We start from the raw sequence: 576,716 nt of genomic DNA on the forward strand, positions 1-576,716 counted from the left end.
ACATTAATTGGGCAGATGTTGATGATGTCTTTGAAAAAAAGGGGGGGAGCATCATTGATATTTAAAACTTTGAGAAAGGAAAGGAAGAGGGATTATGATGTCCCAACTGTCGGGAGCACAAGAAGATGGAGCGTTCCGGATGCAACAAACAGCTGGAAGTCAGGAGACCAGAGTTGCATTAAGGTAAGCAATACAAATGCCACGTGCATGATTGAACAGGTTAGTTTGACCAAGATTTCCCAGATGTAGCATCTGAATTCAAGTGAGTCGATACGTGTCCTTGAGACATCTTGGATGGATTTCTGGACAATCTTGAAGATGCTCCATTCATTATAATTTTCTTACAGAGAGAATCTCTAAGAAGGAAAACCTGTGTACATGGAGTGTAGCAAAAGTGGTTCTTGCTTTTTCACTTATGCCCAGCTGCTGCATTCATGACATATAAGAAATACTCATGCGATGCTTTGCGCATTTTGGTAAACACAGGTTTTCCTAACTGGAGATGAATCTCAGCTAGAAAACTGTAATCTGTGAAGTAGTATTTAGTATCTATCATCTATCTATCATCTGTCTATCTATCTATCATCTATCTATCTATCTATCTATCATCTATCTATCTATCTATCTATCTATCTATCTATCTATCATCTATCTATCTATCTATCTATCATCTATCATCTATCTATCATCTATCGATCTATCATCTATCTATCTATCATCTATCTATCTATCTATCTATCTATCTATCTATCTATCATCTATCTATCATCTATCTATCATCATCTATCTATCTATCTATCTATCTATCTATCTATCTATCTATCTATATCTATCTATCCATCATCATCTATCTATCTATCTATCATCTATCTGCAGTGGTACCTCGGGTTCCATACGCTTCATGTTACATTTGCTTCAGGTTACAGACTCCGCTAACCCAGAAATATTACCTTGGGTTAAGAACTTTGCTTCAGGATGAGAACAGAAATCATGCTCCAGCGGCGTGGCAGCAGCAGGAGGCCCCATTAGCTAAAGTGGTGCTTCGGGTTAAGAACAGTTTCAGGTTAAGAACAGAGCTGCGGAACGAATTAAGTACTTAACCCGAGGTACCACTCTCTCTCTCTCTCTCTCTCTCTATCTATCTATCTATCTATCTATCATTTATCATCTATCTATCATCTATCTATCATCTATCTATCTATCTATCTATCTATCTATCTATCTATCTATCTATCATCTATCTATCTATCTATATCTATCATCTATCATCTATCTATCTATCTATCTATCTATCTATCATCTATCATCTATCTATCTAATCTATCTAACTCTATCTATCTCTGTCTATCTATCTATCTATCTATCTATCTTCTATCTATCTATCTATCTATCTATCTATCATCTATCTATCTATCTATCTATCTATCTATCATCTATCATCTATCTATCTAATCTATCTAACTCTATCTATCTCTATCTATCTATCTATCTATCTATCTATCTATCAATCAATCATTTATCTATCTATCTATCTATCTATCTATCTATCTATCATCTATCTATCTATCTATCTATCTGTCTATCTATCATCTATCTATCTCTATCATCTATCTATCATCTATCTATCATCTATCTATCTATCTATCTATCTATCTATCTATCTATCTATCTATCATCTATCTATCTATCTATCATCTATCTATCATCTATCTATCTATCTATCATCTATCTATCTATCTATCTATCTATCTATATCTCTATCATCTATCTATCATCTATCTATCTATCTATCTATCTATCTATCTATCTATCATCTATCTATCTATCTTTCTATCTTTCTATCTATCTATCTATCTATCTATCTATCTATCTATCTATCATCTATCTATCTAATCTATCTAACTCTCTCTCTCTCTCTCTCTATCTATCTATCTATCTATCTATCATCTATCTATCTATCATCTATCTATCTATCTATCTATCTATCTATCTATCTATCTATCATCTATCATCTATCTATCTATCTATCTTTCTTTCTATATCTATCTATCTATCTATCTATCTATCTATCTATCTATCTATCTATATCTATCTATCTATCTATCATCTATCTGTCTATCATTTATCTATCATCTATCGTCTGTCTATCATCTATCTATCATCTATCATCTTCTATTTATGTATTTTGCATAGCCAAATTTGGGCACATAAAATAAATCAACACCGCACACCTTTCTGTGCTCTGCTGCTCACTGCCTGCCTTACCCAGTGCTTGATCGCACTACTAAAATGGAATGTCCACCTGTAAAATGGAACCATTTAAAATGCAATCCTGTAAGAGGACATAAACCCTATGGCAGTGTAATTTTCTACCATATATGTGAGCAACTAAATGCATATTTATATTGCCCCCACGTCCCTGAGGAAGACTCTAGAGCCAGCGTATTGGTGGAATGGTTATATTTATTGAAATATAATAAGATTTGCAAATAAAGAGCCAATAATGAAGTGTGGGCTTGTGGGCTTACTTGTCATGCTGAGGGCAGCATCTCCTGGGCATGTCAGCCACTGCCACTCAGTGGCTTCCCAGCCAAGGACTGGGTGAACTTCTCATGCCCTTGCTAGGTGAGCCTTGGAGTATGATGGTTGATGGTATCAAAGCTCTGCAGCAAAACGAGTGAAGTGGACACTGAAGAATATCTCAAGCCTGGCGAACCATATCATACCTGCAAAGAGCAGCCACTGGTCGAAGGGGAAGACCTCAGCCGTGATCCAGGCACCCTCAGGGACCCTTGTCCTTCTTCTGATTGGTTTTGGATCAATACAGCTTAATCTGAAGCTCTATTTGAAACTCCATGTCTCAGGCAACGATGTTGACAAAAGGGTATGCCACAATACATCTGCTTCATCATGAATTTGACACAAGACTTTTTATCGTTTTCTTGAACCATACTGAAACCCACTGGATCAATGGCGAAACATAAACAAGAAGGAGGCAGAGAATATTCTGCTTGTTCTGCCGCTGCACTTGGCTTCGTTAATGCCGGTGGAAACAGGGCAGTGAGCGGAAGGCTGCAACCAATATCATTTGTGATAGGGAATCTGTCTCTTGGCAAGAAAACTTTGCTGCAGGAGATCAGAGTCTACTTCGAATCAGATTGCCCCTCTGAAAAAGCAAATGCAAAAAGATCTTTGGTCCCAATCCCAGTCCCTCCTCATTTGTTTGTTTCAAAATGAAAAAGACATTGGAAATGCCAAACATGGAATTCCGCATATGTCTAGAGAAACTTCCAAATATTTTTGGGAAAGGGAATAGCTTTGGAAGAGCAAGTAATCACAGAATCTGCAACTTTCCAAGGAGACATTTTTCCTTTGGACATTACAGTTCTATATTGCCAGTTGGACCCAGAAATAATTGCATGGGCTTGTGATATCAATAGTCATTCATCTGGTGTTAGCATTCTCCATCATATTTTTCAGCTGTGAAGTTCAATGCTTATTCCACAGTCTCGCTAATCTTTTTGGAACACTCAGAAGAGGAAATTTGCTGGACGCATACTGTGAACATTCAACAATTTGGCAGAATGAGATCTGGGTTCTACCTCTTGCCTTTGACGTCCAGCAAAATCAGGGTCTATATACTCAAATAATTAAGTCCCAATTAATTCAGATCTCATTCCTAAAATCATAATCTGTTTGCAAATCCTGAGTTTGTTCCTTACTGAAATGTCCTCTCACATCTAAACTATCCAACAGTTTACATGTAGCCAACTTTAGAAAGCCACAACTGCTTTTGGAACCAGCTGACTTCTTGTAAAAAGTTTTGATCTTAATTGGCAGCTGAGGCCCTGCAAGCCTTATAGATACCAGTTTGCAACACATACTATGGAACATTACAGTGTGCAGTTCAGGACTTCTGTAAACTAGAAGGCAAAATGCTTTGTAAGTACTAATAACTGAGCTGTGTTGCAAGAGTTTTCTTTTGATCTAACCAACACAGATCACTCGGACAGCTTGAATTGTCAATAACACTGTTTAAGGAATGAAGGTGAAACTGAGAGCCCCTCCAGATGGCCTGTTTATGGAACATTCCTGATTTGCTTGCACAAAGCTAATGCAGAGGTTAGATCATATCTGGTCTTTATCGAGCCTTCATCTGGATTTGCTCATGGGGATGTTACACTGCAATGAGCATTTGTCCGGCATTCATCCTGATTTCTTTCTTTTTTCTTTTTGCTGGATGTTTATATACCTTCCTATTAGTCATCCATCCACCCCCTTTTCAGTGCAGTCCCCCATCACTTACCACAAAGGGCAAGATTCTCTTTTAAAGTAGATTTGTTGTACTACGGCAACAAAGCCCTTTAATACATTTTAACTGCAGAGGCCTAAAGTTCTAGCATATATTTCCTCCCCTATCCTATGATAAAAATATACTAATTTATTATTTATACCCCGCCCATCTGGCTGAGTTTCCCCAGCCACTCTGGGCGGCTCCCAATCGAGTGTTAAAAACAATACAGCATTAAATATTAAAAACTTCCCTAAACAGGGCTGCCTTCAGATGTCTTTTAAAAATCCTTGACATCTTATGGGAGGGCGTTCCACAGGGCGGGTACCACTACTGAGAAGGCCCTCTGTCTGGTTCCCTGTCTTGCAATGAGGGAACCGCCAGAAGGCCCTCGGCACTGGATCTCAGTGTCCGAGCTGAATGATGGGGGTGGAGACGCTTCTTCCGGTATACAGGACCGAGGCCGTTTAGGGCTTTAAAGGTCAGCACCAACACTTTGAATTGTGCTTGGAAACGTACTGGGAGCCAATGCAGATCTCTCAGGACCGGTGTTATGTGATCCTAGTGGCCACTCCCAGTCACCAGTCTAGCTGCCATATTCTGGATTAATTGCAGTTTCCGGGTCACCTTCAAAGGTAGCCCCACGTAGAGCGCATTGCAGTAGTCCAAGTGGAAGATAACTAGAGCATGCACCACTCTGGCGAGACAGTCCGCAGGCAGGTAGGGGCTCAGCCTGTGTACCAGATGGAGCTGGTAGACAGCCGCCCTGGACACAGAATTAACCTGCGCCTCCATGGACAGCTGTGAGTCCAAAATGACTCCCAGGCTGCGCATCTGGTCCTTCAGGGGCACAGTTACCCCATTCAGGGGCACAGTTCAGGACCCCACCCGCCTCCCCCCTGTCCCCACAAAACAGTACTTCTGTCTTGTCAGGATTCAACCTCAATCTGATAGCCACCATCCATCCTCCAATAATCCTTCCAAGCAGCTGAGGGTGGTATACATGGTTCTCTTAACTCTCCCATTTCACCACCACAACAACGTTGCGAGGTGGTTAGTGAGCTCTTATGGTTGAATAGGGATTTGGATGTGGGCCTCCTCGACCCTAGTCTGACACTCTATCCCCTAGGCCAAACTGACTGGAGTGCTGATGTGTGTCGAGATCTTTCCCCCGGATGGCCAACTTACCTAGTGGTTATAGGCATGTTGTAATGAATATGGCACCATCTGTGCTATGCATTCAAAGCATTATCATGCCACTTGGAACAGTCATGACTTCCTCCAGAGCATGCTGGGAATTGCAGCTTGTTTGCTTGCTGCTAAGAGTAGTTGGGAGACTCCTACTCCCTACAGGCAACTACAATCCCCAGGGTGGAATCACAGACAAACTCTCTTCCCAAGTAACTCTGGGAAACTGGAGCTCTTTGAGAGAAATAGGGGTCTTCCAGCAACCCTTAGTAGGTGTAACAAACAACGGCTCGCATAATTTATTTTGGCGGGAGCAAACCACGGTTGTTTGAAGTGGTTTGATACTGCTTTGCATGCCTAGTGCAGATGGCATCTGCACCTTGGTAAATAAACTGTTGCACTTGTTTCATAAGGCATCACTGTGCTACACAGACTATCAAACATGAAGGTGCAACACCTCAGACCCACTGCTTACTAATCTGGCTTGTTTCCTTTCAGTAAGAGGAAGAGTGAGCATGCAAATGGATTCGTTGGAGAAGAGCCTCATATTTTTCTATTCCAAGATGATTTCTGAGATGTTGTGTATGTATGTGTGTGTGTGTTGTTTTTTCCCTGGGAGGGTGTTGTTGTTAAAGATAGCAAACTTAGCATGTTGAGTGAAGGGTGTAAACAATATATTGGGGACTGTTAACGGGATGCAGTCATAACAAGCCATCCAAATTTCCATAAATAACACATCACCCATTTAACTACTAATTTATTATTCCAATTCTGATCTCCAAATTACTCAAAACGAGCTGCTTAAAACACACCCGTAAGATCTACTAATCTCAAGCAGCCTTCAAAGCCCTGCATCCAAATCAAATATATCAGCCTATTGTGGAGCAATCAGTTTGCTATTATAACAAAAAATTAGGGCAGGAAAAATAAACCTTTTGCAGTGAAATCAGCCGTATGAAGCGAAATTCCTTTTGAAAGTCCCCTGGAAAAATCACAGCCTGTACACCGAATTAGGCGAGTAAAACAGCAGGCAGTCATTAATGACTAGGGCCACTGTTTTGATTATGCCCTCGTAACATGTTAGAATTTGCAAGATGTATGGGTTGAAAGAAATTATAGATCCTGGAGAGAAAAGATACCTAAGCTTTCCTACCTAAAGGCTTAATGTAGGGGGGCTGCCAGATTTTGAATACAAGTGATTACGTGACAGACTCACTTAAAACCTTCCTGCATGCTTTAGCATCAGGTTCTTTTCTGGAAACAAAAAAACCCTTTGCAGGCTAATTATTTTGTATTCTTGGGTTAATTTCTCTCTCTCTCTCTCTCTTTTGAAAAAAAGAACACCGCCCTCTCAAACACTATATTTTTGGACTCTGAGTTGTCAAGTGGCTGGACAAAGCAGTGTTAAAAATTCAACGACTCTAATTACTAGCTGAGCAGTATAAAAACCTCTGAATAAATGTCAGTCGAGGAGATAAGCTCTTATCTTAATCTAATGGCTCCACAGACTTAATTTGTCAGGCCGGCCTGGTTGATGAAAAACAGGTTTCTATTCTCCAGTGTTCACAGCAACATCTTTCCAAATCTTTGAAGTTGGATAGCAATACCGGCAGCAGCGGAGCCGTCTGGCAAAAATCTGGTGACCAAGCCAATTTAATTCCTATTGTCCTATTACACTAATTAATGTTGCTCTGCCTACACTGGTGCAAGGGAGACAAAAATGAAGCCAATTTATTTTTAGATTTGTTACATTCTGGGCTAATTGCTCTCACCCCATATTTCCTCCCCTCTGCAACGTGTTAATCATTTTGGGTCCCTTCTGGCATCCGAGAGGGGCAGGGTTTTAAAATTAAGGCCTCTTTAAGGAAGCACTCGGAGGGTTCAGGGCAATAAATTCCAGTTTCTTGAGAAAGTAAGGAAGTCTGACTTGGGTGGGTGGGTTCCTTCTGAACACAAGGGATGTATGGGATACCCAGCGATGACTGTATCCTTTGAAACCTCTTTCTTAAAGGAGGTTTTAACATATTTAGAGCTGAGGACAAACCAGTGTCAACAACAATTCATGCCAGGCAATTAACAAATGAAAAGAGCTGGCTTTTCAGTTAATGTTTTGTGTTGTGCCTTTGCTGTGCTGTTTTCACCAAATCAGCTGTGGTCCAGGGTAACTTCAAAGGATTGGTGTGAACATTACAGCACTCTGTATAAAACTGGAAAAAGACGACTTGCTTTTAAAAAAACCAAAAAACCACCAGGGCCTTTTTCTTATGCTTTTGGGATTTCAAAAAGTGTGGTGTAGGATGGGGAGAGGAGATTATGCTAGTTCCATGGAAGAGGGAAACAGGGCTGCATTTTTTTTTGGGGGGGGGGAATAATTTATTATCTCCTCTTTTATGTCGGTGTAGCTGCGGAACTTTTAGTGGAATGATAACTGGCATAAAACCAGAGTAATGGAGTGGAGAATCAGACACATATTTTTTGTAATTAATGATGTGACCTCAAAACTGCAAAGCTACACTGGTCACATGTGTGAGAGCCTAGGCAGCTGCCTATTCTTGAGAAAGAATAAGGCAGTTTGAAAGAACCAGCGAGACCACTGCGCTTCCTATTATTATGAATAATTGTCCTTGTTATGCTTTTAAAAAATGTTTTTTTATGATTGTCTTATTTGTTCCATTTTCTCACACCCTTCCTCTACAGAGCTCGACTTATCGTTCGGGGGAAATGAGGAAAGTGAGGTTATCCTGTGGGTTTCATGCTGAGCGGAGATTTTATGACACTTATCTGCAGAAGGCTTCACAATATTTTGCATTTTCCTTTGTCCTCATAACAATCACCTATATAAATAAAAAAGGCAGTTCCCAGGTCCTGCCTCTGTGCTGCCTTCTAGCGCAGAAGTGAGAACATACTTCTCTCACCACCCCCTGGGCCAAATCTGTATCTGCCCAACCCCTCCTGGGCCAGATTTGACAGGTGTCGGGTACCACCCACCTGTCAATCACCTGCTGCTACAATGACATCAGGTGACAAGCCTCTTTGAAGGCTGGCTCTGGGATCACAAAGGGGTTTGCATTGAAATCACTGCTAAAGATGGTTCCCTCCCCTCCATTTTAGCAGGGATTGCAATGCAAATTCCTTCCTGATCCTGGAGCAAGGCATTCTCCCACTGCCCATCAGCTGATCAGAACCAGTTGTTTCTCTCTGTTTCATCAGGGTTTTTTTGTTATGTACTCAGTTGAATAGGATCCAAAAGGCAGCAGTCTGATTGGTCCTAGAACAATAGGGTCCAGAATGCAGCAGTCTGACTGGTCCACAGGAGCCACCCAATTCAGCTCCAGGTGGAAGTGAATCCGCAACCTGATTGGCCTACAGGTGAATCCCAGAATTAGCCAATCATGTGGGGCCCATTGTGTAAATAGTGTATATAAAGCAGACATTCTGGGGGAACTTCCATTCCTCCTCACCACTATGAGCTGAATAAAGAGCATGAAATCCACTCTCGACTCCGAGTATATTTCAGGTTTAATGCAAATCCTTCCTTGAACTTGGGGCAAGGCACACTCCCACAGCCCATCAGTTGATCAGGGCCAAGTTGATGGATGATGGAAGCTCCTATCTTGTCATGTGAACGAGCTGTAATCAGATCCTGGTATTCTTGAGCCAACCTTGGGTCCTTCTGCAATTGAGTAGCTTTGCCCAAGGGCTTCGTCAAATCTGGAACAGCCTGGGGTTGCAATTGGAGGGGGGGGGGAAGAGAGAGAGAGAGAGAGAGAGGCAGCTTTGAGCCACCATTTTCAATTCCCCAGTGTCCTGGCAGCTTGTAGCCAGCCATTTCTGCTACTAAGGAAAGGCAGAGGAGCATGCACTAATGTAGAAGAGTTCTCCTTTCCCTTCCTCCCCCACAACAAACACTGTGTGAGGTGAGTGAGACTGAGAGACTTCAGAGAAGTGTGACTAGCCCAAGGTCACCCAGCAACTGCATGTGGAGGAGCGGAGACGCGAACCCGGTTCACCAGATTACGAGTCCACCCCTCTTAACAACTACATCACGCTGGCTCATAGAAGTAGGTTCATGGAAGGGACTTTGCCAGGGCTTCCAATGGGGAAACAGCTGAGGAGGCAATGCCTGTCAGTTAGCCAACAAACCACGGTATGTACAACAGTGTTTGGGGCAGGGGTCCCATCACTATGTCCCTGTTCCCAATCTGCCTGCTTTCTCCCAGACAAGTCAAAAGAGCTTCCAACAATATTTGCAGGGCAAATATTGAAATATACGACACTAGTGATTAGTGAAACAAATGGCTGGATCCAAGAGGATGGGATTTATTGGCAGATATAGGTAACACAGGTGTAGGGAAGCCTTTCTTAGACTGCAAGCTGCATTCCCTCAGGCAACTCTTCGGGGGCTGCAGCTCCATGCTGTGTAGAACCAGAGCCAAACTAGGCCAAGTCAGATGTCAAAGTAGGCAGAGCAACAGATGTGACTCTGACCTTTCTGCAGTGAGCCAAATTCCAGGAAGCACATTCCAGTTCACTACATTCCAGCCACACCCAAGTCCGAGGTTTCTACACTAATTCCCGCTCTGCATCTATCCATCCTCCAGCCAGGTGACCAAGGGAACAGCCGAAGCAGCTGGGAAGAGAGAAGAGGTGTTCAGGGATTTTATAAGTTGTGTATCCTTGTTTCTCACTTTGATCCTTTTATGTGAGTTGTATGTTTTGTAGTATTTTAGGCATTGGGACTCGCCCTTATTTTGACTGATTATAGTTTAGTAATTCTTTATTGTAACAGATAAGTGTAAACTGTTTAATTATTGTTTGTTGTCATTTAATTCCACTGTTTACTACAGTGGTACCTCAGGTTAAGAACTTAATTCGTTCTGGAGGTCCGTTCTTAACCTGAACTGTTCTTAACCTGGTAACTTTAGCTAATGGGGCCTCCTGCTGCTGCCGGCCTGCCACCCCGTGATTTCTGTTCTCATCCTGAAGAAGTAGAAGAAGGGGGGAGGAGGAGGAGGAGTTTGGATTTGATATCCCGCCTTTTATTCCCTTTATGGAGTCTCAAAGCGGCTAACAATCTCCTTTCCCTTCCTCCCCCACAAGAAACACTCTGTGAGGTGAGTGGGGCTGAGAGACTTCAAGAAGTGTGACTAGCCCAAGGTCACCCAGCAGCTGCATGTGGAGGAGTGGAGACGCGAACCCGGTTCACCAGATTACGAGTCTATCGCTCCTAACCACTACACCACACTGGCAAAGTTCTTAACCCGAGGTACTATTTCTGGGTTAGTGGAGTCTGTAACCTAAAGCGTCTGTAACCTGAGGTACCACTGTATTAGATTCTAATGGAGAGACAATGGAGGGCAGCCAAAAATGGTGCGACCTTTGGAGAGTCCTGAGGGCTAGGCAGAAAAGCTTGAGGGCCATATTTAGCCCCTGGACCAGAGGTTCCCCACCCTTGTTATAGGGTACCGGTTGTGTCTCAACAAAGTGAAGGCTATTGTCAGTGCTTTGAACATTCCCTTCTGATCACCCAGTCCTGTTTGCTTGGAACTCAGGATTCTGTTGAAACTAATATCTATCTATCTATCTATCTATCTATCTATCTAAATACACACCTGAGTTTTATAAACCTGTTTTTCATTATGATGCTATCTTCGGAGTCTCAGTAACTGAGGCTGCAATCCTAAGCAAATTTACCAGGGAGTAACATCCACTGACCACAGAAAGATTTACTTCCAGGTAAATACACGTAGGCTTGTGCAATGAATTGCACCATGAAAAGCTCATAATGGCACACCTTGGCCTTTTGTAACTGCTGTTTTTAACCTTGGGACAGAAAAAAGTACTGATTACTGCTCGCCAGTAATTTCATCAGCAGCTTAAAAGGACTAAGGTGGAAAGTAATTCAGAATCCACGCCCTGGGCATTTTTCGACCAAATATTTCACTAAATGATTTATGTTGATTTAAATTAGGGCCATCAATTGGGATGGGATTTTCCAAGAAGACTCCTAGCTACACATTCTCCCTATTACCTGTCAGGTTTCTAAATCCTAGGACGTTTGGCATGCCATTGAAAAGAAAATGAACACATTAAAGTAAAAATTTCAAAGGCGCATTTGAATCCCTTCTCCTCCATGAAATCCCAAATATTGATCCAATCAAATAAATCTCATTTCCATGATCCCGTTCTGAGAGGGAATCTTCAAGCTGCTTATTATTTCTGTGGTTTGTCATATGATTCTGCCTGAACAAAAAGAGCAATGCAATCCAGGGAGTTTAAAAAATAAGGCTGTCAAAAGTAGAAATTCACAGATAATTTTCACTGACCAGACAACACTGATAGACATTGGTTTGGTTTAGATGTAGCACTAAATCAAGGCAGGGAAACCTGTGGCCATCTAGCTGTTGCTACAACTCCCATCATCTCTGACCATTGACTTAGAACATCTAAGGCTCCCCATCCTTTTGCTAATCCATGATTTGATGTTATAAAAACGAAGCTGGTCTAGGAAGCTCTCCCCTCTGCTCCTCTGAAGTGGCTGTGATGAGGTCAGAAACCTTCACTTCCATCTTGTTAATTTTCCAATACAAAATAAAACAGCAGAACGATAGGCTGATGCAGTCAAGAAGAAGAGTTTGGATTTGATATCCTGCTTTATCACTATCTGAAGGAGTCTCAAAGCGGCTAACATTCTCCTTTCCCTTCCACCCCCACAACAAACACCCTGTGAGGTGAGTGGGGCTGAGAGACTTCAGAGAAGTGTGACTGGCCCAAGGTCACCCAGCAGCTGCATGTGGAGGAGCCGGGAAGCAAACCCGGTTCACCAGATTACGAGTCCACCACTCTTAACCACTACACCACACTGGCTCTCCAGCCACTATAAGGGGCTGGTTTGCACTAACCATAGATTACGGTAGATTGACATCAGGATTGGATGACGCAACAAAGGACAATTAAACAGAAACAGTGAAAGGGTTGTGGCTGTGCTGGGAGAGAAGCAAGGGAGAGGACCGCGTGAGCCTGGGGGTCGGGGTGAACAGAGATGAGCCTGATTCTCATAATGCTGAACTGCATTGGAGCCAGACCTTCTGGCAAATCATTTTCAAACAGTGTCAAGCTTTCTCTTAATTCGTATGGTCAGCGTCTTCCTGTGTGCACACGGTGTATTTGTGCACACATGCAACTACATCTTAGTGCACTAATGCACTGATGTATATTGCTTGCGTTAGCTTTAAATGTTCTTTACCATAAAACTTAATGGTTTTGATGCTGCATACCTAAAAGGAAGCGTTTGTCATTCCCGCTATAAATGTTTGTGCTCAACCGTCTTAATTCACTGTGTCAGATAAGAGGAAATCATGTTAGCATATATTTATGATTTATCGCTGCTATCTAAGCACCAGAGAGGTTGAGAGTGTAGTTCTTCTTTTTAATCTAACAGGAATAGTCAGGTAAAAGCTACACTGATCAGGCTCTTTGCTTGGGAGGAATAAGAAGCATTGTGCAGGTGATTCCCTGACCTCTAACGTTAGTGTAGGCGTATTCCAGCTGATCCACCTCTGCAGAGGGCATTTTCAGGCTTTGCTTTCTTTCTGTCCTTGCATGCCAGTAGAAGCCTTGATTACACAAGGCAGAAAAAGGCCAAGAATTAAAGATATGTCCAAGATAATCAAGGATGGACTAAATATTCCAAGCGATGCAAGCATTCCATGGATTTTTAAAAATAAAAGTTGGCTACATGACTTGGATGTTTTCTAATTCTTTTATAACCATGCACCAGAATATATATATGTATATATTGGACCAGCCCGGTGTTATTCATTTTACAATGCCAGTATACAACGCTTGTTGTTCTGTATATAAAACTGAGCCCTGCTGATGTTAGATACCAGACCCTCCAAGTGTCCCTATTTTCCACGGACAGTCCTGGATTTACAGAAACCATCCTGGTATCTGATTTGATCCCAGAATGTCCCACTTTTTCTTAGGATGCCCCTATTTTCATTGGAGAAATGTTGGAAGGGACATCTCTGTTTTCATCGGAGAAATGTTGGAGGGTATGAGATACCATTGCATAATAAAAATTTTCTTTAAGGTTAACGCTTGTGGTTTATTGAAGTATATTTAACCAATTCCTGAGCATCTAATGATATCTCGTGACCCAGATCTCTATTTCAATGAAGCTGATATTTCTCTCTCTCTCTCTCACACACACACACGATTCTATATTACTAATCAGTAATATAGAGTTAACTCAGTACTGTTTTGTGATCTTTCGGCTGACACTGAAGATTCAGATTATGATATTATTATTATTATTATTATTATTATTATTATTATTATTATTATTTCTCGAACAGGTTGAAGTCCAGCAATTAATAGCAGTATGATACTGAATCCTTTGCACTTGTTATACGTAACTTAAGCTTGTTTGCTATGTGGGGAGTCGTGATCCATCTGAAGTCAAGTGCTTCAGGCTGCAATCCTATATATACTTATCTGCACTCCATGGGGTTTACTTCTGGGCTGACAAGCCTAGGATTGCACTGTCAAAGTTTCATTGATTTCATCTGGTGAGTTAAGCTTATGCTCAGATCTCCCCCACTGAAATCATTATAATAACGATTACTGCAGAAGTAATATAATTAATAACAGGAGTTAATAATAGCAATATGTAATTACTGTTGGAGTGATATACCCAAATATTCAATATTTGTTCTCTATAACTTAGCTTTATAGTCTAAACAAGGAAGTGGTACAGGGGAGGGCAGAATAAAAGTAAGAAAAATAGGTTAAGCTTCACAGAGTATAGAAGAAATAAGGTGTGGTACTCAGCTAAGTGTTGCCCGAGTAAGCCCAATGAAATTAATTGACCTATCTTAGCCATGTCCATTAATTTCAATGGATCTACTCTGAGTAAAAGTTAGATAACCCATTGTCATCAAAATTCCCTTGTGGGCATATTACCTAAAATGATGTAAATAAAGTGATACCTTGGTTTATGAACAGCTTAGTTTATGAACAAATTGGATTAAGAACGCTGCAAACCCAGAGGTAGGTGTTTTGGTTTGTGAACCTTGCCTTGGAAGCAGAACATGTTCCGCTTCCTGTTGAGTGTGTTCCTTTTGTAAACTGAGTCCCCCACTGCTATGGGAAAGCACACCTTGGTTTAGGAACGTTTTGGTTTAAGAACGAACTTCCGGAATGGATTAAGTTCATAAACCAAGGTACCACTGTATGTAAATTGCTAACACACTACAATAGAACCTCTACTTACGACCGCCTCTACTTGGGCCCGATCCAAGTTGCAGCCGTGGATAGCCCGGAAGTAAATACCAGGTTTGCCACGATTCGTGCACATGCAGAAGTGGCTTCTGCCATCTGCACATGTGCAGAAGTGCGCTGCTGCCCAATGCACCTGTGCACAACGGTGCTTCTACCAGCAACCTGGATCAACTTACGGACAGCCCTCTGGAACTGATTATGTCCGTAAGTAGAGGTTCCACTGTAGCATCATTTAATCAAGGGTATCCAACATGGTGTAGTCAGGTAAGCCCTGATATGCGATTGTTCTGCAAGTTGTTGACATATTTACATTATTATCAGATAATATGTCTACAAGTGAAATTTTGGTGGCAGTTTGGCAAAATAAGGTTTCAACCGGGGTTTACCAAACTTTTGCGGGGCCCATGGGCCCATTTGCAAACCAGAGACACCAGAGGCAGTGTCATGGGCACTGCCCAGAGACAACCAAGCACATACCACAATCTCTAGGTAGGTTGAGAGCAGCTGTGTGCGGTGAAATTCTCTGTAGGGGAACAGTTAGGGCCCTTGAGAGGGTGAATTGAGGAAGAGAGGACATTGCGCTTGTGAGCATCATGCACTGAGGGCCTTCTCGGTAGTGGTGCCCACCCTGTGAAACACCCTCCCATCGGATGTCAAGGAAATAAACAACTATCTGACTTTCAGAAGACATCTAAAGGCAGCCCTGTTTTGGGACGTTTTTAATGTTTGATGTTTTATTGTGCTTTTAATTCTGTTGTGAGCTGCCCAGAGTGGCTGGGGAAACCCAGCCAGATGGGAGGGGTATAAATAATAATTTATGATTATGATTATGATCCCGGGCTTTGGAAAGGAGGCATCAGGGGAGCATTTAGGGGACTATCCTAGTCCCCCTAGTTCACTGACAGCATGCCAGTGGTTGGGAGAGAATTCTGTCTGAAATCTGGAAAAGCCAATCAATGTAGACAATACTTAGAGAGATGCTCTGACTCAGTATAGGTCAGCCACCCATGTTCATATCTATTCTGGACTCCTTTGGTAGTCAGCATCTATTGGCTACTACAGAAGCCTTGTGCGAGGTTAGGGGTCACTGAAGACACTGAAGGAAGGCATCTACGGTCGCCATGTTGTCTTCAAGAATAAATGATACAATAAAAGCTGAGGCAGCAGAAGCTTTAAGTGGCCCTTAGACTCAACAACCAGGGCAGGCAGAAGGCATATACCGTACTGTATTGGCGAACTGACCCACCAAATGCCTGTTGGTTGACAAGATAGGATGCTGGAACTAGGCCCGATCCTTGAGCAATACTCCTTGGGTGATAAAGAGTGTGTGTTCAGGATCCTTTGACACAGCTCAGTCACACCTAACACACTCCTGAACACACACTCGTGCTTTGTACATCCAGCACACGTTAGTAGAGACTGTGGGGATTTTGGGTACAACAAAGAGCGCCACAGAAGCTTGAAGTGTTGGCGTGCCTTGAAACAACATCGCAAGAGAATGCTTGGATAAGGGGAAGGAGACAACCGCTCTTTGCTGACTCTTGGGATTCCAGTAGAATGACTTGGTAGGGGGTTCCTAGATTTGCTTGAACTGGCTCTGTGTGCCTTCTTGCCGGGATCAAAGAAACTGCGAAAACTTGCGGTCTTTTCAATGTTTTAAACTCTCTTTCTCTCCCCCTCTCTTTCTTTCTTGCATTGGGGAGAGCGAGCGAGTGGCTTTGTGTGCCGGCTGTTTAAAAACATACTTCAAAAGAAACTTGAATCAGTACATGCCTGTGCTATATACAAATTAAAATAATTGATTTTTGGCAGCCCTTTTGAGAGAGATATATAAATTAAGAGGGATCACATTTCCAATCCATTGCTCCGGATTGCATGTTGATTTCGAACCGCCGCTCCCTCACAAAGCTGGAAGTTTGCCACCAAACCAAAGGGAGCTGCTAGCTTTCATTTAATTCGACCTCCTCCTGTCATGGCAGCTCCTCCCTGAACTATCACAGTTCCAACCTGTTGGGCCTTGGCTTGGGTCCAACGCTGCACCCTTCCCTCCCTCCCCCCCCTTCCCGTCTGCTTTGAGAAACTTGCACAGAGCCACCAAATGAATCTGACCATATCCCAGAGAGGAGCATCGCTTTGTGGGACTCCCGTTCCCTCTTATTTTCTCTCCCCTCACAGGTGGAGCATGTCACCCAACAAAGCAGAGAAGCTCTCTGGCCTGCACAGTGCCCATTCCGTCACGGATGGCACCGGGTCCCACACTATCTGTGCTGACCTAAAAATAGCTCTCAATTAACATTGCATTTCAAGAATTGGAAAATTTCCCAGAAGTCCATTCTCTCTCTCTCTCTCCCTCTCCCTTTCTCTCCCCCCCCCTTCTGTTTCATTACATTTTGCAGTAATAATACACAAGCCTGTAGAAAACATGACGGGTAATGAAAAATGTAATTAATATAAGCAGTGTAAAGCATGTTTTTTTTTCCCCCTCCCTCTGTTGTCCTTGCAGAAAATTGCTGCTTTAAACCGAGCAGGATGTGGAAATGCATAAAGCAAACACTGATATGCTCTGGTTTGTAAATATCTTATGCAAAACCGTGAAGGCAACTGCTGTTTATTTTTTGACTCTCTGTCACAAATTCTTTTCGGAAAGTTGTTTCTGGGTTGTTGCCTTTTTGTTCCGCATCTCCCTCCTCCCTCCCGGTCCAAACATTGTCACCTTGGTAATTATTATGCCCTTTTCGTACTATGGTTTTCACAATCGGGGGTGCAGTATTCAAGTCTTCTACCTTGTCCTCTTCCCACAACCGCCTTAACTTCTTAGCCAGAAAAGATATTTAGGCTGCAATCCTACACCTCTTTGCCTGGGATTAAGCCATGTTGAATGCAGTCAGGCTTACTTCTGAGTAGACATGCCTGGAAGCACTCTGTTAGTCACACCCTTTAGAAGATTTGCTGGTACTATTTTTTTTAATTGTATTTTTATTGCTTATAATCCTTGGCCATGATTAAAATAACCATGGAACTAGGGACTTCTTTCTTTCTTTCTTTCTTTCTTTCTTTCTTTCTTTCTTTCTTTCTTTCCTTCCTTCCTTCCTTCCTTCCTTCCTTCCTTCTAGGAATGACGTCTCCCAGACTCCTAAATAACATACAGCAAAAGGGGAAAAGTTCCAAGAGCGGTTTACTGTATGGGCAGCAGCTGTGTTTCTGTGTGCTGCTGCTGTTGTTCAAAGTAAAACCAAAAAGGTTTAACACTAGTTAAACATTTGGGCTAGCACAAATCTCTTGTACGAGCTTAAGCAGCTCTTTGAATCCTGCCTCTTATACTGAAATTGTCAAAAACAACCCTGTGGGTTAGGCCATTGCTATGAGGGGGTGAAAAAACTCCACTCAGTATTTCAGAGTTGGATCATAGTGAACGTCAGCCTTTTACTGACAGCCAGTGTGGTGTAATGGTTAAGAGCGGTAGTCTCATAATCTGGGGAACCGGGTTCGTGTCTCCGCTCCTCCACATGCAGCTGCTGGGTGACCTTGGGCTAGTCACACTTCTCTGAAGTCTCTCAGCCCCACTCACCTCACAGAGTGTTTGTTGTGGGGGAGGAAGCGAAAGGAGAATGTTAGTTGCTTTGAGACTCCTTAAAGGGAGTGAAAGGCGGGATATCAAATCCAAACTCCTCCTCCTCCTCCTCCTCTTCTTTTTCTTCTTCTTCTTCTTCTTCTTCTTCTTCATCATCATCATCATCTTTTGGGAACATTTATGGAATAAATAGCTACGAGGAGGATCATTCTGGTTGCACATCATAGCGGGCTCAAGTAGAACCACCCCAAAATGGGCAAACATCTGATGCTGCCATAAGGTGAATCAAATTGCTGACCCATCTGGTTTGGCATTGCCCACACTGAATGTTGCTGGCTCTTCAGGGTTTCAGATAGGGTCTTTCACAGCCCTACCTGGAGATGTCAGGGATTGCACCAAGATAAAAGGTAAAGTTAAAGGACTCCTGGACATTTAAGTCCAGTCAAGGGGTTGCAACACTCATTTCACTTTCAGGCCGAGGGAGGTGGCGTTTGTCCACAGACAGCTTTCTGGGTCATGTGGCCAGCATGACTGAACTGCCTCTGGTGCAGCGGGACACCATGATGGAAACCAGAGCGAACAGAAATGCTGTTTACCTTCCCACCACAGTGGTACCTATTTATCTACTTGCACTGGTTTGCTTTCGAACTGCTAGGTTGGCAGGAGCAGGGACAGAGCAAAGGGAGCTCACCCCATTGCACGGATTCAAACTGCCAACCTTCTGATCGGCAAGACCAAGAGGCTCAGCGCTTTAGACCACTCCAGGGACCATTTGTAAGCAAAGCATATGCTTTGCCCTTGAGTTGTGGCTCTTCCCTAGACCAGGTGGGACGAAATCATCTCTGGAAGGCCTGACCGTTTACCCAAGACACCTTCCAAACGTTGTGGAGCATTCTTGGCACAGTCTTCCTTTGAGAAGGGTGGCATGCTGAGCATGCCCAACGTGAAACAGAACAGGAGCTTTGCATGGGGACATTGCTTTGTGCCATGCTTTGCTTTCTTCTCAAACCACAGGAGAGTTATCAGAGTTGAAATGATGCTGCGGGAGCCTTGTTAAGGCCCTATGGCAAGCTTTGCACATGGAGTCAAAATGGAGCCAAAGTTGACGTGGTAAATGCCAGCATCCCTTAGACCGTTCCTCTTGGGTCTAGTCCTTGCGGCATGAAGAGATCAGTCTGAAGGTCACCGCATCTCCCCACCGTAACGATGAAGCATTTCAAGCCCATCTTCTACGGCCAGCCGAGAAATTGCTCGTGGTTTATTATTTTCCCCTTCTCCACCCTTTCTCTCCCTCCCCCTTCCTTTCCCTGCAGCTGAGATACTACATTCGTTATTGTTTATTTTCTGCCTTGTTCCTGCTTCTAAAGGTTTCCCTTCTGCCCTCAGTTTTCCGTGAACTTTTCCCATACCACATGGGGCAGCTTGATGCCCTCTGATCCAGTGGGTTCCCTTGCGGAGGCCGGTTTCCCCAGCTGAAGCAGCCGAGCCTCTCTCCTGTGGCATTCTGCACAGCCATTTGGAGTCCCAGATGTAGGAAATGAAATAATCCACGCTCATACAGTCATGAAAGTGCCCATCTGGCACACAGGAACATCACGCAGTGGAGTCACACAAGCGTGAGCTCACTTTTGTTATGGCATTTCATAAACAGAGATGCAGTGAGCAGGCAAGGAAGGTCTTTGGGATAATAACAATCATATTCATCACCACAGTGAGTTTAGAAATGTGGGGTGGGGTGGGGGCAGGAGCATGTGGGAGAGGAGGGAGAGGGACCAAGAATGATAAAATACTAATGATTGCTCCAAGGATCCTCAGGAGAATGTTCCATCTCGCTTTTGGCATTGCTTCTTATTTATATAGTTCAGACTTCAGCTAGCAAGACAGAATATACTAGGTCTCTCAATAAATGAAGCTTCACCATTTCCCTCCTAAAAGGAATTAAGCCTTAAAAGGCCACCTCATAACATTTTGTTCCTAAAATGAAACCAAACTAAAACTGGAGTGTGCTGCGGTTGTTGGGAAGTCCAGCAATGCCCCTCTTCTCTAATCCTACAGGTTCTGATGACTCCAGTGGTGGTCTTGTTTATCTGCCATGAAGGCCACTGTTGTTGGTCTCTATGTGCCTCAAGAGTGCACCCCCAAGGGTGAATTCAAACCGCTGCGTTAGCAGCACCAAAGTGACGTCTCTGGGGTACAAGCTTGGCCGTGCGTATGGAGGTCCTGGAATGCCCAGATGACAAGACCCTCCTCTCGGCCTCGCATATGTAGTTCAAAGGAAAGCAGAGCAATACGTCTAGCACCAGCTTGGCTGAAAGAGTTGCCAGAAGGAGATGTATTCACTGGTGGAGGAAGAGGAGCGTGGAGGAAGCGCACCACCCCTGGCAGCATGATCCCGGCAGGGTGCCATTGTGGCTGCCCCCCGCCCCACCTGCTCTCCACCCCCTGTTGGGCATGAAGCTCTGCCACTGGGTGTGTTACACCACCCAGCAGTCTTGTATGTCTCCTTCTGGCGACTGCTCACTAATTGGTGGTGGTAAAGGCCATAGGCCATAGGCCATAGGTGCTAGAGCACAATCTTTTGCCTGTCAAAAGTTCCAGGTTCAATTCCTGGCATCTCTAGGTAGGGCTGAGAAAGACTTCTGCCTCAATTTCTGCACAACTGCTTCTCGGTCGGAGCAGAAAATAGTGAGCTGCAATGGTTCCATGCCCTCCAGCATTTGTCCGATGAAAACAGGGACGTCCCATTCCATAATCAGCATTTCACTATTTATACCCCACACATCTGACTGGGTTGCCCCAGCTACTCTGGGCAGCTTCCAACATGTTTATATAAAACATAGTAAAATATTAAACAAAAAACCCCTTCAGACAGCTCGGGGATCGAATAACTCCATGCCCTCCAACATTTCTCCAATGAAAATAGGGACATCCTAAGGAAAAGTAGCACATTCCAGGATCAAACCAGAAACCGGGATGGCTTCTTTAAATCAGGAAAATAGGGACACTTGGAAGGTTGGCGGTTCAATAGTCTGCTTGTTATATTCCTTATATATATATAAGGTTGTTTCCCGTGTTCCTATAATTACCGTATTTGACATGCTCCAGGATAGAGATTTGGCTTTAAGGTGGCTGCTTATGCATTGCCAAAAGTGAGGATGAAAAGGGACACCGTTTCCCTAAAAATTGCATATACTAATTTATATTTATAGATGCAAATATAGAAATATTTGCCTTGATTTAAATAGAAATGCAGGTGACTTGAATGCCTGCTCAGTTTGCTGTCTGGTTGAGCAACATGAAGGCCGCAACTCTCCCTCCTTACAGGTTCTTTATTCTTAAAACTGGAATTGGGCAGAATAGCCTTTCAAACAGACGATACCGTCAGATAGAGGACTGTCCTTTATAAAGTAGGACACTTGGCCAAGGTCATGGGACTGAAACGGTATTATTGGCGCTGAGTCTTGGCAAGCGCTTCTTCAAATGGAACGCTTCTCTCCCGGAAATCAAATCTGGTTTATGAATGCACTTACTTTCAAAAGTCCAGGCCAAAGTAAATATACTGACAGATAAAGGAGGAGATAATAGAAAGGAATCTGTCTCCATCCGCCTGACTCTCTGCCTTACACACACACACACACACACACACAGCTGACATTCCACCAGTGGAGTCATAATTACAGAACAAGGTTGATGTGTAAATTAATCCTGTTGGGGCTGGGTATGCATGTTGTATTAGTCCTCTTGTTAATCCAGGACTTTAATATGATTTCCTCAAAGACACAAAGACTTCATTGGGGTATTCTGCCCTGTCAGAATGAGATTCTTGTTGAGTGGGAAGTCAGGGAACACCCTGAGACAGTACAAGTAAATAAAGCGAGCCTAGATGTATTATTTTAGCTTTGTGAAGCAATTATAAGAATTTTCCTTAGCATTTTACTGGAGATTGTTGCGTATAGCAGCAATATGCTTTAGAGGTCAAAAAGATTTGATGTCGTTTTTCAGCCACAAGCACCAAAGGAACTCTTTATTATTATTATTATTGGGTTTTATAAACAAGAATGATACAATTCTCACTACAGCCAACCAAAGACAACCAGCCACACCCTAAGCCACACTCTTCGGAATGGACCTTGTTCCTCATCCTGAAAATCTTGCTCGTTTTGCCTCAGTCTCCATTTCAAGAGATACGACTGTAGATATACCAGAGGAATTGGCACCCGATGGCTCAGCACTGAGCTACACGTTTGTTTGTTTGCTTATAAATCATTTAGATCTGTTAATCGCCCCATCAGCTACAACAAGACGTTTAAAATAATTCTTTTGAAAAGACATAACATGCAATTCGGCACTCACTGGTTTGGCAGCTGAGGAGGTGTCAGGATGATGCAGAGGGATGGCTGCCTCTGCCGAAACACACACTGGTGAAAATGCACCTGTCCGCTGTATGGAGGCTGTGCCAAATGAGCTACAGTGGTACCTCGGGTTACATACACTTCAGGTTACAGATTCCACTAACCGAGAAATAGTACCTCGGGTTAAGAACTTTACTTCAGGATGAGAACAGAAATCGTGCTCCGGCAGTGCGGCAGCAGCAGGAGGCCCCATTAGCTAAAGTGGTGCTTCAGGTTAAGAACAGTTTCAGGTTAAGAACGGACCTCCAGAACGAATTAAGTATGTAACCAGAAGTACCACTGTACTCCCATACCCTCCAAGTGTCCCTATTTTCCAGGGACAGTCCCAGATTTACAGAAGCCATCCTGGTTTCTGACTTGATTCCTGAATGTCCTTCTTTTCCTTAGGATGTCCCTAATTTCATCGGACAAATGTTGGCGGGTATAGAGTTATCTGACCCCTGAGCCGTCAGAAGACAGCCCTGTATAGGGAAGTTTTTAAATGTTTAATTAGAGTTGCCATATTTCAAAAAGTGAGCACAAAGTTGTTGTGCTTTATTTGGCAAAATCTCAATAAGAGAGAGAAGTTTTTACCTATTTTTTTAAAATAGGGGAAACATCAAAAAAGCAACACTTTTGATATGGGCTGCCATATGCCTGGGTTCCCCCAGATATTTTAGCCACTTTCAGAAAATTCCACCCTGACGCCGTTTTCGGTGGACAAAGCCCGGCTATGTCCAGGAAAGTCCGGATGTATGGCAGCCCTAGTTTAATGTTTTATTATGTTTTTTTAATATATGTTGGAAGCCACCCAGAGTGGCTGGGGCAACACTGTTAGATGGTGGGGTATAAATAGTAAAATAATTGTTGTTGTTGTTTAGTCGTTTATTCGTGTCCGACTCTTCGTGACCCCATGGACCAGAGCACACCAGGCACTTCTGTCTTCCACTGCCTCCCGCAGTTTGGTCAAACTCATGCTGGTAGCTTCGAGAACACTATCCAACCATCTCGTCCTCTGTCGTCTCCTTCTCCTTGTGCCTCCATCTTTCCCAACATCAGGGTCTTTTCCAGGGAGTCTTCTCTTCTCATGAGGTAGCCAAAGTATTGGAGCCTCAGCTTCAGGATCTGTCCTTCCAGTGAGCACTCAGGGCTGATTTCCTTAAGAATGGAGAGGGTTGATCTTCTTGCAGTCCATGGGACTCTCAAGAGTCTCCTCCAGCACCATAATTCAAAAGCATCAATTCTTCAAAGATCAGCCTTCTTTATGGTCCAGCTCTCACTTCCATGCATCACTACTGGGAAAAGCATAATAATAAGTAAAATAATAAGTAAAATTATTTTACCATAAGTAAAATAATAATAATAATAATAATAATAATAATAATAATAGAATAGGACTTCCCTATTTTCACTGGAGAAATGTTGGAGGGTATGTGGTCCACTGAGGAAGTTCTGCCCACCGATCTCCAAAATGGGGTGGAGTTGTTGTGGGTAGGTGGAGGAGCACCTCTATGCTAACTCCACCCTACCCTTTTTCAACAGAGCTGACCAACAGCATGCAAGAAATCTATTCCAGGAAGGGTCCTGGCACAAGTAATTCTCCTCCCCTGCCCAAATATTTGCCATTAGGGTTCCCGATCAACCCTTTCTACTGAATGCATTTAGGAGGCCCTTCAAGCTCGCCTCATGTGAGGTTCGGCCAGTGCATGTGGCTGCTCCCCCTATGCACATGTTTTTCGAACGCACGAATAAGACTTTAGACTCTTGCTGAAGTTGCCTTTGAAGGACTTTACGACGCCACTTGTTTCTTACCTTGACAACGTGCAATAACTACACAAGGTGTCGTAGAATTCTGAAACTCTGCTGGGTTTCCACAGGATGCATATTAAATGTTGGCAAATGGATCAGAACAGATAGGCAAGGTAGACTAAGGTATGTTTTGGGATGCTCCGATCCATAAGTCATGCCTCCACTTTGAGCCGACATTCGGGAAAGAATTGCAGATTACTTAAAAAAGAAAAATGGTAAAGGCATGACAAGATTATTTCACCCCATAAATGGCGAGTGTTTACAAATGCGCTAGGTGACAGCTGGTATTATTTACCATGTCAGGTGAAAGGCTCATAAATGAGAGGTCGGCTTGACATGGTGAGTGCTACCTGTCACCAGGTGAGGGCGCATATATAAGTCGTATTAACTGCACAACGCTGACAACATCAAGCCCGTTTAGAAAGTAACGTGGGAAGCGACTGTCACGCAAGTGAGTAAAAAGCGCTTTTGTTCTTGCCATGCACTGAGCGATTCTCCTACATGTACTGGGGAAGTTGACAATTTCTCCACTTTCCCTGTTATTGGGCAGCTGATCCTTTTGTCACGGGGCAAAAGGACAGAATACTGTTTTCTGAGGCGGGTGGAAAGGAGGGGGAACTTGGCGCAAGGAGCTAGATAAGTTCACTCTACTTTGTGAATACTCTTGAGACAATGACACTCCAGCAGGGAATCTTAATATGGATTGTATTCGTGACACAATATTCGTAGTAACCCTGATATCCTCTCTTAGGATGTAGGAGGATGTGGTAGTAATGGCCTAGAGGACGGGGCCTTGCCACAAAATGGTGTACCTCTAGTTTCGGTGACTCTTTCTCAAAGCTGGGATGTAGTGCTGGAGAGTAAGGCCTGGGCTCTCCAGAGCTTGTTGAATCCTGACTCCCATCAGCCCCAGCCAGCATGGCCCATGGTCAGGAATGATGGGAACTGGTGTTACCGTGGTGCTATAATATGAAAACACACAAGATAGGATTGGCACTGTGGAATTGTGGCACTTATCAACAGTGGCCACAAATCTCACAAATTCAAACTAGCCTAGGGTAATCTCTCATCTGTATCATCCTCTCTGAGCACAATTCAAAGTGTTGGTGCTGACCTTTAAAGCCCTAAATGACCTTGGTCCAGTATACCTGAAGGAGCATCTCCACCCCCATCATTCTGCCCGGACACTGAGGTCCAGCGCCAAGGGCCTTCTGGCGGTTCTCTCACTGCAAGAAGCCAAGTTATAGGGAACCAGGCAGAGGGCCTTCTCAGTAGTGGCAGCCTCCCTTCAGATATCGAGGAAATAAACAACTACAGTGGTACCTCGGGTCACCAGTTCAAATCTTGCCTCTGCCAAGAACTACAGACGCTTCAGGTGTCCCTATTTTCCAGGGACAGTCCTGGATTTACAGAAACTGTCCCGGTTTCTTTTTCAATTCTGGAATGTCCCACTTTTCCTTAGGACGTCCGTATTTTCATTGGAGAAATGTTGGAGGGTATGAATAGGATGTCCCTTTTCTCACTGGATAAATTTTGGAGGGGATGTCCCTATTTTCACATTGGCAGGTATGGAACTATTTGGGCAGCCTTAGGCTAGTTCTCTGCCTCAGCTGTTCATCTATAAGATGGGTATAATACCAACCTACCTTGTTGGAAGGATTTTTGAGATAATGCGACGTGCTTTGAGCACCTAAAGTAATAGGCGGCTTTGATACATGTACAGTTTTTGTGTGTCATGTGGGTGAGATTAGATTTTTCCCATTGGCGAACAAATTTGCAGTTTGGGGTGTATGCGTCAGGAAATGAGATTTACCTGCAACAGAAGTAGCAAACTGTAGGGGAATGGTTGCAACAACCACCTCACAGTTTATGTGAAAACAACCCTCTCATTCAGAAAGGCCCTTTACCCCACTGGTTGATCCAGCCGTGTGGCTAATATGCTTGATTCATCATCTGGCTCCACGACAGGAAGGTTTCTATCTGGGAAGAACTTATTATAATAAGTAACTTTATAAGCAGGAGTAAGCCATCCCAGCAGACTGTAAGGGAACTTGCAGAGTTCCCAAATTAATCTTCTCTCTAACCCTGAAAAGCCACAAAGCTAATTGGAGAATTGAAAGCTTTCAAAACATGTTAGGGAGCTTGATGGGTACACGTGGAAATAAACACAAACATTTAGATAAAGCCACCATTTTAATTGTATTAATTCTGCCAATTAATGATAATGGAAGAGCCGTCCAATTAGCTAAATAGCTAATAGTTTTATCAAGCAGAGGCTGGCAATTTAAAGCAAACAAATTCTTTCTAATTTTATCCCCTTGCTCACCAAGATATTTAAAGGATAATGGGGGAATCCAATAAAGGATATTGCTCAAAGAGAGCTACATTTAAATTGCCTAATGGCTTTAAGAGTTTTACCTCAATTAACGAATACTAAACCTGAGCACTTAGTAGATTCCTGTAAAAGAGACATCATTTGGCCAATTGAAGAGAGTTTAAGGAAAATTATAAATTAACGTACTCTCTGCATAAACAGTGGCTACATTATGGCTAATGCTTCTTGCCTTCCCAGCCCCACAGTGACTACCCAAACAACAAGAGGGAAAACACAAACCAGAAGCAAGGAAACTCTTTTCTGCAAAAATAAATGTACAAAAAAACAAGCAAACTTGTGATTATTCGTGAACAAATGTGGTTGACCTATCCGGCATACTTTGGGCCACAACTTATGAGCTCTGAAATGTCTTGTTGAAGGGCAAAAAATCAAAACAAAAAACAACAACAAAACACGTTGGGCATTCAATGGACAGAAGAAAGCCCACATAATAATGCGGAGTATAAAATAAATATCATTAAAGATATGTATGTGAAGAAGCATTCTGGAACATGTCCAGATTGATCCAGATGGATAATTGAAGCTATTGCCTTCCTATGTCTTAAGGGCTAACTATACGCTCCACGCAAATGTAAACTTTAGAGCTCCACCACTGTTTTAATTTTATTTTTCGTAAAGAGAAGTAGCTTCAGGAATAGATGGCTGAGGGTCGATGGAACACATGGCGCTTCCATGCGGAAGTTTATTGTGGACTTGGTCTTGCTCACGCATGCAAGTTTTTCACACTGTCCACACAAGATCTTCTTTCTCTCTCTCTCTCTCATTAAATTTTCTGTTTTACAATTTAAAGTACTCATTTTTCCATCCTTAAGATATCAATGATTTCCTTTCTACCCTTTCCATGGTTCATTTTGCATATCATAAATCCCTGCATATTTTACGAAAAATATACCATTCAGTATGCCATTATTACATCCATCAAAACTTATTTACACTGTTGAATTTATCTTAATGTTGCCAGCGTTTTTCAGCTGTACAGTTATTTCCCATATATTCAATAAACGTTTTCCAATCTTCTCTAAACGTACGTTCTTCTTGTGCTCTTGTTCTATATGTTGAGTCTGCAAGCTGCGCATATTATGTCAACTTAAGTTGCCATTCTTCTCTGGTTGGGACCAACCACACAAGATCTTCCTCATCAAAGTGCCACCCGATATTCCCCCCACCACATTTAATCCAGATCTACCACTTCTGCTTAAAAATAAATAAATACCAGATGGAACATGATGATGTTGTTGTTGTTTAGTCGTTTAGTCGTGTCCGACTCTTTGTGACCCCATGGACCAGAGCACGCCAGGCACTCCTGTCTTCCACTGCCTCCAGCAGTTTGGTCAAACTCATGCTGGTAGCTTCGAGAACACTATCCAACCATCTCGTCCTCTGTCATCCCCTTCTCCTTTTGCCCTCAATCTTTCCCAACATCAGGGTCTTTCCCAGGGAGTCTTCTCTTCTCATGAGGTGGCCAAAGTATTGGAGCCTCAGCTTCAGGATCTGTCCTTCCAGTGAGCACTCAGGGCTGATTTCCTTAAGAATGGAGAGGTTTGATCTTCTTGCAGTCCATGGGACTCTCAAGAGTCTCCTCCAGTGCCATAATTCAAAAGCATCAATTCTTTGGCGATCAGCCTTCTTTATGTTCCAGCTCTCACTTCCATACATCACTACTGGGAAAACCATAGCTTTAACTGTAGCAGTAGATTAAATGGGAAAATATCATAGGGTAGTCATTTGATGAGGACGATGCTGTGTTGACCCTGCAGAAAAAGTCCATGCATGACAGCACAATAAATTGCTTTGTGTGGAGGAACTTCTGCTCACCTCCCACACAGTTTTAGCAAGGTGTTGATGCATGCTTAGGAACATACATGGTGGGAGCAACCCAGGTCTGCGTAACTGGTGACCCAGCCACATCCTATGGCTTACCAGCTGCTTTTCTCCCCTGCCTCATCCTCGTTTCTGCGGTTAGCAAACCCAGCGGATTCATGGCCACACCTGGGTTGACACGTGAGCCTCAGGCTGTTGACGGTGGGGAAAACACAGCCCTCTGCCCTAGACAGCATCTTGGGATTGGTCACCAGCACTTAGCAAAGCTGGAGTGAACCAATGTGTATTTGGATAGCCAACAGGGAATTGCAGGTGGGCAGAATGCTGCTGCAACAGGCATTGTACAGACATCTCATTGGCCGCTGTGAGAAGACAATCCTGGACTAGAGATGCAATTGTTTGGACTAGATGATGATGATGATGATGATGATGATAATAATAATAATAATAATAATAATAATAATAATAAAATTTATTTATATCCCGCCCTCCCCAGCCAAGACCGGGCTCAGGGCGGCTAACAACCAATAATAAAAGCAAGTTGATTAAAATACAATTTAAAAAACAAGATTAAAATACAACATTAAAACATTAGGATGCAGCCTCTTCACAGAAGGAGAAAGGAAAAAGAAAGAGGGGGAGGGAATCAAACTGGTGCTAAGCCAAAGGCCAGGTGGAACAACTCTGTCTTACAGGCCCTGTGGAAAGAAATCAGATCCTGCAGGGCCCTGGTCTCATGAGACAGAGCGTTCCACCAGGCCGGAGCCAGTGTTGAGAAGGCCCTGGCTCTGGTTGAGGCTAATCTAATTTCCTTAGGGCCTGGGACCTCTAGGGTGTTGCTATTTATGGACCTTAAGGTCCTCCATGGGGCATACCAGGAGATGAGTCATGTTCTCATGTTCAAATGTTGCCGCTTTAAAATATAAGTAGCTGGCCTTGGCTCAATGAATGTAAAGGTTTATTGTACCTTGCCACCCTTCATTATTCTAGCCTGCCCCGACAGAGAACCATCCCGTCCTCTAAACCCAGCATGCCAAAGTGGCTGACCCAGGTGATATTTTAAAATAATATTCGTTTCCATCACCGACATCTTTCACAATAGGAGATTTCTAGGGATCTAAGCTTTGCTAAGTAAGGGATTGTTAGTATGAGAACCATCTGCCCACCTAATAGCTGATATATTTAAAATTTCATCCCATTTACTGACGGAGCTAACATCCTCCTCTGTTCATTCTCTATTCGTGGCCTTTGTTTAGCAGCCATTAACAGTGATGTATCTAAGATTAACTTCTAATGTCGTCGTTTTTAACTGAGCCCCTGTTCTAAGCTTCACTTTAGTTGCTTTCAGTTGCTCTGCTGGCACAAAGCACCACTATATCTGGCAAATCTGGTCCCCGGAGGATATTTTTGGCATATGGGCATTCATAGATGCTGCAGAATCATTATTTTCATTTCCACTGGGAATCCCAGTGGAATCCCTAACACTCTATTGGCATAGAGCACTCCTTGCAATCAAGACACGCCTGATTAAAATAGGCATTAAATATAATTAAAATATACCTTGAAATCAGCTTACGTGCCAGATAGTTTTATAGGACAGTGTTGCTTTTCAGATACATTGACATTTGTTCGAATTTAAAATGTCGATCTCTATACTGACGAGAGCAAAATGTGGGTTGGATCTCTGAAAAAAATCTGTATTTGATTCACAGAATTCTTTTTTTTTTTTTTTTTGTTTTGTTTTTACAATGTTGGTTTTTTCCATTTGATTTTTAGAGGTATAGATTTGGGTTGAGGTCCAAAGCCCTTATGCAGCATCTGTTGCTAGCTGGGGCAGAATCGAGTTGAAATGGAGCCAGCAATGGGAGGAAGCATTTCAAGCTCACAGCCAAGGCAAATTTGACCATATCAATCATACATCAGCACCTGGAGTACAGATTACAGGTAAGTCAATCCACTGTAAAATGTAAATAATCAAAAGGTAGTGAAAAGTGCAAGGGCTGCGGGAGGGGGGAAAACAGTATAGAAAGATTCCCATATAAATATAGGCTAGAAAGAATAGAAATCAGCTTCTAAAAGAGATGTAAGCCTGCAGCTCTGTATGCACTTACTGAGAAGAAAGTCTCATCAAACTCACTTCTGAGAAGACATATATAGGATTGTGCTGTATGTGGCAAATTAGATGTGATGGCAGCAGACCCACTTTGCATGTCCCAGTTGTGTATAACATGGTGACCCTAATATTTTAGAGCAAATTGTGCACAATGGTGGGAAGAGCAAAATCCTCATGCTTCTTATAGCTTCCCTCCCCATAGGATCAGTGCTCCCCCCCCCTAAAAATGTTTGGGGTACTGTCATTTTGACTCAAGAAAATCACCATTCTATAGTTCAAATTGGGGAAAAGAAATACAGTAAATGGACAAAAGTACAAAGAACATGCATTACCTCATATTACACAACTGACAGTGCACAGTAACTTCCATGTTGGCATGAGGTTGTGTGCACTAACATCTTCCCAATTCCTCTGCTTGCTGTTGGTGTCTACTGGAGGTGGTAACAAGGAGACTGACCAATCACCAAGCTAGATTCCAATTCCTACTTCACACATTAAACACTCGCTTCTGTCTGAGACTCAGGAAACACCAAACATAGGAAATGAGGCTGCCATCGGGGATGGTAACAGAACTGACAATTCATTGTGCTATTCACTGTGCTAGAGAAGAAACTAATTTTTATTTTTATTAAGTTTCTTCTCCTGTTAGATTCACAAATTGTTTAGGGGTATGCATACCCAGTCCCAGATTTATGCATAAGCTAAACAAGCTATAGCTTAGGGCCCCACTCTCTTGGGCCCCCCCAAAAAAATTAAAGGGAAAAAAACCTGGATGTACATTTCCAAAATATAAGATAAATAAATACAAATAAAATAAAAATAAAATATAAGATAAATAAATACAAATAAAATACAGTTAGAGCTTAATATAGTTAGAGCTTAATAATTATTTCACTATTAATATACTTCTTAATTGTATTTCAGTTCAACAATTACTTTGATTAAATACATATTTTGTTATGTGCAAATGGCTTTAGATACCTATTAGGTCCATAAATTACCATATAGCATATATTCAACACAAAGAACAGCGACAATTTGTTGTTGACAAAGGACAGCTGGACATATAAAGGGCCCCATTACCGTCCGTAGCTTAGGGCCTCATCAGACCTAAATCTGACCCTGTGCGTACCCCTGCATACCACCAGGAAAAAAAGCACTGCATAGGACTATGGCACACGGACGGTAGAGTTTAGTAGGCAGACATGCACTTGAGAGAGTGGTAAGGTAACTGGTAGCCCAGGAGAGGGCCAGCTCCCTGGCCTTTCTCCTGCAACTCTTTCTTTGCTTATGCCATTGGTGATTAATTGGTCCATTGCATTGTCTCACTGAGTGTCACTCGCTGAACAATAGGCTAGCCCAGGATTCTTTTGCTCTGTCACCCATAGAAGCACCACACTGCAAATGACTCACTTCACATGTTTCCTCACCCCATTCCATCTCGCTAGCTGTCTGCCCACTATTCCATGTTGAGTTCATGACCAAATTGGCTGGAGCCAGGTCAAGAATGTTGGGGATATTGCTTCCCGATACAGCTGTGCCAACTTGAATAATATATTGTGGGGGCCCAGGTAAGCCCAGCTCTGCATAATTGATCACAGGACACTGTGCCCACATACCATTTGAATGGCAATGCCCGTTAACTTTGGGGACCCCCAGCCCCCTCAAATATTTTATTGTGGGGGCCGAAGCCACCACGCCCCCTAGAAGTTGGATCCTATGTGTCAATGTCACTAAGTATAGCCTTCTGTGGTTCCATGGCTAGCAGTAATTTTCCTCTGCTGGGAATAAATTATGTAGCTTTTTACTCCCATTTTAATCAGTGGCAAGTCTGTTTAAATCAGTGAAATTAAATTGGTATAAATTGCTGGATCTGACCCAAAGCTCAGACAATCTGAGTGGATGTTTTTCATCAACTTCAATGGGCTTCCATGAGGCATTGACTGAGGTCAAGAGAAGGGCTTTGACGGCATTTGTAGGTGTGTAGAATGATTTCTGGAGAAATAGGGGGAAGAGCTTCTCGCGGGTGTGAGAAAAGAAGACTCCACATCTCTGGAAGGTTTGAGGTCATTGTGTTTGGCACACTCTCAGACAGCAAGAACCTCCCTGTATTGAGAAACCATAAGAAAGGCATCTGATATTTGTTAATGGGGGTAATAATAATAATAATAATAATAATAATAATTTATTTATGAGTTTCCCCAGCCACTCTGGGCGGCTCCCAATCGAGTGTTAAAAACAATACAGCATTGTTGGTTGTTGGTTTGTTGCTGCAGATTAGCACACGGAATTGGATGATATGACAGCAGGTTCTCTGCTCATTTGAGCAAATGGACCACTCCTTTCTAGCCAAGGCCTGCCCAAGGTTGCTAACACAGTGGGAGCAGCTAGCTGGGTAGGGTGCTGTCGTGGAGCTCCTGGCAGTGGCACCACTACTGCTTACTGGTATGGTGTTGGGAACAGAGTAGCGGTGAGGTTGGGGCAGTATGGGCGCACTGACAGGAGTTGACCTTGCCACCGGGAGTCCAGCTTCATAGCACCGGGCCATTTCTCCTGTTACCACTGAGGTTCTAGACAGGGCTGCTCACAGTTGTAACCACTCATAAATTAAAGAAATAAAAGAGGAAGGAGTCAAGGAGAATTCTGAAAGCGAGTGAAGGCAGCCGTAAAATCTTGCACTGCCATCAGTTTGGTGTTGACCTGACCCACCGAGTGGCTGTGCACCCAAGTGGTGGCTGTGGGGATCTTGCGAGGGGAACTGCTCACACGGCAGAGAAACATGGGAAGCTGCCTTATTCTTGAGGGTTTCAGACAGAGATCTCTCCCAGGACAGAGAGAGTCAGGGATTGAACCTGTGACCTTCTGTGGACAAGACCGCTGAGCAACGGCCCTTGATATCCCACTGTGTATGCAGGACCCGATCCCTATATTGTTTGCCTAACTTTGATGTGCCTGATGAACACAGGCATGCTTGAACGAGAAAAGGGAATTTCCTGCGCAGAACAAATGGCTTCCTTCCAATCTGGCAGCTACCATTTACTACTGAAAGATATACCTTTTCTTCGGTGCCTTTTTGATGACACAAATCTGTGCTGGCCTCCTTAATCTTCTAATATTCGGGATTTTGGACTCATAATGAGTAGAGCCAGGAAACCAAACCAGGGGAAGACCACCTTCCAGCGAAATAGATTCAGTGTTTGAACTCTGGCAGGTGTAGTGAGAAAACAGGCAGCGTACCTGTTTTCTCGAGTGCTGTAAAGGAGTCCACCTGGCTGGGAAGATGCTTCTGCCAGATTCCAAGGGTAGAGGGACTGCCTATAATGGGCTTACTATTAATCACTTCTGATGTTTTACCTCATTAACCCATGGCCCTAATTCCTCTCCTACTGTCTTCATTGCTTCCATGAATGTTTCCTGACACCCTCAAAGCACATGCACAATTGCTTCATTTTCCCCAGCCTTTTATCGCCATCATCTTTATTAGCTTGCCAAGCCACATCTGAGATGCGAGGTATAAAAGGTAGCCTGTTCTTAGCTCCAGAGTGTTGACTCAGCCTGCTTCCCTGATGCAAATGAAAAGACAGCCAGCCAGGTATGCCCTTTAGGTCTTGATGCTCACAGCAATTCGGAACCTGCCCATTAATCCAAACCTTAGCCATAACAGTCTGGGATTCTGGTATTTAAAAAGAAAAGGCAACAAATTCCGTAATGGAAAGCAAGCATGTAGCTCCTTGTCTAAGGATCTTATGGAGCACTGCTGTGGATTTCACCCAAGTCTCTACCCTGGTTTTAGCATTGCTCCTAATTATATCTATGTCAAAGCTTCCTACAGAAAGCTCAGGTCAGCATATTAACTTGAGGGTTATGATAAGTCCGAGATGGGGAACCTGCAGCTTTCCAGATATTTTCAATCTCCAGTTCCCATGAACCCTAGGCATCGTGGGTGAGGGATGATGAAAGTTGTAGTCCAACAATATCTGGATTCCTCAGCCCTGAATTAAGTTGAGAGGTAAGGTGGTCAAGCTCAGCCAGCAAGCTTTGTTGCTCAGCAGGGATTTTGACCCCGCTCTCTCTGCCCAGTATAAATCCAGCGCTTTTATGGCACTGTGTTGACTCTCCACTTGAGACTTTGATTGGAGTAGACCTCTGTGCAATAGTGATTAGTTCATTACTATGATGCTTCTTGGTTGGGTTATGAGCACCTCTAAGATGGAGGACTTCTGGTGATTCCCCATGTTCCTGAGGCTTGGTTGGCCCTCACCAGGGACCAAGCCTTTAGCGTGGCAGGCCCTGCCCTCTGGACCGCCCTACTACTAGAACAGAAACCATCCCTCCTGTTGGATGCTTTCTGATTTATTTTTTTGGTAGGCCTTTACAGCATGATTTTAACCAATCAGTATTTATTGACATTGTAAATGAAGTTTTTATAGATACATTGGTTGATATTTTTTTCTTACATGTTGTATTTTGCCTTGCTGTATTTTTTAAATGAAAGTGTGGCTTATAAACCTGTAAATAAAATAAATCCATAATTAAATCAATAAGAGGTCTGATAAGAGGTCTCTTTCTAAAGAGAAGATAGAGCCTCCTTTTCCCCTGCTAGACTCCTCCCCCCTCCAAAAAACCTTTTTACTGTAGTTAGTGAGGTTAGTCAGGTTACTGTAGTTACTACTGTAGTTACTGTAGTTACTACTGTAGTTACTCAGCTAATGGCATTCCCTCAGTTTTTCTCCCTCGTCTCTTCTGGTTTCTTGGCCTAATACTAAACATGCTTACCAGTATGCTAACATCAACTCAACTGGTCTATGTCTTCACCAAAACGTGAAGATATCATGTCATGGCTGACATGGAATGGACAATGTGGAAATAGTTATGTACTTAGAATGATTTAAGCTGTATGTAAAAGAGTATAAAAGGCTGTGTGAAATCTGCTATCTGTACAATACCCATCACTTACGGGACTGTGCTTTACTGCAGTGAGGTTGATAAAGAGAATTGTCTTGCTGGAATCCTTTGTTGCATTTCTTATTAAATTCCCTCCCTGGAATGAACCTGAGGGGTGGTTTTAGCCACTCCCTTGACACCAGGAAATATATCCCAATAAACTCAGTAGGCTTAATTTCAAATGAACTTGTTAAAAATTGAGATGTCAAGGCAGTTTGATGTGAGAGAGTTCCATACCTGGGCTGCGCCCTTGGAAATTAAACCACAAACCTGTGAGCACAGTTCCATCTTGTTTGTAGAATTTCTGCCTTTAATTGTGAAATCCTACAAAATTTAATTGTGAAATACGACAAGGTAAGAAACGGAATTATTACATGGATAGCAACACTCCTACTACACTCTGTTTTGGTGGGGAGGCTTCTTTGTTTCTTCTTTAAATGAAAAGCCGCGCTGATGATAATTATGACAATTGCTCAGGGTGTAAATCATTGCATAATTTTAATTCATACCAAAATGAGAACTGGCAGTGACACTACCTGCATGACACACCCAGAACATTATTACTCAATTGCACATATCCTATTGTGACTAATTGCATAATAATTAGTCTTTCTTAATATTCAGGCACACATTAACATTCTGTCTGGAATGCTTGCTCCCCCCCCCCGCAAAATAAAAAACAATGTACAGCTCATCAAGTATGTAGTGAACTGCTGCCAAGCTGGCCTTCAGGTTTAATATATTTTAAGTAAAACATTATTGCATACCCTACATATATCTGAGTAGATTTCTGGCATACCCCTCCTTCCTGCTTGATGTGTGCAAAGCTCGTTTATTTGATTCCTGCCCATTAATTAAACCTGATCCGGAAAGAAAATTGAATATATGTGCACTCTCCAGATCAGAACTGGTAAACTGTAGGCTTTGGATTCTTCCAACAGTGGAATGGAGAGGAGGCCATTTTGCCAATTCCCCTTGCAGCTGCTGTGTTTCCCATTATCTTCTCCAGAGGATTGGGTAACCCTTTGGAACAGTGTAGAAAGTGGAATGGGCAAAAATGGCCACCCTCCCCATCAGTTGAGGTTGGTCCATTAGGGCAAAGGGGGTACTGTCCAACCAACCTTAGTCTGCCCTCAAACAGCCCCCCCACGCTTTCCTAATTAACTAGTCCAGCAGGAACCACTAGCCATGACAGCTTCTGCCTCCTTAATCACAGTGTTGTGCTTGCAGAGCTAACCATGGAAGAGGATGGAAAGGGCAGACTTTGGTATTTCAAAGTTCAGTGAACCCCAGATTTGGCACCCCTCCCGGCCTCTTGCCTTCCATTCTGCTCAGTTCAGTAGTAAATCATAGTTGTGGCGCCCTGTGGTACCCCCAGGCTTGGCACCCAGGGTGGTGGAACCAGTCACGCTGCCCTAAATCCACTTCTGAGGACAGGGATAAAGCTAGAATGAGTTGCCCATGCCTGTCATTGGCTCTGGATCTGCCAACAGTTGGCCTCCCTAACTTCTGCCTTACCAATGCCAGTGTGCTCCAGTCACCACAGCCATGGGCGGAAGGCTCCCCTGCATCAAATAGCCTTCTGCTGGGTTATTGCTGGATAAAACCCTTTGGCTTCCACATCCAATTTAGAGAAGGTGTGATGCAAAACTTTGCATTCTGAATCTGTACCAGTATCTGGTTTATTATTTATACCTCACCCATCTGGCTGGGTTTCCCCAGCCACTCTGGCCGGCTCCCAACAGAATATTAAAAACACGATCAATCATCAAACATTAAAAAACTTCCCTAAACAGGGCTGCCTTCAGATGTCTTCTGAAAGTCAGATACTTGTTTATTTCTTTGACACCTGATGGGAGGGCGTTCCACAGGGCGGATGCCACTACTGAGAAGGCCCTCTGCCTGGTTTCCTGTAACCTCATTTCTCGCAGAAGGTCCTTGGCGCTGGACCTCAGTGTCCGGGCTGAACGATGGGGATGGAGACGCTCCTTCAGGTATACTGGGCCAAGGCCGTTTAGGCTTTAAAGGTCAGCACCAACAGTATAGTGGCAATGTTATTGTGAGAGGCTATCATACATGAATGCTGGAGGTGGGGAGGACTATGGCAGAGACTACAGGGAACAGAGGTTGAATAGCCAAGAACGGATTTTGGAAAATAGAGGATAGTCTCATTGTATGGACATCTCATGTGAAAATAGTTCCGACTGCCTCTCCAATGCTATTTTTGGCTGCTGAGAGACCAGAATGGGCATAGATTTATCTTATCATCATCTTATTAATTTGATTATTTATGCCCCCACCCATCTGGCTGGGTTTCTCCAGCCACTCTAGGTGGCTTCCAGCTGATCACTGCACTAGGCCCAATGCACAACTCTGCCCCCAGGATACCCAGTTTTGGGGCCTTCCATTGGCTGGTCCTGGCAGCATCCAGTTGACAGCAGTCTTGCCAGTGTTTATGATTGGCAGGTAGAAGGAGGGGTGCTGTCAGTGGAAGCCAGTGAGAGACTGGGCAGAGGGACACCTCTCCTCAAGTAACCCACCCTCCCCACTTGGTGAAAGGTAGATTTGAATTGCTTTGCTCATCTCATTGACGTCCATGTCTTTAATGCTCCAGTTTAATCCATCTGTTGTTAAAGCTATACGTGATGTAGGCTACAAATTTCAAAAGATTCCCAGCATTGTAGTGGAACTACTCTAAAGTAAGTGATACAAGGATTTCGGTTATATAGGCAGATTTGTGGGGGATGATAGTTCCAAATTTGTGACATTTTGGGAAAGATTGGCGTGGCACTTTTAAATAGCACTGGTTGTTTTATCCAGTTGCCCCAGAAAGGAGAAGGTGGGAAAGTAAGAGTAGCAGAGTAAACTTGGAGTCATTTATGTGTTTGGTTTTATCTTTCAAGTCCAAACGGACCAAAATCCTTGAAATCTATTTTGATCTTAAATTAAAGAAAAACAAACAGGGAGAAAAAAGAAAGAATTGCACCTGGCCCGACAAAAGTGACTTGTTTGCTTGACATGATTTCAAGTGGCTGGGATATTAAAACTCAGAAAAAAATGGGGTTTGTAATGGAAATGCTGACAGACTATTAACTATAGCATCGCTGCTCTAATAAATGGAATGGGCTGTCGTAATCTCTAGTTCATAAATATGCAAATACAAGACAGAGGATTTGCTCCAAAGGATGTCTCTATAATTTTAACTGACCTTTTCTGCTACTAAACGAGCCTGTTGCTTCTGGTTTCACACATTAAATACAAAGCACTGACTATTTTGCTTCCGGGATCTCAGCCTGTTTCTCCTGGAAAGAGCGTCAGAATTTCCACCTTGTTCAGTGGATGCAAAGGCTGGGCCCCAAATGTCAACACAAGGTTGAAAGTCCTGATCACTGAGCAAAAAACAACACACCCCTCCTTGGCTGTGAGCATTTTTGGTTTTGTACACATTCATATTCATGCCTAAATTGTTTGCTGAATTAATTATCCCCCCCCCTTTTTGAGGGGGGAATTGAAGTGCCTCTTTTCCATTCATGTGTCAAAGACCCTTCCGAACTGCCAAAATCCAGTCAGTCACTCGATGATAAACAGCCCATCAACACAATGATATCGAATTTGAACGTTTTCCAGTTTCCTGCTTTGGGCCAAATGGAGGTAAAACCAATGACTTAATATTTAATAACCTAAATGTAATTTGTTTTGTGTCTTCTACTACATGGGAAAGAATTGGACGGCGAGCAGTTTTGCAGATTTCAACCCCTCCCCCCTCCCCTTAATTATTTTAAGCTATTCATCCTGGTATCTGGCCCACTGATGCTCAGCCAAATTGCCAGCAGGGGAGAGATCTGTCCAATCCTGAAGCTAAATGAGTCACTGAGAGTCAATCTGTTTAGTTTCTCTTGCTGCTGGGGGCTCCTCTGTCCTGGCCTCCATGCTGCTCCAGTCAGTCAGGGTTGGGCCTCTTTCTCCATATCTCTGCTCTGCTCATCACAGCTGTTCATGGGTTCTGACTAGCTGGACACACGATCCCAGACGCTTTGATCTCCATGCTACACAGTTCTCGCTCGGATGGAAAATGAAGACATCCTGGCCCTCCGTAGGTTGCTGTTGAAGTAGTTTATCAGGCATCTAGATGGGAAACGCAACAGACAAAACGTTCAGTTTGGCGTACAAAAACCTTCCCCCCATTGTGTTCCCAGATCCCAAGGACAGAAGCAGAACCTTTTTCCACACAGGACAGCAGCCCAAGATAACTGCAGCAGCAGAGAGCTTTCCTCTTTCCCTTATAAGCCCAGACTTGTCAGAAGTATAATGCACACATAATGAAAACACGGTGTATATAATCTCTAAAGTGGAATGCGAAGGTCCTTGCTTGCCTTGCTAAGAAGCTAAAACTCCACGATTTCCTCCCTTCTTCAGAGTCGCAATTCAATTACGCAAAACTATGCACCAGTCTTTAAGAACTCCGTGTATGATTAAGATAACTGGTATTTTCATGGTAAATGATTAAATTAGCTGACACTGTTTTATGCTGAACTTTGCCATCGAGGCTGACATTTTTATGCACAGTACGCTGTAGACGGCTGGTAATCTAAACTGCTCTGCGCCTCTCATCTTTCAAAGCATTTCAACAGCTATAGAGCCATTCGGTTTCGGTTTATTTGCAAGAAGTTTGTGTCCCTACATTCTGGCATGAGAAAAAAAACCTCTTCAGGAATTAATCGTGCCAAAGGAGGCCAAGTGTGATGAAAGGAACTGTGGGGTCGTGCATTCAGCCTCACCCCCTAAGTTGCATGGCTCCTCTGGCAGCTGTTGTCACTATCAATGTGTTGAGGTAAAACTTCTGAAGTGGGAGCCCACTCTACCTGCAGGGGCTCCCCGCAAAATTTAGAACTGTGATAGCTTGGATTCTAAATTGTGTAGGAAACTTCCATTCCCAGACCTAGGCCCCCATTTCAGAAGTTATGAGCCAACACTGTGGGATGGGAGTAGCTACATGACTTTGGGTCGGTGGCTGGCTGGGGTTACATGCATGCGGGTGGCGCTGTGGTCTGAACCACTGAGCCTCTTGGGCTTGCCAATCAGAAGGTTGGTGGTTCGAATCTACACGATGGAGTGAGCTCCCGTTGCTTTGTCCCAGCTCCTGCCAACCTAGCAGTTCAAAAGCTTGCCAGTGCAAGTAGAAAAAATAGGTAGCGCTGTGGCGGAAAGGTAAATGGTGATTCCATGAGTTCTGGAACTCGTCATGGTGTCACGCTGCAGCAGAAGCGGTTTAGTCATGCTGACCACATGACCTGGAAAAGCTGTCTGTGGACAAACACCGGCTCCCTTGGCCTGAAAGCGAGATGATGCATCCCATAGTCGCCTTTGACTGGACTTAACTGCCCAGGGGTCCTTTACCTTTACCTTTTACCTTACATGCATAACTCTACAGCTCTTTCCACAAAGCGTGTTCTCCATAGCAGAGAGCACGTGTTGTGGTTGGGGGATACAAGCCACCCTGTTTGTTGCTGGGCAGATTTGGATAAAACCCAGACAGCAAGTGGTTAAAATTGGGTCGCTGGGGAGTTTTGATTGTTGCCAATTTGGAGGTGGTGTCAGAGCTTTTAAATACAGGACGCCCAATGTTGGGCATCCTCTTGGCTGTTTTGCACCGGATCACCTGCCCACCCTCCTTTTAATAGGTTTTTTTGTTGTTCACTTGACCTTGCTATGCCTGTCATGGGGTCGTCTGCCTTGGTGCAGGGGCCTGGTAGGAATTTTGCCATCTGGCTGATTGGCTGGTGCCATTTGGTTTTTGCCTACTGCGTAGCAAATCGTCACAACTTGTAAGGTTGGCGATTAGGCATTGGTTAAAATTGGTTGGTGGAGGGGTAAGTGCCTACCCCTCCAATGGTGGTGTGGAAGGGGAATTCCGTTAAAGGAATCCAGGGGCTTGCCATTCTTTTTGTCCTTGTCCCTGGCATCGGACTCGGGCCGTGCAAGCCCCACAGGAACATGAGGGTGAGAAGTGAGGGACTGATGCCCAGCTTCATTTCTCACCCAATACTTGTTTCTCACGTTGGAATACGGAAGTCAGTTCTGTCCCTGGGGCAAGGACAGATAGTCATAACCAATGCCTAAGCAACCACTCACATTTTTTGTATTTGAATAAAGTTGTGGCCAAAATTATGCCAAAAACCTAAACAAAAATTGTTGTGTGATGTGTGAATTTTTGGGGGGTGGAATTGGGAGCCTCAACACACAATGCTTGCCTTCCTAACACAAATAATGCTTGAATTGTTTTCAGCATATTCCTGCAACTGGCATGCACTTGTGTTTTTTTTTAATATTTTCACTCGTCCTTGAATGCCACTAGGCGATACAACTCAATTTGGCTCCTGTTGACCTAGTGTACCGCCTAAAATTAATCTTGCACTTTGCTAATATAAAGACGACGTCATCTTTCTTGACACCTGAGATGTGTGTTTTCAGGGCCCACCCTGTCCCTGTGACTGTAATCTGTTTTAACTGTTTTTAATTATGATTTTTAAATTGTTGTAACCCATGCTGGGACCTGCTGGTGAGGGCGAGTAATAAATTTATTATTAATAGTAATGTTTTCATGTTCAAATGAAACACCTGAAGAAGGTTTCAGAGTCTTATTGATCACCCATCTGTGGTTTCAGGAAGGAATATGTATTTATCTCTGCTGTTTATTGTATTTTTAAGTTGAAATTTTTATATTAACCCCTTGGACTGCCTGTAGGCTATGAATGCATTAAATTGAATTTTTTTTTTTTTTTTAATTGACTGATAGATTTTCCTGTGGGACAAATTAGCTGGGAGCTGCTGCTGGTGGGGAGACCCTGTATTTGTTTTATGTTCAATCAGATTGCTTTGCATTTTTTTTTTTTAAAAAAAACATTCTTCTGCTGAATATAACTAGATCAACAACATATGGCTTGGCTGTCTTGCTTGAGCGATTTGGAACTATGTTGTCTATAGAGATCAATCTCTAGAACACCCATTGTCTGCCAGAAGCAAGCAGTGATTTGGGTTTCATGGAATCATCCACTGACAGATCTTGTCTTTGGCTAAGGGATTTTAGTTCATTCTCCAGCCTGTGCCATTATAATGCAATTGCAATGTATCATACAAAGTAAAGATTTTGCTTATGAGCTGATGCGGTGAGCACAGGCCATCACAGCACCCTTAAGCAAGAAAATGCTGGGATCATGTGACCTGGATCTTGCATAACAGGTCAAAATGCTACAGAGGCCAAGAGACCTCTGCCCTGTCATTTGGTGCGAGAATCAGGCCATTCATAAATGTTTAGCAAAGTTTATTGGAGGCTTTGCTGCATGTCAGGATTTCCTAACCAGACTCTTTGCTAATCATAAACAACTGACTAGGACTAAGAACTCATTTTCTGTTTCCACACCTTGGATATTATCTTGGTCCCAACAGAATTAAATCTCCATTCTTGCAAAATACCTTGCATAGGTGAGGGAGAGGAGACCACACAGACCAAACAATGTCTGGAACAGTTCACAGCATCTAGGCAATACAGTGGTACCTTGGGTTACATACGCTTCAGGTTACATACGCTTCAGGTTACATACGCTTCAGGTTACAGACTCCTCTAACCCAGAAATAGTAGCTCGGGTTAAGAACTTTGCTTCAGGATGAGAACAGAAATTGTGCTCCAGCAGCACGAGACCCCATTAGCTAAAGTGGTGCTTCAGGTTAAGAACAGTTTCAGGTTAAGAACGGACCTCCGGAACGAATTAAGTACTTAACCCGAGGTACCACTATAAAAGCGCTTCTTTGAATGGACAACGTGTGTGTGTGTGTAAATCTCTCTCTCTCTCCTCTCCCCCCAAGAAACTAATGACTTTTAGATTAAAAGCATTAGGCAAATGTTTGATAACAGCAAAACTATCTGACTATCAGTGAAATGGTAGCTTTCTGACAGAATATTTGAGGCATTTGCTAATTCCGATACAAGTGCATGAGATCTACCTGTCCCAAACAAAAGTGCAGATGGGAACAGAGCTATCTGCTAGATCTTGTACTTCTTGGAATCTTGTGAACACAGTTCTAGGTTCAGTGGTTGGCCACTGTGAGAACCAGATGCTGGACTAGATAGGGCTTTGGCCTCATCCAGCAGCTTCGTGTGTTCTTATGTTCTTAATCACATAGAAGAATCGGGGAGAAACAAATGCCTAGAACCAGCTACCCCCAGTGTATGACCATTGTCAGTCAATTGCCATGGCCCACATTGTAGTGAGGGCTAATCCCTGGGTCCTATTTGCCCTCTTTTTCCTTCCTCCTTCCTGATGCTGCTTGCTCACTTGGCTTCTCTAAGGGCTCACCCACACCTACCTTTGATCTGCATACCTGGGCGCAAGTCCAGTCTTTCCAGGTTCATGTCTGAGAGTTTAATTTTTCGTCCCACTGCTTTCCCCGCAAAAACCCACTCTTTACTGTTGCAGCAGAGCAAATGGCAATTTGCGGAATTGCTGTTTCCTCCGACTCAGCGATAGAGAGCAAGTTTTCCTGGGGAAAGCGGCAGGGAGGAAAAAGAGGCTCAGATGTGGATTGGGAAACTGCAAACCAGTGCCCAGAAAGTCCAGGCCACAAGGTAAGTGATGAGGCCTGAGGGAGTGTTAGGCTTCAGAGAATCAGCTTCCTTTGCCCCTTGGCAGTAGATAAACAGAACAAAGGAAAATGAGTCTTCTTACCAGTTAGAAACTTTAATGATCACATTGAAGAGAATAAAGAACCCATATCCTAGGAATAGCAGTGCTGCCAATGAAGAATTCCACCCCCTTATGTACCTACCCACGTCACTCCTACGTCTTGTAATCTGAGCCTGTCCCCTCTCTCCTTTGTGTGCTTTCTTTTCTGTCATTTTCTGAGCTCTTCTCGACCTTGGGGAGGGCGCTGGAGGAAAGTTGTCCAAAGACTGTGAATCTCTCTTCCAGTGTTTCTCCTCCTAGCTGTACTCCCCATCCAGTACTTCCCAGCTTCTGCCTTCTGAACTATGCCCTCTGCAAACCACTGTTCCAAATCTATACTGTCCTCCTGCTCCTGGAAAGATTAAGGATCAGGAGAAAGGGGAGGCTCCCACCATTCTTCCTCAGCACGGTCCCTGACAGGGAGCGAGGGAGCAGGCAAACCAGCAAGAGAAGCAAGTAGAAAATGCAGTAAAGCTTTGTGTCTTATTTTATTTTATTTTATTTTATTTTATTTTATTTTATTTTTTATTTTATTTTATTTTATTTTATTTTATTTTATTTTATTTTATTTTATTTTATTTTATTTTATTTATAAGAGTGCTCACATACTGCCCCCTCACAAAATCTCAGAGTGATGCACAGGATTATGAAAAAAATTGCAAATCTAAATGCAGCATGGAACCATAATTGACATGACTGGCCATACAGTAAAAATTTAAACAACTGTTTAGGCACATCAGCATTGAAAAGGTCTTCCAGAGACACCTGATAGTCAGAAGTGAGTATCCCTGCCAAATCTCTGCTGGAAGGCTGTTCTGCGGCATGGCATTGGCAACACCCTTCCCACCAAGTGTTCCAGAAAAGAAAGGACATCCCTCTTTTTTTTGATGTGAGATCATGGCAGACATTTGGAGTGCTGCACTCTTACACCGCGATCTCATCCCTGAAAGAGCCACGTCCTGGTTTTTTATCTGAAAAAGTTGGATGGTATGCAGCACCAAATGCCTAAGTTCTGGTTGAGGCCATTTGGGTCTCTGTATATTCTGTGTCTCGCTCTCTGGAAGATAGTTCCAACGGGGCTCAGAGAAAGAAGCAATTGAGAAGGTTGTGGTGACAACAAGGGGAAGGAGGTAGACCACTCAAGGAAGGGATCCTAGTTGAGGGCATCTAGTCAAAATCCAGCTTCCCCACCCAAAAAACCCAAGAGGAAACCCTGACCCCAGCACTGCATAACACAATGATTTGTGGAGCTGTACTGGTGCCACAGCCAAAACGCCTCGTTCAAAGCATTTATTTTGGAGGTATGGAAAGTTTTAAGATAAGGGTGCCCTGCGCTCCAAAGCATTCTTCAGTGAATTAAATCCAAGCAGATCAGCAACATAGCAAATTAATAAGCTAATGTTTATCTATTGACCTACATAAAATATAGATAAATCATTAACATTGTCTTCCAGCGCAAACATATATGCATTTAATTTGGGGCCTAATGGGGTATGAGAAGGAGACATACGCTGCTGCTTTAATCATGCTTTTAGCTTTATTGTAGAGCACAAAAGCTGTTTTTCCATATTAGAAAAAGAAAATCATAGGAATAATCTGCTTCCTAATCCAATATGTGACAGCAATCATTCATTATAGAAGGAGGAGAGCAAAAACGGCAGTAACAAATGCTGACATATTTTTGAGGTAAAAAGAAAAGTGGGAAAACATCCAGCCCACAGGAAACACTTCCCAGCATAACGTGACAGTTTTATGGTATTATTAATTTGTAGGACTTGGACTTGCTTCACAATCTTTTATCGGCCCCCGTCCAATAGAGAGTCAATACATTTAAGCCCAACGAAATCAGTGAGAATAAGTGACTTGAGCCTGTGAGGCGTTTGGTTGGGAAGGAGCCAGTGAGGCAGAGACACACCCTAATATCTCATTGTCAGATTCTCCTCTAAGAGAAATTATTAGGATCAGGTCGCCATGCATTAAAAATTCTTCCATTGAATTGAATACCAGAAGAAATTAACATTTATCTGTTGACCTACAGAAATGGAAATTCACTCATTATTGTTGTCTTTCAGTGCAAACATGTAATGCATTTCATTTTAGACCTAATGGTCTAAGGAAAAGTGCCACCACTACCACAAAACCCCAGGGTGGAACAGCTTCCACCATATTGAGATGAATGAAAATTCTGTGGCTACATCCAAACCATCTCTTTAAAGCACAATTATATAATAATAATAATAATAATAATAATAATAATAATAATAATAATAATAGATTGATTTATACCCTGCCCATCTGGCTGGGTTTGCCCAGCCACTCTGGGCAGTTCCCAACAGAATGAAAGGTACAATAAAACATCAAACATTAAAAACTTCTCTAAACAGTTTTGCCTTTCAGATGTCTTCAAAAGTCAGATAGTTGTTTATTTCCTTGACATCTGATGGGAGGGTGTTCCACAGAGTGGGCACCTTAACCTACGGCAGCCGGTAGTCCCAGGTGTTCTCCCATCCAAGTACTAACTAGGTCTGACCCTGCTTAGCTTCCAAAATCAGATGAGATTGGGCGCGTTCAGGGTAGTATGGCCGTAACCCCTGCTCCCCTCACTGAACTACAATTCCCAGAGTCCCCTGGGAAGAGGGCTTGATTGATAAACCATTCTGGAAGCTGTAGTTCTCTGAGGGGGAATTGGAGTCTCTTAACAACGTTCACCCCCTGCGTTGACCCCATCCTGCCCTCAGCCAGCACCTGCCTGCCTGTCTTGCTATTTACAATCAGTCCAGAGGGTGGAAATGCTATTTACAATCAATCCAGAGGGTCAACTTCCTGCTCCTTAATCTCAGGGCTTCTCAGAGGCGGATTTAGGATAGCGTGACCAGTTCTGCTGCACAGAGTTTTAAAACACAGACATGGAAATTGTGGATAAGCCATCAGCATTGCCCTTGCAGATCTCAGCAGGGAAGAGGATGGGGACAAAACTAGTTGCTTCTGCCCAGACCCTCCACGTGTCCCTATTTTCCAAGGATAGTCCTGGATTTACAGAAGCCGTCCCAGTTTCTGATTTGAACGTCCTGTTTTTCCTTAGGACACCCCTATTTTCATTGGAGAAATGTTGGAGGGTATGGAATAGCCCCAGGGCTTTTTTCCAGCCAGAACTAACTGGAACTCAGTTCTGGCAGCTCTCAGGTGGGCACTATTGCCACTCTAAGAGAATGAGGGAGGGGTTCGTCATGAGTTCTAGAGTCCATGAGTTCTAGGGCCCTGCTCCCCCATTTGCCAATCCTGGGTGCAGGCTAGGATCTGGCTCCTGGTAGGCAGCACAGGCTTAGGTCCATGCCATCTATCTGGAGAGGAGGTTGAACCTGAGATCCCAACATCGGGGCCTTAGAAGGGCCTCTGCCGTTCTGCAATGCCGCCACACCGAAAGGGTGAGCAGACTTCTAGAAAAATAGCACTGGACATCCCTATTTTCATTGGAGAACTGTTGGATGGCATGGAAAGGTGTCCCTATTTTCACCTGAGAAGTATTGGAGGGTTAGTCTGCCTGTCATTGGCTCTGGCTTCGCCTGCTGTTGGGCCTTGCCTCCTTCCCTAGTACAGTGGTACCTCAGGTTACATACGCTTCAGGTTACATACGCTTTAGGTTGCATATAGTGCTTCAGGTTGCATATAGTGCTTCAGGTTAAGAACTTTGCTTCAGGATAAGGACAGAAATCGGGCTCCGGCAGCGCGGCGGCAGCAGGAGGCCCCATTAGCTAAAGTGGTGCTTCAGGTTAAGAACAGTTTCAGGTTAAGAACGGACCTCCGGAACAAATTAAGTACTTAACCCGAGGTACCACTGTAAGTCCCAATGGCTGCCAGCCACCACTGGAGTTAACCAACGATCCAGGCCATATTCAGTTACCAGGCTCTTGTTTCCAGTGGAATTGCTAATCATTTACTCTGAGCATGAGTGCGGAATGTGAAATATCTCCGGCTTTAATATATTTTACAAGACAGTCTTAAGATATTTAATTCACTACCGGATAGTGATTGGCAGTCCAATACGCCTCTGCATGCTTTCACTTTCCTGACTTGACTCCTGTAAGCGGCTCTCCCAAAACGAATAGGCTGCAATTATGGAGATTCGGAAATCTGCAAAGCTAGTATATTTGCATCTTCTTTGTTAATCATGGCCTAGTGTGATGGATGTGGTGTGTGTGCAAATAAAATAACATTATTCTTCTTTCAGCTGGAAGTTAAATTTATTAGCAATTAGAACTGGGGTGGAAAAAAGAATGAGACCCACTTCCAATTCCACCCTCAAAAATTACACTTAAGAGTTTTATAGCACAACACACTTTTAGAAAAAAATAAAATAAAGTTTCTAGTGCTGAGATTATTTCTCCCCTAATTAAATCAGGGCTCTTCAGCCAACTATGAGAACCAAATTAAAATGTTGGAGCCCATTCTGTGTCAACTGTTTACAATGCCTGTGCTTCTCTCTGCCTCCCCAGTTTGGGAGTCCTGGTTTGAGGCAAGCCTTGGCCATGTTTCCGCATATGAGAGGGTTAGATCAAAGCATCTCCTGTTATGGTCATGCTTCTAATGCGTGGCAAAGCCTTTCAGGTGTGTTGTTCGCAGGACTCCCCTGGCACACCTAGACTGGCATTCCAGCAAAACTGGCATTCCAGCAAAACAATGAGTCGATTCCATTTAGGAACGTGCCTTGGACTGCGGGTATTCCTGATTATACCATGCAAAGAGAAAAAACTGATACTTGGCATACAAATCAGCATCATGTGAATGGAAGCTTTCATAATAAGAAAAGGACAGAAAATAAAAGAAGTAAGTTTGTATCCATTAAAGCAAGGCTTGAAGTCAATAATATTATTAAAACACCACTGATCATAATGGGTGATATCCAACTAAGTCATATTCAGAGTAAACCCAGAAGTCAATAATATTATTAAAACACCACCGATGATAATGGGTGATATCCAACTAAGTCATATTCAGAGTAAACCCAATGAAATCAATAGACCTAAGTTACTTAAGCTTGATGATTTTGATGAGTCTACTTTCAGTGTGACTAACATTGGAATACGTGGAGTGGGGGCTGCTTTGGGAGCAAATGTCTGTCCAATGTGGCTTACGATCAGAACATCAAAGGATAAAACGAACAGTGAGGCAACATCCTAAAAACACTAAAGATTAAAATAACAATGATACAAAATCTTAAGACTGGAAAGCAACAACTCAGCAACACTTTATTTACAGAGCCAGGAAGAACATAAGTCAACCAGACCTCCAGCAACAGTAGCTAATAAAGACCTGGAAGGCCAATTGAAATAGGCAGGCCTGTATCATAGCCATTCTGGGGCTGGGGCAACCCAGTCAGATGGGCGGGGTATAAGTAATAAATCATCACCATCATCATCAAGGCTTTTTTTCAGCTGGAACTTGCTGGAACTCAGTTCCAGCAATTCTCAGGTGGCCGCCATTGCCTTTCCAAGAGAGAGGTGCTCATGGTGAGTTCTGTCACCCCTTTTTCTAGGAAAAAATAGCACTTATTATTATTATTATTATTATTTGATGCAGCCCCAATGGAATGGAATACCATAGCTGTGGAGCCACCACAGAGCAAGACTTCTCCTTCAGGGCAACCCACCTTACTGACCTGGGAAATGCACACACCATAAGAACTTCTTAAAGTACAGGCAGGATGGCATGGGTGAAGACAATCCAATCAATTGCTTGAGATGGAACTGTTTAGGGTTTTAAAGGTCATGACTAGCACTTTAAATTGGACCTGGAAACATGCTGATAGAGTAGAGATGTTAAAAATATTGACCATTTCACCCCCCAGTAAGACTCTGGTAGCTGCGTTCAGGAGAAGGAGCATCTATGAATTTAAAGACAGCCTTGGAATTGTCTCATCTAGATATGACCAGGACACACATCACTGTGGCAAGGCCCACCTTCTCTATATAGAGTGCAGCCAAAGCTTATAAAAAGCTGTGAATGCCTATCCTAGTAGCATCACATCAGAGGCAAACACTGAGCCTTTAGAATATTTACTTTCTAGGTTCCTTCAGCCTTAATGAGGGAAAATCCATTGTTTGCTTCACGCAGGACAAAGCAGCTTTATTTCAGATGACTGACCTTTCTCATTGCTGCTCACCATCTCCCTGTATTAATCATTTACACAGCATTTAGAGAGCATCGTTCAAGTGACCGAATGCCTTTGGATGCACCACCCTGGTTCAGAGGCAGATCTACAATGAAACTATCAAAGCTTAAGCCCCAGAAGAAACTTTAGTCCACATTGCTTTTAAAAAAGGGGTATAGTAGATGTGATGTGGGTTGCATGACTCAAATTGATTGATTTTTTATTGTATGCATTTCAATAGTCCCAAAGTTTGAGAGTCATTAGATGTTGTAAAGGTATGGTGATCTGTCGTGGAACAACCACATTGAAGAAGATAACAGGTTACCCTGATCCCATTGCTGGTTGTGAAGGGCCCCCCATGACTGTTTAAGCTTCAGGGGGGCCCTTGAAGCTACAGGGCGCCCCAAAATGTAGGTCCGCCACTGCCCTAGTTAGCCTTGCAATGGTAGTCCAATACCTAAATGTTGCACATGTGGGGAGAGCAGGTGAAAAAACTGTGGCTTGTCTATGTCTACCCACCAAGCTGGGTAGAAATGTGAATTGGGGGACCCCAGGCTCACCCTCATAACTGGCAGGGAGCGGGGTGGGGGTTGGTTTTGCCACCTGTGGTAAATTGTTTCACCTTGCCTCATAGAGTGCTGGCCTCAGAGTAAATTGAAACTGAAATACTTTATTGTCACTTTTACAATTTGTATACAGTGAGATTACACGAGCACCCCCCACTCAGCTCTCTTAGTCTTAATTCCCCTCGTTTACTGACGCACACCCACCAAACCTGAAAGTCAGTTGCCCTGTTGTTATCTTTTCATTCAGCAGCCTAACAGCCCACGGATAGAAGCTGTTCTTTACCCTGTTGGTGCGACTAATCATGCTTCTATATCTTCTGCCTGAGGGCAAGAGATCAAGAAAGTGCTGGCCAGGGTGTGAATCACCCCTGAGAATTTTCCTCACTCTCCTGAGGCAATGTTCTTCCGCTATTTCATCCAGCGGATTCCCGGGACAGCCCATAATATCTTGTGCTGTATTCAACACCCTCTGTAGACACTTCCTATCAGATGATGTCAAACCAGCATACCACACCGTGATGCAGTATGAAAGGACACTTTGTATTGTTGACTGGTAGAAGGAGATCATCAGATGTTGATTGACATCGTTCTTCTGCAATACTCTGAGGAGATGGAGTCTCTGTTGGGCTTTCTTAACCACCTGGGTTGTATTTATTTTCCAAGTAAGGCCTTCACTGAGATAAACTCCTAGGAATTTAAAGGAAGAGACTCTGTCTTCTCCACACAGCCCTCCCCGATGTACAGCGGGGCTGGTTCTCCTCTCTTCCTCCAAAAGTCCAACACCATCTCCTTTGTCTTGCTGATATTAAGGTGCAAGTTGTTCCCTAGGCACGATGTAGATATTTTTTGGACCTCCCCTCTATACGCTGATTCGTCTCCACCTGTTATTAAACCCATTATGGTGGTGTCATCTGCAAACTTAATAATTGCAGTAGACGGGTCAGATGATACACAATCGTATGTATACAATGAATACAGGTAGGGACTTAGCACACAACCCTGTGGTGTGCCAGTGCTGATTTTTAAGGAATAAGATGTTACATGTCCAATCCTCACTGTTTGTGTCCGATCTATCAGAAAGTCTTTAATCCAGTCAAAGATGGTAGGAGAAAGGTTCATGTCACTCAGTTTTTTAATGAGGATGTCCGGAAGGATGGTATTAAAAGCTGAGCTATAATCAATAAACAACATCTTGACATAGTTCTCCGGTTTCTCTAGATGACTTGCTGCAAGATGAAAGGCGGTAGCTATTGCATCATCTGTAGACCTATTTCTTCTATAGGCAAACTGATGATGATCAAAGTCCGGTGGAAAGCAGGTTCGAGGGTGTTGAAGGACCAGTCTTTCAAAGCATTTTATCACTACAGATGTTAATGCAATCCCTCATGCAGTGTGATATGTCCCTTCAGTGCCAATATCTCAGAACAAAAATGGGTATGTACATCCATGACACAATGATACATTTCACGTTCAAATCCCAAGCTCCCCTCATTTTCAGAGGGCTAGAGCGATTAAGGTTTCTCAAACATGGTATCCTTATGGCTTTAGGCATACCAACACATGCACACATCTAGTGGGCTGTTAATATTGTCTCTTATGGAGTCATGAAAGGTGTATCTTCACAAGAAGATTCCTCCCCAGCCCAGTCAAACAATCCAGCAGGTTTTGGATCAGGCATTAAAAATCCAATGCAAAACACAGCCCTTTCCCGGTTAACTGGTTTGCTACTGTATCTAGCACAGAGGATAAAGAGAACTGTGTCTTATGGGAATTGGCTTCCCTAAAGATAAGTCAACCATTCTGCCCCCTCCAAAACATCCTCCCCGCTCCACAGTGGCACAGCTTTCTCAGTTAGGCTCCTTCATCATATCCTAGGCACCAGAGGCCCATCTGTGCAAATGTCAGTGTGGTTGCTCAATTGCAGGCAGCCAGCTTATCTGGAGTAAACAGTCACGCTGAAGATTTTAATCTTGATCACCAGGTTCAAATGATTATTGCAAGACTTCTGCAATTCAGAGAGTGGCGTTGGCAGTGGACAGCAGAACAAAAGAATATGTTATCACAAACTGACCGAAGCATATCGTAAAGTGCAGGGATTGGTAACTAGAGTGGAGCCTCTATAATCTGACCTTGACGGCACGGTACACCATCCTATGCAGATATAAGCCAGTACGATTCAATTTAACTAGTGCTCTTTTTTACCCCAAAATTCATTGGCTGGCTCACACATGCATATTCTTTGTTGTGATGACAGCAACACAAAACAACAGCTTTTGTTTGCCAAATGGCCATGACAAACCAACTGCAAACAAACTGCTGCCAATAATAATAATAAACAAACAAACAAACAAACAAACAAACAAACAAACAAACAAATAAATAAAAATTTTATTATTTGTACCTCGCCTATCTGGCTGGGTTTTCCCAGCTTTTGCATTCCTGAAAGGTAATTTGATCCAGCGGACAATTTGTCAATTGTAATTTCATCCCACCCATTCACTATCCACACTGCACTGGAAGACCCCTCCACTCTGTGGAATAAATTCTTATGGGGTTCTAGGGTCTGTAGGGGGACAAAAAAACAACAACAAAAAACCAGTCCGTCTCCTTTTCCATGCTTCTGCTGGGTCAAAATCCTTTCTGGGGCCAGAAGTACCCCAACTAGATTCCAATCATAACACATAACCGTGGACTAAAATGCATGCTTTCCAGTGGAATCCCTTCACACGTTCACATCAAGCGGGCAAAACATTTATGGGTGAAACAGGCCTAGGTATCTAAACAATTGTGTCTTTCAATAGGGAGAAATGTAAGGTTCTACACATAGGCAGGAATAGCCAGCTGCACAAATATAAGACAGGAGATGCCTGGATTGAAAAGGGTGTGGGGTATTTAGTAAACCTCAAAATTAATATGAGTCAATGGTGTGATGCAACAATAAAAAAGTAAAGTGTCCAGATCAAGGGAAGTACAGTGGTACCTCAAGTTACAAACACCTTGAGTTACAAACACTTCGGGTTACAGACTCTGCTAACCTGGAAGTAGTACCTCGGGTTAAAACTGTACCTCAGGATGAGAACAGAAATCGCATGCCGGTGGCGCGGCGGCAGCGGGAGGCCCCATTAGCTAAAGTGGTACCTCAGGTTAAGAACAGTTTCAGGTTAAGAACGGACCTCTGGACCTCCGGAACAAATTAAGTTCATAATCAGAGGTACCACTCTAATAGTACCGCTCTATTCTGCCTTGGTCAGATCACACCTGGAGTACTGTGTCCAGTTCTGGGCACCACAATTTAAGAAGGATGTTGACAAGCTGGAATGTGTGCAGAGGAGGGCAACCAAGATGATCAAGGGTCTGGAAACCAAGCCTTATGAGGAACGGTTGAGGGAGTTGGGTATGTTTAACCTGGAAAAGAGGAGACTGCGAGGAGATACGATCGCCATCTTCAAATATCTAAAGGGCTGTCACTTGAAAAGGGGAGCAAGCTCCGGAGGGTAGGACCTAGATCAATGGCTTCATGTTACAAGAAGGGAGATTCCGACTAAAGATCAGGAAGGATGCTCAGACAGTAGAGCTGGAATGGACTCCATTGGAAGGTAGTGGGCTCTCTTTCAAAGGAAGCTTTAAAGCAGAGGTTGGATGGCCCTCTGTCATGGATGCTTTAATTGAGATTCCTGCATTGCAGGGGGTTAGACTAGATGACCCTCAGCATCTCTATGATTCAGGTGCGTGAGATTGTACTGAATGATCACTTTTAAAGCAAATAATCAGGCTATCAAAATCACCGAAGAAGAAGAAGAAAGAAGAAAAGATAGCCGACATTTCTGCTCATTAACCAGTTGATGAGTTGGACTCATTTGGCATTCATTCATTCATTGTCAGCACATTGTCCCCCACGTCTTGTCACCACAATCAACTTCACACCAATATCACCTTGAGCTCTGTTGATTCCTTGTGTCACTTGGGAGCAAGAGGGGCCTGCTACGTCAGTGGCCCATGTCACTTCATGTGTGTCACTTATAGGTGCTGCCAGAGTTCAAGCCACTTTGGTACTGCAAGGTTAGTATTTCATGTACCATAATAATCAGATGTCAAAACAAGTAAGATCCTCACATCCTCATCTGGAGATAAACACAGCTTCCATTTGTTAGGACAGCATCTAATTTTTAAAGAAACATTTAGAGGCAATTCCTCCTAATATGTTTATGAAGATAAAACAAAATGGCAGCGGCAATGGAGAGAAATAAGGCACTTTTGTGGTGGCCAAATGAAATCTTTCCCTATGGCGGCTGTCAGTCATGTTGAGAGCCATTGCAGGAGCTCACAATATGGGACTGGCTATTTTTTCTATTGCATTCTAGAGTTTTCTTCTTGCCATTGTAGTCACATGGAGAAGACTGGACTTTTCCCATTGACTTCTTCCATATTGCTTCAGTGTTGAAGGCTATTTTGAATGCTACACATAGTGCTATGGTCTTGTGTTCTCGAAAAGTTAGTTATGGACATGTTGGCCTACCTATGGGGGAAGTTGTCCATGGCTTTTGGATAAATGGCAACCACTCAGCAGTAGTTTTCCTCTGTACTAGAAGGACAAAAGTGTATTTCTTGATAATTAAAATCCTCACTGCTTAGGCCTTTATTTTGCAATGATCATTAAACTGTTGCTTTGAATCTCTTTTCAACTTCATTTGTTGTCCTGAACTTATCTGGAGAACAATCTGTCCAATTTCAGGCCTTGGCATTCTATTATTGTGGTACTAATGATTACTGATGATCTTTTTCAGTACATGGTAGGGGCATTACCAGCAATTACAATGTCCCTGCAGACCACAGAACATGCTGTGCTCCCAAGGTCTCTGAGATATGAAGACCTCCTGGAGCTGTTAACTGTTGAAGACTGTGACCCACGAAGCCAAACGGTTGGCTCTTCATTGACCTTTTCTATTGCTTTTTCTTTCCACCTGGCAGAAATGAGATAGGGGTGGAGGACATGGATGAAATTCTACCCAAATAACATAAAGGTAAGATGAGCAAGAAGATTTGTGAAGAACTCACAAGCCCTGTGATGGCTAAGACAGTAATCCTAGGCAGCAAGTGGTTCTGACAAGTATCTCATAACTTTGTACATCTTTCAGTTATTTATAGTGTGGAGAAAACTTTCCCTTTAGCATGGGCACCACCACAAAGGTAACAGCAACCTTGCAAGTACAAGTATGTGCAATAGAGACCCACACTGTGATAGGATTAAGAACAATCCGAGGCAACCCTGGAATCATATTGCCCCAGTTTAATGGCTTTCTGCCTGTTGCAGAGATAGGCCATCTTTATGCAGCTTTCATAGCCCCCATTCACCACAATTAAAGTGTTCTTTCTCATTCCGATGTAGGATTCTGCTATTTATTAAATCCATCTTCTAACGTGTGCAAATAAAAGAGTCTCTATTTCACCCCCAGAGGAGAATAAGAGGCAGCCAGCAGAGGCAAGAGGCACGGCCGGGTTTCATGCAGGAACTAAGAATATGAAAAAAGAGGAAACAAATACATTAGGAAAATTGCTGCCAGAGTTGGTTATTCAGGTTAGATTGTCCAGGGAGAAAGCTAATGTGTTCCCTAGCCATTACGGAGGGATTTTCGTGACAGTAGTGCCATTCATGAAACACTTTTGTGGTGCAAATAGCAAAGATCTTATGGTGTTCTCATTTAATTTAATGGGAATGCTGTGGGGCCCTCATATTTCATGCCTTGAGATCACAGAGCTGTGCTGTATACATCTTATTAGTTAGCATATACAAATGCTGTTTGTATAAACTAACACCCACACTTAATTACAGACTCTGTTAGTTGAACTTTTGTGTTATTCCATCCCCTGCACCCGCCTGTCCACAGTATTTTATTTTCCCCTGGGAAAAATAACAGCCCAAAGATCTGATGCTTCTGCATTAACTAAAGTTCAAACCTCATTTATTTATTCATTGTTTCCTTGCATTTCCTAAACGTTTGAGGTGGTTCCTATAATGATGCTCTGAACCACTGAACGTACATATCTCAAGAAGAAGGTCTCCTTGATTTGGCAAGCTCAAAAAGCAACATTTGACCAGATGTTTAAGGTGGAGAGTGCCATATGCTATTATTAAAGGTCTAAGGACCTGTTTTGACTGTGAAGCCCTCTCTTCAGTAGTGTGTGGGGGGGGCGCAAAATGATTATATGTGGTGAGGGCAGGGAAGCAGCCATCTCAGGCAAAAGATTTTATGTTCTACAAAAAGGCAGCCAATTGTTAATTCATTGTTGCTTTTTTGCTCCCAGGGAGGCGAAAGATGGTTTTTTTCTGCTTTAGATACTGAAGTAACTTGACTGGCTATGTGTGCAATACATCTTGACTTAGGGCAGGCATGGGGAACCTTTGGACCCCAGATATTGCTGAACTACAACTCCCATCACCCCTGAGAATTGGCAGTGCTTGCTGAATCTGATGGAAATTGTAGCTCACAACATGTGGAGGGCCAAAAGTTTCTCACACTGACTTTGGGGGAGAGCTGTAGCTCTATTTCGTATGACTTGACAGGAGGAGGAGGTATCATTTGCTGCTCTGCCTCAGGCAGCAAAATGTCTTGGGCCGAGCCTCGAAAGGGGCAAGATTAGCATCAAGGTTCAAAATATCTATACACTGATCCTGGGATACAGTGTTATTTTTCTAGGAAAAGAGATGCCGGAACTCACAATGAACACCTTCCTTGTTCTTTGACCATAATGGCAATGGCGCCCACCTGAGAGGTGCTGGATCTGAATTCTGGTGAGTTCCGGCTGAAAAAAGCCCTGCTTTTTAAAGACCTAGTTGCCCAAAATCAAACAATATTGAGAGCATTTGTTGTGGTTACTTTTTCATACATCATAATAACCAGAGAGACATATAGGGGGTCTTGAAGAATATGGACTGAAACATGGAACGGTTATTTCCCCCCCTTGCCCTTGATCTCTACTCACGGAATTTTCTGGATGTCTTTGAGCTATGAATTTCCTTAGTCTGCTTTCAGCAGTTCAGAAATTTAGTTACAGGACGCAACCCAAACGCTCTTCCAAATGTCGTTTCTAAATGGTCTCTGTGAATAACTGCAAGATTAAACTTTTATGTGACAATATGAGAGACTCCTACATGGAGTTGTATAAGCTGCAGGGAAATCATGGGAAGACTAAATCCGCTAATGACCCAGATATTATACTTTAATTTATTGATAACTAAATAATCAGAGGCTCTTTACAGGCTTCTCAAAACCTAACAATTGTGTATTGTGCATTTGACTTCTGCACGCATGCCGACACAAACAAATAAAAGCAATCATAACAGCTGAAATGTAGTTAGGAGCACAATTGAGAACATCTGTATTGTAAGCAGAAATAAATTAGAAATACTGGAGTGTTTTGTAGCTGTGAAACTGAAGAATAAAAAAATAACCCACAGCACCTGGATTAAGCAGTTATAAATAATGGATAAAGGGGAAAAAATCACATTACCCCCTGTAAATTCCCTCCCCCCGCCATGAAATATATTTTATGAATGTAGAATTACAGTAATAAATGCGGCATTTGTTTCCAACTGCCCCCCCTCACCATAGAAGTTCATGACTACAATATAGTTTGAAAGTAATGACCAATAGGTATAATATTTGCTGGAGAATGGTTCTACCATAAAAGAAATCTTTGTTTCAACCTTAACTTTTAAAAAAAGAAAGCACATGTTGAAACACCTCATTTTGCCTCAGTGCTTTTGTGAAGGCTACAATGCAAACACCACACACGTCCAGTTGCTAAGGGGGTGGTTTGGATGCCAAGCGTGGCAGAAAGGGACTACTGAACTATCCTACAAAACAGTAGACTGAGATTGGGACTGGGGCCCTACTGTTAGGGAAAGGGAGGCAGCTACCTCAGGCAGCTGATTTTGAGTGTCATGAAAGTTAGGTTCTTTGCATGTATGTGTGGAATAACACATGCAACCTAATCCTAAGCACTGTTATTCAGAATTTAGGCTCAGTTTGTCTTTATCATGCAGTGTGGTAGCTCTTCGCCCTTGCCTGTTCCATCACTAAAGTACATCAATGAAGCTCTGTTACTGTGGTTAAGATGGCGGATAGTGGGGGTTGAGGAGGTGAGTCTGTGAGGGCCTGTGAGGAAGAATGGGGCAGCGCAACCCTGTGGCAAGCTGGGCTTAGGTGGGCATGGCTCAAGAAGCAGCACAGGTGAGTAAGTATCAGGGACTGGTCAGCGGAGGAATGGTGGAGACTGCCTCCCCATCCTGACCCTTCCAGGGAGGAGGAAGAGGAAGACAATAGAGATTTACAACAGTGGTTTGAGGAGAGGAGGAGGCAGAACCAGAGCAGCTGTTGGCTGACATAGTGTCTTTAGAAAGCATTCCAGACCCACCATCTCCCAGAACCCGGCAAGCCTTAAAAGTAGGAGAGCAAAGAGCTCAAAGACAGAGGGCACATAGCAGCACACATAGAAGTGAGGAATGAGGAGGGGGGAGAGACGGGGTGTGTGTGTGGAGACTCACTCGGGACAACGCCATGATCCAAGAGGCTGGGTTCTATAGCCTCTCTCTGTTAATACTGAAATAAAAAAAGGATGGTAAGAAACTGTCCCTTGTCTTTATACTTCCTGGGCAACCAGCCGGGAGCCTCTGACAGCATCCTGATGGAGGCCGAGGGCTCTGGTGAGGCCCCAAGACGGGAGGAGAATGGGTCAGGTTGGAGAGCTGGATGCTGCTGTTCAGCGGCAGCCAGCACCACATCCCCAGGCACAGCAGCTCTTCCCTTCCTCCCCTTCTTCTTCCCTTCTCTCAGACTAACAGATGGAGAGGGGCAGCATGAAAGTCACCAAAGGCACAACAGCCTTTCTCTTCTCTCTCCCATTCTGTGTCTGCATCACCGTCAGGCTGGGATGCCATACCCTCCAACATTTCTACGGTGAAAATAGGGATGTATAATAATAATAATAATAATAATAATAATAATAATAATAATTTACTATTAATACCCCACCCATCTGACTTGGTTGCCCCAGCTACTCTGGGCCACTTCCAACATATGTAAAAACATAATAAAACATTACATATTAAATAAACTCTCCTATACAGATGGTTCAGGAGTGTGATAACTCCATACCCTCCTACATTTCTCCGATGAAAATAGGGACATCCTAAGGGAAAACGGGACATTCCTGGATCAAATCAGAAACTGGGATGGCTTCTGCAAATCCGGGACAGTCCCTGGAAAATAGGGGCACTTGGAGGGTCTGGGATGCTGTTTGTTGCCTTCCATACCTGCTGCCTGAGCATGTGCCCCTGTTTGCCCCCGCAATCTGGGCTTGAACGCAGCTCCTTCAACAAATGTGTTCCTGTGCTGTTGGTTTGTTGAGATTCACAGAAGCATCCTTTGATTTCACTTGACTCAGAATTCACCAACATATATGGAACCACTACTGTGTTGAGAAAGAACAAATAAAGCAGTGCTTGTGGGAAGTTAAGGAGGAAGCGAGGCCTTAGTATCCAGCAGCTGCCCAGCAGCTTCTAAATGAAAAAGGACAAGAACTTCCCTTCAGCTGGTAGATATAAAATGTCAGAAACACAAAAGAAATATTATGAAGTCAGGTATAAGTCTGGAGTGTTTTCCCCTCATGATTAATGATTGGTCTGGAACGGGATAGGAAAAGGTAAAACAAAGTTCCTCTTGAAGTAGTTTAAAAATGCCACAGCTGAAGTGGTGGCGGTGGGTGGAAATATTGTAACATCAATTTGAAAATAATAAAAAAATCCCCTTCCACTAAGATGTAAAGGTCAGGAAAGATTTGGGTGTTTTTAAATGCTGCCGTGGAGAAATTTTTATAAAGGTTAAGATGTCATGTAGTTTCAGAGTTATAGGCATTGGAGGGGGGCTCTTGAGTGCCAGCTGTGCCTCAGGCCACGGCGTGACTATGAGACACAATGACAGTGGACAGCAGGAGGCTGGCAGATCACGGGCGATCGCTGGGGAAAATTGTATCTTGCTTAGCGAATAATGCAAAGCTGTATGAATATTTCAGAAGCAAAAAACAATGAAATTGGGTGGGTGGGTGGGGGAACCCTCAGCTTAAAAATGTCCCTTCAATAACATTGCAAGGGTCTAATTTAATGCCCCCAAAGCAAAGGAAATTTCCAGAGTTCACGCTGCCTCTCTGTCCGTTACTCAATTTCCCTCTCATTTGCAGTACAAGTACATATGGTTTGCAGGGGCCTCGAGAGCTAAATTCAACCTGCTTGAGACATTGGAGTTCAACCAGGTAGGAAACTCGATCCTGCTGCTTACGTGTCCCTTTAAGCACAAAGTGCATAAAACTCCACGTACGTTGCTGGAAAGGTGCGAAAACAGACAGGTGGCACCATGGCGAGGATGCTTATTTCCTCCATAATTTCTTTGGATGGAGTTCTTTGTCGCAATCTGTCTACTGAACTAGATGGGTCGATCACTATTAGACTTGGTTAATAAGGCTGCTTCCCGGGTCAAAGTTCTTGTCCATCAAGCTCAGTACAGTGGTACCTCAGGTTACATACACTTCAGGTTACATACGCTTCAGGTTACAGACTTCGCTAACCCAGAAATAGTGCTTCAGGTTAAGAACTTTGCTTCAGAATAAGAACAGAAATCAGGCTCTGGTGGCACGGCAGCAGGAGGAGGCCCCATTAGCTAAAGTGGTGCTTCAGGTTAAGAACAGTTTCAGGTTAAGAACGGACCTCCGGAATGAATTAAGTACTTAACCCGAGGTACCACTGTAATGTTTTTCACATCACCGGCTGCCGCCACCCATTTTTATGTGCAGAGGCCAGGACATTATGAGTTAGTGAAGTGAAGAAGGAGCTGGGAAATTCACAGGATGGTGGAATCTACTTGTATTGGTTAGTCCTTAGAGGAAGATCAGATGGTGTTGAGCTGCTCATTTTGCCAGGAAGAAGAGTTTGGATTTGATGTCTCGCTTTATCACTACCTGAAGGAGTCTCAAAGCGGTTCACAATCTCCTTTCCCTTCCTCCCCCACAACAAACACTCTGTGAGGTGAGTGGGGCTGAGAGACTTCAGAGAAGTGTGACTAGCCCAAGGTCACCCAGCAACTGCATGTGGAGGAGCGGAGACGCGAACCCGGTTCACCAGATTACGAGTCCATTGCTCTTAACCACTACACCACACTGGCCATGCAATCTCCATAAGGTCTAGTTTTGGCCTTACCAATAGTAAGGAAAGTTGTATTGCTCTCCTGCAGGATAATTTAACCCCATATTTCTAACCAGGCTCCAGCACAAGCACACACATGTGTGTAGAACCTGACAGTTTGAGTGACACGGTTTAATGATATTGAATCACACTCAGTAGAGGGGCAGTTATTTTAAGCTGAAACTGGCTGGAATTCTCCATAACAGCTGCAGAATATATTTTAATTAAATAATGCCAGTTGCACTTTAACTAAGCCAGCACATCTTCCTTCTGTTCTGATATTGCTTTTAAAAAAAATGTAGATAAGCATCTTAGCCTGAAAACCTATGCATGATTATGCAGAACTAAGTTACACTATGTTTAATGGAATTACTTCCAGGTAGATATGCATAGGACCGCCACCTTAAACTATGAACTTAAAACCTGTATTAGAAGTAAAACAAAAGCCTTTTATTAGACATACTTTTATTTCAGTGTTGCTCTTCCATTCATGCCAATCTGTCCAAAGTAACCAAAAAGTAAGTAGCTTGCGAGAAGGTAGCTGTACCTTTTGAGAAAATGTGCCCTGAAGAAGCTGGAGAACAAATAGGAATGGTTGCAAATTTAGTTAAGTTCACGTTTTTAAACGAACTGCCCTGATTCACAGTTCCAGGAGTGATATGAGGACCAGATTGCAGTAATTAATATACTTCTACATCAGAAATATAGTACAATATGGGACTTGGCTCTTTTTAATATGTGCTTAATGTATAATACACTTAATTATTGCATTTAATTAGTTGGACTTCTTTTGCACAAGCAACTCAGACATAAGTGGGCACTCGATGCAAGAGGCCATCTGGTGCAAGCAAGGCTCAGTTGGGGCAGAACTGCCAAAATCAGTGCATAAATCCATTAAAAACTGATTCCTCTTTCATCACTAGTTAAGATTATCTGCAAAAAGATTGTTTTATTTCTCTGAAATAAATCAGTATCTCTGAATATGTAACACTATTATTATATGAGGCAGGATTATGAGAGCATTGAATATCTGAGAGGATAAGGGATATCTGGTTAGACTATTTTGTTTGTTTTTATCCACAATGACTTCATTCCAATGTTTAATTGACAGCCGGGAAAGAAGGATGCCTTTGTTGAAGATTCAATACCTCCCATCCTTTAATTAAGTTGCAAGAATTAACAATACAACTTTGCTGAGCAGTAGTTCAGCAACTTTTAACTAATGAGTTTCAACCAATGGATTTTTCTTTTGCCCATTTGGAACCCACCTGTTACTCCCAACCTGCTAAGCACATATTTGAACTCTCTTTAGTTCTTTCTGTTGCCCTCTTTTCAGCACTCACTGTGAGCCACTCCCCGAGGTTCCCCTGGTTCAATGGAGAGCCTTGGCTTAAGGATGCTTGAGGAATTTGATTTGTGTGAATTGCAACCTGAATGGATCTGATCTTGAACCTCCTGGACTAAGGTGCAGATCAGAACTTGGTTATCCTTTGGGTGCCACACCACTCCCAAACCTACACTAGTGTTCTTGGCTAAAAAAAGAAAGTAACAAAATGCATTACAGAAGGCATATTTTATCTTTAAAAATGCATATGTTGAGAATTTGATTTGTGATTAAAAATGTAATAAGATATACAGTCGTACCTTGGATCCCGAACGCCTTGCGAGTCAAAAGTTTTGGCTCCTGAATGCCGCAAACCTGGAAGTGAGTGTTCCGGTTTGCGAACTCTCTTTGGAACCTGAACATCTGACATGGCTTCCATGGCTTCCGATTGGCTGCAGGAGCTTTCTGCAGCCAATCGGAAGCCGTGCCTTGGTTTCTGAATGTTTTGGAAGTCAAACGGACTTCCGGAACAGAGTCCTTTCAACTTCCGGGGTACCACTGTAGATTTAAATACATTTTTGGGTGAGGAGTAAAAAAAATTAAAATACTCACAGATTAAAGGGGAATTGGAACAAAACAAAGACATGCACACATTGCCTCACTCCCGCAATTGAGTGGGGTTTGTGTGCATGGCCACTGCAGAATTTTGAGGAGGCCCAGACCTCTTAGTTGGCATGCCTGGACACACATAAAACTGATGTGACTGGAAATAGATGGATCCAACTGTCCTTAGCCTTGACCAACCATTTGAGAATTACTGAACTACAGAAATTCCTCAAGTGAAGATAGAATAGAAGATGTTTTCACTTCTTTGCCACTGAAGTCAAGGGAATCAGATTTTGGGACTGAAACAAAAGGCTGACCAAAAGACAGTGGAAAAAACCATTGTCACGACATTTGTGTGTTTTAGATATGCCTAGTTAATGGCATATGATTTCAGATGTATCAAAACACTATGAACATACAGTGAATCCTCCGGATATGAACTTAATTCATTCTGGGGGTCTGTTCGTACCCCGAAAATTACGTAAATACGTGCAGCACAATTGAGCGCTTCTGCGCATGAGCAAGGCACACAGAGCACTTCTGCGCATGTGAGCGCGGCGAAACCCGGAAGTATACACTTCTGGGTTTGCCGCAGCCAGAACCCGAAGATTACGTATCCTGTGGGATACGTAAACACGTACGACTGTAATATCATATACTTTTATTAGATCAAGTAAAAATATTCTTAGGTGGTAATTTTCTGTTTTGAAGTGATAAGATGCATGAGCTATTTTATATAACACATTACAACTGTGCTGGCCTCCCCAAACAAAACAATTTTGAAAGTCTTTCCATATGGTATAAAGAATTTTATATACACATAACATTTCCTGCATTTTCATCTCATCCTGCATATTTGACAAAAAGAAAAAGCTCTTAATAATTTTCCCAGCCAGCATGCAATTTTTACAATCAGTCTCCATGATATCATATTTGCAGTGTGAGGTATGGTACAGTCTGTCATCAGAGTTGCTCTCAGTACTTCCTTGATGCCAGACTAATCAAGATAAATACATCATGTAGCAATAGAGGTGTAATTGCTTCAAAAGCCACGTTTGTTTTAAATGCTTCATGCTTCTTGTTAACACCTGCTCAGCTAATGTCCAGAGCTTATATTTTACAGTTTACTTTTAAGTCTTCCCACGTGTTCCTTCGTTTTTGGTGACTGACAAGGATGTATTGAAGGCTTGATTTGTTGCCTATATACATAGAGAATGCTAAATAAAGCTTTTCTCTGTATCTCCGAGTTCTGATGCAAAAACAAAGCAAGATCAAATTTAGTGGAAGCCCAATGAAAACTAGATATTGACTCAGAAAGGATCTCCCAGCACCTTTTGATAAGTTACTGTAAAAAAAGTAAAAAAGGTAAATGACCCCTGGATGGTTAAGTCCAGTCAAAGGTGACTATGGGGTTGTGGCGCTCATCTCGCTTTCAAGCCGGGCGAGCCAGTGTTTATCCAAAGACAGCTTTCCGGGTCATGTGGCCAGCATGACTAAACCACTTCTGGTGCAATGGAACACCATGATGGAAACTAGAGCGCACGGAAACGCCGTTTACCTTCCCACCACAGCGGTACCTATTTATCTACTTGTACTGGCATGCTTTCGAACTGCATGGTTGGCGGGAGCTGGGACAGAGCAATGCAAATCACCCTGTTGTGTGGATTTGAACCACTGACCTTCTGATCAGCAAGCCCAAGAGGCTCAGTGATTTAAACCACAGCGTCACCCGCTCCATGTACGTTACTGTACACCTGTGCTAGATATGCCAAACTCTGCAGAGACACTTCAAATACAAGCCTTCACTCGTTCATTTTCTTGTGTGCCGATTTGTTGCCCTGCAAAATATTTCTGTTGAGATTACCAATAATGGTTGTAGTAAAGGTAAAGGTAAAGGGACCCCTGACCATTAGGTCCAGTCGTGACCGACTCTGGGGTTGCGGCACTCATCTCGCTTTATTGGCCGAGGGAGCCAGTGTACAGCTTCCAGGTCATGTGGCCAGCATGACTAAGCCGCTTTTGGCAAACCAGAGCAGCGCACGGAAACGCCGTTTACCTTCCCGCCGGAGCGGTACCTATTTATCTACTTGCACTTTGATGTGCTTCCAATCTGCTAGGTTGGCAGGAGCACAGATCGAGCAACGGGAGCTCACCCCGTGGCGGGGATTCGAACCGCCAATCTTCTGATCAGCAAGCCCTAGGCTCTGTGGTTTAACCCACAGCACCACCAGCATCCCCCAATAGTTGTAGTAGTTGTGGTTAATTAAAAGAAAATACCAGTTCACTATCACCAGCAGCTTGTTTAATATGGGGCAAAACGCGTGTGGCTATCTTTGGCCACAGTTTGGTAGACAGGAGTTTAAAAAACATAGCAATGTGTTAAATCATGGGTAGGAAAACTAAGGCCCAGGGGCCGGATCCAGCCCAATCGCCTTCTAAATCCGGCTCGCGGACAGTCCGGGAATCAGTGTGTTTTCACATGAGTAGAATGTGTCCTTTTATTTAAAATGCATCTTTATTTAAAATGCATAATCACTACAGTGGTACCTCGGCTTACAGAAGCTTCAGGTTACAAATGCTTCAGGTTACAGACTCTGCTAACCCAGAAATAGTACCTCGGGTTAAGAACTTCGCTTCAGGATGAGAACAGAAATCGTGTGGTGGTGGCGCAGTGGCAGCGGGAGGCCCCATTGACTAAAGTGGTACCTCAGGTTAAGAACAATTTCAAGTTAAGAACAGACCTCCGGAACAAATTAAGTACTTAACCCGACGTACCACTGTAGTTATGTACTTAGCATGATGTAAGCTGTATGTAAAAGGGTATAAAAGGCTGTGTGAAACCTGCTATCAGTACAATAGCCATCACTTACAGACCTCCGAAACGAACTTAATTCAGATGTGTATTTAGTCCCCAAGCACCTTTGGCTGGAAAAAACTCCAGTCCAGATCCAAATACAGAATGCTTCTCATTGGTCTATTGGTCTATACGTTCCTTAGATATTTGAGATATTGAGAAATTAGCCCCAAACCAATACAGGTAAGAAGCTCACAGATAAATGTTTTGAAGGATTCAAGGCTTCTCCTGTGCGTTGCCCGAGTCATTGTCTGCAGGAACTCCCAGCTCTTAGTAAATAAGATTCATGCTCTTATTTTTTACACAGCAAGATGTAACAGTGACAGAACCAATAAACTGCAGAATCAGGCGAAGAGGCACTTGTTGCTTGTTTAGACATATGACCTGACAAAAAGTAAGGCGCAAACAAACACAATTCGCAGCAGAAAACCCCAAGGAGGACAAAAAAGAATCGTGCCCAAATAAAAATGTGACACACTTCTATTGGATATATATTCAGCTTCTGTTGTTTTGGTTGGAAAACAGCTGCAGGTGTCCTCCAATTATCTCACCATTTTCGCAAATATCAACTGTCATATTTAATTTGTTCCGTTCATTGTGCAGCTTCCTCACGCTGCACAATTCTTTCACTATGCATTTACAGCCAGAGTTCCTACCACTCAACCTAACTTTCAGGCTAGTCAATTAATGCATTATTTACAAGTTCAACGCTATTAAAAACAGATTCTTAATTTACTAATGATTTAGGAGCCCCCAGGCAATTTTCCAATTGGTATTTTATAGAGAAGTGGGGGGAAGGACCCCCCCCCCAAACAACTAGAAAAGGGGAAAGAAATATGCCAGTGATACTTTGGCCTAATTGTTTCATGACGGTTTCTTCTGTGATTTTCTGCTGCCTTTAATTATCCCCCCCTTCCTTCCTTCCATTTTGTAGTTCATAGTTAATGCAGATGCTCATCCAGCACTGAAAAATGGAAAGTCCTAATTGAATATACATATTTTTAAAGCAAAGTCAGATGCTCTAGAATGACTCAGTGTAACACTAAACAATGGTATGGTGTTAGGAAGATGAGCCACTGTGAATCTCAGGTTCACACATTCCTCCCTCCTCTGTTGGAAGAATTTTGAAGTTGCCACAGATGTTAGATTAACCACAATTTATTGTTATGCCTAAATCCTAAACTGTGGTAAATCTTAACGATGGTTGCGTGTTTAGACCTTTTAACCACCTCCTTAAATAAATTCAGACAAGACTCAAATTTTGGTTTGGTTTTTGGCAGAATTTAAGCCACAGCTTAGGTCAGCATAGGGTGAACACCTGGAACAGCGGAAAGCCGGAGTCAAGCTAGTCCATCACCCAGATGCCCCCTGGACTCAGGCACAGGCACAACCCCTCTCAGGGTTGACCGAACAATTAAGTCCCTGGATTCCTTTAACGGAACACCCTTCACATAGGGATGGTGAGAGCGCTCTGCCATCCCTATTACCTGAACCAGAGCCTATCTGCAACCTTACAAGTTGTGACGACTTGCTATGCGGCAGGCAAAACCCAAATGGCAACAGCCAATCAGCCAAGTGGGGGAAATTTCTGCCGTGCCCCTGTCCCAATGACAGACGACACACGACGGCATAGCAAGGTCAAGTGCAAGCCCTAAATATAGGGAGAGGTGGGTGGGTGTTCTGATGCCCTGGCCCAAAGAGGAAGCTCAGGGTCACGTGCATGGGCATATATAGGTCCCTCGATCCATTTGGCTAGCATCCCATTGGCCTGATTAAACCCAGCAACAAGGGACCTTCCAACAGGGTGTTGTGGCTATCCAATCATACCCACCCACAACACAGGGTTTGGTTGCCAGGTTGCACCGCAACACATGCCCTCTTTGAGGGAGGACACAATTTAGTGTAAAGAAACCAGCTTCGTGAACAATTGTTTAAAACTGGTTTGTCTTTACTAATGATAGTAAAGTCTGGGTAACCAAAGTTTACCTAGATTTGGATGTCCATAGCAATTTAATCTAAGATGAAAGCAAAAGCTTCCAAATTTATGGCAGCACTGAAGGAGGAGTGGGGAGGGGCTCACTGGGGGTTCATCCTATTACACTGGTACCTTGGTTCTTCAACTTAATCCATTCCAGGAGTCTGCTTGACTCCCGAAACCATTCAAAAACCAAGGTGTAGCTTCTGATTGGCTGCAGAAGCTTCCTGCACTCAATCGGAAGCCATGTCGGATGTTTGGCTTCTGAAAAACGTTTGCAAACCGGAACACTTACTTCCGGGTTTGCGGCGTTCAGGAGCCGATTTGTTCGACAACTAAACTATTCAAGAAACAAGGTACCACTGTAATGCTAAACATGATTTAGCATTATATGTGTGAACACAGCCAATATGCAGTAATACAAAACAGTCCAATTTACATTGTTGTTATTCAGATGTATAATATTATTTAGGGCTTGACAACGCTTGGGGTGTCCTGGTTTTTACTTTTTGAAAGATGGCAACCCTGGAATTATTTAACCATTTTACAGTACAGAGCCAGCAGTGCAACAGATTAAAAAGGTTAGAAGTTAAGGAGAATTAAATATCATTAGCATTTTTGTGCTTTTGTGCAGAGCAAAAACAGCATTTCAAATACATATCTAAATTTCCAAAGGTTCGTTCCCAGAGTTCCCCGCTTCTTATTCTGTGCTTGACTTCCCCCTGTTCTTCATTTGCTCAGACACTTTATTAAAGCCTGACCCTAGTACTTCTCCAGATCCCGAGCTCCCAAATTACAGCCACCTACAACAGAGAGTGGCCGGCATTAAAATGCTGACATTAAGTGTCTGAAGATAATTCATGTTAGTGACACTTATTTACAGGGCATACCTGCAATTTCACAGTAACGCAAATTAGTTTCAAACAGTAAATGTCAACATTTTAATGGTGACCATCACAGCTTCGAGATAATCGTGTCAGTGTGGGGCATGTTGATTTGAGATAAAGTGAAACTAACATGGATACATTTCACTCCTGAGGCGTAAGGAAAAGTTGCAAGGAGAATACTTTAAAGAAACCGAGGGACGGTGCCCATGAGCTTTAACTCCTCATGCCTTGTAGTAGCTTTGACTATAAGTTATGCCTGCGTTATATAGATGGAAATCAGAAGGATACAAGAGGGAAACTTGCCATAGCTGTACCACAGATAAACAATACCTCTAGCTCTCGCTTAATGTAAGTTGTGTCCAGTTCCATGAACTGCCATGCACCAAGGTGGAAAACACTTCTCTACTCTGTAATAAATTATACTTGTTTCATGTATGATGGTTTTATTAAATGGCGTCTGTGTCTCTGTAATTTGAATGTGCTGCATCCAGTGTACAGGGCTGGCTCAAGACTTTTTGCTGCCTGAGGCAAAGGACAAGAAGATATCCTTCCCCAAGACACATACGAGAAGCCAACAGGACTGGTAGTTGAATCTTACTCCAGAACTGGTGAAAGGACAGTATCCTCTACTGTGCTTGAGGGCAGCAGGCTAGCATAGGGGGCACATGGCCACTCCCTGCACCTCAATATCTGCCGCCTGAAGCAGCTGCATCACTCTGCCTCATCGCAGGGCCGGCCCTGCCTCTGTGCATGTGTCTGTTTTCATTCATACATACAACAGAGCATTGGCTGGTACATGCACATTTGGCAAGGTATGTGCAATTGCTGGGAATTGGTTGCTGAATAAAGTCACACATCTGGTGGCTGACAGAATCAGGTATATTCCATTGCATGAAAATGCCATTTCAGAATGACCTGGCCTGTTTTCCCCATGATCTGTTTTGATAGCCAAAACTAATATATACTAATAATACACTAAATCATCTGTTAGACTTTCATAGTGACCTAAAGTAAAAACAAAACCAAAAAAACAAAACCAAGCAAGTTCTGGATTTCACAGAGCCAACGAAACTAGGACAAAACGCAACACACAGAAATACAAATGTGTTTGTAATTGGACTAGGCAGAACCATAAGGTTAGTTTTTTTATAAGGAAAAGCTGTAAGACAAAGGGAAATCTTGAACAAGGGAAATCTAGTTTAATAAGAATCATTTTCACTGCTGCTAATTAAACTGGGTTTTGCATTTCCTGTGTGTGAAAACTGAACAAAAAGGCTGTATTTGGTTTAACAAATTTCCTCCCATTCTCCACATCCTATTTAAACATCCATACACAAGATTTTACAGACTAAAAGGCATTCTTGGTGTCACTACTGAAATAGCCCCTAGAGAGAAGCAGCCTTATCACTGAAATGCTGAAGTCCTGTTTAATTTTGGTGCTTTGGCAATATCAGTTTTTCCGTCTCTGAGGATTTCAGTCCCATTGGAAGCATATTGCCCCTCTAATGGAAGATAAAGGGTTCAATTTTCATACTCAGCTGCTTTGACTTGGCGAAACCACCCGGTGATTACGTCTTCTGAATGCACTCCCCACGTGATGACAGCCGATATCTACCAAATCAGGGAGGCTATTAATTCTCTAGGCTTTCCACCTGGCACAGTAAATGTCAGCCATCTCCAAAAGGATATGCATTCATAAGGCATACTCACCACATGAAAATGACATGAGAAAATGGCTTGTTAATGATGTCGTCACATCTAAAGTGGGAATCAGGCCCAAATAGAGGGATAAAACTCTTCGGTTAATATTCAACTAAATCATACTCGGCGCAGGCCATTAAAATCCACGGATGCAATAAACTTAACAAGTCCATTAATTTCAACGGGTGTATTCCAGGTATGACTTAGCTGGATATCATCCACAAATAGGAAGGCTAACAATATTAATGATTAGGCAGGGGCAAGACATTTTGCTGCCTGAGAGAGGGCAGCAAATAGTATTCCTCCCATCTCGCTAAGTCAAGGTGCACATGAAAGTAATTTTGGCACCATAGGCAAGTAAATAAAATAAGAACCTCACAAGTGTTTCTTCCATGTCCCTGGTGGTAAACACTGTTGCTTAAATGGATAAATGAATGTAAATGGCATTTCCATGAGCTCTGGCACTCGTCACAGTGTCCCATTGCACCAGAAGCGGTTTAGTCATGCTGACCACATGACCCGGAAAGCTGTCTGTGAACAAACGCCACCTCCCTTGGCCTGAAAAGCGAGATGAGTGCCGTAACCCATAGCTGCCTTCGACCAGACTTAACCGTCCAGGGGTCCTTTACCTTCTACCTTTACCATAATAATAAATAAATAACAGTTTTTGCTATCCTTTCATGACATCCTGCATTTGCTGTCAGAGGCAGCTGCCACACTCTGCCTAATGGAAGAACCGGCCCTGTAATTAGGCTTACAAGCAGCAGTACTCACTGTGCTTTAGAAATATAGGCCCCTGTTCTGTTCAAGCTGGAGAGCATATAACGGAAAAGTTTAGACACTGCAAACTAATTTCGTGTCAATTCAACTTTGCAATTTCTGCTCTTGTCATATCTGTGTTTTGCATGCCATGGAATGGTGCTTCACTGTGCAACTGAATTAGTTTCACAGTGACTCAAAGGCATTAAAGGATGACTTTGAAATTCTAAGTCCTGACTGGGAGGGATTTTTAATTCCTTCCTTATAATGAAACCATTAACAACAATAACCAAAACTCCTTAACAGTTACACAACCCTGAAATATTATTCTCTCGACTTTCTGGGTGGACCCAATTTGAGATCTCGGGTGGGGAGTTGAGTGCTTGGTTTGCATAACAAGCAACAAACATTTGAGACAAGCACAGGCGTGCAACCTTAATGGTGCTTTGAAACATGAGGGTGAAGAGACCTGTGATTTAATCTAATGGCTGCATCTCTGCAGGGACGTTCTAAATGCCACCGAGTCTGAAAAAGCACAAGAGCCAGCTCTGCTAGTTTGCGTGAGGGAAGCGGCGGGAGGAAATTCAGACTCTTGTTTTCACTCACTTGGTCAGAAGTATCTCTGTGAGCGCTCCAAAGCAGACAGATGCGATGTGGAAAACAAGACTGGGAGGAGGATCCTTAAAGGCAATCATCATTTGATAGACCAGAAGTGGAATACTGATCATCACAGCCAGGACTGTGCAGAAGACAAGCCACTTGTGCCATCGCAACAGCATGGCTCTCCAAGGCGATTTTTTCTCGAGCTGGTACTGCAGAGTGGGAGGTGGGCAGGGGAAACACATGGAAAAAGACAAGAGGGGGGAAGAAAATGAGTAAAGGCAGTGAAATGATGAACATTAACTGCTAATAGTTTAGAAAAGGGGGGAAAAACCTAAGGAATGATTCACGTTGGACCATAAATATACGAAGAGCTGCTGAAAACTTGTTTGGTTTTCACAAAGGGGCTTAAACCAATATCCCCTTATTTGTTAGTCTCGAGCGAGGCGTTTATGGCAGGAGGACGCATTAAACCTTAACCTATGCCAGCGTGCAAGATATTTGGGAGTTTTTAAGGATTAAGACAAGAGGCAATGCATACCATTTATGCAGAATGGCCTTGAACTACCTGCAACAGATTGAGATACAGTTATTGCATATTAGCGCTCTGAATCTTCATTCTGTCAGGAGCTAACGGGGAAGGCGCGTCATCCGAGATAAAGACTTAGAGGGCCCAATTCAGAGGCTGCTCTCAGGCCTTCATAAACCTGTCTTTGCCTTGAATAATTTCCATTTTATATCTGTATAAAATGGCTCGAATCTACACCCAGATTTCTGCTGAAATAAATTGGCATTATTTCACCACTGTAAATTCACAGAATGTTGCAAGACATACTACTATGAGGAGGCAATCATCATTCTTCAGGGCTCAGGAAGTGCTAAACTGGCCCAACAGTCTGGAAGGGAACCAGGAAGCAGCTCATAGGCAGCTGCCCTAGAGTAGGAGCAAAACAGGAACTCACAATGGGCTCTACTCTTTTGCTGTCAGCAGTGCTGAACAATAGATAACCAAAAGGCAGTTCTATGTTATCCTGAGCCCCATATGGAAAACAATTGCCTCCTAAATGGCAAGCTGGCTGCTAAATAGCTGCTTATATTGGGGTGGGAACCTTCTTTTTTGAGCACTTCTTTCCTCTTGGAATAGGTGGAGCTGGGCTGGACCTAGTCACATCAAAGAAGCATTTCTGTTAAGCGCATTGTAAACTCATACAGGGAAATCCGGTTGGGAAAGGTGGGACTCCACAGCGCCATCTGGTGTCACAGTATTATACTGCATACACAGCACATGCAAAACGCTTTTTCTTTACCCATCTAGATGAGTCCCTGGAGTCAGTGGTGGATATTGCCAATGTATGGAGGGGCAGGGGCATCTCTCTGTCTTTGTCCCTGTTTCTCCTCCTCGCCAACCTGCATGGGATTACAGCATGTCCCACAAGTTGCCAACCCCTAGCAGGAAGTGGGTGGAGACTTACTTCCTCTTGGAAAGTGGCACCTGAGTGGAGGAACCTAAGCCGAGTCAGGGACATAACAGTGAAGTACTGCATAAGGTTAGAGGGAGCATCATGCTAGAGGTAATCAGGTGTGTTCAGTAGGATGGTACACAGCACTTCATAACACTACTTTTGAAGCTCCAGCTTCTGCCTGGAGACCTTAATAAGCACATTTGTGCTTCGGTGTTTACCTTGCCATTTGAAGATATCCTGGTACAGCAGGCAGTTCCTCCAAGGAACCTTCCACTGTGAAGTCCCAGGTAGCCCTGTATCCACTTACAGCTTCACAGGTCCCTTCTAATGTAGAATTAGAAAGCTCCAACAATAAATTAGGGCTCTTTGCAGATGATCTAAAGGTCACCAGACCCCAGACCTAATGGTCACCAGACCCCATAAGCACAGCAACCTCCCTAATCAGAGAACTCAACACATTTGCAATGGTGTTGGGCCTACAGGTAAATATTGCAAAGTCAGAAGCTATGTGCTTCAACACCCCTCCTCACACCCAAAAATAACTCACTAATGTCACCAAAATAAAACTTTGCCACACCAAGTTCAGATACCTAGGGGTACAAATAACCAGAAACCTCAATAAATTGTACCTCCACAACTACAAGCCCCTGTGGCAACAAATTAACAAAGATCTAAAGAGATGGAACAACATGAATTTCACTCTCTCAGACAAAACAGCCATGATCAAAATCACCCTCCCAAAATTAACCTACCTATTCCAAACCCTCCCAATCTGGATTCCCCCAACCCAACTCCGCATAATCTTCTCACATAAAAAACCAAGAATAAGCCCCAAATACTTGCACCTCCCCACCTCAGAAGGAGGATGGGGAATCCCCAACATAGAAGCATATTAATTGACAACCAAATACACCATATAATCCTATATACTAAAGATGAGACAACACAATGGATACACGTAGAGAGGGACACAATTGAAAATACCTGCACCACAGCATACCCACCTCCCCAAACAAACTAAGGAAAATTACAACAACACTTAACAGATACACACAGACCATGCTCAAAGCATGGAAAACAGAAATAGGCAAACTATCCCCAACCCCATCCCCACTAATTTCCCTGGAGCACCATTATTCCACCAGGTAGCACAAAACCTCCAGATAAAAACCTGGCAAACCAAAGGCTTATATCACCTAATAGACTTCTATAAAAATAACAAACCTTTGTCAACACAAGAAATACAGGACAAACTAGAAGATACCCAAATGCCCTGGTTAGCACAACACCAATTACATGCCCTCTTAAACAACCCAGCAGTAAAAACAGCAGCAACTAGGCCCCTGACAACCTTCAAAAACCTTCTCCTAACAACAAAGGGACATGGTAAAGGGATGGTATCAGCAATATACAAAATACTACTCCAAAATCCCACGAAACCCCTAGACGCAATAAAAAAAATAAATGGGAGGATGACATGGGCTATGAGATTAACTCCACTCAATGGACTAGAATGTGGTCTAACTCCCCCTTTAAATCCATATCAATGAAAAGAAAAGAACTCACTCTGAAACTCACCTACAGGTGGTACCTAACACCAAGAAAACTAGCGCTAATACGACCAGGAATCTCACCAAAATGCTGGAGAGGGTGCACCTCCACAGGCACATACCTCCACGTGTGGTGGGAGTGCCCCAGAATCCAACTATTCTGGACACCAGCCATACAAGAAATATGTAAAATACTAAGCAAGTATTAGAAATCACCCCAGAATTGGCCCTACTAAACATCTTCCAAGACAATAATGCCCATCTGCACCAAAGAACTCATAACCAACCTACTTTCAGCAGCCAGAAACATCATAACCAGACACTGGAGAGACCTGTCAGGAGTAAGCATGGACCAATGGTACCAAATACTATGGGAAACAGCCTTACTAGAAAAATTAACCAATAAACTGAAACTGACATGGGGACAAATAGAAGAAGACGCCTTCACCCCGGTATGGCTCCCCTTTATCATGTACACAGCCCAACAAGACAATGACAATAATCCACCAACAGCATACAAATCAATATGGCTAACCTGATCCAAAACACCCACCCACCCCACTCACACATGAAAACAAAGATCACCACAGCCAGCCACAAATGAACAGCCACACCCTAGGCCAACCCCAACCTCTCTCACCACCAAAGGAACACAAGTGAACAGCAGAGAACCCGCACAAGCGACGCTAACACAAAACCTCACATATATTAAGTAAAATAGAAACATCACCACCCAACCCCGAGTCCACTCACCTTACCCCCTCCACCTCTTTCCCCCTTTCTTCCTAATGCCTCAACAAATGAAACTGATCTGTAAAAAATGTTACTTGAAGAAAAAGAGAGACATTGCACATACTTTTGTAAACCAAGAAAATCTTTAATAAAAATACATTTATTTATTTTTTAAAAAAAGAAAGCTCCAACAATATGGAATTTTCTCCTAATGTTGCTTAAATTTCTACTCATCACCTTGCTAGTCATGAAACATAGTTCTGGACAATAAAAGCCAGCCAAGTGCCATTAAAATGTGTACAGTCACTCATTCTTTGGCAAATCTTCAGAGGAAGGGAGCATCAAAGTTATTGAGCCAGCTTTCACTGACATGTTTTCCAATGGGCTGATATGTTCAAGAAGTACCACCTTGGTGTGAAAGACTGATGTGATCAAATGGTACCTTATTGTGCATGGAGTCTGAGGGAGGAAAAGTACCAGAAGAAAGTCTGAAGTTCTTAGAAAAATTTATGACTGTGGATGCCCGTAGGAGGTACAGTTCAGGAAGGTCAAGTACATTGTCGTGCCCACTTGCCTTGTCATTTCCTTTGAAACTTTAAAAAGCAAAGGGCTAACCACAAATGAGAGGATCTTTGTGATCCAGGCATGCTATGTATCCTTTGTCTCTACTGATTGTTCCGAAGTTTCAAACGGATATTTCAAAAGCACATTTCAGTCTTGAGTCCATTTAACATTTAAACAGGTAGACCTTGCCTTGAATGAGTACCACCAAACTCTGTCCCTTGTTTTGTTTTTTTGTTGCTATGTGATTGTAAAAAATAGCAATGCATTGAGAAATGTCACCAAATAAGAGCCTTCTGGAAAACAGAGAACATTTAGCTCTTGCAAGCTTACTATTCTATGCTGTTGTTGCAAAGCATGCCCCAAATTACAGGAGTTCATATCTGCGCTCCTGATAGGTTATGTGACTCACACACTGCGATTACAGAAAAATACCTGTGGGGTGAAATATCCATAACCCATGGTTAAGATTAAACACGGGTTGCAGGTAATCAGTGTTTAAAGTACATTTAACTTGAGTGCAGTACGGTTGGTACAGACAGCCCATGAAAATAAATACTAATATCTATTGTACGAAGTGAAAAAACTAGCTTACAACTTCAATCAGGTGGAACAAAAGCGCCGTGCTATGCCCCACACACAGAGTTTGTTAAGCCCAACAAATCAAATGCTCACAAAACAAGGGAGTCTTTCACTGCAGAAGCACCATGACTTACGCTTCATTTTTAAAAAATAAAAAATAAAATATGCAGCCTGGTGACTTAAGGAGAAGTGTAACTGATGCCTTCAGCTGAAGAAGCGTCACAGCAATTGTTCCACAGCACCTCACATCTACAGAGAAATCCGTTGGCTACCTTTGCAACACTTCAGAAAGCTCCCCTGGTCTCCAGATTCAGCCTTTAAATGCTGCAAGTTGGTATGCACTTATTTTGGAGTAAATCTCAGCAAACGCAACGTGAGTTACTTCTGAAGAAAGGTATGTAATATGGGACTATTGGCCTTTCAACACAGTGGGTGATGCATTCGGTGAGATGCGATGAGCAGGTAGCACTTGACTGATGCTGAGTGGCAGCTAAAGGGGTGCACAGTCTCCCTTCTTTAAACACATAGAAAACATAAGGAGCTGCCTTATAGAGCCTTGCCTCAATGGTCCTTCAGTCTCAAAACTGTCTACATTGGCCGATAATAGTTTTCCATGATTTTTTCACTTAACCTGAAAGATGCCAGAGATGGAACCTGGGACCTTTGGCATGCAACCCTTCTCCAACACAGATTTGATCCTCTCTTATACATTTTGGAGAGTTTGCTGGGTGTCAGATACCACCAAGAAACCATCTTAAATATATTCTCCTTAGTCAAATAGCAAGCCAAAAAAATATTGTTCTCTTCCATGACTTTTCCCACGCCAAGAATTATGTATAAATCTGATGCTCAGTGTATCATCTAATTCAGCCTAATAGCAAAACCCTATGTGTTTTCGCTCAGAAGCAAGTCATGCTAAGTTCCAGTGGGGTTTATTCTATAGTCGGCGTGTTTAGGATTACAGCCTAAATCAAAATTAACCAAGAGGAGAAACATAAAGGTCAGGACTCTATAAACTTGTAGCCGGGCTCTGTAACCTGGCACCTAGACACACACATTTTTGCTTTGTAACATTTTGTATGTGTTTTTAAGAGCAGCGCCTGAAGCCCAGCTCTCCTGAGCAACCCTACAGTTATATGTCCGTCTCTAAGTGCTTTGTTTGATGGAGGAAAAACAACTTTGGCAGGTTTCAAAGGGTTTACGGAAAACAACATGGGACTGGAGAACCACCAGATGAAATATCACTAGTAGGATTTCCACTAGGTATAAAGTGACGTTGTGCCTGCGGAGAATGCAATCCCCATTAAAATGTCCTTTGAAGACATTGTCAGCAAATTTGTACTGTACCGCCACGGTCTTTCAGTACATCCTAATTTGGACACTTCTAAATGTGACTTCTCATTTCACTTCCGCCTGCACTTTTCTGCTTGGTGCTGTTCTGCGCATGGGTGCCATTAAGATCTGCGAACAGTCAGATATCGCTGTTCAAGTGAATTGGCTTGGATTATACGAAGCTTTCCATTCAGGTTTTTATTTTTATTTTTTATTTTATGCCTCATGGACTGTTTTGCTGCACTGGAAGAGTCGCGACCCTCTCTCTTTCGACATTTGGACACAATTTATGCTGTCTATTTTACCCTTGGCGAGACTCGCGGCTGGTCTGCAAGATACCCCCATATCGTTTTTATGATAAATGAATGCCTTCGTTAAAGTATCTTGGTCCCGCTACAGTAAACGATACACTGGCTCTGAGGACAGAAGAGCTTCTATTAGATGCTGCTTTTACCCAGCCTTTTCTGCTTTAACCAACCTCCCCACCCTCTCCATTACTTTCTTTGTTCTACTTTTGATATTCCTTTCCCCCTTTTTCTATCTCGGCTTATATTGTGATCTTATCAACTGTCAGTTGATGTGGGGCTCATGTTTCTAGGGATTCTCATTTCCCGTTTGGCTTGTTCTCCAGATAATTTGTCGTAATCTTTCGGTATACTTGGAAAGGTACTGAAGTGCTGTCCTCCTGTCCCAAAGGCAGTGTTCCACAAAACAATAAAATAAGAGTTAGGCCACTTTGATTTTTTATAGAAATTCTACCCGCTCCTTCATCTTCTGCCTGTGCATTCAGGAATCTCTGCAATCAGCGTCGCACAAAGCTGGTTGAAGTTTTCAGGGGTTCCCTGAGTCTGCAGAGAGGGGGAGAGTGCTGAATATCAACAGAAAACGAGTCTGACATGATGGGGCTCACAGACACCAAGAAATGTCAATTGACCAGGGATACACGAGTCAGTTTACCATGGGCCCAAATCCATTTCACATGGCGTTATTCATAAATCTGTCCAGTCCTGTCTCCATGCTGTTCTGTGATTTTTAAATTTAAAAACCTGCATGAAAATTTATTATTCAAGAATGTGTTTGAATATATATTTACTGTAGACATTTCTAATAATAATAATAATAATAATAATAATAATAATAATAATAATAAAGTATTGACTACTGGGAAGGGGATTTGTAGCGGAGGCCAAGAACATGTGTAATTTTAGACTTGTTCACACTTGGCACAGGTACAAGCTTTGTCTACACAGGTGTGAGTGCTTGTGTGAAAGAGCATACAATTTTGTTTGTTTGTACAGCTCGGCTGTTGTGCACCCTGGGACACAAACTGTATACTCATTGAATATAGTGTGTGAACACCTGCAATAAGGCAAGGCGCATATGTGATAAAATGGAGAGGAGTTGAAGCTCAACTTGCACAGGGAGGGATAGATTTCCTGTAATAGAGAGGAACACACACACACGCACACATATTTGTTGAATGTGATCCATATTTATGTTTATGTTATACATGTAATAAAATCCAATATAAAGGTGGCACAAACAAGCTCTGACAACAAAGAAAGCATTTTGTGTTGTCAGTTACTTCATTTTCCATAGTATATAGAGGTAGGGTTTCTAGGTAATACACTTTTATTTTATTTTATTAAAGGATTTAAATATCAAAGCGTGCCCATGTATGATCCCAGCTGCATGAAATGCTCTTTTGGGGCTGTTCATATAAGACATCTTCAGTCCTTAAACTGATATTCAACCAAGTGTTGAAAAGGCTAATATGGGAACCAACCCTAGAAGCAGGGCCAGCTCTTTATTTTGCCCATAAATGGAACAACATGCACACTTTGTTACAGACAGCGATCTTGGGATCATACGCAACAGTGTGCACCAGACCCTTGATGCTTGCAAGCTCTGACCCGAGTGGATGTTTCTCTTGTCTTTGTAACTCTGCAAGAATGTCTGAGCCTGATTAGCAATTATGCATGATAGCCTATCAAGTAATTAAATTATATACACATTTCTTCTGGTATGGAAGAATGCTCATGTTTCACAGGATGTCTGCAAGAAAAGAAGTCTGTTTATGTTGTGCAGTTTCTCCCCCTACACAATTCCTGCTGGTGAAGTGATCACGGAGAAAACCTCCTTTGACTCCTTATAATTCCAGCAGACTCCATTCCTAGAGAATTCGTGGTTCTCTTTGCCTTCAGACAGAAGATTGCTCTGATATTTTTTATTTTAAATTGTGATAAGGCCGGTATGACTCAACTGATCCGTGAGGACGTTCATTCATATTTCAGCTTGAGGAAAAGAAAAACAAACCAACCACCTCTCTCTTGGTCATGTTGGGAATGTTACTCTTTTTGCAATGAACTCACTAGCACCCACTTATTTCGTCTCGCACGATAGCTAGGTGTCGTTTTTGTGCAGTATACTTTTGGCCAAGATGGCTGATGAAATGCTCGCCTTGCGATTCAGTTTTGTTCCAAATCTTACAAGTTATGGAGCGGTCAAGGCAGAACCCTAAAATCCATAGGAAGGTATGGCAAGCAGATATTTCTGAATTACAAATCCCATCATCCTTTGCGATTGGTCATGCTGGCTGGAGCTGATGGGAGTAGAAGAGTCCAACAACATTGACAGGGTTGCAAGTTTCCCATTTCTGTCCTAAAGAAAGAATAGGCAGAAGGGACAAGGAAAGCAAAAGCGAAGGGCATGAGAAGGCCATAGACCAAAGGAAGGAGGCTGGGGGGGGGGGGATAACTGAGGATTAGGAATTCGGCGAGGGAGTGAAATGAGAAATGAAGCTTGGGGGAAGTCTGAGAGGAGAAAGAAAACAGAACAGAGAGAATATAGCTACATTTGCAGCTTCTGGGGACTGAGGAGAAAATTTGAATCAGTTTGCATTTAAAAGCAATATTACTCAACTCATACTTTCCAAGCAAGACAGGAACCGAAATATAGCAATCCCTTGAAATTCACACTTTTGTGAATTTTGCAACGCCACTCCGCAGCCAAGTAACGTGCGCAAAAAGGAATATACTAGGTTGAATATATAAATGCATATATTAGAGGGGGAAACCATCCAAAATACTAGGGTTGCCATATTTCAAGCAGTGAAAATCCAGAGCTTTTTTGAGGGGTGGGGGGCAAAGTTGTTGAGCTTTCTTTGGCAAGATCGCAAAAAAATAATAATAATGTCGTTTTTGAGCTATTTTAAGGGATTTTCGCCCAGACATATGGCAACAGTACAGAATGTATTCTATTAAGGAAAGTTGCCTTGCACAAATGTTTATAGCAGACAGCCTTTCAAATCAATGCTAAAATTCTGGTAAATTTCTGTGAGGAAAACTTACACCCCCCTCGCAACTGATGTGGAAACATGGAGAACTGAAGTTAATATTTGGAAAAATGAGAAACTGAGAGAACCTGGAATTGACATATTCTCCCTTCCTGCAGAGGTAAAGGATCATATATTGACTTGAGATAACTCCCCATATATTTGGCTGCCGGCCTATATATTTGGCTGCTGCACAGAATCAGAATCAGAAGAAGTTTTGTTTGCATCAACCACTAGCTATAGCAATAAAATAAAATACAATGTACTGAAGCTAGAGGTAAAAACTTAACCAGACAAAATACACTCTGGAGGTTTACATCAATAATCAAATAATAGATCTTATTCTAATTGCCCCTGCTAAAAATTGTGCAGTTCTTGCTGTCACCTGATTATCTTGATCTGCTAGAAGAAAGGCACAGTAGCAATGGTTGAGTGACCTGGTATGGACAGAAGTAGAGGGATAATAACCTCCTGCACAGCTGAGCTATGCTGCTCAGACTAGAATCTGGAATAGACTGGAGTGAATGGGGGGGGGGGGGGAGGAAGGATGGGGAAAAACATCTTTCTGTAGCTGAAATAATACAAAGGAAAATCATATATTACATGGGGAATTTCGAAAGCTGCACCTAAATAATTTATTTTTCTACACTGCTGCTAAAGTACAGGGGCAAGATGAAGGTGGGATTGCAGCAGTTGACCTCATTCCTGACTTCAAGGTCTAGATAGACCTTCCATAACTCCAACTCCCTATTTGCCCGGGACATTCATGGAATTACAGAAACCATTCCGGTTTCTGACAGGATCCCAGAATGTCTTGGGGATGAGTTGGAGTTCGCACCTTGCGGGAGCCAGCTGACTCAAGCCGCAGTGACACACCAAAAGACATGCACCGTAATTTTGGTCAGAGTAATCTTGGAGGGCGTGCCTGACATCGTGTATAAGTGTATGAGCAGGGCTCATTCTGAGAACTCGGGAAAAAGCAGGAACTCCCATTAGTGCCCAAGCTGTGACCTCGCCTGAATGGAGAGAGCCTGGCCACAATTTCCCATGCTCTGGTCACCTCCCATTTAGACCCTTGCAATGCATCTGCGGTTGCTTTGAAAAACATTCCAGAAAATGCAGTTGATCCAATAGCAGATGAAGATGATGGACTTTTTGGAGCTAGCTGACCTGACTGGAAGAATCCATGGCCAGAAAGGAGAGGAATATCAAGAAGATTGGAGGGAATTTAAGGACTATTTGAATAAATATTGTAATATTAAAAACTAGAAGTTACTTGAAAGTACCAAACAGGCCTAGGATTAAATTAGGATTTATTTAAATAAATGGGATTTAGAACACTAAGAAAAGTGAAGAAATTTGATTATAACTGGAATATTGTTGTTTAATAATGATATTGGAAAACTGTTACATTCAGATACAAGGAAATTCAGAAGGGAGGGATTAGAGGAGGTCAAGTAACATGTGTATAAGCTTGGATTTTTAAATAATTAAGTTTGTTTGTGTTGTTTATCTGTTTGCTGTTATTTCTTATAGATGCATTTCCCCCCCTCTTTTTTGTTTTTGTTGTGGTTTGTTTTTTGGTCGTGCAACGTTTGTTGCAGTATGTGTTATAATTGCATAAAGGTAAAGGTAAAGGTACCCCTGCCCATTCGGGCCAGTCTTGCCAGACTCTAGGGTTGTGCACTTATCTCACTCTATAGGCCGGGAGCCAGCGCTGTCCGCGGACACTTCCAGGTCACGTGGCCAGCGTGACAAGCTGCATCTGGCGAGCCAGCACAGCACACGGAACGCCGTATTACCGTCCTGCTGGTAAGCAGTCCCTATTTATCTACTTGCACCCGGAGGTGCTTTCGAACTGCTAGGTTGGCAGGCGCTGGGACCGAACGACGGGAGCGCACCCCGCCGCGGGGATTCGAACCGCCGACCATGCGATAGGCAAGTCCTAGGCATTGAGGTTTTACCCACAGCGCCACCCACGTCCCTTATAATTGCATAAAACCTAATAAAAATTATGGAAAAAAAGAAAAAATGCAGTTGATCCAGAACAGAGCTATAAGATTGTTAACTGGGGCTGGGTGATTTCAGCACCTTCCATCTAGGTTTCGTCAGCTGCTCTTTTTTTGTTTTCACTCAGGCCTTTTAAACAATTTAGGTAATCCAGGGCTGCGCCCTCACTGCGTTTCCAGTGCTAGGTTTCTAATCCATGTTCAAATGACGGTAGGCAAAACGCGTATATATCCTTTACTTTGTTAAAAAATACTATAGTTTGATGTGTTATTTCTCACACTGACTGGAATCCTTAAGCCATTACTAACTTGTCTCTAGCCAAGGTGTGGACACCTTTGCATGAGTTAAAGACACCTCTGCCCCTCAACATCCCTTGGTACGTACACAAACAGAAATGAACCTGACACTAATGAAGCTGTGCTGATGTGAGCAGCTGTGGAGGGAGAGCTCTGCAATGCACAAAACCCCCCACTTCATTATGCTCTAAGGTGGCAATGTAAATATGCCCCGGGCCTCTGTTTTTAATGTTGAGGGTGCGCTGAGTTCTGTTTTGTTATTTAGGTAGTCCCCCAGCCACCATTTTAAAATGGTTTTATGCTTTATGTTGCTTTACATTTTATATTTACACACACACCTATTTTCTGGGGGGTATGCGGGGGTACACATACCCCTAAACATTTTGTGAATCTAAGTTTGGCCTCATTGCTCAAGAGGTAAAAATCTGGACACGCAAAGTTGTTGAGCCCGAACCAGAGCCGCCCGCACAAAAAATAAATAAAATTTGAACACCAAATCCAGGGCATTTGCTTTAAAGGGACCCCCAAAAGAGGACATGTCCGGAAATTCCCTGCCGTATGGCAACCCTGTATAAGTTGCCCAGAAAACACTTATGTCTTGGTGGCAGCATAAAATCAACACAAATGGTGTGCAGAAAGACACTTACACACCTATATTCATGTGCATAGAGGCTCTGCGCAGTCACTCCAAATGAACACACACTTATTTCCCAAGTGCCTTCATTGAATGTCCAAAAGCAACTATTAAATTCCGATACCAATGATCAACCTACCCAGGAGTAGCAGTACTCACAATCTGCAGTAGTTATGGTCATCTGTACACAGCTCAGCCTATCTGCAATAAGGATGGATTGGCGGGGGGAGAGGGTGTGTGTTCTGCACACAGCTTCACAATGATTAAACCACTTCAAATATTATAGTGTTCTGTTCCTGAAGGATAGGGTCACCACATATTCTTTCTTGATAGCGTTCCTCCCCATCTTAGAAATGCACAAGGACAAATCAGATCCTTACTACTACTATTGTTGTTGTTCTTTCTGGGAAATACGTCTTAATTGACGCATAAATATCTCCGTTCGGCTTTCAGGAGGAGCTTCACTCCACCAGCTCACATCTCTGCTGTGACGGTATTTGAGGGTGCTCCATCATGTCGCAGGCACCTCCAGCGATATTTTAATTGCCTACGAACAAATCTGCACATTCCCCAAAGCCCAAGAGAGCGATCTGGGCCAGCCCTAAATATATATTAGTGTGGGTGTTGGAAGAGGAGTGTCATATCAAATTGAAGTCTGAGAATGTCTCCAGGAAATCAAAAATCTTTATATTCGCAGTTATAAAGGGATCAGGCTGATGCACCTTCGTCGCCTGCGCAGGTGTTGCAGGGCATGAATTAAATGACGCTGCCTTGCCCTTCGCTGAACTGCTCCCTTCTCGGCTGCACACCTGGACGCACAGCTGCTGAACTCCGTGGGCCTCCCGAGCAAACTCCCAGCCAAATGCCTTTTGGAAAGAACAGAGCCGACTGCCCCATCTCAGGGCCACGGCTTGAATGCATTCGCTCAGAATTCGTCTGTAAATGTACATTGTTAATTTAGAGCCTGCTCTTCATTAATTAGAGGCTTAGTGGCAAGTGCCATTGAGCTATCTGCTATGTTTAAGGTTACCTCAAGCCCTTGTAAATGACTCACTGATAACAAGATGAATCCATCTTCATTACTTGGCCACTCCTGTCTCGGTATGCTCTGCTTCCTGTAAAAGGGCGATGTCACTTGGAACCGTAGAATTAAACTTTTATCCAAACCAGATTCTGCACTTTCACCTCTCTCTCTTTTTCTTTTTCTTTTATTCAAGTCGTTCCAATTTATTTCGCCTAAACGACATCTGATTACCTAACATGGAGAAGAGCAGCAGACGCAACCTGAAACAGCCAGCACATCCCTCGTTCGGCTTTTCTGTGGGGGAGCGTTTCACCCCATGGTGTGTAAATAAAATAAAATATCTTCCCCCATTTTTCTTCTCATAAAGTTATGCCTTTGGATAGGATGAGGGGAGGTGTTTCCCTGAGGAATACAGGAAATTAATTTTAAATCTGAAGAATAAATATCTTTTTGTTCGGGTTTACTTTTGCTCGCTCTTTCAAATATATTATATGCACCGCAGCAGACTGTATGTGTCAAATCCACCTGAACTGTTTGTGCAAGCTTGTACTTTTGCCCAGATTTCCACTTCTTCACACCGGAAGCCACAAACCTTGCCTAAAGTTCACTATATACCTACTCTGTTTGTGGCTTTCAGCTAAGGCAAGGTAGCTTGGAAGCAATCATTGACTTCCTAAATGCATGGTTCCCCCCCCCCCCAAGCTGAAAGCACAATAACTTAAAGACACAAACTAACCTTTCTTGGCAGATGGTCTCTGTACGGAGCCACTGCTAGAGAGAGCTAATGTTACCCGGCATGGTCGTTTAACACATTAGGGTGCTTACCGGTATCACCTGCTGCTCTCATGAACCATGGTTCGATGTAAAGCACCACTGGCTGGGAAAGGTAATTGTAACCCTAATGAGAAAGAGCTCTCCTGAAGTTTTGATGCTCTGTGTTGATGTAGGAAGGAGGAAAGAGGGGGGGAAAGGTAGAGATGCTTACAGGAAGCTCTCCCAAAACTGAGGCATCAAGCCTTTAACTATGTGACACTGCTATGTTAGTCATCCTTGTCAGCCAGTTCAGTAAATATAAGCAAGTAAATCCCTTGTCAGTTGAGTGACATTGCGAAGAAGTGATCAACTTCCACATATTCATCAAATAATTGCACCTTACAATTAGCATGTTACCCTCTGTCAGGGCTGCCAACTTGAATTAAATATTGTAAGCCCCATCCCACATAATCAATCACATGACACAGTGCGAACACACCATTTGAATGGGAATACCCACCAATTTTTTTGGGGGGGGGCTGCCCTCTCAAATAATTTATTGTGCCCCTAAAAGTTGGCTCCTATGCCCTCTGTGATGGACTCTGGCTTTCTGCACTTGCATTCAAGGATTCTAGTCCTCAGGATAGTATAGAGCAGCGGTTCTCAACCTGTGGGTCCCCACATGTTATTGGACTACAACTCCCATCATCCCTGAGCTCTGGCCTTGCTAGCAAGGGGTGATGGGAGTTGTAGTTCAACAACATCTGGGGACCCACAGGTTGAGAATGGCTGGTATAGAGGATTTCTAAAATGTGAGGCCAATTGTTTGACGAAGAATCAGCAGCAATAAAACAACTCCAAAACCTATCTAGTTGGACTGGACGTTTTTGTTTCTCTCTTTGGCTAGTTGTAGACTTTGTATCCCAGATTGAAGTCGCCACCCTATTCAAAGGTTTCTACAAGTCCTTGCCCTTCTTTACTCTAAACCACTGGCAATGTCTTCCATGGAAAATCTGTGAGTAGGGTTGCCAGACCTTCAGGGTTGCCCTGGAACCTCCATGTTTGCCTTCTTACCTCCAGGAGGCAGGTGAAGGGCTGGCTCTTCCTTCCTTCCTTCCTTCCTTCCTTCCTTCCTTCCTTCCTTCCTTCCTTTCTTTCTTTCTTTCTTTCTTTCTTTCTTTCCACAGTGTCTACTATCAAGGAGTATGTTAGTAATACAATCCGGTGTTCTTTGATGCTTGAGCTCTGCTCAACTTGCAACTTGAGAAACCACTATGCTGTATTGAGCAACCACTTTTGTAATCAAATTCGAGTAATGAAAATTTGTAAAAGAGAGAGAGAGAGAGAGAGAGAGAGAGAAAGAAGTAATCATCTTCGTGTATCACCCCTTTATTAACCGGAGCCTTCATTAAAGGATAACGGAGAAGAGGATTGCTTAGGATGCTGTATTTGAACACATCACCTGTGGCATCCTTCCCCCCCCCCTCCATCATTTCCCCGATCCCTAGCTTTTGTAACAATTTAGACGTGGCATTATCTACATTATACATGATTGAAACAGACAATCTCAAGATGAACTTTTCTTAAATTTACCGGAAGGATGAGCTGAACTCTTTAGGTAAGTGCTCTTTAAAGTTAATGTGCTACTGTACAAAGAAAGCTCCCCCCCTTCAAAAGATAAAGCTTATATATTGTGGTGGCGGTGTCACCAAGTACAATGCTGCCACTGAAATGGAGGTCAAATCTGAAGGTTTTTATTATTTGCCAGCAAAAAGCAATGAAAAGTTGTTTAATTTTTTTTGTTACTATTATTCAAATGGAAACTGTTTTCCAGCTTCTGAGTCTTAGATCCCTGGTTAGGGTGGGGTGGGGGGCAAGAGTAGCACTCAACTGTTCAGGTTTTATTATCCAATGTTGCCAAGGAAGAAAGAAAGAAAGGAAAGAAACCCAAGAAAAAAACTTGGATCCAAGTCAGGTCAAGGCGACTTTTTTTCTTGCAAAGGTTAAAAGCTATTCCAAAGGGTTACAGCATCCATAAAGGCAAATGAAATTATATATAAAGACGGATGGAAGAAAAGCAATAATTGAGATAAACCGTGACTGGTTCGGAAAGCTTTAGACTGAGAAAACGCTGATATTAAAGCCGGGAAATGGAAAGTCTTTCAAATCAGCTGTCACATCAAAGAGTGCAGAATTTCATTACATTTGCAACAATTATGTTTACTTTTTAATGTTTACTGGGCCTTCTGATTCAGTCCTCTTATTGTTCAGTTAAGCATTTCTGTAATAACTTTGGGGAGGGGGAGTATTGTGATGCTGAATCTTCAACCCACAGCTATCAACCAGTGACCCAGCCCGCTCCCTGCATCCGTAATATCACAAGCCTTTGTCATGGAAAGAGTTATTGAGGTCTCAATCAATTGTATTGTAAAGTCACAAAAACCCATAGCACGATTTGGGTAATGACCGTGCAGGAACAACTGTGGGTCTAGATATATATTTCCCGGTTTAACCCCACCCTGCATCTCTTCTGCTTTGTTGTTTGCCATTAATGGAACGAACAGCCATTGTACCGGAGCAAGTATTGCAATGCGGAGCCTCTAGTCTATGGCCAATTAAGCCGGCCACGAGTACGAGATAACTGGGCCAGGAGCCTATTGTGGCCTGCAGAGTCAAGGGATGAAAGCAACACAAGTGAGGAGTTGATTGCAGGTTTCTGATTAGCCCACAGCTCCTTAAGCACCGCCAGATGTGCAGGATTGCACCCAGCACGCTGACACTCGGTTCCAAGATCTGCTTTTGTTCCTGCCAAGATGCAGCTGCCACCGAAGCCCATGCTCAAGGTACAAAGACTTCGGCTTGCTTTCAAGTCAGTGGCAAAAAGGGATCCGCATTCTACAGCTGCCTTCTCTGTTTCTCCTTTGCAAACTTAGCTTTGTTTAGGTCCAGGAGTCTGCAAGTAATTCACTTATCAAACCGTACGCAGCTGGCTAGTCTGTATGTCAGTACTTTGGAATGATCGGTCTATTTCCAGGCCACGTCTCTTATGAATGTGCTCATTCATAAGTCTGTCCCGTCCCGTTTTTGCTTTCCTCTGTGAACATTTGCATTCCAGTGTGGGTTTTCGAACACATTTCTCACAAGACAGTCGTTTCAAAATGAATTTTGTCTCAAAAGATTCGTTTCTAAAACAACTCATCTACGCCGTGCCTTTCCAAAACGCATTTCGATATGTTTTTGAGCTGAAAATTGCATTACCAAATTCGCAGAAATGGTTACTCCGAAGGACAATTGCATTCTAATTGGGGCATCAGAATTCACTTATATCAGAATTCACAAAGTGCAAGTTCCCCAGCCAGCCCTATCAGGACCAAATAGACCACACTTCCTTGTCTAAGAGTCAGAGAAAGGTCTGGTGAAGTTAATGTAGCAATGGGAGACAAAAAATCAAGCTCATATTTATGAGGCACTGTCCCTCAGCCCCTCTCACAGCTGTTGTAAGGATAAGAGAGGGGCGACCATGTATGCCACTTTGGCTTCTGGGAGGAAGAAGAAGAGTTTGGATTTGATATCTCATTTTATCACTACCTGAAGGAGTCTCAAAGTGGCCAACAATCTCCTTTCCCTTCCTCCCCCACAACAAACACTTTGTGAGGTGAGCGGGGCTGAGAGACTTCAGAGAAGTGTGACTAGCCCAAGGTCACCCAGCAGCTGCATGTGGAGGAGTGGGGACGAGAACCCAGTTCCCCAGATTACGAGTCTACCACTCTTAACCACTACACCACAGTGGCTCTCTTTTCTAGGGAAAAAAAGGAACCAAAAAAGGAAGGTAAAGGTATAGTTTTATCTTTGCCGGAGGCAGAACATAGCCATCATGGCTGGCAGTCACTGACAGCCTTATTGTCCATGAATTGACCTAACCCCCTTTAAAGCCATCCATGTTAGTGGTAATCTTGTGGCAATGAATTCCATAGGTTAACTATGTGTTACATGAAGAGTCACTGCCCAGACACTGAGGTCCTCCTCAGAGGGCCTTCTGGCAGTTCCCTCACTGCGAGAAGTGAGGTTACAGGAAACCAGGCAGAGGGCCTTCTTGGTAGTGGCGCCTGTCCTGTGGAACGCCCTCCCATCAGATGTCAAGGAAAGAAACAACTACCTGACTTTTAGAAGACATCTGAAGGCAGCCCTGTTCAAGTAAGTTTTCAATGTTTGATGATTTATCGTGTTTTTAATATTCTGTTGGGAGTTGCCCAGAGTGGTTGGGGAACCCAGTCAGATGGGCAGGGTAAATGATGATGATGATGATGTCCGGAATCTTCCAACATTTAGCTTCCATGAGAACCAGAAGTTCTACTAGTATGAGGGAGTGAGAAAAAAACCCTATAAAATTTCTCCACACTACCCTTAAATTATTATCATGTCTTCCCTTATCTCTCCCCCTAAACTTAAAAGCCCCAAATGTTGTAACTTTTAGTCAGGAAAGAGGGGTTCCCCCACCAGCCCCGGGTTCATTTTGGTTAACCTTTTCTGAACCTTTTTCAACTACTGACCACCGTCAGGGTTTCCCCAAGTTTGGGAAACCCTGACTGTCGTCAATAATTGGGTCTCTAGCTGTTTTTGGACTACAACTCCCATCATCCCTAGCTAGCAGGAGCAGTAGTCAGGGATGATGGGAATTGTAGTTCAAAAACAGCAGGAGACTCAAGTTTGGGAAACCGTGACCACAACTGGGTGGTCGCCAACTAAGTTCTACTCTGTTATGTTCTCAGTGCCTTCGCTAATGACCCCTAACATGGAATCCACCTTCCCCACAGTAGCCACATACTGGCTTGACATTTTCACTGAGCTATCCACTATGACCCCAAGATCTCATTCCTGGTCAGTGACTGCCAGTTCAGAACTCTTAAGCAGTAGGATCTTTTGCCCCAGTGTCCATCACTTTACACTTGCCTACACTGAATCACATTTGTCATTTGGGGGTCCGTGAGTACAGGGCAAGAGCATGCTCTTTTCAGTGCCGCCACCATCATGAGAGGCTGGGCAGGCACCCTGCACACCAACTAGTAAGAAGAATGGGGCAAGTTCTGATAGGGGTGGCGTAATATTGTTTGGAAGGCACAAAGGACAGATTGTACAGGGTTTTCTAAAATCTGGTGCTGGACCTGAACATTATAACCACCACAATATGGAAATATAAGTTTGCCTCAAACTAGGTTTTACTCAGAGTAGACCCAGTAAAATTAGGGGGCCCAAACTAGTCATGTCCATCAATTTCCGTGGGTCTACTCTAAGTTTTGCTAATAGTGTATTCAAACAGTAATGACTGTGATGCATAATTTGTTGTCCTTCAAGCTGTTCCAGGACTTTTTCATTTTATTGTAACTTTTTGTTGTAGTTTATGGATATTAACAGATAATTAGCATATAATCTTGATAATCCACATTTATGTGCTCTGTTCCCAAAATGTTTAAAGGGAATTGCCCTCAGGATGTAGATGATTTCATTCTGAAACTGCATCGGGAGTTGCTGATTCCATGCTGTGCCTTACTTAGTAAGAGTTGTAGGGTGAAAGTCAAAGATGATGTTTTATTGGATGGCTGTACAAAAACACAGCTCTAAGGTGGTTATTGACTTGGCTAACTGGGCATCTGTTCCATTGTTAGAAGAATATATATTTTTTTAATCTATGGATGATCAACAAGAAATCAAAAGGACTCAGTAGAGCCATGAAATAGGTGGTTATTTAGTACAGGTAAAGGGAAAGGACCCCTGGATGGCTAAGTCCAGTTGAATTTGACTATGAGGTATGGCGTTCCTCTCTGCTTTCAGGCCAAGGGAGCCAGCATTTGTCCACAGACAGCTTTCTGGGTCACGTGGCCAGCAGGACTAAACTGCTCCTGGTGCAACGGGACACCATGGTGAGAGCCAGAGCGCACGGAAACACCGTGGGAACTTCTAGGATGGCAGGAGCTGGGACAGAGCCATGGGACATCACCACCATCACATGGATTCGTACTGCCAATCTTACGATCGGCAAGCCCAAGAGGCTCAGTGGTTTAGACCACAGCGCCACCCGCATCCCACTTTATTTAGTATATTGCCCTCCTGCCCAGACTGGGTAACCTATGGCCCTCCAGATGTTTCTCTTTTTTTAAAAAAATAATATTTATTGCTTTTAAACCTTACAAACAAGAAGAAAAAGAAAAAGAGAAGAAAGATGAAAAAACAAAAGAAAGAAAAAACAATACAATACAATATATAAACAATACACCACACAACATTAACGCATTAAACTAAACTAAACAGAACAAAAACAATTTGAAAACATACATCATACCATTTCAATGCCTTATCTTTCATTCCCTTGTTTCATTGACTTCCTCTCACCTCCCTTTTTGTATTCCACTTCTATTAATTGTTTCAGCAATTTCTTTCCATCTTTCACTATTTTCTGTCATGTAAATATCTTAACTTATTTTAACCTTATTTTCCATTAATACTATAATACTTATTTATACTTAACTCCTTATAACACTTCTACTAAAGCCATATAATTTCATTCCAACATTTTTCTAAAACTCATTAATTTTACCATATTTCTATAAATAAACTTTAAACTTTTTCCAATCTTCTTCCACCGTCTCTTCTCCCTGGTCTCGGATTCCGCCAGTCACTTCCGTCAATTCCATATAGTCCATCAACCTGGTGATCTTCTGTCCGAGGCTCTTAACTCTTTTCCAGGTCCCTTCTGCAAGTCTTCTTCGTATACTTTGTCTTCTGCTGATCTTGTTCTTAATTTCCTTCCTTTGATGCTGAAGAGTAGGTCTCGGGGGAGCTCCAACCTAGCAATATTTTTATTCCTTCTCGACATGTCATCCACATCTCCGTGGTTAAAACTAAAATCCAAAAGATATTTCAGGACGTGTTTCAAAATCCCTCCAAATCTGAAGGTCCCCACAACTCCAATTTCCTCCTGACCCAAGTCCAGATCCCAAAGGTCGGTAAATCCCTGCATGAGATGATCTATCCAACTTTCCTTTTCCAGTCCAAGCAGGGTTCCAATCTGACTTTCTCTGAATTCAATCATAGAGGGCAACAACTTGTAGTCATCAAATTGCCTCTGTAAGGCTGGGGCTCTCTCCCTCTCCAATTGTATTACTTTAGGTTCAACAACCACAACTTTCTCCCTCGCTTTCTCCACCATTTGGCATGTCAAAGTAGATTCCTGTATCGGTTCCTGAATAGTTTCTGTATAGATGTTCACTTTTTGTCCCAAATTAGTCGCTTTTTGTCCCAAAATATCAATTTTAATATTCATCACATCCGTCTTCTTGTGGAGCTGTTCCAATGACTCACTTATCTTGCATAGTGCAATCACTAAGGCTTCTTCTGTCGACATTCTCAAGCAATCCAAGGTCAATCTCACGGTTTTCTCTTGCAGCTGGAGATTCCACCAGCCCAACTCTTGTAACAATTTCAAAGGCTCCCTCTAGAGGAAACAATTTCTGTTTGTATCAATCCTTTTAGGCACAGTTCAAGCAGTAAGATTAGTTTCAATTTTCAACTACTTTTACTCCTTTTTAATGCAGAAGGAGACAATGGAAACAATGTATTTCTCTTATTTAACTAACTGTCACAGTCAATGAACTTTCCCAAAAACATCAGTCTTACTAGCAGACCGTTTCCAGGTTCAGATCGGTGGTGATCCAACTTTCTTCACTCTCTCCTGCAGGCTTACACGATCCAAAATTCCCCCCCCCTCTTCTCCTGCCTCCAAGGGGGGTTTAATGATTTTAGCCGATGAAAGTTTATTCCTTTACATAGGACTTTCCAAGACTTTAGCTTGCAAATTCTTTGCTTCAATCTATTTACAAAAGGGGAAGGCGGACTTCCTGTTTGAAACCTCCCCGTTTCGGTGCCAAATTAAGATGTTTAAAAATCCAATTTTCCGTTCTACTCACGGGTAGTTGTTTAGAGTCAAATTGTCCACAGGAAAAAGTCAGCGCTCTCCGGCAACAGCAATACGGCTTCACTCCGTGAAAGAAGCAGTCAATTCGAAGCACCGTGCCACTCACCCCACATCGCTCTGGATCCCCGAAACCGGGTCTCCCCGGGAATAGGGGAGGCGCAAAAGGTGCCAGCCGAATCCCACGTTCACAGGCTTCTCCCGCCTGCGATTTTTAGTGGGTCTCCGCCTTCGCCGTGGCGGCCAGACCCTGAATTCCACGGAGCAAATTCCTCCCGATCAGAGGAATTCCGCCAGTGCCGGAGGCGCTAACCCGGAAGTCCCGGCCCTCTAGATGTTTCTCCCCTCATCTATTGATCCTTATGTGGGCAACAACTAGATTCTGGTCTTGCCTATGAAGTTTCCCAGGTTCTTTCCAAACCATGCTCTTTTCAGCTTCATCACTTTCACCCCCGTCTCTCTGTCTCTGCCTGCCTTCAGATTTTTGCCTGGAGCCCCTATTAGACCTGCAGAGCATCTCTCAAAATTGCAGTCCCAGGCCAGCCATTCTGCATTCCTGGATCCTTATGCAGCTGCCCAACCTTGCAATGGGAGTTGGCTGCCTCTCCCAGTTTGAGATCTCAGTTGCCTCCCCAAATTTGGGCAACTGGCAGGTGCTGGAATGGCACAGGTTCTTGGAGGTGTACTCTGATGTGGATAAACCCAGCTGCTTCTTTCTTTCTTTCTTTCTTTCTTTCTTTCTTTCTTTCTTTCTTTCTTTCTTTCTCTCTCTCTCTCTCTCTCTCTCTCTCTCTCTCTCTCTCACACACCCCTGAAAGATCTTGAAAGAGGAAACTCATTGCTTATGCTGCAATTTTGATAACCTAACTGGCAGAACAGTTATTCAAATTTTTAAGCTTTTAAATGCGGGAAGATCAACCTGGCCATCCACATAAATAATTTTGACATGATAAGTATGCGAATGCGATGATAACTGATAAGTGAAGCAATTACCTTGCTTTTTTGGATTATATTAAATGAAGATTCTGATAGATTAATGAAAAGAGACAAAGCAGACAAAAAAGGCGGCTGTAGAGCTTTTGGGCACCGTGTTATCTCTATTATACCATATTGAAATAGAGAAGCTATCACCAATCATGCTTCCTATGTAAGTTTTAGCTTCTAACAGTGAACAATGAATAAATTGTCACAAGACAGTAACTGATAAATTGGGATTGGCAGAGGTTTTTCTTTATTCTTTTTTTTTAAAAAAGAAGTGTAAATAAAATTATTGGCTGCCCTATGACAGTACCTTTTGTGTGTACAGTTTGGGGGGAGATTTTGTTGAGTGTTGCAATTTGCAAGGTCTGCATCCATTTATGCTCCTCAATTGTTCTTTGTTGGACTATCCATTTTAAGTAGTCAATTCCTTTTAAAGAGTTTACCCCAGCACTACCATTGTCTTCTCAGGCAACCTGAATTTCACTTGGATTTTTTGGGTGGTGTTATTAAACTTGATTTCTGGCCTGAGGAACCTCTAGCTCTCCAGTTCTTCTTCTTCTTCTTCTTCTTCTTCTTCTTCTTCTTCTTCTTCTTTTGGGGGGAAACAATTCCCTCCATACCTGAACAATCTGGTTGGGACATATGTGTTCTGAACACCTTGTTTTTATGGTTGTAAATCGTTTCAGATTATTTTTAAATGCTGTTTTTTAATTCTGTAACCCGTCCTGGGACCTGAAGCTGAAGGGCAGATAAAAATAATAAAACGAAAAATGAAAATTAAGATTGGAAGATCTGCCCCCTGCCCTAAGTCCAACACACCACCCACCAGCAACAGGTTAAGTCATCAAAGTCACCAGGAAGTCAAGTGGCAGAATACTCCACCTTGGAAATTATCTGGAATTATCTACCTGTACATCTTCAGATGTTGCTATTTGGAGATGGGGATGTCTTTGGGCAACATGGTCTCAGCAGGCCTCTGTCTCTGAATGGACACCCTTCTTCTCACTACTGTTGTCTCTCTTGGCTCGCTCACTCTGAGAGGGCAGCTGAACAGTTGGCAGTAGCACAGAGGATGGCCAGCCAGGCCAGAATGCTTCAGGGAATGGCAGTAGTCTCCTTCTTGGGATGTGGACCTCTGCAGTTGCCCAGTGATGCCAAACTCCGGCACCACCCTTTCCTTCAGAAAAAATGCATTAGCATGGTCTGTATTGTTGGCACTCACTTTAGATTATTAAGGCAAGGTTTAATGAGCTGGCCTCTACAACCTATTTGCACAGTGGAGGTTTTTTTTCCTTTCCCTGCACAGGAAAAGAAAACTTTGTTATGTCATCACAGGTCCTGAAGATGAATGAGCAGCAAGCATGATATTTGATTCCCACACAGACACTTCTTTCGATGCTGCTAATTCTCTGAATAAAAAGTGATCTTGTTCTCCCCTCATCTCATTTAGAAGCCTGCTCATCTAACTAGAAAGAGGGAGAGGGAGAGAAAGATTCCTTAGCACTCCAGAAGCCTGAGAACTTTTCTTCTTTGCTCAAGTCTGGCAACTTGTTGAGCGGGTCAGCAATTTTTCTGTGGGTGTCACAGTTTCCCAAAATGTCAGAAGTAACTGCTCAGCTTATGGGCTAATTTCAGCAGCTTCTCAATTCACTTTGAGTTGATGGATGATTTCAATAGCATGGTGTTAGCTAAGTACTTTGTGGAGTTCAGAACTAATTCTAAGAAAACATTTTAAGATAGATTTCCATATCATTGCCAGTTCCCTAGCTTCACTCCCAGACATGAGGTTGCCTATGAGCTTATAACTTGTGCATGTGGTTATCGTTTTTTGTTGAATCATAACCCAAACTGCAGTAAACAAGGGCAATTGAAAAAGGCAAGCAAAAATATGATTCCTGGTCTTCAAAATTATTAGAGAGAAGGGGGTAAAAATTAAAGGGGAGATAGGTGTAAACCTTTAAAAATAGAATTCATATAAATTACATTGCAGGGCTGGTGTCCTCCAGATGCAATGGACTACAACTCCCATCAGCCTCAGTAAGAATGTTCATTGGTCAGGGATGATAGGAGTTGTAGTCCACAGCATTTGGAAGGTACCACATTGGCTGCTCCTGTTATATTGGCAATATAACTGAATAGCAGTGTGCAAGGAAACGTGTTTTTATGACCTAGCAAAGGAAAAGGAAAGCCCCCATCGTAAAAAAAATCAAAGCTTGTTTCTATGCTACTTTGAGCATCTTCTCAATTCTCAGTGAATAGTGAATTTCTCCATTGACTCTATTTTTATGTAGCTGTTTGGTTCTTCTTTCATTACGGTGAAAACACAGTGGAAGGCAAGATTAAATCCTGGACACTTAGCCCCTATAAACTGGCTGACTTTGTCAAAGCTCTGCAAACCATACATAAAAAGGTAAAGGTAAAGGTACCCCTGCCCGTACGGGCCAGTCTTGACAGACTCTGGGGTTGTGCGCCCATCTCACTTAAGAGGCCAGGGGCCAGCGCTGTCCGGAGACACTTCCGGGTCACGTGGCCAGCGTGACATCGCTGCTCTGGTGAGCCAGAGCCGCACACGGAAACGCCGTTTACCTTCCCGCCGGTAAGCGGTCCCTATTTATCTACTTGCACCCGGAGGTGCTTTCGAACTGCTAGGTTGGCAGGCGCTGGGACCGAGCAGCGGGAGCGCACCCCGCCGCAGGGATTCGAACCGCCGACCTTTCGATCGGCAAGTCCTAGGCGCTGAGGCTTTAACCTTTAGCGCACATAGCCTCCTCCAAACTCTTCAGAGGAAGACACCAGTAAAGCCGATAATATTGGGTGATACCCAGTGCTGCTCATACTCAGAGTAGACTCGTTTGGATATCACCCACCAACTCAAAAAAGCGAATAAGGATTAGTTACAAAATGACAGTAATGCTATTCAGTCTTGATCCAGCAAAGGTGATTTGTTTGTGTGCATATCTTATGCAAAATTATGTTATGCAAGGTCATCAGTAATCAGAGTTGTGTGTAAACGGCCTCTTGGAATTCTCCACCTGATTTTTGGGCAGAGGAATTACAAGTGGCAGCAGCAGCAATTGTGTTGGCAGTCTGGCCACAGTTTTGTCCAGGTTGGCCACTGCTCAAGGGTCCCAGTGTCTGAAAAGACCCCCTCAGTGCTCCAACCCAATGGTACCACTTTACCACCCTTCTCGCTGGGCCCCTGGGGTCTCTTTTTAACATGGGGTGGGGTGTGTGGAACCACTTTTGAATGGGAGTTGGGAGTGGCCAACAACTATTTTAATTTACCCACAATGCAATGCCAGGGCCCATAGATCTAGTCAATCTTGTTCAAAAGTGGCACTGCTCCCCCATCCATTGCTAAAGTCCCAGCTAGGAGAGCAATAAGTGTTTGCTGCTGCTGCTGTCATCATGGTGGCAACAGAAAAAAGCATGACCATAGGGGGGAAAGGAGAGAGTGTTTGGTGTGCTTATTGTTGGAGGTGGGGGCAATCAGGAAAGAAGCTCTTTTCCCTAAGGCCATCTGCAGCACCACGTGTGTGTATGTTGGTTTTTATTGGAAACACAGCTGGGAAGGGATAAATCTCCTTGCACCCTGTGCTTCTGCTGAAAACCACCCCTCGCAAGACTGGAATTAAATAAATTCATCCCCTGACACAGTGGAAATCTAGGCAATCATAATAATACAGTGGTACCTCTGGTTACAGATGCTTCAGGTTACAGGCACTTCAGGTTACAGACTCTGCTAACCCAGAAATAGTACCTCGGGTTAAGAACTTTGCTTCAGGATGAGAACAGAAATCATGCAGTGGCGGCAGCGGGAGGCCCCATTAGCTAAAGTGGTACCTCAGGTTAAGAACAGTTTCAGGTTAAGGACGGACCTCCATAGAATCATAGAATCATAGAGTTGGAAGAGACCACAAGGGCCATCGAGTCCAACCCCCTGCCAAGCAGGAAACACCATCAGAGCACTCCTGACATATGGTTGTCAAGCCTCTGCTTAAAGACTCCTTGGCAGCAAATTCCACTGTCGAACAGCTCTTACTGTCAGGAAGTTCTTCCTAATGTTTAGGTGGAATCTTCTTTCTTGTAGCTTGGAACCATTGCTCCGTGTCCGCTTCTCTGGAGCAGCAGAAAACAACCTTTCTCCCTCCTCTATGTGACATCCTTTTATATATTTGAACATGGCTATCATATCACCCCTTAACCTCCTCTTCTCCAGGCTAAACATGCCCAGCTCCCTTAGCCGTTCCTCATAAGGCATCGTTTCCAGGCCTTTGACCATTTTGGTTGCCCTCCTCTGGACACGTTCCAGTTTGTCAGTGTCCTTCTTGAACTGTGGTGCCCAGAACTGGACACAGTACTCCAGGTGAGGTCTGACCAGAGCAGAATACAGTGGCACTATTACTTCCCTTGATCTAGATGCTATACTCCTATTGATGCAGCCCAGAATTGCATTGGCTTTTTTAGCTGCCGCGTCACACTGTTGGCTCATGTCAAGTTTGCGGTCAACCAAGACTCCTAGATCCTTTTCACATGTACTGCTCTCAAGCCAGGTGTCACCCATCTTGTATTTGTGCCTCTCATTTTTTTTCCCAGAACGAATTAAGTTCTTAACCCGAGGTACCACTGTATGTTGTTTCAGGGTTATGTTCCGGTATGGAAAATAGCAATGGACCCAGACAAAACCACATCTTAAGTAAAGGAAATGCCTGATAGTTTTTTCCTTTATGTGCAAAATCACTTTTTTTCTTCTTCCTTGTTTTAGTTTCTTCAGGTTATAATTGGCAGCATGGTAGGACAAATGTCACTCAAGGGCAATTAATCCAACAGCAAGGTGATTTACCTATTAGAAATACTCAACCATACGGCAAAATACAGAGAAGCCAAGTCCGTCTCTGCCCAGCCCAACACTGAGCTCACCCAGGACCAATTCTGTTCTGTAGTTATTCTGTAAACGTGTTAGGTGTGTGGCAGTAAGTATGAATTACTAGTTGATTAAAAACATGTGTGCTGAATCTCTCTCTCTCAAATGGGCCTAGTATATTAGTAGAGACTTGTGTATTTTCTGGATGTGATAATCACTGATTCTAAAGGCTACCGTCTATTTTGATTGAGTAAGTTTGCTTTGAAAATGCTGTGAAAATAAAATAAAAATCTATGCAAAAGTTGGTTACTCTTGCTTCCTCTCAGCAACCATTACTTGGGTTTTTGATCTGTTGCACCTCACCAGTTTGGACCCTATGAATTCTAGGCACTGATAGAAAACTCAGGCTGCATGAGTAGCGGTATTAGGGCACTTGGCTGGCAAAGTAGCAATACAATTAAAGCATCAAATTGCACGGAACATGTAAAGTCTACCACAGCAAGCAAGTCTCTAGAAACACAGTGACTCCAAGCCAACCAGAGGCAACCAAAGAAATGTGCAGGTAATACCATTAAACTGCTGGAGGTTGGTTAAATTGCTCTAGCAGTGCTTCCTTCTCTATCCACTGATAGAGAACATGGGCAACTAACAAGCATTGGATAGGATAAGAACATTAGTTGTCCTACATTAGGGTTTCCCAAACTTGGGTCTCCAGCTATTGTTGGTCTACAACTCCCATCATCCCTATGTACCAGGACCAATTGACAGGGGTGATGGGAGTTGTAGTCTAAAAACAGCTGGAGACCCAAGTTTGGGAAACCTTGTCCTAATCTATCTATCTCTATCCATCTATCATCTGTCTATCTGTCTATCGTCTATCTATATCTATCATCTATCTATCATCTATCTATCTATCTATCTATCTATCTATCTATCTATCTATCATCTATCTATCATCTATCTATCTATCATCTATCTATCATCTATCTATCTATCTATATCATCTATCTATCATCTATCTATCATCTATCATCTATCTATCTATCTATCTATCTATCTATCTATCTATCTATCATCTATCTATCTATCTATATCTATCATCTCTCTCTATCATCTCTCTCTCTCTCTCTCTCTCTCTCTCTCTCTCTCTCTCTCATCTATCTATCTATCTATCTAATCTCAGTTCACTCTATGATCTCTCTGAGCAGTTTATGCACAGCCCCCAGGCTCCTATACTTTCCCTATCTCTCCTCCATAACGGCTTTGACGATGATATCAGAACTGGCACTTTCATTTTTAATCAATCATAGTTTTAACATTACATCCAATTAATAAACTGTGAGTAATCTGCATCACGGTTTATTGACGCAAACAGTCTGAATGATTTGAAGTTGGTTTGCCCATAGTTAGGCTCATCACAGCTCGTTTAGGTTTGGACATCCTGCTAAACTATGTTTCGCTAAAAAGTGAAAGTTTCTGATCTCCTTGCAGCCATGGTAGAGAAGGAAAGCGAAGAGGAAAGAGAATGAGTCCAAGGTTTGTTCATGGAATGATAAGCCATAGCACACATTGAATGAGGCCTAGTACTCCATTGCATGTGCCAATTTTTAAAATTTTTACAAAACAAAACAAAACTAATGATTTTATTCCCTAGTAAGAAAAGTAATTCTGTTGCTTAGCAAGCATCAGATAGCCTGAGTTGTGTAAATGCCCTCCATACAGACAGGATTGTACTCTATGATTTGATCCTGGTCTGCAAAAAGAAAAGAAAAAAAAGGGGGGGTAAATAACTAGGTCCAGTCAATGGCAATTATGGGGTTGCAGCGCTCATCTCGCTTCAGGTCGACGGAGCCGGCGTTTGTCCACAGACAGTTTTCCAGCTCATGTTGCCAGCATGACTAAACCGCTTCTGCTGCAATGGGACACCATGACGGAAACCAGAGTGCCCAGAAATGTCGTTTACCTTCCCACCACAATGGTACCTATTTATTTACTTGCTCTGGTGTGCTTTCGAACTGCTAGGTTGGCAGAAGCTGGGAAAGAGCAATGGGAGCTCACTCCGTCGCAGGGATTCGAGCTTCCAATCGGCAAGCCCAAGAGGCTCAGTGGTTTAGACCACAGCACCACCCGCTCCCTCCATGCACTCTATGATTTGATCCTGGTCTGCAATAGTGGTCTAGAGAACAGGCTCAAACCATAGTTTGCCAGTTCAGATGTGATGGAAACAATGGTTTGAACTTAGGAGGAAGTGACTTATTAGAACTGAGCAGGCGATGAGAGAAGGGAGGCAAAGAAGGGGGTGGGAGATGTGAACCTAGAGCACATTTTCAGTTTGCCAGACCTTGGATGTGGTGTGGAGGTCAGGAATGGTACATCTTTTAGACTTTTAGAAGACATCTGAAGGCAGCCCTGTTTAGCTTTTAATGTTTGATGCATTACTGTATTTTAAAATTTTGTTGGAAGCTGCCCAGAGTGGGTGGGGTATAAATAATAAATTATTATTATTATTATTATTATTATTATTATTATTATTATTATTCAAACTGCCAATTAATGCTGCTCTTCAAATTAATTTCCTTTCAAAGGAATAAAGGACACAAGAAGTTCTTGGGATTTTTAATTTTTTAAAAAACCAAATGCCCAGACAGGCATTTAATGGAAACTTGCAGCAGAAGACTCCTTTGTGGAGCAGCTGAACATACATATTACAGGGATTCTTGCGGCAGAGCAACTGGCAGTCAATGCAATACTTCCTTGTTGTTTCTGCCCTGCTCGAAAAACTGATACCCTTGTCTGTGCAATGATATTAATCAGATATGAATAGCGAAGGCATTTCATTTGCTATTGATCTACTCCTAATCAGAAATCAAAGTGAACCTTATCCCGTGACAAAGTGTAATTATCTATTTTGTTAATTACTATAATTATCTTCCCCACATTTATTTTGACAGCAGTGTCAGCGGCAGAAAACTATTTCCTCAAATTGCTTCATGCCAATTATGAATTACAAATTCATACAATTTTGACAAATGATTTTCGTACTCCATCTTTGCACAGGCTTGGGGGGGGGACACCCTCTCTGAAACAGTCATCAAAATGTTTTTGTCCCTGGAAAATATGTGTTAGGAAAGGTCCTATTAAAATGGTTACATTTACTGTGTATTAACAGGCCGGGTCGGGACGGAACGGGGGAATCCACATAAACTAAATATAAATTATCTCATGCTGAATATAAGCAAGTGGGAAGGATAAGGGAGGGGAGGTGTTTAGGTAAGCTTTTAATATTTGATGATTTATTGTATTTTAATATTGACATCTTTCTGCAGGGCCTGCAAGACCTTTGGCCAAGGCACAGTCTGGCAGTTGGTAATCCTCATAGAACTCTAGCCCAATGGTTGCTATTAATTCGATTTTGAATTGATTTTAGAATGAATTGATTTTAGAATGCTGTGTTACTTTTATTGTTGTTAGCCGCTCTGAGCCCGGCTTCGGCTGGGGAGGGCGGGATATAAATAAATTATTATTATTATTATTATTATTATTATTATTATTATTATTATTATTATTTTGCTGGACGCTGCCTAGAGTGGCTGGGGAAACCCAGCCAGATGGGTGGGGTATAAATAATCATCATCATCATCATCATCATCATCATCATCATCATCATCCACTGGTTATTTCCATCCTGCATATCTTTTCATGCTGTACTTCTAAGCATCTTGTAAGATGGCAGCATTGTTTTGCAGGAGATAAAACAGAAGTACTTTGGGGATGTCCTGGTCTTTACCTTTTGAAATATGGCAACCCTAGCACAAAGTTTGACTAAATCTGAATTAGGGATGGGGAGAAACTTAGTTTAGTTCACATTTAAAGGCAAACGTATCTAATTTACACTTTCTGAAACAGGATGACAGTGAAACATAGCTATCCTTTGAAATTCACACTTTCTCAAATTTTGCAAGCAGCAGCAACAACAATGGTTTTATTATTTATACCCCACCCACTCTGGTTTTATTATTTATTATTTATACCCCGCCAACACATATAAAACACCAAATAAATTTATTTATTATTTATACCCCACCAACACATATAAAACACCAAAAACATTTGTGTACAATGTGTACAAAAATGAACAAACTAGAGTAAAATGTGCAATAAAATGCATGTAGCAAAAATGACACACCAAAATGCATTATATAAGGCAACATTGCTTTGCAAAAAGATATGCACCAGGCACATTAGTTATATTAGGCAAAACTGCATACGATTTTGGGAGAAGTTCACTCTAAAATCCTGATGAATTTTCATGAGGACTTAATAATAATAACTGCAGACAAATGTGGCGAGCTGAACTTAATATTGGAAAAATGAGAAACAAAGAGAAAGTAAAATGAACCAATTCACCGACCCCTAGACTGAATCCAGCTTGTTTACTTTGAAGTAAGTGCTATTGGATTTCTCCTCCGCCCAAGGAAGCATCTTGGGATTGCAGCCTTACAGCTCCAGCAAGTTTATAGTGTGTTGGTACATTGTGTATCTCCTGCCAACCTAGCAGTTCGAAAGCATGTCAAAGTGCAAGTAAATAAATAGGTACCACTCTGGCGGGAAGGTAAACGGTGTTTCCGTGCGTTGCTCTGGTTCGCCAGAAGCGGCTTAGTCATGCTGGCCACATGACCCGGAAGCTGTACCCCGGCTCCCTTGGACAGTAATGAGCAAGATGAGTGCCGCAACCCCAGAGTCACCCATGACTGGACCTAATGGTCAGGGGTCCCTTTACCTTTACATTGTGTATCTTTCTGTATATTTTGAAACAGTTAGACACTTCTTCCTCTAATCCAACAATGAAACAGCAGCTTCCTCTGCTTCAGAAGGTCTCAGAATCACGCTCCTACTCATGTCAGTCTCTTGCCTCAATATTCATATCACCAAGAAGAGACAACTTGTGTGAAACTGCTTCATGTAGACAAATAGGCCCATGGAGAAGATGTGCAGGGTTATGAGTTTCATCTGCTGTTTTATATCTGTGGGGTTTTTTTGTGGCCTCGTTTTGCATCCTGCTCCTTATTGCTTTTCATGAAGAGCATGAAAAGGCAGGGATGGGTGGTGGTGGGAGAAGCAACAAAGTGAAATGTTAATCCTCAACTAGCAACTGTGTACATGCCACCTAAGCACATCCGGTATCAATCTTTAGCTCTCCTATTTCACTGGAATCACTCAATAACTAATGCTCCAATTCAAATGGAAACTCAATCTTCAGAACATGGAAGGAAGCAAAGATCACAGCTGTCCATCTTCCGTGTCGGGTGAAACAGAGAAAGCATCATGTACTGTCGGCATGAACATGTGACACGGTGACTTCACATTTTCACTGGACAAACTGGGGAAAAACTGGTGCCAGGATTAGTAGATTACATGTTTGTTTTTATCATAAAGATAGCGTTCTTGTTTTGACGTTCATTTAAACTTTAATTGAATTGTCACAGTCGGCAAATTTTTTGCATTTCATTTCCCTCTGATCTTACTGCTTTTATATAACCTTTATCTACTAAACAGCCTTTTATATTATCTGAATCAGGGACTTTTGAGATATCAGATATCACCCCATTCTCCAGTTCTTTTATGTACTAAGCTTGGATCCTAGAACAATAGGCAAGTAGGATCCTAGAATGCAACAACTGAATGGCCTGCAGGAAAAGACCAATCAGAATCCAGGAGGGAAGCAGAATCAGCCAATCAGACGGGATTCATTGTGTAAATAATGTATATAAAAGCCTGAGGTTTTTTTTTTTTTGGGGGGGGCAATTCAATCACTGTTTTACAAGCTGCAATAAAGAGCATGAACTCACTACAGGACTCCGAGTATATTTCAAGTTCTCTTCTCTAAACAGCTCTAAAGTAAAGGTAAAGAGACCCCTGACCATTAGGTCCAGTCGTGGATGACTCTGGGGTTGCGCACTCATCTCGCTTTACTGGCCAAGGGAGCCGGCGTTCAGCTTCCGGGTCATGTGGCCAGCATGACCAAGCCACTTCTGGTGAACCAGAGCAGCACATGGAAATGCTGTTTACCTTCCCGCCGTTGCGGTACCTATTTATCTACTTGCACTTTGAGGTGCTTTCGAACTGCTAGGTTGACAGGAGCATGGACCGAGCAACAGGAGCTCACCCTGTCGTGGGGATTTGAACCGCCAACCTTCTGATTGGCAAGTCCTAGGCTCTGTGGTTTAACCCACAGTGCCACCCGTGTCCCAGCTAAACAGCTCTACATACACGTTTATGAATGTGCACACGCCTCCTGACAATTTAGGATAACACTATGCATCTGATGAAGAGGACACTAGTCCACAAAAATCTTATGGCATTATACTTTTTCCCAGTCTCACAGGTCTCACGAGGCTCTGTTACTTTCAATTCAGTCTCTCTGGACTTGTCTCTAGTATATTAGTGGAGATGTCCGGGAGAATGCACCAGCAATGACCAAAATCTCCAGGGTATATTATCAACATTTTAGAAATCTAGGTTCTGCAAATCCTTGGTGCACCTGCTGTATCTCCTCAGTGTCTCCTCCTTCACCACCAAAATGGAGCAAGAATGATGACGCTGGACCCAATCTTTGTATCAAATTTGCTGTCACAAGGTATGGTGATGACCTTATGCTTAGGCAGTGCTAAAGGGGGATAGGCAACTTTCTTGGAAGAAAAGTTGACCAATGGCTAGTAACTACGATGGCTAGATGCAACCTGCAGGTTAAAGAGAAGGATGGGAGTGAATTATAGTTGCTGGAGAGCAACAGTAGGAGAGTGCTGTTGCCTTGATATCCTGCTTATGCACTTCCCATAGGAATCTGGGAATGAGGGGCAGAAAATGATAATGGATGTGATAAGCCTCTGTTCTGATCCAGTGTAGTGCCTCATGTGTTGGAGATCAAGGTTGAAACCCCAACTCAGCAATGAACCCCGCTGGGTGACCTTGGGTCCGTCACTCACTCTCAGCCTGACCTACCTCACAGGACTGTTGTGAGAGTAAAATGGGGAGCAGGTGAACTACATACGCCATCTTGAGCTCCCTTTTAGGAAAGGTGGGATATAAACGTGAATTATTTTTTAAAAAACTATGTTATTAAGCATATGAATCCGTGCTGTTGTTTTAGCTCTTGTGGCACAAGAGAAGTCTCCATAGTTTAATTATCCACTGTGTGAAGAATGAATTTTTTGTAACTGTCCTGAATCATTCAGCTTCATTGGACAATCCCTGGCTGCCATATTATGAGCAAGGTAGAAAATCTTTTCCCTATCCACCACGCATAATTTTATAGACCTCCGTCATGTTTTTCTGCCAACCCCCATTTACTCAACTTTTTTTCTAAACTAAAAAGCCTCTGCTGCAACCTTTCCTCATAGGAGAGTTGTCTACATCCAAGTATGTCCAACTTAATGAAGCATTGGATTGATCTGTCAGCGACAAAGTGGCGAAGGCTGCTTCATTCCTGGTGAGTTTTTATACAATAGATGCATGTATTTCAAATGCTTTCTCCTGCCTCTTCTGAGGCTTTAGGCTAGTTTTAGAAAGAAAAAAAAAACACCAAGAGAGGACTCTGAATATATTACTAACATATAATGAAAGCAGTCATTTAAAAAACTCTATAAATTAATGGGACTGCAACACCATCAAAATTAACAGTAAGCAACAGCCACTTTCATATCAATGGCTTGCTTAAAAACTGGACTTTAAAGAACCATGATAATGATGATGATTGCCCTTTGCCTTCATATCTCAGGTGTCAGATGCCAGGGAAAAGAGGTGCATTTTCAGTTTTTGTTGAAAGATGTATAGTGAAGAAACTCCCCCTCCATTTTATCCTCACAGCAGCCCAATTTAGGTTTGATTTAGAGATCATGACTGGGCTCAATGTTACCCAGTGAGCTTTATGGCAGAGAAGAGATTTGAACCCGAGTCTCCCTGGTCCTAGTCCAACACTCTAACCACTAAACCACCCTAGCAATCCATAAGCAACTCTCCAGATCTGTTTTGTGGGAAAGACTTCAGGGCTGCCAAGTGCTCTTCACACTAAGTATGGTTTGCCACGATGAGATGTAATACTTGCCCATGGTTAACACAAACCAGGGCTCACAAATTCACTTCAGGTCCTTAACAATGGTTTAGCTAGTCAGATGTATTGGTTGCCTGAACCATGGTTAAGGGGAAATCACCTTTAAAGGCTGGTTTGCATGGCACACAAAACCAAGCTTCAGCTTAATGAATAAATACAAATGTGTTGACTCCTGGGGAGGAGCTTGCAGTTTCTTTACTCCTGCCTTACCCTTCTGATGGCTGTGCTATGCTAAGCTAAACCAAAATTTGGTTTAATATGCCATTTTACCAGGGACTTGTGGTTAAGCCCTCTCCTCACTATAGCTTGTGGATAGTGAGGAGGAGGCTTGGCTAAGAGTAGGAATGAGGGAGAAATTCAGTTCAGTTCGCAATCGCAGACAAACTTACCTAATCAACACTTTCCCAAAGCAATACGCAAACCGCAACACAACCATCCTTCAACAGCCGCACTTCTCTGAATCTTGCAATGTAAGCTTCCAGCCAAATAATGTGTATAATAATGTCTACACTCAGGTAAATTGTGCACAAAAACTTGCATATTAGTGAAAATAGCGTTATATTATGGGGAAATGCTTTGCAAAAATGTGTACGTGAGGGGAAATTCACGCAACAATGTTGATGAATTTTCATGGGGACTTTTAAAGAAAATCACAAACTGAGGAGAAAATGTGGAGAAGCAAACTTAATTTGGGAAAATGGGAAATGGTAAGAAACCAAAATGGACAGACTTCCCCATCCTGTTCAGATGGCACACTGAGCCAAAACCTTGGTTTAGCTTTGCTTGATGCAGCAGCAAAAGCGACTCTTGTGTGCTCTTGCTAAGCCGAGGTTTGGTGTGTTGTGGTTTGTGAACCAGCTTAATGAAACAATTCTGGGATTTTCTCTCTCTCTCTCTCTCTCTCTCTCTCTCTCTCTCTCTCTCTCTCTGTGTGTGTGTGTGTGTGTGTGTGTGTGTAACACCTTCCTTCACCTGACTTTCTTAATCACCCCACTTCCTTGTGGTTTCTTTATTGGTCTCAATAAATAAAACGACATTCTCCTGATATGCGTGAAAGAGCTTTTTATTCTCTTTACCTCTCTGCAATTTGTACTTTTGCAGTTTGCCATCACCACAGGGCCCATTTTCAAACTATCATTTTTAAAGGTCACTTGTTTTGTTCCAAATGCAGTTGAGCCTGACCATGATTTAACGACACCTGAACAAGCAGCATTAAAATTACCCTCTGTGTGTGATCATAAATAATTATCAAGCAGGGGAGGGAAACAAAAAAACATGCAGAGAGAGAGAGAGAGAGAGAGAGAGAGAGAGAAGAAAGCAAACAACATTTCTTTGCAAGAAACCAACACGAAGGATATTAGTTAAAATGTTAAAGTATATAAACCAATTATGCAAAATCCTTTCATATTGCCTTGCTTCATTTCAAACATGGCACAGGCTATTTTGTCTGTGAACTCGAGTGGAACAAAAAGCTACAGAATGCAATTTGTGTCAGGAGCTGGACTACAGAAGGACAACTAATTCTAATTAGTACAAATTCCCCACAGGCCAGAAGGAGGCCCTAGTGCAGGAACCAACTGCCTAATGCACTTTCTATCTTGCAACAGGTGGGTAGAGGTCTCCCAAAGGTTGCCATGGTGATAGCTAATGGTAGACCTTTCGCTGGACACCAGTAATTAATTGAGTGCATGGCCAGCCTTTGAATGTGATATCTTTTAATATACTTCTGAAGTAAAAAAAGATTGGCTATTCTAATTGGTTAAAATTAAAACAGCAGAAGGGTTTGCCAAGAACTACAGTAATGTAATGCAAGTCTCCCCTCAAACCCTCAAACTCAAATTCTTTGCATATCTACAATAAGAGTGGTATTCTTGACAGAGGGTAAGAGAATCACCCGGGATAAAAGTGTCCTCCATCGGATAACACCAATATTTTATAGAGCAGGTTTTGGATGCAAACACATTTATGCAACTTATTAATATTCATCATGGGATATATGCTAGAAATATGGCTTTTAAAAATAGTTATAAGTTGTGAGGAAAACATATATTTGGATTTGTAAATGAGAGCGGTGGGGAGAATGATGTACAGGAGGAGGGTTGGATGGATAAAGTCTACATTGGAGCAAAGCCCACATTTTTAACTATTTGTTTTAAGCAAAGGTAAATGGTCTCTAATTCCTCAACATTCATCTTGAAGTCTTGCGCCTTAAATTGCTGAGCCTCGATTCTCCAGTGTCTGTTCCCATTTATGGAAACAATTCTGGTTATTGATTTTTTAAAAAATATTATTGTGAAAGCCTATTTTTCAAAAACAGGGGTGAACAGAGCAGCTCTGCAATTAAAGTGCTGGACACTGCTGCTAAGACTCCAGAAAGGCCTCTGTATCCAATGTGTGTTCAGTGAGAGAGGAGGGAGAAAGCCCACAACTAGAAAAAACAACTAGACACGCCTCAGCATCCCTGAAAAATTCCACCAATGGCAACGAACCTGGGAATGTGCCAATAGGATGACCACCTGCCACACCCACAGAGGAAGCCGATTAAATTACAATGGGGACAGAGTCCAAGAATAATCAACACAGAAACACATACAAAAACCATGCAGGCCCACTCCATCATCCCGGGGGCACAACCAGCCCAGTCCTTGTTACTGCCAGACACCACTTAGGGTATTGTTTTATGAGCATGGCACACAGGAAGAAGACACACAGCACGGCACTAGAGATGAGGAGAAATTGGATTTTGGTTGCAACGACCAAATTCCCACCTCTCAAATCAACATGCCCACCAAAAAACCATACCTATCCTTTGAAATTTGCACATCTCTGAATTTTGCTATGTGGTTCTCCCACCAAACCATATGTATAACTGTGCATACACTGGAGAGAATATGCGCAGAGATGCATATATTTGTGAAAATAACATGTATAGAAATGCATTTTATCAGGGAAGCTTGCTTGACAAAAATGAGCATCCAAGTTACAACCACATACAAAGACGAGGAGAAATTCGAACTAGAATGCTGATGAAATTTCACGACAATGTTTTTTTTAAAAAAACGCCCGTTGCTGCAGAAATGTGGAGAATGGATTTAAGATTGGAAGGATAAGAAACTGAAAGAGAGAGAAATAACAGATTTGTCCATCCTCTCAAGAGTAGCCACACAGCTCTCTGGGCAAGACTCCTACAACAAACACAAGGGTCCACCCACAGAAAAAAAGATGGCTCTTGCCAAATATTCAAGAGGAGGTAAAGAAGAACAGGCACACGAAATCCTAAAGGCCAATGTGACTCCAGTACAGGATTGTGCCTTAAGGCGATGGTGATTTTCCTCCCCTCTGCTCAAGGAAAGTGCTCTTTTAAAAGGTTTTCAAATAACACAGGAGTAAAATTATACTCTTATAGGGATTAGGATTAATTTGATAGGAGTTGCTTTTCTGAAGGTTTATTGCCAGGGAACGGTTTTGCTGTTCACACGGCTGGAACACAAATTAGTTACCAAAGGTGACTTATTAGAGGCTTCAGATAGTGGGGGGATGAATACTTGAGCCTGAGTGTTTACTTCTCTGGCTTCATAACAGTGACATTTATGGAGAACAGAAAATAAAATTGAGATAACACACACTGCTACTTAAACTGGTCCTGAAAATTGTAATGTATTGCAAAATAAATAAATAAATAAATAAATAAATAAATAAATGTTAAAGTTCTTACAGTTTGGTTTACATATACATACCAGTTCACACACAAGGACCCTGCTGGCACTGGCCATATGGCAGCCATTTTGCTTCCTCTTGTTTGTCCTCTCTTTTGAGATGAGCAAAGAGCACAGAAAACATTGGGCCTAGAAAGTTTACACCCAATATCTTCAGTTTAAAGCCCACCTCCGACAACTTTATTTATTGTTGTACATTTCTTTCTAAAAACATAACCCAAATTCCCTAGTTAATTTATACCAAAAGCAGAAATGAGAATACTTTTTAAAATTAAAAGTATCATACCATGCCCATCTTAAACTAATCATATTATTTCTTTCACCCTTATTATATGTACAGAACATTTTAACTGAAATCACCCCAGAGGGGTGGGCCAGTTTACTCCCTTGTCACAAGGATGATTTTATTAATCAAATGCCTTCAATGCTACCTCATAGCATTTTCCACTACTATTGTTTGGTCTGTACCAGAGGCTTCTTTTAATAACACATTTGCATAAACTGATCTGAAAGATCTCCATGTGATGACATTACTCTAGGGCTGGCCTGTTATCTCAAAAAAGCCTGAGGTGCTGGTCCGAAAGAGATCAAACTCAAGAATTAACTAGTCTTTATAAAACAGAAATAGCTCTACAAGCAGTAAAACAAATGATTATCATTCCTTTTTGGCGGTAGACTATGCCAAGGCAGAGAAAAACAGAGCTTTCAAACACTGACAATCTGGTATATTGAAGTATGACCATTCTTTTTTATTTTCCACGTTTTTGGTCCAAAGACAGTTCTGAGTAATTGATTCCCATAATGAGCTATGGTTCGTTAGTCAATTTAATTTATAATTGAATTGGATGGATGTAACTCTGTGTAAAATTGTCTCTGAAGAATCTGTTTTGTTCGTCTGTTCAACTTCTGACAGGGATGGAAGAAAATCTAAATTATTCCCTTTTGCAAGGAGGGAAAACTCAGAAAAGTCTCAGTTTCCCTTGTGAAATTAAAGGGGGGATATTTTTAACTGTTGCCATGTGAAATGACTGTGGCTTCACTAAAAAAATGTGTGCCTTTCAGTTTATGTGTTCATGTCTGAAATAATAGGTTAGCAGATAGCAACGTACAATAAAATATTGAAGAATTTTCCCATTTCCCCCAACTGGACATTTTTTCTTCTTATAATGCATATAAGAAGCTTGTTCACATGTTACACTGAATACATGGACAAACTGTCTCTACACATGTATATATGTACAACTGTTTGTGTGTCTATAATTGTTGATTTGTACAGTTCAGCTACTGCACATGCAGGTAAACAGACTGCATGCTTTTTGAATTTTACATGGGAATAACTGTACGAGTGTTAATTGTGTACACAGGTACGCAAATTGCACACTCACTGAATGTAACTTGGGAACACCCATAAGCTCTGTTCAGGGTTTCCAACCCATTGTGTGATCAGGGAGAAAAGGTCAAGCATGCTAACTCCACCCCATATCACTGCCCATATCATCCTCCACAACTGGGAGGGCTAACTTCTGAAGTGGGGAGATATTTCTATCTGTGGGCTCCCTTCTACAGATGTTTGCCTCCAACTTGTGGAGGATGAAGAAGATGACTGGGCAGATGGAGCTGGTCTACTCCTCCTTACTCACATTCTTCAAACAGCCCTTTGCCATACAATGCCTAAGACAGGGGCCACTAACTACTCGTGCCTTCCATTGTATCACTATAATGAAATGGTAAGAGAAATGTCAGCATGGTGTGCCAAGTGAAGAGTTCGCTATCTTTAGTTTAAGGCAGCACTGATGGTCACCTGATGGGGCAAGGACCGTAGCTCGGGGTAGAGCACATGCTTTGCATACAGAATGCTCCAGGTTTGATCCCTTGGATCTCCAGTTAGAAAGATGAGGTAGCATGTGGTGTGGAACATCTCTGTCCAAGGTCCTGAAGAACTGCTTCCAGGAAGAGTTCATCTTCTTCTCCTCCTCCTCCTCCTCCTCCTCCTCCTCCTTCTTCTTCTTCTTCTTCTTCTTCTTCTTCTTCTTCTTCTTCTTCTTCTTCTGTGATCCCTCGTAGCCAAATAATATTGTCTTCTGTGAATATGGTCTTGACAGTGTGTCTGTAAGTGACTGTGGGGGCCAATTCTGGATCTGAAAATCCTTCCACAGTGGGGACATAGGTTGACTAAGAGATCTACATTGGCTCCCAGTACGTTTCCAAGCACAATTCAAAGTGTTGGTGCTGACCTTTAAAGCCCTAAACAGCCTCGGTCTTGTATACCTGAAGGAGTGTCTCCATCCCCATTGTTCAGCCCAGACACTAAGATCCAGCGCTGAGGGCCTTCTGGCAGTTCCCTCATTGCGAGAAGTGAGGTTACAGGGAACCAGACAGAGGGCCTTCTCGGTAGTGGCACCTGCCCTGTGGTATGCCCTCGCTTCAGATGTGAAGGAAATAAGCAGCTATCCTATTTTTAAAAGACATCTGAAGGCAGCCCTGTTTAAGGAAGTTTTTAATATTTAATGCTGTATTGTTTTTAATACTTGATTGGAAGCCACCCAGAGTGGCTGGGGAAACTCAGCCAGATGGGTGGGATATAAATTATTATTATTATTATTATTATTATTATTATTATTATTATTATTGATGGGTACTGTTAATAGTTTGACTTGGTGTAAAGGAACCTCCTATGCTGTTCCTCAAGCTAGGTTGCTCAATGGAATTTGAAAGGTTATCACAGGTATTTCTCAGTGAGCATCGACAGCTCCTCCTCCTGAGCTAGGATATGCTACACATGCTCAGATGGGGGCTAGAGAAGCAGTTCCACATTATAAATTAACCAGTAAAAGAAAAAGCAAGAGTTTTGCAAATATCTTAGGGTGGAATAGTGTTGTGGGACTCCAAGAGGATGCTTTTTGTTTTTGTGGGAAAGTGATGTTGCCTTACTGACCAACACAATCTGATTGCGAAGGTAGATATTTGTAGACAGACAGATGTCACCCAAAATGCCACTCAACTCCAGTGCTGTTGCAAAGGAAAATCCACATAAGGACTGACTCTCAAACTCTCTACTACATGGAGAGGTGGGGAACCGTGCTCACAGGAAACAGTCCTCTTCAATGAAACATTGTGGCCACTCCATCATGATGTTTCTATGTGCTGTGGGTTGATTTAGAATCATGACCACCCCGTCCTAAAAAGTAGATTTATAACCCTTACGCGGTGTCTGAGATAAGACTGAAAACAGAATAGCAGAAATATTGAAGCATTGGATCATAATTGGCAAATAAAAAGAACACAAAGTCCTTTACATTTCTTTGACTCTCTTGTTGTCCGAGGCCATATATCAAATTATTTCAAGGGCAGATTCAGGGTGGGATATCACCGAGAGACACCAAAAGAGGATGTACACTTTTCTTGAAGCAGCCTCTGTTTGTGCTTCCTGTGTAATTTCTGAAAAGGGAACTGGTGTGTAACTTCTCAATGGGAGAGAAGCTTAAGCTCTGGGTGCCTTGTGGGGAAGAGGCATGAATTACCCCCCTCAAACATTAATCAGGAATTGCAAATTGTGGATGTATGCCTCTTTCCCACACTTCTGTTGCAGCTATTTATGGTACTTGCAATATATAAAACTACTCTCAAGTCAGTGACTTTTCTTTTTGTCGAAGAATGGGGAAAGTTTCAGGATGGCAATATTGATGGCTATCTGCCAACCAATGTCAGTGTCATTGTTTCCTTAAAGAGAGATGAGAACTAGGTTAATAACATGCAAATAAACATGCAAATTACACTTGACCCTTTGCCTTACAACATGATCATACTATGTGTGTTAGTACTATAAGGCTGTTCTGGCCACAAATGTTCTGGCCATAATATGCCACAGAAAGAAGAAAAGAAGACCGTGTTTGTGTGTGTGTGTGTGTGTGTGTATATATATATATATATATATATATATATATATATATATATATATATGATTTATTGATTTTTCAAAAATAACAAAAATTAAAATACAATACAATACAAAAAAACCACACAAATCAAAACAAATTGACTTCCCTCTAGTTCCTTCCTTGGTTCCATTATTTATCAATATACTGCATGTCCATTGTTCAGTTTGAAACCTTATTTAAATTACTTATTATCCATTCATAAAATTACAAGTAGTTTTAAAACCCTGCTAATGTATTAACCTGTGTACAAGGCTTCTGTATATATGCAAAAGACTGGTCAAAATAGACTGGGGTCATTCAAAGGATCTAGAGTGTAATGATGAATTCAGTTTGCAAGTGTGATCTGATCACAGTTCTCAAAGAGAGCCCGCTCAGTCTAGGGAAGGGGAAGAAATTTGTTCAATTTGCATTTTATTTGAACCTGCCGAAGTCACACTTCCCGAGCCAACATGTAAACTAAAACAGAGCCGTCCTTTGAAATTCAACACTTCCCTGAATTTTGCAGAGCGCAGATTGCCAACAAAAAGGAAAGAACATAAGATACAAAAATGCAATAATTGCTGTGTGCAAAAATGCGTACGAGAAGAAATGCAGGCCAAAAGGCATCCTAATTTTTGTACAGATTTCTCTTTTCAAAAGAATGTTGCAAATTGGTCTGGAGATTGGAAATATGAGAAATGGAGAGAGAAACCAACGTTAACAGTCATTCATTCCTAGCTCAGCTCCGAACGTGGAAACAGGTTTGAGAGGTTTTCACAAGCCAGATGTGCACACCTTGCGGCCCTTGATTCATGCACATACCGTTCCCCTTTCTGCTACAAAGTATTCAAAAGTATTCTGCTGAAAGGCGGGACATGTATGGAATGCAGACGACCATTCTGGCAATGTGATCTGCTAGAAGAAGAAGAGTTTGGATTTGATATCCTGCTTTATCACTACCTGAAGGAGTCTCAAAGCAGCTAACATTCTCCTTTCCCTTCCTCCCCCACAACAAACACTCTGTGAGGTGAGTGGGGCTGAAAGACTTCAGAGAAGTGTGACTGGCCCAAGGTCACCCAGCAGCTACATGTGGAGGAGCGGGGAAGCGAACCCGGTTCACCAGATTATGAGTCTACCGCTCTTAACCACTACACCACACTGGCTTTTTAGGTCCTCGTCAGCTTATTTTTGTAGCTGGAGACAGGTAGAGAGGGCATGTTGGATCTTGGTAGGCTGCCATATGCAATGTCAGGGCTGGACCCATCTTGCTGACTCCCCCATAGGGCAAGCCTGCCCTAGCAGCTTATAACCTGCACTTGCCCAGCTTCATCCCACTACAGTCATATCTCGGGTTGAATGTGCTTCGAGATGAGCACGTTCGAGTTGCACTCCGTGGCAACCCGGAAGTAACGGAGCACGTTACTTCCAGCTTTTGCCACTTGTGCATATGCTCAAAATGACGTCACACGCATGCGCAGAAGCGCCAAAACGTGACCTGCGCATGCACAGACATGGGTTACATTTGCTTCTAGATGCGAACGGGGCTCCAGAACTGATCCCATTCGCATCTAGAGGTATCACTGTACTTGATACATTCTGAATCCTAATACTAAAAATGTAAGGTATGAGATAACATCCGACAAAAGCAAGACATTTGTATGACAGAAAGACAGCATGCCACAAGTTAGACATCAACCAAGTCTGGCTTGGAAATTGTCCATTTTGTCCCGTTAGAATGCTTCGATCTTGCATGGGCTTAAACAGCCCTGAGCAGTTGATGTGCGAGACCAAGACACGAGAGCATCTAGCGGAGAGCATAATGAGATGTTTGATAACATCTACCCAGATGGCAGAAGCATTTGGGCCGTATAACATGCTACAGGGGAAGGCAGAATTCTTTGCGCATTCGCCCATCAGCCAGTTTGATCTTTGTCAGCGGAAGCCGTTGCTGACCTTTAATAGGGTGCTGAGTCTGTGTTGCATTTCCCACATTTTTTAAATTAAAAAAACACACTTAAAAATAACTAGTTAATATGGGTAATGTTTGCATTTTATATAAAGAAAGGTATTCGTAAAGCCAGTGTGCGCCAGTTTCTATGTACTGAAAATTCTAGTGCTACAAAATATTCACAGTATTAATGTGGTGCTAATCTCTCTCTCTCTCTCTCTCTCTCTCTCACACACACACACACACACACACGTGCCAAAAAAAGAAACTCAAAGAAATTTGGCTAGGGAAAGAAAAACAGAGCTTCATTGCAATGGGATAGGGGGATGATAATCAGCTACTCTCAGTTCCAAAAGGCATGTATATTTATCTTACAGCCACAGGACTGCTTTTGCTGTAAGCCGGGTGTAGAGAATTTGTACTGGAGAGAATTTCACATGGATCTGTAGAGGCAATCATGACACACTGCTCTTCAAACTCAAATGGCCTCCAGTTAAGGGGTTGCTTAACAATCTCATTTGTCTACATTTGCATCAAGTCCTCAGTAAATTCAGATGGCAACAGGCTTCCAGGCTCCTTATGTTATTTGGATAATAGGGTTTTTCCTTTTCGTGTAACTGTAATAGCGGAACTGTAATGTCAAATCTTTGTCATATTTCGAGAAATGCATATAAGATTTCTTTTCGGAGGCAGCGATATCGTCTCCCTGCTGAATGCACTCATTGCTACAATGAAGAAAGCTACAGAGCTGACTTCTGTTTTTGGATACACCATTAAACCAGCAATGTTATACTAGCACAGGGGCTGTATCATTTGGCCTGTTGTTGTTGCTTCCAATATTTAGTTTAACGTGGGCTGTTTGTTTCTAAATGAAAGAAGTATAGCATTTAACAGCAGAGGGAGACTGGAGCTGTTGCAAATCTTTTGATCTGCAGTGATTACACTGTTGAAAAATTCTTTCATATACCTCATTTTCAAAATAGGGAAGGTGTATGAAACAGCAGAAGTTGTTTCCCTCTTTTTTTAAAAAAATACATGACATCAATCATTTCTACATAATGCACAAAACAAACTCTTCAGCTCAGATAAGATGTGTCACTTTAAACTTATGTTTGGAGGCACTTGTATCAGTGTGATCAATCACTTAATAGCCTGTGCAAGTTACATTTTTACTTTAGTCTTTAAACTCTCTTCACTCCACTTCTAAAACTATTGTTTTAATCTAAAGTAAGGACCATAGATCAATATTGTCATTTGCAGGGTATTACCAGACTTATATTGCCAAAAGTCAGAAGGCTTCTTCAAAATTATTATTATTAAAACAACTATTGTAATGTAACGTTCAAATGTAGATCAATATTTTAATTCATTCCCAAACAAATACAGCAAAAAGTCAGGATAATTCTTTAAAATTATTATTATTATTATTATTATTATTATTATTATTATTATTAAAACAATTTTGCTTTTAATCTAAGGTTGGGATGTAGATCAATTAATTCATATCCAAACAAATCTGGTAAAAGTCAAAAGAATTTGTTGTTGTTGTTAATTATTAAAATAGATATGCCAGCCTGCTGCTCTGATAGGGGAAGAGGTCAGCTGAGAAGTAAATGATCTTGCATTGCATGGCTGGGTACAAAAGATGCACTGAAAATGAAAGAGAAGGAATGGGGCAATGGTAGACAATGAGCAGCCCAGGACTTCTCAAGGAAGATTTGTCCCTCTTCAATGAAATGCAAACTTTTCATGCAAAACAACCCATCATTTGATTTATCATTAGCAGATGGTATGGGAGCAGGGGGTGGAGAGAAACCAACACAATCATAAACTGGAGATGGCATTTTATTACTGAACATCCAGAATAAATGACCAGATAAAGGGCCTATTCATCTACTGGCTAAGTCACTTTCTGAATGTCTATGCACTCACATCTCCTGTGGATGACTCCAGGATTTTGGAGTCAAGATCTACCTACCTCCTGCACAGAGCCCGAAAGACACCATCACACCTGGGACTGACCTCTTGCCTTCACCCAGCTCAGGCTGTTCTTCAGCAATAGCCATTAAAGTGGCAATTCCAACCATGTCAACTCTGAAGTAAGTCCTATTGAATTTAGTGGGACATTCTCCCAGGTATGTGGGCTTAGGACTGCAGCATTAGTTAGGTGGATGACTACAAAAAGGACTGCCCTTTGGAGGGCTTTTTGGACTGGTTGTTTATGGGATGTTTTGGCTTGTTTATTAAAAATATATTTTGATGTTTACAGTGCTATTTTTTATTATTTCGTTTGGCCTCTTTTATCTTTTATTTCCCTTAGATTGTGACTCCCTCGGGAACAGAACTATAAACATATTATTATTATTTTGGTGGGGGAACTGTTGAAAGCTACTCTATGCCCACTGGAGAGAGTAGGATATCAATCAATGTAATAAATGAATAAAGCACACAACAGCAGAAAAGGTAACTTTGGTGGTATCCCTATATCACAGGAAGATAATTGTGTGGACTGCTCAGGTGGGGCTTTTCCAGTGTCTCTTATTATTCTAGTGATGCCAGGTAGAGATGTGGTAGAAATTCAGCTCAGTTCACATTTGAAGGCAAATCTACCTAATCCACACTTTCCAAAACAATACATGAGCCAACACATAATTCACCCTTCAAAAATGGCACTTATCTGAATGTCACAATGCAGTTCTCTAGCCAAGTAATGGGCACAAAAATGCAAATACTTAGGGTGAAATGTGGACAATTGAACTTAGGTTTGGGAAAAATGAGAAACTCAGAGAAACCCAAAGTGACTGATTTGCATGATTTGCAGGTGGCAGAAGTCTTGGCCCTATATACCTGAAGGAGCATCTCCATCATTCAGCCCAGACACTGAGGTCCAGCTCTGAAGGTCTTCTGGCAGTTCCCTCACTGTGAGACGTGAAGCTACAGGGAACCAGACAGAACGATAATGGTGTTTGCATTATCTGCAGTTGAGGACCATCCCTGTCACAAGGGGATGAATGAAGATAGCAGCCAGTGCCTCAATGGTGCTACATTGGCTGTAGCAGTGGAAGGATTCGGCTATATATCTGGCAACAAGATGACTTAGGCGGCCCTCTCACTTATTAGGGATAAAATGCCACAATACCTGCAGGGCCACAAGCCACCTCATCTGTCTCTTTAGTTAAAAAGGTAAAGGTACCCCTGCCCGTACGGGCCAGTCTTGACAGACTCTGGGGTTGTGCGCCCATCTCACTTAAGAGACCAGGGGCCAGCGCTGTCCGGAGACACTTCCGGGTCACGTGGCCAGCGTGACAAAGCTGCATCTGGCGAGCCAGAGCCGCACACGGAAACGCCGTTTACCTTCCCGCTGGTAAGCGGTCCCTATTTATCTACTTGCACCTGGAGGTGCTTTCGAACTGCTAGGTTGGCAGGCGCTGGGACCGAGCAGCGGGAGCGCACCCCGCCGCAGGGATTCGAACCGCCGACCTTTCAATCGGCAAGTCCTAGGCGCTGAGGCTTTAACCCACAGCGCCACCTGCGTCCCTTTAGTTACCTTGGCTCAAAAGACAGGGCTGCCAGTTCCTCAAAGTTCAAAACCCCTTCCTTTGCTCTTCTGCCAACAAACTAGCACTTGTGTCTTGAAGTGTGCAGTAGCTTCAGTTCGGAGTTGACTTTATTGCTTTGGTTCACCTGGGATTTACACACCTCATAGATCTGGTTATAGTTTAATGTTTCAATAACCCACAGACGGAGGGAGAAGTTAGATAAATATCCAATTTATCCCATCACAGGCCATAACTACTGGATCTCATACGGTTTTCACCTTAGACCATAAATAAGGTTCACCTGAAATGCGCCCCCAGTTTATAAACCACAACCCAAATTTTCGGTTTGCATTATCTTTGCCGTTGAAAGTAAACATTTGAAACAGTAATGCCTAAAAAAAGAGAGAGGCTGCTTTAAGAGTATCCCTTTCTCTCCCTTGGGAATAAGGGAGAGAAGATTTTGGCTACATTAACTACAAAGTGCCACCCACGAACTGAGAGCTTAGTGCAAAATGAATGGAAGGTCAAACTTTAGTAGTGCCATTAATCTGTATTGCCACATACCCAGATTTGGGCGGGGAGGGATATGAGAAATGTAAACACAATTTCCAGGCTGCATTAGATAGCAGAAGATATGCATAGTCTAAGGAGATAACCTTTCATGAACATTGGGAAGTTTGACTTTATGTCACAAATGTGTTTTTGTTTGTTTGTGTGTGTACTCTTTATTATGGAGTGCTTTTTCTCTAGCATTTTCTCAATTTTTATTTTGGGTGATGTAGGAAATGTGACTTCTGATAAAAATAGGAGCAATGAGGGGGAGAAATATCCCAAAGGATAATGCTATTTTTCATCTTTAATGTGCTTCTGACCTTACTTCCTTCTCTACTTATCCTTTCTCCAGTTATTGGGGGATCATTATTCTTTTTGTAGGTGCCCCCTTGGCCTCCATTTTCTTGAGTTTTTGTTTGCTTGCATTTTCTCATGCAATAATTCATCTCTACTTCCTTTCCATCTTCCGAGTCCTGTTTTCACTTTCTTCCTTAGTCTTTCTCTTATCCCTCCACCCGCTTCGCCATTCATGTCTTGCTCCCTTTTGCTTTCATGTCCTTTTAAACCACTTTCTCTTCCACCAGTTAACATCTCCCTTCTTGCTTCCTTCTTTCTGCTCCTATCTCTTTTTTCCTTTTCTTACCTCTATAGGCCAATCATTTATGAGATGGGGGGAAAACTCACCACAATGCTGACAGCTTGTTATGAGGCACAGACAGATCATTTTCTTTCTGCTCTCTGTCAATTTTGCATGATTTCATTCATTAGTCCATTACATCTCATTTCTGAATTAACCATGAACATTTGTATTTATATATGTAAAGGTAAAGGTAAAGGTACCCCTGCCCGTACGGGCCAGTCTTGACAGACTCTGGGGTTGTGCGCCCATCTCACTTAAGAGGCCAGGGGCCAGCGCTGTCCGGAGACACTTCCGGGTCACGTGGCCAGCGTGACATCGCTGCTCTGGCGAGCCAGAGCCGCACACGGAAACGCCGTTTACCTTCCCGCTGGTAAGCGGTCCCTATTTATCTACTTGCACCCGGAGGTGCTTTCGAACTGCTAGGTTGGCAGGCGCTGGGACCGAGCAGCGGGAGCGCACCCCGCCGCAGGGATTCGAACCGCCGACCTTTCGATCGGCAAGCCCTAGGCACTGAGGCTTTAACCCACAGCGCCACCTGCGTCCCAATTTATATATGTATGTTACCACAAAACACATTTATAGATGTATTTTATCCCAAATACACATTTTAAAAAATGCATTATGGTATTTTCTCTGAGCCAAGAAGAGTACTACAAAATTCAGAGTAAGTTAACACCTGAAGGTTAATAACTTTCTGATCTATACAAGTCCAGGAGATGCAAATCAGGTTAGTTTTCTTTAGAATTTACAGCTATCGAAATCCTTAGATATCCATACCTGTTACTACTTCCCAACCAACATCTCACTGGCCACAGAAGGGTCATTGCATATCAAGTGATCCAACTTTTTTATTTCACGTCATCCAACTTTCTCAATATTTTGTACACTTGTTGAATGATCAAAACTAAGTTTAAATCTAAAATTTTAATTATTTATCTCATCCTGTTTGTGAGTTATGAGGGTTTGAAATTTTAAAAAATCGACAATTTTGGCCTTGCCAGACTGCACAGAAACGTCAAAAGCTCAGTCCAGAATTGAGATACGTCTAAACTAAAACACTAATCTAAAAAACTAAAAAACTAAACTAAAAACACTAAACTCTTCTGAACTTCATGGGCTTTAATATGATATACCACATGATGGACTTACTTTAAATTTTAAATTTAAGTTACAAAATTGATTTATTTTTTTAAAAAAGTGATTAAAACAATTAACATGATTACATTTTTCCAAAAAAATGTATTGAGATCCTGTGATGAAATTTTGCAGGTAGCTCTTAGAAATATTAAACAATCAACAATTTTTTGGAAAAATGTAATTAATGGTTTTAATCACTTTTTATATATTTCTAAGAGCTACCTGCAAAATTTATTCTTGGGATCTCAATGGGATCACATTTAAAAAATATATTTTGGGTTCTATTTTGGATAAATGGGTATTCTTAGAGTAAAATATAACAGAATAAACAAGACTTGCATCAGTTACTTTAGACAATATCAATTATTTCAGGCATTTCTTTAGAAAGTTATTCATTTGAAAGGTATCTGAAAAGCTAGTCAGGCTTTCCTTTTAAAAAAGTGTTCCGAAGCCAAGATAGCCTGATATTGCATGATAGCATTAACGCTTTGAAAGAATTATTGTTAGTTCTTCATTTTTAAAAGTTGGGTCACTTGATATAGAAAGGCCCAGAAACAGATTTAAAAACAAAAGCACTCCCCAGATTGTCAATAAGGAAACCTTAGGGCACCATATAGCTTCTGAGAGCACAGAATAGTTAAAGGATCTGTTGAGCATTAAGAGTCAGCTACACTGTTTGTATATATTGACTCACTTCTCTGGATCTCTTAGCCATGTTCAAATATATAAAAGGATGTCACATAGAGGAGGGAGAAAGGTTGTTTTCTGCTGCTCCAGAGAAGCGGACACGGAGCAATGGCTCCAAACTACAAGAAAGAAGATTCCACCTAAACATTAGGAAGAACTTCCTGACAGTAAGAGCTGTTCGACAGTGGAATTTGCTGCCAAGGAGTGTGGTGGGGTCTCCTTCTTTGGAGGTCTTTAAGCAGAGGCTTGACAACCATATGTCAGGAGTGCTCTGATGGTGTTTCCTGCTTGGCAGGGGGTTGGACTCGATGGCCCTTGTGGTCTCTTCCAACTCTATGATTCTATGATTCTTAATGTTAGTACCTGGCATCGAACAGGCTCTTACTTCTAGCTTCATTATTGCAAAATAGGTTATTATTTATTATTATTATTTATTGAATTTACATACCGCCCTGTACCCGGAGCTCTCAGGGCGGTTCACAGAACAAAATCAAAATATAAAACAAAAAATATATCATCAAAATACAAAGTGTGGTTGGAAAGTTTGGTGAATGGTCACAGAAATAGGACAGTGAGAAATATTCGAACATACAATCGGCATCAGAAACCCACAAAATGCTCACAATTGTGTGCAGAGATAAAGCTGTAACTCGAAAGACAGTGTATGAGTGGTTCAAACGTTTCTGTTAATAATAATAATAATAATAATAATAATAATAATAATAATAATAATTTTATAATCTGCCCATCTGGCTGGACTTCCCCAGCCACTCTGGGTAGCTTCCAACAAAATATTAAAATACAGTAATGCATCAAACATTAAAAGCTTCCCTAAACAGCAAACCATCGAAGATTACTCTAGGTCTAGCCGACTGTCAAAGAGCAGAATGGCGGCAAACGTTGACAGAGTTCGTGAGTTTATTGACGCTAGATCGGCGTTTGTCCATCTCAATGATGGCGGAAGAATTGCATATTCTGTGTGAAATCATTACTGAGGTTACTGAGTTGTCCCACCCTCCATATTCTCCCTCTCAGGCCCCACCGGATTTCTTTCTTTTTCCAAAACTGAAATCTGCAATGAAAGGGCAGAGATTTCCCAACATTTCACACATCCAAGCTGCTGTGACGAGGGAACAGAAAGCAGTACAAAAAGAGGACTTCTCCAGAAGTTTCCAACACTTCTACGAATTTGTCAATGGTGCATTGTATCAGAGGCGGCCTGCTTTGAAGGCCTGTAAGGTATGTATGTTCGAATATTTCTCGCTGTCCAGTTTCTGTGACCATTCACCGAACTTTCCAGTCACACCTTGTAAAAACAACAGCCCAATAACCCCTCATAGCTACAACGACCCATGCTTGATATTCAGACTGGGGCACATGTAGGAGGCCCCATTGCTAATGAAGAAAAACAAAGAACCATGAAACGAAAGCTATCCTGGGCCAGATATCCCAAGCACACTTACCAGAAGGAAGCTTCCATTGAACCAGGTTGAATGCTACAAAAAATGGCTGTCAGAATTTGGTTATAAATCTAGGGGAGACAGCTCATAGGACCTCACAATGATGCACAGGTGTTATGGCACATGGAATGGATTTGACGGTGGATGAATGATGATAGGAAAATGAGTCTCTTCACTCCAGCGCAAAACAGTGCATACATCAGACAGGACTGATTCCAAGCTTAACCTGGAGATACCAAAGATTGGATTTGGGAACTTCTGCATGCAGAGCATGTGCTCTCCCTCTCAGCTATGACCCTTTGCCACCACCTATTCTAAAAAGGGTAGGCGAAATAGCCTTTATGCAGCCCCGTATGTTTTCTCTGCCACAGTATGAGAACAAACAGGCGCGTAGCATGTATGACATGGCGTGATCAAATGCTAGAAATATCAAATAATTTTGCGCTCTTTTCCATGATTAGTGACATTATGCTGTTATGCAAATAATCTGTTATTTATAGAGAGATGCATTATGCAGTTATGCAAATTGCCTATAAATAATTAATATTTCTCATCATTATTTGTGGGGAAATATCCCCCTAAAGCATGTAATATCAGGTATTTAATATATTGTGCCCCCTTCCCTGCATTCTTCTGCATATCACGGTGTTGCGGCCAATGGTTTCCAAGTTACAGTCCGACACCTACACCTCTGTCTGTAATACACTCTGAGTACTATGAATTAGTATTGTGATTTGGTCTTATCTGTGGCTACAGGTGTTGCTACAGAACATGAATGGTGTATAGTCATAACCCTTATTCCATACAAGTCCAGGAAGCAAATATATGCCTTGATGGCGACGTTTGAAAAACCACATATTCTTGACTGAGATTTGGAATCCATCCTTGAAAAAAAATGTGTTCAGTCTTGTTAAAATTCAACTGGCTTCCTTTAAAATTCTGCAGTTGTTTCACCATGTTCCCTTAGCATTTCATCTCATCCTCCTGATGCAAATTTTGGGTGGCATCATTAACCAAGGGTAGCATCCTTGCCATTATCTATTGCAGGCAATGAGCTACTAGAGGCCTCTAGAAGTTGTTGGATTCCAGCTCCAAGCAGTAAAGCCCATGATCAAGGATTATGGAAGTTTTAGACAAATGACATCTGAGGTCCACAAGCTCCCCATGACCCCTGAACTAGCGGGTTGGTTAAAAGAAGTGGATTTGATACTTTTTCTTCATGTGATCCCATTAATGTTTTAATGAGACCTGGCCAGTATATGAAGACAGACCATATTCATAGAATCATAGAGTTGGAAGAGACCACAAGGGCCATCGAGTCCAACCCCCTGCCAAGCAGGAAACAGGTCTCTTATCATGGTGGCACTGTTTTCTTCCTTGTTATGAAGAACAAGAAAATACAATTGGATTTTTTTTTAAAAAAAGATATTTTAATTCAGTGGCAACAAAAGAAAAACAATCCTTTATAAGAGAAAATACCCAAGTTCACTGCATTGGCTAACTTTAATCAGGTAGCTAACTTTTTTACATAAAAAAGATTGACCCGTATATGTTTATACAGTGGTACCTCGGGTTAAGAAATTAATTTGTTCAGGAGGCCCGTTCTTAACCTGAAACTGTTCTTAACATGAAGCAACACTTTAGCTAATGGGGCCTCCCGCTGCTGCGCCGCCGCCACCACACAATTTCTGTTCTTATCCTGAAGCAAAGTTCTTAACCCAAGGTACTATTTCTGGGTTAGCGGAGTCTGTAACCTGAAGTGTCTATAACCTGAAGCGTCTATAATCCGAGGTACCACTGTATATCCTAAGCATACATAACTAGGTAAAAGGGTAAAGGTAAAGGATCCCGGATGGTTAAGTCCAGTCAAACTTGACTATGCCGTGTGGCGCTCATCTTGTTTCAGGCCAAGTGTTTGTCCACAGACAGCTTTCCGGGTCATGTGGCCAGCATGACTAAACCCACTTCTGGCGCAAATGGGACACCATGACGAGTGCCAGAGCACATGGAAATGTCGTTTACCTTCCCGCCACAGTGGTACCTATTTATCTACTTGCACTGGTGTGCTTTTGAACTGCTAGGTTGGCAGGAGCTGGGACAGAGTGATGGGAGCTCACCCCATCACATGGATTCAAACTGCCAACCCTCTAACTGGCAAGCCCAAGAGGCTTAGTGGTTTAGACTACAGCACCACATAACTAGGGCAATGGTGGCCAGTAAGTGGCACAGAGGTAGAGGGCAGCCGGATAGCACTATGGAAATGTGCAGCTGCTGACCGGCAGCTCCCAGCGCAGGCTGATGACATCATTAGTTTGTGCCCATGGTGTTATTAGTCAGCAGCCCAGCTCCTGCATTGTGTTGACCCATTTGCCAGCTTCCTGCACTCCTGTTTATTTTTTTTAAATTTTTTATTAAATTTTGACATAAATATATTTCACAAACGTACAAAAGACAAAATGAAAAAGAAAAAAACAGAAAAAGAGAAAAAAAACAAACAAACAAAACATGAAATACATACAACTTTGATGACATTGATCGACTTCCCTTTATCTCGATTTCGGAAATTATTATCTTGTTTATCTATCTGCTGTGTCTATTCCTTAATAAAACTTTTTACGTAGTAAGCGTTATCTCATGCCTACTGTGATTTCTATAAGTACATATGTGTTTCTGATCAACATTTTAATTTTCCCCTTGTCTCTATTTCCATATATATCCTAAATTTATCCCATTCATTGTTAAATTTTGCACTTCTTTGATTTCTTATTTTCTGTGTCAATTTAGCCAGCTCCAAATAATCGGATAATTTAAGTTGCCACTCCTTTAGTGTTGGGATTTTTGGTGTTTTCCAGTACTGTGCTATGAGGGTTCTGGCGGCCACCGTTGCATATTGAAAAATATGCACTCCTGTTATGTAACAACCACTAATAAAGATGTGTAGCTCCTCTAGATGGAAACCATTCACTTTCACTTCTGTTTCTTTCACTGCCATATTCATGTGCTTAAAAGTATGGACTATAGTTCTTGTCTCCCCCTTGATCACCACACAAAATTTCTCCTAGCAAACCACCTGCCAGCCACCATTGGGTTGTTTGAACTTGTCTACTATGGCATGCCAGGCTGCCGGATGACCTCCCTGAACAAATGTACCAATCCCTGTTCATTCTTCTCTATTTTTCTTCCCTTAGTACCAAAGTTCTTCAGAATAAAGAACTCTCTAGCTTCATTTTTATTTTTACAAAATGTACCCTAGCCTAATTTCAGATCCTGATTTCCCAGTACAAACTTAAGCAACAAATATATAATTATTCTCATAAATAACTCAGGACTATACAGTATATTTCAAACAAGTTTCCCCACAAGGCACAAGTGCCCTATATTAAATTCTTTTAAAGTGTAAGTTGATTAAGGTAAAAATTAGTTGTTATTACCTTATGGACATTTTAGAATTTTGCAGCATTTCAAAGCCAGTTCTATCAGGAGTAGATTTGTTGCCGCCCACAGGTATAATCATCAGGAAAATTAATAATCATGTTCAGAGTGGTTATAAATCATTGTGGTTTAGGCAATTAATATGGGGAGGAAAAGATGAAAGATCTATAAGTGTTATTCTTGTGTAAAGTATACATTGTGAACCCTCAGCTCCGACACAGACTAATTGCAAATTCCAGCTTTCTGATGTTGAATGCGTTACAGTACAGGACCATCAAAGAGAAGGAAGGGATTCGGAATAAATAATATTGATACATGCCAGTAGCTAGTAGCAGTGTATGGAATATTCACAGATTGGCTTGCCTGCTAGATATATTGGTTTGAGATTCAATTTTTGGTGTACATTAGGAGTATATTTTAAAATGTAATGTTTGAGGAGTCCTTAAGTGATGCTATGAAAGCCAGGACACACCACTTGTTAATGTAGGAGATAAAGAAATGGTCAGTCAGTACATAATCAAAGATGTGCTCCAACTGATCAAAGTTTTTCATTCAAACTATAGCATACCCTTCAGCATTTCTCTGATGAAAATAGAGACTCTTGAGAGTCCCATGGACAGCAAGAAGATCAAACCTATCCATTCTGAAGGAAACCAGCCCTGAGTGCTCACTGGAAGGACAGATCATGAAGCTGAGGCTCCAATACTTTGGCCACCTCATGAGAAGAGAAGACTCCCTGGAAAATGATGTTGGGAAAGATGGAGGGCACAAGGAGAAGGGGACGACAGAGGACAAGATGGTTGGATAGTGTTCTCGAAGCTACCAGCATGAGTTTGACCAAACTGCGGGAGGCAGTGGAAGACAGGAGTGCCTGGCGTGCTCTAGTCCATGGAGTCACGAAGAGTTGGACACGACTAAACAACTAAACAACAACAACAAGGGAAAGCGGGACATTCTGGGATCAAATAAGAAACTGGGATGGCTTCTGTAAATCTGGGACTGTCCCTGGAAAATAGGGGCACTTGAAAGGTATGCCATAGCTGTGCGTAGACCTGTTATGTCTTAGGGCCTAGCAGTTATACCATATGGGGGAGATATATAGCCACCGATCACACATGCCTCTCTAATAACATTTAGTTACCGGTAAACAAGGCATTTACAGCACCATCAAAACTCCCATGGACTCCAGTTGAGCCTAGTCCCAAGAAACTGTGTACAGAATTGCAACCTTAGTTAAACAAGGTAAGAAGAAGAATCACATAGGTTTCTTATCTGCTTCATTACATAGCTGTCTGCTGAAAGAGGACTTGCACCTGCGTGTGAGACTGAGATAATATATTTATGGAATTTATTTGTTCCAAGGTAAGCTATGGCAGTTGCATTCTAAGTGGATAGTACCAAAGAAGCATATACATTTTCACACAGAGACACACACTATGGAGCTCAGGTGTTACTTATGGGTTTCCCATAGCTGTCTATGGGATGCTAGACTACAAATCCCTTGCTCCAGCAGGACCGCTCTTCTGTTCCTCAGATACTCCCCACATCTAGAAACATTTTCTTCTTGTTTTTTGCAGGTATCGTTTAAATTCTAACCCAAGTTATTTCATGCCCTCTTTTTTGCTTTAGCAGTTTAGATACTTAGAGAGCTAAACAATCAAATAGATAGCTGTACTTCAGCTTTGGGGCAAATCCCAGCCTTCATGAACAGGCTGCTATATAGAAATTATAGTAATATAACAACAACAACAACAATTTATTATTTATACCCCGCCCATCTGGCTGGGTTTCCCCAGCCACTCTGGGCAGCTTCCAACTGAATATTAAAAACAATACAGCATTAGACATTAAAAACTTCCCTAAAGTTCCCTAGTAGCTGATACACACTGTTGAAACGAATATAAAGTACTTAATACATTCAAATAATGGCACGCCCCATGTACTTTGGCTTCCAACTATTGTTTCAGTCTATCAGGTGAACTGCATTTCAGGCTTCGGAAATGATTTATACGGCGTGCTAAACTTTCAGATGTATTACGTCCAAGCAGAATTATGAAGCCAAACACAGAAATCAAACGCAAATTTAATTCCATGCTGAATCACCAGGTCAAAGTGTGTCGGGGGCAGGGGGGAGACACTAGCCAATTAGGTCAAAATAGTCACTAAAACCAGGAATAACTTTTCTACAATGATAATATGAACCATTTTAGATTAACGTAGCAAGAAGCAAAATAAAACAAACGGTGCTTGTTTTACATTTGGATGTTGACAAATGAGAAGAACACATTAAAAAGGCGAGACATTTCAGCCACTCAGGCCTGATAACTTTTAGTGATTCTAACTAAACATGTACTGGTAACTCTCATCCTATGCTTATTTAACATATACGCTTGTAGCTTTATGCATGCCACCGAAAAATGATTTTTAAAATTTAAAAATGATGCAAAAATGGCAGGCACAGGGGGATAAAAAGAGAGAAAATGGGACAAAAATGACCACCTCTGGATCTGAACCATAGCCAAGCACTTCTTCTGGCTACTGGTAAACCCATGACATGGTGCACACCCATCATTTGAATGGCAATGTCCATCAACTTTTTGGGGCCCCCAGCTCCCACCAAATATTTCATTTGAGCCCTTGGCCCCTAAGAGTTGGTTGTTATGGTGCTCTCTTCTAACATGAATGGGGAGACATTAGTGTGGGGTGCATAAGAGGCCATCTGGAAGACATGTGCAATTTGTGTCAAGAGAGCAGATAGCATGCGAGGGTTTTGTGTTCTTCTGGACAGTCTGCCCCCCAAAAATGAGAATGGAATTATGATTGAGTGTCATTGAAACTAACTTAGAATGGACTTAGGCTGAGTTATCCATGCCTTGTACACACCATAGCTATGTCTGCATTATCAGTCTTGCTTTCTCTATCAAGAGAGCTTTGATTAAAAAAAATCTAACCATGGGATGGTTGAGTGCAACCTCTTGAATCTAATCTGTATATCTATCTCCATAGTTCTCCCAAGATATGGAGAATAAAGCTAATTTGGATAATGGGTTAGGACAGTATCAAAAGGAGATGAAAAATCAGTTCCCACCCCCAGCCTTTCTGATTCACTAAACAAACAGTAAAATAGGCCGGTCTTGATTTCCTTCCCTTTTCTCTTTCTTTCTTTTAAAGATTCACCTGATCCATCTGGGTGGTTAAATTAAATGATCTTTTCCACAAAGGTCAAAAGTTAAGTGTCTTGGTTTCACGAGCCTTTGCCTGTAATGGGATGATAATCCAATTCTTTGACATGAAGAACGAATTCTCATCCTGTAGTTATTAAATATGCAGGAAGCATGCGTCTGAAGATAAATATATAGAAGTAATGAGAAGTAGAGCTGGGATAGAACACCAAGATAATGCTGGAAACACCCGTGGAACAGGAAGGCAGAGCAAAAGGGGGCGGGGAGGAGGAATGGCAAAGGAATACATTACAAATTCAGATGCTCTTAATGTCGAGACTCTCGTACCCCACAATAAACCATAAGATGTGATGGTTCTAGTTCGGAGGAGAGATCTCGTACCAGCCTCATTTCCACCTCTGTTATATTCAGCTGATCACATGTTTTATGTGAAATAATGCACTCGTCAACATGAACTGAGCCAAAGAGTAAATCCTGATAAGACCAATGTGGCTAATGTACCACTCGGCCTGAGCAGGGCCTGCAAACAAAGCTACAAAAGTTACCACCTCACAAACATTTTTTTTACTAGTCCTGCTGCTCACACATGTATAGGCTAATCATTTGTGATACACTGTGGGCCTGAAAAGCAAAAAAAGAGAGAACTAAATGCATACCATCCAACATTTATACGATGAAAATAGGGACATCCTATTCCATAACAACCTTGCCAACAAAGGTCCGTATAGTTAAAGCTATGGCTTTCCCAGTAGTGATGTATGGAAGTGAGAGCTGGACCATAAAGAAGGCTGATCGCCGAAGAATTGATGCTTTTGAATTATGGTGCTGGAGGAGACTCTTGAGAGTCCCATGGACTGCAAGAAGATCAAACCGATCCATTCTTAAGGAAATCAGCCCTGAGTGCTCACTGGAAGGACAGATCGTGAAGCTGAGGCTCCAGTATTTTGGCCACCTCATGAAAAGAGAAGACTCCCTGGAAAAGTCCCTGATGTTGGGAAAGATGGAGGGCACAAGGAGAAGGGGACGACAGAGGATGAGATGATTGGATAGTGTTCTCAAAGCTACCAGCATGAGTTTGACCAAACTGCGGGAGGCAGTGGAAGACAGAAGTGCCTGGCCTGCTCTGGTCCATGGTGTCACGAAGAGTCAGACACGACTAAACGACTAAACAACAACAACATTCCATAATAATGACAACAACAATGTTATTATTTATACCCCTCCCAACAGACAGGGTTGCCCCAGCCACTCTGGGCAGCTTCCAAGGTATATAGAAACATAACAAAACATTACACATTAAAAAAAACTTCACAATACAGGGCTGCCTTCAGTTGTATGGTTACTTATCCTCTTGGTTTGGGGGTCACATAACTCTATACCCTCCAACATTTCTCTGAGGAAAAATGGGATTGTCCTAAGGAAAAGCGGGACATTCTGGGATCAAATCAGAAACTTGGGCAGCTTCTGTAAATGTGGGACCGCCCCTGGAAAACAGGGACACTTGGAGAGTCTGCAAACGCTCTTCCAGTTTTTGCTTCCCTGACTCAGCCCACAGACGCATCTTTAGCTTGTTGCAAATTTCCAGGCATACATTTATAGCACATTACTTCTCCAAAGAATCGTGAGAGCCCTAAGGGTGCTGGGAATTGCAGCACACCCTTTTAACATTCTGTTGGATTATTGGATAAACGTCACCTTTGCTAACAAGCGTTTTCTGTTTATAGTTGTGGAAATGATCATCATATGCATATATTCTCACAGGCCCAAGGAATTGTGGCTCTCATTCACAGCATTAGCAAAAGTGTTCTGGAACCGTACTGCCCCTGACTGTGGAATGTTTTTGCCTGATTCTGCAGACACTCAGAACATGAAGCCTGCTGCCTCCTAACAGATGTCTGCATTGCAATTCAGAGCAAGCCAAGACACATGTAGGATGGAATGTGGGTGGGTGGGAATTTCACATTTGATCGGGGAAGGAGATTTGCAGCAGAAGTCGGGCATTTATCTGTGTTTGTGATAAGCCATACAACAGTACGGGAAAACACTGGCCTTCGTACACTTTCACAATCTGCGCTTTATGAATTGGGTGTTTCAGGGAAGGAACGTACCAGAATGCTTTAGAACTAGGACACCTGTCATGAGGACCCATATCTGAGACAATACCCATAAACCGATGGGCACCTTTTCTCCTCCCCAGAAACATATCTGAAAAGCAGGTAAAGATTGCACCAGGCTTGGAACATCTACACATTTGTGCATTGACAGTTTTGTAGGAGCATCACAACCCTCGCTCGACACTATCTGTTTTTAATGAAGGACCAAGCCTTCCACCTCTTTGGGGCCGATTCAGGTCAACTGAAGTGAGTTCACTAGTCTTAATCACAGTGGGAACATTTCGAAATAAGGTGGCAATGGGAGGGAGAATTGAAGGCGGTCAAACTGCCTCACCCAGCACCCTGAAGGGCTTGTGTGAGCAGGGCAGAAGGAATAGTTTACAGGACTGGCCTAATTTTCTCCAGGACTGGTTAGGGAGGTGGCTGTGAATGCTATTGATCTTTCATGCCTTCACCTACACCCCCCGCCCCACTGAAACACCTGCTGTCTCCCCTAGAATCCCTGTTTCTAAACCTCATTGGTGGGCAAGAAATGTAGAAGTTTGTTTGGTGGTGGGGAAGAAGCTTCTCACCTCAGATCTCCCTCTCCAAGGTCAGTCTGCTTTCTCGCCTTGGAGATGACAATCAGGGGCTTCCTACGCCATTGAGTGTCCCTTAAATGCACCACAGCATTGCAAGGCCTGGTTATTGTATTTGAACCATTCCTCTTTCGTTTGTCCTCATTTCCCTGTCTAGCTATGTTTTAAAGAAATATATTACCCAAGCCATTGTGTGTTGCAAAGCCAATACTGTATTTACGCAAATCTAATGCGCCATTGAATCTAATGCACACCTCAATTTTCAAAACCTTGAAACCAAAGTATTTGTTGGCGCCATCAAATCTAATGTGCACCCTAATTTTCACAACGCAATTTGGCCCAAAAAGGTGTGTGTTACATTCGAGTAAATATGGTAGTATTGGCCAAAAATAGCAGCAAGTTTGTTATTATATTTTTTAAATGGTTCTCCCCTCATATTTTCTATTATTATTACTACTACTACTACTATACTGCCCTTCATCTGAGGCTCACAGGGCGGTTTACAATATAAAAACACAAAAATACATGTCAGTGTAGCTAACAAAAACAATACCTTCCTCCAGTATAATATTGCTATAATGTCTAGGATTTTTCTGTGGAATTTTTGTTCCCCAACCCACAGCTGCTTCCCCACTTTCTGTCAGATGTTAACTCTGGCCATATAGGGTTTATCCCACCCCCGCCCCCATTTTGAGATTGGCCCACAGGCTCACATAATCCTTTAATTCAGATTCATGTTTGGATGTTTTTCTCTTCCATTAACGAGAAAGCATATTTAGATAATTTCAGCTGAAGTCACTTCTTTGTGCATCCATCTTCCTCATCAATATATTCCCAGTGTATTCTCTGTCGCATGGCGTTTTAATTAGTTTTACGAGATGTTGTGCATTCAGCAAAAACAAAAAAGAAAAAAGGAGAGAAAAAAGCCCAAAATATGACAAATGTGATTAAATGTTTCACTTTTGAGAACATCAGCTTAGGTAAGCTTTTACACAATAACGCATTAATAACCCTTTGCATGTGATATAAAACAATTTTCTGTGATTGATTAAGAGAGTTGTGATGTTAACAGCAATAACAATAGATGAATACTTTACTCATTGTGGAGGCAGATAGAGCATGTGAGAAGCACATAAAATTAGAGTAGCATCAGCAAAGAAGGCAAAGTGGAACTGAAACATTTTTGCACTTATTTGAGTCTATTATTTGAGTGCAAGGTTTATCAGTTCGGTAATAGTTTATCAATATTTCATTTAATATTTTAGTTAAGCAAAAAATGATGGAAGGTAAGGATGGACTGGTCTTTATTCAGATAATAAATGTGTAATCTTAATGCTCCCAGGAGCTTTCCCAGGAGCCATGGATGGTACAACCTTCTATCTATTGAGATCCTTCACTGCCCAGCAGTGGACAGCTTCACTGTTGTGGCTTCCACATTGCTCTGTGGGTGGTAAGAGCAAAAAGGGCATGTTCTATGGGCACAGCCCTGGAATGGGATGGCCTATGCCATCTCTGGAACTGGCAGTAATTTTCTCTACTGTTTAAATCAATGGGAGGAGAAATGGGAAAAAGGGTGGAACACTCAAAAGCCATTGCCACCATTCTCTGATGTCAACAGAATCTTCCCCAGCCTCCATATGATTGTTCTGTCTGCCATTTTAATGAAGTGAAGAGGAGCAGAAGGAAGGACCGCCAGGCTGGGCTACAATTTAGCCCCACATGTGGGAACCAGCTGAACTGGCACTGATTAGCCAGCTGCACCTGCCCCAGGAGAAGGACCGCCCAAAGCCTACTGGCCTAGCCAATCACAGGTAGGTGGTCAGCCAAACCCCTGGCTGCTTGCCAGATCACTGCAGAGGTTGTGGTCTGGCCACAAAACCACCCACCATTCACGGTGAGCAGACTTCACAGAGGGTATTACAGATCTTTTGGGTGTTCCATCGCACAGAAGAAATATGGGTGTTTTTGACAGAGAGCTGTGGGGCAGTCAATCCCAGGCTGTTCCATCAGGTTCCTAGCAGCCTGCATTTCTGGCCTGGCCATGTCACTGAAATTCAGGATTACCTAGTACTGAAATCCAACATTTCAAATCCAACTGAAATCCTACTTTGGAATACCAATTTATGCAGCTCCTAAAGCAATCCCTTCCCTCTCCGTTCTTCTATGGTTTGGATCCTAATCTGAGACTTCCCTTTCCATCCTTTCCTCCCTGGTTCCTGCAAGAAAAATGTAGTTTTTCCAGGGTGCCTGAGCCCTTTATATGGATGTCAAACACCCTGAAAATTACATATCCCAGGTATCTTTGTGCATGAAATGCTGCTGACAAGATCAAACCAGGTAATGACGTCCCCAACGTGCCACCTGTTTTTGGTAGTTTGAGGCTGCTGGGCTATGTGTCAGCATGGCCCCTTAATCAATGGATAGGATTTGCGACTGACTGAAAAGGGCTAGGTAGAAGTGGGTTTAGACTGAACTAACATATGGTGATGGAGGCATGATAGCAACATATCCTAAGGCAGCTTTCCGAGCCTGGTGCCTTTAATATGTCACCTCATGAATGCCAAACATTGCCCTGAAACCTTCACAGTATAGCCTCCAACATTCTTTGGATGAAAATAGGGACGTCCCATACCATAACAATACAGTGGTATCTCAGGTTACAGATGCTTCAGGTTACAGACGCTTCAGGTTACAGACTCCGCTAACCCAGAAATAGTACCTCGGGTTAAGAACTTTGCTTCAGGATGAGAACAGAAAGTGTGCAGCGGTGGCACAGCGGCAGTGGAAGGCCCCATTAGCTAAAGTGGTACCTCAGGTTAAGAACAGTTTCAGGTTAAGAACGGACCTCCAGAACGAATTAAGTTCTTAACCTGATGTGCCACTGTAATTTGACTATTTATACCCCACATATCTTACTGGGTTGCCCCAGCCACTCTGGGCAGCTTCCAATATATATAAAAACATAATAAAACATTAAGCATTTAAAAAACTTCCCTATACTGGATTGCTCAGCGAATAACTCCATACCCTCCAACATTTCTCCAATGAAAATAGGGATGTCTTAAGGAAAAGCAGGACAGAAACCAGGACGGCTTATCTAAATCAGGGATGTTCCTGGAAAATAGGGACACTTGGAGAGTCTGTTACAGCAGAAGCAATGAACAACCTTTTTGATTTCTTTCCTGTTTGCTTTCTTTGTCAGCAAAGAGCTAAATCTTAGGTCACAATCATTTCTATTTACATGTTCCCATTCTCTGCCTACCATTTTTGTTCTGACCTCCAGTCACGGGGTTTTACTACACACATTCTTTAAGAATAAAGACAATTAAAACAACAAACCCAAACGCCTGAACGAAACGTATTAAGTGTTTTGGTTGTGCCGAGCTAAAGGCTTTGTTTGGGATTATGCGGTGCCCTTTTTGATAACTCCATACCCTCCAACATTTCTCCAATGAAAATAGGGATGTCTTAAGGAAAAGCAGGACAGAAACCAGGACGGCTTATCTAAATCAGGGATGTTCCTGGAAAATAGGGACACTTGGAGAGTCTGTTACAGCAGAAGCAATGAACAACCTTTTTGATTTCTTTCCTGTTTGCTTTCTTTGTCAGCAAAGAGCTAAATCTTAGGTCACAATCATTTCTATTTACATGTTCCCATTCTCTGCCTACCATTTTTGTTCTGACCTCCAGTCACGGGGTTTTACTACACACATTCTTTAAGAATAAAGACAATTAAAACAACAAACCCAAACGCCTGAACGAAACGTATTAAGTGTTTTGGTTGTGCCGAGCTAAAGGCTTTGTTTGGGATTATGCGGTGCCCTTCTTGATTCATCTCCAGCCGCATCACGCCAGAAACTAACAAAATAATACTTGAAATAGTTAGATCAAATATACAAGTAAAAATGGGGAAAGAGCGAAGGGTAATGCAGAAATGCAAGATCCATTAAACTATGCAAGTATGCATGAACTGTAAAAAGTGGATCCCGTACATATCGGCTATAGCCTTTAGCTGTTAGCAGGTGTGAGTCAGTCAGTTGTACAATTCATTTGTCTACCTAATTGCACTGAAGATAGGCTTTTAGTTTGCCTATAACATTGCTAATGAGTAGGTTTTCAGTTCGATCTAACTAATTAATTCTTGTTAACTTCCTTTGCCTTGCTGTTCTTTTAATTTAACCAGAGACAGCCCCATAGTTGCTACTTGCGTTGAGGCTCCACCAGATTACTCTATTCATTAAGGGCTGTAATTGTTGGCCATACCCATTCCAAATGGTCATTACAACCTCTGGCTTGCATATTGAATAACAGCAATTTCCTGACTCCAACAGACTCTTACGTGAGGGAGGGGAAAATGCTAATAAAGAAAGAATAAATGATTCCCTGCTTCATTCAGTGGTGTGTAGATTTCTTTTACAGAAGAAATTGCACCGAGGTGGTAAAACGGGTTTCTCGCAGGCCCCCTGCCACCACCCCGAGTGAAAACAATAAGAACCAAGTCAAGCATTCCCTGCTACTGTGATTACAGCATCCGTAAAAGTGATTATATGGCTGCTGTAATCAACTTCAATGAAAGCTGCCTGTTAGAGCTTCAATAATTACTCATTTCTGTTAACAGCTTGCTTTCAGTTTAGTACTTTGAGGCCTAGAAAGAAAATAAAAAACCAGGGTGTTTTAATAAAAAGAACCTGTGAGTGCAGTACTTTGTGGGGTAAAAGCTTGTGTGTGGGCAAAAAAGGGGAGAGGGAGGAAAGAAAAGAAAAGTTCGTGTGCAACTTTTTTGTCCTCTGAATAACAAGCCCCCCCCCCCCCCATTTAAGCTTTAGGTTCTATTTAACCAGCAATAAGCACAAGTTCATACAGGGTTCACTCATGTACCAAGTGTTTACTGAAGGAGACACAATAGTTTAAATAAAGTGGTGGTTTTAAATATTTTACCCATTGCTTTAAACAAATTGCCAGCCCTTAAGGTCTGTGCTCATTTGAAAACCACCATGGTTGCCTCTGCTTGTGATGGATCTCCTTTCCCTGAGCTTCTCTCTCTCTCTCTCTCTCTCTCTCTCTCTCTCTCTCTCTCTCTCTCTCTCTCCTGCTTAGCTTAAGTCAAACACAGCTCAGATCATTTTAGTAGTTCTCAATGGACTGTAGAGCCAAGGTGGCCTTTTGGATAGTATACCAAGCCTGAGGGACGCAGGTGGCGCTGTGGGTTAAAGCCTCAGCGCCTAGGACTTGCCGATCGAAAGGTCGGCGGTTCGAATCCCTGCGGCGGGGTGCGCTCCCGCTGCTCGGTCCCAGCGCCTGCCAACCTAGCAGTTCAAAAGCACCTCCGGGTGCAAATAGATAAATAGGGACCGCTTACCAGCGGGAAGGTAAACGGCGTTTCCGTGTGCGGCTCTGGCTCGCCAGATGCAGCTTTGTCACGCTGGCCACGTGACCCGGAAGTGTCTCCCTCCATCGGAAGGAGGTCAGGCAAACAGCGTACTCTCCCATTGAAATGTCTGCCGCCACCTAAACTCCTGCATAGGTTTATTGGACTCATCCTCTCATGTACATTTCCGAGCACAATTCAGTGTCGGTGCTGACCTTTAAAGCTCCAAATGGCTTCAGTCCTGTATACCTGAAGGAGTGTCCTCCACCCCCATCATTCTGCCCTGACACCGAGGGCCTTCTGGTGGTTCCCACACTGCAAGAAGTGAAGCTACTGGGAACCAGGTGGAGGGCCTTCTCAGTAGTGGCGCCCACCCTGTGGAAGGCCCTCCCGTCAGATGTCAAGGAGACTAGTCTTCTAGGGCAGTGTTTCCCAACCTTGGGCCTCCAGCTGTTTTTGGACTACAACTCCCATCATCCCTAGCTAGCAAGACCAGTGGTCAGGGATGATGGGAATTGTAGTTCAAAAACAGCTGGAGGCCCAAGGTTGGGAAACACTGTTCTAGGGGACATCTGAAGCCAGCCCTGTATAGGGAAGCTTTTAAAGGTTTAATGTTTTACTATATTTTTATATATGCTGGAGGCCGCCCAGAGTGGTTGGGGCAACCCAGTCAGATGGGTGGGGTACAAATTATTATTATTATTATTAGCATATTTAATCTTAACAATTCACTGGGGAAATCCAGGGCAGCAAACTTAAACTGTAGGGGAAGCGATGAGTTCAGCATCACTGAATTCACTCTCCGACCCTGCTGTGCCTACTGGTTCATTGCTGACCTAGGTGGTGATGATACAGGTACAACTGCACCTATTGGCAAAATTGAAACTGTTTCTTCTAGTTGACTCACACAGGCCTTGCTGGTGCTCAGGCCTTCTTTAAGAACAAAGGCAATTAAAACAACAAACCTGAAAGCCTGAATGAAACGGACCTAGTGTTTTGGTTGTGCCGAGCTAAAGGCTGCGTGATTTGAACACAAAAGAAAGATCAGCTGAAAGGACATTACATTTTCTCTCTCCTCACTCCAGGCGACGTTTTGATGTTTCCTTTCTTCTTCTTTGGTCCTTTGCAATGACAACTCCAAGATGAAAAGTTGCCCTACCTAGTGGCATTGCGTGGGGAGGGCCAGAGGGGCGATGGCCCTGGGCACATTTTTTGGGGGGAGTACATGTTGCTCTTCACCACCCTGCAAGCTCCATACCGCTGTGCCCCTGCCTGCCTGCAGCCCTTGGTGGGTGCAACAAACATGCACCCAAGGAGTGTGATCACATTGCCCTGCCAGCTCTGTGCCCATTGGTGATGCTGCGGGGCTGTGTGAGCAGGACACAATAGGCATGCACGCTTCCTGTTCAGGTACCAACCATGCACGCTACGCTGCTGGCCTTTGTCAGGAGTTCAGCCTACACTCGAGTAGGACCCTGGCAGAGACTCATGCCTGACTGGCATGTTCCCTCCCTCCTGGTCATTCATTCAGGAGCTTCAAAAGCTTTCTTCAGCCCAAACATCACAGCGACCGATGCCAACAGACACCGGCACACTTAGGGATCCGCAGAGTCTTCGCAGTTGCGTGACAGACCTCAGCAACTCAGCATTTTGGCTAATCTACTTTATTTACATATAAACACACATGGAGCACTGCAACATGGCTCCCTCCCTCTCTCTAGCATCAGACAGCAAAGAGAAAAAGAACAAAGGACAATAGTCCCATTTCACGGAACACAGTACACAAACATCCTGTCTCCGTCACTTTCCACCCTGTGGAGTCAAAACACACACCGTCATGTGATAGACAACATTTCTATAACTGCAATCATGGAGCAGGAATTCTAACATCCTCCCCCAATTCATGATCTGGGTTGCAGTCATCAGTGTACCTGCAGCAACCTCAAAGGAAACATTTTCATCATCACAAAGGGGAATTCCCACATGAAGCAGAACCTTTCTAGAAGATCTTAATAAGCAGGCTGGCTTCCATTCCCACAATGGAGCTAGATAGAACCTATTTGGGGTTCTGTGACCCCAGTATCCATAAAACCACCATGGTATTAATCTTTGGCCATTCAACTATGAAAGAACTTGCTAAGTAGCAGCACAAGGCTAACCATGTCTAGTCAAAAGAAACTCCTTTTGAATTCTGCAAGGTAAGTGGGGTTAGGGCTGCACTCCAAGACACTTTGGAGGCTTAGTACTGATCGCCAAGCCCATTGTAAGAAAAACTCATCTATAAAAGCCAGGACCGGTAGGGTTTATCAGCTCAATTCAGCAAAAGGCACCCACGTATGGAAGCACACTTCTGTAAGCATAGCCAGGACCAGCTATCTCCATTCACATCTTGCTGCTTAAATGGGACACACCAAATGGACCAGATGCTTCTTTTGATGCAGATGGGGAGGCTCAGCTCACCAGTTAGTTTTGGGAAGGAGGGGTGGCAGAATTAACGATGCCAGCTGGAAACCCAATCTGGGGCTTCTTGGGTGAAGGGAGGAGCTTTGGATCTAGTGGATCTCAGACTACCTCCACCTTGCCCATTTCAGGGACTACAGCCAGCAGTTGATTCACCCTGCAGAGGCATATCTGGGTCTCTAGAGCAGAGATGTCCCCCTGCTGGTGGATCTCCTCTTTGCTGGTAGAAGGGTACTTCTACCCCAGTTTAAGCCCCTCCAAGCAACAGATCTGTGGATGGGTTCAGTTCATTCAACTGAATGGGGCTTATTTCCAAGTACAGGGGTCCAGGCTGCACAACTATTTAAATGTAAGTATACCCGGCTCAAGCAGTTTTCTGTATGCAGGTTGTCTACCTACAGTAGCATCTGAGCATACTGTTTTCCTCCTCTGCCTTCACTACACACATACTATTTTAAGAGAAAACAAACATTAAAAATCAACCTTAAGTGGAGATCTAGTTTGGTTGAGAAACGTAAGTAGAATTGTGAAGAGGAGCTGTAGGAAGACAAAGAACGGAGAGATTCCTTAGGGCTTTTCTTCTCTTCTCTTGACTGACTAAAGTGCAACATGTTAGAGTGTCTCTCATGTATCAAAAGCGACATTTGAGTGCTTTTCTTATTCAAAATAGTACCAGCTTCCTCAGCATCAAATGCAGTGCAGTCCTTTCAAATGAAGGCATCAAGGTAGACAGGTAAGTTGGGGTGTTCTGACACATATTCTCCTTAAGATGTGAAGAGTGTCTTTAAACCTTCTTGCTTGAGGAGGTGATTAGGGGAGACTATTTGGAATTATGTGTAAGTGGTATGCAAAAAGCTATGCTACTCTCTAGTCCAGCTTCCAGCTACAGGATTGCATTACTGACAGTGATATCTTGCAACGTGTGATGATACTTGAGCGTATTTCTTTTTTATAAACCATCCAAGGAAAAGATTAAAATGTAGCACTTAATTTTGTTGTAAGTTATCAGCGGTTTCCATTGGCAAAATTGGGTGATTATGACAAAATTAACACAAATATTTATATTGCACCAATAGACTATATATATTTTTTGTTATCACAGAGGATTGATCAGTAAGTATAGAACATATTTACCTGCATAACCTCTGGTGCAGCTGGTATGTCTAACAATTCGTTAAAAAATTGGAGTTCTCAAATAATTCTTGTCATATGTAGATTTTTAATTCCTCTGCTTAGAATTATATGTATAAGAATTACTCCATTTTGCAGACAGGGAAACTAAAGCCTTGGGATTGAGACAGATTTGTAAAGCTATATATAAAATGGCTTGAGGTGTGTGTGTGACATTTTAGATCCCCCATCTTTAAACCCCAAAGATGTCTCTCTATGACTTTCAAATACCCACCTTTCCAACAGAAAGTACTGGCTTGCAAAAAAGCTTTGATTTTCAAAAGACCTTTGGGTGGGAAATGTGGAAATAAAATAAATAAACCACAAATAAAAAACTAGGTGTAGTGAGTTGCTTTTTACAGCAAGTACTTGTATTTTCACTACTTCAGTCTTACATCACTGAAATATCACCCACAAACAGGTTGTCACCTTTTTATTCTGGCAGTGTTCCTAGGCTTTTAGTAGCTACATGACAATTAAGAATTTAGCAGGATGCAACTTTTACTGGTATGGAAATCCAGCGAGAGGCAAACATCTAACAGGTGCAGATGTCCTATCATTCAGTTGCTAATGTACAGAAGCCCTGTAAAGATAAAGGTAGCAAACCTATTAGGAAAAATAAATCAGAACTATGATTTCATTTTATGAATTGGTGATGGCACTGCTTGAGTACATAACAGAACCCTGTATGTGTCTAACTAACAAGCAAGCAAATAAACAATCCTTCCAAAAAGCAGAGTGTATTTCTTAGAAATCTCAGTCAATTTTTTTTAATATAAAGCATCCACTACTTCATAGTATACAATAGAAAACAGTACTTATTCATAAGTGCAAGAGTCCGGCCATGGGGTACACAATCTGGAAGACTTGAGTAATCCCTTTGTGAATTTTCCTAGTCAAACTCGCAAATCTATCATTGGATTCAGCTGGGGTAGAGTAACAGCCTCCGCTTTTCAGATATTTTTGGGGAACTCTGCTCTCATGTGAAAACACTCAGATAACAGTTGGTATACACCCCCTTCCCCAATTCGCATAATGCACAATTCTATCTTGGCACAGACGTCATGAAGATTTAAAGATCAGCAGTAAGCAAGTTGTATACGCATATTAGATGAAAAGTAAGCAGTATAACAAAAAAAAGTTTCAAGAAATGTTTAGTATAAAACAGAGAATGGTTAAAAATGCTTCTGTATGTATTGTTTGCTCTTGAAGTAGCTATTCATTTACCAGTAATATCCAGAAGGCCAAGGTCACATAAAATTTTGTACTTTTTGTGTAGGTCAGTAATCTATATGCACACTAACCTCTGCGAGAAAGGTTCCTGCATGCAAAATATATTTAAAACCTTCTTTTTAAAATAGTTGCTCTGCATTTGGTATCTTGTTTCCATATGCCAAAATGAATTTAAGACCAGTTTAAATGGACCTTTTCACCCACTCCCCAATCTAATAGCATTATGATAGAAAAAAAGGTATTTTAGCCATGAATTACCATGTGCACCTAATTATGATGAATCGTAGTAATCTAACAGCACATGACAATAATTTATGAATTGGCAAATATCCCTTAAAACGTGGAATCAAGATAATTTTATCCCATATTTACCTCTGCCAACTCAAATGATAGTGTGTGTGTGGGGGGGGGGGAATATTAGGGGGTGTGGCATTCGTACAGAGCCCCTGGTCGTTTCATGGACTATTGGCCTGTACACCACTGTTTTATTCTTCCATTGCCACCAACCAGGTTTCCTCTGGTGAAATATTGAGGCTCAGTCAGGTTGTGAAGTCAACAACGAAGATTAAACTTTATTGAAGAACAAACAAGTTTTAAATATGTTTAGAACAGTTTCTCAAATGCACGCTCTTAATTACACGAGGCACTGTCACACTCTTCTCTCTCAGTTCTATCCGTGTCTCTCAGTCTAACTGTCACAACCGCTATATTCGTCTTTTACTTGCTCTGTCTGACCCTGACTCTCCTATCTCCCAATAGTAAAACCCCTGGGCTGAGCCTCCAAACCAGGGTGGCTTCGCCTCTGAGCTTTCTCATTGGTCAATCTACAGTAACCATTTCCATCCCTCTGTACAAACAGAATCACAAGGAATGGGCAAATGCCACAGGGGGCAATCCAAGCCCTTGGTAGTCAACAGCAGTATTGAATGGAGCAGAATTGTCATCACTGCATCCAAACCTTCAGCCCTTTTCTGTGTTGTAACTTAAATGAATTTGACATTCACCGAATAGCAGAAAATATAGCAGATGCTATTGATACCACCTCCTTCATGGATCACTGCCTTGCCATGGCGAAGGAGCTTGAATAACCCAGAGAAGCTATGAGCTATGCCGTGCAGGGCCACCCAAGACAGACAGGTCATAGTGGAGAGTTTTGACCAAACGTGATCCACCTGGAGCAGGAACCGGCAAGCCACTCCAGTATCCCTGCCAAGAAAACTCCATGGACAAAGACAACAGGCATATAAAAGTTATGACGCTGGAAGATGAGCCCCTCAGGTTGGAAGGCGTCCAACATGCTACTGAGGAAGAGCGGAGGACAAGTACAAGTAGATTCAGAGCTGATGAAGCGGCTGGGCCAGAGCCGAAAGGACGCTCAGTTGCGGATATGCCTGGAAGTGAAAGGAAAGTCCAATGCTGTAAAGAACCTGGAATGTAAGAACCATGAATCTTGGTAAGTTGGATGTGGTCAAAAATGGTGCTAGAGGAGACTCTTGAGAGTCCCATGGACTGCAAGAAGATCAAACGTATCCATTCTTAAGGAAATCAGCCCTGAGTGCTCACTGGAAGGACAGATCGTGAAGCTGAGGCTCCAATACTTTGGCCACCTCATGAGAAGAGAAGACTCCCTGGAAAAGACCCTGATGTTGGGAAAGATAGAGGGCACAAGGAGAAGGGGACGACAGAGGACGAGATGGCTGGACAGTGTTCTCGAAGCTACAAACACGAGTCTGACCAAACTGCAGGAGGCAGTGGAAGACAGGAGTGCCTGGCGTGCTCTGGTCCATGGGGTCATGAAGAGTCGGACACGACTAAACGACTAAACAACATTGATACCACACTCACAAGCATTCACATATATATCAGATTTTCATAGATTTTTGGACATGAAAGAATTTTGATAACATCATTATATAGTTTATTTATTGGTGGAGTTAGTTGTATTCATGTTTCCTGTGGCTGTTCTATTCATATTTAAGAGATACAAGATGGTCTAGTTTTCCAACCTTTAGATCTTTTATGCAAACAGAAACAGGAAAAAGTTAGCTCAATATCAAAATAAAAAAGCACAAATTAATAAATTGATAACTATATTGCAATTCAACTCAGTCGAAAGCTTTTAGCTTTACAGAATTAACCCCTCCCCCAAAATCATTCACTTTTTATGACCAGATATTTTGATCTCTGTGGATTTAGGTCTCAGTTATCACAACCAATAACTATATTTTTTGTTAGCTATCTTCAAATCTCAGTCAACCTCTCATACGATCCTTCTCTCCTGTATTGAAAAAACATTGCCCTAAATTAAACCATCTTTGTAAAAAAATAGTGATGCCATTTGTACTCTGTCAATGCAGGAATTTTTTTTAAATCGCTGAACTTCATTCACATGAAAAAGGCTTTCTTATTTCAGCAGGCATCTTAAGGCAGTTTTATGATGAATTATTGCTTTTTATTATTTGTATGGCTTATTTTTATTTTTTTGTATTTTTATGTCAAATACTTGGAAAAGTTAATGATTAAGTGGTATATAAATGCCACAAATAAATAAATGCCAAATAAGAAATCATCCACCCAGCTCCAGATATTTCGTTAATAATAATTAGAGGGGGGGAGGGAGATAGTTATGGTGGATTAATTGGAAAATGCATAAAGTAAGTAATTGGTATCTGCAAGGGTACACATATTTGTTCAGAATGATTGAGAAAAATGGAGCTGACTGTCCCCCCCCCCAAGTGTCCATATCTAGACTATCCTGGAACATTAAGGCCAACATCTTCATTATATTGAGTAAATTACACTTACAAATGCTTGTTGTTGACTGAATCTTGCCCAGAATGTTTCATATTATTTTTGAAAAGTCATTTCTTACCTCCTGACATTAAGCTTCTATTAAAAAAACATGCAACAGTAACAGAATCTTCTAAAATTTTGAATTTCTGAATTACAAATGTCATAACCCAGGAACAGATACAAGCATGGTTAATTTCCACTGAAGTCATTACGATATGTGATTTTTGTTAAGCTCCGAGGCTCAAAAGATTTCAACAGGACTTAAAATACCCTATTATTTTCTCTCTGAATTATGCTTATGATCACAATGACTATTTCTTCAGAAATTTCACTTAGCTTTCAAGGATGTTACTACTGTAACAGCAAATGAATGTGCCGAAATAAAAGCCAACAGATTTTTTAAAAAAGAATGCTATGAATCGATAAGAATTTTCCATCAGTAATTACATCTGGGGTTGGGGAAGCGATGCTTGCCCCCCTTTTAATCACATCAAAGCCACCACCAATTGTTTTTCCAAATTTTGCTGCTAAAGAGTATATATTCATACCATCACACTTTCATAATAACTGATAATATTGATGGAGGTGGGGAAGGACACACAGGAATTTGCAAATTTGTAAGTCATGAGCCTCAGTTTCTTTGAGCTTAGTGCTGAGCTCTCATTTTTCTACCTGTAATTCCCCCCTCCCCCACTGCTGTTTTATTTATTTTAACTAATAGGGTTGTTTAACAAACTATTGCTTGTTGTTAAGTCAGGTTGCCTGATTTGCACTTTATGCCAAGCCAAGATTAGATGAAACTGAAAGTAAACTTGACACTTGGATCAGGATTATCCAAACCATGGTTTAGTGTTGCATGTGAACCAGCCCATTGTCCAGAGAACCATGAAGGCCACAACATGTGCCCTGTCCCGTTTTGAACTTGCGTTTCCTGAACAACAGGGATGCGGCAGAGGAAACCACTTTTGAAATTAAAACAAGTTTGCAAAGTAGTTTATGGCCTGGGAGGGGGTCTGCTATAAAATGAGGGGTAAAATCTAAATCCCACTCGATGCAAGCAAAGCCTAGAAGCACCTAAAGTAACTCTCTGGATTATGGCCAGAAAATGACATAAAAGCTTGATTGTAAAAGAACATTTTTTAAAAAAGCTCTACTTTGGATTTCACCACTTTGAGGTTGCTGGATTGCTAGCGCTGTAACATTCTACTCTTTCGAAATGTTATATATTGTGTTGTAATTAGTGTTCCTTTTGTATGGAGGTTGGGGCACGGCCAACACCTCATCAGGTTCATCCAACCCAAGGGTGAGGAAGTTTATTTAATCTTTGGCAAACAAAGAGCCCATCTTTACCTCTTGTAAACTCTCATGCCTTCCCCCCCCCCATTTATTACAAACACTTATCTGATCCAACCTGCTGCCTTGGTCAGAAAAAAAAGGATCAAAATAATAAAGACTCTCCTCCCTGAAAGAGAGGGGAGTGGTTGTGGACGGGAGCCCGAGCACCGCTCCTAGCAGGGGGCGTTGCCCCCTGCCTCCAGCTCACCTGGCTGGCACTCACGCCCCCCCCGGTGGCTGTCCAACCAGGTGCCATGGGGGGGCGTGTCGGGCAGCCTTTATGCTGCAGTGCCAGCCTCCCCCCCGGCCTCATTTCTCTTTGTCGTCCTGGGCCGGTTGCCCGGGGGGCCTGGTAGGAGTTTTTCCATTTGGCATTAGGCTTTTTGGTTTTTTCGCCTACCTCGTAGCAATCGTCACAACTTTTTGGTGGTATTGGTGGGTAGGTTAGGCATTGGAATAATGTGTTGTGGTGTGTCGAAGTGCTAGGTGTGGCCATCGCCTATGCCTTCAATTTCTAGGGGTATTCCGTTAATGGAATCTGGCGGTCGTGTATTCCGTCCGAAGCCTGCTTGGCGGGAGGCCATGGCACGACCCTCGGTGACATCAGGGGTGAGCCTATAGTTGGATTAGCATCAACAGGTGATGAACCCCTGGTGAATAAACCCACTTGTTTCGCAATCCAATGCCTAAGCCAATACCTTTTCATTGCTGTAATCAATAAAGTTGTGGCCTTTTCTAGCCCATTAACCTTATATCACGTGTCCCTGTGTCTTCATTTTACTTCGCGGGGGTCGGGTCCTCGAACCACAACTGAAGATTCCTTTTGCCCCGGATGCATCTGCTATACTACTTAAAAATCACAAATGAAGCCTCACATACTTCTCTGATCCCAGCTTGTGCCCAGGGTGATTGCAATCTCTACAGCATGCAAGCATCAAAAATGACTGAGGCTGCTCCTCATATAATAGATTACTTTCAAATGAGACTCTCTAATCCCACCGTACATACAGAAAAGATTAAAGAAACTGACTTTTGGGGGATGGCGGTGGGTGGGTGGGTGGGTGGGCAGGAGTGCAGAAATATATATGCCTGGGTGAGGGAATTTGGAAAATTCTTCAAGAAAAAATAAAATGAAATCCATTTGTGTTGTCAAGATAATGTGCATATGTATGGTAAACTGCTTTATACAGAGTCTGGCCCTTGCTCCATCTAGCTCAGTATTGTCTACTCTGCAGCAGCCCTCCAGGGCTTCTAGCAGGTGCTTGACCACTGGCCTTTCCCTTCTGGATTATCTTCTGCTAGTCACAGCAAGTCGGGCCACATGTACAGGTCTGTTTCTGCAGGCCTCGAGCCGAGTCGACAGAGAACAGCGACTTATTTGTGAGCATTGCAAACATCAGCAAAATCACACTTCCCGTCTCCAGAGTGTAACAACGGCATCCAACCAGAGGTAGCAGCAGCACTTTTCAAAAGTAAAAAAGAGGTACCTGAAGCATGAAAGGACCTCATACATGAAATGGAATTCTAATTAGCTAAGATCCCAAAGTTGAATAAAATATTGGGGAGGGCAGGTAAGCCCCACCTTGCATAATCAATCACATGACATGGTGTAAACACACTGTTTGAATGGTAGGTAATGGTAAAGAGACCCCTGACCATTAGGTCCATTCGTGGCCGACTCTGGGGTTGCGGCGCTCATCTCGCTTTATTGGCTGAGGGAGCCGGCGTACAGCTTCCGGGTCATGTGGCTTGCATGACTAAGCCCCTTCGGGCGAAACCAGAGCAGCGCACAGAAACGCCGTTTACCTTCCCGCTGGAGCAGTACCTATTTATCTACTTGCACTTTGACGTGCTTTCGAACTGCTAGGTTGGCAGAAGAAGGGACCGAGCAATGGGAGCTCACCTCGTCGCAGGGATTCAAACTGCCAACCTTCTGATCGGCAAGCCCTAGGCTCTGTGGTTTAACCCACAGCGCCACCTGCATCCCTGTTTGAATAGTAATGCCCATTAAAAAAAAAAAAATTATAGGGGGAAGACACAAGATTTACCCACCCGGGAAGAATGGCAGATGAAGGTGATGGACTATATGGAACTGGTGGAAATGACTGGCAGAATCCAAGACCAAGGAGATGAGTTGGTGGAAGAAGATTGGAAGAAATTTAAAGTTTATCTACAGAAACATTGTAAAATTAAGGAATGCTAGAAGGATGTTGGAATGAAGTAATGTGGTTTTAGCAGAAATGATATAAAGGATTAAGTAAAAATGGATTGTTAATTGGTGAAAGAACAGAACGTTAAATTATAGTATATTATGATAAATCATTAGGATAGAAATAAAGATGGAAAGGATTTGCTGAAATATCTGATTGAATTAGAATACAAAAAAGGGAGGTGTGAGGAGGTCAAGGAAATAAGCAAAGGAAAGAAAGTTATGTAAAGGATTGATTTTTTTTTTTAATTATCTGCATTTTTTTGGGGTTTTCCCCCCTTTGTTTTTCTCTGTTTAAATATGTTCTTTATTTTTTCTTTTTGTAACCTTTAAAATCTCAATAAAAATCTATTAAAAAAATTATAGGGGGGACTGGCCTCCTCAAATATTTTATGGGGCGGGCAGAGGGACCTTGGCCCCACAAAGTTGGCTCTGATGTGGAGACTCATGCCCATAGGTGGATAGGTCCCCTTCGTACCTGTAGCCAATGAGGCCACAGCTAGAAGATGTGTTGTTGTTTGAAGACCTGGCTACCAGACATGACCCCACTCTAGCCCTCACATTTTCTGGAAACGGCTGACAGGCAGGGGTTGTTCAAATGCCTTTTAAAATGTGTAAGGTAAAGGTAAAGGTACCCCTGCCCGTACGGGCCAGTCGTGTCCGACTCTAGGGTTGTGCGCCCCTCACTTAAGAGGCCGGGGGCCAGCGCTGTCCGGAGATACTTCCGGGTCACGTGGCCAGCGTGACGAAGCTGCTCTGGCGAGCCGGCACCAGCGCAGCACACGGAAATGCCGTTTACCTTCCCGCTGGTAAGCGGTCCCTATTTATCTACTTGCTCTTAAGAGTGCTTTCGAACTGCTAGGTGGGCAGGAGCTGGGTCTGAATGACGGGAGCTCACCCCGCCGCGGGGATTCGAACCGCCGACCATGCGATCGGCAAGCCCTAGGCGCTGAGGTTTTACCCACAGCGCCACCCGCGTCCCTTAAAATGTGTAGGCTGCAACAAAGCCAGCTGTGTCTCCTTGCTACATGTATCTACATAGTACAGGCATAGGCAAACTCGGCCCTCCAGATGTTTTGAGACTACAATTCCCATCATCCCTGACCACTGGTCCTGTTAGCTAGGGATGATGGGAGTTGCAGTCCCAAAACATCTGGAGGGCCGATTTTGTGACATAGTACATGCATTATAATTATTATTACTATTATAATTCCCCCCCCCCCAAATGTTGCCTTCTATTACATTAAAGCAGAAGTAGCCAACATGGTACCCTCCAGATGTGCTTGGAGTACAACTCACATGGCTGGTGGGAGATGTATTCCAACATCTAGAGGCCTCACCCTGCATCAGAGCATATATTGTGGGGCAACTGCTTTTGGGTTATGCACAAAGAGGCTCTTATGATTTGCATGCATATTATATGCGCTCATGAGACCATTACCGTACCTTCCATTTTTGTATTATGCAGATTAATGGAAAAAGGATTCCATAGTTTTGAAAGAGGACCCATGAACTATATTCGGTTTGCAGAGGCAAGCCTGTTCTCTTAGGGACGATGTGATTTACGCTATTGTAAAACAAGAGTAACTGACAACAGACAGGAAGCCTGTTCCCAAATAGAAAGCTCTTTCATGCTGAATTATAACATATATTTTTTAAAAAAATCCAGCATTAATTTAGAATGGGAAGTGGAGAAAACAGCCAGCTACCCCCTCAGCTGGCTCATGTACTGTAATTTCATCTTTTTCTCTTAATTTCCTTACAGCAATGATTCAGTTAGAACAAACAGTGGAAGCGAAATGTAACAGAATTATATGGCTTGAAGTGTTTATAATTTTCTCACTCCTCTATTAGCAGGCTAACTCAAATAAGATGAGGCAAAGCCTGCTCTGAATGGCATAACAAATACAATGAATAACTCAAGACATTTCCTCAGTACATTTATTTGTTTTTTTAAAAAAAGTGTTGTTTCCCCACCCCCCAACATGTAACTGAGTGACCTGGTTTGTGTCCCTTTACAATGACTCTGAAGGAGTTAAGGAAGAGGTTATTTACACAACACCGCCCTGTTAATCAGAAAGTGAAGTGTATTCTTTCCTTCAGCAAGGAAGCAAAAGGTGCTTTGAACTAATGGCTTTGATGTGGTTCATCTAACGAAGTCAATAATCTGGACAGGGGAAGCATCAGGAGCCAACTCTACCGCCTTCAGTTGCCATTGCGACCAAAATAAAGAAGAGATGTTTTTCGTCTTTAGGAGCATGGCTGTGTTTCCTTTATCAGATTTAAGTAGTTACTTAGCTCACAAATCTGGAACAAATATGGTGTCGAACACACCGGTGCTTGTCTTTCTAAGGACATATTTCATGAGCTATATAGATCTGAAACATCGGGAAAGCACAGTTCTCAACATACACACTGAGCGAAGCGAATGGATGGTGCCAATTTTGGTCTCAGTCCCGGTTAATCACCACGAAAGAACAACCAAACTGCAAAGAGTCCACAACACCTTAAAAAAAATCTGGGGATGTGATGAGTTTGGAGGATGCACCCCCCAACCTAAGAGGCACCCCTGAAAAGTATCATGGAAACAATGTCCACCACGATGGCTTCTTCTCTCCTTACCCCACTCCAAACCCTGGAGTAAACTGGTGGCAGAAATTCTTTTTTTAGGAAAGGAAGTTTGCAAAGGCACTTGTCATAAATACCGGTACTTCAGTCTTCTCTAACTGCAGGAAATGGGGTTTTAAGATGTAACTGGCCCCTGTTCATCTTCAGAGCTTCTATGTTTCCCTGCACTGGGGAAGCAACTCTGTAATGCTATTACTATATAATTTGAACATATGTATTTTGGGGGCCTCAGAGACAAATGATTCATTTCATGAAAAGCTTATTAAACTTACACAGCCTTTTAAAAACACACCAAAAAAACCCATAAAGCTCTCCTACTGATAAAAGTGTAATGGCTGCCAATTAACCACCGGGCTAAGTTCAAGGTGCTGGTATTGGTGGAAGAATCTTGGGACCTGTTATATATCCAACTGATCACTAAAGCTATGCCAAAAAGAGAGAGGACTCCTTGTAGATACTGTCTCATCAGAAGGTCTGCTCCGTACAATATAGGAATTGGTCTCTTAGTGTGGCAGCACCTCCCTCCCGTTACATATCAGACAAGCACTTTCTCTATCTTTTTGGTGCCTATCGGAGACCTTACGTTTCCATCAGGCCTCTCATTGTTTAATGAGAAATTACTCATAAATGAAATGAATGGATAAAAAAGAGAGCTGGCATTGCTGTACCAGAAATAACCAACATGAACAGTACCCCACCTCCAAAGTTGCCGAACATCTCCCTCTATCGTGGGAGAATATTTGTCCTGGCTCTATGTAAAAAAAAATTACACTGATTTCATTTTGCTGGAAATCACTGGGGCACAGCAATGAGTTAACAGCCAACGATCAGCCAGCAAATTCATGATGAAGACTTCTTAAGCAGAAATATGTTCAGTCACAATAAAGAGTATGCCTCTGAGCATATGCAAACTGCTTTCTCCTCGCCACTGAGCAACTGCAGCCTCATCCCCTTCTCAGAATTAGAGTGGAGAAATGGGATTTACAGCAGATCTCCATAAGAAGAATTAAAGCTGCAACACCTCTCCCTTTTTTTGAGACTATCTACTTCTATATGGGACGCAGGTGGCGCTGTGGGTTAAAGCCTCAGCGCCTAGGACTTGCCGATCGAAAGGTCGGCGGTTCGAATCCCTGCGGCGGGGTGCGCTCCCGCTGCTCGGTCCCAGCGCCTGCCAACCTAGCAGTTCGAAAGCACCTCCGGGTGCAAGTAGATAAATAGGGACCGCTTACCAGCGGGAAGGTAAACGGCGTTTCCGTGTGCGGCTCTGGCTCACCAGAGCAGCGATGTCACGCTGGCCACGTGACCCGGAAGTGTCTCCGGACAGCGCTGGCCCCCGGCCTCTTAAGTGAGATGGGCGCACAACCCCAGAGTCTGTCAAGACTGGCCCGTACGGGCAGGGGTACCTTTACCTTTACCTTTACCTTACTTCTATATACCTTCATTGCCAGCAATCCATAACTAATTGGTTTCCCTCCACACACAAGACAATCCATTCCTCATTCCTTCCCAGCCGGCAATTCACAAAAGCATTTTACACCCACAGCCCGAGCTCTTACCACACATGTGCTCGTTCTTCTGGCTTTTATTTATTAATTAAATTTATAAAATGCCTTTCCTCCCAATGGAAGGCAGAGATAAAGCCATGAGCAAATCTTAAAAAAACAATTCTAGTACAGATGCAGACTTATCTGTTCTCTAGGGTTGAATCCTGACATATAGGAAGAAAATGAGTATCCCAGAGCATGTGTGGAGTGCTGTTCCTTTACCATTGGACAACTTCTTGCCTTCCTCCACAAATAGAATTCAGGGACAAGGCTACCCCTGAGCAATTTGCCTAGTCAGGACAACTCTTCTCTTCCAAGAAATCCATTGCTAGTTCTCTCTTTAGCCTTCTCTCATTCCAATTTCCAAATATTTATCGCTTTATTTTATTTTATTAAAACCCTTCCAGTGCAACAGCACTTTACATTCACGGTGATGCGTTCCCCTGCCATAAATTAAGGAAGGTGACGAGAGCCAGAAAATACCTCCGTCGCCCAAACTCCTTTTGCTGTTTTCTCCCACTCTTTTCCCTCCCTATAATTCCTTTGCAACCCTTGGGAAAGCAGCGAGGGATAGCCAATAATAAAAACATCCAATTTGCATTTAACAGTGAGGGATTTGTGGTGGGTTGGTGGAGGAGTTCGGTAGAATAAAAACCGGCATGTGCATTTAAAAAAAACAATCCACTTTATTGTGCTTACCTATTTTCTCAGTTAGAGTGGCATGGTCAACAATCTTGGTGGCACCAAGATTGGCATGGAAATACAGAGCTTAAATATACCAATCTGAGAAACAATTTGCTTGTTATGTGCTTTCTGGGCTTTAGTTTCAGCAGCCATAATTTATCTGCCATGGAAACAAATGCCTCATAATGCAGAAAGAGTTACACATTTTAACCCCCTCTCCTCCACACTTGAGTATGGATATCTGCCTCAACATTTCATCTGGTACAAGGCCTCAGTGTAATGGCGGACAACAGAGACCAACTCGGTACTGCCTTTCAGGGTCTTCAAGCATTTCCAGATGCTTCATCCTTTGTTGGGTGATGAGCCAACAGAAGCCTTGGATGAATTCATTTAATTCTCAAATGTCCCTGTTCCATAAAACCGTGCACAACCACCAGCAGCAGCCTTGTGTCTTGGGCCCTCCTAGCCACTGCAAACCTGTGGCTCCTTCGAAACCAATCAGGCTCACAGCTCTCTGTAATATACCACTTCACTTCACCTTCCTTTAAAGAAACAGAAGGCTTGATGGCCTCATTTTCACTGAGCTTCATCTGCAAGTGTCCTTCTCTTAGAGGGCTTGTGTCACTCATTTCAAAGTCCAAGGGTTGAGTGGTATAATGAGGAAGGGCTCGGAGACACTTTCGGCGGTCATCCTGTACGCTCCGAGGTCAAGTGTTTTCTTACACTCCTAGCCATTTACCAAAAGTAAGTTGGAGCCGTGAGAGAGACAGCTGGGAATCTAACGGCCTCGTGAGTCCTGGTGGATAAATCTTGCCTTTGATCATATGCACTGACCTTGGTTGCAACAATAGTCAAGAACTCCCTAGCACCGGACCGAGCTGAGAATCTGTTGCTCCGAGCTTCCTGTTTTCATTCAGATGTGTACAAATTACCTCAACATGCCCTCCTCCCTCCCCACCTCTCCCGAAAACACTAAGGTCTGAAAGAAACTCTTGTTATATTGTTGCCACTTAGGTTACACTGAGCCTGCATTATCTACTCACAGCTTTAATGACTTCCTGCTGAGAGAGGCTCTGTAGAAGTCTTGGCAGCAGGACTAAGAATAGCATTAAATGCAAGGTTATCTAGGCATTACACTCACTGTAACATGCAATTAACTCTCCTCTTCCATTTTCATTACACAATTATTCATTAATGTCAATTTAATTTTATGCATTGTTCTACATGACCGAAGGCTGATTACAGGCCTTTTCACTGCAATATCCCAAGTTAACTGGTGCCAGCCTCACTCAGGGCAGCCTAATTGCAATTTAGCCTAGACAATTCCTCCCATTTTTGCCCTCCAGTAATGGAACAACAGATCTCGGCCAGGTAAAGATTTTAAGGTGGAAGGGGGGAAAAACACAAGGCTGAGCGATGCACAAAAAACAACTGGACTCTTTTTTCTTCTTTTTTTGAGACAGAGAAAATACACGAGTTTAGAGCAACTTTCTCTTGACTGTGGTTTTTGTGTGACTGCTGGTAAGGCTCCTAGGAACAAAAACAGCCTCATAATTTAAATTGGTCTTTGCTCCCCATAGAGATTTCTTCAGTTATGCAATACAAAACATAAACACTCAGTATTATAAAGGGAAACTTCCTATGATATTTAATTCATCAGTCTGGTAATGTTTCACAATTGTTGCATTTTCTTTTTTAAGTTCAATTGTTTTATGGTTCAAGCAGGCTGTTTGTTGTTGTTGTTGTTGTTGTTGTTGTTGTTGTTGTTGTTGTCCTACTTAGCTTTGAAATAGCAATACTGTGACTTTTCTCTATGAAAATGTATTCTTAAGGATATTTCTCCCCCAGTGACCACCCTTCCACAGTAAGAGAACACACAATCTCATTTCTAGCATATATTAAGCCACAAGCTACCTTAAAATGCAAGTTCAGGCAGACAATCCACAGATAATTTGGTTCCCCATAAATTATCTCATCCCAGTGCTTAGAATCTACATCAGTGGATTACCTCTTAATTTTTCCAGTAACAGCGGAAGATGATAGTCTAAAATTAAGACATTTGAAGCTTTGAGTTTCAATAGTAGAAGGTGAGCCTCTCAAACAATGAAACTGTATTTTTAAAAACTGGAACATAAGATCAGATATAGTGGTACCTCGGGTCAAGAAGTGGTGTTGTTGTTTAGTCGTTTAGTCGTGTCCGACTCTTCGTGACCCCATGGACCAGAGAACGCCAGGCACTCCTGTCCTCCACTGCCCCCCGCAGCTTGGTCAGACTCATGCTGGTAACCTCGAAAACACTATCCAACCATCTCGTCCTCTGTCGCCCCCTTCTCCTTGTGCCCTCCATCTTTCCCAACATCAGGGTCTTCTCCAGGGAGTCTTCTCTTCTCATGAGGTGGCCAAAGAAGTGGTACCTCGGGTTAATTCGTTCCGGAGGTCCGTTCTTAACCTGAAACTGTTCTTAAGATGAGGTACCACTTTAGCTAATGGGGCCTCCCGCTGCCGCCAGAGCACAATTTCTGTTTTCATCCTGAAGCAAAGTTCTTAACCCGAGGTACTATTTCTGGGTTAGCAGAGTCTGTAACCTGAAGCGTCTGTAACTTGAAGTATCTGTACCCCGAGGTACCACTGTACTTTCTTTAAGCATCTCCTTCCATGCTCTCTCTGCTTCATGTAGGGATGGATGGCTTAGCCTTCCAATCCATGACAATTTCACAGATATTCATTCCTAAATGCATTCTGCCCCATTTTCTAAAGCAGAAAACTGTATCACAAAATTCAGACAAATGCAAAATGCAAAGGATAAATATTTCTTCACATATTGACACCTTCAGTTTGCATGAAGTCCAGATCTTACAGCATGGTCATTTCAAGAGGGGCTTGTACCCCATAGCAGTGCAGCCCTGGAGTCCAAGGCATCTCTCTCAGCCAGCCTTCAGCCAGCCTGCCCAAGATGGATCTCCGTCTTTGTCCCCCCCCCCTTCTACCCAGCATACCTTGCTCAAGACTCTTTCCTGCCACCTCACACCCAGTTACCCTGCCCAGGTCTAAGATACCTCTTAGAAGGCCCATCAACACCTTTTGCCATGCTATCCCCTCTATCCCAGGTGAGGCCCTGGTTTGGAAAGAAAGCTTAGCCTCCATTGGCCAGCTGCCAGCCTCCAGTGGCATGTAATCTTCCCTTCAATACTCCAAACAATTGAAATCCCACCATTAACCAATTTCTAGCCCCCCCCAAAAAAAAAACCTATAACAATATGTTCAGTGAGTTATAGGCAATGCCTCTTCCCTTACATTGCCTGAAAGTTGAGAAAGCTGCTTCAGCACGTCAGCTTTTAAATCCTGCGGGTTTGTTTTGGGTACACATATTAATTAAAAAATAAAAATTAATTTCATACTGGAACTTGGTCTGGAGCTTTAGTTGGTTTTGCCACGTGGCATTATTTATTGCTCCAAAAATGTCAAAAACAGCATCTTCTTCGCTATTTGAAAATACGTTCATTGTGTAATTTCAGATTACATAACTAACGCATTTCTAAACTAGCAAGGAAGATTTGTTATTTTGCTTTTCAGTAAGAATCAAAACATGCACATGATGATATGATAACAGATTCTACAAATTAGGCCTCCACCCACAACAATTGGTGGGATTTTAACAACTATAATAGATTTATATTAAAGGATGTTTACATGAAAATTATGTGAGGAGGCAAAGAAAGAGATCTGTATAATGGCATGAGCTCGTATTCTTCCCTGTTATATCTCCATCTTTTTTAATGCACCTACGTAAGTAGGTAAACCAATAGGTTATCATTGGCTATCATGATTTTCTTACAATGTGTGAGGCTATGAAATATGTTTTAAAACTCCCTCAATAGGTTTTAACATAATTGGATCAATGTGTGCACTTAAAACTTCCCTTTCCATAACTAGGCCCATAACTGGTGTTCAGGGAAATTTAAAACTATATATATTTTAAAAGTAGATTGAAACACACACACACACACACACACACACACACCACTATAAGGACCAAGTGTCAAAGAATGGAGAAGTAAAGAGCAAGTTTTGTTTCATGTTGGCTGAACACTGTGCTTACCAGAAGGTCTTAGGCAAGCCATTCCCTCTGAGCCTCAGCCCTGCTCCTATTTGCATCATTTACCTTACAGCACTTGTGGACAACTTGCAGTACTCTGCCTAATTTCATGTGACCCTTGGCTTTATGGACGGTAGGGGAGAGAGAAAGAGATCCTTGTTCTGCTATTCTATTTGATCCTTCTTCCACCACACATCCTTTTCTTCCTACTGTTTTTAGTCTGTGGGTCAACTTTTGATGACATAAACAAATCAGAAGCTGAACTGAGGTCAGGGACTGATACCCAAACAGACCCTCCAAGTGTCCCTATTTTCCAGGGACATCCCTGATTTAGTGAAGCCGTCCTGGTTTCTGATTTGATCCTGGAATGTCCCACTTTTCTTTAGGATGTCCCTGTTTTCATTGGATTAATGCTGGAGGGTAAGGAGTTATCTGATCCCTGAGCCATGTGAAGGCCATCCTGTATAGGGAAGGTTTTTAAAAAAAGTTTAATGTTTTATAATGTTTTAATATATGTTGGAAGCTGCCCAGAGTGGCTGGGACAACCCAGTAGGATGTGTGGGGTATAAATAGTAAAATTATCGTTATGAAATGGGACATCCCAATTTTCTTCTGGAGGGTATGTCCCAATAACTGAATAAGTTATTGGTCAGAGAACTGTACTACAGTTATAGGCATTCTATAGCCTAATAGGTTGTTGTTGTTGTTGTTGTTGTTGTTGTTGTTGTTGTTGTTGTTGTTTTATACCCCACCCATCTGACTGGGTTAATCCAGTGCTGAAGGAAGTGATCAATCATTTCTTGCTGCCTAAGAGACAGAATAGGAACCAAAAGCAGGGAGGGAGGGAAGGAAGGAAGGAAGGAAGGAAGGAAGGAAGGAAGGAAGGAAGGAAGGAAGGAAAATTGTGAATGTTACAGAGGCAAAAAAGAAAAAAGACAAAAGTAAAATGCAGTTAGAAATGGGTAAACAAAGGGCGCCTTGCAAACTGCCTTGCAAACATCCTTGTAAAAACTTTACAATGATGACACACTCTGTAAATCTATATTTTATTCTGGGATGTGAATTCTGGACAAGAGAAATGTTATAGCTGCCTACTGGTGGCCAGACTCTGCAGTTGACATCCTCTCTCTTTTAATATGTCTCATCTGGAGAGTGGGCTTTTTGACCTGAACACGTGACTTATGTGTTGCTATGGCCAAGATATGAACTGGAAGGATGGTGATGGTGTTGATCTGTAGGCAGAAGTTTCTGTCTGTGTTGGATGACTGAAAGTGAGACTTGCCTGATTTGAGGCCAGCTACTAGGGGCTGCGCGCTGGTTAAATTAGCTCATACCCTCCAACATTACTCCAATGAAAATAGGGACGTCCCATTCCATAACGATATTTTCACTCTTTATAACCAAAACATGTTTCCTCAGCCATTCTGAGCAGCTTCCAACATAAATAAAAACATAATAAAACATTAAGCATTTTTTTAAAAAAATCCCTATACAGGATTGTCTTCAGACAGCTTGGGAGTTGAATAACTCCATACCCTCCAACATTTCTCCAATGAAAATAGGGACATCCTAAGGAAAAGCTGGACATTCTGGGATCAAATCAAAAACTGGGACAGCTTGTCTAAATCAGGGTCGTCCCTGGAAAACAGGGACACTTGGAGGGTCTGTTAGCTGCTGGTAACTATCTGCGTAACTTATTAAGACAGCAAGTTGTTTTTTATTCTCATGTGGAGAGAGAGAGAGAGAGAGAGAGAGAGGTCAAGAGTTTGTCTCCTATGTATTCATGCATCATGCAACCATTTCAGCATGCATGACAACCAAAACTCAGCTATCGAGGCCTGCTGTTAAACACACACACACACACACACACACACACACACGGAGTTGCTGAGTGGCTTGGCTACTCTGACTGCCAAACATATTAAACAGTTTTTCAAAATGAAATAACTGTTCCTATATCCCGTACCAAAATATACCCGCCCGCCTCCCCAGCCTAAGTTAGTCAAACCAATTGTTTTTCATTATGGGTTACTTGCCTGCCAATTTTTGCTCTAAGGAACTAAGAGATCTTTGACATATAGCAATTAGGATGGCAAAAGCAATCTAGTTAGGTAAAATTTATGCCTCTGCAAATGAAAAATATAAATAAATAAACAAAAGCTCCCAACAATAATGGGACCACTGCAATTTAAGACATCATTAGAGGGGTTCCTAAAGAAACACCAGGGGGAAGGGTGCTTACGAAGAAGAAACAAGGAAATAATAGAGTGAAGTAACTGAATGGTCCAGCCTGATGCCTCGGTTCTGTGAGTGTAATGCTGTTCACAGCCTCTTGTGCTCTCCAGATCTGTTCTAAGGGTTTAGTGGCTCTCCAGAACAGTGTGAGATGTGACATGGGAGATGTGATGTAGGGCGAAGGGAGAACCCAGAAAAATCACTTCCCCGCCTTGCACAAGTATTAGATGGGTGCAAGCCCCATCTATGAATGGAATGCCCATTGGATATTTCCTCCCCCCCTCTCTCTCTCTCTCACACACACCGTATATATTTTATCCCACCCTTTACCGAGGACCTCAGGGAACACAGTCAAAACAACCATAGTTAAAACAGTATCTTTCTCAGTAAAACACTACACTCCATTCAGTCATCCATGGTCCATAGTATGGACCAGCTTTCCCCAAAATACTCGGTGCACCTCAGAAAGCTTGATCATTTTCTTCTTGAAACTTGGTCCCCATTTTTCACTTATATCAACAGTGCCATGCCATGGCTGCCATAACTGTGAACCCTGCATGTGGGGAGCTAGCAGACATTCCTGTGGTTATAGCTTTGCTTCTACCTGTTGCTGTGGCCATGCAAATGGCTAGCATCTCCCTGTGTCACCACCAGCTTCATTTCACACCCAACTTTCTCTCCACACAGTGATATCATTGATCCTTCACGAGTATCAAAGGATGTCAGAGGATTTTGATCCGGATCAGATTTTGTTGTAAGCTGCCACCTGTTTCAGCTGCTGAGTGGATAGTCAGGTAGACTGCCCGTGATAGGTGCCCCCAAACACCCAAACCTGGCACCTCAGACAGTCATTGTTTTGGTTCCTGGCTGACCACACGTACAGAAGCATTGTCAATCAATGCAGTGCTTAAAAAGCTATACCGAGGCCTGGATTTTCTGACTGGAAGGGACAGGGCAAAGGTTGCCTTTCTGCATTTTTCCCCTCCCAAGGTGCACATCAGTGCTGGCAAGGGAGGGTATCTGCTTCCATTAACTGCCTCTTGTGCAAGAAGTCTCACTTTCTATTTCAGATTTCCTACATAAAAGAGATCTAGACGTTGGGATTTATTCTTCTGTTGATGCATGGTTGGAACTTTCATTAACGCTAATGGGAATTATGCACACATATGGAGAAAAAATATATACCACATGGTGATAATGACTTGCATTTATATAATGTCTTCCGTCTCAAATCACTTTCAAACTGTTCCACTGCTAATTTCATCTGTTTGTTAGTCCTGATACTGTACTCTGGGCCAGGGAGGGGAAGGCAATTTTAACATCTGACCAAGAGATTAGCTTTTGTAATCTGTCAAATTGAGTCCATCCGTCTTCTCTGTTTTATTTGTGGTCAACAGGCATTCCATAAATACAAGCTGGCAAGTCTATCTATAGTCTTCAGTAATATCAGGCCAACCATGTTTCCCAGATGCAGGATAGATTATTTCACAAGCAAGGAGGCTACTTTCTCATGTGCCTCTCTTTTTTTTCCTGAATAGCTTGTCTGAATCTGCTGACCTCCCTCCAGCCACTGCTGCCTGATACAATTCTTCTGGGATGCGGTTGATTCCGAACAGCTTTGTAGCCATACACCCAGCGCCCAGGATATATATGTACCTTTGCAGACAGATGCAGTCATTTTCATCTTGCAGTCACACATACCAGCAGGTACTCTGGAATATCTGGAAGGTGCATGGAAGTTTTTCTATTTGTACACTTCAACAAAACTATTCCCAAAGCCGTAGAAAGCTGCATGCAGAATGGCAGAATTATTCAGTCAAGCTGAGCTGATTCAAGCAAACATGCAGGTATGCTAATCAGTGACATAACAATGACGATTCATTATGTATACCTTCCTCTTCTACCAAAGCAGCATGCCACAACAACCATAAAATCAAACAAGGTGATCACACAGTGACAAAGAATTTCTAAAAGCAGTAACAAAAACATGGAACGCAACCAATACTTTTTTGAGGCTAAAAGATAGTCATTTTAGTATGTTTCATCCTGCTTTCCTTCCATCACAGGCACTGGCGGAGGAAGAGGGGGGCGGGAGGATCGCACCGCCCCCGGCAGCGTGATCCCGATGGGGTTTCCATCGTGGCTGCCCCCCACCCACGCTGGGCGCCCTGCCCCCACAGGTGGCACGCCCCACCCCCAGGACATGCGCCAGCCCCTCCCCACCTGCTCTCTGCCCCCAGTGCCGGAGCATGAAGCTCCGCCACTGATCACAGGACTCAAGGAAGTGCACATAGGTATCCCAAGTCATTTCCCTGTCCAGGCACTGCCCAGATCATAGACCTGCTTGGCTTCAGCAAGATGGCTGCATCGTGTGTCCATTCTAAAACTGGTAGCAAGAAAACTAGGTGTTGTACCTTAAAAGCCCATTGAAACAAGGATGTTTTCCATATTTGGTAAAAAAGAAAAGAAAAAAGAATTCTGAGAGATCAACTGGGAGCAGTGGGACCAGCTTAGGGGGATCAGGCTAGTCCCCTAAATGTTCTTCTGCTGCTTCCTTCCCAAAGCCCAGGAATCTTCTACCCGGGAGGCAGGCGCAATGTTCACACATGCAACGTCAGGACATCAAGACGTCACACATGCAATGTCACCCCCCAAAAAAAATTGCTCTTGCAAGTTGGTGCCTCTGACCCTAACAAATTTCACAGCACACCACTGACTGGGAGACCATTCCAAAGACCTGTGCCCCATCTCAGAAGAGTCTGCCTTCTTCAAATACAGCATGCTTGGTATGTCACCTGAAACTGTTAAACAAACCCCTGGCTAACAGCTGCCGCATCAGCAGCCGTGGTCTGTGATAGACCAAGGAGCACTTCCAAGCTAGTTATTGGCAAACCCATCCAGAAGATGTCTGGACATCTAGATCATCCACATCCTTGAGTAGTAGGTATCTCCATCAACTCTATTCTGTTCCTCATGATAGGTCCCAGCCCATCACTTCTACTGCTTCCCTGGGATTGGCAGGACTTGCCACTCCATGACTGACACCTACCAATTTAATGGTTGCAACACTGGAGTCAAATGCTCCCTCTAGCTCAGGCATAGGTAACCTTGGCCCCCCAGATGTTTTGGGACTACAACTCCCATCATCCCTAGCTAACAGGACCAGTGGTCAGGGATGATGGGAATTGTAGTCTAAAACATCTGGAGGGCCGAGTTTGCCTATGCCTGCTCTAGCTGGTCCCTTTTTGAATCAGTCGCTCAGTCTTCAGAAGCAGCCCCATGTAGAGTGTGTTGCAGTAATCCAAATGTGATTAAAGCATGTGTCACCATGGCCACATCTGACACCTCAAGAAGCTGGCACAGCTGACTTTCCTTTGACTTTCTTCATAATCTTCCTTATCCCTTCCTCGCTTTCATTTGCTTGATGCATTCATATTTCATAAAACAAGCTGTCTTTAATAACCTGATATGAAGCCCAAAGATCTACCCTGATGTTCAAAACGTTGCCCACACATTTCATGAAACATTTTCCTCTGTTCTTCCCAGCCACTTTTTTTTTTCCTTAAGGGGGGTGTCATTATTATGTTCTCTCCCTGCCTGTTAGTGTAATTTTAATTTATCATTAAGCATCACTTTGCTTTTTAACATAAAGAATTCAGTGTGCTTGATGGAGCAGCACTTCATGGAAAGTTAGCTCCTCCACAGCAACAACTGTTTAGAAGAGAGTTTATTAATTTATCAGAGCCTTATGTTCAATTTCAGATTTTTTAGCTTAGGAACTAACAATCAACCGCACCTGTTACCAATTAAAGTATTAATGGCACATCAATCAAAGAAAAATCACTGCAAAAGGAGATTACACAAGCTCTGTACTCATGTCAATTTTTTTTGGAAGCCATCCTTTATTTCCCAAAAGAAATTAAATCCATAAACTATCCACGACCAATTCCAGACGTGGCTTTTTTGCTCCGATGTTTGTAGAGGCTTAACACCTGAGCCTTGGAGGGCAAGTATTTTGTTTCAATGAAGGAACTGGGTGTCCTGTATTTAAAAGGCAATAATGTTGTTTTAAACACAGATGCCAGCAGGACACTCTAAATGCTTTTACAAAGCTTGACAAAAGTTAATTACTAGGTTTACAAAGAGCTATAAAGTGCTAGTAAAGGGGGAGATTGATGGGATCTTATTGTTACTCACAAGTTTTTATGTTTACCTGTAACTGGCAAGGTGCTGTGGCACCGGGGAGAGAAATTGCATGGGAGATGTTGTACTTCATCAACCTTTTTATTTTGGACGAATACTAGAGAGCTTATCCTTATATGGACAGACTTGCGATATTAGGACTGGTGTCGCACAGTTTGGGAGATTTTTTTTTTTTTTTTTTTTGCTAAAAAAAAATCAGGAAAACAGTACTGTCGGTGAAAAAAATAATTGCCAGTATTGACTGCTCTCTCTCTCTCTTTCAAAATAGCAAAGAATGTACAAACTGGGTATCATGGATTATTCTTTTGTAAATGAAATGTGCTCATTAATTGACATGAACTAACACATATGGTATGTGGGTGTCTGAGTGCAGGAATGTGATGAAATTTGGGAGTTGGGTGTTGTTGTTGTACTTTTCTAGTTCATTTTTGTGGGTTGCTTGAGCTTTCTTCCTGGTGGAGACAAAAGGTTATGCTCAGAGTAGCCCAATGGACTTCAGCTAACCATGACGAGAAGCTGAAGTCTGTTGATTACAATGGGTCTACTTTGAGTATGACTTGGTCAGATGCTTCCCAATAGATTTGAAACAGAATTTATTTCAGTATTTTTATCCCAGTTGACTAGCCCAGCTCTAGGATCTCAAAGTGGGTTCCAACATCAAATTGTAGATGGGCAACGCAACCCAAGGAATTCTGGCTGTGAGTAGGCATCATTGATCTTAGCTGCGTATACAACTGCAGATTTAACATCTCTAGAAGAATCACTTACTAACAGCCAGGGCCAGGGATCTGTAATGGACTTGTTTATTTTGTGGGTCAAATAAATATCTGGTCATGCTTTCCAGTTTGTCAGAGAGCCTGAAAAACCCTAAAAAGGACATTCACGTCTGTACAACAAACTGAGTTTCTTCATCTCTTGGAAAATAAAACACTTGGACTTCTGTTTTCCTGTTTGAGAAATGGAAACATATTTTTAAAAGGGGTTTTAACACTTAAAATGCTCGATTCTTTCTTCTTTTTTTATAAAAAAGGCCTGTCAGATTCCTTCCTCTTGTTTGCTTCAGAAAGTGGTGCTTTGATTGTCCATTAGAGAGTTGTTTACATTTCTCCAAAAGCTCCATTTAGTTTTCCTGACAAGGTGGAATAAGTGACTGACTGTGATGGATAGAGGCACCTGTCCTAATGGCTGCTCAAACTGTGCCCACTAGTGCACGTTACATTGATAAATTGACAACAGTTGGGACATGCTCTGCTAACAGCAAGAATGAGGCTACTAGGACAAACACAGGCGGTTAGACAGTCTGCTTTAATATTCTTGGGAAAGGTATACAGACTTCTAATCTAACACCCCAACAGCTGCAGTGAGAAATTAGTGCGGAGGCTGGTTTCTTTGTTACCTCAGTATTATCATGGGTAGCTAGTTTGGGAAGTATACTTTGCAGTCAAAGTGTTCCCCAGTCTTCTTGTTGAATACGCACCTGCAATGCTTGCATCTGGGACTCCAATTTCCTAAAACGGAGGGGGGGGGGAGTTTATCTACGCCTTCTCACATGTAGTGTGTGAAGGGGAGGAAAAAGGAGTATAAAGGCACGTTAGCCTTCAAAGCGGTAAATCTGAAGTTGTTCTTGCCATCCTTAACAAGGAATCGATCACCCCATCAGGTCTCAAGCCAAATCACAGAAATGGAGATGACTGTCTCAGCCTCTACTATGACACCGTAGAAAAAGAGAGGAGACTCAGGTAGGGCAATTTATTGTGATAAATGATAACCCCAAGTCTCCCTCTCCCTCTGTATGCATAAAAATCTCCGTGCCTTGTGATGACATCCAGTTAGGTGTTACATCCACATTGCTGACAGCGACTGGGAGAGTAGGGCTCAAGCACGGTTTGATAACGTCAGGCTACAGGTACAGCTCATTACATGTGATACAAGGAGAAAGGGCTAATTTTGGGTAGCTTCCACTTTCTTGTTTCTCATCATGCATAGTTCTGTCATAGTGTGGTTCTTCCAGGGCCTTCATTACTGTTGGGTGCATTGAGTTGCATAGTGATGAGATGGTTCAGTCCCACAATTTTGATGGAAAACATGCTTGATCCTGTGACCTGACAGTCATTTCCATGTTCATGATGCCAGTTTCCCCTGCCAAGTTACTGTGTTTATGGCAGTGACTGGATAATTTGTGGCCCGTTGGATGTTACTAGATTCTAACTTGCACAATCTCTGACCACTGGCTAGGCTGTGTGGGCCTGAAAGGAGTTGGACTCCAACAACACCTGATTCTTAATCCCTGGTTTATGCGAAGCACATCTGACTGGTTGTCCCCCACCCCAAATAAATAACCCTCCTCTTTATTGTGGGAGGAATTCAACATACAGTGGTACCTCAGGTTACATACGCTTCAGGTTACATACGCTTCGGGTTACAGACTCCGCTAACCCAGAAATAGTGCTTCAGTTTAAGAACTTTGCTTCAGGATGAGAACAGAAATCGTGCTCCGGCGATGCGGCGGCAGCGGGAGGCCCCATTAGCTAAAGTGGTGCTTCAGGTTAAGAACGGTTTCAGCTTAAGAACGGACCTCCGGAACTAATTAAGTACTTAACTCGAGGTACCACTGTACTGCTATGGCAAAGGAAGCGTTTCAGCTTTTCAGCTTGTCAGATAGAATGATTCTCCCTTTCCTCCTGCTGTTCTGTTCTTGGGGTTCTCCCAACCCGGAGCCGGTTTCAGGGGCATGTGGGGAGAAGAGAAGGGAAACCCCCATTGCACTGGCTTCCCTTAGCAGGACTTGTCGGCTGAATCCCACACCATGTTTTGTTATTTGTTATGGGAAATGTTTGCGGGATACTTAAAAAGCCAAGTGTAAAAACGCAAATAGGATTTGAGTAAGAACAGCAAGTGGGGTTGGACTTTTTGTTTTTCGGTATCGAGTAACTATAATATTCAGCATAAACTGATTTTTCTTAGGGAACCATGGAGGAAAGGGAAGTTGTAGGTGGAATGACTGAATTTGAAATGTCGTTGAGCTGTTTATTTGTCAAAAAATTATAAATAAAATTATATATTAAAAATGGTTATTCCTTTTGGCTGTAAGACAATATTTTGTGCTGGAAAGTGTGAATGATCAGGGCAGCGGGTTCAGAATAGCAGAGGTGGCCCAAGACATTTTGCTGCCATTATAAATTCAGAAGCTGACTGGCCTGGCAGCTGAATCTTATTGTAATACTGGTGAGGTGACAGCATCGTCCACTGAGGGCAGCAGGCTAGCATTGGGGAGTGGGGGAGTAGGCCATGTGGCACACAAGTCTCTGTCCTCCAAAACTTTGCCACCTCCCTGCAACCAAGCACCTCCCCCAGCAGCTGCCTCACTCTGCCTAATGATAGGGGCAGCCCTGGGGATGGAAGTGCCCAGGCAATTTTGGTTGTTTTCAAGCGAGATCACAATCAAGGACCACCTCTCTCCATATGAGCCCACCCAAAACCTGTGACCATCATCTGAGACCCTTCTTCATACGCCTCCTCCAAAAGAGGTCCGGAGAAGCAGCAACTTCTTGTGCCTTGGCTCCCCGTTTGTGCAATGCTCTCCTCAGGGAGGTTTGGCTGGCGCCAGTCAAAAACATTCCTCCAACCAGGACTTGGGCAGATTAATATCTTATACCCTTTTAAATGTTTTTGTGGGAGAGGTTGGGGAGTTATTGGTTTGTGTGTGGGGGGTTGTTCTTGTTTTTTTTAAATATATTTTGTGGTTTGTTTCTTGTATGTTGTGAACTGCACTGAGATCTATACATGAACGGCAATAGATAAAATATTATATATATATATATATATATATATATATATATATATATATATGGCTGCAGCTCTATGCATAGTTACTTGGGAATTACTCTGTGGGATGCATCAGAGCCTGCCGTAAATCTTTCGTTACATTTTCTTGATTATAAAGCAACGTCATTTAAAAAACAGAGGTTAGCATGCAGAAGCAATCTTGGTGGCATCTATCCACTAAGCTTCAGACCTTCCTTCCGAGGTCCAGCAAACACTGGGAATGATTATTTTCCAGAGGAACTGTACGAAAGTTGACCAATTATTTCATCCTATAGCCAAGTCTGCTTTTGTTACTTTTCCGTTGCTTTGGTTACTTCCTTGTTTTCAAACGCTTTTACCTGCTCTGAGCTTAGGGATATATGACAGTTAAAAATCTAAATAAATATTGCCAATGCTGTGCATTATAATCACTGAGAGTAAGATTTATGCTCAAGGGAAAACATCCCAGTTATTTGAATCATGGACTGATGAACAATTTAAGAACTTTATAGCCGTCTCCCCCTCCCTTTCCCCAATCAAACTACTATCCAATCAAACTAGCATTGCATAATCCAGCTATATCCTAAGTACTTGAGCAGTCAGTGGGTTCACCTTAATTCATAGGGGCTGGATAATTTTAACCCAAGATTGAGCCAGTGGAGAAAACATTGCAGGAGCCTAATGCCAGGCCATTTAAAAAATCAGAAAAGAATGCAAAAGTAGAGGAGGAAGTATGGACAACAATACTACTCTCCTCTAAATCTGCTTTCAAACCGCCTCAATGCTGATTTTATGTTAAGACACAGTTTGCCTTTATGATCTGCATGGATAATGAAGCAATTAACAGCCATCATATATAAAACATGCAAGTAGTCCATTAGATACCAAACAAACCATTAGCTATACCATGTGTAAGCTGATGTGACTGGATGGTTCCATACGCCAGTCCTGAAGGTTTGCCAGAGACCCTATTGGGACAGGCAGCAGTTGGTGTTATGAGGAATTCTGATTTGCTAGCAGTCAGCTGCAACCCCCAGCTGCCAGTGACGTATTTAGAGGTAGACATGGTTATGTATACAGCAAGTGGGGAGACCCTATTTTAGCACGGCTTTCAATGCAAACCCCTTCGTGATCCTGGAGCAAGGCACAGAGGTGTGTTGCTCCAGCAAATGAACAATTGGTAACTTGTTTTGTTCTTTTAATTTGTTCTTTGCAGCAGCCACTAGAGTAGGTGTGAGCTGTCTCCAAATTTGATTGTCTCAGAGATGCTGCAGGAGATGACGTTTAAATCATGGGTAGGCAAACTAAGGCCCAGGGGCCGGATTTGGCCCAATCGCCTTCTAAATCTGGCCCATGGACAGTCTGGGAATCAGCGTGTTTTTACATGAGTAGACTGTGTGCTTTTATTTAAAATGCATCACTGGGTTATTTGTGGAGCATAGGAATTCGTTCTCCCCCCCCAAAAAAAATATAGTCCAGTCCCCCACAAGGTCTGAGGGACAGTGGACTACTGAAAAAGTTTGCTGACCCCTGGTTTAAACCCTTCCCCAACACCAGCTTATTGTTCTATATTTGACTTCCATAAAGCTCCTGAAGCTGAGGCTCCAATACTTTGGCCACCTCATGAGAAGAAAAGACTCCCTGGAAAAGACCCTGATGTTGGGAAAGATGGAGGGCACAAGGAGAAGGGGACGACAGAGGATGAGATGGTTGGACAGTGTTCTCTAAGCTACCAGCGTGAGTTTGACCAAACTGCGAAAGGCGGTGGAAGACAGGAGTGCCTGGCGTGCTCTGGTCCATGGGGTCACGAAGAGTCGGACACGACTAAATGACTAAACAACAACAACAAAAGCTGTTGGTCCCACATTCCCCCTAACTGCAGCTAGCAGTTTCAGGGGGTGTTTTAGAATTTAGCATTGTGGAAGCCCATGTGATACCTTCCAGATGTTGTGGGTTACAATGCACATCACCCCCAGCTATGGGCCATGCTGGCTGGAGATGATGGGTGTCGTAGTCCACAACATCTGGAAGGTGACCTAATGGCTACCCCTGGTTTAACCATCTCCATAGTATTTGGAGCTCCCCATGGTTTTTTCTTAAAACACACACAAAAATGGCAAATCAGTCACAACTCTCCCACGGATCATGTAATTTGACTCCAGGGAAGATGAGCCTTGTAGTAGCCACACCAAACTGACAACCCCGGGACCATCTGTGAAATGGCCCCATCGTTTGAAAGCATTGAGAAGTTTCTACTACATGGATGGTACAAAAACACCCCGAAATGTTTAGCTACAAACTGCTTAATCTAGTTTGTCATAGAGGAAGCACTTTCTCTTTCCTCTTTTCCCGGGAATCAGAATTCTAGGCAAGGATTCCTATTTATACAGGCTTGTGTTGTCCTCACACTAGACATGGAACAACAAATGAATTTAAATAAATGAGGAATTTTCAATGGCCAAGGATCACCCATGAGAGCTCTGAGCTTCTGTTTGCAAAGAAACTTTGGGGGCTGGAAGTCATTCCTCCCCAGGTGTCCTTGACAGTAGAGAGACCCAGCAGAGCTCTTGCTCAGACTCGCATGCTTAATAAAACAGATATCCAAGATAGGGAGATGATTATTAAGGCAGGCTCTGTCCTTTATTAGGCCTTCTTTCAAACAAATACAAACAAGCCCTGTGAAAGTATCACAGTAAGGGAGGATGAAATTAAAAAGCCAAGCACAATGGCATTAGCATGAGAGGTTATGACAAACGCAATCATTATTGTAAACAAATCCTAAATGCATGTAATCCACAAAGAAACTCTGAAACAATCCTTTTCCTCCATAGGGATCTGCTGTGGTATAGAATAATACGGTATCATTATAATAATATATAAAAAAAGGAGAGAGCCATGAGGCATATCGCTAAGAGGGAAAACAACATCAAAACATAACACAGAGAAGAAAAGGAAGCAGACGGTCTATTGTTTTTCTGCCCAGGGCGAAGGGAACAAAGAATTTTTAAAGAATGTTAACGTCATACCCCTGAGTTTGACCACTAGTGAAAATGACCTGCCTGGAACTTGAATGAGTCAAGGAATTTTTTTGTTATCTCCCCTTCTTTATTGATGTGTGTTGTTTTTCCTCTGTGTACATGTGCATGCGCGCCACACAATTGTGTGAGCTCACCCCATTTATAATGAATCTAACCCAGGAACGTAATTTTACAAATGCACTTTTACATTTAGAATGCTGTTATCATAAAAACAAAACACACACAGTGCGGGTAGTCAGCCTGACTTATAGCAGCTTGGTTCAACCTCGGCGAGATAACCGAGAGTAATGGTTTTTGATAATCAAGCCACAGTATTAATATAACATGAACCGTAAATGCTTTTGTGCTGCAGCTCTGAGTAAGCTACCAAATCTCATTGGAATATAAAGGAGTAAAGCAGTATGGCTCTTTGTTTTCTCTCCTAAAATAAAGCGCTTCAGAGCCTTGCCATAGTTGCTCCCCCTCCCTGACCCCCCAGGCAGATTGTGAAAGTATTTTTTGAAGTGGATTGCTCTATAGGTGAATCACGGATCCTCATGTTCACATTTCGCTCCAGCCAGAAAAATGCTCTGAAAAACCTGCCTGTAAGGTCTTGTATGGCAGTGTTCAGATTCAGAGCAACCAGTAATGAAGGCCAGTTTTGGCAGTGGGGCCTATCAGTGTCCACAAGACGAATACAGTGGTACCTTGGTTTACAACCATAATCCGTTCCGGAGGTCCATCTGTAAACCAAAACAGGTTGTAACCCAAGGCATGCTTTCGCCAATGGGGCCTCCCCCCAAAAATTGTTCATAATCCAAAAAAAGAAAAGAAAAAAAGGGTTGCAATCCAAAAAAAGTTTGCAGACTGGGACACGCACTTCCAAATTGTTTGCAAACCAAGGTACCACTATACGACTTTTCATAAAATATCAGGGTGGTGTACAGCAATACAAAAACATTCAGATTTTCCTTTGTTTTGTTTCATGCTTCTTTTAAAGCACACATTTATTTATTGTAAGTTGCTTTTAGTTACCGTATTTACTTGAATGTAACGCGCATCTTTTTTGTTCAAATTATGTAGCGGAAATTAGGGTGCCCATTAGATTTGATGGCGTATTTACATTCAACAGCAAATACTTTTTTGGGTTTCAAGGTTTTGAAAGCTGAGGTGCACATTAGATTCGACGGCACATTGGGTTCGCATAAATACGGTACTTTGGTACCAAAGTGACTAAAAGGTTTGATAATAATGATAACAATAACCTGTTAAAAACAGGACAAATTGCGATAACTGGCAACTCAATAAAATTTTGAACAGCTGCATAGGCCTATTGACGTTACAAAAAGTCTTCAAGACATGTCTGAAAGTCAAAAGGAGGAACGCCTACTGAATCTGTTGAAAGTGTGTTCCACAGCATGGAAATGGGAACAATAAATACCCATCTTCTATCGAAGACCTGTTATGCCTCTGTTAGGTCAACTCTTGTTGACATCTCCAGGCTTCTAGTTTTATAAATTTTAATCAATAAGTTGTTTGATCTACAATCTAACATACTGCAGTGCTTTTCCTGAACACTTTTATGAGTACTTTGTTTAGGTATTAATTTTTTTAAAAAAGTCAACTTCTGCATTAATAATGGGAGAAGACAATTCCTTCTTCATCACCTTTATAGCCTTGAAATTGTGTATGAACTAATGCAAGCATGTGGAAACTGTGGCCTTCCAGATGCTGTTGTACTCCGACTCCCATTACACTTGGCTATACTGGCTGGGGCTGATGGGAGCTGGAGTCCGCAAACATCTGCAGGGCCACAATTCCCCATCCGTGGCCTAACGGAACTCATTCCAGCTGCAACCAATAGTGAGAAAAGAGCCTAAATTATTCCAGTTTTCATCAGCGGCGGGGGGGGGGGGGGACATACTTCTTGTAAGATTTATGGGATGTGGAGTTCAACCTATCAAAAACAAAGGAGTTTTGATGAATGTAGCTGATTTTATATACATTGTATATACACGAACACCACACAAATGTTAATACAATTATACTGAGTCAAAGCACAAGGCAACTATGAAAACAATATATTCCTAAGGTAGCAGTGTCACTACCACGTCATTTTCAAAGTAGATCTGTCATCAGAACATGTTCTGTTTCAAAGAACTATAATCTCTCATTAAGCTAAACACTGTTTTACTGACCATATTTTTTCCACATATAAAAACTCACATTGCTTATGAGGCTAATTTAATATCAGTGAGTGGTGTGGTACAAATTGATGACAGAGCTGCTTTTCTTGAAATCTCACATTTATTTCTTGCGGGTGGTGCATTAAACAGAGCTCCAACTCTTAACTACTTTTGATCATTAACGATCCCATGGCAATGTTGGTTGGTTGGGGTTTTTTTGTGTTTTTTTACAAGACTCCAAGTGTTAAATTAATCACATCAGCCTGGTCAAATTCCAGCTCATGTAATCTTGCATTCCTAAAATTCCAATTTCAACTGGAATCATTAATTCTTTCTCTACAAAACATATCCAGAGGTTCAGTGCAAGGTTTATGTGGCTGAAGCAAAAAAAGTGGAATGATTCTTACCCAACCTGGAGGGAACTCAGTGTTATGTCAAACAGGCAACTTCTGCCAGCCATAGCTTACCCTTATTGTGATGATATGGCTTGGTTTATCTCCCACCAAGCAACAGCCAGTAAAATGAGTAGGGGGGATGAGTTAAGAGTACAATCCAAACCCCACTCCCTATAGTGGGACTTTGTGGAGCAGCAGAACCACTGCAGAGGAAGATGGCGGGACAAAACAATTAGGCCACATCCCTGTGCCATCTCTGGCTTGGCACAACTGGGTACAAATCTGGCACAATATCATCTGGCATCAACAGCAAGATGATCTCAGGATTCCTCCCTGCCCTTGGAATAGCCATTTGGACTTCCACCAGTACACCTCTTGCACTGCACCCACAGCGACCAGTGGGAATGTGGCTCAATCCAAACCTCTGTCTGCTGTAACAAAATTTTTAACCTACCTTTCTAAGAACATGCTAACTTGACACACCTAAGCTTTGGCAAGAACCATTTCAAACGTACACAGAGCAAAAGAACAGCCAAAACAGCAGAATGGATAAGTCAAGGGCCTAATTTTACAGAGGCACAGCCTTTTTTTCTAGCCAGAACTCACCAGTATTCAGTTTGGGCACGTCAGGTGGGTACCATTGCAGTTATAAGAGAACAAGGGAGGCGTTCGTGGTGAGTTGTGGCACTTCTTATTTTCTAGAAAAATAGGGCTGCAATGGATCCAGCTGAATACAGTGGTACCTCGGGTTAAGAACTTAATTTGTTCTGGAGGTCCGTTCTTAACCTGAAACTGTTCTTAACCTGAAGCACCACTTTAGCTAATGGGGCCTCCTGCTGCCGCCATGCTGTCACTGCATAATTTCTGTTCTCATCCTGAAGCAAAGTTCTTAACCCAAGGTACTATTTCTGGGTTAGCGGAGTCTGTAACCTGAAGCGTCTGTAACCTGAAGTTCTGTAACCCGAGGTATCACTGTAATACCATTCTCAAAGCACATAAGCAGTGGATCATATAAATCTCTCCGGGAAGGTGTGTAACGCCCAAGTAAGGACATGAGTAAGTGATCCTAGTTGTTATACATAGAATCATAGAATCATAGAGTCATAGAATCATAGAGTTGGAAGAGACCACAAGGGCCATCGAGTCCAACCCCCTGCCAAGCAGGAAACACCATCAGAGCACTCCTGACATATGGTTGTCAAGCCTCTGCTTAAAGACCTCCAAAGAAGGAGACTCCACCACACTCCTTGGCAGCAAATTCCACTGTCGAACAGCTCTTACTGTCAGGAAGTTCTTCCTAATGTTCAGGTGGAATCTTCTTTCTTGTAGTTTGGATCCATTGCTCCGTGTCCGCTTCTCTGGAGCAGCAGAAAACAACCTTTCTCCCTCCTCTGTGTGACATCCTTTTATATATTTGAACATGGCTATCATATCACCCCTTAACCTCCTCTTCTCCAGGCTAAACATACAAGACATAGGGTGGTAAACTGCATTTCCTGATTTCGACAACGGCTATACTGTACATGCTATACAAGCCATTTTAAGCATGATTTTTATTTTAAGTGACATACATATAAATGAACAAATGCTGTTGTTCCAGCACAATACTGGCATTTTCAAGACACTTCCTTCCCTCCCTCCCCATTAAGGCTCATCCATGTGAGTTACTTCACTGACACCTCTGTGCTTTCAATCAGTTTTAAGAGTTCTAAACTTAAAACAGTTTCGCAGGACCAGTTTTCAGTTTGGTCATCTCCATCCAAATAACTGAAATCATTAAGAAGCATTGCAAATTGCATTAGCCACTTCATCGCCCTTAAAAAGGAAAGACTACAAAGGATGAACAAGGGAAGGGAATTACCCCTTACCCCCAAACAAACGAAAAACAGGGCAAGAGTCCATGCAGAATAGAGATGTTATGGTTTGGCTTTGATTCTTTCCATAGCTATTGTTAAAACAACCATTGCTTACAGGTGTTGAGGCAGGGCAAAGTTTGTGTCCTTTGGCAGCGGATGAAAGGATACAGTCTCCTTTTGACGTGATGCAAAACATACTTTATAACTGGATACACTAGAAAGAAATCGTGGCGCCCTATTCCAAAGTCAGACAAAGTAGCATAGATTTAAATCACTGGCATAATTTATTCTACTTCAAGGGGATGACCAAAAGTTTCCTTCAAGTGGTGTGGTTGCTGCTGAAACTGATAGAACTTGGCTTCCCAGACAGTCTCCCATTTGGTCACTGGTCAGACCTAGGTTAATGCCTTTGGGCGCTTAGGGGCTTGCCCTGGGATGTTTGGCAGCTCATTCAAAGTTAAGCACTTTGAAGTAACCAAGGGCTAAATCAGTAGATCACACCCATTGAAATCAACACGGACGTTTAGTCATAAGTAGTGATGTAAGAAAACGTCATTTTCTGTTTCTGCCCCTTAATCGACACATGTAGCAATGTTTCTGTTCTGCTGCAGTTCATCTTTTGCCAAAATCTATGTTATTCTCCCCATTGTCTGCTGTGGTGAAATTACATAACTCGTGTCATTTATGTAATTAATAATGTAAATTACATTGTCATTAGGTTGTTGTCCCCCCATTCATTTCAATCCAATGGAAACTGTGCAAATGTGGGAAAAACGAATCAATAATTTGTGGACTGAAAGCAACAACAGTGAATGCCAATCATATTTTCTGCATTGAGTTCCATTCTGAACATGGGACAAATAAGCAAACACCGGCAATTTCCACTGCCATTTCTCTTTTCCTAGGAATTCTTTGACATCCCTAGTCAATACAACTTATGTTCTACTGAACTAAGCATGACAAACTTAGTCTGAATCCAACCCTATAATTCCAATGTCAAGTGTAGAGCCAGTGCTATAAATCTCTTCAACTGAAGTAAAGGGGACAGGGAAGTGCTTAACCTTAGCCAGCTTGTGTCAAATTATTAATAAAACGTCACCTTTTGCGGGGTATAAACTATTTTGAGCAGCAGGAATCCTGATCTGCTTGGATCCCTCTTCTGCAAGAATGGTTAATCATTGTTAATCCAGCCCTGAAAACCAGTTCTTATAGCAGAATGAACTAATGATGTCAAGCGAGACTATCACATATGGCATCTTGTTTTGAAAATACTGGGTCTATATTTAAAATTGTTTTTGAGTTTTCCTCTGGGCTGCTGAGGCTATACATTTGTCATCTTGACCTATCCAAGCAGGATCACAATTCTGTGGGCTATTCTCCAGGTAGCTACTTTTGTTGTTGTTGTTGAAGCAATAGTTTGTTGTTCAGACAGCTGGCTTGACTTTGCTTACTTACTAGATAAGTTTTTCTTGTAGAAGAGCTAATGTCTCAGTTGAAAAAGCTCCATTTTATGAATCGATAGCGGCCTCACTTCAAGATACAAAAGAAACAGAAATACAGCCTGTTTGTGCTATATAAGGTCTATGGATTTGCTATTTCTGACTTCCACAGATAAGCACGAATAGAAAAAGTGTGCAGAATGGTCATATTTTGTTGTATGAAGTGGACAGATTCTTATTGTCTTACCTTTTCAATGGTAAAGGTTAGGACTTTAATATTAAATATCCTCTCTTTGATTTAAGGCGTATGGGGTATTCGACTGGCCAGCTAAATGAGCTGAGGGTAGCCAATGAGTCTCAGACCTTGTACACCTCTTTCCAGCAACTCCTGCAGCCAAGCCGGTGCCAAACATATTGCTCTGCTTTCTTTTGGACCACATCAGTGAGACGGCCAGGGGGCTGGGGCTGTGTCATCTGGGCAATCCAGGACCTCCATAAACACTGCCCAGTCTTATGCCCACAGAGAGATCAGTTCAGTGCTGTTAACTCAGTGCTTTGACTTCATCCCCAGGGGGCACACTCCACTGTCTCTTGAGACAGACAGATGCCAACAACAACATCTCTTTGATTCCTCTATTTTAAGCATCATTTAGTTTTAGCTATTGTGCAAGCCGGGGTTGGAGAACCTGTGGCCCTCCAGGTGTTGTTGGGTTCCAACTACCATCAGCCCCTGACAGCAAGTGGTCAGGAGTTATGGGAGCCCCAAAAAATATGGAGGCCCATGGGCTCCCTACTGATGATATAAGCAGATGTTTGGAGGACTATTTCCCAAGATCTATTCAATTTCTTCCCCCCTCCCCCAAATGTTCTAAAGAACAATTCTGTGCATTGCTTATTACAGTGGTACCTCGGGTTACAGACACTTCAGGTTACAGACGCTTCAGGTTACATACTCTGCTAATCCAGAAACCCAATTCAGGTTAAGAACTTTGCTTCAGGATGAGAACAGAAATCACACAGTGGCAGCACAGGCCCCATTAGCTAAAGTGTTACCTCGGGTTAAGAACAGTTTCAGGTTAAGAATGAACCTCCAGAATGAATTAAGTTCTTAACCCGAGGTACCACTGTATATTACATCAGATATTCTTACAGTCTCTTAGTGGCTCTTGATGCATATCAGTAACAACTGACTGAATCCATTCTAGTTTCATTGGCAGCCTCACCTCAAAACTGTCGCTGCCCTAGAGGTAATGAACAGGGAAGTGGGATCGTGTGGGTTTTTCTGGACCGCTTGCTGTGACTATAAAACTCTTCGATGGCACCGGGATGGCTTGATGGGAATTCCAAGTAATACATTCCAGTTATGTGAGTTCTACCCTAACAGGCAGCTCTCTGAATGTTGATAATGATCTTGTCTGTGGAAACAGACCTGCTGGGTTGCTCAGGATCAAGGAGCTTAAATGCCATGGCATTGCCATAATGTCTTCTCCATTGGACACTGCAAATGGTTCTGGATTCAGGAGCTAGACTCTTGATGGTGGATGGCCAAAGAGATCATATTATACCTGTACATCCTTCAATGATCTCTAGTGGCTGCTTCCAAGAACCTTTGTATCCACCACAAAACTGAAGATCTTCTTGCTGCCTTTTCAGCCCCCTGCTCTGATAACAGGCCTTTTTCTTGTGGCTCGTACAATGGAAATAAGGACCACTGGGCTGAGCTTCTTGTTCACCAGCAGAGACACCAGCAGAGAAGCTTCTCCAATAAAAACACTTGGCAAGTGGCAACATTCAGAAAGGAAAAACCCAGATGGCAAAAGCCAGAATTAAAACTGCCCTCGCAAACTATAAATAATCATGGAATCCATGGTTCTCATGAGATCATGGCAAGTATTTCTATTTAGATACATGACCTTGGCACACTGGATTTCCTGAAAAACGAAGGACCAGCTGGGGTTAATGGCCTACAGCTATGCCTAAGGCCATCAAGTCTCCCAGTCAGTCATTAATCCCCAGGATGTACCCTGGGCCTTGATCATTTCTTCTTAATTAAGGCCTTAGATCCTCAGGATCCTTCCATTGTGCCAGGAGACTCTTTATTTACTTCAAGGAATGTGTTTTATGTAACCTCAGCTTCCTCCCAACTTTTCCCTCTAAAGATATTTGACATGACACGTTCCAATTTCCTTTCTAATGGCCAATGTTTAATATGGCTTACACACAATTATTCCCCCCCTTTAATCTTTGGCACAGGCCCTTTACTCCAAAAACTGGGGGGGGGGTGAGGCAGAGGGGGGATTAATCCATTTTATTTTTTTTGTCCCATGAGAAAATATAACTGTCATTTCTGCATGAAAGATATTGAATCTAAAGTAAATTACTAGCCAGGTTTTAAAAGCTTCCATCTTTAAAGCAAATAAATCCCAAATTAAATACATCTAAATGAGAAGGGAACCAGAAAACATTTAGTAAGGATAAACAGATACAGCATGAGGAAAGAACTAAAAATGAGAGCTGCAGTAACAGAACCCACTTCTTTTTCCCAGGTCTTAGCCATTCATTTTTCATTTACTCTTGGGGGTCGTTGTATTTTTACTAATTCTGGTTCATAAAATAAGTCTTAATTACAATTTAAAGTAATAGCAAAAACAAGCAAAAGCACCTCATTACAGTAAAGTTGCATTGCTCTGAAAATATGCTTAATTTTAAACTAGAGGGGTGTGTGTGTCCTGCATAGACCTTTTGCTTCTAATTTCAGAGCCTTTGTCTATTATCTTTGAGAATTCTTAGAGAACAGGTGAGGTCCCTATAGACTGGAGGGACAGGGGTCCCCTAACAACTTTTAGCACCCTTAACAAACTGCAGATCCCAGGATTTTCGGCAGGGTGGGGATGCCATGCCTGTTGGAGTGTCACAACAATCATTTAAATGTACAGTGCTTTGTACCCACAGGTGTGTAATGTGAATTTTGGGTGTATGAATAACACCAAAGGATCAGAAAACTTCTGAGAGTTCATAATCAGGAGCTTGAGGCAACCTGGATCTACAAGATTATGAAAGACTCGAATCCTAAAAGGACTTTTTTTGGAACATCCCTAAATGCATCAATTAATTAATCCCTAAATGCTATTCACTGACCTATGCCAACTCCCATTCATTACTTTGAAGAGCTTTTAATATATTTTTATTCTTTTCATTCTGCTGTACTAGTGTTTATTTAGCTCCTTTTAGTTTTTTGTTCTTCTACCACAGTCATTTTAATTCATTGTAGCTCACTAGCTTGAGCTCTATTGAAGAAAGGGCAAGGTATTAATGTTTAAAACAAATGCATATATAATAGCTCCTGAAGAAGGGATGTAAAGGTGTTCCCTCCATTTTATTATTCCTTTTGTTTTCATTATTTAAAACTTCATTTCTTTCATTCACTGAAATCATATTCATTTCATTAGTCATTTGTTTTTGCAATTCATGCTTTTAAAAATATGCTCCCTCTCTCTCTGTGTAAGGGAGATTTCAGAACTTTCCCCCTGGCACCCACCATTTTATTTCCCCAGAATGGTCTACCCATTTTGTCTTCCAGTGTATCCTTTGGCGATGGTGTCAAGGATGAAATGTCGAGGCTGCCTTTTTTTGGCCCCTGGCAGCCTTCACTGGCAATTTCCAGTCGCTCCCCCCAGAACGTTCCAGAATGATACCACACCAGGGCATGAAAATCAGATCAGTAAGCTAGAGAAACAGAACACCTGCCTCTTGCCGTGGGCAGAAAGGGGATTACAAAAAAGATTCCCATCCTTTTTTTTACCGTCATTACTCACAACGTTCATTGGCCACCGAGACCATATAACACCGGTCTTGAAAGACCTACACTGGCTCCCGGTATGTTTCTGAGCACAATTCAAAGTATTGGTGTTGACCTTTAAAGCCCTAAAGGGCCTCGGTCCAGTATACCTGAAGGAGCGTCTCCACCTCCATCGTTCTGCCCGGACACTGAGGTCCAGCGCTGAGGGCCCTCTGGTGGTTCCCTTACTGTGAGAAGCGAAGTTACAGGGAACCAGGCAGAGGGCCTTCTCGGTAGTGGCACCCACCCTGTGGAACGCCCTCCCACCTGATGTCAAAGATAACAGCAACTACCAGACTTTTAGAAGACATCTGAAGGCAGCCCTGTTTAGGGAAGCTTTTAATGTTTAATAGGTTATTGTATTTTAGTGTTTTATTGGAAGCCGCCCAGAGTAGCTGGGGAAACCCAGCCAGATGGGCGGAGTAAATTATTATTATAATTATTATTAGACTGAAAATTAGGATGCGGGTGGCACTGTGGTCTAAACCACTGAGCCTAGGGCTTGCCTATTGGAAGGTCAGTGGTTCGAATCCCCACGACGGGGTGAGTTCCCGTTGCTCAGTCCCAGCTCCTGCCCACCTAGCAGTTCGAAAGCTCGTCAAAGTGCAAGTAGATAAATAGGTAAACGGGAAGGTAAACGGCATTTCCGTGCGCTGCTCTGGTTTCTCCAGAAGCAGCTTAGTCAAGCTGGCCATATGATCCAGAAAAACTGTCTGTAGACAAATGTCGGCTCCCTTGGCCTGTAGAGTGAGATGAGTGCACAACCCCAGAGTCATTTGGACTTAACTGTCAGGACCCACCTTTTAACTCATTAATTTAGCAATGATGAATGGAGCAGGCCCATATGTGAAAGACATGTGCTTTTCTGTAATGAAGTACCTATCTATCACCACATAAGCCTTATTCACCCGTTTTACTGAAGGAGGGTGGGCTTAAAGAGGGGAGAGGGCATGCACACTACCCCCGCCTCCAACATCTTTGCATGTCCTGGCTCTACGTTTGGCATATGCATGTTGAGAGTGAAGTTCAGAAGGGAAACTCTCCCTGTGTTCAAGTAAATGTACAGATAACCCTCACTGGGACTTGGAACCCTGCAGAATGCTGCTTTATCGGGGTTCCCAATGGCGGGGTGTGTCCAGACATGTCTATTTAGACCAGGGTTTCCCAAACTTGTGACTCCAGCTGTTTTCAGACTACAATTCCCACCATTCTTGACTACTGGCCCTGCTAGCTAGGGATGACAGGAGTTGTAGTCCAAAAAACGGCTGGAGACCCAAGTTTGGGGAACCTTGATTTAGAACAACAACAATAATTTTTTTTTATTTATATCTGCTTATCTCTAGGGCCTCTTATCCCCCCCTTCCTTCATATACATTGAGCCCAGAACGAAGCGCTGACCTCAACTTTGTATTCTCTATCTATTATCACATTATGCCACAACCTCGGTATTATTTAAATGCTGGAGTTTTGCTGGAGATCTTAAGGAGTCTCACAATTGCAAAGTGTCACACAATTTCATAGAGAATGACTACAGGTAAACAGCATATAAGCAGGAACATTGGCCACTTGTAGAATAACTCCCTCGCCTGCATTTCCAATTATATTCCTTTCTGGTAAACAGCAGACAATGACATTTCAACAGTTCAAGGCAGTAACCACAGAAGATTACCTAAGAAAATGAAAGAATCTTTTTTTAAAAAAGCAATGTGGATTTTTTTCTTTTCTTTTTATAGATTAAAAAGCATATTATTGCCATTAACCTGGGTTAAAAGCTGGGCTTGGATACAAAAAAACTCTTTTTGCTAATCATGTTACAGATTAAAGAATTCATTCTCTAAGTGCTCCAACTTTGAATCTTCCAGCGAGGACAAACTTTGAACCTTGTTTAATGATGCTGGGGGAGACTTTCTTCTCTTGAACTACTGCTAAAAGACTTTAAAAATAAATAAATATTTTTTTTTTGAAAAAAAATAGAAAAGGAAAATAATGTTATTTCAGCAATGAAGCACTTTAAGAGACTGACTGAAACCACAATGTATAAAAAGTGTAAGTCAGGCTTGGCAGAAGTGAACTAAATAAATAGTGATGCTAAGCGACATATCTAACAATGTAGCCTCAGTGTCTTGTCATTAGCACAATTATGTCAGTACAGTCAATCAGCACATTGCCTTGACTTTAAAGGAAGAATCTGAATGCATGCTTTTAAAGTCGGAGGCAGGGAAGCAGCGGAACGGAGGGATCATCACATTAAAACAGCAAAGTGACTTCATAGCTATTCACGGCTCCTCTTTGCTTTTCTTTAAACAACCCACAAGGTTATACCTTTTTCAAGTGCTTTGTTATCGGAGTATTGTTGAAAAATTATTCTTATGGTTTCAATACCATCTGAAATAGGCTTAGGAGGAAACCCAAAGAGTGGCGGAAGGGGTGGGGGAAGGACTGGAGGCAAACACTCCTTTCACAAACGAGACACAGATTTACTACTTAAAAGTGATAATGAAGGGCATCCAATCGTGACCTTCAAGCAAAGATAAACAACACACACACACACACACACACACACACACGAGTCTTTACAGACCTAAGCATCACTTTTCTGTGTGAGATGATAGCAGTTACTGGTATTGTCAAATTAATATCCATCTGATATATTGGGTGACCACTAGGGATGGGCAATTCCAATTCTGTCAATTTCATTTTTTTGTTTCCCCAGTCTTCCATTTGATTCTCCACATTTCTACATCAGTTTGCAATTATTTTTTCCACAGCCCAACATTTTAGCGTGAATTTCTCCCAGCATATACATGTACGGTATTCCTGTTTAGGAAAGCTATTAATGTTAGATGCATTACTGTATTTTAATATTTTGTTGGAAGCCGCCCAGAGTGGCTGGGGAAGCCCAGCCAGATGGGCGGGGTATAAATAATAAATTATTATTATTATTACAGTGGTACCTCTGGTTACATACTTAATTCGTTCCGGAAGTCCGCTCTTAACCTGAAACTGTTCTTAACCTGAGGTACCACTTTAGCTAATGGGGCCTCCCGCTGCCCCTGCACCGCCGGAGCATGATTTCTGTTCTCATCCTGAAGCAAAGTTCTTAACCCGAGATAATATTTCTGGGTTAGCAGAGTCTGTAACCTGAAGCGTATGTAACCTGAAGCATCTGTAACCCAAGGTACCACTGCAGCATTATTATTATTATTATTATTATTATTATTATTATTATTATTTGCCATTTGTATGGTAACATTTTTGCAAAGCTTATTTCCTCTAATAGAATACATTTCTGTGTGCTATTTTCATCAACATACACATTTTATTCTCACATTACCATAGTATATGCATTGTTTGTGGGGGGTTTTAGTACACGTTACTTGTCTGGGGAACTGCACTGAGGAGAGAAAAAAAGAGAAGTGTGAATTTCAAAAGCCAGCGGCATTTTGTTTCAAAAAGTGTGAATTAGGCATGTTCGCCTTTAAGTGTGAGTTGAATTGAAGCCACCCACCCCACCCCACCCCACCTCTAGTAAACCCCTCATCCCTATTAAGGCTTTGGGTATGTCTTAAGTGGCAGCAGCAGAACTACAGCATCACCACTGATGCTCAGAACACGTGAGCCAGTGTGGTGTAGTGGTTAAGAGCAGTAGACTCGTAATCTGGTGAACTGGGTTCGCATCTCTGCTCCTCCACATGCAGCTACTGGGTGACCTTGGGCTAGTCACACTTTTCTGAAGTCTCTCAGCCCCACTCACCTCACAGAGTGTTTGTTGTGGGGGAGGAAGGGAAAGGAGAATGTTAGCCACTTTGAGACTCCTTCGGGTAGTGATATCAAATCCAAACTCCTCCTCCTCCTCCTCTTCTTCTTCTATGTGAGTTTCTACATATTGACTGGCAATGTTAAATCATATAAGGTACCCCTCACTTCCTTAGGAAGACCCGCCTTACACAGATGTCAGGAATGTCAGGAACCACAGAGCACCAAGTTGAGAAGACTAGTTGTAAAGCCAAGGTGGGGAATCATGGGCAAGTTTCCAGAAGCTACATCTGGACCAGATGCAAAACTGGATGAAAACAACATGCATGACTTTTACCTTTTCATAGCAGGCTATATTCTAGTCTGCAAAAGTCAAAGATTTACACCCCCACCCCCACACCTTCCAGACCCTCCAAATGTCCCTATTTTCCATGGACAGTCCTGGATCAACATAAGCCATCCCAGTTTCTGATTTGATCCCGGAATGTCCCACTTTTCCTTAAAGGTAAAGGTAAAGGTACCCCTGCCCGGAAGGGGCAGTCTTGCCAGACTCTAGGGTTGTGCGCTCATCTCACTCTAGAGGCCGGGAGCCAGTGCTGTCCGCAGACACTTCCGGGTCACGTGGCCAGCGTGACAAGCTGCATCTGGCGAGCCAGCGCAGCACACGGAATGCCGTTTACCTTCCCGCTAGTAAGTGGTCCCTATTTATCTACTTGCACCCGGAGGTGCTTTCGAACTGCTAGGCTGGCAGGTGCTGGGACCAAGCGACGGGAGCGCACCCCGCCGCGGGGATTCGAACCGCCGACCTTTCGATCGGCAAGTCCTAGGCGCTGAGGCTTTTACCCACAGCCCCACCCGCGTCCCCACTTTTCCTTAGGATGTCCCTATTTTCATCAAAGAAATGTTGGTATGTGAACCCCGAGCCAAGGAAGTAAGTAACTCTACAACCTTTAGAAGACGTCTGAAGACAGCCCTGCATAGAGACGTTTTTTAAATGTTTAATGTTTTATTATGTTTTCAGGTATGTTGAAAGCTGCTCAGAGTGGCTTGGGCAACCCAGTCAGATGGGTGGGGTATTGTTGCTGCTGCTGTTGTTGAATAAGACGTCCCTATTTTAATCAGAGAGATGTTGGAAGGTATGATATTCAAACCATAGTTGAAAGACACATCCCAGCCAGGCAAAAGCACCGAGGAGGATACTGAGCAGAACAGTTATCGGCAAGTCCTGAAGCCTAGATTGAGAGGCCAGTTTATAATCCCTGTTGCAGAGGCAGGTTGTATTTTATTTTTATTTTTATTTAGCTTTTGCTATATAAAATAGCCATGTGGGCTCTTCCCATTAATACCTGACATTTGAAAGTCATTTAACAGAATCAAGCTATCACATCACTGGAGATAGGTAAAGGTAAAGGTAAAGGTAAAGGGACCCCTGACCATTAGGTACAGTCGTGACCGACTCTGGGGTTGCGGTGCTCATCTCGCTTTATTGGCCGAGGGAGCCGGCGTACAGCTTCCGGGTCATGGGGCCAGCATGACTAAGCCGCTTCTGGCGAACCAGAGCAGCGCACCGAAACACCGTTTACCTTCCCGCTAGTAAGTGGTCCCTATTTATCTACTTGCACCCGGAGGTGCTTTCGAACTGCTAGGTTGGCAGGAGCAGGGACCGAGCAACGGGAGCTCACCCCGTCGCGGGGATTCGAACCACCGACCTTCTGATCGGCAAGTCCTAGACTCTGTGGTTTAACCCACAGCGCCACCCGTGTCCCAGGAGATAGGTAGGTTTGAGCTAATATGCTCTAGGTCAGGCATCCCCAAACTCCGCCCTCCAGTAGTTTTGGGACTACAACTCCCATCATCCTTAGCTAACAGGACCAGTGGTCAGGGATGATGGGAACTGTAGTTCCCAAACAGCTGGAGAGCCAAGTTTGGGGATGCCTGCTCTAGGTCTTACATCCCTGCCACTGCGGGGACAGTGTGGAATTGTAGTTAAGAGTGTCAGGCTAGGGCCTGTAGGAGACCAGAGCACTGTGGTCGATAAGCCTGACACATCCATATACAGCCCAGTATCCCTAACGCCAGGTAATTTTCAAACAAGTTAAAAAACACAGGTCCCAATAAGGATCCTCAGGAGAACCAGCTTCTTTAATCCCTCGGTTATGACAACTGTCCATTTATTCCTACTCTCTCTGTTTTCTGTTCTTAAACCAGTTACAGATCAATACGAGGACCTGTGTTCTTATCACATGACTGCTAAATCCTCTAAAAAGTACGTATATAATTATTTTGTGCAGCTTAAATTATCTCTCTTTCATAATAATAATTATAATAAAATTTTATTTGTATCCCGCCCTCCCCAGCCAAGGAGGGCTCTAAATACCAGCTCTGCCATGTACACTGTTCATTATATTTATATATCTGTTATTCTGCAGAATCCAAATACATTACATAAAATATCAACAGATATAGGAGGGACCCGTTCCAGTCTCAATTCTGAGCTTAACAGAGAAGCTGCCTTTTATACAACTTTTGAAACAACTGCTCAACAGTTTGGGTGCAGGGAGGTAGAATTCAGGTATTCATCTCCTCAGCGTAGCGAGCATACAATGCACAGAAATACAAATACAGACTGCTGTTTTCTGACTGGATCTCTGGATTCGGACCATTTAATTTTTTTCATTATGATTTTGGTTGAACAATAGGTGCATTTATACGACTTTTCAGCATAATTAGAAGTTTTAGAGCAATTAGAAGGGCCTATATCTATGACAGTCAAATACCAAAAAAGATAGTTCTCTCTCTTGCACTTTCTCTTGTTTTTTATTAAAACATAAAAGTTAACTTTTCATTTTCCCTGTTGGATCAAGCGAAATGTTCAGTTAACTTTCTTCTCTCTTTCAAACTATGCTGCATCAGCAAAAATTCAGTAAGGAACATTAATTATCAAATGTGCCAGTTTTGTGACTATTAAGTACCTCATTAGATTCTGTTTTGGAAATTGCATTTATGAGCATTTTTATACAAAAAAAATCTAGGCATGCTTGGCATTCTGTAACTCCACATATACAGTGTGAGATGAAGATCATCTATGCGGCTGCTGTAGCATATGTGGTTTTTGTTAAACTAAAAGCACTTCAAGCAAATTTGTTACTTTATCGCAGGAAATGTAACATTTGAAATATGAAGCTCTGTAACCCCAATCTTCTCTGATAAACATGCTCAAAGGGCTTTCAGAGGGAGTAAAATAAATGTGCAGCAGAAAAGGGTTTAAACGAATGAAAGAAAGACGGTGTGAAATGGTTTTCCATTGCATTCTCCCACGTTACAATTAAAATACCATCTACAGATTTACACCTGTCCATCCATCCATGTAAACACCTTTATGCTAATTTCTATTATACAACTCTCCCTCACATGGATTAAATGAGCAGGTATGTATTTGGTTTTCTTTAGCAGGTATATATGTATATACTGTACCTGGCTTTCATATTATATACAAACCTCTCACTCTTAGAGCAGAAATCCTCATACTTTTAACAAAAGGAGGAGGAGAACGAGGCAGGGAAAAAAATAAATTAAAACTGTGTTTAAAATATATCATCTGTCCTAACCTTTCCTCCATTAGGGAAAATATGCCTGGAAAAAAGATTAAATACAAATTTGCTTTGCTTTTAAACCCACTTAAGAAGCACCTATCCCATCTGTCCATATAAATTCCAATGGAAAACACGATGACATGCAATTACTAATCTCAATGTACACAGCTATGCCTCGGGGACTTGCTGGTTCATATTTTACTGTTCTGTAATCAAATACAAAACTAATGAGTAAAAATATGCTTCCCCCAATAAATTCCCAGCACCTGGACAAGCGTCTGACAGGGAAATGGAAGATGCTCACACAAAATTCATTCTGCAAAGCTATTAAAGTGTTATACTTGCCAACAAGTGTTCATTAAACAAGAATGAAGGATCTTTATGCCAGTTTCTTACCAAAGGCTTTTTAATATTTTAATGGAGAGTAAAGACTATTTATCTGAACTCTGATCAGTTAATGTTCAAATCTGTTATGAAGAAACAAGGAGTCTTTTATAATACCTTTCATAAAAATCCACTTTGCAATGCTTCAAATAAAGACTAAGCACTGTAAAAGATTATGTTGCATATAAACAAAATCAGTATCGTTTTGAAATTATATGGTTATTCCTGGAACTCTTTCTCACATCAGAAATGTGTTTTGTATATATTTTTATTTAAAGAGTGGTTTGATAAACACCCCCCATGATACAAATGGAAAAAGGGATTGGAGGTGACATCACTTTTTCAAGAGCTGGAAATAAAACAAAGCCAATTTCATGGGACAGATGAAAGACGAGTGAGAATAATAGAACCTACAAACCTAGTCCATATACCTCTTTAGGAAACAAGAGCTTAGATAGAGGTGATGGTAATCGAGAGATAATCTTCCATAAAGGAATCTGTGAGCTGCTTCTCATGTTACACTCGACATGGATACTGAGCTGTTCTGCATAGCAGAATGCTAAACGGGGAGGCTTTTCTCTAAAAACCACTTAAGCTTCCCTGCAGGCAAACTTTAGAGGAATGTATTAATGCGCACTTTGAGTCTGTGAATTTCATAATCTTTTGTACTGTACTCAGGTCCTTGCTTCCGTGTTTGGCACACCAGAGCATCAGAAAGCATTGCCAGGGGTAAGGATGGCTGGTCATTTTTCCACATGTATTATTTTATCAGTCCTGATTCTGCACTCATCTGTGGATTTTTTAAAGGGAAGAAATCCACAGGAAAAATCCATATTCAGATAGCACTTAAATACGTAGTTTGAACACATTGTTTCCAGGGAGGAAAAAAAAGACAGATCTCATTCTGAAACACACATTTTCATACATATTCTGTACATTTCAGAGCCAAGAACTGCATTGCTAAATTCAGTGAAGTGCAGCATCTGAAGGAAACTGCAGTTCACATTGTATCACAATTCACAAAGATCTAATTCTTCGATTCCCTGGCTGAAGGGCACCCCTGATGCCACTTATTAGTATGCCACAGTATGGAAGTACTACAGACTTTGAAGCATGCATTTTAGGAGCCTCCTAATCCTCTGCTAGGGGACGCGGGTGGCGCTGTGGGTTAAACCACAGAGCCTAGGACTTGCTGATCAGAAGGTCGGTGGTTCGAATCCCCGCGACGGGGTGAGCTCCCGTTGCTCGGTCCCTGCTCCTGCCAACATAGCAGTTCGAAAGCACGTCAAAGTGAAAGTAGATAAATAGGTACCGCTCCGGCGGGAAGGTAAACGGCGTTTCCATGCACTGCTCTGGTTCGCTAGAAGCGGCTTAGTCATGCTGGCCACATGACCTGGAAGCTGTATGCCGGCTCCCTCGGCCAATAAAGCGAGATGAGCGCCGCAACCCCAGAGTCGGCCACGACTAGACCTAATGGTCAGGGGTCCCTTCACCTTTACCTTTAATCCTATGCTTGTTTCCTCAATACTCCATCCTGGCTCAGACACTTAGGTGGCTCCAAGCTATGTCCCCATCTATAGAGCGGTCGCTCAATCTTGCCATTATTGGCAGCTGTGGTTTCCAAAATAAATACATAGAAAGATAGATTTGGGGATAAATACTTTGGAATTGTTCCAAAGAACAGTTGTGTGCAAACAATTAAAGCTGATGATTATGATAAAAACAATGATGGTCACGATGACACAACTTTTCTCCCAGCTGTCCTTCACTCAGGCTAGAGGTCTCTAAATACTACATGTATTAGCAACCATCTTAGAATAACCCCAACAGATCATGGAGGAAATTATGGAAAGAGTTGGAAATTTATGGCTTGTGAAGCGATAAGGGAAAATTTAATAAAGATGTTTTACAGATGGTATTTAACACCAACCGAAATACGTGAAATGTATAAAACAAAATCAAATTTGTGTTGGAGGTGTAACAAAGTAGAGGGGACACTCATACATATGTGGTAGACATGTGATAAAATCAAAGGCTTCTGGGATATAGTGTACAAAGAAAAGGTTTAAACAAAACTTTGTTTAAAAAAAAGAAGCTTTTTTTATTGGGGATACCAGACACAGATATTGCCGGAGAAAATAAGAAAATATTCATTTATGCCACAGGAGCGGCAAGAACACTAATTGCCAAAAATTGGAAAAAAGAAATAATCCAGACCAAAAAAAAAAAAAAGAAAAGAATGGCAAGACAAACTATTTGATTATATTGAATTGGCTAGATTGACGGAGGCAATTAGGGGTCAAACCAAGCAAAAATTCCAAAAAGACGGGTAAAATATAGAGAATATCTTAAAAAGCAGTGCCCTCAAATTAATACTTGGACTTGCTTGGATTAATTTCTGCAGAGTAATTTATGGTACTATAGTTAAATACAGAAAGAAAAAGTGGATAATAATGAACTGAAAAGGAGACAGTTTACCAAAAATGAAAAAAGAACAGTGTTGAGGATGAAGGAAGTCAATTCGAAGAAAAGAAGAACAACAATGGTGTGTGTGTGTGTGTGTGTATGATATTTGTTTTGTATAAGTTTTCGTACGTTATCATGCCTTATTTGTATTTTTTTGTTTTTTGTTTTGTGGTTTGTTTTTCTTTTGATTCTGTACTATTATTTTCATGTTTAGTTTTACAAGTGCGTTTGTATGTGTTGTAAATAAACTCTCTCTCTCTCTCTCTCTCTCTCTCTCTCTCTCTCTCTCTCTTAATAAAATAACTCCAACAGATTCTACTTCCTTGACCCCACTAAGGGTGACTTTCCTACCACATTAACCCTCAGAGGGCCATATTGGGATGACCAACTAAGCATATTTCTCCACAATAAGAGTTCTTCCTGTCCTGGATTGCAGAAAGGCAGTGTACATTTCTTGCTTTAAAAATGATGCCCGCTCAACTTCTATGCAATTAGCAGTTCCACATGTGGAATCTGCTGTTATTATTTCTAGTTATTCCCTTAAACAGAAAGCAGAGCTGACGGGCATAAATTTAAACTCACAGAACCCTCCTTTTCTAAGAACCAACTGGCCTGTCAGGGTGAGATCCAAATCCATTGCTGCTGGCAAATGTAAGAGAAGGGGAGCTGATTTTTCATATTTTCCATGTCCCTGCTACAGCCCCTTGTGCTTTCCCTGAAAACATGCACCAAAGAATTGGGAGTCCCATCTGAATGGATGTGGTGGCAAGGTGTACATGCAGGGGGGAAAGGTCAAGGAGAAAATTGCTTCCCATTCTCTTATGTTAGCAGACAACTCTGCTGGATCAAAAGCTATTCTGCATACATATATCTCAAAGTGGGCAAATATGAAAAATCAGATATGTGTGTGTCGCAACCCTAAATCCAGGAGGTCATGAAGTCATGAGGGGAAAGCAGAATTCCCCAGAGGGGTGAATGTATAAGAAATAACTCTAAATTGTGCAAACAAGCAAGTTAAACTGAACAGTCCAGAAAAGGGGGTGGGCAGGAAGAATACATACATTTATAAAAAGAAAAAAGAAAGACACCATGAAGCAAGTAACAGAACAGGCATTTGCCAAGAAGACTGGAAGAAAGATTCAATCTCACCCATGTTATTGATCTGGCTCAACCATCTTGCATTCAGATGCCAACCTAGAATCATTACTTGAAATTCTCCCAACTTTTTGGAATCAATTACACTAGTGCTTTTGCTCTGATACCAAACTGCAAATGGATGGCTGGCCATTAAAACTTTATACTCTCGAGTCTGAATCCGGCAAAGCATTTCAGCACATGCTTAATTTTAAAATTCCTTTGTGGCTCTAGAGGGTTGGTGCCCAATCCAAGCAACGCACATGAAAATTCATGGAAAGGTTCCCAGTGACGAGCCGAGCAATCAGATCTGGCCCCCGTTAAGCTTCTCTCTCTCTAATCAGAGCACAATACAGAACACAAACCAAATTTAAAAGCTGCATCTCATGCAAATCTATTCAATCTTTCATGAAATCAAATCTTTATGAATACAACTTAAATTTCTCCGTTTAAAAGTGTGTGTGTGTGTGTGTGTGTGTGTGTGTGTGAAAAATTAAAATGACTTTCATGAATTTGCATATGTTAAATTATACAATTGCATGCACAGCTGCTAGTTTTATATATCCATATGAAGCCTCGAATGACATGTTTCGGTACTAGTTTTTAATGTCTGAAGCACAATCGACAGAGCTTTGCAAAGGCACAAAAATTCTTAGCCGATCAAAGTACATAGACTGGCTTACTTTGCACACGTGGTACATCACAGCCATTGCATTTTGCTGAACTTTTACTAAATGAACTATTTGGATAGTGCCACACCTTATAAAATCCTTGAGGGTCATCTTAGCTACATGATGTTATGTTGTAAGTAACTCCTAATAAGGAAGAGATGAGAAACTTGTGGCCCTCCAAATGTTGATGCACTAAAACGCCCATCGCCTCTGACTACTGGATGTGCTGACTGGGGCTGATGGGAGTTGGAGTCCAGCAACACCTGGAGGCTCCCCATCCATTAGCTAAAGATACAAGCTATGTTTTCACATATTTTTGGACTCCAACTTCCTTTAGCCCAAGCCAGAAGGCACAAAAAGTTGTATTTAATAGCATTCAAATGTGCACTTCAAATATACTTTTTTTTTCAAATATCTTACTTTATTTTTAAAACTTCTGTCCCCCAGTTTGTCCACAGAGACTCAAGGTGGCTAAGAAACAGTAATATACAAAGAATAAAAACAAATATAATCCCAAATTCCCTCAACATACAGTCCAATCAATACATTAACAATAACCCTTAACTAACAATTTTTTCCTTTGCTTATCTGAGTCAGTGACTTAAAGAGAGGCATTTCTAAACATATTTTATCAGAAATTACACGTATTTTCTCTCAAAATATGCATTTAAAAATATTTTTTAAATGGTTTTAAAGCAGAGAACTGTGTTGGAGCATTCAGGAGGCGTTAAAGTCTGTGTATAACCAAGATCCGATCTGTACATTAGCCGGAGAGGTGCAGATCAGGTCAGTTCATATCTGAATTCGAAAATATCAAATTCCTCACGCATTCCTCCATCTGTCCTGCTGACTGCACACTTCCCTGTGATGAAATGAGCAAATAAATCTGAACAGTGATCTTAAGCGCACAACACAGCACTTCAATGACCACTTTACCAAATGCTAGCCGTAATCTGCATTGGATTTGCTGCTTTCCAATGACTAATTTTTCATCATGTACACAGATAGCAAGAGGCGACTTTTTCCTTGTAAAGGGCCTCCCTCCCTGCTTCACCCCACAGCCTTCTGCTCCGTTTGGTGTAAAGGGTAGCGTTGCATAGTGAAGCAACATGCCACGCAGGGCAAAAATTGTGCTATAAACTGTGGCTTTTGACGTAACGATTATTCAGTCCATTGTGGAATTAAGCCTCAGTGAAAAGAATGGCAACTGCTATCTGGTTCGTTACCATTTTTCTAGATCTCTGTTGAACGACTGCCTACATCCACACGTAAGCCAGTCCCAACTAAGGTGTGCGTTTATGAGGTGGGAAAGCCTCTTCTCTTCACCGAGGGGAGGGGTTGTGGGCGGGAATCGCTTTCCGTGCTCATGGGGGGGGCGGGTCGGGTCCGTTGTGTCAGAGTCCTGGGCCCATGTCATGCCCCACAGCCAGCCAATTTGGTATGGTGTGGCCGCATTTAAACGGCCGCGGGCCCACGAGCTCCTCCTGTTTTGTTCCTGCTTCCTTGGATCTCCTGCCCTCCCTCCCTCTATGTCATGGGTTGTCAAACTAAGGACTGGGGGCCGGATCGGGCCCAACTGCATTCCAAATCTGGCCCGCGAATGGTCTGGGAATCAGCGTGTTTTTACATGAGTAGAATGTGTCTTTTTATTTAAAATGGATCTCTGGGTTATTTGTGGGGCCTGCCTGGTGTTTTTACATGAGTAGAATGTGAGCTTTTGTTTAAAATGCATCTCTGGGTTATTTGTGGGGCATAGGAATTCATTTACCCCCCCCCCAATATAGTCCGGCCCCTCACAAGGTCTGATGGACAGTGGACCGGCTCCCTGCTGAAAAGGTTTGCTGACCCCTGCTCTATGTCTTGCATTCAGCACTTGACCTTGCTATGGACTTCGGTTGATCACCTGTTCAAGGGGCCTGGTAGGAATTTTTTCCACGTGGCAGATTGGCACCAGCCACTTGGTTTTTCGCCTACCTTGTAGCAAATCGTCACAACTTTGTAAGGTTTGGCGGTTAGGCATTGGAAAATGTGTTGTGTGTTGGAGGGGAAGTTGTGGCCATCACCTACCTTTCCCATTGAAGGGTATTCCATTAAAGGAATCCGGCAGTCGTGGTTCCTGTCCGATGCCCAGGTGGTGGCTAGGGCCATGGCACGGCCCTCCGGTGACTCTAGGGCAGTGGTGGCAAACCTTTTAGAGACCGAGTGCCCAAACTGCAAACCAAAACCCACTTATTTATCGCAAAGTACCCAGAGTTGTTGAACTTTTTGGGGGCAGCTGCTGACCAAAGTTTTTTGGGGGTCGCAAAAGTTGCTTTGCTTTTTTTTGGGGGGGGTGCCCCAAAGCTGTTCAGATTTTTTTTTGGGGTGGGGGGGAGAAATAAATGATGAATAATACCTTTACTGGAACTAACACATAGCACCAACATCATGGTCTGACAACGTGCCAAAAAAAATCACCACAGAAAGGGTTAAAAATGATGATGATGATGATGATGAAGCAAGCCCGCTTTTCAATATAAAACAAATTCTTACATTTCCCTGGCAATGAAAACATACACATTAGTCTACATGGGTATAATAACATTCATTTGTTGTACATAAAAGGATAAATCAAAGAGGTGTACTTCTGCAACACATAATCAGTTTGTGACATTCATTAACAGAAGATATGGTGAGGGCTGCTGTCTTCCAGAGGTTTGAAATATTAGAGGGAAACCAATGGCCTTCCATATATCGCTGGACAAGTTACCCATCTCTGCCTTAAAACAAATGCTTAGAAAAATCCAGAGAGAATAGGTCTGTCAACAGCCATGCTTCCTAAATGGAGCCTCCTTTTATAAAGGTAGCATATTGACAAAAATCAGACAGGATGAGCACCCATTTCATGACCAGCTACTTCATTTCCTACTGCAAAAATAAGCTGGAAAAGAACGCTTGTCAGTAGAGACAGGCCTACAAAATTATCCTTTCTGTCTCCCTCTCTTTCTTCCCTCCCTGATTTTTCAATGAACCTGAAATATTGAGGGGTTTTTTAATACCAAAGCTGGAACAAGATTATAGTTGTCCTTGTACGTTACCTTATAAGGAAGCTTTTGACAGCACTAGATTGCATTCATAAAAACTAATGAAGATTCCTCCTTAATACGCATTGCTTTCTTCCAAGTTTGGACTTGAAGTGACAACGTTACAGAGAACATTACAGAGAAATACCCTGCAGGTTTTTTGTTTAAATTGCGTCCTATAAAACAATGTCCCCTTGTCAGTCACCACTAATTCAGCAGAAGTTAACCAATAAATCTCTCCAAAGGCCAGCAAAGCGCTTAACTTGGCACATCCCTAATAAAATTAGGAATGTGACTTTATTACATGAACCTTATGTAGATTTGGCCAAGATATTAAGATTTTTGCTTATGGCAACAATGGCTAATGTGGATTGGTATTTTCATTATAACACACCCCACAGCATTTCCAAGTTACGTCTCAGGTTTCCAAATTGGACAATATTTTTCAACGGCATTTGACACATTGCTAGGTGCTGTGGTTGAAACTCTTGTCACCAAAGCTGCACACAATTTAGCATACTTAAAGGCAGTAAAGACTTTCGGTAATGCTAATTCTGCTGCATAAATGAGGGCAAATTAATTAATACTTCTATTAACGTAACCTGATTTCACTTTGTTCAAGCAGAGAAGCACTTATAAGCTTTTAACCCAAGCTCAGATATATTGTTTCAGCTCAAGGCAATTTTGCAAAGCGATTTATACAGGAATAAGCTGAAAATGCTGATGGGAGGGGGGGAGGAAGAGGGAAACAGCAAGATTTGGAGGGTCTGAAATGCACTCTTTGCAGTTTCCCCATTTCCACAGGAAAAACATATTTGCGAAATTGTTGGACGCTCTGAGCCCTCGGAGCATTTTATTTTAGAAAATCCTGTCATATTGTGCTTATAGTTCTTTTATCTATTCCCCACTTTCTCTCTTGTACCATCTCTTTCCTTCCATTTATAACACCTCTATTCTTTCCCCCCCTTTTCTCTCCTTCCCCCACACCTCTCGTTCCACCGCCTTTCACTTTCTCCCTTTGTTATGTGTTGTTCAAACTATAATACCATCGGCTTTGTAGACAACAAGATAGTGGTCTCACCTGGCACCAGGTGAGCACTGTAGAAGCCAATGGCCACACCTTTGGCAGAGCACAATATACGCAGGACATTGTCCCTCCTCCACGCATAGCCGTTCTGTTTAACATGCAGCAATCTCAACCCTGCAAGACTATCAAGTCACGGAAGTTCACCTTATGATAAATACAACATAGCACGAAAAAGAAGTATGATTGATGCCCACTAAGCAGACTGTTTATCAGACAAACTCATTTTGCCAACTTTGACATAAACTGTTAGTTTTCTTATCGGACTGACATTGCGAGACCAGCACCTTGGTGGAAAAAAACTTCCCAAGAACTCTTCAATGACCTCTAAACAGCGCTATCTTATCATCATCTGACTTTCTACCACAATAAATCATTCACAAATAGGTTAAAAGAAAAGCTGATATTAGAAAATGGATTTATTTTCCATAGCTATAGACTTCAAAATGTGGCAAGACTTTCGGTGGAACTGGGTGATGTTGATAAAGTGTGCAAGGAAACTCTTTGCTCCCACTGATGTTTTGTGAGACAACTGTCTAATGTGATTTGTTATCTCCCAGAGAGAGAAAGAACTTGATTACTATCCATTGGGCACTTATTAATTGTTTTGTGGGCGCTTGGTAATTTGATTCTCAATACCTAACTTGGAAGCAGAAAGAGATTCCTTGGCCTGAACCCAGTGAGGTCTTCTACAAATGGAAAATGTCCTTCTATTCAGAGAAGGGCAGCTTCTGTTCTCAGAAGCAGCTTGGGTCCAGAATGGAAGGGAAGAGTTATATTTTTGCCTCCACCCTACAGCTCCAAAAAATAACTTACCTGCAGATCCAGAAAATCCTCTGGAGGAGATCAGGGTGGCAATGGTGCTCAACCACTCATAAAAACCACATAATGATCAGGAACCTTTGAAAATCAGGAGAGGGCTCGTGCACCTTTAATAGTTGTGATGGAAGCTACACCTGCTGAAATGCCCTATTAAAGGTACAAGAGCCATTTCCTCTTCTCCATTTAGCAACTTCCTTGAAAAGTGTAACATTCTCTCTCTTTCTCTCTGTGTGTATTTCACAGTAGACAGAAGTAATGATTTCTGAGTTAAGCAGACAGAAAGCAATATTCCCAGATTATGTTACTGTACATTTGACTTGCAGTTAGGGTTCCTAGGACTGAAATTCTTTTATTTTGATGCATTGCCCATGACAATCCTTCTTCTTCTACAATGTGGCAGCCATAGGAAAGTTTGCACGCTCAGTCCTCAAGGTTCAACAGTGAAGCCCAGCAATTCTGTCCAGTGCCCTGTGTTTACTGAGCATGCTTCCCTTAACATGCTCCAGAAATGAACTCTCTGCTTTTGCACTGGGTTTCCTTGGCAGTTGAGTTGGTGTGACCTGAAGGTAGGAAATGAAAAACAACAACGGGAGTAACCCTATTCACACGTTGCTCCCTGTGAGGGCTATGTGAGGAGGATGGAGTGGGGCTTTCTTACGCACATTGTGCTCTGTTGCTGTGTGAGTGATTGAAGAATTATACCAGAGTCATTTCCCCCTACATGCCTTTCTCCTTTCTTTCTCCAAAACTGAACATGAAAGTGGTAGCCAAGAAGGCCTCACTCTGAACTCAGCATGGCCTTTGAGTCATTTTTACAAATATGGCAGCAATAGAAGCAAAAACAAATCTTGGTTTACTGCTGAAAAACACTCGTTGAGTAATATAAAGCAAATTTACTTCAATTTACTACAGATAATCATATGCAGATCTGGAGTCTTTATATTTTACAGCTCGCCTTAATTTCACGTCTTCCAAGTGCAGACAGTATGCACATAAAACATTTCATCATAGTGTTTCGATGGAGTCCCTCTCCCCTCTAAAAAACAAAAAACTATTTCTGTAACAGAATATCCCATCCCAAATTCCTCATCACGTTATGTAAAACACTGTTTTCCATGTCAAGCTTGCAAAACTGCACTGACATGACTAATTGAGATGTAACTGAGAGCTGCACAATGCAAAGTAGCAATTGGGGGGGGGAGAAAGTGGAGCTGCATTTTAAAGGTCTTTGCTTAAGAAACCATAATGCAGATAAGCAGTTTAACTACACAGTATTTGTCAGGCTGCACAATAGTTCCCAGCTCAGGAGAACAAAAGTCATTTCCTCCTCCACCATTTTGGTATTTAACATCTGAATCACCATCCTTAAGACACACATGTTAAGTGTACACACCATGTGAGCAGGAGATAATATCCTCTGCTCTCACCCACTTTGGTTATCAAAACCTAATGAGCTCCAAAATAGATACATTCCCACTATTTCGTATTAAAGAAAAGCTAGTTGCTGATCATTCGTCTAAAGCAAGCACGTCCAGCTCCCAAGAGACTGTGATCTACTCCCAGTGTAAAAAAACCTGGCAATGATCTACCCATTGTCATTGCAGGGAGGAGGAACGTGTGTGTGTGTGTGTGTGTGTGTGGAAGGGGAGGATTGCCCAGAGTTGTTGAGCTTTTTGGGGGAAGAAATACCATAAATCGCTCACAACAAAATCCACAGCCAACAAACGCACAAAGCGCCAATCATCGTATCCCAAATCACAATCATCAAATGTCAAACGACCGCCCACTAGAGGCGATGGAGGAACAGAGTGAGGGGGAGGGGGCAGAGACATACATTCCCACATTTTTTTTAATCCCACGAGCAATAAGGGTCCCGCAATCGACCACGATCACCCGTGGATCTACCTGTCAATCGCAGTTGACCGGTTGAACATGTATGGCCTAAAGCATTCACTGAGTTACCCTGAAGGAGTGTCTCCATCCCCATCATTCAGCCCAGACACTGAGGTCCAGCTCCAAGGGCCTTCTGGTGGTTCCCTCACTGCAAGAGGTGAGGTTACAGGGAACCAGGCAGAGGGCCTTCTCGGCAGCGGAGCCCTCCCTGTGGAACGTCCTCCCATCAGATGTCAAGGAGATAAAGAACTACACAGTTTTAAGAAGACATCTGAAGGCAGCCCTGTATCGGCAAGTTTTTAACATTCAATGTTTAATTATCTTTTTATATTCTGCTGGAAGCTGCCCAGAGAGCTGGGAAAACCCAGCCAGATGGGTGGGGTATAAATAAAATCATCATCATCGTCATCATCATGGGTTAGTTGGGGTTATTTCTTAGCCCCAAAACTAGTTTGTAGGTCGCCTTGGACAAACCTCTCTCTGTTAGACTCAGTATTCTTTCTGTAAAATGGAATTAACATTCTATTATTCGGAAAAAAAATTAGTGTATACTAAAGAAAAATACTGCCTAGAGCTAATGGGTCAAACATCATTAGCATTTGTGCCTATGCACAAGGACAGCCTTTGTTAAGTTTTCAAAGGGTTAACTGGGGAATGTTAAGAAGGAGAAAGGAAGAAAAATTAGAAGAACTGTGAAGGGGAAGAATGTGAAATTTGACTCTATCCAGCTTGTGTTTTGCTACACAGAGATTCAGTAATTTTTCTCATAGCAAATTATTAGAACATCAAGTTCTAGCAGGTATTTACTACCATCATCAATGCCTTCTCCTGATTGTGTGAGTTTAATGAAACTGGTACGCTATTGGCAATCAGGTGCATGCAATTCCAACAGTAAATTCAGAAGAGGAAATCAGAACGCAGGTCTCTCCGCCTGCCATATCCCCCCCCCCCCCCATGAGAATAATCTGGTTGTAACTCTGACTTTCAGAAGGACAGAATTAAATTGGACCTTTCATCTACCTAAATAGAAATATTCCTCTTTCATGCACCCTCTCCCATTCCCTACTTTTCATTTCAAGTCCATTCCACCAGAAAGTCCTCTAGCATGAGCCTTGTTGAAAAGTTCAGGAACTGTGTTAAGGCCATTGCAGTTTTCTTAAATGTGTTGTAGACATTCTAAGCCTATAACCAAACTTAAATATATGTACCTGAAACAATTGTGTCTTATTTATTTCTCTGTTTACCCCTACCTTCAGATCGCTTCTCTTCCTTTGTTATTTCCCCGGTGTCAAATTTTAGATTGTAAGCTCCTTGGGGACAGGACCTCCATAAAACATAATGCACACCAGGGGAGCCAAGTTGCCCCCAAGATTGAGAAGAAGAGAAGAAGAAGAGTTTGGATTTGATATCCCGCTTTATCACTACCTGAAGAAGTCTCAAAGCGGCTAACATTCTCCTTTCCCTTCCTCCCCCACAACAAACACTCTGTGAGGTGAGTGGGGCTGAGAGACTTCAAAGAAGTGTGACTAGCCCAAGGTCACCCAGCAGCTGCATGTGGAGGAGCGGAGACATGAACCTGGTTCACCAGATTACGAGTCCACCACTCTTAACCACTACACCACACTGGCTCTGGTGCGCATTGATTGTGTGTGACATCACATGCATGGAGTGATGTCACATTGTCTGGAGAAGGCCAAGCACTCTGGAGGAACCGGCCAGTGTGCCACACTCAGTTCCGCACTGGGCCTCCTCTGCACCCTCAACATTGAGGGGTTCAAAGACACCTTGACCCCCTAGAGTTGGTGCGCCTGATCCCCACTGACAATGATACACAGTGGAACTTTGGTTCTCAAATTTAATCCGTTCCGGGAGTCCATTTGACTCCCGAAAGCATTCAAAAACTAAGGTGCGGCTTCCGATTGGCTGTAGGAGCTTCCTGCACTCAAGCAGAAGCCGTGTCAGACGTTCAGCTTCCGAAAAACATTTGAAAACCGGAACACTTACTTACGGGTTTTTGGCATTTGGGAGCCAAAACGTACGAGTACCAAGGCGTTTGAGAACCAAGGTACGACTGCATAAAGAAAGAAGTGACCCTGTGACCATATTGTTTATGTTCCTGTTCTGTTTCCCCACATTCATCTGGCTCCCATGTCAAATTTCAAAGTGGAAGCTATGCAGGGGCTGCCTTCGTGTACTCTGTAAATTGCCATGCACTGATGCTATAATAAGAAAAATGAATAACAATTAATAAATAATAAATAATTCCACACTAACACCAGTGACTGAAAAGCAAAATAAAAAGCGTCCACATGACATATTATGCTAGCAATAAGTCCTGCAACGCAGCTCTTAATATTACTTTAAACAATGAAATTATTCAGGAATCTGAGGAAATTCTTTGGAAGGGTTTGCTCGTTGGATTCCCCTAAGTCACAAACTGAAATACCACACGCAAGGAGAAATACAGTTCAGTTGCATAGTTCCATCTTGCATATGCAAATATCACAGCCCAATCTTATGTCAGCTTCAAAAGATAATGTCATGCAGAAAATTAAGACCATCTGATGAAACAATGTTATGAAATGTGGTTGGACAGAGCGGCTCGTGGCATGTAACAGTTTCCACACCAAAACACAAGAGTCTGTGCAAGAAAACCTCAAATTCTGAACACTTCAGCAGAACGCAGTTTATTCATTGAGGGACAGCTGGTGTGTGTTTGTACGTGTGTGTCTGCTAGTTAGGACAAGGTTGCATAGCATTTGTTAATTCAGTCTTGACGCAGAAAATGTCTCGTGTCTCAGGCTATTCATTATCAGTTTGTGAATTTCTGGGCCAAACTATGTTACAAGTTCAAACCCTGGTCTACCCCAACTGCATACCAAAGGTCGGGGAGGTGGGGGTGGGGAACAGGTCCAATTTTTTTTAGAGAGAAAAGAAAACTAACCCGTCTTCTTCTGACCCACAGCTGGGCATGGAAGATAATTTCATTTGGTGCATTAAGTGAACAGACCAAATTCATAAATATTGTTTTCATTTGGGGCAGACTCCAACATTAAGCAAATAGGTTTGCTGTAAAGGTAAAGGTAAAGGGACCCCTGACCATTAGGTCCAGTCATGGCCGACTCTGGGGCTGCGGAGCTCATCTCGCTTTATTGGCCGAAGGAGCTGGCATACAGCTTCCGGGTCATGTGGTCAGCATGACCAAGCTGCTTCTGGCGAACCAGAGCAGCACATGGAAACGCTGTTTACCTTCCCGCTGTTTACCTATTTATCTACTTGCACTTTGAGGTGCTTTTGAACTGCTAGGTTGGCAGGAATAGAGACCGAACAACAGGAGCTCACTCCGTCGCGGGGATTCGAACCGCTGACCTTCTGATCGGCAAGTCCTAGGCTCTGTGGTTTAACCCACAGCACCACCCACGTCCCACAGGTCTGCTGTAGCTTCCATATATAGTTTGGCCCTCATCTGCTGGCAATTTGGGGTGGGGGGAAGCTATTTTCTTTGGATTTATTTAGCCCCATCCTGTGGGCAAGACAAGAGGAAACAGAGAACCTGGGGCTTCCACATGAAACAGCAGGCCACTTTTGCCCCAATAATGTATAGTAAAACAAAATGTCACAATAGCCAACTCACCCCAAGACAGCAGCAAATAAAACAGAATGCAGCAGGGATGCCCTAAGTATTATTTGGAAAGGAAATAGGCAGAAGTAGGACCCAGCGCTTGATTCTAAAAGTAGTAGCCACACATTTGCCAGAATGTCTCCTTCCGCCACGCTAACCATCCCCACTGTCATTATTTTTTAGGAATTTCCATTTTGCTCGGCCAGCCCACCTGACTCTGGGGCCTTGCAGATATTTTGGACTACAGTTCCCATCAACACCAGCAAACACAGTGCTGCTGACTGGTGCCATTGGGAGTTGTAGTCCAACATGCCTGCACAGCAGCGGGTTGGGGAATGCTGTCCTAAAGAATTTAACACGAACGGTAAAGGCTTGTGGAGAACAAACAGGAGAGGCTAAAACACAAATATTTTGTTGCTACATTCCAGCAATCTCTTTCTGAAAGCTGATGAAAAGTCCTGACAGGCCTTTATTGGAACATAAATTAACTGCACCAGAGCCTCATTTCAAGAGTTATTTTGGAGGAGAGGGGCAGGAAACCTATACAATTAGTTTGGGACTATCAAAGCAATTCTAGAGTCCTTTGGTGGCACGGTGCTTATCTGCATTCACTCTCTTTCTCCTTCCCGCCATAAAATGAAATAGAAGTAAACATTCCCATAATACTGCATTATTTACCACTGGTAGTTTGCTAATGTTAGAATCACTGAATTAATAGCATCACTGCTGCTAATATACGCTCAATAACGAGTTGGCATGCAGAGGCAAAAATCCCTATTCATTAACATTGCCTCACCTTCACATCTCTCCCTTTAGAAATTAATCCGTTCCCCCAAATAAACTCACTTGCTCGCCATTTGCATAATCCAGTTATCATTCCGGAGAATCCCATAAAAGGGCCTTAAATATGAGCTGTAGTAGCTGCAAAATTGTCTCAAGTGCCACTGCCAAAAACTCAGATTAATCTCAAATTAGCAGCTATGTTTGAAAACGCAGGCATATATTTGTCTTTTCTTCTCATTGCTATTAATTCTGACCCAGCCACTAGTTGAAGTGGTCATGCAAACAACAAATAACCCTGTTTAAAGTAGGTCCATGATTAATAAAGTTACTAGGTGTACTGGAAGAAGCAAAGATCACCAGTGTTGAAGCAATGATTCTTCAACATCAGCTTTGTTGGACTGGTCATGTTGTGTGGATGTCTGATGATTGTCTTCCAAAGCAACCACTCTATTCCAAACTTAAAAATGGAAAGCGTAATGCTGGTGGTCAACAAAAGAGGTTTAAAGACTGTCTCAAGGCAAATCTTAAAAAATGTAGTATAAACACTGACAACTGGGAAACACTGGCCTGCGAGCGCTCCAGGTGGAGAAGAGCCTTTACCAAAGGTGTCATGGGCTTTGAAGACACTCGAATGCAGGATGCAAGAGAGAAACGTGCTAAGAGGAAGGCGCGCTTGGCAAATCCACACCGTGATAAACTCCCACCCGGAAACCAATGTCCCCACTGTGGAAGGACATGTGGATCCAGAATTGGCCTCCACAGTCACTTACGGAGTCATTGTTAAAACCGTGTTTATGGAAGACAATCTTACTCAGCTACGAGTGATTGCCAAAGAAAAGTTACTAGATCATTATTGTGAAATGTTCACACGTCGGTGCATCAGTTCCATTTGTAGAATGGGAAGTTCAACCACCATCTAAAAATGAGGAACCAGTTATTCTTGACTCTGCCTTCAGTAAAGACCAGAAATTTGTACCTCTCTCCTTCTCTGCTTCATCATATTGGAAGAGGAAATCCCTCCATTTTACATTTTACCATGATTTTGTATTGAGACTTGAGACTAGTGATTACTCTTGGCTACCAAATGGATTAGGGACGCAGGTGGCGCTGTGGGTTAAAGCCTCAGCGCCTAGGACTTGCCGATCGAAAGGTCGGCGGTTCGAATCCCTGCGGCGGGGTGCGCTCCCGCTGCTCGGTCCCAGCGCCTGCCAACCTAGCAGTTCGAAAGCACCTCCGGGTGCAAGTAGATAAATAGGGACCGCTTACCAGCGGGAAGGTAAACGGCGTTTCCGTGTGCGGCTCTGGCTCGCCAGAGCAGCGATGTCACGCTGGCCATGTGACCCGGAAGTGTCTCCGGACAGCGCTGGCCCCTGGCCTCTTAAGTGAGATGGGTGCACAACCCCAGAGTCTGTCAAGACTGGCCCGTACGGGCAGGGGTACCTTTACCTTTACCTTTACCAAACGGATAATTTTTGAACTTTAGTTTACTATTCTTATATTGATGTAAGGCGAAGGCATTGGCTTGATTTAGTGCTGGCAAGGCATTAATGAAAGTGATAGCCCCAAGCTGCTCACCAAGCTACAATTCCAGAGTGATTTAATGATTAATCCTTCTTTCCAGGGAATTCTGGGAATTGCAACTCTGTGAGGGGAATCGGGGTCTTCAAACACCAATCAGTATCCTTAAGAAACTGCAGTTCCCAGGATTCTCTGAGGGAAGCCATGACTTCTAAAGTGGCATGAGAGTGCTTTCGGTTTATGGTATGGTTGTGGCCTTATATACTGACACATGTAAATGACACAGAAGCTGTGTTTCCTTCTCATATGCACAGAAGCAGCATCCCAAGCCAACTGCTGCTTTCGTTTTACTACTTAAGTTTTTCATTTATCTCAGGTATCTTTTGTACCTGAGGTTTTATTTTGTTCTTGTTGTTTTTAAAAAATCAAAGTGTGCATTGACTTTTAGAAAGAGATAGATTCTTGCACCTTTCGCTGTTAGATGTTTCACTGTTTCTCCATCTCATCATTCAGCTGTTTCTTCTGGCAAAGCCAGAAACCAGGAAAGAGTCATCGAGTAAAAGAAAACCAATAAATTCTGAGCAATTTGCTGCTAGTCCTGTTGTCTTAGTCCAAATTGATCCTTTATTTACTTCACCCAGAAATGTTTCTGGTGACAAGTCCATCAATTCACTACCAGCCTAGATTAAATGCTAATAAACCAAATGTAAAAAACAAACAAAAAAACAAAAAAAAAGTTAACCTTTTCATTATGGCTCTAACCAAAGGCACCAAAGAACTAAATTTTAGCATCTGCAAAATTTGGAATTTCTTTTCCCTTTAAAATTTGCAAATTATGTAGGGATTGTGAGTATTTTCATTTTCATAATACACAACTCGTGGAGTGAAATCACAGAAGCAGCTAGAAAATATTATTCTGGAAAACAAACAAGGAGGAAGGTGAATTCTCTGTAGAATGAGGACATAATGCTATTTGCCACAAGCATTTTACAGCGAATCAAAGAATCTGAATGGATCTGAAAGATGAATTGGTCCACAGAGTACTAATGTAGTCCCTCCAGATGTTGTTAGACTTCCATACCTGACCTTTGGCCATCCTGGCTGGAACAGATGTGAGATTAAGTTCAACAACATATGGAGTACTCCTGGTCTAGTCCACCCTTTATTGATGTAGGAAAGCCTCTAAAGGTAACTATCCAGCTTCAAATCTTCTAATGAAGGACAGTGGGGCCCCCCATTTTTAAAACGGAGAGAATTGCACTGAAAAATTCAGAAATGGCTGTGTTTTCATTCACACTTTTTTTTCAGGAAGTATGAATGTCTCAAGTTCACCTTGCAATGTGAATTGAATCAAATTTCTCCCCCCAATCCTGGCTTCCCATAGGTATCTGCTTGGCTATTGCTGGACTAGATGGTCTGATGCATCCTAGTTGGCCCAAGAGATTTCGCTGCCTGAAGAGATGGAGCAGCGAATGGTACCCTCCCATCCGTAAGTCGACTTGCATTAGTAATCAAGACCAGACGAGGCTGATGTTGTTTTGCACCTGAGGTAGAAACCACAAGAACCTCTTTCCCCTCCCTGTCAGAAAAAAACACAACAACAATAAAGTAAACAATGAACAATTTTCACCCCTTTCATGACACTCCAAACCACCTGCCTAAAGTGGCAGCCCCTCATTCTGCAAAATGGCAGGGTGGGCCCAGCGGGAGAGTGTGAAAATGAACACAAGTTGTTTGGAGACTCTATGGTTATATCCAAGGCACTGTGAAGAGTTACCATGGATATCTGTCACCATGGAAAATTCCTCAAAGATGAAGGGGGCAAGGTCAGCACACATGTAATGTACATTGTGTTCCTCAAGCCACTTTGAGCTCACTGAGAACTATTGTCTATCCCCATTCATGAGGGTTGAGAATGTTGAGAATGAGATGAAAAGAAAAACCTGAATATTTTTCTCCTTTTAATCTCCAATCGAAGTACCTACAATGTGAAACCAAGCTACCCTCGGGGCACTTTGCTACATTTATTAGAAACCAAAGATTAGAACCATTTTATGGAAATTAAAGATAATGTGGAACATTTGTCAACCTCACAGCCACACAGAAATGTGGAACAGCATCACGAAAAGCTTCTCAGACAGCATGTAAAATGGATTCAGCCCAGCTAGTTGGTTGTGGCTACCCGTGTAGCATAAGTAACTTTTAAAATTGGCTACTTCTTTCACTGCTGAACCACTATCACCTCCTGAGTTCTGCTGATGAGTGAGTCGGGGCTTTTCCATGTTATACATCCCAAACAAGTGCGAACTGCATTTTAGATACAGTAATATCTGTAGTTTCAGCAGTGGTATGGTTAGGTGATTTTAGGCTCTGAACTTTCAGAACAATCCTAACTGCAGAAATCTGGTTACCTCTATTCTAAATTATATTCAGGAGTGGGGCCACTGCTGGCTGAGCCAACCCAAACCTGACAGAGTGAAAACAAGCCTTTAGAATCCAGTTTGACATACACCACTCTTTTGGGTGTACGTTTTGCTGGGTTGCTAGATCATATGACTGACCTGAAAGAGCTAAATCATTTTAGACTCAGGAATTAATAGCTTTCTCCCTCAATCATTCCATCGCATCCTTGAGATGATACAGTCACTGTATTTGGAGAGCCTCCTGTTCATTTTGCTGAATGGGGCTCTGGACTTATGTCCCAAAGTCCTCCTGCCCCAAGACACTGCTGCTCTTGTAATCATAGAGCTGTAGAGTTGGAAGGGACCCCAATACTCACCTAGTCCAAACCCCTACAATGAAGGAATCTCAACTATAAAATCTTGTGAGCCGGAGTCCATTCTGAGCTTCGGCCCACCTGACCTTCACCCTGTAACTGTTGGCTACTCGTGCAACGGGGCCTCCCGCTGCTGCTGCCACCGCACCGCCGAAGCGCGATTTCTGTTCTCATCCTGAAGCAAAGTTCTTAACCCGAGGCACTATTTCTGGGTTAGCAGTGTCTGTAACCTGAAGCGTATGTAACCTGAAGTGTATGTAACCCAAGGTACCACTGTACTCAGCTTTCACTTGCCTAGTATGAAACCCAAAAGGACATTATCCCTCCCCCACAAGGTTTCCAGTACTTCTACTTCATCAACCAGTTCCTCCTTGTTGGTGAGGATCAGGTCCAAGACTCGTGATCCCCTAGTTGCTTCTTCCACCTTCTGGGAAATGAAATTGTCAGTGAGGCAATGGGGAAAATTGTTGGACCTTACATTCTTGTCAGAGTTTGAGTTCCAACAGGTAGCTGAAATCTCCCATGATTTCCTCTTTTCTCAGTGCCTCAGATCTTTTGAAGATGCAGACAGATTTTCATGTGGCTTGACACCTAGCACGTGGTCCTGCCACCTTCACAATTTTTGCCTGGTTCCCCCCCCCCATGATGTTGAGCAGGAAATGCATATTGTGATGATGTCAGAACATGGGGCTAGAGAAGGAGAGGTGGAAAACACACCCAAAAAGGTGCTAGTTTTAGTGGTATATCCAAGTCTCCTTGCAGTTCTGCCCCTTCACAGGAGAGGGAACAGTGACGACAACAGCTGGCATACAGGAAAGTGATCGGTTTGACTGCAGGATCACTCCCCTCCCCCCCACAAAAAATACAGTCCAGGAGGGTCTGTTGTTCTGCTTTCCTCCAGCTGCTTACATCTGTCCATGCTGTAATCTAAACAGTTCTAATAAATCAGTGCAATAAGCTAACGTACCTAATATCTACCCACTAATAAGACTAGAGAAAAATTCAATTGTGGCCATTTTGTCTTCTTCCCTGTGATCTATCATTCGATACCAGAAAGAAACAGGCGTGGGGTGGGGGTGGGGAAGAAATGTGTGTCAAATTAAATGTATAAACATTTAACAAGGTGTAAGTAAAGTCATCTGTCCCACGTACAAATCAGTGCAGGGAGAGATACAATGTGCTGCGCTGAAACACAAGGTTTATTACTTAATGACCCTCGTTTTATATACCTCACAGCTTAAGCACAGGTTTTGTACTGTTCAGGTAATAAAGGAATCTCCTTGTGTCATAAATCACATTCCGATCTTTAGCCAACTGACTCCAAAGTATATAATCACATCATTATACCAAGGAATTCTTAAGAACAAAAACTGCACAATATCCGCAGAAGGGACAACTTTCCCAGGGCAAGTGAAGACTTGGAGCTTGATGTTACGGGAGACAGTCTGTCTCTCCTTCTCTCTTGTGATAAGATCTAGTGCAGAGGTGGGGAACCTCCAAAAACTTCCCTTCAAGCCTCACTTTAGCACCCCATGGAACTCTCCCGAAGCCATGACTCCACTTCAGGCCATGACCCCCCTTGGCCCTGCTCTACCCCCTCAAGTGCTTTTGATTGGCTGGAAAGTGCCTTTGAGCACTGATAATCCCTCACGCTTACCTGGATGGAGTAGGCAGAGATGCGGGGCGTGGACTGCTTGGACACAGAGGAATGGTGGGAGGAACCAGCTGGGGAACCACCAAGAGAAGGAGGCTCAGAGCCTGGGGAGTGGTGATGAGACAATGATGAGTGGGCAGACAGAGAAGACAAGGAACAGGAGGTGTCAGAAGCTGAAGAGGAAACAGGGTTTAGTGAGCGGGAAGAGTATGTCGCAGAGAGGAGTCCAGAATCAGAAACATAAGCTGACGCAGGCTAGTGGGAGAAGGGAGGCCAAGAGGCAGAGATGAGTCAGGCTGGAGAAGAGTCATGGGTGTTTCCCCCTCCTGCTGTGACAAGCTCCTTTCTCCCCCCACCTTGTCTCCCAGAACCAGAAGCGGGCTGAAACGGGCAGAGCAGTGGCAGGCTGCAACTAGATGCAGTCTCAGATTGCTTGGGAAAAGCCCTGGAGAGGAGGAGGCTTGGATGGCTACATGTGCATGTGCTGGGTTCATACCCAAGGCAAGGAGGGAGCGATTCCTTCCATATCCTTTTGCTGGAGAGCCACAGCCTAGGGAGCTGAAGAGATGCTTTCCTACAATAATTAGATAAATCCTCACCTGCTCACATTCCTTTGAATTTGGTTAATTGGGTTAATGCTTGTTTGCAGTTTCTCCAGTTTGTTATATTTTAATAAATATAACCTTATTCCAATTCTGTTTCCTTTTTGAGTGTGGGAGCAGGGTCTCATCCCAGCTTAATATTGATCCATAACAGAAACTGTTATGATTGGTTTCTTTATAAAATAGAATAAAAAACTTTACATCTAAAATAAATAATTGTCTAAGCAATCAGGATCCAAGTGCAAAAGAAGACTGTCATTAGATTTTTATTAGCGAGCACTAAGCGCCCCAGTTGGGAACTTCTATGAATTTCTGAACAAAAAGGACTTCTGATAGTGGTAGTATGATGATAATTCTAAATTTCCTCTTTGCAGCTGCAGTTGATCCCCAGTATTTGCTAAAATCTCTCTTTTTTGTGACTTAACAGTTATTGGCTCAGCTACTATATTGCCTTAGAGCACTTTTTTTCCTGTGGAACCATGAATTAATTCCACATGGCAATACGACTCCCCCTACTCCTCAACCTTTTCCTTGAGGTGGTTATAAAATGTCTGTAGAGAGCAACAATTTTTATTCTACTTAATAACAACTTCTATAAGGGCACGAGTTTTAGTGGAGTTTAAGTACAAAACACACCATCTCAACTAGTCCTTTTATGTTACAAAACTTCCATTAAACTAGGGCAGGAACATTCATTTTACGCAAATATTCCTTAAATCAGGGTGTTGTTTTGGTTTATTTTATTTTTTGCGGTTCGTACACCTGTAATTTGAATGAAAATCTTGAGAGACATCAAAACTTAGACAAGTGCTTTTGCTTTTAGGCAGCTACTTAAAACTTCTATTTTTAAGAAGGCTTTCCCTGAAAAATGACTCAGGCATTTTATCTTGCATATCGTGTACACTATTGTAACACAATGATTTCAAGATCTGTTTTTTAGACTGTAGCATATACTTTATTTTTACTATACACATGCTGTTCTTTTGATGGCTTTGTTGTACACAGCTTTGAAAATATTTATCTGACAAAGTTGCCTAGCCAGTGGGATTTACCAAGTGCTTAACTTCGGCTGCATTGTGCCTGCGAGGAGGAAATGCCACCCCTAAAATTCTGCAAATCCATGCCCATTTGCTAAATGAGGAATCCCAGAGTTAGAAGGTTCCAAAAGCCTATTGGTAGTTAAAGAAAGCCTGACAACATGGCTGCAGCAACTACACTCCAGTGAAAAATGACCTTATTTATGATAGCAAATTATGCCACATGGGTGTGGCTATTCCGACTTTTCCCCAGTGGTAGATTCAAGGAATTCACAGAAATGCAAAGCGCATCCTAAAGCTAATCAATTGCACCAGCATTGTCTACTCAAAATCTTAGCTAAAAGTTCCAGAAACGTAAAGCCACTCTTATTTAAGGTTTGGATGCCTCACTCTTAAGCACTTGCAACTGTAGCACCCTGCTTGTGGTTAACGCTTAGCTGGAATGAAATATTCAACGCAGCAATAGAGAAATTAAAATAGTAATTTATTTGTCAGACAAATAAATATGAGGCACAGTGGTATATGGTTACCAAGCTCTGGCCTGGCCTCTTGCCATTCTGGCCAGCACTTATATTTCCTTAATCCAGCCCCCTTGCTCCTCCTGTGGCTGCCTCTGTCCAATCAGCCTGGTTGAAATTCCTATTGGCTGTTTGCTAGAGCCAATCACAAAAGATACACCCATTTCCTTCTTGCCCTTTTATGGAAAATAAAAAGCTATATATTCTTCTATCTATAAATGACAAATAAGTAGTAATATATCTTACATGTGTCTCAACAAGGAATCTTAATTACCAGCTCACCTCTTGCCCTCCTTGCCCTATTGCCTTCCAAAACAGATAATTAATCTTGAATTTTTATCTTATGCATATGTCAAAGATTGAGTTCACATCAACATTGAGATCTCCTTCATTTGAAGGTTTCTAAACAAAAGGCCTGACAACCATATATCAAGAGCGCTCGATTGGCGTCTTCTGTCTGGCAAGGGGGGGCTGGTGCCTGATGGCCCCTGTGATCTCTTCCAACTATATGAAATAAGAATCTAGCATTTCTTAAATCCTTTGCATAATTATATTTAAACTAATATATTTAATACATAAACAACCTTTTAAAAGGAAAAGAAATCTTAAAAGGATCTTAGTTTAAGAAACAAACAGCTTTTGAAAAGTCTTCCCAGAAAATGTTCTGTTTCTGCCAGCTAGATGCTTTTTCACTGCTCTTGACCTTCTTAACCTTAGGAAGAAGATATGGCTCATTTTACTATTTATCCACCCTTAATTTGTAGGGTCAGTGTAACCTTGGCTGTCAGCCTGTAATTCCCTTTTTACGACTTTGAGAATTGTTTTCTGCTATAAATCAGGGGGGCCCCTTGTCTAGGAGTAAAAATATCTTGTCAAGGTTTTTAGGCAACTGGTCTTCTAAGACTGGTCTTTTAAGATACAGGCCCTGATTAAACATATAAGCTTTAATAAAAATGCAGGCTTATGATTAGATGCCTCATTCCCCCCTTTCAAGCTCAAGGACCTTCATCCCAAGTGTCCTTGATAGCTTGACCTTCATCATATTCCTGAGGTAAAGCTCTGTATAGGGCCATGATATGAGGTAGAGTTTCATTTGAAATCATCTTGCTAATTGTACTTCTAAAACATGAAATGATACATGGCACCATACATAAAACCATTATTACTACTGTCAAGAAAAACAAGCAAGACAATAGTATCCCTTTGAGTCCTGCGACATTAGGTAACCAATTGGTGAGCCATCCCATATCCCATCCTTCCCATGTTTGTACTGGGACATGTGCTATATTCTCCATCTTTGTGGCCAACACACGGATTGCCTCACCATTATCAGAAATGTTGAAGCAACAGGCATTCCCTGTCAAGTTCAAGACTCCACATAGGCCTCCCTGCCTGGCAAGTACATAATCCATTCCCATTTTCAGCTGCAAAATGGCGGCTCTACTTTCATCCAACTGTTGTGCAATAAGTCTCAAACTCTGGGCCGTTGCATTGGTTACAAGTTCCACTACTGCTTGCAATCGAATTATTCTGTTTAGATTATAAATAGGATCCCGTGCCCCTTGTATGAGCTCACCAGGATTCCAGGAGGCAGGATCATAATAGGCTATAATGCGCTCTGGTGGCCAATCATCAGTACTGCTCCAACTTTGGGTACTTCCTCCTGCTATATGAGAAATGTCAGCGTTTCTTCGTGTACGCTTGGCCGAACTAGTGGGCATAATCCACATTGGTGGTAATACCCATCCCAAGAAACAAGTCCCACTCCATTTGGAAGGGAGTTTCTTGTATGCCCATTCTCCACATATCCACCACAACCATCGGGTCTGAGGTTTTTGGTACGTGGAGTGCAGAAGGCGAAATATCAAAAGGGGTAGAGAGTTCACAGTGCAGTATGTTAGATTGCCTTCTTCTGTCACAGTTATGTTCCATACCATTTTCCATGCATGAATAAAAGGAGGTGCACAGGGCAAGGTATTCCGAGTTCGATACGTAGTACCGTTTGCCCAGGTTTGACTATTCTTAATATAATCCCAAGTATAGTGGCAATGAGAAGAGCCTATCATGGTAGGATCAGCTGCATCTGATGATTTATGCACACAGAATTCCCCTTGCACAGGTATAACTCGTATTGGTTTAGTTGAGTTCCATCCGGGGAAATTCTGTACTTCTGTTTGGTGTGGCATTTCGCTTACCATACCAATGGCATTTAATGGTATCGGTAATAAGGGCATACCTCCCTCTGAATCATCTGGCCCAAGAGAGCAAACAAGGCAATTAGTCCTATTTGCAACATTGGCTACCATCTCAGCTAAGCCTACCCACATATTGTGGTCATGGCGGAATCCATATTTAGCAAATTTGGTCAGATTCAAGGACCCTTCCCCTTCCCAAGGGATCAGGATTAATAATAAAATCATGTTGATGTCTAGCATATGCATTCCTTCCACAAAAGATTACCTTATTGTGATAGCAAATAAATATTAGCCCCAATATAATTCCCCCAGTGACAAAAATGGGGAACCACCAAGACCAAAACATATATCCCGAGGATCCCCAATGAGTAATATCCCTTATAATTGTTCCACAAGGGGGCAGTCAATCAATTGTATAAGAGAATCTTTCCATTCACAGTCACTGGTTCAGACGCTCCTCAAGCTTCAGGCGTGCGCAGGTCAGCCAGCTTCCAGGTTGTGGCTGCAGCAGGCCGGTCGTCTAAATGTTGCCCGTGACCTAGCCCGTTCCCGGTAGGGCTAGATACAGGGGTTTTTGGAGAGAGTCAGTTTTAAAGGATTAGAGGGGTCACCTTTGCACGTCCAACTGCCTTCAGACTTCTTCAAACGAGAGTGATGAATCCAGGGGGTCACCTCAGCTACCTTCACCGCTGTTGGAGTAGAGAGCAAGACGGTGTAAGGTCCACGCCACTTAGGTGCAAGTGGATCGCGTTTCCACTCTTTCACCCATACGCTATCGCCAGCCTGGAACTGATGAATCGGCTCGGCAATGCTGCACGGCGTGCGCTCGAGGGCCCACCTGTTAAGAGAAACAAAAACACGGGAGAGAGATTGCACTTGTTCCTGTGTCACATGGTCTCCTATTTGTTTAAGGTCAGCTGGAATATCCTGAACAAAGGAGGGTGGCCTCCCATACAGGAGCTCAAAAGGTGACAACTTAAGTCTTTTTGTGGGTGCACACCGAACACGAAACAGTGTTATGGGTAACACATCTACCCATCCCAATCCCGTTTCCTGGGTTAATTTTGCCAATTGGGTTTTCAGAGTCCGATTCATTCTTTCAGTTTTCCCTGAACTCTGAGGCCTATATGCTGCATGCAGTCTCCATTTCACTTGTAGGACTCGACATACTTCTTGTACTACTTGATCAATGAATGCTGGCCCATTATCACTTCCAATGCATCTAGGTAATCCAAACCTCGGGATCAATTCAGTGAGGAGTCTCTTAGTTACCTCTCGTGCCTTTTCAGTTCGGGTGGGAAAAGCTTCAACCCATCCGGTAAAAGTATCTACAAACACAAGGAGATACTTGAATCCCTTAGAAGGGACCAACTCTGTGAAGTCCACAATTAGGCTTTCCATGGGGACGTATCCCACATGCTGAATTCCAGGAGGTTGTACCGGTCCCTGCCTGGGATTGTTTTTAGCACAAAGAACACATTTCTGTGAAATGCAAGTTGCTAATTGTGATAGATTAATAATATACAACTTCCGACTGAGACTCTCTCTGGTTGCAGTACCGCCAAGGTGAGTAGATTCATGATAATTTCTTACAATTGTGCCTGCTAGATGATGAGGTACATAAATCCTATTATCCGGCAGGATCATCCAACCGTCCTTCACAACCGCTCCTTCCTGTTCAGCCCACTTCCTCTCTTCTGGGGTATAGTGAGGTTTAACTTCTTCTGGAACTACCTCTGGTATAAGGGCTGCTATAAATCCTCCCACAGGCTTTTGGGCTGCCTCTCGGGCTGCTTTGTCAGCAGCATGATTTCCTCTGGTTATTGGATCCCTTCCTCGTCCATGACCTTTGCAGTGCATTACAGCAATCTGTTCTGGAGCCCATACTGCTTCCAACAGGATTTCTACTTCAGGTCCATATTTCAAGGCCTTCCCGTGGGCTCCGATTAGACCTCTTTCTTTCCATAGAGCTCCATGTGCATGCAGGGCTAAGAAGGCATATTTAGAATCAGTATAGATGTTTGCCTTACATCCAGCTGCCAATTGCAGAGCTCTAGTTAAACCTATAAGTTCAGCTTTTTGTGCTGAGGTGCCAGCAGGCAAAGCTTCAGCTTCCACAACTTCCTCATTAGTGACCACAGCATATCCTGCTCGTCTGGCACCTTCATGCAGGTAACTGCTACCATCAGTATAATATACAACATCTGGATTTTTCAATGGCTCATCTTTCAGATCGGGTCTACTGGAATAAACTTCATCCATTATTTGGAGACAATCATGTGATTCTTCATCATCTACCTCTGGTAGGGGCAGCAAAGTCGCTGGATTGAGCATATTCACTACTCGTAGATGAATCCTGGGATTTTCACACAATAGGCCTTGGTATCTAGCCATCCTTGGGTTCGTTAGCCAATAACTACCCTTATATTCCATGAGTGTCAGAACAGCATGAGGTACATTCACATACATCGTCTGGCCAAAGGTAAATTTATCAGCTTCTTTGACAAGGCTTGCAGTGGCCGCTACTGCCCTTAGGCATGGAGGCCATCCTTTTGCTACTGAGTCCAATTGTTTAGACAAATAAGCTACTGGACGGTTCCAACTTCCTAATCTCTGGGTCAGGACTGCCGCTGCAATCCCATTCTGTTCATGTACATACAGCTGAAAGGGTTTTTCCGAATTAGGCAATCCAAGGGCTGGGGCCTCCATAAGTCGTTGTTTGATAACTAAAAAGGCTTGTTTCTGCTCAGGTCCCCATACAAATGGGTCCTTTTCTGCACCTCGAGTGCTTTCATGTAAGGGCTTGGCCAGACTGCTGAAATCAGGTATCCATAGTCTACAAAACCCTGCTGTTCCCAGGAATCCTCTAAGTTGTTTTCTTGTGGTAGGTTCTTTGATAAGGCAAATAGCTTCTTTCCTCTCTGGTCTCAATGCTCGTTGTTGGTGTGAGATGTCAAAGCCCAAATATTTGACCTTTTCTAAACATAACTGTGCCTTTTTCTGGGAAACTCGGTAGCCAGCTTCCCAGAGCAAGTGGAGCAGTTCCTCTGTCCCTTCTTTACAGGTATCAAAATCCTTTGCCGCTAGTATAAGATCATCCACATATTGCAGAACCACCTTTTCTCCCGGTATTGAGGGGTAACTTGTTAGATCCTTCGCCAAGGCAGTGCCAAATAAAGTTGGGGAATTTTTGAATCCCTGGGGCAATCTTGTCCAGGTTAGCTGGCCTTTTGTTCCTGTCAAAGGGTCTTCCCACTGGAAGGCAAATATAGGTTGGCTCTGTGGTGCCAGCCGGCAACAGAAGAATGCATCTTTCAAGTCCAATACAGTAAAAAATGTTGCTTCTGGTGGGATCAAACTCAGCAAGGTATATGGGTTTGGTACATTTGGGTGCAAGGTCTCGATAGCCTGGTTTACGAGCCTCAAGTCCTGTACTGGCCTGTATTCATCTGTCCCAGGTTTTCGAACAGGCAAAAGGGGTGTGTTCCATTCTGATTGGCAGGGCTTAAGCAGACCATATTTTAATAGGCGGTCCAAATGTTTCTGGATGCCCTCTGCTGCTCGCCGGGGTAAGGGATATTGCTTTACAGATACAGGGGTAGCCATAGGTTTTAGGGTTACTACAATTGGAGCTATATTCTTAGCCATTCCTGGTGGGCTATTTTCGGCCCATACTCCTGGTGGCACCTGTAGAGTTCGGAGGAGCTTGTTTAATTCTGTATCTAATGTGGGTTGGACTTGCAAGGCTGACATTAGGCGCCATGATTGTTCCTTAGGTACTGAGAGGGTAATTATTCCTGCTGCTTTTGATGGCAGTTTCATTTCTGGACCTCAAGGAGTGAAGGTGATTTGGGCCTGCAATTTGGACAGCATATCTCTGCCTAAGAGAGGTATTGGACACTCAGGTATATACAAAAACTGATGGGTTAAACGATGTCCCCCAATCTGGCATTCCAAAGGTTGGAGGAAAGATCTCTTAGCTGACTGTCCAGTGGCACTTTTAATGACTACACTTTTGGATGCCTTTTTCTGCAATAGTTCTGGGAGTACTGAGTATTCAGCCCCAGTATCAATCATAAAGTCTATTAAATGGCTCCCTAATTGAATCGTGACCGTGGGCTCCTGGAAGCCTAACTTTATGGAGTCCGGTCGTTCCTAGTCTTGGGTAAAATCCTCTTCTGCCAGTCCAATGAAATTGTCTCTACTCCGTCCTTGTCCAGGTCTCTGATATCTTCCATCTCGGATCATTCCCCGTCCCCGTCCCTGGTTTCTTGGGCCGGAGCCTGGGCCTGGGCCTGGACCTGGGCGTACTTCTTCCAACCTCAAGGGTTCAGGACACTCCCGCTTCCAGTGACCCTCCTTCTTGCAATTTGCACATTGATTCCTTCCCAGTGGTGGATTCTTTCCCCGTCCTCTCCCTCCATTTAAGGGGCGGTAATCTTGCTTCACTGCTGTGGCTAGCATTACCATCTTTTCCTTCTGCCACTTCTTCTTCTCTTGTTTCTCAGCCTCATCCCTATTCCGATAAACTCGGCGTGCAATGGCCATAATTTGGCTCATCAGCATCCCTTCCCATCCTTCTGATTTCTGAATTTTCTTACGAATGTCAGAAGCGCACTGGGCCACAAATGTAGCAGTAATCATTCTGCTGTTTTCAGGGGCTTCAGGGTCAAAAGGAGTCCATATACGATAGGCTTCCTGCAGCCTCTCTAAAAAGTCTCCCGGACTCTCATTTGGTTTCTGTTCTACTTCTGAGACTTTAGACATATTAGTGGGCTTCTGGCATGCCCTGCGGATACCTTGCACAAGTGTCTGGCGGTAGGTGGTAAGTCTGGCCAGGTGAATTGCATTGTTTGGATCCCAGTTAGGATCTTCCAAGGGAAAGTTGTCCTGAAGATGACGATCAATATTAAAAATATTTCCCACTCTGGCCTGCTCACGCAAATATATCTGTGCCTTTTCAATTATGTCTCTCCTTTCCTCAGTGGTGAAAAGAGTATTTAGGAGCTGGCGACAATCTGTCCAAGTAGGACTATGAGTATTTACTATTGAAGTCACCAAGTCCATCATAGCCTGAGGTTTTTCTGCGAAAGATGGGGTGTGTGTTTTCCAATTCATCAGATCCGTAGTCGTGAATGGAATATATTGCAGGGTCGAAGTTCGAGGTGGCCGTGGTCCGGGTTGCCCGTTGACCAGCACAGGCTCCTCAAGTGCATCAAATACTCTTCTAAGAGGGGCTACTACGTGACCTTTTTCTTCACTTTGCTCTAGGGGCCTCAAATCATAGGGGATAGTATTTGTCCCAAGGCGTTCTTTTAGCAGCTTTATACGCCTGGCTGTATTGCTTGCTGACCGATCAAGGTCTCCCTGTAACTTCTGTAATATTTCTCTAGGACTTGGATGTACAGGGGTTTGGGGTAGGCAATCAGTTGTTCCACTAAAGGAGACTGTAGATGGAGGTCTATTAGGAGTCACAGGTGGAATAACCACTTCTGCTTGGGCTTTATTATAGGACTCCAATGCCTCCTGAAGATATTTATCATAATCTATCAAGGAATCAAGCTCTGTGACTCCACCCCCATTATTCATTCCAGTTTCTTGCCTTGGGGTTACAACTGGTAGAGTGTTTGGATTAGGCTCCCTTCGATGTGGAGCATAGGGTGGAGGTGGAAGCACCTCTTCCTCTGGTCCCTCAAAAATGGGTTTGAGTTTATTTGGCAAGATTCCTTTCCTAGCTTCGGCTTTTACAGCCAATAATTTGCATCGTTTGACTTTGCATTCCCTTATCCATGGAGGATTTTTATTTAATGTGCTCAGCCAAGAATCTATATATGAAAATTGTTCTGGGCACCCTCCAGTTTCTTTGGTGATATCAGACCAAAGTTTGCTTACTAAATTTATATCAAAGGTTCCCTGAGATGGCCATCCAGTATTGTATTTCGGCCATTCTAATTCACATAACGTTCTCAAGCGCTCTGGCGTCATTTTGACTCCATATGCCCCTGAGAAGGCTTTCTTAAAATTATTTAACATACATTCAAGAGGTGTATTTCCCCCCTTTGAACCCCCAACTCCCATTGTATGGCCCTGTGAAGTATCCACTCAGTCACACACACAAGCGCTTTGTGAGATTCCTTGCCCAGATGGAGTCGCCTCACTGGGAACCGAAGTACTACTCACTCCACACTCAGGTCAGCTACAAATTGCTCTGTACTTTCTCACACATACAATGCGCTGGATACTTCACCACACTCTACCTCCCAACCTTTCCCTACACCAGATCACCATCTGATGTACCCAGCCACCTAGCGTACTCAGTTCCCCCTTACTGAGACGCAGAAGTTTGATCAAGACTTCTCTTCCTCCCAATTAATTGGAGGGCCAAAACCCCTTTGTGCACTTACCCTTGGCTGGTTCCCCCCGGTCCGTCGCCGCCAGTGAGCAGGGTATCAGACAGACGAGTCTTCTGCGTTCCCCTGGAAAAATTTCCCAGTGCGCGCTGGGTAAGCAGTTTAGAGGTCCTCTCTCTTGTACCCTGCCCAGTAGGGCGAAGGGGCTGCGTTCCAGCAGACCACTTATCCGAGTCACAGAGGCACCATAAAATGTAGCACCCTGCTTGTGGTTAACGCTTAGCTGGAATGAAATATTCAACGCAGCAATAGAGAAATTAAAATAGTAATTTATTTGTCAGACAAATAAATATGAGGCACAGTGGTATATGGTTACCAAGCTCTGGCCTGGCCTCTTGCCATTCTGGCCAGCACTTATATTTCCTTAATCCAGCCCCCTTGCTCCTCCTGTGGCTGCCTCTGTCCAATCAGCCTGGTTGAAATTCCTATTGGCTGTTTGCTAGAGCCAATCACAAAAGATACACCCATTTCCTTCTTGCCCTTTTATGGAAAATAAAAAGCTATATATTCTTCTATCTATAAATGACAAATAAGTAGTAATATATCTTACATGTGTCTCAACAAGGAATCTTAATTACCAGCTCACCTCTTGCCCTCCTTGCCCTATTGCCTTCCAAAACAGATAATTAATCTTGAATTTTTATCTTATGCATATGTCAAAGATTGAGTTCACATCAACATTGAGATCTCCTTCATTTGAAGGTTTCTAAACAAAAGGCCTGACAACCATATATCAAGAGCGCTCGATTGGCGTCTTCTGTCTGGCAAGGGGGGGCTGGTGCCTGATGGCCCCTGTGATCTCTTCCAACTATATGAAATAAGAATCTAGCATTTCTTAAATCCTTTGCATAATTATATTTAAACTAATATATTTAATACATAAACAACCTTTTAAAAGGAAAAGAAATCTTAAAAGGATCTTAGTTTAAGAAACAAACAGCTTTTGAAAAGTCTTCTCAGAAAATGTTCTGTTTCTGCCAGCTAGATGCTTTTTCACTGCTCTTGACCTTCTTAACCTTAGGAAGAAGATATGGCTCATTTTACTATTTATCCACCCTTAATTTGTAGGGTCAGTGTAACCTTGGCTGTCAGCCTGTAATTCCCTTTTTACGACTTTGAGAATTGTTTTCTGCTATAAATCAGGGGGGCCCCTTGTCTAGGAGTAAAAATATCTTGTCAAGGTTTTTAGGCAACTGGTCTTCTAAGACTGGTCTTTTAAGATACAGGCCCTGATTAAACATATAAGCTTTAATAAAAATGCAGGCTTATGATTAGATGCCTCACAACCTTGGCTCCAGGTCGGGCTCCAGGTTTGAAGAGCCCTGGGTAAGCTGTTCTTGGTGAGTCCCCTCCCTATACTAGGAGAGCCTTTCTTGTTTCTAGGTGGGCAGGCAGACCTTTTTATCCATAATGATGATGGGGGAAGTGCTCTATTGAGCTCTACGCAATGCCTATGAACTCTGCTCCCTCCTCCAGGCTTATTTGCCACTGCCCAGGCCTACTGCGGATTCAAATGCCATTCTCAAAATCCTGTCCCCAAAGCAGGCAGACTTCAGGAAGAAGAAATAAGCCTGGAGAGGCCAACCAAGCAAGATGGAAATGATCACCAAGAGAGGGCCATACAGAGGACGCATAAACCAAAAGAACTTGAATACACAGCAGCTTCTGGAGAGAGAGAGAAAGAACTCTGCAAGGGTCAGCTGTTTGTAATGCAAAACTGAAACTGAAACCACAGTGCCTGAGAGGTGACTCTGGCAGTTCCTGTTATGGCAAGCCAGCAGGGCCAACAAATTACATGGCGGAGAGATGGACAGGAGGAGGGCATGGGAGGCCAAAGAAAGTTTGCTTGTTGCAGGACAAAGGCGCTGAGACAGGAAAAGGTAGCCAGTCAGGTGGGGAGCACAGCCAATAGAAAAATAGGGGCTGTAGCAATAATGGGTGAGCAGAGTCTACAGCCAGGCCTAGGCAGTCTACACCATGTTGTGCTCTGGCAAAGCTTGCAAGGGTCACTTGCATGCCCGTTTTGTCCAAATGGTCAGGCTGGCTGTGGCTTTGACCTAGAGGAAGTAGTTGTGTACACTTCCAAGTCACTAAGCCTTGAGCCTCTGCCATTTGTGTGTGAAGTGAGCCAAGCATGTTGGCATTGCCAGTTTGGGGGTTGCATTATTAGGCTATCCAGGAATGTGAGAAAATCCCGATATTTAAAATTTGACACTGCATGGAATAACAGTCCCCACCAGAAAGCATGAATATGCTGTAACACAATGCAACAAAAATAAAATAAAAATAATAAATAATAATAATTTTTATTTATATCCTGCCCTCCCCACCCGAAGCCGGGCTCAGGGCGGCTAACAACACTAAAACAGTGCAACATTATAAAAACATTATAAAAATTAATTAAAATCAAAATTGATGGCAACCATAAACTAAAGTTTTGTAAAGATTGCCAGAGGAGGGAGTCAGGCTGCACCCTGACCAAAGGCCTGGTGGAACAGCTCTGTCTTGCAGGCCCTGCGGAAAGATGTCAAGTCCTGCAGGGCCCTTGTCTCTTGTGACAGAGCGTTCCACCAGGTTGGAGCCACAGCCGAAAAAGCCCTGGCTCTAGTTGAGGCCAGCCTAACCTCTCTGTGGCCTGGGACCTTCAAGATGTTTTTATTTGAAGACCGTAAGTTCTTCTGTGGGGCATACCAGGAGAGGCGGTCCCGTAGGTACGAGGGTCCTAGGCCGTATAGGGCTTTGAAGGTTAAAACCAGCACCTTAAACCTGATCCTGTACTCCACCGGGAGCCAGTGCAGCTGGTATAGCACCGGATGAATGTGATCTCGCAGCGAAGACCCCGTAAGGAGTCTCGCTGCGGCATTCTGCACCCGCTGGAGTTTCTGGGTCAGTCTCAAGGGCAGCCCCACGTAGAGCGAGTTACAATAATCCAGTCTGGAGGTGACCGTCGCATGGATCACAGTGGCTAGGTCAGGGCGAGAGAGGTAAGGAGCCAACTGCTTAGCTTGGCGGAGATGAAAAAATGCCGCCTTTGTTATAGCTGCAATCTGCGCCTCCATGGAGAGGGAGGTACCGAAGATTACACCCAAACTCTTAACGGACGGTGCTGGCACTAATTGCACCCATGCAAGAGATGGGAGTTGCCCCCTTAATCCCATATCGTCCCGTCCCAGCCAGAGGACCTCTGTCTTCGACGGATTTAACTTCAACCAGCTCCCACGTAACCATCCAGCCACAGCTTCCAAGCATCTGATCAGTGTGTCTGGGGTCAAGTCAGGATGGCCATCCATCAACAGATAGAGTTGGGTGTCATCAGCATACTGATGGCAGCCCAGCCCAAAACTCCGGACAAGCTGGGCGAGGGGGCGCATAAAGATGTTAAAAAGCATCGGGGAGAGTATCGCACCCTGGGGCACTCCACACACCAAGGAGTGGCGGGATGACAATTCCCCCCCCCCAAGCGCCACCCTTTTTTTGTTATGATGTGCCTTTTTGGGGAGGTGTTTAGTGTAGCCTCACATGACAGACACTAATTATTGTGGCACCTTATTAGCAGCAGCTGCTGGACAGAAAAGGCCATGTGTAGGATCCAAACAAGTTCTTAGTTTTGTCTCCTGCTTCCTTCTATAATCTCAAGTTTATTTATGGCTAGCCGAAGCCGGATGTCAAATCTGGGTCCCTCAGAACAAAATCTTAATAATTAACTGGCAAAACTGAACATGATCGTTTCTGACACACCTACACTGGTAATTATTGCTTTGAGGCCATTTACTAATGAAATTAATGTATTCATTGCCCTAACAAATTAGCATAACTCATACATAATGCCCCACATTTCAAGACCTTCCTAGGAAAACAACACTTAATAGTGCAGAGTGAAATGGCAAGGGCATGGCAGAGAGGCAGCCTGCTCTGAATGACTGCATGTTAAAAGCCGCCATGACTAAGAGAGTATTATAAAGCAGAATGTAAACACAGTATGGGTAATAATACCATTAACAGGGTCACCAAAGGCATACTGTTCATTATCATTTTTGCACTTCAAAAAATATTCAGATCTTATGACGGTAGTAACCACAAAATTTAATAAGCTTGCTACTTCTTGCTGCTACATAGCAGGAAAATCATTCTTTGCAGAAGCAGTTACTTCTTCCCCATTTCATTGATAATGATTACATGGGTGATGTTTCTCCTCTTAGCAGGAGGAACGTAACATGTCTAGGATCATTAAGGAGAGAGAAAACACAGTAGATTGGTCAATGATATAAAAATGGTAAATGTTAATTCTCGGATCAAGGAACTTATGGGTTAAGAGGAGAGTTTAGATGCTTACAAATTCAGTATTGTACCCAAAAGCATGGAAATTAAATGTGTGGGTTAACTTACATGCTGTGGAAGTGTTCTACATGTAAACACAACCAACTCGTCACCCATGGCACCTTGTCAAATGCACAGGCCTCCAGCAAATATATACAAGTCACTCATTGCCTGCTGGAGGATAGTTATTTGTTGCCTTTGGGGGTGAATGTCATTTCTCAATCCTAAAATAAGCATGGAGAAATCAAGCATGGAAAACTGACTGCCGTTCCTCTGCTGCGGCATACAAGGCAGGTTGAGAAACATGCATTTATTTCTTAATCCATTAAAGATGTTCAATCAATCATTAAAAACACACACAAACACACACAAGCAGACAAACACTGTAAGAGTCAATGTGGTGGAGTGGTTGCAGTGTTGGACTAGGAGGAGGGCGAGACAAGGACCATCTTCAAATCTCCATTCACTCCATCAGTGAATGCTTGTTTACTTGAGGTCTCAGATGCAACTCCTGACATCTCTGGAAGGTAAAGCTCTAGGACTGGGGGAGGAGATTAGTATGAAGACCTGGAGAGCCTCTGGCCATCAGGGTGGACGATATTGACCTAGATTGACTAGTGACAGCTTCTGATGTTCTTGTTCCTCATCATTGCAAACAATGCTGTCAGCCTGGGCTTTCACTTGTGGATTGAACAGATACAAAGGATTTTTAGCACATTATATGTGTTAATTGGCTTCCCGTGCCACGATGCCTGTGGCCTCTCCACAATACTTTTTATAGCGTATTCATAGTGATCTATGCTCATGATGCTATGGGGGCGGTCATACATGAATCCACTTTCAATGTTGTTTACAATGGCAAAGGTTTCAGAGCAGTCACCTTACTTCATTTCCAATTGGGGCCTGTCCTATAACTTCCTCCTGAAACACTGTAACTTTTTTTTGTGTCCCATTTTCATTGCCTCTGGATAGCAATGGTGTGTTAGTATTGGGGAAGCATTGCAGAACAAACAATAAAGCAGAACAAACCTGCCACTAATGCACTCTTATTGTGGCAAGAGCATGTTGCAAAAGACACCCACAATAAAACACCAGTCTGGAGGGGTCCTCTGTCATCCAGAGCTGTTTTTCGAAGAACCACCATTAAGTTTCACTTTGCTCTGACCTCACTTTTTGCAACACTTCATGCCTCTGATGAAGCAGAGTGGAGTCTGTGATAACTTATGCCACAATTTTGCTAGTCTCTAAGGTGCTACAGGGCTCTTTGTTATTCTGTGCATATTTATTCAAAAATAAGTCTCACTGGCTTCAATGGGGCTTACTTCCAGGCGGATAGGATTGTGGCCAAAATCACCATTCAACAAAATTAAGAAAATAAGAATCAGAAACCCATCTTTCTAAGAGCCTCAAAGAATTAATCAGTCACTGCCCATGCTGTGAAAGGCACACTGAAATAACAGCAATTTGAGCTGGTGTCTGAGGAAGGGTAAGGAAGGAGCTGATCAGATATTCCAGTGCAAAGAATTCAGTAATATGCATAGATGAACCAGGCTAAGCTGTCTGAAACTTGAACCAAAGGGTGGGGGTGTGACTTCTCTGGTGTAGGCATAAAGTGCTGGGCCATAAGGGAACATCTGAAATACAGAAGAATCCACATTTCAAAGACCTTGCTATGTTAAAGGTCACTTAACTGCGTCAAGTGGTCCGTTTTCTATCCAACAGTAACAGATTTGAGAAGGAAGTTGACAATTCTCTTCTCCATTACTCTGGAACGAAAGAACTTCCCTTTGCACAACGCCGACAATGAGATGCAGAGTTTTTATTATTCTTCCAAACTCAGCCCATTTGCAAATCTGTATCATATTTCACAGAACTCCAGAATAGTTTCTTGATTAAGATGCTGCATTTTATCATCCATCATGACTTGCATGCCCAGACATTCCTACACCCACCACATTCTTCTTGGGTGATGAAACTGTAGTCTTCCAACAGCAAACAACAACAAATGGGACTAGTGACTACTGTCTCTTTTGCCTTTCCATTGCCCAGAGGACAAAAGTATGTCTCAGAGGTCTTCCAGATCACACTGTATACCAATTTGAACGCTTACATTCGAATCAACAACATCAGTTTGCTAACACATAGAGGGAAAGGAGGGTTTGAATGACTATTCTTGGACTCTGAAAAAGTACTCCCTTCGAACAAAGTAAGGGTGGAATGGAGAATTCACTAGGATGCTTTTACTTATGAATCCACTAACAAAATGAATCAAGGATTATTGTGAAATAAAGCAGTAAGGGTTGGGATTGTGCAACTAGTGACGCCCTCATACGTTCTACTAGTTCTGGGGTGAATTGTGGTCCTGGTAGGAATGACTGCACAATTGTTTTCTCCATGTTGTGTTTTACTTTTGGCAGTTGCTGCCTGGGCCCAGCAATACTGCTACACAGATGCAGCACCAAAAACGGTCTGCTACCCAGGAAGGATAGGATTGAGAAATGGAACATAAAAACATAATTAGTTTGTTTTACTTCCCATCCAACATTTAGGCTTTGTTTACTGTACTAAGATTATATCTGAGATGTGTGGTAGATATATTTTGTCCAAGTACCTAGGGAAGGGGTCACCCACCTCTGCTTGCTCATTTGTAAGTTTCTCAGGTGCCACAAGATTCTTTGTTATCCTGTACATATTTATTCAAGAATAAAATGTCGCCTTGTTCAGTGGGGCTTACTATCATCTTACTTACTTGTTGCACTATAATCTGGGTGTCAGAAATCATTTCTGAGGAGAGTTAATGTGCAACCAAATTGAGACACAGGTGAGCATCCTGCCTTAGGAACACGGGTCTAGGGATGGGTGAATCTGTCAATTTCAGTTTCTCTCAGTTTCTCATTTTCCTGGTCTTCAGTTCCCCACATTTCCACAGCAATTTGCATTGTTAAAAGAGTCCTCACAGAAATTCATCAGCTCCTAATATACACATTTGCGCCATTTTACCTAATACACAATCTTGGAAAGCAATGTCACACGTGCCCATATTTTTTTGGTTTCACCAATATACGCCTTTTTGTGGAAGATGGTCCTCAAATATATCCACTGGCTGGAGAACCGCATTGCCAAATTTGGGGAAGTGTGAGTGTCAAAGGACAGCTTCACTTTGGCTTGCATAGTCTCAGGAAGTGATAATTCAACAGGTTCCCCTTAAAATGTGAACCGAACCAAATCCCCCCACCATCCCTACATGAGGCCAGACATGATGGTCCTTCCTGCAGTGCCTTAAATGTAGCTCTTGCAGTGGCTTTCTGTAAATATTATCGTTGGTAATCACTATAACAGTTTTCTGTCTTTTCCCCATCTAGACTGTAATGAATAGGATGAGCCTTTGTTCACGAATGTTCCTTCCTTTAAGTGGATTTAATGACTTCACATTTTGTAATTTACTTGAGCACTGGAGGTTTATTAAAACAGAGCATTGAATTGACCCACATACCTGTGTCACAGGGCTGTTGTGGAGTTTCATAATGAGATGTTTGCAAAGCGGGTTTTTTTCTAAGTGAAAAGTGCTAAGCATCTTTATTGCAGCGCGATAGAGATCACAGAACACAAGTGAATTAGTGCTAGGCATTAATCCTTATAAGGGTAAACATACCACGGGCAAAATAACATTGCAGTTATTTTTTTTCAAACATCCAGCACTTCATTAAGTACCACATAGGGTTATATAACTCTGTGAAGGCATAACTATGCAAAGTTTATAATCACAACAGGGAGAAAAAATGTTCTCACGGATTTTGCTTCTACGCAGAGAAGCAGGCCACACACAGTTCCTGCAGCTCAATGGAGCTAGACCCTCTAGACACAGAAAAAGACAAGAGTTGCCTACTTGGACTTTTTCCAAAATTAATTTCTATTGCAGAGATCACAGCTGTCCCTGCCAAAACTGTGAGTGCAGTTGGCCCGTTGGGAGTAAAAGATCTACAGCATGAAGTCATCAGACTCAACTGGATTTTCATAAACTGATAACCAGGATTTTGCATTTTAAAATACTTTTTGTGGCAGTTTTAATCTGTTTCTTGTCCAGTAGGTCCTGCTCAGTCTTAGTTGTGGTGAGCTCTTTAGGCATTTCACCCTAATATTAGAGGCCAAATTCTGTACCATGTTGCCCCATGCAGCAAAATATATTGAGGTCTGCATATATAACTGAGACTCAAATCCTAAATACACCTTCCTGGAATTGAATCCCATTAAACTTCTGTGCAGGCATGCATAATCTTGCACTGCCAGAGCCACTTTCTGAACAACTCAGGTTCAGAAACCATGGGTTTAAGCTGATTTCTTTCAAACTAACCACAGTTAATGTTAACAACAGTTTCTGGTGTGGATGACATGCTGAACAAATGTAGAAGCAAACGTTTCAAACTGCTCCTCCTGGCCAGATGAGAGGAGAAGCATGCAAGCAATTGAAGCTAGGCTTGTTTACATCTTGCTACACCATAGTTTAGCTGGACATCTAAATGCAGCAACTGAATCTAAACAGAGGTGTGCTTTTGGTTCTGCTGTTATTTTGTGCATTATCTTCTCTTCTCCTGATAATGGTCCGGTGAGTCTGATGGTCTTGAAGATGGAAAAAACTAGTTTCTTTATACATCCATCTGTAGCTTTTTCTATACATGATTGAAGTTCTTTGCTACTTTCTTTCAGGGCAGTGGTTGTGTGCAACTTGACCTCCACAGCATGGCTCTGTAGCAGTACTTACAGAGTTGCTGTTGAAAGCCCCTTGCTTTTTTTCAAATGTATTTTCATGGGTTAAAACAAAAACTGGCCTAATCAACATGTGTTGCCTTTTAGAACTTCTGTTTTGAACATCTATAGCTCAACAAGACTTCTGAGTTTAGAACCTTTGGATATGCCATCTCTGTGAGATTCACAAAGCTTCTAAGATTATTATTCACCCAGAATTTGGAAGGCTCTTGAAGCAATTCTATTTATGTGTGAGAAGAAGACACAGATGCTGATCAATCAAAGATGGAAGCGGTGCAATCACAAGACTCCAACCTCCTGAGTCTCCTGTATAAAACTTTGATATCTAGCACTTAAAGCAAATTCAATCCAGACAACTTTAATTCAGAACACTACCAACTGTCCATGTCTGTGACCCCCATTTTGACTTACAGAAGACTACCCTATACATTGCATACAGGTCCCCAGGTTTAAAGCATTGTTCTTTTAAGGTGCTACATTACCATCTTGGATTGTGCCCCTTAATCAACCATTAGTACAAGCCAATACATCAACCTCTGTGCGAGGAAATGTGGCTTACTGTCATTGCAACAGTTATGGCAGATCAAGTTTGACTGTTACAAAACACCAGCCATTTTATTTGTTCCTGTACAATTGTTTTTAATTCCTTAACTTTCTTAGGTATTGGGCTGCATCTTCTTCCCTCCCTTCTCCCATCCTTTGTCTACAGAAGAAATGATGTATCCTTACTCATGTAAATAACATCCAGATGAATAATCATGGATGGCATCCAAGATAGACATGTCAGGTGAAGTAAACATTCTACAGCAGAACAACCCCTTAAGCTATTCCTTTGTAATACTCTTACCTGCGTCTGCCACAACGATTCTTTCACATGATGCACCTCTGAAAGGAGCATTTGATGGCTGAAGTGCCATTTGAATTAGGGAATTATACGGTGAAGAGCAAAGACCTTCTATCAAGAATTGCGGAAACAATGCTACCAAACACATAGGAACCAGAGGCCCTGCTTTTCACAGATGCAATACAAGTAATGTATGATTTCTTTTTCAATATGCACTAGGCCAATGCGATAATGCAAATGGATCTGTTGTTGGTACAGACTATTTTCAGCTGTTTTGTGATGACGCTGAAGCAAGGACTGCAGACAAATGGGCATTTGATTGGCCCCAGTGACAGTAAGATGTTTGGCTAGCTGGGCCACCAGCCTGATCTGGCAGACTCCTGTTCTTATGCACATTTTTTAAAAGTGTGGAACTGTGCTCCTGATGCAGTTTGAAGCACTTTGACCAAGATGACCATATTAGAATACTAAAACAAAGGGACACTGGCCAAGCAATCAGCATTTCTACTGGCCACCAAAGATGTTGCTGGGTATATATACCTGTGATTGATAAACAAATTAATTTGTCCACATGTGCGTAACCTGGGGCAGTCTAGACTGCTCAGCTAGCCAGAAAAAAAATGTGGATCTCTATCCATTGGGAAGCATGTGTACATGTTTTGAATGATTTCAAAAATATCAATATATAAAAACCCCACACCAGCACAAACAAAATAAAATAATCTGCATTATTAACAGAATATGCACATCAAGACCATTTGTGACACATTGAAGCACTTTGGGTGGTATTCAACTAGATAATTGCAGGAGTGGAATGACTTCTGCCTGTGAAACATGTCTTTCCCTCCTCTCCTCCCATCAGCCACCCTATGCCATCCCCAAATATGCTTCCAAAAGTTTGGGGAACCCCCAGAACAGATTTAGGTGCTTTAGGATGAAAAGAGTCTTCTGAGCAAGGGGAAATCCTTGCACTAATAGGCCCATTGACTTAGTACTACATTGAATTCCACCCACTATCTACCATATCACAGTGACCATCACAACAATCTTAAAATGTAAGCCAGTTCTGTGATTTATATATGATGCAAACTGAGGATGAAAGACGAGTGACAACATCATCTAGTGGTTTTGTGGTTGAGTTCCTAGTTCTTAGCTCATACTACGTTTGACTAGCTCTCAGGTTAAAAGCGGTTTCATTTTACTCTTAATCAGAAGTTTTATGAAGAAATGATGTAAGTAAAGAATAATAATGAGTGACTTACCTCGGCTGTACACACTTTGCACCTTGGAGCACCTTCACCCTGAAGACCCTGTAAAAAGAAGAGGCATTTAGGAGTAAAACTGATCTAAAAAATGGGTGCTGCAGAAAGGGGGGGGGGGATGAACATATGAAAAAACATCAGCATTATCTGCTTGGCAGCACCGAAGACTCGCAGGGCCAGATCAGTAATGCAAAATGAATGTTTTACAGTTTCAGAATGTGGTTCACATGTGATAATTGGCACCATTCTTGCATTGTAATTTTTTCATTTTATGCTAATGCTCTTAATTAGTCCTCAAGTCAATAAGGCACAAAAAGATAATGGACAATCAGCTTAAAACAGGGCTCAGGACTGCGGAGTCTCTCTGAGCCTCGAGAAGTAATCAAGTTTATGGTGTTTAACCTTCATTCTCAAAGAGAAAATGGATCTCGAGCAGCTTTGGCGGGACAAAGCATTCAATAAGTATTGTTTCATTTTTATGGCATATCATTCCAATTTTTTAAAAAATGTAATGTTACTTTTAGAAACCACAGTGTCTACAGTGTCATAAATTAAGGCTGTGCGGCAGCAGTGGTGCCCAGGGATCATTGCCCCCAATGGCGTCATGGAACTGAGCTGTGAATGCGGGAGACTTAGGGCCAGTTCAAATGTAACACAAAACCATTATTTATTAGAGTGAGAATGATGGTTGTGCCCAAATATCTCCTCTTTCCTCCTCCCCTTTCCTAGTCCCTTGAAGTCTAATGAAAGACTTCCAGATAGGATGTCCAGGAGTCCTATTTTGTCCTAGAGAGTCTGCTATTCCCCAAGCCACATGGTAAATTGGCTGTCTCTATTGAATCCTTGTTTAAGCTAGCTGTTTTTATTGACCCCTGTTTTATGCCAAAAGCTCCTGAGTGAATATGTTGCGAGATAGCACTTTCTGGACTTAACGGTGCAATCCCATACAAGTATACTCCGAAGCAGCAAATCTCATTGACTTCCATGGGGCTTACTCTCAGTTAAGTGAGTACTGAATTGCAGACTAGATGACAAGTTTCAAAATGGGTCAAACAGGAAGAGCTGTACTTATAATTGGTGCTAAATGACCATTGGGTTGTAGTACTCAGAATAAAGCCAAGTTCCTCAGCTTCAGGGAACAACCTTTCAAAAATGGGGAGGAAGTCACAGGAGAGAGCTCCTTCACTCTGCTGCTAACAGTAAAGGCAGCATCCAGTGTTTAGCTCTACTCAAAGTAGACTCATTGAAATTAACAGTTATGACTAACTGAGGCCCATTAACTTCAATGTGTCTGAGTAGGATGTAGCTGGATGCAACCCTTTGGGTGGTACTCAACTTTTACTCAGAGTAGATCCACTGAAATTAATCAGTATGGTTAACTAATGTGCGTTCATTTCGGTGGATCAGTTCTGAGAAGAACTTAGTTGAATACCACCCTATATCAACTTTGGAGAAATCTCTCTCACATACTTGGGTATCTAAGACTTGATTGAAAGGGGGGAAATACATCTGCACCATATGTTTGATAGTGCTTAGAGATATTTTACTAAACAGACCAATGAGGGAAAGGAGGACCTTAACAGTAAGAGTAGACATGAAGAAAATAGGTTTTAGGCCACAATCCTTTGCCCAAAGTTAAAGGCTTGTTTATTCCGATGAGGATGGACATTGGGAAACATAATGCAAATATGAACTGAAAACACTTAAGGTTTATGAAGAATGACCCTCTCGTTGATTCTCCCACTGATAATGCTTTTGTGTTTGTTTTTCATGTTTGGCGTGTTGTTGAAATTGGTAGCTAACATCTACCTAGCATCTTTATAAAACTTCTTATTAAAAGAGCAAAGAAAAGCACTCTGTATTTGATGAAGAGTATTTATAAAGCTACTCTTGATACACACACGTTACTTTTTGCTCCCGAGGAACCATCTGAGCGGCAGGCCTAATCTCCAGCAACTCCCTCAACTTTTCATTTCTCCAGGGTAATATATAACCTTCCTGTCTGTAGGTAGCCATTGTCACGGGAAATATTTTTTCTCCTACCTTCTGAAAGGACGTAATTTATAACATGAAATTAAAAGCATCAAATTAGTAACCCAATCCCTGTATTCCAGTTTAATGAACTAGCGCCTTCACCGCATTATTGTTTTGTGCCACTGGACCAATCTGTTTTGTTTTGCAAACAAAATGTGTTTTTTATTAATAAAGAAATGCAGAAGGAAAAAAAAAGAGAGGCATCCTTGGCACAGTTAAAATGATGTTTCCCAGGGGCCTCCATGGTCTCATTTTAAACAGCATTTTGATCATTTACTCTCAGCAAAAACGAGAAAGAGCATGAATATTTGTGCCTTCCCCCTTTCCTTTTCCATTTAAAGGTTGAATGGGGATAGCTGGGTGTACATTGTGTCTAATGTGGTCCCCATTGGGACAGCACAAAGGCTTTGGACACTGGATGTCCAAATCCCTGCTCAGCTCTTAAGCTTACTTTATTAGGGCCAAAATGGGCATGATGTGAAACACATCACAAATCACATCTGGCGCTGTGTGTGTGTGTTTAAAATTATAGGATTCCTTCAAATTATTCATTTGGAGGGATGGCGCTGTGGTCTAAACCACAGAGCCTAGGGCTTGCCGATCAGAAGGTCGGCGGTTTGAATCCCCGCGACGGGGTGAGCTCCCGTTGCTCGGTCCCTGCTCCTGCCAACCTAGCAGTTCGAAAGCACGTCAAAGTGCAAGTAGATAAATAGGTACCGCTCCAGCGGGAAGGTAAACGGCGTTTCCGTGCGCTGCTCTGGTTCGCCAGAAGTGGCTTAGTCATGCTGGCCACATGACCCGGAAGCTGTACGCCGGCTCCCTCAGCCAGTAAAGCGAGATGAGCACCGCAACCCCAGAGTCAGCCACGACTGGACCTAACGGTCAGGGGTTCCTTTACCTTTTTATCCAATAGGAACATAGGAAAGAGCATTATACTCCTCTGGGGCACAGGTCCACCTAACTTAGCTCAGTTGGCTAGAGCGTGGTGCTGATGATGCCAAGGTTGCAGGTTTTCCCCTACAGGACAACTGCATTTACCTGCATTGCAGGAGGATGGACTGGATGGGCATCAAGGTCCCTTCCAACTCTACAGTACTATGGTTCTATAACTCAGAATTGTCTACATTGGTTGGACATTCTCAGGCCTACTGGGAGACACAAGGGATTGAACATAGAACATAGGACCTTCTGCATGCAGAGCAGGTGCTGAATGACTTCTGCTTGACTAATGGGACTTCCCCTACTCTCACCTGAAGCGCCCAGAGAAAAATTGGGGGGCGTGGGGATTGCAGGGGGAGGACATCACCTAGGTTTTTGGGGTTTTTTTTTACACCCCAGAACTTCAGCTGGTTGGAAAGGACCAATGGAAGCTATTTCCTTCCTTACTGCAGTTGGAACCACCCCACTCAAATCAGTAGCAATGGGAGCTTTGATTCCAGAGCTGGTAGAAACTGGGCTATGATTATTGCTAGGGCTCTGACAAGGGAGAAAGGGGTTAAACTTGCCCTCCTTGTGCACTGCAATCCAAGTGAAAATTGGCCTCTCTCGCAGTTGCTGATATTCTTTTCTTTTTCTAAAAAAAACAAACCGTAGATGTGGTTTGTAATGACGCATTTAGCGTCTTGTCTAGCTTGACCCTTACCAGGCCTCCCCCCCCCCCCTAATAAGAAGAAATACTGCAAAAATGCACAAAGTCCTTGGGTCTGAAAAGTAAAGATGCTAAAATAAGGAAGAGGAGAAACACAAAGTACAGACCCAGAGAATTATTCTAGGGTTTAAAGATGGATTGGTGCAATGTACTTATGGGCCATTTTTGACAACCAAGAAAGGGCCCCCAAGAGAGCAGAACCACAAAACCATATTTTTTTCAGACAAATTCTAACATTGCACCAGTGGGCATGATGGGATTTCCCCTTCTCCTCCTGCAGTCCCTATATTGTCCAAAGAGTATTCCAGTCTTCTGAGGAGAATTCTGATGGTGTGCAGTGGGTGGGTTTGCAGGGGTGAGGAGGAGATGGCAAATTTCAATTCTCATACACAGATTTTTTCTGCACAAGTCAACATCACCCCTTGTTTTCAAGCAACATGTTTAGCAGCTGGTGGTTAGACCAGCCTCATTCACGATGTCTGCCACTTCAAATTAATAATATCTCCACGTTAGAGATGGACACCAGAATTGAGTACCATTCTTGAAGTTTGACAGAGCTAGGTTTTGGTCAGACCTTTACTGTGTATTGGTCTGAGGTTCTGAAGACCCAAGTTCTGCCATAGGAACTTTTTTAAAAATCTAGTGCAGGGCGGTGCAACTTTCATACAAAGTGGGCCGCAAGAGGTCACAGAACCTGTGGGCCGCACACTGCCTTGTTGGGTGGGTGGGACGTAGGCCAAAATTTGATGCCCCTCCCCATTCCTTGTGCTACCATGCGAAAGCCAACAAAGCAACACACCAGGTTTGGGGAAGGAGACATGAGACTCTGGCAGGAGGCCCCCCTCCTCCTTCCCAAAGCTGGGGAAGTGCTAACCAGGCTTTGGGAAGACTCTAGGACCCTGTCTGAGCCTTCATGTCCCATTCCCAAAGCCCAGGGCCTCCTTATCCAGCTTTGCGAAGGCAGCATGAGGGCTGACATCAAATGTTGCTGAGGGTCTCAAAGAAAGGCCTCAAGGGCCATTCCTTGGGCCATGTGTTGGACCACCCTGCCAGTTCTTTCAGGGCCAGTCTGTACAAAGTCACACCATTGCACCCTATGGATGCCAAAAGGCTGTCTACAGCACAGCCTGTAATATATCTAACATTATCTGTTTCATGCTGAAACGCTTTGGGTTGCGATGAGATGCCTGGGACTCAGCTACTTCAGTAAAGAAAAAGCGTTTTAAATGCGCTATAACACTGTGACACCATATGGCGCTGTGGAGTCCCATCTATCGCCAACGTGATTTCCCATTATGAGGTTTACAATGCGTTTTGCTGAAACTTTTTTTTTTTTATGTTTCTAGATCCAGCCCTGGTCTGGTTAGACATAGCTTACCATGGCGTCTGGGCATATACTTCTCTGAAAATGTTACCAAACATTTGCTATATACATATATATAATAATAATAATTTAATAATAATTTATTTATACCCCTGCCAATCTGGTCAACCAGGGCTTGCTTTCCCTTACCGCACAGCATTAAAAGTTTCGTAACTGCTTCGGAAACAGCAAAGTATGGATGCAGAAGCTGTGGCTTTCCAGATGTTGCTGAACAACAGCTCCCATTGTCCCTGACCATTAGGCATGCTGGCAGGGGGTGATGGGAGTTCCACAACATCTGGGGGTCACCCAGTTCTTCACCACTGCTTCAGGCAAATTACTTAGTTTGAAAATGCTTTAGAGGTTCACTGATTAAATAGGATACTGGCACCTCCTTCGATTTGTTATACTTCTATGGATCACAGCTATTTTGACATCAAGCAGTTCCGTAACTGCAGTCCTGAACAATACCAATATATATTTCCCCATCTTTGGTGTATCTGGTTCAACCCTGTAGCATTTTGCTCACTGTTTCAGCGAGGCGGTGTTTGCCTATGGTGTACAGACATGTCTGAGATTAATCCAAAGAGATGGATCAAGCTAAAAGAGTCATTTATGCAGCTTTGGACTATCCAAGAAGGATATTTGTGCACAAAGTATTGCTAACATCAAGATTAGGGGCGAAAGGGGGGGGAATCCCCGAGAGATACTCTTAGATGTCTGCAAATTAATAGATGAATCCATTAAGAAATCGCTGCTCAAAGGAACTGTGGCTGGCAAAACAAGGAAGTATAGCTGGTCTGAGAAAAGAAACCTTCAGCTAATTTTGAAATATGAGTTCCTTGTATTATATTGTAGCCACGAGGATAAGCCAACACAAAAGCATTATGATTTACTACTGCAATACAGAGAAACAGTTTTTTCCTGTATAGTTCCTTTCCAACATGTCCATCACTAACTAAGGTAAAACATTCTTAGCACAGCATAATCAGATCTCATAGCTTCATTTTTACAGCCAAAAGGGGGATAGCCAAACTCCAGAAGCTGTAAAGAGCTGAGGAACTGAGGAGAAGTTGTCCATTTCACAGCATTTGAAGTGCTCAAATCTGCATTTTAAAACTTCGGAAGCAACTGCAGTGGAAATAAAAAATGACAACACAGAGGTTCTTCGTTCTGTCCCATGAGTCAGCTATCTTTCTCCATTGTTAGTTCCTGACACTGAGGAGGGGGGCGGAAACGAACTGCATTTTCACTCACACTGAAGATGGTAATTTCTTTTAAAACCCTAAAAAGTGGGTAAACCCTTCCCTTTTTAAGTCTTTGGCCTACTGAAGTGACATTTTAAAAACTAGCAAGCAAGAAAGCAAGGCACGGTTTGTAGTGAATGGTGGTGAATGATGGAGGACAACAACAACATCCCCAATTCACAGCCACATTCATAGATAGTTAATTAGGAGGTAGGCAAATACTTAAAAAAAAAAAGTTTCTTAGTGGAGAAACTCTACAGTTATGGCATTCTTGCTCACCTGGTCTTACCTTCAACTGTTTCTAAAATGTATGGAACAGAAGAACACTAGCAGAGATTGTTCGAGGAAGGCTTTGTGTATTTCAAAGACCCCTATTCACCTACAGTCAAGGTGATGGAAGATTTTTCTTTCACTGCAATAATTTTCCTCAAAAACAACACCTCACCTTTTATTCCATATATTTAGTAACAAAACATTCACTTACAGAGGGAAAAAGTAAATGGGTGAACTTGGGGACTGCATTAGGCTCCTTTGAAAACCAAGTTTGCTCGCATAGTCCAATCGCGGTCATTCCCTGATCACACTAGAATATAACAATGGTGGAAGAGGGGGGCAGAAGGTTAAGGACATTTTTATTTACTCATTCCAAACATATCCTGACCTTTTAATGCATTCAGATTGGCTTACAATAGGTAAAACAACAACAACATCATGGATAGGTGTAAGATATAGAAATGTGTTTATTCTTGTTCTAGAATGATGCTTTACAGGAAAAGAAAAACGAATCCGTATGATTTTTTTTTTAAAAAAAAATGTATTTAAAATACAGGACTGCTTGGTCTCTTTTTGACTGAAGCTGGGCAGCATGACAGGGTCCATTGTTCGACAGTGGGATGGTCTCTCTCAAGAGGTTGTGGACTCTCCTTCCTTGGAGGTTTTTAAGCAGAGGTTGGATGGCCATCTGTCATGGATGCTTGAGTCAAGATTCCTGCAATGCAGGGGGTTGGACTAGATGACCCTTGGGGTCCCATCCAACTCTACAATATGACTCTGTGAATAATGGACACTTTATATGCAGTTCTCTCAGATGGTGGTGAGGACAGCACATGGATTTGATGAAAGGGACCTTCTGTTTGGAAGATAGGACCCACTGCAGCTCAAGAAGAACTACAAGTTTTGGGAACTATGGCCATGAGACATGGGTCACAAACTTGCAAAAAGTACTCCAGCTGGCAAAATATGCTTCTTCTGGATGCCCAAATGCTAGCTTTCAAAAGTTTTGGCTCTGATTGGTTGATGCTCTTTCCCTCAATGAACGAATAAGGAAGCAGCATGACTAAAAATCATTAAATAAAAACCACAGAGACTCATTGGGTGCTCAAGGGAGTAAGTGAAAGGTATTTTTGTTTTGGGCTAATGTGACTTAATAATTAAGAGCATGTTAAATTTGAAGTGCCTAGTTCTAATCTCTGCTGAGCCACAAACTTGCTGGATAGCTCTGCTTCTCAGCCTCACTTCCCATCTGTAATATGGACACACTAATATTGGACTAGAGATGCGAGTGGTGATGAGGGTTAAACCACAGAGCCTAGGACTTTCCGATCAGAAGGTCTGCGGTTCGAATCCCCATGATGGGGTGAGCTCCCGTTGCTCAGTCTCTGCTTCTGCCAACCTAGCAGTTTGAAAGCACGTCAAAGTGCGAGTAGATAAATAGGTACCGCTCCGGCGGAAAGGTAAACGGCGTTTCCATGCGCTGCTGGTTCACCAGAAGTGGCTTAGTCATGCTGGCCCCATGCTTGGCAGGGGGTTGGACTCGATGGCCCTTGTGGTCTCTTCCAACTCTATGATTCTATGATTCTATGATTCTATGACTCGGAAGCTGTACGCCGGCTCCCTCGGCCAATAAAGCAAGATGAGCACCGCAACACCAGAGTCGGCCACAACTGGACCTAATGGTCAGGGGCCCCTTTCTTTACCTTTAATATTGGACTGTCCCTTCATTTCCCCAGTCCCACAACTAAAGATACAACAAATTGAACCTTGCTCACCTCTACTGATTAGTAGATGTCCGTACATTCAGCTCTCTACAGGCATCATGTCTTTTCCATCACTAGATGGGGCCTACTGCTTCCTGCAGGCTTGCATTGTTCTAAATGCACAAGGTCATTGCATGTATTGATCAGCAAATAGAACTGGCTCCCATTTTTGCTGTCAAACATCTTCCAGCTCTGGACTGGTGCATCAGGTTCATTTTGCTTCTGATTTTATGCACATGTTTGCTGACATGCTTATTTCCACAGAGAGCTGCTTAATTCTCCCAAATGTACGAGAAGGTGGAATGAGCTGGTTTGAATAGACCCGGTGATGTTTCAGCAATTTTGGCTCTTGGCAGATTCTAATGCGATAGCCCAAGATTGTTTACAGTTAAAAGTGCCATGCGGCCAACAGAATGGGAGCCATTTTTATTCCCTGGGTTGGGTGCAAGGGTCAGAGGCAAGTCCCAGATGTAGGAAGAGCAGAAAAAATGCCATCGGCGCACAGTGACCACCTACATTTCAAGGAAATAAAAGGCCAGCTGCCTGAGAAGAAGCAGGAGAACTTTCTGCCTTCCTGTGTGGCTGCAATCAAACTGCAAAACTGGGCACAATTCAAAATTGGGGGTTCCTTAATGCTCCTCAGTGCTACAGGCAGGTGCAGGTGGCACTGTGGTCTAAACCACTGAGCCTCTTGGGCTTGCTGATCAGAAGGCCATCGGTTCAAATCCCCACAATGGGGTGAGCTCCCTTTGCTCTGTCCCAGCTCCTGCCAACCTAGCAGTTCGAAACCATGCCAGTACATGTAGATAAATAGGTACCACTGTAGTGGGAAGATAAACGGTGTTTCCATGTGCTCTGGTTTCTGTCATGGTGTTCCACTGTGCCAGAAGTGGTTTAGTCATTCTGGTCACATGACCCGGAAAGCTCTCTGTGGACAAACACCAGCTCCCTTGGTTTGAAAGCGAGATGAGTGCCACAACCCCATAGTCGCCTTCAACTGGACTTAAACGTTCAGGGGTCCTTTACCTTTTACCTTTAGTGCTACTCAAGCTGTACACCAGTACTGTTGAATCAATGACCAAGCAGACAGCTCCTAAAAGCATGATGAATGAAGGGCTACAGCTCGATTGCAGAGCCTCTGTTTTGCACGCAGAAGGTCCCACGTTCAAATCTGGGCATCTCCAGGTAAGACTGTGAGAGATCACTGCCTGAAGTCCTTGGACTTAAAATGGTCCCCCACTCTTGACAGTGGCGTAGCGTGGGGGGTGCAGGGGGGCCGGCCGCACCGGGCGCAACATCTGGGGTTAGGGCAAATCCACGGGTTAGGGGGCGCAAATCCACGGGTTAGGGGGCGCAAATTACTTCCTTGCCCCGGGTGCTGACAACCCACGCTACGCCACTGACTCTTGATATATGGTTTGTGCATATGCAGTTGTCCACAGTATTACATCACTGTTCCAAACCATGTCAATTTCAATATAAGCATTTACTGTAGTTAAGACCAACCAGGATTTCCCAATTAACCAGGATTTGAAAACACAGCTGCTTTTAACACAGTTCATACTGCTGTCCATACCTAACTGGGCTGAAGTCAGAAGTGGCAACTTGTTCTCCAGTAGGGAAGAAGTAGGGAGAGGGAGTGCAGTGCTTCCCTAAAGCGTAACCCATCGGGCACATTATAATCATATCAGAAGTAAAAATACAGTGGGACGTCAGAAGTTGAAAGGAATCCGTTCTGGAAGTCTGTTTGACTTCCAAAACATTCAGAAACCAAGGCACGGCTTCTGATTGGCTGCAGAAAGTTCCTGCAGCCAATCAGAAGCTGTGGAAGTCACGTCGGTCGTTCGAGTTCCAAAGAACGTTCACAAACCGGAACAGTAACTTCTGGGTTTGCAAACTTCAGGAGCCAAAACGTTCGACTCTCAAGGCGTTTGGGATCCAAGGTACGACTGTATGTGATAGGTAAAGGTAAAGGGACCCCTGACCATTAGGTCCAGTCATGACCGACTCTGGGGTTGCGGCGCTCATCTCGCTTTGTTAGCTGAGGGAGCCGGCGTACAGCTTCCGGGTCATGTGGCCAGCATGACTAAACCACTTCTGGCGAATCAGAACAGCGCACGGAAACGCCGTTTACCTTCCCGTCAGAGCGGTACCTATTTATCTATTTGCACTTTGATGTGCTTTCGAACTGCTAAGTTGGCGGGAGTTGGGACCGAGCAACAGGAGCTTACCCCGTCGTGGGGATTCGAACCACCGACCTTCTGATCGGCAAGTCCTAGGCTCTGTGATTTAACCCACAGCGCCACCCATGTCCCTGTATGTGATAGTCTTGTGTAAACCAGGAGCTGAAAGAAGACGATTGGATTTTAGGAAGATAGCTTTATAAATCTCCAGCAGTCCTTTTCAAGGCACACCACATATTGGTTTACATTTTTAAAACTACCTTTTCAATTTGGGAGGGAGGGCTGAAAGACACTTCTCTGTGTGCTTCTCACACTTCTCACACAGAAACATACATTCCGTTTTACCGTTAAGCTAATCTCCAAAACATAAAACAAAACAAAACATCTCCTTACAACTAAAGTTTGGCCAAAAATGGGTGGGGGAGAGGAATAAAAAGAAACCACCAACGATTGCACAAAGGAATGCATACTCCTCTGTGAGTTTTTGGTCTGCTGCCATTTTTTCCTTTTGGCAACCATTGCAATGTTGTGGGCATCGTACAAATGCATTTGTGGCAGCCCGAGGGTTAAGTCAGACATTTCTTATCTTTGACAGATGGTTAATTTACAGTCATTATTACTAAATTCAATTGCTTAATAAGTTAGATATGACAAACACGTGTGTAGAAATCTTTGCCAAGACACTTCTCGGAATCTTCTCGGAATCCGAGGATGAAGCAAGCCCTGAAACACTTTCCCCATACATCCTCATGCTGAGGGTGACAGACTGAAGCACATTTTTAATTTTCCTATGGATTTTTCTTTTTAACTCTTTAAGATCATATGCTGTCTTACTAGAGTATATTTCCAAGTCACACAATCCAGCAACTGGGTTAGGCAGAACTCTCAATTAACCAAACTGGTAGTATGGTTTTATTCGTATGCACCTGTTACAGGCTTCTGAATCTTAGCATGGGAACGTCTCTTTCAAGGGTAGCCAATGTGGTGGTTGTTGTTGCTGTGGACTACAACTCCCATTACCTCCAACCATAAGCCATGCTGGCTGGGGCGGATGGGAGTTGTAGTCCTCAATTTCCAGAGGCCGCCATATTGGCTACTCCTGAATTCTATCCCCCAAGATGCACATGGAATGTCCATACTGCACACTCAAAAGGTCACTGTGAGGGAGCCAGTCCTGCATACACAACAGCCCCTGGTTGGTCCAAGACATTTTGACTCCTGAGGTGAACCATAAAATGGTGCCCACCCAACAACCAGGGAAGAAGGGGTAAGTGAAGATCAGCATCAGGAACAAGGGGGGTGGAGGAGATCAGCAGCACCTCCTAGTCTCCAAGAGGCAATAAGCAAAGGGCTTCCAAGGACGCTGCAGATCCAGCATCCAAGGAACATGCTGCAGCCATTGTTTCCACTATAGCAGCAGCAACAACACTGGGTGATGCATTTCTTGGAGGCCAAATCTGCCGCCCCTGGGGATCCCGCTGCCTGAGGCAGTCCCCTCACCTTGCCTTCTGGGTGGGCCGGCCCTGACCCCAGGTTTGTATTCACTTGCTTCAAGTTATGAGGACAGCAATTAGTTATGCCCCTAGAGAAGCAAATGTGGAAGTCGGTGGTGAAATCTTCCCTCCCCTTTGGTGATTATCACTTTGGCAAGGGGAAATTTCTCCATAGGTATTTGAGGGTCTGTTGCTACATTTCTTCCAGTCCAGTTCTTGCACAAGCCCCACTCTTTTCTGTGGTGCCAAGGGCATGGTGGGCAGTAGGTAGCTGCCCATCCCTGTAATGACCCGATGACCTGATTCACAAACACAGAACCTCTTTTGCAAAACGTAGTAGAAATCCCCCAAAGCCTCCTGTGGAAATAAATGAGAAGAAATCTAAATGCTCAGAAGCTATTTGTACATAAACCATATCAGGTAGGAAGATGCATTAAGATTTGCATCAGCATTTCAGTGCACTAAACAATTTCAGCTCATAAATAAAGGCGGATCCCAAACTAAACCGATACCGTTATAAACCTATGTAAAATGTAGAGCATTAATAAAGAGCCTGCTTATCTTTGCTCACCTGTCAAGCTAAGCCCATCCACATAACCCCCCAAATGGTCAATATTTATTCTTTTTTCTTTTTTAAAATAATTTTTATTAATTTTAAAACATAATAATTATCATACATTCCACAAAACCTCACCTCTTATGCAATCTTTTTGGACTTCCATCAGCACCTCTGGTGATCTCCCATTTTTATAATTTCTTCTGCATTTTTAAAATTCATATTGCCTTTAATTATCATAGCTAACGTTATCCTTTTCGTTCAATAATGCAATAATTCAAATTATTCCCCTTACAAAACTTCCTGCAAACAAATGGTCAATATTTATTCAGAGGGAGAGAGAAGAGGAAAATTTTGGCGTAACGTAGCTGGATACATCTCCACTACAAGCTAAGGAACACATAGGTAGGGCTGCCATACAACTCAAAAGCTCAACAACTCAACAACTTGAAAGCTCAACAACATTTGTGTCTAGATTTTCACTTTTTGAAATATAGCAACCCTAATATAGGGTTATGTTCAACATAGCACTAAGGTTAAGATTCTATCAGTGCAATGAATTCCTCTTTCTTTCCCCCCACATTTGCTTGATCCCTGAATCTGTTCTGGAGTTTACTCCAACCCACTGGAGCATATTTGGGGAGAGCAGGAACATGCAGTGGGAGGAGAAGGAGAGTCTTGTTGCACTAGCAGTCATTCTTGCACACATGCAACGATTTCCTTGAACACTGGCGCTACATTCCAATGCATCTCAATGACCAAAAATGTTTTTCTTCCCATTAGTCGCTAGATTTAATAAATCCTCAACCCAGTCTTCTTCACAGGGAGGTTTGGACTTTCTCCAGTTTTTCAGAAATAGACATTTGGCTGAAAGACCACAACATACATGACAGTGCCATCATGCCGAGCACAAAACAGCAGCCATTGTGTTCCAGGAGTTCCTGGCTCAATACGACATGTCATGAATTTCAAACCCAATAAACTCTCAAAACTGAATTCGCTGTGTCAGCATAGATCTAATTCCTTCTGGAGGGAATCATATACTTGGATCTTCAGGTCAGAGGCCTACTTGGGATTTGCTTAACATAGAGCTCAGTTTGTCCCTTAGGCTTGTTGGTCTATTGTATCTTGAAATAGTACTATGTTTGGGGTCTCCAAGGCTGGCAAGGCATGAGGAAAAATGCAGTGGGCCTCTCTAATTCTTACTGTAATTTCAAGGGCTCTGTCCCTGCCAATCACAGACTTTCCTCTCATGCCTCGTTGTGTGAGAAGCTCATCTTGTTCAACTTCAGCCTGGGTCACCTGAAGATAATGACATTTGATAAGCTCAGAGCTGCAGACCAGAGGTCAAACTCGGCATGATGGTAGCAACCATCACTCATTGCCCATGGACAGAAAAATGTTTTTCTCCTTGTCTTGTGATACTAGATCCCAGGGCTAATAGGTGAAGCAGAGTGGTGGGAGATTCAAGCACAACAAAGAAGTAATTTAGGCACGTGGTTAAACTTTGGAACTCAACACCACATGTAGTGAAGGGCATGGGTCTGAGAAGAGAGTGGATGAATTCATGGAGGGGAAAGGATGCTAGAGGCTACGTACAGCCTCTGAAGTGAGAGGGAACCTACCACTGAGGAACAAGTGAAGAAGACAGCTATTGCTTTCATGTCCTGTTTGTGAGCTTCCTAGAAGCATCTGACTGCAGGAAAGAGGATGATGGAATGGAGAAGGATGCTGGTTGGACCCATATGACCGTCTGTTCATGTGGAGGTTCACAGAATTGTGTGTGTGTGTGTGTGTGTGTGTGTGTGTGGAAATGCCCAATTTCATCATTAAAGGGAGCTCCTCTGTTTCATCCTCACCTGCACTACCTCCCTCCCCATCAGCCAGACTCCATTACTGGAAGCGAGACAGGCTGAGAGATGAGTGCTGGGGGGTGACAGCCTGCAAGGAGCGCTCTTCTCCTTTCATCTCTGCACCCCTTTTGATGTTAAAATTAGACACTTTCCCCACTTTAGACATCAACTGTGCAGACACTTGAACAAACAAAAGTGGCTGTCACCATCACGTCGGGCTTGGCCCTGAGTCTATGATGTGGGATGGAAGAAGAAGACGGAGAATGCAGGAAATTGTGATGGATGGGTTATTTAATCTTGTCACTCTTGAAACAGCCCCTCCTGGGACCAGAATACAGGCTGGGGACTGCAGGACTGTAGGCTACTCTCCTTTCCCCCCAAAAAAATGCCTGTGAAAAGGGAGAATAGTTTTAACCTTTTTCGCCTGAAATGCCAGCATTTCTCAGCCAGGCCTGGCTATCACCTTGGTATCCTAGTTTTATTCTACAAGGATTTTTTTGTTTTTGCATAGGGCAGCATTTGAACATGTGAATCCTCCCACCTACATTTGGAAGTGGTACATGCCAAAGGAGGCTCTACCATGTTCTTCCTTAAAATGCACATCATCTCTAAAGCACCAAAATGATGCTTCTGTGAGAGCCACATTTCCTTGTGGGCACTGATGGGTGGGGCCACAGGCAAAACTGGATAGAACAACTCATGTCAATGCTACCTTTGCACATACATACCTCTGCACCCTCCACCCAAGCAAGCAAGCAAACAAACGTACATTATCAGAGTTCAAAGGCACATTTCAGCCAGGAAAAAACACTCAAGAAAGGTGCAAAACCCACCTATCAAAATTCCCTGCATTCTCCTATCACTGCCTGTTTTTAGATGCCAGGCAAAAACATTCTTAATAACCCAGGCTTTTTAATTGGGAGGGTAGCTAGATATGTCAGTGGCCTTTGTTGTGCCCATCCTTTAAGTGGGGTGGGTAGGACTTGTTCCTTTTAATATCTTTTATATGTTTTTGTTCTTTCTCTTTTCATTGTTTCAGTCACTCTGGGACACCCGAGTGCAAAAACCCGACTAATAAATAAGAATAAGACTAGTAAAAATAAGAAACAAACAACTAATTCCAGAGGGCTGGAGCTGCAACACTAAAAGCTCAATTTCTAGGACATCCGAAGCACACCTCTGGTGTGTGTGCAGTAGTCTAAGCAGGGCTACATCTGAGTTATGTAGTTGCCTAGCAGAGGTGTATGGAGGCAAGGTCTTCCTTTCATCAGCCTGGTGCTAAGTTGTTTAGGATATGCCTTTTGCCAACTGAGTGCTGGGTTAGGCTCATCCTATCTATGTCAGGTGTCCCAGAACGGTAGAAACTAAAGCCCCCATGCACGTTAATGTTGTGGATATTATTGTAAGTAAATTAAATAAACAAGTTTCCCCAGTCCTCTTGTGCCCCGTCTGGTTATTCTGGTGTGTGCAGGGATTTCGTTCCTGTGCTCTGCTCCTGAGCTATGCCCCATTACAAAGCTCACCGAGAATGCAAGCAAGTTAGACACTTTTAAGCACATTTGACCAGAAGGTATTTCTTGATTTTGTTTCCCTTACAAAACATGCTCAGAATCACAGCCCTCTGCCTGCTACAATGCCGGCATCACACAAAATCGTAACAAATAACCGCGGTCAATTCTAACAAAAGATGGGGACTATCACGTTGCATTTAGCAATTTGACCACCAGACCAGCTTCCTGTTCTGGCACAGAAGGGAAACCACTCCAAATAATAGAGCCTAAATTATAACGTTAGGTTTGTGAACTCTTTGGGGAACTGGGGAAATCAATTCCATTTAAAAAAAGGGAAAAAATGAGAAGTCCTGAGTCTGTGAACATATTAAGTAGTGCTGATACAGAATATTTGCCACATGTGTTTCAAATTAGGGGAGGGAATTCTAAAAACCTCTTCCAAGTCAACATCTCACTTATTTATAGCTTTATCTTGAGACTTTCCTAACAAAATATTGCATTTGCAGGGATACTAGCGCAGGGAGCGATAGGAAGCTCATCCATTGTACCCAATAACCTCACATCCTGATGATACTCATTTTTGGCTAACTGCTAATGGTACCAATGATCGCCAAGCACAATGAGAAAGAGTTGTCTTGTGATGTGGTGATGTGGCAAGTCCCCCCCCCCCCCAGTAGGAATGGTCTGGAACCTGAACGTCTGTAGGAGAATTTGCTGGGGTTTCCTATTGTAAAATTGTTTGGAGAGGTTTCATAGGAAGCAATTCATAAATGTAAGCAAACAAACAAATAAGCTACACAACATTATATTTTCTTCTGTGTTTGAACACTTTGCATTTGGATGCTAGATAGCATCTGAATTCAGACTCTGCATCATGCAGCCATGCCTGTGATTAGGTGCTACATACATTTTCTTTCCTAATGACCAATGAAACTCAACTCAGTGGAAACTCAACTGCTACACATCTAGGCTGTCTTCTTCTTCTTCTTCTTCTTCTTCTTCTTCTTCTTCTTCTTCTTCTTCTTCTTTCTCCTCCTCCTCCTTTGGTGATCACTCGTAGCCAAGTAAGATTATCAGCACCCTGCTTTAACCAACTGAGTTATCCAGAAGATATCAACTTAAGTATAAGGCTAAGCACTTGTATTTACTTATTTTCTCCCATCATGGAGCCCATGGTGGTAGCCTACACATGGTTCCACAGCAATCACCCATCCAGACTGTGATCAGACCCACCTGGCTTCAGCAAGCCTCACTTACCTTCAGGCCATATCCTGGAACCAAGATTATAAACCTATGCTTGTGTGCTATAACTAGGGCTAGTTTAAAAAATAAATAAATCACCTTATTCAGTGGGAAGGCTTATTGCTGAATATTCTCCGGGGGGTGGGGTGGAGTCCTCTCCAATGGTCCTTCCCAAAGGTATTTCTAGAATAATACATTCAGAGAACTTCTGAAAAATCGCAGGCAAGAGCCCTTTTGCAAATGAAGACAAGGAAGGCCTGCTGCAGTGTTATCCCCACACAGTAAGATGCTGACGTACACTGTCGCAGGAAGAGTGAGAGACCAAAGATGCTGAACTGGAAGGACATATTCTGCATCAGTTCCCTTACCTTTTGTATCCAAGTTAAAAGACATTTCTGGTGAGCAATCAAGTTTTTGCAGTCACAGAAGTGCAGCAGAGCGTCACGGCCCATCTCGTCTCCTTCCCGACAGATAAAACATTCTTTTGACTCTAATTAAAAAGATTAATAAAGTAAGAGAACACATCAGGTTTGCATCAATCAACTGCCCATGTGGTTCTTATTATTGTAATTAAAAGTTATCTCCTCAAAATTGTTGGATGAAAGTGCCACGATCTGCAATTGAAAACACATTGAAGGGAGTTTTCCCAACTTATTCTATTTTAAACAGTCAGATTGGAGCAATGCTCTGGAGATAATGTGTTCAAAAGGGTCCTTAGAGGCAAAATGTCAGCAACCATATATTTACGTCCTTTGAGAAGCCCTTATAAAAATGTGCATTGTGCATCTTTCTGATTTTGTTGGGGTTTTTTTATTTAAAAAAAGCTGTAAAGGGGGAGGGGAGTGAAACACAGTATCAGCCAAACCCCCTTCAAGTGTACAACTACAAATGATAGTATTTGGCTTTTACTATCCATTCATTAAATCACTCCTTCCTAATGCATTTCTTTATTCCACTGGGAGTTTTCATCTGGGTTTGCATAAAGGACTTGGGAGCCCTCAGGCAGAAATTCCAGGCTCTTGCCCTGGATGCAATAGTTGTTGCCCTAAGGAAGAAAGGCATTGTGGGGGAATAGTATGTGCACCCGGCCCAGAACTTGGGCCCATCTGATTGACAGGCAGCAGCCCTCCAGGATTTCAAAGACCACATCAACACTACGATACCACTTTAAAAAAGTCCCTGGAGTGGGTCAATAGTCAATGCCTCTTCACGGGGAATTATAGCTCTGTGTGGAGAGTAGGGGCCTCTTAACAAGCAACAGCTCACAGAATTCTCTGAGGGAAGCCATGAGTGTTTAAAGTGGTCTTTATACTGTTTTAAGTGCTTGGTGTGAAAGCGGCCAAAGAAGAATTTTGCACATGTCTTAGATGGGCAGGGATTGAACCCTGGTGACTTCTGTGTGCACGTGGGCGATGCTGTGGTCTAAACCACTGAGCCTCTTGGGCTTGCTGATCAGAAGGTTGGTGGTTCAAATCCCCGCGACGGGGTGAGCTCCCATTACTCTGCCCCAGCTTCTGCCAACCTAGCAATTTGAAAGCAAGCAAGCAAGCAAGTAGATAAATGGGTACCACTGTGACAGGAAGGTAAACGGTCTTTTTGTGTGCTCTGGCTTCTGTCACAGTGTCCCATTGCACCTGAAGCGGTTTAGTGCTGCTGGCCACATGACCCAGAAAGCTGTCTGTCGACAAATGCCTGCTCCCTTGGCCTGAAAGCAAGATGAGCACCGCAGCCCCATAGTCACCTTTGACTGGACTTAACTGTCCAGGGGTCCTTTACCTTTACCTTACAACTTGAATAAAATTTTGGGAGGGGGGAGGTAAGCCCCGCCTTGCATAATCAATCACATGCCACCGTACACATACACCATTTGAATGGCAATGCCCATTGACTTTGGGGGCCCCTCAAATATTTTATTGGGGGGCAAAGAGCCCTCAGCCCCTAGGAGATGGCTCCTATGGCATGCACAGCATGTGGTTTACAGCTCTGGTGTGGGCTTGACCAAGAGTTGGGGGTAAATCCATGCCCCCCCCTCAATAATTATGTGATTTTACAAAAATAATAAACATGACGCAACCGATGATTTCAGCATTCAGTGATGCCTCTAACCTGCCTCACTCTGCTTCATCCCTTCTCGGCCTACGGCTAGGTGTGGGGGGAGAAATTTGGTTTGCATTTTAATACGGACCTACCTCATTTCCTGAAATAAAATGTGAGCTTGGAAGACAGGTAACACTTCCAAATTTGCACTTCTCTGAATTCGGTGATACAACCAAAAATATATATACCAAAAAATAAATATGCATGTATTAGGGGAGGGTGTGCCTTAAAAAGCCACTCTTGTTGGTCAAAATCAACCTACAAAAATACACTAAGATGAGGGAAAATGAGTGGAGAAGGATGGAAAGTTAAAAAGTGGGAGGCAGCCTCTCGGGCAACGGTGCAACCTTTGATAGCCCATATGGCATTTTCAATAAATCAAAATTCCATTTTAAGCTGTGAACAAACTGTTAATTCGCTGTCACTTACCGGTGCTTTCAGACCTTGAAGAGAGCTAGAGTGAAATCAAGCCTGATCCTCAAAATATCAATTAACCACGGCAAGCAATTGATTGATGCCTTTGGTCCAGTAACTAGCAAGAGTAACACAAGTCCAGTTCTGAAGGAATCCTGAATGTTTTGAATCTGTTCCTGGTGAAACAGAAGATAATCCTGCCTTGGGGCCAAAGTAGCTAGTGGTGGAGTAGGAGCTGAACAGGGAGTTCCCACCACTGCAAAATGGGTTTGGGGGGGCAGAAGTGCCAACCCAAAGTGGGGATACACTGCTCTCAAACTACCAGAAAAAAGCTCTCAGCCAGATACAAGCTCTTAAGACAGCTGAGGCTGGAAGGGCATCTACCAGTAGTATCTGAGCCCAGCCTTCATGCTCTGATGGCGGTTATCAATGCAGATTGGAGGGCCAGGGGTAGGAAATTGGCTTCTGAGAATGATTGCCCTCCGCCAGTACAATTCAGAGGGGTAGCAGCAAGAAATAAATATGGAGCAGGGGTGGTAATGGGCCCAAGAGAAAATACATATCACGATCCTTTAACCTTCATGAAAGCCTCACATGGGAGCCAACACCTAGGGCCAAGGTCCCTTCAGCACCCCCAATGAAACATTTGAGGGGGCTGGGCCCCCCGAAGTTCATGGCCATGGTCATTCAAATGGTGTGTGTGTGCCACAACTTATGACTGATTATATGGGGCGGGCCTTACCTTCCCCCTCAATATTTTGCATAACCTCCAATATTTCTCTGATGAAAATAGGGATGTCCCATTCCATAATAATAATTTTAGTATTTAAAGCCCAACCATCTGACATCCCTCTACAGAGCTGCCTGCAGATGGCTCTGGCATCAGATAACTCCTTACTCTCCAACATTTCTCCAATGAAAATAGGGACACCCTGCAACACCCTCCAACATTTCTCTGGTAAAAATAGGGATGTCCTAAGGAAAAGTGGGACATTCAGGGAACAAACCAGACACTGGGACGGCGTCTGTAAATCTGGGACTGTTTCTGGAAAATAAGGACACTTGGAGGGTCTGTATTTTATTCAAGTTGGTACCCATGCTTGCCCAAACTCTCTAGAAGAGGAAACCAACCAAAGAGGACTCTGCAGTCAATTCAACAGATCTTTATCTTTGCGGGGGGTGGGGATTTTGCACAGATTTCCATTTCTATTAGCCCCAATAGTTTCATGGAAAGTCAAGACACAGATAGCCCTGAATAACAGGTGCTGGATCCAAACAACCAGTAGAGGCTCATGCCCTTCTTGTGAACTTCCCAGAGGCATGTGGCCGACCGCTGCCAGAAGCAGGATGGCAGGCCAGCTGGATTTTGGTCTGGTCTAGCATGTTGATGCTTATTGGAGGTGGGAGGGGAAGCACACAATATGGTGTTGATGCCATGACAGAAGACGAAGAAAGAACAAAACGGTTCCTGTATCTGCATCAAGAAAACAAGACGGCTGTGCACTGTGTTCACCACTTCATTTGCGAGCCTAATGCATGTTTTTTTTTTTTTTTTTTTTTTTTGTAGCACCGAATGCAGTGGAAATAAGAGTAATGACGCCAGGTGTCTGATAGGGAAAGCTTGTTAGGGCCCACACTATGTATGACAAATTGTTCAGGAAATGTGACCCATCTATGGCTTCAATATCTCGACTACTTATGGTACTCTGCTGAGTAAGGGTTGGCTATGTAAATTAAAACTGCCTCGGGATACAGTAGTTTTCACCTGCGCTTAGAATCTGCTGGGTTCCCTAAAACACACACGCAACTTTTGAGAATTAAATATGTGACAACACTTCCCCGTTCTTTCCTTTGTTCTGTCTCACTTCGAGGGTTGCAACCCTAAGCACATTTCCTTGGAAGTAAATCCTATTTTAAAATCTGTCTGGACTAGCTTCTGAGCAAAAATGGATAGGATTAGGCCATTGGTGTCTTTAAAGTGTGACATACCCACCATGGGTAGGAAGGAGAGATTGCTTACATGCCAACATTTATCCAATGAAAAGAGGGACTGCCCTATTCCATAATAATAATTTTACTATTTATACTCCACTCATCTTACTCTGGGCAGCTTCCAACATATATGAAAACATAATAAAACATTAAACATTGAAAAGATTTCCTTATACAGGATTGTCATCAGACGGCTCGGGGGGGGGGGGGTCAGAGAACTCCATACCGTCCAACATTTCTCCAATGAAAATAGGGACATCCTAAGGAAAAGTGGGACATTCTGGGATCAAATCAGAAACTGGGACGGCTTCTCTAAATCAGGAAAGTCCCTGGAAAATAGGGACACTTGGAGGGTCTGAGATTACAACCAGCTAATCACCTTGGTTGTAATTGCTTTGTGATATGGCTGGGAAAGCAGAGCAGGCTGGCCAGTTCTGGGGGGTGGGGGAGCTAAAGTAGCCAAATTGTTTTAGATGAGGCAGCGTAATAAGAACCCTCTGCATAAATTCAGCACGCCCAAATTGGACATTCATAAACCCTCCCCAAAGAGTTCACTAGTAACGGGAAACTTGGCACAGCAAACTGGAGTATATATTCATTCCTCTGAAATATTAGTATGCCTTCACACCCCTCTGCCATGGGCCCAACCTTCCAAAAAGCTTCTCAAAACTCTTGCTACATTTTGCACTACCGAGAGCGGCACACACAACGCTCAGTCCTTCTGCTGCCTTGCCGTACCCCATCAAGCGGCCTCAAATTAAACAAGCTTCTCCTCCCCTCCCCCCGCCAAATAAACATCAGACTGGCCAGTTGAGAAAAAACACATCCAAATACCCATTTTAGGTTTCAGTCTTGAACATGAGGTCAGCAGCACTGATTAGTAGTTCCGGGCTGATTGTCTTGTACACATTTCTCAGAGGTTCTGCTTCATCATTAATAGTTTCTAGGTCAACTGACTACTTCTATTAAGATGCAGTTTGAAATTAGGGTTAATAAAGTGGGGGATAAATTAAGATTAATAAAGTAGTTTTAAGAGAACCAGAAGAAAGTCTGGGCTTCGGCACTGCATAAATTATAGCAATTTAACTATTTAAAGAAGACTCCCTTGGATTTATTGACTTAGTCTTGTCCTTAATAACCAGTACTTATGTGCATGTATCCTGTTGGGACTGGACGCAGGGAAATCCAAATTACATCACATTACTGTCCTCTAACTTGGCATCAAGCGTTCCAACTGAAATTTACAAGGCAGGAGAAGGCTCCAATGTTAAATGAAAAATTCAGTCAGAACTTATTAACAACATGGGTGTTTTAATTAGTCCATAGGGCAAAATGTGGTGCAGTCAGGATAGGATGGGCTTTGCATAAAAGAAAACATGAAATCAAGATCTTGCATGGCCATGGGGCTGGCAAGACAAATTACTCTCTTTAATAACCTGAATTCTATGGGCAAGAAACGGAAAGAATGACCTACTGGGGAAGATGAACATGAAATACTGGATAGTTCTTTGCACATATCTTCCACTATATAACATAAACCTCATAACTTCTTTTTAATAACAAACACAGGTTGTTGAGTGCTGATGGCTATGTAGGCAAAATGGCCCGACCCAAAAGCATGAAGGACACACACTGAGGCATTCAGAAGTATGTTTTTTAAACAAATACCACCCCATAGCAACCTTACCATCCCAAATCCACTATTAGAGGGCAGATACCATGATATCGCAGTAGAACAGAGATGATGTCCATCTAATTCTGACGAGATTGAATCCATTGGGCATATATATTGCCCACTATATCACGACGCGGGTGGCGCTGTGGTCTAAACCACTGAGCCTTTTGGGCTTGCCGATCAGAAGGTCAGCAGTTCGAATCCCTCCAATGGAGTGAGTTCTTGTTGCTCTGTCCCAGCTCCTGCCAACCTAGCAGTTCGAAAGCATGCCAGTGCAAGTAGATAAATAGGTACCACTGTGGCGGGAAGGTAAACAGCGTTTCTGTGCACTGCTCTGGTTTCACCAGAAGCGGCTTAGTCATGCTGGCCACATGACTTGGAAACACTGTCTGCGGAGCAAACAAACGCTGGCTCCCTTGCACTGTAAAGCGAGATGAGCGCCGCAACTCCAGAGTCGTCTGCGACTGGACTTAACTGTCAGGGGTCTTTTACCTTTACCTTTTATATCACAATACCCGGTGGGAGCTAATTCAACCATTATTAAAGGAACTACCTGGCCACTCAGAGAAAACTTATGTTGAATACCTTCTTGCTGACAAAGATCTGAATATCACCAGGCCTGTTGCGAAATTCTGTTTTGTGGCAACGAGAACAAGACTGGCTGTGGTGATAGCGATGGTCGGTGAATGCATACTGATTTCAAACTCTGGATGATAGATTTTATCTGGAGTGGTTTTTAAAAATTTAAATAAGTATACAAGGTAAAGGTAAAGGTACCCCTGCCCGTACGGGCCAGTCTTGACAGACTCTGGGGTTGTGCGCCCATCTCACTTAAGAGGCCAGGGGCCAGCGCTGTCCGGAGACACTTCCGGGTCACGTGGCCAGTGTGACATCGCTGCTCTGGCGAGCCAGAGCCGCACACGGAAACGCCGTTTACCTTCCCGCTAGTAAGCGGTCCCTATTTATCTACTTGCACCCGGAGGTGCTTTCGAACTGCTAGGTTGGCAGGCGCTGGGACCGAGCAGCGGGAGCGCACCCCACCGCAGGGATTCGAACCGCCGACCTTTCGATCGGCAAGCCCTAGGCGCTGAGGCTTTAACCCACAGCGCCACCTGCGTCCCAAATAAGTATATAGGGAACTGTTAATTTTGTCTACTATGTCCACCTCTTGGTGCTGATGCAGTACATGTTGCTGATGTTATTTCTGTCGTCTGGTCTTTGACCGCAATAAAGATTGATTGGCCACCCCAGACCACACACATATGGGCTGCACAAGTGGGGCCTAGAAGCAGGAGGGGAGAACGAAAATGTGCACAGACCAGCACACTAGCTAATGGAGCCACATCTGCTTGAAAGCTCTTCAATGTTGCACCAGAGAAATCTGAACTGGTAGCTCCACAGTGAGGGGAAGCAGTGCTTCTAAATACAGTGGTACCTTGGGTTACAGACGCTTTAGGTTACAGACTCTTCAGGTTACAGACTTCGCTAACCCAGAAATAGTACCTCAGGTTAAGAACTTTGCTTCAGGATGAAATCACGCGACGGCAGTGGGAGGCCCCCTTAGCTAAAGTGGTGCTTCAGGTTAAGAACAGTTTCAGGTTAAGAACGGACCTCTGGAACAAATTAAGTTCTTAACTCGAGGTACCACTGTACTGGAAACCACAGGCAGGGAGAGTACTCTCTGTACTCAAATTCTGCTTGTGGGTTTCCCACAGGCATCTTGTTTGGCCACTTTGGGAACAGAACATTGGACAAGATGGACCATTGGCCTGATCCAGCAGGCTCTCCTTATGTCCTGATGCTCTGGGACGGCTTGGGATCTAATGGCTTGGGAATTAATGGACTCCAGTCCCCAGCCAAGAAGTGACCCATTTTTTTGGTGGTGGTGGGGGGGGGAATGATCTTCCGGCTACTGCTGACTTCTGATCCCCACACTTTTGGTGGGCCCACCAGGGATCTCCACAGTTGTGGAGGCCTCCCACCAAACCCTCCCCAGATTGAGAGTTTTGATTGCTCTGTAAAGCAGGAGTGCAGGGCCCTTAGACAGTGACAGTGAGAGCCCTGGTCCAAATAAAGGCTAAAGCTGCAGTCCTTAGTGTGCTTACTATGGAGTAAGGAGTAATCTGAAATCATTTCCTGGCATGTGACCAGAATCACTGAGATGCTGACCCAGCACTGATTGCACCGCTATGCCTTGTTCAGCAACATCACTCTGATGATGAGTCAGTGATGATTATAAGTTTTCATGTACCAGTTGGAGACCAAAAGCTCCTCAGAAGAGGTGCATTTCCCAAACATTCCAGATTATAAACTACTCCGCAACACTATTATGCATAGCTTCTAAAGTGCTATACCAGCTTTATAACATCCTCATTTTCCCGGTAGGATTCTTATCGGGTTTCGATTGGACACACTGCCTGAATTTCAATGGTGCACCGCCAATTTACACCAGACAAGGACCTGACTGACTAACCATAATGAGACTCTTGTGGCTGAAGCCTTCACAGAACAATCTGAGGATATATGGCAAGGACTGACAAAGCCAAAAAAACACAAATAAATAAAAGCTGGGGCTGACATTCCATTCATATTCCATTCCATTTTATTCAGTTATGCTTGCAAAGAGTTGCTATCATGCAAACCTGGCTGAAAGAAAGCCAGCAATCTTCACTACAAACTCGTCTTATCCTGCTGGAGGCAACTGTATTCTTGCTGCTTGCAATGGCCAAGGTATTGTGGCGTAGTGGTGAGAGTGTTTGACTTGGACTGAGGAGACCTGGGCTTAAATCCCCATTCATATCTAGTATTTACTGGGTGACATGGACCAGTCACAGCCTTCACAGGATTGCTGTGAAGATAAAATGGTGGGGGGAGGGGAAGAGAAACATATATGCTGCCCTCTGCTCCCTGGAGAAAGGGTGGAAATAAAAATGCAATTCATTTACAGTGGTACCTCGGGTTACATACGCTTCAGGTTACAGACTCCGCTAACCCAGAAATAGTGCTTCAGATTAAGAACTTTGCTTCAGGATGAGAACAGAAATCGTGCTCCGGCGGCGCAGCGGCAGCAGGAGGCCCCATTAGCTAAAGTGGTGCCTCAGGTTAAGAACAGTTTCAGGTTAAGTACGGACCTCCGGAACGAATTAAGTACTTAACCCGAGGTACCACTCTATTTATGGAAGAATCTTAACCCTGCTTTACTAATGCATATGAGTTACCCAAGACACAGACTGCTTCCATTGTGTAAGATGAAAAGAACAAACAAAGCTGTGGATCACCAGCATATTGATAACAACACACTCAAAATCCCTGAACTATCTCTCTTCCAGTGCCTTTAAGCAGATGTTAAGCAATAGGAGGGACGCAGGTGGCGCTGTGGGTTAAAGCCTCAGCGCCTAGGACTTGCCGATCGAAAGGTCGGCGGTTCGAATCCCTGCGGCGGGGTGCGCTCCCGCTGCTCGGTCCCAGCGCCTGCCAACCTAGCAGTTCGAAAGCACCTCCGGGTGCAAGTAGATAAATAGGGACCGCTTACCAGCGGGAAGGTAAATGGCGTTTCCGTGTGCGGCTCTGACTCGCCAGAGCAGCGATGTCATGCTGGCCACGTGACCCGGAAGTGTCTCCGGACAGCGCTGGCCCCTGGCCTCTTAAGTGAGATGGGCGCACAACCCCAGAGTCTGTCAAGACTGGCCCGTACAGGCAGGCGTACCTTTACCTTTACCTTTAAGCAATAGGAAGGGAGGGGCAAAACTGATCCCTGAGAGACACCATGTTACCAGTAGCCTTGGCAAAGAACACAATCTCCCCAATATTGTCTTCCAAACCTGAGTCCCAAGGAAGCACTTGGTCAACAGCAAAATGCCCCCAACCAAACCCACCCCCTCCAGGCACTGCAGAAACAGACCACACATTAGCCTTAATCCTGTGTCATCCTCATATCCATTTTATCCACTTACGCTATGGTGATGCTGGAAGCAATCTCTCCCCCCAATAATTAGCTGTGCATCCTTTTGGTTAGGTTTTAAAAAATTAAAAAATTAAAATGTCCAAAAAGATTGGTTGAGAGCCTATGCTGCCAAGCCAGAACATAAATCTTCCCTAAACGTAAGGAAATTTATGATGAAGGGAAAGGCCAGGTTTGAGTTTGGGTCTTCTCGGAACAACAATCACAAAGATAAGGTTAAGTCTAAAAATAGAGGAATCAGATCTTGGAGCAACGGGCACTTTCTTCTTTACCAGTTTAAAACTCCCACAAGAGTCATTCCTCAGTTGGCATGATCTGTGCAGTTCATTGTCCTTACCGAAACCACACACATACATAATACCACCAATGTTGATGGGAGTATTATTACTTCTATTCTAGTAATAATTATTCCTACTATTACTACTATAATACTACTATTATTACTATTCCACCCAAAGGAGCCCAGGGTGGCAAACGCATCAGTAATAAAACAATACAATCAATAGTAAAATAAAACCATATTCAAAACAACGGAAAACCTCTAAAAGCAATTAAAACATCTCAAAACAAGTAAAACCATCCTCTACTCTCACAGCTAATAATTTCAAGGTCGCCAGGAGCAGCATCTTCCGACTGCTGTCCAAATTTTTCATACTACCCTGTTTTGAAGACCTGCATGTTGCCAGCACCAAATGTTTCCTGAAGAGACATTCAAAAAGCCGCAGGACAAATACTGAGCGATCTATCCCGTTTCATTTTTTGCTAGTCAACTCTGGCATTCCAGAAGTTTAAGGAAACTCCAGGCATGTTTCCCTAAGCATCTTGGCTATAACCTTTGGCGTGCCAATCCACTCAACATTTCCCCAATCCTTTAAGAATCCCTTTGTCTTAACGGGGCTCTCAACATGTCACAGCAATGGGCTTCGCAGATCAGTCATGCATTATATTTCCAGGCATTTATCCACTACTTAACGGTTTGGGTTCCAAGTACGGTGGCAAGTCAGCCTGCCTGATCTTAAGAAGGCCAAGGCCAGAGCCGTCTCTCTACTGGCCCAGCTCTGTCATGTGACCCAGGTGAAGCACTGAGATACAGGTATACCATCATCGTCATCATCACAGAACAAACACCTAAGGAAAAGATACCTTTCCACAGAGCTGGGAAAGGTTGTCAAACCCAAAATGCCTCCAATTGTTTTCAGAAAGTACATTTCGTCGGGCGCCTGTCACACCTCAGCAGGGATGCTGTTCCACACAGAAAGCCATGCTCCAAGTTTTACTGCACAGCAGGCTTCCGATATTGTAGCAGCTTCAAGGAGAAACTGTCCTGTAGAACACATTGACCTTCTGGTAAGGGTGGGCTTACCCGTCAATTACTGTTTCTCTCATTTCTCCCCAATTTTTTCAATTCTCCACATTGGTTAGTGATTTAAAAATAATAAGGGTAATCATCATCATGAAAATTCATCAGTAACGTAGTGCAATTTTCTCTTATAGATGAATTCTTGCGTGCAATTTTGCCTGCCACAAACACTTTTTGCAAAACAATTTCTCTCAATATAATGCATTTTTTCATTCTGTTTCCACTAGTACATGGCATTTTTATGCAAAATGTACCCCACCATATGCATTTTTGTACACATTACTTGGCTGGAGATCTGCACTGCAAATTCAGGGCAAGTGCCAATTTTGTGGCCGTGTTTCAGTTCCCATATAGTTTGGGAAAGAGCAAATTAGGTAGATTCGACTTTAAATGTAAACGGAATCAAATTTCTCTCCAGTTTCCTATCTAATGGGTATATAAGGGATTAAAGAGGCTTCTGAAATATTCAAGTCTCGAGCTGCATAGTGCATTAGACGTCAGTACCGAAACTTTGAATATGGGCCAGTATGGCCAGTGGGAAAAGATAACTGTTGTCCTTTCACCTTCCAGTGGGTATGGCCAAAGCCCCAATTTCTGTCTTGCAGTAGGAACTGGAGGAGGCAAGTGTTGGTTCAGGCTATACAAAAGGATAAACGACAAGTCCCTTTTTCCTCAGTCGGCTCTGCCCTATATTTAACGGCACGGTATCTCTGGTAATGGAGCTGCCCAAACTCCAGCAATTTCTTCATCTTCCTAGTGCCTGAAGGATTAACAGTATGCTGGCATTGTGTTAACTTCTGTACTGCTTTATTTCCCCCTTTCTCAAATTGTTCTTGCCTTTTTGGCCTCTCCGTGATTGAACAGATGTTTTCAGTGAACTCTTGACAAAGAAGCCAAGTTTCCCTCTCCCTCCCTCCCCCCCCGCCCGCAACTCGATTTTCACCAACATAGTATGTGTGTACTCTGCACACTCCACTATTTAATCACATCGATGCAAAGAAGGTACCAGGAGGTGATAAGGCACTCCTGCAAAAGGATCAGAAACACTGAAATTGCTGTGACAATAGGCATGTGCACACAACTTGCAAAGAGGGAGAAGTAATATCTTGTACTGAACCACTGCCCAAGATCTTTATTTTATGTGGTGTTCTGGATTTTGGATTTTTATTTTAATATAATGTTATGGATTTTGGATGTTTCTTTTACATAATTTACTGGATCTTGGATCTTTATTTTATAGAATGTTTCGGATTCCACACACACACACCCCACCCAATTCAACAAAAATGGGAAAGGCAGTGATTATAAACCCATTTTGCCCTGCACATGAATGAAGCAGCTCAGCTACGGTATATGAGGGTCACTGCTTGCTCCCTCCTGATTTCCTCAAAAATAAAACGGGATTTTTGAGTGTTCCTGTGGATGATTTTAAAAGCCTCCAAGGGTTTCGTTAGTGTTTGATAGCACGCCCTCTTCCCAAAGGGAGAAAAAAATGCCTTGTCCGAGGGAATAAGTCCTGAAAGCCAATGGGACAGTAACAGGTAAATCTTAGTGCCTCAGTCAGCACCAGTGCTTTTTTTTGGGGGGGGGGGTACTCAAGGGCAGGGATGCGGGTGGCACTGTGGGTTAAACCACAGAGCCTAGGACTTGCCGATCAGAACGATGGCAGTTTGAATCCCCGTGACGGGGTGAGCTCCTGTTGTTCAGTCCCTGCTCCTGCTAACCTAGCAGTTTGAAAGCATGTCAAAGTGCAAGTAGATAAATAGGTACCGCTCCAGCAGGAAGGTAAACGGTGTTTCCGTGTGCTGCTCTGGTTCGCCAGAAGTGGTTTAGTCATGCTGGCCACATGACCCGGAAGCTGTACGCCGGTGCCCTCGGCCAGTAAAGCGAGATGAGCGCCACAACCCCAGAGTCGGTCACGACTAGACCTAATGGTCAGGGGTCCCTTTACATTACTCAAGGGCATGCAGTCCCAGCACCTCTTTCTTTTGTTGTTAAAAAGTGTGGCACTTAATGTAACAACTTCATGGTGAGTACTGGTACCTATTTTTCTAGGAAAAAAAGTTCTGGTTAGCACCATAGAGATTCAACTGCTGTCCAAGAAAGACAACCCATAGAAACAGAAGTTGACTCAAAGACATGTAAATAGGTTCATTTATAAACATATAGATTCCCCCCCCCCGGGTGTAGTGTGGGTGTGGGTGTGGGTGTGGGTGTGAATGCTGAAGTAATCTGCTAGTTTTTATTTATGGGGAGGATATTTACTCCCACTGGTGTGAAGAAGTATCTCAGATCCTTAGGTTCACATGTTTTGAAGATATCTGAAGGCAGCCCTGTTTAGGGAAGTTTTTAATGTTTTATTGTATTTTTAATATTTTGTTGGAAGCCACCCAGACTGGCAGGGGAAACCCAGCCAGATAGGTGGGGTATAAATTGTTGTTGTTGTTGTTGTTGTTGTTGTTGTTCTTCTTCTTCTTCTTCTTCTTCTTCTTCTTCTTCTTCTTCTTCTTCTTCTTTCTGAACTAATTTTCATTGGACAAATAACACCCCTCCTTTGCAAAAAAGAAAAAGCTGTATCGACAGATGGACCTGCAATCCTGTGTGCATGCAACTCACATAGAGAAGATGCTACTGGATGGAGGACCTCTCACAAGCTTGCAGATTTGCATACAAAGGCAGCAAAAAAGCAACAGTGAAACTGACCAGCTTTCTTTCCAAATCTACAGCATATCCAGGAGCCCCTTGCAGTGAAGACATGAAATCGACAGGAGGAGAGGTGGGAGGGGGGAGACAGGAGGTGGGTGTGCAGAAAAGCCCCAGATGCCCTTCCTATTGTGCATTTATGCTGATTTCTGCCCATGATGATATCTGGGCAGTTAGTCCAGCTTTGAATAGTTTGCACCTGCAAAAGTTTCGGTCCAGACGTGCTGCTTCATTTCCAGTCAGCTCATACCCCATAACTTCCTGATGAAATCTTGTAATGTTCCAGGGTTCATTTTTGTCTCACATTTCTTGAGCTATAGAGCAAGAGGACCCCTTCAGACAGCAATAATGCTACAACAGGGACGCGGGTGGCGCTGTGGTCTAAGCCACTGAGCCTCTTGGACTTGCTGATCATAAGGTCGGCAGTTCAAATCCCCGCAATGGGGTGAGCTCCCATTGCTCTGTCCCAGTTCCTGCCAACCTAGCACATCAAAAGCACACCAGTGCAAGTAGATAAATAGGTACCACTGTGACAGGAAGGTAAATGGTTTTCCGTGCATTCTGGCACTCGTCATGGTCTTCTGTGCACTAGTAGCGGTTTAGTCATGCTGGCCACATGACCCAGAAAGCTGTCTTGTGGACAAAAACAGGCTTCCTTGGTCTGAAAAGCGAGAGGACCACCGCACCCATAGTCACCTTTGACTGGACTTAACCATCCAGGGGTCCTTTACCTTTTACCTTTACCTAATGCTATAGCAATGGGGAAACATTGCAGAACAGCCAATAAAGCAGAATGATGTGTGGATTGTCCAGTATAAATCTACCACTAATGGACTACTATTGCCTCTATGGGATACTCTTGGGGTAGGGGTGAGGCATCAAGTTTTACTCTCACACTATGTTTCAGAAGTAACTTCTGAAACAGGCCTTGAGTTGGTGAACCATCTCAAATCTTTGTTGGGGCAGATACACTGTTCTGGCAAGCAGATACCCTCCAACATTTCTCTGATGAAAATAGGGATGTCCTATTCAACAACAGCAACAACTTTATTATTCATATTTTCGCCATCTGACTGGGCTGTCCCCACACTCTGGGTAGCTTCCAACATAAATAAAAACATAATAAAACATTAAAAAACCTCCCTGTACAGGGTTGCCTTTGAATGTCTTCTAAAGGTTGTATAGTTACTTATCTCCTTGGCTCGGGAGTTGCTTAACTCCATACCCTCCAACATTTCTCTGATGAAAATAGGGACCTCCTAAGGAAAAATGTGACATTCTGGGATCAGATCAGAAACCAAGACAACTTCTGTAAATCTAGGACTGTCCCTGGATAACAGGGTCACTTGGAGGGTCTGCAAGCAGATACAACAGTGGACAAATTAGAAATTGTATAATCATTTAAAAAAAATAAGAAGGGGAAAGAATCATTTTCAACATGGCCAACAACTATCCAGTTTAATGGATTCAGAAATCCTAAACACTTTTCTGCAAATGTTCTCTTCAGCTCAACACTGCTCATTTTTATGCATTAGTACAATACACAGAAAGAGCCACAAACATAGGCTGCATGCTTTCAGATCCCCTACCGTATGAATCAGTCCCCTAACACTTTATGATTTATGCAGCTTGCCAGTGGAGAACTAGGCCATGCCAGCCTTGAAAGCACTTTAGCTTGGTTGCTTTTACTCATGAAGGACATGTTGTCCTGTAATTATTTTGTCATTTCTTAAAAAGGTAAAATCCTTAACAGGTTCGTGCAATATGTGCAGCTGTGTGTACGCGTGAGTTGCTGTCTGACTTTATTTCATGGAGCTGGGATCATCACCCCCAACGACTTTACTAAGCGCAACATAGTGAAACTTCAGACAACCGAAAACGTGTTAAAAATTTTCCTAGTTCCTGGTGCAGGGGATGTTTCAGGGGCATTTAGTACCATAACGCCATGGGGTAGAGGGCATCGTGAATACACCCCCATTGACTAACCCTGAGTCAGCCAAACTAAAACCAGCTGCTACCTCATCTTTTAGGCCAACTAAAATGACACAAAATAGTGCACAAGCTTCCGAGTTTTTGAGAACTCTGAAAAGAAAAGAAAAAGCAAGCGGACAGGACGAGGAGAGAAGAAGCCGGCTGAAGTTGAAGTCATGAGTTCTGTACAAGTCTTAAGATGCAAAGTGGGAGGAGGCAGAAGACGTTAACATGCCCTCCAAGTGTCTTGATTTTCCAGGGACTTTCCTGGAATTATGAAACCATCCTGGCTTCTGATTTGATCCTGGAAAGTCCCTATTTCCCCTGCCAGTGCCATCGCTGCTGAGCTCAGGGAGGAAGATGAGGTGGCGCTTGTCCAAAGCGTCAGTAGATGCAGATTGACAGATGCGAGTGAGTAACTCCTTGCCTATCTATGGCCTCTCCATGGCTGCCGCTGACAGCCTCCACCATTGAGCAGCTTGTGGTGGCTGCTGGAGAGCAGGCAAGGAGCAGGAGAGGCTGCAGCTTCCATGGCCCAGCCCCGCATGATGTGCTTGCTCTGAGGGGCAGGCAGAGGGCAGGGGCGCCCTGGGCAGGAATGAAGGGGGAGCAGAGTGGAGCACAAAGAGTCTGTTTAGGGAAGCTTTTAATGTTTGGCAGACTATTGTATTTTAATATTTTGTTGGAAGCCGCACAGAGTGACTGGGGAAAGCCAGCCAGATGGGCGGGGTATAAATAATAAATTATTATTATTGTTGTTGTTGTTGTTATTATTGTTAATTTTTTAATTTTAATTTTTTAAAATGTTTTCTGCATCCATGTCTAATCTTGCCCCTTTCCAAAATTTACTTTTCTTTTTGTAAATCTACCGAATAATAAACGGCCTCGGCTCAGTTTACCTGAAGGAGTGTCTCCATTCCCATCGCTCAGCCCAGACACTGAGGTCCTGCTCTGAGGGTCGTCTGGCGTCTGGTGGTTCCCTCACTGTGAGAAGTGAGGTTACAGGGAACCAGGCAGAGGGCCTTCTCGGTAGTGGCGCCTGCCCTGTGAAACACCCTCCCATCAGATGTCACGGAAATAAAAAACTATGTGACTTTTAGAAGACATCTGAAGGCAGCCCTGTTTAGGGAAGCTTTTAATGTTCAATGTTTTATTGTGTTTTTAATATTTTGTTGGGAGGCGCCCACAGTAGCTGGGGAAACCCAGCCAGAGGGGTGGGGTATAAATAATACAATTATTATTATTATCATCATCATTAAATAAAATCAGAATTAAGGGGTTTTCTCAAGACAGTGGAGGGCATGTGTGTGCTGTTGGTGCGGTGGGGGCACTCACCCTTCTGCTGATAGGAAATGCTCTGTGGGTGTGGGGTTCCAAAATGGGGTGTTAAGGAGTGTCACTTGGAGTGAGAAATGTCCCCATTTTCATTTGATGAATGTTGGACAGTATGCATTAAAACCAGACTATGACTGTGCTAGGCAGGTGGCAGGTTGTGTTTAGACCCCATCAGAAACATACTGTAGACCTAAGACATTGTCATCCCTCTGATGGGGGCATGTTTGATGACGGTAGAAGCCTCATGAGACTTCATCTTGAGGGGAGGGTATGAGTGGAATCACATGGCCAACCTGGGCCAATTGTCTGGAGAACTGGTGTGTTGTATACAAGGCATTGTCTCCTTTCCCTCAAGGACTTCTTCATTTCCTTCACTACCTAACCCTCCTACCCTTAGAACAGTTGTGCCAGGGGGTTAGTAGGTTGTTTATTTTTTACTGTACCACAATTGGCCTTTGGTCTCCCCTTTTCTACATCCTTCACACCATCCTCAATCAGCCTGGCTTGCAATTTGAGTTTTTGATTTAGCTGTTCCAAGTTAATTGGGAAGGTAAGTTGTAAGCACCACAAAGCTCTGCTGCAGAATCTCAATATAGTCACACCTTGGTTTTTGAATAGCTTAGTTCTTGAACATTTTGGTGTTCTGTGACTGTTCCGGTTTGCAAACTATTTTTGGAAGCCGAACATTTGACGGGGCTTCCACAGCTTCCAATTGGCTGCAGGAGCTTCCTGCAGCCAATCAGAAGCTGTGCTTTGGTTTCCGAACGTTTTGGAAGTCGAATGGACTTCCGGAACGGATTCCATTTGACTTTCAAGGTATGACTGGACACTGCCAGAAACAAAGGCCTTTATTCTCTGGAGAACTTCTGCCACTCCACACAGTGAAGGTACCTCCTGTCCTCCTGCTCCAGCTGCCTCCTTCTTCTACAGAAAGAAAAAGACAGCCTGCAACATTCAGCTACTTTAATGTTCTAGCTAAAAGCAAACAAATGCCTTCTCTGTTCTCTGTTCTCCGCTCTCCACCTCCGCTGATTTAATAGGTGCATTACTATGTGTATAATGGTTACTGGTGTGTAAAGAGCGGAATTAGGAAAGTGGAGGAACAGGAACATCCAGGAACTGGGACTTTTTGATTAACACACCTCTATACTTAATATGCACTTAAGCCATTGATCAGTTAATTGCACTAGCTATTCAATTAAGGCATTCATGACTGTCACGGTATGCTCCAAATGTACCATATATACTTATTATACACTTAAGCCATTGATCAGTTAATAGCACCAGTTATTCAATTAAGGCATTCATATATGCCTCCTACAGTTCACTGTAAAATGTGTACCATATATACTTATAGGCAGCAAATTATCCCGGGCAACAATTGGTAAACATTCCAAATTGCTATCGAATGAGGTGACTCATTCATGCTCATTCCTATGGGTGGCTTGTTCTTGAACAACAAGACTAAGACTCATTCTTTGCTGAAATGTGAACACGGCCAGTAGGGAGGATTTTATACTAAAGGCATACCCATAGAGCCCATATTTTGGGCCAAAGATGCACAAATGCATCTGATCTGGCAGAGGTGACTTGAGTAGACAACTGGCCTCCTACCATGAAGAAGAAGAAGAAGAGTTTGGATTTGATATCCTGAATGAGTCTCAAAGTGGCTAACATTCTCCTTTCCCTTCCTCCCCCACAACAAACACTCTGTGAGGTGAGTGGGGCTGAGAGACTTCAGAGAAGTGTGACTAGCCCAAGGTCACCCAGCAGCTGCATGTGGAGGAGCAGAGACGTGAACCCGGTTCCCCAGATTACGAGTCTACCACTCTTAACCACCACACCACACTGGCTCTCAGTGTTTATATGCACCATAAAGAAAAAGTCTCAGCCTTTCTCTATTGTTCTTTAGATGTTCCTCAAGGTTTTGACTCCACTGTGGAATACCCCATCTCTAAAACAAGTCTAACACTACAAAAACATTAAAATATAACAATTGTGTTGTTGTTTTTTGTACTTCTGCAAAGCTTGAGGTCCGCCTAGGCATTTTGATACTGGGTTGGACTTTGGAACTATGGCGCCCTGAGCTAAACCAAAATTTGGCGAGCCCCCCAGCCCTCGCGCCATACCAGGCTTCAAGAAGGAGGCATGAGGGCTCAGCAGGGTCCTAGAGCCCTCCTACCTCATTCAATAATAATAATAATAATAACAACAACAACAACAACAACAACAACAACAACAACAACAACAACAACAACAAATTATTTATATCCCGCCCTCCCCAGCCAAAGCCGGGCTCAGGGCAGCTAACAACAATAAAACAGTACAACAGTACAACACAACACAACACTCTAAAATCATTCATTATAAAATTAATTCAAATCAAACCAATGGCAACCATTGGGCCACAGCTCCGCGAAGATTGCCGAAGGAGGGAGTCAGGCTGTGCCCTGGCCAAAGGCCTGGTGGAACAGCTCTGTCTTGCAGGCCCTGTGGAAAGATGTCAAGTCCCGCAGGGCCCTAGTCTCTTGTGACAGAGCGTTCCACCAGATTGGAGCCACAGCCGAAAAAGCCCTGGCTCTATCTGGGCAAGCACTAACTAGGCTTTGGAAAGGAGACAGAAGGACTCTAGGACCCTGTCAGAGCCCTTATGCCTCCATCCTGTAGATGGGAAAGTGCTTCCCGGGACCATTTCTGCCCAGCGCCCAGTGTGGGAGAACCGGTTGTGCTGCCTTATTTTTTTAGTTGCTGTTTTGTTAACATTGTTTTATAGATTATAAATGCCTTATTGGTCTGTTCATCGTTAAATGACTTATGCTGCATTCATGATGTTTAGCTAATATCTTTGTTGCTGGTTCGTTAATAGTATTTCATAGATTGCAACCATCTTACTGATGACGTGTTAATTATATCATATGCTTCATGCTGTGCTCATGCTGTTCTATTATGTTATTGTTATTTATTGTTTGTAAGCTGCTTTGGGGTTCATTTGAATGGAAAGCAGCACAAAAAAGACAATCAATCAGTCTAGTGGACCCCTTCAGCTAGAGAGCGGTCCTCTGTAAGACAGAGCAGCTGCTCAACCTAGCTATTCTCATAATGGCTGTGCATACCACTGGGCAACCTCATCATTATTTTAAGGTAAGGAACAACAAGAGACAGACCCTCTCTCCAAACCTCTTCATGGACTATGGAGGGGAGAAAATCCCTTTACTTCTCCCCACAAAACCCCTGAGCCTACTTGTTTGCAGTTATACAGGAAGGGCTTTTGTATATACATATATATTTCATTCCACCTTGCTCAATAGTTAACAGATTTTTTTTAGATTCCCTATTATACTGAAAAGGGACCAGAGTTTTGTCTTTACACACAGCAGCTGAGAATCGGAAACACAGAACAAAGCAGACATAGCACAGAGAGGCTCAGAAACAGATCTTTACTTTCTTTCTTTTTAACAGATACAAGGCAAATCTTGAGGCCTTGCACCCCTCTAAAAATAGAGATGAAACAGGGAGACTGATTCATCGGGACAGATACCACAAAACTAGAACTGGCCCTAAATAACAGGGACAGCAGGAACCTAAGCATGAATCACTGCTCCGGGGGTAAATCCAGAGACTCCTGTGGCACCTTAAATCTATAGGGGGCTTCCAGGGGGAAAAACCATAATGTTATAAATGGGTCTTTCAGATATCGCAAATGGGTCCTTGGCAACACGATTTTAAAACTAATCAGATTATTTTTTTTCTGTGGAAAGGGTAAATATGGAATAAATGGGGGGAATGATGGTCTGGAATTTTGATAGAAATGGTACATGGATGCATATATATATATATATATATATATATATATATATATATATGGGTGAGGAGCATTAATCTCGCAATTGATACCTGCATGGAGAAACTCTACTAAATTAATTGTGGGATTAGCTTCTACGGCGTTCAGTCTGCTTCATTGGATACATACAGCAGATTTCATGGAGTTTGGGCCACAAAACCCTATGTCATAATAAATTTGGTAGTCTATGGAGCCACACAACTCTTTGCAACAACAAACTCACAAAGCTACTTCCCTGGAACTGCTCTGGAAGAAGGCTGCCTCTTTTCAACCCTTTGGGGTTTAAGAATTAATTCAGCCTATAATTCAAATATGCATATTTGTGTGTGTGTGTGTGTGTGTGTGTGTTAGAAATGGAGGAGAAACTTGATTCAGAACTCATTTAAAGTCAAATCCATCAAATTTGCACTTTCTGGGGAAGAACATGCAAACACAACCACAGCTAACTGTTGAAATTCGCATCTAGCTGAATTTTGCGATGTCATTTTCAATGTGTACAAAAATTCATTATATTTGGGGGAATCGCTTGCAAAAATAAGGATTTTTTTCTGTTTTTGAAAGCCACATTATGATAAATGTCAATAACTGAATTTAAGATTAGAAAAATGAACCAAAATTCACCGATCTTTCTCCATAGTGTGGGCATGTATGTATGTGTATATAGCCTCAGCCACCAGAAATTTGGGGAACACTGGTCTAAATCAGTGGCATACTTCCATAATCATTGAAAAAACGTGATGTTATCAGGACAAAAATGACCTTTCCACCTTTCGGGTTTCCTCCAGCAATGGTGGCAATATGCACATTTTCTGAAGGAAGTTAACTTCCCAGTTGCAGCTGCTCTTCGAATTGCCCAGCTTGAACTAGTTTCAGTTAAACCCTTAATGTTCCTTAACCATAATGTACCCGTGTTGTATTTTAATTTTAAAAGGATTATCGAGAAAATCTACCCTTTCCGTCAACTCTCTTTGAAAAACTGGTAAGTGTTTTAGTCGATATCCACTAATATCCTCATCCACTCTTAATCAATTATCAACAATGAAGTGTGTAACAGTGAGAGGGAAATATCCAAATTTTTTAACGGTGAGAGGCAAAGAGTAAAGAATCGAAACTTTTTGCTGCCTTGGCCACTCACTTAAAATTCAGTACGATATGCAGAAGCAATAGAAATGTTGACAGTGGTTTATGTGTCCTATGGAATTCTTTACTGATATGGCAAAAATGTATTTTTCTTTTCCATTTGCAGAGACTGTAACTACAGACCATGGTTTTATCTGCTGTTCCTGTTTCTGCTTTTATGATGTTGTTTTATTTTGTCTATAGGCTTGTGTTGTGTGTAATTGTTGTGATCCACTGTGAGTGATACAAATGAATTGGAGAGGCAGGGTCTGGAGACCTATGGAAATCCAAGTGTCCCCATTTTCCAGGGACAGTTCTGGATTTACAAAGGCCATCCCGGTTTCTGATTTGATCCCAGTGTTCTGATTTGATCCCAGAATGTCCCAGTTTTCCTTAGGATGTCCCTATTTTCATTGGAGAAATGTTGGAGGGCATGGAGTTATGCGCCCCCTGATCCAAGAAGATAAGTACCTATGCAACCATTAGAAGACTTCTGAAGGCAACCCTGTATAGGGAAGCTTTTTAATATTTAGTGTTTTATTGTGTTTTTGTATATGTTGGGAGCCGCCCAGAGGAGCTGGTGCAACCCAGTCAGATGGGTGTGGTAAAAATAATAAAATTATTATTGCTATTATTATGGGATAGGATGTTCCAATTTTCATCAGAGAAATGTTGGAGGGTATGCAACTTGAATAAAATATGGGGGGGCTCATAAGCACCACCCTGCATAACCGATCACAAGAAGCAGTGCACACACACCATTTGAATGGCAATGTCCATCAATCTGCAGGGGGAGGCCCCCTCAAATATTTTATTGGGGAGGCCAAAGGGATCTCAGTCACTAGGAGTTGGCTCCTATGTCACCCCTGTTCTCAGGGGTGCTGGAATGAAATAAGCTTAGGAATTATGATTAAATACTGTCTGAACTTATAGGATATAGCTCAAATTAACTTCTAAGGATTTTTTTTCATATTTAAATGTTTGTTCTACGTGGGGCTACCTTTGAAGGTGACCCAAAAACTACAACTAATCCAGAATGGGGCAGCTAGAATGGTGACTGGGAATGGCTGCTAAGACCATATAACACTGGTACTCAAGGATCTACACTGGCTCCCAATACGTTTCCGAGCACAATTCAAAGTGTTGGTGCTGAGCTTTAAAGCCCTAAACGGCTTCGGCCCAGTATACCTGAAAGAGTGTGGTTCAGCACTGAGGGCCTTCTGGCGGTTACCTCCCTGAGAGAAGCAAAGTTACAGGGAACCTGGCAGAGGGTCTTCTCAGTAGCGGCGCCCGCCCTGTGGAACGCCCTCCCACCAGATGTCAAAGAAATAAACAACTATCTGACTTTTAGAAGACATCTGAAGGCAACCCTGTTTAGGGAAGCTTTTAATATTTGATGAATTATTGTATTTTAATATTCTGCTGTAAGCTGAGAAACCCAGCCAGATGGGTGGGGTATAAATAAATTGTTGCTGTTGTTGTTGCTTGCTGTTTTATTTATTTTTTATTATTCTTTTTATTTATTTATACACCACTTAAACATTCGCATTTCTTTGTTGCAATCTCAGTGAGAATTATTCTTGAGAACTAAATTTAGGAAGTTACTACAAAGTGCATAATGTATGGCATTTATCAAATGAAATGCAAAGTGTAAAAAGGGACTACTATAATTTGCATGCTAAATATGTCAGTGAGTAAGACATATACATGAATGTTTCCAGCTTTGGAGGGAAGAAAGGGTCTCCTTTCCTTCGCATTACTCACTAAAGAGCTATTTTCGGCAGACTTAGTTGGCTCACCCACTGCTTGCAATACATACCTGTGATTTCTCAATGTTTAGAGCAAAAACATATTCATTCAAACAGGGATCCACTTTCCAGAAATCATTAACTACAGTATTACTGTAAGAGCTAAGTGAATTCAAAGCAAAAAGGCTTCACAGGCTTTGCTATCTCAGCACTTGTGAGATGTTAAGAAAGGCCTGTTCCTTCATTCTAGAAATGATTCTTTTAATTATCTTCCAATTTATGAAAAACTGACATCTTTACTGGTCAATAAATGCTCCGACTGTTTACTCAGTGGCCAAGTTCCCCCATTTTGCTAATACGGTTTGACTGCAAAAAAAGCAATCAGTCGTTTCAAATTTTTACATGCATTTCCCCTCATAAATTATGATTAACAGCACAATCCTATGCATCTCTATGCAATCCCCATTGTGTTCAGTTGGGATTACTTTCAGGTAAGCGTGTATAGGATTGCAGCCTTCCATACAAAACAGAACCTTAATCTAAATGTTAAGATTTCATTTTAATTTATTTTGTATATTTGGAGTTACTTGGATGCAAATATTTTTTGTTTATGGATAGATAGGTTTGAGCTTTGCAGGTATTTCATAATGACAGTTGGATAATATATTAGACTTGGATTTGAAGTAAGTTTTTAACAGTCATAGAATTTCAGAGTTGCAAAGCTGGGAAGGACCTCTGAGGGTTATCTAGTCCAATTTCAACTAAAGCATCCATGACAGATGACAATCCAACCTCTGCATAAAAACCTCCAAGGAAGGAGAACCCATCACTTTCTAAGGGAGTCAATCCCACCATCAAACAGCTCTTACTAGGGCTAGTGTTGAAGCAATGGTTCTTCAACATCAACTTCGTTGGTCTAATCATGTTGTGGGGATGCTTGATTATCATCTTCCAAAGCAACTACTCTATTCCCAACTTAGGAATGGGAAGCGTAATGCTGGTGGGCAACAAAAGAGGTTTAAAGACTGTTTCAAGGCAATTTTTTTAAAAAAAATGTAGTATAAACACTAACAATTGGGAAACACTTGCCTGTGAGCGCTCCAATTGGAGAACAGCCTTTACCAAAGGTGTCATGGGCTTTGAAGACACTTGAACTCATGACGCAAGGGAGAAACGTGCTAAGAGGAAGGCACGCTTGGCAAATCTACACTGTGATCAACTCCCGCCTGGAAACCAATGTCCCCACTGTGGAAGGACATGTGGGTCCAGAATTGGCCTCCACAGTCACTTACAAACTCATTGTTAAAACCGTGTTTATGGAAGACAATCTTACTCAGGTATGAGTGATTGCCAAAGAAGAAAGAAGAAGACTAGGGCAAGGCAATATATCGATATATCATCCAAAACCTGTCTGAAGTCCATATTGTGATACCTGGCAATATATTGTGAATTTGGATGTGTGACAGTGTGTGCTATGCAAAAATCACAATGTGCGGGAAACTGTGAAGCCAGCCAATGCTTCTCTCGATTGCTGCAGCACCTGTTAAACGCTGCTGGCTTAGCTCTTCTCCTCATTTAGGGGGCAGCAAATCACAAGAGCAGGCACTGTCAAAAATCACGATGCAGGAAGAACAGTGAAGCCAGCCAATGCCTCTACATACCTCCATCCTTATTTCAGACATTGGAATATCTTGTTTTATCACAATATTTAGCTAGTGATATATTGTGATGTTGAAGACCAGCCCTACCTCTTACCCTCAGAAAGTTCCTCCTGATGTTTAGTCAGAATCTCCTTCCTTATAACTTGAATCCATTGGTTTGGGTCTTACCCTCCGGGGCAGCAGAAAACTCCTGCATGGGAAGTGATCTGGAGCAAAGGATGGGTGACGTAAATTATTTGCTCCTCTTTTTTTTAAAAAAAGATGTCATTCTCCTTCCATTATCTTTCCTCAGAAATTGTTTTCCGAGCCACAGCAACACCCATTTTATTGTCATTTGATTGTTTGAAGGCAGAGTTCCTTCCAGATACATCCTGCCCATATCACTATATAAACAGTCTGTCCTCTGCCACCTGTATCCATCCAAACAGACTGTCCACAATAGTGCGTCACATTTTCAAACGCCCCTTTAATTCTCTCTCCCCGCCCTCAATGTAACAATTTGTCTGGTTTTTAGCAGCGCCTAATCTCTCTTTTGTCCCTCTTCCCTTCCACCGTGACATACGTCAAGGATGCTTCCAGCACTGCTAAACAGCCCCCAGAACCTGTGCTTTTTCACCACGCCTTGCTAAACATTTCATTTTCAGCTTTGCATTTTGAAAAAAGAAAAAAAATAGGCCTACTGCAATGAAATGAAAACCCAGCTGAAGTTATTTCTAAGTTTATTTGTTAAAATATTTACATTGGTTCGAGTCCTGGCCTCTACTGGAGGGTAGGACTCAAACCAATGGCTTCGAGTAACAAGAAAGGAGATTCCGACTAAACATACCGAACAACTTTTTGACAGTAAGAGCTGTTCAACAGTGCAATAGGTTGTGGACTCTTCTTGCTTCGAGGTTTTTAAACAGAGAAGAAGAGGAGTTTGGATTTGATATCCCACTTTATCACTACCCGAAGGAGTCTCAAAGCGGCTAACATTCTCCTTTCCCTTCCTCCCCCACAACAAACACTCTGTGAGGTAAGTGGGGCTGAGAGACTTCAGAGAAGTGTGACTGACCCAAGGTCACCCAGTGGCTGCATGTGGAGGAGCGGAGACGCGAACCTGGTTCCTCAGATTATGAGACTACCACTCTTAACCACTACACCACACTGGCTCTCAGAGGTTGGATGGCCATTTGTCAGGCATGCTTGAGTTGAGAGTCTGGCATTGCAGGGGGTTAGATTAGACGACCATTGGGTCATTTCCAATTCTGTGATTCTATGATTCCATTTGAGCCAAGGGACTATAGAGTTCCACACTATTCTCTTCTAATAACAATATAATCCGATGCAGAATGGTCAAACTGGGCCAAAATGTACCTGCAGACACTAATGCATGTAGGCTCTGGACATGGAATCTTCAAAAAATATGAGGCTCGTGTTCGCAACCAGCATGCACTGGGGTTTAGGCTGCCATGCAGACGTTATAGACAAGTCATGGAGGTTAGGGCTGGGTAGCAGCAGCAAATAGGATCCATAAGTGTATGATCCTTCATATAGGATCCATGTGTGCTGAAGGCTATGGATGAAAAAGAATCTTCCCTTCACAGCTGGAGAATTGGGGAGGGGTATTCTTTGGTATTCTGAATTACTGTTATAACTTGGAAGCAAGTTGCTGCCACGGGCATTATGGGTACTTTAATGAGCTGAATACAGTGAAAGATTATGAGTCATAGGGTATGTGGGCAGTGTGTGCATGAACTTAACAGTGCTTAGTTTTTTGCTATTTTGTTAATGTTGTTAACATTGTTTTATAGATTATAAATGCTGTATTGATTTGTTAAACATATAAGAGGACTTTTGCTTTAAATGTGATGTTTAGCTTAATTTTTAGTTGTCGCTTTGTTGACAGTGTTTTATAGATCGTAATTGTTTCACTGATGCTTTGTTAATTGTTCTACATGATTTTTGCTGCATTTGTGATGTTCCATTATGTTTTATCATGTTGTTATTATTGATTGATTGTAAGTTGCCTCGGGATCCATTTGTATACAAAAACATGTATACAGTGGTACCTCGGTTTATGAACTTAATCTGTTCCGGAAGTTCGTTCTTAAACTGAAACTGTTCTTAAACCAAGGTGCACTTTCCCTAATAAGGCCTCCTGCTGCCGGTGCCCTTCCACTATTCAGCTTCCATTCTTAGACCGAGGTAAAATTCACAAACTGGGACACTACTTCTGGATTTGCGGAGTTCGTAATCGTTCGTAAACAGGGCTGTTCTTAAACTGAGGTACCACTGTATTGGGATAAATGTGAAATGAAATGCTGGTGAATTTTCTTGAGGACCATCCTGAGACCTGCGGGTATAGGGCAGTATATAAATTCAGTAAATAATAATAATAATAAACAAAAACAAAAACAAAATGCAAACTAATATGGGAATGTGGACAACTAAGTTTAACACTGGCCAAGTGAAAAACTAAGAGAAACCAAAATTGATAGATTCATCCATCCCTAAATTTGCTTTCCCAATCTGTGGCCTGAAGCAACAGTTGTACTCTACCTTAAGGTAAAGTCGTCCCAGAAGGAAAGGCACTAGTGATGGCTTAATATTTTTCTACATATTAAATCCATTTATGCCAGTGTTCACTTCTCACACAATACACACTGAATCTTAAAATAATAATAATAATCGGGAAGTCCTTAATGCCAAGAAAATATTTCCTTTTGACAGAAATATTTTTCCAGAGTGATTGATTTGGAAGGGCTGAACTCATATACGGTGCCTGAAATCCAGGAACCACCAACTGGGCTGGGATTCAAAATTATAAGAATAGCCATCTATTTTTGGGAGGGGTGCGTGTGATGCAATGAGCAGCGGAGGCAGCTGCTTTCCTCACCTATCCCACAAGGGAAAGAGGAAGGGAAACATTGAAGAATTAGGTAAAAGAAAGCAAGGAGCTATTGAGTTACTGCAGCGAGCTCAGCTAGAAGCAGGATCAGAGTTTTCCTTAGAAGGACACTTCACTTAGGAATTTAAATAAATCTTTCTTTTGAAAGCAATCATTTGATATGGGAGTTAGGAGAAAACAACGTAATAAATAGTATGTTGGAGGATTGTGGGCAAGGGAAGCATGGGAACTCTCGGCATCCTAATTGAGGCCTTGGGTGGAAGTCAGATTCAACAGTGTTGTTCAGTGTGGATTGAAAGCTGTGAACATGGTCAACATGGAGTTGCTACATCCAGCAAATGATTAATCTGGCAGCAGACTGAAGTGGTGCTCTGTATATTCATTCACCCTCAATTCATGCACTTTCCAGGATGAGAAGGAAAGGTCTCTAATGCCAACAGGTTGCCAGTGGGCACATCCCTCGCCCCCCTGCATCTATGAAGCCTCTGAATGCCCACCACCGCCATGCCATCTTGGTCATGAAGTGGTGAGGGTAGCTACCTTTTTCTCCCTTCAGAAATGCATAGAGCAGCAGGAAGAAACTGGAAGAGAGACACTCTTTCCCACATCCTCTCCCAGCTTGGTCCACAAAATCTACATCTGTCCGATGAAATGACAGTGTTTTACAACAACCAATACGAGGGATGTGTTTGAGGAATTCCATTTTTGCGAATTCTGATACAAACTGACCTGATCTGCGCTTCCCAAACTAATGTGTGGATCAGAACGTAATGGTCCACGATACTTTGCACTTCTCTGAATGGTCAAAAACTGGATCAAAATGCATTTTAGAAACTTGCACACTTTGAGTGAAAATATGTTGAAAATACATATTTAAATATGGTGTTTGTGTGCACAAAGATGAGTTTAATTGCTGGTTAAGGTGGAAGCAGGACATAATGAACTTCTGACCTACAAAAGTGGCATGAACCAGAATGAGCCAGTTTTGTCTATCTAGCACTTGTCATGTTTTCACTTACACTGAAGGTCAGAGCATTGGTTCATCTAGCTCTGAAAATGACTTTCCAAAGTCATAGGCAATAGTCTTTCTCAGCTTTACTGTCTATGAACTTGAGATACCAGAGAATGGGCTAGGGACCATGTGTCCCACCACTGCGCTACTGTTGAGTCTACACTTTTAACTGCATGCTTCCCACACTAGAACTATAGACCAAAATTTTGAAATGAATTTCATATGAATACTTTGCCCTTCAGCTTACTTCAGAATGATGGATTTAACTGAGCAGAGAGGAAGGGAAGTGTAGACTTTTCTCTCTTTCTACCCTCCAATCAACCCCTTTGTAAATCATTCCTTTATTTTAAGGAAGAAGAAGAAGAAAATCATTAGAATTATGGACTCAACCAGAAATTAAATAACATGCTTTGCTTTTCCAATTTAATTTTTTCCCCAATCAGCTGCAGTGCAACACCAAATGCAGGGCAAAACCAGGCAGAGCTACACTTCCTACCAAGTCATGGGCTGTAAACTCTGAACAAAGGGTGATCAGTAAAATAGCGTTGTGTATAACTTGTGCAATGTTCATAAAATAAATTAATGAACAAATAAATATCCTTTGATGGATGCATTAGCTAGTTTCCCACAAATCCCCCTGCTCCTATTCTCAGGGGTAGCATGAATTGTGAGGGGAGGAGGATGACATTACTCTCACAAGTATCCCTGCCGAAATATCTTACGCCGTGCAGTTGCTAAACCTCTGCAGTGTGAGTACACTGTACGCAATACTCAATGTCATCCATTTCTCAAGAAGTGGGAAGTATCAGAAGTCAGTTCACTAAGTATTATTTACAGCTTCTGCATATATATATATATATATATATATATATATTCATTGCCATCAGTTGTGATGAAGATCAGGTTAATGCTTGAAATCATCATTGCATCCCTTCCCCACCCATGACATTTATAGCGTTCATTTTCTCAGGGAGGGTAAATTTAATCTTCTACACATTACCAGGAAAAGTGATGGCAGCTCTTCTCTCCTTTGATGAAGTCGCCTTCATCAAATGAGGTTGCACCACCTACTTCACAAAAGGAGACTCGGCTTCTTTGAAAAGATCTGTGTCCACTTCTTGAGAAAAGGATAGCGGGCAAGATGCGAGGCTGCAAGCAGAGGCTAGTAATCGGTTCGTTCCTTTCCACATAATCCATGGTTATTTTCAGAATTCTCATACAGGTATGCGGGGAGATAAACTCCAACCATAGGCCTCTCCTGACACCCTCCTGATTCTCTCATAGCAGCACCCGAATCCAGCCTTTGCCAGACTGGTGCCCTCCAGATGGCTTGGACTATGACTCCCATAAGTCTCAACCAGCACAGCCAATGGCCGCAGATAATGGGAGTTGTAGTTCAGCAACATTTGGGCAGCACCAGGTTGGAAAAGGCTTTCTTAAGCCACTTCCCCTCAGGACAGTGGTTCAAAAGAGCACAACGTCCACATTTCTCAGTAACTTCCCCTTTCTTAGACTTCTCAGGAACCACCTTACCTCAGGCATTTCAGTTATTTCTGCTTCTTTCCTCAGGCACCAAGGTATGGTTCTCCCTGAGGCAAAAGATGAAACACTGCCCCCTTCTTCCATGTAAACAAGCTAATCCTACTTTAATGCCAGGAACATCCATCACACCTGAGGGCAGCAGACTAGCTTAGCATGACCAAGGCAAAGCAGGCACTCCAACTGTAGGGGTGCTGAGGTGTCTTTGGCCCCCCTCAATATTTGTTGGAAAGGGTCTGGACACACACACCCCAAATGTTGGGGCCCCTAGTGCTCACTGCGCGGCACAAATCACAGCTTCAGCGACTGGCTCCTCCAGATGTCACGATGTCGTGTGAGTGACATCAAATACATGTGACGCATGTCGGGGCTCCTCAATCTTGGGGGCAAATTGGTGCCTCTGTCCTAAACAATTATATAAGCCAACCTAGTACTTTCATTTACATGCCAAACATACACCTTAAGTTTTAAACTCGGCAATGCCTCCCTGATTTCTTTCTTTTGCACCTGATAACTCTTGCGCAGGTTGTATACAACACACACAGAGTTGATAATGGAAGCAGAGAGTAAGGTATCCCTGCATCCTCCGAGCATATTTCACTATTTTACAAAGGACTGCCTGTTATTTAAAGGGTTCTCCTGTCTATGTTTGGTTTATGTCCAAAGGAGGGAAAGCAAAGAAGCTAGCCATCGACGGTTAGCACCTGAGCACAGGTCACCTGGTCAAATTTCTTCCCATTGGTCTGATGTATTATGTCTAAATTATAGTAATTATTCCTCAGTGTGCATCTACACATATAAAGCATGTTATGTGAATGTCTATCATCTTTTGTAGCAACAAGCAAGTGGCCTTCCTAATAGAGAGGGGAAGATGGAGAAGTGAAGGTACCTTAAACCAAGTCAGATCACTAGTCTGCCAGCCCAGTGCTGACCATTTTGGTTCAAACTGGGACTTCTAAATGAAAAGCAAGCACTGTAAAACACTAAGCTATGGATTCTCCCCTGGCGTTAATTTGCTAACAAATGCCGTACTCCCCAGCACATACAACATTAACTCAGCTGCTCAGCTTAGACAGCATTGGACTATAGTTGGTGGAGAAGCTGCAGCTCATCTTTAACATCCCGATGAATTGCTTGCTCCTTAATACTCACTATGACTTTGCTGAGAGCCAATCAAAATACTCAAATCTGCTTTGCAGGTAACTTCGGGCCTTCAAATCCAACACAAATAGCTGCTGTATTTGAATTGTTTCTGGCCTTCTCAGAGATAGCATGCTCATCCCCAGTCGAGTGACTGTCAATTAGGATATCATAACGCCAACCAGAAGATCGGAACCAAATATTTTGCTTCCTTAAAGTTATCTTTCAAAGCCAGCATGCTGCTAATTTTCCATTTCACCACAGGTGGGACAAGGCTCAAATATTTTATTATGCCTGCAGCACAAATAACTGCAAAACTGTCTTTCAACAGGCTTTGCATAATTTTCCTAAATACTTGCTTCACAATTTTAATAATAACCATCTATAGACATACCCAAATGCAGGTGTGCAACCAGAATTTATCCCTCTGTCTCACAACTTGCTTTTGTTAGTGTTGGATAGCAATACAAGCCTCTTCACCTTTATAAGCATTTTCAAAAACTAATCTACACCTATCCTGGGTTGCTGGTTCAATGTTTGGATGGCAACAGTATCTCCATAGCTATTATGGTTCTCGGCTGAACACCAACCACATTTTCCGTGGTATCCATTACTTCCCAGGCTAATTTCTAGAGCTGATTTACTTCTGGGGACCTGAAACAGCTGCTGCAGATGTGTTAGTAGACACACACACACACACACACACACACACACACACTGCTGTGCTGTGGAGCAGCAGAAATGCTTTGAAACTGGTATAACCAATGGGTCACATTTTATTTCTTTTCAAAAGGTTGCTTTTTAAAAATCACCTATAGGATTTTAGAGACCCTCTTCATGCATTTGTTAAACAATGTGTGAAGAAGTTCATGAGAACATTCCTTGTACTTTACACACTAACACACACAACAGCCAAGGGGTTCCTGTGCACATTTGGATGTTTGCATGCAGCGCTTCCTCCATGGAGATGAAAATTCAGGTTGCTCAGCGTCCCCATCCACAAAGAGAAAGCCCCATGCATGTATATCCATACACATTGGTGGCCACCACCACACTGACACAGGTACACCCTGGTGCCACCACGATGATGATGATACATCAACACAACACAAATATCCCAAACTAGGGGGTGGGACTAGCTGCCACATGTTCAGTATCTACAGGTACCATATGGCTGAAGAAGGGCACAGAAGGGTCATTTCCTTGGCTCTGATTGTTTAATGATGCATTTACATTCTTCCTGTTATCCATCCATATGATAATTTCATTCACCTTCCAATAATCCCATGGTAACATCCATGGTCTAAAAAACGTATTTAAAGCTACTTGGAAATATTGCCATCAACCTTTTTATATGGGTAGTGCTGTTGACAGAGTGAGTGGTCCCATCACACCTTGGAACTTTGGCCAGTTTTACCCAGCCCTTTCAGATATACCAGCATTTCCTGAGCATTTCCCCTATTCCCCTCTCAGAGCTACAATTCCTAGAGTGGTTTAGCAATCCAATCCCTCTTCACATGGAACTCTGGAGATTGTAGCTCTGGGAAAGGAATAGGGTTTTCCTAACAACCCACAGCACCCCTTAAACTACAGCTCCCAGAATTCTTTGGGGAAAAGCTATGACTGTTGAAAGTGGTGCCACAATGCTTTAAATGTATGGTATGAATGTGGCCCTAGTTTCTTGTCATGCAGTGGTTGTCCTGCACAAACCGCATATGCACATGGGAAGCCATTCAACATAACCCCATAGCTGGGTTTTGCATGGGAAGGTCAGGAGTGCTGGACAAATTGTCTTTCAGGGAAAGACAACATGATATGTCTTCTCATTGCAGAGAACCCATTCTAGGGACCCCATTAGCATTGTTCTTCAAAGCAAATATTTAAAAAGTTTATAACAAACTCTTCTTACATGTACTCAGAGATTCATTTCTTCAGACACCAGTGTCCCAGAGATTCTGGCTTTGACAACTGTAGTAAGAAAAGGAAGCAACATTGCCCAAGAAGCACAAAACACCTCCCGTGCCCCATTCACAATGTTAGCTTTCTTTGATCCAGTCTTCCTCTCCTCCCACTTTATTCATACAGATACGCGTCAGAGGCAGCCTGTCATTTGTCTATGAAGAACAGAGAGTTACCTGCATTGATAAGAGGGGCAGAGTCAGGATGGACTTTGAAAGGTTCGTCACCACTGTCCATTGCCAATTTCCTCCAGTGCCTGGCCAATGTCCTTTTATGCTAACTGCCTTGCCCCCATGTGAAGTCTCGGGGCTTCATTCAGGTGTCCCTTTGCCCGGTTGCGTTTCCTTCCAGCTCCTAGCACAGCAAACTGGGCAGGCCTCCAGCATTTCCTGCACAAACACTCTTCACAGTCGAGCAGCCGTTAAAATGCCATCGCTTTCTCTCTCTCTCTCTCTCTCCCTCTTGCAATATCCTGGTTCCGAACTTCAGAAAGCACCGCGTCAACAAGCTGCTTCTTTCAACTTAACAATACAGCTGAGAGGTGTTTATGTTTATGCAGGAAGTAAACGCAACCTAGACCAATAGAGCTGCACTGTGGGCTTGGCCTGGGGCTGGGGCTGATGGTGATTTCAACTGGAAACAGGAACTGAAAGTACACTCCCAGCCCCCTTCAACTCACTTCGCCTGCAGTCTGCCTGGTTGTCTTCGGCAAATGTCTGGCTTCCCTGTATTGTGGTCATCCGTAGAAATATGTGTCAGCCTGATATGCTTGCTGTGGCATGTTAACTCATTGTCTATTGTCTACTGTCATATCTATCTATCATCTATCTATCATCTATCTATCTCTCTGTGTGTGATCATATTGCCTTCCTTAAAAAAAAAAAGTCTGAGAATTAAAAACATCTGGAAGGCCTTTGCAATCTATCATAAACAAGAGGAAATCCAAATCATGTGACTTCTAAGAAAATGATGCAAATTGAATTCCCTGCCAACATTTACAGTAATCTGTTTTTCTTTCACTTTGCCCCCCTCTTGCTTGTAGGAAGACGAGGGGAGAAAGCAGCAATAAGAAGGGGAAATGCTTCAGATGCGAAAATATGCTAAGCTCAAGAACTGTTGCTTTATTAAGTCGGCTTAATCGTTTGGGGGTATGCTTGCGAATTGCAGGAGCAAACCGCTCAGCTAGATTCTGCGCCTCCTTCCCCACCCTGGCCACCTTCTTTGTAAGAGACTTGTTGGAGAAGACGAGAAGCTATGTAGGGATCCTAACGCAGGCTGGCTTTGCAGTTTGGGGCTCTGTTCTTTATGTGTGATACATGCCCCCCCCCAAAAAAGGGAGGATGCTACATTAGTAATGCACCTCTATGAAACCACAGGGCTGGTTTTATTGGTTCAGGTAATAGGGATGTGTTGCTAAAAACAGATACTGCCTGAATACAACTTTATGGAGTACCCAAGAGGTCCAGAGAGAGATAAAAGAGCAAGAGAAAAGAGAGAGGCATTCATGTACAGTACTGTGAAGTGAGTTAATCTCAGCCAGGAATAAGAAACATACAGCAGCCATAGGAGAAAGAATAAACTTGGGTAAACTGAAAGTATATCCCCCACCTCCCACTAATCATGTAGGAATGCTACGTCTTAATTCTCACAATGTTTTCCAAAAAAAACAATTATTCTCTCTCTCTCTCTCTCTCTCTCTCTCTCTCTCTCTCTCTCTCTCTCATTCTCTCAACCTTTTTTTGACAAGAATTCTAACCAAATTCTGTGGCTGGACTCCAAATCGCTCTTCAGGGTATGCCCAGTGAGATTTAACAATTTATCTTGGGATGTTTTTTATTTGAACAGGAGAAACTCACACACTCACAACAATATCTTAGCACTATCTGCTTTTGAAAGATACCCCCGATTTCAAAAGGGGTATGGCAGGTGGCGCTGAAGTTCATGAACTGTAAGCCCAAACCCCCGACTTAAGAACACACTGAGTCATTCTGTGATACCATCCAATATGATACGATAAAGCGTACGCTCCTTAATTCGTTCCATATTGGAGTCTAGATAAAGCTACCAACGTATCAGTGCAGGCATATTACCGGATATTTTAGGGGTTTGCTGATGTAATCGTAATCACAGTTGTATCCTATCCTGCCTCCAAGGAGCTCAAGGAAGTATGGAAGGGGCTGTTTTATCCATACTATCCTAACCAGCAAAACTTGTCAGACAAAGAAATACGATACGACAATCTTTATTTTCACTGTGCCATACAGAACAATGAAATTGAAAAAATCTACATAAGACATTCAAAAACCAACAAGCCTACTATCCCAGCTATCCCAACCTGGTTAGCCTCCTAAAAACTCCGATACCCCCTTTTTAAATACAATATACTCCCATAGAGACTCCTTACACTGCGTTTAAAACCAAAATCACATTTCAATAGAAACTGTTTCTCAGGCAGCTAGTCCTAGTCTTTATAACCCTGTACCTTCTTGCAGAAGGCAGAAGCTGAAAGAGATCATTTCTGGAGCTTTCTTGTGGCACCTGGAAGCATAGATTTGATCCAAGGTGGGAAGAGTGCACTCAATTATTCTCTCCGCAGTCTTTACAACCCTGACTTGCTCAAGCCCTCCCACTGTGTTTCATAGTTTGCTGGAGACTTGAACCCATTTCTTGCGGACCCATGACCAACACTTTCTCCTTTACCACTCCAGCTCTGTAAACTAATCCATGGCACTGGAGATATTTTGATAAATGTGATATAGGTGGAGAATGTGTAAAGACTGACCAAGGTGAAAGACTTCAATGGCTACTAGCCATGATGTCTATGCCTCAGTACAGTGGTACCTCAGGTTACAGACGCTTCAGGTTACAGACTCCGCTAACCCAGAAATAGTACCTCGGGTTAAGAACTTTGCTTCAGGATGAGAACAGAAAACGCACAGCGGCAGTGGGAGGCCCCATTAGCTAAAGTGGTGTCTCAGGTTAAGAACAGTTTCAGGTTAAGAATGGACCTCTGGAACGGATTAAGTTCTTAACCCGAGGTACCGCTGTATTCTATACCATAGAACCAGGGCTATTTTTCAGCTGAAACTCAGTTCCGGCATCTCTCAGATGGGCGCCATTGCCATTCAAGGGAGGAGTTTCTGGTGAGTTCTGGCACCTCTTTTTCTAGAAAAAACAGCACTGCCTAGTATAACAAGAACACCGGATAGAGGGACCACTTAGACAATGCCAAAAAAAGAGGAGAAATGGGAACAGAGATTTGCATAAATGGTGTGTGTGTGTGTGGCAAGAAAGAGATATGCTAATTTAGAAACAATTACTGTAATTTAAATAGATATGCAATACATCCACCATAATGGAAAGACTATGACAGGTTACCCATATGCTTGTTAAGTCTGCTGTCCAGATACAGTGGTACCTCGGGTTACATACGCTTCAGGTTACAGACTCCGCTAACCCAGAAATAGAACCTTGGGTTAAAAACTTTGCTTCAGGATGAGAACAGAAATCGTGCTCCAGCGGCGCAGCGGCAGCAGGAGGCCCCATTAGCTAAAGTGGTGCTTCAAGTTAAGAACTGTTTCAGGTTAAGAACGGACCTCCAGAACGAATTAAGTACTTAACCTGAGGTACCACTGTACAGACTGTTGATGGGCAACCTCAACACCACAGTTCTCTCTTCTTGGGGTTTAAACCATAAACCAGGCTTGGGGTGGACAACCCTTCAAATAGGTACAGATCATGAGAGTGTTTTCACATACCGTCTCTTCTCCAAAAAACATTCTCGCTAATAGGTGTAGCGTTTGCCTCTATGACAGTATTGAGAACAACACAGATGCATTGGTCTAGTTCACACAAAACTTTATGTGGTTGGAGACTGCACCTTGTAGGAGAAGGGGCCCTATCCTGCTCACCCAGCTCACCTGGTCCCATCTCTGGGCTCCCATATGTATTCCATATGTGTAGATAATGTTTGCAAGGGTAGGAGCAGCCTTTGCAGAGTCTTCTGGACGCTGTGGACCACAACTCCTATCACCCTTGACTCTGGGCGATGCTGACTGGGGATGATGGAAGTTGTAATCCAAAACTTTGGACTACACTATTTCACACAGGCCCAACATATGTAAAATCCAACACATGCAATAGGTCTGAGCTACTGGGTCACTAAACTCCAGTAAAGGATTTTGTCTGCACACATGTATGCTGGTGTCCATCTGTGGATGTCTGGTAGATCCACAAGAAGACAGTCCATCAGGAATCATCTTGCTTCCCCATTACGTGGAGGCATCACATGTTTACGTGGAGGCATCACATGTTTCCACAGGTTTAGTCCATGTTCAAGAGCAAATGAAGAACTCAGTTTCAGTTTCTTTTTTAAAAAGAAATCTGTTTGAGTAGATATCTCAATACCCCACCCATCTGTCTGGGTTTCCCCAGCCACTCTGGGCGGCTGCCAACAGAACAGTAAAAACATGATAAAAGATCAAACATTAAAAACTTCCCTAAACAGGGCTGCTTTCAGATGTCTTTTAAAAGTCAGATAGTTGTTTATTTCCTTGACATTTGATGGGAGGGTGTTCCACAGGGCGGGCGCCACTACCGAGAAGACCCTCTGCCTGGTTCCTTGCAACCTCACTTCTCGCATTGAGGGAACCACTAGAAGGTCCTCGGAGCTGGACCTCAGTGTCCAGGCTGAATGATCGGAGTGGAGACACTCCTTCAGGTATACTGGGGCGATGCCATTTAGGGCTTTAAGGGTCAGCACCCCACTTTGAATTGTGCTCAGAAACGTACTGTTAGACAACCCCCTTCTTTCTATGGCTTCTGTCATGGATCATTCTGTTTTTTAATTCCTTGCAAATTTAGGCTACATGTTGATATTTTAAGGGCGAGATTTACACCCACACACCTGTCCCATTAATATATCCATGCCAAGAGTTGCTGGTGACCCCCATCTCCTTCATTCTACTCATTCTGTTATGCATACATTACCTCCTTTCTAGCTTCAGTATATGGAATCAGATATTTTTTCATGCATAAAGGAGGTTGCCTTTTCTTTGTTGCAATTAAAACCATTCCTCCTCCTCCCCCCCCCCAACCCCCCAAAGCACATGTTATTGGGACACAGTAATACGCTGTCCCTAATTTGCAAATCCACAACATATATAACCTCTTTGGGGGGCACGCTTGCATCTAGTATATATAAAGAAGTGTTGATTTTGTTTGGGGGTTTTTTTTAGTAACTTTTTTAAAAAAAATGAAGACAGAGAATGCTCCCTTTTCTTTTTAATATATATTTATTTACCGGCTTCCTGACTTGCCCCCTTCGAGCTACGCCTTGGGTCTATAAGTGAGAGATGGCTAGTCATGCATGAAGAATAGAGTCTTAATTAATTGAACTTGAACTGTAAAATGGTGCACTTGATGTGGTTAAGGCACATTCCACACTTTCCCCCCCCATAAAGAATGTGACATTTTTGTGGAAGTGTTGAAGAATGGGGCTAGGAGCCATCAAACGACCGAGACTTCATTAAAAAGGTATAGCAGGGAACCCCTTTGCCCTACTTTCCATGCAGTCTTTTCTCTCTCTCCCCCCCAAACCATTTTTAATTAACCTTTCATATTGTATCTCTGGTTACATCCCCCCCATCCCAAATACCATATTACTAATACTATATAAGGAGCTTGCATACTTATAAAAGCAAGTATATGTATTTGGAACATTAAGTGCTTAGTTTGTTGAAGGTGGGGACAGGTTTTCCATGTCCAGTTGGAACTGCCATGGTAACCATTTTTCATTTCTTCCATACTCAAGTTCCTGGATTGTAGTGATCCCCTGCATTGAAAAATATTGTTACAATATCCCAAATTATCCAAGAAAGTTGATCAGGTTTCCATAAAATAGTGACTTCATTGTTAGCAATGGCTTATTTTCAACCATCTCATGAAATGGCTCTCTCTCTTTTTGACATTCAAAGCTGCAAGCAGGAAAAATATATATGAAATATATGGCTTCACATTTTCATTTAATGATATTTATTATAAAAACAAATTAAGGGCATTTTAGGCCCTCTCTCATTTCCTCATAAAGCACACGTTGCCACTATTTTAAACACACTCGTGTTATGGGAGAGAAGTCAACCTCTCAAATGCCTCCTACTCTCTCACTTAGTGAAAAACAACATTGGATCTCCAAAAGTAGCCTTATTAACACAAAAAGCACTTTTCTGTGATCAGCAAGACCTTTCTTTTGAAAGAAAGCAAAGGTGAGTTTGTTGTTCTTTTTTTTAAGCTATTGGCAGCTTTATTTTGTTTTTGTTTGAGTTTGTACATGTTAAAGGTAAAGGTAAAGGTACCCCTGCCCGTACGGGCCAGTCTTGACAGACTGGGGTTGTGCGCCCATCTCACTTAAGAGGCCAGGGGCCAGCGCTGTCCGGAGACACTTCCGGGTCACGTGGCCAGCGTGACATCGCTGCTCTGGCGAGCCAGAGCCGCACACGGAAACGCCGTTTACCTTCCCGCTGGTAAGCGGTCCCTATTTATCTACTTGCACCCGGAGGTGCTTTCGAACTGCTAGGTTGGCAGGCGCTGGGACCGAGCAGCGGGAGCGCACCCCGCCGCAGGGATTCGAACCGCCGACCTTTCGATCGGCAAGCCCTAGGCACTGAGGCTTTAACCCACAGCGCCACCTGTACATGTTAAGTTTCATTTATTTCAGAACTGCCAGTGGAAATAGCTAGATCACATGGTCCTGAAAAGTAAAATTCCAGGAAGAGAAAAACTGTACATACATTTTGGTGTTTACCAGGAAATAACTGCTTCTCACAGTCTTGAAGGGACTTGACATTAATGGGAGTGTGTTTGTTATGTCCCCCTTTTCAGCCATGCTGACCAGTTCAGATATTTTCCACTGATGGGTACTAACAGTCTGGTCCCATGAATTACTGACCTAGTTGTGCCTTCAAGCCAGCCTTGGGGGCTGATCCCAGTTATGATGTACTTAGGGCTTGCCATTCCTGACAGTATAGTTAGGGTAGGGAGGAGGCTGCTCAAAGAGGGCCATTAGAGTGGCTCTGTTGGAATCGAACCCATGAAACCACACAACATCTTTCTAGCAAGTGAATCTGTGTGCATTTCTGGTGTGGTCCTGCTCCACTTCAGATGACTACCATCTGCAAACATCTGTTCCTGCTGCAGTAGCTAGTGTCTGCTACTTACGACTGGAACACCATTTCTCACAGAGCATCTGGAGGTACTTCAACTTCCTTCTGAAAGCCCACTGTTCCAGCAGGAACCCTTGATTAAACTCTGGCCTTCATCCTACATTTGTCTCAATGCACGAAGGCCAGGGGTGGAGTCAAAGGACATAAGGAGACCAGGGTTGTTGGACCAGCCAGTGCAATCATCTTCTTCTCCACATATAATGTAAAAAATGAGGGTGTTTGTGGGTAAGGATGGGTGGTTCTGTTCAAGCCTGGAACAGGTGCAGCAGTTTGGCCCATATTAGGCCCAATATCACCACATGATGGCAGCTAGGCTGGCTCAGGAGCCAGCACAGACCTGATCAGTGCTATTTTTCTAGAAAAAGAGGTACCAGAACTTACCATGAACCATTGTTCTCTTATAATGATAATGGCACCCACCTGAGAGGTGCCAGAACTGAGTTCCAGTGAGCTCCGACTGAAAAAAGCCCTGGTCCTTCTCTTCCCATGCTTGGAAAGCCTAATTTGAGGGCTTTCCAGATCCTGGGGGATCCTACTAGTGGCGCTTCCCCCAGCCAAAAAATCCAGAGGCTGGAAGGGAAGCTCCACACCAGCAGAGCAATGCTGGTGTCATACCATAGGCAGGTTGATGTAGGCCAGCCGGGCTGGGTGTAGTGTTGAAATGCATATTGGATTGCAGCTACCAATATTGTGACATGCGTGAGACATCATTTGCTTGCTTCCATATACCTCAAAGTTGAAAAATAAAATTATGCATTTGGGGAAAGTGTTGTAGCAAGGACAAAATATGTTCTCTCTATTCCCAGTAGGTGAGAGTGGTCCAACAGACATCTCTCTCTCAAATACGCACACCATCTCCTTATTATTCCCTCTTCATGTACAGTATTTGTAATGTGAAAGTGGTATTCTAATATGCAGCAGTGAAATGGATTTGTAAAATAAAAGATACCTTGAATCTGTGGACCCTGATCAGACCTACTGCAAGCTGGTACCAATTAATGTCCATCAGTTATCCACCTTTAACTATCTGTCGCGTGTGAGCCCAATCTATCACACCACTACTTGACAACAAGTAGGATCGCATGCAGGATCCAAGTAACGTAGAGACTCATCCTCTAAATCCATCTTGAAGTGACGCCCGGACTCCATCAAAAGGAGCCTATCTTTTTGCCAGCTGCTTGAATGGGTGAATTCTTACACACTGCAGTAGACTGATGTGAGAGTCATCAAGCCAGTGAATCAGTACATACAGCATGTAGGCAGAAGGAAATAGATGGGAATCCAAGAATGATGACACAGCAGTCATTGCTGTGTGGTTTAGTACACTGCCCCAGCTTCAACTCAAAAACTCTAGGTTTCAATTACCAACCTTCTCTTTAAATGAGAGGGTGGAGAGCAAAAGGCTTTCGGTGTCCTTCTAATTGCCAAATGTCCAGGAAATCTGAGTAGCAACAGCAAGATAGATAACTGAGCATGCAGACCTAAATCAAGGAACGTAGTATTATTAGTCAAAAAGTCATTTCGTGCGTGTGCACACAGAGTTCATGTGATTTGCTGGCATGTTTTCGCGACAGCATCTTCAGTCTTGCAAATATTTTTGCTCACTCTGGGTCATGTGAGACGAACGAGAATGAAAAGTTAAAGGGCATTTCCCTGTTTGCCTCACTTTATACAAAGTGTTCAGAACGCACATGGAGCTAAAGTTAAACCATGTATAGTGCAGAACCAGAACTCAAATTAATACATCCACTTTAGCTGCAGGTTTAAATATGACAATTAATCTGGTTTATAATCCCAAAAAATTGTAAATGGTAAAAAAGAAGAAGTAAAGGACCCTGGACGGTTAAGTCCAGACAAAGGCGACTATGGGGTTGCGGCACTCATTTCACTTCAGGCTGAGGGAGCCAGTGTTTGTCCACAGACAGCTTTCTGGGTCATGTGGCCAGCATGACTAAACCACTTCTGGCACAACAGGACACTGTGACGGAAGCCAGAGTGCACAGAAGCACCATTTACCTTCCCGCCGCAGCGGCACCTTTTTATCTACTTGCACTGGTGTGCTTTCAAACTGCTAGGTTGGCAGGAGCTGGGACAGAGTAACAGGAGCTCACCCCGTTGCATGGATTCGAACCACCGACCTTCTGATTAGCAAGCCCCAGAGGCTCAGTGGTTTAGACCACAATGCCACCCACTTCCCTCCCAAATAATTGTAGGTCTAAAGGTAACATCCGATGATACATAGTCCAATCCTGTGTGTACTAAAGTTTGATCAAGGAAGCTTATCTCACCTATGTATCTCATATGCGGAAGCAGCTCACTGGATTGGATGGAGCTGCTATGCTTGCTTCCTGGCAGGTGTCCCACTGTTGCTTAGCAGGAGAGGCAAGGGAACAGAGAGGTTGGTGCAGGGCATGAGAACATTTGCACCACACCAAATCCGTCACCACCTAACATTTCCCTCTCTTGGTAAGCAACAGCAATGAACCTGTCAGGAAGCTACCGTACTGACTTTGCCCCTCCTGGCAATTCTTTTCTGCTCATCTAAAAGTAGAATACCACTGGTCATCATAACATAAGCACCTGCTTCTTGGGCAATGAGACTGCAGGACCTGGGTCAGATTTACAAACAAATAAACCAAACAACTCTAGATCACGGTGTTATCAGGATCCTAAGGACACATCTGATTATCCAGCAATGCCACATATATATTGAAAGAGAGAGAGAGAAGGAACCTAAACAATACAGGAATCCTCCTCAGATGAGATCATAAACAGACACTCATCAATCTCTTCAGGTCACTTGACAAGAATGAATAGAACCATTCATGTGTGGTTCTGAGAATGTTCACAAGGTGCTGTGCACTTCATCAATAAAAAGTAAAGGTAAAGGTACCCCTGCCCGTACAGGCCAGTCTTGACAGACTCTAGGGTTGTGCGCTCATCTCACTCTAGAGGCCGGGAGCCAGCGCTGTCCGCAGACACTTCCGGGTCACGTGGCCAGCGTGACAAGCTGCATCTGGCGAGCCAGCGCAGCACACGGAACGCCGTTTACCTTCCCGCTGATAAGCGGTCCCTATTTATCTACTTGCACCCGGAGGTGCTTTCGAACTGCTAGGTTGGCAGGCACTGGGACCGAACGATGGGAGCGCACCCCGCAGCGGGGATTCGAACTGCGACCTTTCGATCGGCAAGTCCTAGGCACTGAGGCTTTTACCCACAGCACCACCCGCGTCCCTACTTCATCAATAACCCACCACAAATGATGAGTGGTTTCAAGCCTAGACTGCAGAAGCATCAGAGAATAATTCCCTTTCAGTTTCCATATGCATAGTTCTACCAAGGCCAGGAGTACATTCTTACTGCCAAGCCTAGGTTGAAAGCCATTCTGGCAGGGGCCCAGATGCTTTCCCCTTTTCTCCTTTTTAATTTTTTTTTAAAAAACAAAAAGCTTACAGTAATTTACGATCAATAATTACATAAAAGGGGGGAAATGTTACATTAATTAAAATAGTGTGTATGGGTGGACGTTATCATTTCATTTCTCATTCCATTTCTCGACATAGCTGCCAGAATTCTCACCCGTTAGGGAGTCTCTCCCCCGCCCCCATTCCCTGCCCACACATACAATTTGGATGGGGAGGGAGGAATAAGAGGTGATCATGGATGTAATGGTAAGAAATCAGAAAATCAAGTTGGAAGTTTTTCTGCTGGGGCCACAATTGGGGTCAGGCAAATCAGTCTATTTCAGTTTCTCTGAGTTTCTCATTTTTCCAATGTGAATTCCAGTTTGCCACATTTCAGCAGCAGCTTGCAATTACCCCCCCCCCCAAAAAAAAGTCATCATGGAACTTTGTCAGTATTTTAGTGAACACATTCCCCAATATCCACCCCTTTGCATGTGGTTTTGCCAATACACTTGCATTTGAGATCAATTTTCTCAAGTACGATGCAATTTGTGTATGCTATTTTCATTAATATATGGATTGTATGAACAAATTCTTCTGATATATGCCCTTTATCGTACACATTTTTGTTTGGAGAAGTGCACCACAAAATTCAGAGATGTATGAATTCGTTTGTGCAGAAAGTTCTAGAAAGTGCAGGCTAACGTTCCAATGCAACCCAGCTAATTTCCTCCCTTTGCCTAGATCATAACCCGATAAATAAAGGCCATTGCATGCACTACTTCACAAAATGAAACTTCTAGCAAGTACATTCTAGTCTTTCCTGGCTTTGTTTCATAAGCCAAGATGAGCAAGGATTAAAATCACAAGCAGTTGATTACATCCTTCTTACCACTCCCTCTCTGTCTGCAATAGTGGGTATTACAATTAAGCACTCCCACTCTGTAATCAAAGTAGCAGCCCCAAAGACCAAGGTTTTTTTGTGTGTTTTTTTAAGGTCCAGCTTTCATCTGTTTTGCCCAATCAAGGCCACTAACTTCCTTGGGAAGTTCCTTGTGGTTTGACAACTGAAGGCAAAATTTACCATCTGTATATATTTTTTCTACCTAGAGATACTGGTACAAAAAACAACAGCCATCCCATTATACCACAATGCATATAATTTATGGAATTGCTTTAGTTTGCACTTTGTAAAAAAATAATAATCAGAAATACTTTATCCTTGCTAACTGCAAGCTTTAATTTAAAGCAACATAATCATACTCAGAATGCATGTAATATAATAATGACCTCTATTAAAGATCATAAATAGCAATCAATTCTGTAGAAAATAATGATCAACTTAGATAATAAGTCTGATTGCATTCACAAGCCTACTATGTGCCTACGGTGTGTTATTTCTCAAGCCTAGAATAGAAATAGGTTTATTGAGAAGATTCTTGGCTAAATATCAAAGGAAAGACAAAGCAAATCTAAAGTCGCTTAATTAAGTCCAGAGGAAGTCTAAATTAGAGCAGCTTGCAGATTTTTCTCCAGCTCACTTGCTTTAACCAATTCAGACCAATATGATGTAGTTATATGTGCATATTATACATGGCTTGTTCACAACTGCAGCTCATCCGAACCCTGGAAACAAGGGGAAAGAGGTTCCTGCATTCCTGACATTCGGCAACGAAGGGACAGACTTTACCTGCAAGCCAGAAACAGACACAAAATACCCACCAGCAGTCACCCTAGGGTTAGTTAAGGAGAATTGAGAGGAGATTCATACTTTGAATATTTGTTGATTTCAGCTGAATAGCTTAGCTTTGTACAGAATGCTGACCTCGCTTCTAAATTTGCCACTGTACCAACAAGGACACAATAATTGTGATCTCCTGTACAATCTCAAGTGTGGAACACATTGGGCTGATCTCAGGACCATTTTGATCATGGGAAAGCATTCTGGTTTAAGGGAAACTCATCAGCTAAGAATCCAGAACAGGAAAACAAAGCAACATCTGACTACTTGTGTGTACTGTGACAAAGGAGCACAGGAAAGGACTTGAAAACTTTGCATGGAGCCTGGAATAGGGTAGGAGTAGAGGGTTAATTACTTGAGGTCTATGTAATGGTTAATATAATCAGCCCTTGAAAAGTGGGGTGGGGAGCAATACTGGGTAACAGACCAGGTGCATGTTCTGGTCACAACTAAGAGGTAACAATTCTAAATAGCCTAAACAACTGTGCTTTAGGACAGTTGGTCATTGAACCAACCAGACAGGAGACAACTTTGGGCTTAATTTTAAAACAGTGTCCAGGATCTGGTGTGAGGTCAAGTGTTGTCAAACCAGTTGGAAATAGTGACCACAATGCTACCACATCTATGTGGAGGTAGACTACTGCAAGTCCAATAGAGTCACATTTGATTCTGAAAGAGAACATTTCTGTAAAAATGGATTCATACGATGGAAGTTGAAAGGGAAAATCAAGAGAGTGATATCTCTCCATGACACATGTGGGGAAGGGGGCATTCAAAAGCAATGATACACTGAAGATAGAATTGTACCACAAATGAAGAAAAGCTGCACCAAGTCCCAAGAGGATGGTACCTGACACCCACACTAGATCACAACACACAGGATGGACGTCTGAGCTGGACAGCTTTGCAGAAATACAACAACAGAGCCAAACCACAAAACAGCCTAGCAAGGACTGAACAGATATAGTAGCCATTGAATGTTGACGGGTCTGGTCAAGACATTGTCATGAGTTGGTAGGACACCAAGGAAAGGGAGGGGGAACCCAGTGAGGGGTATGGCCACAATTGATGCACACTGGGACAAGCTGAAGATAGGAACTTAGGAGGTACTCATGGGGGGTAGCCGACAGTTCGTGGGAGCCAGAGGGAGAAGACACATGAACTACAGGTGCCCCCATCTACACGGTCATGTCAGGCAATACGGTGTCAGGAACAGCAGGCAGTGGACTCCAGGAGACAGAAGCAGACAAGCAAACACAACCCAGCTCACTAGTGGACCAGCTGAAGATCATAGGACTTGTGAGGTCTAGGAGGAGATGGTGTTCCTTGGACTGGATTAGGTTCAGGGCCATCTTTTGAAAATTAGTATTCCGACTTAAGAACCTTGGGCCTCCTGATTTTTCCTTCCATTTCCCTTCCCCTCACCTCCCTTCTCATTGGTCTGTATTAGAACTGAACCAGTGGGCAGGATTTATCCCTTAAATTATTATTTTTTTACAATGCTTCGTTTATAACTGCTATAGAAATTCTAAACAGTATTACTATCATGTGAAATTCACGGTGAGTTTCAGAAGGTCTAATAAATCTCTAAAGTGCTCAAATTTTAAATGCTAATTTAGATGAACTTGTAACAATCTTATAAACATTCAATTTTACAATTTCTCAATTAAAAACTCTATTTCCGTTTCACAAAAGAAACCCAATGACAGCCCCTTTTTAGAATTCAGTGTAATATGTACCTTATAAAACACTGCTAAATGGTATACTGCTAAGGTTTACCTTAGCCTCCCGTTGCCATGTGCAATATAGTTTTATTGATTCAAACTCAACATAAAGCGCTACAGTGTGCTGCAGTTTCATTGATTTCACTTTTAAAGTCCCGTTAAAATAAATTTGGCAATTTTATTTTCTCAAAAATTGAGTGAGCTGTCTTATAAGCAATATACATGTTTGGTATCTGAGGAAATTTCTGTACTCAGTGGTTTCTGTAAGTGAAAGTCATATCCCATAATGTCTCCATCTAAATTAGGCTTTTAAGTTCTCACTACACTACTATATCCATGCACTGCCAATCATCCATGGGTGGGATTCAGCCAACCAGTTTTCTAATTCTCTGAAGTAGATGTACTTTACAGACTGTGTATAACAGTCTCTCTCTCTCTCTCTCTCTCTCTCTCTCTCTCACACACACACACACACACACACACACACACACAGACACCCCTACTTCTACCCTTACCACTAGGGCCATGGTGTCACCATTGAGCCCCCACTCTCCAACACATACACACCAATGTGGCCATGCAGTGATTCCCCCCCTCCTGCTGTCATAATAGGCTAGTGTTCCATGTTGTCCTCCCTGGGTGGCCTCCATGGATGGAATCTAAGCTTGGCTCCCTCTTCAAAGCAGTGCCCTGCTCTAGCCCTCTCCTAAAATGACCACCAGGGGACCCAGTCATGGTGGCATGATTGGCAGCACAATTGGTCAAGTCTGGTGGTTGCAACTGCTAAAATGGCTGTCCTAAAAAGACTAATGAGGAGGGTGGGGAGTTGCTAGTGCAGCTGGTTCAGGCAAGTGAGAGGCACTTCTGGGCCCCTGTGGCTCTTATCCAGTGCCCAACCTAATCAAGTGTCAGTGCTGGAACTGCAAAGTTTTTTTTTTAAAAAAAATAAATGTACAAACAAGAAGACACACTACCCAGCTTCCTCCAAATTATTTTAAGGTAAGAAAGAGCACAATATAAACACAGGTCCCCTCCTCATGTGGGATTAAGAAGGAAGTGAATTAATTTTGCTTTCCCCACAAAATGTCCTTGGACCTATTTGTCAGCAATTTGCAGACTTAAGCCTTTCTGGAGGGGCTCCTATACCTCTAAATTTTATCCACTTTGGCCCAGAGGGAAAAGTTTCATAGCTGTTTTTAGATAGTGAATGGGTAAGCACAGAGCTTCATTTACACAGAGTGATTCAGGAGCCAAATTGTTGTTCAAATTGGAGAACACACAGGGCAACTCAGAAACAGACCACACACACATACACAAACAGTGGTACCTCAGGTTACAGATGCTTCAGGTTACAGACTCCGTTAACCCAGAAATATTACCTCAGGTTAAGAACTTTGCTTCAGGATGAGAACAGAAATCATGCAGTGGTGGCACAGCGGCAGCAGGACACCCCATTAACTAAAGTGGTGCTTCAGGTTAAGAACAGTTTCAGGTTAAGTACAGACCTCTGGAACTAATTAAGTACTTAACCTGAGGTACCACTGTATATATACACACACACACATGGTTAATCTTGGGGCCACTAATTTCCTCTCCCCTAAATATCTCCACTGGAATAATTTCAAAGCAATCCTACAGTGGTAGTAGCTATTATGGTAAAAGAGGCTCTTAGATTTGACTTGTATTTGAAAGCACAGATTGTATTCAGTGCTCATGTCATTCCAAGGAAATATCAATAGTCTTGTTTACTGCTTCAGATAAAAGTTTGTTTTTAGAATAATGTTAGAATTCTTGATGAGTGGAGGAGGCAAGATTGGCAAGAAGACTCTGCTTCCTTAAAGATATTACTGAACACTCCACAGTCGGTCCATTTCTTAAGGCTTCTATTAATGTCAATATGAGTTTTAAGGGATTACCCACAGGAAGGTCTTGGAAAATAAGATGTCAACATCTCAGTGAATCTAACCTGAGGCACATCTTTTTAAATGCATCCTGTAAATATTAAATAAATTTGCTGACTGTCTGGTAGATGCGGCTGCTTATTGTTTAAGAAATATTTCAACATAAAGGCTAAAAACTGTGAAAATTTTGGCATGTGCCAAGAAGAATTTTAGAATTTTGACAGAAACTGTGATCTAATTAAACAGTAAGACCTGACAACAGTCACTACTGTCTGTTAATGACCTCCTGGGGGCAGTTAAGCATACCGAAACAAAACAAAACAGACTGAGAAGGTCAACAGCCCTTTAAAAATAAGGCTCTCACCATTCCTGTGGCTCTTTTAACTTTGAGCACCCACCCCATTTATTTTACAGTGTGTGAAGTGATGCAAAATGGACCAGCATACATGACTGCTGAAGCAATTGTACAGTGTTACTCAATAATCCGGTAAAGCTTAAAGCAGCAAGCCAGTTCTGTCCTTGACAAAAAGAAGCCACTGTTGCCAGGACAAGGATTTCATTTCTAACACCTGCCAAACTGTCACCTTCTCACATTGGCATTGAATGCCCACCTAGGCATCACTGCTGGCATTCTTCAACAGAGAGGGGACAGTTCAAAGGGTGTCCTGGCAGTGTAGATTGAGTATGTTCTGAGAGTATGGTCTGAATGAGACAACCTCCTTGATGGAACAAAGCTGCTTGGAGTCTCACAGAATCGTAGAATTGTAGAGTTGGAAGGGACCCAAAGGGTTACCTAGCTGAACACCTGAAATGCAAAAACCACTGCCTGGGTGGAATATCTGCTCTTCGCTCCATGACAGAAGAAAGAGAGCTGTGGTTCTGTTAAGTTCAGTGAACCCATAGGGCCAGATTCAACTTAGCAGGGGTGCTAGTGGGAACAAGAACAAGTTGCGTGAAAATGAAAGAGTATATGAACTAGTGCCTTACTTTGATTCGAATGGAGATGCTCATGTTCATTGAAGTGAGTGGGAATGTTCATGATCAGAACTCACACAGTACTTGAGACTGGGGTGGGAGAGTAACTATTTTACCCTCCGATATTGATCCGATACCATTTTGCTGAGATACTTTTTAGGAGCCCATTCATCCCTCCCTCCCTCTCAGTGAATGTGCAGAGAGAAAGACATTTAATTCTCTATAAAGCATGTGATTTATTTCCTACATACCGTTAAAAAGACTTTTCCATAAATGCTCCAATAGATCCAAGTCAAACATCACTTTGGCTTCTGGAGCAAACTTATTTCCAGTCAATAACTGGAAATTACACAAAGTTATAATGTTTGGATTGCAAGAGACTAACTGGCAGCCGGCTTTACAATAGGGAGCCAGGGACAACTGTTTGCCTGACCTAGACCCATGCAAGTAAGTTAAATCATTTCTAATTAATTTCAAGCTGCAATTTCCATGCAAATAGGAGCTGCATTTATGCCATCCCAATATAATCTGAGTCAATGGGCTCCTCTACTAAAGATATTAATGTGGTAGCTGTGGAATCTAGCTGTTTGCTAGGGAAGTTGTCTCACTATTAACTCAACCGATGCCTTTCCACTGGTGCAGAACATCAAGGGATGGCAAAGTCAACACATCAGGGAAAGGTGGGGAACGGTAATTTATTTACGACAGAGTCTTGAATTTGCATCAGTAAGTGAAGTTCACTGGAATACACTGTCTGGAGAGAGAGAAAATGTTTTGTATACTTGCCTGTTTTGGACAAGGACTCCCATTTGCCGTTGCTACTACAGATAAGCATTTTTGGTTGTTTGTTTGTTTGTTTTACATAAAAAGATCTATTTTGGTAGCGACAGAATAATTGGGCCACAATAAGGAAATTTTGTCCATGGTATGATTATTTTAAAAATCCACTGAAAAAAACGCTTATGTCCATGTGGAGATAGCAGTATTGAATCAGTAGCTTGTGTGCTTCTAGCCTGCACACTTTGTAAAGATTTGAAGAGTGAGGTTATTATCCCTTTACTACTGTCCATACCAGGTCACTCAGCCATTGCTACTATGTCTTTTCTTCTAGGAGATCAAGATAACCAGGCGACAGCAAAAATGGCAGAAAGAAAGAAAGAAAGAAAGAAAGAAAGAAAGAAAGAAAGAAAGAAAGAAAGAAAGAAATTAGCAGGGGCAATTAGAATAAGATCTGTTATATTGATGTAAACCTCCAGAATGTATTTTGTAGAGTTAAGTTTTTACCTCTATCTTCAAAACATTGCATTTTATTCTATTGTTATGGCTAGTAGCTGACGCAAATAAAGATTCTTCTTCTTCTAATCCCTCTAAAGATCTATTTTGGTACCTGCAGACTTTAGCTATTCTCCTCATTTAAAGTCCGAGCCTAAGTGGGGAGAATCATCTGGATTTGTCTGTTCATTTTTGACCACCCATCTCCTAAATTTCTGTTTTAAAAAGTTTCTTTGCCCCACTCCTGTCCATTTCTGAGTGAGGGAAATGAGACCGGATGACAGGTTTATATGAAATTTTGAAATCAAAGTAACAAGAGAGGCTGCCATCCCAGCCCTACTTATCTAGCAGTAAACCCCATGGAATTCAATAGGACTTCTATATATTGTTCGACTTGCCACCGTAAATGACTTTCTGATGTCTTTAAGGTGCCACAAAACTCTCTGTTGCTTTGGTGCAAAAGACCAATGGGGGAACCCCTCTGGAAACGCATTAACTTTGAAAGGGAATGCAAAGGGAAGATAACTGGTTTGGCAACTGAGATATGCACATTTATTGTGTGCTCTGATTCTTTCAAAAATACATATATTTCTGCACGAGCAGATGACAAAACAGAAGACTGACTTGTGTAAAATAAACCAATTGCAGCTAAAGGGGAAATAGAAGACGAAAGTGTGGATTAATGTCGGAACGCCTTGAGAAACGTTTGCCCATTCCTAAGTGGGAGTGAACCAGTGGGCAGAATCGATGGTGTTGGAAATTAAGGGTATACAGAATGAATCAGTGGGCAGATTCAAGGGGATTTAGGTCTTACTCAATTCCAGGTGAGTGCAGAAGGGATAAACCACACATATTTATCGTCACTTTATTACTCTAGCCTTGGTGATGGGCAGCCGAAGCTTGAAAAAGCTTGTTTCTGCTGTACTAGTTTGCCCCTTCACACAATCAAGCCATTCCTCCATGCAAATCATCAGTAAGCGCGGAGCATGTACAAACTGTCAGTTTTCCTGTGTGGTTTATCCCTTCTGCATTCAGTGGCCAGAGAGTTCAGCAAAAACGTGGATCCTCAGTGAGTATACAAAGTGGGTTTGAAAGGAGGCCTCTCTGCCATTGTTCATGTCCTCTAAGCACGGCAAAGAAAACGTGGCTTGGATTTTGACCCCCTTGCCCATATGATTCTGCAACAATGGCACTTGTACCGAAGGAGCGTTTTATATTCCTCTTCCCTTTAAACCTGATATGTTCGATATTAAGAGGAAAATAATTACATCCTTCTCCTGGGAGGCTTATTTTAAATCCGAGCTACGGCCCCACAGAGGCCAGTGCTTACATTTTTCAAAATTGATTTTAGGCGGTGTAAACAGTCTGTAGCTGCATTTGATGTTTCCTCACACTCGTGGTGACACAGTATCACTGAACTGTTGCCCAACGCAGCACGTGTTTTCCATCTTTCGGCATTGCTCATTATTTTAACCCTTTGGCCGTAGGCTGGCAAATGGCATCTGACTTCATGCAAAAACTTGTGGCTACTGCAGTATTCACAGTCAGAAGAAACACATCTGTTAAGACTTTCATTAACACTGCCAAGCCTCCCAGTTTGCAACATGGTACCTCCTGGAGTTATTTGACCACCACAGGCTATATAATAAGCCAGAGTCACTAGGCTGATTTATCTCTAAAGCCAAGTTCTTCATTAATTATTGGTAAGGAAGTTCTGTTCTATTTTTAGGTGTCTGAAATGATTATTTGAAATGCTCGTCGTCCCCCCACCTTTTTATCTTTTTGGTAGTTGGGAAGTAAGGAGACAGCTTGTACGAAATGTGAGTCTGGAGAAATAACTCTGGTTTGGCTAGAATTTCAAATCAGGGTTGGGATATATGCAGCCCTTGGCTTAATTCCATGTGGCCCTCAACCTAAGTTTATTGGGTGGGTGGGGAGACTGTAAAGAGAGGAGGGGGCAAGAGGGGAAAAGGGGAAGGCAGAATGGATGGAAGGGGGAAATGGGGAGACCCCCTTGCAAGTGGTCAAGTAACAGCAGCCCCCTCTGCCCCCAAAATGACGTGTTTGGGGGCTTTCCACAGACTCCTGCATACAGGGAACCCAGTGATGGTACCTCTGACTGCATGCACATTCAGTAGGCAGAACAGGAAGTTCCTCCCAGCCCAGTCCAAAGTGGGTTTGCACTGCAGACTTAAGCTACCCAGAGTCCTCAGCAGTATGGATGAGTCTGGACTCAAGAAACCATTCTGGCTAGCTTAGACGTGGAAGCTTCTGATCACCTCCTCACGCAGGCACACTGGGAAAAACAGGCGAGCGGGCAGCGCATGAGACCAAGGCCCATTCACATAACCCTAGCCTGGACCATAGTTTGGCATTATGTCCGAAAAGGCCCTTTGAGTGCCTCTTAGCATTTTCAAAAGGAAAGTCAATGGAATTCTTTGTTTATGGTATTCACTTCAGTGTAGGCCTCACACGGCAGCCAGGCTCATTAGGAGGCTTTAAGGAGAGAGAGGGGTGTGTGAATGATTGGCAGCCTGTGGTTTCTCTAAAGGAACCATTATTTGGGCTGCTTCCTCCCCTTGCACTTTTGATTACCATCTTCCCCAACGAAGCTGAGATATAAGAGGTCGGGGTGGTTGGAGTGATTTTGTTGTTGTTGTTGTTAATGCAGACATCTTAAAACAAATGGCTTGGGTCTATTTGAATACCACCACAACTGTTTAATAAGCTTACCTAAATTCAAGCTGGTGCTCTGAAGATGAGCAGCGCTGACGATGAAACATTGAGAGACCATTTCATCATTTCAAGGTTGGAGGCTAAGACCAATAGGAATTGATTAACTAACCTGGCAAAAACCTGCAGAACTCTGCAAGGAGTCCTAGCATAATTTAGACTGGCTCGACACTACGATTTAATGGTAATCTTAAAGGGGAAATCCTCAAAGGTCAATTTTGAGGGCGGCGGGGATGAACAAGTCTCTAAATTTTTTACTGGCTCTAGATATGGCAGTACTCACCACCATGGTTTAATACAATTTGTTGTCTGAAGAAGTCTAAAAGTTTAAATCCCTAAGATCTGAACTGCTTCCTATACCCTGATAGATAGATATAGATGATAGATGATAGATGATAGATGATAGATCGATAGATAGATAGATAGATAGATAGAGAGAGAGAGAGAGAGAGAGAGATGATAGATAGATGATAGATAGATAGATAGATAGATAGATGATAGAGAGAGAGAGAGAGAGAGAGAGAGAGAGAGAGAGAGAGAGAGAGATATGATAGATAGATGATAGATAGATAGATAGATAGATGATAGATAGATAGATAGATAGATAGATGATAGATAGATAGATAGATAGATAGATAGATAGATAGATAGATAGATATAGATAGATTATGGATAGATAGATAGATAGATAGATAGATAGATAGATAGATATAAAATACATCTTGTGTGATTGTGCAGTGTACTGTATTGTCCAATGAGCCATTTGGCTCCTGCTCACTCACCATCTCAGTAGTCTCTCGTCCTAGTTGCCCTCCCCCTTTGACCAATCCTGCCAAGAATTCTCCAAAGGGTTCATGACAGTATTTTAGGAAGAAATCTTGGAAGTAGCCCAACAGGCAGATATGGGGTCGGAAAGAAGGAAGGGGGGAAGCCAAGGCAGCAGAGGGAAGGGAAAGATGTGATGCACGGTGACCTAATAGAACAAAACCTTACATGGTTTATAATATCAAAATGTGCTTTGAATGATATAACACTGGAGAAAGAAGACATCATGACCGACGGAAAGCATCTGGGCTTCAATTCTTCTATCAAACAACCCAAAAGGGATTTCTCTATGTTCTCTACCCTGACCTACATGAACCACTGAAGCCACTTGGCAGTGAATTATTAAAAAGCTGTAGCAGGAGCTTGGCACACCTCTAAACTCCTGGCTTTCCTGTTCTGAAAGGTTAAAAAAAAGAGAGTTTTCTCTTTGTGCTAGTGAGGGAGCATCTGTGAGCTCACCAGCACTCTGCTTGCAGTGATAACCTTGTTAGTGCTCCATATAACTGCATGTAACCACTCAGCATGACATCCTTTCCTATTTCTCTTTATGAATAATTTTGTTATACCTCATCCATTTTCAAGTGCTCTTTATTACAGCATGCCACTACATTTATTAGATTTCCCATCAGAGGATTCTTCTTCTTGTTATCCTTAATAGTGCCATGTACTGCCCTCTCTTGACTGTAAAGCTGGCAGTCTTCAAAGGACATTTATTAGTTTATAACCCATGCCTTTTAAAATTCATGCCAAGAATTTCTTATGTGTAAAAGCAAGTTTGCTATAAACGCTCACACATAGGCTGGGGCGTAATCCTAGGAGGGAGCAGTGTTAAGCTAACAAAAAATTTAAAAAAGCAGGGAGTTGGATAAGCATTGTCCTTAGTTGCCCTTGCCGCTCCCAGGTGCTCTTGGGGTGTCAGAAGAATGAACACACTCAGATGACGTTTGCATCATCTACATCCTTGGTTGAAACCAGCCTTTTGCCAAAGCACACATTAGCGAGTCCCTCACTGTTTTGTCCCTAGACTCTTGCCGTCAGTTGATGCTAATTCATTAGACAGGCAGCCAGTTTACACAAGCAGGATGGACCATCCTTCACAAAGGTATGGCCAGGATTGAACACCTTGGGCATCGGGCATCTAGTCTGATCAGATCCCCAACAAGAAGGGGTTGAGTCAAAAGTAAATTCTGATAGATTTGGGCAGCTGTTGATTAAGATAAAGCTGTTGTTTGGAACAAAATAAAATTAAAAAAAATTAAAAAAATTCCTTCCAGTAGCACCTTAGAGACCAACTAAGTTAGTTATTGGTATGAGTTTTTGTGTGCATCTAATATGGATAATTAAAGAACCAACCGAGACAGAACCAAGAGACAAAGGAATTTTTTTGGCTTGGTTTGCATTTAAAGGCAAATTTACCAATTCGCACTTTCTGAAACATGACGTGAATCGTTACACGACAATCCTTTGAAATTTTCACTTCTCCAGATTTCGCAATGGAGTTTTCCACTCTAGTAAAGTGTACAAATATGCATGTGCTAATGTAAAGTGTGCATATAAATGCATGTATTTTGAAAATAACATACAGAAATGAACTCTATTGGGAATTATTAATTAATTAATTGCTTACCTGCCAGAATGGGAAGCTTGGAACACAGAGCCAGGCAAAGGCAAATGTTGATGAACAACCTTGCTTCTTCATGGCTTTTGCAAAACTGGCAACATGCAAGATGAGATTCACTTGACCAACCCTTGTGGCAGAACAGACATGGAAGTGAGACTTGGCAATAGGCCTCTTTCTCATACACTGCCTATGACTTTAAGACAGACACAATCTAAATATGAAATCATTTGAACAAAATGAGTACTTGCTGGGTGATAATTTCCATTTACTTTCCATAGGTGTATTCTTATGTACTGAGTTGAATAGGATCCAAAATGCAGCAGTCTGATTGGTCCTAGAACAATGCAGCAGTATGATTGGTCCGCAGGAGCCACCCAATCCAGCTCCAGGTGGAAGTGAATCCACAACCTGAATGGCCTACAGGAGAATCCCAGAATTAGCCAATCACGTGCAGCCCATTGTGTAAATAATGTATATAAAGCAGATACTTTGAGGGGACATTCATTCATTCCTCCTCACCACTATGAGCTGAATAAAGAGCATGAAATCCACTCTCGACTCTGAGTATATTTCATGTATACTTTCTCTCTCTCTCTCTCTCTCTCTCTCTCTCTCTCTCTCTCTGTGTGTGTGTGTGTGTGTGTGTGTGTAGGTAAGTGTGTGTTTTCTCCATTTTGATACCTCTTGCCCACTTTCATTCTGCCGATTAAGCTTGTTCTATCAGAGGCAACAGTGGAAAAAAGTTAATGTGCATGTACACACACAGGGGCATTGATGGACTATGTCACACCAACTCTCTTTAAAAAACGATTCATTATCTGTCTCTAGCCAAAGTGACTCATCCACATGTGTTTTGAAAGGAGCACAGAGACTTTGGGCAAAATAACAGTGAGAGTCTCTGTTTTGAAACCTCAGAGGAATAATAAAGAGTTAATAGCTGGTTATGAATCGGGAACATGGTTTGGAAAAGGAGATGCAGATGACTTCATTCAAAGAACACGCTTTGAATTATTCATTCCCAAGGAAGGAGAAAGGTAAGCAGTTGTCATGGCTTGCCGAATGAAGGCAGCTGGCACACTTGAGCGGTCCGTGGGCATCGACCACCCTGCTTGTGGCCATTGGTTCTTCTACTTCTGTTCTTCCCAGCCCCCGGCAGCTGGCACAATAGTTGCACGACTTGACAAATTTGCACAAAAAGCCCTGGTTGTGCCACCCCGCCCCCCTTAGTAGTTGCACACTGGTTCTGTAGACAGCAAATCAAAGTTCCAAGGGAATCTTTGTAAGAGGTGCAATAACAATGTGACTTTGGGATTAGCTGATATTTGAACCAGGAGCTTTTTGTGTGGAGTAATTCCAGTGCCCGAATGGAAAGATATAATGGGAGGCTCTTAATGAAATCCCCAGAGGTGCCAAGTTGAATAAAATATTGGGAGGGCCCAGGTAAGCCCTGCTCCACATAATTAATCACATGAAACAGTACATGCACACCATTTGAATGGCAATTCCCAATAACTTGAGGGGGCATCCCCCTCAAATATTTTATTGGCGGAGGAGGGACCTCAGCCCCTCAAAGTTGGCATCTATGGAAATCTGCAATCCCTACCGGCTGACAGCTTCCAAGATTAGTCACATTATGGCTGTTCTGTAGTCTTCTAAAGCTGTACTCAATGGAGAGCATCAAAAAGGATGGGAGGTTTAGGGGAAGCTATGAGCTTTGAACGTACGGTGCAACCTCTGACTGCCCCAGCGCTTCATCCAACTCTGGTCCTCTCTAGAGTGAGCCCTGGCCACCACAAAGAGAGAAATTACATGCACAGCTTCTAAGTCCTTCCTGATCAATGCAGGATGAAGATGATGTCATCAAGGACAGCATCTGCGATTACATATGTATGAATACTTTTGCCTATTCCTTCTTCCACCCCATCTCTCTCCCACCCACATGCCGTCGCAGACTTGTCTCTTCCAGTCTTCTGCCAGACATCTTGTCCTGGGCAGCCAATGGGACCTGGGCAATGAAAAAGCACGTGTGAATTCTTCAGAGAACTTTGATCTGATCTGTTCACAATACTTTAATTCGCTGCCATCGAGGCTGACGAATGAGGAGAGAAATGTAATCCCAAAGCAAAACAGATCTATGCATTTGGTCTTTCAGCAGAAGTTGGCGGCAGATCCTGGAATGCACAATATTAAGAAAATTTATCTTGGTAAAGTCTCAGGAAAATGTATGTTTTTATTCTACCCGAAGTAAAAATATTGGTCAACGTGAAATTAGAAAGTGAAAACAATACTCCCCCTTGTTCTTTTTTTTTAAAAAAAATCTCCCTCCCACGCTCAATCGGTATCCCATACCAATTCTAAAACAAATAATATATATTGTATGAGGGGTTTTTCCTTAATAACATTTTATTGGTATTTACTTCGTCTTACAGCAAAGACTTTTAACAGAAAAAACCCTAAAGTTACAATAACATGCCAAAGTAATTATAACATAACATCTGATTACAGAGCATCACAATTCACATTTCCTTACCTTCATTTCCAGAGTTTTCTGTTTTTAAGAAAGAGAAAATGTAATCTTCACTGAATTCCGTGGAGTCAATGAGAGCATGGTGGGATGGTAGAGCATTGGATTAGGATCTGGGAGACCAGGGATTCAAATCCTCACTTCGCCATGAAACTTCCTCAGTGGCACTGGACTTGTCACTTTCTCTCACCCTAACGTACCTCACAAAGTTGTTATGTAGAGAAAATGGAGATATGATTACAGTGGTACCTCGGTTTACAAACTTAATCCATTCCAGAAGTCCGTTCTTAAACCGAAATTGTTCTTAAACTGAGGTACACTTTCCCTAATGAGGCCTCCCACTGCCGGTGCCCTTCCACCATTCGGATTCCGTTCTTAGACCGAGGTAAAGTTCGCAAACCGGGACACTACTTCCGGTTTTGCGGAGTTTGTAAACTGAATAGTTTGTAAACAGGGCTGTTCTTAAACTGAGGTACCACTTTTTTACATATGCTGCCCAATTTTCTTAGGAGGAATGTAATAAAGAAATAAATAAAACAGAAAGATGCACACTGAAGTAGGAAAAAAGTCTGCATAGGCATACTTAGCAACAAACTGTATCCAACACATACAGTATACTCAAGAGTCTGAATCCAGCATATAAAATGGAATGAGTGTCAAGAAAATGTTATTCATCTGTTCAGAATATTTTCACCCCACCTTTCAATGTAAAATATTTCTAAGCCTACTGAGATGCTTAGGAAGTTGAGGAAATTTTAATCTGTTCTATTATTCTTTTGTATGTTTTAAAATACAGTTGTGAATTTTTCTCAGTGCTATGGTTTTTTCTTTTTGTAAACCACTTTGAGGTGTTTTTTAAAAAATAATCAAGCACTGTATAATTTTTTGTGAAATAAATAAACAAACATGTGACTATATCGTTATTTTATATCTATCTATCTATCTATCTATCTATCTATCTATCATCATCTATCTCCCTCCTTTTCTCCAGATTGGGACTCAAGGAGGCTTACACAAATTTAAACAACACAGACAAAACACAGAAAAGTTAAAAACAAATAAAAGATAATGGTTCAAAAGTAACTAATCTATAACAGAATTAAAACGATATAAAAACAAATCTATGAAAATACAAAGAGTAAAAGTATATCGTAAATTAAAGACAGTAACAACATACAATAAAATAATGAAAGTTTTAAAAAATTAAATATCTAATTACATTTAAGAAATCCAAGTAGTGGCAGGCCAATGTTGTTAAAATCACCAGAGCAGTCTAACCTCTGGCCATGATAGTCTGCCAAGAAGGCTTTCAATAAGTATCACTCAGATAAAACATAAGCCAGTGATGAGGAGAAAATCTTGAGCCCGGTAGCACTTCCGATTGAGGAGGCCTTGAGCTACCCTTGCTGATTAGGTGTGGCAATGCCTCCCCCCCAACCCCTGTGTGCTAGATGAATAGTTTGCCTCTGAAGCAGCATGCCCTTCATCCACCATGCTGCTATGAAACCTGCAAGTATCTGAAAGCTGTCCATGAGGAGGGCATGGACATTGTGCATGGGGCTATGGAGGGCAGTTGCCAATGACTGCCACCAGCTTGGATGGTTTGAAAAGAGAAATATACAAAACCATGGTGGGTAGCACCTTCGATGGCTACTAGCTATGATGAATATGTTCTCCCTCCAGTGTTGAAGGCCGTACGGTTAAGGATATTGGTTTCTGGGAATCACAAGTGGGGAGAATGCTGTTGTGCTTGTGTCCTGATTGTGGGTTCTCCACTGCATTTAGCAGGCCTCTGTTGGGCAAGTTGGGCCTTTTGCCTGATCCACCATGGTTCTGAGAAGATTGAGATATTGCCCATACATACTTGCAAGCTCTGGGCCCCTTAATCTTTTTTTAAGGGGGCCAGACCCCTATTTTTCAGGCCAAATCCAGAGCCAGGTGTGGAGCGATGTCAGGACGTCACACAACATCACACGTGTGAGTGTGTGACATCAGGACATCACGTGCTGCCCCCTCAACGTTCTTCGGAAGATGGCGCCTCTGTGCCCATGTCAGTTTTTTATTTCACAGAAGCCTCGTAATACACAGTGCCAACATATTGTTTTGCAGTTACCATGAATGGCTCTACTCTTCCTGCATACAGAGCCTCAGTGAAATTTGGTGAGGCTCCTTCATACATAGCATTTGCCATCTTCATGTTAATTCACAAAATTTACCAATGAAAGCATAATTCGCACTCAAAAGTGAGAGGGATCATTCCCTTCCAATATCACCGTGGCACATCTATCCTCTTTACAACTGCAAAATGCAAAGCTTTAATGGGTAAATGGAGACCTTCTTATCTTCTGAGGTTCAAAACATCCCAACAGCTTCTCCAAAATTATCACTGAAAGCACATGCACCTGTTTGGTGTGCCAATATTTCTGAATACTTCATTATCTCCAGGCAATGCTTTTTTTCTGGGAGGACGCAGGGGTACACATACCCCTAAACATTTTGTGAATCTGTGTTTGGCCTCATTGAGGGGCAGTATTTCAATATGAGTAGGAAAATGAGAGTACCCCTAAACATTATTTTTTAAAGAAAAAACTCACTGTCTCGAGGTAGCTGAAATCCTTTCTCTTGTCTCTATGTAATGTAGCTTCCAATAGCATGCTCCTAAAACTGTTGCTTCCAAAGAGAATTCCCTGGTATTGATACAAAACAAGCACTGAATTAATCTAAATGATGGTCCTCCAGCTAACACTATCTTGTTTAGCTTTAGAGCGTGGACCTGTGCCCACAAAGTGTGGGGCAAAAATTAAGTGTGGATAAGCCCTAAATGAGGGGACACAGGTGATGCTGTGCTCTAAACCACAGAGCCTAGGGCTTGCCGATCAGAAGGTTGGAAGTTCGAATCCCCACGACGGGGTGAGCTCCCGTTGTTCGGTCCCAGCTCCTGCCCACCTAGCAGTTTGAAAGCACATCAAAGTGCAAGTAGATAAATAGGTACCGCTCCGGCGGGAAGGAAAATAGCATTTCCGTGTGCTGCTCTGGTTCGCCAGAAGCGTCTTAGTCATGCTGGCCACATGACCCAGAAACTGTATGCCGGCTCCCTCAGCCAGTAAAGCGAGATGAGCGCCGCAACCCCAGAGTCGTCTGTGACTGGACCTAACGGCCAGGGGTCCCTTTAACTTTAAGCCCTAAATGAGCTGCATGTGACCTTAAACATAGACACACATACACCCTCTGAGCTCATCTGGAATTGAATGGAGCTGACTTTGAATTACCTCGTGCTGCCACAAACAGTTGCATACCCCTCAACCATCCCAATTTATGCAGGACATCCCAGAATTACAGAAGCCATCCCACCCAGCTTCGGACTGGATCCCGGAATGTCCTGTTTTTCAGTCTGCTACTCCGGTGTGAGGCAGCTGGCTTGCACCGGACCAAAAGATGCTCGTTTTAGATCCAGGGGATGCATTTGCAGCCAGGAATAGTAAGGCTCACCAGCCGTGAATAGCAGTGCTGAGCTACCACTCCTGGCTATATCGAGTTGCCATATGTAGCTGAAGTTTTGGTTCGGCAAGGCCCACCAATCCCTGGCTGCAAATGTATGAAAGACCCGTGCAATCGGGAAGTGCCCCCCTGCTCCCCAAAGACCTATTTTGCCTTGCTCAGAGCTCCTTGCACCCACTCTCTTACCTTCTGCCCCCCTCCTCCCTCACACCTAGAGCAAGGATTCATTCAGGGCTTGCAGAAGAGAGAGAAAGAGGACTGACAGGGAGTGGGAGAGATGGGGAACAAGTGGACATTTAAATTAGGCATTTGGTTTCTGAGTGTTCGCAACTTGAGTACTGGAGCAGCCCTGTTGATTTTTGGCCTGAGCAAGCGGTGACTTGCTCTCCCCCCCCCCCCCCCCCGTGCACAGAAGCACAGTTCCCAGAATTCACTGGGGAAGGGGAAATGTTTAAATCTGTGGCATGCCTGCTGCTTTTTTATTACGATCTCTGCAGCAATCCTGAGCCACACAGTGCTATTAACACCATCCCTGTCTTCTTGCCCTTGTGCCTCTTAACCGTTCTTCCCAGCGGAGAGCCTTCTGCCTGCTTCCTACTGCCTCGGGATCCGATGGCAGACTGAAAGCATGCCAGTCCCTCCCAAAAAGCCACACATGAAGCAGTGGCCACAGACAACCGCTTTCTTTCTTAGGCTTCCCTGTAAAACACCACACAGACCTTCATTCTCAGATACTTCCATAAATATAGCACACTGAAGCAAGGAGAGGGGTTTTTTTTTGGTCCAATTAATTATATGAATGCCCACAGCATTGAGTCGCATGCCTCTCTGCTACATTGTACTTAATTATTTTTTATGTTTGCATGTTGCTAAGCCAGGACGTCTTTCATAAATCTGATCTTATTATTGCAATTTTCTTTAGCTTTATTCAAAATAAAGAAGAATGAAAACATAGGAGCACGCAGTCCGGTAATATATTAATTTTGCCACAAGAGAACTGTAAACTGCCCTCGCCTTTAAGTGCATACGTAATTGCCTCAATGACTTAGGCTATCCTTTAGGGGGTGCAGGCTCAGGTAGTGATTTTTTTTGGGGGGGTGGCTGCTTGTTAGCCCTAATGATGGAAGCGAGGCCCACTGCCTCTAGCAAAAATCTGAAACTATTTTGAAACAAAGATATCTTAACAACCTCAGAAATGGCGGGTGCCACTAGTTAGTGAAAAAATATTGAATGAGCCAATTATTCTTCCACAGTAAAGCAAAGTATGTAATTTGCTAGCATCACCTACAGGTGAAAGCTCAGTACTGTGCACTGCATGTATGGGGAAATGTGCTTTTGAGAGGCTTAAAGTGGGCAAGTGATGGAAATAATCAGCAGACAGCGGTGTCCAATTTGCTCAAGGTCCAACTTGCTCAGAAAGCATTCGGCTCCCGATGCTACACTCCCCTGCTCATACTCAGAGTGGAAACTCCTGCAGACAGACATCTTTGTAACGTGCAAATGGTCAGATGTGATTCGGAGAGGAGTAAACTGAGAAGGTCCCAGGAGCTTTGCTGTCACATGTCTTAGATTTAGGCCTGATCACATCCACATTACAAAAGGCAAATTGCAAAGGAACTGAAACTGATTAGGCCGGTTGTATACAGTGCATTGTTATGCAAGAGTTTCAGCAAACAAGGAAAGTGTTGAGGTTATTCATTTGTGTGCAGGATGCATATTTAAATAGCCCAGACATGCAGCTAAGAACTTTGGCCAGATCAGGGCTCCCAGAAGTGTACATGAGTCCCCATCTGTGCATCATTCAAGAAGAAGAAGAAGAAGAAGAGTTTGGATTTGATATCCCACTTTATCACTACCCAAAGGAGTCTCAATGTGCCTAACATTCTCCTTTCCCTTCCTCCCCCACAGCAAACACTCTGTGAGGTGAGTGGGGCTGAGAGACTTCAGAGAAGTGTGACTGGCCCAAGGTCACCCAGCAGCTGCATGTGGAGGAGTGGAGATGTGAACCCCGTTCCCCAGATTACAAGTCTACTACTCTCAACTACTACACCACACTGGCTCAACCTTTTAAAGAACGCAAGAAGGCAAAAAATAGTACTACAGTCAAATGTTTGGACCAAATATTGGCCTATTGGGGCCCCACCAATTCATTCTTTAAACAAAGAATGGATGTTAAACTCATTCTTGCAATCTCATTAGTGCTACCTTTGTTCACATTTTCAGCCTGACCCTGGGCACGTTTAGGAGACTAAGGGCTTTCCCATACTTTTGTTTGCCTTGCCACTTTGCTCCAGGAAAACCCATGGTTTAGCACTGAACAGGAAACCAATGGCAATCAGATTTTCTGAGGATTGCCAATGGTTCCAATTTAGTGTGAAAGAGTGGGATTTCCATGGGAAAGTGGTAGGGCGCTTTCCAGTTTTGTTGGGGTGTGGAAATCTGCTTTGGAAGGCACTGATTTGGGCCAGGGGAAATGATGATGCTTAACCCGCTGTCACCCGCTGCTGCAACTCTCCCTAAGTTGCTTTTCTCTGACATTAATGAGACACTACAATAGCATACCTTCCCTTACTGCTTCTCTGCCTCACAGTGCAACTTTCTGAACTGCTTTTCCTGTAACAAAAACTACAGCATGGCTTTTCTTGAAACTTCTGCCTCAAGTTCATCGGGTTATCAGCAATAGTAGGGCTACACAATATGCTAGTGAACATTTCTTTTCGAAACACCTGTCTGTTGGTTTATGTGAAGGCAAGGGAAAAAGGGTATTTGTTAGGGAGAAATGGTGGTCAAAAGGAGGGGGTGCTTAACCCTTTCTATGACCACCAATCCTCCGTTGACATTTAACCCCCTCCCAGCTAGATTTATCGTGGCTATACTTCTGCCTATCATTTCACCTGCTGGGAGAAAACATTTTAAAAATTCCCATTTGGCCCACAGAGAGGCTGCTTTGGACAACTTACGGCCACATGGCCTATACCTGCAGAGATCAAGTGTAGGAGAAGAAAGACATGACTGGACTAAAAGGAATTTTGCATGCCAGCCTTGTGCACTGATCTCCATGAGTGCGGACAACCAATTGGAGCTTTGCAAACCCAACAATCAGCTGGTCTATACACTGAGAGAATAATTGGTACAATTAATTTTATTTTGCACGAAATTGTTTCATTAAAAATGTGGGATAATTCCCTCCTTTTTATTTAAATTTACATCAGTGAAGAAGTTGGACTTGCTGCGCCTTGGCATTTCCAGAAAAGGCCCCTTTGTTTGAAGGTTTCATGACAATATCCAGAAGTCTCTGTAATGATGCACAGTTTGCTGTTTCAAGTCTTGCTTCGGTAGCATTTCTCCATGGGACAAAGGGTTATTTCCCCCCTTCCTTTTAGGCTGAGGCAAATGCCCTACAGAAGCCTGCTGAAATTCCAAAATCAGCCCTTTATTTCCTGCTTTATGTTCCAGATTGCTTCAGTCGGTGCTTGATGAAGTAACCTGCGATGCATCAAACTCCATCAGAGAAGAAGCCTTGGGAAACCATAATTCCCTTTCCCCCTGTAGCCTCAGAATCTGTCTCCAGTAACTTCGATGAGCCAAACAGTGCAGAAACAACCTTTAGTTGAACCTTTGGGCCTCACCATCTAGCCCATAATTCTTTGTCAGGCTGCTGTATATTTTTAAGTGCATAATAAGCATAATTTAAGGTGCTTAACAGGTTGCCACAAATATAAATAATGGGAGAAACATCTTCTTGGAGTTAAACTAAGAGATTGGCAGGGAGCTTACCTAAAGGCAAATGGGTTGAAACGTGTCCAGGCCTGTACTCCTGTTTCTCAGTTAAATGCACTTTAGATGTAAACTGACAGCCTGCTTTAAAATAATATATATATATATATATATATATATACACACACACATATATATATATATATTAACCACTTTTTCTCCTTGCTCAAATGGCTTGTGTAATGGGTTTCCCATTCCATAACAGCAAAGATGGAGCAATGAGACTCTTCAGCTGGCTTAATCAAGCCAGCTGGGAACATGCACATCATATGATCTGCAGCTCAAGAAAATGGCAAGGTTGGGGTGACCTATGGTGTGATTTCAGTAACATCATATTTCATCCCAGAGAGTAGTGAGTGTTGGTGTGGGTGTATGATTTGTTTGAGTGTGTATGCAATTCTTATATGGCCCTTCTGGAAACAAAATTGTCTCGTACTAGAAGATAGCCATAGTGGGGCTCCTGTGCCTCTAAAGCCACAATCGCATACTCACTGACTTGGGAGAAAGCCCCACTGAAATTGCTGATGTGAATATGCATAGGGTCAGGTGACTGAAAAGTATCACTCAGGACAGGAAGAACCATACATATGGAATTTGAAAAATCGGCAAAATGTCCAGGTTTTTGCCAGTAGAAGCAGGAAGTGTGTGAGGTTCATTTCCCCAAAAAGTTCAAAAACTTTGTGACCGGACTGAAATATGGCAGCCCTAGAAGAACCCTTAGTGACTTGCCAGGGGGAACTTCAAAGCAATTTTAATAAAAATCAATGAATTTCAAACGAAAGAATTCAAAGACGGCAGAATAATGGAACAATGGGTTATTTAAAGGAATCAGAATCTACCCACTCTATCTAACTGAAGTTGTACCACTTGTCCACTGTAAGGTGTGTGGACGCTATAAGCTCATAGGAGCTTCACACCCCTCTCCCTTCCCCTTTCCTCTTCATGCATTGCTTTTGTCATGTCTGTCTTGGTTTGTTTACACTGCAGTTTCCAATAATATCCACAATGAGAAATGGATATAAGTTTATTTTCAATGAGATGAAACCAGGATCCTGATTTCATCTCCCAGTCAAAATTAAAGCTACAGTTTCCCTTCCTAGATGTAATGGAAAACAATGGTTTAAACGAGTGCTTCCCAAACTTGGGTCTCCGGCTGTTTTTGGACTACAGTTTCCATCATCTGTGACCACTGGTCCTGCTAGGTAGGGATGATGGGAATTGTAGTCCAAAAACAGCTGGAGACCCAAGTTTGGGAAACAATGGTTTAAACAAACCATGATGGAAAGGAGAGAGGTGGTGAAGAGGGGCATGACGGGGCTCTCAAAATTGTTACCCTGTGGATTATTTGAGTGGGCCCAAATAATTTGAACTGGGCCTACCTGTCCTTGAAATTCTAGGTAAAGGTAAAGGGACCCCTGACCATTAGGTCCAGTCGTGGCCTACTCTGGGGTTGCGGCGCTCATCTTGCTTTATTGGTACAGCTTCCGGGTCATGTGGCCAGCATGACTAAGCCGCTTCTGGCGAACCAGAGCAGCGCACAGAAACACCGTTTACCTTCCTGCCGGAGCGGTACCTATTTATCTACTTGCACCTTGACGTGCTTTCGAACTGCTAGGTTGGCAGGAGTAGGGACCAAGCAACGGGAGCTCACCCCGTCGCTGGGATTAGAACCGCCGACCTTCTGATCGGCAAGTCCTAGGCTCTGTGGTTTAACCCACAGCGCCACCCACTTCAGGTACAAAAACAGCTTGTCTAGGACAGTATGCATGAACGAAGGGATGCTTTTAGTTTGGTCAGAAGCTGTGCCAGTCTGCTATTCCTGCTTCCCTATGAGTTAGCCAGGGAGTCACACAAAACAGGTGTGAATTTTCTTAACAACTTCTTGCATACACTTTGCTATTTTTTGAGATTCACTTCCGCTTCTCCGTATCCAATAAAACAGTAATGTGCAAACTGCTGAAATACAGACACTGGGGCCAGGAGTTTAGGCATTTCCTTTGGAAAACGGATCTGACTGCAAGAAACAGAATGTGTGCACTGTATTAGTTTAAGCAGGTACACAGAGGCTGGAGTGAGCTTCTCCTTTGTGGAGCACCTGCAAGGAAGTGATATCCTAACCGGTTTCCATGTGCATATGCCTCCGCTGGCTGCTCCGATCAACGCCCATCAATTAAACAGCTGAGACCTAAGCAGAAACATGTGTCCATGCCTCTCGTGGGCTGCCCTCCTTTCTCAGTGCGGTGTAGTGAGAAGGCAAGGGCATAAGTAAGGCTGCAGCCAGCCAAGGGCTCATAGGCTATGCAAATAGGGTCCCCCACCCACTACAGCTTAATTCTGTCTATTTTTCTGAACTGGGTCCATGCATGTTTAATGTCACAGTCTTGCCATACACCTCTCGGAAACGAGCGAGATCATTCAAAACAGCTGTTTATACATATTTGCGAGAGGGAGGCGAAGCCACCACAATGCGCTGCGCTTCGTCTCATGTCAAAAATTCTTCCAAGTTATTGTAAAAAGGGATTGGGAACAGGAGCCACAAGGCAAACCCCTCCTTAATTTTCTGTTTTTCCTCCCGTTGATTCACTAATGTTAAGCCCTGGGCCTGTGTTCCCATCACTAGAGGAATTCCCGTTGACTGCACACAACTGATGTTTGTATATGTTACTGTAATGCTTCAAAAGCATCAGAGCTCGCTGCCTTTATTAGCCAGAACTAAACAAAAAGGCTGGATGATCCTCTCGTGACCTTACAAAACTTCGTGCGGAATCATAGTCACTCAAGGGCACCCCAAGTATCCGTCTGTGGGAAAGGGATCGGGGTTGATTAGCACATTTAAAGGCCAGGGAGATTGGCAGAAGGATTCAGAACTCAACAGATAATGGACTACCCTTAATAATGGAGCTAAACATCCAGTGTTTGAGAGCCAGTTGCTCAGCTCTCGGAACTAGAGGAAGAAAGCAGTCATTGCACATTTGCATGGGAGCCAGCATGGTGCAGAAGACAGATTGCCCTGCCAAGGAGCCCTGAGTTCAGATCTCTGCTTAGCCACTGATTGTTCTTGGGGCAGTTGTGATTTCTCAGCTCAATCTACCTCACAGGGTCACTGCAAGGAGAAAATGAGATAAACCCCATGTACATCACCCTGACTCCTTTGGAGGTGGTGGAATACAAAAGTACAAAATGTGGAATTGCGTGTTTAGCCATACCCTCCAAAATTTCTCCAATTAAAATGGGGACGTCCTATTCAGTGCTTTTTTTTCTGGGGGTATGCATACCCCTAAACATTTTGTGACTCTAATGGGATAAGAAAGTAAAAAAGAAAGAAAAAAGTTTATTCTCTAAATGGTCAGTTCCATTGCTACCCCCGGTGGTGGCCTCATTTCCTGTCACAGTGTTTCCTGAGTCTCAGACAAAAGTGAGCATTTAATGTGTGAAGTAGGAGTTGAAATCTAGCACTGTGATTGGTCAGTTTTGTTGTTACCACCTCCGATGGCAGCTTGATTTGGCAACGGACACCAACAGCAAGCAGAGGAATCGGGAAGATGTTAGTGCACACACAACCTCATGCCAATGTGGAAGGTCCTGTCAGCTGTGTAATATGAGGTATTGCATGTTCTTTGTACTTTTGTCCATTAACTGTATTTCTTTTTCCCAATTTGAACGATAAAATGGTGATTTCCTTGAATCAAAATGAGAGTACCCCTAAACATTTTTTTTTTAAAGAAAAAAAGCACTGGCGCTATTCATGAATAATAATAGTAATTTTACTATTTATACACTGCCCATCTGACTGGGTTGCCCCAGCCACTTTGGGCAGCTTCCAACATATATAAAAACATAGTAAAACATTAAATATTTTTTTAAAAAACTTCGCCATACAGGGCTGCCTTCAGATGGCTCAGGGGCCAGATAACTCCCTACCCTCCAACATTTCTCCAATGAAAATAGGAGATGGAAATTTGAGTTCCCTCAGGTGCACCCAGGTTTGTTGTTTGAGTTGACAAAACAAGAGTCATTTTCCTTTTTTAGAAAGAAGCAAATGAGGGCCTATAATATTTCCCCCTCCCCCCTCTTCCACACATTCATTGCAGTTATAAAAGCTGAAGGGAGAGCATGGCCATTTGGATTCCAGGCGTGAAACTGTGTTCACAAGTCTTAACGTCTTAAGAAGAAATACATCTCAATCATCCGCACTCTGAATGTTTCATGGGGAAAGCAGAAGAGTTCCTCGTGTTAAAAAACCCTTAGTGTTGCGCATTGGTATTCTACACCCCAAAGACACAAGGCATCAGGCGTTGGGCAAAAAGTTAAGCATCTTACCCAGAATAAAACCAGGATTTTTGCCGCCGTCAACAGATTTTAATATGTTTGCACTTGCCACATAGGCGGCAGTAAGTGAAACTACATAGGCAGCAGTAAGTGAAACTTCTGTTTGCTTTTTTTTTTTTTTACCATATATACGAAACGTGCTTCTTTTAAGATGTTCTTTTTAATTCTCAAGATGGTGCTGCAAAAGTACCACAAGGAAAGGTTACACAAAGCAGCCGCAAATAAAGTGCATGTGCATTAATAACTTAGCTTGGCTTTTTGTTTAATGTCCAAGATGATTGGAACAGATTGTATCATGAACTACTTTCCCTTTCGCTAATTAAATAGCACTCCCCACTTTCCATAAAGCATGCTGGTTTTTTTTGTTTTTTTTTTTAAAAAAGAAAAAAGTATCTATAGTCACTCTGCTGGATAAATTACTTTCAAGTAAGTGCCATAAAGCCCATTACATTCCTTCTTTAGAAGTGGATCAGGTCCAAACAGACAATCAAAGGATTTCAAAGGGATTATTTTAGATTAGTAAAAAGTAAAGGAGCCATGAGGCTCTGACACGATCGTAAAGGCAGAACGGATAAATTAGAAGCCACATACCAAACAAAAGTGCTCTTGCAAAAGCAGCAGTGGATCCAAAATGAAAAAAACAGAAAAATAAAAATCCTACTGTATTAACCTTAGCCCAAATGGAAATCTGTTTATACAGGAATAAAAATGTCAGAAGTCCAATGCTATCTCCTTTGCAAATCAAAAAAAGTCATTTCAAGTGAAAAATAATAAGAGCCACAAACTCAAACTGGGCTGCCTAAGTAGTCTGGGGCCAGGTTGAGGGGGGGCAGTGAGAAACGGGGGCTGTTCTTTCTGCAGGTCCCATTTTCAATTTCGGCGAACAGCCCATGTTATGATTTAGCATATTAATGAACCATTATTGCATAACTGTAGTTTTATTGGAGATATATGACCTGCTAAACGATGCTGTTTTTCCAGGGGGGGGGGTGGAGTTTGCAATACCAATTCTATGGGAATGTTTCCTGCTGCCAGTTCCTAAATCTTTCAGGAGCTGTCAGCATGCTCAGAAGTCAAGCCCAAAATACCCTAGCAGGCATCAGGACATGCCTAGGCCTTCTATTTTATTTTTTATAAAAAATGCAATAGAAACCATTGCAGAAACACCTTAAAACATGAGAGATTATTGAGAACAAGATCATCCTATCGCAATTGTCAATCTGAAGGACACTGTCAGGTACGTGAAATTTAAGCTGCTCCTCGTCGAAATGAAACTTGACATTTAAAAGCAAACTTGGGGTTTTTTTTCCTAGCTAATTTCTGCCCAAAGTAATTATCCTCAGAGCTACATTTACAACCCCCTTTGATACTAAAGTGAAATTCTGCTCAGAACAACAAACCAAGAATAGAAGTCTGTCATTTCTAGTCAGACTCTGCCTTTACACACAGATAAAAAATTGCAAGTAGCCATGTTGGTTTATCGAGGGAGTGGGAGTGGTGAACCTCCCCAAAGAAACCTTTTATTAGGACCAAATGAAAGGGCACAAAGAAGTAAACAAGCTTTAGAGTTCCTTAAACCATTGTGATGAAGAGTTTTAATTGACTTAATAATAATAATAATAATAATAATAATAATAATAATAATAATAATACCCCGCCCACTCTGGGTGGCTACCAAAAGGATTAAAAGCACAATAAAACATTAGACATTAAAAACTTCCCTAAACAGGGCTGCCTTCAAATGTCTTCTAAAAGATAGTTGTTTATTTCCTAGACATCTGAAGGGAGGGCATTCCACAGCACAGGTGCCGCTACCAAGAAGGCCCTCTGCCTGGTTCCCTGTAACCTCACTTCTTGCAAAAGCTTGTTCACTTCTTTCTTGGCCCGTATCTCAATGGTAGGGAATGGGTTTTTGTGTGTTTTTTAAAGGATTTTAAATTCTAGTGAGGTTCAGGTGTGAGGCAAGAGGAATGATCACACTAGAAGAACCTGGAGATCCCCAGCCAGTCAAGGTCAACAACAATGTGCTAGGCCAGTGGGAAACCTTTGGCCCCCCAGATCTTCCTGAGCCAGAAATCCCATCAGCCCTAGCAAGCATGGCCAATGGACTGGGAATATGGGAATTGTGGTCCAGCAAATCTAGGGTGGGACAGAGGCTACAGATAGAGACAGAAATAGTCTGACCCAGGTTAAGGCAGATTCTTCGATTTTTTTACTTGGTTCAAATGAAGGATTTACTGTTATTCTTGCATGTGACAAAGATGCTTCATGGCCTATTGGTAAGCAGAAACATATATCACAATTCTGGAAAGAGGCTGAGAGACAATTATTTTACAATAAACTTTACTACAACTTGAAGTTGGTATATGGTTATATTTACCCCTCTTACCTTACATAAAATAATAAATCTGTAGGTAGGATAATGCAGATGACCAAACTATCCTGGGTTCAGAGATCTCACAGACCCTCCAAGTGTCCCTATTTTCCAGGGACAGGCCCCCTTGAAAGCCATCCTGGTTTCTGATTTGATCCTGGAATGTCTTGCTTTCCCTTAGGATGTCCCTGTTTTCATCAGAAAAATGTTGGAGGGTGTGGACTTATGTTACCCCTGAGCCAAGGAGATAAGTAACCTTACAACCTCTACAAGGCATTTGAAGGAAGCCCTGTACAGGAAAGTTTTTTTTATTATTATTAAATGTTTAATATTTTATCACGTTCTTATATATGTTGGAAGCCACCCAGAGTGGCTGGGGCAACCCAGTCAGATGGGCGAGGTATAAATAATAAAATTATTATGATTATTATTACAGAATAGGATGTCCCTATTTTCATCAGAGAAATGTTAGAGGGTATTAGCTCATCCTGGATATATGTGGCTCATTGTACGTGCTCTGGAGAGGGTCAGAACCAGAAAAATTCAAAGGAAATATGTAGTTCCTTCCTGCAAAGGCTACAGGTAGCTTTACTGAGGATTTTAATGAGGTACTATTCATTATTTCCGTTGCCCATGTAAGGCATAACCCAAACAAGCACATAATATAGAAATGTACTTAGAAATGCCCTGCAATGGGAACTGCACTAATACCACCATGTCCTTATGACTCATTTCAATGTGCTGTCCGAGTATTCCTGCCCAAAGCTTACTAGGAAACTGATTACTAGTGCTTCCATCAAATCTGATTACCTGGACTATCCTATTACCCCGTTCTTATTCTAAAGGCCATTTTCCAAAGTGGTGCTCCAAAGTTAAATGGACAAGACCTGTTATTAGTTAATGAGGGTCAGGAAGGGGGTGGACTTTATTTAAAGCATCACATCGCTGCTTAATCTGGTAAAAGGAAGATTTCCATCCCTTAGTAGAGTGATCTACGTGGTTATTCGAGTTGTGCCTTTCAAATTATGTCAGGGAAGCAAATCTAGTACTTTTGTACCTTACAGACTCGGTGTTTTTTTAAAAAATATGTTCTGTGCTATCAATAGGTTGAAGATGGTCTTTAGTTTATCTTAGTTTGTTTTAAAAGTATTTCATTTATTTATTTAGTTTATTTAGTGGGTCTCTACTTGCAACAACTCCTTGGGAAGACACTGAAAGAAACATCAGAGCAGGACTGGGCAGAAGGTCGATCAGGATCTTGTGAGAAACTGCTGGAGGGGGGTCTATCCAGTGCAATCACTGTGCTTGCAGAATTCCCTCTTGTTTGCCCTGCACTCCCCTAAAATTGGTTTTGGAGGAATGAGAGACCTCCTCATCCAGAGTAGGTTAGGTGGAGCATGAAGAAAGGAAGAGGAAGTTCAATTGCTTGAGTGAAAGTCATTCCACTATCTTAATGACTTCGTTGGTTACAATGTTAGGTGACTTGTCGTAGACCTGAAGGACGTTCTGATACTCAGTTGTTTAACAACATCAACAACATTACTCCTCCTTCAGTCCTTAGAGGCCCCTCCAGACTGGTGGGATTTTGTGAGTGGATTTTGCAACACATCATTGACACAATAATAGTACATCAGTGATGGATTTATATTGGACTGCCCACATGTCATTCTACTGTATGAGTTGTTCTGAGCTGCTTCCCCAATGTTGCCACATTATTGCCATCTGTAGGGGCACTTTTGTGCTGTATAGTGAAAAAAAAGCAAGAGAAAACAACAGCAAACCTGGAGTATTTGTAATATGAAAAGTTACAGGATTTCAGCAAGAAGCTACAGTGATCTGATTGGAAACAGGGCAGTAAATCAACCCCCAAACCTTTGCAGGTGAAAACAGTTTTAAAAGTGAAATGATGTGGAACCACCCCAATTCAACTGTGAACTCAAATAATACACAATAGAAAGACACTCATAGGAGCCCAAGATGGAGGCAGAAGTGACTGATTTGGAGACTGAAACTGGGGAAGCAGTACAAGGCTGGAACTAGACACATCAAAAACGTGTTTCAGGATAACGCATTGTAAACTTCATAAAGGGAAATCATGTTGGCGAAAGACGGGACTCCGCAGCGCCATCTGGTGTCAAAGTGTTATAACACATATAAACTGCTTTTTCTTTACTAGTGTAGCTGAGTCCCAAGTCATTGAATTATATCTTTGGTGGGATGTTGCCTACCCAAGCTCATGCCATTTAATAATAAAACACTTACTAAAATTTAGTCTCAAGGTGCCACCCAACACATTTCTTTTTATTGTGTATGACTGTTGGTATTTGCATAGTGTCTGGCTGCAGAATGGTGATGACTCTCATAGATAACCAAGGCATTTCCACCATTATGGAATACTGTGTTCTCAAAGACTTGATGCTGAACTCAATCAGCACCTCCAGGAGGGATCAAGCTATATCTTTAAATAAATACATGCAAACCTATGATAAAGGACATTGTTTTAGCCCTCGAAACTCCAACAGCGATAAAGCTGTCCCCGTTGGACAGCTGGGAATTTCGCTAATATAGGAAAATCTCCCAGATGGTGTGGCAGCGTGTAAATCCTCAATTTTAAGTCCCCTGGATGAGGAATATGGCTAGACAGGACATGCAAAAGCATGCTTGAGAAAATGTTTATGTCAGCAATTTATACTGCCCCAAAGGGACCTGGGAAGCACTCCCTGGTCAGCCCCAGAGGACCATTTGCCTGGGGAGCTTGTAGCCAGGGCTGCTGCAACAAACAGCTGTGCAAGCCTTTGGGAGGCAGAGACATGAGAGGACACCAGAGGAGGGATGAAAGGAAAGGAGGACCGAGGCCAGTGTTGCCCGTGGCACCCCTGATCATCACTGAAGGCATCTCAGGGCACACTGGTTGAAAACCACTGGCTTATAGTATTTAAAATGGCTCCCCCCCTTTAATTGTAGATTCGTACAGAAATGGGACAGAACTATCTTATGAATGTAGGCATGTAAGACTGGCACAGACACTGAAATCCATCCCTAGCCTTTGGCTTTTGAACCAGCTTTGAAAGAGTCAAGAAGGTCTGGCAGTGATGATTAGCCAAACCTCCAGGTCAAGTGATGATGTATTCAGAAGCAACGGAAGCTGCTCAGAATGGAGGTGGGTGGGCAAACTTTGAGAAGAAGGCTGTTGTCTTTGTGGCCTTCTTGTGGGCTTTCCAGTAGCATCTAGCTGGCCAACAGGATGTGTGACTGGTAGGGGGTAGGATCTTAACTCAAGAAGGAGGTAGATCCTCACCACCACCGCAGATGGCATTTCAATTGTTGTTTTAACCTGTTTTAAACCACTGCCCACACCTACATCCATTGATTGCACCATCTGTCTCTTTCTCCTGTTTTACTCACTGTTTTCTTTTATTGCTCTTTCCTGTGGTCCCCTCCCCCCCCGCCACTTTTAAATTTTGTTGCTGGCCATTCTTGATCATCCCTTTGCAACAAAGAGCAGCATGGGCAATATCCCAAATAAATATGTAAAGGACACGTGGTAACACAGACGCTTCTCAAAAGCAGGATCACATTCCAGAAACAGTTTCAACTCAAAAGAAGCAGGCCGTGCTGTCCATACACAAGTACAACTCTTTCCCCTCCCCCGCCCCCAGGAAGAACTGTTCAATAAATTTCAGTCTTATCACCTGCAGGTTGAAGATTAATAAGGGGATGCTCCTGCACAACTCCCATTGACTTGAAACAAGATAAGCCTTTTCCTAGGCCTTTCCAATTCCAGAAGGAAGAGAATTCTCTTAGCAACTCATTCCTGCACACACACACAAATGAGAGAGAGAGAGAGGGGGGGGGGGGGAGGGAGGGAGGGAGGGACTCCAGAACTGTCATAAACCTGGGTAGCTTAACACTCTTATAGAAATTGTCCCTTCCACAGGTTATCTGGAATCCCTGCGGCTAAGTGATAATGCTGATATCTCTCATCAGCTTGGATAGATGCCGTCGCTTTGAGGCTTGGGTGAGATCCTAGGTCACTTCCATATGTCTTGTTTTTAACCATTTGTTCTGATTTCTTTGCACAACTTTTGCAGGGAGGTTCTATAAGGTCCACTGCATATCGGGCATTCATTCTGATTTGGTGCGAGGGAAGTTGTTGTTGTTTAGTCGTGTCCGACTCTTCGTGACCCCATGGACCAGAGCACACCAGGCACTCCTGTCTTCCACTGCCTCCCGAAGTTTGATCAAACTCATGTTGGTGCTGGGGAAGTTATACAACACTATAAGCCAAGCAATTGCTATTCCACACTTCCCAGGGTGTTTCCCCATCACTTTCCTTACAGCAAAAATAATTTTGGGTGATTATATATATATATATATATATATATACACACATATACATATATATACATACACACACACACACACACACACACACACACACACACACATATATATATATATATATCAGGTTTGTTTATTTATCTAAGAAAATAATATTCCATCCATCATCCTATATCCCAAAGCAGTTTACAAAAAAAACCACAGAATTGAAAACATTGATGAAAGCATTAGAAAGTAGAATATAACAACAATCATGGTGCAACAACATCCTGAAAGAAAATGGCAAAATCTACTTCAATTGCACGCCGTCAGTTTTCCATTTCACGATTCAGCCCTACCCACAAAATGCCAGCAGGCTGGAAGCAGCAGTACTAGGCTCACGTCCATACTCTCCAGCTAGTTATGACTGCCCTTCTTCAGATTCACACCCTGGAACTGACCGATAACAATACACTGTTTCCTTTAATGCTCCTCAACTTTACTGCATTTTCTCTAATGCAGCCTAATCCTGCTCAATTTCCAATCCTCTGCTGCTCATACATTTTGAAAGAAGTACCATTAACACTTGCTTTTACACACATTAGGCTTTGAATCAACTTTGTTTTGTTTTTAAAGGGGCAAAAATCCCCTAAAGGGCAGCGCTGGAGAAAGTTTATACATTTTCTATTCATCCTGTTCAACACCGCTAACCAGAAAGCAGCTGAATTCCCCCCGCCTCCCCTCCATGTTCAGGACTCCATTGCATTTGCTATCAAAGGTGACATTATAAAAACACTACTGAGATGATAAATGATTACATGGTAGAACCACCTCTTATCTCCATTCAAAACAAAACACAAGGAGGTCACTTGCAAAATAATTGTTCTGGACTGCTTTTGATGCTTTAAAAATGTACATTGCCCTGTTTATTTATTGGAAAGAGCAGTATCTAAATACTTTTACAAATGAATAAATCAAAGCAATATGGTTTAGCAAAGGGATAGCCAATGTGAGGGTCTCTAGATGCCATTGGATTGCAGCTCCCATCAGTCTCAGCCGGCATGGCCAGCGACTAACAAGGAGAACACCATGTTGGCTGTCTCTGGTTTTGGAGGGAAAACATCAACATTGGATTACTATAACATGAGAAATATGTAATAGATCTGAATGGGTTGTTCAATCAGTCTGATTATTTTTTTTAAAAAGACCCCTAAGAAGTGGCTACTCAGAATACTGCCATACAAACTCTAATCCTACCTATGCTTCCCCCTTCTATCCTAGTTTGAAGGTAACGGATTGTAACCTTGGAGCCCAAGAAAGTAAAATCTCTCACTGCTTCCATTTCTTCCCCTTCTATTTGCCTGGAGGTGATGGGACCAGAGGCCATGATCTTAGCTTTTTTGATTAAAAAACATTAGCATTCTGCTATTGCAAGAAGGAGCAAGGGTCTTCACAAACAGCCAGACATTGGTAAAATAACCCTAAGGGAAGGTATTGTGAAAGGGCTGTAGCTCAGTGATAGAGCGTCTGCTTTGCCTGCAGAAGGTCTCAGGTTCAATCCTGGGCATCCCAGGTAGGGAGAGAACCCTGCCTAAAATCCTGGAGAGCCTCTAAGAGTCTTTGTAGACCATACTGAGATAGACTGACATGCTGAGATAGATAGACCAATGGGCCAACTCTGCCGAAGACAGCTTCCTGTGCTCCTTTGTATGTGAACTGCTTTGAACTAGGGTGTGGTGGTTTCTTTGTTAAAAACCACAACATTCAGAGAAGGGACTTGGAAAGGAATATTCTTCAGTGGGTCCAGTGCCTCTCCCAGACATTCCATTGCCACCATCCTGGCTAGGGCCCCACCTGGCTCTCTGCAAGCATCACCAAGTTTGTTCCAAAGCGGGTATCATTTCTTAGGAGGGCTGGCTGGATCTGGAGTAAACATTCCCAGTTCATTAAGATTTGTTGTTGCTGAACATTTTCCATTACCTGGATTTATGTGCTGTGTGGTGCTTAATCATGTTTGCAAGGAGGAGAGCACTTTTCATTTTTGCTTTTCAAGATTGTGCTGGTGATCACACACGCACACCCACTTATAAGCATGCCCGCATATACAGATTCTTTTCATTTGGGTGTGCGCAGGGAGGGTGATGAATGTTGATGTTTATGAACTTCAAGGTATGGCAGCCTTGGAAACTGAAGTGCTTTGTTTATGCAGAGTCCAGTTACAACCCAGAGGGTGCCAATGCAAACTTTTCAGGTCAGACTGCCATGCCAGAAATGTCACCCACATTCCCCTACTTAAAAGGGCAGCCCTCTTTCAAAGCAAAAAAAGTGGGGGGGGGACACCTCCCTTTGCAGCCACTGTGGTTTTAAAAATCCGAGGCCTAACTATGCTGTCTCAAACACAGCAGTTTTAAAATATGCTTTTATCTGATTCCCCCATATTTTTTTTTATCTCAGCAGGAATCCACTATTACCAGCTAAGCTGATTGATTGCGTCCTCTAACCAGCCTCTGCACCAGGCACACAGCATGTCCTTTGGACTGGAAGTCAGCTTTCATTCTCCAGGACCACCTGGATCAGCAGCTATTTTGGGTACTGTCAGCACACCACAAGGTCAGAGCACCTCTTTTCTTTTTGGGAGATGGCAGCATCTTACCTGCAAAACGTGGCGACGTTCTCCTTTCAAAAGAGTCAAGTTCCCCACACTTTTACTGGAGCTGTCCGGAGGGAAGTATGATGCATCTTGTGGCAATTTCCCTCATTTGTTCCAATTTGTTCTTTCTGATCTTAGACAACAATGTGAGAAATCATTTACGGTCCAAAGAGTGCCTGTTTCAAAGCCTTCCATCTCTTTGTCACGCTCTGGTGTGACCAACACCAAGGCAGAACTATATAGATCTGGGGTTCCAAGTGTGGTACCCAAGGGAATATTGGTACCCCCTGCCTCCTCTAGTTTTTTTAAATTTTGAAGGGTTTGGAGTGCTTTTGTTGTTGTTTGCAGGGAGGGGCACCTATCATTTTTGGGGTGGCTTCCTTTTTGTCATGTGTTTTATTTATTTGGGGGCCTTAGTTTGGCTGCCCATTGTTGGGTGGGGGTTCTGAGCATCACTAATTTCTGTGAAAGATCATTCTGTAGTGCCCATGATAGTTCTGGACCCCTGTAGACAGACTCCATTCTCTTGGGCTCTCACTGAGTACTATGGAACTAGTAAACTGTAATATAAAAATGAGTGGTGAGGAATAAGTTATATTCTGTCTGCATTCAAAGCCGAACCTACCAAATTTTCACTTTCAGAAACAATACATGAATCGAAACACAGCTGCGCTTTGAAATTTTGTAGTGCCAGTCTCTAGCCAAGTACAAAAATGCAACACTAGGATAAATTGTGCAAAAAAAAAGAATGCATACATTTAGTGAAAATAACACACAGTAGTAACACATTCTATTATGGAAAATTCCTTTGCAAAAATGTGCGCATTAAGCAAAATTGCAAACCCAAATGTGTATATTCAGAGAAATTTGCTCTAAGATTGATGAATTTTCATTTGGACTATTAAAAATAATTTCAAACTGATGTGAAAATATGAACATAAGATTGGAAAAATTAGAAACTAAAATTGATAGATTTACCTGTCCACTTTGGCACTGTGATGGAAGCAGATCCATGTTGCCTCCTTTGAAATGTTAATGTCCCCCATTTGCGAATGTTTGACAAAATAACTATACACCAGTCAGAAAGACTAATTTCCTTCTATGTAAGTGAACGGCTACCATTCACTACTGTGCTATTCTGAAGACTCTCATGGCAGTGGAGACAACAATGGTATCTCGTATCTGACGCAATTTTGCAGTGTTGCGTATCTACAGACACTGTGCTGTATGGATCTGTGTTGTGTGCTTGTGCCACATATAGACTTTACTCCCATTCCACTTCCCTACCAGTCTAGCTGATGGGGATTTATGGAAAGGCTAAAATGCTTGAAAATATTGTAGGGAAAATGTGTTTTCCTGTTGTTGGAGGGAGGAATAAGCAGAAGTGTGGTGTGTGTGTGTGTGTGTGTGAAATATATGCAATACTTATCAAACCTCTACTTAACTTTATGACTTCTTGAACATGAAATGTATTGTGCATAATAATTTAACACATAAAATTGTACAGCTTGTTATGTTTATGAAACTCTAAAGCATAAATGACTTCATTTTATGAAAAACAATAATTACAAATATACCCAGTGTCAGCTAGCGAGGCGGGGGGGGGGCAGGGAAATGCAAGTTGCTGTGCCCTATGGGAGTCAAGTATATCTTAGGGCTTTTATGCCAGCTGAGAAAATAGGAATAAATCATAAATACATTTTGAAATTAGGAAGCATCTGTATTACAGTAAACAAAAGCTTTTATTACCTAGGCTTATAAGCAGCATTGTCAGGCAGAAAAAGAAAAGGTGTATTTTTTAGAGAGAAGGATAAGAAAACAAGTACCCCTGTAAAGCAGCAAAGGTTAGAATCATCAGCTTGGTGCCCCTGAGTGCACAGATTGGACAAATTCACGAAGGAGAAAGCTACCAGTGACTACTAGCCATGATGGCTATGGTCTGCCTCCACAGTCAGAGGCCTCTTCTTCTTCTTTGGCGATCACTCATAGCCAACTAAGACTGGCTTCTATGAACACGGTTTTAATAGTGAGTCAGTGGAGGCCAGTTCTGGATCCACATGTCCTTCCACAGTGGGGACATAGGTTTTCGGGCAGGATTTAATCATGGTGAGGGTTTGCCAAATGTACCTTCCTCTTAGCACGCTTCTCCCTCTCGTCCTGAGTTCAAGCGCCTTCAAAGTCTATGACACCTTTGATAAAGGCTGTTCTCCAACTGGAGCACTCACAGGCCAGTTTCCCAATTGTTGGTGTTTATACTACTTTTTTTTAGACTTGCCTTGAGAGAGTCTTTAAACCTCTTTTGTTGACCACCAGCATTACACTTTCCATTTTTAAGTTTGGAATAGAGTAGTTACTTCAGAAGACGATAATCAGGCATCTGAACACCATGACCAGTCCAACCAAGTTGATGTTGAAGAATTATTGCTTCGACATGGGTGATCTATGCTTCTTCCAGTACACTGGCAATAGTTTGCCTGTCTTCCCAAGTGATATGTAACATTTTTTAGAGACACCATTGATGGAATATTTCAAGGAGCTGGAGATGGTGTTTATAAGTGGTCCATGTTTCACAGGCATGCAGTAAAGTTATTAGTACAATAGCTTTGTAAACAAGCATTTTGGTGCCCTGCAATTGTCCTGGTCCCCAAACACTCTGCCCTTCAAGTGGGAGAAAGCTGCACTTGCCAAGCAATGCTGGATTTCAGCATCAATGTCGGTCCTTGTGGAAAGGTAGGAGAAGGTAGGAGAAGGTAGGAGAAGTGTAGGAGAAGTGTTCAACACTTTCCAACTATATATTATTGAGTTGGATTTGTGGCACAGCAGCGGGGTTGTTTTGTGCTTGCTGGTGCAGCCCTTTGGTTTTTTGGATGTTGAGCAAAGATATTCAGGATGGTTTGGAGATCATCATCTGAGTGTGCATACACTATGTTGTCATCAGCATATTGAAGCTCTATGATGGAAGTTATGGTAACCTTATTCTTTGCTTTCAGTCTACTCAAGTTAAAGAGCTTTCAACCTGTTTGATATATGATTTCTACCCCGGTGGGGAGTTTTCCTTCAACAATGTGTAGGATCATGGCAACGAAAATAATAAATAGAGTTGGGGCGATAACACAACTCTGTTTAACACCTGTTCCCACTGTGAATGGTTCACTTTGAGAGTCATTGTTATCTGTGATTGTTGCTGTCATATTATCATGGAGGAGCAAATTTATCTCAGCAGCCGACAGTCAGAGGTTACCTTCTGAATATCAGTTGCAGGAAACAACAGGAGGGCCCAGTGCTCTTTTGCTCAAGTCCTGATCAACAGTTTCCCACAAGCATCTGGTCACTGTGAGAACGGGATGGTTCTCATGGGTCTGATCCAGCAGGCTCTTATTATGTTCTCATACCCTCTAACATTTCTCCAATGAAAATAAGGATGTCATTTTATATATATATATATATATATAAAACTATTTTATTATTTGTACCCCATGCATCTGACTGGGTTGCCCAAGCCACTCTGGGAGGCTTCCAACATATATAAAAACCATAATAAAACATTAAAAATCTCCTTGGCTCTGGGGGGTCACATAACTCCATAGCCACAAACATTTCTCTGATGAAAATAAGGATGTCCTGAGGAAAAGCAGGTCATTTTGAGAAGAAATCAGGAACTGGGATGGCTTCTGTAAATCCAGGACTGTCCCTGGAAAATAGGGACACTTGAAGGGTTTGAGAAGTTGTTCTCTCTTTCTTGTCAGTTTGCACCTTGTTTATGTGTATATTTCCAAACAGTACTTTTCACGAAGTTTCAGTCAAGCTGCTTCTGTCACAAAGATGGAGGAGTCTGAGGAAAATGGGAAACAAGTGGAGCCTGAGACTGTTCTTTGCCACCATATTACAGAAGCAATATACCAGACAGACGCCCAGACGGCATGAAGTAATTCTGGACCTCAGCAGAAAGAGCCTCATTCAGAAAAGAAAAGGTCAACCCTCACATTTATGTATATGTATTAAATCCCCCCCCCAAAAAAAAATATACAAAAAACTTATCAACCCAAGAGGTTGAGCCCATGTTAGGAGAAGAAAGAAAACAAAAGATGCTACACCACTTTCCCTCTTTATAAACTTCCTTAGAAGCAGCTGCAGGCATATTGAGCACTATTAAACATTTCCTCACAACAACAGAAAGAGAGTTCAGATTGTATTTATCCCAGATTATTGTATTTGTGGATCCGGATCCGTGAGGAGTGTGAGTGCAAAAGCACTTCCCCAAGTATATACAAAAATGGAAATTTAACACATCTCAGATGTATTGTAATAGCAGCATAAATGTCTGGGTTAATGTTATGTGTATGATTAGAGATTTTCTCCTTTTACATAAACATTATTTTTGCACAACCTAAAAAAAAAAAAATAGAATTGACAATCGTCATGTTAATAGACGACAAAAATCTCTAAAAGGTAATTGCATATGTACATTTGGCGACAAAGAATGATAGCTGGTGCATATTGGGTAGATTTCATTGACAGATATGATCTAAAATCCTGCTCCCCCCTCCTCCTCCACCTACACAAAGATCTTATTGAAAGACTTTTAAATGCATAATGTGGGACAATAAGAAAATAAGTGCAGCTGCTTCTTTCTCACAAATAGGTCTGGTCCAAATGCATTGCTGCTAATATTTGAACCACTAAGAGGGGACTGTGAGCTCTCTGCCCCTTTACACCCCCCCCCATTCCTGCCTGCCGTTGCCAGATTTCACCAGGTATAGCAGGGTAGCCAATGGACCCCGCAATCCTCTGGAGAAGCTGGCTCCTCTGCTAGTCGCCTACAGATGTACGAGAGGATGCTATCCTGTCACCAGTGTTGAAGGGGGATTCAAAGGCCAGGCCAGTCATCTTTTCCTCATGGAATTTTTTTGGGGTGGGGAATGGATGAAGGGGCAATCTTTCCATATGTCCCAGGCAACAAAACATCTCTGGCCAGTCCTCGATATGGCAATATGTCTCCATGGACCCTAGTTATGATTCATGCTTATCGGGATTTCCTTCGTTCACCATGGTTTGCAAAACAGTTCCAATGTCCATTTAAGAGACAGACCGGCACCACACCTGCACCAGGCCTAAATGTGGGATACATCAGTTTTGCCTCTTGGCAGAGTGATCTCTGTGCTGGACTGTAATTCATTTTTATTTTTATTTTTTTTAAAAAACTTATTTATTGATGTTTCACAATTATTATTTTTTACAGAAATTACTTTATCCATTGACTTCCCATCCCCCATTCCATAGTTTCCATTTTTATCCTTAAACGCTGCACATAAAGGTAAAGATAAAGGGACCCCTGACTATTAGGTCCAGTCGTGGCTGACTCTGGGGTTGCGGCGCTCATTTTGATTTACCGGCCGAGGGAGCTGGAATACAGCTTCCGGGTCATGTGGCCAGCATGACTAAGCCGCTTCTGGCGAACCAGAGAGGCGCACGGAAACGCCGTTTACCTTCCTGCCGGAGCGGTACCTATTTATCTACTTGCACTTGGATGTGCTTTCGAAGTGCTAGGTTGGCAGGAGCAGGGACCAAGCAATGGGAGCTCACCCCGTCACGGGGATTCGAACTGCCGACCTTCTGATTGGCAAGTGCTACGCTCTGTGGTTTAACCCACAGCGCCACCCGCATCCCACATATTTCACACTTAATATTCAATACACCCTTTTTAACCTTTTTATCTTAATAATTAATGGTGTTTCTCGTATTTCAAATCCTGCTTGCCTTTTCATCTCACTACAATAGTTCTTTAAATACTCAATAAAAAGTCCCCAATCCTCAAGGATTCCCCCCCCCCATCATTTCAGTCTCTAATCTTTGCTGTTAATCTTGCCAGTTCCGCATACTCCATTGTTTTTGAAAGCCATTCTTCCTTTGTTGGAACCTCTTCTTCTCTCCATCTTTGGGCATACAGTATTCTTGCTGCTGTCGTTATATACATGAATAAGTTAACCAACTCTTTTGGTGCATCATTGTCTAGAATTCCTAAAAGAAAAGCTTTGGGTTTCTCGGGAAATTTTTTAAATCTCATTATATACTGTAATCCATTCTCAGTAGTGACCAGCTGGAAAGGGGTTTCACTGCAGACCTGCTGGCCTCCTGGCAGCAGCATCTCTACCTAATACTGGGATGGTGAGGCAGGTCAGTGGCAAGGTTGGGGCAGATCAGGCACAGTGGCAGAAGTGCCAGATTGGCTCTGCCAGTGTGCCGAAAGCCACCACCTCCCTGCCTCACCCCATCGCTGGTTCCAAAAGCCACCACCTCCCTGCCTCACCCCATCGCTGCCCTAGCAGGAGCACCACCACCAAGAACACAGCTCTCTCTGCTCCTGTCCACTATAAATCCTTACATTTATGGTTTTTATTGAGATATCTTCTGATGGGCCTCTGTCTGAAAACATTCGGTTTGTTGAATACTTTACCTGCTACTGACAGCAACCTTCCCCACTCAACACACACAAACAAACACATATATCCCACCAGTTACTACATTTCCAGACCCTCCATGCACCCCTATTTTCCAGGGACAGGCCCAGATTCACTGAAACTGTCCCGGTTTCAGATTTGATCCCGAAAGGTCCCTCTTTTCCTTAGCATGTCCCTCTTTTCATTGGAGAAATATTGAAGGGTATGGTAGGACAACCTTATTTTCATCAGAGAAATGTTGGAGGGTATGGAATTGGATGCCTTCGGGGCTTTGCTTCTGGCGGAACTCACTGGAACTCAGTTCCGGCACCTCTCAGGTTGGCAATTTTGCCATTCTAAGAGAATAAGGGAGGTGTTCATGGCAAGTTCCAGCACCTCTTTTCCTAGGAAAAAGATAGCACTGGGTATTTTCATCAGAGAAATGTCAGAGAATATGCATTCCTGCCTCCCCTGGGCAGCAGGCCTTGTGTGTTGACTTTCTAGCATCACAAGCATTGTTAACAGGAAGGATTAATCTGAAATTGCAGGTCCTTTAACTCCTTGAACAATTGATTTCATTCACCTCGCAGCGTCTCCTTGCACCAAGCGCGGCGTGATAAGTATGAGGCCCCACAAACGGCGGGAACTGGAGATAACTGCAGCTGTACATCAGGTCCCATCAGGATGCGGCAGGTTCTCCGTACTGTGGACTCCATATATTAGCACTCAGAAAAGTTGAATCAGCACACAAGTCCATTTCTTGAAAGGTATTAATCGCTTTAAAGGGAAAGAATAATAACAGGGCGATAGAGAGTGAAGGAAGGAGACGGAGAGAAATGCAATCTGTTAGGAGACTGGGACAGAACAAATGAAAATTAGAGCGGTAGTTTGCTGTCACGAGAGAAGCCTAACCGGTGAGCTACACTTCTCGGAATGGCATTTTGCTCCTGTAGTAACTCCTGTGAATCAGCGGACTCTTATATGACCATAAACCACAGCCGGTGACCAGGGATCTATATAAAGGGATTGTCCTGACTTATTCCATCAAGGCTGGCATTAGATGGTTGGGACCGCCAAGGGAACGAACCTAGGGTCTCAGCTTCCAAAAGTTAGCTCCAAGTATGCATGTGAGGGTTCTCAAAGGGAAGCCATAGGCAGCCCATCATGACTTTTTACTTAGGGATGAAGCTGGTTCAGTTCATCTGGTGTCTCTCATCAGGTTCCCCCCCCTCTTCCCACAGCTGGATGTGTACACTGATTCCACCCAACAAACTGCACAATGGGATGAAGATAAGTTGATCTGTGATGACTCATCTATGCAAAAAAGTGACCATGGTGCAGAGGTCATCAGATGTTGAGAATGCATAGTTGAATCGGCCCACAATGAAGGACAAACTGCAGAGATCCCAAGGACTGAAAAGAATGGGAAGACGGAAGAATAGAGCACTAAAGGGAAGTAGAAAGCTCTTTGGAGCTCCAGGGATTCCTATAGGCTGGTGTCCAAAGAAATCACGCATCAATCACAGCTCTGATTTCACTCATTGGCTAAAAACATTGAAAGGTGGGGGAAATCCCTTAGAAGTGTCTTAACTTTCTTTCTATGAGGGCCTCTGCTGATACGGGTTCTGATGTCATTCATCCAATTGTACCATTATAAACCAGATACAAGGGAGTGAGGAAAACCCTTGAGTGCTCCAGAAATGTGTGGAAGAATTGGTGTTCCTTGGAGGAGCCCATGGAAGCACATGCCAGGCAGATGTCTTCTTATGTTCTCACCACTTCTGACACCATCGTGCTGAAGCAACATGGGTGGTAGGGCCCCTTAGGGTTAAAAACTTCTTCCTGGAACAAAGCAGATTTCAGTTGTTAACCCCAGCAGACCCACCCAGGTGGCCTCCCCACTATCAACTCAAATGGGAGGACCAAGTGGAAATAGCCCAGTGTCTTCCATTAAAACTAAACCCCTTGTTTCCATTTTAAATATGGGGCAATTGAGAAATCTTTGCAGGATTACACACGTACAGTATTCTTAATTGGAATAGGTCTGAGAAAATGTGAGACGAGAAGCATTATGTGCTCCCATTGATGCATTACTTACCCTTTTTATTGCATCTGTGTGCTATAACATTATTGAACTCTAAATATTTGGAAAGTGTTTTCTCTTTTACTGTTGTCTACCAGCAGTCATTCCACCAAGGAGTGATGGGACTGCCAGTGTGGTGTAGTGGTTAAGAGCGGTAGTCTCGTAATCTGGGGAACCGGGTTCGCGACTCCGCTCCTCCACATGCAGCTGCTGGGTGACCTTGGGCCAGTCACACTTCTCTGAAGTCTCTCAGCCCCACTCACCTCACAGAGTGTTTGTTGTGGGGGAGGAAGGGAAAGGAGAATGTTAGCCACTTTGAGACTCCTTCGGGTAGTGATAAAGCGGAATATCAAATCCAAACTCTTCTTCTTCTTCTCCTTCTCTTATCTCTTCATCGGCTCATCTAAGAGATCTGTAACTTTGAACTCCTTGAATCCTTTCATTCCAGCTGCTAGTCACAATAATTCTAACTTCCCCTTTTTCCTCCTCCCTCCCATCCCCCTTTCCTTTTGCACCTTGACTTTCAGATGGTAAACTTGAGGGCAGGAGCTGTCCTTTTTCTATTTTGGAAACTGGTAGAATTCTTTGTCTGTTCTCTAAGAATTCAGACACATTTTGACATTGCATGGCCATTTTTTGCATGAGAGCTCCTGAGGTCAAGAAGCAGGTTTTTGTCTCAGTTTGGATACAGTTAGGCACCATTTTGGTGTTCCTGAATCCTAATTATGTAGTCTTTAATACAAGGAACTTGCTTCCCTATAGCCTCTCTCAATGGCCCCCTGGCCCCTTTGAAAATTTCAGTGGATGAGAATGTTATGCAGGTGTGTGTATTGGCTGGGTGTCAGCTTCCCATTTCCTTGCCCCCCACCCTAGAAAGTTTTGTTATGAGACTTGCAACAAACACCTGGATGAAGATCTTGGGGCATTTGCAATTTTCCTTTTGACAGTTAAGTGTAAACCAGCAATTTAAAAAAATGCCCTATTCATTGAGAACATGTCTTTTTGCATTCTTTTTATAGGTAGAGGAGAGGCATGGCTTCCTCAGCGAAGCTAATGAAGTTTTTTTTGGTGTGTTTTTTAAGGAGAAAAACCTCCAAGTCCATAATGTATCAATTAACACAAGTTTACTGCAATGTGATTTTGTTCAGAATGCAAGTTGACACTTGAAAGACAAAAGAATCCTGGCCCAGGGTTACATGAGCAATATGGATTCCTAGTTTATGTTACATGAAAACTTTGGCAAACTATTACAAACCATTGTCAGCATGATTATCGTGCCACGTTAACATTGTTTGAAGGCTTTTCGGCATTGCAAAGAAAAAGGCTTTCAAAATGTTTGTGCTTCTCATGACGAGAAACATACTCTTGAGCCTGTTCCATGAGTCTTGATAGCAATCAGGGGGTCCCCTGGGCAACACGGGAGAAGAGCTTTTACCCTTGCATGTTGTTAAATGGGTTAGCTCAGGACATGATCCCCACCGGGATGATCCTCTGCACAAGCTCCATTGAAATGCATGGGAGCTGCACAATAGCATCTTCATTTCTGAAGTCTGGGAATCTGAAGAGAAAGAATAGGAAACCAAATCCAATGAGGAATGCCTGAAAGAGACATGTATGCTTCTCCTACAGGAGATAAGATCAAGAGGAAACCTGATAGCTCTCTTCAAGTCCACTTTCCCCCACCTCCCATTCACTATTGGCAAATAAAACAACACACAGCTGTAGCTTGTTTCCTTTTGACAGAAGTGGATGGAATTTTAGGCAAACTAACCCCCCCCCCCCAGAGTGTCTGCTAAATTACATGCAAATAGGCCCATAAAGGAAGGGACGCAGGTGGCGCTGTGGGTTAAACCACAGAGCCTAGGACTTGCTGATCAGAAGGTTGGCGGTTCGAATCCGAACGATGGGGTGAGCTCCCGTTGCTCGGTCCCTGCTCCTGCCAACTTAGCAGTTCGAAAGCACTTTAAGGTGCATGTAGATAAATAGGTACCGCTCCGGCGGGAAGGTAAACGGCATTTCCGTGCGCTGCTCTGGTTCGCCAGAAGTGGCTTAGTCATGCTGGCCACATGATCCGGAAGCTGTATGCTGGCTCCCTCGGCCAATAAAGTGAGATGAGCACCGCAACCCCAGAGTCAGTCACAACTGGACCTAATGGTCAGGGGTCCCTTTACCTTTACCGTAGGCCCATAAAAATATGATTTGGGGGTGCAAAGAACTAAAAGGAATTCATTTCCCTGATACAATAATTTCCTCTGATTACAAGCTAGAGCTCTTAGTTGTGAAGGAACTCCCTCTCCTCTGTTCCCATCCTGCCATCTTAAGTTTTGCCCTTACAAAACTGCTCCCTTCTCCAAACCAAGGGCAGTCCTGATGTTTCCGGACTACAAGTCCTACCATTCTTTTCCACTGCTCATTCTCACGTAATGGATCCAGAGCAGGGGTCGTTTCCATAGTTGTACCTGGATTATGGGACACCTTGCCTGTTGAGATTCAAATGCCCCTCTTTTTCTGATGGTTAGTGAGAATGTTTAGTTAACCTAAATAAGGATTTGTTCAATAACATTTTTATCCATTTTGCCTGCCGTTCCCCCCTTTTCTTGTATCTTAATGATTAATTGTGAATGGGATTTTAAGCCATATTGAGTGGCGTGTAAGTTTCAGAATGGTGAGGAAGGAATCTTATAAATAAACCGAAACAAATATTTCTAGTTAAGGATGTTTGAATAGTTTGATCTTTGTGAATTCTAATACAAACTGAGCTGTTATGCACCTCTCTGGTGAACAGGCAGGATTCAACTAACTAACGCCACTAGCAGAAGCCAATGCAATGACTTCTGCTAGTGCAGTAGGGTCCCTCTCAGTGTTTGAAACTCCCATTATTCTAGGCGCATTTTGCCACAGGGAATTTCATTAGCGCGAGCCGTTTCTGATCTCTGGGCGCAGTACTGTGCCTAAGATTTCAGATTAACATTGCAGAGTGGAAGGAAAGGAGAACCTTTTTCTGCCTCCCCACTTCCAGCTTCTCTCTGAAGACTGGAGAAGAGACGCTCTTAAGAATATTAGGGGGGTGGACAGAGGAAGACTAGACCATGTGAAAAATGAACACAATATTTTAGCTGCTGCTCATTCATTTTCAGCTTTGTATTCTTGTTATAAAAAAGCACACCTGGACATCCCGTTATTGCGCCCATAGCCTCAGTTTAAGGTGCCATTTAGCTCCTGGCTTTCATATCTCAGTTTCTAACACTGGTTCCTCTCTCCCTCCCTCCCCATTATTGACCCAAGGGGGTGACCCCTGAACAGCACATGGGGGAGGAGAGGGTGGATAATTCTATCTGGGAAGTTGAAATACTGCCACTGATGAAACAATTGCCATTGTATGAGAACTTAGCTATCTACTTGGTTCCACATTTTTTCGGAATGATATTCTTGGCAGTTTATACCTATCAAAACACATATGAAAATGCAAATTTTGAAATCAAATCTAGAAATTTAGAAATATACATATATGAAAATGCAATCTTTTAGTGCAACTTTTCCCTTTTTAAAATAGCGATTAATATGGACATGAGGTTGAACAGGCTTATGGATGAACACATGCAAAAGAAACATGGATGAGACGTCCATTCTGTTGCAAAAAACCAAAAGCATCATAGCAGATTCCCTCCTCATGCCACATGGCCAAATAAGACTCTTATAATGTGTGGCAGCTGATCTTAATATAACCACACAAATGTTAAGCCTCAAACATTCAGGCACAGTTGTGTTACATGAATTACATGGGTGAATTGTGTACACTATAGGGATGTCAGAGAATTCTGACAAAAATGGAAGGAGGTGTGGAAATTATTCACTTTTTCATCACCTGTCCAGAATGGAAATTAATCCAGCAGCTGATTGGTATTCACAGTTGCTTTCAGTAATTGATAACACACCCATACTCCAATTTGCACTGCATTTCCTTTGCTTTGAAATGAATGAGGCGTGATGACGCAATGGCAAGGTATTCAGATAATTATATAAATTGCAGTGGTTATGTAATTTTGCTGCAGCAGACAAATAACACAGTTTTTGTTGGAAGACCAACTGCAGCAGAACAGAAACAGTACTGCATGTGACAAATGGGGGGGGGGTGATGACTTTTTACATTCCTTCTATATTGTTAAGTGCTTAATCAGAAGTCTTGTAAGTCAGAGAACCAACAGCAACAATAATAATGCATATTTTGATACTAGCAGCATAAAACATAATCAAAGAAACTTTTTATGCTTCAGAAAAAAAGCATAAGGAAATGTGTTTGAACTACAACGCAGAACAACTTGAGTTTGCATGGAGTCTTCCACACAAACTTTCTCCTGGAACACTATACAGAATCATCGAAACTAATATTTTAAAATTATGCAACTCAGTTGCAAAAAGACCCCCACCAAAACAAAAAAAAAAGATGAATAAATTAAAGTAGTCATAAATCCAATTAGAGAAAGAAAGAGAAATTAAGAAGTATAAGCAAGACCGGAATATGCATTTTTTAAGAAGCGGTTTTATAACAAATCGAGAATTAATGAGGCAAAGAGATACCGGCATACCGGCATGTGGACTCTTGCTGTGCAAAGGAAATAGTATTGCCCTCCTCAGCTGACATCAGGGGAAGGTCACCGTGGCTTGAGGGGATTTGAGGCTCACGTGTATAGGCAGGGACTCTGCCCATAATGAAGCATGGAATTCAAACTGATACACCAGTACGTCCCTAACTGGAAATAATGTAGGTCCTTCCATTGGCTTGAAAAGTACCACTTCATCCGAGCTCCCTCAATGGGCAAAATTAACTCCACAGAGCCTTAGAACATAGCACAAATTATTATGATGGATTGGTACCTAGTTTAATGTTTGTTGTAGGTGGTGGTTGTCTTATTCTGATGTATGGAAGCATGATGTGACAAAGAGGCACTAAGGAAGCTACACAGACTTGCATATTAGAAAGATTTTTATAGAAGGAAGGACCTTCAAAGCAAAATTAAATGCCAAATACAGCCCTTGTCCCAGAATTCTGGGAATACTGCTTCCAAATAGGTTTCTAGCCTCACTGGATAGCAGAGCTTGAAGGTTCATCTTGAAAGACTAGACATTGTCAGGATTTGAGAACATATTACATTGCCTGGATACTGGATCCCTGAAAAAGAGTGGGATGTGTACCCACAGTTCAGAAAGTTCTTGGAGAAGACTCTGGTTCGACCCCGAAACCCTGTGCCCTGAAGCAGAGATCTAGTCTGGTAAATTCTGTAATAAACCAGATGGGCAAAGGGGGAAAGGCAGGAATGAATGTTTTTGGATGGACATCAACTGGATTCTCAAAAACAAATAAGTGAGTAGTATCACTGTAAATACTGGGGGCGGGATGTGAGTGTTAAAAAGAAGCACATCAAGAGGCATAAGAGCTGCATGTTCGTGATTAATTATCCAATTAAGACTGCAATTCTATATACACTTACTCCCCATGCCACTGAATACAATGCAGCTCATTTCTGAAGTTGCGAAGCTCACTAGGTAACTTTGAGCCAGTTACTGTCTCTCAGTCTAACCTACTTCACTGGGTTGTTGATGTGAGGATAAATCAGGGAGGGTCAGAACCATGTGCACAGCCTTGAGCACTTGAGAGGATAGGTGGGATAAAAATTAAACAGAACGATCACATCTAGTTTGCTTTGCTGGTGTTTTATCAATACTTAGAAGTGCAAAGGTAAAACACTGCAGAAGAAATCTTGTAATCATTCTTTACCTCAATATTGCTTTTTTGAATGTTTCGTCAATGGTTGCATATGGAAACAGCCAGGGGTGGGGGCATGAATGAACATATTTGGTGGTCTGCACAAAACCTGGAAATATGCAACAATCAAGAATCCCTCATTCATTGGTTCCAATGCAGGCATTGCAAATCTCCATAACCCAGGGAGAAACTGGCTAAGGGACATCAACTTTTACCTAGGACAATATCTTGGGGTGGTTCACTCTGATCTCCACACAGGTCTTTCATCAGCTTTCTGAACAATCATCTCTGCTTACCTGCAGATGTCTCCCTCCCTGCCTCCCTTCTCTCTATCTGCTCACATAAACAGCCTTCACTTGGCACTTTCTCTCTCATCCCTCCTTTCTTTGAACTCGCTCAACTCCACTGAGTTATGTCCTGAGTAGTTAGTAATGGAGGTTTCCTCTGGGTAGCGAAGTGCAGATTCATGATGCTGTAAAACAGAGGAAGTGTATGCCACGGAGTCAGCGTAAAGGAAAGAGGACTCCGGACCGCAAACTCTAATGATCTTCCACCAGCGCACCAAACATTTATTTGTTATGCCTCGTCTCAGGCGCCTTCAGTTAACCCCTTGCGGCAAGTACAGAGTCAGACACAAATTAAAGCCTCTCCAATGGCTTTGGCATTCACGACAAAACGTCTGCACTGTTTTCCAATGGGACTTTTGTTTTTCTTAGGGAAAGCTCACACTGCTCTCGCTTATAGGGTGAGGCAAGAGGGGAGCAGGAAGAGATATTAGTTTTGCCTAGTTTTCTGCAAGAGTCTGTTCCCTCACTGCCACCCCACCCACCCCCAAAACCAGAGGCCTACTTAGCTAGTCAATTTAAGTTCATTTTTTTGGGGGGTGGGGGTTCTTGTCAATGAAGTCAAACTGGGAGTCGAAAGAGCAAAGATGGTTTTGAGGGCCTTCTCTCTCTCTCTCTCTCTCTCTCTCTCTTTCTCTTTTAAGGGCTTCATTAAAAGCAGACAGTTTCTCTACCCTTTTAAGAAAACCTGTTATCTGATGACGTGAATTAAAGTCTCTCAAATGACTAATAATCATATCAAGGCTGCCATGTCAGCTTGTAGATTTGAATAAGAGGGCTCTGAAAACGTTTGCATGCCTCGATGTGCCGGCGCTAAGAAGCTAATGTGATAGCGCTGTCATAAAGCGCTGGGAAAGACAGGGCTTAATGTAATCTGTCATGTCATATGCTAATCTTCAGCCATTACTTGAGTGCTGTAAGTAAGTAGAAAGCATTTGGGAGAAATCCTTTTCAATTTCTCTGAGTACCACTTCTGCTGCTGGTCAGCTCAAATGGGTTTTTGTGCATTTAATGCCGAGCTCAAGTCAAGTTGGTTTAGGTCACACTTAATTAACCAGCCCCGCTGACGGCAGAGGGCTTGGTGCGGCACGATGGAAAATGGGTATTCCTGATACTGCCTAGCGTGTAAATATTTCATAAGTCGGAGGGAAAAGGAGACTTTCACAGTCCTTGATAGAAAGGATGTCCTTACACGGGGCGGGGGGGGGGGGGAGAACAAAACACACGCTGTGACTCTTTAACAAGGTCTGGGGTGGGAGGGGGGGCTGTTGTGCCTGTTTTCCTCCTGCTTGTACATGTGAGCACAGTTTTCACAAAGACGATTATAAATAGTTAAAGAGATTTCCTTTTTGTAACTGGGAACTTTTAAATCACTCAATACAAGCTGCCACTTAGCCAACAATGGAGAGAAAAGGGGTTTTTTATGGGGGGGGAGAGGGAGAGACTGCTTTCAAGTTGATGTACTTATTAATAAGGCCAGAACAAGTGATCAAAGGTTTGAGAGACTTCACTTCGCTTATTTGTTTTAGCAAATTGATACCAACATTTCTCGGTGTGCAGCAGGTTGAGGGGGTGGGGGGGGAGCACCGGAAGTTGAAGTCTGTGGGAGACGAGAAATGAAATGTATTAGTGGCAATGATTGGGAATTCAGGACCATTTTGGCCAAAGGGTGCTTGGAGGTCATTTTAATGACAGGCGCGGCACATTGACATGGATGGCTTTGGGAGCAGAGTGTTTGATAGTGATGGGTCGAGATGGGGCACCTCTTGAAGACTTTGTCCATTCATCCTAGGTGATCCACACCAATAAATGGAAAATGTATCTAATATCGCCAAGAAAAGGATGGAACCCGGAACCTTCTGCATGAAAGGGAGATTCTCTACCACTGAACTACTACATGTTGTTATCATTGGCATCCGTCTGTCTAGGGAAGCAATGGAAGAGTGCGCCTTTTGGAGGGTGAAGTCAAACGTTTTGGAGGTTGCAGGGCCTGCCGTGGCTGTAGAGACCGATACAGAAGAGAGACATGTTTTGTTGCAGCTGGGGCAGATGAAGGCGTCCATACCCTTCAACATATATCCATTGAAAATAGGGACGTCCTATTCCATTATGATTATGATTATGATTATGATTATGCAGCTTCCAACATATATAAAAGCACAGCACTATAAAGATATATAAACTGCTCACACAAGATCAGGGCAGTGTGGGGAGGGAGGGGGACAAGTATAAAGTACAAACCAAAACATAATACAGTGAAAATAACAGTACAACACTAAAAGTTGATCAGTGGAATGAATATACAGTGGTACCTTGGTTTTCGAATGTCTCTGTTGACGAACATTCTGATTTACAAATGCCGTAAACCGGGAAGTAAATGCTTCGGTTTTTGAACACGCCTCAGTAGTCAAACATGACATGCAGCTTCAGCTGAGTGCAAGATCCGGAGGCCTAGCTGCCAGCTGTTGAGTCCTCGGTTTTCGAACATTTCAGAACCTGAACGGTCTTCCAGAACGAATTGTGTTTGAAAACCGAGGTACCACTGTGTGTGTGTGTGTGTGTGTGTGTGTGTGTGTGTGTGTGTATCTTTCCCACAATGCTTCAGTTTCTTTGGGAGATGGGGCCTTCCTGGCTTCATGGCTTTCCCCATATTTAGTAGAGTTAGAAACAATCGGTATAAATATCCTCACAATCGTCCCTCACTGCCTGCAGTCTTGAGTCAAAGACTTTCCATTGTCCTGTTTGGTTCATTCGTCTTGGTAGTATTGCTAATGAATGGTGCAAGTTCTCCAGTCACATAAGGCCTCTGACGACCTAAGTTCCCAGAAAAAGAAATACCCATTCAAAAAGAAAGGATCGCATGAACACCTAGTTTCATATGTGCCTCAGCTCGATTTCCCTGATCTCTGGGATCATCCACCTCAGAGCTAGCCCATAGCAGTGGTGAGGAGCATCAAGTCTGGTGGCCAGGTGTGGCGCTCCAGGTATCTCTGCCTGGCCCTTGAGACTCTCCACAAGCCAGATGCCTCCTCAAGACCTGGAGCGTGAGACAATTTTCGTGGCTGGAATCTGTCCTTGAAAATCAACAATGTCTCTTGCTTGCCTTGATTAAAAGCAGATAATGTTGTTTGAGTATGTGTAGATTTCAGTTTACTGTGCAAAGATATTAAAATTCACTGCTACACCTGCTTTTGCCTCTGGCCCCACCTACCACTGGCATATGGCCCCCAGAATGCTCCCCAGAATGGAATGTGGCCCTCAAGATAAAAAGGTGTCCCTACCTTATATGCATTGTCAGGCCAAGGGGCTTTGGGGGAGGGAAATAGCAGCTGCAAGTTTATGGCTGCCAGGAGATGCTCCAGGGGATGGCAGTGATGTTTGTTCTCCTCTCCCCAGCAAATTAATGAACTTTGATCAATTTTTTCTGCTCATAAATGATGGAGGTGGGTGGGTTAGACAGTGAAATTATGGGAATCCTTGGTCACAGACCATAGTGACCTTTTATCCAAAGTATTAAGGTATGCTTAGCATGCCTACTCATATGAATTTGCCACTATGTACAGATTCCTTAGTTTATTATGTCACCTCCAAATTTATAACCCAGCGAAAATACACTCAACCAGAGAATGCAAACAAACCATTTCATCAAGGTTTAGGTCAAATAGTTTAGATAGATGGAGGGTCAGTAAACAAAGAAAAAGGACCCAATATGGTAAGAACAGGTAAAAAAAAACGATTTCCTTAGTTTTCACTGAACTTTTAAGGAGAAAAAAGGGATAGATCCTAAATTTGTCATGGTTTATGGTCAATAGGGTATAGGAAATCAACTCCTGGTGACAATATTAAACTATGAATGTATTTGTGAGCACCTCTGCAGATAACTACCTGAAAGAAAGAGATCAATAACATAACAGATGAGAAAAAGAGAGATTATTTTCCCATGCAAATGGAAACTCACTTAAATGAGTACAAAGTACAGACTAAGGCCGCACAGCAAGAGGTCTGTTGCAAGATTATCATTTTGAAAATATTTATATGCATTAAGCAATTCAGTTTATTTGACACAGAGAGAACAAATCAAGAAAAATGTAGAGCTGCTAAACCATTCGTTTTATTATTATTTTTTATAAAAATCCAGGGAAACACCCACGACTGTTGTTTTTCTGTAGCAATTGAACTGTAGGCTTGAAAGACTTCTCAAAGGTCACCTGATCAGTCTCCCATTTGACAGGCTAATAAATGATTAATGCTTTGAGTATGGGGTGGGGCTATCTGTTGAGATGGTTATGGGGAGGTGGGGATGAAATGCATTGCATCACCATTTGCCAAGAGGAAGAACAATTGGAAGGGGCAAAGTAGAGTGAGGCTCTTGCTTCTTCCACTTTTCCCTCTTTTAGTCATGGACCTTGCATGTCCTTCATCAAGATCACAGGGGGTGGTCTCAAGACGTGCATCCCACTATCTTGCTGAAGCTAAGCAGGTCTGGGTTTGTTCAGTGTCTGGAGGGGAGACCAGCTGAGAACCACATGTAGGCTGCCTTGGATTCCGTGGTAAAAGAAAGATGGGTTAGAAAATGTAAGAAAATTGAATACATGTTTTTGGAAGGATCATACCTCAGTGGTAGAGTGCATGCTTTGCATGCAGAAGTTCCCAGGTCCAATCTCCAATATCTGCAGGTTGGGCTTGGAAAGGCTCCCTTTCTGAAACCCTGGAGAGCAGATGATGGTCAATGTGCTCAATGAACCAACGTGTAAGGCAGCTTCTAATATTCCAAGATTAGTCTCCAACTGGAAGGGAACCCTAAAATGTGGTTTACTACTGATGGAGACCATAGGGCATTTTGAAAATTTACACAATCCTGGGAGCATCCAGCATTGGTGTGGAGGTTACCCACATAACTGGAACACATGACCAGTTCCCACAAGTTCAAACTCTATTAGGGTGGCAAATGTCCTAGCTGCTTGATGGGATCTCAGAGGACAGTCCTCTGTTTCAAGGTCTCTATGTGAAATGCTGTTCAGTCCAAGCCTAAAGATACATATTCAGGGGCCTTGAACCCATCAGCAGTTAGTACTTGGACAGATGACTAAGCATGCACACAGGTCACCTAGTTACCGTCTTCCCCATTATAACGAGGTGTATTGCATTTCTCTGCATTATAGATGATACTTCCAAATTAGCATCTATACATATAGAGTGTGATCCAAGTTAGTGAGAGCAGGTGCATGCTTGCACAACAAGATTTCTCTTTCCTCTCATCAAACCCTTCAGCCTCACTGTGTGGCCTCCAAACTTTCTGCAGATGGTTGAGCGATCCTCTGGAACAGATTTTTGGGGAACACAGGAGAATGTAGGAGTGCAAAGAGAAACGGGAACCTGGTGTATGTTGTGTGAGCAGGCTGACATCATTGGATATCATCCATAAAATAGCACATGCAACTTTTATGTAAATATATGTCCTCCTTGGATGCGGGTGGCACTGTGGGTTAAACCACAGAGCCTACGACTTGCCGATCAGAAGGTCGGTGGTTCGAATCCCCATGACAGAGTGAGCTCCCGTTGCTCGGTCCCTGCTCCTGCCAACCTAGCAGTTTGAAAGCACGTCAAAGTGCAAATAGATAAATAGGTACCACTCTGGCGGGAAGGTAAACGGCGTTTCCGTGCATTGCTCTGGTTCGCCAGAAGTGGCTTAGTCATGCTGGCCATATGACCTGGAAGCTGTACGCTGGCTCCCTCGGCCAATAAAGCAAGATGAGCGCCGCAACCCCAGAGTCGGTCACGACTGGACCTAATGGTCAGGGGTCCCTTTACCTTTACCTATGTCCTCCTTTGTCCTGATGTGGAAGTGGGTCATGTGGATGCAGAACCCCCAGCCCATGGAAATGTTTTTGTTGATCTTCAGCAGGGCATCTAACATTTTGATCAGCCTTGAATCTGTCAGTTGCATGTTATCCATCATTTATAACGTAACATTTAAAACCTATTTATTATAGTACTTTCAGGAAGTTCATAGTTTGTATGAAGGGGGGAAGTCCTGATCATGGTCCTCTTATTAATCAGATGAAAAACTGGATGAAAGGACTGAAATTGAATTTCCAAATATACAATACTACTAAATCTGAAGGGGGAAAAATGAATTATGAGGAACAGCATAATCAGATATGGAAAGCCTTTGATTTTTGAAGTCCTGAACTAAAAGATGTTAAATGCATTTCAGATGAAGTAATAACCCATGAAGGAAACAAAAGTTTTCAAAATGATAAAATGCTACAGTCTACTGACCAAGGAAGAAGGATATGTTTTACCTAAATGATCTCTGTAAAAGAAATAGATTTGCTCAACAAACCAGGTGCCCCATAAAGTGAGCGGCCTACAATATCTTGGTTAGATTAATGACATGTTCGTAAAATGTGAACATTGTTAGTGATGTTACCCAATTTCATAATGACCCAGTTTTGAAATATGAGTTTGGTGTGTTTGTAAGCACACTGGTACCCTAAATCAGGACAATTCCCCCATCTCTCTTGTCTGGTTTGGACTGAAATCTAAGGCAGAAAAGAAGAACCTCTCCAGCACCTCCTCCCCTCATGTGGCCACAGCTGCTGCTGTGGTAACTGAAGAAAGTGGGAGATCGTCTCCCCACCCTCCCTCTAGGTTGATTAGGATGCTGCTATAACAGTGTCATAACAGGGACGCAGGTGGTGCTGTGGGTTCATCCACAGAGCCTAGGACTTGCCGATCAGAAGGTCGGCGGTTCGAATCCCAGTGACGGGGTGAGCTCCCATTGCTTGGTCCCTGCTCCTGCCAACCTAGCAGTTTGAAAGCATGTCAAACTGCAAGTAGATACATAGGTACCACTCTGGTGGGAAGGTAAATGGCGTTTCTGTGCACTGCTCTGGTTCGCCAGAAGCGGCTTAGTCATGCTGGCCACATGACCCAGAAGCTGTATGCCAGCTCCCCCGGCCAATAAACTGAGATGAGCGCCACAACCCCAGAGTCAGCCACGACTGGACCTAATGGTCAGGGGTCCCTTTACCTTTACTATAACAGTGCCATTGGTACCATGGACAGTGGGAAATGCAATTTCCCTAGATTCCTGAGAAAAGTGCATCCCTCAGCATCCCTTATGCCTATAACACTGCTGTAGTAGTTTCTCAAGAACAAGGAAAAGGAAGAGCAAGGAAGAAAGGAGATAGAAAGATAGCAGATGGGTAGACAGAGACCTCTTGTTCCCCAAAAGCCATCAATGGCTCCACAGGGTCAGGAGGTTGGAAGGTTCATGGAGTAGTAGGTGGGAAAATGGTCCCAATGGACGAAAAGCATAACTGGATGTGGATCAGGCTCAAAATTAACCAAGCTGGTTAATTGTGGAAATTGCCCAGCCCAATTCCAACCAAACCAGGAAGGGAGGATGTGTACATATTTTTGTGTGCAGAAGTTTTTTAAATGAGCGCATTGTGTCTTTGCTAGCTTAAGAAGATTGTAGGAAAAGAAGACCGCTGTTGGGCCAACAGTTAAACCTGTTAGCAATTTGACAAGGAGAAAAAATGTTCTGATGTCAGGTCAGTCAATAAAGCCCAGCAGTGCTTTTAAGAACAAGTGCTCCCTCTGACAACGGTTTCTAGACCAGTATCAGCTCAGATTGCCTCCTAGACGGAGGATGCATCAGACCCTTAATGCAAATGTGTACTACTTGCAAAGTTTGGTTGTAGGCTTCACCTTGGTGACAGGAATGTAGCATAAGCGTCACCAACAGCCAAGCAAAGCTTTAAATTGTGTGATCTAGGTCCAAAAACTAAAGAGCAGGTAGGACAGCCAGCTAACAGTTGTCTTCACAACGCCAGCCTAGCCTTCTGCCTGGCACATGCAGGAAGTTTTTGCTTTGTTTTTAACACTGGGGGAGCAGCCAAAGACTCAGTCCCAAACTTGATGTCTGGAGGTACCGTCTAACAACAGATACATCACAGAGCGCTGCTGATTATAAACAAATCTTTCCTTCTCTAAAGGTACACTAATGGCCCTGGATTGTGCAGTGGATCAATGGAAGACATTATTGATGTATTATAACCATTTATAGTCTGCTCTTCACAGAAAGATCCCAAGGCAGCAAAATACATAAACATTTTAACCAAGAATTAGCAATATAGAAACCAAACCCAAATACAAAAAAAAATGCACCAAAAAACCCATCAATAAAACCCACAATAAAATTACAGTGGAAAAGCCACAGCAACCAGAAGCATAAAGAAAAGAAAGAAAGAAAAAAGAGGCACTCTCAATCTCCCAATGGACTCCACCCCTCCCCAAAGCCGTCCGCAGTGCACTTCACGCTCCCCAAATGCATTGCCTTCATATATCATTGTGATACACCAATGTGGAGCTCGCACTCCTGTTGCCCATTAACCTAATGCTCTGGGGGAAATGCAGTACTTTTCCATGTCCTCTGTCATTTGCTTCATGCTGTAACTTGGGTTGACTGGATCGCGGCTCTATGGTACAAAGTGGAAGGACCTTTAAGGCAATTCTTAGCCTCTCCTTAATGACAACTCCCTTTGCGCAAGTCACAACAGCTGCATGCACTTCTGGCATCGGTACAACTGGGAGTGCCGGAAAAGTGCCAAGAAAACAGGAAACTGCCTGGGTCTACTCTCTTTGCCAGAGATAGGGAAACTGTGGCCCTCCAAAGGTTGATGAACTCCAGTTCCCACCATGATCAGGGATGATGGGAGAACCCCATTCCTGCTCTGTACCCATCGGGAAAGCCAGAAAAAAAGCTTGAACTGATACCAGACTGCTCCCTGTCAATGATGTGAGTTAAAAGATGACTTCTGGTCCACTGATTGCTTCCTACTCTTGATTGGTTCTCCAAAGTCTAAGTCAGAAATGTTTCCAAACCTTGATTCTTTCGCCGTCAGAAATGTCAGGGGCTAAACTAGTCCAGATGTTTTTGGACTCTGAGCTTCATCAGCCCCAGCTAGCAGAAACAGTGGTCAGAGATGATGGAAGTTGCACTCCAAGAACATCTGGAGGGCCACAGGTTAGCCACCCCGAACTAAACCTTGAACCTTCTACATGTGCTCAGTTATTGAGCTATGGCCTAAGTCAGGGCTAATTTACAATAAATACAGTGGTGTGTGTGTGTGTGTCTCAGCTGCTTAACCTGGAATGCAGAGAACCTTATTTAGAAAAGTAGCAGTAGCTAAAGTTTAGATTTCCAATTAAATACAATCAAAGTAACAACATTTGCAAAAGGCCCTGGAGAGATTGCTAGCCAATAAGGAATCCTAATGTCTTCAACGCAGGTACAAAAGTTAAAAGAGAGATCTACCCACATGTAGCCTTCACTACCCAGAACGTAACTGAGCACTAGAAAAGTATGCAGGAGGGAATGGACATAGAACAAAAGACTCTGCATTTTTACATCTTCCCTATCTCTCACCATTTTATCATATCCATTGAAAGACATAGCAGAATCCAATTTAAAATACTGTATTTTTGTTTGAGTTGCATTGCTGTTGCTGAGATTCATTCTGTAAAGCTTCTCTTTCGCTCTCGTGTTTTCTCCCGGACCATGGAGGAAAACAAAGGAAAGGCCAGGTTTTAAAAAAATGTACTTATGTTCAATTGTAATTCAGCTATTAAATGGACTCTTATCATAGAAGAAATTGTGCTCAATTTTACGTTTTCCGAAGCGCAGGAGCATATAATGTGAGCTTACAAAAATATTGTATTTTGCAGAATTGTATGAGCTGTCAGAAGGGATATCCTCCTCCTTTTTGTCTATTTCAGACTTCTCTGGAGAGCTTTCAGAATTATAGCACCAAACCTCGATGCAGTTGTTTATTTGGAGAATTTTTTAGTGCAAGCCATCTATAATGTTTGCTTTGAAGTAGTTTTATTGGTTACTTCTGTATTTGTGTTAAAAACTATACCCCTTTTTTTGGGGGGGGGGGTCTTTTTCCAGTTCTGAAAACAATAAGCATGATCCAGTGAAGGATAAGCACTGATTTTATTCCATGTTTCGGCACTTTAGGGGGTTGTATAAGATGGCCCTTGGGGTCCCCTTCAATGCTACAATTGAATGATTCTATGTCAACAGAAGTGCTAAGCATTTGCTTAAACATTTCTCATTGGAATCAATGGTGCTTAGCAGTGCAAGCCTATACATGATCCAGACCCTGCAATCATCATCTGAAGCCCTTCTTTGTGTGCTTCCTCCACAAGAGGTCTGGAGGGTGACAACATGAGAACAAGGCTTTTCTGAAGTTGCTGCTGCTTGTGGAATGCTCTTGCAAAGGAGGCTCTCCTGGTGCCTTCATTACATATCTTTAGGCACTAGGCAAAAGCATTCCTCTTCTCCTAGGCCTTTGGCTAATTAAACCATCTATGGCCTTTTAATCTGTGGGTGGGGGGTGAGGGGGAAGGTATTGTTTTGTTTTGTTACCATAGTATGAATTTTTCTGTTTTTATATTGTAACCTGCCCTGTGATCCCCAGATGAAGGGCTGTATAGAAACGTAAATAACAACAACAACAACAATATTTTTATTTATTTATTTATTTATTTATTTATTTATTTATTTATTTATTTATTTATTTATTTATTTATTTTTTACACCCCGCTGATCTGGCTGGGTTTCCCCAGCCACTCTGGGTGGCTCCCAGCAGAGTATTAAAAACACCAAAAAATCAAACAATAAAAACTTCCCTATACAGGGCTGCCTTCAGATATCTTCTAAAAGTCAGATAGTTTATTTCCTTGACATCTGATGGGAGGCTGTTCCACCACTACCAAGAAAGGCCTCTGCCTGGTTCCCTGTAACCTCAATTCTCACAGTGAGGGAACCACCAGAAGGCCCTTGGAGCTGGACCTCAGTGTCTGGGCTGAATGATGGGGGCGGAGATAATAATAATATCTACTCAAAAGTAAGTCATATTCCATACTCTCCAACATTTCTCCAATAAAAATAGGGACATCCTATTCCGTTGTTGTTGTTGTTTTATACCTTGCCCATCTGACTGGGTTGCCCCAGGCACTCTGGGCAGATTCCAACTTGTATAAAACATAATAAAACATTTTTTAAAACTTCCTTATACAAGAATGCCTTCAGATATCTTCTAAAGGTTGTATAGTTATCACCTTGGCTCGGGGATTGCATAACTCCATACCCTTCAACATTTCTCCAATGAAAATAGGGATGTCCTAAGGAAAAGGGGGACATTCCAGGATCAAATCAGAAACCGGGATGGCTTCTGTAAATCCGGGACTGTGCCTGGAAAATAGGGACACTTGAAGGGTCTGTTGGTGTGGCTGAGGAGAAGTAAGAAGGGACAGTGGTAGACTGAGATCTATGTTCACAAAGGATGGGCACAAATGTTTACTGTACAGTGGAACCTCGGGTTAAGTACTTAATTCGTTCTGGAGGTCTGTACTTAACCTGAAACTGTTCTTAACCTGAAGCACCACTTTAGCTAATGGGGCCTCCTGCTGCTGCCGCGCCACCGCAGCACGATTTCTGTTCCCATCCTGAAGCAAAGTAATTAACCCAAGATACTATTTCTGGGTTAGCGGAGTCTGTAACCTGAAGCATATGTAACCTGAAGCGTATGTAATACATGTATGTAATAATCTTATACCAAGCCATATGCACAGGCCTAACTTCAGCCACGAGATCTTAAGAGGAATTGTGTCAACTTGCCATCTGGCTCTCCTGCTGGAGCCTCATGTTTCTTGCCATCATACAATCTGGCTTCCTTGAGGCAGTTGCAAAGTCGGTTCATGACCACCTGAGGGAAACCATGCCATCTGGAAGAAGGGCACATCACAAATCTGATATGGTTTTACTGGACCAGGACACATCAGAACGTTTACTATAGACCCAAGCATGCCAGTAAAACTGTTTGCTTCCTATAAAGCTCTCCAAGCAATCAGAAGGCAAATGGAATTTTGATTTGAACTACTTATAGAAATTACTGAGTGATGCCACACACTGAAGAAGAAGAAGAAGAGTTTGGATTTGATATCCCGCCTTTCACTCCCTTTAAGGAGTCTCAAAGCAGCTAACATTCTCCTTTCCCTTCCTCCCCCACAACAAACACTCTGTGAGGTGAGTGGGGCTGCGAGACTTCACAGTAGTGTGACTGGCCCAAAGTCACCCAGCAGCTGCATGTGGAGGAGCGGAGACGCGAACCCGGTTCCCCAGATTAGGAGACTACCGCTCTTAACCACTACACCACACTGACCACCAAGTTAACATTTTGATTGTTTTTGCTAAGCCAAAGCTGGGACGTGTAGGTAATGCCGCAGAATCAGGATTCAAGATGACTGTAACAAATTGGAGGACTGGACCAATACTAATAAATGTAAGGTTCTACGCTTTGGCAAGAATAACCAGCTGCACAAATATACGATGACTTGCCAGTAGTAGATGTGAAAAGGATCTAGGGGTCTTAGTTGGTGCTTCAGTTGAGATTCCTGCATTGCAGGGGGCTGGACTAAATGAACTTGGAGTCCCTTTTAACTTTACAATTCTGGAAGAGCTGTGGAAGGGAAGATGACCAGGTCTTTTCATGTTCGTCAGCAGAAATATAGCAGGAACTGGAGTTAAGAAAGGGGTGCAACTTAAAACAAAGTAATTTGAAGCCCAAACTGAATCAAAGCCAAATTAGTTCATTTTAGGTAGACTCATTCCAAAATTGAGATTCATTGCTCATAAGAAAGCAGAATAGATTATTCATTTGAGTAAGTGAAATAAGTGAAATTCCCTTGACTCAGAATTGTTTCTGACTTTGGAAGCACTCCTTGGCTGGTCAGCTCAGTGCAGGAAATGCTCAACTCAGTACTTTAAAACCTCCCATTTAGTAGTTTTCTGTTTACTTTTTAAACCACGTTGCAATGTCCCTTGACTCAAGCTGTCATGTGCACCAAATTATCACAACCTGAATTTTTTGAGGCCTAGGTTCTGTGGAACTAACCATTTACACCATAATGGGTGGCTATCCAAAGCACTGCCAAAGAAAACTACCTTAATTGGAGCAGGCAAAAGTGCCTTTCTAATCAGGATGAAGTTGAAGATATGTGGGCTGTTGGTTTGGGAAGGGAAGTAGTTGAGGTTGATGAGTGGAGTGCTGACTTATTTAAATGCTTGTTTCAAAAGTAGCTCCCAAACTGCATCTAACCTCCTGATTGTCTCTACATCCACTTCCTTCCCTCTCAGCTTCCCGTTCTCTCGGTTCCGCTCCCCTTGGATGCCTTCCCAGATCTGCCGATCTGCTCCAAACTTCTAAACTCTAAAAGCATTCCAGTGTCCAAAACTCTCTCAGTTCCTGTACTTAACAAAGAACTTCATCAAAGAAAACTGGGAGGATGTGCAATTCTGACCCAAACTTAATAACGAGCAGCAACAGAGGTAGACATGAATGATTACATCAGGAGGCCCCAGTTCAATAAGTGCATGCAGGGCTTTCTGCTCAGAATAATGAAGTTAATATCCTTCCCTTGCTGAGGTTTGGAGAGAGCCTATATCATTGCCTCCCACAAAGTCTGCCCCGTTCACCCCACATGATTGGTCTGCCAGAACAGTCACATCAGATGCACTGTGGAAGCTATTTCAAAGCAGGGGTGTGAAACCTGTAGACCTTCAGGTGCGGTCAAACTCCAGCTTCCATCAACCCCAGCCAACGTGGCCATTGCCACCGGTGATGAGCACTGTAGCTCAGTAGCATGCAGAAGACACCATATTAGCTAGTCCTGAAGTCACATTTTTTATTTCTAAAGAGATTCGTAATTACAACCGGAATATGTTAATAGCAAGGACCGCAATGTAAGATAACAGCACACATTAAAACAGACAGATTGTGCAGATTGGTGTCCAAAAGAGGCTGTGAAATTCAGATGTGCAGCTTCGTGCTGTGGACAATGGCTTCTTGTCACAGTGTTGCCAAACTGTTCATGTCATATTCCATTATTCGCCATTCCTATTATGCACAAAAGTGAAGGCTATGTTGTGTTTGTCCTAACCCACATCCATCATGGATTTTCTATCCAATGTAAGCCTCATAACCCACAATGAAAGGATAACTAGCCTCCAAGGTGAGAAGGGATTTGATTGATTCCCCATCTTTTCCCTAGGGCTGATCCCAATTTTCATTCAGTACAACATTTGGTGTTTTTGAAGGGTGAGATCACAGGCAATTCCTTCTGTATCTGGCTATGTCAGCCCAGAATGTGCTTTGTGTGCTCCTAGACTTTGCACAATAGGCTGATTGCAACCTAACACCAGAGAAAATATCTATTTAGCATATTTCTATTCTATGCTTCCTTTCCAGAGCTGTCAACAGCATACATGTGATTTCATAGAATCATATAGTTGTAGTCTACTTAGTCCAACCCACTGCTTGGTGCCAGAAATCTGGAGAGAGACCATCCCCAGCAGATGCCGGTCCAATTGGACCTTTCCCATCATACCTTTCCCCGATTGTTCAACCAAGATCTACCCCCTTGTAAGTTTAGCCCATTGGATCTTGTCCTTTCCTTTGGGTGAATTCCAACATTTTATCCCCCAGGTTAAATCAGTTGCATAGCCAACTAAAGAGGCCAACTCACCCCAACCTCTGCTTTCTGAATATTCCCCTAACCACTGGCTTTGGGGCTCCATTGTTCGCATCCATCTGTCTCTGGAGACAATGGAGTGTGCCTCAAGGGGGTTAGCAGCACCAAAGTGACCTCCCTGGGGCACAAGCCTGGACAGTGTGTATGAAGGTCCTGGGCTGCCCAGATGACAAGATACCCCTCTCGACCTTGCTGATATAGTCCAAAGGAAAGCAGAGCAATATGTTTGGAACCAGCTGGGCTGCAGGAGTTACTGGAAAGAGGTGTATAAGTCTTAGGGACTCCATTCCGGATTTGTGTAGGATTCCTTCTTAGCCTTTTCTTCTCCTGAAGATATCCCACAAGACAGCAGAGGTGGGGGTTCCATACAGATAATATATTTAAGGCACTTGACTTCCCCGAAATAATCCTGAGAACTGTAGTTTGTTAAGGATGTTGCAAATTGGAGTTCTGCAAGGAGTAAACCACGCTTGCCATGATTCTTTGGGGGAAGCCAAATATATATTGTATACATAGCCTGGATCTACCATCTCGAGAACAACTATTTGCAATAGCAATCATTTCTGTCAACGCTTGCCAGTGCAGCGATATCACAAACACTACATATGCATAAGTATCATAAGGAACAGAGAAGGAACCCTGACAAGCGAAAAACAATGTTCTGGACTGTATGGTACTGGAGTGAGCAATATGTTCAGCACTGAGAGCAACTTTGAAACTGTGTCATAAGCCAGAGGGCTGCGTATAATTTTATGCTTCTTTTTATTATTAAGCATTTATGTAGCATTTTAATTTGCATACTTAATTGTATGCAATTAATACTCTTCACACAGAAGTCTTCATGAATTCTTCAGTTGCCAAACTAGAGATGGTGCACAAGTTGCCCATATTCTAATCTTCTTGCCCTCAAACTTTTTTTATATATATATAAAAATCCTGAGTTGGCTGTTACAAAAACTAATGAAAGGAATTATCAGTGGAATGGAAAATGATAGGTGGAATCCAACTAACTCTTTCCAACAGCACAAGGATTTCTGCTTGCACAGTGGAACTCCCTGCTCCTCCGCCATGCTCCCTACATCTGTTCTGGGGGTCCTATGACCCTCTGGAGCAGATTTCAGGAGGACCCAGAGTATGGAGATGGGAAATTCCACACTGCAAGCTGAAATGCACAGACAGAATGAGTTTCTTGGATATTGCCCAATAGGGATAGAAGGATCTTGATTTCTCTTGATTTCTGGCTTATTTACTCTCCATTCACGCATCCCTCTGTGCCTCAAACTTGATGGTCTAGTGTGAAAACATGAAGATTCCAACTCATTCACATGTGGAAATCCTTACTACAGCCGTCGAGGGATGTGCATGCATGTGTGAACCAGTGTAATCTCACTGATAACAAATGCAGGCAGAACAATAGGTGTGCTGGGTGAAATTGCTCCAGCTGTGTGACTTTTCGCCTGTCTTGATTCTCTAAGCCATTTCTGTTTTTCAGTTCTCATGTTGTGTGTGTTAAACAAAGCTAGACTAACCTTAAACCTTTCCTATAAAACAGGACACCATGGCATCAACAGCATTCATTGTGCATCCCATATCTCCAGGTTCCTGTCAGCTACATGTCACCCACAATGCAAACACCAGGAAAAATATGAAATAATAATTTCATACATCATCTATGTGCACGAGCCAGTCAAACATTCAATACAAATTCAAACTGCAACTACACAATAAAGGAAATACCCATCCAAATAATATTTCAAATGATTGAAAGCCTTTTGATTTTGAAGTGTATTCTCTTAAGCTAAGTGGTCCCCAAGACCATCGAGAAAATTCAATTGTTTCATTTTAAAATGTTTCTGCCCAAAATTATATCAAATCCTAATGTCTCGGTAGAAACACATGGGATTGGATTGCTGAGTGGGCGCCTGATGTCAGAGAAGAAATCTAATTTTCCTATGGCATTTGCTCATACTGTCTCAAAATGGATAAAATTTTAATGGGCAATTTTCTGCAGCAGGTCGCAAGCCATTGTGCTGGGAAGATGTGCAAAAGTGCAGTTACTGTATGGCACAAGGGGTGGGGGTGGGGACTCGGGGAACAAAAGACAGCTAGAAACGGGTCTAGCAATATAATTCAAGGCATATAAAGGTATGCATACCTATGACATGTCACAATGTAAAAGACATGTTTTATACTTCTGCTAATTATAAGAGATTGCTCCTATCCATTTTATTTACATGTTAAAAGAGCAGCATATATTTAGTCTGGAGAAAAGGAGATTAAGGGGAGACATGATGGAGGCCTTCAGATAACTGAAGTAGGGCTGGGGGGCTGGGAGATTTGATTCAGTTCACATTTAAAGGTGGATCTACAGTACCTGATTCACACATTTTGAAACGAAAACACGGCCATCCTTTGAAATTCGCACTATTCCGAATTTTTCAGGGCCGTTCTTCGGTCACGTAAGTTGTACAAAAATGCATACACACTCTAAAATGCATGTATGGATGAAAATGGTATTTCAGAGGTGCATTGTATTAGGGGAAACTGTTTTGCAAAAATGTGTCACGATAGGAAAAAATTGCATAGGAACAACAAGTCTATTAGCAGAAATTTGCATTAAATGCAGATAAATTTCCATGAGCGCTTTTTAATTTTATCTTATTTTAATTGCAAACATGAAAATGTGGAGCAATGGAGTTCAGGAAGGGGAGCAGGGGGCTAGTGGCTGTTGTAGATAGACAGAAGGCAAGGAAGCTCCTATCCAGATGACCCTGCTTCACATCTTGAGCTTTGTTTAATGGCAAAATCAGGAAGTTTGGCCACCATCACTGTAGTGAAAATAATATCCAGTCCAGCTTCAAGAGACCATGAGAGCTGGGAGTGTATGGCCTGCTGATGTTTCAGCTCCCATCACCCTGGAAAGCATGCCAATGTTTGAGCAAGATGGGAGTTGTAGTCCGACAACACCTGCCTGCTGCCACGTTGTTTCTGTTGGCTCTCTTTCTCTGCCACTGCAGCAGCAACTAGGCCTCAGCCTCCTCAACCTTCTCATGGCCTCCAGCACAATTCCCCTTCCTGAGAATGTGGGTCGTGGTTCTACCTTTGCCCACAGAAAATGCTTAGCTGTATCCAGTGATTTTTTTCTACAGTGGTATCTCAGGTTACAAACACTTCAGGTTACAGACTCCGCTAACCCGGAAGTAGTACCTTGGGTTAAGAACTTTACCTCAGGATGAGAACAGAAATCACGCACAGGTGGTGCAGCGGCAGCGGAAGGCCCCATTAGCTAAAGTGGTTCCTCAGGTAAAGAACAGTTTCAGGTTAAGAACAGACCTCTGGAATGAATTAAGTTCATAACCAGAGGTAACATTGTATTAAAAAAAAAATGTTTAGACGTACACTCATTTTCCTACTCATATTGAAATAAAAGGTAAAGGTAAAGGTACCCCTGCCCATACGGGCCAGTTTTGACAGTCTCTGGGGTTGTGCGCTCATCTCACTCTAGAGGCCGGGAGCCAGCGCTGTCCGCAGACACTTCCGGGTCACGTGGCCAGCGTGACGAAGCTGCTCTGGCGAGCCAGAGCCGCACACGGAAATGCCGTTTACCTTCCCGCTGGTAAGCGGTCCCTATTTATCTATTTGCACCCGGAGGTGCTTTTGAACTGCTAGGTTGGCAGGCGCTGGGACTGAGCAGCGGGAGCGCACCCCGCCGCAGGGATTCGAACCGCCGACCTTTCGATCGGCAAGTCCTAGGCGCTGAGGCTTTAACCCACAGCGCCACCTGCGTCCCTTTCATATTGAAATACTGCCCCTCAATGAGGCCAAACTTAGATTCACAAAATGTTTAGGGGTATGCGTACCCCTGCGTAGCTTCAGAAAAAAGCACTGTCTGTATCTTAATGGTTTTCTCTTTCTTTGAAACATTAATAATGTTGCTTAGGAGATTGGGATGAAAGGAACTCCACAACATTTGCCCAGGAAAGGTACACAGGATTGCAGAAGAGTCGGACACGACTAAACGACTAAACAACAACAACAATAGTTTCAATAAGGTACTAACTTCCACAATAAGAAATCCTTATTCTAGGCCAAGAGGATAATGTGGATGACACAATCATTAGGCAGTTACGTTCAGGGTCATGTCATGCAAAAAAATATAATAAAATCACAGCTGATGTCGATGACTCAAAGGTGCTGACTAGTAATGAAGAATTAAAATTTTAAAAAAATACAGCTATGACAGAAACCACGATGTAAATGGCCTCTTTTTTTCCAGGATGACAAAAATGTCATATCAGGGAGGGATGACTTTGCCCATTAACTGTATTAATGTTATCACTTAATATTCACAACAACATGCTTGTTCTAAAGAGTTCTTATCTGACTAGTTTGCCTTCAGAAGATTGGGCTATTCATCAATGTAGGGCTTGGGTCATATTAAGAAAACTACAAATGAGCATGCCCAAATGCTTGTGTTAACACTTGTCTTCAAATATATAGGAAAATGTGACATTCTGGAGCCATATGGTACCAGTATTAGTTGATCAACCACAGAGCATTATTTATTAGGAGATGCATTTCTGACATGAGTACTACAGTCAGCTCCCATAACTGAATCTACAGTAGCATCCCAATTCCCTGCTTATTAACATTAGGCAGGCATCCTCAGCACACTGCTTTTAGACACCTGCTTAAAAATGAATTATCTCAGCAAGGCTATCCAGACACATAATTTAATTATGTGCGCTTGTTTTTAATATTTCCTGATTTAATCTGTGTTTTATTGATACTTGTTTTATATTGTTTTATGCACATTGCTTAGAAAAGGGGTAGTCAATGTGTTGTTCTTCAGATGTCTTTGGACTCCCATAACCCCCGGTCAGCATGGCCAAGGTTCAGGAATGATGACAGTTGCAGTCCAAAAACTTCTAGAGGCCACTGGAATTCTGGTGTAGTGGGATATTGACGATATTAAGCTGTTTATATGATTTTTTCCCCCTAAATGAATCATGTTGTTGTTGTTGTTTAGTCATTTAGTCGTATCCGACTCTTCGTGACCCCATGGACCAGAGCACGCCAGGCACTTCTGTCTTCCACTGCCTCCCGCAGTTTGGTCAAACTCATGCTGGTAGCTTCGAGAACACTATCCAACCATCTCGTCCTCTGTCATCCCCTTCTCCTTGTGCCCTCCATCTTTCCCCTAGCTGGAAGCAAGGGTTGTTGTGAGGCTAAACTGGACTTGAACAAACAACTCCAGAATGGGTTGCATGGTACTATGCTAGGTCATGCTTTGTTCCTGTGACAGAAACCTATGAGAGCCCCATAACAAAAGGCCCAACAGAAGCTGACAAAAGGAAAACTGGACAGAAATCCATAGACTATGGATTGTGTAAATCAAAACCATCTCATGCCTCAACATGGTCTTCACCAAGACAGGTTGAGAAATATCTTCACGAAACTCTTAACAGAACAAATGCTACTGGGTAGCAGAACAATTGCTACCAAAACAAATGCTATCTCCGTGCAGTATTTATTTTCTTTTTCAGGGGGCAATTCCTTACCCCAGAGATGGCAGGAGCATCTAGTCTTAGACAACTGTCTCCTGTCTAGGTGCAGACAGTTTAATAGTGCCTCCGCTCATTCAGGACTTTCAGATGGGTGGCTCCTAGCACTAATAAATCATTGCTGCTGCCCTGTAAGTTACGAGAAGAATTGCAATGGACTTTCCGGGCTATCAGAAATATTTAAACTTGTCTTAACATTCCTGCTACCACATTGCTGCCACACCAGTGGGCATGACAGAGTTACTATGGTGGGTGTGGAAGGAGAAGGTGCATTGTTTATATATATACACAAATGCTTCAGGTTACAGACGCTTCAGGTTACAGACGCTTCAGGTTACAGATGTTCTGGAGATGTGCAAAGGTTACCAGAAATAGTACCTCGGGTTAAGTACTTTGCTTCAGGATGAGTACAGAAATTGCGTGGTGGCACAGTGGCAGCGGGAGGCCCCATTAGCTAAAGTGGTACCTCAGGTTAAGAACAGTTTCAGGTTAAGAAAGGACCTCCAGAACAAATTAAATTCTTAACCCAAGGTACCACTGTATATATATTCAAGGCTTAGTGCTTGTTAATTTAAGCATGGCTGGCAACGCAATGTCAGAAAACCCACTGCTGCCCACAAAATTCCCAGCACTGCCCACAGAATGTGAAAAAACCAAACCCTGAAGCATCACCCCGCAGGATGAGTGCTGCCACACCACAGATGTTCAGTGGCAACATTGATGCTGTGTGGTGGAAGGTGCTTAGCATTGACACCTTCTGCCCTTGGTCAGATGTAGGTTAAGGAGATACAATGTATGTTTAATTAGGGTTTTTAAAAAACCGAATTAAACATTGGCTGCATCCCCAAACTAATTGAGGACCAGATCTAGGGTGGGTTTGTTCCTGATTTGGCCTGGGGCAGGTCAGCCTGATGGGAGCATGTGGCCCAGATGTGGGCAAAGGGTAGGGGGGCTGTGAACAGCCCTACTAAATCTGTAGAGTGGGAGCAGTCATAGATGAAGTACCTAGTAAATATGTGCAAGATGTTCTGGAGATGTGCAATGCTACCCATTCACTAAGCTGCTTTAACATGCCCATTTGGGCTTTAAGAGGGGAGGGAGGAAGAAAAATTAACTGAGTACAAACTTGCGGATTGACAGCGCTGCCGACAGAAGCCCTCTATTTATCTAAAGTGCAGCACACCTGCTGGGCAAAACGACAGCTAAAATATAGAAAAGCTGCTCGGCAAATTTTATTTATAGTCATAAGGCCTGGTGGTAACGCAAGTGACTGAATTTTCTGTTGCATACAGTTTCCTGATTGAACTTCCCTTTTGATAGTTTCTCTCTCACCCCCACCTCACTTCCTATTTTTCCTCAGTTCAGAAAGAGGATTCCCATCACCAAACTCTCTGTGCTGTTCTAATAAAGCTAAGATAAGTAGGAAGCTGCTGCAGAAACATCTTCAGATGGTGCAAATCTCAGTCGGGAGTAGGTTTATACATTTTTGGCAACTCCCCCTTGAAAGACTGACATGTGTGGAACTTGTCTGAGATTATTTCACTCATTTGGGCCTCCTAGAAATGTTGCTGTTATTGAGGTTGTCTCCCTTTCTTGCTTATAAAATGCCTATAAAATTCATTTATTTGTGAGGGCATTTGGGTGACTGATTGAATGATTGATTGACTGACGGCTTTTAGTGCCTGCTGTGAAAATGTCTTTTGGTGTTGCATCTAGATTGGGGTTGCAATCCTAAACCCACTTACCTGAGAGTAAGGCCCATTAAATTCAACAGGACTGAGTAGATATGGTGAAGATTGCACTGTCAATCATGCTTAGAGCTGACCTATTGAAATCAGTGGGACCTTAGTCATGACTAACTGAAGTCCCATTGACTTTAATGGGTCTATGCAAGACATGATAAAATCCACACATGACCCACTTTATTTAAATTATGCTGCAGTCCTATATTTACCTGAAAGTAAGCTTTACTTCTGAGGACCGCAGTCTTCATTCTGTTTTAATTTGGGCATGAATATGTTTTCTTGCACACCACTTTGAAGCAGAAATATGATCTAAATAAATAATCTTTGAGATCATAAAAGTGATCTAAATAAGTACACATTCCCTTGAAATTCCTCAGATGCTTCACCTGGGATGGAGCCCTGGTTTGCTTTGAAATTTGCTTTAGGTGAGAGTTTGGCAGCTAACAAACTTAAGCTAAATAATCGATACCACAACCCTTTTTACAGTTGGGCATTGACAAGGCTTCTGGGTAGAGAGGAACAGGAACGCCTCAGACAAAATATCTAAAGGATTTCAAACACCAGGGAAGTCTGCACCATTCCTGGTAAGTTTTTTGGACAAAAATGTTCCTGAGGATTTACTAGCAGGCCAAGCTGGTAGTTTTATTATTTTTCAGCCTCTGCACTGTTGCCTTTCTATTTCATCCAGACTTAATGTCATTAGTCTTCTTTTGCAGAAACCCGAGCATTCATTTTCTAATTTATCTAGATGATATCCTGACAGCAGCTCCCTTGATCGAGACTCTACCATTTACATATCTCCCTCTGTTAATCATCCTCTGAAATGAGATTTAGAGTAAAAAGGAAATAAATCAATCCTGACTACCTTCATATTGGTAGCATTCCTAGGATCATACCTGTCCGCCAGAAACTGGGCTTTTCAGAAACATGCTGCTGAGGAATTGTGTCCTAGTTTATCTGTTAGCTTTGAGTGGTGTGGATCCTTCCCGGAACAAAGTAGATTGGTCATCTTGCAACGTTTACTCCAATTAATAACATATGAGCAAAGGATTCCAGGCCCTGCTCCCCAGCTCCATCAATTGATAGTCTCTCTCTGTGTATGTCATAGAAGGCTTAGAGGACACACCAGCAAGATAGCAAGAACAACCTCTTACCTAGGGATTCAACTAAGCCCAGTGCCACCTAGTGACTAAACTATAGAATGGCATTATCCACAGAGAAAGAGCTTACTAGTTTCCTATATGCAGGTCATTTTCTGGTGAAGACGACATGAGATATCAGGGCTGGCTGTAGGTTGCTGTTTTTTGTAGGACCTTCAGCACAGGTGGTTTGTGCAGATGTTAATCAGCATTGGTGACAAGATGGACCTATGCAGAGCCACACAACACAAATTTCAACTAGCAGACCACTAGCAGACCTACATTTTTGGTGCCCTGAAGCTTGAACTGTTACGGGGAACCCTTCGCAACCAGCAACGAGGTCTAGTTAACCACTGTTCTCTTCATCAGTGGGGTTATTCCATGACAGATCACCAAACCTTTACAACATCTGTGCTATTGACTCTCAAACCTTGGGGTTGTTGAAATATATGCAACAAAAAATAATAATCAATTTGAGTAGTGCGACACAAATTGGCCCAAAATTTTAAAGCAATAAACTAATTACACCTTTGGGGCCCCTCCAGGATTAGGGTCCCTGAAGCTTAAGCTTCATTAATTTCATAGTAGATCTGTTCCTGGGCTGAACCACGTGTCTCCCGATGCTGCTCTCTGGGAACAGTCCTGCACATAGGATTGGAACCACCATAAAACAATACCTGCAACTCTCAATCCACAGAGCCGTTCCCAGAGGATACCATGGTCAGTGGTATCAAAAGTGACTGAGGGGTTCAACAAGGTTGCACTCCTCTCCTGTCTCCCAGATCAGTTCATAGATTAGAGTGACCAAACCAAACACAGGTCTGAAGCCAGATTGAAAACCAAACACAGGTCTGAAGCCAGATTAAAAACTAGCAGTGATCTACCCCATTTTTTAGGGAGGAAAGCCCTGTTTTGGGGGGGCTGTAGGTCGAGTCAAAGTTGTGGAGCTTTTTTTGTGTTTTTTTTTAAATAATTTTTTTTTATTAATTTCCAAATTTTTAACATAAACAAAAACAACATAAAAACAAACACAAAAAATCGTATTTTCTCAACCTTATTTCCATAACCCTCTTTTCCCGGACTTCCCCATACCTTCCCCTTTTTGCATCCTTAATTTTAAACCATTATTCAGCAACCCTTCTTTGCCAATTTAAATATAAATTCATTCTCCTTTTCAATTCCACCCTAAAGTTAAACACAATTTGCCGCTGCAATTCTACGTCTTCTTTTCCCTCAGCATTTTAGCACTCCTCAATTTTATAATAGTTCTTAAGATACATCTTAAACTTCTTCCAGTCTTCTTCCACAGTCTCTTTCTCTTGGTCGCGGATTCTGCCGGTCATTTCTGCCAGTCCCATAAAGTCGATCACTTTCGCCTGCCATTCCTCCAGCGTGGGTAACTCTTGTGTCTTCCAATACTTTGCTAGAAGAATCCTTGCTGCCGTAGTAGCGTACAAAAAGAAATTCTTATCCTTCTTCGGCACCAGCTGGCCGACCATACCCAAGAGAAATGCGGAGCTTTTTTTTGGGAAGTCAGTGATCTACCAGTGATCTAACACAGGCATCCAGTGATCTACTGGTAGATCATGATCTACCTGTTGGACGTGCCTGATCTAGACAATCCATTTCCTTCAAGCATGTCTGAAGCTTCTCAACCACCAGCAATTCCACAACCTTGTCCCCGAAAGGGTACATTAGCCATCAGGCAGTAGTTCTGAAGTACCTCAATTTTACACACACAACACACACACTTTCCCCAATTGTAACTCCATTTTAGAGATCAATCAATAGATAGGTGTTTACTTCCTCCCCACCAGGACTCACTTCTTTTAGCTTTCTTGATGCACAAGCTTAAAACCTGTGGAGAGTTGCTTCTTGCTTTTTCAAGATGTCCCTCCCAGCAGAAACATGAGCTTTCCGACTTGCGGAATTCTCTAAAGTAAGCCCCCATTTCCCCTAGACAGAGACACTTGGAGGTCACAGAGAAGAGCCTCCCTCAGGTTTCTTAGTACATGAAGAAGTTGCTGCTCCACTTCTTCCAGGCATCTCCCAAAACAGAACATACACAATCATCACAGACACTGCTGATAACACAGGAGTCTTTGGAGCAACCATCCAGATTCAGTAGCAATCCCTTGTATTCAAAGAAATGGGCTACTCTGCTCCTCCCGGTGCTCCTCTCAACAAGAAACAGACCTTCACTACAGAAGTCCTGCAATTGTTGCATAGGTTTCTGGGACAGTCTCTCATGCCTCAGTGGGGATGCATGGAGTAGCCAGTGGAATGTGAGTTCCCTTGCCTTCTACTTGGTTTATTTGCACCAGACAGTTCTCCCATACCTAATACAGAAATAATTTGCTGTGGGAGAGAAGCTACTAACCAAGAGCAGTTTTCATCCCAGTACCAACTTGGGGGTGAATGGATTTCACCATGATTTTTGTGTCAGGTGAAAGGATTTTTCATGGCAACACCCAAATCCTGATTGGTACTCAAACACCAACAGCTTCCACTAACAAAAACATCTGGGATGTGTGACATGCACATCTCATATATTATCCAGTTTGGCCCACAGATCCTACCTTGATATGTAACCCTGCCTAGTTTTTGCAATCAAAATCAGCTGTGGGAAAGTTTAATTTAAGGGTGGATACAGAACATTAAACATTTGGGATTGTATTCTCCCTCCCCCCAAAAGAAATTCAAATAAATTCTTTCGGGATTGGTGTCTGACTCCTAAATTGACATGACTTAATCATACAATTAGCATTTGAATCTGGCATAACAATTGCACCTTGCACAGGTGTTTGAATTTAAGTGTGGAAAAAAACTGCCACCTTGGCTGTCAGTCAAGTGGCACATGGGTACTATGACATGCTTCAATCACATTTTGTCACAAAGCCATAATTTGGTTTCATGGCCAACAGCAAGTGTCAAATTAAGCAAGCGTCTTCTCTATGGTGTGTCCCCAAGATCCTTTCATAGTGTTCCCTTTAGCAATGCCTTTCAATGTGTAGTTTTCATTTTGAATGTGAGGGGATGAGAGAGTGGGGCATAAATTCAGGAACTTCAGCTTCAGTGCATGCTCTCACTAAACTTTCCAATACTTCCTGTTTCTCACTTTAGCACAAACAGGAAGTTTGCGCAATTAGACGTGCAATTAGGTGATATAAAGGATATATCGCTGTATATGGGCTGAGGATAACGGATTCATAGTAAAAAGTTGAAGACAACTAAAACTGAGTGCAAGCTGCAGGTTGTTGAAGGGATCAAATGTAATTACTTCATGCACACCATCCTATGTTTCTTGGAAGAATAGGAGGGTACAAATGGATATGGAAGTTAAATGAATGATAAACACACATGTGTTCCAGCCCCAAAGCAGTGAACAGCTGCAGTTCAAAATTCTGACAGGGTATAGGGCAGTATATTAATTGATTGATTGATTATAATAATAGTAATATATCTGTTTTCATTCCTGTCCATTTTTCATTTCCCCAGTTCTCCCCATTTCCATACCAGCTTGCAATTATTATTAATTGTAAAAGTCCTCGTGAAAATTCATCAGTATATTCCTGCAAATTTATCCCGACATGCACATTTTCCTATGTGGTTTTGCCTGGTATACACATTTTTTGCAATGCAATCCCCCCACCCGTTTTTGTGCATTTTTTGGTCAATTATTTTCACCAATATATGCTTTGTTATATGCACTTTCCCCTATCATATAAATGCATTTTTGCACATGTTACTTGGCTTGACAATATTCAGAGATGGGAGGGTTTCAAATAGTCTCTGTGCATGTATTGTTTCAGAAAGTGTGATTAGTTAGAATCACAGACTCATAGAATTGTAGTGATGGAAGGGATCCAAAGGGGCATCTAATCCACACCTTGCAAAGTATGTTTGCCTTTAAATGTGAACTCGGTCAAATTTCTCCCTCATCCCTAACCGAGGCAGACAAATGCATGCTGCTATTCACCCAAGAGTTGAAGCAAAAGCAACTACCAAAATCTGACTACTAGCAAGGCAAGAGAAGGGTCTGAGACTTGCATCTTCTTCACAGGATGAAGAACAACATCCATAACTCCTCAAATCCCTGTTCCCCTGGCTGCAACCGTAATAAGTACAGACAAAACACGCTGGCTAAAAACCAGCTACAATTATTCTATTTAGAGGAGCGCTTTCCAGTTAAGATTTATGGCTTGTTCATTGCAAGCCATTGCTTGGGACTGTTAATAACGGATAATGTTAACTTGTATTTATTTGGAATATTGATGCTTCACCTGCTAGCCAAAGTCCTCCTTGAGGTAGCTCACAATATGTTTAGAACACAACAAATTAGACAAGAGTTACTGGAGAAGCCAGTATGATATAGTGGTTAGCGTGTCAGACTAGGACCTGGGAGACCAGGGTTCAAATCCCCACTCAACCATGAACTCACTGGGTGATCTTGGGCAAGTCACTGCCTCTCAGCCAAAGCTACTTCACTTAGCTGTTGTGGAGATTAAATGAGGAGGAGAACCATGTACAGTCGTACCCTGGTTCTCGAATGGAATCCATTCCAGAAGTCCATTTGACTTCCGAAAACGTTCTCAATCCAAGGCACAGCTTTTGATTGGCTGCAGGCGCTTCTTGCACTCAATCGGAAGCCGTGTCAGATGTTTGGCTTCCAAAAAACATTTGCGGCGTTTGGGATCCAATTTGTTTGGGAGCCAAGCCATTCGACAACTAAGGTACCACTGTATACCACTTTGAGCTCTTTGTAGAAGGTTCTATATACAGTGGTACCTCGGGTTAAGTACTTAATTCATTCCGAAGGTCCGTTCTTAACCTGAAACTGTTCTTAACCTGAAGCACCACTTTAGCTAATGGGGCCTCCTGCTGCCGCTGTGTGATTTCTGTTCTCAACCTGAAGCAAAGTTCAGAGGTATTATTTTTGAGTTAGCGGAGTCTGTAACCTGAAGTGTATGTAACCTGAAGCATATGTAACCCGAGGTACCACTGTAAATGCAATAAATAAATAAAATAAATAAGGAAGACGAAACTGTATTCAAGTCTCCTGCACCTGCAGTCTTTGTTGCAGCAGCTATTCTGCTGCTTTGAATCTGTGGACCACAGCGGGAGTCAGAAGAAATGCCCTCTCTGATAAGCTGGAAATGGCTTCTGGAGCAGCCAGACAGAATGTATGGACAAAAGGAAAGAGTACTGCTGAATCAGGCCCATGTAGGCCAGAAAGTTGTCTCCCACTGTGGTCAGCAAGATGCCCAGTGCTTTATTTTCCTAAAAAAATTTTTAGGGGTACTCTCATTTTCCTACTCATATTGAAATACTGCCCTTCGATGAGGCCAATCTTAGATTCACAAAATGTTTAGGGGTATGTGTACCCCTGCGTACCCCCAGAAGAAAAGCACTGAAGATGCCCATGGGAAGTCGACTGTAAGAACATTAGTACTCTTTGCTCATGTTCACTGTGACTGCTATTCAGAGGTATGGTGCCGCTGATCATGGAAGTCGCCTCCCAGATGGAGGCTATTGCTATTTGTGCCTCTCACACCATCCATCTCCTAGTGACAGATTCAAGAGGTTCTGCAAGACCTCCAGTCCTGAAATGTTCTAAGTGACACTTGCATACCCACCATTTCTCCAATAAAAATAGAGATATCATATTCCATACCCACCCGGATTTCCCTGGTAAAAATAGAGGGGTCCCTCCAACATATCTCCGATAAAAATAGGGATGTCTTCTCATAACCTCCAACATTTCTCCTACGAAAATAGGGACGTCCTAAGGAACAGTGGGACATTCTGAGATCAAATCAGAAACCAGGACAGCTTCTGTAAATCCAGGACTGACCCTGAAAAGTAGGGACACTTGGAGGGTCTGAGCTTGACTTCTGAATCTCTGAGGTCATCTCAGAGAAAAAGGCCCTGGAAATGGCTCCCTATGCAGCTAGATGTTAGTCCATTACAGGGTAGGACTTCTCTACCCAAGTTACTGCCTAGTGGGGCTAGTATTCAACAGGCTTCCCCATCGCTCTACCCGGATACTGAGATCCAGCACTGAGGGCCTTCTGGTGGTTCTGTCACCGTGAGAAGCCATGTTACAGGGAACCAGGCAGAGGGCCTTCTCGGTAGTGGCATCCACACTGTGGAATGCCCTCTCATCAGATGTTAAAGAGATAAACAACTACCTGACATTTAGAAGACATCTGAAGGCAGCCCTGTTTAGGGAAGTTTTTAATAACTGATGTTTTAATGTATTTTTAATCTCTGTTGGAAGCCGCCCAGAGTGGCTGGGGAAACCCAGCCCGATGGGCAGGGTACAAACAATAAATTATTATTATTATTACTAAATCAGGTGTGTGGAACCTGTGGCCCATTCAATGTTGATGGCCTCCAAATCCGATTAGCCCTTGCCAGCATATCTAGTGGTCAGGGATGCTGGGAGTTGGAGCAATATCTGAAGGGATACAGGTCCCCCACACCTGTGAAAAAGCACTCTTCTTGTGGTAGAAACACTGATTCACCAAAAGCATTTTGAAAGTACTTTTTTATATATGCAAGGCAAAACACCCATTTATATTAATTGCAATATTTTCTTGAGCCAAGAAAGTTTGCATTTGTGACATTTCCTAGGAAAATGGTGTACTTATGGCTTAGCCAAGAATGATCTCCCAGCTTTGTAAAATATCACTGGTTTTTATGAGAAATGGGTTTACAGTCTGATAAATTTACGGTAAACCTTTATCCAATTTCATGTCATACAAATGTGTTTAAAAAAAGTGCATGCTATTTGGTCTAAACCATTAGAAGACTAAAATACTCTGTGATTCCTTTTCAAATTTTCCATCAATTCAATATTCAGGATATATATAGATGAGTTAATCTTGCTATTCAATGTCTTAAAAATCAATCAATATTAATGTGTCTGCTGGGTTAAACTTTTAAGGTCATTGTCTCCCTTCTGACATCTTTAACTACATCAACATCACATTACCATTATAGACTTGTAAAGCAATGTACTTGTACATTATTATTTTTTTTTGCATGATAATGTCTTTTTGTGGTTGAGGTTTTATCATAATTTAAATCATGATACAGCATTTACATATCTTTTGTTTAGTAGAGAGACCCCCATTTATCACTTTAACAAATGGACTTAAAAGAGGGGGATTAAAAAATACCTCAACCCAAAATATTCCAATTTATTCTTCAATTGCAATGGTGGCTGCATCAATCTATGAGTAAATTTCCTTAATACATTTGCTATTAATTGCAGCCTGATTTAGCTTACATGACTGTCAGGTTGCCATATATTGAAAATTTAATGCATTGTACAAAAATGGGGTGGGGTGGGAGCTAAATATATTTTAATATTGTTAGTTTAGTATTACTGAAAATATTGGTAGTTCAACTAACTAGCCAAAATTAATCTCTTCTTCATTTCAGGGACAAAATTAAGTGCTTGCTTAACTGTTTCCTAGCAAGACCCTTGTCTTTAAAAGTGGACAGAGGTGGATGGGAATGAACATTCATAGTTTTGCCTTATATATAATTTGGTACTCTGAAAGGATGCAGTCCTATAGTTTCGTGAGGTTATGCCTGCATAAGCACCATTGCAGCATAATAGTGCTACTGCCATAAATCAGAGGAATGACCAAAACGAGGCAGAGATGTGGGCAGGATGGGGCATGGGAGTGGTGTAAACTTGCATTATATCCTATACCATTTCAGTCTGTGACCACCAATCCCACAATGGTGTGTAAGAAGTGGGAGAATTCAAAAAAGCTCCATCTGTGTGAATGAGTGCCATGACAGCATGGGCTCTAGTGTAACTCAGCACCCAATCACAGCACAGCATAACCAGTATATATGAATCCTATGCAGAGAGACCATAACATAGATGAGAGGGTACACACCCTGGGACTACAGATCACAGGGCTCATGTTGTGCACACCTACAGCTTCCAAGGGCAGGAGAGGACCCAATATCAGGGAGAAAGTGGTTGCAATGAGAGCCCCAGTGTAGTAGAACAGAGTACCGGTATGTTTCACATGCTGTAGATATTTGACTTATTTCTTGAGTACAACTAGATAGACCTCTACCTCTGGGGGAAAAACTGTGGAAGGAACATGTTACTCTTTGAAAGAAAATTTTATGAAGATGCAATTTTGCTGGTACTTAATGTCACTAAAACTATCTACAATGTATAAAAACACCTCAAATAAATGTCGGAAGTGTGGGGAAGTGGAAGTTCAAAGCTACATATGTGGTGGAACTGTAAGAAAATAAAGGAATTTTGGGATGTAATTTATAACGAGCTCAAAAAGATGATTAAGGTCTCTTTCATAAAAAAAAACAAATTAAAAGGGGGGCTTTCCTCCTGGGGATACTAGACCCAGACATACCTAAGAAAGTGAGGGAAATAGTCTTGTACGCCACGGTAGCTGCAAGAAGGTTAAATGGCTATGAATTAGAAAGGTGAAAAAATTCCAACTAAACTGGAGTGGCAAAGTAAACTATTAGAATACACCGAGCTGGCAAAAATGACAGGGAAACTGAGAGGTCATACTTATTAAAGAATGAGACGTGTACAAAAAATACAGTGGTACCTCAGGTTACATACGCTTCAGGTTACATACGCTTCAGGTTACAGACTCCGCTAACCCAGAAATAGTGCTTCAGGTTAAGAACTTTGCTTCAGGATGAGAACAGAAATCGTGCTCTGGTGGCGTGGTGGCAGCAGGAGGCCCCATTAGCTAAAGTGGTGCTTCAGATTAAGAATGGACCTCTGGAACGAATTAAGTACTTAACCCGAGGTTACCACTGTACCTTAAGGAATATTGTTATAACATGACGTCAGTGGCAGGCCTTGAATGACTTCTGTGGTAGGATGGATAATTACAGGAGAAGAAATCATTAATGAAAATTAATAAAAGAGAATGAATAGTGCACTAAATGGATTAAGTGGTAGATACATGATGGGGTGACGGGAAGTCGACACAGATATAAGAAGAATTTCTTGTGATCTGATGTGACAATTACTACTATTTTCTCTTATTTCTGGATAAATTTGTGGTTCGCTGTTTCTTTTTACTTTCAATAACACATTAAAAAAATAGATAGGCCTCTACCCAGGCACTCCAGAATCAGCTGAGAGGAGTACAGCATGGACCAATGGTCAGGATCTTAATCAGATCTTCAATAGAGCAATATAAGTTTGTGTCTTCAATTCCCCCTAGACATCATATGATTATTACCTGAAGACTCTTAACATTATCACTGCCTGCTATAGCTAACTCACTTGGTGCAGGATTGTAGCCAAGTGGGTCATGTCCATTAATTTCAATAGGTCTACCATCAGCTATAACCCTCCATTTCTGTCTCTTATTGAAACTCTTTTCCGACCAATTTCTGAAATGTTTTCACCCAGGCAGAAACCTTCAGATTCTTCAAGTCACTTTTTTTTCCCTTCCAGTGAAATTTGATGGAAATTCCAATGTCAACAACCCAATGTCAGAAAACTACACTTGCCTGAGTGGGAAAATCCAGAGTCCAAAAGCTGACCAACTGCAATATAATCATCACATGATCCTGAACTCCACTTGCCTACTTTAGAAAACAAACCCATAAATGTGGCAGCTCAACAGGTCAAAACCTATATGAATGGGAGATCCCTGGTTCCACAGGGAATGCCCAGCACCTGGCTATTTTAGGGGCTAATGGTGCTGCTAGAGACTGGAGCCATACCCCCTTCTGGTAAATTCAAGCAATTAAGTCATTTAAAAAAAAAAAAAACTTAGGCACACTGAGGGGGAGGAAAAAAGAGAAAGAAACCCTGTAGGCTCTTTGCCCAGTAAACTCACAATGAAAAGCAACCTTAATAAAAAGTTATAAATCTCACCTCTGAGCCAACAGGAAATTCAAACGTTTGCATTTGCAGGGGCCAGAGAGTTGCTGAAACAAAAGGTAAGTGTATGTACAAGAAACATATTGTGCTCTGCAAGCTAACAGACAGATCCTAGAAGCACAAAGGCGCCAGAGTCAAGGGTAGGTGATTTCTAGAATCTTTACCATTGGCTCACTTGGGTCTCATCTTTGCTTGACACCCCACACAGAAAATGTATTCTCTGAAGACACAGACAGGTCCTTCTAGCGACGAAGTCACAAACTGGAAGGAAACAATGACACCAACTTCTAGCCTTCAACAAGAAGAAACGGTGGAGGGAAAAGTTTCGCATTTCAAAGTTTTAGTCACGAGGCTACACTAAAACAGGAGGATATATATTTATATATGTATAATATCTCCAAGACCTGTAAAATGAAAGATCAAAGCAAGGGGCAACGTTGAGTATTTTTTTTTTATCATCTCCCTGACAAGGGCTGTTAGTTTTAATACACTGGCAGAAATGTTGGCCATTGTGAACTATGTGATTCTAATTTCCTTTTTCGCTGTTTTACTGCTGGTACATACAGTGCTGTTGTGACCAACCCCTCCCCCCCCCCGCCAAACAACCTTTTATTGAAAAAAGGCTCATGCAGCAGTGTTCTGTGTTATATGGCTTAAGCCTCATGGTGTTTTCCCTCCACCAATGAGAAATGGAGCTGACTTCATTCCCAGTAGTATGCAGGACCCAGAGGGAGTTCTGGGAAAGAACAGGTGAAAATGTCTAATGAAGGCCTGCATTATAAGGAGCAGTCAGGCACAGAGCTTAGTCCTGAACATTATGGGAATGGAGAAGATGCAAGCGGGATTTTCATTCTCAGTTTCCCACTTCCAGTAGATGTACGAAAAGGTAGATCTCCCATATCACCTTAGTCAACATTTTCTAATTATACAGTACAGGGGTATCTCAGGTTAAGTACTTTAATTCATTCCGGAGGTCTGTACTTAACCTGAAACTGTTCTTAACCTGAAGCACCACTTTAACTAATGGGGCTCCTGCTGCTGCCACGCCGCCGGAGCACAATTTCTGTTCTCATCCTGAAGCAAAGTTCTTAACCCGAAGCACTATTTCTGGGTTAGCGGAGTCTGTAACCTGAAGCGTCTGTAACCTGAAGCATATGTAACCTGAGGTACCGCTGTAATTCTTTCTCATTCCTGAAGTGTAATACTGTAATAGTACTGTATGTGACTGTCCGCCCACCTGCTTTAACAGGGTCCTGTTGCTTTAAGAACCAAGACAGCTACTAAAAGTATGATGGACAGCTTGGTATTTCAAGCCTGAACCTGCATCTGAGAGGACAGGACCTATCATCGTTTAATACTGGGCAGAAAGTTGCAGGAGTGAAGTGGGGTCAGGCGTTGGCTGTGGCAGTAACTGATATGGAAACAGCAGGTGTCACAGCGGCGACTGAAATGTCTATGGCTCTCCTTCTCTCTATTTTTACCCGTCAGCTATACACAAGCAAACAAACAAGCAAACAAACAATGCAAAGGCTTTGGACTAAAAGGACCACATTGCAGGTTGGGGCGCATGAATGCGCCCCTGAATGAGCAGGAGATTAGATCAGATAACTGTGACTGTGCACACAGTAGGGTGTAATTAAAGAACCTAGGGTTGTATGGCGAATGTTGTTGTTTTTTGTATTCACATACACAAAGGTGAGCTCAGCTCCAACATATTGAAAACCAAGAACCTGTATGCCCAAAGATGGGAGGAAGAAATAGTTCCGACAAAGGAAGACTGGCCACTAAAATTAATGGAGTATGCAGAAATGGCAAAACTTACTGGAAGAATAAGAAATCAAGGAGAGAGACTTTTCAAAAAAAAAAACGGGGAAAATTTATTATTTGAAGATACATTGTAAACAAATCAAAATATTAGCAGGATATAAAAACGTGCAGTAAGAGATAATTAAGGGGGAGATAATGGGGGGGAGTGGGATGCGGGTGGTGCTGTGCTCTAAACCACAGAACCTAGGGCTTGCCGATCAGAAAGTCAGCGGTTCGAATCCCCATGACGGGGTGAGCTCCCGTTGCTCGGTCCCTGCTCCTGCCAACCTAGCAGTTTGACAGCACATCAAAGTGTAAGTAGATAAATAGGTACCGCTCCAGCGGGAAGGTAAACGGTGTTTCCGTGTGCTGCTCTCGTTCACCAGAAGTGGCTTAGTCATGCTGGCCACATGACCCAGAAGCTGTACACCAGCTCCCTCGGCCAGTAAAGCGAGATGAGTGCTGCAACCCCAGAGTCATCCGCGACTGGACCTAATGGTCAGGGGTCCCTTTACCTTTAACAGAAAAAAATCGTAAATAGACTTGAATTGGATATGCAGTAATAAAAAGATATGAAGTAAGTAACCGCAGAAAGGAGGGGAGGGAAGTAGAGGAGAAGGCAAATTAGATTTGTAAAAAAAAAATTGTTTTTCTTGTTAAAAATATTTGTAAAAGGTGAAAATAAAAAATATATTTTTTAAAAAAACAAAGAAAACCAAGACACTGGAGGATTTTTTAAAAGTGCATGGAAGGTAAAAGGACTAAAAAAAAATCTTAGATTTGCACATGCTATCAGCTATCACATGTATGGAGGCAAATTTGGATACAATGACTATAATTTAAATAGAAATACATTACATTACAGTCAACGATGTTGACAATGCCAACAACGATGTCACCATAGTGGGAAAAACTATGGCTATGACCTATGCTCCTGCTTAGTCTGTGGTCAGTTTGTGATTTATTTTATTTTTAAAAGTTGTGAAAATTCATCAGCATTTTAGTGCAGATTTCGCTCCATATACATGCAGTTGCTTGCAAATTTATTGCATACGACAGCAAAATTTGCAACATTTTTGCCAAGCACAACTTTCCCTGATATAAACATTTTTGCATGTTATTTTAGTCAATATACGCAATTCTATGAAAACTTTATGCCCATATATATATATATATATGCATTTCTGTTTACATTGCTTGGCTGGAGAACTGCACTGCAAAATTCAGAGAAATGCAATTTTTTTGAAGAATGGCTGCATTATGATTCACATATCATTTTGGAAAGTTCCGCCCACTGTTGTGTGGGCTGGTCGATCCCTCCCCTTACCTGGCCAACTCTCTCCTGGCAACGCTCCCCCAGCTGGGATTGGGTAACTGGCAGAGGTAGGTGGCTACCTCCAGGTGTCCAGCCTGGGGGGGGCGTATCCAGGTTGTGCTGCTGGGAGCCGCATGGGATTGGGGGGAGGGCTGCACATGACCACCCAAAAGGTGCCCCCCATTTGATGTGGGGAGCAGTCATTTTAGAAAGAGAGAAGTGGGTAAGATCACCTTTCAATTTCTCTGCCGTCCCCAGGTATGGAGAAGGTGGGGGTGGGTGGTGTTATGGTGGGAAGGCAGGGAAACCAGATTCTGTGTGCAAAAATCCACTTATGGATGTTTGGGCCTAAACCACTGAGTCCTCATCACATTCCTGCATGCATTTCATATATCCTTTCATATATCCTTTCATTTTTCATTTATTTCTAAAGGAATCCCAAAGCAAAACCATGGCTTCCTCAAACAGTTTTTTTTTCTCAATTCTTTCCACCTAGGGTTAAATATTGCTCCTTATTTGCCCTGAAATATATCACGGAACTTCTATATATCCATATTTTGATTATATTATAAACGTACTAAATTAGCTAATTATGGTGATCATAATTTACAATTAAAAAACAAACAGTGATTTTTTTTCCAAAAGCTTTCAATATCTTTTCTTTAATCAGTCAACGTGGCTCAAAATATGCATTCTTTTTTTCCTTTTTTTTCTAGATTAAAGCATTAAAGTTGCTAATTATATTCTCAGAACTAACAATTATTTCTTTACCCTTTTACTACCTTCTTCTGGCAACAAAAAAAAAATGTCAGCACTGATTTAATTTTTTGCTATTATAGGATTAAGAGAACTTTCTAAAAGGCAATTAAATGTGCCCTATAGCTATAGTGGCTTTCCTATCAGCATCTAAAACCTCTTCGCTAAAACAACAGAATTAAAAAAATATATATTCAGGCTTTCTGGGCATATTTCTCCCTCATTTTTTATAAAACATTCCTTCAGTGATTATCTCCAAAGACAAGTTACCATCCCTGTAAGTCTCTGCACACATCTAGACCTTGGTGGAGGTAGATCTATTATACTAAATTAATAGAAGAAAATGTAACTTAAAGGACTGTTTAGAGTGCTAAACCCTGTTCATCTCACATGCTGGCTCTTCACCTTTGGGAGCCCAGTTCACAATCAGCCGGAGGCCCTAAGTGAAAAGTTCAATAATCTCCATGTGTGCTTCCACTTGATGTATCACAAAATCAATTATTATATGGTGGAGCATTCGGCAACCTATGCTCAGGCAGAATCAAGCTTTGGTTCCCATTGGGAATTCACCAATTATCTAAACACTGAATTATTCTCAGATGAAACAGGAGCACTTGTTGCCAAGAGGAGTTCCAGAATGAAGCTTCATCGCACTAAGGATGGATCCTGCATATACCGTACTTTTCCGTGTATAAGACAAGGTTTTTTTACTCTAAAATAATGTAAAAGGGGGCATGTCTTATGCATGGGTAGTGCATGGGGGGGACGGGTGATTGGTTGCAGCTGTGAGTTGCAGCTTGTCATTGGCGAATTGGGCAATGGCTTCTTTTCATTTGTTGCTTCTGCGGTAATTGGGTGGGTGATTTGTTGCTGTGTAAAGGGCTGTTGAGTAAGGGATGTGGGTGGTGCTGTGGGTTAAACCACAGAGCCTAGGACTTGCTGATCAGAACGTCGGCGGTTCGAATCCCCGTGACGGGTTGAGCTCCCGTTGCTCAGTCCCAGCTCCTGCCAACCTAGCAGTTTGAAAGCATGTCAAAGTGCAAGGAGATAAATAGGTACTGCTCCAGTGGGAAGGTAAACGGCGTTTCCGTGCACTGCTCTGGTTCGCCAGAAGCGGCTTAGTCATGCTGGCCACATGACCCGGAAGCTATACGCCGGCTCCCTCGGCCAATAAAGCGCCGCAACCCCAGAGTCAGCCACGACTGGACCTAATGGTCAGGGGTCCTTTAAAGGGCTGTTGAGGATTGGCTGGAGCTGTGGCTAATTTTTAGTCCCCCCAAACAGGGGGTGTCTTATACAAGGGGGCGTGTTATACACAGAAAAATACGGTATTTACTAGGGAACGTTGCTGCTGACAACGGTGTTTTTGCAAATGGTGGTTGGAGAGCCAACTGAGCCATTGAGGTCTGCCAAGTTAGCAAGGGGTGAGGTGCGGCAGCTTCCTATTGACCAGGGTTTCCTACGTGGCCTAGACAATGCACCCAGCACTCCTTATCCCCATCTCAGATGTGGCAGTTTAGGTTTGGGGAAGATACACTTCTTTTGCTGAATGTATACTGTTTGAAACTGGTTTATTATTGCAATGGTTTTATCTGTTTTTATAACTGTTGGTGGTATTAAACTAAATCAGGACTGTCCAATGCAGGGTCCTAGAATCCTCCCACCTCCTTCCCAAAGCCTAGTTAGCACTTTCCCAGCTTTGGGAAGGAGGTGGGAGGGCTCTAGGACCCTGCCAGAGCCCACACGCCTCCTTCCCAAAGTCTGGTGCCTTGTTTACTCCATTTCTGCTTGATCCCCCTGCACACTGTTCTAGGGCTTTTCCTGACCCTCAGAGCAAATTTAGGAGTGCAGGGAGAACATAGTGGGAAGGAGGGAGAAGCCTCGTTGTGCTAGAAGGACTTGTACTGGCTCATGCAAGGACAACTATTTCGTTGACTCTGGCCCTCAGTGTGCAGTCATACGTTAGTAGATTTCATACCAAAATGCAATTGCAGTTGCTCTAACACTGGATAGCATCAAGTGCTATATGCTGCGCAAACGCCACACATTTAAAGCATGTGCCTTCCGCCAAAGAATCATGGGAACTGTGCTTTTCCCCTTGAAGAGCTTCAATTCCCAGTACCCTTAACAAACTATAGTTCCCAGGATTCTTGGGGAAAATCATCTGCTTTAAATGTACATTAAACTTATGGTGTGTAATGCAACTTTAGTGCATACAAAAAGGCCAGATTCAGGACCAACTAGGCTTATTCTAACAGCAACATCACTGGTGCTGGCACATATTCATGCCTCACAGAGAGCCAGACCGAGAAATTTCCTCTGTTATATTCTCAAGTCTGCACCCCATGCAGGTCATTATGAAACACCTTTTTGTGAAGTTGACAGGCATACATTAATAACATCGAGTTGTTCCCAATATAATAAATACAATTTTTTTAAACAGAATTTAATAACATCTTACAAGTGTAATATGAGGGGATGAAGACATGGGAGCTGTGAAGACTTGGAGGCAAATTGTCTCAAATCCTTTGCTTCTCAACCTTGCAGGAAAACATGGCCCATATTTCTGTAACCCGTTGCTGGTTATGCAAGGGAACAAGACCCTCAAGTCCAGCTCTTTCCAGTCTTCCTTCTCTAACCTAACACCAAGTGGTGTTTGAGTTTCTACTTCATAGGAGGTTTCTTTCTTGAATACAGCTGAATACAGTGATACCTCGGGTTACATATGCTTCAGGTTACATATGCTTCAGGTTACAGACTCCACTAACCCAGAAATAGTACCTCGGGTTAAAAACTTTGCTTCAGGATGAGAACAGAAATCGTGCTCCGGTGGCATGGGGGCAGCAGGAGGCCCCATTAGCTAAAGTGGTGCTTCAGGTTAAGAACAGTTTCAGGTTAAGAACGGACCTCCGGACTTATGTTCTTAACCCGAGGTACCACTGTATATAGTTAATTGGGTAGATGGTGGATCTCCAACTCTTGGTGAATTAGGAACTTCACCTGCATATGAGGACATGTTCTGGTGGATTGAGTGGACAAACCAACAGTGGGTCCAACAGCAAGAAGATGGTTTCTGCACGTGCATTAGAGGGAGGTGAGGAGCAGATTGGGCAGGCTGCCTATTTAGGTGAAGGAAAACGCTGAACCTAAACTTCTGCTGCCTTGCATGATATTTTAGGGAGAATAAAATGCTAAGGAGTATACCCTACACAAATCCAGAGTGAAGTCCCTAAGATGGTTGGATGATGCCTTGTATGCCTCCTTCTGGCAACTCCTACAGCCAAGCTGGTGCCAAATCTATTGCTCTGCTTTCCTTTGGATCACATCAGCGAGGCCAGGAGGGTGGTCTTGTCGTCTGGGCAGCCCAGGACACACTGGCCATGCTTGCGCCCCAAAGAGATCACTTTGGTGCTGCTAATGATTTCACCCCTGGAGGCACACTCCATTGTCTCTTGAGACAGACAGATACCAACAACATAACTTAAGTTTCTAAAGTTTTATTATGTTTGGAAGCTACTTTTTCATGTACGGTGGACCCTCTGGATACAAACTTAATTTGCCCTGGGGCTCCATACTTACCCTGAAAAGTCCGTATCCAGAGGCACCCCTTTTGCGCACGCGTGTGGTGTGATAGAGAGCTTCTGCGCATGTGTGTGTGGCGAAACTCGGAAGTATACACTTCAGGGTTTGCAACCCGAAATTACGTTACCCGAAGGTAACGTAACCTGAGGTACCACTGTACAGTAATTGCAATTTTTAGCAGGTGTGTGTGGGTGCTTATTTCCCCTCTGTTTTGCTTATATCAGAGGTAGGTCAGGAACCTGAGACTTGAGAGTCAAATGCCACCCAGACCACTGTATCTTACCCTTTTGGTCACCCCCAGGCCATATTGCCCCAACTATCTTGCTCCACACTCTCCTTGACTGTTTTTGCCTATCTGGTGTGTGTGTGTGTGTGTAGAAACTAGCCTACTGTACAAAAGTAACATTTACATCTGTGGCTCCACCCACTTTTGCCTGTTGCTCCACCCTCCTTATTAAATTAATCTACCCACTGCTAAAAGTTAACAGCAGTTGTTCATCATCATGTAGCTTTGCTTGCAGTATAATTTTAACATAACTAAGCAGACGTGAAAGACAATTGGATTGTAATTGCAGCTGAATAATTCAAATAGAGGGAGGGAGGGCCAGACTGGTTTTATTCAGGCTGCCTGGTAAACTTTCTCCCAAAGCTGCAATAGCACCACCATGGCTGAATGAGTGAGAATTATCCGGGGAGGGGAACATGCTATACGGTCAACTGGCAAGTTCGAGGTTTGCACCTCTGACTTTCAATTGTTATTAGAGAATGAATAATCTTTGATTTGGGGCTAGATTTGAACAGGGAACAGCAAATAAGGAATGGGATCACCCGTTGATTAAAATGAGAATCATAAATACACAGACCGGCTGGTTCATTAACCGCCTGTAATTTGCCCTGTGCCTGCGGTCATAGGGGAGTGGTGGGGGAGCATGAGATCATGCGTTTGAAACCTGTATAATCATAGTGCACACATCACAAATGAGGCTGTATGATCAGCAACACACATTTAATTCTTTCCAAGAAAGACCTGAACGGTTCCCGTAGTTTCTTTGAGCTCTCGCAACTATCTTTAATTCGTAGCCATGAACCTTAGGAACGTTTAGTCAGTTGCTCAGGCGTGATTTCTTTTTTTTTTTCTGGTGTAACTCTTTCTTTTCTTTTCTTTTCTTTTTTGCAGTAAATGCTTCATTCCCGTCATGAACTCCAGCCAGAAGTCCCTCAAAGCTCACGCTTAGTTTACTGCTGCTCGCCAAGGCAGGCTCTTGCTTCACACAACCAGGAATGTGCCCATTAAATCCGCAATGAAGAATGATGGGACAATTCAGAGTTCCACAAGCACAGGACCTAATGTACCTGCTATAATTTAAGATGGCCCCTGGGTGGTCGTAAGCCCACAACCTTGATAGAAGGATTTTGAAGACTAAATAAATCTTCCGAAAGAAAAAGAAAGGGTAAGTATACTAAAAGTTATATTACATGCTTTATTTAATGTGCAGCACTCAAAACAAGGGACTTCCAGGTGGCTACAAAAAGCAGGTTTTATTAGAAAGATGGTATTGCACCATGCCTGCCCCTTCAAAATGGCTCAGGGGGCTGTACAATGGGCATAAAGGAGAGGTGTGGAATAAAGTAAAAAAGAACAAGAAAACCTAAATTTTAGGATACTGAATTGTGCAAAGTTGATGCCTCAGAAGGTTCGGGCAAGAAGTGCCTTCATCACCCCCTGCCCCATTGCCAGTTTTGAGGGTCCACCTAGAGGGTTTATGGGGCCTGGCTCAGGTGTGATTTGGGGAGGCCTGCTGCTGTTCCCTAGAAGAACTCGTGCATGCATGTTAAAAGTTGGGGACCACATGCAGGCATTACTGCATGCAGAGTATAAATTCTTGTTCGCAGCTCCTCTTTGCCCTGGCATCAAGCAGAATGATAGATTGATTTCATTTTTTTCTCACATAGGGATAAGGAAATAGGGATCAGGATGTGCTCTCTCTCCAGAGTCTCTCCTCCCAATTCCAATCCTCTTCCAATATAGCTTTTTTATTGCTTCCAGGAGTTCAGTCTCACAGGTCTTCTGCTTGTGGTGGCCTTCTCCACTCAGCCCTCCAAATGCAGGTGTTTTCATTTATTTATTGAAAAGGAGAACATTTGAGAGGTGCCAGCCCAACCTACCTTGACCTGGCAAAAATTGCACAGTCCCAAGAGCAGATGACAGTATGTTGGCATAATAAATCCAGTGCCACATCAGAGATGTTTCTACCAGACTATTTTCCCACAGTTCTAGTTGTGCAGCAAAGCATGAGGACGTTTACCATGCAGATGTGCTCTTCAGTGAAATGGGATGTCTCAGAAGGAAAACAGAACCACCGATCTGGTAGACAAGGGGCACACTTGAAGCAGAACAGCAGCTTCTTGGTTGTCTTTCCTTCCCTACTATTTTAATTCTCTTTCAGGCCCTGAAAGATTATCATAGGGTGGGATCGCAATGCTATACTTGCCTAGAAGCACTGCTGCAATGGCAATCCTGGGATTTGGTCAGGCTTGCAGTTTAGCAACTCCTGCTGGTAATGAGAGATGAAATAAGCGTAATAGAGGACTTCCTCAATAGCTTCTGGGGGCAACACAATTAGGCTAATTAGACCAGCATAAGAGCCTAACTTTACACAATACCTCAAAATCTTTTCTCAGGTTCTCCTCTAGTTTTTCATCCCTGTCTATGTAAGTAGTCCATATAATGCCAATGGATCAGACTCCCTAATCTATAACATATGCTTTAGAGTTGGAGTATTTGTATTCTGCTCCTCATGGCCCTACAAACACTCATTTTGCAGCATCACTGTAACTTCTACCACTTCTAACTGGGTGCTAAAAGCGGCTAAAATTCAAGTGCAACTATTGCTGTGGCACTTGGGGCTCACAGGCAGGGCTTATGCAAGAGTGTGGTATTGCATGCAGAATTTGCATTCCTGGACTCTCAAATTTCATTTGAAATGAGAACAAGTTGCTGCAAACATGTGCTAAATGTGTAGGCAATGCCTTGTGAGAACTTAGAAACCCAGCGGATGAATGAATAAAAAATCCAGTGGTCAGAGAGTGGGATTTTAGCGCTTTCCATGGCTTTTTGTCCTCCTGCATGCCCAGCAAAGCAGAATTTGTGCAACTGTGCTTAATTTACATGGTGATGACAGGATTTAGCCTTCTCAGAATAAATTTTATGGGGGAGGGGGGTAAGTCACAAAAGATGCAGTGCCTCCAGTTTTCCATCTTGGCACTAAATGTTTGCAGGGCTCAGACTCTGTCTGCTCTAAAGTCAAAAGATTCTTATAACTATTTAAAAGCTGCTTGGCATTATGTGTTATGTAAGTGAATGTAGCAACAACAAAGGAGATGGCAGAACATTTATTTATTAGGCTTTTTTTCTCTCCAAAGAGTTTGGGGTGCCCTATGTGGTTGTCCTACTTTATCCTCACAATGACCCTGTGAGGTTGCTTAAGCCAAGAAAAATGACTGGCCCAGGGCCACTGATGCAGAAATCCAAACCACCCTTCTTCTGGGCTGGATGGTGATGCATAAGGTGGAGATTTTCTATGCTCAGCTCTCCTGATTTAGTTGGCCTCCTACTGACTCCTTCCAGTGGAGGGGCACAAGCATCTGTTGGCTCTGACCTTCTCCTTCTGCCCACAGAAGGGCATGTGGATAAGTGGGAGTCCTTTGGCAAGATCCCCACTGACGCGAACCAGCAGAAACCCTCCAAATGGATCATTCCAAGGGCAGAAAGTGGGCAGGGCTGAGTCAACCAGAATCAGCAGGATCTCAAGCTGTTCTCAGTACAGTCACACAGCAGCATCAGCCCCCATTATCCAACCCACCCCACCCTGTGGCCACCTTGAGTGGCAGAGCTGGTAGGGGTATTGTTATGTAGATGTGTTTGGGGGGAGGAGCGCCATCACCTCCCCCAAATATTGAAGGGTAGTCTGGTAAAGGATTCCGGGGGGCGTGGCCTCGTCTGAAGCCTATGGAGGTCAGGGCCTAAAGCGCCCCCCCCAAGCGGTGACCCCGGGGGAGTCCCTAGTTGATATGCATCAGCTGGGCTCCCCCTGCTGGTGTTAACCCTTCCCGGTCTTCAAGCAAACAGGCTGAAGCCGGATAGTTGGATGGACCAATGCCTAAGCCAATACCACTCTTTACCTGTAACCAATAAAGTTGTGGCCAATTCTAGCCCATTAACCTAAACATTGGTGTCTTGGGTCTTTATTCCTACTAGTGGGAGGTGGGAACTCGCCACGCAACAGCATCAGCTCCCATTGTCCTGCCCACCCTGCCCTGTGGCCACCTTGAGTGGCAGAGCTGCAGATGAGACAGTGGCCCCACATTCCTGCAAAACTTTGTCAGTGGGAGGGAAGATTTAGGATTTCGCCCTTAGTGAGGTTGATATCTGAGGAGTGATTTGAACATGACCCCCTTCAGTCAAAGTCCAACCCCTCTAGTCACTACACCACACTAGCTCACTCACGCACAAGACTCCGATATGACAACGCGGGTGGATATAATTAACACGTACAAGTACCAACATCAATTCCATTCAAGTGGGCAAGTATAATGCAGATATTATAATCATTCTTCTTGCTCAGCTGCTGACAGCAAGCAATGGTCAGGATGAAAACTACCTTCCATGTTCAACGAGAAGTGTTGCTTTTAATTGTGCAAAATAATTTGTGTTGCTCTGCAAATGCTTCTTTCCAGATGTATCATTCAGCTTCTTCTTCTTTTTTGAAAAAAGGATCCAATCTAGAAAAAAATGGACCTCAGCATAATTAGGAAACAATCACTGTGTTTTTCTTGCTGTCCTATTTTTTTCTTCACTTTAAACTGCTTCATTGACTTTAATTAAACTTGCCCTAGGCTTATGAGCCTAGCAAACTGCAGAAACATTTTAAAACAAAAAAACCCCCAAAAAATAACCAGGTTGGTTTTTCTTAGAAGGCCTTCTCCCTGACCCCCTCCTTTTCTTCTTTCAAATTTTCCCAACCAGCTAAACATATAAGTTTTCATATCAAGGCTGTTTCAAGCCATTTTCTGGAGAACGCTGATGTCCTGCCTTGTGCTTCCACTACAGACAGAAATCTAGTTGTACTCAAAACTCTGTGTTCAGTTATAAGCCACTGTGCAATGTCATCCATGCATGTGTGTTAATGTAGCTGTATATGTAACATATCACACTGTGATCTACTACATTCCACTGTGGTATCATCCTACAAACACATTAAGAGTTACAAAAACGTAGCAGCCTAAATCTAAAAACTTGCAGCCTGAACATTTCTGTGGAGTGTGATAGTAGACATACCCTCCAACATTTCTCTGATGAAGATAGGGAAGTCCTGTTCAACAATAACAACAACAACAACAACAACAACAACAACAATACTCCCATCTGACTGGGTTGCCCCAGCCACTCTAGGCAGCTTCCAACATATATAAGAACATAATATAACATTAAACATTAACACACTTCCCTATAAAGGACTGCCTTCAAATGTCTTCAAAAGGTTGCAAAGTTACTTATCTCCTTGGCTGGAGGGTCACATAACCCATACCCTCCAACATTTCTCAGATGAAAATAGGGACATCCTAAGGAAACACAGGACATTCTAGGACCAAATCAGAAACTGGGACTTCTTCTGTAAATCCAGGACTGTCCCTGGAAAATAGGGACACTTGGAGGGTCTGTTTCAGGCCTTCAGGTGATCTCTAGGCTGGATCCAGGCCTAGTCATGTTTAAAGGTGGTCCACTTACTTCCCGTAGGTCTCCTCTAAGTGACTAAGTCTGGATTGAACCCATAGATCAGCTCTAAGCTGATAAAAACATAAAATAACATTAAACATTAACACACTTCCCTATACAGGGCTGCCTTCAAATGTCTTTTAAAGAGAAGATAGCTGCTTATTTCCTTCACATCTGAAGGGAGGGCGTTCCACAGGGCGGGCGCCACTACTGAGAAGGTCCTCTGTCTGGTTCCCTGTAACCGCACTTCTATCAATGAGGGAACCACCAGAAGGCCCTCGGGGATTGATCTCAGTGTCCGGGATGAACGGTGGGAGTGGAGATGCTCCTTTAGGTATACAGGACTGAGGCCGTTTAGGGCTTTAAAGATCAGCACCAACACTTTGAATTGTGCTCGGAAACGTACTGGGAGCCAATGCAGATCTCTCAGGACCAGTGTTATGTGGTCCCGGTGGCCACTCCCAGTCACCAGTCTAGCTGTCGCATTCTGGATTAATTGCAGTTTCTGGGTTTCTGGCACTTTCTGGGTTTAGGGAATTTTTTTAATACGTGATGCTGTATTGTTTTTAACACTTGATTGGAAGCCACCCAGAGTGGCTGGGGAAACTCAGCCAGATGGGCGGGGTATAAATAAATTATTATTATTATTATTATTATTATTATTATTATTATTATTATTATTATTATTTTAAAACTCTCTTTAGCTTGTTTATATGTTTGTAGGCTTGTACGCTGCCTTGGCACACATGTAGAAGGCGATTCACAAATAAATCAATAAATCATATGTATCTATAATCTATCCATTGGTTGTCCCAAGAGTAGACAACCATTTTCCAGTCTATATGCTACATGGAATGAACAGGAGACAACACTGAATTCCTTCTATGCATTTTGCTGCGAGACGGAAATTGCATCCACCTCTGGGAGAGAATTGTGACAGCTTTTAACAGCCCACACTACAACAATTAGTGATAGGAAAAACATCATATCCCAAATGATATTGCAAAGGGAATTTATGTAGACAGAAGGCAATTATCTAAATTGGATTTTGGAAAGGACACTGTGAATAATCATATGGAAAATGCCATGGGATCTTTCATAACCCTAGGTGGTCAGGATTTGTTCTTCAAAAATATTAGCTTATGACAGATTGCTCTTAAAGTATCCACTAGGTTTTCTTTCCCTTGACTTTTTCATTTTGCTCTTGAATCAAAAACTGCTGCGGAGTGCAAGTATTTGAGCTGTAATTGGATCGCCCCGTACAAAGAAAATAAAGCCACCAACACCCAGCCCAAACTGCGGAATAACAGGATTATTTGAATAAATTATGCCAATTGGCACCCTTTGAAGAATCACAAGGCTAGCATTTGTCCAGGTCACGTAAACCACTTCTAACTCTCCTCCTCCCTGGAGTTTGCATAGTTTTGCTAATCACAAAGTAAAAAAAGATGGAAGAAGTCAAAAGAAGAAACTAATTTTGCAATCCCCTTTTGTCCATTTCAAGGCAACATTTATATTTTCTTTGCTTTTGTTTCATTGCTTTGCTGATGCTATTCAGTTTTCACTGTAGATGCTGTCACTGTGAGCTAGCCATAGAGGTTCATCAGTTGGAACCACAACCCCAATTTCCTGTCTTTTCTGGTTTAAATACTATGCATGTGGATTTAGAATGCCTGCACAACCAGATCTGAATTTCCCTATGAGTGTGATACAGCACATCTGATCAGTGGCGTAGCGTGGGGGGTGCAGGGGGGGCCGGCCACACCGGGCGCAACATCTGGGGTTAGGGCAAATCCACGGTTTAGGGGGCGCAAATCCACGGGTTAGGGGGCGCAAATTACTTGCCTTGCCCCGGGTGCTGACAACCCACGCTACGCCACTGCATCTGATGCCATCTCTGTTTGCACCTAAGGATAAGCGAATCTGTCCAGTTTTCTTCCTCTTCGTTTCTCGTTTCTCCAGTTTCAAGTCCACTCCTCCACATTTCCACATCATTTTGTGATTTCTTTTAAAGTCCTTATAAAAATACAGAAGCATTTTGGTGCAAATTTCTCTGAATAAGGCACATTTTATCTGTGCAGGCTTGCCTAATATACAATTTTTTTTTTTGCAAAGTGATTTCCCCTAATATAAATCATTCTTGTATGGCTTTGTACATCACTCCCACTAATTTAACACACTTTACTTTAGCATATGTATTTCTATACACATTGCTTGGCTGGGGAACTGGATTGCAAAATTTAGAGAAGTGCAAATTTCAAAGGATGGCTGTGTTTTAATTCACCTCTTACATCAGAAAGTATGAATTAGGTAGCTTCCATGCTTTTTTCTGGGGGTACTCAGGGGTACGCATACCCCTAAGCATTTTGTGAGTCTAAGTTTGGCTTCATTGAGGGGCAGTATTTCAATGAGTAGGAAAATGAGAGTACCCCTAAACACACACACACACACACACATAGGGGGGGGGAAGCACCAGGTAGCTTCACTTTTAAAGGCAAATTGAATCAAAAATTTCTTCCATCACTATATATACCACTGCCCATGTACATGTATATGGTTAAGGGTGTGCACTGACCACAAGATTCATTTCAAACCTTGACTTGCTACTTTGGAAAACCAAGCCATCTCTTTTTTCCTGAAATCATTTTTATTTGATTTTACAATAAAAAAAATTCGAAAATTCGAAAACATAATGATTTTACAATAAAAAAAATTCGAAAATTCGAAAACATAACCATATATAGTGGTACCTCAGGTTACAGATGCTTCAGGTTAAAGATGCTTCAGGTTACAGACTCCCCTAACCCAGAAATAGTACCTCAGATTAAGAACTTTGCTTCAGGATGAGAACAGAAATCGTGCTCCGGCGGCCCGGCAGCAGCGGGAGGCCCATTAGCTAAAGTGGTACCTCAGGTTAAGAACAGTTTCAGGTTAAGAACGGACCTCCAGAACGAATTAAGTTCTTAACCCGAGGTACCACTGTACAGAGATTCCTCCAAATCTCATGACCCCCCCATGCCTTTCCCCCATCTCAATCCAACATGCTTCAGAGGCTACCTAGTTACCTGAGGGTCCAAACCTGCTTCAGGTAAAACAAAGCTTCTTTTTCTTTCCCCTCAGCATTGTTGTGGGAAATCAAACAAGGGCTATAACTTCCCCCACTTTTGACAGAAGTAGATGTTTTTTGTGCCAGGCTCAACTTTTTTTCTTTTTTTTTAAGGAACCATCTATAACTTCTGTGTTTGGGCAGAATTGGATGAAATCTGAAGGCATGTTAGACTCTTATGAGGGGAAGAATTTTCACACTCTCAGAGGGAGAGCAGCGGTGTGGAGTTGAAAGGGACTCTGAGAGTCATCTGGTCCAATCCCCTTCAATTCAGGAATCTCAGTCAAGCATGCATGATAGGTGGCCATCCATCCTCTGCTTTAGCTACCCCTCCCAGCTTGATATCTGCAAACGTGATGAGCATCCTCTCAGTTCCTTCGTCCAAGTTGTTTAGAAAGACGTTGAGCAGCAATGGGCCCAAGACAGAACCCTGCAGCACCCCATCTGTCACTTTTATCCAGGATGTGGAGGAACCATTAGTGAGTACTCTTTGGGTTCAGTCAGACAACCAGCTACATATCCACCAAACAGTTGCCATGAGTCGTCCATCCCATATTTTACCAGCTTCTCCTCAAAACATTTGGAGGATCAAAGGTTCCCTACACCTGCCTTATGGTGAGGGAACAAGGGGGATTTGGCACCAGTTTTATGAATCTAGGGTTCTGTTTCAGTGAAACATATTTTCCTGCAAATTATCTAGGAAGACCTATGATGGTCTTTCCTCCTGATATTTTCCATTTCATGTTATTTACATTTCAGAACCCACTCAAGAAGTGTTTGCAGCAATGGATTGAGATCCAAGTAGCCTGTCCAGTTCCCCTTCATTAATGAGAACAAATGAAAGAATGAAGGTTATTCTTTTTCTAAGACCATCCAGCTGGGCTGAGGTCCATTTATACAGTATTCATTCCATGCCTTGGCTTCAAACAAATACAATATTTTTGTAAGGCTGGAAAATCTGCTCCACCTAAAAAATGGCTTGGCTAACATTACTATTTTTAACTTAGGTTCCTGGGATAAATATTATTCTGTAAAATTTGTTAGCAAACTGTTAAGCTCTTTTAACAACAAAAGTTTTTAGGGGGGGGGGAATAGAGAATCTTTATTCTTACAGTTTGTCCATTTTGATTCCCAATGCCATCTGTATAGCTCCCAGCTTTTCCCATTATTTAATGTGTTATGTGGCTGAGACCACCTTGAAACTGACTCCCTCCTTGTATTTAAATTACCTCTTTTGTATATTTAGTTTTAGCTATCCAATCCACATGGTAAAATGCTCCTCTATGCTTAATATCCTGTGGTTTTTAATCTATATTTAAACCTCATCTTGCCCACTGATCTTACAATATGTTCAGGGACATAAACTTGAAGTCTCCTGAGTTTATTAAGCATTTAGCTATGCTGAAAAACCTCTCACCTGGTTTTCACAGGGTTTTCATTTTTTTTAATGCTCTAAGGACCTGAAATTAAGAAACAAATATTTGTTAGCAAATAATAATGTGAGAAAACCTTCTTGCTCCATATATACACAAACACGACTACTCCTACTACTACAACTAATAATAATCTTTCAGTTTCATACATCTTTTTTAAGACACTGAGTACAAGTATTTTGTCAGCACATTACCATTGCTGGCTACCTGATCTCTGGATATTTTATGTGGCCTAACTTTTTATTTGACTGATGACAGTAATAATATCACTTAGCACTGAGATCAAACACACAAACTATATTATTATTAATAATAATCAGTTAGTTAATTAAATTTATATAGTGTGCTTTATCTAAAGACTCCAGGGTGGTATACAACATTAAGAACAGATTAATGAGCTTCAATAATAAAAAACATAAGAAAAAGCATAGTAACAGATAGCATAACAATAAAATAATCATAATAACATCCCCCACCTCCAGAGCTTTAACAGGCCATAGATTAATGGCCCAAGGCCTGGGTAAAGAGGAATGTTTTTGCCTTGTGCCTGAAGACATGTAATGATGGCGCCAGGCAAGCCTCTCTGGGGAGAGCATTTCACAAGCAGGGAGTCACCACAGAAAAAGGCCCGTTCTAAAATGCTCCAGTTCAGATCTAACAGACCTTTTTCTGCAATGTGGGGTCACTAATATTGATTCATGTACTTAGGCTGCAATCCTATGTGGCGATCACACAGGGTCCCCAAACATTTCACTGTCTAGTGATCCCTGTGCCACCACTTTATTTCTCGCTGCCACCACCCAGGCCCTACCTAGTACAATACTGAGTCCAGTCAGGGTTAAATTGGAACATAAACTTCTGTTTATTTATTGCAGTTTAACAAGTGTGTGGTTTCATAAACGGTATCGGTCAATTACAATCATGGGGTGCCTATCCAGACCTATAACTTCCACTACCTGCTCTCACTCACTAAACCATCTCTCAGATATTTACTTGTCTTCCTAGCTCCTAACTGTTCCTGACTCAGCTTATTTCACTAGACTAACTCAACCTACCCACAGACTCTATCCCAATTGACTCCCACTCCAACCAACCACCCAACTCCCAACAAACTCCTCCCTTCGCACCTCCCAGAGCTGGTTTTATAGTCCCTCTGACTCCACCCCCCCTGGGTTCTGATTGGGTAACCTGTTTAACTATTTCACCTCCAGCACTCTCATATGTTAACGTCACACATATATCTATTATCTCAGAGTAAGCCCATTGAATTAAATGGGAATTACTTCTGAGTACGCATAGGCCCTGTAACTTACTGAAGCCGCCCACACACCACTGGGAGTTCAATTGAACTCAGTGGCACGTCCTTCCCAGTAGGCATGTATGGGATTGTCCTGTGACTTATTTTAAAAGATGCTCTGCATCTAGTCCATAATCCTGTTTCCCATAGTGGCTATCTAAGATGCCTCTGAGAAGCTTGCAAACAGGCCATCAGAGCAATAACTCTTGTACCCCAGCTGCTAGGATTCATGACTACTAGCTATATCCTCCGTGAATTCATATAAACCTCCTTTAAAGCCATCTGAGTTGTGGCATCAAATTTCACAATTTGGCTATGCTCTGTGGGAAAGGAGTGTGTCATTTGATGGATCTCCTACAACCTAGCTTTCTTTTGATGATCCCAGGTCCTCATAATTTGAGAGAAGGAGAAGAACACCTCTCTCTCAAATTTCTGTACTCTACGCATTGCTTTATAAATCTCTAGCATCTCATCAGAACGTAAGAAAAGTTTGCTGGATCAGACCAATGGCCCACCTAGTCCAAAATCCTCTTCTCAAAGAGGCCAACTAAATACCTATGGGAGACCACTAAGTAGGATTCGATCACAAAGACACTCTCCCCTCTCCTCCAACTGGTATTCAGAAGCATCACTGCCTCCAACTGTGGAGAATGAGCTTAGCCATCATGGCTAGCTTTCCACAGCCTTCTGCATCATGAATTTGTCCAATTTTCTTTTAACACTAACTAGGTTGGTGGCCTGGGATGCAGGTGGCGCTGTGGGTTAAAGCCTCAGCGCCTAGGGCTTGCCGATCAAAAGGTCGGCGGTTCGAATCCCTGCGGCGGGGTGTGCTCCCGCTGCTCGGTCCCAGCGCCTGCCAACCTAGCAGTTCGAAAGCACCTCCGGGTGCAAGTAGATAAATAGGGACCGCTTACCAGCGGGAAGGTAAACGGCGTTTCCGTGTGCGGCTCTGGCTCTGGCTCTGGCTCTGGCCAGAGCAGCGATGTCACGCTGGCCACGTGACCCGGAAGTGTTTCCGGACAGCGCTGGCCCCTGGCCTCTTAAGTGAGATGGGCGCACAACCCCAGAGTCTGTCAAGACTGGCCTGTACGGGCAGGGGTACCTTTACCTTTACCTTTAGGTTGGTGGCCATCACTGTATTACATATCCCCACTGAAAAGCCCTAAATGTTGTAAGCTTTAATCATAGGGTTGTTTTCCACCCACTGCCCCTACTATAATTTTCACCACCCATTTCATCACCTTTTTCCAGGGATGGGGATGGGTGGTCTCCTGCCACAGTTTTTAAAGATGCCAATTAATGAATGGAGGGTCATCATAATTGTACAAAAGGCCACACTTTCCAGCATATAATCCATAGCATGTTGTTGTTGTTGTTTAGTTGTTTAGTCATGTCCGACTCTTCTTTAAAATTGTTGTTATGACCTAATCTGTATTGAAATTGTCCTTTGTTCTTCTGGTGTTATCTTTTGCTGACTAGCTGTACGAGTTAATCTGGTCTGTGACCGTTTAATAAACTTTGATTTGATGTTGTTGTTGTTGTTTAGTTGTTTAGTCATGTCCGACTCTTCATGACCCCATGGACCAGAGCACGCCAGGCACTCCTGTCTTCCACTGCCTCCTGCAGTTTGGTCAAACTTACTCTGGTAGCTTCGAGAACACTGTCCAGCCATCTCGTCCTCTGTTGTCCCCTTCTCCTTGTGCCTTCCATCTTTCCCAACATCCGGGTCTTTTCCAGAGATTCTTCTCTTTTCATGAGGTTGCCAAAGTATTTGAGCCTCAGCTTCAGGATCTGTCCTTTCAGTGAGCACTCAGGGCTGATTTCCTTAAGAATGGATCGGTTTGATCTTCTTGCAGTCCATGGGACTTGAGTCTCCTTCAGCACCATAATTCAAAAGCATCAATTCTTCGGTGATCAGCCTTCCTTATGGTCCAGCTCTCACTTCCATACATCACTACTGGGAAAACCACAGCTTTAACTGCACGGGCCTTTGGATGCACAACCAACCAATGGCTTGGTTAATGGTAGGGAGGCAGCATTCTACCGCTGTGGATGGCTGAACCAACCCCTGATTCAGGAAAGAAGTGTACTTCAGAGGTTTGCTCCAGTTGGTTCCATGCTCAGCCATTCCAGGGCATCTTAGGCATCACTTTTTAAAAATATAAAAAAAGTGTAGTCTGTGTGCTGAGGCGTTCTCTTTTTGTACGTGGAGGGAACAATCGAAAGGCTTTCAATTTACAAATTAACTGCTGCCCAAAGGTTTTACAGAATGCTTCTCGTGACAGATGTACACGCTGCCTAACAATAAGAACAGGAATTAATATGTCACATAATAAAAAAAAACACCTATCCGAAGCACAGACTGTGTTATCTTCATTCTCTATGCATAGAAATCCCAGCACTAATGCAAATGAAAAAAAAAAGGAAAGGAAAGAAGTCCATTAGTTGATTTGTTAATGCACATAAGTGTCAACAGGTGTGATCAAGTGTAAAGAGGAAAATGTCGCCAGTGCATTTGGGCTGTCAGAGAAGACAGACTTCCTGCAGGAGCCTTAAAAGTAAAGTTAAAATTGAAAAGTTGCTGAAACCCTCTATCAGCTGCCACCTTACAAGTATTAGATGTCTGATTTAAGGCTGGCAGTCTGCCAGCGACATTTTTAAAAGCTAGAAATGTGTGGGTACAAAAATACCTGCACTTCATTCTGGCACCTGAGCATTTAGTCCTGTATATTTCATGGAAATGTCCTCTTTGGGGTTGCCTCTGACCTGGTTCCTTTCTTCTCCAAGTTGTCACTAGTGGTGTCTAGCTAGATGCAGTACTATGTAGATGTATCCATCATGCACAAAAACTTGCTGTAGAATTATTATTTTTTAAATCAGAATATAGGGGGACTTCAATGTCACCATTTTTTTCTCAGTAGGCGTTAAACCTCATTTATTTCAAGGGAACAACTTCCCAGTAAAACATACCAAAGCCAGCAGATTGTGTTTTATTATGTAAATGCAACATACAGAGAGAGTGAACGAAATAATGTGGACATGAGGAAAGTGCCTTAACAAGCATACCCCAGTATCCTCATCCAACCAGCTTCTCCTGCTTTTTCTGCTGTTCTGGGAGGGCTATGGTCAAGGTTCCTTCCTCTGATTGTTCAGCAACAGTGATTAAGCATCCTTAGCATTGGTGCTGCCTGCTGAGTGCCATATATTGGAGTTGCCTCCATGTTTTGTGCCCTAACTTTCTTCAGTATTGTCTGAATGACTTACTTTTGTTTTAAATGAAAGCTAAGAGCCTGGCCCCTTGCTAAGGTATGGTGCATGTGTCCCCCTGTACCTCCCCTGGCAGCAACCTCTGAGATTTAATTTGAGAGGCAGAAATGTGGTTAGAGGATGAGGGCAGTACAACTACTGCCGTACTGCTATTCTAGGACCCACAAAAAGCTGGAGCCAACCCTGCCAAGGGACAAAGATATAAAACTAGGGATCCCTTTAACAATAAACGACACCCAGAGAAACTAATGTGGAGTTGGAGACAGAAAGTAAATAAAAAAATAGTGGAACTGAGAAATTAGATGACGTATAGTTCCATATGATATAATGCATTGAACTAATAATTGCAGTATATAGCACAAAAATAAACAGATTGATTTAACATGCAACTTTTCACTCTCTTTATAAACTCTAGCAATGCAAGTCTAATTCATGACTGCTCAGGAATAAGTTCTATGGATCTCAGTGGGACTTACTCCCAGGTAAGTGGGATTGCAGCCTTGCTCTTGTATTTAAGAAATAAAACAATTGTCTGCTATTTGGCCTAAGTAGTGTGGATACTTAGAATGGATAGTACAGCCTCAGCCCACACTGCCTCCGCTAGTCTCCACAGAAATAGGCTATATCACAAAATCAATACCTATTTATTTTAGCACTTAACTAGGGCATGGCCTAAAACAGAATTGTTTTTCTCACTGTAATATGCTGTTTACAAAGCTGAAACATGTTTTCATATTTCATTATTCAACTGAGGCAGGAAAATGGACTGAAATTCCTAGCAGCCCTGGATACAAATTTACCTCAGAAACTAATATTTCCCGACATAGGCCTGAAACTCAAAACTGAACTATCCTGGCATGACACCATGGTAGTCACAGGCTGACAAGTCATATGCCTGGTTGCCAGGTGTTGCTAAAAAAAGATTTCTGAATTCTAAAAAAAGATGCATGAATTTGCAAGGGGGGATAATGGTGACTCTTCAGCAACTTCTTGGGGTATATCCGCAAGGTTCTTTGTAAATTAATTAAATTTATTCCCTGCTTTGCACAGCCAAAGGAAGTCCCAAAGAAATTTATAGAAAAGTAAAACAGAGAACTCCAATAGATGGTAGAGCATCTGAAAACAATACAAGTATGCCATTTTATTTTGTTTGGCTATGCTTTGTGGGAAAGGAGTGTGGGAAAGCTCTCAAAGAAAAATGGCTGTGAGCTTCAGAGGAAGCAGCCGTATATAGGCTTTCTCCTCCGCTCTTCAGCAAGGGCTCATGGGACAGCTTTTTCCCATGAGCCCATCACACAGAGAAGATACTGGGCAAAACCTTGCCAGTTGAGCAGCTGTTCTTTGGGGAATGATGACACTCTGGTAAACTCATTACACATGGGACTTGAACGTCAATGGGGTTTGAGCTTGGCTCATAATAAGATGGAAATGTTTTAAACCCTTAAATTTGCCTTTATGAATGCCTTCTGTACAAAACCTGGAACCATCACTAATCACAACCTATTTCTTGGGTACAGCGATGGGCTGGTTCCATCCTACGACCTCAGAATTCCATGAGCCCATTCTGCCAGTGCTATGCTAGTATCACGTTGCCATGCTGACCCTGTGCCCTGCTAGAAGCAAAGCAGAAAGCAGGGGTGCCCACTTGAATAAAATATTAGGGGGGCTCAGGTAACCCCCAACCCTCATAATCAACCACAAGATGTGGCACATGCACACCATTTGAATGGCAATGCCCATCAACTTTGGGGGATGGCCCCCTCAAATATTTTATTGGGAGGCCCCTAGCTGCTGACTCTTATGGTAGACAGCATGATAATTATAGCAGAAATATATCAGACATATAAGAAACTCCTGTAACAGAGCCTTCCATGACCCAGTGGTTAAGACAGGTTCTGAGTCTTGATGCTATATTAGGGACTCCATATGCACCCTATTTCCTCTGCATTACGAAAGGCTGTGCAGATTCTAGACCGGTGACTGGATGTAGTGGTGTGCTGGATGAAGGCCAATAACCTATGGTTACCGGACGTCCTCGTTTCCCGGGTAAAGTCCCCGGATTTACAAATCTGTCCCCGGATTTCATTTAATGTCCCCGGATTTATATTTTAAGTGTTGTAGATTTATTAGTAGGGAATGAATGTTGCGTGATTGGTTCAACGGCACAAGACACATCATATGGGGACTTCCGGCAAGGCAAAATGGCGGGCACCACAGCAGTGGGCAGCTCCTGAAGCCAGCCAGAGCCAACTGCGCTAACAGTCTGGCTCCAGGTTGCTGAGACTGCCGCTACTGCCGCCACTGCCAAGGGGGAACTGGGACGCCTGGCGCGTCAACGGGGGAAACTGCTGACCCCCCCACGACCCAAATAGAGCTGGGAGCAAGAGCGCCCAGCCACCCGGCCAACTGCCCAGTGGCGCTCCGGGGCCAGGAAAACCCCAGAGCCGATGCAGGGAGAAGGAGGAGAGGAGAAGGAGAAGAAAGAGAGAGAAAGAGGAAGGAGAAAAAAGAGGGGAGCCCCGACCTTGCTGCGCCGCTGCTGAGGAGGAGAGGTAGGAGAGCACCGGGAGGGCAAGGACACATGGCCGAGCCCAGGCCCAACTTGAGCCTACTCCATGGAGGCTAGTGCTCTAAGGGAGCAGGCCAGGGCCCAGAGGAAGGCCACACGACAGAGGAGACCACAAAAGAGAAGATATTACTTCTTTCTTTTTTAAAAATAACTTTTTAAAAAATAACTATTTTTTCTCTTTTAAAAAAAAAAAGTTTTCCCGAATTCTTTGAAAAAATCTGGTAACCTTACAATAAGCTGAATCCTAACAAGATGGAGGCACTGGTTCTGTAAATTATGTAGGTAAGTAGCCTGTTCTGGATAGGCTTGCAGTCCCTCTAAAGAAGCAGGTACACATTTTCAGGGTGATCTTAGCTGCAACTGTTCCTGGATGTGAATAGCCCAGCCACCGTGATCCATACAAGGGGAACCTTAAAGATGGATTACTGCAAAGCTATTTAATAGTAGCATTAGCAGATGTTTATTTATTATTTATTTAAGGGCTCCCAGTTCATGGAGTATGGAGTATTTTCTTCAGTACCAAAGTAAATTATGTTTCACATTGTGAATTGTTATGGGCTTCTTCTTATTTATTTTTGGCATTTATATACCACCCAATTAAGTATGTACTCTTGAGTAGTCACAAATTAAAATCAATATCAATACAAATAAATCAACTAAAAAAAACAAACCCCATCCATGAAAAAGCTTCACCAGCACAAAAATAGGGATAAAATCAGCATAAAATGATATGAATTATAACAACATATAATTCTTATTAAGTTTTTGCCACCCAGGATCTGTGACGGTTTGTGGCTGTCTTTGCGTTTCATCGCAGCAATGTAACTCTCAGATATCTGAACCCAGAATCAAGAATATGGTATATGAAAGGTGATTCTCCCTCCACCCCTTGTCATTTGCCCTGCAGACATTATAACTGCGGCAAAAATGTACAGTAAAAGTGAAGGCTTTGTGCTAGTGAGCAGATAAGTAAGTGACATGGTCTTGAAATTATGGTAAATCTGAATTGATGGCCTCATTAGTACTATCTCTTTTTGTCTTCATTGTAAAAAATATCATCCAGGAGGAACTCATTTTGCATTAATGTTGATAGAAAGCATAATTTTGTAGCGTTTTCATTATAATTTAGCTTTAATTAAAGTGTTAATTAAAGTGTTCCAGAAGGGGACATCTGCACTAAGGAGGAAAAAATGCACATTACATGAATCACTGGGCTTGCAAGGGTTTTGTGGCCCTGTAGATGCATTTCAAGATCACTGGCTTGAGGGAAAGTAACCGAGAGAGGAGCTCTTTCCAAAGGCTCACCAAATGAGATCACTTTCAGGATGAAACAGGAAGACTCAAAGCTATGCAAAATTCCAATGATAAACAAAATGAAAGGGTAATAATAGCCGGTGTGGTATAGTGGTTAGAGCATTGGACTAGCACCGGGAAGACTCAGTTTCAAGTCCCTGCTCAGCCATGAAGCTTATGGGGTCAGCATTAGGCTGTAGGTGGTTTGAAGTGCACCAGGAATTGAGAACAGGAAGCCATGGGGCCAGCCCATGGTTAAGACCGAAGAGTAAGGCCTCAACTCCACTACACATTTAAAGCAGTATCATACCACTCTAAACAGTCATGGTTTCCCCAAGAGAATCCTGGGAACTGTAGGGCCCTGAAAGTTGTTTAAGTGCCCCTAATCCCCTCACAGACCTACAATGCTCAGAGTGTTTTACCAATCAACCCCTCTTCCCAGGGAATTAATATGCAAAGAATGGTGTGAAGGTGCAAGAGAGTACCATGCCTGCTCCAGGTGGTGAACTGTGAGAATTATTCTGCAAAACTTTTGAGGGCAGTTATGGGACGTCCCTAAACTTGTGGTCTGTGCAGGGAGCCAGCTACATGATTGCCTTGGAAGGATTGGTGCCGAAATTTATTATTGAAAAAGATGAATAATGCAAGAAAGCATTAGTCCAGAGAATCCAGACAATCAGTGTACCTGAAAGCAGCATACCAGAAGCTTGGAATGTGGGTTGACAGGATACTTCTGAAAAGTAGCTTTGAGAAGATGTGGTCCCTATCTATTATTCATAGGAACCTGCCTTATACTTAGTCAGAACTTCGGTCCATCTAGTGAAGTGCCAAAAAATTATCACCGGGCTTTCCCCAACCATTCTCCATCAGGTAATGATAAAAGAAACTGCATTCAAAACTCAGCAAAAGGGGGATGGATTTCTGTGAATTTCTCATGGATAGGATGTGGGCTTTTTGGTGGCACTCACTTTTAAGGAGGTGGAAGGATATTTGAGAACGTGCTTCCATTCATTTGTTGAATGATGTTCAGTGGTGAAGGTTCTGCCCCAAATTCATCTCCAGGAAGGAGTCCCCTCCATCTGAAACCCTGGAGAATTGTTGGCAGCCAGGGTAATCAGTACTAAACTAGATGGACCACTGGGTGTGACTTGGTGTAAGGTAGCTTTCCAGGTTCTTGTGCTCACAACAAGAGTGATCAGTGTGATGCCCTCCATGTATTCTTATACTACAACTTCCATCATCCTGGAGCACTGACCAAGCTGGCTGGGGCTCACCCTGACAACATCTGGAGGACATTGCGTTGGCCACAACTGAATTATAGAAAAATCCAGCCATGGGTGACATGAAGTCTCAAGGAATGGTGGGTTGGGAAGGGTGCAGACCAGCAAGAGTTCCCGGTAAAGTGAAGAGGGCACTCTCTCACACACATCCCTCAGCCCCCTCAGAAGTGATTTAAGTGCAAACTCTGCTAAATGAAAAATAGATTTTAGATTTGTTTAACAGGAGCGATGTGCTGCTTAATCACCCAAAACCTCTACATGGTCTGCATAAAATAATAATCACTCAGAGGAGGAGAATCTCTGGCCTGTGGTGCATCATCATACCCAGCAGACCTCCCTGTTTCGCCCATGAAGCTCAGCCAGGCATACCTAACTTACACTTGACATCATATATGAAATCAAAGATGAGACAAGTAAAGACCTGGCTCAGCCAAAAGGGGCTTGCAGGTGCTGCCTGCTTCTGAAAGGTCCTGTGGAAAGGTCCTCTGCAACCCCCAAGACCACAAACCATGGCTGGAATACTGGAAAGTAGCGGAAACATATTATTAAACATGTGTCAGGAACAAGGCTTAGACAAAGACATATTTAAACCCAAGCCAGGTCAGCAGGAGGGTCCTTCAGGTCAGGAGCTTGGCTCTACCATGCTAGGGGCTTGAAGAATAAGGCTGTCTCATTTTTTCTTCACTGTGTGATTTCAGATAGCTCACTACCAGCTGTGCCCATCGACAGATATTATGAGGCTCCCAGTTCTGAACCCGATCAAGACCAAACACTGTGTTGACGTAGACCAAGACTATGCATGTTGAACCTATAAAGCCCATGTAAGTTCACATGATTCCAATGAAACTCTCTGGTTAAGTAAATTTAGGATTGCAGCTTGGAGTTTTTTTGGGTTTTTTTGTAGCGTTGCTCGTTCTGCTGATGTCAAGTCCAAACAGCGGCTTACTGTTAAAAGCATATACTTTCCTCTGATGTAATTCCTGGAATGTTCTGTGGTCTTATGGAAGGGCTTAACTTTGCAATGGGCTTGGTCCATAGCCTATACAATAATTATAGCAGCTGAATCCATCACATAAACATTAGTGATTGAAGAGATTTGCAGAAATTACTCAATGCCTGTAACATATTTAATAAACTTTCTGTTAAAACTGTTTGAATTTAAACTGGTATAAACAAAGGCGCTGTAAGGAGATGTGCATATTTGCTTCACTCTCTCTTTTTAACAAAATGCATCAAGAGGCTTAATTGACTCTAGACAATTTATATACACGGCTATCACTTTCTACACTTGCTGGGAATTTGGGGGATTTGCTCTTGCCCCTAGGAGAGAAATTGATTATTTCGGATATTTTCACATGTTGATGTAATGTTCTGTTGCTGGCAATAAGGACAGCTAATTTTGATGCTTTTACATCCAATCATGGTTAGCTCTAGCCATGGGCATAATACCATCATCACAGACATGCCCCATCTTTTAACTGGGGAAGGGCTGTAACTCAATCTCTGTAGCTCAATCTCAATTCCTAGGTTCAATCTTTGTCATTTTTGGCAAGGTTGGGAAAGACACCATGTTGATTTGAGACACCGTCCCAATTTGAATGGGATATCCTGGCTTCTGGTCCAGTCGTGACCAACTCTGGGGTTGCGGCGCTCATCTCGCTTTATTGGCCAAGGGAGCCAGCGTACAGCTTCCGGGTCATGTGGCCAGCATGACTAAACCACTTCTGGCGAACCAGAGCAGCTCACGGAAACACCGTTTACCTTCCCGCTGGAGCGGTACCTGTTTATCTACTTGCACTTTGATGTGCTTTCAAACTGCTAGGTTGGCAGGAGCTGGGACCGAGCAACGGGAGCTCATCCCATCGCGTGGATTCGAACTGCCAACCTTCTGATTGGCAAGCCCTAGGCTCTGTGGTTTAACCCACAGTGCCACTCACGTCCTTGATTGGATCCTAGAATGTCCCCAATTTTTTATTTATTTTTTTGGTCCAGCACTGTGGTGCAAGTCATGCTGGACTGAAAGACTCTAGGTTTGGGGTCAATTGGCTTGGGGCCAAAAAATGAGAGTGTCTCAGTTTGGATCAGTGGGATGTTGGAGAGTATGAGATACTCTGCAGGGGGTTGCACTCTCCAAGGGGCCTTTGCAGTGCAAACACTGCTCATCTTACCTATCACAATAGTTCACTAGTACATTATGCATATAGGGTCTTTTTTTATCATTCAACCTCTCTCCTGGCTTTCCTCCTAAAACAAGAGATCCAAAAGCCCACAAAGCATCAGAAAGCTGCTACCATCTTGGATAAGCTTCCTTTAGTAAGCTGCCACCATCTTCTACAAAGAAGTGCAATATCCATTATAGCTGCTGGATTTAAGATATGTAGCATTTGTACTGTTTAAAACTGCTGCTGATGGATTGATAGTTTCATTATGTCATGACCCATGTAGGGAGGACTTGCCCTAATAAGGGGCATGCAAACTTTGAAACAGTGAAAGTAAAACAAAAGATGGCCACGGGCATTTATTGACTTTCTCAGCAAATATGAAAAAGTAGCATTTGTTTTTGTAAAAAAATTCTTCTTAGAGACTAATATTTTCATTAACTGTTGAGTGCATTTGGTTCGTAGGGGAACGACTCGATCGATCTACATAATGAGCCACTCAACCAAAAGATAATAAAAATGATAAAAGACGTTTTCTATTGAAACTACAATCCAGCTGGATTTCGATGCATTGCTTTTGAAATACGAAGTAGATTAATATACACTTGAATGTAACAGGATGCAGGTTAGTGGAGAAGCCCATCTGGCCTTTCACAATAAGCTTTAAAAAGTATTAAAAATGGCAAGACACAAATACACACAAACAAAACAGCAATGTTCAAAGTGCACCAAGGCACATATCTTGGTGAGGAATAAAAACCTAATCCTCTTTGAAATGGCCTTTATATCAATGTTCTAATTAATTCAATAGCCAAGGGAAGGAACTCAGCAAAGGGACTCCTGGTCAGATTGAGAAATGCCCCAAGCTCTGCATCTTGCATCCTGGTGTCCATGTCACCAGCTATTCTGACCCCAAGTAAGTTGCCATATGCATTCCCCATCAGGACCGGCCCACCCATGAGGCAAAGTGAGGTGATTGCCTCAGACAGCAGTATCCACACGGGCAGCAGGTCCAGCCTCCAAGGAATGTACGTCTCACTGCTGCTGCAACAGCTGTTGGGTGCTCCTTAGAGACTGGACCTCCTACCTCCTCGGCAGTCCCCCACAAATGCTGCCTCTGCAGCAGCTTCTTGGCAAATAGGAGGCATTGCTAGTCTCCTCCCACCCTTCATCCCTATGGAGATATTTATCCCACCCCCCTTGTCCCTTATGTAGATCTTCACTCACCCCTTTTTACCCGGTGTGGGAGTTGCCATTTTGTAGTTTGCCTCAGGTGTCAAAATATATTGGGCCGACCCTGGTGTTCCCCATTTATAAACTTTTGGGTCTGTTTACCAGGGCAGCAAACACACTACAGAGATACCTCGGGTTACAGACGCTTCAGGTTACAGACTCCGCTAACCCATAAATAGTACCTCGGGTTAAGAACTTTGCTTCAGGATGAGAACAGAAATCGCATGGTGGCAGCGGGAGGCCCCATTAGCTAAAGTGGTACCTCAAGTTAAGAACAGTTTCAGGTTAAGAACGGACCTCCAGAATGAATTAAGTTCTTAACCCGAGGTACCACTGTACTAGCCATATCATCAGAAATGATCTAAAAAGAGTCACATTCTCTCAGCTGAGGATTTCAGGGTGGCTGGGAACAGTATTTTTCAGCCATCAAATGCCTGGGTGAACAGGAATGTTTTTAAATTCCTCCTGAAAGTCAAGAATGAAGGAGATGGATGCCAGGGATGGCAGTGACTACCACTGTGAAGGCCCTGTCAGGAGCTGATGCCAAACAGGCTGCCGTCTGAGTGGTTGTACCTCCACCAAGTTCTCACTGGCTGATCATAGTTTGTGAGATGGTTGATAAGGGGGAAGGCACTCTATTAATTTTTAGCATGTGGGTCCCATTTGGGAAGCAGCCTTGTATGTTAGTACTAACCATATGTCAGGAGTGCTCTGATGGTGTTTCCTGCTTGGCAGGGGGCTGGACTTGATGGCCCTTGTGGTCTCTTCCAACTCTATGATTCTATGATTCTATGATTCTATAACACTTTGAATTGGGGCTGGTAGGTCACTGACAGCCAGTGCCCTGCTTTGAAGACCAGTGACACATGATCTCATTGGGCTTCCCCACTTATAGTCTACAATAATCCCCCTTCCCAACCTGAAATTATCATCCACTCATAAAGCCTTTAACAGTATAGCGGTACCTCGGGTTACATATGCTTCAGGTTACATACGCTTCAGGGTACAGACTCTGCTAACCCAGAAATAATACCTTGGGTTAAGAACTTTGCTTCAGGATGAGAACAGAAATTGTGCTCCTGTGGTGTGGCGGCAGCAGGAGGCCCCATTAGGTAAAGTGGTGCTTCAGGTTAAGAACAGTTTTAGGTTAAGAACAGACCTCCGGAATGAATTAAGTACTTAACCCGAGGTACCACTGTATTGGTCTACTATGTTCTGATCACCTGGCCTCCACATGCATTGTAGCATCTGCAGGCTCTATGAGGTGTAGAGTGGTCAGTTATGCATTGCCAAAAAAGAGGATCTGCACCACCAAAACAGAGGACACCAATTTGCATATCATTTGCATGTGGTATGTAAAGATGCAAATTTAAAATTTTATTATAATTATAATTTGAATAAAAATACAAGGCATCTCACCATGGTGGGGAAGATGCCTGGTGATTTGTGTGGCTGTTGAATTTGCAGAACAGGTGTTGCTGGAAGTTGTTGGGCAACTTCATGCTCCTGCTCTCACTTTTTATAGTTCCTTGTCTTTGATTAGAAAATTCTCAAACAGAGGACACTTTCAAACAGAGGACTCTCCTCTGACAGTCCTTCAGAACATAGGACTGGCCTTTGTGAAGCATGACACGTGGCCCATCCTATTCAGCGGATGTTTCCAAGCCATCTTTAAAGACAGCCCCAGTCTTATGGGAGTGACGGGAATATTCAAAGTATTCTGTGACTACTTGTCTCACATAATGACATGCGAAAAGCAGCAGAGGAATCTCACCTTAGAAGTGAGACTTAAAAGGTGTGCAGGGGTCACTGTTTTCTTTTGCAAGTCTGACAGCTGAAATTCTTCATTTATTAAATACACAATGCTAAGATTTTGAGAAGTTGGGACTACAAAGAACCAGGTAAAATGACAAGGCACTGAATGGGTGGTTGGAGCTGACATTCTTTCAGCCCAACAGAAGAAGGGTTTCCCCAGATTTAACCGAATCTCTGTTCTGCTGAGCCACCTGCATTATGAATATTCATAAACAAGAATTCTTGCAGTATGGACCAATTCTAGAACAGGACCTCTGTACAATAGGACCTCTGTGCCTGTGTAATAGATACCCTTTCTTCTCCCAAGCAAAATGGTTCCAGGTGTGGTGCTTCCACCCAACATTGAATTTCATAGGAAGAGACATACCATTTTCAAATTGCCTGGTTCCCCCTTGTCTTTTATTTGCCTGATTCTAAAAGCCAGGGTCTGCTGCAAAAGGCCAATGGGTTTGGATATCCATTTGGAAGTCTGTTGTTTGTGCACCTTGCTCTGACCCTTCACACTGGAAATCTTGACCTTTTGGGAATTATAGGGACAGGACTACTTAAATTGTATAGAAATTTATTTATGTATGCTACTACAACAGCAAGTTTTGAATTATGGTGCTGGAGGAGACTATTGAGAGTCTCATGTACTGCAAGAAGATCAAACCTCTCCATTCTGAAGGAAATCAGCCCTGAGTGCTCACTGGAAGGACAGATCCTGAAGCTGAGACTCCAATACTTTGGCCACCTCATAAGAAGAGAAGGCTCCCTGGAAAAGACCCTGATGTTGGGAAAGATGGAGGGCACAAGGAGAAGGGGATGACAGAGGACGAGATGGTTGGAGGGTGTTCTCGAAGCTACCAGCATGAGTTTGACCAAACTGCGAGAGGCAGTGGAAGACAGGAGTGCCTGGCGTGCTCTGGTCCATGGGGTCACGAAGAGTCGGACACGAATAAACGACTAAACAACAACAACAACACAACAGCAAGAATGCTACTTGCCCAAAAGTGGAAAGAAGCAGAAGTCTTCAAAGGAAGACTGGATACAAAAACTTATGGAATATGCAGAAATGGTGAAACTTACCGGAAGAATAAGAAATAAGGATAACAAACTTTTTATAGAAGAGTGGAAATGGTTTATTGGATATTTACAGATAAATTGCAAACAGATAAAAACATTGGCAGGATTATTATAATAACCTGCATTTTCATAAGAGTATATATTTAAAGTAGATAATTAAATGAGCAAATTAAATGAATTTGGATATGCAGAAGATATTAACAAATAAATTCAAGGAACCGCAGAAAGAGGGGGAGGAAGTCAAACTTTGGAATGTTAAATTGATTGTAAAACTAATGAAATGTATAAACTTGAGAAGTATAAATAAATAAAAAGAAATCTTGAACCGGGCCCACTTTGCTCCCTTGTATGCCCCAGTTTCAAGCAATTTCCCCACTCAACAAGATTTCACTGCCCCCTAGAAGGGACTGTCCATAATTGAAGATCTCTATGAATATTAACGTTGAGGATGTGGGTACCATAGCTGAGGCTGCTTCGGGATGTTAGCATTCAAAATGAGCCTCTTCTCCAAGAGAATGAGTTTCCGAGAGAGCAGTGGAAAAGTCTGACAAGTACATTTTGCTGCCGCTGGAAGAATTTATTTCTGCAGAAACCTATAACTCCTGGGTTAATATAGTGAACTTTGATGGGACTAGAGGGAAATATGGGGCTTCACAGGAAAGTTAGAGCAAAGTTAGATGCTTTTCCGGAGCACAGATTTATGGACGTGATTGAAACTGATGAGATCAAAGCCTGTGGTGATGCTTTACGCTGCCTCCTGATCAAATGCTAAATTGAGCCACGCAACAGTTGTCACTGATACAGGTATGGGCCAGTTCACACGAGATGTCAAAACTGTCACTTAAGGTTTATGCTGCAGGCAGCTGCAGCAGCAGCAGCAAAACTCTGCATGCCTCTGCTGCCAGATTCGCCAGCCTCCTTACCACACAGAAAACCAAATCTGCCCATACCAGTTTTTTTCCTTCTCTCATTTCTCCCCACCCCACAAGTCCATGTAATCAAAAAGCCTACTTATGCAGACTGCTCAAAAAGAAGGCATGCACTTAATTAAATGCTTAATTGTTTCAGAGATACAGAGGTACAGTCATACCTTCAATTCCGAATGCCTTGCGAGTCGAACATTTTGGCTCCCGAACGCCGCAACCCCAGAAGTGAGTGTTCCGGTTTGTGAATGTTCTTTGGAACCTGAACATCTGATGCAGGTTCTTTGACTTCCTGCAGCCAATCGGAAGCCACACCTTGGTTTTCAAACATTTTGGAAGTCAAACAGACTTCTGGAACGGATTCAGTTTGACTTCCGAGGTACGACTGTATTCTTATTACCCCTCCTATGAATGTTGTCATCGGTTTCTCTGCCACTGGTAAGTTTTGTGGGCTTTGTAGCTCTTCAGGAGGGAGTTGCTAAAACCTCCAGAACTGCTCCACAAAGATAGCATGGTGGACTTCCAATGCATTTCTGCGTCTTGCTGTTGACATTGCTCACCCAATGATGGTTGGGAAAGGCCTGTTCACTTACGGTCTACCTAGGATGTGGGACTGCCGATGCAACGCTGGATTCTCCACTTACGGAAGAGCAAATGGGCAGGCGGGCAGAACAAAGTCATCCCTGGATAAAGCATGGTTGGCTTTCTTCAGAGGGTTTTATTTTATCAGAGAATAAGTAATGACAAAAAGGCAAGTCTCTGCCCTGGGAGGATTTTATCTTTTCTTTCATTAGCAATTGCCAGTTATATTTGTGCGTATAAGACAAGTGGTCTTGCTCCTGCATTGATCTTAGTCTGCGGCCTTTGATGCATTATCTCTTTGCCATGACCGTTTTTGTTGTTCATAATTCTTTAATGCTTTGCTGTAATTGTTGGGAGTGATTATGATGGTTAGTTGGCGTTTTGCTGATATTACCTTGCAATATTTGTGTGCAATGGATTATTGAATTTTTTGCGGGAATGGATCTAAAGTGTTTTTTTTAAATTTACTTAAGACAATTATATACCTCTTAAGAATTTGCACTTCTAAGCAAATCATAAAACTGAACACGACCTTAAGATACTTGCTGGGACAAGAAAGTCTGAGTCATGTGCCTGAACGTTCAGCAAGGAGTGTGCCTTTCTAATCTCAGTTTGGGAGGGAGTTTCATGGCAATGGATCTTGGCGCATGTTTTAATGTGCATGCTTATTTGGGCATCAGGCTTGTTCGGCTCATTGTTGCTTGTTGAGATCGAGAAGGTCACACAGGAAACACAAAACTTGCTTGTAGCTGCCTGTTGCAAGGATCACTAATGATGGGCCATTCTGTTGTTTAGGAAGGATTGTTCACCATTGTTGACTTTCACATGGAGAAACTCCTGCTCAAGTACTGAGAAACTCCTAAAAACACAAACCCACTAAACTAGAGAGAAATTTGAAGCTTATAGGAAACTGATCAAATGGTATTCATTATCTGATTCGGGAAAAGAGGGCAATGAACCTTCTTATGCTCATCTCTGTTGTGACAATGCTCCACATCCAATCAATGACTCCAGCACCACAGTCAGAAAGCCAACCACCACAATGTAGACCTAACACTCAACAATGATATACTCTATGGTCACCACCAGGGTGATTTTTTCAGCCAGAACTCACCAGAACTCAGTTCTGGCACCTCCCAGGTGGGCACCATTGCCATTATAAGAGAACAAGGGAGGTGTATGTGGTGAGTTCCAGCACCTCTTTTTCTAGAAAAATAGCACTAATCACCACCATCATGGATGTAGCTGAACATTGTCAATCTAGCAGCTGAAGGTGCTTAGTTACTTTTAAGAGGATGGTTATAATATTACAGTCTTACAGAGACTTGATAAATGGTCATCTGTAAACATTTCAGGGATCTGATCTAGCAAGATTCAAACCAAAAACCAGGAGAATTTAATTCATCCATTGATTGTTTAATTTTATAGATGTCTGTACCAAATCTCAAAATAATGCACTTCCTTAATATGTTTACCCATCCTTCTACTGTGGAAGGGACACACATGGTAGAGTCCTTGTGATTTTCCCTTCTTGCCCCCCCCCATCCCCAGTTAAACAGCACTGTCAAATCAGCTGATGCATCAATAAAAGCCTACAGTTTCACTTCACTGATAAACCAGACTGCAACATCGCTTGCCAGAAACCCAGTCCTATGAACAATCCAAACAAAGGAATCCTTTCAGATTCACAGAATCCTTCAGTATTCACCTTCTGCCACCTTTGATACCACATATCTTTTCTATAACATCATATTCTTAAATGGAACTTTTGTACCAAGGCCCATATCCCAGAAATGCACACAAAAGCTATACAGACTACAGAGCCTTCATGATAATCAAAATGGATATTTAAGATTTCTGTTTTATATGTTCATCCTTGACATGGGCTGAATGGAAATCTACTTTGCGGAGAACCCTGTTTTCTAATATGTTTTACCTTTGCCCACATATTGTCAGCTTCGTACATCTCAAGTTGAAACAGAAAAACCAAGATGTCATTATACTAGGAAAAATAAAGTAGCTTGCTCTGCTGAGAGGACAAATTCCTTTCCAGATTAAGTCTCCTGGCCCTCCTTTCCTTAAACTCACAGCTCTCTCCAATTTATACTACACCTCTGAAAGTTGTTAGAAGCTGATCCAGATATGACTCTGAAGCCACCATCTGTGCAGACTCTGAGAAGTCTAGTTCATTACTAGTTCCAAAAAAGAAAGGAGATCCCTTGGCCAGCCCAGAATAATCTGAGGAATCAGGGGCTAAGGCATGACAAAGGAATTTGTGCCCCTCCTTGTTCTCCAGTTCCTACTCCCATCAGCTCCAGCCAGCAGAACCATTGGTCATTGAAGATGGGAGATGTAGTACAATGGAGAAAGTTTATTTGTAGAGATGTCTGGTGCTGATTAGTGCTGGCTCTGCCTCCATAAGGGAAGCAGAGAAGCTACACCTGTGAAATATTTGGGCCAACAGTTCAAAATGAATCTTCACTGTGGCAACTGCCCTGGTGAAAGGAAACTCCTATGGTTCTTCCTATTTCCTTGTAATAATGTAAACATGAAGAACCAATAAAAAAAAGAGCTGTGGATTCTGAGTTTATTCAGTTACTCGCAATCCTTTTTATTGCTGGGTTGCAATTTGGACCAGGAAGTCTGCAACTGGGAATCTCTTGGGGACCTTCAAAGGAGTTTCCACTATATCCAGAGATAAGTGGTACGTGGCTTATTTTTTATGCAGGTAGCATCTTCTTCTCTCATCTGCTTTTTTCCCCCTCTAGAGATTTTCCATAATACAGCCTTCACTAATCTGGTACTCCCCAGATGTTTTGAACTACAACTCCCATCAGGTAGCTCGGCCACATCATGCTGGGGTTGATGGGAGTTGTAGACCAAAAAATCTGGCAGGCATCAGGGTGGCCATAGGTAGTCTTTCCCTACAAGCCTCTGTGGGCAGGTTCTTCCTTTCTCCTCTCAGGAAACAGGACATTATTTACCAGAGTCTGCTTGCTATGATCTTTCCCATAAGTTAGGTGGGTGGGGTTGCCTCCTGTGGCTGTTGCAAGGAGATAAATCAGGGATGTGATGTTTAGAAGGGGTGTTGGTGGGCACAACCAGTTTTTCCAGAGGTGGAGTATCTCTTATCCTGCCTCAAAATATCACAGAGCCTTTGAGCTGTGAAGATGAAATAGACAATATGTGCATAAGTGTGTTCTAGGATAATGCCAACTTACATGTTTCCAGGGATTGTGTGTGGATTCTAAAACCTTCCCATATACAGATAGCACCTGAATATTGAGCATAGCACAAAACTCCTTGGACAAACACTGTGCTTTCCTCTGATTCTTCTATCATCTCTGATGGTCAGGGCAGAGAGATGAAGGGGAGAGAACAGAGGTGAGCAGTTCCTATGAGGGGGCACAAGGTGAGTAAAGGCAAAATTAGAGAAGGGAGGGGAATTGAGGTGGTATTCCGGTAATTTGCTCCATGTCAAAGATGTAAGAAATTAATCATGGTTCTTTTAATTGTACTAAAAGCATTTAGAAAGAGTTCAGTTCTCGCTTAAGAAAAAGGTTTGGAACGCTTGAATGAACGAGGCTGAGACTACCCTAATTATGTGTATCTATATATTTTCCGAAGGCACATGAAGCTTAAGTCGAAAACTGAATTATTGTACCTTAAGTCAACAATCTCCAGCCTACAACGCTGAAAACCAAACCTGGAGCCTGTCCTGGCATCCGCTGTAACTACTTGAATTATAGATCTGGAGTGAGCTCTTATATATATGGGGAGCCAAAGTATGCTAGTGGCGAAGGAGAATTCTGTTTATTGAGATATACACTAGCAACCTAAGGAAGCAGTATTGCAGTGGAAATGAGTCTAAATTACTTGTAGAGAAGCCTGACATATTTCCAAGTAATAAAAATGTTACACCCTTGCACTCTAAATAAAATCTTAGTTGCTGTTGACAGTTGGTATGAAATCCCAGTCAGAAATACCAAGCTGCGAAAATAAGGCCTAACTTTTGTTGTTGTTGTTATTATTATTGTTGATACATCTGGCATCCAATCATGAAAGACAATGTCCGTGTCACTCGGATGGCCCCCGGGCATTCACTATATCTACATCGAGGTTAAACATCTATGTGAAGATGTGACAGCACACCTTATAAAAGATATTATTGAGTAATATAGACTTTCTGTAATAACCAAAGAGTAAAGAATATAGCTTTTTAAAGGTCTCCCCATGGCTGATCTCATGACTCAAAGATGAGACACTGTGCTGCAAGCTAAGTAATAAAATCTGGTGGAGACTCTGGGCTAGCTTGTGACAAATCATATCAAAGTATTATTAAAGAAGGAACTTGAGACCCAAGACTATTATTGATTCTTGACAGAATTTCTTATAAATAAGTGTTGCAATCTGATCCTGGGCTAGCCAAGGTCCTGGTAGAATTCCACCTATTTACAGGGCAGGTTGCAAAACAGTGCCATTATATTACTGAAAGATGAAAGGAGCGCATTTGGCTGCAGAGACAGGGAGCGCTGCCAGAGGGAGGCCAGAGACAGTCACTGCCACAATGGCCCCAGAGGGTGAGACAGGAAAGGGGGAAAGCGATGGCATTTGTTGGCCCAGATCCCAGGAGCAAAGCATCAGGCAGGCTTTGAAGCCTTCACAGAAGTCTTCGTCAGGTAGCATGGGGAAGGAATGTATTACTCAACTTGGTGTAGAAAAAAACTTTGTGGCAAACGCGAGTTTTAGAAAACACACACACATACAGTTAAGACCTACAGGTTACAACCCACCTGGAACCGTTCCTCACACCAGCTGAACACATTATTTTGCAAAGGGGATTTGAAAATAGCTAGTTGCAGAGTGGTCTGCTGCTAAGAGACAAGTCCCCTCTTAGGAATTGGCTAAAACAAGATTGCCAGCAATCGTGTGTCCCTGCAACAACCTGTGGATCAAGTAAAAATAATGGACAAGATATGCACAAACTGTCTTCTTTCTAAGCTAAAAGGCAGCATCAAAGACTACGATCAGAAAAGGAAGCACATCAAAGGGAAGGGATGCTCAACCCTCTCTTGCTATTTTCCCAGTCAAAATGTGGGAGAAGTGATTCACGGGGTGAGGTGTGGGAAATAGGGATAAGTATCCTTCCCCCTATTGGGAGAAAAAACAATTAGAGGTGGACACTTAGGAGCAGGTATGGAGAGGAGCAGAAATAACTAAGCAGCTTGTTCCTTCCCCTGCCCCACCACGATTTCTTTGCTGAAATTGCCAGCTTCCCACAGCAATTTTCAGGGGTTTTTTGTTTTTAAACTCAACTCCTGCATCTTCCGTGTATGGCCTTGTGCTATTTCACAATGTGAGTGGGAGAATCAAATATCTGTGCGGGGTGATCCAAATCTCTGTCTGTGGGAAGGGCTGTAGCTCAGTGACAGAGCGTCTGTTTTGTATGGCGGTAGGACTGAGAAAGATCCCTTCTCCAAAGAGCCTGGAGAGGCACTGCCAATCCATGGAGACAATACTGAGACCAAAGGTCTGACTCGGTATAAGGTATTTTCCTCTGTTCCTATGAAAGCATGCAGGGAGAAAGGTTCTACACCAACCTGACACACTAACTTCCTATAAGGATCTTTGGTTCTTCAGTTTTTAAATACAGAAGCATTTAAACATGTGATCTAGCCTCAACATGTGTACTGTTCTCCTTAGACTGTTCTATGGGCTTTTCCAGAACACAATGAGTTAGATTCACAAGCCTCCATCTTAGAGCTAATCTATGGGTTCAATCCAGACTTAGTCGCTTAGAGAAGACCTACCAAAATCAACGGGAAGTAAGTGGACCTCCTTTAAACATGACTAGGCCTGGATCCAGCCCAGAGACCATCTGAAGGCCTGAAACAGACCCTCCAAGTTTCCCTATTTTCCAGGGGCAGTCCCAGATTTACAGAAGCCATCCCGGTTTCTGATTTGATCCTAGAATGTCCTGCTTTTCCTTAGGATGTCCCTATTTTCATCGGAGAAATGTTGGAGGGTATGGGTTATGTGACCCTCCAGCCAAGGAGATAAGTAACTTTGCAACCTTTAGAAGACATTTGAAGGCAGCCCTGTATAGGGAACTTTTTTAAAAAAAATGTTTAATGTTTTATTATGTTTTTATATATGTTGGAAGCCACCCAGAGTGGCTGGGGCAACCCAGTCAGATGGGCCAGGTATAAATAATAAAATTACTAGTAGTAGTAGTAGTAGTACCGAGTAGGATGTCCCTATTTTCATCAGAGAAATGTTGGAAGGGTATGCTGAACAGAAGAAGAAGAAGAAGAAGAAGAAGAAGAAGAAGAAGAAGAGTAGTAGTAGTAGTAGTAGTAGTAGTTTGGATTTGATATCCCGCTTTATCACTACCCGAAGGAGTCTCAAAGTGGCTAACAATCTCCTTTCCCTTCCTCCCCCACAACAAACACTCTGTGAGGTGAGTGGGGCTGAGAGACTTCAAAGTGTGACTAGCCCAAGGTCACCCAGCAGCTGCATGTGGAGGAGCGGAGACGTGAACCCAGTTCCCCAGATTACGAATCTACCGCTCTTAACCACTACACCACACTGGCTCATTTAGTAGTACATTTAGTGGTACATTTAGTACATTTAGTGGTATACATTGGAGCAAGAAGAGGCATAAGAACATGAAAACATAAGATTAGCCCTTCTGTATCAGACAAAGGCCTGTCAAGTTTTGCATCCTCTTCCTCACAGAGGGCAACCACATGACATTAGGAAGCCCACAAGCAATTGCTGTCACTGCCCAACAATTGGAATTCAGAAGCACGCTGCTGCCAATTTTGGAAGTAGCCATTGATGTCACTATTCAATTTCCATTTTGTATTCCTGAAAGGAGTAGTAAGAAAGGGTTTTTGAGCGTCTTTCCTTCCTAATATGCCTTATTAACTTTAGACTGCTGTTTAAGATGGGGGGAGGGGGGAAAGCGTGTTTTCCCCTGTGCTTATAACTGTGCTGTGAACGTGTTAGTGGAATGAATCTGTGACCCTTTAGAAAACTAAGGACACACCTCCATTAGTGTCCATATTGCTGCACCGAAGAGGCTGATACAGTCAACTGAAATGACAGGGTGATAAATATAAAACCACTATCATCAATAAGACTGGAATGTAAAAGCACTTAGTTTCAGCCTAAGTAACTCCCAGAAAGTTTGGTTTCAAGAACCAATGCATCATCCATCACGACTCTACCTTCTGTTGACAAAGTAATTGTAAGATATCTAGAATGGAGGTTCAATATGAACTGACATTTTTGAAAGGAGGAATTGTGTGCTGCACTTACTCATTAAATGTATTTTCCTTCACTAAAGATGTTTCCTTTTTTAGTTTATGTATGAATAACTTTAGTTAAAGTTCCCTTGACACACTGACTTTGCTTTGAATAGCACCTTATATTCATTAACATAAAACCTGAAAGAAAATAATTTTAATGCAGCTTTTTTAACACTTCAAAAGCCTTTAACAAATTGATCGAGCACAATTATGTATTCCAAAGGGAATTATAAAGAGATCACAGAAAGGTTGAAAAGTTCTGGTTAAAGGAGAGATAAAAATATTCCTAAGTAGAAACAGGCATGCTGTGCTGGAACTTTAATGCTTACCAAATTGTAAAAGTAATAAAATTATTTCAGAATGTCAAAGTTTGTAGCCCAAGTATGATCTGGCTGATGATAAGTAGCAAAGACAAGGTACTTGGAGGTTAGAAAGCAATTTAGGTTGAAGTTTGGCTAGCCAATGAGGGCACCATGCAGCCAAAGTTCGGCACTTCTCGTTGATTTAAGTGTTGAAGTTAAGTGTGTGTTTACATCCCTCTTGCTGAAATAGATGGAACCTAAAAGTGTTTCATTCAGGTGGATTGGGCCCTAATTGTACTACAATTTGTCACTGCAAAGCAGAGCAATTATCATTGCTTTTAAGGCTTATATCAATATGCAAGTCCAGGTATTTGCATGATATGTTAAGTGTGCTCTCTAAGCATGGATATCCTGACTTTATCAAAAGTTGTAACAGAATTTTAACTAGTCTCAAAGGCTTTGTAATGTTGCGTTCCTATTGGGGTTCTGATACTTCAGTATTATAAAAGCTGTGCCACAATAGACGACAGAGAATTAAATACCAAGGAGAAACAAGCCATTTGGTGGCTTGTTTACTTATCGGTACTTCTTTACCCTTCAGTTTGGAATGGACAAATCTCAATTTTAGTTTTGCTTCAGTTCTGATTACCAGTCTTTAGCTCACCACATGTCAGTATCAGTTTATGTGTGTGAGTTTTAAAAAAAGGTCTAATGAAAATTCATCAGCATTTTAGTGACATTTCTCCTAACTCACACATTTTTGTATGCACTTTTGCCTAATTTACATATTTTTGCCACCAATTTCCCCATATATCATGCATTCTTATGTTATTTTCACTCATGTATGCATACATTATTCTAAAGGAAACATTTTTGTATACCCTTTTAAAATATAAATAGTTTTATTGACTTTCCAATATCGTTCCAATAACAGTCTCATTGTAACAATGCCGATTTTATCCAATTAATGCAATTCTTAAAAACCAATTATTAATATACCAAATTAAACAATTTAGCTAAAGTTGCCTCCTCACAGCTAGATTTGATGGCTCCCTCTTTATTATTATTATTTTCTGCTTTCCAAAATCTTAATAATTTCAGTTACATTCCCTTCAAGATAATAATCCCTTATACAACAGCTACAATCTTATGGTTTCCATTCGTGTTAATATATTAAGTAATTTATAAAGTTTCAAGTGAGGTACTTAGTCTGTAATCATTATTCTTTCCTGCATGTGGCAATTCCCCCCCCCCCCAGTGATGCTGACCCAACCATATATGGTGTTGTGTACTTCATTTTTGTATGCACTTTTTGGTTGGAGAAACGCCTCACAAAATATAGAGAAGTGGATCCCCCCAGAGCAATGCTGGGGCTAGGCAGCCATCGGCTGGGAATTCCCTGTCCGGCCGCTCTGATTGGCGGACTTTCCCACCTTCTGAACATTTGAATCCTGGGCCAATCCGGTTGCTGTGAGTGGGCGTGGCTTCGGTAAGCTTTGTACTTACAGAAATAACGCATGAGCAGAAACCCAGTCATCCTTTGAAATGTGCATTTCTCCCAATTTCACCATGCAGCTCCTGAGCCAAGTAATGTGTCAAAAAGTGCACATTAGGGGAAAACATGCATAAAGTGCATATATTAGTGGAAATAACATACAGTGGTACCTCGGGTTAAGAACTTAATTTGTTCCGGAGGCCCGTTCTTAACCTGAAAGTGTTCTTAACCTGAAGCACCACTTTAGCTAATGGAGCCTCATGCTGCCACCACACCTCTGGAGCACGATTTCTGTTCTCATCCTGAAGCAAAGTTCTTAACCTAAGGTATTATTTCTGGGTTAGCGGAGTCTGTAACCTGAAGTGTATGTAACCTGAAGCGTATGTAACCCGAGGTACCACTGTACAGTCAAACCTTGGTTGTCGAACATAATCCGTTCTGGAAGCCCATTTGGCTTCTGAAATATTCGACAACCAAGGTGTGACTTTCGCTTGGTTGCAGAAGATTCCTACACTCAAGCAGAAGCCACGTTGGATGTTTGGATTTCGGAAAATGTTCAAAAACCGGAGCGTTTCCTTCAGGGTTTTCGGCGTGAACATTGCACTGCAAAAGTTGCACGCAAAAATGCAACTGCTGAACAATTTCCATGAAGAACTTTTTCTTTTAAGCCAGCTGATATGGGAATGTGAAGAGATGAACTCAAGATTGGAAAGGAGAGAAACTGAAATGGACAATATCGCCCATCCCTAAGATCAAGAGCCCACTCTTAGAAGGATTCCCAGTCATAGAGAGGCTTCCATGTACAATCCGCTAAATGCATATAGAAGCCCCCCTCTGACCTCCAAGCTGAATGGGCAAAGATCTGAAGAGAAGCCCACCCACACTTATGGAGAAAGGGGTTATGTGTGCCTTCGTTCCTCACTCGACTGCTGTAGACTGAATGCATGCTCCTAAGCATGAACTCTGAAAGCAAATAAAGAAGGATATTTTTAACATTGAATATGGGAGAAAGGTCTCATTGTTCTCAGACAAAGGCTTAGGAGAATAATTTACTGTGGCCAGGAACATAACTAATTTGTTTAAGCCCCACTGAGTTCACTAGGGTTTGGTATCACTGTGGCAAATGGTCTAATTTTAGCTCTTCCTTTGTTGGATGCAGTGAACTAATTGCTGTGTCCATACAACAATATAATCTACAAGGGTATGTTTTGTGTTTACCTCATGAGCTGAATGTACACTTCATCCTCTCCTACAGGCTCAGGATGGGTTGAAACAGTTGTGGCTCTTACAGCCAGATGTTCTTTGAAGATCTGAGACTCTCGAGATAACACGCGCACTTCTGTCTTCCAGTGGTTTTAGCCTTGGCAGAAGTCTTTGTCAAATGTTTATTCATGGACATCATTTGCCGAATAATGCTGCCATAGCTCTTTTTACGCCCAGGATCTGTGACTTAATGCAAGCATTCTGCTCTTGAGAAAAAGAGACACAAGAAGTAAAGCTCAATAAAATATCAAAAGAAGACATTTCAACATAAAAACTCTTCACAGAAGCATAATATACTGTTTCAATAGCTCCTTGTTCCTACACTCCTTATTTTTCTTGGAATTCATCTCAAACTTTGCAAGAGAAAGGGGAATTATATTGTCATCTTTAAAGGAAATCTCTCCGTGGGTGGCCTTGCGTACTTAATCTGGCCTTGCAGTCACCAGCAAATTATCTCTAGAATGCCCCATGAAATTACTCTTTCCCCCTTTTGGAGTGGGATTCAGTAGAGACACTCAACTAAGCAATCTTCTAAGCCCCACTGGAGTCAACCAATCAGACACATACAGGAACACAGCAACCTTGGGTCGTATCCAATGCTGCGTGTGCTGTGTTCTGTTTACACAGTGGGACTTCTCCTTCCTCTCCTCTCCCTGCATACCCTCAAAAACTTCCCTGTCTTGAGTTGATTTTGAGGGTGCACGGACGGCTGCAGGAGAGAGGAAGAGATGGGAAAGTTATTTCGCAGCAGTCTGCTGTGCTAGCAGAGCAACAGAGTTGGATAAGCTTCCTTGTTTTCCATCCAAGGTGAGCCCAGATAGATGCAGTGACACCCAGGGAGACAGTGGGTTCCTCTGAGTGGGCCCAAGAGACTTTTGCTGCCTGCTGTGAAGGGCAAGATGGCACCCTTCCTTCTTGTTTTTACCTTTAAAGGTTTTGACCTTTAAAGCCCTATGCAGCCTAGGACCCACGTACCTATGGGACCGCCTCTCCTGGTATGCCCCGCGGAGGACCTTAAGGTCTACAAATGACAACACCTTGGAGGTCGCAAGTCGCAAGATGGTTAGATTGGTCTCAACTAGGGCCAGGGCCTTTGCAGTACTGACCCCGACTTGGTGGAACACTCTGTCACAAGAGACTAGGGCCCTGCAGGACTTGACATCTCTTCGCAGGGCCTGCAAGACAGAGCTGTTCCGCCTGGCCTTTGGTTTGGACTCAGTCTGACCCTTATGTTTCCCTCCCCTTATGGTTTTGATCTATGGGCTACTATTAAAATGAGGCTTAATTTTAAATTATAATTTAACCTGTATTGTCAGAGCTGCCCCTAGGTCCCAGCTCACAGAGGACCAACGCGAGGCTGTCGTTATGTACAAAAGTCTTTATTGAGGTTCAGTTTCCATTTCAAAGCCGGATCGTGCAGCTCTACGTCTTAAACCCTAGACCGGCGAAGTCCCGTCTGAATCTCCTCCCCTCTGACACCAGTTTAAGATCCTAGCCCTGCTCCACCTTTTCCGCTGCTTTCTCCTCCTCTGGGTCCTCCTGCCCGCTGGGGCATCCCCCTTTCTGGACTCTTCTGACGCTGAGTCGCTTAACTCCTCCCCCTGCCTCCGGCGGGCTTTAGGACCCGGTTCCCAATCCTCATTCTCTGCTGTCCCGCGCTCCTGTACATTTGAACTTGCCTCTCGCGCCAACCCAGTGACCTTCCTCCTGACCGTTACACTACTTCTGTCACTGCTTCCCTCTTCCGGGATACTGGCCGGATCTGACCTCCCCTCCGTTGTCTGACTCTCCGATGGAGGTGTGGTCAGCCCTGCCTTATCTTCTCTCCCTGGTGGGGAATGCACTGGCCCCGATCCTTGGGACTCTTCCCCCCCACTCTGCTCTGGTGGGGAAGCTGGTCCTGATTTCCAACTACTGCTCTGGGAGTCCCTGCTGCCCCCTTGCTCCTGGGGCGTTCCCCTTGGGAACCCCCTACCCCTGGCCACTGGTGCCCCCTTCTGTGAATCTTCCGATTCGCTGGAGAGGCTCATGGAATCACTCGGTCCACTGTCCTCTTCTCCTACGCTCCCCTCGGATTCTTCCCCTTCGCTCTCCATCTCCTCTCTTCCCTGTGCCTCTGCTCCTGAGCCCCTGACATGTATTTTAAATTGGTTGTTGTTTTTTTCAATTGTAATTTTACTGGTGTTAGCTGCCCTGAGCCCGGCTGTGGCTGGGGAGGGCGGGGTATAACTAAAATTTTATTTATTTATTTCTATTTCTATTTCTATTTCTATTTCTATTTCTATTTCTATTTCTATTTCTATTTCTATTTCTATTTCTATTTCTATTTCTATTTATTTATGGATAAGGTGGCAAACCTCACTTTGCCACTGGTGATAGTCCTCCACCACACTTGAGGGCAGCTAGCCAATTTAGGGGCCACAGGACACACAGAGTTCTTCCCCACAACACTGCCACGCCATTCCTCTTCTGCATGTGCCACCTGAGGCAGCCACCTCACGCTGCCTACTGACAGAGCAAGGCCATGGTCCATGACCATAATGCCCTGATAGTGAGCTTCTGAGGTGCATCAGTCTAATTCTTCCTGGAAACCAAGTCCTGGAATAGATCGACTTAGGCCTGACAAAGGAAGACAAGCCAAACATTATTTCATGTTTAGCCAGACCTCTTTTTTTGCTTACCTTTAAAGCATTAAGTGTCCACAGCATGGGCACCTTGCCCGTACCTATTTGTGAGAGGTAGTTTGGTGGGCAAATAGTGTTAGTCTTGGGACATCTGGATCCCATTTCCTGCTCTTCCTTGAATTCTCTGGGCAATCAAGAGGTTCAGTTTCTCATATGTAAAAAAGGATCACTAAAAACACCTACCTTATAAAGCACATCCAGCCCACCTTGGGAAATATCTCCTTCCATACAATCTGGCTTGGAAATGTAACCCTAGAGCCCTTTAAAAAATGGTGCAAATTATTGCTATTATGAAACCACTTGATCTGCCCTTCTCGAATGAACATTGAGATTGGGATGTTGTCATCCTTTGGATTTTGAACATCATCAAATTTTGGCTGCTGCTTGTGGCTTCAAAAAGCTGTGTGAGTGTGTTTTTAATGCACATTTTGAAGGAAAATCCATTTAGAAATGTGTATTTTGTGGAAAACCTAGGTTAGAAATGCATATTTAAATATGACTTTCTGGACAGATTTTTCTTTTTTTAAAGCACTGCATGCTAACGAAGAAACAATATAGAACAGATTTATATGCAGACTGATCCATCCATCCATCCATCCCTAATTTCACCAAGCATTAAGGATCCCACAAAGCTTTCAGTGAGTGCAAGACCTTTTCTTCCCTATGCTGCCAAGCCATCTCAAATCTTCATCCTTACCTCATTTCCCCTTGCTTTTTGAATCATCAACAGCATGTCTGTTGGTACTTGGACTTTATTTTGTGTCTACTTAGCTCCAGACCCAAAGAGCAGTCTTTAATCCCAGGCTGCTAGGAGTGAGCAGGTCACTTGGATATTGGTAGACAACCAGAGACAAGCCAAACTGCTAAGAACCATAAAATAGATAAATATTAATTTAAAGCAACCACTGGCCTTTACGATAAAAATTGTAAAAAGAGGTGCGGGGGCAGACTTTTGCACCCACTGATTTTCCATGAGACAAAAAAACCCCACCCTTGTACCCATTTTCATTTAATTTATTTAAAATTGCCCTGAGCAAACACCATTAAAAAATATAAAAAGACAAACCTCCAATAAACAGGACAAGAATGGATTTAAAATAGTCATCTAACAGCCGGCCTTCATCCATGCATACTTCTAATTCTATCTGAATCTGTCTTGCCCAGTTTTATCCTCATTTCTTTCTTCAATTCCAGAATGAACATATATAGAAAGAGACACACCTCCCCTTTTAAAGGGCTGTTTTTCTTTCTGAATCATGTATGGAATGCGCCTTCTGACTCCATTCTGTGTAAATAATGTGTAGAATAATCTAAGTACCATCATGGCTTTGACAGCAGAAGCCTTGTGATGAATAAGACCTTATGTGGGATTATTATATGACATTTCCAAACTAAATTATATTTATGAGTCATATACAATTGCATTACATTCTCCTGTTGCAGTGGATTTGTGCATTTAGCAAATGCTTTAGGAAAGATTGCTGTCTGGAATCCAGAGGGCTCCATCCCAAGGGGCGAGGGGAATGATCATACTTACAAAATTGTGGACATAATCAATTTGCACATTTAGAGGATTTGTTTTCAGGGGCCCAATGTTGCCACATTTTAATGAATCCCATGGATCACATCTATGCTACATCCAAAGGTTTCGTATATGGTTCCAGGATGGGGTCTTTAGGGACAACTTTGCTGAAGTGAGGCAGACCTGAATCTGGTCAGCGTCTCTTTGAGACGCCGCCTGAGAAACTTATTTATGCCGCCTTGAATTCCACTGTGGAGGAAAGATGAGACACAAAGGATGGATCATCTGCTTGTATAAAGATTTGCCTTGGAGCGTGATACCTAAAGGACCACATTTCCCCCCCTATGAGCCCACCCAAGGCTATGTTTCTGTGCCTTCATCATCTCAGATACAGTGGGTAGTAATAAGAGGTTGGTGACAATCCCCCTCTAAATATACAAACATTTGAAAGAATGCATGGGCAGGATTCCAGGGCTGTGCAGGCTAGTCCTACAACCCGGTAATTGAATCACCCTAACCACCATGCTCCCTGCCACAGAAACAACACAAAACAGCCAGCACCTTGAATTGTGCTCAGAAATGGAGCAGAAGGGAAATGAAGACCAAACAATAGGGCCATGGTAATTGGGATACGTCCAAGGAAATGGGGGCAATTGGAAGGCCCCCAGCTGGCTCCAGCCCACTGGCTGGCAGCCGGGCGATCTCCGGTCCTTGGAGCAGCATGTAGCTGTGACCTGAGCTTCAGAAGCCTCCAGAAGCTGGGCCCACAAGCCAGCAGAGATAAGAACTCTTCGCAACAGAAGGGCAGAGAGAGGCTGTGTAAAGCGTATTTACAGGCATTTTATTCAGCATCTGGACAAAGGAAAAACATGTCTGCTCCCCTTCGTGTCAAAGTAAACAGCATAAGCAAGAGCTATACACACAACGGAAGTTCCCAGCAGGCTGTGCTGGAATGTAAACAGACATGTGACATACAACAATCCACATGTCTGTTCCTCTTAAGGTGGAACGGAATATCGTAACAGTAGCTAGGGGGTGGCGAGGTGGGCCCCTGCCAGGGGTACAGGTGAGGGGGGGGGCAAAATCAGCTTTTAAAATATGTCCATAAATATGTATATAAATAAATATTGATTGTTGCCTCATAAGAAAAGGTTTTAAATAGAGGGTGAACTGAATGGGTGGAGGGGGCGGGATTGGAGGAGAGGTGGAAAGAAGAGCTAATTTGTCTGTGACTAGGGGGTGCAATCTGGACGGTTCTGCCAGGGGCGCAAGGTCACCTAGCTACGGCTCTGCCAAATAACATCACAATTGCATGCTTTTGCAGAACAGGTCCTAGCCGTACAAGTCAGATTTTGCACAGTTGACGTTTCTAATCACTTTTCAGAAGCAGACCCATGTAGAGTCTGTGCAGTAATCTAACTTGGAGGTAGCTGACCAAGTGTGAGGCTTCAGGGAATCCTATCCCTCCCACAGTGGCAACAAAGAAGCAGATAAAAAAGAAGAGTTCTTACCAATTAATTTATTCAATAATCACATTGAGAGACAAAGGAATGTGGTCTCTCTCTAGATAATGGCGTTGCTCCAAGTAAAGTCCGATAGTCTCCATGATACTATGCCACCCCTGCGCCGGCTGATCTGTGCTTTCTGCCTCTGAGCTTTCTGTTCTACTACTCTCAATGCACACCTGGTCCTAGGAGAGGGGGGTGGTCAGAAATGCTTTCCAGAGACACTGCGTCTGTCAGCTGTCTCTCCCCTGATGCTTCTTCTTCCTGCTGCTCTCCCAATATTTCCTAGCTTCCCCCCTCTGCAGCCTCTGAGCCTTCTGCAAACCACTGTTCTAAATCTATACTGTCCTTCTCTTCTCAGGAAGGGGCAGGAAGAGGGGAGGCGGTTCTCACCATTCCTCCTCAGTCCAGTCCCTGACACCAAGGCATGTGTGACTATGGCCAGATCTGCCTTTCCCAGCAAAAGTGGACCTTCCATAAATTGAGCTGTGGGTCAGTTGTAGCATTGCTTGTCATACTGATTTCCAGGAATGGATGACCTTCCGCAAACTGTGATGTGGGTTGCTTGAAGCCTTGTGAGTCAAAGTAATGACAGGAAAAGCCATCCTTGATTTCCCTTTCATTGCATGTCTTCCATGCAAAGGGGTCATGCCCTTGGATTTTTGTAAAAGCAGCAATCTCGGAGTGCGATGGCCAGTGCCGTGGTTGAATATAGAGGACATGAATTGAGTTTTTCCTAGGGATGGAGGAGAAAATTGATTTCATTTGCATTTTGAGTCAATCCTATCTAATGCACACTTCCCCAAATGCAGCAGTGCCCCAGCCAAAAAATGTGTACAGAAATGTGTGTATTAGGGGAACCTGTATTCAAAAATGCACATATCAATGAAAATCTCACACAAAAATGCATGGTATCAGGAAGAATTGTTTTTTAAAAATGTCTATATTAGGCAAAATGTAATAAAAAAGTATAGATTATGAGAAATTAATAGAATGTCTGTGAGGATTAAAAAAATAATTGCAAGCTGATGCAGAAATATGGAGAACTGAATTTAAATCTAGAAAAATAGAAAAGTGAGATTAGCCAAAATCCATTTATTCCTAGTGCCTCCTCAATACTAATATGCAAGAACCTGTGTCACCTTCATGGTTACAATACTATTGTACTACTGAAATTAGCTAAATATTTTACATTTTATGATATTCTTCCTGTGCAACCTACTTGTAATTGGCAATTTATCAACGAGTAAATGTCATTTGAATTACACCCGATTATGGACATTCATTCCGAAACCCATGTTTCCAATAACCATCCATCCTTCTTAACCTGTCCCCCTCCCCTCCCCACACCCCCGGAGCACTCATTCCATAGCTGGGGGAGCTAGACTTCAACTCCCTTTGCCAGTCTTGTGGCATGGAATCTTATGAGGAGCCTTTGTAAAAACACAGAGTCAGCTATGCCCAAATTCTCCCAAGTTTGAAAATGTTGACTTAACGCAAACAGCATTACCGACACTAATGAACACCACCGGCCCTTCGTTCTGTGCAGCCTGGTGTTTTCAGTGGAAAGGGAACATGTTCAGATAATGAAGAGGTTAAGTCTGATTGTAATTAGATTGTGGTATGCACAGTCATGTGGTTCGTAGTAAATTTTCCTTGATTAACTGGCCCTGTTTGTTAACATTAGCACTCTCTGTGTTGGCTGCGGAGACACACCATGGACCATTGCAAGATTAATGAAGGCAGGTACGCATGCTGATTAGATTGTGGCAGTTTAATAAACTCTCCTAACATTAAATTATTAAATGCATTCATGCTCATGCAGCCTATTCAATGGTCAGCTTGACCACCTATGTGCTAATATTGGGAATTTAAATGCAGGGGATGGAAGAAATACAGCCGTGTATGAGGTAATTAGCTCTCATGTCTGATAAATGGGGCAATACCTATGTGGATACATGTTTTAGCGCCTCACAAATAGGCCTTTCATTAACGGGAATCTTTGCTGGAAATTTTATGAAAGGTTTCGTTGTTGTTGTTGTTGTTGTTGTTGTTGTTGTTGCATAAACCATCTGGCTAACAACTACAGCTGCTGTTTGGTTTAATAGCTAGTCAATTTAAAGACGGCAGCAAAAAAGAAAAGAAAAGAAAAAGAAAAAGAAAATAGAAACGTCACTCAGTTTAATGTTATGACAATTATGCTCCCCACAGTATTTCAGGCACCCAGTCGTGGAATGCTTCAAAGTCAATATATTATTTGGAAAATAACATATGAACTGTGAGGCGTTTGTGGTTGTTTGAGGGTGTTCTTCATTGCCCAGATTTGCTCTCTTTGCATATTCCGGTGGGGAGGGGCTGGCAAACCTTTCAAGAGCCAACCAAGAAAGTTGTTTAAAGTTCGACAGAAAGCACCAGGATTCAGTATTTAGTTGCTTCGCCAATAAATCCTGACACAGTCTAAACATGTCTCTGGAATGTGCGGGGAGTCACATTCCGCCTCGTCATGGGCAACGTGAATTGTATGTCAGCTGCTGTGTCACTTCATTTTAAAAGCAACATGCCAAGAGTGCAACGTCCGGATGAAACGTGAACTGTCGTGTCCTTTGATGCATTGTGCTTCGTCCTAAATGGCATCAGAACCAACGGAGTGAATCCATACCGCTGACAAGATGGTTATCTGCAAATAGCCCGTGACTTTTGGTTAGTCCCTTCCCTAGTTTGCTCAGCGGTACTGATTTGGACTGCTTTTCGTTCCCGATTAAGGTTGGGCAAAATGCATGTTTTCTTTAGAATAGGAATGAGGAACCTATTTCAAAGGCCGCTTTGCATTCTGGGCAGCTTTCTGAGGGCCACATACTAATGATGGGCATAGCAACAAATGTAAATTTTATTTTAGTACAGCAGTTTGGGGACATGGGTGGCGCTGTGGGTTAAACCACAGAGCCTAGGACTTGCCAATCAGAAGGTCGGCAGTTCAAATCCCCGCTACGGGGTGAGCTCCCGTTGCTCAGTCCCAGCTCCTGCTCACCTAGCAGTTCGAAAGCACGTCAAAGTGCAAGTAGATAAATAGGTACCGCTTGGGCGGGAAGGTAAACAGCATTTCCGTGTGCTGCTCTGGTTCGTCAGAAGCAGCTTAGTCCTGCTGGCCACATGACCCGGAAACTGTACACCGGCTGTAAGCGAGATGAGCACCCAACCCCAGAGTCGGTCATGACTGGACCTAATGGTCAGGGGTCCCTTTACCTTTACCTTTTCCTCCATCCAGGCAAGCAAAGAGGTATTGTTATCACAGTTCAAAGAAACATTCTAACCAGGCAAAAACATGAAAAGTTGTAGAGCAAGGCCCGGGTGTGGCATGGCTAGGGAGGTTCAGGGAGAGTCATGGGAGCCAGACAGATTTGGAGAACCACATTTTGGCTCTGTGCATGAGCAGGGGTGCCAACTTGAATAAAATACTGGGGGCCCAGGTAAGCCCTGTGCTGCATAATCAATCATATGGCATGGTGCGCACACACCATTTGAATGGCAATGCCCATTAACACTGGGGGCCAGCCCCCTAAAAATGTTATTGGGAGGCGCAAAGGGACATCAGCCCCTAAGAGTTGGCTCCTATGTGCATAAAGTTCCTTACCCCTGCTTTAGAAATTTAAGAACGAGTTTTATTTATCAGTTATCAGTGTTAGGGAGCAAGCCCCACTCAATACAGCAGGATTAGCTAATGAGTGAACGTGCGTAGGATCAAACTGTACCTCCTCCATCAAAATTAACTTTTGATGGTTGCTTCACACTCCAGCTTTTTTGCTTTACCAAACAGTTGTTGAGCAATATGGCGTCAGTTGTCAGCTGGCAGGAAGCCCCGGGGAGATCAATGGGAGTTGTGTCCAAGTAAATAGTTTTTAGGATTGCTGAGTAAAGCACTCAGTTTCAATAGGAACTCAAAGCGTTGCATGTTTTAGAAAGCAAGCAGTGCTATCATCACTTCATAGCACATTAAATGTCGTCTTGCATTTCACTTTTACCAAACACTCAGTTGAGTTTAACACTCAGATTTAGAAGGTGCTGGCAGCTACTTTGTTGAAGATAAAGGCACACATCTGCTTTTGAATGAGAACTGAGATCACATGCTTAAATCTCCATGCAATATACTGAAACCGTATCTCTTTAGTCTTTAATCTGGGCTAATGCAGGTGGGTACTTTTAGTTGTAAAGTTTTATTTGGAAACAAAAAAAACACTCCCTCTCCATTGCTTCTGCACATATATAAAACAATAATTCTCTAACCATTTAATGAGCAGCACTTTCACTTCAATTAAAAATCAGTGGTGAAATACATCTGGTTTGCTCAAGGTCTGCTTTAGGAAGATCTAATCAATTTGCAAAGAAAATCCACCATGGCTGGTACTTAACAGACAAGATCTGCCGTGATTCTGTGGTAAGAAAACTAGTGTACTAAAATGCAATACAGACATCGCTCTACCTACACTGCAGCTGTAATGGTATCTATTCATATGATAAGCTTGGTTCATGGGTGATTGCAGACTTGAGGTCCAGTTCCTCAGGACTTCATGTAACCCAGCCTGTGCTGGAAACCTCAGCTACTGGAAATCTCAGGAGGAGAGAGTGCTATTGTTCTCAGGTCCTGCTTATCCTTTCCCCATATGCATATTGTTGGCCACTGTGAGAACAAGATGCTAGTCTAGACAATATGAAAACGGATATACAGTCATGCTTCAAAATTCGCATTTATTTGAATTTTGTGATGCCGTTCTTCAACCATACAACGTTTGCAAAAATGCATGTGTTAGGTAAAAGGATGCACAACAATGAATATATTAGTGCATATAACATACAGAAATGCATTATACTGCAAAAGGTGTGCACTAGTCAAAACTGCATACAAGAAGGAATTGAAATGTTGAAGAATTTTCAGGAGGGGTTTTTTAAAGTCACAAATTGCTGCAGAAATGTAGAGAGCTGAATTTAAGTCTGGAAAATGAAAAATTGAAAGAAACTGAAAGGGACAGGTCCTTCTACCCCTGCTTTGAAGGCAGGTTGTTCCACAGTCCGGCAGCTTATATAAACAGAAAGTTCTTTCTAATACTTCATCAAATTGATTTCCCCCGCCCTCATAATTGGAACCCACTGCTTCAAATCTCACCCTCTGAAGCAACAGAAGATAAACTTTCATTTACAGTGGTACCTTGGTTTAAGAACAGCTTAGTTTATGAACAACTTGGATTAAGAATGCTGCAAACCCGGAAGTAGGTGTTTTGATTTGTGCATTTTGCCTTGGAAGCAGAACATGTTTTGCTTCCTGTTGAGTGTGTTCCATTTATAAATTTAGCCCCCTCGCTGCTATGTGAAAGCATGCCTTGGTTTAAGAACGCTTTGGTTTAAGACCGGACTTCCGGAACGGATTAAGTTCGTAAACCAAGGTACCACTGTACATGATGGCCCTTCCAATTTGACTATTTTATTGCTTCTTAATTGTCAGTTTTGTGGGCCAAACACCCCCAACTCAGCACATGGTAAACTATGGAACTTGCTCTGCAGAAGACAGAGAATTGAATGAATTCATGGCAAAGAGAGCTAGCAATGGTGCTAGCAATGAAGTCTAGGCTGTCTCAGAGGCAGTTACACTTCAGAATACCAGATGCTATGAACTGCAGGAGGAGAGAGTGCTCATATGCTCAGGTCCTGCTAGCAAGTTTCCCATGGGCATTTGACTGAGGGCACTGTGAGAACACTGGCCTGGTCCAGCAGGCTGTTCTACCATCCTTCAACCTTTCCTTACAGGACTTGACCCCTAGGCCCTTCACCTTCTCTGGATACATTCCAACCAATTGGTGAACACATAGCTCTGTCCCTGGCTACATAGTGGCAGCAAAGTGATGCACTCTCTCGATTTGCACATGCAACCCCAGGTGGAGGCCAACCCCACCTTGTGCTCATAATGATTCCATCTGGGATTGCAAGATTCATATCCCAAGAGAATGTTGGTGCCTTGACAAATTGGATCTAAGTTGTTCACAGTGCGGCTTTGTCTATCATAGAAGCAACCAGTTCTCTCCAGTAAAAGTCTGGTTAGGGGTTTGAACCTGGCAACCCTGCTTACATCACTTCAAAACAGAAGGGTGAGCTTAAATTTCCTAAAGGGCTCGATGGCATGTTAATATTGGGAGGGGGGCGGGAAGAGAGAAAGAAACATTTCTGCACTTCCAGACTTCAGCAGGGCAGGTTGCTTAAACAATTTCTAAACAACTCAAAGGAAATTAGGGCAACTGCCTCAGTTCCTCCTTTTGCAATAACTCTGATGACAGACAATAAAGCTCCCCCAGATGTCATCCTGAATGGTACAGTGCACATTCATCTTACATATTTGTCTCCAGGACAGGTGGTAATAAATTTCTACTTCCTGGGTTTAATTTTGATGGCCTTAGACAGGCAGACAGGCATTTATTTCACCATGAATTCCTTTTGTCAGCAGTTCCAATTATTAGCTCTCTCCCCTCCCCTCTCAGTTTTACTAGAGCTAAGCATTAGTTCACCCTTTGAGAAACTCTGGCCATTGGTCCCCATAAAGGGCAGTTTCCTACGTTTCCCAAATCAGATACCATCATTTCGAGCCCTGCCATGCAGTGGTGATATGAAATCTTCCCCCTGCTGCCCCAGAAGAGCTTTGTGTAAATTACACAGTGGGGGAAAGCAACACAACACAACACAGCGGATCAGATTGGGAGACCTCGCTGAGATAAGTTAGGCGGAAAATTTGGCTGATGTTGCAGCCGCAGCTAAAATCCACGGAAGTACCGGGAAGTGAATGACATTGTGACTGCCCATGCAGTCTTGGCTAATTATAATTAATCCACACCGAGGGAACCCCAAGCCAGCATATCACAGCAGCAATTTCAGACTTTGGGTGCACTTTAATGTTGGTGTGACAATTGGAATTAAAAATGTCTTTCATGATTAAAGTGTTAAATATTTACAAGGCGGAAGTTTCATTATTTGATGGCCGGTGCCAGTATAAAGGCATGAATAAGGCTGAGGGTCCCCCCCCCCACATTTACAGTGACCAAAATGATAAATACAGTGGTACCTCAAGTTAAGTACTTAATTCGTTCCAGAGGTCCGTTCTTAACCTGAAACTGTTCTTAACCTGAAGCACCACTTTAGCTAATGGGGCCTTCCGCTGCCACTGCGCCGCCGGAGCACGATATCTGTTCTCATCCTGAAACAAAGTTCTTAACCCGAGGTAATATTTCTGGGTTAGCGGAGTCTGTAACCTGAAGCGTATGTAACCCGAGGTACCACTGTTTCAACCTATGGGACCACCTGCAATAGACAAGGCTCAATTTAGGGGTAGGCAATGTGGGGTACCAGGCTAGGGTGGAGACACCTGCCACAGGCTATCTGCTTCGCCATCTACTTAGATGTAACAAATAGCACATGCAGTTCATATTTGATTGTAAAACTGGCAACCCTGATGTAGACCCCTGATCTACTATGAAACTAATGAAGCTTAAACTTCAGGGGCCCTAATCCTGGAGGGCCCCCAGGAGCACATTTAGTCCACATTGTTCAAAAGTTTTGGGTCAAGAAGACCCAATTTGAGTTGCACAACTCAAGTTGATTTTTTTTTATTGTATATTCCCTCCCCATGACTATATTTCACTTTTAAAAAGAAACTTAGGAGATCGAAGCTCCTAGCATCACATTTAGTAGTTTGGGCCTGAGTCCCCATAGGATCTTTCTCATCGGGTGAATATAAATGATATAGCAAAATTGCTTTCAAGATACACCCCTGAAGATTTTTTCAGGTAAAGCGCCATAGCTCAGTTATAGAGCATCTGCTTTACAGGCTAGAAGGTCTCAGGTTCCCAACATCTCCAGATAGGATTGGAAGAAAACCTTGTCTGAAATCCTGCCAACCAGTGTGGACAATGCTGATGGACCAATGGTCTGATTTCGTTTAAGGCAGCTTCCTATGTTCCTATGCAGGACAAAGCAGTTTGGTGAAGAGAGGAGTAAATATTGCTTGAGAAAAATGAGGAAGAAGGGCTCTTGTGAACTAAACTAAAAATAAGATTCTTTATTTTCTCTCTTTTTAAATTATGGAAAGTATATTTGTCCTCATTCGTTAACTCTGAACTTGAAAAGCAATACCCATCTTTCCCAGGCTTCTTCCTTGTCTAATGTAATATAGAAATGCATAACATAAAAGTGTAGACCTGAAGCAGTATAGTTGATCAAATACCACACCAGGGCCATTAGAATGAAAGTAAGTTGTTTATTAAAAAAACAAAGAGTTTTTTTGGCTTAAAGTTTTACAGTTTAACCCTACGTCACTTCACCCCAATAAATTGCCGAAACTTTTGCACTGTGAAAGCTCTCGGGCTGAATTAATGGCTTTGTTTTGCAAATTAATTTAGATATTAAAAAATTATATTTTCAACTGAAATTGCCGTTACTCAGATTAAATATTAACCAAAAGCTGTCTTCTGCTTAAATAGAATTTAGCCTTTGAAGTGTTTTTATTAATCTCTTCTGATGTAGGTGCTTGAAATTCTATGAAAGTGCTGTTGCTCCCAGTTCCGTGCATCACTTACTGTAATTTATTTTCAGAACATAATTCTATTTATAAATGAAAATCCTATTAAAAGAAGACAAGAAAAATTAGTCCTCGACTTTGCATTGGTAGAGTAGAAACAAAATGAGCGGCCTAACCTGAAGTGACATTTACAAATTACCTGTTAATTTAAACTGGGTTGAAGGATGACAGAGTTTAGTCAGACTGACAGGAAGTACCGAAGGAGTGACAGTGGGGCCTGTTGTGGTCATACAGCTCCTGTGGTGAGCACATTTATCTATGTTCTCAGAATTATTTTGTTTAAAAAAAAGCTTTCTGTAGAGTAAATAATATATTTGTAAAAATATTTACTCCTGAAAACCAGGTTTTCAAAGAACTGTGATCTCTCTTCCCCAGTTGCCGTGAGATTATTATTGTTGTTGTTTAGCATGGCTTCTTAATATTGGTCATGTGGCTAGACCTTGTTAGTGCCTAAAGTGAAAATCACAGAATTGTGTTCTTTTTTGTGATACTGAAACATGAAGTGACAAGGCCTGTCTGTATCTCTGAAGAGCTTCGGGAGATCACTCTTTGCCCCAAGAAAAGATCCTTTGTTCTCTAAACATTCCTTCAACAGATGGGTTTTACAGACTGAGGCTACAGAAGTGCCAAAGACCTGCAAATGTATCCATCACCCATCCCTTCTTACTGCCTGTAAATAGTTACGAGGGCAATCAAAACAATGCTTGTGAAAATTGTGTCTTAGGCCTTCCATATTTTTTTGAAATTTCAAGTTGACAGAACTTTAATCATTCTTTCCCCAGCTATATGTCACACTTACAGTGGTGCCTTGGTTCCCGAATGGTTTAGTTGCTGAACAAATTGGCTCCCAAACACCGCAAACCCAGAAGTGTTCCAGTTTATGAACGTTTTTCAGAAGTCGAACGTCCAACACTGCTTTCGCTTGAGTGCAAGGAGCTCCTGCAGCCAATTGGAAGCCGTGCCTTGGTTTTTGAACTGTTTCGGGAATCAAACGGACTCCCGGAATGGATTAAGTTTGAGAACCAAGGTTCCACTGTATTAGAATGCCTGAATAATACATCTTACTAAAATATTTTTTTTATTTCTGTCCTAGAACCCAAATTGTGCCTTGATCTACACATGCAACTTCCCCTTTCACTAAATGGAAGCAATGTCATCTCAGCACCCCTCTCTGCTCGTTCTTTCATTCCCAGAGATCAGTGAAGTTTTCGAGTAAATAACAAAAACATCCCCCCATTTTATCGGATTCACGGACATTGTCTCACCTAAACACTTTTGCAATAGGCAAGGAGGTGGAGTGAATTTGGCAAAGATGTCCCTCCACCCACCCACCCACGCTGCATTCCCATTGGCCACCATTTGAGGAGTGAGGCCAGCATCACTGGCAAATGCAGAGCTCTCCTTCCTGCTGCCAAATGGGTGGGTGGAAGCAGCGCTGGCAGGTTCGACATTGCTGGCAGCAACAGAAAGCTCCAAAATGGGATTTTCCGAGAGGGAAGGGCTCAGCTAGCCCAGGATCAATTGGATCACAAGGCGGGTCCAATTGCTGAGCCAGCTCCATGTCGGTACAATTTGCGACAGGGATGCAGACGTGGTGCTGACCCTGCCACCTCATCCAGCACTGCTGGACATCAAGGGCATTTAGGAAGGCTCCCTTGTCTCTGAGCTCCAGAAAAACAGCTGTAACGTATATGTTGTGCTATGCTATGAAAAAGGATTAAGGTTTGGAAGTGTTGCATACAGTTGGAAGAAGTTCTATAGCTGGGGGAAATGGGAAAACCATTGCTAATGGTGGAAGTGGGAGTTGAGAAACCACTTAGTTACAGGGGTTCCCTGGGTTGCAGTGATTTTTCAAATTATAAATGGGTTATTGCAGATACTACAGTGTTAAATCTGTTCCAAAACAATTGCAAAGTTCAAGCAATCTTGGGCATATATTTTAAGGTTGTGTTTGTTTGTTTGTTTGTTTGTTTGTTTGTTTGTTTGTTTGATGCCTTGCTTTCAACACAAGCTTTAGAATTCGCAGCCATAAATTAAGTAGTTTGTGCTAATATCCTATAAATATGATATGCTGTTGTCATATAAACTGCGAATAGGCATCAGGCTCAGAATGCACTGTGGTTTCAACATCTCTCTTCTCTGTACAGGAGATTATGGTGTTCCAGGGAGCACTGACTCTTAACTGTTTTAAAGAGTTAACATGAGGTTCTGTGGAGGCAGGCGGAGTAGTCTGCTACCAGGAGCAACTGGCAGTCGCAACAGGGTAATTGAAGGGAGAAGGATATAACCAGGCCTTAGCAGTAACTGTCAAGAGGAGAAGGTGGAGGCAGGAGGCACTGCAACAATTTCTGTGCCAGTGTACGGTTGCTGATTGGCTATCTGCCCTTATTGAGCTTCACAGCCTGCATCAGCAGCAAGGGTAGTTAGGTCTATCATTGCTCCATCCTCTTCATTACTCTGTGTGTTCTTGGAGACCAGCAGGGAGGGGAGCTGGTCGCAGCAGGAGGGGGAGACTCCCTGGATTCTTCAGCAGCCTGCCTCATCTCTGTCTACTGGCCTGCCTCTCCTGCCTCTGATTCCGGACTGCTCTCTGCCCCAGCTTCTTCCCGCTCACTAAACCCTGTTGCTGCTTCAACTTCTGACACCTCCTCCCAGTCTTCTCCCTCTGACCACTCACCGTTGTACCACCACCAATCCCCTGTCAGTTTTAGTTTCACTCCACTTCTCATTTTTCTGATATTAAGTTCAGCTCTCCAAATTCACACATCACTTTACAATTTTAAAAAAGTCCTAATTAGAACTTTAGTGTGACTTTCTACTAATATACACATTTTTGTATACAATTTTCTGTAATATACACGTTTGCATTTTTTATGTATGTATTTATATGCATTTTTATGCACTCTTTACCCTATTATATACATTTTGTATGCATTCCTTGACTGGAGAACTGAATTGCAAAATTCTGAGAAGTACGAATTTCAAAGGATACCTACATTTCAGTTCACATATTCCTTTGTTTATTGCAGTTTAGGTAGATGTGCATTTAAAAACAGACTGAACCAGATTTCTCCCCTATCCTTTTGTGTGTGTGTGTGTGTGTGTGAAGTATAATCCAAACTAGTCCCTTTTCTTATGCCACCTACATTTGAACAAGAAACATTTCTTCCTGTTCTCTTTCCTCTATGATGTTTCCACCACTGAATATACTTGTTTGAACATTGTTAGGGCTACATGAGCACTAAACAGCTCCTTTACTGTAAGACTGATATGCATGTCCTTACAGCAAGGACATATGATAATGGCCGGGATCAATGTCATTTTAACAATGCACAAAGGCCATGATGGAAGGCTATTTCTTCATTAAACAACAGGAGTATTGATTATTAAATAGAAACACACTAGAATTGAAATACTTGCTTAGACCAAGAAATTATCAATAGGTAAGCAGACTACCCAAGTGCCAATTACATACAAAATTGGAAACCAGGTGTTTGGGAACCAAATTAATTACTGAAAAATTCATTTAGTCCTCAGTATGAAAATTCAGTCAAGGGCTACCATTCTTTTCTCAGTCACAGTGCACATATGGTGCAAAGGGGAAATAAACAGAAGGTCCTTTGAATGCCAGGTCCTTTCTGAGAATGTTATTGGGGGATTTTCAATATTTTCCACTAAATCCATCCCAAAGGTACACATAGATGAGGGGAAATGACATATTATGCTTAAGGTGTAAAGTAAATGCACATTTAGATCCTTCATTGTTACATTTGATAGCCGGCTGCAATAGCTGTATTATTCATAAAAGCAAATAGTTTTATATACTTCTCCACTCTACGTAAACGCAATCATCTGTTACACAGTGATAGCTTTTTGCACAGTTTGTGAGAGTGAGGGTGAGAGTAGCTCAGTTGGTAGAGCATGAGACTCTTAAACTGAGGGTCGTGGGTTTGAGCCCCACATTGGGCCAAATATTTTTGCATTGCAGGAAGTTGGACTGGATGACCCTCATGGTCCCTTCCAACTCTTTGATTCTTTGTCAGGATACCAAACTTAAGTTGTCTGTACTGCCTTATCGCTAATCAAACTATGCTTAATTCCATGGGTTCCTTTAAGTCAGGGGTGGGGAACAAGGGCCCTGAAAGTATTCTGTTGAACTACAACTCCCATCAACCCCTGGCAGCATGGCCAATAGTCAGGGATGATGGGGACTTCAATCCAATATCTGGAGGGCTACAGACCTCCCAACCCTGCTTGAAATGTTGTGTTTTCATTAGTAAAAGGCAAAAGGTTTATACGATCTGAAGAGAAACCAGGGAATTCTCTTGAGAATTATGGGATCAGAGTTACCTAAACAATACAGAAATTTATTTATGTATGCAACTACTGCTGCGAGAATGATATTTGCCCCAAAATGGAAAGAAGACGTAGTGGAAAGAAGAAAGGTTACAGAAATCTATGAGGAAATGGAGAAACTTACCAGAAGAATAAGAAATCAAGACAACAGAGTTTTTATCAAGGAATGGAAATCGTTTATTGAATATTTACAGACAAACTGTAAACAAATTAAGACGTTAGCAGGATTACTGTAAAAACTTGCAGTTTCTAAAACATATCTGAAATAGACAAGGAAAAGAATAAATAGAGTTAATTGGGATATGCAGAAGGGGAAAAGAGGGTATATTCATGGAACCACTGAAAGAAGGGGAGGGAAGTCGAAGTTTGATATGCGAGAACTGTTTTAATTTCATTGTTGAAATGTTTATTTGTTATAAATGAAAATTATAAACAAACCTTATTTTTTTAATGAAATGTGTTTTCATACATACCATGGCATTGCGTCAAATATTTTTCTTTCTTTCGTTTGGCTGTCTACACTCCATCTTTATATGGCCAGGTAAGTTGTGACCAGGATGTTTTTTCGGCCAGAACTCAGTTCCGACACCTCTCAGGAGAGCATCATTGCTACTCTATGAGAATGAGGGACGTGTTCATTGTGAGTTCTGGCAACTCTTTTTCTAGAAAAATAGCAATGATTGTGACCATAGTTTAGGCAGACTTACATTGTGTAGCTTAGGCAGTGACACAACTACAAGCATAGTATCACTGTAGTGCAGGGGCGGGGAACTTTTTTGGCCTGTTGTGGCAGATTTTTATCTCCAAAGCTTGACAGGGGCATCCACCTGTCAATCATCTGTCAGGGTGATGGCATCAGGAGCCTGAAAGGTTGGCAATGCCACCCACCTATCAAAGTTCACCTGGGGAGGTGGAGAAAGGGAAGGCACTGGCGAGGCTGACCCCAGCTGGTGAGCAAAGGGTTCAATCCTGCTGGCTACAGGGGTTTGCTTTGCCAGTGTGTTCCCCAAAGCTGATGTCAGCTGATGGACATGCGAATGTGTGGGCATGGGAACAAACTAACTCAGCCCTTCCTTCTTGGGCCTCTTCCACTGCCACCTAGCAGTCATCTTTATTCCCTGGATGTCTCCACTTCAAGAACCCTTTAACAAGCAACGCTTAGTGGCCAGCCAACTCTCTGTAGTGTGGTAAACAGAAAGACCAGCATTCACTCTTGTGGGAGGAGATATGCCTGTCATAGCATAGTAGTTGGACTGAGATTAGAAGGATGTCAAGTGCAGAGCAGTCTTAAGCAGGAAGAGTTAGGTGCTAAAATGAAGCAAGGATCAGATTAATTACCCAGGGCACATTTCCCTAGTTTTCACCACTCTCCACCATGGCAATCCTCTGTGCCTATCAAGTAATCTACTGTTAGGAATTTCCCACCAAACAGTAGCCCTGTTCACATAGTGAATCAGGGGTAGAACTTTACTCCCTGAGGTCACATCCCCATGCCAGCTCCACCCTCAGTCCGTAAGGACACCACAGGATATGTGGATACCTATGAAGCCATCAGGTTGCAACATCAGGAGTGGGCCCACCTTGCTGAAACTAAGCATGGTCATTGCCTGGATGGATGGATGACTGATGTGGAACCACAGGTATTAATTCTGAATTTTAAATTGTAGTAACCCACCCTGTTGGCCACCTCATGAGAAGAGAAGATTCCCTGGAAAAGACCCTGATGTTGGGAAAGATGGAGGGCACAACGGGAAAGGAAAGACAGAGGACGAGATGGTTGGCCAGTGTTCTCGAAGCTACCAGCATGAGTTTGACCAAACTGCGGGAGGCAGTGGAAGACAGGAGTGCCTGGCGTGCTCTGGTCCAGGGGTCACAAAGAGTCAGACACGACTAAACAACAACAACAACTCACCCTGGGACCTGCTGGTAAAGGGATAGGAATAGCCACCTTGGGTTCTGTGATGGAAGCAAGGTGGGACATAAATGTAAAAGGGTGTGTGTGGATAAAATCATAGTCTCCATTCCTGATTCACCACATGAGTTCCATACATATGGGCTGTGTCACGACTATGACAGTTTCGAGATTCTGTAGAAGTCGTCGTCATTCTCCGCTCAGTATCTTTCTCTCTAGTACTTTCAATCTGAGATTTAGCTTGCTCTTCGCATTAGTGCGATCATTAGCAGAAGGACAGCAAGATGGGGCTGCAGTGAGATGTAAGACACGGAAAATAAATGTGTGACAAATCATAGTGACATGATGCTGATGGTTGTTTCTGATGTAGAGAAATTAAACATCTGAATAGAGAGCACACAGCTGCGGGGTGATCCTCTCATTGAGGGTGGGCAAAGGAACACTTTGTGTTGTGAAGCTTGAGTAGCAAAGCATGTGGTGGGGAAGAACTTCTCTACAAACACTGGTGTTGCTGCTGCTTACCCAGGTAGGGAGGGGGCAGGGAGGTAAGAAGGTTGAGACCCAGTGTAGACTGCTCTTACTTTTCAACACCAAACTACAAAAAACAGTCAATCATTTGGCAACTTCAGGTCCCACCAGTAGTGCAGAGCAACCTCCTAGACTTGCATCCTAAGACAATCCTGTTACATTTAAGAACATCAAATAAAGGGACAGTAACTGCCCTTTGGCAGTCTAAGCAGCCTTGGGCGATGTCTTTAGTGATGGCGCATAGTCTGAAAGCATTTGATTTCTTGCATTCACCTCAGGATCATTTTAGGCTTCGACTCAAACTCCCCGAAACTCCGTCACGGATCCTAACAGGGTCCATTTTGCATCATACCACAACTACCACAACCGTGTCTTATGCAAGTCCACCACACTATCACCTCTCAGGAACTTCCTGGACACGTGCTTTTAATGGGAACACTCAGCTTTTGCAGCATTGCACCCATTCTTTAACCACTGAAAGGCTAGAAGTTTGCAGACTCATGCAATGAGTTCCAGGAAGTCAAAACTAACAGGAAAGAGAAATATAGAATTATTCATTTATTCATTAAAATCTGTGAGACTTTCAGATATGAACTATGGCCAAAATACACAATCCTTTAGGGGCTCTTCTTTCGCTTGCTTGGGAAAATTCTGGGAAGATGTGTGGTCATGATTTTACAATAATATCCCATTTAAATAAATGGGATGCAATTTTGTTTGTTTGTTTTGAAGAAATAAAGAAGTTCGTGACTTCTGCTTCTTTAACAGGCTTAGAAAGAATTTCTGCATTTGTGAAGAAGATGTCGAAGGCTTTGCTTTGCTTTGTTCCCAGGTGGAGATAAGGTTGTACGTTCCCCCTTGTTTCTTCTCCTCCAGTGCTGCAACCAATCTCCATCCTCTCTTGTCCTCTGTTTTGTATATGTGGTTTAGAAGGTGGTGCTAAGCCCAGACTTGTCTTTAAGGGACCAAGTGGCTTCTGAAGCACCTTTCCTAAACCAAGGGTAATGTGCCCCTCCTAGAAAGCAGTAGCCTTGCTGCAGTTCTGCAATGCATTGCACATGGGGCTTCCTTTGAATACTGTTCAGAAACTTCATTTGGCTCCAAATACACAGACCAAGTGACTGACTGGGACCAGATGAATGGAACCTGGTTATTCCGGCAAGAATCGTTTAGGATCAGCGTGCAAATAAGGAAACCAATGGGGAGTCATTTCATTCTGCTCCTTTCATTTACATTTATCCTGCACACAGAATGCTACTCAGACATATTTTATTGAAAAGCAAAATTATTAATTGAATAGAATTCTATACGCATGACAAGAGCACAATCTATGTGGTGTCCCAAGGCTAATTTATGAAGCACTACATCAATTGGAAAAAGTTTTTCTTCTTCCTTAAAGAGGTCCAGGATTGCTTTTTCAGCTGGTTTTGTCTGCTTTCATAGCTCGTACATTGATCATTGCCTGGTACCAGTTTGCTAAACGCACGTGAGAAAAGAATTATATGAGGGATGAAGCTAATTATATATGGACTTACATACTCTGTCTTGGCATGCTTCACATTTCCCCCCCTTTAAATTAATTCTCTAGGAATTCTTTGTAACTGCAAGTGAGTCACTACTGAATGGAACTTGCAGATGATGTCAATTTGCAAATACTAGAGAGAAGATGGCATAAATAATGTTTTATCTTTACTGGTTTGTTAATTATTTAGACCCAAGAATAACCAACTTCTGTAGTCTAATAGGATGCTCTATTCTTCACTCAGCAGTTCAAGGGCCAGAAGAATATCTTGCCCCACAAACGTACCTCCTTGTAACTGGTTTGGTGTTGAAACTTGGAACCTCTGGCAGCACGATATTCCGGTAATGTACAGGATGTTTTCCATTGCAGGTACTGTATTTATAATAATTTATGCTCCATCCTTTGGTTGTACTGATGATTTTGATGGCAGCTTACATAAATTAAAATGAGTATTCAGCAGTATCCATCACCACAAGGATTTCAGCTTGTGCAACAGAACACTCGCCCTTCTCTTCCCTACCCATACACCCCCTAAATCTGTTCTTGGATTTCCCCCAATTCCCCAGAGCAGATTTGGGGAAATTACAGGGCATGCATAGGGAGAGGAAAGGGGTGTGAAGTTCCTTTGCGCAAGCAGAAATCCTTACATTCATTATATTTTTAGATGTTCTACACCTCTTAGTGATCTCTCCCTCTCTCTCAGTATAGAAGTGGTCTTAAATAAATAAATACAAAAAACTTTTAAATAAATAAAAATAATATTTTTTTAAAAAAAACACAAAAAAAAAACACACCTACTTGGGTGAAATCATGGTACAACAGAAGAATGACCAAGAATAATCAGAGCTGAACTCTGTCAATCCATTTAGCTCTAAACTATTAGACTTGCATATGATGTCAGAAACTGTGCTGAGGAGGACTGCACTGAGGAAGAATGGTGGGAGCCACCCTCTCCCACTGATCCTGATCCTGAATCTTCCCAGGAGCAGGACAGTATAGATTTGGAACAGTGGTTGGCAGATGGGCATAGTTCAGAAGGCAGAAGCTGGGAAATACTGGATGGGGAACAGCTAGGAGATGGAACACTGAAAGAGAGAGAGCGAACAGATTCACAGTCTTTGGACAGCATTTCTCCAACACCCTCCCCAAGGTCGAAAAGAGCTCAGAAAGTCTCAGAACACAAAGCGCAGAGGGTACAAGCTCAGATTACAAGGTGTAGGAATGACGTAGATTAATAGGGGGTGTAAGCCTTAATTGGGAGCACCGCTATTCTAGGTAGACTGGTTCTTTGTCTCTCACTGTGATTATTAAAGAATCTAACTGGTAAGATGTTCCTTTCATATGATCTCTTCTTATTTACTGCCATGGGGGAGGAAGCCGATTCCCCAAAGCCTGACAATAATCTTGTTTCTTGTTGTTGCATTTCTTATACATAGCTGGTGTTGAAATAGCTAAGATTTGTAGTAAATTTTTATCATAGATTCCTAAAATGATGCAAAATTATTATTTCAGACCTTAAGATACAGTAGTCGCAGATGAGTATCAGATCTGCAAGGTACTGTAAATAAAATAGGAGCATCGGAAGTGCCCAGACACATCAGACCAAAAGCTGACCTAGTCTAACCACTTCTTCTCACAGTGGCCAACCACATGTCCATGGAAAGCCCACAAGCAGGATACAAGTACAAAAGCCCTCTCCCAACAACTGGTGTCCAAAGCAACCTACCTCAGATAGGGAAGGAGAAGATAACCACCATGGCTAGTGGCCATCAATCAATGTACTCCCCAAGGATTTGTCTGATTCTCTTGGTGCTTATCACTAGACCTTGGAGCAAATTCTACAGTTTAATTATAAGCTGTGTGAAGAAGCACTTCCTTTTGTCTGTCCTGGCACTTCAAGCATTCTGCTTCAAGATCCAGAGCGGAGTTCCAACCACTGAATAAAATAATACGGAAAAGAATCTGCTATGGGGTTCCCCCCCCCCCAAAGAAAACAAAATGGAATTCAGCATGATGGGATTATTATAATTTCAGTTTACAGTTGGTGCAATATATATACACACCACGCAACATGCATTTTAAAAATCACATTTTAAAACCAGCCAATTCGACGGCTTATACTCTGCATTTTCATTCCAATCAAGATAATTTTAAGTCATTACAAACACATACCTGCCTGCCAGTAATGACAGTTGTTTAATTAGGTCCAGATAAAATAGCTCCAATTCTGTTCCTGATCCACCTGTCAAAGCAAATCAGTCTTTTGCATGACTTAGGGGGGGGGGGGACAAATCAGACTAGCTGATGACTTTCTGAATATTCAAGTAGACATGCAGAAGATAAATCCAAGCAGAACTTGTGACTGAACAAAAGCCTGAAACGTGACCTCATAGATGAAGAAATTTTGCTGTGCCAGAAGCAGATTTTTCAAGAAGGGCCTTCAGGAAAATGGAGTCAAGGACAGGGTGTGAAAACGAAACCAGGATATCAGAAAATGAACAACAACAAAAATGGTGGCACCACAAGTAAAACATACTGCTGGTGGCAAGATCACCCATGGACACTGTGAAAATGCAAACAGAAATGTTAAAGGTTTGTTTTAATCCCCCAAAGTCATGGAATTCGTAGCAAAGGCTCCCTGTCATGCAATTGTGTGTTCTCCTAAAGAAAATGCATGTAAACTTTGACTTATTTATTTTAGTATGGCCATGCCAGTGAAGCCATGCCAGTAATAGGTGTGTTACACAACCTTTCAACTTACCACTTGCTTTCATCTTGGTTATAAGATGAGCACAGCTAGGAAATGGTGGATTGTTGCAATCAGAAGAATACTTTAGGACTCCAGAATGTTCCTTTGTAGCTGCATCTTTACCTCCTCCACATAAGATGGCAGGTGTGGTCCATTGCTTGCTGAGAAAGAGTCCCTGTCAGGCCTTATTCAACCCATGGGGCTGGAGGTTCCCATTTGCCAGGCTGGGTGGTAAACAGAACAATAGGGAAGTTGCCTGATGCCGAAACCATGAAGTTGCATCTGGTCACAGTGTTGAGCTGGAAAGCAGGATGAGGTAGCATTCAAACCAGGCTCTCCACCACGGCTTGCAGGAAACTGTTTCTTCTACCTAGGCCTTCAGAGATTGTTCAGGAAATGAATCTCTTTACTTCAAATAGTTGCTAGAGGAGAGGTACACCCAGAACCATTCTGAATGGACTTCTCCCATGTAAACCTGTCCCAGTTTTGAGATATTCCAATAAGGCCCTCATTTTTCTCCCACAAAAGACTCAAGAGGTCTTCTTCTGCTTAGCCTGCTCTGGAACTTCCTTCCAAGGAAAGCCCACCAGCCACCTTGTTTATTTTCCCCCCTAGCAGGCAAAAACATTTTTTTTTTTTATTCAAACAGGTTTTTGGCCTCATGAGTTTATTTAAGTTACAGATAGGTAGCCGTGTTGGTCTGCCATAGTCAAAACAAAATAAAAAAATTCCTTCCAGTAGCACCTTAAAGACCAACTAAGTTAGTTCTTGGTATGAGCTTTCGTGTGCATGCACACTTCTTCAGATACACTGAAACAGAAGTCACCAGACCCTTCTATATAGTGAGAAGGTGGGGAGGGGTATTACTCAGAAGGGTGGTGGGATTGGGTGATTGGCAGATAGCTGTGATGAGCCTGTTGACGACTCTTAATGACTGCAATAGGTCTTACAGGAAAAAGCAAGGGATGAGAAGGTGAAAAATGGCTTTGTCATGTATAATGAGATAAGAATCCAATGTCTTTGTTCAGACCAGGTCTCTCCATGGTTTTAAGTTTGGTAATAAGTTGCAATTCAGCAGCTTCTCTTTCCAGTCTATTTCTGAAATTCCTTTGTAATAGAACAGCTATTTTGAGATCTTGTATAGAATGTCCTGGGAGATTGAAGTGTTCTCCTACTGGTTTCTCTGTCTTGTGGTTCCTGATGTCAGATTTATGTCCGTTTATTCTTTGGCGTAAGGTTTGGCCTGTTTGTCCAATGTAGAGAGCTGAAGGACACTGTTAGCATTTGATGGCATACACAATGTTAGACGATGAGCAATTAAATAGTCCCGAGATGGTATGTGTGATGTTGTTGGGGCCAGTAATGGTGTTGTCCGGGTGTATGTGGCAGCAAAGTTGGCATCTGGGTTTATTGCAGGCTCTGGTGCCAGTGTCCGTGTTAAGTCTGGTTGTAGTATTATTGTGGGTTAGGAGTTGTTTAAGATTGGGTGGCTGTCTGTAGGCAATGAAAGGTCTTCCTCCCAGAGCTTGAGAAAGAGAACTGTCATTGTCCAGGAGAGGTTGTAGATCTCTGATGATGCGTTGTACTGTTTTAACTTGGGAGCTGTATGTGATGACTAGAGGTGTTCTGTTATTTTCTTTTTTGGGTCTGTCTTGCAGCAAGTTCTCTCTGGGTATCAGTCTGGCTCTGTTGATCTGTTGTCTAACTTCATCTGCTGGGTATTTTAGTTCTAAAAAGGTTTGCTGTAGATCTCTTAGGTGAGAGTCTCTGTCTGTAGAATTGTGTGTGTGTGCAAATATATATATATACACACACGCAAAATGGTATTTGCAATATAATGAAGATAATTCTTTCTTTATGTATTTGTACTCACATTTATTTTGTTCCATACATCTAACTCTAGGGAATTATTTCGCATAACCGGAAAGGCTGCTTCCAGAACTTTAAATTGGTATTGGCTCAGTTGATCAACATCTCTCATTTCCTGATACAATGGTTGCTATGAAACTTTAACTTAAGTTCACAATTTCTGATCCATTTTTCTTGTTCACTTAGAGATGTCAGGGTCATGCGTTACTTCTCAAAAGTGACATAGGGGTTTGGGGCAGACACTTGCGCCTCAATTATCCCCTTCGAGTGAGCATCACCTGTTCTCTTTCCTGCGGATTCTTGCTATAGCTGGGGGAGGGGAGGGAGCACAGCTGCAGGTCAGCATCTTTTGCTACAATTAGATTCAAATTGAAATGGTAAGAGAGAAAGGAGGAAAGAGGTTATCTGTGGGTTACAATTATGCCTTGCTTGCATACTGGAGCGAGCCATTAATTGCTTGCTACAGATGCAATGTTGTTCTTTATGGTTCAGATAGGAGCCCTATTAAGTGACAAGCGTTCCATTTTCATGGCCAACCAGAGAAGAAGGCACAACACAGGTAGAAGGTCACAATGTAATTAATAACTCACACCCCTAAGATGCAGGAAGGTATTGCACCAAGGGAGCAGAAAGACACAGCACCTGCCTAACTTCCAACCTGCACGGGCTCCCCATTTTGCAAAATTGTTTGCCCTCACCATTTTAGTCTGCAAGCACATCTCTTTTGAAGGAGACAACCTCATGCACAATCTGTTGTGCTCCTCCCTCTCAAAGGATGGACAAATCAGTCCATTTCTAAGTCCGTGTCACTTTCTTATTTGTTCACATATAATTCTCTTCTATCTCATTTCCACAGAAACTGAACCGGTGACTCTTTTTTTTTTTTTTTTAAGCGTATGAAGATTTGCACAAAAAGTATCTTTCAAAATATTCATTTCTGAACATATTTATGCATTTTTAAACATCGGTTCCCAAAACAGAATTGGAACATTTGGGTCGCGAAACAGTTGGTGGATCTCTAAGCGCCACTCCTCTCATTAGCTCAGAAGGTGCATCATATCAAAATTCACAGAGATAAAATTCCTCAAGTACCCTTATCCTCCTCTTAGTACAACACTTGCAAAGAGAAGGGAGGAGGTTGGACACCACTGTTGATTCCCTCATTCCAAGTGGCACTTCCACATTCAAAGAGACAGCAAATATTAAGGCATGCACCAGTCACAAGATTCAGCTTGAATCTGTAGCTTTCGGAAGCAGTCCTAACTGTTTATGAACCACCAGGTCTTTCCAAATTCAAAGGTGCAATTTGACTTGGAAGTGCAGAAGCCATTCCCCAATCACCCTAATTTGCCTTGTAATTTTGGCTACACACACACACACACACACACACACACACACACACCGGCAATGCACACCTGTAATACAGACCTGTCTGTTTATTAAGATGTTTGCTGGAGGCCCTTCTTCAGGTTCTCTGACCAAATAAGGTGAGGTGATGGCTTTTCTGGTAAAAAGGTAAAGGTACCCCTGCCTGTACGGGCCAGTCTTGCCAGACGGGCCAGTCTTGCCAGACTCTAGGGTTGTGCGCTCATCTCACTCTATAGGCCGGGAGCCGGCGCTGTCCGCAGACACTTCCGGGTCACGTGGCCAGCGTGACAAGCTGCATCTGGTGAGCCAGCGCAGCACACGGAACACCGTTTACCTTCCCGTTTGTAAGTGGTCCCTATTTATCTACTTGCACCCGGGGGTGCTTTCTAACTGCTAGGTTGGCAGGCACTGGGACCGAATGACGGGAGTGCACCCTACCGCGGGGATTCGAACCACCAACCATGCGATCAGCAAGTCCTAGGCGCTGAGGTTTTACCCACAGCGCCACCCGCATCCCTGGCTTTTCTGGTAGTATTATCCTAATAACTGTTGATATATACCAGGGGTCAGCAACGTTTTTCAGCAGAGAGCTGGTCCACCGTCCCTCAGACCATGTGGTGGGCCGAACTATTTTTTTTTGGGGGGGGGGGAATGAACTAATTTCTATGCCCCGCAAATAACCCAGAGATGCATTTTAAATAAAAGCACACATTCTACTCATGTAAAAACACACTGATTCGCGGACCATCTGTGGGCCGGATTGAGAAGGCGATTGGACCGCATCCAGCCCCCGGGCCTTAGGTTGCCTACCCCTGATATATACTATTGTTGTACTGTGTGTTTTGGGTCTATGGGCAGCATTAAACCTGTGTGTGTGCTTCAAAAAAATATTACAGTGGTACCCCGGGTTACATACGCTTCAGGTTACAGACTCCGCTAAACCAGAAAGAGTACCTCGGGTTAAGAACTTTGCTTCAGGGTGAGAACAGAAATCATGCTCCAGCGGCGCAGTGGCAGCAGGAGGCCCCATTAGCTAAAGTGGTGCTTCAGGTTAAGAACAGTTTCAGGTTAAGAACGGATTAAGTACTTAACCCGAGGTGTCAGTGTCAGTGTCCTTCTTGAACTGTGGTGCCCAGAACTGGAGTACTGTGTCCAGTTCTGGGCACCACAGTTCAAGAAGGACACTGACAAACTGGAACATGTCCAGAGGAGGGCAACCAAAATGGTCAAAGGCCGGGAAACGATGCCTTGTGAAGAACGGCTAAGGGAGCTGGGCATGTTTAGCCTGGAGAAGAGGAGGTTAAGGGGGGATATGATAGCCATGTTCAAATATATAAAAGGATGTCACATAGAGGAGGGAGAAAGGTTGTTTTCTGCTGCTCCAGAGAAGCGGACACGGAGCAATGGTTCCAAACTACAAGAAAAAAGATTCCACCTAAACATTAGGAAGAACTTCCTGACAGTAAGAGCTGTTTGACAGTGGAATTTGCTGCCAAGGAGTGTGGTGGAGTCTCCTTCTTTGGAGGTCTTTAAGCAGAGGCTTGACAACCATATGTCAGGAGTGCTCTGATGGTGTTTCCTGCTTGGCAGGGGGTTGGACTCGATGGCCCTTGTGGTCTCTTCCAACTCTATGATTCTATGATTCTATGATTCTATGTACCACAGTGGGGACGCAGGTGGCGCTGTGGGTTAAAGCCATATCGCCTAGGACTTGCCGATCGAAAGGTCAGCGGTTCGAATCCCTGCGGCGGGGTGCGCTCCCGCTGCTCGGTCCCAGCGCCTGCCAACCTAGCAGTTCGAAAGCACCTCCGGGTGCAAGTAGATAAATAGGGACCGCTTACCAGCGGGAAGGTAAACGGCGTTTCCGTGTGCGGCTCTGGCTCGCCAGAGCAGCGATGTCACGCTAGCCACGTGACCCGGAAGTGTCTCCGGACAGCGCTGGCCCCTGGCCTCTTAAGTGAGATGGGCGCACAACCCCAGAGTCTGTCAAGACTGGCCCATACGGGCAGGGGTACCTTTACCTTTACCTTTATGTACCACAGTATTACACTTATATCCAAATGTTATCCTTTTATAGAACCCAAAGCAGCACAAATGTGATTCCTAGGCAGTCACCCATCCAGACACTGACCAGCTCCAGACATGCTTAGCTTTGGCAAGGTGGTAGCTTCGGGGACTTCATAGAGAAGCTTACCTGATGCTGACACTAGAGATATCTTCAGTGCCTGGTGAAGATATTCTCCCAGCACAGGAGTGGTAAACTGGAACGTGACCCAGAACTGGACCACTCTTTTGAGACAGGTTTATGGGACTGACCACATGTCAATCCCCTGACCTCATATGACAACAGATGGTTCAAATTCAGTTGATGTGGCTGCAAAGGAGAACTGGGAATGCACTGGGGCAGGTGTGCTCTCTATTACTTTTTTTTTTCTGTCACTGGGCAGGGCAACAGAAAAAGATGCCAAATCCATCCCTGATTTATCCTGATTCATTCATTCTGATTCATCATTTGCAATTTGCTGCTGTGGCTTCACCAGTCCAGCACCTGATGTCTCATGACATCAGGTGAGGTGGTTGTTTGGTTTTTCCACCAACTATCTTACCTCACTTTGGGCCTAACTGGGTTCCCAGTGCTGTCCTAGGCCTGTTATTAAACTTAATGGTTTCATTCTTAGAACTGTCATCATTTTCTCCCGTCACATTTTAGTGCTTTTTAAAGGTTGATTTCATACCCTCCAACATTTCTCTGATGAAAATAGGGACATCCTATTTAATAATAATAATAATAATAATAATAATAATAATAATAATAACACTCCAGCCATCTGACAGGGTTGCCCCAGCCACTCTGGGCGGCTTCCAACATATATAAAGGTAAAGGTAAAGGTACCCCTGCCCGTACGGGCCAGTCTTGACAGACTCTGGGGTTGTGCGCCCATCTCACTCAAGAGGCCAGGGGCCAGCGCTGTCCGGAGACACTTCCGGGTCACGTGGCCAGCGTGACAAAGCTGCATCTGGCAAGCCAGAGTCGCACACGGAAACGCCGTTTACCTTCCCGCTGGTAAGCGGTCCCTATTTATCTACTTGCACCCGGAGGTGCTTTCGAACTGCTAGGTTGGCAGGCGCTGGGACCGAGCAGTGGGAGCGCACCCCGCCGCAGGGATTCGAACCGCCGACCTTTCGATCGGCAAGTCCTAGGCACTGAGGCTTTAAACCACAGCGCCACCTGCATCCCTTCCAACATATATAGAAACATAATAAAACATTAAACGTTAAAAAAACTTTTCTATAAAGGGTTGCCTTCAGATGGCTCAGGGACCGGATAACTCCACACCCTCCAACATTTTTCTGATGAAAATGGGAACGTCCTAAGGAAAAGCAGGACATTTCAGGATCAAATCAGAAACCATGATGGCTTCTGTAAATCTGGGACTGTCCCTAGAAAAGTCTTGAAGTGTCTGTGATTTTATGCATCTCCATATGACTTTCTGCAAGTGTTCTGCCAGTGTAGCTTTTGTATTTACTAATTTAATTGTTTGTTGATGGTGTTCTGTTAAATTGTGAACTGCCCAGATGATATGGTGAGCTGGATGACAGATAAATCTTAAAAATAATAATAAATAAATCACAAATATATTTTCAGCACAATCTGTAAGAACCACCCCAATATGAGAGAGGGCAAGGCATGCATTGTTTGGCATTAAATGTAATTTTCAAGGAGGGGGTGGCTTGGCTTTGGCAGGAGCTTAGACCTCTTTAAAACAGCGTCTTTTGCACACACAAAATGAAAATAAATAAATAAGTAAATCGAACCCTAAAAACAACACACACAATCAGCACGGCGTTACACCAGCCAGCCAATGTATTTTGTTTTGATGGTATTAACTCAAAAAGACTGACTCAAATAGTGGAAGGTTAATGGAAGTTTCCCAGCATGATTACAAGAGTCATGGTGGAGCAAAGGGGCAAGGGAGATGGCAGCTTTAACAATTAAACTCCCCGACACCTTCCTGTTCATTGCTACTGCCATAATGCAGTGAAGTGCCACAGTTAATCACATCACTCACACAACTTCTTATGTTTCCCTCATGGGATGCATTTCAGGATAGTCATTCTTTAAAATAAAATAAAACCCTGATCAGAAGTCACAGCACTTTCGGAGGAAATTAAGTAAGTTTCTATTTTGGTTTTGTCTTTTTTTTTATTATTTAGAAATTATTTCAGCGTTTCTTTAAAAAGAAAAAAAAATTATGGGAGAAGCCTTTCTTTTTTAAAAAAAAAACACCACCACTTGGTAATGAGACATGCATTAAAAATAACTCCTTTCCCACTAGTTTCTCTTTTACTGTCACAATGTGACAAACGACATAGAGAAAATGTGACTAGATGGCAATTATGGGGTATGTCCGACGTACCTCAGTTTTTACCACAGCGTATGATGGAAATATATCCTGTGTGACCTTTGAATCCATCATGTTTCCTTGCTTCCATAAGGTATACATTTTATTTCTCCATGGCTGAGTACAGCTGACCATTTGCCAAGTGGTTAGTTACTAAAGTGGTGTTGAAATACAATCCCTTTTGGAGCTGGTTATCTGTACTTTCTCCCCTGTGTGGCAAGGATAACGTTTATTTCTTGCTTTTCCTAGATACCTGATTGGGGGCTGGCATGTGGCCAAATTCTCCTCGCCACAAGGGTAGTATGTTTGAAATGAATTTGCATCACTTGAGGATGAGACCTACAATTGCCAAAGAGACTTGCATCAAACCTGGGGAATGTTTCATGTTCTCATCATATATGCATATATATGCATTCCATAGTAATAGTAGTAGTAATAATAATAATAATAATAATAATTTATTATTTATAAGCCGTCCATCTGGCTGGGTTTCCCTAGCCACTCTGGGTGGCTTCTAACAAAACACTAAAATACAATAACCTATTAAATATTAAAAGCTTCCCTAAACAGGGCTGCCTTTAGATGTCTTCTAAAAGTTTGGTAGTTATTTTTCTCTTTGACATCTGGTGGGAGGGCGTTCCACAGGGCAGGCGCCACTACCGAGAAGGCCCTCTGCCTGGTTCCCTGTAACTTGGCTTCTCACAGCGAGGGAACCACCAGAAGGCCCTTGGCGCTGGAACTCAGTGTCCGGGCAGAAAGACGAAGGTGGAGACGCTCCTTCAGGATCAAATCAGAAACCAGGATGGCTTCAGGTATACTGGACCAAGGCCGTTTAGGGCTTTAAAGGTCAGCACCAACACTTTGAATTGTGCTCGGAAACGTACTGGGAGCCAGTGTAGGTCTTTCAAGACCGCTGTAATATGGTATTGGCGGCCGCTCCCAGTCACCAGTCTAGCTGCCACATTCTGGATTAGTTGTAGTTTCAGGGTCACCTTCAAAGGTAGCCCCATACTAGTTTAGCAAAGCATGTGTGATGCTTTGTGTCTGTTTAAGAATACTTTGTGAGCAGGACAGGTCTGGCCATTCGTGTGTGTGTGTGTGTGTGTGTGTGTGTGTGTGTGTGTGTTCATTCTGAGGCTGAGCTGGCCCGGGATTCAGTAGATCCTGAGTAATTTCTAGGAGGCATGAGACCCAGCCTGCCCCCACCCAGGCCCAGACTGCCACTCCATAAAACCCCATTGTAGGGGGGGTTAGGATTGCAGGTTTTGGGGCAAAGAGACCAATTTTGGGAATGGTTGAAGAACATAGTTTTTTAAATAAAAAAACCCCACCCCATTCCCCTACTAACAGATTGAAGTTGAATCCTGACAAGACAGAAATACTGTTTTGGAGGGACAAGAGGCAGGCAGGTGTGGAGGACTCCCTGGTCCTGAATGGGGCAACTGTACCCCTGAAGGACCAGGTGCACAGCCTGGGGGTCATTTTGGACTCACAGCTGTCCATGGAGGCACAGATCAATTCTGTGTCCAGGGCGGCTGTCTACCAGCTCCATCTGGTACGTAGGCTGAGACCCTACCTGCCCGCAGAATGTCTCACCAGAGTGGTGCATGCTCTGGTTATCTCCCGCTTGGACTACTGCAATGCGCTCTTTGTGGGGCTACATTTGAAGGTGTCCTGGAAGCTACAACTAATTCAGAATTAAGCAACTAGACTGGTGACTGGGAGCAGCTGCCAAGACCACATAACACCGGTTTTGAAAGACCTTCATTGGCTCCCAGTAGGTTTCCAAGCACAATTCAATGTGTTGGTGCTGACCTTTAAAGCCCTAAATGGCCTCAGTCCAGTATACCTGAAGGAGCATTTCCACCCCCAATCGTTTCACCCGGGCACTGATGCCCAGCGCCGAGGGCCTTCTGGCAGTTCCCTCACTGCAAGAAGCCAAGTTACAGGGAACCAGGCACAGGGCCTTCTCAGTAGTGGCACCCGCCCTGTTGAACGCCCTCCTATCAGATGTCAAAGAAATAAACAATGTTTAGAAGACATCTGAAAGCAGCCCTGTTTAGGGAAGTTTTTAATGACTGATGTTTTAATGTATTTTTAATCTTCTGTTGGAAGCCTCACAGAGTGGCTGGGGAAACCTAGCCAGATGGGTGGGGTATAAATAATTTATTATTATTATTATTATTATTATTATTATTATTATTATTATTATTAATTTCTCTTCTGTCAATTGTGCTGTCATTATTATCCATATATTACAGGCCACCAGTGTCAGATGAAAAGATCATGGTAGAGATTATCCACCCAATAAAGTCACTTCGAAGGCAGAATCTGTACCAGACCAAGTGGGTCACAACTTAAGCTTTGCTATAATCAACCAAGATGGAATGAAATGTGGTAACAGCATGATTTACTCAAACATTAATCCTCGCATATTTAGGGTACTTCTCCAGTTCAATGTATAATCCGTTTTGCCAGCTCTTATACTTTTAATGATGCTAAATTTGAAATGCTGAATTAGAGAAAGGTTAATTAAAGGTTTCAGTCACACTTTTCTATGACCATGACCCAACAAAGGGCCAAAGGCAATTAAAAAAAAATCAAACTTTTATTTATTCCTATTGCTAGATACAAAGAAATGCCACCATTAATTATCTCTCTGATTACTAAGAACTTGTCATGTATCCCTTTGATGATGTAAAATGGTAGTTATGGCAATGAGGTGCTACTAAAAAAAATCCCTGTGAGACTTAATTAGATCATTTGTTTAATCTATGAGTTTCTTTTCTTTAAAGTTAGCAAGACAGTTAAAAAAAAAAACCTGCCATAGAAGTTCTGGTATTAACATTGTAAGGGAGGTTTTCTCAACCTTGTGCACGTCAGATGTTTTGGTCTACAACTCCCATCAGCCTCTGCAAGCAAGATGTTATAATGCATGATTTCATAAACCCTTTTTAGGCATCCCAACCCCGAAGGGTAGAAAAGGGTCACACCAATGTCCCTTGAGAACTGCCCTCATTTTCAGAATATTCAGGTGGCTCCTCCCAGCTTCCCCATGTTTGGCTGCAAATTCTGCACTGGGGAACCTTTTCTGATTGTGGAGTCTCCTTGTGCAGTTAAGAACCCTGGAAGATTGAGCCTGACAAAGATAGCAAGCAGAAGGCAGTTGCTGCAAAGCCTACCCTTCCCAACTTTCATCTGTAACCAAGTACAAAGCTATTAGTTTTGATTTCCCTCGGTTTTCCGCACTCACCCATCTTACGTTCAGATTCTGCATCAGTGGGCAAGCAATTTTTTCTTCTTTTTCAATTTTTTAATTCTTTTTGCAAGCAATTTCCCTTTTTAAAAAGCTTTTATTCAAAATTAAAACAAAACATATCATCCAGAAACATATCATCCTTATTTTTTCCCCATTTTCCCTCCCTCCGCCCACCCTCCCCCACAAAACACCCCCCCCACCCACCCCGACTTCCCTCAGTTCCAGTATTTGGTTTCTCTGAGACTGCTGTTTTCTGCATGTTACACAGTTGTATAGATCCTCAAACTGTTTAGCTGATTATCATCAATAAACAGTTTGTGAATGTTTATTCAAAGCCAGCCAAGGAGTTCAGTTCGCTTTGTTGCATCTTCAAATAATTTGTAAAGAGTTCCCATTCATCTTTAAAGTCACAGTTATCCTTGTCCCGTAGCTTATATGTCAATTTTGCAAGTTCTGCATAGTCCATCAATTTTTCTTGCCATGATTCTTTAGTTGGGGTTTCTTCAGTCTTCCATCCTTGTGCTATTAGAACTCTTGCGGCCGTTGTCGCATACATGAAGATGTTTTTCAGCTTTTTTGGCAGATCTTTCCCTACAATCCCTAACAGCAAGCAATTTCCCTTAAGGCAATGCATTTTGTATATGATTCCTACAAATATATACATTTTATGAGCACTTTTGTTTCCCCCCAATATGTGCAGTTTTGTATACCTCTTTTTTGCATCACCAAATTTGGAGATATGTTTTGATTTTCCGTATTGTTTTGGGAAGTGTGAAATGGGATCCTAATGGAATTTCTCCCCTATTATATCCCACCAGTTTCAGATATTCTATTCCACTTTACCCAGCTAATTGAGTAGGGTCAAAATATCATACTGGAGTTCCTTAAGACTGTGCTTTCACAGGGAGTATGCAGCACATAAAAAGCAATATAATCAGTGTCTTACAATGACCATTATTGCATGCAGTGTGAAAATCCATTAATCTTAAACGTTACCATAGAAATACATAGTGGCTGAACTATAATAACATACAACTAGGGTGGCTTACTTGCTGCATATAGTAGGAAAACCTATTAATCTTCAATGTTACCACTCAAATACATAAGGTGGGCTCTAAACTCGCCCTTCTACCCATAGGACAACTTCTGGTCCATCAGAAGCTTCTACTGCAGAAAGGAGGTAGGGATGGATTTTCACTGAATCTCCCTGCAGCCCAGCACCAACTCCCATGCTTTTCTGGAGGGTTCCCCAACCTTCCACATCAGATTTCCAGGGGCATGGTGAGTTGAAAGGAGGATCAGTGAAAATTGCCCTTCCTATCTTCCTTCTGTGGAAACATCCTATACATCATAGCAGCAAGATGCAGTATAAGAGGAGAACACAAGGGAAGTTGGGATCTAGGTAAAGGTAAAGGGACCCCTGACCATTAGGTCCAGTCATGACCGACTCTGGGGTTGTGGTGCTCTTCTTGCTTTACTGGCCGAGGGAGCCGGCGTACAGCTTCCGGGTCATGTGGCCAGCATGACTAAACCTCTTCTGGCGAACCAGAGCAGCGCACGGAAACACCGTTTACCTTCCTGCTAGAGTGGTACCTATTTATCTACTTGCACTTTGATGTGCTTTTGAACTGCTAGGTTGGCAGGAGCAGGAACCGACAACGGGAGCTTACCCTGTTACGGGGATTCAAACCACCGACCTTCTGATTGGCAAGTCCTAGGCTCTGTGGTTTAACCCACAGCACCACCCGCGTCCCTTAGTTGGGATCTAACTCATTGCAAATATTCAATATTAATAAAATGCAGTTAGCAAATCCATGTTTGCAGGCATGAATCATTTCATACTACTGTTTCACTGGTTTTATGTAGCATCTTTGTTTTAACAATGTTGTTTCTTATTTTTATGTTGCGCACCGCTTATAGATTTTAAAACTTTGAGCTGTTTGTAAAAGCTTTTAAATACATTTTACAAATAAATAAAAGCAAAGAATGCAGGAATTGTAGTGAATCGCACTTCCCTTGTTTGTGTGGACATGCCAATCTTTTAGTTGCACTGAGAGCAAAAACTCTTCTCCCTACAGGTGCTTCCAAGTTATGATACACATGCGTACAGGAATTGAAATCCATGCATACTTCCTGTATTTGTTCATGCTGTTTATGTTGAATCTGCTGCCAATCTTTGCAAAATGAAAATTTGCTTGCAGAACAATGAACGACTTGTGCTGTTGTTGTTTTAAATTCCAGTCTACTTTCTAAAAAGTATTTCTTGCTAAAGGGGTGTGTTGACATTAATTGGGAAAACAGCACTTCAGATTAAGTCAATGGGTGCTTTCCCAAATATACAGTTGGATCACCGAGAACAGAATTTTCCTCTCTGTGTTGATAAAAGTGTGCATCTATAAATTAACGTATGTAATGTCTGCTGAATATTCTGCACTATTCATGGAGTTAAAATTAACTTCTCATGATAATTGCTTATCAGTTCCATGAACATAATTTCCATGATTTAACCTGCTTTCTTAGGACTTGCTAACTTTCAGTATAGAACTTTGTGTTTTTTCACCAGTTTTTACTGTTTAAAATGTATATGTATGTAAATTATTATTCGACTGAGGCTCACATCAGAGATACAGTACTGTATAAATACTGTATAAATTGTTGCATCTGCTTTAAGTTGACTTGATTATACCTAAAAATAAAATAAAAATTAGCATCGACTCTATTTTTGTCCTATTCATTGTATTGTACATTGTATATTATAGAAAATGATTTCTCTGTTACAAATCTTAAAAATGACCCACCCCAGGGATTGGAACTAATGCCAATTGATCAGCAGAAATGGAAATTAAACTAGACAGTCAAATAAAATTATACTGTAGATATTGTATTTTTTTTTAAGCAGAGCTTCTGATGGGAAAAATAGATTGTTTGACTAAAAGCATATCCACTTTTACTCTAAAGAACATTTTCATATATGTAACTGATGTGATGTTTGCCATACCCACACACTAACACAGAATTAGGTATGCTATTAAGTTAAAACACGTTTAGTGCTCTGCTGGATTATAATCTCAGACTGCAGCCCTATGCACTGCTGTTTAATAATAAGCCCCATTGGGCTGGATATTTTTCTTAAAATACTACCAGTAATGTACAATGTGGTTGGGTGCAGGCAGTTACCTGACCTCGCAACAGAACTACTACTATTGACTGGGAAGGGTAAGGTGGCAGCAAGGTTGGCATATAGATGCATCAGCCAAGCCCAGTTGTGCTCCTGCTTATGTTTGCCCCGGACTGACCTCACCACTACCTTCTGGTAACCAGCAATGATTCAACTTTGAGGAGGTCAGGTAAACACTTCCACACCCCACCACTTCTGTTATTGAATTCTACAATTAACTATTATTATTATTATTATTATTATTATTATTATTATTTATTAGTATTGCAGATTCAGTTTATATGCTGCCCTTTATCAAAAGATCCCAGGACAGTGTGCAGCATTAAGAACACATTTTACAGAGCATGATAATAAAAACGATAAAATAATCATAATAACAGTCCTTCCCATCTGTTATGCCTACTGGCGTGGTTGCTCGAGAGCGAACAGGCAAGATCCCCACTGGTCTTTTCAAAGGCTTTATTATCGGTGCAAAAACATTTACAGTGCAGAACATCTCAATTCCATGTCTTGCTCAGTCACTAGTAGAATCTGGGAGTGGGCGGTCCTTAAACCTTCCCCAGCAGAGTAGTCTCTTGACCCCCATCCAACGCCTCCCCTCTCTGCCCGTAAACCTACCGCGCAGAGAGGGCGTGGGTAAAGGGGGACCTGCCTACCCTCCCCACTTTGCTCATGCACGGTGTCTTGGCTCTCTGTTGCATCCTCCGAGCCCTGCATCCCTTCTCCACTAGTGGCGGGGCTTCCCTCTTCCTCGGAGGAAGTGCTGCTTCTCACAATCTTTGGAGGCTCCATGTAACCCAACTGCCCTTCCACCTCTCGCCTCTGAGCTGATGGCAGTTCCCTGACACCACTGCTACCACCTTTAACAGGCCAAAGGCCTGGAGGGAGAGAAATGTTTTTGTCTGTAATGATATTGCTGGGCGAGCCTCTCTGGGGAGAGCAGCCCAGAAATGGGGAGCCACCACAGAAAAGGCCTGTTCTTGTGTTGCCACCCTCCAAACATTTCAGGGAGGAGGGACATAGAGAAGGGCCTCTGGTGGCAAGCATACGGTCCAGGTTGTTTTGTATGGAGAAAAGCATACTTTAAACTGTTGAGGTCAGCACTTTGAATTGAGCCCGGAAACTAATTATGGGATAGGTGTGACTCCAAAGTTCATGGAGCCTTTGAACTGTGGGTGATATCTGACTAAGTCAAACTCAGAGTCGGCCCACTTAAGTAAGTCATGGCTAACTCATGTGAGTCTACTTTGAGTATGACTTAATTGAATACCAGTCTGTGTTGCTCCAGAAGCATAGGCACCAACTCCTAGGAGCCGAGGCACTTTTGGCTCCCTCCATTTCTTTTGGGGGGGAGGGCAGAGCCCCTCAATGTACAGAGTGCCCCCTGGCTCTGCGTGATGTTAGGATATCACGCCGGGCCCCCTCAATCATAGTGAGAAGATGGCTCCTCCATCCAGAAGCAAACTTCTCTTGCCACATGGCAAACTGCTTTAGAAACTAAGGGGAATTTCAATTTGCGAAAGTAGCTCATTGGGTGGGGCAGAACTGCTACACCAGCCAGTGGCGGAGCAAGCCAATCAGGTGCCTAGGGCGGTGCGCATGCCCTGAGCCCAGGGGCGGGGCCAACTGCCCGTGGGGGGCAGGGCCAGCCACCTGTGCGGCAGGGCGGGCCAGGGCAGGACGCTCCGCAGGGCCTCCAAGGAGTGTCTGCCTCCTCCCACTCAGTCACCCTACAGCTGAGCGGAGGTGGCGGGCGGACCGTTTGGGGCAGCGTGGAGCCTGCAGGCGCCCAAGCCACCACATCACTCCCAGGAGAGACCTGTGGCTCGTGCGCATTGCAGGCCCCACGGTGAGTGCCGCCCGCCATTTTGTCACACACCCGTCAGTGGTGACACCCGGAGCGGCCCGCCCCCACCACACACCTACCTCCGCCCCTGACACCAGCTTCCCATGAGGTGAGTCACTGCTGCTTACGAGACAGAAGATGGGGAGGTAGCCGGGAGGTCAGTGCAGTGAAAACCCACTGGCAGCACCAATCTGGTGCCTCTTTGCACCACAACGACACTCGCGTTGCTTTGCCCTATGGCCTTTCTTTAAGCAACAGCAACCACTTGTCAGGAGGCTAGGGTAGTGGGTCTGCCCCACCCAGCTCATCGCTTCTGGAAATGACCATGATTTCTACTATTCAAGGGGTCCCCACCTGCAAATTTCACTGGGTATGTATGCCCAAGCCCTTGGATGCCTAGAGCAGCTCTTCGGATCCCAGCAATACCCTTTTTCTCTAGACATGATAGACATAGTCCCATCAGTGATTCAGCCAGAGAACACTTGGAACATTAAAAAAGTTATGACTTCAAAGTAACGATAGCTTGCCTTATAAATAATTCTCTGGTTATAGCAGCTATTCCTAATTTTAACCACAACATACAATTCATGTTCCTTTGTGGTGGTTTCCCTTTCTTAATTTTTTTTTAAATGCATAGGAGAAGAGAAAATGAAGACATATTAATAAACACAATTAAACAGGTTAGGGCAACAATACAGTGTTGGTCATTCAGGAACCCTGTGCTAATTTTAATTAGCTGCTTTCCCTTGCTTTCAAATGTAATTAAAGAAGCTTAGTTGTGCTCAGCGATGCAAACCGCCTTATTTAATCACTAACATTATTTCCCTGAACTATTAATGATTTTCAAAATGCTTGTTTATGCAGAATTAGAACAGTAATTATCTTACCAGTTAATTTTGTACCTTCACATTTCACACCTAGCTCAAACGTCATTCATTTACCGCAGTCATTCTGTCAAAACAAAGAAAGGCTTGTTCTAAATGCATTGCAGAATGCCAAACCCAAAGCCAAATTTTGTAACACTAATAAAGTAGCTCCCAAGTGAAACAGGTGTAGTAATTTAGAGCCTTCCTGTCTCAAGCCTGCACGTACATGCTATGTTTTTTCTTTATTAGCTTTAAAATGAGAGCTTGGTGTGCAAAATAAGCTATTTAATTCAGACTTGTGGAGCAGAATATAATCTTTAATTTAAACTAGAGCCGTAAAAAAAGGCCTTTAATTTTAACTGGCATGTGCATGTGAATTTGAATTAATAATCCAGAAAATTGAAACTGTTTTGCTGCTGTTGCCGGATATTCACTGTTCTTCACCTGCCCTTACCTTCACTCACTCAGTTTCGCTCTCTCATTCTGCCTCCCTCGCACAAGCTTAGGCAGCTGCTTTTCTGATTATTATTATTATTTAATGATGGAACGGACTCATATGCAAAGCAAAATGGTCTTCAAAGAAAACGTCTCAGTCCACTGAATTCCTTTTATTTACAGCACAGGCTTTGTGTGTGTGTGTGAGAGAGAGAGAGAGAGAGAGAGAGAAATCAGAAGTACGTAAGTCCCATTGAGTTCAATATTGCTTACTCCCAGCTAAATGAGTACAGGGCTGCAGCCTAAAAGTCCTGTGTATGACAGGGAAGCAAACATTTGTATTCACTCGGTTTACAAAAACAAGGTAATTGATGCATTTGATGCAAAATCTACTTAAGACATTATTCAAATGTGCTATGGATTTAAACCTTAATTGAATCCTCAGATTTTAAAAGTTCCCCCAACGTTCTCTAGCATGCCATCTGATCTATAGGGCCACAAGCGTCATAACATTATTTTACTATACAGAGGAAGGAATTGCTGTGCTATGCCAATTGTTCTGCCAGCACAAGCATTTCAGACAGAATGGTCCCTCCTCTCGCACGCATAGTAAAGGGACCCCTGACCATTAGGTCCAGTTGTGGCCGACTCTGGGGTTGCGGTGCTCATCTCGCTTTACTGGCCGAGGGAGCTGGCGTACAGCTTCTGGGTCATATGGCCAACATGACTAAGCCGCTTCTGGCGAACCAGAGCAGCACACGGAAACACCGTTTACCTTCCCGCCGGAGGGAAGGTACTTTGACGTGCTTTCGAACTGCTAGGTTGGCAGGAGCAGGGACCGAGCAACGGGAGCTCACCCCATCGTGGGGATTTGAACCACCAACCTTCTGATCGGCAAGCCCTAGGCTCTGTGTTTTAACCCACAGCACCACCCACGTCCCATGCATACCTCACACGCATACCCTGAGCCAATTTACGGGGGGCACAGAGGGAAGAGAGGGTGAAGAAGCCCCATTGCGCTGTCTTTCACTGATAGGCCTCATTAGGTGAATCCTGTCCTGTATTCTTTAATACATCCTCCCAACTCCTCCCTCTCAGCTGCAGAAATTACTATTGAAGTCCCGACATGAAGGGTGGTATGTTTTCCTATAACATTTTTGTGTTAAGCTTCCCAACGACTGTTCTCTGCTGTTTGCTGGAAAACATGTCCTCTTACATGGAGCTCACACCATTTCATTTGTCCTGCTATGGAAAGGCTTGGGATTACCTGGGTGTTTGGGATTCAGGGTTTGTTTTTGTTTCCCCCCGATATCAATCTTAAAAATGCAGTGCATGCATGTCTGCTCATAAGCAATAACCACTGAGTTCAACAGGACTTACTCCCAAGTAGGTTGACAGCAGAGATGAGGAGCCCATGGCCCTCCAATTGTTGTTGGATTTCAATTCGTATCAGCCAGCATGGCCAAGAGTCAGGGGTGATGGGCGTCCAACACCACAGGTTCCTCAACCCTACTATGTTGGATTGCTGCCTAAAACAATCTTTTCAATTCCTTATAACGCATCCAAGGTTGTTGATAGTTTAATATGGAACCAACCTACAAGACAAAAAGGGGTAATCAGATCGTCTTTTAATGAACTGATGGGCTTGTGACCACTTGAAAAACCAGGCTATCCTTTCAGAATTGGATGCTTCTCTGCTTCCTCAGATTTCAAATAAAGTGAGAAGGGGTGGTGAAAAATATCACCATATATTGTAGTGGAATGTTCCATACGATCAGTTTACCAAGAGTCTAGAAGCATACCGTGGTAAGTTAAACTTCTAAAATGCTTGATAAAAGGTCATCTACATTCACCTATGGGGACACGGGTGGCTCTGTGAGTTAAACCACAGAGCCTAAGGCTTGCCGATCAGAAGGTCGGCGGTTCGAATCCCCACGACGGGGTGAGCTCCCGTTGCTCAGTCCCTGCTCCTGCCAACCTAGCAGTTCAAAAGCACATCAAAGTGCAAGTAGATAAATAGGTACCGCTCCAGCGGGAAGGTAAATGGCATTTCCGTGCGCTACTCTGGTTTGCCAGAAGTGGCTTAGTCATGCTGGCCACATGACCCGGAAGCTGTACGCCAGCTCCCTTGGCCAGTAAAGCGAGATGAGCGCCACAACCCCAGAGTCGGTCACGACTGGACCTAATGGACCCTTTACCCTTAACCTTTTTACATTCACCTATAGTGGAGTCTTTGAGATGAAAAGAGATTTTTAAAAATATCTTATTAAGTCTGTGCATCAATTCATGTTAGATGTAGGTGTGTGAAGGGGCCTATAATTTTCATGGAAAGCTGTGACTTCAGTCTTGGATAAAGAGCAGATTCTGGTGGGCATTACACATTAAGTTCAGCTTACAGAATTCTTTCCAAATACATTTGCAGTCATTTCCAAGCCCAGAAGTCCTGAGAAGATTTATGAGTCCCAGAATCACTTCTCCCCCACCCATCTTCCTCAATAACTATTGAAACTTAACCAGTATTGTTCTCAGCAACTAGCCACTCCGTGCTGTCCAGTTACATCACTGAACATTTTCTGGTTCAACGCTCTCACTTACAGCCCCATCTGGCACATTGCTGGCACTTGACTGCCAGAACTTCTGGTTTTTCCACTTCAGTTTTCAGGACTGGCAAGCTGTTTTCATTTTCTAGGAGCTGCTCTGAGCATATTCCTCACACTATCCTCATCTGAGAATGACTGTTAGCTGTCTTCTTCTCGGGATGGGCCGCAACTCAGCAGTAGAGCACATGCTTTGAATGCAAGATGTTTCCAACCGATCTTCAGAAAGGGTACAAAACGTCCCAGTACATTTCCAAGCACAATTCAAAGTGTTAGTGCTGACCTTTAAAGCCCTAAACGGCCTTGGTCCAGTATACCTGAAGGAGCGTCTCCACCCCCATCATTCTACCCAGACACTGAGGTCCAGCGCCGAGGGCCTTCTGGTGGTTCCCTCACTACGAGAAGCCGAGTTACAGGGAACCAGGCAAAGGGCCTTCTCGGTGGTGGCACCCACCCTGTGGAATGCCACCCCACCAGATGTCAAAGAGAACAACAACTACCAGACTTTTAGAAGACATCTGAAGGCAGCCCTGTTTAGGGAAGCTTTTAATGTTTGACTGACTACTGTATTTTAATATTTGGTGGAAGCCACCCAGATTGGCTGGGGAGGCCCTGCCAGATGGGTGGGGTATAAATGATAAATTATTATTATTATTATTATTATTATTATTATTATTATTAATAATTCCAGAGCGTTGCTGCCAAGCGTAGATGATGCAGAGTGAGATGGACCAATGGTCTAACTCGGTAGGTTCTCATCAATAGTTTCCCCTGACGTGTTAAAATTACACATCTAAAAAACCCCAGAAGTACCAATGACTTGCTTTGTTTATCAGTTCCACTGCCCCTAGGGTCAAGCCAACAGATTCTCTTGCAGTGCTCCCAGCCTCTCAGATGTTGGCCTAATGTCACCCTCCCCCAGCCAGCAATTATTTCCTTCAGACGATTGGGGCCATTATGAAATAGCCTCCTTTGCTCCCCCCCCCCAGTTATTTCCTTAGCAGTTGCACATTTAGAACTCTTTCAAATTAACAGAATGGGCAAACTTTGCTTGTATATATGGATTCCACTCTGACTTTCCTGCTCATTGCTGAAGGTTTGATGTACTTAGAGTTGTTCAGTATGCACATTGGGCAGGGTACGATTGTGCCTCAACAACACCCACATTTGGGCTGTTTTACACCAGCACTGCTGACACTTGTAGGCAGAAGTGCTTATGCATTGCAATGCTTTTGATTTCTTTTCTTTTCTTTTTTTAAAAAAGAGCCCAGCATACATCACAACACTCTCTTCTCCCCCCCCCCCCTTTAAAAATGCCCAAGATTCAGAGTCTCTTGGCAACAAGCAATCACATGCCTATATAGGTTCTGGCCTACTGTTACAATACAGTTATGTGTTTGGTGGCTGATTTATTCAAACTCAGTTTCAGCCCTGCTGTTAGTTCCCTCATTGCTTTAATGCAGCTGGTCCGCCATTCATAACTGTCAAAAACCAATTCATTGGGAGTTGGACTTATTAGGCTCCAAACTGTGTACGGCACATATTCATTTTTTTGTCACCGTGCATGCGAACAGGCACACACCATTCTCCCTAAACTTTAAATTGCTCTCGAATTGTTACACTAGGGAATATTTCTACCCAATTAGCTTGCTAACCCACCCTCAACAGATGCAGACTTCCTGCATCCCGAAGAGTATGCTTCAGTTCTGCACTCTATTAGTGGACAATTTGCACGACTTTAAACAGGGATCCATAAATTGAAAGAATATTGGGATACACTGCACCGTTTCCGAAGGAGAGCTTTTGTCTTTGTACAGTACCAGATAGGGGATTTCAAAGGGCTCCAGTAAACATTGCAATGTTTAATAGGGGTGGGAAAGGGCTCCAAGACTTGCCTTTGACCTACGAGAACAGTGACCATTCACAATGTGTCCAGACTCCCCTCATATCAAATATTTCCCAATCATTTCTGTCTGAAGTCTTTTCCAGGAAAAAAAGCAGAGCATTAATATTCAGCTGTGTCAAGACAGACTGGGCAATTTTAAATAGAAATAAACACTACGGGTGTAAGGGAAGGGGCCCAAGCTTCACTTTCTGTATGTATGTGTATTTTTAAAAATTCTGATCTGCTTCTCAGTCGCTCGGTGCTTTAGCCGCATCAATTTGTAATTCAGGTTCCAAGCCACTCTGTATAAAACGAAGCTCTGTCTGCTCCATTCATCATAACTGGGAATTCTAAAAATGGGTACAGTTCCCCCTGTGCTCTGTAGACATTTTAGACACCCTCACTTCTTCCAAAGCTCATGGACATAGAGAAACATAGAAATATAGGAAAATATAGAGGTATGTGGTACAGAAACAGAAGCTTTGTTGGGTCCCTGAGTCTGACTCAGGAGGAGGAACAAACCCCCACATATAACATATCTTATTCTCCTTCTTATTCAGCACATGCATGCACAACCATCATATTTAAGAATCATCTAGGCAGCTCCTATCCAACCTCAAAGCCTGGGAATCCAGAATACAACTCCTGAAACCCACATGACAGGTACTTCCCATCCGCTGAGGCAAATCTTCACAGACCAGCTTCCTTCATGCATGACCACTGATGGTACAGTTGCCAATTTCTACTCTGGCTGTCCTTTTCTTGTGGAAGGGATCCACTCCCATCCTTATAAAACTGTCCTATGTGGTGCCTAGGGACGCAGGTGGCGCTGTGGGTTAAAGCCTCAGCGCCTAGGGCTTGCCGATCGAAAGGTCAGCGGTTCGAATCCCTGCGGCGGGGTGCGCTCCCGCTGCTCGGTCCCAGCGCCTGCCAACCTAGCAGTTCGAAAGCACCTCCGGGTGCAAGTAGATAAATAGGGACCGCTTACCAGCGGGAAGGTAAACGGCGTTTCCGTGTGCGGCTCTGGCTCTGGCTTTGGCTCTGGCTAGAGCAGCGATGTCACGCTGGCCACGTGACCCGGAAGTGTCTCCGGACAGCGCTGGCCCCTGGCCTCTTAAGTGAGATGGGCGCACAACCCCAGAGTCTGTCAAGACTGGCCCGTACGGGCAGGGGTACCTTTACCTTTACCTTTATGTGGTGCCTACAAAATTGTGGAAAGTATGCATGACAGGGCTGCCATATGTCTGGGATTTCCCATATAAATAGCGTCCAGGCGGAATTTTCAAAAATCTGTAAAAAGGTCCAGGAAAACCCAGGCATATGGCAACCCATGTTCAACAACTTTTGTGTCTGGATTTTCACTTTTTGAAATGTGGCAGCCCTGGCATGGGAACTGTACAGAGTGTGCACAGCAACTAGAGTCTTGCCTCCATGAACATAAGATTACAAGACAGTGGGGTAGGATCTAGCCATCTCTGGGCTTCTCTTATGAAAGGCAGGCTGTCAATATGCATGTGTTTGAATTTATTATGTATGCATGGTTATACAAGAAATACAAGGAGTAGAACTACCTACTGCACACAAATGCTCAGTTACAGCCCAGATAGGCAATGAATAATGAAAATACAAAACACTGGTTTGCATCAATGGCAACTCTTAAAAGAGGATGAAAGCCTGACTGGGCAGTAACATTCTGGCCAACTAGCTACCATGTTGGGAAATTCTAGAGGAATTTGGAACATTTTCCATGTCATTGGTTGTATGGTCTAGCATCAAACCAAAGTAATAGAAAACTACCATCTGGACAGACCATTGGAAATGAGACAGGAATGGCTTTCCAGCCTTAACACAATGACTTATTATTCTCTTCTGGCTTTCTTTTAAAGGGGGCAACAGCTGTAGAAATTAGAGACATAAGCACTACAGCTTTGGATAATGTAACAATTTCCTTAGTCAAACAGTTCACATTTTAAAAATACTATTGGTCTTAACAAAAGCTTTCCTATTATATTAATCCAACTGAATTTCTTAATTTTGTACTTTCTCAAAGGCATATTTGAACAGCCATCTTTAATAGTTTTTACACGTTTAATAATGGGTGCCATATAGTTTGCTTAGCTCACATAAGGAATCATATATTTCCACAGGTATACAGCAACAGCATAATGTCTTTGTTAGAATACCCAATATGAGGTTTCTGTGCGGAAACAACTGTAACTCACATACCGTGGTAGTGAAGATACTAATAAGTCAAATTAAATGCAGAATGTATAGATTTACAAAAAAGTAGTATATTGCTAGTTTGCCTAAAGTGACAGAAACTTAAACTTTGGGGGACAAAGCGGACAGCCTATAAGATAAGCAAAGACTGGAATTTACTCACCATTCAGTGAACTCTTGCTAGCAGTTGGGTGAACTACTGTTCTATTCTAAGGGACATGGGTGGCGCTGTGGTCTAAACTACTGAGCCTCTTGGGCTTGCCAATCGGAAGGTTGGCGGTTCGAATCCCTGCAACAGGGTGAGCTCCCATTGCTCGGTCCTAGCTCCTGCCAACCTAGCAGTTTGAAAGCATGCCAAAAAGATAAATAGGTACCGCTCTGGCGGGAAGGTAAATGGCGTTTCCATGTGCTGCTCTGGTTTTGGTGTTCTGTTAAGCCAGAAGCAGCTTAGTCATACTGGCCACATGACCCAGAAAAACTGTCTGCGGACAAATGCCGGCTCCCTCGGCCTGTAAAGCGAGATGAGTGCCACAACCCGAGTCGTCTACAACTGGACTTAACTATCAGGGTCCTTTACCTTTACCTTTTACTGTTCTATTCTAAAAATCTAAAGGGCGCAGGCAAGAGGGCTCTGAATATAATTATAAGAGAGCAAGGGAAGCATTCATGGTAAGCTCTAGCACCTCTTTTTCTAGAAAAACAGCACAGGTTCTGACTATACACAATTTTGGCTTTAGGCACAATCCTCGGAACATAACCCCCACATAAAATGTGGGCTTTGTTGTTGTTTAGTCGTTTAGTCATGTCCGACTCTTCGTGACCCCATGGACCAGAGCACGCCAGGCCCTCCTGCCTTCCACTGCCTCCTGCAGTTTGGTCAGACTCATGTTTGTAGCTTCGAGAACACTGTCCAACCATCTCATCCTCTGTCATCTCCTTCTCCTTGTGCCCTCCATCTTTCCCAACATCAGGGTCTTTTCCAGGGAGTCTTCTCTTCTTATGAGGTGGCCAAAGTATTGGAGCCTCAGCTTCACGAGTACTGTACATTACTGTACATTAAAACAAAAAAACTGAGAAAAAGAGCAGAAACATGGTGTCGTGACCCTACAGACTAGCAGAGACCAAGGCTGCACACAGAGACTATCCATTTAAGCCACACCTCCAAAGAATCCTGGGAACTGTAGTTTAAACTCACAGTGCTGGAATTCCAAGCACTCTGAAAAAACTACAGTTCCTAAGATTCTTGGGATGGAGGTGGTGCTTTAAACAGATAGCATGTACACAGCCCAAGAGGCGAAGTCACTCAATAAGGAGACAGGCCAAGTATCTGACTCTGAGGATGATGAACATGGAGCCACTAAAGTCAAGGCTAGCAGGCAAGAGTCCCCTGGACCAGATCCTACAACACCGGAACCGATAGAAGGAGAGCTGCTGCGCACACAGGGGACCTTCCCCTGGGACTGAGGTACCAAGTGCATCTCAGTTTGCCTTGCCTGTTCAGCAGCACAGAGTTTGCACTAGGGAGGAGGCCAAAGAGCATAAAAGAAGTGCCCATCTTCAAGCTAGATGGTTGGCCTTTGTGGACTGTAGGACAAAGTGGGTAGAGCCTAAGAGAAACAGAGTAAAGGCAGAGGCTCGGAGCAAATTGGTCATTCGGAGTTCTCTGTGGCACTGCAACAGGACAAAGGGAAAGAAGGCATAGAAGAAGCCAGGCCCAGAGAAGAACAGGTGGAGGGGACAACAGGCTGAAGGAAGAGGGCGCCCAGAGGAAAGGGCTGGAGAAATAGAAGGAAGCTGGGGGTATACATAATACTGGTCATGTACTGTTTTGATGCCACATAATGTTCTCCTGGGGGATTTTAAAACAGAGCCTGTGGGCAGAAAATGCTAGTGATGATCTAGTGGTGGAACGATGAACAGCAGGGCCACATTGAGAACCAGCCTCACTGTAGAACATTACAGGGTTTCCATGTTTCCACCACTAAAGCAGCATCGTCAGTTTCTGTATTGGTGGAAATACCAGGTTTGCACAACCTTGGTTTGAGAGCTGAAATAATACCCCACAACCTGTAGATATGGAGGCGAATAAAGGCTAAGACAATGCCTGCCACTAAGGGCCGAATATTTGGTGCTGTATAGATTTTGACTGTCACAGACCTGGCTTACTTGTTTGACCCTGAAATGGCCATAGCAGAGGCTCCCTTCTGTCAGTAGCTGCTATAAACCCAAGCTTCACTTTATCCAAATGAACTGTGTTAACTTTAAAGCATGCTCCCTGTTAACTGATCTGGGCAAAACACATTCCTTCATACTCATAGAGTCAACAGTACTGCTCCAAACATCTTGGGCAGCAGGGAAGGCAATAGCAGAATGTAAATAGTTTTTGGAAGAAGTTAAGGAGATGACTGTGCCTTCCCAGCCAATATGAAATATACTCGGAGTCGAGTGTGGATTTCATGCTCTTTATTCAGCTCATAGTAGTGAGGAATGAAAGTTCCCCCAAATATCTGCTTTATATACATTATTTACACAATGGGTCGCACGTGATTGGCTAATTCTGGGATTCTCCTGTAGGCCAATCAGGCTGCTGCATTGTTCTAGAACCAGTCAGACTGCTGCATTTTGGATCCTATTCAACTCAGTACAGTGGTACCTCGGGTTACATATGCTTCATGTTACATACGCCTCAGGTTACAGACTCCGCTAGCCCTGAAATAGTGCTTCAGGTTAAGAACTTTGCTTCAGGACTAGAACAGAAATCGTGCTCTGGCGGCGTGGCGGCAGCAGGAGGCCCCATTAGCTAAAGTGGTGCTTCAGGTTAAGAACAGTTTCAGGTTAAGTACGGATCTCTGGAATGAATTAAGTACTTAACCCAAGGTACCACTGTACATAACTCAATAGCTAGATTTTCCTTTGCCTCCCCATACTACATGTTACACTCAAACATGTATGTCTAAGGAGTCTCATTTGGCCCATTTCTGCAGACAAAAGCAACTTTGCGGAGGAATCCATAGACTTGGGAGGAGAAGACATGTTCAAACTTTTCTCCACCAGCAGTTTCCCCACTGCAACCAGCCACCCAACTGCTCTCCTTCCTCCTTGAGTTTTTACCCTTTCAATTCCCGGTTGTGTCTAATGTGGTAGAGATTGCCCTGGAAGTGTTGGGTGGGGATGGAATATGCCCTTGGAGGTTGACAACCACAGCTATATTGATCCCTAAGGAAGCCATCTGCATCCCATCAAAAACTCTAGGAGGGTCCAGTGCAAGCTCTGGAGAGTTTGAAAAGAGTCACAGCTTCCCATCAATCAGCTGAGCAGCGAAATATTTCCCCTTTCAACCTGCTGGTCTCTGGCTTCCCACTTGAATAGCATTGTTAGGGTCACAAGTTGTTCCCACGGCAACTGATGAAGCTACCAGGTCACCACAGTTCTAGCCAGTTTCATCTGTTCCTTGGGGGATCTCCTTCATCTTTCAAAAGCCTTTTTCTTTTCTTTTAAGGAAACAGGGACAGACAACATCCAGAAAAGTATAAAAGAGCCTGGATAGATGGTTCCATTATGAAGCTTGGTAAATTGCCAGAATGAAATATGCCCACAATTTTGTGGATTTTGTGTAGCTAAATAAAAAAAAACTACTAATCTTATATTAATTTGAATTGATTAATTGTAAGTGTTTTTAACCTTTGCATCCCTTTTGCAATTTCACCGTGCACCACTTGGAAACTATGTGGCTATGTGGTATTCACATTGTTTGAAATTATTATTATTATTATTATTATTATATTATGCACCTTAAAATGTTTTTTAAAAATAAAAACCAGAAAAGCAGTCTACTTTTTATAGCAATTCTATTACAAATTCCAGAGGGACAGCTAAGTTAGTCTGTTGTAGCAAAAACAAAAACAAAAAACAGAGTTTTGTTGGTATCTTAAAAACTAGCAACGTTTCTGTAGCATAAGCCATTGTATGTATGTATGTATGTATGTATGTATGTATGTATGTATTTTGCTATATACACCCACCCACCCTTTCTTGAAAGGAGCTCAAGATGCCTTACATATATATTATTTTCACTAATACATATGCATTCTTATGCACACTTTACCCAAGTATATGCATTTTCATGCACTTGGCTGAAGAAATGCATTGGCTGAAGAAATGCATTATAAAATTTGGAGACCTGCAAATTTCAAAGGAAGTCTGTGTTTCAGTTCACATATTGTTTCAGAAAGTACAAATTTGGTAGGTTTGCCTGGAAATGCAAATGGCATCAAATGGCTCCTCGACCCCCAATTCCAATGAATACGTGATTATCTGCTTGGTACTCCAAATGCAGTTTTCATCTCCAAAGGCTATTTTATTGCTTTCGGTCATTCAGTTATGTTGATATTGTGATACAGTGCTGTTTACTTCGATTTGTAAGCACTTGGATTATCAGCGAGTGAAAAGTGGGACGAAACATTCTCTGAAGTACTTACAGGGCAGCATTTTAGGGAAAGAGATTCGTACAGTATTGGGATATTGAATAACCCAATTGACTAGCACCCCCCCCTTCCAAAACACAACCACCTCCAAACCAATGCATTTTTATGTGTATAATTTTTTAAATAATTATTATTTTTTTAAATCCGAAACAAGAAAAAGATTGTTTAAATACCTTATCTATTTAAAGATGCCAACAAGAATAATTGGAAGGTTGTGGGGGTCTCCTCCTGAGTGTTTCCTGATGTTTTGCCCATCTCATCAGGAATTTCGACGGAGGAATAAAATGGCACTCTATCTTCTGGACAGCTTGGTGTTTGTCTTTGGCTGTCAAGCAAAAAAGGGATGCAATTCCACTCATCTGGAGAAGATTAGAATGCTATGGGAAATATGAGAATATAGAAAAGGCAGCAAGAAAATAATAGCCGAGTCATGTCTCCCATTTGAGGAAGGCAGCCATCCCATAGGGCTGAGCAGACTGAACTCCCATTAACTTTATGTGAGTGCAGTCATCAAGAACAGATTAGCTTGTACAAATACAGTTTAAAAGAAAAGAAAATTCCATCAGCCGCTAGCATTACTAATATCACAGCACTTTCCAGACCTCAAAAGCTGAAGAAAGATTGTGTGCTACACCAGTAACCGTTGGGTCCAAGTTAGGGTTGCCACTGAATTTTGCCTCAAGTCGAATCCAAAGCAAACTTGGAGGGTCCTGCTCAGGAGGAAACATCTGGAAGAGTTTTGAGGGAAGCTAAAATGATTCCAATAAAGTTAGTGATTTTTTTTTTCAGAGAGCAGGTGAGTGTATAAACCTCTGCAGAACTGCTACTGTATTTTGTTTAAAGTGAAGTTCTAAATGAATTAGGATTCGCCACACGAGAAATGTCTGTAGGAATCTCACGGTTTGGTCTTCTCAGAGAAATTGCGTGCATTCTGATGTGCTGTAAGTGATCATGTTCCTAGGTTTCTGCTCTAGATCCTAACCCTAAACATTTTGCGAGTTACATGAGAACCAGAAATCTTTTTATATGGGAAAACTACTTTATAAAACAGTGATTCTTAGCAGATTTAAGACCAGCAAACAGCACAGGCCTCGTTTGCTGCATGCATCATGCTCCAAGACACTATAATTTCACTGCAAATAAACAGACATAAAACAGGCATAACAAATTGGACATTTTGTCTATAATCCAAGTTTATGTAATCATCACTGTATACTTAAATAAAACTTACAGCTAGAATTATCCTCACTAGCATTCATTGCACTGACCTAAAACTTGGCTTGTTAATGTTTGCACCATTTCTACTTCATGTTTGGACTATCTGTGAATGATGGAATGTCTTTACTAATGTTCCAGGTACAGGATTTAGGAAGCAGATGTATGCAGTGGCTTTCCTCTCTAGGTACCTGGTTGAAAGAGATTTCTGCAATGCTAATGAATGTGTTCATTTGTTTTTACATCACATTCCTACCCCACCTATTTTCCAAGGAGCTCGAGGCAGTAGCTCTGTGAGTTAAGTTAGCTGAAGAAATAGTGACTGGTCTACAGACCGCGTGGACAGCAATATGGGAAGAGCCAAACACCTGGAGCCAGGAGCCATGGGACCAACCAGTAGTTGGGACCTGAGGGAAATCAAGAGGCAGGGTCAAAAAGCAAGCCAGAAGTCAAGGTCAAAGAGCAAAGCAGGGTTGAAGGACAAACCAGTGTCAAGATGCAGGGCAGAACCAGTAGACAGATCAGGTGGTGCGACTGAAAGGTCAGCTAGGAGTCGGATTTGAAGAATAATTAAGAATATAAGAACGTGCCAGAGCTCAGGACGACCTTGCTGTCTTTGTACTCATTCCTGCCCAAGAAGATCTAATGGCCAGGTTAGGTGGGTGGAATCGGTCCACAGCCTGAAGGTGCTTGAGAAGCACTAGAGGTCTTTGAAATATTAAATACTTGCAATTCAGTGTTTCACCACACAAGACAGTTCCTGATATTCAGTGAGCTTCACTGAGGATTTGGAAACAGGGTCTCCTCAGTTCTTCTTAGGGGCCTCTGACACTCTATCTCCAGGTATACCCTCCAGGTATTGTTGACCTACAACCAGTGCTATTTTTCTAGAGAGAGAAAAAGGTGCCGGAACGCACCGTCAACACCTACCTTGTTCTCTTAGAATGACAGTGGAGCCCACCTGAGAGGTACCAGAACTGAGTTCCAGTGAGTTACGGCTGAAGAAAAGCCCTGGCTACAATGCTCATTGGCCATGCTTGGCAGGGGCTGAGGGGGACTGTTGTCCAACAACTTCTGGAGGACACCACATTGGCTGCTTCTGTTTGATTGATTGATTGATTGATTGATTGATTGATTGCCTGATTTAATGTATATACCTCCCTTCACCCAAGGATCATGGTGTGGCTTACTGTTCTACTATACTGCAATGTCCCTGTACCACCCGCATTATACACATTGCTGACTTTTTCAATATGAAGACTAATTTGTGTCAATCAATTAATCAAACCTTTATTGCATTAGCATACAGCCATAGCAGGATAAAACAAAAATGCTATAGACAAGCAACCAAACAAAATTCAAAGCGATATTACTGGGGTTATGACAATTAAATTACCCTAAGACAATAATGTAGAGATTTAGTTGCCGGGGCCGGGAATCTAGAATGTGGATATATATAAAGCATATAATAGCCCCAAAATAGTCTCGGCACATTAGGTTAAAAAAGGTAATGAAAGAATTAAAACAGGTCCAGGTCTAGGACACACTACCCAGTCAGAGTAGCCCTGAGTTTCAAGGCCTGCAGTATAAAGATTGCCACCCCACGTGAAACTTGGGGATTTGCGTCCACAAGAAGCAATTTCAAACAATCTTCCTTAGATGTAATGGTGGACGGGATCAAGCGGAGGAGCTTAGTTCTTATTAGCTCATAAATAGGGCAGTAGAAAAAGAAATGTATAAAGTCCTCTACTTCATTCATTGTGCATGGACATAGATGCTGAGTAATAGGGGTCTTAGAATAAATCCCCTGCAGGAAGGCCGTGGGTATAGAATGGAAACGGGCCATGGTAAACGCTCTTCTCAAATTGGGCTCCGTCAGGTCTATCAAGTAGTTGGCAAGTGATCTTACCACTTTCACTTTAGGGAGCCACATGGAGAGGCGAGCTGTGGTGGACTGTGCCCGGTCCATGGCCTCATCTCTTGTAAGAATCCAGGCCTGGATTTTATGTTGATCCCAAGCTGACAGCGTGTCAAGATCTGGGAGGGAGTAGCGTGCAGTAATAGTCTCCATGGCCTTGGACCATTTATTGCTGTGAGAACAAGTTAAAAAGGCTTGCCTGGCTAAAAGGGAACCTGGGGCTTTGATTAATTTACAATAAAAACTAGTAATTCTAATGTGGGCTCTCGCAACAATGGAGGGGAGGCCCAGTTCTGTTCTTAACTGTGCAGCAACCAAGCCCTTGGGGAGGCCCAGTAACTTTCGTGTCAGAAGAACGCAACATGTGATGCAGGTGTGGCTTTCAGATACAGCACCCAGAGATAAAAAGTGCAGCCAGGAAGGCAAACAGTCACAGCAAACCACTGTCCCCGCAAGTTCTGTGCATTGCAAAATGGGAAAATTTCAGAAATATTTATGTCGCTCAAAAAGTAGAAGGAAAAACTTTTGCTTGCTTGCAACAGCAAAACAGTGTATACTCAGTAATACAGGAAGTGAAATGCTGTTCACAGAAGCTACCCATTTTTGTTCGATATAGAGGAAACTCCATAAGAAGGAAGCTGCAAAATTTTGCATGGAAATCTGAGTAAGAGATAATTAATCACTGGGGAGCCTGTAACATTTAATCTTTTGCAGTCAAACGGCAAAAGAAAAGACACCTTTCTCTCACAAAAGGATCAATTTGTGCAGCCGTTCTCTCTATTTTCAGCTGTATTTAAAAGGTAAAGGTACTCCTGACAGTTAAGTCCAGTCGCGAACACCTCTGTGGTTGCAGCGCTCATCTCGTTTTAGAGGCTGAGGGAGCCGGCATTTGTCCACTTCCGCAGACAGTTTTTCCAGGTCATGACTAAGCTGCTTCTGGCGAAGCCAGAGCAGCGCACGGAAACACCGTTTACCTTCCTGCCGGAGCGGTACCTGTTTATCCACTTGCATTGCGTGCTTTTGAACTGCTAGGTTGTCAGGAGCTGGGACCGAACAATGGGAGCTCACCCCATCATGGGGCCTCAAACCGCCGACCTTCCGATAGGCAAGTCCAAGCAGCGCAGTGGTTTAAACCACAGCACCACCCATGTCCCTTCAGCTGTATTTAAATGGAGGGGAAACAAGGCAATTGCCCAGGGTGGTGAATTTGAGAGGGCATTGTTTGCAGCACCTGCAGTGGGCCGGACTCTTAGCTTTCTTTCTTCATCTACCTTTTGATTGTTATTGGTATGAGCTTTCGTGTGCATGCACACTTCTTCTTGGTCCCTAAGATGCTACTGGAGGGACGCAGGTGGCACTGTGGGTTAAACCACAGAGCCTAGGACTTGCCAATCAGAAGGTCAGCAGTTCGAATCCCCGCGACGGGGTGAGCTCCCATTGCTCGGTCCCTGCTCCTGCCAACCTAGCAGTTCGAAAGCACGTCAAAATGCAAGTAGATAAATAGGTACCCCTCTGGCGGGAAGGTAAATGGCATTTCCGTGCGCTGCTCTGGTTTGCCAGAAGCGGCTTAGTCATGCTGGCCACATGACCCAGAAGCTGTCTGCGGACAAACGCTGGCTCCCTCGGCCAATAAAGCAAGCTGAGCACTACAACCCCAGAGTCGGTCACGACTGGACCTAATGGTCAGGGGTCCCTTTACCTTTACCTAAGGTGCTACGGGAAGGAATTTCTGTATTTTGTTTCAACTACAGCAGACCAACACGGCTACCTACCTGTAATTAGATAAAATACATATTTTGTTATGTGCAAATGGCTTTAGATACCTACTAGGTCCATAAGTTACAATATAGTATATATTCAACACAAAAAACAGCGACAATTTGTTGTTGACAAAGGACAGCTGGACATATAAAGGGCCCCATTACCTTCAGTAGCTATGGGCCTCATCAAACCTAAATCCAGCCCTGACTATTGTATTATACTGTCACCCGACTTGGGGAGCATATCCCCATTCATCTCTTGAACATCTTATCTCAGTACCAACAGCTAAATGGCTCAGGACCGCAGTACCTCAAGACCCCCTCTTTCCATATGAACCTACCCGGACCCTGAGATCATCTTCTGAGGCCCTCCTTCATGTGGCTCCTCCTTGAGAGGTCCGGAGGGTGGCAACATGAGAATGGGCTCCCTCTGCAGTGGCTCCTCATCTGTGGAATGCTCTCCTCAGAGAAGTTCACCTGGCACCTTCATTATACACCTTAAGGCATCAGGCAAATACGTTCTTTTTTAACCAGATCTTTGCTTGACCTGACTAACATCCTATACCCTTTTAAAATGTGGCTCTTTGGGAGGGGGGTATTATTGGGTTATTGCTTTTATTTTGATTTTATATATTGTGATCTCTTTTGTGAACCGCCCTGAGACCTCTGGGTATAGGTTGGTATATAAATTCAATAAATGAAATCAGCTATAATTTCTTTCTGGACTGCCTGCCCAGGTTGGACCTTGGAAGCATCATATTGGTTCTGATCCTTTCCGTATGGCTCTGTCCAGAAAGTGGTTCTGAGGGACTGCTGCTTGACACCATAAGGAAACCTCACCCACCTTGGGTTGTCCCAGGATTCCCCAGTAGATGCGTGTGATGACATGTGATCGGACATTTCCAAGTTGCTATTTTCTGTTCTGAGCTGCTTGCAAATCTCAAAATAGACAAACCACACACATCCACTCATTTCCCACACATGCTGCCGATCTCATGAAAGCGTTCACCCTCCCAGCTCTTTATTTACCGCCATGACATCTTTGCACCAACATCCTTGCACAAGGCAGCTAACCCCCGCCTCTAGCTGCCTTCACGCCAGCTCCTGTCCCACCGGAGCTCTGATCTGACTGGTTTGAGAGCACACCATCTCTTTGCTTCACTCCCTCGCTCCATATCTGATCCAGATGCATCCTGAGCAAGCCATGTTACAAGTGTGACACATGGTTGATGGATGAGCTTGTATCTCTGACATTTGGCTGTAGTTTAAGTGTCAGGGCTGAGTGATATAAGAAACAGTAATCACACAGCCTAAGAAATCCCATTAATAAGTTAACATTTTCATCCAACAGCCACAGGAGCACGAGGCAATGTGCCCACGCTTCTCAGTCACAGTTTTTCTTAATGTGGCCTATTGCAACCAACCAGCATGATCTATAATGAGCATATTGGCTTTTCTGCTTTTTTTTTTCTTTCTTTCTCCTGAAGTTGCAGACAATCTTTCTCTTTCTCTCTGTACACTCGCCCCTGATTTGCTTAGTGGTTTTGGAGCCTGAGGGAGGGGTGGATTAAATTGGAAAATATAAATAACAAATCAAAAATTAAAATTGATTGGATAAACAATTTCCCTTAGTCTCTTTCTTAATAAGTAATCGATTGGTTGATCAATATTCATTATTTCCCAGAACATACCAAACTGTTTATTGAACAAATGAATGGCTGAGCTGCAATGACATGAAATCAAGAAAGAAAACCAATTTCTTTAATAACATGGTCCTGGACACATGATCCCATTTTACCAGGTTGTCTTGCACTGACCGATATGCTGGGGCAACCCCTTTTAAAATGCAAACAAACAAACAAACCCAAAAACAACCCTCAGGAAAGTCAAAGTAGTCATGGCTAAATATCAAAATTAATTTCCCAAAGAGCAATATGAACAGAGATGCTTTATGCAAACATACATGCACAAAGCATGTAGTCACATGATTGTCCCCTCCCCAATGCATGTTTGTTACTTGATTTTGCTCTTCTTTTATGTGGGTGTTAGCATTCTTATCCACACTTGTTCATTATCTAGCATATTCTCCAGATTTTCAACTCAAATTCACAGCAGAATAACAAGATATGCAAAGCACTTCCAAGCAAAGTCTCCAAGCATTGCAAAATGTATTTCTCTAATAAGTTGTCATTCATCAGATTCAGCAGCTCATAGCAACTATATATAGAATATGTACATTGGTTTGCTTCATATATTTTTTTCAGATGTCAAACTTGAAAACCATCCTCAGTGTTGTAGCAACGATTTGCATACTGCCGCTACTAATTATTTGTACACCCATCATCATTCTAACATTCAAATTAAAGATAATGTGGCCAAATCCAATGAGTCAGACACTGATTGAGAAGTGAAATACCTGAAAAACTTAAGGATGAGGCTGGCCTGAAGTGTTCAGTTGTTTTTGTTATTTTCAGTTTGTTTCATATTGAGTATAATTCAAGACACATGTATCCTGTCTTATTGGGGGTATGTGTATGTTTCAATCAACAGAAGTAGAGGTGGTACAATACTTAGATTCCCGCACAAACCTGGGTCCAACCTGTTAGATATTAGGGCTGCCATACATCTGGATTTTCCCAGACATTACCGGGATTTCAAAGGCAGAAATGACGTCTGGGGGGTGGGATTTCTGCGATGTGCTGCTTTGTCCCGGATCTTAGGCAAGTCAATAATAAAAAAAATCCTTTAAAAAGCTCAACAATTTTGGCATCTTCCTAAAAAAGTTCAACAACTTTTGGGGTGTCCCGAATCAGTGCTGCTGCTGGCACTTCTCCACCAGCAGTGTGTGGCTTCCTGAGGCAGCAGTCTCAACCTGCCTAATGGCTGAGCCGGCCCTGACCAAAGAGCAGTCAGCACTACTAGACAGAGATCCAATACAGTGGTACCTCAGGTTACAAAAGCTTCAGGTTAAATATGCTTCAGGTTACAGACTCCGCTAACCCAGAAATATTACCTCGGGTTAAGAACTTTGCTTCAGGATGAGAACAGAAATTGTGTTCCAGTGGCGCAGCAGCAGCGGGAGGCCCCATTAGCTAAAGTGGTGCTTCAGGTTAAGAACAGTTTCAGGTTAAGAACGGACCTCTGGAACAAATTAAGTACGTAATCAGAGGTACCACTGTATCTAGCAAAACAGATTTGATCCACCTGCTAAAGTCAGAAAAGACAGCAGTCGCAAGGGAAGTCCATCTGGTAGCCACCATTCATCATCTGATAAGAACCATCAATGGCCAGAGAGAACTGTTGGGGCAGCCCCTCCCACCACGTCCTTTGGGGTGGTTTAAGAAAGACCTGTGTGACCTGAGGAAAGTGCAAAGTCACCAGCTCCAAAGGGACCACCAGTGGCCTGAGGGAACCTCTGGCACAGCCCACCTTCGTTCCTCTGTGACTATGGCCACATCTGCACCGTATATGTAAAATGCTGTTATACCACTTTAACCACCATGACTTTCCCCAAAGAATCCTGGGAACTGTAGTTTGTGAATGGAGCTAGGAGCAGTTAGGAGACCCATCACAGAGCTACGATTCCCAGCACCCTTAATATACTACAGGAGCTTTCATTCTTTGGAGAAGCCTTGTCTGCTAAAGTCACGCCAGAGTGCTTTCAACATATGGCATGACCTGTGTGAACACAGGGAATCCTGGTCCCATGGAGTTTGTTCCATCAGCTTTCAGGTGGCCCTCCCTCATTATGTTTTATATAATTTATTTGTCTTCAGCATTTTAAAATGGCAAACTGTTGTGGGTGCCTTGGCAAACAAACCCAAGGAAGCAACAGCCAGGAGCCCCTTGAGCAACTGTCATGCAGAAGATACCAGCGAAGCACAAATACTCTTAAAGATTCCTCCTTTAACAAGGGGGAGGGGGAGTTTGTTTCCACATCAGCACCAGTATATAAGGATGGAGTTCAGCTCTGGCTCTTACGGGAGCAAAGTAGTCTTAGAATCTGTGGTCTTGTTGTTCCCTCAGCAATCCTTTACCAACTCTCCTATGGTCCCCAGCTGCTGCTTTCTGCTTCCGGCTACCTTCTTTATATTTATTTCATTTCATTCATGAACCACTTTTCCTATGAAAGGCCTTGAAGTGGTTTAGCAATCAGAGCATCAACAATAAAAACATATATCAGATAATGAAACATCTACGGACAGTTTCAAATCCAATGCAAACTGGGATAATTAAGAATAACAATGGCAACAACAGTCTTAAAAAACCCTCCACTTCAAAAAAAACTGCTTGAAAAAGGAAGACCTTCAGTAGGCTCCAAAAATACAATAGAGACTATATAAGTGCCTCATATGTAAGAAGAAGGTGTTCCAAAACGTAAAGTCCCTGTTCTGAGTCCTTATAGCTAGCTACCATCTGCATGGCATGCTGGGTGGTGGACTTCCTTCCATCTTAGGTCCCCAGCAGCAAAAGCAAAAGCAAACAAAGCAATAAGGCCCCTGGGATGAAATCACAGTAGAAACAGAAGAGAATGAAAAGAGTATCTGATGAAACGAAATTGCAAGTGGGTAAATAGTGCGTGGACAAAAATGGACGTCTAGTTTAAAAAAATAAAATAAGGAGAGGGGTTTTTTTAATAAAAAAAATGAAATTGGTTTATTAAGTATTTCATTTATATTCAGGATCCCGTATAATAACTGGTTTAAAATAATGTCTGGATGTACTACAGCCATATCCACACTAATCATCTCTTTAAAATGAATCTGTGCCCTCTGTCATACACACTGAGTTAGAGCATGTTTTTCTATGAAAACCAATGAACTAGAGACAAAGATATTTTGACTTTTGAGGTCAAGTAAAATAAATATGACGCGTTCAGTCATAGATTGTAGTAATTATTGTGAAAATTACAAATACTACCAAAGAGCATGGACATTTAATTTTCCATGTTATAGAGGGAAATTGCTCTGGTCAGTAAATGGAAACTCTTACTTTTGTGACTGGTTAACAGGGCAATCCTACACATCTCTGCTCAGAACGAATAATAATAATAATAATAATAATAATAATAATAATAATACCCCGCCCATCTAGATGGGTTTCCCCAGCCACTCTGGGCAGCTCCCAACAGAATACTAAAAGCACAATAAAACATCAAACATTAAAAACTTCCCTAGAAAGGGCTGCCTTCAGATGTCTTCTAAAAGTCAGATACTCATCACAAGGTGAGGCCACTCTAAGTAAAGTGGGTATAGGACCGCAACCTAAGTCTTCAAGTAAATTGGGATGAGGAACTCTTTTAAGGCTGAGGGCCACATTTCCTTCTGAGCAACTTTCTAGGGGCCACATCTCAGTGGTTGCCAGGCAGGGCAAAACGAGCAGAGAAGAGAATGTACATTTTAGCTTTGTACAGTATGCTAGTTTCTGTGCCTCCTCACACAATCCTCTCTCATCTCCATTTGGGCAAACGAGATGCATTATCCGAGTTCAAAGACACGTGCAAAAGACACAGGCAAAAATACAACATTCAAGGGCAGGGCAAAGTCAGGACAATGGGGAAGTGTCTGGGAAGAGGGTGTGGCCTGAGGAGAGTCCCAAATACCAGCTGGAGAGGCCCAGAGAGTTGTATTCAGCCTGTTTTCCCACCCCTGAAATAGGTGGTCTTGCTTAATGCCCTTCATTTGACGTGTATACAGAGAGAGGCATCCTTAAGTTCACAATGGTTCTTATAATGCAAATACAAACCCCATAGCATAAAAGGCACAATGCAAGCCTAGCCTCAGGTTTTGGACAACATTCCTGAGTCTCTGTTCAGTTGCAAAGAGATATGTTTCATTGGTTGCTAGACTAATTAAGTATGTCTGTTTGTTCAGTAAATATATGAAGTAGAAAGTCAGAAACTTGATTTAAATTACCATTTGGGTTATTCAAAATACAATTTTAATCAATTATTTAACCCTGGGCTGCAGTTAGACAGAGGAGTGTTTTTGTTATGGCTTTAAAACTGAGGGCAAAGAGAAGGGTGGCAAAAAGTCTTCCTGAAGAAGAAGTGGGATTTAAGCAGGGATGGAGGGATGGAAGAATATGCCTATTTCAGTATCTCTCTGTTCCTGATTTTTGCACTCTTGAGTTCAGTTGTCCACATCAGTTTTTGAAGTCCTTGCGAAAATTCATCAGCATTGAAGTGTGAATTTCTCCTAATGGAAACACTTGTGTGCAATTTTGCTTCTCATACACTTTTGTAAAACAACTTCTCCAAATACAGTGTATGTTTGCATGTTCTTTTCACCAATATATGCAGTTTTGTGCCCACTTTACTTTTATGCATTTTTGTAGCCATTTTGATGGTGGGAGAACTGCACTGCAAAATTCAGCGAAGGTTGTTCTAAGGGTGTGTTTCCCAACCAGGGGCCATATGCCCCCCAGGATATTCTGAGGGAGCCACAGGTGAAAATCACATAAATGGGGGGCCATAGCACAAGGCTAGGGGGCCACAGAGGGAAGTGACAGGTGAAGAGGAAAAAACATTTTTTTAAAAAATCCGCTTGGCCAAGATAAGGGGGCCTAGTGCTCCTTTTTGCCATTTGGGTTTTCTTGGAGCAGTCCTGGTTTGTTTCCCCAGGGGTATTTGAAGGGAGGAAGAGTCATGGATAGCCTAATCAAAGAGGAAGTTTTCAAATGCGTGACAAGTAATCACACGCACCCTGGTGGGCAGCAGAATCTAGAATCAATAGAAACTGAAATTCACATATTATGGATGCGCACAAACAATTCCAAGGTGAGTGAAAACTACATTTTTTGTGCTATAAACAGTTTAAGCCTCAGGCCGCCTAAATAGGGCTTAAGTCAGAATCATAGCATAGCTAAGTTCTAACCAGGACTAATGTGCTATGCAGCAGAATTGTACTCCTCCAAATGTTGTGACACAGTTCTTAGCAGTTTAAACATATTTAAATGTGCATTTGGAGGGAAATATAGATTGAAATATGTATTAAAGTGTGTGTAAATATAAAAAGAATGGGTTGCAGCCAACGAATATTTACTCAGAGAAGACCCATTGAAATTAATGACCGTAACCGACTCATATTCTGAGTATAAGTTAGTTGACCACAATCAACTGTGGCCATTAAAAATAATAATCAGGTATATGGAACAGACCTATGGGTAAAAACAAGCAAAAGTGACACATATCCTAGCATCATTGCTAGAAGCAGCTCATAAACATACATAATCTAAAAGCTAGCGTGCAGGTTGCTTGGTGCACAGGCTGAAAGCCTTTTAAATGTTACATGCACTGCCTCGAGTTTCAGTACTGACAACTGCCTCTCTACAGACTCCACCTGGCAGCCATCACATGTAAATCAGCGCTGAGTCAGACTTCATTCAAAGTTGTTCAGTGACAGGGCTTGGACTGCTATGTCTAAATTAAGTCAGGCTTGGGGATTAGGTAGGCAAAGAAGTTCTCGCAACAGTGTGATGAAAGGGAAAAGAAAATGAAACCAAATGCTGAGTTAACTCAACAGGGGCAGGGGCAATGGCTTGAGTCAAGCTCTGTGACAAGCTAACTGGAATTTTTGGCCACAGACTGTATGGTTGTTTGGGAAACTGCTGAATCAGGAAGAAGGATGCAAGATAATATTTTATAGCCCCAAATCACTGTACCTGGTGCTGCTTTTATGGGCCTCTGCCGCTTTAGTGAAATGTCCAAACTGTTATGTACTGAAGTTCTCACCCTGGGCCAGCAGGGGGATACTGTAGATAGTTTTCACTCAGGTCCACGTCAGTTATTTTAGGCGGGAAACCCTGGGCTGTTGTTGCTACAATGTTGACAGCCGGCTGCCTATAAAAGCAGGCGGGCTGAGCTGTTTGCAGTCAGTTCTATTCCAGCTTACAAAATAAAGAGCTGTTTTGGAGAAATCGCTGTGTTGTCTGCTATGTCAACCCACAACTTAACACAAACCATTAGATTTGTTCCTTTTTGTCAAAGTGTCAAACCTTGAACGATCAGAGGTGGTGGCCCAAAACGACCAGCTTGGCTGTTGTGATATTATAGCAGCATCTAGATGCAATAAATAAATGGGCAGGGTATTTTATTTTATCATTTTATTTTGCAGTTCAAGGGAATTTGTGTTCTGTTCATTATCTAGCCCTTAACAGCACAAAGACTTCGACAATTTCAGTATCAACAGTTTCACGGCACTTCGGTGCATGTTACATGCCTCAGCAATAATAAAGGATAATTTGGGTGGTGGTGATAAGATACGTACAGCAGAAGTGAAAATTTCTGGTGGTGTTCCAGCAGGACCCATGTGACTGATCTGCTTTCAAAGCTCTGGCATTGGCTGATAAGCCACTTCCTTCCTGGTAAGCATGATTTGGATCACAGCCTCAGTCTCCCTGTCTTCTTCCTGGAAAAGGTAACAGGCAGTTTCCCTTTCCTGGAAATGAGACTGGGGAAACTTTTGTATCCCGCAGGCTGGACAGAAGATGGAGCTGCTGAGCAGCCATGAAATGCAGGCTTTCCTTTATGACTGCATTTGTTGTTTATCTGTTTACTGATCATCTTATCCGCATTGGATCCCCCCCCCCCGACCCCCTGGAAGCCCAATTACATTGCCAGGTAAGGATCACCTTATTAAGTGGCACCAACATGCTCCCTCCTATTTCTGAGATAAACAAAATGAGCTCAAAGCTTTGTTATTTTATTATTTTACATCTGGTTCATCAGATTAGTCCCCAGCTACCTGTCTAAGCACATTAGACGCAGAGGGCACCCTAAGTATCTCTTCTTACGTCTCAGCTAAATATGCTAGGACCATGACATCAGTTTCAAGAGTGATAAAAATGAAACTTTCCCCCCCTCTCCAACCATTATTGTCTAAAATGTTAATGGAGCTGGCTTTTTTTTTATTTTTATGTGATCGATAGCTGGGGGGAAAGTGCCCATAAATTACTAAAGGCAAATACCATTCTATTAGCACTCAGGAGATTTTGCAACATTTGCCCAGTGCTAGATTTTACTTTACAAAAAAGAAAAAAATATTAATTTGCTGAAAGCCGAAGTTCATGTCCTCCCGCTTAAAACTGCCTTTGTCCTATGCCTTCCCCTCTTTCTTTCCCATTTTGTAAAAAAAGGGGGGGATGTTTTATTGAGAAAGAACCTTCTGAAGTACTCTTAGCTGCAGTTTCAATTAACATTCTACCTCTTTACATTATATGTTTTTATGAAATCATTAACTATTGCCATGTTTCTATTATGATACTATTAAGAAATAAAGCGACTTATGGAAATGGAGTTGTAAAAGAAAATGCATGACAGTTACTAGGAGCAACATCTGTGCACCATCATCCTAGCTTACACTAATTTTCCAACGATTGCTCCATTCATTATGGAGCATTGTTACTCACAGTGGCACAACCCTGATTTCCATGCATTTACGAACTGAAGCACAGAGAGGGTAAGTGGGAGCCCTAATCAATACCACTTTTCATTTTCTTTCTAATATGCTGCCTTTCCCCCTTTTCTTTTCCTCCTGTGCCCAAGTCCAAAAAAAGGATCCTGACGCTATAGTCATAAAATGTAATTCTTCTAGAGAAACACAGACAATAATGCTTTCTGTATTCGGGCATATTGCATATTCTAATGGCATTTGGCTAAATTGAGTATGGATTTAACATCAAAGGCTTCATGAATTTTTCAAATGAGATATTAAAGTCAATATTTCAAGTGAAAGATATTTCAATTTAGTTGCACACACGACAATAAAAAAAACACACACACCGCTTCTCTATAAGGCAGAGCTAGTAGTGACTGTGGCAATATAAGTTCATTCAGGAAATTACTAGTTTATAAGAAAATCAAACATGAGGTTGCGAGATTGCAATGAGGTGGAATAAATTAGACTAACCGATATGCACCAGTGTGCGCTCTCTCTCTCTCTCTCTTTAATTTCTCATAGTCTGGAACAGAACTTGCCACTGGGCACTTTGTGGCTTGATGCTGGCTTTAGGTTTCTTTCCTGGACTTGTTTGTTTGTTTGGAACTCATCTGATTAGCATAAAACATTTGCATCCCGGCTATAGAAATGTGAAATGATTTTCACCTCTGGAAAGTGTAGGGTAGGCCTCATGTGCCCCTGCAGAGAACTGTGCACTGCTTAAAGCAAGTTGCGTTTGCATCAAACTCTCAACACCGTGGAGCCCAAGCAGTGGACATTTGGCATTTGGCGTCGAAAGAGGTTTCTTCTCCCGCAGCTCTTTCGATATCTCTCTTCACCGCAGGGGGCAGAGCATTTGGGGTTTATTGTCACTTGCTTTTACGGAACTAGGAGCAGCCTCAAGCATCTGGAAAGGCACGGCAGAAGTCAATAACATAAATAAAATATCAGATTGGAAGATCTTGTGTTAAAAACTAAGAAAGCTCTTCTTAGGAATGGAGAGGAAACCCATCACTGGATTTTGCATTCATGCTCAGAGCATAGTACAGTGGTACCTCGGGTTACAGACGCTTCAGGTTACAGACGCTTCAGGTTACAGACTCTGCTTACCCAGAAATAGTACCTCGGGTTAAGAACTTTGCTTCAGGATGAGAACAGAAATCGCATGATGGCGGCAGCGGGAGGCCCCATTAGCTAAAGTGGTACCTCAGGTTAAGAACAGTTTCACGTTAAGAACAGACCTCCGGAATGAATGAATTTCTTAACCTGAGGTACCACTGTAGCTGATTGCCATATTTGGGACAAGGAAGGGATTTCTAGTCCCATGATAATTTCCCATTTTCCCTTGTAAAATGGGTCATGGCTGTGTGGCATGAGCCATCTAGGAGAGCAAATGAAAAGGGAACAACTGAGAACTAGGCACCCGCCTGAAAAGACCTTCCCTAAAAGAAGTCTTCCCGCACCCCATATATTTGCACCAACACAGGAACACAAGAAACTGCTTATATGGAGTCAGACCAATGATCCATCTATTTCATTGTCTATACAAGCTGGCAGTGGCTTTCCAGGGTTTTGGGTAGGGTTCTCTCCCTACCTGAAGAAGCCAGAGATTGGACCACGGACCTTCTGCATTCCATACAGATGCTCCATCACTGGCCAGTGGCCTTCCGAAACATCTGACTGGCATACTTTACCATGATTTTGTTGTGCTCAATGAGACCTTGATATATTGCTATGAGTACACATGTGAGAAATGAAAACTTTTATGTGGCACAATGTATTGAGCACTTTTGAGTTCCATCATTTCCAATGGGAAGGAATTAAAAAGTCAGACAAATTTGACCTCCTCTCTCTCTCTCTCTCTCTCTCTCTCTCTCTCTCTCGTCAAGTCCTCATTTGTTCATGAATCAGCAGGTGGATCAGCAACATTATGTCCTGTTAAAGATGTATTAAATTATCTAGAAGGCGTTTTCTTTTTCGGATAGATCCACACAACATTTGGAGTCAACGCAATATCCTGGCTTATTTCCTTTCCCTTAAAAAAAAAAAAAAATCAAAGAAAATATATCTGTGCAATGTGTCAGCATGGCATGTCTATCAGCACAATGTTGTATTATGATATCTTGACATATCACTCTGAAACACATGGGCTTGTATCATTTAACGGCACAGAATGGAACATCTGATTGCAACACATGAAAAAACAGCAGCCTGCCACTGTCATGGAAATGGTGTACTATCTGAATACCCAACACATCCTCCTTGCTCAGATACAGGAAAATTGCTGATTGGGCATTTTCTGGGATTCAGCATACTGTTGTTGCTTAACAAGCCATAAGCATTTGCACAAGCAACATAACATAGAATAATTTTTGACTACTGCTTACATCGAGTCCTTCGGCTCTAATGATTCAGAGACCTCCTGGGCTGTTTCTATAGCCATTGCCTTCTAAGATATCAGTATCAAGTTGAGCACAGTGTGAAAGCCATCATTATCTGGGCCAGATTCTGCAAAAACAACTGCCATTTTAAAAACAGATTAACAGGTAGGTGGGTAGGTAGATTGATCAATAGATCAATAGATTCAGAATATATATGATAAAATAATTAAAATCCAAATGCCATGATATATATCAAAACCCACATGAAAGCATTCAGGAAGTTTAAAATCATATCCATAAGTCTTAGATTTGCTTCTCTGAGCCTGAAGAGCACGCAGCAATTAATAAACATGTAATTTCATAACTGATTTATTTTATTTTATTTTATTTTATTTTATTTTATTTTATTTTATTTTATTTTATTTTATTTTATTTTATTTTATTTTATTTTATTTTTTGCTTACCTGTTTCTTTTTCTCTATTACCAGAGCAAGCTACTGCTTCTAACTTTTCTTGTTCAAAGTTGTTTTGAATGAATAATCGAGTATTTCCCATAGCACATGCTATAGCCATTCTGTTTAGACAACAGTTACATGGAGAACCGGCTAACAGGATTGTGGCTGCTGCCACTCTCTGTATCAGGGATAGGGAACCTGTGGCCCTCCAAATGTTGTTGAACTCCAACACCCATCGTGCTTGACTATTGGCCATGTTGGCCGAGGTTCATGAGAAGTGGAATCCAACAATATCAGAGGGCCGGAGGTCCCTTTCCCCCAGTGTATATTGTTCAGAAGACTGGCCCAGAACCTACATGTGTACAACGTGTACAATGTGTACAACACAGGCTTTGTATACACAATCGGTACCATGATAAAGCACAGGGTAAAACTCACTCAATGGGACTTGTCTCGCCTAATATAGATGGTGGATGCACTCGGTCCATTTACATTTCAGTCCCAAGAATATATGGATAAGGGACAGCCATAATGAACTATCCTGCACATCTTAATATTTCCAACTACCGCACACCTGCCATTACTGTAATGTAGGGTTGCCATGTGTCCTCTTTTTCCAGGACACAACCTCTTTTTCAGGGGTAAAATTTCTGTCCAGGTGGATTTCTTAAATTTGCCGAAATGTCTCTGGCTATACCAGGGGTCAGCAAACTTTTTCAGCAGGGGGCTGGTCCACTGTCCCTCAGACCTTGTGGGGGGCCAGACTATATATATTTTTGGAGGGGAATGAATTCCTATGCCCCACAAATAACCCAGAGATGCATTTTAAATAAAAGGACACATCCTACTCATGTAAAAACACGCTGATTCCCAGACTGTCCATGAACCGGATTTAGAAGGTGATTGGGCCGAATTCGGCCCCCAGGCCTTAGTTTGCCTACCCACAGGCTATACTTTCTGGATGAAACATAGACATAACTGGTAGTTGAAGACTTGCTTTCCTCTTCTCTTCTCCTGCCTCCCTTAGCAATAGATCACAGCTTCTATAGCCTACATATAGTAGGGCTATAGAAGAGTCATCAAAGTGTCCTCTTTTTTGCTCTTCAGAATATGGCAACCCTACTAATGCCGTGTTCCACAGAATGGAAGATGGCAGGACACCCAAGGACGTGCTCTACAGAGAGCTGGCATCAAGCACCAGGCCCATTGGCAGACCAGCTCTGTGTTACAAAGATGTCTACAAACATAGCATGCTAGCTGGGAACATCAACCTCAACCCAGTGGGAATCCCTTGCAAACGACCACAGTACCTGGAAACACATCCATCAGGCCATGTATCCACAGCAGCAATCAGTGGAAGAATGACCACTGGGAGGAGTGCAGGTTGAAGAAACACCATGGTGCCTCTGCAGCAGCACAACCGGACATCTTCATCTGCCCCAGCTTCAACAAAATGTGTCTCTCCCACATCCGTCTTTACAGCCACAGCAGGCGCTGCAACCTTCCAGCCATTTGACTTCACCTCCAAAGGCACTCTCCTCCATTGTTTGCTGAGACAGATGGATGCCAAGAACAAAATTACAGGGGTGGGGAACCCCTTCAGGTGTTACTGGACTCCAACTCTCATTACCTCCAGCAAACATAGGCAGTGGTCAAGAATGATGGAGGTTGGAGTCTGGGGACCATGAACTTTCCACCTATTCTAGTGGTAGGTAAAGGTAAAGGGGCCCCTGACCATTAGGTCCAGTCATGGCTGACTCTGGGGTGGCGGCGCTCATCTCGCTTTATTGGCCAAGGGAGCCGGCGTACAGCTTCTGGGTCATGTGGCCAGCATGACTAAGCCACTTCTGGCAAACCAGAGCAGCGCACGGAAACGCCATTTTACCTTTCCGCCGGAATGGTACCTATTTATTTACTTGCACTTTGACGTGCTTTTGAACTGCTAGGTTGGCAGGTACAATTCTAGTGGTACTTGGGCATATAATTTCAATGCGCTCAGTTCTTGAACTATTGCAGGGGTGTGGGAAGATTGCAGAGCCCCAAATGAAATCTGCAAGCCCCACTCCTGACCCCACTTTAATTTAGGCAATCATGCCATCCCTGCAGCCTTCTAAAAACAGGGTCTAAAGTAAGTGGACTGGGTCCCCTCTGCCCTCCTCCCTTCTAATTTGATTACCGGATGTTCTATCTTTAGATATATATAGAGATGGATATTATCTCCTGCCTCCAGGCAAGGTGGGAGGTGGGGAGACACTTGACTAGATATTTGCTATTTCGCTTGACTTTTATGTAATAGCAATCTGTTTTGCTTTCAGCTCTGCTCAGCTGCATCTACAGTTCCCAGACATAGCACATTACAGGATTATGTCCACTATTCCCATATCACACTTACACTATCATCCTTTATTGTACTGTGTCTGCAAGCACACAGGAGCCAGGTAATATTCTGTGAGATTTTAGGTTACATTGCTTACAGCACATTTGGTTTCATTATCTTTTCCTTCCATGCTTCTTGTTTTTTATGGCGTTTTATTCACACACATCAGATTTATGCCGGAGTTTACTAGTCTGCCCCCTGGGATAAGTGGGCAGGAATTCTTTAGTCTCAGAGCTGGGTCTCTCGCTCTCTCTTGTCCCTCCCCCTGTTTTTAACCTCCTTTTGCTGATAAGACCTTTAAGGTTTCATTTCTGAATGATACTAGAAGACTTGTATGTGTGCAACAGCCTTAAAATCAGTGCTTGGTTTATGCCTGTTATGGCCCCCTTAATCCCTAGGAAGCTATGGGGAAGCAAGATTTGGAATAATGATGATGATGATGATGATGATGAAGATGATGATGGAAGAAGCCAGGAGCGAAGCCTATGAATTTCATTAAGGGCTCCGCTACCTTCTCACAGCAGGGACGCGGGTGGCGCTGTGGGTTAAACCACAGAGCCTAGGACTTGCCGATCAGAAGGTCGGTGGTTCGAATCCCTGTGATGGAGTGAGCTCCCATTGCTCAGTCCCTGCTCCTGCCAACCTAGCAGTTCAAAAGCACATCAAAGTGCAAGTAGATAAATAGGTACCACTCCGGCGAGAAGGTAAATGGCCTTTCCGTGCACTGCTCTGGTTTGCCAGAAGCGGCTTAGTCATGCTGGCCACATGACCCGGAAGCTGTACGCCGGCTCCCTCAGCCAATAAAGCAAGATGAGCACCACAACCCCAGAGTCGGTCACGACTGGACCTAATGGTCAGGGGTCCCTTTACCTTCTCACGGGCTTCAAATATTTGCAGTGGCTTGTCCAGAGAAGTGCAAAGGCAATATAAGCAGTGGAGAGATCAAAAGCCCTAAGTTCTAAGGGCCAAACTAGATAGGAATGGATAACTATTTGGGTGTTAAGCCTGGAAGCATGAAAAAGAAGAAGAAGAAGAAGAAGAGTTTGGATTTGATATCCCGCCTTTCACTCCCTTTAAGGAGTCTCAAAGCGGCTAAAATTCTCCTTTCCCTTTCTCCCCCACAACAAACACTCTGTGAGGTAAGTGGGGCTGAGAGACTTCAGAGAAGTGTGACTGGCTCAAGGTCACCCAGCAGCTGCATGTGGAGGAGCAGAGACGCGAACCCGGTTCCCCAGATTACAAGACTACCGCTCTTAACCACTACACCACACTGGCTCTGAGAGCACAAATCAGCTAAGGGCATGTCTACTGCGGGGATGGGCCTCCACCCCAACCTTTCCATGTTTATTGGCAAGGCCTAAGATCCCTCAAAGCTTTCTTGTGATCAAGAACCCTAAAACACTCCAGATGCCGCTAAACCACAACTTCCATTATCCCTGGCCATTGGCGGTGCTTGCTGGGGCTGATGGGAGCTGTAGTTCATCAACATCTGGAGTATCAAAGGTTCTCCACGCCTGCTCTATGTGTGCATGGAATGGAATGCAGCCTCTGTCCTCAAATAGGAATTTTGTGTCTATGCTTTCTTCTCTCGTCTTCTCTTGTGTATACATTGGCTTTCCTTGCTATGGTCCGTATTAACAAATAAGTACAGTGGTACCTCGGGTTAAGTACTTAATTCGTTCCGGAGGTCCGTACTTAACCTGAAACTGTTCTTAACCTGAAGCACCACTTTAGCTAATGGGGCCTCCCACTGCCGCCGTGCCGCCGGAGCGCGATTTCTGTTCTCATCCTGAAGCAAAGTTCTTAACCTGAAGCACTATTTCTGGGTTAGCAGAGTCTGTAACCTGAAGCATATGTAACCTGAGGTACCACTGTAATGCAAATTACTTTTTTTAAAAAAAAAACCAGACATTCTCAAGAAGTAATATTATCATGCCTAGAGATGCCCAGAATACAGCACTTCAGAAAGATGCACCTGGCTAAAATAACAATGTCAGCCTCTTTAGCTCCCTTGGAAGCACTTGCGCTGGGCAAGGAAAATCAAACCAGAAAGATGCCAAAATGAACATCTACTGCTATGTGCCACTTAAGCTCACAGTAACAAAAGTGCGGCATCTACTAGAATGATGGACAGTGAAACCACCCACTTCTCATCCTTTGCATGGCATTGTGTTTCAGCACAGCTTTTGACTAAACACTCACTGCAGGAATCCAAAATACCATTGCCTGGAAGTAAGCATCATTAAAATCAAGGGCACTTATTTGCTAAAATATATCTCTAGGATTCGGCTGTGGGCAAGACTTATCCATGGAAACAGACAGTTCCTACGATGACCCCTCTCATGGGTTGAAAGGGATGATGGAGCCATGTGGGCTATCACTCACATTCATTCAGAGCCCTTCAGAAAAAAATCTACTCATGCACCAATGGACATGTGTAGAGCTGTTTGCAGAGCCAAGAGTGAATCCTTGCACAACTGCCAGGCTGGTGACTGGGAGAAGCCACTGGACCATGTAACACCGGAGATCTATGTAGATTTAGCTCCCAGTATGTTTCTGAGTGCAATTCATAGTGTTGGTGCTGGCCTTTAAAGCCCTAAACAGCTTCAGCGACGTATACCTGAAGGAGCGTCTCCACCCCCATCGTTCTGCCCGGACACTGAGATCCAGTGCCAAAGGCCTTCTGGTGGTTCCCTCGCTGCGAGAAGCCAAGTTACAGGGAACCAGGCAGAGGGCTTTCTCAGTAGTGGCACCCGCCCTGTGGAACGCCCTCCCACCAGATGTCAAAGAGAACAACAAGTACCAGACTTTTAGAAGACATCTGAAGGCAGCCCTGTTTAAGGAAGCTTTTAATGTTTAACAGACCATTGTATTTTAATATTTTGTCGGAAGGTATAAATAATTTATTATTATTATTATTATTATTATTATTATTATTATTATCATCATCATCATGACTTTTGAATATGGTTGATAAGAATATGTATTTTTTATGTGTGTGTGAAATGATTTGTTTAGCTGCCTTTATTTTCATAATTAAATAAAAATGGTCAATCATCTCTTCTTCCATAAAAAAAAAAAAAAATAAATCTTGGAATTTGGTCTTCGCTTTCATCCATATTTTGAATTGTGTGTTTCCCACCCTCAGTAGTTTTGGCCTACCTAAGATGAGTCCATAAATATGAAAGGCTGTGCTGGTTTTCTTTATGGGTATTTTATTTACACAATTTTATTTGCTGAAATTGGGCAACATCATTGCGCCATGAATCACTGCATAACATCGTTCCTTTGCGGCATGGGATCTGGTAGTGTAGACCCAGGGGATCTTATTGAAAGAAGTCGTTGCCAAAGGAGACAGAAGTGGCACTGAAAAATAATGGCACTAAATTACTTTAAACAAATTGATTTTTCCTGCAGCTTGCTGGCAGATCTGATTTTAAAAAATCACTTGAACTGTAACAAAACAGCATCATTTTTGATGTAAAATTTCAAAACTGAATTCAGAACAGCTTTATCTAAAATGCAGATTTAACTATTAAGAGTAACATAGTAAGCTTTCTTTTATCAGTTCTGATCCTTATTAGTCCATCTATCTCAGGGCTGTCTACATGAGGGGTAAGGCAGCCGTGGTCTTCCAGGTATTGCTAGCCCATCATTCTTTTTAAATGTAATAATATTTTATTCTTTTTTTCCATATAGAAAGTTACATTTGTAAGTCAAAAATTAAATTCCAATTCAACAAAACTAGTGACTTCCCGCTCACCCGACATCAGTGTTTATAGCTCAAATTGCATGCAATTGTGTTTTAAGGTTCTTTCTTATCTAATTTCATCCTCTCTAATATGTTTCTTACATGTCAAACCCCGCTTTGGACTTTACATAAGGAAAATACTTTTTATATAGGCTATCATTATTCTTGACCATTGGCTGGGGGTCCCAGGGCTGATGGGAGTTGGGGTCCAATAACATCTAGGAAGGGGCACAGGTTCCCTATCCCTGGAAGCAGCTCCCCACTACTTCTGAAAGACGTCTTTCCCAGCCCTACCAGGATATGTCAGAGTTTGAACCTCAGGGACTTTTACAAAGCATGTGTTCTATTGCTGAGCTTGGTGATTATGTGCGTGAATCCACATTAGAATTGCATCGCAGCGGTGCTGACATTAAGATGTATTGTACAAGGACCCCAGAAAGAGCCTACACAAAGCAGATGACCATTTAGCAGTTAAGGCAACATATCGCAATACAAAATGTCTTTCAGGGGAGTTCAAGGGCTTTCTCCACCCCCCCCCTTCCCCTTGCAATTTCACATGAATGTTTATAAATAAAAAGAGGAATGAAAGTCCATTTGGCAGTCATTTGATTTTTCTCCAGTTTAATAGGCTTTTAAAATTTGCCCATTCATCATGTTAGGTTTCTTTTCTCATCAGGCTTCTCCCCACCCCCCACCCCCCTGGCCCTAATTCAGTTTGCTCATCTTAGGAGAAGAATCACATTTAAGTATTTAGATTAAATGTATCTGTCTTGCCATAGCTGGTCACTTCTCTTACAGCATCTAGTACCTTTCGAGCTAAGAGCAGCAATAGCCAGCCAAGGGGTTATAAATAAGAAAAGGCAAACCAGTGGTGACCAGGGGGCTCTGAACCCATTACCCTGCCACAATTCTCTGTCCGCAAGTCAAAGCTAATCTAGCAGTGAAAAATACATGCAAGGCAACAGAATTATAGCTGCAGTCAGGAAATGGGCGTGAGGAGTCCACTGCCTGCCACTGTATACAGCTGATCCTCTGTGGCAGTCTCTTCGGAAGATGGAGAACTGTAGAGTGGGACAGTATATTCTCCATGTGTCCTGATTTTCCAGGGACAGCCCCGGAATTACAGAAGCCATCCCAGTTTCTTTTTTTAAAAAAAAAAATAGTTTTATCAAGCAATTTCAACATAACAAATTATCAAACCATATAATCACATACATTATTTTCCCCCTCCCCCCCCTCCATCCCTCCCCCCCCCCACAAGGAACTTTCCTCAGCTCCTCTCTCTGATTTCTCTGCACATATTATTCTCTGCATGTTATAAAATTATACATATCCTTGCCTTATCTATCTATCATGTTATCAACCAATACATTTGTGTGTGTTTATTCAAAACCTGCCAAGGAGTCCGGTTCATTTTGTTGTCTTTTTAGATAATTTGTAAAAACTTCCCATTCTTCCTTAAAGTCACAATTGTCCTTGAAGTCCTAGTTTCTACTGAAGATAAAATACCTGCACCAAATGAAGGAAATAGTGAAGCTGGAATACAAAGCCCTTCCTAAAATGTTGAAGGAAAACGTCACTGATCCACTTAAAATTCTTTCATTTCCATGATTTGGCTGCCAGCATTTTTTTTAAAGGAAACACGTAGAGTGTTGATTCCTTTATTGTAAATGGATCCTTACCCTGTCTCCTCAGAAGTAAGTCCCACTCTAAGCAGTGAAGCTTACTCCCAGGTAACTGCGTAAAGACTGGGCAGCCTTACATTGCAATCCTAGGCATTTTTACTCACAACTGAGTTCAATGGAATTTACTGTCTGGTATGTTCCTGATCATTCTCACAGTTCCTGTTGTTGTTGTTGTTGTTGTTGTTGTTGTTGTTGTTGTTGTTGTTATATCTTGCTCCCCCCCATAGGGACTCAAGGCAGCTTACAGATAAAATATTATTTCATTCCATTTATCTGTGAAAGGTGTTGTGCATGTTCCCTTCCCTTGCACATTTCTTCTTAAAAACCAATCTTGTGAGGTAGTGGAGGTGGAGAGGTTGTCATTGGCTCAAGGTGACAGAGGCAGATATGACATCTGTGTGTGCAGTGCGATCAAACGTGGGAGAATCTTCCTGATGTAGAATAGAATGTCCCTATTTTCACTGGAGAAATGTTGGAGGGGATTGGACAGTTCCCACACAGGGAGAGAAGTCTGAACTCTTTCGCAAGCCTCATCTTTGGGGCCATGGCACTGCAAAGGGAAGGGAAGAAACCGATTTGTGAACAGTAATGCACTGTAGGGTGATCATGTGCCCTACTTCCACAGAGAGCAGCCTTCTGTTTGAAGGGCTGTCAGCAGTCTATGTCTGGTTTGAAGATAAAGAAGCACATGAAGGGACAGAAGGGGGCCTTGAACTTCTCCATCAACAGCTAGCACCTCGACAGCAGATGACCTGGTTATCATCTTCTCTGTGGTGTGGTGAGATGTATTGTATTTAAATCATAGCAATTGTTTTTAAATGTGCATCCATACGCATGCACTGGTATGTGCAGTGCTGGGTTTATGTATAAGCTAAACAAGCTATAGCTTAGGGCCCCACTCTCTTGGGGGCCCCCAAAAAAAATTAAAGGGAAAAAACTGGATGTACATTTCCAAAATATAAGATAAAAAACAAATAAAATAAAACCTACATACAGCAACAGTGTTTTGTGTTGTGTAGGTTCCTATGATAGGGACACAGGTGGCACTGTGGGTTAAACCACAGAGCCTAGGGCTTGCCGATCAGAGGGTTGGCGGTTCGAATCCCTGCAACGGGGTGAGCTCCCATTGCTCAGTCCCTGCTCCTGCCAACCTAGCAGTTCAAAAGCACGTCAAAGTGCAAGTAGATAAATAGGTACCACTCTGGCGGGAAGGTAAACAGCGTTTCCGTGAGCTGCTCTGGTTTCGCCAGAAGCGGCTTAGTCATGCTGGCCACATGACCCGGAAGCTGTACGCCGGCTCCCTCAGTCAATTAAGCAAGATGAGCGCCGCAACCCCAGAGTCGGCCACGACTGGACCTAATGGTCAGGGGTCCCTTTACCTTTGCCTAGGTTCCTATTATGTAAGTAATGGGACTCGCCTGCAAGCCTGCTCCCTAAAATATCACTGGTTTGCTCATTTCTATATATAGGGTGCCTACAGTCTGCATGTGCAAATGGCTTTAGATACCTATTAGGTCCCTAAATTACCATATAGCATATATTCAACACAAAAAAAGTGAGAATTTGTTGTTGACAAAGGACAGCTGGACATATAAAGGGCCCCATTACCTTCAGTAGCTTAGGGCCTCATCAAATCTAAATCCAGCCCTGGGTATGTGCCTATTTTATGAGAAATAGGGTCCTCATTTGTGGTGTGCATCTTGTCTTTTGGGGTGAGAATGCACAATAGGCTCGCTGGCTGGCCACAACTCGATTGCTTAAAAATCCCGCAATTACATTTTGGGGTGTAAAAAGGCGTTGTTTTGTGCTCTGCCCTGTGTTCTTTGCATGCAGAGCTGTTTCTCTTCTGCTGCAGCTCACCTTCTGCCAAAAACTATGTTCTTCATCCCACTACCTGTTGCGACAAAATTACTTATCTTATATAACTTTTGTGATTAATTGCACAGTCATGTTGTCATTATGTTACCCCGCCTCATTCATTTCAATGCAAAGGAAATGCAATGCAAAGGAGGGACAGGAAGGCAATCAATTATGAATCACTTGTGGACTGAAAGCAGCAACAATTTCCATCTGCTGGGTTAATTTTGGACATGGGTTGAGTAAGCAAACACCATCAATTTGGATGGAATTCTGTGACACCCCTATTTCCAGTATCATCCTATATGCATGTCTGCTTAGAACTAAGCTCCACTGAGTTCAATGGGAGTTCCTCCAAGGTGAATATATGATTGCAGTTGCAGAGGCTCAGATCCTGTTGCAGGAAATGTGGCATGAATTGGGGGTGGGGGGGGAAGGCTGGTCACCAATATGGATCTTGACATCTTGTGAAAACACCGCCCACTGCAGCGGAACGGTAGAATCCAGTTTCACAGAAAAGGAGGTAAGCATTCAAAACAAGATAAGCAGAAGCGTCAGGGGACTTTTTGACCCTATCATACCCCTAGATTAAGATCCCAAATCTAAATTGGCTCATTTTTGTTTCGGCTCTGCTGCGGAGGCCTTTTATCCAACCACATAATTAAGAATTTATCACAACCACTTGTGTCAAATCAAGCAAACTCCTGTGTGTAGTTTTTGGCTTCCATATCAAAGGGCATGCAGCACTCGAGGGATTGTTTTTTCTAGCCAGATGGGTTGTGTTTTTTTTTCTTTCTTTCTCTGGTGACTTTTTCCTCTGATAACCTAAGGCTGACATGCTGAAATGCCCTGTGCTGGGGCTGAGATACAGAGACTTCGGAGTGGCGTGTGATAACTTGCCAACTCTTTTCCTTTGAGCTGTGTGGCCTTGCTTAGGACATGTAAAACCACTTCTGTGTCATTTTGAAACTATGTAAATTCCTTTCCTTTGGAACAACAACCCCAACACTTAAAAAGAGAAAAAAGAAGAAAAGATTGCTGGATAAATTCATAGCTGAAGGAGAACAATAAGAACAAAGTAATTTGTCTCCCACCATCTACATCAGCGATAGAGAACATGTGACCCCAGATATTGGTGGACTTCCCTGAAGGAAGGGGGGAGTCTAGCGTGGGCGACGGCTGAGCAACAGCGACATCTTTCAAGCAGTAACGGCTATTGTCAAACCAAGTATTATTAAATAACCAGCCTGAAAGTAAATATTCCTTCAGGGAGGAAGAGCAGGACACAAATTTAATAAATGTATTGTATTACATATTAGCTTTAATAAATTATCACATATTTGTTTGGAACAAGTCTCCAGGTCTGTGCATTCAGTGTCTGTATCCCGCAACCAGGTGCAGAAAAAAGTGGTTAAGAGACAAGTTGGAATTAATGGCAGTCACAGAAAAGGCTTAGGCAAAATTTTAATTGTACTGGGGAATCCTACAGAATTTTATACAGAGTTGCAGAAGCAAAGAACCCATGCCAAAAATCCATGCATGAAGAGTAATGTGTAGTCTGGCCCTAAACCACTACTTTGCACTATTGCTCATCGCTGGCTGAAGTGTTTATTAATCCAAAGTCTTCCACATCCAACTTCACCACTCCAACCTGCTGTATCTTATAAAAGGGATCATATAGAATTTGTGAAATTGGTAAATCACTGAGTGTATCCCATTGATGGTTCTGATAACAATACAAGTGGAAACAAAACCATTATCTGAAGGCAATCATTACTTTGCTAGCTTTCAGTGCTATGATTGTTAGAAATGGGTGTTCCAGGTATCTTCTATGGGTGCACTGTTGCTCACTTCCATGGCCTTTTATTGATCACAGTACAGCTGCATCACGAGCGTTCCCATAAAGAAGAACTAATTAACTCTAGAAAATATAAGAATAGCTTGCGCCATCAAGAAATGGGATTAATACGATCATTGTGGGCTCATTTCTTATGGGTTACAAAAAATGCCTTCCATTCCATAATAGGATCACGCGCCCATAAAAAGAAGCTCTACAAATAATCCAGCATCTCAAAACCATTGCTCCCATGAATGCATAAATATGACTGAAGTGCCTGAAGAGTCATAGCACAAGTTCCTGGTTATCGCTACAATCCAGCCCTTTCTTTTAATGAGCACTCAATTCACCCACAAATTAAAAAGAAACAAAGAAAGAGATGAGCATGGCAGCAGTTGCGAAAAGGAAAAGAGGCAACCATTCGTTCCTCTAGTTCTTAAGTTAATTTGTAATACTACATCAGTAAGTTATGTTTACTTGATCTAGTGGATCTTGTGCTGACCTCTATGTTTGGTAGATATAGCAAAAAGCACATTTCCTTTTGTTTAAATTACTGACCTTATGCAGGCATTAATTTTTTTAGCGTGACATTTGAAGTTATACGCTCAGAATTAATGTCATCTTGAATATTGCACGAGAAAAGTAGGATATCAAAATGCAACAATGATTCCATTGTTAATGCACAGTATTTTCAATACCAGCTCTAAACTACACATGATTGCAAAACGCTTCAGAGCCAGGAAAATTCTACATTGAAGGTAAAATGCCATAATTTTTTTAAGCTTTAAATTGCATTGTTTAAAAGCTACAACTGCAAATCAAAATCAAGGTTGTCTATGAAATCATGACCTTAACTAGCTGCATTCACCGTAGCTTAAAACTTCATTAAAAAAAGTACCATACAAGAATTTCTTGAGTTCAGGAGTTGTTGGGGTTTTTGAGTGGATGAGGAAAAGAATGAGCATCTTCTAAGTATCTAATCCTGTATGAATATAATTGCTTTACAACCTGATCTATGACCTAGCTAAGCTCAAGCACTGATTTATGCTGATGTAGTCTCATTCTTGTCAACAAGTTTACAGTTAAACTTAACGGGGTGGGCCCAGTTCAGAAAAAAAATAACTGCCTTTGAACCAAATTAATCCCATGTGCTTCGATGAGATGAAATCAACGAGCTTTGCCTCAACTGAAGTATAGATCAGATGGCAAACAATCTGACTGCTTTTTCTTACTCTCATTCATTCTTCAACCTGGCCTCTCTATTCCTTTCTCATTTCTGTCCATTCACGGCCTTTCTTGCTCTTGACAATTCAACTGTAAGCTCCTTGGGACAACATCTGCGTTTTTAAATGATTACCTTCTTTTTTATGTATAAAAATTAAGTCAAACCAATCAATACAGAGGAGCTTCTGTATTTTTGATCATTTTATTTTGTGCCATGTGTTGTGTTATATACACTAAATTATAGGCTACCATGAATCAAAATCTGAAACTGATTGTGGTTGGCACTCTCCCATTGCTCTGATAGGCCCTCAAGCTATGCTGATTTTGACTCCACTGTAGGGGGCATTTTGATTTCCCACAATACCCTAGTATTTAGCAACCATCAACCCATTTCAAAATCTGAAAAACTCAGGGGCATACCCACCCCTCCCTTTCAGAAAAAGCAAATTCAAACCCAGTCAGGCACCATTCTCTTCTACTGCTACTCAAAAAACCCTAAACAGACACACCCTGGGGGAAATGGGGTTGTGAGTTTGGAAGTGGTGGTGGTTAGGCTGTATGCCTGAGTCCCTTCCGATTCCTGGATCCCACAAGGATTTGATTGATGGAATAGCCAGGCCAGATTCTTGGTAGTGGCCTAAGCATGGGTTCTTGAGGTCACAAAGGAAGTGACTCCATATCAGAGTGTCAGGGAACTGCCATCAGCTCAGAGGTGAGAGGTGGATGGGCAGTTGTGTTACAGGGAGCCTCCGAAGATCTTGCAAAGCAGTTCGTCCTCGCGCGAGGAGGAAAGCCCCGACTCCAGTGGGGAAGGGGTGCAAGGGCCAGGAGATGCTAGGGAGAGCCCCGACACTGAGCCTGAGCAAAGCGGAGAGGAGGGAAACACCCCTTTGCCAGTGCCCATTCTGCGCAGTGGGTTTCAGCGCAGAGAGGGTAGGAGAAGGATGGGGCTCACACTACTGTTATGCTGGGGGAGGTACAAGGACTGGCCACGCCCAGATTCTGCTAGCGACTGAGCAGACATGGATTTGCGACGCTCTGCATGGTAAAAAGTCTGTTTTAACAATAAAGCCTGGAAAAGACGGGTTGGAGTCTTGCCTGTTTGCTCTCGAGCAACCACAACAGTAGGGACGCAGGTGGCGCTGTGGGTTACAGCCTCAGCGCCTAGGGCTTGCCGATCGAAAGGTCGGTGGTTCGAATCCCTGCGGCGGGGTGCGCTCCCGCTGCTCGGTCCCAGCGCCTGCCAACCTAGCAGTTCGAAAGCACCTCCGGGTGCAAGTAGATAAATAGGGACCGCTTACCAGCGGGAAGGTAAATGGCGTTTCTGTGTGCGGCTCTGGCTCTGGCTCTGGCCAGAGCAGCGATGTCACGCTGGCCACGTGACCCGGAAGTGTCTCCGGACAGCGCTGGCCCCTGGCCTCTTGAGTGAGATGGGCGCACAACCCCAGAGTCTGTCAAGACTGGCCCGTACGGGCAGGGGTACCTTTACCTTTACCTTTAACCACAACAGTACTTGACACAGAGGACAAATGGGTGCCCCCAGTCAACTGGCTGTTGGCAAGAAGGACAAAGGCCAGTGCTATGTGAGTAAGCTGCCTTTGAAGCAGGCTGAAGTCTGTGAGGGAGAGACGTGCTTGATTTCTGCTGGAATCCAAGGCTGCAGCTGTCATGATCTGAGGTGTGAGCAGCAAGAGTTCAGGGCTGGCACGCCAAAACTGAGGTACAGCAGTGGCACAGGTAGCAGAGGCAGTCCAACTGGTGGGTCCACGGTCAGGAACAGAGGAGGTCAGTGCCCCACATTGGGAACCATGGCCTTATATAGACTTCCTGAGCTTGCCCCCAGCTGCAGAGCATCTCATCATGTGACTGTGCTTGCCGGCCTCCACCTGATTCCCCCAAGGCGAGCACGACCAGGCCCTGGTTCCTGCAAACCTCACAGTGCTCATTACAGCAGCTATGGGGGAAACAAGACCACCTTGGGGTGTTAACGCTATGAGCCACTCCACCACATGCTCAGGTTGTGTTGTTGTTGTGTTGTTGTTGTGTTCTTTAGTTGTTTAGTCGTGTCCGACTCTTCGTGACCCCATGGACCAGAGCACACCAGGCACTCCTGTCTCCCACTGCCTCCCGCAGTTTGGTCAAACTCATGCTGGTAGCTTCGAGAACACTGTCCAACCATCTTGTCCTCTGTCATCCCCTTCTCCTTGTGCCCTCCATCTTTCCCAACATCAGGGAGTCTTCTCTTCTCATGAGGTGGCCAAAGTATTGGAGCCTCAGCTTCAGGATTTGTCCTTCCAGTGAGCACTCAGAGCTGATTTCCTTCAGAATGGATAGGTTTGATCTTCTTGCAGTCCATGGGACTCTCAAGAGTCTCCTCCAGCACCATAATTCAAAACAGGTTGTGTTAGATGTAAATAAACCATATATCCTAAAGACATCTCGGTCTCCACTGTTGCTCATTCCAAGGAAGCCAAATCTTGGGTAAGCGCCCTGGAATCTCACACGATTCAGAGATTGGGGTGGTGTGCGACAACCGCATACCCAATCCACACGCAAAACCCACAAAATCGCATGCACCCAAAATTAAAATGGGTAGCACTCCCCAGTTCCCCACTACCACCTTGAGACTTACCAGATAGTAAGAAGACCCTTTTCTTCCCCACCAGCTTCCTTTCTTAACAACAACAGTCAGCTTGACAAGGCATGCTGGAAAGCAAAGCAGCAGTGCTGGCTGCCTTGCCTTCTGGGTACCACACTGGTGACACCAATTGTACAGTGAAGCTATATCAGGGCCTTTGTGAGAAATTCAAATGGTTCTCTCCAATGTCAAGTGCTTGGAATAGTGACAGGAGAGACCATCACTACTGAGCTTGACAGCTATCCAAGGACCCCACTATCTGTGTTCAGAACCGTTGTTTCCATCCAAATGAAAATTTCCATGGAAAAGCAATATTTTCACTTAATATGCACGTGCCTCAATATATTTTCTCTCACAATATGCATTTCTAGACCTAGTTTCTCTCTCCAAATAAGCAATTTAAAATTTATTTCGTATGTATGTGTGTTTTAGCCAAGAACTGTGTCGGAACATTCAGGAATTTGCAAAAGATCAACTTCTTCAAGCATTTCTGAGCAGAGGCAGCCTAACTAAACAGAAATTATATCATTCAGTTACGCTGTTAAGCCAGCTTCTTTTATTAATTTCCTTTAAACCTGGTAAGTAAAAACTAACAAGTCTGTGTCGTTTTAGCTCCACAGTAATTGGCACACATTTTAAAAACACACACACACCACTTTCTCAACCTTTCTTTAAGCAAAGTTCACATTTTGACTAAATCCACAAAAGCTCAAACTATGAAAAAATTATAGTGTCCTTCATTTTATTTTATTTTTAATGTAACTTTCATAACTACACATGCGACCTCTATCACAACCCCCCCATCTAAGTTCTACAATCTGCAAGCTATAGCCTCAGTCTGTTTTGCAGTGACTCATTTTTTTTTAATTTTAAAGATGCATTATCTCTAGCTAGTAAATTAACAGCAGCCTATAGTGCACACACTGTCATCCATCTGCTTAAGGCTTCTTGTCATATGACACCAGCCTTGTATCTATAGATTTCATGCGGTATTCAAAAGCGATCAACCCTGCCTTCGAGATAGCCCACCTTCTGGCTCCAGGCTAGAAAAGTGACTCTCTATTTCCAAGTCTAATGACTGCAGAGGTAACAGAAGTTTTCCTTCTCCCCCATTAAGGGTCTGGCATCTCAGAAGGTGGGGGGGGGGACAGACTCTAATTAAAATTGCTAGATTATTTTTTTTTTAAGGAAACCAAACTAATTGGCTCTTACCCGCTGTTACCAATCATAAGGGAGCAATGACACACCTTCCGTGTCCCCATCTGCATATCACTGGCCTTTACTGCAAGGAATTGATTTTTTTAAAAAAAACCTACCATAACAAATTATTTCCAGTGAGCTGGCTGTGTAAGCCAGTTGCCACCATTTTGTTTCCTACTCTTGACATTACAGGTGGCATGACCAAGGATGGAAACACAGGTTTAAGCTATGTACATGGAGATCAAAACTACATCCCCAGTGGCTTCCATTGATCTGTGTGGCAGGGAAGTAAACAGGCTGCAACCTGGGATACAGACATAAGAGGGGGAACAGGGATATGCTGGACAGTTGGTGTGTTGAATTAGATCAGAGATGGTAAATCTGAGACCCTCCAGAAGTTATTGGAACTCTATCTTCCATCAGCTTCCAGTCTGCATGACCAAAGGTGATGGAGGATGCGAGTTGCCATCCAGCAGCATTTAGAGAGCCACAGGTTCCCTATCTCTGAATTAAGTGAAGACTTTTAGCCTACCTGGCTCACTCTCCTCCAAAACAAGTGTGGTGACAACCACAGGAAAGCCTATGAACCTTCTATGTGGGGTTATCACTCACCATGAAATGATTTTGTATGGGGGCTCCATAATGGCACCACTGCATCTGGTGGAGCACTGAGCACTGTTATGTTATACCTCTGTACCATTGCAGTAACTACGAAGTAACTTTATAAAGTGAGAGTTACACAGACCCCAAGGCTTGAGGGAAAGTTCCACATAATGCCCAGTAAAGCTCCATACACACCAATGGTGCTGCTGTATAAATAAAGGGTATATAAATACACTATATAAACAAAGTGGTACTCGATTTCCTGCATCAGCAGAGAGTTGGACTATGTTACTTTTGAGGTCCCTTCCAGTTTTATGATTCAATGATTCGCCATCATCACATGCAGCAATTATAATCAAAACTCATCAAGATTCTAATCTCTTGAGCAACACTAACTAATAGCATCACCTCTTCTGCTTTAGGTAGCTGTTTACAAGCACTATAGAACAGCAAACATAAAGCTCAGGTGCAAATTATGAACTGCTCTAGTTTAGTCTAGTCTCTCTGGTATGCACACAGGCCTAGAGCCAAACCAGACATGATGCTCATCAAGTAACCTCATAGAATCATAGAAACAGAATTGTTGAGTTGGAAGGGATCTTTTAGTCCAACTTGTGTCTTTCTTTCTTTCTTTCTTTCTTTCTTTCTTTCTTTCTTTCCCTCCCAAATAGCAGCTGTGGGGAAGGGAGAAATCTTGCTCAGCACTGGAGTGTGAGGGGAGACATGTTTAAGCCTTTGTCTTCAGATGCAGGACAACAGACCCTTTCCTTCTTCTCTCTGACTCTTTCGCCTTTACTGTGATTAGTCTCCTCCTCAGAGAGTCCCATCTCATCCTTGTCTACAAGCTGAAAGACCCAAATTAGGTTCCTCTGGTAGCAGCCTATGGCCTGGTTTGTGCCACATGGTAAGCTAAACTATGGCTTATTGAGGCCAAGTAAACATGTAGGCTCCTGCAGAGTTGCTCACGGCTGCTATCCCCAGTCCTTTTTGCTCCCAAAATTCACGGAGCTAAACCAAGGATCGACTTAATGTGTCATTCAGACTGGGACTCATGGTTAAGCTCTCTCTTCATCAGCTATGAGCTACAGCCAAGGTCTGTTATTGTCTACAGCTTGAGGTTAGTAAGGAGACAGCTTAACCACAAACCCAGGTCTGGATGAGACATTAAGCCAAACCTTGCTTTAACTCAATGTGGTTTGATGGTAAAAAGGCCCAAGGAGGATCAAAGCATGCTCCTCTCCATGAGTGTGCATGTTCACGAGGTCCCAGTAAGCCATAGCTTGACTCACCATGTTATGCAAACCAGGCCTATGAATAGCTGGTGCCCAATCTGATCTCTTAGAAGAGTTCCTCAACTCTCCAAAGTTGCATGTCCAGACATTTATTTAGCTTTCCAATCTGACAAGACTACAGCAGTCTTCCTTCCTGATCTTGAGAACAAAAGAGGTGGTTTTCCAATGGTTTCGTTAGGCAATACTCCTCATAAGTTGCATCACCAGAATCATAACTGACTCTCCCCTCAGAAGACAGCTCCAATGAATTGTAAGCACTTAATGCCTGGGCTCTAACAAGATTCAGAAGGGAAATGGCTATCTTCTGCTGATCTAGAGTATCAACTGTCTGAATGGCTATCAGAAACAGCTGCATTTCCTCCTTAAACCTTTTCCAGCCCTCAGCCCTGTTATCTTAGACATTCAAGAATGAGAAGACCTTTAAATAGTTCATAATAATGTATTGTTTCCACAACATCTGTTTACTTTGGTCCATAGTCTATGCGCAAGTTTCACTCCTAATTCAGCAGACTTGCTATGTTGCATTTTCGTATCACAATGACAGCTCTGCTATTAAAACAAACACCAAGTAATGTCATTAAGTAACTCCATTAATCATAATTAAAAACTATCAAGTCCATGTCCTAGATCCAACTGTCTCACACAGCAAATGTCAGGGCTCACCATGTCTTAGGGCAGGGGTGGGGAACTTCGGTCCACAGGCCAGAGACAACTCACTGCTAGAGTTTATATGCTCCTCTGGGTTCCTCTATCAGCTGTTCAACAGGGCGGGTGAAAGGCTTTGATGTTGCACAGTGGTGACAATTGCATCTCCTTCTTCTGCAAGGAGACCTGCTGCAGGATAAACTTATATGTCCAAACATTTAATAACGTTGTGGCCTGCTATTTACCACGCAAATGCTGTGAGTTGGCACTATGTCTTCATCCTCACTGCCCAGTAATTAAGAGCGGGTCCCTGAGAGCACAAATCCTCCCACTAAAATGGCCGCTTATGCATCACCAGAAAAGAGGAAATGCATCACACACACACACGCACACACACACACACACACGAGAGCAAAAGTAGTCATAGATTTGAATAACATCTGCATGCATTGGAGATGGCCTGTTGGACTACTATCCAGATGCTGACTGTTGACGGGCAACTTCAAGGCTTCCACTCTCTGTTTTCCTTGTTTTTTTCTCCCTCTTTTAACCAGACTTGAACCAGGCAGTCCTTCAGACAGAAGACTCCTGAAAATAAAGGGCTGTGCTCTGAAAGTTCATCTAATAGAGGACAGCTCTCTGTACAGCAAGACACCTGGCCGCATTACTTGCCAAGCTTGGTACTGCAGGAGAGATCGTGTCCTCCCTGAAAGAGGGCACGTGTTGCGGTGACACCTGGAGACTGACCTCCTGTGTTGTGGGTGGGTTGGATTGGTTTGCCACAACACCCAGTTGGTAGGTCCCTCAATGTTGGGTTCAATCTGACCAATGGGGCACAGTCCAAATGGATTGAGGGATCTATTTATTCCCAGGCACGTGACCCAGAGCTTCCTCTTTTGGCTTGTGCATTCGGAACACCCGCCCACCTCTCCCTAATTTTAGGGATTTGTGAGATTGATCTTGCTTTGCCGTCGTTGTTGGGACAGGGGCACAGTAGGAATTTCCCCACTTGGCTGATTGGCTGTTGCCATTTGGGATTCGCCTGCTGCATAGCAAATCGCCACAACTTATAAGGTTGTGGATAGGCACTGGTTCAGGTGATAGGGATGGGGGAGCAGTCTCACCACCCCTATGTGAAGGGTATTCCATTAAAGGAATCCAGGGACTCAACTGGTTTGGTCAACCCCTGAGAGGGGGTTGTGCCCGTACCTGAGTCCAGGGGGGGCATCTGGGTGGTGAACAGAGTCTCTCCCCGGCTTTTCACTTTCCCAGGTGTTCATCCTTGGCTGACCAATGCTGGTGCCCTGGGTCAGCGCTGCCTGCAAGAGTGCAGGGAGCTAGCCGAACCAGAGCATATGCAACCACTCACTTTCTGTAATCAATAAAGTTGTGGCCTAAATTCTGCCAAAAACCAAAACTAAAATTTGAGTCATGTGTGAATTTATTTAGGGGGAAGGTTTCTGGGTCTGAACACGCAAAAGCAAATGATATAACTATCAGTGCCTAAAAGTGGAAGAGGAAGGGTAAAGGAAGTGGGGTGGTTTCAAAAGGTGAAAGAAATGGAAGTGAGATTGTGACAATAGAGTTACATACCCTCCAACATTTCTCTGCTGAAAATAGGGACATCCTATTATTATTATTATTATTATTATTATTATTATTATTACCCACCCATCTGACTGGGTTGCCCCAGCCACGCTAGGTGGCTTCCAGCTTATATAAAAACATAACAAAACATAAAATATTTTTTAAAAATCCCTATATAGGGCTGTCTTCAGTTGTCTTCTAAAGGTTGTATAGTTACTTATCTCCTTGGCTCTGGGGTTGCATAACTCCATGCCCTCCAACATTTCTCCGAGGAAAATAGGTATGTCCTAAGGAAAAGTGGGACATTCCAGGATCAAATCTGAAACTGGGATGGCGTCTGTAAATCCAGGACTGTTCCTGGAAAATAGGGGCACTTGGAGGGTCTGGAGTTATCCTCACCTGAGAAGCAGAGAGAAGGCCCTGAAAAGATGTGGGACAGCATCCCACCCCACTCTGAGCACTGACAAGAAATAGGTGGGCCCTCATCTGTATTGTTCCTAATCACCACAGATAACATGTATTATATATTAGCCTGCTGAAGATGTTTGAATTTTAAAGCAGAATAATAACAACGGAGACCCATCAGCTCCGTCATTAGCACTTTTGCTTTCTAGTTGAAGGTGAAAGGCTGACTTTACAAAAAACAACAACAAAGTTTCGCTCTCTCTCTCTCTCTTTTTTTACAGGAACACCTGTCTCATCAGCAGGACCACTCTGAAGGGAAGGGCCTCCAGGCACCTCAGTCCCATGATTCTCCATGCCTCATTCTTCATCCACGCTGCTAGTAATGTACCATCACTGGCACAGTTACACCTGAACACTCTGGTGCTGCCAAACACCTGGCTTGATTTTCCACTGTCCAAATGAAAAATAAGCATAATCTGCTTTTTTGAGGATACAGCAAATGAGGGAGTTCGTGACAAATTGTGTTAGTTTATGCAGAATAGTGATAATAAGATACAAATGAGGATTTTCGTTGTTGTTGCTTAATGAATAATACTAATCACATTTTCAATAAATGCGGTGCCCTTCTCATTAGAGAGAATGCATAAAACCAGCTTAATTTATTTGCGACTAGTTATACATAGTTTAAATATTTGCTAAAGGTTTTCTCTTTTTTAATTTTTTTTAAAAAAGGAAAATAAAGCTTTCTGCAAAAGCAGCCATAATCGTTCAGAGCAGGCTACGATTGTAACTTTTCGTGTTCCTTTTCGTTTTGCAGCATATGATCTATACCCCCAGCTTCTCAAGATGCTAGAGAAAGGATATTATTGATTTACATGCTAATTCTCCAACTGTTACTAATTTTCTTGATTCCAGCTTCCAAAGTTGCACTACCGACATTCATCACTGTAGTACACTAGAGGGGCTGAGCATCCTTTCCAATAAATTACAAGAACTATGACTAATTATAGTGATATTAACTATGCAAAGTAACTTGTGCCTTGAAATGGAGATGTTTATCATTTCAAATTATGGCTTTGACTCCTGATGGCCTCAGAAATGGCAGCCTTCCCATAAAAAAAATAAAAAATATTATGGGCTATGAACATGCCAAGAGCTTGGATGGGTTCGCACAATAAATAAGAAATGATGGCTTTTTTCAATGGCTACTAGCCATTGGTGGCAATATGCCTCTGAATACCAGATGCTGGGAATCACAAGTGGGAAGGATACTGATGCACAGATCCTGCTCTGGGGCATCTGACTGGCCACTGTGAGGGCAGCGCATTGGTGGAGATGGGCCATTGGCCTGATTCAGGAGGGCCCTTCTTATATTATTTCATGTGGCCATTCAGTCCCTGATCCACTCACTCATGGAAGAAGAAGAAGAAGAGTTTGGATTTGATATCCTGCTTTATCACTACCCGAAGGAGTCTCAAAGCGGCTAACATTCTCCTTTCCCTTCCTCCCCCACAACAAACACTCTGTGAGGTTAGTAAGTCTGAGAGACTTCAGAAAAGTGTGACTAGCCCAAGGTCACCCAGCAGCTGCATGTGGAGGAGCAGGGAATCGAACCCAGTTCACCAGATTACGAGTCTACCACTCTTAACCACTACACCACACTGGCTCTCAACACCACACTGGATACAGGCTTGTGGCCTTGGATTGTTTCACCTTACCATATTATATCCCACTTTATCAAGATGATAAAGAGTATTAGAGTACCAAACTAGATGTGATGTTAAATGTGTCATTGTATTTAATGTAACCATTCCTCCTCCCTTTCTATTCTTTTATTGGTTTTCAAATAGATAAACATGCAATCTAAAACAGTACAAAATCCAAATATCGAGATTACTTTGAATCGCCTGACTTCCACCCATCCCTTCCATGGGTCCTTTTGATTCCATTTTCAACTGCATATCAGTACTTCTCCAATTTTTCATTTTCCTAAATTATCTATACATTTTATTACATTAAAGGTAAAGGTAAAGGGACCCCTGATCATTAGGTCCAGTCATGACCGATTCTGGGGTTGCGGCGCTCATCTCGCTTTATTGGCCGAAGGAGCCAGCGTACAGCTTTCGGGTCATGTGGCCAGCTTCTGCTGAACTAGAGCAGCACAAGGAAACGCTGTTTGCCTTCCTGCCGGAGCGGTACCTATTTATCTACTTGCACTTTGACGTGCTTTCGAACTGCTAGGTAGGCAGGAGCAGGGACAGAGCAATGGGAGTTCACCCCGTCGCGGGGATTCGAACCGCCGACCTTCTGATTGGCAAGTCCTAGGCTCCTAGGCTCTGTGGTTTAACCCACAGCACCACCCGCGTCCCTTTATTTATTACATTACAAGTGTATTTATAGTCCTGCTAATGTTTTGACCTGTTTGACAATGATTTTGTATATACATTATTAACGTTTTCCATTCTTTTTTTAAATTTCTTGTCTTCTTGATTCCTCAGCTTCCCATTTAATTTTGCCATTTCAGCATAATCCATCAACTTGGTTTGCCATTCTTCTCTGGTCGGGGCTGTCTCTTCCTTCCATCTCTGGGCTAGTAACATCCGAGCAGCCGTTGTAGCATATACAAACAGTTTCCTCTAGTCCTTTGGAATCTTGGTACCTATAATTCCTAATAAAAACTTTAACAAAAGTTATTTTAAACATTTTTTCCATTTCATTATACAGTGGTACCTCAGGTTAAGTACTTAATTCGTTCCGGAGGTCCCTACTTAACCTGAAACTGTTCTTAACCTGAAGCACCACTTTAGCTAATGGGGCCTCCTGCTGCCGCCGCGCCACCGGAGCACGATTTCTGTTCTCATCCTGAAGCAAAGTTCTTAACCTGAAGCACTATTTCTGGGTTAGTAGAGTCTGTAACCTGAAGCGTCTGTAACCTGAAGCGTATGTAACCTGAGGTACCACTTTATATCATTTCCCCTTTTTCTTTAGTTATATTACAGGTCCACCACATATGACAAAAGGTACCTTCTTTTTCTTTACTTTTCCAGCATATATTAGTACTTGTTCTATATATTTTTGCTAGTTTTACCACGGTCAAATATCACCAGTGCATCATTTTCATATAATTTTCTTTCAATAAAGAACATGCCGTAAATTTCATATCTGTTTTCCATAGCCTCTCCCAGTCTGTCATTTGTATATTATGTCCCATATCTTTGGGCCATTGTATCATCGCAGATTTGACCTGTTCATCTTTGGTATCCCATTCCAGGAGCCAATTATACATTTTCAACAATAATGTAATATTATCTTCTAAAATCTCTCTTTGGAATCTTGATTTTCCTCCTCCCTTTCTAGATAGCACTTGTCTGGAGAGAGGGAATAAGAACATATGAAGAATCCACTGGATCAGGCCAGTGGCCCAATCAGTCCATTATCCTGTTCTCACAGTGGCCAACCAGATGCTCATGGGATCATGTCCACAAGCAGGATGTGAATGCAACAACACTCTCACCTCCCACAGTTCCCAGTATCTGATATTAAAATCAGAATCAAGACCTCTGTATGTGGGAAGGAGTTCTACCCTCTGCCATGATTGTTCTGGACTCATCACACATTGAGTTCTCTATCCAGTCAGCTAAACTCACATTAACCCCACACTTCCATGAAAATCAGTCTTCAACTTCTTAGTTTTAGAAGGTAGCACCGCCATGTCCCTTCAGACCCTATGTGACGTTAACATATGAGAGAGCACTGGAGGTGAAATAGTTAAACAGGTTATCCAATCAGGACCCAGGGGTGGAGTCAGAGGGACTATAAAACCAGCTCTGGGAGGGGCAAAGGGAGGAGATCATTGGGGAGACTACTGGGAGTTGGGTAGTTGGTTGGAGTGAGAGAGAATTGGGACAGAGTCTGTGGGTAGGTTGAGTTAGTCTAGCGAAATAAGCTGAGTCAGGAACAGTTAGGAGCTAGGAAGACAAATAAATATCTGAGAGGTGGTTTAGTGAGGGAGAGCAGGTAGCGGAAGTTATAGGTCTGGATAGGCAACCCATGAATGTAATTGACTGATACTGTTTATGAAACCATACACTTGTTAAACTGCAATAAATAAACAGAAGTTTATGTTTCAATTTAACCCTGACTGGACTCAGTATTGTCCCAGGTAGGGCCTGGGTGGTGGCAGCGAGAAATAAAGTGGTGGCACAGGGATCAATAGACGGTGAAACATCCGGGGACCCTGTGTGATCGCCACACCCTAGACTGGAAAATGGACACAGAGTTTTACCAAGATATCAAAAGCAGAAAACCTGGATACTGAAAACTCCTTAGAGCCCTGACAAAGTTATCCCAAGCAAACCTCGTGTCATGCTCTGCTTTAGAGGGACAAATCTTCAGTACAGTGGTTCTCAGGAAACTGTAATGCAAAAATACGCTGTCAAAATGAAGGCCGCTTCCCATAGCATTATTTGGTGACACCAATGACAATCTCTTTCTGGTTTGATTTCGCAGTTTCGAAAGAGAGCTCAGACCTCTCCTCTTACCTAGTTTCCTTTCCTGGGTGGACAAGAACACACACTTTGCCTGATTGTTTCTAATTCCCATGGCAGCCAAATGTATTAAAGTTGTGGCAAAACCATCTTGCCACCCAGACTTGTAAGGTAGCTCCCATTTGCAAAGGAGAATTGCACACGCGGCAGAAATGTCACGCTTCCAAAACAATTTAAGGCAAATAAATGACAGATGTGTCAATCTACCTGTGGAAATGAGTGAATGAATTCAAAGCAAACTGATCAGAGGCACCTGCATCCTTCGCGCAGAAAAGAATTGCACATTTGCCATGTGCTACTTGCCTACCGTTTCTATTTGTAATATTTTGGTTTCTACCAAAGAAAATAATAGCACAAGTTACACATAAGATATTGTTCACATGAAGTCGTACCTCCAGTGTCATGACTCCCCTAGATTCAAAGGACCATATTGATCCTATGGCAATTGTGTCTTTCAGATGATGGCCATTTCATGAAGTCCCATTTATCATGGAGATATAGCATGTCATGTGGATGACTTTGGCCCTGCATCTCCACTCCCATCATCCAGCCTGGGCAGAGATCCAGTTCCGAGGGCCTTCTGGCGGTTCCCTCATTGCGAGGTTACAGGGAACCAGGCAGAGGGCCTTCTCGGTAGTGGCACCCGCCCTGTGGAACGACCTCCCACCAGATGTCAAGGAAATAAACAACATGAATCACACGTCAAGGTGAATATCTAGTTTCTTTGCCTCACTTACTTTTCAAGGTCTAATACCCCAAGGAAATCACTTAATAATGTGGTAAGCGAACATAAGCTTTTAGAAGGCACTGCATTCTTTCCTACAAATGCAAAGCAAAACACAGGATGGCTGTGTACTATCTTCAGTACTAGACGAAGGACGCAGAGACAGGGAATGTGACCATGGCTTGCTTGCAGGCTTTCCAGAGGTATCTGCTTGACCACTGTGAGAATAGTATGTTGGACTAGATGGGCCTTTTGTCTGGCCCAGCAGTGCTTTTCATATCCACCTAACTACTGAAATACCATCACTAGATAATACTTTGTAATGTTGTAACCCGTAAATGAATGTTGATGGTATTACCGGAATCAAAGAGAGATTGTATTTCCCTTCCATATTTTCACCCTTTGAAACAGACTGCCTTGCAAAAGGTTAATCTCTGTCAGGGCTACCAGCCAACAAAACGTTTTATTTTTATTTTTCAGCCAGTTAACAAACTGGCTTTTAACAAATTACACATTTTTTAAAAAATGTGAAATGTGTGTGTGTTTTTAATAATAATAATAAATCTGAAAGCCATTTGAGAAGTTAGGTTTTTCAAAAATGAAGGCCGTTTCCCATTGTTTAGAGAGTAGAAAGCAATCCTTTTTCTCCTCCCTGTCTCCGGATGAGGCTGATAGGGCATTTGCTCTGACTGGCTTCTGATTTCTAAGACAACATACGCTGACAGTAGGAGAGCTCAGCTCCACCAGTCAGTGTTCTTCCACCATGACTTTAAATTCTGTTTGTTAACACTGGCAGAGTCAAGAATTGTGCCTGGCTTAGTGACAATCAGGAATGAATGCCTTTTCATGAGGCACTGATATTGCCAATATCCATTTCTCTTGACCTCTTTTGCTGAATCAAAGACGCTTTGGGAGTCTAATATGACTATTCAAGAAACAATTCCATACAACAGTGGCATAGGTTATACCAAGGGGAGCCAACATCATGTCATTGGACTCCAGTTCTATCAGCCAAACAGTCAATAACAAGGGAAGAAGGGAATTGTAGTCCAGCAACACCTAGAAGGAACTCCATTGGCTATACCAATTGATTGACTAAAGCTAGAGAACCATCAAGAAAGGTGTAACACATTCAGGTTTTTCACCCCAAAATCCACCAGTCTGACCTTTCCATTTTGTATTCTGTTTTTGCCCCCAGACTTTGCAGAGAGTTCCCCTGCTTCCAGGAGCTTCTGCAATAGCATCAGCCTTGCCATGCAAGCATCCTGTGCCACTACAGAACCATGATATGTGGTGCTGGTACAGAAAGCCTTTGGACATGATGCAATTATGTCATCAAATCATGTCAGCACTGTGCGTGAATGGCTAAGTCTACTGTAGCACAGAACAGAAACCACTGGAACCAAAATAGAACTGTTACGGATCCAGCTGAGTTTGAGTGCTGATCTCATACAGATAACCAACCCCAGCTGAGCTCCCTCACTCCAGAGATTCTCAGTCACCTGATTACATAGTAAGGATTTTAAAATTACACATTAGGTACAAAACAAATGTGTAATAAAATAATAATTTGAATCCACTCTTTCTTTCCATTTGGCTCTGCTACAGCCAGATGAAATTGATATCCCCATCGCAGCACCATCTCTAATATATGTTTGCTGTCCTTTTTTTGTTTTCATTGAGTCATAGGAATCTTGAACCATTAGCCATGGAATGCTACCCCGTACCACCACTCCGAAATCCTGAACTTATAACTAATCAAAGACTTCTGTAAGTTCAAAGCACCCACGTACCAATGAGACTCACTGTGGCATTCCTAAATCGCTTACTGCTGTAGCCTTTTCTCCTTCCAGTTAGTCTCCTTTAGTGGCGGGCCATTTTAGCATGCCTCTGTACTGTAGATTAATCACTCTGAATGCAGAGAAGGCAGTAAAATTGACAAAGGAGAGACACCTGTTGCATATACACAATACCTCAATGACCGCCACTTTCCATATGAAACTACCCGGACCCTGAGATCATCTTCTGAGGCCCTCCTTCATGGGCCTCCTCCTCAAGAGGTCTGGAAGGTGGCAACATGAGAACAAGCCTTCTCTGCAGTGTCTCCTCATCTGTGGAATGCTCTCCCCAGGGAAGTTTGCCTAACACCTTCATTATACATCTTTAGGTGCCAGGAAAAGATGTCCCCTTTTAACCAGGCCTTTTAAAAATGTATGGGGGGGACCGTTGGATTGTTGTTTTTATTTTTATTAGGTATTTTGTGGTTTTATAGCTTGATTTTATTCTGTGAATCATCCTGAGGACCCCCCGGCTGGGCTCCCACAATACCCTGGATTAGTTTCCTTCCTTCCAGTGCAGGGTAGCAGTTAGAATGTTGGACTGAGACTCAGAGGCCAGAGCTCAGTTCTCCCTCAGCCATGAGACTTGCTAGGTGGCCCTGAGCCAATCACTGCCTCAGAGCCCAACCTACCTCACAGAACTTATGAGGATAAAATGAATGAGCAGAGAATCATGTTGTATGCCACTTTGAGTTCCTTGGAGGGAAAGCAGGACATAAATGTAATAAACAATTAAGGACATGAACAACCTTGACAGGGCACTAATGCAATTAGCGTGTCTAGTTTTTGCAAGCCAAACAGAAGCTGTGGGAGATTTGGTTGACAATCAGGATGGTACCACATGGGAAAGGGGGTTAACACAAGAGAGAGAAACACATGCACACAATGCTGTGATCTGGAACATGTTCAGAGGAGAGCGGCAAAGATGGTGAGGGGTCTGAAGACAAAGTCCATTGACGAACAGTGTTTAGCCTGGAGAAGAAACAAATAAGAGGTGACATGATAGCCATCTTCAAATATCTGAAGGGTTGTCACACAGGTGATGGAAGAAATTTGTTTTCTCTTGCTCCAGGGGGTAGGATCTAAACCATCAAGTTCTAATTACAGGGAAGGAGATTTCACCGAAACACCAGGAAGAACTTCTTGACAGCATGAGCTATTGGATAGCTGAAAAGGCTGCCTCAGAAGCATTGGTGCTCTTCTTCATAAGGAATAGTGTGCTGTGTGCACACTATAATCTTTGAAACATATTGGAAGTCCATTTCCCCCCTCAAAGAATTCTGGGCACTGTAGTTTGTTATGGGTTGCTGAGAATTGTAACTCTCTGAAGGGTAAACTACAGTACCCAAAAATCTTTGAGGGACAGAAAGTGTTTCATATATGCTGTGTGTTTGTGTTTGTGTTTTTGTGTGTGTGTGTGTAAGGTAAAGGACCCCTGGATGGTTAAGTCCAGTCAAAGGCAACTACGGGGTTGCAGAGCTCATCTCGCTTTTCAGGCTGAGGGAGCCAGTGTTTGTCCACAGACAGCTTTTCTGGGTCATGTGGCCAGCATGACTAAACTGCTTCTGGCGCAACTGGACACTGTGACAGAAACCAGAGTGCATGGAAATGCCGTTTACCTTCCCTCCACAGTGGTACCTATTTATCTACTTGCACTGGTGTGCTTTCGAACTGCTGGGTTGGCAGGAGTTGGGACAGAGCAACGGGAGCGCACCCTGTTACGGGGATTCAAACCACTGACCTTCTGATTGGCAAGCCCAAGAGGCTCAGTGGTTTAGACCACCCGTGCCACCTGCTTCCCATAGAGGCAGAGGCTAGGTGGCCACTTCTCAGGAAATGCTGTAGTCATTGGTTTCCTGCATCAGCAGGCCCTGGACTAGATTACCTTTGAGATAAGAAGCTACATTTACAGAATCGGACCATTGATCCATCTTTCTCAGTGTTGTCTATAATGACTGATGGCAGCTGTCCAGGGTGTCAGGTAGGTGATCTTTCCAAGCCTTATCAAGAGATGCTAGGGACTGAATTTGGTACTTTCTTCATACTAAGCAGATGTTCTGTCACTGAGCTGTGGCCCTTCCCCAATCTCAGTGATCAGATGTTTGGGAAACACTGCGGGAGATTTATTCTTTACATCTGGCATGCTTCAGGCTTCACCAAATTTTCTTCTCCTATAGATCTCTTTAACGTATTATAAACTGAAACCAACTAACAAAAAAGGGACTTGAAGTACACTTTCCCCCTTTGAATACTGAGCACTGGATTCTTTTTAAAAAGATATAAGCCTTTTTGATTGAATAATTTCGCACTCTCTCTCAAATTCTCCAGGCTCTCCGGGGCTGATATAACAATTGGCGTGCAGTGGGACTTGTTCCAAACAGTTCCACAGATGGTTTGATCTGCTCAGAATTCAAAGCATGGGTTCCTCTACATTAGACATCAGTCATGCTTCCAACTCAGACTGATAAAATGGCATGCACTCTCTGCTTATTTTTGGTATGATTGCCTCATCAGTTGCAATCTCTTTAATGCTTGTTCTTTTCTCGGTGACCTCAGCCTGCAGAAATGCTCAACTCTTTCTCCACCTCCTCTTGGTAGTTGCTTTAAAAAGTCCGGCTCGGTAGGAAATGCACATGGTGGGTGGCAAGAGAGGGGAGGGATAGCATCTACTTACCCACCCACAAAACACATCTGTCCCACATAAGAACGTACCAGACAACAACCTGTTATTAGAGCAGGGATGGGAAATCTTTTGCAAACCACATTCCCACTGCAGCAACTGCTGAAGGGCCACATGGCAAGTGGTGGGTGGAGCCTGAGGCAAAAAAAAAAAAAAAAGGTTAGAGCAAGGGAGGTATCTATAATAATAGTAATAATAATTTATTATTTATACCCCGCCCATCTGGCTGGGTTTCCCCAGCCACTCTGGGTGACTTCCAAAAGAATATTAAAATGCAATAGTCTATCAAACATTAAAAGCTTCCCTAAACAGGGCTGCCTTCAGATGTCTTCTAAAAGTCTGGTAGTTATTTTTCTCTTTGACATCTGGTGGAAGGGCGTTCCACAGGGAGGGTGCCACTGCCGAGAAGGCTCTCTACCTGGTTCCCTGTAACTTGGCTTCTCGCAGTGAGGGAACTACCAGAGGGCCCTCAGCGCTGGACCTCAGTGTCCGGGCAGAACGATGGGGGTGGAGATGCTCCTTCAGGTAAAGGCCGTTTAGGGCTTTAAAGGTCAGCACCAAAACTTTGAATTGTGCTCGGGAAACGTACTCTCCCCTTTGTATATCAGGCTATATTCCACCCATGCAAAAGTCAGAGATTTTTACACCGCTGCCTTTTCTACCCAGGTAAGCAAGAGGCATTATCAGAAGAACACATTCCAGCCAAGCCAAAGCACTTGAAGGAGACATGGAGCAAAGCTGGTGAGGGGAAGAGAGGGAATAGCCAGGGAAAATGCCCAAAGGCCCTACAGAGAGGCCAAGCTGTCATATTTGTGCTCCAAACCAGATGTTCCTCAGCACAACATGAGGCACCATGAGCATAAGGCTTATGAGTCTAGGATAAGACGGTGTGATTGCTAACCCATATAACATGTTACAGATACGGGAAGGACAAAGCTCACAATGCTTTCACTGACTCAAAGAAAAGAAAAGAAAGGCACATTTAAAAAAAAATCATAGTGTTGAAGCAGGAGTGATATGAGAGCCCAAGATAGTAGCATATGATTACACTGTGTACTCTGTGGCATTTGGATCTGGCACTTACTAGTGTTTAACATGTTCACACTCCCCCACCCACTCTGCAAACATGCACAAAGTCAAGACCCTAACTTGTTAGAATTCAATTTTGTGCTATTGAAGCTATCACAGTTCAATGAATGATGATCTGAAACACAAAGTAGTTTTCATTACTCATTGCTTAATTTGGCAGTAAATTCTTCTGCGTTCTGTGTCTCCACGGCCATTTAATATCCAACAGACAGAGGTACCTTTATCATTGGGTGAATCTTCTAGTGCCACCATTCACAAGGGGTGGGGGGAGGGGGTCTTTCTTCCTTAAGAATATTTTTGAGTGGGAGAGCTTTTTTTTCCAATTTCCAGAGGGATGTAACACTTTTAGACAAGTTGTGGCCAACTTCACAGCACCCTCGCTGCATTCTGTTAGGACGTGCTTCTATTTACCAAGGTCAAACTTGAGTAGAGAGGACACAGTTCTGCAGGTGTGCAACAGAAGCCAGATGAGGGCAGAACTAGTTGGCCTATGCCTGTGGTGTCACCAAGAAGCCTACCTACCCCTCCATCCCTGTAGATCTGCACTTTTAGAAACCATTTCTTTGATAAGGCAAAGGATGATAAATGCATAGATATATGCATGTGACAGTTCTTTAAAAATTAAAAAGGCAGGCTGCTTGTTGACATGGGAAAGAGAGTGAGATGGATTGCTGAAGTGGTGTTCATTTTGCTGGACTGTACATCTGCTTCTGTCACTCAAATAGCAAAGCTGGGAGAAAGTTGGACCCAAACCATGGTGGAGGCACTCATTATGTGTTCTCTTTTGATATTGCATTTGTCTGTATCATTGGCCAGAGCTGCAAAAGTTCTGGGTCTGGATTAGTACAGGTGTATCAACACTTATCAGGGCTCCTGTGCTGGCAAATTTCATCAACTTTGGCTAACAGGGGGATAAATTATAGCTGTTTTTTTATTCCTCTTTAAAATGAAAAAGGAACACAGAGGTTCAATTTATACAGTGTGTATAAAGAGAGCACTGAGTGACTCAGAAACATTGGGGTAAAAAAAAAAAACCTCATAGATACTTAGCACCCATGCACACCTCAATAAAAAGCCTATGAATTTAAAAGAAATGCTGCAGAATAAGGTCAGTTAGCCACCAATCAATTTTAAATTTAAGACACCATGCTTTAAATGTGTGGTGTATGTGACCCAGGTTTACGGCTCATTCACAGCAACCTTGGTGCGCTAAGGATGCCCAGTTACATCTGAACTAGGACATTGTTTTGTGAGCAAGAGATGTTCATGAAATCTCCCCAGTTCTCCCCTTGCTCTGCGGCTCTCAGCAGACTCCTCCAGCTCCCTCTCATCACTCTCGAGAAGCTGCCTTTTACACTTCTAGTTTCCTGCTTTTCCTTTCTTCACCTCAGTTCCTAACAGGCTTCATCTGCTTGAGGCTAAGTGGTTCTGTCTATGACTTCACGCACCCTCTAAATCGTCTACAAGTACTTGCACACCCCAAAACATTGTATTCACTGAATGCAATAAAAAAAATACTGCTACTTAGATGCAAGCACGAATCTCACTTTTATTCTGCCTCTTTGTAGGAAGTTAATTCTTCCTGGCATAGGAAGTGCACTTTAGGGGAAAATGAAGAGAAAGTATTTTGGTAAATAGATACTTAGGCTCAACTCCCAGATATTTGGCACAAATTGATAAAATGAGTACATTTTATTAATATGGTATCTCTAGTAATTTGATTGGAATGCAGTGCAGACTTACATCTGGGAGATACCCATCAGCCGATAGATAGGTTGATAGTTTACTTTTAGGGCTAGGTGACGATTCCATTCAGTCCTCAGTTTTACACGAACTGACCTGGTTTACAGTTTCAGAACATAATAAATAGGGCTATGCACTGGCTTCAGCTGCATCCTGGATCAAAAGCAGGTTTGGGCTGATTTGGGTTGACCCAGGATTTAGCCAGTAGGTTGAGGTAGCCCCAGATTGCCCCAGGTCAGATCAGGTCCACCTGGAGCAATGCAGGGTTGTCAAAGGGTGGTGTCTGTGGTGTCTGGCAGAGAGAAGGAGCAGCCTGCATGGATCCCCTCCCCTTCCCCCGACAGCCAGTTTAATTAGGGTTTTAAACCAGACCGCCAGATAGGTTCAGGCCCTGGATCCAGGTTGGGTCATCTCACGTCATCTAAGGGCCACTGTCTGAAGTGAATGTTCTGCTTTTTCCTTCAGACATTCCTATTTTCATTGAAGAGATGTTGGAATGGTATGGTAGAACTCTCTATTTTCATTGGAGAAATGTTGGAGGTTTTGAAATAGGATGTCCCTATATTCATTAGAGAAATATTGGAGGGTATGGAATAGGACATCCACATTTTCATTGGGAAAATGTTGCAGGGTAGGGTAAAGGTAAAGGTAAAGGAACCCCTGACCATTAGGTCCAGTCGGGGCCAACTGGGGTTGCGGCGCTCATCTCGCTTTGTTGGCCAAGGGAGCCGGTGTACAGGTTCCGGGTCATGTGGCCAGTATGACTAAGCTGTTGCTGGTGAACCAGAGCAGCGCACGGAAGCACCGTTACCCTCCCGCCAGAGCGGTACCTATTTATCTACTTAACACTTTGACTTGCTTTCGAACTGCTAGGTTGGCAAGTGCGGGGACCGAGCAACGGGAGCTCACCCCATTGCGGAGATTCGAACCACCAACCTTCTCATCGACAAGTCCTAGGCTCTGTGGTTTAACCCACAGCGCCACCCGCATCCCGCAGGGTATGGTAGGATGTCCCTATTTTCATCTGAGAAATGTTGGAGGGTATGGAAGAGGATGTTCCTATTTTCATCGGAGAAATGTTGGAGAGTATGGTATTGTTTAGTGAAGGGTTGTTGCTGTTATTGATGCTAATTTTTTTGTTTGCTTATTTTAGATCTTATTATGATTTGTGTGGAAATTGTTCAATTTGGTTGCGTTTCTTTGATGTGATTGTAACTATGTATGTTTTTTCATGTTGTATGCCACCTTGGGCATGGTTTGAAATGTGGAAAAGCAGCATACAAATAAAATTATGCATGCATGTGACTTGATGGCCTTGTGGGAGGCTTGCTTTGAGTGGCAATTTATTACTTCAACTGCTTCAGAACGTGAGAAGCCAGCTCTGCTGTGTTTGGGAGCCCTCCTGCTCATTAAGCTGAGTAGGACCCTGGACCTCTGCCTCAAAATCCTGCCCTGCTGGCACCACTGAACACCACAGCTTTGGCATAATCCATTGCATAGGCTAAATAGCATTTGATAGGGCTATAAGACTTCCATTACTTCTTTTCCAGATGGTGGTGCTAATGCTGGATTGTGTGTTTGTGACTGCAACAGCAGAAATAAGAGTTTCATTCTTACGATGGCATCCATCAGGAAGAAAATAATAACAATATTCCATCAAATTTTTCCCCCTTACTGCTTTATAGTCACCTGATAAATGGAGGGATTTCACATCCATCCCTATGTAGCGATTATCCATTACATTGATACATTTTACACATCTCTAATATTTTCGCAATAGATTTCCCTGAATCAGCTGATGACATTTAATAGAATGTTTAAGACACAGTATAAAACCTTAATGCTTTTTGCTTAGTCTGAGGGTAAAATTGTGTGCCTAGATTGGTTTCCAAATTAAAAACTATGTAGGCGTACCGGCAATTTCTCCCTCTTCTCCCTCCCCACCCCCTCCACTTTTGCTTCTGCTGTACATATTAAAATGTAACGGGGAAACAGCTCTTCGGAAAATACTGCCGCATAGGTAGAAACAAAAAGTATTTGTGACTTTACAAGCCGGCTACATGAAGAAGATGCTGTTAATGAAGTGGGACAAAACTACAATGCAAGAATGCAATCGCCCGTAAAATTCTTATTGGGCAAAAGAGAATCTGCAGTGAATAAATATTAACACAAACGCTATAGGAGACATAAAGGAAACGGGGGGGGGGGGGGGAGAGAGAGAGAGAGAGAGAGAGAAAGAGAGCCAAAATTTGAGGTTAAAACTGCTGACGACTTAAGGAAAAGTCTATTTGCATACTGCAGGGCTCCATCTGCTGTGGAAAATCTAAGCTGCAAGAATGATTTAATATTTAATAGAAGTAGTGGCCGTTGTTAATTATAATTTGCACATTTACAAATCAGCATTGATAGCAATACAAATTATGAAATATAAGGGTGTTATGCTAGATACTGGGGAAAATAAGATGACAGACAAAGTTAATGGAGTATCCCTAACAACAGCTCTGTCAGAACACATCAGAGAACTAATCCAGTTACAAAGGGCCTGCAATGGAAAATCTATTTAAAATATTAAAATGCTGTTTGGTAAAAGCTTTTTCATAGTGCATTTTACTTAAACAGTTGCTTATTGCTCACGGGTCATTAGCCGTACACCCAGATGCACTCTGCAAACTGCCATTTGAGAGAATAGCAGAAATTTGAAGAGAAATATATTTTCTGCAGCACTTTTGTTGAAATATAGAATTGGCTTGCTGCTGACTTGTATTTAGTCAAGTAATATTAGCCGACTTCGAGATATATGCGATGTGAAATTAAAGGATAGATTTTATGTAATGCAAAGGAAAGTCCTTGAGTTTTAAGGAGCAGTTTGAAATAAAAAAGGCATGCACGCCCTCCTAAACTAGTATGCATTAGGCAAAGTGTGGAGGCTGCCCCAGGTGACAAAGGCCATGGGGATTGGGGGAAGCCACAAGGTGTTGGAGAATAGAGCTGTGGATGGTATGCTCACCCTACATTTCCTTAAGATGGTCTGCTGTCCTCAGGTGCATTGGAAGACGCTGCCCCTTCACCAGTGTTGAAGTAAAACACAGTTAGCAGTCTGTTTAGTTTCTGCATATGGGATGGGAGTGGGTGCCATCTTGTCCTTCACCTTAGACAGCAAAACATTTTGGGCCAGCCTTGCCAATACAGTGGTACCTCGGGTTACATACGCTTCAGGTTACAGACTCCACTAACCCAGAAATAGTACCTCGGGTTAAGAACTATGCTTCAGGATGAGAACAGAAATTGTGCTCTGGCAGCGTGGCGGCAACAGGAGGCCCCATTAGCTAAAGTGGTGCTTCAGGTTAAGAACAGTTTCAGGTTAAGAACGGACCTCCAGAACGAATTAAGTACTTAACCTGAGGTACCACTGTACCAGGACCAGTAAAGCAACAGGCAGCCAGGAAAACAATATATCAGAGCCTGGTCTTCCTAGACTCCTTCCTGCCTGCCGTTAAAATAGCTTGACCAATGGATGGATCCACATCATTAGTTTCCCTTTAGTTGTGTTGCTGTGGTTACCGGGAGGGAAAGAAGCAGTGGAGATGCCAGCACAGTATGGACACAGGGGCAGGAGCACTAGATTTGTTCTGCCACTGCACTTGCACCAAGTCAACCACCCTGCCAACTCAACCCTCTCCCTCCCACTAAGCATAGTGACACACCTGACAGGGGGTGAGGTGCATGCTGTCACCCTCCCCACCAGCAGCTGCTGCCTTCCACCACCTGCTCCACTGTGGAAAGGATTCAAGGAGGGAAAGAGAGGTAGACCAAGACCACCACAGAGTCTGCTCAAATGAGACATTCCCCCTTCTCTAGAGCCATTTACCACCAATTGCACTACGGGAAGATCACCCACAGCTTTGGGATTTTTATGTAAGTTCATTAGCATTACTCGCAAGCCACCTTGGAAAAATTAGTTTACATTTTGAAAGGCAGGGTATAAATAACTGCAATAAATAAACCAATAACTTATGGAATTCACTGCCCTGCAATGTGATGGCAACCATTACTCTTAGATTGTTCTTTGAAAGGGATTGATACATTCATGGAGGAGAGATTGTGATAGCTTCATGGTGAGAGGCAGTATGCCTATGTATATCAGATTGGACACAGGTGGCGCTGTGGTCTAAAGCACTGAGCCTCTTGGGCTTGCCAATCGGAAGGTCTGCAGTTTGAATCCCTGTGACGAAGTGAGCTCCCATTGCTCTGTCCCAGCTCCTGCCAACCTAGCAGCTCAAAAGCACACCAGTGCAAGTAGATAAATAGGTACCACTGCAGACAGAAGGTAAACGGCGTTTCCGTGTGCTCTGGCACTCATCACAGTGTCCCATTGTGCCAGAAGTGGTTTAGTCATGCTAGCCACATGACCCAGAAAGCTGCCTGCTCCCTCGGCCTGAAAGGCAAGATGAGCACTGCACCCCATAGTTGCCTTTGACTGGACTTAACTGTCCAGGGGTCCTTTACCTTTTAAAAAAAATGTATTTCAGATGCTGGAGAATTACCATTAGATTTATAGCTTTCTTCTAAATTCCCAAAAGCATCTGTCAGACACTTGATAGAAGCAGAAGAAGGACCTAGCTAGAATAATCCAGCAAACCCATTCTTAAGCTTGGGCACTGGAGTCTTTGCTTGTAAACTTGAACTATTTCCTTAGCCTAAGCAAAAGATCCATCGTGTTAACTGGGATGACACTAATTTAGTTTAAGGATAGGGTTAAATGCCTGGGATTAAGTATCAATAAACACTGCGCAACTTGCTTCTGAGTAACTGAAGTTGTCATAGAAATTGGATCTTACATATTATAGGACAGAGGTAGCCAACATGATGTCCTCCAAATATGGCACTACAACTTTCATCATCCTTGACCATTAGCCATGCTGGGGCTGATGAGAGTTGTAGTTCAGCCACCAAAGGATACCATGTTGGTTATGCAAATGATAGTCCATAGCTCCTTGCATATCTAAAAAATAATTTAGTTCCAGTATGTTCAAGACTCTGATCCCAACAACAAAGCTACTACTAATTGCCTTTTATTGACTAAGGCACAAGTTTCCATTGATTATTTTCATTAATCTTCCATTTCACCTTATTTTCCACCTCATACTACAGGGGCTCCTTTTCACCAGTGAAACTGCCGTCCACAAAAGAGTACCAAAAAAAAGAAAAACGCAGAATGAAGCTTCACAACACCAAACAGCATTGGAGGGTCTCGTAAACAAGAGGTGCAACAGGGCTAATAGACTCAACAAAGATCAGTAAAATGCCGTATAATGTGAGTCATAAAGAAACTCTCGTTGGAATGGATTCAACACGTATTTTACAATCTTATTGAACTGGAGCATAACACAAAAACAATGCAGTCTTTTGTATACTGAAGGCAACTTAACTTGAACAGCAGGGTTATTTGAATGCACTTCTTACGGCGTTGCGTCCAAATTACATCAAGCTCTGCAAATGGCAAATGGCATCTCTGTAACAATGAACATATTCTAGCAAACTAGAAGTCATGGCTCTGTATAGTGGAGAATGCCTTTTTTCCTGTAGCTATTTAATATCTCATTCATTGATATCAAAATAGAAATCCAGTAGCTCGATCTTGCAATGTCTTGATTACTGTAGGAAGGCCCACTTAACAAACTGGCATATTGGGTTAATTTATTTTCAAAGGGTGCTACTGGATTCCTAGCAGCCATTTGTATGTTTAGTTGTTTTGCCTATCTGGCCTGGTTTGCACCTTTGAGTTCAATTTATCCTAGCACATTCGTGTTCCAATGAATAACCAATCATGGAAACACTGCAAATACTGGACAGGGAATACTGTAAGCATGTTGGTCAGGTAGTATCTGTGTTCATGCGTTTGACTGTATATCCTGGAGAAGCCTTATATCACAGATGGGCAACGCACAGCACAAGAGACAGATCCTCCACCCAACAAAACTAGATAAATAAATAACAGAATTAATGGTTCACACAAAGGAAAAACACTCAGTTCAGCAGCATATTATGAAATGGGCTCAAAGGCAAGAACAAACCAGTATGTTTTTAGGTTTGGAAGCAGACATTAAGGGGCTGAATGGCATTTCACCTTGTCAGGGCAACTGCTGAGAAGGCCCTGCTCCTAGGGGGAACCAGTATGATAACAATAAAAAGATGGAATTCTAAGCAAGGCCTCTCTGGCAGACTTCAAACCTGTGCATAAATGGGGAAGGAAAAGATCATGTGGGAAAAGTATCCTCTGGAATATTACACACCCAGATCATTTAGAGTTTAATAGTTCAAAACCAGCATCCTGAATTAGATCTGGAAACATAGTTGAAGCCAATTGGTTTGCATTTTGTTACCTTTGCATTTCATGACAAACAGATTCTCGTTTTCAGAATCTAACTAAACCATGACTTGAGGAAAATTCTAGAATCATCACCCAGTTCTCAGAAAGATGTTTTTTATTCCATGATACATTTTAGCTCTACCCCCCTGCTACAAAGAATCACCATAGGGATTTTCTTTTGTCCCATTTCAGTTGGCTATTGAAAAGGTGGAAGTCTGTTACAAAATATTTGGGGAGGGGTGTGCCTTTTTATTTTTTTTTATTAAAAAATCAGCTTAAGAAGTACCTTTCCCCTTGCCATAGCCTAATTTTATTACTGGTTGAAGAAGTCAACCTTCACACATGGCAGAAAAACTCATGGCAGAAAAATCTACACATTGCTATTTTTGATGCCAGGTCTTTATTTGCTGCAATCAGAAAGGTGATTATAAACACTACAGAATTAGCACCCACAATTGCATAATTTACGCAAAGCTGTTTTAACCATTCATATGCATTGTGAGGAAGGGAGAGGATGACTATATTTGCACCAGGCATTAAGCCTGTTAACAGTTTCACAAAATAACCAGCTTCCAATGCTTGGATATTTTGGAGGAGATGGGGAGTAACTTGCCAAAAATATAGCTGATTGTCTTTGGTCTAAGTTTGTCTGACTATACAATAAATATCAGGAATTGAGAAAAATGAAACAAAACTGTTACAAGACCCAGAAGGCCTCGTAAATGCTTCGGGTTTTTTGCTTTTGCTAAAGCAAAATCAGAAAATCTTATTGTTAGGTCGGGGGAAAGACATAGCATATTATGATTAAGATACATTTCTTTTTCTAGCTACTTATTTATTTAGAGTACTTAAACCTGTCAGTTAGCCAAAGCTCTAATGTGACATGTAATTCAATCAAGGCTGAAAACACCCCAACTCCCCACTTTTCTGATACCATTTGTTTCCTACACAAGTTGGGGGGGAAATTTGGAGGGCACCAAATCCTAAATTTTTTTGTTGTGGGCAGGGGAGGCTTACCATTAAGAGAAGGCAGCAGAAGATTTAAGGGTCTAGCAGTAGTGCAAAGAGCCATCCTAAAAAGGTAAAGGTAAAGGTACCCCTGCCCATACGGGCCAGTCTTGACAGACTCTGGGGTTGTGCGCCCATCTCAGTTAAGAGGCCAGGGGCCAGCGCTGTCCGGAGACACTTCCGGGTCACGTGGCCAGCGTGACAAAGCTGCATCTGGCGAGCCAGAGCCGCACACGGAAACGCCGTTTACCTTCCCGCTGGTAAGCGGTCCCTATTTATCTACTTGCACCCGGAGGTGCTTTCGAACTGCTAGGTTGGCAGGCGCTGGGACCGAGCAGCGGGAGCGCACCCCACCGCAGGGATTCGAACCGCCGACCTTTCGATCGGCAAGTCCTAGGCGCTGAGGCTTTAACCCACAGTGCCACCTGCGTCCCCAAAGAGCCATCCTCTTCCCCTACAATCTCTCTACAAAATGACGGGACGTATGGTGGCAAGGACTATGGTGCTGGCCACTGAGAAGCAGACACTGGATTGGCTAGTTGGAAGTACCTGCTGGTCAGTGGCATGCAGTGAATGTTTTCATATGGGAACAGTTAGGGCCAGAGGTGTCAGCTTGCAAGAGTGATGGGGCCGGCAACATTGAGCATGTGATGTTGTGTGCATGAGCATCATGCCTCCCTCCCTAAGCTGGGCAGAAGCTTCCTGGGCTTTGGGAAGGAGGCAGCAGACTTCAATACTTTAATACTCTAATTTACCAGGAACATTTAGGGGACTAGCCTAGTCCCCCTAGTCACTGGTGGAGGAAGAGGAGTGCGCGGGGAGCGCACCGCCCCCAGCAGCGCAATCCCAGCAGGGTGCCATCGCGGCTGCCCCCCCCCGCCCACGCTGGGTGCCCCGCCCCCACAGGTGGCGCGCACTGCCCCCAGGACACGTGCCAGCCTCACCCCCGTCTGCTCTCCACCCCACGATGCCAGAGCATGAAGCTCTGCATCTGCCCCTAGTCTACTGACTGCACACCACTGCTGCTGGTAAGGTAAAGGTAAAGGGACCTCTGACCATTAAGTCCAGTCGTGACTGACTCTGGTGTGGTGGTGCTTATCTCGCTTTATTGGCCAAGGGAGCCGGCGTACAGCTTCCGGGTCATGTGGCCAGCATGACTAAGCCGCTTCTGGCGAACCAGAGCAGTGCACGGAAACACGGTTTGCCTTCCCGCTGGAGCGGTACCTATTTATCTACTTGCACTTTGACGCGCTTTCGAACTGCTAGGTTGGCAGGAGCAGGGACCGAGCAATGGGAGCTCACCCTGTCGTGGGGATTCGAACCGCCAACCTTCTGATTGGCAAGTGCTAGGCTCTGTGGTTTAACCACAGCGCCACCCGCGTCCCCACTGCTGCTGGTAGATGAATTTATCTCCAAATTTGCAAAATATTACCCAGTTCTCTGGCTTTCCCCAAGACACCATTTTCAGCAGGCCTTGTCCTCGTGATGACCATTGATAACTTTAAACTAGCATGCTATTTCTGACATGCTCTTCATCTCGTGCCCAATTATATATCTCATGTTTCTAGTACAATTCTATTATCTGAGGAAATTCAAACATAGCCCCGTGGTCCTTTTTTTTTTATGAGTACACAGCACCACAGAATGCAAATCCCCAATTCGTGTAGAAAACCTGTCATAAAGTAAAAATAAAATAAAAACCCCAAGCCCCAAAGCCATTTACGTGGATTTGAGTTTTCTGTCAGAAAAGCTTTTAGAAATTAATTTTGCCTTACCGAGAATGGCTTCTGTTGACCCCATAATTAAAAGAAAAGCATTTTTAATAATATATTTTTTTAAAAGCTCGGTAAATGATAATTTATAATGAGGTCTGAGGACATCTTTGTCCTTATCAAACCCCTGATTGCTGAATTAACACATTAACTCTTCTTACAATGTGTCGGTGGGAACATTGTGATGAGAGCATCTCCATGTCACAGTCTCTCACAGAACGGCCATGCAAGCTTAAAAAAAAACTCAGAAAGATCTTGAAAAGGAAAGTTAATTATTTTACTTTACCTCGCAAAAGACATGAGTGAAGCGGACTGTGGAATCTTTTGCTTGTTTAGCTGTGCTTATGGAAGAGATTCAACCCCTGACAGTCATCCATTAGGACTGCTCCCAGGTTCATGTGCTACATAGCAAACATTAGTGAGCTATAATTTATCAGTGTCATTAACGGCACCCTTCTTTTACACGAGTAATATCTTTTGATCTGTCTTTTTGGAAGAGGAGTCATCAGCTAATTTGCTCATTTTCACTCTGATTCACTGCTGGGGCAACCATGGGATCATCAGGCATTGCATCAGAAGAACTCTGATAGCACTGAATATTCATAAGTATTGTATAAACTATAGCTGCCCTGATAGCTATGCCTCACCCACTAACATGCTGCAAGAATGCCTGGAAGTGACAACTGCTTTTAGCAATAGCCAATCCTCAACTGACCTCCCATCGCATGATTATACTCTTCCTTGGAGGATCGAGTACTTTTCCCTCAACCCCACCGGAGTGACTTTGGGTTACTTAACTGCTGTACCCCTGCTTGTTCTACTCCTGCAGCCGGTCCACACATCACTTGATGACTGCAGCATCAGCTACTAACTTGCATGTATGAATAGTCCATCTAAGGTATTACATCACAGACCCTCCTAGTGTCCCTGTTTTCCAAGGACAGTCCCGAATTTACAGGAGCCACCCTGGTTTCTGATTTTATCCTGGCTTTTCCTTAGGACGTCTCTATTTTTATCGGAGTAATGTTGGAGGATATGGAATAGGATGTCCCTATTTTCATTGAAGAAATGTTGGAGGGTATAGAGTTAGGTGACCCCCGAGCCAAGGAATTAAGTAACTATACAACCTTTAGAGGATATCTGAAGACAGCCCTGTATAGGGAAGGTTTTTTTTAGTGTTTAATGTTTTCTTATGCTTTTATATGTGCTGGAAGCCGCTCAGAGTGGCTGGGGCAACCCAATCAGATGAGCAGGGTATAAGCAATATAATAATAATAATAATAATAATAATAATAATAATAATAATGGAAGACCCTATTCTCATGGAAGAAACGTTGGAAGATATGACATCACAGATCAAGTCTTCACACCTACAGCTCTCTCTCTCTCTTTCTATATATAAATATAACAATCATATACCAGCATTCTAGAGTAAATAAATAGGGCAACATATATGAACCCAAGAAGGGTATGCTGGATCAGGCCAAAGGCCCATGTAATTTCTCACAGTGGCCAACTAGAAGTCAATGAGAAGGCTGCAAGCAGGACCTAAGGGCGCTAGAACTTGCTCCACCCTCCTCCGTTCCCAGCGACTGGTATTCATACGCATGCTGCCTCCAACAATATGGCGCATCTTCTGCTGCAAGGAGAATAACGAGAGAGGGAGAGTACACACACACAGAGAGAGCCCCAAGAGCCAGTCATGAATTATTATTTTTAAGGTTGCTGTATATCATATTTATGCAGGAGGCGAAACAAGGAGAACAACAATAATGTATCGCTAGCCTCTGTCATGAAAATGATTTGTTTTACTCTCCTAATCTTTACCATATCTAAACTGACTATAATAAAATGAATAATTACTCTGAATTCCATCCCGTTCATTGGAAATCTACTAAAAGGATAAGCCAAGAAATTGTAATGGCAAATACAAGGTTTAGTCAGCGTGTAAGAACTTGCCTTTGTAATTTTTTGTGGGCTTTTTGGACTCGGTGTAAATGGCATTGTTTACCACCTTACGCCAGCGAACATTACTTAAGAATGTCATGAATTATTTCAGGCTTCCGATGAATATTAATAGTCTTTATAGGCATGATATTTCATGAGTGCACACCCAAGTATTAAAGCACGATAGGATTTGGCTTAAGACAAAAATCAATGGAAGTTGATTTTTCCCCCTCTCCTAAACCTTAATGGATGGATGTTCGTGAGTATTGCAATGTTCGAACAGAATACGAAAAGTGCCAAACATAATGGTGTGACTTTAATTCAGGGATGGGGGAACCTGCAACCCTTCAGAGGTTGCTGGACTCCAACTGCCATCAACCCCAGCCTGCATAACAACAGCAACAACAACAACTTCATTATTTTCACCCCCCTTTTTTGCTTTCAGACCCAGACTTGTGAATGTTCCTTTTTACACGACAATTTAGTCATATGTAATTAATCATAAGAGCTTGTGTACATATCTACATCCATAAAAGGGTTAGGTTTATGTTAGGTTTGCTGTATTTGTTGAATCAAGCAACAAGAAGTCATGACGTAATTTAGAACAAGAATAAAATGGAGGGAGGGAGGGAGGGAGGGAGGGAGGGAACGGGAGAGAAGTATATGAACCAAATATTGTTGCAAACTGTGTAGAACCCTTTCCCAAAGTTAAGATCTTTGTGTTTAACTGGAAGGTAGCTGGAGAAGAATTCTGCCTTTGTTCCAGTCTGAAGGATGAAATGTAGGCACTATGTTGCCAAGCCCAACCAGGCATGGGCAACTGGTATCCTGCGGCTGCTGACAAGGCCCCATTAATGCTGATGCCTGCTTTGGACAACCCTCCTGCCAAACAAATCCCAGCCACATGGATCTGACTATAGGGATTCCTGGGAACGGACAGTAGCAGGATTGCTGTTGCCTGTGCCACTGGGGCTAATGGAATGGAGGGCTATGGCATCTTCACATGTGATGCGTGCATGTGTTAGTACAGGGTGTGTGCTGGTGTCAACATGGGGCTGCTTTCAGAAACTACAGTTGGTACATAATGTGGCTGCTACGATTGGAACAGCAATCAGAACGTTTCACATTGATATTTACATATTTGTTTCAAGGTTCCATTTAAAGCCCTCAGCAGCCTGAGACCAAATTATCTTAAGGCCCATTTTCAGCCATGTGAACCAATGGCAGAACATCTCTTTGCATGCAGAACGTCTCAGTTCCAAGCCCAGGTATCTCCAGGTAAGTCTGGGAGAGACCTTTGACTGAAACACTGGATAGCCTCTTAAAGCAGTGTGGATAGGACTAGGGCTGCCGGCTTCCGGAGCCAAAGCCCTTTTGGGTCCCCCCATATTTTGGTGGTAGGGGCCAGCCCCCCCATGTCCCCATAGTGCAAAGTTGGAAAGTAGCTCTGAGTGTGGTGTGCCACAGAGGGGAAGGAGAATCAAAGCAGCCTCCCACTAATGGCGATGCCAAGAGGAGGAGGAGCCACCAGCCACTGAACTGCATGGCCACCATGTTTGGCTCCGCCCCCAGCTTCTCACATTGTTCTGACATCAAGCATGTGACATCGTGATGTCATGACATCACGCACATTATGTTGCCCCCCCCCCCCAAATTGCCTTCACAAGCTGGCACCTCTGACTTGTTCTAAAACAGTTTCCTATATTCTGGGGAAAAAATCTTTAGTATATTTCCAACTGAAAGATCTCTGGAGGATGCAAAAATTTCACACTGTACATATTTTTTCTCCCAAATGTGTAGATTGTATATTCTCACTTTTGATATGTTCCTGACTTCTGCGTCATTGGTCTCTATTACTTATAGCACTCGGGTATATTTGTTCAGATGAAGCCCCATTGAATAGCATTTGGAACCTGCATAATGCATTACTATACAGCAAAGAATAAGCTGAGAAAGTTGAAACTGAACTGCAAACCTTTCTTCGAGCTCAACAAAACTGAGGAAAAAACCTGAATAAAATAAATAAAAACAGTGAAGCAAGTCTGTATCCAAAGCAGCTTCCTTCCTTCTTTCTTTCTTTCTTTCTTTCTTTCTCTCTCTCTCTCTCTCTCTCTCTCTCTCTCATGTGTGCGTGTGTGTGTGTTGAAGGAGCACCACTGTAAAAACAAAAATGAAGACATTTTATCCCATACTAATTTGAAGAATAGAGAAGATTTCACATATGACGAGACTAAATATACACTTAAGCTGCTAATAAAGACAATGCCTGAGGGAGAACAAACTCATTTCGAGCAATCCCAGAAGTTTTTGTTTCCAAATCAGAAGCAAAAAAATAAAATAAAATAAAGATGCTTTGCTTATGTGTAATTTTAAAAGCTTCACTAGATGGAATAATGACTTTGCACTTTTTTAAAAAAACCAAAACCCTCTCTCCCCTAAAATGGCTTTATTCCAATTATGTATATTGTAAATATGCAGGCCTAGTGGAAGTCAGCATACTGAGAGATAGATCCTGAGCCTTTGTCTCATTAATGGGCTAAGGAAGAATAAAAATTGGTTTACGATCCAATAAGAAGCAGCCACAGCCAATAGAGAGGGGTACCTCCATGAGCCTGGCCTCCCAACAGCAGCTTCACTGCCACACTCAGGATTTTGAGAGGGCGGGGCAGTGTGGTGCCTGAACTACGCCAACCTCACTGGACTTGTCGTTTTCCAGCACTGCCACAGTGCAAAAACATGGATCCAGAGCACACAGGTCCTTTGAGACCTTATACATTTGGGAGGGATCTACACCAAACAATCATCTTTGGGGTCCACGGGTGTCTGTTACAATTTCATAGAATCATAGAATCATAGAGTTGGAAGAGACCACAAGGGCCATCGAGTCCAACCCCCTGCCAATTTGTTGGTAGCTTTGTTGACATCCTGTATAGAAACCATGGCGTTCCATGAAGATCTGTGTCAAGGATCTTTTATGCTAGCAAGAAGCCGATTATTTGTTTACTGTGCCACTGAAAGTTTCATTCTGTTTTTTGTGGACCCCCGTGTAAAATCCTATATCCTACTGGATCCAAAATTTACTCAGATCCCATAGAAAAGCTGTCTGTGTGTGTGTGTGTGTGTGTGTGTGTGTGCTTTCTCTCTGCCGGGGGAATCTTGACCCAGAATGACGAGGGAAAAAGCAACTGGGGGGGGGGGTTAATACCAATTGCTTGCTTTCAAAATTCCAAAAGTGTCCCCAAGCCCAGATAAATTAACAATCCCAGGTTCAAGTAAAGGTTGAAGACACACATTGCAGTCCTTGAAGCTTCCCAAAACTCATTGTCCTCACCTATACTAGTGATTAGCATGAAGGCAATTTGCTTGCTAGAACAACCCAGCCTTTATATTCATGTATGCAAGAACCCATTAAAAGTTCTGAATTTATTTAAACATCAACCACAAAACACAATGAAATTTCTTACCGGACTGCAGCACAGATATTCGCACCTCTATAAATCTTTTCCCCTCTCAAATTAAACAAAAACATTAAAATAAATGTTTGTTAATTTCAGGTACCTGAAAGCATCTGAATTAATACAAATTATGAAAATTGTCAAATGATAACGGGCTGCAGAGTGTATGTAACTTCTCCATATTTATGGGGAAAGGTAAAAGTACTGATATGGTTTTAAAATATTTAAAATCCACCTATTGCATATGCAGAGTAAGTAACTGCCTCTCCACCATACTTCAGAAGGGTGGTATTGAGTACAGTGCTTGTGATAAATTATGTATTTATTTTAAGAGGGTCAGAATAAGAAGCTGTTACAATTTACTATCCTTGGCCCCAAAATTCACTTTTTATAGAAATTACCTCATAGTGTTACAAGTAGATTTAGATGTGTGCTGTGTTCAGGCTGATAGCCACAATAAACATCTGAAGCCAAATTCTAGTTCCCAGAATTGCATTGGAAACGCACAATACTGTAACCTCGGGTTAATGCACTGAGCTGCACATTGAGCATCATAACGATGTCAGCCATCAAGTGCAAGTCAGCACTTAATATTGTGGTGTCGAAGATGAGCAAGCATTGAATGGCAGACCATGCGCCGGCCCATATAACCCACAGAGCGAGATTGGTGAACCCCAAAAGAGATATGATGAGGGTCAGCTTTATTTACTCCTTGCAATTACTATAATACCTAGAGTGGGTAACACTGTGGTCTAAACCACTGAGACTCTTGGGCTTGCTGATCAGAAGGTGCTATAGTACCTTAAGAGGGGCTCACAGGTCTCCCTGTTTGGGAGACCCTACAAGTCTTCTGGGAGCTGCTCGGTCCCTCCACAAGGGAGATCCATGAGTTCATTTATTGAATTTATATTCTGCCTTGACAAGTCTAAAATACTGTTGTACACCTCTCCCCACCCCCACCCCCCAATCTCCATGCAGTTTCTGGGCACTTACCCAGGGTTCGTGTTTCCTTTGGAATGAAGGACAACAGAGACTGTGGTGTCTTTATGATATATGGTTTACTTACACATATATACAACCTGAGCCTACAATGGAGGTGTTCATAGCATCACCCCAAGGGGACCTTGCTCCCCCCCCATAGCTGCATCCTTGCAGAAATTAACCATCACTCTGACTCTCTCTAGCTTGCTGATTTGCTTCTAGCTCACATCACTTCACTCTCTGCTCTTAACTCTCATTTTGTCCTTCTAACAAGTTGAGGAAGGATCCCATCCCACCCATTCACCATCTCCCACAGAGCCCCTTCCCTTGTTCTCCTTAACGGCTCATCACCTAGGCTATCACCTCACCAGGAGGCTAGCCTGGTTATTCAAAGAATTCGAAGTTTTTATTAAATTTTAACACTTGCTGAGGATTAGAAGGGTCTCGTATGCAGCCTAACAAATCCCCCAACTCATAACAATAGTAAAACATATAAAGGATATAAAATGCAAAGCTGGCTGTGTGGGGTAATGGGAGGAGACAGTCTGACCACAGCAGGCCCTGATGTTCTCTTTGCCTGGCTCCCTCATATTCGTTCTCAGCCACCTAAAAGAGGCAGCTGTGTGATCACACCTGGGAAAAAATCCTTACACCCAGAAGACCAGAATAATTATATAACAGTGGCAATTGCCCTCTTCTTGGGCCAGATTCTTGCATGGGTGGTTGCTTACAAGATTCTGACGCTCTTGGATGAGGCTGGTTTTCTGAATCTATTTCCATGGAATTTAAGGCCTCTGTTTGGCACTGAAACTGACTTGGTGGCTCTGTACGATTATTTATTTATTTATTTATTTATTTATTTATTTATTTATACCCCGCCCATGTTGACCTGATTGATGATGATGCAAACTCTTAAGCTTTCAAGGGAATAAGGATAGAACATGACCATATCACATCCAGCCATCCATCCTCTTCACATGATCATATTGAGTGCTTTTCTTGTAGACTTCTATTCATGTGAATTCTTCACATCCTGTGGTCTATCTCACATACTATGGGTGACAACCAAAGCTGAATCATCTATGGTATGGGTGAGGAATTTGCCTTCAGTTTTAGTCTTCCTGGGACCAATGAGCAGATAGCTTCTAAGTGGAAGGAAGCTGGAGAGATGAGTTCACAGAAAGGGAAGTCATGGTGAATGGGATGAATTGACAGGAGTGTGCATGGATCGTGGTCTGGGTGAAACTGTTGTAGAAACAGCCCTATTTATGTAGTGCTACTTCATCTCTGTCCTACTTTGAGGATAGAGTGTTACTTATGACAATGCACCCACTTCTTGGCTTCTTTAGTTTGATCACATTGATGAAAGGATAAGCAATCAATCTCCCTCTAAGACAGTGAGTGGTATTGGCCATAACTCATTACTCCATCAAAGAATTTGGCATTTCAATCGATGGGAAATGATGTGTGATCATTCTAATTTATTATACATCATTTCCCATCAATCGGTGTGCTGAAACCTTGACATAATAAGTAGTTACAGGCACTGTCAATCATTCTTGGCTGGATATCACTGAATGCTGCCATTATGTACATCCATGACTTTTCATCCAAACCATAAACTTTCCTCCAGGACCGTTTACAGATTTCACATGAAAAGTAAAAGCAACTATAATGAAATGTTCACACGGACAAAACATTGAAAGTGTCTGGTAGTCATAAACTGGGGGGGGGGGAGAGAGAGAGAGAGAGAGAGAGAGAGAGAGAGAGAGAGAGAGATGTGTAGCATAAATGCATTTAAAAAATAATAGCAAGTGAGTTGAGTTGTTGAAATAAGAGACCTAGACTATGGATTCAAACATGTTGTGCAAAGTTGTGCCACAGGTGTGGGGAACACACCTGTGTTGGTCATCCAGATGTTGAACTACAAACTCCCATCATCCCTGGTCATTGGCCAGGCTTCCTAGGACTGATGAGAGTTGTAGTTCAGCAACATCTGGAGGGGCAAAGGTTCCCTACCCCTGCTTTTCTGAATAGCCTGCTAATCTGGAGACATGGTTCTGTCATTTGTGGTGTTCTAGGGATTTCCTTTGATTCCACTGAAAGATTGTGGGGGATAAACAGGTCTGTGCTGTTAAAGTTCTAAGTTTAATGTTCATAAAATGTTGTATTTGAATGCATTGTATTTGGAATGCTGTGAAGAGGAGTTTACCTTAAGCGAGAGCTTCCACTCTGAGTGAAAGCAAAAGGCTAGGTGTTGTTTTTTTATTTCAGTGCGTTAAACTACCTGTTGACTCATCACCAGAAACCTAAGCTGCAGCTCTCACAGCAGGAAAGGGAACTTAAGAAGTCCGAGATGGCTAGCAGTAGCAGCAGATGTTGCAAAGAAGCTCTGCAATGATGAGCCAGCTTAGGATCTCTCTCTGGGACCAGAGAGGGGAAAGTTTACAGAACTGCATAAAGGACTTAAAGGACTGAACCACAGTGCAGTGTGTTACGTTTATATTTTGCTCTTCTAACTACAGTGGTACCTTGGGTTACCAATGTACGCTTCAGGTTACATACGCTTCAGGTTACATACGCTTCAGGTTACAGACTCCGCTAACCTAGAAATAGTGCTTCAGGTTAAGAACTTTGCTTCAGGATGAGAACAGAAATCAGGCTCCGGCGGTGCGGCGGCAGCAGGAGGCCCCATTAGCTAAAGTAGTGCTTCAGGTTAAGAACAGTTTCAGGTTAAGTATGGACCTCCGGAATGAATTAAGTACTTAACCCGAAGTACCACTGTAGTTTTAAGTCTGTTCTGCAGCAAAGCGTTGAAACTCATTATTGGGGTGGAAAGCTAATGTATTTCTACACAAGGTCCTGATCAGGGATTCCTCTGAACAACTCTAACATGTGCTTCCTGTTCACTATGCTTCTTTGCAACTTCTTGACAGAACTTTAGTATCTCTCAACACAATGGAATATGGAAGTTTCTGATGTACTGAAATACATAAGCTTTCTATCTCGCTGCAGAAAGGCATAAGGAATCTCTACTTCAGATGTTACAAAGAGCCTTCAAGAATAGGAAGCTCAAGTCTTTCATGTTTCCTTTCCCATCATCATCATTACATAATGATATGTGGTTGATACTACCCAGCCTGTCCCTATTCACTGACTAGTTAGTAAGCCCCAGTGAATGGGGTCTAAAGTGAACAGGCATATTATGAAGCTGTTAGTCTTTACTTTACTTTCAAAACTTTTTTTTTAAGTTCTCTTGAAATGGAGTATTCATTTCCTCTCACAATTATCTTTTCTCCTGATCATTCTTTCTAATAGCTAACTCAGATGGTTGAATGCCTACCAGTTTTGGAAGGGAACTAGCTACCTGAAAATAAGATAATGGTTTCTACGTATTCAGAAGACTTTATAGGTGTGCAGAAGTCTGAATGCTTGTGAATAATAATAAAAAAAGACTTTTAAAAAAAAAAAAACCCAACAAGAACCTGTGAACTTCCAGAACATGTGGAATGTTGAGGTGGCAAGTTGAGGGGGAAAATGAAAGATGGGACAGCAGAGGTATTTGATTGTTTAAAAAGGCAGGGACTTTTGCTCATTCCTCACAGCTCCTTCTCTTCCAAATGGCTTCCAAAGGCTGCCCAAAAAAGGCCTCGCTGGCCACATGTGGCCCACAGGCTGTGGGTTGGGCCACCCTGATCTAAATGAATACCAAAATATGGTCCAACTCTGTACCACACAGTCATTATTCCTTGCTTTATCCCCTGGTAGTGAGATATCACTGTTTGGGAATGGAGCTGTGCATCTGGCTTCAAATGATACCTACTTTGGCCATGTTCACACAAAAACTGTTCCTTCAATGTCCAAATGCCATTTGAATACCATATCAATCTTGATCTTCCACAGGGAAATCCAGGAAGTACTTCTTTGCACAGTGCATAGTTAAACTATGGGATTTGCTAACTTAACATGCAGTGACGGCCAACACCTTGGAACAGCTTTAAAGGGGGATTCTTGGAGGGTGAGGCTACCAGCCGTTATGACTATGTTCTAACTCCAATGTCGGAGGCAATATGCCTCCCAGTATCAGTTTCTGGGAATAATGAGTGAGAGAGTGTTATTGTGCCCATGCCCAACTGATGGGCTTCCTATGGGCATCATGTTGGCCAGAATGCTTAACTAGATAGGTTTTTCATCTGATCCAGCAGAGTTCTGCTGTGCTGTTCACGCTAAGGATGTTGTAATGTGTGGTTCAAAATATCGCACATAGATCTCTAAACCCACATGGCTTGCCAGTTTGTGCAGACTGTGGCTGCATAGTGATCCAAGCCTTACCACACTTGCACAACTATGGGGAAATCCATGTGTGCTTTGATTCACCATGTAGCTGAAGCCTACAAGGGCTGACCTCATAGATTAGCCCTTTAGGGCAGGTTCCCACATGCATGTTCATCACTTGAAGATTACAAACTCAAGTGATTATTAGGTTGGTTAACTTTTCATGGTCAGAGGCTTATTTCTCACAGAGGAAAGTGGTTATATACCTGCAACAAATGGGGGCAACGCCCAAGCAGGGTGAGAACAAAGCCAAATATTAGTAGAGGTGCCCTTTCTTTTTCCTCCTTTTATTCATTAACTTGTTCTCTCTTTTCTCCTCTCCTCTGCCTTCATGCACAAGAGTGAAAATTTCCACTCCCAGAGTGGTTTAACAGTTGATCCTTCTTCATGGGGAACTCTGAGAATTGTGGCTCCGTGTTTGGGAATAGGGGCTTACTAACAATTCTCAGTGCTCTTGGCAAACTACAGCTCCCAGAATTCTTTGGGGGAAGCCATGGCTGTTTAAAGTAGTGTCATAGCACTTTAAATATCTGGTGTGAATGTGGCCTAAGTCTCATTATATTGTGTGCCTTGTTATACCATTGTAAGGAGACACATCAATGAACTTTACTTAGGATTTAGCCCCCCGACTCCCTTCCTGACATGCTAGCAGCCTGTCTCATTAGACCAGGGGGGCTACTTGATCTCTGTCCCCACTTCCAGAGAGCTGGTGATCCAACCAAAAAGTTATCTAGAAAGCTATTTACAAAGCCTAAGCCATTTTTGACAATCACTGCTGCAGAGTAATAGTCAACTACTTGTTTACTTCTTTTTTTAAAAAAACAACAACAATAATCTTCTCCATACATCTCCTTAATTTTTATGCAGCAGAAGTGTTTATTATTGCTGGGGAGAAGGGAAAAGGAAAGTTTAATATTGTTCACTTTGATTTAACAAACAAACAAAAAGTGTGCTGGCAGAGTTTCAGCCTGATAAGATTGAAAATGATAGTTATAAGCTGCCCAAATATGGGTCTCATAATGAACAGACTCTTCAATATAACTGCACTGCCAGGTGCAAATTTAATAAAAGATTTAAAATGATAGATGGAAGAGTATTTCCAACAGCTGTTTGTATTCCCAGACAAAAATCCTCATTAAGATAGAGTTAAGGATGTAAATAGATATCTATTAATTTAAAACAACATTATAGAGCACTGAGCATTACTCATTCAGAACTTTTGCAGCTAGGATTGGAAAAAATAGCATCTTTTGAATCGGGATTTTGGAACTGTATGATGCAACACAGAGACTGCGACCCAGCAACAAAGCCTTATGGGTGTCAGCTATGAGTGGACAAAGTTTCCTACTGGTGAGACAGCCAACATCAGTCCCACTCCAAGTTGACCCAATGAAATGAATAGACCTTCCCACTGATTTCAGCGGGTGCACTCTCAGTTTGACTAGCAGAGCCATCCTAACTCCCCATTGTCACTGCCAGGGCTCTGAGGAACCACAGATCCATGGCCACATCCGCAGCCCAATCGCTTGTGGTGGCAGAAACAGAAGGTGGGGAGGTATGCAGATTGGGCCTGATCCCTGCACCAGCTCCAGGCCGTGAGAGCAAATTTAAATGCCAATTTCCATGTGGATTCCCCCCCCCTTTTTTTAAATTGCAGCTTGAGTAGGAGGCAGAGAACAGATTCATAAGTACAGTCATACCTTGGGTTGCGAACATGATCTGTGCGGGAGGCTTGTTTGCAACCCGTAGTGGTTGCAACCCGCAGCGCTGCGTCTGTGCATGCGCGTGAAGCGATTTGGTCTCCTGCGCATGTGCAAAGCACGATTTAGAGCTTCTGTGCATGCGCCGAAACCAGGAAGTAACCCGTTCTGGTACTTCCGGGTTCGGCGCGGTCCGTAACCCAAAAACGCGTAACCCGCAGCATTCGCAACCTGAGGTATGACTGTACTGTGACTGCATGTACACACCATATGTTTAAAGCACCCCCAGCCAAGAATCCTGGGAAATGCAATTTGTTAATAGTGTTGGGAATTGTAACTTTGTGAAGGGTATAACACAGTTCCCAAGATTCTTTGAGGGGGAAATGTGTATTTCAGGGGTGCCAACTTGAATAAAATATTGGGGGGGGGATGGCAGGTAAGCCCTGCCCCACATAATCCACCACACAAGATGTGGCACACGCACACCATTTGAATGGCAATGCCCATCAACTTTGAGGGAGCTTGTCCCCCTTAAATATTTTATTGGGGTGTACAAAGGGACCTCAGCCCCTAGGAGTTGACTCCCATTGCGTATTAAATGTATGGTGTGTTTGTAGGTTGATTCTTCCCAATGCTCATGCAACCCTTGCTAGCAACTAGCCAGCGACATATCAGTACTGGAAATTCACTCGTTTTCTTTTATGCACTTGCAATGTAATTGCTTCATTCGTTCCATACTCACCCCCTTATTCTCCTGCAACTATGTCACAGGGAACAACCCTAAATAATTGCTTGAGCTTTCCTGAGATTAATTATCTCGGAAAGCAGAAACTGACCATATGACACGCTTTATTGTCTCCATGAGAGGGAATCAAAGAAATGTTAAAAATAAAAAAATAAAAAATCCCAGCATGAAAAATAAGCTGCATGATTTTACAGACATTCACATTGCACTGCAGATGAAGAAGCAGATTGCCCCTTCTTCATTTGGCAAAAAAGTTGAACTTAGTAGCATTGAAGAGGACCCTGGTATTTCCCAATACAGTTGTGGTAACTGGAGCACAGTCATTCCATCACCACTACATATGGTCAGCCCTACCATAAGACAGAGTGGGGTGACTGCCTCAGGCAGCTGTGATGAAAAGGCAGCAAAGTGATAATTATTTAATACATTATTGTTGTTGTAATTTGACTGCCAGAAAGGGAGAGAAGTGCTTGTGGGAATAACTGCCACAGGTGCCAAAATAACTTGGCTGGCCCTGGATACTATTCATCCTGACTTGGAAGGAAACACGCTCTCTCTCAGGCGGCAAAATGTGTTGGACCGGCCTTGCCACCAATGGAATATATTACATACATAATAAATCCAGGGAGTTTTACATGATGGAGTCATTTCTCCAGTGTGTGTCTCATTAAAAATTATGATTTCTTGGGAATCACAGAAATGCTAGCATGATGCCCACCAAATGGTGGAAACAGTTACAGAAATGTGGCTTAGAAGTGGGTGAATCTTTATGTAATGGGAAGAATACAAATATGAAATCCACTGTTTGTTCAAAATAGGTCCTGGCTTCACCTGATCTTGCACTATTGTTCAGTCATACCTGGTAAATTATACGCCTATCACCTGTGTGACAAATAAAAATGGTGGGTTGATTTTTACAGACCCTTCACCCTAGAGCAGGCTGGTTTCAGAACAGGGTGTTCACCTCTATATCATTGTTTTATTTTGGACTATGTAGCCCAATTATTTAAGTGTGTCTGATACCCAGTCTGATTCATGAACCTTTAATCAGTCCAGCAGCAACATGTGGTCAGATGTGGACCAGAGTGTTATCCTCGGGTGCTTCTGCTAATCTCTTGAAAACAAGGTCCAGAGTGTGGCCTGTCTTGAAAAACAAGGTCCAGAGTGTGGACTGGTGACATGTTGAGACAGCCCTATGGTAGTCATTGCAGCCAAGAAGTCTTGAGCTGCCCCAGAGCTAGTCACCTCAGCATAGATGTTGAAGTTCCCCAGAACCAACAGTCTAGGAGTCCTCCACTCTGCCACTGAGACCAGCTCTTGTCAGCTTAGGCAGGGAGACCGTTGGGCAATAAGAGAGTTGGTAAACCAGCAGAATCCTGAATCTGTTCTGATAGCCCAATGTCAGGAACACATACTCTAGAATCCCCCTATTAAGTGGACAGAGAGCCTGGAGAAAAATATAGAAAACCAAACACTACAACATTTCCCCCTCCCAAAACCTCAAGTCTGCCCGGATGTTGCACTGAGTACCCAAGTGGGCACAGCTGGGTGAGACCAACTCCACCCTGCCCACCTACCTAGGTCTTGGTGATACAGACCAGATCGGCCTCCTCATCCATCAGATCATCATTGAGAGACATCATACTCAGAGCTGACCTGGCATTCAGCAACAGCAACCGCAGACCCGAGGACCGGCTGATAGGACAACCGCAATTCCCCAGGTTGGAGGAGGGGCTGTGCCGTGTGCCCCTTGCCCACCCTGTACATAGAACTATGAGATGAATATATTTTACCATTATTGTCAACATTCAGGAGGAAATCCAACCATGAGAAATTCATGTATTTACAGTTCAATCACATGCTGTTCACATTCAAAACAGCAACATTTATTGTAGCAGCTTTGAAAAGGCACTCAACATTTAATGGATCCAGGTAAGGGAGGTACTTGTGAAATTTCTGCCTAGGAATTTCTTTTCCTCATTGTACATTACCTGGAGCAAGTGCAAACCAGCTGGATCCATTAGATTTGTTGGTATTTACCTTTTTGTATAACCGTTTTGTTTTGTTTTTAGTGTGTAAGATTTTATTTTGTGGGCTAATGTTCAATATGAAACTTAATAGTTAGAGGGATTTCTTTAACTGAAATCTTACGGTGGCTGGTTGCTAAAAATACAATAAATTCTACTTCAATGGCTTCCTCAGAGGGAATAGCATGATCCCACCTGGGCTTTGGATTTGGCAGTTAATCTGCCTCAACTTCTCTTTCTCTTGTCTTGATAGGATGGCTCAGTTTGTTTGGATCCAATCCTATGTTAGTTATCCTGTGTGGAGAGGAGAAAAGATGACTGGAGAGGATGGGACATGACGGAAGTTTAGGAAACTGAATTGGATGCAGAGCGTTGGTTGAGTGAAAGTATTTTGTAACATCCTTCATAGTCCTAGAATTTAGGGATACCCCACAAAATTGGTTGGCAGTGAATTCAGAACAGAGCCAGAAATCCTTTTTTCACACAATGCACAATTAACTTGTTGAATTCACTGCCACAATGGTGACTGATTAAGGTAGCTTTTAAAAGTGAGGACAATAGATCTATCAATGGCCATGATAAGCTATGATAAATGGAACTCGCAGGTTCTTGAATTGAAAAGAACGCAACAAAACATCAAGAGATGTGGCCTTCTTGCGCTGTTTGTGGGCTTCACATTAGCATCTGGTTGGCTGCTCTGGGTTTTATTTCCAATATTTATTTCCAATGTTTATAGACTGCTTTTCACCATAGATCACAAAGCAGCTTACAGAAAATCAACCAAACAATCCATGGATCAAAAGAAAATGGTGTTTAATACAAGCAAAAACCACAAGTAAAAGGGGAACCTGTAAGTTGATTAAATAGGCATGCTACACCTTACCAGAACTACCTTATGTTGTACTAGAATTAGTTCTAGTTCACTGTGAGATGTCTTACTCAACTGGTAAGGTATGCCATTCGCTATGGGATATTGTGCTAGAATCTATTCATCTAGATGAACATTTGGTCTGATCCAATAGAACTTTCCTGCTTTTATGCACTTGTCAGCAAATCCAAATAATGGATAGGGTTGGTAAATATGCTTGCATATGCCAGAATTTCATATACAAGAACTCTTATTAACTAAAACATATTCTACAGAAGAAAGCTTGTGAGAAGAAAGCTTGTGAGACCAGCTGGATGTTAGGGAATTTATTAACTGCAATGCTTTCTGCACGCCCAAGGCGTCATATTTTATACCAAATAATCAGATTGGCAAAAGTGTCACTTTCAATAAGTGATTCCTCATATTTGTAATGATGTCTAATTTCCTAATATGCTAGATGGTATTACTTTAAATAACATCCTGGTATACCAACCTTTTAAAGTTAGCCATAACAAATGGGCAATATATGCCTCCATGCATATTTTTATCTTACGTACAGTATTTCACCTATCCAGGAAGCAATACTGTGGGCATGACATATTAGAATGGGATGGAAAGATCCGTTTTGATCTATCCATTTCATAACAATATTTATGGTTTATGAGGCACTGTGTCAAAATCCTCTCTACAGGGTGTACGCAAATAACAAGTTCATTCAATACAAAGTGGCAGTTCCAGGGAAGCCATTCCAAATGATCAAATATTCATCTTTCCCCCTGCCTTTATTATTGTGTACTTTCTCACACCAGCCTTCCTCATTCCCATCTTCTCGAAAAATATTATTTAATTATTCCAGTTATGCACCCACTCTTCCTCCTAGAGCAACTTGCATGTGGCCTCACAACTTTCCTGCTTTGTAGCCCACTGGTTGAGCTCACAAGCTACATGCAGAAGGTCACAGGTTCAACCTGTGGCATTGATAGGTTTTGTTTTTTGTGTTGTTGTTTTTAAGGCCAGGTACCCAGTGATGGGGTGGCGCTGTGGGTTAAACCACAGAGCCTAGGACTTGCTGATCAAAAGGTTGGCGGTTTGAGCTCCCGTCGTTCGGTCCCAGCTCCTGCCCACCTAGCAGTTTGAAAGCACCCTTAAGTGAAAGTAGATAAATAGGGACCGCTTTCTAGCGGGAAGGTAAACGGCGTTTCCGTGTGCGGCACTGGTGCTGGCTCGCCAGATGCAGCTTTGTCACGCTGCCCACGTGACCTGGAAGTGTCTTCGGACAGCGCCGGCTCCCGGCCTCTTGAGCGAGATGAGCGCGCAACCCTAGAGTCGGTCACAACTGGCCCTGACAGGCAGGGGTACCTTTACTTTTTTACTCAGTGATGGGAGGCATAGCTTCCTGAAACCCTGGAGCCACAGCAGCCAGTCACAGTAGGCCACCCTGGACTAGCTAGACCAACAACGACAGCTCCATATATACCAGGAATGATACAAAGCAGCTTCATATATACCATGGCAATTATCAAACTTGCAAACTGTTTTCATAGTGTTGGGGCCGTTTTGAAGGTCAAACTACGTTACATCGATCTCGTGGCTTGCCCTTAAATGCAGGGGATTTTTCCCCACAAATAGCTGGTGTGGGGGCCCGATCCGGACCCCAGTGTGGAGGGAAGGGGGCTTTACCCCTTTGTGTTTCAAAAGACATATTTTGGGTGGGGGAGGTCATAACTAATATCTGTATGAAGCATTGGGATCAATGGGAGTTTTTGCCCCATGTCACTGGCAAGCATGTGGAGACTGATAAGAATTGGGGCCGCAGCCTTCCTCTTCTGTATGCCAAGTTCACAGTCCAGGTTGGGCCACCATTGCACTGGCTCTTTGCGAAAGCAAAATCCCACTTATACGGGTTATAACCATGTGATTAATAAAATGTGTTGCTTGGCCCTCAGTTCCTTGCCTTGCCTTCTGATTCCACTTTGTACCTGTCATAAGCTACTTGTTTTACTTGCAAAAAGCTCCATGCTCTCACCCCTGCCTGTCACTCATCACTTAGTTACTTTCCATCCTCCTTTTTCTCATCCTCAGTTTCTATTGCCTTTCCTCACCCTAGGACCTCTTCTTTCTCTCTTTCTTACTTTCTTTCCTGCCTGCAATAGTTGTGACTGTCTTCAGGAACATTCTTCCATTTCCTAATCATTTCTCTTCTTTTTAGCTTTCTTCGTAGTTCCAGATTTTGCTTCTACCTTATTTATAAATGTACTGTTGACCTCTACCTCTTCCCCACAGACGCTCCTTTTGTTTACCTCCCGCCTTTCCTTTGTCTATTCCAGATCATGAGACCCTTTCAAGGAGGAACCTGTTTTTAATTTTGAGTTTCCACAGCACCAGATGGATTGCTGGCACTTTAGAAGTAAATCAGCATCAGCATCATCTGCAAAATTAAACATCAGGCTGCAGAAATAGTCAAGCCAAAAATCCGGCTTCCCTATTTCTGGCTAAGGAATAGGAAATCACTCCATATGCTGGTGGAGCATTCTCTGCCATAGCTAATAAAGGAAGCACAAGGAGCGTATATCAAGTAGTGTATTGTGTCTATAATCTTTAAGGTCAAGTCAAATAATTGGAATACCTTGCCTCACCTTTCCAATATAAGTCACATGTAGGTTGCAGGAGAAAGCCTTTGACTTAGCTACCTTCACATGTAACCAATACATTTTGGCACCAGAGTGAACCACAAATTGGTGCATGCACGCACACACACACACACACACACACACAGCCAGGGAAGAAGGGGTGAGTGAAGCTCTACATCAGGAACAAGGGATAAAGATCTAGATCAGGAAGAAGGAGAGGAATTGTGTGGAAGGGGGGAGGGAGGAAAAATGGGCTGGAAACAAGGATGATATTTTTTTGGATAATATGTCTTGTTATAATTTTGAATTTTAACAAAAAAATTAAATAAGGAGTGGCATACAGGGCAGAAACAGAATAAAGAAAAGAAACACAAACTCTAAGAACAATAAAGCCAATTCAACACATGCTAAAGCAATAAAGCCTTCCACCCAAACTCCAGAAACAATGAGAAGATTTCTTCAAATATAAAATTGATCTTCTATATATGACTACATCACACCTTAGGGAAAGCCTTCCTAAACAAAAATGTCTTCAGTAGCTGCCTAAACATCATCAGGCTATGCACCTGTCTGATTTTGGCTGATAATTGATTCCAGAAAAGCCTGGTTTCTAGTACAAGCTAAGCACACCTCTGGGACAAATGGTCATCTCAGCAGTGCCCCATCTGAGGAGCAGGGTTGCCAGGCAGAGATGCAATGCACAAGATGGTCCCTTTGATATCGTGGTCCCAAGTTGCTTAGGACTTTAAATGCTAAAAACAGGACCCTGAACTGCTCCCAGTTGGCAGCCCGTGCAGCTCCTTCAGCTTTCATCTTTAGCCATGCTGGTCAGGGCTGATAGGAACGGCATCTGTGGAGCCACCATTTTCCTGTCCCTGATCTACACACTGGGGCCACCTAACCTCTAATTGTTATTTTTGTTTATCTGTTTAAGAAACAATTCTGACTGCCCTTTGTCAAAAGGACACGGAACATCACAGAATTTTAATTCTGAACAACAGAACGTACGCGCACAGCAGTTCATAATAAGCAGCATCAAATTATTCACAAATTATTTCAGTCACTGCTGCGCTTATTCAAACGCCTGCCAGAAGAAATGCATCTTCTCCAGTTTCCTAAAAGAAAATGCACCACAGTGGGGAGGGCGTTCCATGGGTGTGGAACCACCACCACAAAGCCCATTCCATGAACTCTGGTGCTATTTACTGCATCCTGTTCATGGACCACCACATGACACAACTTTTGACACTGATCCATGAGTTTCTAAGAAGAGCCTGAAATTGGACAGCATCTCAGGCTGGTAGTTTGGAGCGTGCCAGTAGATCCTTCTTCTGAATACAGTGGTGCCTCGCAAGACGAAATTAATCCGTTCTGTGAGTCTCTTCGTATAGCGGTTTTTTCATCAGCGGATCAGCTGATAAGCGGCTTAGCGGCTTAGGAAAAGGGGGGGGAAAGGGAAAAAAACCCCGCAGGAACTCACAAGATATTTTCGTCTTGCGAAGCAAGCCCATGGGGAAATTCGTTTTGCGAAGCGCCTCCAAAACGGAAAACCCTTTCGTTTAGCGGGTTTTCCGTCTTGCGAGGCGTTCGTCTTGCGGGGCACCACTGTATCATAGGGTTCGCAGGTACCAACCCAGAAAAAGTCCATATCCACAGAAGTGGTGTAACCTACAGCGGCAATCGTCTGTCCACTTGCTTCACCCTCAGTCCTGTTCTCTACCCCTCTGCTGTGGTTCAGGGGAAGGAGCGCACAAAAGAACTTGGAAGCAGTTGATGCTTTGCCACTTGCTGCATCCAGAAAGTTAAAGGTATAACAAGACTGTTTCCCAGATTGCAACCTGGCAATCCTAAAATAATAGCACCTGATTTCTTCCATGGTTCATCCTTATAACTATATAAAGTTTTCAAAAGATGTTCAGAGGAGACTTGAACCACACAGCTGGATGCTGGACTTCTGGACCTAGACAGCTGCAGTTCATGGTGCTCTGATTGCTCCTGGATCTATATCTGTTACAAACAGAGTATTAATTTAATATGTTGTAATATGTAAAACACCACACACATACTGCACTTGACAGAGAGGATATAAATACACAGGCCTCTGTACCATTCTTCAAGGGAAACAAGGGCCCCATCTGCTGATGCTGAAATGTACTACATTAACAAATCTTGTACCGTGTTAGCAGCAACGCTGATAAGAAGCATATTATAACTTAGCACAGGAGTACAAATCATAGCACAGTGAATGCAAAACCTTAACAAAAAACTGCAGGAAGAGCGTTTATTCCAATGGGAAGAGGAGCAAAAGGACTTTCGCACCTGTTTTAAAATTGATCTGATCACAGGGAAAATCCACGAATAGGCCACCATCCATTCCACGCACGCATAAAATGAGGGCGACAGAAATGCGCCTTGCATGTCCACAGCAAAGGTCTAGAGAAAAGAGATGCAGCAGAGTGTTTCTCGAGCTATTCGAACTTGCCGCACCTTTCTGCACTTATGTTACCTTTGCCCTCTCCAACCCCACTCACCACACAAACTACTGCTGGGTGACTATGTGGCGATTCGTCTTTATGGAGGTATGCATCCCATTGCTCCCCATCCAAAGCCCACAGGTTCAGGGTGAAAGGGGCATGAAGGATGATTTCAGCATGAGTGCTGCTGCATGCATCCAACTAGCACCCTGCTCTTTTGCCTTTGTGCCGGAGCCTAGTGGGCTGTTTTGCCCGTTGACAAAACAAACCAAGCCACTTGTTCCTCCAGTGGCACCTTCTAACAGAGTTTACTTTTAAGGCCCCCTAGATACACTTTGTTTCTGTCCATAGTCCCTTCCCAGTTACCAGGGTTTCCTGCTTTGTTTGTTTTTCAAGAGTTGGCAATTTTAGCTTACCCCTTGAAGTTGTTGTTGTTATCCAGTCTTTCCCAAGTCCATGACTCAAGACACCTTACAGAGATAAAATAGAACAAGCTAAAAAATTAGAAAACACAGTCATTAAAACTCACAGCAGTCAACTATAGGCAATCAACCAAGCTCTGGACACTCCCAACTCCTCTCACTGCCAATGCAGACTAATAAATGAATACAGTAGGAAGAACCTACCCAAGTGAGGTTGAAACAAAAAAACTTGCACATATACTATGTAAAAGAATGCAAGTTTACTACCTCCCTTCTCTCCCTCCCCACTCTCTCTCCTCGCCCCCAACCTTATACTATGTACAACATCACCATCTCACATCGAATAGAGCTAATCTGTAGAAAGGACTTTATGATCTGAAAACAGAGGTGATTACTTGTACTGTAATTACTTTTGTTTTACTTTTGTAATAAAAACAATTTTAAAAAGGAATTAAACCCTAATAAAATTAAGTATTTTAAAAACATCATTCAGAACAGATAATAACAATAAGAAAAAATCATAGCACCCACCCTTTCCTCAAATGCAGTCAGTTTCCAAAGGCAGAGGACAGCAAGGAGGGAGCTAGTCTAACATCTCTGAGAACTCCAAAGTCTGGGAGCAGCCACTGAGAAGACCCTCTCCTGTATCCCTACCAAGAGTGCCTGTCACAGTGGTGGGAATGAGAGAAGGGCCTCCCCAGAAGAGAGTTTGTGGTTTTTCGCGTAGCCTGGATCTATCTGAACGACCGTACTCCCTCATATAAACCAAAGTGTGACTCACACGCTGTTCATGGAGGAACAAGGAACCAAAGTCAACCTGAATTCTTCTTAGCCTTTAAAATATGGTGGAAACAGGCCTTGTAAGAAAGGTCTATAAACATAGGGGCCGGAAAGCCAGCAGCATTTCCATAGTGTTTCAAATGTTCTTCACATACATTTTTAGTAAACCTGGCGCTGTGGGTTAAGCCACAGAGCCTAGGACTTGCCGAACCCCCGCAACGGGGTGAGCTCCCATTGCTCTGTCCCAGCTCCAGCCAACCTAGCAGCTTGAAAGCACGTCAAAGTGCAAGTAGATAAATTGGTACCGCTCCAGCAGGAAGGTAAACGGTATTTCTGTGCACTGCTCTGGTTTGCCAGAAGCGGCTTAGTCATGCTGGCCACATGACCCAGAAGCTGTACGCCAGCTCGCTTGGCCAGTAAAGCGAGATGAGCCCTGTAACCCCAGAGTCACCCACGACTGGACCTAACGGTCAGAGGTCCCTTTACCTTTACCTTAAAACAATCCTGTGAAATATTGTTACCCTCCATATTACCAGACGGTCAGCTGAAGCCATTTGGTGAGTTCCTGCGATGTTTGAACCAGAAACCAGCAAGGGGCAGTTGAAGACATTTTGCTGCCTGTGGTAAAGGACAAGATGGCACCACCCTTCCCACATTGGACAGACAGAAGATGAGTGGAATGGTAGTCGAGCCTTACAACACAAGTGACGTGACACCTCAGGGCAGCTCTGTCCTCCAGCACAGCGGCATAGCCAAGGAGCTGCCACAGATGTCCACTGACACATCCCAGCTTCTGCCACCTGAGGCACTGTGCCACCATGCCTCATGGGACAACCGGCTCTGATCACAGCTCACACTCTTGTATGGCTCTTTTACACCAAACCCTCCCCTCCACGAAGAGAAATACAAAAGGCACTCGGAAACGCAACGCATGCGCACAGAACTCTCTTTTTCCTTTTTCCCAAATGCTCATGAAAATTAGAAACTGAATTTCCAACTGGTTGTTGGTCAGAGGATATCAAGCAAAGCATCTTGCCACATGGATAAACAAAAGGGGAAAAAATAGAAATCAAAATGTTAAGCTAATTCTGCAGTGAGCAATAAATGTAATCCACAGGATAAACAGCACTGGCTTGACATTTTACTGAATTTGACTAAATTAAAACTCTGAGTAGTTTGAATAAAGTTCAAGATGTGGAACTAAAGTTCAGGACATGTAACAACAAACAAACAAAAATCCTTCTTTTATATAACAACCTCAATTGGAGTTTTGCTAAAGGTTGGTTAGGATGATTCTTATACAACCCCTACTCTGTCAAGTTCGTGGCTCTGTTGGTCAAATTTGCCTTTGTTTGAAATTTGCTTTAAGAATTTGAATACAGGAATTGCAATAACCTCATCCATATTAGAGCTAAGAACATACAAATTAAAGCAAATCAGCCAGATCTAATATTGCCTTAGAACAGACGTCCCATTTACTGAAGTAGGAGAAATCTCATTTGAAAAGTGCCCTAAAAATGTTTGTACAACTTAACATTTATGTAACATTTTCAAGTGTTCAAAGCATCTCACATGCATTAGCTCAATAATCCTATTTATTCCCAGGCTTAATTTAAAGTGCCAGTGCTGACCTTTAAAACCAGATTATTCGAAGGACCACCTGCACCCTTCCATACTTCAGGACCAGTCTCTGAAGTTCTTCTTACAGGTCCACTTTTTCGACCCATCAGACTAGTGGGTTTAGTGACAGAGCCTCTTCAGTTGTGGCCCCATATCTTTAGAACTCTCTCCCAAAATAAGAATTTGGCCTCATCCTTCTTAGTTTTGGACCAGACTTCTAAAGACTTGTTTCTTTCCATCTACATGTTGTTAAATTGTTGTGAGCTGGATTTTAAGCTGTTCCAAACTGCTGGTGTTTTTAGTTCTTGCAACTGGGTTGTTTCAATAATACTTTAAAAGCTGCTTTATGGTTTTGATTATTGTGTGTAAGCTGCCTAGGATGGGGTTTGCCTTGAGAGGTGGAATGTAAATAGTTTGCATTAAAAAAAAATGCAAATTTATAAAGTAGGCTACAACGGGAGCAGCTCCACACATTATGATTGCTGCATGAAACCATGGTGTTTCTTGTAGCAAATTGTGTACATCACACAAGCCATACACTGATCTTGTAACTATCATGTGCCTACATCTCTGCAACCAGTTTCAGCTAGGGTTCCCTAGCACACATATGCTGGTGTTTAAAACTGCATATTTGATATCTACAGCAATCTTAATCAGTTTGCAAATAATACTACATCAAACTATGGCTATGAGTGTGTGGGTTCAGAGAGAGATTGCAACTTCATTGGTCATCTGGTTCTGCAACACTGCTTTGAGACAAGCCATGTTCTGGCTTAGCATGTTGTCTGAAAATGGGCTTGCAGTTGGTCTCACACCAAACAAACCATGAGCTGTAACCATGTTTGGCTTACTGTTACATGTGAACTGGGTCAATGTTTTCTCTTATCAAAATATTGCTCTAGTTTGGATGTAGCAGGAAACCATGATTTAACAGTTACAACCATGAAGGCTAGAACAACGTAGTTCTTATAAACACAGTAATTGCCATCATGGTGGATTTTAAGGACTGAAGAGCATACATTTATCTATATCTATATTGGATTATAAAAAAAAATTAGAGAGGTAGACTCAATCATAGAAAAAATGAATTTTCCCAGTTCAGTTCATTTTCCCCCAGTTGAAACATAAACTGAGAAATCCATAGTACTAGTAAAATTCCCAGGACAGAAATCAAGGGCCTTCTATTACTGAGATCCTTCACAGTAATTTGGAGGTGGGTGAAATTTGCCCTCAAACTTTGTCCCATATTGCAGCTCTACAAAATTCATTGGGAGCCACAAAGAACAGAGTAGGTCTAGACAACCTAGTCTCTTCAATTAATTGAGGCTCACCCTGAGCTACATTCCTTGGTCATGTCAAAGTGTGAAAAAGAGACAAGACTGAGGAAAACTGGCATCTGTGGTGGAGCAAAATAACAGCACAATCCCTCAGGAAGTATGGGGCATATTCATACTTCCATCCAACCACTGTCTTAATGCTTTTTGGCACTGGAAACACATACGGCTTCGACGTTCACTTCTCTCACACATGTGCAAATTCGACAAAAATCTATCCCACATATCATACACTGCTCAAAAGTCATTCAGAAGCTGCTTTCTGTAACACTTAAGCATTGTTCTCGTCTTCACCCACATCTTTTTCTATTAGTTCTACAATATGTAGGGGCTCATATAAATTCAATAACCAGAGAAGGGAGGAGGGGAGGGGGAGAGAATCCAACAGCAAAATATCTTGCCAGATGGGGAAAATTAAAATGTTACCCTTGTTTCTTTGCCAGCGCAGATCCATTTTGACAGGCTGGAAATGATTTATGGAGGGGGGGCTGTATTTACGCTGGCAGAAACGTTATTAATTGCCACACAATATTCAATTCTTTGCATTGTTTCTGTGTGCGATTAGTTCCATGTCTTACATACGTATGCAGCCTAAACATGCTGCAATGTTTGCAGGCTGATCATTGCATGAGAGAAAGGAGCAGAGAATGCCTGGTGCATGTTACAAATTTCCTTCCAGCCATCCGTAGGAGATACAGCAGCAAAAGGGAAGGGCAACATTGAAACTCACAAGCAGCCTTGAAGGAAAAATAGATTACCTTAGAACATATGAATAGGCAAGTGGTGCAGTATGTTGGAAATTAATAAAAATCATTATAATTTTTTTACAGAAAGATTTATGCAGAAAGCCTGCCTCCTGCCTTTCTCTCTCTCCCCACCCCACCCCCACCCCCGAAATGGTATCAACCATATATCCAACACTGGCAAATTAAAAATAGATATTTTTCTGTCCCTAATTGATTTTACATTACATTAGGCAGCCAGGGCTTCAACCTTCCATGACATAGTATCTAAATAAACATTTATTAAAATATTTTAATTAGAACAAGAGGGGAAAATATTGTTTCCAATTATATCTTCAGACCGGGGGTGGGGGAGGAATCAAAGCAATTAAGAATTAATATTAAAAGAAGTATAATGGAACACTTTCTGTGTAATAACTACCCAGAGTGATTTATATGCTGGAAGAGGATTTTAATAATTGCTGTTTTCTTTCCTTAAAACGAATGTTTAGAGTCATGCAGTTGATACATCAAGTGGTGCCTGAAGACTTACAGTTAATTTTGAAAAGAAAAGGAAAAGACAGTGCAATTTCTTTTTTTAAAAAAAAAAAAAGATCAAATGAGCAAATAATTCCATCCGCAGAAGATGCATGAAATCTACACGAATCTCTGTCTCTCCAGAGGAACAAATTACAGACAGAGATGACTTGCAAGGTCATCGGTCCCCTTCCTCTTCCAATGCTGGGCTGTTGCCAAGATTAAGCAGCTTGCAGAGCTGTTGATGTAGTTGCGATGCAGTCCAAAATGCCATTTATCCAAATGGCGGGAGAGACAGAAGTGGGGCATGAGGATATCTAGCCCCACTTCTGCTGGGTGATGAACCATAAAATGACAAATCTGAAAAGCATTAAGGGGCCAGGAAGTCTGACTCCTTGCCACAAGGCTAGGCCACACATACACACACAAGCACTTCCTGCAAGAAAGGCCATTGTGTGTCAATAGAAAAAAGCAGTGCAGGGAGGGAGGCCCACAGCAGGGGGAGCCAAAGCTAATGATAGGCAGAGTAAACTCATTCTCGCTCTGTCCCCACCTTCCTCCCTGTCAAGTTCAACAAGGGTACTCCTGAGATGGAAGAGGAGGATGTCAACAGGCAGTGCCATTTGGAAGAAACAAGGCAGGCAGGTGTGGACGGCCAAAGGAGGGCATTTGCCCTCAGGGAGCCTAGAACATAGAGTTCTAGATGGCTCAATCAAGGCAGTCAAGTCACACTCTGCAAGAGAAGGTAACAAAACAATCCACGGTTATCTTAAGAGAGATGTTGTGCAGTATTGTGACCGCCAAACTAAAAATTATCTGAAATTTGCTATTGGATATTTTGGGACATGTCATTCACTACTACAGAGCTCCAGAAAGACAATACTCTGTAGATAAGGACTCGTCTTCTCTATAACTATATAAAATAATTCCTTAAGAAAGGGCTTTTCTAATAATGCTACCCTGGCTGTGTTATGCCCTCCCAAGAAGGACTTACCTGTTATCCAGGTGGTGGTCTTTTTGATACTAGGTGAAGAACTTTTTATTTTCCTGGACTTTCCTACCTTAATTTTTATTTTTATTAGTGTGCCTTAGACCTTTTGGACTAATGCTATTTGTTGCTGGTGGTTATATAAGTACCCAATGTTAAAAATTGTCAACACAGAGATCCTTAACGTGAAAAAGCAATAGGCTATTTGTGGTTCTTCAGCAGTTTCACTTTCAGCTTCAAATGGGCATTCTGAAAATAATAATCAGTTGCTTTTTACCATATACCAAGTTAGGCCACTTGTCTAAGGTATCTCAGTATTGTCTACACCACAAGGGGAGAAACTTCGCAGTCGCTGACCCATCTCTACAACTATGAAAACTGCAATGTGGGGAGGAGGAAGTTGAGAGGGGCCATTTCTGTTCAGTCCTGCAATACAGTGGTACCTCAGGTTACATACTTAATTCATTCTGGAGGTCCGTTCTTAACCTGAAACTGTTCTTAACCCGAAACACCACTTTAGCTAATGGGGCCTCCTGCTGCTGCCGTGCCGCCGGAGCACGATTTGTGTTCTCATCCTGAAGCAAAGTTCTTAACCCGAGGTACTATTTCTGGGTTAGCGGAGTCTGTAACCTGAAGCGTATGTAACCTGAAGCTTATGTAACCCGAGGTACCACTGTAGATATCTAGCTTACTATGAAGCAGGATGAGAGATAGAAGAGGTTCAGTAGTAATTATATTAATTTACTTATAGGTACTATCATCAGAGTTAAAACAGCTAAAGGAAGATTCACTCTCCTATCAGCAGCGAATTATCCTTTCTCTCCTCAGCAAAGCAGAATTTAACGAGCATTAAATGTGATACATTTGTTAAAATTAATAATTATTTAAGTCTGGAATGGTTACAGTGGGATAAGCTACAGTGAAGTTAAGTACCTATAAAATTTGTATTGTAGAATCTAGCTTATTCATATGCTGGGATTTTAATGCTCTGTGTATTTTGCAAAGACATTTTGGAAAACATCTTCCCTTCTATTAATAAGATTTGTATTCTTCTATGTTATATCAGCTTTACATGACAGGTAGTATAGTGTAGGACTCAAGTGACTGATCTTTCATGGGCCCGTTGAATGATCTTTTATGTTTTATTTCAGCAGCTGATCATTTTTTGGCTCCATTAAGAATCCAAGAATTGCCTGGAAGATCAAACCAAAGGCCTTACTAGTCCAGCATTCAAAAGGTGTGTTGGCCTAGAACAAGGTAAAGTCTCAGTCCAAACACATTTCATATAAATGTTTTTGCCATCCTGGGATCAGGCCTTTACTCTTTATTCTACCATGTTTTATGACCAGTCTTTTGTTGCAGAAGACAGAAGAAGCAGGAGTTCTTCCCCCATAGAAGTCCACCTGGCACCAACCATGTCATCATTTTGGCACAAGGTAAATATGTTTTATGGGACACGCGTGGTGCTGTGGGTTAAACCACAGAGCCTAGGACTTGCTGATCAGAAGGTCGGCAGTTCGAATCCCCGCAACAGGGTGAGCTCCCGTTGCTCGGTCCCTGCTCCTGCCAACCTAGCAGTTCGAAAGCACGTCAAAGTGCAAGTAGATAAATAGGTACAACTCCGGCGGGAAGGTAAACGGCGTTTCTGTGCGCTGCTCTGGTTCGCCAGAAGCGGTTTATTCATGCTGGCCACATGACCCATAGGCCAATAAAGCGAGATGAGCGCCGCAACCCCAGAGTCGGTCACGACTGGACCTAATGGTCAGGGGTCCCTTTACCTTTTACTAAATATGTTTTGATTTCCTGGACATTCGGGCAGCAGCAATTATATGATGCTGTACAGTTAGATCTGTTTTTAATAATGCCATTTTATTGTTTGTTTGTTTTTTACTGTGGATATAAACTGCTTGGGGGATTTATTTATTCCTTTAGTGGAAAGTGATATAGAGCCTAAATAAGCCTTGCCTTCCATGAACTTCCTTGACGTATCTTGGGATCCAAGCCATTAGCTGCTTTCTTGACATTGCAACAGATTACAATAAGCAAACCATCAGAAATTATAAACCAGTTCAGAGATAATATCCTATTTGCAGGATGTGGGCACTCTTGATGCAGTTCAGGGTAGGAATTTGGGGCAGAGGTCGAGGCTTCTGCTCAGCAGAATGAGCAGATGGGCCCCCAAACACAGCAAAGCTGGCTTAGCACATTTTGAGCTAATGCACATTATCATCCAAAGGGGTGTGTGTGGTAGTGCAAGAACACTAAGTCCAGAATTTAAGAAGAAGAAGAAGAAGAAGAGGAGGAGGAGGAGTTTGGATGCAATGCCCTGCTTTATCACTACCCGAAGGAGTCCCAAAGCAGCTAACATTCTCCTTTCCCTGCCTCCCCCACAACAAGCACTCTGAGAGGTGAGTGGGGCTGAGAGACTTCAGAGAAGTGTAACTAGCTCAAGGTCACCCAGCAGCTGCATGTGGAGGAACAGGGAATTGAACCCGGTTCACCAGATTACGAGTCAACCGCACTTAACCACTACACCACACTGGCTCTTTAAGATCTAAGATTACTTTACCACTGATGCAGCTTCAGCCCTGCTCCGAACGAAGTCAATGCTAGTTTTGTTACTTCTGGAAAGCCATGTCTTCATCATTAACGACACAATCCTATACATGTTTCTCCAGAAGTCCCACTATGTTCAATGGGACTTACTACGGTAAATACGCATAGCAGGGATAGCCAACAAGGTGCCCCCCAATGCTGTTGGATGATAACACCCACCATCCCTAACTGTTAGCCCTGCCGGCTGGGGCTGATGGGAGATGGAGCCCAATAACATCCTGAACGCATCTTATTGGCTGCCCCTTGCATGTAGAACTGCAACCTAAAGCTCTTTGGGGGGACTGTAGTCTTGGAAACCCATTTCCCTGTGTTAGGGCTGATGGAATGAAAAACACCTTTTTGTACGGAAACTTGCATTAGGACGCTGTTTATGGATGCTTACTTAGGAAGCAATTACACTGCTTGAGATGTGATGTGGCAGCTGAGATTATGGAGCTTTCTCTTTTAAAAAAAAGAGAGAGAGAGAGAGAAAAGTATGCAGTTAAAGCCCATACTGGAGAATTTCCAAGGAAGAAAAAGGCCCACATGTTTTCAAGCTCATTATTTTCTTATTTGCCACGTTGCTTATATGTATCACTGTCCGAGCCGAAAGGTTTGTGAACTCCCGTCTAAGTGGCGCCTGTTCAACCAAATTACCCATCTTCTATCAACAGCCAGGCGAAGGCAAAGTAGGTTCAGAAATAATGAATACACATTTGTGCAACGGCAATCTCTCGCCAGCTTTGGGCTTCTCACCACAGCACAATTTCCCCATGAGTGACGACAAGATTGCACTGCCATTATAATAGGTAATCATTAGATTTATCTTTGATATCATTTGCAGCACCTTGCTAGGGATTGGGTGTGCATTTATGTAGCCTCATTACTGCCAGGAGTCCTCTTTAAGTGAGATGATAAGTAAATAAAAGGAGAAATTATACAACAGGAAGAGGCTGGGATATGTTGTTTTACTGTACGTCTGCGAACTCCCTTCAGCATAGCTAATCTGCACCGCAGTTACCATTATTTCTACCTCACTGAGCACTTCCTAATTGCTGTGTTATTGCTTGTGAAGAAAATATATTATTAAAGTCCACAACTTACGACTTGTTGCACATCTACACAGGGGAAGGGGGGGGGAGAGAAACCTCTTTTCATTTCATCAGAGCTTAATAGGTTTTGAATGGTGTGATGATCATCCGAGGTTGTTTTCCTCTTGAAGATCTGTTCATTACCGTTTCATAATGTCACTGTCTCCTTCTTGCAGTCAAGATGCATTCATAATTTATTCAAAGACCTGGAGATATTATTAAACCAAATCTATTTTATTCTCTATGAATCAGCTCAGGACTACTTCAGTGGCTGGTTGTAATGAACAACAAATTATAAACCCAAAGGAATCCATAACTTCCCTTTTAGCTGTTAATGTTTTATGCCTGTGTTTGGTCGCTGGCCAGATAATGATCCACAAAGCACTGCAAATGTATATTAATATTATCTTTACAGCAGCAATAATACTCAGCAGAGGGGAACGTTCCAATGGGCTTCCTTTTCTTTCTTTCTTTCTTTTGGCACTAGTTAAAATCTCTGCTACTGGGGGGTGGGGAGTCGAGACTTCTGCTTAGTTTGTAGAGGTCTGTCTGCTCCAGACTTTGGATGACCTTAAAATATTCAGTTCTGTGATGTGTAATAAGGACAGCCATTATATCTCAGAAAGAGAGAGAAAGACCTAAGCGTTGGCTTGCTATTTCTGAATTTATTCAAATGTGAAAGGCAAGTAGTGAAGATCATAAAGACTGTGTGAAAATAGAAGGTCCTTCTAGCCTTTTCTGCTCACAGCAGGAGTGACACTTTATCTTAGAAAGCAAAATCCAAAGAATCCTAGGAAAAGAGAAAACGGGGAAATTGAAAACCACATTCTCATGCGAGTACTTTGTGGGGGACCGCATAAAAGGCATGGTGGACAAAGCCCATGGGTGAAATCACCAATTCCCACCACTGCAGTAAGAAAACCGTACTCTATTAGATGCAAATCTACGTTGAACAAGGGACTTGTGTTGCCGTGATTCTGTGGGAAGACAATAAAAGGTGTAGAGTTTAATACTGGACAGGAAAATGTCGACTTCCTGAGATCCATCGTTCCTCTCTGTGTGTGTCTCTGTCTCTGGAAAAAATGAAGAGAAAAAGTTTCCAGACCATAGGACTACAAAGATTTAAAAAATAAATTTTTGAGAGAAGTTGCCTACTGCTTAATTTAAGACACCTCTAACCAGTTTACATAAAATATAAAATATACATTGAAATTAACAGCCCTGTGAAATCTTAGAAGTGTAGCTGATGTCCAGTGGTCAGGAGCTGGCCTGCAGGACTCCCTCCATAACTCTTTCTCCCAATTATGTCAAAAAAGTGGGGGATAAAGATCAGATCCTTGCTGACTTCTCTGGAAGTAAGTCTCAATGAAAGTGGAGCTTCCTTTTAAGAAAGCATGCCTGCTCCAGTATCCCTGCCAAGAAAACTCCATGGACAAAAACAACAGGCCTGCTAGTGTACTGTCACACTATTACTTAGTGGTACATTTTAAATATCATACAAACAAAATCTATTCCATCCATTTCAAAATGATTTAACGGAATATGAACTATTGTAATCATGTCTAAGTTAACATGTTACAAAAGAACAGTTGATGATCAGTCAAATGCATTTTTAGAGCAATGGACTTTATTTGGCATGTCAATTTCAAGGTAACATAAACCTTTCATTTGTTTTATTGTAATTATATATGTGCAGTATATACTTCTAACGACAAATTGTAAGTATATATTAATTATAGGGATTTAAAAAAACACTGATTTCTGTTCCGCCCCATATATAATGTAAGCAGTGCTATTTCCATTCCACTGCAGTTTGGCTTCCAACAAAAGCTACTTTATTTATCTCATTGTCTGCAGTGCTGAAATGCTATGAAATCATTTACATTACTAATTATGAGATGCAAACCGGGGAGGAAGTCTTTAATTATGTATCATTACATATCACTTGTGAACTGAAAACAACAACAACAACAACAGTGGATACCAACCAAATTAGCCACATTGATTTCCGTTCCAGACCTGGGGTGAATATGCAAACACCAACCACTTCTGGGCTGCCATCCTTTGCACACTTACCTGGGAGTAGGTTCACTGAACTTTGAAAGCTTTACTTTCAAGTGTGTCCAGGATTGAACAACGTTAAGACACTTTGCAAATATGTTTGCCAATACCCTCCTGCTGAGAAAGTCACTTTTTATACATCTTTGAATGAAGGATTCCCTGAGTTTCTGCTTTCCTGAATTCCATCTCCCTCCAATGACCTCTGCCTCGGCTTATGCTGCAGAAAAGAGCAATCTATATTCCCGGGAGACTGCCAGGTGTACTTTTTCCTGCTAGATCAATATTTTATCCAGCCATATTTTTTCCAAAAAACTACAATGGACAAAAGATATTTGACTGAGGAGGTGTTACCTGGGGACATTCTAAGCAGGTGCTGGCAGCCCTTTTCGTTTCAGCTTCAAGAGGGACCACCAGTAATGTTGAGATATGCTGAATTTTCAGAAGTAATTTGATAACCAGTTTCAGATATGGGGAAATCCAAAATAAAACAAAATGTATGAGGAATCTTGGCAGCTATGGTTGGCATTCACACAAGCACGCCCTTTTCCTGGAAGCCTGTGGTGAATTTAATAGTTCTGTGATAAGGGGAAAAAAGTCACCAGGTCTATAATTTTATTTTATTTATGACATTTATATCCTGCTTTTCCTCCAAGGAGCTCAAAGCAACATGCTCTGGTTATCTCCTGCTTGGACTACTGCAATGCGCTCTACGTGGGGCTACTTTTGAAGGTGACCCAGAAACTGCAACTAATCCAGAATGCGGCAGCTACACTGGTGACTGGGAGTGGCCGCCAAGACCATATAACCCCAGTCCTGAAAGACCTACATTGGCTCCCAGTACATTTCCGAGCACAACTCAAAGTGTTGGTGCTGATCTTTAAAGCCCTAAATGGCTTCGGCTGAGTATACCTGAAGGAGCATCTCCACCCAATCATTCAGCCCGGACACTGAGGTCCAGCGCCGAGGGCCTTCTGGCAGTTCCCTCACTGCAAGAAGTGTGGTTACAGGGACCAGGCAAAGGCCTTCTCAGTAGTGGCGTCCACCCTGTGGAACACCCTCCCATCAGATGTCCAGGAAACAAACAATTATCTGACTTTTAGAAGACATCTGAAGGCAGCCCTGTTTAGGGAAGCTTTTAATGTTTGATGTTTTATTGCATTATTATTATTATTATTATTATTATTATTATTATTATCATCATCATCATCATTAATTCATTTGGGAGCCACCCAGAGTGGCTAGGGAAACCCAGCCAGATGGGTGGGGTATAAATAATAAATTATTATTATTATTACTACTACTACTACTATTATTATTACTATTATTGTTGTTGTTATATGTAGTTCTCTCACCCCTGCTAATTCATTCTCACTGAAGACCTGTGAAGTAGATTAATCTGAGAGACAGTGACTTACCCAAGGTAACTTAGTGAGCATCATGGCTGAGTGAAGATTTTGACTCCTGGTCTCCTGGGTTTTAGTTCAAAGCATTGGCCACTACACCACACTGTCCTCCCCCCCCCCAACAGGAAGCTATCTTCCCTTGGCTTATCTAGTTCACTGCTGCCTAGGCCTACCTGGACATGCCAGGGATTGAACTTGGGACCCTCTGAATGGGAAGCAGATGCTCTGCCACTGAGCTATAACATCTCTAGGATAGGAAACACTTCACCAGTTGACCTTCTGCTTATCAAGCCACTTATTTCAAAACACAGGAGCGCAACCAGAAAAAAGGGTGTGGAGCTTGTTTGTCACAACCCTGCTCACAGGTCTATGATTCATAACCCTTACACTGACTCTTAATTACTCAGCATAAAGGTTCCCTGTCACCACCCTTGCAGTGAAATGGGAGATACGGGACCTTGCCCCTCCAGGTATTGTTGTGCTCAAGGGTCCCATCGGCTTCAGCCAGCATGGCCAGTGATCAGGGATGATG

General features: G+C 42.8%; 1 protein-coding gene and 3 long non-coding RNA genes across 10 annotated transcripts; 2 read left to right on the top strand and 2 right to left on the bottom strand.

Annotated features, from left to right (window-relative positions):
* Positions 1-9,886: 9,886 nt before the first annotated feature.
* Positions 9,887-288,337, bottom strand: LOC307218855 (uncharacterized protein). 6 transcript variants are annotated; one of them, XR_013840041.1, is made up of 6 exons: positions 287,695-288,337; positions 253,470-253,591; positions 235,936-235,983; positions 213,990-214,090; positions 73,188-73,393; positions 36,288-39,933 (listed from the first exon to the last, which is right to left on the bottom strand). XR_013840041.1 is itself a non-coding variant. In XM_079981793.1 (5 exons), exons 1-5 carry the CDS (start codon positions 287,753-287,755, stop codon positions 10,043-10,045), a joined length of 504 nt encoding a protein of 167 aa, XP_079837919.1. In that variant the 5' UTR covers positions 287,756-288,335; the 3' UTR covers positions 9,887-10,042. The 6 variants fall into 6 exon arrangements, 5 of the variants coding, with proteins under 5 accessions (XP_079837919.1, XP_079837918.1, XP_079837921.1 ...); XM_079981793.1 differs by lacking the exons at positions 36,288-39,933; positions 213,990-214,090 and adding an exon at positions 9,887-10,109 and having other exon boundaries at positions 287,695-288,335; XM_079981792.1 differs by lacking the exon at positions 213,990-214,090 and having other exon boundaries at positions 287,695-288,327.
* A 45,755-nt stretch (positions 288,338-334,092) lies between these two features.
* LOC307218983 lies at positions 334,093-342,504 on the top strand. The gene is made up of 3 exons (XR_013840223.1): positions 334,093-334,366; positions 341,434-341,610; positions 342,085-342,504. It is a non-coding gene; the product is annotated as an uncharacterized lncRNA (long non-coding RNA).
* Positions 342,505-420,261: 77,757 nt separating this feature from the next.
* On the bottom strand, positions 420,262-428,460 carry LOC307219003. Its single transcript, XR_013840245.1, has 3 exons — positions 428,153-428,460; positions 427,588-427,833; positions 420,262-420,421 (listed from the first exon to the last, which is right to left on the bottom strand). It is a non-coding gene; the product is annotated as an uncharacterized lncRNA (long non-coding RNA).
* An 83,600-nt stretch (positions 428,461-512,060) lies between these two features.
* Positions 512,061-521,049, top strand: LOC307218459. 2 transcript variants are annotated; one of them, XR_013839984.1, is made up of 4 exons: positions 512,061-512,244; positions 512,872-512,911; positions 518,261-518,501; positions 519,980-521,049. It is a non-coding gene; the product is annotated as an uncharacterized lncRNA (long non-coding RNA). The 2 variants fall into 2 exon arrangements; XR_013839985.1 differs by lacking the exon at positions 518,261-518,501.
* The last annotated feature ends 55,667 nt before the right edge of the window (positions 521,050-576,716 follow it).

The sequence above is a fragment of the Podarcis cretensis genome (assembly GCF_951804945.1).
Source record: "Podarcis cretensis genome assembly, chromosome: 6".
Taxonomy (NCBI): domain Eukaryota; kingdom Metazoa; phylum Chordata; class Lepidosauria; order Squamata; family Lacertidae; genus Podarcis; species Podarcis cretensis.

What these genes read in the sequence shown, in the direction of transcription:
- LOC307218855 (XM_079981792.1), bottom strand. Translation starts at nt 287,755, where the DNA reads ATGGACAGTGGTGACGAACCTTTCAAAGTCCATCCTGACTCTGCCCCT. An exon ending in TTTTAACTTGGATACAAAAG is followed by an intron (nt 235,984 to 253,469) that starts GTAAGGGAACTG and finishes TTCTTTTTACAG; the next exon opens with GGTCTTCAGGGTGAAGGTGC. An exon ending in ACAGAGATACTTCTGACCAA is followed by an intron (nt 39,934 to 73,187) that starts GTGAGTGAAAAC and finishes TTTCCCATCTAG; the next exon opens with ATGCCTGATAAACTACTTCA.